This window comes from Oryctolagus cuniculus, chromosome 18 (assembly GCF_051225735.1).
Source record: "Oryctolagus cuniculus isolate XC-2025 breed Fujian yellow rabbit chromosome 18, ASM5122573v1, whole genome shotgun sequence".
Lineage (NCBI taxonomy): Eukaryota > Metazoa > Chordata > Mammalia > Lagomorpha > Leporidae > Oryctolagus > Oryctolagus cuniculus.
This window is the reverse complement of record NC_142884.1, coordinates 54,789,923-55,366,638: the sequence shown is the minus strand read 5'-3', so window position 1 is coordinate 55,366,638 and position 576,716 is coordinate 54,789,923. Positions and strand designations below refer to the sequence as shown.

Sequence of the window (576,716 nt, the reverse complement as noted above, 5' to 3'; positions counted from 1 at the left end):
AGAATGTTGAACAACCTTTTGTACTTTTCTAAATTTAAATAACAATTTGTGTGATTTTGCAAGCATAATAACATGGATAAGAAGAAAATGCCTTAATCTACTGATTTACACTTTTTAGGGGGTAGATTTTGTTTTAGAGTGTCCAGGGACTTTTTCCCCAGGGGTTATGATGGGGAGTTATTTTTATGTTTCTCCTTAACCAAAGCATAATATTTGAAATCAACTGAATTTGTCACCTGATTCCAGGTATTTAAATTTATGTTGCTCATTTTCTCCTATGCATAATATATATTTATCCACCTCAGGTGAAAACATCAGATGAAGGGGGAAAAAAAAAAACACCAAGCCAAATTAAGCCAGCAGGATTAAACCAAAATTCAGTTGCAGCCAGCTTGATCAGTGATGTTTTATTCATCAATCACCTGCACTTACATAGAATTGTTTAACAGATTTCAAACAAAAATAGCAAATGCACCACTTTATTTTACTTGTGTAATATCATGGTTTAATGTGGTGCCCATTAGTCTGTTAGATCCACTGTAGGCATTCAGGTGCTGTGTCAACTGACTTCCTATTAATTGCATTAAACCTTTTTTTTCAAATGAAGTGAAAATAATTTCCAGATGTTTTAAGACAGAATGAGGCAGCTTATTTAAGTAGCAATGCTACTTTATGAAAGAATGTTGGGCAAGACCAGGAACACTATTAATGCATTTATGTCACAGAGCAAATTACTGATAAAATTTATGTTTATCTAAAGTTTATGTGGGCTTTTTAAAGGTTTATTTTATTTATTTGAAAGGCAGAGTAACAGAAAGGGAGAGACAGAGAGAGGTTTTTCAATCCACTGGCTCTCTCCCCAACTGGCTGTAACTGCTGTAGCTAGGCCAGGCCTAAACCAGAGGACTGGAGTTCCATTCAGATCTCCTACATGGGTGGCAGGGGCCTAAGTGCTTGAACCATCCTATGGTTCGTTCCCAGGTGCAATGGCAGGAAACCTGAACTGGAAGCAGAGCAGCCAAGGCTTGTTCGGGTTCTCTGTTATAAGATGCCAGTGTCAAAGGAAGCAATTTCACCTGCCATGCCACAATGCAGGACCTGCGCTTATTTGTTTTACAACTTGAAGTTTTTGTCAGCATTCCTCTAAGTTTATATTATGGAGGCAATGAACATTTGCAGAGCAAACTAATAGAAAATATATGAGAAATCTTCTTTGGAAAGGTTGCTACACTCAGACTTCCACAAAGCGGGAATATGTAAGTAAAAATGTGCTTATTAAGGAGTAAAGATTCCAAGGTCAAAGTCATGGGGAAGAACATTCCAAAGAGAGCCAATACAGTGGAAAGATCCAGAAGTGGGACAATGTAATCACATTCTTGGAATAGGAAGAATGCTGCAGTGTTATTCTACATACACAATTCTACTGGGATCCAAATTCATGCTCTTTATCCTACACCAATTTACCTTAAAAAGAACTTGGTGAAAGGATAGGAATATTCTTTATATTCTTGGAACAATTGATCATTCTTTTCTTTAGGTCACTGCATCTCCACTGATTACGCTTTCCTTTTTGAGTGCTTCATGGAGGAAGTGAAACTCCATTTTCCAGTCTAATATATTTGTTGCTAAAACTTTGCAGAAGGAAAACACCTGGTTTTCTGTTTAATGGAAATTTCATGTCCAAGAAAGATGATATAGATGTGGATAGCTAGATGATAGATGACAGATATATATCATTTTCAGGCATTCCATTTTCAGAAATTTAACACATGTTCTTGAACACTTTTGAGCTATCTCAGAGGCTGAAATTCTACATTTTTCATTATTCTGAGTATGTGAATAACTAGTTAAATTTATTGTAGAAAAAATGGAATTTTGGAAGGTAAATGATTGACAAGTTAGTGATATAAAATAGCCTGAATTATACCTTGGATAGCTTATATAAAAAGTGTAAATTCATTATAAAAATATGGAAGGTTGAAAACCTACAACTGTCAGAAAAGTTATTTATAAGAGAGAGAACTTTGATTTCCTTTTTGCTTGTCATTCTTATCACTCTAGATAACTTATAAGACATATGTCTGTTTATAAGCTATCTTAAACTGTTTGGTTGTTTGGTTTAAATAGAATTCTAAAAAGAGACAGCTGCTTTATACTTAGAATATACAATAACACTGCAGCTAAGTTCCAGTTTTTAAAAAGCCCAAAATGGAAGAAACAGTATTCTGTTGAAAGTATATTAAAATAAGAGGAGAGACAGAAATCTTGGATCAAAGAATTCACACTTTATTCATTAACAAATAGAGAATCTATTATTGGTTATCATATAGATTTCTTTCCTGCTCAACATAAATGATATTTTTCTTAATTTTAAAGGTATAATAATACTCAAGAAATTAGAGGTAGAAAAGTGCATTTTGGAAGCATTTGAATGTTTTTCCCCACTCCAGACATCATTTTCTAATTCAAAAACTGAGTAATACAAATAGTTGATCTCTAAACATTCTTTCAATTTTTATTTCCTCAGATTTAAATCAAATTCGACTCTTAAGCAAATTGTCCTAAAGAATGATGACATTGTTTTGCTTTCTAATTGCCAGTAGTTCTCTATTCTTATAACACGACCGTCAAAATTGTAGGATTGTGCATGATACCTTGGAATAAGTATTGAGACACAGTTCTGCCAGTTCTGCCACTGACAAGCTTATGATATTGCAGAGCATACTTCATTCTGCCAACACTCATTTATAAACTGAGTTAACTAGTCTTTTTATTATAAATTATACATTTCAATGACAGATAAGTAAGTTGCTCTTAAAAATGAATTATAACAATAATTACATCCAACACACGATGAAACATACTCAGTAAACAAAAGACTCTGTAAAGTCTTCAAATCTTGATTTGTTTTTTCCCTTTTGAAATGTGAAGTGCATTATGATGGCCACTTGGCATACTTGAAGCCCTTCAAATTGTCAATTCTTTGCTCTTTCCAAAGCTCTGGAGGTCTGTTTTCTCTGAAATGTTTGTTTCTCTCAATTTGTAGCTCTCTGTAGGTTCCCACATTCAAAGCATAAAATAAAAAAATACAAAGAAAAGTGAATAATCTTGCTCAAAATTTATTACAAATAGCAATTTAGAAGACTCATTATCACAGTAAGAAATATAAAAAGAAGGATTATAATCAAAGAATGTGGGAAAATTTAGAAAATGTGTGAATACATATCTTTCTAGCTATCTCAACAACATCTGAATGCATGATGTTATACTGTTCATGCGTGAATCAATAAATACATTTCTACACTCATTTAGCAGTGTATTATTGGAATTAGAAGATAGTATAAATACTAATTAGAATTAAATCATTAGAAATGAAATGTGCCCAGCATTTTCTTGCAGGCTACTATAAATGAGGAAGCTCAAATTGGATGAAATTCATCAAGTTTTGTTTTATACTTTTATCAGGACATTACAAGACAAAAGTATGGGGGAAAAGTCTCCAGGCTTCAAGAGACTATAAAATCTCATTGAAGGTAGTTTCCTGCAAGTCAAATAAAAAGGAAAAAAAAATCCCCTTGGTACTCATGCACCGCTGAGCTGGTCGAATTGAGCCAATTCTAATTTTTCAGGGTTGTTGAACTCACCAGGGAGTGCATGAGCAGGCAGATGAAGTACAGAGGATGCTCAACGCACCAGCTTCAGCAGAATCTGAGCGCTCTCTCAACCTACACTTCTGAATCTCTGCATCCTGGATTTGAGTGCTCTCCAGCTCTATAGTTAGTACCTGTGGTGCTGCACTCAGGCAGCCCTGCTTCCTTGATAATATAATGTGTGACCTCGGCCCTCTCCAGCGCTGAACCACAGAGTCTGGACCAGAGCAGAGCTGACCTTTGATTGCAGCACCTCCAAGGAAGATGCGAGGCTTTGGAGTTCAAAATCTCCACGGAAGACTTCACTGTATCCTGGGGGGAAAGTGGCCAAACAGAAAAATCAGAGAGCCGGAAGCTGCAGGGAGAAGAGACTAAGCAAATGTATATATTGTAGTCTGGGGAAGTACTGTGCTGCTAAGAAAAGGTCATTGTTCTATACCAGGGTTGCCCAACTTAGGCATTATTGAGCCAGATACCCCTTTGTCCTGAGTGGCTGTCTGGTGTACTGCACAATTAATTATCAGCATCCCTGGCCTGTACCTATTAGATACCAGTAGCATTCCTCCCTATTTTGAGGAATAGTTATGTCTGTGGATGTTGCCAACTGCTGCATATTGTGAGGCAGGTGAAAGGGTGAAAAAATCCCCCACAGTTTAGCACCAGTGATCTGTGCATTCCCACCTTCATTGTTTGGATTAGTTTCTTCCTTCTTCACCTTTTAATAACCATGCCCTGCTATGGACTGAATTTTGTCCTCCCGAAGGTCATGGGTTAAAACCTTGAACTCTAGTACAATACTGTTTAGAAAGGACATCTATGGGAGTAATTAAGTTTGTATGAGGTCATGAAAACAGGGCTCTGTTGGTGGAATTGGGACCCTTATAAGAGAAGATAGCAGAAGAAATATTTTAAATATATTAAAATAAGCTAGCGCCGTGGCTCACTAGGCTAATCCTCTGCCTAGCGGCGCCAGCACACCGGGTTCTAGTCCCGGTCTGGGCGCCAGATTCTGTCCCGGTTGCCCCTCTTCCAGGCCAGCTCTCTGCTGTGGCCAGGGAGTACAGTGGAGGATGGCCCAAGTGCTTGGGCCCTGCACCTGCATGGGAGACCAGGATAAGCACCTGGCTCCTGGCTCCTGGCTCCTGCCTTCGGATAGGCGCAGTGCACCGGCCGCAGCGCGCCGGCCATGGCGGCCATTGGAGGGTGAACCAACAGCAAAAGGAAGACCTTTCTCTCTCTCTCTCTCTCTCTCTCTCTCTGTCCACTCTGCCTGTAAAAATATATATATATATAAATATAATAATAATAACAAGCAACACTAGTGATCCATACAACTTCCTGGATTTGTATTTTCTCACAGAAAGCCTTATCATAAGTTTGTGTAAGTAGGAATTGTAAGATAAATTTATTTTGGTGCAAATATATCTGAAATGTATGCATAGTATTTTCATAATATGCATTTTTCCATGAACTTTATGAAGTACCCCATAAATGTGGAGTTCAGTTTTTTTCTTCCACCAAAATATTTTTAATTCCATTTTCCACAGACTTTCTGAAGTAATCTAATATACTCTCCCTTTTGCAGAAAGCTTTCCTTCATGATTGCTAAGATTCATATGCCACCCCCATGCAGTTAAAATACCTATTTCTTTGTTCATTCATCACAAATGTTGGGACTGATGTCGTGGCATATTGTTGCACGGCAACTTAAGCTGCCAGCTACAATGCTAGCATCCCATATGTGTGCTGGTTCTAGTTTCCTCTACTTCTGATCTAGCTCCTTCCTAATGCACTTGGGAAAGGAAAAGAAGGTGGCACAGTTCTTAGGCCTCTACCATCCACGTGGAAGACCCAGATAAAGTTCCATGCTCCTGGCTCTGGCCTGGCCTATCCTTGACCATTTTGGCTATTCAGGATGTGAACCAGAATATGGAAAGTCAGTTTGTCTGTCTCTCTGTCTCTGTCTCTCTCTCTCTCTCTCTCTCTCTCTCTTTCTCTCCTTCTCTCTCCTCTTTCTCCCTCTGTGCCTTTCAAATAAATAAATAAATCTTTTTTAAAATGTAGTAGATTCTGCTGTACACTATGATAAAGATATCCTAAAGGTACTGTGGCAGATAACATTAGCAAAGCTCCCACTAAAATAGAGTTTTTAACTTTGAAGCAGAAATAGACAATAAAAAGTATACCTATAAATGAGTAATACTGTTATGATTCTATGAATGATGAATGAAGCTAAATGGGGTGACATGGTAGGAGTACTATTTGGGAATTCAAAAACAATGATTTAAGTTGAGAATTGAGTGCTTACGGAATTTGTGAATTGAGCAGACACATATGATGGGATGGATCTATAATAATCAAGGCGAATAAGCAGCAAGGGCAAGAGCTCCGATGTGAGAACCAGCTGTGTTCATTTGAAGAACTGCAGGGAGGTCAATAGCTACAGTATCATAAGCCTGGGAGAAGAGATCTGAGATGAGTAGAAGAGGTGAGCATATATAAGTTGACACAGAGAGTAGCAAACCATGGTAAGGGGATTGGATTTTTCTTTCAGTTATTTCTCTTAGCATGTAATACACCATCTCTGGAGCCAGTATTGTTGAGCAGCAAGTTAAGCCACCAGCCAGCATCCAAAATGAGCTCCAATTCAAGTCCCTGCTGCTGCACTTCAAATTTAGCTCCCTGTTAATATGTCTGGGAGTGCAGATAATGGCTCAAGTGCTTGAGCCCCTGTCACCCACATGAGGAACCAGGATTGAGTTCCTGGCTCTTGGCTTTGGCCTGACCCAGTCACCACCATGTGGCCATTTGAGGAGTGAACCAGTGGATGGAAGATGTCTCGCTCTATCTGTCTGTCAGTAGCTCTGACTTTCAAATAAATAAATAAATCTTTTAAAAAAATACACTATCACCAATTGTCAAGACTATTCATATCTTACAAGTTTCCTTAAGCAGTGTATTCAGTGTCATTTAAAAGTCTGTCAAATGGGTCACAATATCTGCTTCAAATAATGTTATGAGAGTAAAATAAAATGTAGTGACACTGATATAAATATTGAAATCACATGCAGAGCATTACATGCATACCATCTCTGAATCCTCACAGCAACTGGTTTTATTGCTACTATGGAGTGAAGAAATGAAACAAACTCAGCATTGAGAGCAAATAGGAAATTGTGGGTGAAAAAAAAGTCATGGTAAATAGGACAAGGAACTCCGAAGTGTGGGAATAGGATATGAAAAACGTACTCATCAAAAATTCTGAGCTGGCTGGGAGTGGTGCTGGGACTGGCTTGTGACATCAGCATCCTTTTTGAATTAGGCTATACCACTTCCCATTCAGCTTCCTAATAATGCACGTTTGAAAGCAGGGGAATATGGCTCAACTAAATGGGCTCCTGCCACCCATAAGAAACCATGGTGGAGTTCCTGACTCCTGATTTCTGCTTGTTCCAGCCCTGGCTGTTTCAGGCATTTGAGGAGTGGACAAGCAAATGAATGATCTCTCTGCATCTCTCTCTGTTGCTCTGCATTTTAAATGAATAAATTTATCTTAAAAAAAAAACCTTACGGATTGGACAATGACTATAAGTCATTATGAGTGGCCAAAGTATAAAGTGCAGGTAGTAGGAGTAGAAAAACCTGGGGACATCTATTCTCAGTTTACCTGGCTTGTGTGATTTTGCTGAAAGTTTACTTCATTGGGCCTTAGTTTCTTCATGTGTAAAAGAGGCAACAACACTTCTTTATAGTATTATTGTGAAAGCAGAGCTGGAATGATATTTTTTCACACAGTTCGGCCCAAAATAAGTTTTAGACAGGATGCTCTTTAGTGTCCACCAATGCCCATGTAAGTTCACTTCCAGTGATAAACTAAAGGACTCTTTTCTCACGCCTTTTATTTTTAGTTCTGTCACATAAACATTTTATACATTTACGGGATACCATTCTCTTCCAGTTTTGATGAATGACTTGAGTGTGGTCACACATCAGACTTTTTTAGATTACGAGAGTCAGGCTGCATAGTTCAGATACCAAACATCAGATCCTGACAGGCTGAAATTATTAAATTTAATGCAAATAAATGTACAGACTTAAACTTGCATTCAGTGAAAAGATTGTATCTGTTTGAGATGAATCCACTGTGGTTGCATAGCCATTCAGATGAAACATCATAGGACTTTTGTCAATGAATGAAAGCTCACTGTAAGACAGGAATGGGATGTATGTGCCAACAATGCAGATGCAATGGTGCTTTAGTAGCATTCAGAGAGATATATGTCTAATATAAGGAGTAATTATCTCACTTCAATAAAAATAAAGAAATTTGTATGATAGAAATGGGTTAGTTTGTATAATTGATTACATGATTACATCTTTGAAACTAAAGACTGAAATAGTCAGTATGTTAATACTGTAAATCTATCCCTAGTTAATGTCCATTTACAGTGAAACGTGTGAAATACCTTTCAGAAGGACTCCCTGAAAGATGTGAAAAGCAGTGCTCTGAAAGGAAATGGAGCCCACGATATTGACCTTCATCCTCTCTTTTGATTCCAATAATTCTACTTGTGTTAAGGAGGCCAGTAGACCAGTTGGCAGATCTTTTCAAGGAAGTTGACCCTGTATAGCTTTCTTTTGACATATGGCCAATGGAAAGTCAGACTGCAATTCATCTGGGGAGTCTGGTTGAAATGTGTAATGATGGGCATGACATGTACTCAGCAAGAGTGGCACTAACCCATACAAGGGAATTGGAATGCTTACAAAGAGGGTAATCCAAAAAGAGGTGCAGAGAAAAGCGCAGCCTCCATTTGAAATATACCCTTAGTGAATTTCAAGAGACTGGAACATGTTTTAAGGAAATCTGGGCTTGCTTTCAAAAAAAGGATCCATTTATAGGCTGAAGGGAAAGTCACAGGAGGCTAAGGGATGCTGGCTGAGATTCACTTTGAATTCCTTGATTTTCCAAATCTTAAGCTCAAAGTCAAATTCAGGCCCTGCCAACCACTTGAACCATGACAGGAGTTAAAAGGTTTTTATAAGTCCTTGAAAAATTATACTGCTGGTGGTAACTACAGCTTGAAGACATTAATTCTGGAACATCAGTAATGGTGTCTGGGTTGCCAAATCCTTGTTTGAAAATAAAAACTTAATAAAAATTCTGTATATATTTGCTGTTCTAGAAAGGTATTATTCATATTGGAATAACTGTAAAATGTTTTACATAATGTAATTTTGAAGTCATGACAGTTATGACTTTGCTTTGTGTATGGGAGGAGGCAGACTTGACCCTCTGCAGTCACAAAATTATGTAATATCATGAATTAGGTGGAAGATGAGGAGCGAAGATTAAGAGCAGGTACACCATTGACAATATTATGTCTGTGTTCAGGAGACAGATGATAGATAGAGTCATTCAGTATGTTACACATTACAGTGACTTTTATCTAGCAGACTGTTTTTTACTGTGGATAGCCCTCTTATGTCACCCATATCTATGGTTCTTAGCTAATATGGCTCTTGCTCATTGTCTCGGAAAGAGCACTTCAAACAAATCTTAAAAAAAATACAACTTTTTCATCTCTTTTCCATATGTTGATGATGCTTTGTCCGTGCTAATTTTATGCCTGTTTCACAACACTCCCTGTAATACACTGGGTAGTCTGGGTTATGCTCACAACAATCCCCAAATCTCATTTGCACAGCACAATAAAATTCATTTCTTGCTCACTCTAAAATTATCACACATGCCAACATAGGGCTGTGCTCATCACTATCACCAAGGGACCCTGGCTGACAAAGGTTGTGCCACATGATTGTTGCACCATCTGTATTACTAACCCCTTTTCAGTAGCTAAAGGAGAGAAGATAAAAAGTAGAGACTTGTGCTAAGGTTGATTATAACCTCTGTCTTAGGGTAATAGAAATAAATGTGTGCACATTTTACTGCTTGGAATTAGTCACCCGATCTTGCCTCACTGCAAGGATGTGGAAGTACAGGAGGGAAAAGTTGTATATTGGTCTTTTCTGTCACTTTGCCTATTTCCCAACTCTAGTTTAAGGCCTTAAAGTTCTGATCATGGTCTACAACATTATCATGATTGTTGTATATGGGCCTGCCCACATCCCAACTACATTTACATGAGCCTTCATGGCATAGTTTCTTCAGCACAACTCTCAATACTGTGGCTATAATCAGCAGTGCTACCCAATAATTGAGCTTGCACTGTTGGTACAATAATCATCCTTCATTCATCACCCTATCTAATATGTAAATCAATAAGCTGAAATTTATTGGGTTTTACTTCATAGTCAAAGCTATGTTTTGCACAACAAATCTGGGACAAACATTTCATAATGTCTACCTAAAAGAAGTTTTAGATCTCTTAATGGAGAGAAGTACACCAAAGAAAATTGATGCTTTGGGTGATAACAAGATGCAAGTTTAGTATGGATGCATTCACGTATAGACACAGTACACAGAACTCTAGGTAGGTGTTTGACTTAGAGGGTTCAGTGAACACATACAGATGCATTGTTGTGCCAGATAACTCTTGCAAGACAGACACCCATTCCTCCAACTGCTGGCACAACCCTCAGCTGAGTCATTTTCCAGGAATTTCTTCAGCTTGAAAGGACCCTTTCAGTCAAGGTCAAAATCCATCCCTCCCTGAGGGCAATCCACACTTAAAACTGATCAATGTAGCCTGAAGTAAGTGGCTGAGTCAGGGGAATATAAATTCCATTCCCCATTATTTTAGAACTGTAGAACTCTGAAGGATGTCATAACATTAGAGTTTCCTATGGAATCGGTAGAGGCCCTCTTATTTGTTTTTCTTAGTATAATGTTGTTCACTTCCTTCTTCTACACACTGCCTCTTTCACTTCTCATACAAACAAAAGATTGAGCCCCAACACCTCCTTCCCTCATAAACTGCTTAAAAGCAATTTCCTGAGTGGTCAAAGAAATCGGACTTTCAAATAAGATTTCAGAAATGGATCACTATTGGACAGGCTGACAAACAAAAGCACACCAGCTTGTGGCAAAGTATGGAAACACCACCACTACAACCATCAGACTAAGGGACTCATCAACCTGTGATGTACAGAGAAGTGATATTAGTGGAAGGAAAGATGCTTGCAAGAGCAGTAACCCAAATAAAGTAAAGATAAGCACAACAGGATTTATGTTGTAGTTAGGAAAACTATGTGATGTGCATTGAAAGACAATGGTAGGCTGAAGGTTAGCCATCAACAATTAAGAGCTAAGTGTGAAAGTCAATTTGGACTTTCATGGATGCCTGTAAAAAGACTCATTTTCTAAACCCTGAAGATATGAAAAAGAGAATTTCATACTCAATGTATTAAGAGAATAATTTTCCATTTTAATCCAACTATAGTATGGACCTAGTTAAGAAGTAAAACCAGACATATGATGGGACTATATGAGTTTCTGCATATATAAATCTTAAATTTCCATATTTCTCTCAAGTTTCTGGGCCCACAGAGGTGACCTGTTCCCTGTGGAAGAATGTTGCTTCCTTTATCTTTGGAGATGGTTCAGAGCCTTATCTTGCAAGATAATATGCATGCCTATAAAGATATTCCTCACACCTCTAACCATCACACTGTGAATTCAGGTTAAGTCACAGATAACTTGGCTCAGTATGTCTGTGTGTGCTATACTAAGGCATCCATGGACCATGGAAAACCAGGAATAAAAAGATCTGGAATATAGATATTTAAATGAATTCATGCAAGTCAGCACATTGTGAATATCTTTATCACATTTGTTAATACAAAATAGAATATATCTGCCTTTTGGTCAGAAAAAAATGACTTTGTCTCACTACAATCACAGCTCCATCACAATCCCTGGGATTTGTGAATATTTTATCTTACCTAGCAAGAGACACTTGGAAGACGTGATTCAAGTAAGGATACTGAGATGGTAAGATTATCCTGAATTATCTGGGTTGAGGACACATAACATCATGGCTCCTAATAAGTGAATGAGTAAGGCAAGAGAGTAATAAAGGAGATATAATGAACACAGCAGAAATTGGAATGGGGGGGTTGCTGGCAGGAGCTTTAAGTCAAGACCCTTGGTAGCTTTTGTAGGTTGGAAAGAGTATGGAAAAAGTCATCCCCCAATTTTTCCAGAAGTTCCCTGCTTAATCTTGAATTTAACCCTGTGATACCCATTTACGATCTCTGATTCTCAGAACTTTAAGATAACATATTGACATTGTTTTTAAGAAACCAATTTTGTGAAAAAGTTTATAGCAGAAATAGAAAGCTAATGCAACCATGAAATAAGTACTAAACAACAAAAATACATTCCCTTCCCATTCAATGTTGGCCTGCCTCTACCATGGACCACCCCAGTGCTAGAATTATGAATGGTCTTGGGAATTTAGCCATAATGGCAGTCATGGAGGTTACAAATCAGCCAGTGGGATACCACCTGTCAAAGCCAATCTAGCTATTGATTTCAGATGTCTGCATGACCATTAACTGAGACCCACACTGAAATTTTGATGTACCACTCATTACTCTGAACATGATCCAGTCATATAGTCACAAGTGTTTACAATAAATCCTTCCTACCAAAGAAGAGGCTGAAGGTCATCTTTCCTAAAACTGGCACTGTGTGTCAGTTTCCCTTCCCTGTCTACAGAGATTCAATCAGTCCAGTTATCTAAAGAAAATAGAGAGTTTGAATTATTAACAAGGGATCTATGTAATGTCGCATCAGACCAACACACCCACTTTAGGAAAAAATGTATTATTTCCATAGGGAAATACCTGAGTTGCTGATCCAATGGTGTGTGTACCACAGAGACTGTCAGCCCAACATATCAATGAAAAAATTATGGAATTGCAGCCTCTGAGTATATAAGACCTAATCCATTAGGACACTGTACATCAATGTTTTTCAGGGTATCCGATAGGTTGAAGATATGAGTCTGAGAAAAATGGAGTAGAAGTAGGGGAGGCCACACACATTATCAGTCTTAGTGAGCCATTTGGGGAGTTTATGCACAGTTAGATATCCTAAGAATCCCATTCAACTTTCACCTATAGCCAACACTTACCTACTTCAGGATTCCTTTACCTGGAAATCGAGAAATCAGCATCCTGGCTGGGTTACATGCCCTTTATTATCAGGGGGACATGGGGCTGTTTTCATACCATAAGGTAGCAAAGAATATGTCTGACGTCTACAAGATCTATGGTCACATCTCTCAATACCTTCTTGCCCAGATTTGATGGGATATTGATATATAAAGCAGACATAGCCTGAGAAAAAAAACCAAGATCACTAAGAGCTTAGACTTTCAGGATGAGGGTCTGGTTCCCTTGACTACATCAGCTACCAGACCAGCGGAGATGCTAACCAAGGCTGAGTAGAAGCAAAGTAAAAGAAGAAGATGAGTGTATGTTGTAGCCTCAAGATTAGTGCTAAGGCATATAGCTTGGCCACTGACCCTCCTCTTGTAAATGTCCCAGGAAACTAGACTAGCCAGAATCCTGGAGCAGATGTTTCTAGAATTTATTATATGACAGGAGTGGATCAAATGATGCAAAGTATGCCACTCAAGTGTCTCCTAAGTGTATCTCCATTCCCTGGTTCTTTATTTCCCTCTTTCAGTTCTGAGTTACACATTCTCAGAGCTTCTGGAAGTATTGATAGCTACAGGTTTTCAGGTGCATCATTCTCCAGGGATTTCCCTTGAAAGATGAGCACTGACTTTCACAAAATCAGAACCTATCCTGGCTCAGACCACATACAGTGGAGAGAGTATAAGAACAGTTGTAAAGAACTGTCTCAGATACACCCTAATCTCTCATTATCTTATCTCAACTATTTCAACCAGAGCATATTCACCAATATACATAAATCTACATCTCAGTCTATTTAGAGGAAACCTTATATAAGACAAATCTACCACATGAGTTGTTGAGAAAAAGTACAAATTTCTATAAGAGCATAGGACCTAAGAGTAGGTTTCACCAGGAAGCTGAAAGGCCATGCTTTGCAAGTGGTGATTGGAGGGATGTAAACAAAGGCAGAACTTGAAAAGGCTGTGGAGAAGGGTTGGGGCAGGAGGAGAGACCTCATGTGGGAAGAACCACATGTGTGAAATATACTGACAGGAGAAGCCTGACAAATCTCAGGAACTATAAGAGAGCCAGAGTAGCTGAACCACAAAAAGAAAGCTGAGACCAGAAAAGTAGCCTCTGATACTTATAGATCACATTACAGATGAGTCAAAGGAGGCAGACAACAATTTTGTTAATGCACTTATGTGAATTGGGGCAAGAGGTGAGATACAATCAGATTCTTACCGGGAATAGATTATTCTGCCTTCAGACTAGAAAACAGAAGAAGCACAGTGAAAATGAGGAGACTGAATACACAACTATGGAAATGCTGGTCTGCGGACATACAACAAAGGATATCTAATCCAAATCAAGATGTCTAGTGGCATCATGCAAGGCTACTAGTGGGACAATAGCTAAACAAATACCAAAATAGAAATGGTAATATAATGACTATGACATCTTTAAGTCCATCAATGGATAGAATTTTCAAAAGTCTAACAAATATGTTTTAAGTCCACTGAACAACCATACTGATTTATCTGGAATTCTTTTGAGTAAAGCATTGAGTGTCCCACATCTCAGGAAGCCATCAGACACAGGCATATGGACACTTAAAGAAGTGGGTTTCACTATGGGTATGTTTCGTAGGTCTGTTTTCAGAGAAAGTAGACTCTGAGAGAAAGAGTTGTATGCAAGAAACTGGTTGATGAGTTGCTTTTAGGAAGAACACCAGTGATGGAGTGGAGGCAGCTAGACTACGCAGGAGGCAAGTTGAAATATGATGCAGTCACAGCAGAGACTAAAGCTGTTCCTACAGCGTTTCAGAACTGGGATTTGTCTTCAGAATTGTGGGAGCATCTGTACTCCCACACAGACCTCCCATTGGATTTCAATTTTTACTCAGAGAGAATACATTTGGGCACAGTCAAGGTTAATTCCTGGTGAAAAATTCAGTTAGGAGCCATCAGCAGCCCACACTCTAATTCTCAACTGCTAGAGAAATGAATGCTTTGTCCATCAGTGGGGGAACTGAGCCATGCACTACTACATGCACTAGAGAAAACAATTCTACAAAAAATCTCTGAGAAGCTCACTTCAGCACTGCGTAGGTTCTTGTTGCAACTTGACGCACCCTAAGGGTTTATAATCCCTTCAGTAAGTCAACTTTCTTTTCTATATTTCTTTCAGCTCATTTTAGAGGTTTTGCTTCAGCTGCTTATACATTCGCTTATAAACACATTTCAGCTTCTAGGAAGAGAAGTGTATATTAAATATTAGATACATGTGCTTTACCCTTTTTTACTTAGCCCTGGTAAGTGAAGCCATCTCTTTGTTCTCCTGCCCTTTTCCCTTTGCCTCTCCCACTAGGGAAACTTTTGCCAACATCAAAGAGCAGCCTAACTGTGGAGAGCTGACTTAGCCACAAGGATTTCTCATTCCTGTGATACATGTGATTTTTCCTTTAGCTGTCACTTAATTCTGCCCCCTCTGACTTGCCTCTAACGAGCCAAGAGAGAATCGACTCTCTGCACTTCAAGGAGAATGTCTTTTCTTCTCAAATTATCACTTAGCACACAGGATGATCCCTCTCAGACCCCTTCGTTTTACCCAGTGGCTTCCAAACAGAGGGGAAGTCACAGGCTATGCCTTCCTAGGTTGCTGTTATCCCTATGTACAAATGGACAGAAGGCAAATGCAAATACTTTTGTAAATTAAAGGTAGATGAGGTGCTGGTGTTGTGGCAAGCAGAGTAGGTTAACTACACAACACATATTGGAGAGCCAGATCTTGCACTGAATACTCTGCTTCCTGTCCAGCTCCTTGCTAATAATGCCTGGGAAGCAGCAGATGGTGGCTTGGTGGCTGAAATATTTGAGTCCCTGCCATCCACATGGGAAACCTGGATGGAGTTTCTGGGTCTTAGCTTTAGTCTAACCCAGCTCTGGCTGTTGTGGGCATTAGGGAATAAATCATCAAACAAAATATCTGTCTTTCTCTCTCTACCTCTCTGTCCACCTTGCCTTACAAATAATCTTTTTTTTAAAAAGGTATCTGAGATAGAAGTTAAGGTTAATTATAGATGGTATTACTATACATTCATAAAGATTTTGTATTTACATCTGTTTTACTGGATACTGTTTAAAAGCTTCAACTCTGGGGTCAGTTGTGAGTTCCAGTTTTACCTCCTCCAACCACTACCTGTGTTATTTAGACCAGATCAATTAAAAACATGAACCTTCAAATACAGTGTTTGAGAAAGAATGTTTATATGATTTGCAGTGTTATTGGTGTTTTGCCCAAAACCCTCTTCATTGACAGTTAACCCATCGCCCTGCTGCAGGTGTTGTCCTGGAATGCACCTGCATCCTGTTTGCTTAATTTTTCATTTATTTTATTTAGTTTATTGTTCAAAAGGCAGAGAGAGAAAGGGCAGGAGATTGATCTCTCACACACTGTTTCACTCTCCCAAATGCCTGTAATAGCCAGGTCTGGGCCAAGTCGAAACTGGGAGAGAATAACTCAATCCAGGTCTTCCATGTGGGGGGCAACTACTAGAGCCATCACCTTCCACTTCTCAAGGTGCACATTATCAGGAAGTTGCAATCAGGAGTAGTACTGGGACTCAAACCAGGCACTGTGGTATGGAATGGGCATACTGCAAAATTTTAACTGCTATGCCAAATGTTTACCCCTTACCCACACCCGAAGTGCCTGGAAAAGTAGATTTCCTCAACTCAGCCTAACAATTGATTCTGAAATGGGAGTATGTCCTAGTTCTATCCAGAAATTTATGAAAAGCATTCCACTGTGGACTTTTTCTTTATTCAGAAGAGACAATCATGTCTATTTTCTGCATATTACCGTGTGTCCATGTACTTTGTGAAACAACTGAAGTTATCAACAAACTATATTAACTTCGAAACAACATGAAGTAGTCAGAGCAGACATAAAGCTAAACTAAAATGGATGGTAATACATGTGATTGTCTAAATAAAACATTTTGGAGGCTTATCTGCCACAGAAGTTCTTATAATGTTAGTTACCACAAGCATTTTCTTATTTGAAGCCCAAAGCAGGCTAACAGATGTGTGTGCACATGTGTGTATGCACGTGTGTGTGTGTGTGTATTTAGGATAGCTGAGATACAGAGGTAGGAAGGAAAGGAAATAAAGGAGGAGGAGAAAGAGGAAAGAGAGAAGGGACAGCAAGATAAAACAGAAGAGGAGAATTTGGGGGGAAGAAGGAGGAGGAGGAAGGGGAAAGAATGGAAGGTAAGGTCACAGAGGAGAGAATGTGTGTCCTAGCTTCCACCTTGCTTCCCAAGTCCTGGTTCCTAATATTGCTGTACACAATTTGCCAGCGTATTACCCAGCATTTCATTTTACTTAATTGGATTGAATTGTATTTTACTAAAGGGGACCTGAAAGACTAATATTGATTAACTCATCTTTCAAAGTTCTTAGAACAGTTACAGTGCAATAAACACTCAGTGGTGATTAGCTATTTATAACATTCTTACTCATCAAGATAATCATTATGTTCTTTCATCTTATCACTCCTCAGGACATTATACTGCTTGTTTCACAGTAGTATCACCTATAAAGTTTTAAAAATTAATGCAGCCCAAATTTCCCGTGTTTGTTATAGTAGAGTAACTAATTCATATCTTTAAGGTAAACACAGGGAAAACCAGACAAAACAACTTTCATCAGACATTGTACAATAGGAAGCATAGGATTATGATACCCAAGAGAGAGAAAATAAATGAAGTGAACCTAACCATTTACCTAGCTCTCAGCCTGAAAGAACTTCCCATACCTGCTTCAGGGAGTAGAAATCCTAGCAATGTTAGGCAATATTCTTGAGATTAGGAAGCAGATACCGGAGTGAAGGGAGGCTAAGGCAGAGTCTACATACACAACATGAGAAGGGATGAAGGCTTTCAGAAAACAGGCCCAGAAATCCACAAGAGGTCCATGATTCTGTATTTGAACACAAAGGTGCACACATACAGGGAATATTCCGTACATTCTGGCAAAGTACACTACCAGGAAGCTAAAAAGCAAACACTTCTCACAGCTCTCTTAAGGCTAGGAATCTCTTGAATTCTGATCAATCATAGTAGAGATTGCTTTCACAAACATCCTGCATATCCAATAGGCACCAAATGAGTGTTTTAGTGTCTGGGGGAAAAAATTACTAACTATTCTACACCAATACCAACACAGTTTAAAAAGTCTGGGAAGTTTTCAGCAGATCAAGAAGTAACTTAACTGCTAAACAAAATAAAATTCAACATTTTTACAAGATGACACTCATTCGTGTGATATGTACAATGTGAAATGCCTACTAAAATACATTAGATGAGTAATTCTGGGTAGCTGTTAAGGATTGATGTCCCGCAGATGCCTGTGTCGAAGTCTGATCCTCAAAGTCATGGAATTTGGAGGTTTATCCTTTGAGAAGTAATTATGTCATGAGGGTGGAGCATGGATGAATGGGATTAGTGTCCTCATTAGAAGACTACAGACAGCTAGTGTGCCCTCTTTCTGCCATGTAAGAATACAAGAAGTCCCTTGCAGCCTGGGAAGAGGGGCCTCACCAGAATCAACCGTGTCTGCATCCTGCTCTCAGAATTCTGGATTCCAGAAGTGAAACAATTGAATAGTTGCTATTTAAGCCACCCATTTTATGGCAACTTATATCAGTCCAAACTGAGCAAGGCACTTGTGACGGCAATGCCAGCTTTGTAAATTTAAGACACCCACTAACCCTTCAAAATAAACAATAAAGAACAAGTTTAAATAAAACTATAAAAATTTAAGCTGTCCACATAACATGAAGATGGCGAAGAACTAAAAAACTGGCTGTAAGTAGCAAAATAATGCCAAATTCCTGCCAGGTTTCTCTGTGCTTCCTGTCACAAGAATCTGGAGATCCAAGCACTCCTTGGGAGAAAATATCTCAGAGGAAGCAGAAGAGCGAACTTTGGGGTTTCCTTAATTCTTTGTTACAAAGAAACCATCTACCCTTTGTGTAGGAATAATGAGAAAAAGAGAGTATAGGTAGAACAAAGCATTACATATAGGAAAAATGCTTTAAAAATGGGCAGAAATGGGTGAAAAGAAAGAAGAACTCTGAAAATTGCAAGGAAAGATGGTTGGATGAGTAGTGAGAACATAAATTCAAGGTCTTTGCAAGATAAAATGAAGTAAAAGACAACAAAGCACAAAATCCCTTTCCCAACCCCATTTCCCTTTCCCACTTCTCCCCAAAGAAATCTGAAAACATACATTGCTGCTCTAACAGAAGAGGGCACTCTTGAACTAGGAAGCTTAAAAACCATCCCAAACTTCTGTCAGATCACAGAAATGCAGAGGAGTAAACAGTCTTAACCTATTGAAAAAATATATATATTTATATATAAGAATCTGTATTACAACATTCAAAACTGAATTAAGTCTACTCAAACAAACATTTGGTAATATGAGAAAATCATTTACAACAGAAATTCAAATAATGAAAATTAGAAATGAAGGCTGGAATTGGGATGCAGTAGGCCAACCTGGCATCCTATATCAAAGTGACAGTTCAAATCCTGCCACCCTTGTGAGAGATCCTGATTGAGTTCCTGGCTCCTGGCTTCATCCAGTGTAGCCTTGGTTGTCGCTGCATATGGAGAGTGACCCAGCTGTTGGAAGATTTCTCTCTCTCTTTGTCCCTCGCCTCATCAATCTGCCTTTCAACTAAATAAATAATTTTTAAAAATTTGAAATGGGCAAACAAAAAAATAATAAGATATAGATTGATTTCTGGAAAGAAATAGAAGAAAGAGACAAAATTATACCAGAACTTTAGACTAAATACACAGTGCTAAAGGTAAGATATATTTGCATAAAATCATTAAAAAGGCATTGAAGTAAACAAGGAATCAATGAAAATGAAAATTATTGAATAAAAATATTGTGAGGGAAAAAAATGTTTGAAACTGAAAGTAGTCAAAGAAAAAATAGCATCAATATAATTAGAGTCCACGCAGAAGCTAAGGTAATGGAATGATACATTAAAAGTGTTATAAAAGTACTTTTCATTAAAAAAATAGAAAACATGTACTAACATATTTATGAGGCCAAAAATGTACCTGGAAAAATTGACCAGTAATAATAAATACCGTGATAAATGTTAGTAAAAATTGTAGTGTGTAAAGATTTTTAAAGTATCCTTAGGACATTCAACAAATGATTAAAAATCTCACAAAAGAAAAAGAGTTAGATTGGTTGAGGACTGAGGACTTAGCCAAAACAACATACAAAATAAGGCAAAAATATAATTCAAGAAAAGAAAGCGTAACATAAAGTTAACTACCACCCCCCATTTTTTTTCATTGTTTGTTATCAATCAACCATTCTTCAAATATGAAACTATTAGAATGAAAAAAGGCTTGGTTTTGTGTACACAACGGTGCCATCCAATATAGAGTGCAGGTTGAGTTAGAGTCCCAACTGTTACACTTCCAGTCCAGCTTCCTGAGAAGGCAGAGGAAGATGGTCCAAGTGCTTGGTCCTCCCCTGTCCCCAAACCTGGGAGTCCCAGATGGAGTTCCTGGCTCCTGGCTTTGGTTTGTTCAGGCCATTTGAGGAGTGAAGTATTGGATGGCAGATCTCTGTCTCTGTGTGTGTGTGTGTGTGTGTCCCTCCCTCTGTATCACTCCGCCTTTCAAATACATAAATCTTAAAAAAATAATAATAATAATAATTTTAGTAGCCAGTGCTACGGCAAAGTGGGTTAAGCCTCTGCTTGTAGAGCCAGGCATCCCATATGGATGCTGCTTCAAGTCCTGGTTGCCCCACTTCCAATTCAGCTTCTTCCTGATGGACCTGAGAGGGCAGCAGATGACCCGGGTACTTGGGCCCCTGCACCAACATGAGAGACCCATATGAAACTCATGGCTCCTGGCTTTGGTTTGGCCCAGCCCTGGCCGTTGTGGTATTTGGGTAGTGAACCAGTGGATGGAAGAGGATGGAGGACTTCTCTCTCTGCCTCTGCCTCTGCCTATCCCTCTCTGTAAGCCCACCTTTCAAATAAATAAATAAATCTTTTTTTTTAAAAAAAAAGAAGAAACAAAACTAATTTTAAAAGGGGGTTTAGATAGTTAAGGAGTCAGATAATTCTGGAATCATGAGCTTTTTCTGAAAAATCAACTAGCATGTGGAATTTTCCCAATCCAAACATATCTAGAGATAACAAATAATTAATGATAAATGTATTAATGATTTATGTATTAATGTATTATCAGTATTCATATTTAGTCTTAAGTGTTACATTTGTAAGTCTAAGATAAAAGTGGACTGAGTAGGATAATAGACTAAATTACATGTAAGTTAAACATTCTGTATTTTGACAAAGTGAAAATAAATCACTGAAAAATGAATGGAGAAAAGTAAAAAACAGGAAGTAGATAAGAAAGCTTATCAATGTTTTATAGCAAATGAGAGTGAGTAAAAGGACATCATTGATAAATTATAAAATAAACAGAAATATATTACGTTGGAAAATTGGGAATAAAGGGTTTTTAAAAAGGTGTAAGTTGAGGCTGGTGCCGTGGTGCAGTAGGTTAATCCTCCACCTGCCGTGTCGGCACCCCATATGGGATGCCGGTTCAAGTCCCAGCTGCTTCTCTTCCAATCTAGCTCTCTGCTGTGGCCTGGGAAAGCAATAGAAGATGGCCCAAGTACTTGGGCCCTTCACCCACATGGGAGACCAGGAAGAAGCTCCTGGCTCCTGGCTTCGGGTTGGCGCAGCTCCAGCAGTTGCGGCCATCCAAGGAGTGTACCAATAGAAGAAAGACCTTTCTCTCTGTCTCTTCCTCTCACTGTAACTCTACCTCTCAAATAAATAAATAAAAATGTTAAAAAAAAAAAGGTGTAAGTTAAAACAGTAAATGAAACAAAAGCACAAAGTTTCCTAAATAGTATTATAAGTTGTAAACTCAAAGAGCAAAGAAAATATATACTTCAGGGCAAGAAATACAAAATTTAAGTTCTAATTATAAGATAATATGGCACAGATGAGAAAAAAATCAATATTATCAATAAATGTGATTTCTTAACTCACTTTTTTTTCAAATGGCTCAACCAGATTTAAAGACTCAGATATGCTGTTTACAAAAGTTACATTTAGGGACCAGCATTGTGGCACATTGGTGTAAGCCACCGTTTGCAGCCCTGGCATCCCATAAAAGAGCGAGAGCCTGTTTGGGTCCCTGCTGCTGCACTTCCTGCTAATATACCTGGGAAAACAGCAGAAATGGCCCAAGTTCTTGGTCCCCTGCTACCCATGTGTGAGAACTGGATGGAGTTCCAGTTCTGTCTCTCTCTCTCTGTCTGTGTCACTCTACCATTCAAATAAATAAATCTTTTTTTTTTAAAGCTGCATTTAAAACAAAGCGTTTATGAGAATTGCCAAAGCCTATACAGAAAGTGTTATGATGTACTAAACCTAGCGCAGGCAGTCTGCCTAGCAGTTGAGATGACCACATCCCACTTCAGAGCGGCGGGGTTTAATTCCTGGCTCCAGTTTCTGACTTCAGCTTTTCACCAAAGCAGATCTGGGAGGAGATGGTGATAGCTCCCATCACTGAGTTCCTGACCCCTACACAGGAGAACAGAACTGCATCCCCAGCTCTCAGCCCAGTCGCAGCCATTGTGGGCAGTTGGGGAGTATACCAGAAAATGGGAGGGGTCTCTCTCCAATTGTCTATCTTTCTTTACTTCTGCCTCTTTGTTCTCAAATAAATAAATAACAATTTTAAGAAAACATACACCAGGCAAAAATATATAGTAAATAAGATAGTAATGCTGATATTGAAAGCACAATACAAATAAAACATTATACGTGCAAAGAACATATTTTAATGCTAGATGTCACAATCCACAATGAATAATCGTAAGTATCCATTCACCACATAATGTAGCAACTGCTTGAAAGAGCAAAATCTACTAGAGATGCAAGAAATTACAGCTAGAAAATACTAGTAATAAGAAATTTAAATAAACATCTAACAGATCAAGTTAAACAAGACAGGTCAAGTAAACAGAAATAATTAAAGCAAGAATATAGGAAATATGTACAATACAACCATATCAATCTATATGCCCTGAGAATAAATAATATACCTTCCCTTCAAACACACTGAGTACAGTCACAAAAATTAACACATTTTACAATCAGGAATTTCCACAAAGTAAAATATTAGAAATATTATTCTCTAATCATAATTTAACAAAACTGGAAATTATTAGAAAAGAAACCACAAAACCTACAAATCAGTTTCTGGGTCCCCTAAAGGCCCTAATTACTTGATATGACATCTTCAATTTTTTGTATTCCTCACTTTGAATTGGCTCAATTTCACCCTCATATTTTTGGTCATGTGCTAGATTAAGAGGAAGCCATAGCTCTGCTTGTTTTCCTTCCCAACTCTATTGGTCAAAATCCAGACAATTTCAACATTTTTGATTGTCTCCCTCGTTCATAAAATGCACAGCAAACTGGTCCAATCATTGTTTTCAGTCCTTTACTGAAATCTAAACTTCTAAAGCTAAAATTGCCCAGAATGAAGTCTCAAAATGTGTAATTTGTGAAAACCAGTAAATTACAAAGTCATTAAGATGAAAAACTCTTCAGTTCACTCTCTTGTGTTTGAGTAACAACAACAACAACAAAGGAAAGGATTATTTCTTCTGGAATCATCTAAGTGAGTACTCTAAAAGTTGCTTCAACCAATGATAAGAAATGGACTTTATGGGGTGGGCATGTGGCCCAGTGGTTCTAGTCCCAGTCAGGGCGCCGGATTCTGTCCCGGTTGCCCCTCTTCCAGGCCAGCTCTCTGCTGTGGCCAGGGAAGGCAGTGGAGGATGGCCCAAGTGCTTGGGCCCTGCACCCCATGGGAGACCAGGAAAAGCACCTGGCTCCTGGCTTCGGATCAGCGCAGTGCGCCGGCCGCAGCGCGCTGGCTGCGGCGGCCATTGGGGGGTGAACCAACGGCAAAAGGAAGACCTTTCTCTCTTACTCTCTCTCTCTCACTGTCCACTCTGCCTGTAAAAAAAAAAAAAAAAAAAGTGCCATTTGTGATGCCCAGATCTCCTATCAGAGAATCGGAATTGTGTCCTGGCTTCTCTGACTCTGATCCCGTTTCCTGTTAGTGTGCACTCTGAGATACAGCATCAGATGGTTCAAGTCTTTGGGTCCCTACCATCCACATAGAAGACCCAGATTGAGTTCCAGGCTCCTGGCTTCAGCCTAGTCCAGACTGGCTGTTGTGGGCATTAGGGGATTGAACCAATGGATAGAAAAATCTCCCTCACCTCTCTGCATTTTAAATACATAAAAATAAGTAAGTAAATTTTAAAAACAAATGGAAATTTCTAACCAGTTTTAATAAGTTAGATATTTGCATCATCTTTCCAACTAAGGACTTGCCAAAACAGCATATAGCACATAAATAACCAAATATCACATGACACCAAATGATAGGAACACATGCTAACATTTCTATTCATACCATTATTTAGAAAAGCATATTTCACCATCAGCTACAAGTAAAGTGTCCTGATATGTAGTGTCTCCAATGATATATGACACAGTCCTTTCCTTCTAGGAACTTACTATCTACCCAGGGAGACAAATGCATAGACAAGGCATGTCAGTAAATATAATAGATATTATCAAGAACATGTGGACAAACTAAAAAAAAAAACACACACAAAATTGTACTTGAGATGGAGAAGGAGTAATAAGAACATCTTTGCCTTATGAAACATGTAAAAATTTGGGTGCAACTGAAGCAGACTAAAAGATAGTTTACACAAATATGCAAATAAGGGGGTCTTATCTGCCAGCTATTTCTGCAGTGTTGTTGCATAATATACAAAAGACAAGATTTCAGTGGTATACAGCATTAAGCATTTATCACTTCATATGTTTGTAGTTAGGTTGGGCCAACTCTGATGACATCAGCTGGGGTCATCTACACGTGTTCTGGTTGGTTGTGGGATACTCTCATGCTGGCTTAGACTGCTTCAGGTGGCTTTGATTCTAGCTACAGGACTCCCTGGACTTGGCTCATCACTGGGTCAGTCCCCAGATGTCTATAATAGCCAGGGCTGGGCCAGGCCAAAGCAAGGAGGCAGGAGCTTCATCCAGGTCTCCAATGTGGGTGCAGGGACCCAAGTACTTGAGCCATCTTCCACTGTTTTTCCCAGGCCATTAGCAGGGAACTGGAGAAGAGGTGGAGCGGCCCGGATACAAACCTGCACCTATATGGGATGCTGGCATTGCATGCTGAGTCCTTACTCACTGTGCCACAACACTGGCCCCACAAATTCTTATTTTACAAATTTTTATTTTAAGGACCAACTACAGCCTTGCAAAGGGCCTCTGGTTTCCTGATATTGGACTGAGGGGTAAAGGGCACAGGTGTCAGTGGGAGGTACTCCTCATTTTCTTCTGTATTCATAACTGTATGTTATGTTTATACCTAGTCTGTGTATTCACTCTGGAACCAATGCTGAGGGGTAGCAGCTATACAAAGGAAGTATTATTTGTAGGAGAGCAGAAGATCCAGAGAATAAACTGAATACCATGGTGCCCTTGGAGACTGCACCCAGCTATGATATAGTATCAGTTCCTTCCACATTTAACTATTTGTAATGAGTCATATGGACAATACAATATCAGTAGAATGGTAAAATAACTTATTGCCTTTTAATATTAAAAATTCCACAGAAAAGAGAGAAAATGTATAATTCTAATATAGAAAATAAATGAAGTATTGGGAATACATGATTTAAGGTATAAGTGCATTGCAGCCAAAGTAGTAGCATGATCCATGATTATTCAAACGTATAATATGTATGCTTTTACATTTCATTGAGACTATATTAGTTTATGAAAGTATTTATATATATATATATGTCATATACATGAAATTGTAGAGAGCCCATAGCAGTTATTTAGGGTTGAATAAAGACAAGGTGCACCAGTAAAAGACAAGGATAGAATATGATATCTTCCTCTGCCAAAAAAAATTTAACTACCTTTGGAATTAATGTTTGCTTAATGATCAAATAAGAGTATATTCACTTTTTATTAATCATCTATCATCTCTTACCTACAATTACAAATAACTCTTATTCATCAATTTAGCAGGCAGGAAGCCACAAGTATATTATAGGTTTTCAGTTGATGGTGACTTCTTGCCACATCCTAGTTAGCATTGAAATTATTATTAATAAAAAAATGCTCCATATCGATTTGTACCTTATGAGATGCCATGGGGAAGACATGGACATAAATTGGAAATGGAATGAAATAGAGTATTTATACTTGAGAAAACAAACAATTTCCAGTATAGCAAACACTGCACACTGTTTTGTGAAATGAAAAATTCTGACATCTTTACCTTTCATCACTTGGTTAAAAATGACAGAGGATGAATGTTGAAATATTTAAAACCAGTATAAATATCCTGTTTCATTCCATTTCCAATTTTCACCAATATCTCTCCTTCTGTAGCTCTTAAAATGCAAATTCATGTATACCAAGCCATGGAGGAAATTTTATTAGCAATACTATATATATGAAATAAGAAAATAGTAACTTTGAGTCTGTAGTTTGGGGAGCAGACGTAATCCTGCAAGAATTGCTTTTCAATTGTTTTCACATTAAGCTATTTATTTTCAAATGAAATCAGTGTTAAAAATAGTATCATACATTGTGGTTGCAAAGGCTCTTCATAATAACTTAAAACTTCTGTGTTTAGAAACACTGAAATATATTATTACTGGAAACTGCTAGAACATTTCTAAATTCTATGATTTATACATGATGTCTACAGGAAAGTTACCTATGGGACCCATTCTACATAATAACTAAGGACTTGGCTTCTGGCTTACTAGTCTTCAAAGCCTGCAGTAGTAGACCAACTCTTACTCATGCCTTGAATCTCTCTTACCTTCCTTTGTTCCTCATTTCTTTGCCTTCCCCTTCTGCTTTTAAAGGTTTGTATGATTACAGTAAGGTTCCCAAGACTCCAACATAATTCCTTTATTTTTAAAAAGTTGTTTAGTAAACTTGCTTTCTTCTACAATCAATAATTTTGATTCCATGCACAGACTCCTTTCACAGTAATTGAGAGACTTATGGTGACGAAGTGGGTAATGAACTCTGCACACAATACTGCATCTTAGAGTTCTTTTGGAATTAAATGAAATCATACATATAAAGCATTTTGTATAGTATTGACACAAAAGAAATTATAGATAAATAATAACTGATCTCATTACCCATTAATCCATACAAAAACTAGTATTGGGGCATATTTGCCTTATCTTAAGGACTGGAAAAAGGAAACTCCATTTTTGAAGACATGTGCAGTGATTAGAACTGTCAATGCATACCAAAAAATTGAGTACAGCTTTTACAGTAGCTGGTTAAGTTCCTATACATCCTTTTAAAAAAAGTTTTTCAATAAATGAGGGAGGCTGTGGGCTTGGACTCCACTGCTTATTTGCCATGTGTCTCTGTGAGATTTACCTAGCTCCTCTCAGCCCTCAGAGTTTTCAGTTATGAAACAGACAAGCTAATATACACCGTTATGTTTTCTAAAAGAATAATGAAAGCATTATGATATTTTTCTAAATAAGTGCTGAGTAAATACAAATACCTCCTTGCCCCCCTTTAAAATACTTTTGTTTTAGGATCAAGACAAAGGAAATTTTACTTTTGCTCCATTATGGGCTTAAAATGGTGCTAATTATTATTACCTCATAGGTGCATCAGTAAATTAAGTTAAATTAACCATGAGTTAGTACTGACTGCTGCTTTTCCCCTTTAAAGTAGTGAGGAAATTTAAAGCATTTTAGAAATCTTTTGACTGGGGCTGGCGCTGTGGCGCAGCGGGTTAAAAAAACCCATATGGCGCCTGAAGCGCTGGCATCCCATATGGGCACCAGTTCTAGTCCCGGCTGCTCTACTTCTGATGCAGCTCTCTGCTATGGCCTGGGAAAGCAATAGAAGATGCCCCAAGTCCTTGGCCCCTGTACCCACGTGGAAGACACAGAATAAGGTTCTTGGCTCCTGGCTTCGGATCAGTACAGCTCCAGCCATTGCGGCCAATTGGAGAGTGAACCAGTGGAAGGAAGACCCCTCCTCTCTCTCTCTCTCTCTCTCTCTCTCTGTGTGTGTGTGTGTAACTCTGACTTTCAAATAAATAATCTTAAAAAAAAGAAATCTTTTGATTAACACCTTTCCATATCTCAAGTCACTTATCATTACCAATAGGTGATATTAGTGTTCTAATGACTACAGGAAGAATTGTTTTAAAATGCCCTACTGTTCAGAAAATATGCTGATAACTAAACCCAGTCCCAATGATGGAGTCTCCTCCAGTCTTATTCACCTCCAGGGGTTTTGTGAGGAAGCAATTACCTTTCAGGTAGTAATGTCTGGAAAGACTGTACTTTGTCCTACTATTCATTAGTATGTGATCTATATTTTAAAATAAATGCTCTATAACTGTGTACTCTGTGATCACTAACAGTGAGGTAGGCAAGGTCAAGGAAGATTAGCTAGGATTTAATGTAATTTGATGTTTGACAATGATAATGAAATGTGTACTGTATCAGAACTTTGTTAAATGGGTTAGTTTTTTATCTGAAAAGGCTCATTCAAAAAATAATTATAATGCTAAACCCTAAATCTAACATGCTGAAAGAAAAAAAAAATAGCAGATTACCTGGCTACATCTTTTGGAAACATTTTACACCTTTGGAGATACATTAACTCTGGCATTTCAATAGAACTAATCATTAGTGTATGTGTCTGTGTTTGTGGTTTGTATGTGGAGAAGTATATATACTTCAAAAGTTCATCGAGGGGCCGGTATTGTGGCAGAGCGGGTAAGGCTACTGCCTGAGACCCCGACATCCAATATGGGCACTGTTTCGTGTCCTGAATGTTCCAATTCTGATCCAACTCCCTACTAATGGACTGGGAAAAGCAACAGATGATGGCTCAAGTGTTTGGGCCCCTGCCATCCTTTCAGTAGAATTCGGAGTTCTAGGCTCCTGGCTTCAACCTGACCCAGCCCCAGTTATTGAGGCAATTTGGGAAGGGAATTAGCAGATGGAAGATCTCTCTCTCTTTCTCTCTACCTCTCTCTGAAACTCTGACTTTCTAAATAAATTGTTTTTAAAGTTCATGGAAAATAGAATTAAATAAATTTATTGTGGTGCAAAAAATTTGAAAATCCATACAAAGATTTTTCAGAATATGTAGTTTTTGAACTTGTTGAAGATTCCCTGTATACACATATATCTATCTATATATGTAGATAGATACAGATATGTATTATTGATAGTTATATTTTAGAGAGAACTATATATACATAAATGCATATATAGGAAATAGAGTATATAAATTATATATTACATAAAAGTTATATATAATGATTACCATCTAAAATTTATAAACATATACTTAGTAATGAGATTTATAAACATATATAAATAGCATATTAAACATGTGTATGGTTAATAAACTATTGCTTTTGTTATGATTACAGTATTCCATAGGCATTTGTGATAAATATTAATAAAAATTATAAGAATTATTTGTTTGCATGCTATTTCTTTTATAAGAAAGCAAGTTCCTTGAGGTGAGAGATTATAGGGAAATTTCTCTATGTGTACATCTATTTGCTATGTGAATGTGTATGTATATATGCATGGGTATATATATGTATGTATATATAGGTATGTATGTATGTATATGTACAAATGTACATATGTATGATAATTTTAACTAAAAGGGAAAATATTATCCAATAAACTCTGCTCAGATGGACAACCAGCTTCCCTGTGGGAAAGGAAGACAAAATAAACATGGGAAAATATATAAAATCTAACATGTGCTGGATACTTGTGCTGCAAGAGACACTTCAGACAAAATTGAATGTCTCTTCTCAATAATCCCACATAAATGATGACTCAAATACCATCCTCATTTGTATGATTACATTAATAATTTCTATATTTACTTAGCTGACTGGGTCAAAAAATATGACTTCTGTGGTTTTTGCACACATTGATTTTATTTTAGTAAATCCCATAAAAAAACAACACAAAATATTTCCAATGTAAATTAGGTTACCCAATGTTCTTCATTTCACAATGTTATTTCTTATAAAAATATTGTTGGGTTCCATTGATTCATTTCTAGATAGCAAGGGATCTTTTCTGAAGCTTTTTATTACCAGTTACTAGTCTTTCTCTTTTTACTAGTAGATGTTGTCATGATAATTGGCTTTTATCGTACTTAGAGGTGCCTGTGGGTAATGGTTAGGGCAGTATACTTCACAGAGATGAGCAGGCAATAAAAAGGCTTCTGCTTGCCTTCCAACCAAGGGCATCCCATGTTTAATCTAACAACCTGCTGTGGAAAAGCTGTCTCTGGAGTTGTTTTCACTTAAATGTGGCATCCAAGAAATGTCTTTTTGAAATGCAGCATCATTGTGATTTCCTAAAATACCACTGCCTAAATTCCCTTTCACAAAGGATGTGGATGTTGTAAATAAATGAGAATATCATGAGAGAAAAAAGTTCTACTTTAGATAAATCTAATCGGGCATTCAAAAAGGGTTATATCCTAAATTGGCACTCAGACTAGGGTACATAAGTGATGTAAAGAATAAAATGCAATTTCTCCCCTCAAGAAACTTGTAGTCTTATTAAAGACATAGCAAGTGAATGAGTCATTACTTTTAGTACTTATCAACATTTATTACAGTACCCTGTTGAGTCTGGTAATCATACTAAAAAGAGCATTGTTTATTAAGCACATTATTTATGCCACACACTAAATTTAATATTTACAAACTGAACTCATCACACGCTCACACAGATCCAAAGTGATATGTATATTATGGTCATCTCAGTATTCCTGAGGGTTAACGAGCATTAGAGAGGTCGACTGGGAGCGGTGCTGTGGTGTGATAGGCTGAGCTTCCATATGAGTCACCGGCATCCCATATGGGTGACAGTTCAAGTCCCAGCTGCTCCTCTTCCAATCCGCTCCCTGCTTATTGCCTGGGAAGGCAGTAGAAGATGACCCAGGTACTTGGGGACCTGCACCTGTGTAGGAGATCCAGAAGAAGCTCTTGGCTATTGGCTTTGGATGGGCTTGGTTCTGGCCATCATGGCCATTTGGGGAGAGAACCAACAGATGGAAGACCTCTCTCTGCCTGTGACTGTAGCTATCAAGTAAGTAAATAAAAATCTTCAGGCCAGCGCTGCAGCTCATTAGGCTAATCCTCCGCCTGCGGTGCCGGTACCCCGGGTTCTAGTCCCAGTTGGGGCACCGGTTCTGTCCCAGTTGCTCCTCTTCCAGTCCAGCTCTCTGCTGTGGCCTGGGAAGGCAGTGGAGGATGGCCCAAGTCCTTGGGCTCTACACCTGCATGGGATACCAGGATAAGCACCTGGCTCCTGGCTTTGGATCGGCGCAGCGCCTTTGCTTGATGGGCTGACAAAAAAATCTTTAAACAAAAAAAAAAAAAAAAAAAAAGAGATTTCCCCTCTCTGAAATGATATGGATAGACAATGGCACAGTCAGAAATGAAGCTAGTGCCAATGGCATCACTTTGCCATGTGTCCTATGGGAGCATGGGATTATCTGCTGGTGATTTGGGAATTTCTGTTTTGATATAAGGAGGAAAGCATAATATTAGGTAATGACATGTAAAGATTCACAAAAGAGGAAGACATAAAGCAAACTGATTTATAAATAAATGAATACAATTGGCCCTCTGTATCCATGCATGTTCTCTCTTCATTGGATTCAATCAACAATGGATAGAAAACATAAGGAGAAAAAAATCCATCTGTCCTGAACATGTACATTGTTATTTCCTAACCAATAGAAAATGTATCTACATACAACTCACATTGTATTAAGGGTTTTAAACTATTTTATTTTCAAATTAACAAAAAGTTTAGTAACCTAGAGGTGATTTATATAGTATGAGAGGATGTATATAGTTGATATGCAACTACTATGTCCTTTTATATATGAAACCTGAGCATCTGTAGATTTTGATATCTGCAGGAGATCCCGGAAGCAATTCCCCATGGATAATAAGGTACTTCTGTATATGTTTTCCAGGCAGATTTGGCAGCATGAGAGCCTTCTAGAAAAAGATAAAGCACATACACAGATGGAGAAGTCATAGAAATTGTGACTGGAGGATATACAGATAATCCAACAGGGCCAGAAATAGGTTGTGATGGAAGCACAGCTAAGGTTCCTAGGAGATAAATTGTCACTGGGTACCGTGGAAGAGGTTCAAGCAAGACAGTTGCATGGTCAATTTAAGATTCAGGAAGACTATTTTTCACAGTGATGGAGGGATCAGAGGGAGACAACCTGAAAATTACCATGCCACAAAAAAGGGTGTTGAAAACATCCAAGAGATGATGATGAACTAAGGCAGAAGCAATAGAATGGAAAGTCCAGGTGAGACTAAAGAATACCTGACTGGATGCGAACTGATGAAGGAGAGAATGATTGATGAGACTCACATTTCTAGTTCAGGTGATAGGGTGGTAGAGGGAGGGATTGGGATGCTTGTACGACGTAGTAGAAGGGAAGGAAGAAACAGAATGATGAGTTCTTTTTGTTCTTGTTTCATTCTTAGTTATATCAAATTATGGTGTTACTTCACTGGACTGAAAAATGAGGACTTCTAATCTATTTTATTTTAAAGTTAACAATAAGTTGATGCATTGGTGTTGAAGTTGAGGCATCACAAGTGTTTTAACTATATTTGATGAGGCACAATTTATTCAGATATTGCCTTCTATTGAGTAAATTCTAGAGTCACATCTTAGTCTATGAGATTGCCTACTACATTGGATGCTCAGGGGAAACAGGATACAAACAACAATGAATTTTCCAGAGGCACATTTTCTTTCTCCTAGCATCTGGGCATTACTGTAATGGCCTTTCTCACTGTAACCCCCTTTACTGAGGAGATTCTCTTCTCATCCCTGGTTTCTTTCTGTTGTCTACTGTGGTTCTGTCCCTGCCTCTTACCCATGTTAGTTCACCTGATGGTATTCTCCCTGCCCCCATTATCTTACTACTTGACTATTTTCTCTAAGTTTATTAGGCATTAGTTTCGATGCTGGTAGGTGCTACATTTATTAATTAACACATTAGTTATTTAAAATATATTTATCTTTACCCCAGGAGATTTTGTAGAGAAGCTTTGAAAGTTAAACACACACACATACACACACACACAAACACACTCTCACCACAGAATTTCCATTTGAATTTTAAGAGTAAAGCTTATGAGTTCTTGAGAATTCCTCCTATGCCAGATTCTATACTTCTACCACATTAATTATTCTCCTGTCTAACAATATGAGTTTAGTATTATTATCAACACCTTTCAAAGAAGGCTATAATGTTTAAGGAGGTTATATACCACTCAACATGCCATAACCAGCTGATACTTGATTCAGTCTTGTAAGAATATAAAATACTACTGTCATCATTTGCTTGTGTCTCGGAAGATGCTTAGAAGGCACTGTAAGTTTCCTTCCTTCCCTTACCAACTCAGATATTGATGTATGTGTGGGGACAAGAAAGTGTAAGTAAATACACCACTAAAATAATCCACATTTAAAAAGTACCGGGACAGGCTTTTGGCATAGCAGTTAAGCAGCTGGCTAAGGCACCCTCATCCCACATTGGAGTGACTTGGTTCAAGTCCTAGCTTTGACTTCTGACTCCAGCTTCCTGCTAATGCAGACTCTGGAAGGCTGCAGTGGTGGCCTAGATGGTTCGATTTCTGCTGCCCAAGTGGGAGATCTGGTCTTACCCCAGCTCACCTCTGGCTACTGCCGGTTTGGCAGGGGGGTGGGGGGGAGTAAACTGGAGATGGAAGCACTCTCTCTGTGTCTCTCTTTCTATCCATCTCACTCTCAGAGAAATAAAATTGAAAAAAAAGTCTTTGTAAAGTGCCAATCCATATAAAGGATGAGAGTCAAGAGCTTTGTGAGTAGGCTTTAATAGCAATACACTGCTTGGAGTAGAAGAAGGGAAAGCTTTCAATTTGAGAGAAATACTGTGAGAAAATGTGAAAAACAAAATGTAAAGTTCATAGAATCAGAGGTTATGTTATTTAACTTTTTTAATTCATTTTTATGTCAAATATTTCTCTTTTTTAAAGATTTATTTATTTATTTGAAAGAGTTACACACGGAGAGAAGGACAGTCAGAGAGCCAGGTCTTCCATCTTCTGGTTCACTCCCCAGTTGACCACAATGGCTAGAGCTGCACCAATCCAAAGACAGGAGCCAAGAGCTTCTTCTGGGTCTCCCACTTTGGTGCAGGGGCCATCTTCTACTGCTTTCCCAGGCCATAGCAGAGAGCTGGATCGAAAGTAGCAGCATGGACTTGAACCAGCACCCATATGGGATGCCAGAGCTGCAGGCTTGGGCTTTACCCACCACACCACAGTGCCAGCCTCTATGAAATTTCAAAAAAAAAAAAAAATCTTGGGGCCAGTGTTGTGGCTCAGCAGGTTAAGCTGCCGTCTGCAATGTTGACATTCCATATGAGCAAGGTTTGAGTACCAGCTTCTCCGGTTCTGTTCCAGCTCCATGGTAATGCACCTGGGAAAGCAGCAGAAGATGGCTTTACCCACTATGCCACAGCTCTGGTCCCTGTCAAGTATTTCTTTGGAGCCTTATGGAAAGGCTCCAAAGGGATTGTAATAGCTATATTTATATAAGATAGAAAAAAGTGAACAAAATCCTTGGATCTAAAGCCAAAAACTTGAATATCAATTGGAGTTCTACTACATTTTCTTGATGAGATGATAGGGAAGATTTCTTATCCTTAGGCCTGGCAAGAGACAGGGAGTGTGCATGTCTGTCTATATGGCATCTCTACTTAAAAAGCTACCAGGATTTAATCATGGGGTCTGCATGCTAATGATCTAATCCTGTCTAATAGTTTCTCAAGGCCACCACCTCTAAACACTGTAGTTGGTCTAAGTTCATGTCCTCTTAGTACCATGAACAAAAGACTGAAAACTAAACTCCTGAGCTCAAGGGGGCAGATATTCAAACCATTTTTCTCTACTGCCTACTGCTTTTATGAAACAGTGCAGGGAATTTCAATCAACGATTCAAGTAGTTGCACAAAGTGGCATGCCATTGTTATAGATGGTGCCAGGAGGTAGAGATGTGATGTGAGATAATTAAAAACTACTTAGACAACTGATGAACTCAAGTTAAAATGGCATAAGAAGGAGAACATAGGATGATAATGGATAATATAGAAGAAAGGCAAATGTTTTAAAGATAATTATCTGTGAAAATTGAAGAATACTGTATCCTTGTATATGCATAAAAAAAAAAAAACAAAGAATCAGAACACAAAAAATAGTCATGATAATCTTACCAGGAAGAGAAGCAAGTAGGGTCAGGAGGACCTTCCGGAACAGACACTATACAAAAGAATTAGATTTTACAAGCTTGGAGCAAGGATTGTAAAGCGATGCAGGGGATATTTTTTATATACATTTCAAGAAATTTTGATATGCAGTTGGATATAATTTCCTTTAAGAGATAGGATATCTGTGGGAAGAATGATGATTAATGGATGACTTTGAGAAGATCAGGCTGGAAAGATAGTGTGGGGCCCCATAGCGAGCATGGTGAGTCTTGCTCACCTTTTCATTCCAATCTTTATAATCCATAAGTTTCTGATAAATGGAAACTTTGAACTACTTTTCTATACATGGATACTCCAACTTCTGTGGAATGAAAGAAAAGTATGAGTTGATTCTGAGGTAAAACCAAAAGAAATACAATTTATTCAAGCAGATTTTGGAAGTACACTCAGTTCCATAAAACCTGTCGGCTCTCACCTTCACATTTCAAACAGTCCACCTCCTCCCACTCTATCTCTGTCAGTTCTGGCTAAAATTGTTGATAATTGGCTCAATGAACAGAAAAGCATATTTTTCCAGTCCCAAAGTACTAATGTTGTAAAATTTTAATTCTCGTGTTGCCTGTAAGGAAAAGATTAATATAGCCTGTTCTAACATTTTTTTTAAAAAATCATGCAAACATGAGTGTCTTATTGTTACAGAGGGAATAAAAAAAGAGGCACAAAAATAAAAATCTTTCTGTGTTCAATTTTGAAACAACTGAACATGAACACAGTGGGAAATATAATAAAAATTACATAAGCTGTTTTGAGCCTTGATAGATTAAATTTTCAATAGACTGTCAACTGGACATATTTAGATTATTGTCTGTGAACTCTCTATTGTATTTTTTCCTAGTTGAAAGTTTGAATTTTATTTTTTTTGGATGATTTACCTAAAGGAAAAATCACTGGGAAGAAAATCAATAAAACTCAGTTACAATTTTGAAGTATCCAAAGTAATCCTGGGATTTTAGCCAAAACACTCAATCTCTTTGAACATGAGTTTTGTAATCTATAACAAAAATAACTTAAATAAGATTTGTAGTTAAGGGTTCTTTGAAAAGTTCATGCAAAATATGTGTTCCAAAAAAAATAAACAAACAACAACACTATGCATGGATGAATGGATTTCAAAACAATTTTGCACCCAAATAAAGTGAACTCTAAATTTCTTTTTCCATAAATTTTAAAATGCCTTCATATAATTTAAGGTAAAAAAATAAACTTATCTACATTTATTTAGCTTATATTGAAATAAAGATATATTTGCTCCTATCTTGGTTATATTTACACATTGTAGAACTCTCACAATAGAGCTACCATTGTAGCTTAGGTTCTCTGTTCAATTATCTTGAGTCAGCGTTGCTGATGAGTATCTTTCAAATGTATTGAGATCCATCTGCATTATTTCTGCTTGACACCTTACAATTTAAGAAAAGCTTCCCTGTCTTCCAGGATTGGGCCTATTTAAATTCCTTCTTTCTATTTTTAATTGACATAGTAATTGCACATTTTAATGGTGTGTGGTGTGATACACATATGCAGTGTGTAATGATCAAGGGTAGTTAACATTTCTCTTTTTTAAAGATTTATATACTTATTTGAAAGGCAGAGTTACAGAGAGAGGGAGAGAGAAGGAGAGAGCAAGAATCTTTCATCCACTGGTTCACTCCTCCAAACGGCTGCAAAGGCCAGGGTTGGATCAGGCTGAAGCCAGGAGCCAGGAGCTTCTTCAAGTCTTCCGTTGTGGCCCAGGTCTTGGGCAGGGGCCTGAGGACTCAGGCCATCATCCGATGCTTTCCCACGTGTATTAACAGGGAGCTGGATCAGAAGTGGAGCAACCAGGAAATGACCTGGTGCCCATATGGGATGCAGGTGCTGCAGGTGGTGGCTTAACCTGCTGAGCTGAGCCACAGCGTCAGCCCAAGGTCGATTAATATTGCTATCTCCTTAAATATATATCATGTCTTTCTATTGGAAACCTTCAAACTCCTTTCGTCTGCTTCTACACAAAATGTACAATAAATATTTATGAAGTAAAGTCACCATACTGTGTCATAGAAAACTGAAACTTATTCTCTCCATCTAACTCTCTTGTTATTACCCATTGTCCAATCTCTGTATAATTTCCCCCTCTACCTTTCCTGCTTTCTAATGACCAGTATTCTATTCTCCATTTCTATGAGATCAACTTTTTTTTGGCTTCCATGTGAGTGAGGACATGTGACATTTTTCTTCCTTTACCTGGCTTATTTTACTAACATAAGAGGCAAAAGGCCTCTTAAGCAAGCACTCTTATAAATTTCAAGAATTGGATTGAAATCTCAGCTCATGTATACACTTGGTAGGTATGAAAGCAGACACTCATTCAAGATGGTTAAATGGGTAAGGAGACTGGAGTACAAAAGGGGTCCTACCATCTCCAGAAGTTCAGGGACTTTAGCAATTATTTCCCCTATTTGACCAAATATTGCTGACTAATGATTACACAGGTATATCATCTACGTGTTCAAAGCATAAAATAGTATAGCAGTAGCTAAATCCTCCATTATTTATGCCTTGCTATGAATTTTCTGTCCTTGATAAGCTTTCTAAAGCTTGATTGGAATAGTTCAATATTTTGCAATTTGAACAGTTGTTAAAACAACTTTTGTAGGACCTTTTAAAATGGCAAGATTGATTCAGTGAGCACCAATTCCTAGAAAATCTATGCAACTTTGTATCTCCTTAAAATGGGCTACAATCTCCCAAAAAACATGCAAAGTATCATAAGAAGCAGTGATAATAGTTAGTATTTTGGATAATGAATATATGTTTAAGATTCTAGATTTCTTTTCTTTTTTAACTTTTATTTAATAAATGTAAATTTCCAAAGTACAGCTTTTGAATTATAGCGGCTTTTCCCCCCATAACCTCCCTCCCACCTGCAACCATCCCATCTCCCACTCCCTCTCCCATCCCATTCTTCATCACGATTCATTTTCAATTATCTTCATATACAGAAGTCATAATTTTTTGAAACCTAACAGAGAATTCTGGTTAGCAAATTTTTGGAGGGAGGTTAGCCCAAATCCTGCTACTTTATAATGGTCAGAAATAAATAGCATCCACTGTGGGATGGTCCTAAAATGCCCTAAGAACTACCTGATCCTATCTGCATCCCCCATATGCATTAATCATAGCTGAGGTGACCAACGAGGCTATTATCTAGGCAAGGCTAAAGAAAACATGTGTTTCACTAAAGTTTTTTTTTTTTTTTTGACAGAGTAAGATTGATTCTGGGGGGGAAGGAGGGAGAGAGTGATGGTCCTTAGGAAACATGTTAATATATTTCACTACTTTTTTTATGAAATTTAATATTGATGAAAGCAATTAAAGATCTGAGTAAAGAGACATACTGTGTTCGTCGATTGTAACAGCATAGTAAAGCTGTCAGTTCTCCCAAAATTGATATGCAGATTTAACAAAACTCATATCAAAGTTCTAGCAATTTTTAGCGGATATAGACAAGATTATTCTAAAATGCATATTAAAAGGAAAGAATATAGAATACCTAAAATAATTTTGAAAAGAAAATCTGTCTACCCATTTTCAAGATTCGGTACACTTGTTAATCAAGACTGGGGAATCAATGAAGGAATGGACATACAGATCAATAGAATAGAACACAGAAACCAGAAATAGATGCATATGCTCTTAATAATTTGAATTAAAATGCTCCTGAATCAGTCAGATGTCAATGGTCACTTGAAAGACAAAAGTCAGAAATGGAGCAGCAATGTTATCTTCATTCAGACAAAAGAAGCCAGGGACTCTGAAAGCAGAGAATTGGTCTGCATCATGGGCTGTTAGGATAGGAATAATGCCCCATCCTTCCGATTAACACTTCTTATCCTTGAGCTAACTGGAAAGGGTATTGTTGTTGTCCAGGCTACCTGTCATCACTTACAAAGAGATATATACAACTTAGAAAAAATGTAGAGAACTCAACCTTCAGCTGTAAAAATCAGCAGAAATTGTCTGAGAAGTGGTTGCTTCTGTAAGAAGCCTGCATGTCTTTGTGCCGAGGACAATAGAGTGGCAATTTTGCAGGCAACATCAGGAGGCAAAGTACGTGACTTTCAGACTTAGCATAAAATTTAAACTCTGAATTGTCATTTATGGGGCAATAAGAACCAGTGCTTTCTGGACACAAACCACAGCCAAAGATGCCTGTGCATAAGTCTCTCTGCCCAGGGCTGTGCACAAGCTCTACATCTCCATCATCTTGCCTGAGTCACTTAAACTCTCCATCTTTTTATCAACTCAGAGTAGACAATACAATTAGCTACAGCAGGAAGTTGTAACAATTAATGATTAAACACACTGTTCTAAATAAAAGAGTTTTATAGTTATTTTCATGGTTGTGGTTTAATCTTTGTTATCTGTCATTTACTTTAGAAAAGATCTGTAGATGTAGACATTGAGGTGACATTTATTAAAATTTCATAAATGTACATACAAGTATAGGAGATTCTACTTTGTCACTTGAGACACTATAAGTCATGTGAACTTGGGTTTAAAAAAAAAACCCCAAGTTCAAAATTTCTCTTATTCACATTTGGACCGTTTAAGTGATTTGCTCAATGCCAATTTTTCTGGATTCCCGAATTATTTTTCTATAAAATGTGTGACCTCCAAAATTGGGTCATTGGAATAAAAAGATACAATGTAGATGAAATGATTTATAAAATTTTTAAATGCTATATAATTTTACTCCCTATGGTAGTGGCAATGGGTTTGAAAGAAATTCCGTTTGGCAAACTAATATCTTTATTCCACATTTGTTTCAAAATATGACTTTTCTGCAGTTCTATGGCTTACAACAGATGATCTGCATTAGCAGAAGTTATAATATAAATTAGTCAAATTTACTAAAGAAATGATTGCTATCTAGCTTATGGAATTTAAGTGTTTGAGGTAAAGAATCAAAACAAATTGGCTCCCTTTAAAGTGCATAACTGCTTTAAAGATAGAATATAATTGGTAGATAATTTGTTAATATTATTACATAGTCAAATAAATACAATCAATTGTAAAATAGTTTATTAAATTAAACATACACATTTAATTCACCTACCATGCATCCCAAGAATGTGATGCTATTGAAATCAAGGTTCCCATTTGTTACAGTTCACTGCTGTGAGCTTTCTTGCAATCTCTGCCAAACAAAATGAAATGAATAGAGGTTACATATTCAAGGCCCCTATCTTTTATTCCTTAAAGCTCATCAATATGTAAACCCCTAGGGAGCTAGCTTTCTCAGTTTGTACACCAGGCCTTCAGTCATGTGAGGATCACAGTTCAGTGAGTTATGTAAAAGATCCTTGCCATCACTTTCTACCTGCTCCCAAAAAAGAAGATAACCTGCAAAATGCTTAAGATATTAATGGGGGGAAAGAAAGAGCAGGAAGCTTAGCAGAATATATGTAAATGCGTGTGTACATATACTTATATCTAGTGTATATACATATTTATGTATATAGTGTATATACATACATATATCATAATGATAGTGTGACAAGAATATAATTCTTGTTTATAAGCTTTATTTATTTTATTTGAAAGAGTTAAAGAGAAAGAGGGAGAGACACAGTGATCTCCCGTCCATTGGTTCACTCCCCAAAAGGCTGCAATGGTCAGGGCAGGGCCAGGCTGAAGCCAGGAGCCAGGAGCATCTTCCAGATCTCCTTTGTGGATAGCAGGGGCCCAAGCACTTGAACCATTTCTGCTGCTCTCCCAGGCACATTAGCAGGTAGCTCTATTGGAAGTGGAGCAGCTGGTACTTGAGCCAGTGCCTGTATGGGATGCTGGCATTGCATGAGGCAGCTTAACCCACTATACCACAGAGCCAGGCCCAGGAATACAAGTCTTAGGAATATTTTACTATTCCAACAGAATTCTTTACCTTGGAAAACATAATGTTCTGGACTAAAACTGACTCAAAAAAATTTCAAAAATTCTAATTTGCAGTAACTTTTTAGTCTCTGTTCCCTGATTCCAGTCACATCTTAACTTTACTATAATTAATTATACAAGTCCATATCTTAGATCAAGTGTCAAACTCAACCCTTTTAGCAACTCTCACCCTATCCTAATACTGTTTTCATCTATGCCATTGCTATTCTTGCTTACTCTTGCAATGCCCATTGCCTGTAAAGAAGGTGACACCCCGTGATAATAATAACTTCATCACATCAGCTTTGAACAAGTTTATTAATGCTCAACAAAATCTTTGTAACAAGTGAATGACTGAATAATGAAATAAAGGGAGATGAATCAAATGGATGGATGGATGGATGGGAATAGATGAAAAAGTAGATGGCTGTTTGTGTTTTGGTTGAACTAACTGTTTTATTGTCATAAGAACTAAACCACAAAGCATTAAAAATAAATGCCAAGAATCCTAATATTATTACATGCTTCCTCATTAACCACTTGATTGTCCTTCAAATTCAGTATATCAGGCCAATCTTCCACCTTAAAATGTATCAAAGGAGGAATTTTAGGGAAGACAAATTTTTTTCTAAATTCAAGAAATATTGAACAACCTACAAAAGCCCTATGCAGAGAAAAGAGATCAATTGATGCTATTATCAGTGCACTTAAATATAACTTCTAAAAATGAGACACTGATGAAAAGGAGTTTGAAAGCTGTTCCCTTTACACCGTTCTAAAATAGTTGATGTTATTTCATTTTTTTTTCTCATCTGAGCTTTCAAAATACACATGCTGAGATACTGAGATTGTATTCAGTTTGTGAAATTAGTGATACAAAGCTTCTCCAGCCACTACTATTATCTAGCACAAAGACACCAAAGCAGAATTGAAATCCTATTATATATATTGCATTAAACTGGTTCCCAGCGGGGCATCTTAATTAAGATGTGCTTATTACCTGGGTCCAGATTAAGTGGCAGGGACTGTATCACAGTCTTTATAATCAGACAGAAAGCAGGGTTAGCTCAGGCTCTGATTTGCTAATGAAGGCTAATGGCCCACTGTCTTCATGGTGCAACGCAGGTAGAGTGGGGAGAGGGACTTTTTAATACCAGACCAGACACTACTTTAATTTAATGCTAAGAATGCACATAACCCTAATGCCCTTTCTTAAGTAAATACTAGTGGGTTTTTAGACATTACACTCCTAAAGAGAGATTTGCATCAGACCCTCACTTTATTTTTTTATTTTATTTTTTTATAATAAAGAAAAGAAGTTTGTTTTTGCTCATGATTCTGAATGCAAGTCAAGGGGCTGCATGTGAGCATGGCCTTTTTGCCAGCAGAATCCCAAGGCAGCACAGGGCATCACATGCAGGAGACAGCACACATATCAGAGTCGAGTCCCATCTGAACTTACTTTTATAGCAGACTCACTCTCCAGATAACCCAATAATTCATTAATCCATTAATCACATGAGTTGGTTAATCCATTCATGAGGACAGAACACTAATCAGCATTTAAAGATTCCCTCTTGCCCACCTCTTAATATTTCATAATAAGGAAGGATTAAATTTCAACAGGAATTTTGGAGGGGAGCAGCCATCTTTAAACCATAGTGCATAGTTTCTGCAGGGAAGTTATATGCAAGTCTTATCTTTTCCCTCCTCTTACCATTCATTCAAGGCAATTCTCAGTTATGATTACTTTAAATGTTGCTTCTGTTCTTTTTTTTTTCTTTTTCTTTTGATTCGCATTATGAAGATATTTTATAATTTGTAGTTGTCCCTCAGTTCTTGGACCTTCTGCTAGGGTGTTTTTTTTTTTCAGTCTTTTTCTCTTTTAAGTGTTCTAAGTTTCTTTTTTTAATTTATTTATTTTTCCCCCAAAAGAAACCTTTTATTTAAGGAATACAGATTTCATGCATTTCATAGTACAACTTTAGGAATATAGTGATTCTTCCCACCATACCCACCCTCCCACCCACTCTCCCATCCCTCCTCCTCCTCCCTCTCCCATTCCTAGGCCCATTCTCCACTAAGATCCATTTTGGATTAACTTTATACACAGAAGATCAACTCTCTACTAAGTAAAGAGTTCAACAATTTGCATAGGGGAAACAAAAAACTAAACAAAACAAAAAAAAAATGTTCCTCAATAGGAGAGACAAGGGCTGCTCAAAGCCATTGCACCTAGAAGTTAATTTCACTTCTTTTTTTTATAGAAACTTAATTAACTTTAAAGAAACACCCAAGAATGATATATCTGTTGTGAGCACTTAGACTTAATTATAATACAAGTCTTGAGGAACAGAGGTCCTGCATGGAAAGTTAGTGCACTGGGACTCTTGTTAATTTAACAATTAACACTCGTATGTATGACATTAGTGATCACCTGAGGCTCTTGACTTGAGCTTCCTAGGCTTTGGAATCATTTTGAATCCATGAACTCCATCAGTATTTACACAAGGCCATAAGCAAATTGGAAACTCTCTCCTTCCCTAAGAGAAAAGCACCTCCTTCTTTGATGACTACTTCTTTCCACTGGGATCTCACCCTCTGAGGTCCTTCATATAGGACATTTTTTGCCACGGTGGCTTGGCTTTCCATGCCTGAAATTCTCTCGCAGGCTTTTCAACTAGACCATGGTGCCTTAAGGACTGACTCTGAGGTCAGAGTGCTATTTAAAGCAATTGTCATTCTATGAGTCTGCTGTGTGGACTGCTTCCCATGTTGGAGCATTCCCTCCTTTTTAATTCTATCTATTATTATTACCAGACACTTGATCCTGTTTATATGATCCCTTTAAAACTTAATCCTATCTATATAATCACTTAAGATGGTATTTTTACCACCAAGCTTAAGGAGATTTGGGGTCCCATGGCAGGTTTTTAAACTGTACCCTTAGAAATAATTCCATAGAAATGTATGCAGAACTATACAGCTTTACAGTTGCAAGCACCATACACTTCATAATTACAACTTTAGGAATATGGGGGTTCTTCCTACCGTGCCCACCCTCCCACCCATACACCCAACCCCTCTTCCTCCTTGCTCTCTTATTCCCACTCTTATTGTTTACTGAGATCTATTTTCAATTAACTTGATACACATATGTTTAACTCTATGCTAAGAAAAGGGCTGTTCAAGTCATTGCTTCTCAAAGTGTCAATTTCACTTCTACAGATTGCCTTTTAGGTGCTTTATTAGTTATCACAGCAGACCCTCACTTTATGTCCTGTGCAATAATATGGTTCTTCTACTAAACCTAGGAAAATAAAAAATACTAGATTAACTTCCCTTCTGTTATTTCCATTTTATCCCTTCTCACACACATATATCATATTCCTCCCCATCCCACATATATCCTCACCTGATAAGTCTTTACCTCCCATCTTAACCTATACAAAATCTCCACCAGCAAGTCTATGAATGGCAAAGCTCTTTATACTGTTTTAGCATGAGCCAGAGTTCAATCTCCATGGTATTAGAAAGCTGAGAGGTTGAAATTACTGAGAATGAATAAGTAGGGGGAGGAAGAGAGAGAGATAGGGATGGTGGGGGGGGGAGAGAGAGAGAGAGAGAGAGAAACTGATTTACTATCCACTTATTGTGTCCTCAAGTACCTACAATGGCTTGGGAGCTGAAGCCAGGAGCTAGGAACAATCCATGTCTCCTATGTGAGTGGCAGGGAATCAACTACTTCAGTTACAACTGCCTTCAAGGGTTCCCATTAATAGGAAGCTGGAATCAGGATTTGGAACTGAATATTGAACCCAAGCATGCCAATGTGGAATTCAGGCATCCTAACTGCATCTTAACTACTAGGCAAAATACTACTCCTTCAAAAGGATGTCCATATGCCTATTATTTTACTAGAGGGAAAAAATCTATTTTCACCTAGATCATCCATCAACTATGTAGATTTATAGTGTCTTCTCTTTTATTTCTCTATTTTCTCTGCTAGAAAATCTTAATTTTCAAATTTTGTGTTTAGTTGAATTCAAAGAAGGGGAGCAACTCTACCAGTTAATAAAGTAGGAAAATTAGCTGACCAAAGTAACAAGAGTCTTTTTCAGCCAGATAAATATCCTCTGGTTCAACCTCTTCAACTTTTAAGTAAAATCATATTGAATACCTTACTTTCTGTCACTCTTGAGTGCCTAGGAAACCCATACCTGAATTAAGTATTCCGCTGGAGAGCAAGGATCCTGAGCAAAAGTCCATTGTATACCTTTAAAATAAGCATTACTGAAAGAGCCAGCATAGTTACATAAATATTTGATGAAGGGAACTCAGTTATTGGTGCTGCAATAATTATACAAATTGTAATGGTAATCCTCACTATCAGTAATACTTTTAGAGGAAATGGCATTATACACTTCACTCACAGACAATAATAACGATATTAACATAGTACTGACACTTGGCAAGCCAGTATCTCCCAAGATGAGCTCACTTGGCACTCAGGACAGAAAGGAACTTTAGCAAGAAACACATAATTTTTTGGCCGTCATTCAGTTGCTGGAGTGTCAGAGAATATTTGGCATTTAATGCTATGCAAAGTGTTGTTCCCGTTTGATTATTGTATACTATATAAGCCTTGGAGCATGACGTGAAGTAATTTAACAACTGGAATAACAGGCATTTGGGACAAAACTAATTTCATAGGAAGGTTGGTCACAGACACCCAACTTGTTCATAAAAATATTATCTTGTCACATAAAACAAAGTTGACAGTCAAGTAATGGGAGGGGGAGGGGCCCTTGTAGAAAAATGCCCCTCAATTGTAATGACACAAAGTCCATTTTTCCTAGCTCTAAATGTCAAGGTATCACCAATTTCCATTAAGTTAGTAAGTTTGTGTTTTAACAAGCTCTGTTTCATTCTCTGTGTCACAGGCTAGCTGTTCCCTTGCACATGGCCACTTGTAAGAAGGTTGTGAAATAGTCTCAGCCATGTATCAGACATGTGTAGAGACATGGGAAAACACAAGTAAACAGGACACAACACGAACCACTTCTGACGATGGCAGTCTATCTATCTTCTTTTCCTAGATCATTTAGACAGGTGTATTCTCGGGAGTCAGTCTCCCTGTCATCCCCACATTCCAAAAGTCACCTCCCTTTAGTATCTGTTAGAGAAGAGGAGTATTTATCAGACTCCTCCAGACTCACCAACTCTGCAGTTGCTGCTCAGTGTCATTTGTCCTCCACACCCCTGTGATGCACTGCTGGGAACTGTTCAGCAAAGATAGAACTGTGACAAGTCTGGAGTCTTGCATCTTCCGTCCAGACTCAAGCAGAAGATTGAATGTGGGGAAAAACCACATTTCTCTTACTGCCTAGTCTTCTTTTTGAAGGGCTTCCCTTTAGAAGTCAGCAAATCCTTACAGTGGAATACTTGCAAGTTCTAATTTCAAAAATATCCTCAGGACCTTCACTGTTCACCACAGCCATTCACAACAACCTAATTCATGTCACCATCATCTTTCGCCTATATTGCTTTATTTGCTTTCTTTTTTTTAATTATTTTTTGACAGACAGAGTGGACAGTGAGAGAGAGAGATAGAGAGAAAGGTCTTCCTTTCGCCGTTGGTTCACCCTCCAATGGCCGCCACGGCTGGTGCGCTGCAGCCGGCGCACCACGCTGATCCGAAGGCAGGAGCCAGGTGCTTCTCCTGGTCTCCCATGGGATGCAGGGCCCAAGCACTTGGGCCATCCTCCACTGTACTCCCTGGCCACAGCAGAGAGCTGGCCTGGAAGAGGGGCAACCGGGACTGAATCCGGTGCCCCGACTGGGACTAGAACCCGGTGTGTCGGCGCCGCAAGGCGGAGGATTAGCCTAGTGAGCCGCAGCGCTGGCCTTTATTTGCTTTCTTCTTGTTCTTCCTACTTCTCCCATTGCCAAGATGATCATATATATATATGTATATATGTATGTATATGTATATATATACCTACTTTATATATATATAAGTATATATATAAACCTACTTTAAATATGTATATTTGTTTATAGACCTACTTTAAGGTACACATTTTAAACAAACAAACCAAACAAACCAGGTTGCTAATGTGCCTGTAAGGTAGCAGATGATGGCCCAAGTACTTGGGTCCCTGATACTCACATGGGAGACCTGGATGGAGTTCCTCTCTCCTGGCTTCAGCTTGGCCAAGCCCTAGCTATTGTGGACATTTGGGGAGCAAACTAGTGGATGGAAACTATCTCTCTCCCTTTCCCTCTCACTGTCCCTTTCTCTCTCCCTCTCACCATCTCATCCTTCTATTCCTCTTTCTTTCCCTCTCTCTGTCACTCTGCCTTTCAAATAAATAAAAGTCTAAAAATTTACTTTTCACTAAAATACAAAAATTCTGATATATTATGTATAAATAAATAATTTATCTCTCCCTAAGTACAGTGAACACATGAAGAGATAGAGATTGGAAAATTTTTTCTGATTTATTCATTTTCATAATCCCCAGTCACTAGATTGGTTCTAAGGATGTTATAGAACTCAGTAAACATTTGTTCAATTAATGAATTAATTATGGGGTGTTTAAAATCCCTAACTTTGTTCTCTGACTTCACAGAAAGCCTGATATGTTATCTTCAGGATTTGGTCTCATCTCATGTCTCTTCCTAGTAATGCTTCTCCCCAACAGGAGAATAATTTCGTTCCAAAACAAAGCAAAGCAAAAAGCTACTAAGCAGTCCAGTCTCACACAAACACACACTCTTATGCACACTCCACATATGCAAACACACTTCCAAAAAAGACATATTTTAAACAAGAATCTGAACCTATAAAAAAAGAAAACAACTGTTGCCACAATTTTGCAAAGCACCTCTCTATAATGTATTACTACATTGTGTTACCTTTACTGTACTTACCTTGGTGTCAAATTATAAATAGAGCATTTCCTTAGATATAAAAAACCCAGCTAAATCTCTGAAACTGTGGCTAGTAAGGGCCCTCTAACATTTTTAACCAATGGCCATCTTCTTTCTCAAATCCAGCTAGGGAGAGGAGTTGTTTTTTAGGGCCAAGAGAGCATCAACAACCTACTGTCCAACCTTGTAACATATCAAAGGAGAGATTCAGTGCTTTAAATCTTTGGAAAGGAATGGTTTTAGGAGAATCACTCTGGATTATCATGCTCAGTTCTGGGGAACACAATTGAAAGGGCCCTTTGTTGAATCAGATCATGTACAGAGAAGACTTGTCTGAGACTTGCCCAGAATAATAAAATACAGCTTTTCTGATTGAGGTGCAATGTATTAGGCCTGCAACAGGTTAAGCTGCTGCCTGCAACACCAGTATCCCATATGAATGCCGGGTTCATGTCCTGGCTACTTGTCTTCCCATCCAGCTTCCTGCTAATGTGCTTGGTTAAGCAGCAGAGCACAGCTGAAGTACTTGGACCCTGCCACCCACACAGCAGACTGGGACGGAGTTCTAGGCTCCCGGCTCAACCTGACCCAGCCCTAGCCATTGTGGCCACTTGAGGAGTGAACCAACAGACAGACAATCTGCCTCTTCTTTCTCTCTGTGACCCTGACTTTCAAATAAGTAAATCTTTTTTAAAAAAAATGAAATTTATTGTCTTTTCCCACTTACATTTAGGTCATTTTATTCAATATACCTTTCTGTGGTAAATCAAGAGTAAATTCTTTGTCTCTGGATCATGAACTTCATTTCCTATATCTCCCTTTTTCTTTGAATAGCACCTTTCTTAGGCCCATTAATTCCACTTTTGACACCTTTAAATAAGATTTAAAAAAAAATCAAGAACTTAGTTGGTCTTGCCTAGTCATCGAGTTTTTCAGATGATTGATGGAAGGACAAGGTTGCTCACATGTGCTTGGCAGAAATCAGGCTTGTGCTTCAACGATCAGAAGATTGAAAATCAGGAAGGCCTGTGATTCATGTGAGAGGGTGGAAGGTGCTTGGATGAGTGTTAAAAAAAAAAGTATGAAAATGTGGAGGCAGGTAGAGCAGGGACACACTGAAAGAACTCTAAGGACCAGTCACCCAGAAGAATCGAAACATATTTTTAAGTCATTGTGAATAAGACTTATTGCTAATGTGAGAGGACTTCTGTCAGCCAAAATTTTACTCATTGCTCATTTGTAACTTAGAAAAGAAACAGAATGTAATTATACAGGAGGAATCACGTCTGGATAGAGCTTAGCATTTTCTTATATTGTTGATGTTTTCTATTAGCTTTCAAGAAAACTGCATGGCAATCTCATTTGACAGATGTGCTAACAGAGATGGATGTGACATTACATTCTGGGTTTTGTTGGAGCTGCTGTTTGGCATGAATTTAAACGCAATCCTACGTGACTGATATCCTAAACTTTTCCTATTCAGTTATTTAGTGGATTTCATGGCAAAATAAACCCAGTTCCACTTAAGACTTTCAGGTGGCTCATCTTATTTTTTTCCAACATGAAGACACCATGCAGACATGCTTGTTAGAACACACTCTTATTGTGGGGCAAAGCAAGGCAACATTAGGACTCCACCAAGGGGACCTGGGGAGGGGTGAATTTTACAAACCTAGAAATAGATCAATGAACAGTGTAGACTGGTTTTTCTGGAAAGGGACTTTAGTGATAGGAATTGCATGTAGAAGGATTTTTGGTGAATGATCTCAGGGTTTATAACTGTAAGAAAGAGATGGAGGCAGGATTAGGCATGGACAGAAGCTGACTGAAAATGAAGTTGCAACTGAGGCCTTGGAACCTCCTATTGGAAGCTGTGAATTGTCCAACACTGAGTCACTGTGGCTGGAATTTTGCACTTCCCCTGCAGCCAGGTATCATCTGTGGTGAGACAAAACCCCATAAGGGATACAGCTACGAGTGATTGACAGCCAGTATTGCCCAGATATGGGGGATGGGGTGGTTGACCAAGAAGACAGGTCTGGGAAGAGCATCTCAGGGTCTGCCATAGTCTGCATATACCTGGAAAATTATTCAAAGAAGTGAGTGAAACCAGGATGCAGGTAGAACAATGCATCTCACATGTGGGGATATACACTTCTCAAGAATAATAATAAATCCCAGAAAGAACTCCAGTGAAGAGTCAAGATTTAGGAATAAGGAAGATAGGATTGATGAAATGTTCGTCAGGGCTAGTTTAAAGAGGCGATAATCTGACTTAACATTTAAAAATACCAAGGTGGCACTGTGGCAGAGTAGGCTAAGCCTCTGCCTGCAGCACTGCCATCCCATATGGGCTCCAGTTTCAGTTCTGGCTGCTCCTTTTTATGATCCAGCTCTCTACTTATGGCCTAGAAAATCAGTGGAAGATGGCCAAAGTGCCTGGGCCCCTGCACCCATGTGGGAGACCCAGAAGCTCCTGGCTCCTGGCTTTGGATCAGTCCAGCTCCAGCTGTTGCTGCCATGTGGAGAGTGAACCAGTGGATGGAAGACCTTTCTCTCTGTGTCTCTCTCTGTGTGTCTGTAACTCTAATTCTCAAATAAATAAATAAAATTTTAAAAAAAGATTTAAAAATATCAACCTCCTGAGGACACTCTATTGGAACAGTGGGGAATGCTTGTTTAATAGCAAAGCTATGATTTTAAAAAACACACATATAAAATCATAAAACTTAGTTCATTAATGGTAATACCAAAAAAATAAGCTTTTCTCCTTCAGAAATGAGTAACCTCTTCTTGAAACTGAAAATGTGTAACAGAGAAGAAAATAGACTGAATGTCAATCAAGGAAGCAAAAACCTTCTACAGCCAGGAAGCATTTTAAGGGTTCTTTTTATTTATTTATTTATTTATGTATTGACAGGCAGAATTAGACAGTGAGAGAGAGAGGGACAGAGAGAAAGGTCTTCCTTCCATTGGTTCATCCCCCAAATGGCCACTGCGGCATGGCCGAAGCCAGGAGCCAGGTGCTTCCTCCTGGTCTCCCATGCAGGTGCAGGGCCCAAGCACTTGGGCCATCCTTCACTGCACTCCCGGGCCACAGCAGAGAGCTGGACTAGAAGAGGAGCAACCAGGACAGAATCCAGCACCCCTACCAGGACTAGAACCTGGGGTGCTGGCGCCACAGGCGGAGGATTAGCCTAGTGAGCCGCGGCGCCGGCCATTTTAAGGGTTCTTAAGGGCATCATTAATTGGCATTTTGGTAATTCTTTGCTGTGGGACCTGTCGTGTCTTAGTACGCTGTTTAGAAGTATCCCTGGCCTCTACCTCAGAGTTGCGAGCAGCAACCACCGTTCCCACAGTCATGGCAACTAAAAATGTGTCTGGGTATCATCAAATGTCCACAAGGTGGCAAAACATCTCCAGTTGAGAATCACTAGTCTAAAGACTCCCATTTTCTTTCATCCCAGGGTTACCAACCACTCTGGTTTACAGAGTTGATGTGTTTCTCTGGATGTAAAAATTTTAGGATTAAAATCAAGAAAGTCTCAGGCAACCGGCTCAAATTGCTCACACTAACTGCCCTGTGTTGTGTGGTGAGCTTACATTGTGACACTAACATAAATAAAATGCAGTTGAATTGCCTAGCAAAAATTTCTCTTGTATTTAAAATGAGTTTCTAATTTCTTCAGGATATGATTGGAATGATAAGATGTATTTTTTAAAAAAGTGAATTCAGTGTAATTTTAGTAAATCTGGTAAAAAAAAATACTCTGCGAAAACTTGGCCATATTTAAAAATGGACTATTTTAGCTTTAACCTGCAATGAAACCATGAAATTCATTTAAATAAAATGATATCATATTTAAAAATTCTTAAGACATAATGATTTCACAAATAGGTTTAACATTGAGAATTAACATTGAGAATTAAAAGCCCAATGATTTTAATTGAATGTTCAGCAGAGGTTTCTGGAAAAAATTACTTATATATCCATCTACTCATTTGCTTTGGTAAATTAAAAAGGTTGAAGAGAAAATGATTTACTCACAGGCACAAAGCTAGCACTGTTTTTTCCATATGTAGGCATTCTAAATATAGCAATGCAAACTAATTGAAAATTTACTAGTGAGAGGAAAACTGGGTTAAATATTATTCCTCTTGCAGAAAACTCATTGTTTAATCATTACACAAATGCTTATTGAGTTCCTATGTTTCCTAGGGACACCATTAAGTGTTGGGGAAGGGTAAGTTCAATACTTTCCCTACAAGATAGTAAACTTGATGGGCACAAGCAAACCACTGGTGGAAATAGAATCAGCTATGAGCAAATAAGAACAATAACAATAACTCTTATTGATTACTGCCTGTGCCTCAGGCATTAAGTTTAATGCATTTGTGTTCTTGTTTCTCAATATTCACAATAACCTTACAAAGCAGATATGAACACTATTCAGATTTTCTAAATTAAATTTTTATATATATATTTTCTCTTTTTAAATATTATATTTTTTACTTGAAAGGCAGAGTGACAGAGAGCAGAAGAGACAGAAAAGAGATCTTCCATCTGTTGTTTCACTTCCCAAATAGCCACGACAGCCAGAGCTAGGCCAGGCTGAAGCAGGGATGAAACTCCATCCTGGTCTTTCACGTGGGCAGCAGGGGTCCAGGTACTTGGCCCATCTTCTGCTGCTTTCCCAGGCACAGTAGCAGGGAGCTGGATCCAAAGCAGAGCAGCCAGGATTTCAACTGGCACTCATATTTGGGATGCCAGCATCACAGGCAGTGGTTTATTCAGCTACATCATAGTGCTGCCCCTCATATGTACTTTTTCTAAATTATAATTGAGAAATATATATATAATACTTGACCAATACATAATATATATGCATATATAATACTTGACTATATATAATATATACATACATATGTATGTATGCATATATGATATGTATACTTATATAATAACTTGACCAAGGTCACATGATTTACTAAGAAGGGGCCAAGAGTTAGACCCCTAACTCTGGAAATTATACTTATTTATTTATTTGAAAGACAGATAGAGGGAGTTCTCCTGCATTGATTCATTACCTGTAGGCTTGCAATGGCCAGGGCTGTACCAGCAGCTGGGAACTCAGTCCAGATCTCCTACTTACTTAAGCCACTACCTCTGTCTCCCAAGGTCTACATTAGCAAGAAGTTGAAATCAAAAACTGGAGTTGGAAATAAAATCCAGCTATTTTGGTGTGAGCTATGGGCATATTAACTGCTAAATTAAATGTTCACCCTTGGAAATGATTCTCTTAACTATCATTCTAATCTCTGGCAAAATGGATTTTTCTGTATGGTTTCTATTTCCTTGTTAATGAATTCTGTTTGTATTTTTAATGGATAACTAATGTGATTGCTGCATTCAAAATATTATAGAATGTATAAAATAATCCATTTTACATTTTCTAATCTTATTTTTTTCTATTTGCACTATTTTCAGACCATATTTCTTCATTTATGGACCAAATATTATGGGCAACCTGAAAAACATTACTATTATTTGTCCATAAATGAAAGAGAGCTAGAAAAATGACCTACCCGGGGCCACAGAGCTGCTAACTGGGAAGCCTGGGGTTGGAACCTTAGCCTCTGTGATCCAAAGCCCACTTTATTAAGTACTTTGCCAAAAGGTAAGCTTAGCTTTGCATGCATTTTTTCTTGTATGCATTCATTAAACTTGGAAGATCTTCTTCCTTATACTACTGGTGAAATTTGTTGAGTAACCAGCCACGAGAATCTTCCATGTGTGCTAGCATACGTTTACCTTCTTGTTCCTCACTGATCAGGAAGATATATCTGAGGCATAAAAGTCAGAAAGTTGTCCCTTGCCATGGCAACCCTTTCCAGGCTGCTAGGAACCACTCTGGAACTCTGTTGTCAATTAGAGAAGATTCTAATATATCCCGGCCATGGGACAAAAGATGCCCTGGTGGAGCAAGGGAAGGGGAGGCTTCCGTGGAGAGTGTGGGCGTGAGTGGAGAGTGCGAGCTGAGAGTGCGGGCGCGAGCAGAGAGTGCAGAACGAGAGCAGATAAGAGAGCCTAAGAGAGCCCGGGGCTAGCGCGGAGGCCGCGAGGCGAGCTCGAAAGGCGCGGAGACCGCGGGGACCGGGGAAGCCGCGCAGATAGGAGGAATAAGAATGCCGGGAGATAAAAGTAAAATAAGAGAAATAGGAATGCCTGGAGATAGAGAGAAATAGAGAAAAATAAAAAAGGCCTCCCCACAACATGGCGATGAGAGGGCTCGGATTCGGTCTGCCTGATTAGTAAGGCGATAAGCACCTGTGGGCAGCTCTAGCAGAGCAGAGCAGAGTATGTGCCACAGGGCACCGAAAACAGGCACACATCAGCGCCTAAAAGCCTCCCCACAACATGGCGATGAGAGGACCTGGATTCGGTTTGCCTGATTGGTAGGGCAATAAGCACCTGTGGGCAACTCTAGCAGAGCAGAGCAGAGTGTGCTCAGCAGGGCACCGAAGACAGGCATGTATCAACGCCTAAGAATAAAAAGAAAGGGGGATATGTGGGGAGCAACCGAGACTAGACTAAATTACTGGAACTGCTAAGACTAATTCTATGCATCTGATCTCCCACCATATGGCACTGAGAGGGAATAAACAACTTCCACACAGCTGCCTCACCAATTCGACTAACAAGCTGCAGGAGCTGATCCTGCTCCTGATTGGAGGAGAGCAGCGTACTCGGCGTGTGGGCAGCAGAGCACGGATTGGTGGAAGAGGACTATAAAGGAGGAGAGAGACAACATGCACCACGAACATCTGAGCAACCCCTGAGAGAGCCGGCTGGCGGTGTGCCGCTCCTCCGCGGAAGCGGGGGGCCTGCAGCAAACCCAGGAAGGACCAGGGAAAAAGAACAGTGCAGGGTCTGGTGTCGTTCCTGAGCGAGTGGGGGAGCGACATTCTGGGCCTTCTCAGATTGACTTGTACTCACAAACTCAAGTTAGCATAGTCATGCAGACTGAGGCAGTCCTTCTCGTCTTCCTGTTGTGGCCTGGAGAGGGTAGAGCCTGATGTTTTCTGTAGGATGCAGATCTGGGAGTGGAGGGAGGACAGGTGGAGGGGAAAGCAGCCTCAGGATGTTAGTGTATCCTGGTGAAATACTGATGGCATCGCTGAGGTACTGCCCTATGGGTCTGGGCACATCATTGGAGTCCCTTGGAGCATGGTGAAAGCTATGGGGCTCCATGACTTTAGCCAGCTGCATCCAGGCCTGAGGCTGCTAATACTTGACACTGGGGCCATTGGTTAATGTGGAATGTACTTAGTATCTTGAGCCAAGAAGCAAGACCTGGGGTTGGAGGAGGGGGGCAGGGGTGGGAGCCAATACTGAGTGCCTGCAGCATCTATGACTCTGTCTTCACTACTCAGAACTTGTAAGTAAAATATTTAAAGAAATGGATTTTGAATGAAAATGAAAGTTAAAGGGTAAATGTTCTCAAACAAAAAGTTGTCCTACAAAACCTCTTGACTTATTTCTTATTTGTACTATTGAATATCAAGATCCTATACTTAGAATACCTATTTGTTACTTATGTCTTATCTAACACACAAACACAGATTTTTTTAAATATCTTTGAAATGGAGCCTGCATTGTAGCATAGCAGGTTAAGCTGCCTGCCACTTATGACAACAGCATCTCATATTAGAGTCCCAGATGCTCTGCTTCTGATCCACTTCCTTGATAAGGCACCTGGGAAAGCAGTGGATGATCATCCTAGTGATGAGGCTGCTGCTATACTCCTGGGACACCTAGCTGGCGTTCTGGCCTCTGGCTTCTGGCTTCTGCCTGGCCCAGCCCCAGCTGTTGTGGGAGTACCAGCAAAGGAAAGATCTCCCACCGCCCCCTGCCACCGTCACTCTGCCTTTCAGATAAATAGATAAATAAATCTAAAACACAGAAAATCTTCAAAAATAAAAAGATTTATTTATTTGCAAGTCAGAGTGACAAAGGGAGAGGGAGAGGCAGAAGAGAAGGAGATCTTCCATGCTCTGGTTCACTCTCCAGATGGTTGCAATGGAAGCCAGGAGTCAGGAGCTACATCCAGGTCTCCCATGTGTGTAGCAGAGCCCAAGCACTTGGGCCATCTTCCACTGATTTCACAGGTGCATTAACACGGAGCTAGATAGGAAGCAGAGCATCAGGTACTCCAACGGGTGCCCATACCAGCACTGCAGGCAGTGGTGCCAGCTGTAAAAGAAAACTCTTCAAATGGAGAGAAAGATTTTCTTCTTCTAATTTTTCAGTAAGGTCTCCCGAAGACAGGGAGGAGAAATAGAGCCTTCTTTAAGATTCATGAGTTTGGGACCGGTGTTGTGGTATAGCCAGTAAAGATGCCACCTGCAGTGCCGACATCCCATATGGGTGCCAGTTCAAGTCCCGGCTGCTCCATTTCCGATCTAGCTCTCTGCTGTGGCCTGGGATAGCAGCAGAGGATGGCCCAAGTCCTTGGGCCCCTGCACCTGCGTGGGAGACCCAGAAGAAATTCCTGACTCCTGGCTTCGAATCAGCACAGCTCTGGTCATTTCGGCCATCTAGGGAGTGAACCAGTGGATGGAAGACCCCTCTCTCTCTCTCTGCCTCTGCCTCTCTGTAGCTCTACCTTTCAAATAAATAAATAAATCATTTAAAAAAAAAAGATTCATGAGTTTGTGGTTCATGGAACATCTCTTCAGGGTAGACTATTGCATGTGGAGGCGAAGGAGACACTGATTATCACGTTTGACCACTTCTTAACCTAGCAGATCACTATCAAATGTTGAGCAGAAATCCTGCTATTAAACACTTGCAGACTTTAAATTTTTATTTTTGTCACAGTTTTTTTAAAGCCAACTGTAGGTAACATTCAAGGTTCTAGAGAATGTATTGTTCAAGATAAAGAACACTGATATGAGTGAGGGTTTCACTTACCCTTCTCTGTGTCCTGAATCCCAGCAAAGCTTTGGGCACATTGTAAGTATCCAGCAAATACCAGCTGTACTGAATTGAATTGAATTTCCTGTATCACAACAGAGTCAATTGAATTACATGTTTTGCATTTAGTTTAAACTACCGCTCTTCCTTCTCAGGGGAGCTCAGACACAGTGGTAGGGACTTTGCATCTCTCTTGCAGATCAAACTCTCTTAAATGGGTGGCAGTGATGTGGAACAGAAGGGACAGGGGCTTGAGTTTCAAAATGAAGATGGTAACCCTCTTTACCCATCGGTACTTTGGGTTCCATGCTTGTAAAATTTACTAGTAACATTTCTAAGCTACTAGCAGGATCTAGTCATAAGGTAATCTATGCTAATTTGACTTTATGATGCAAAGCTAGTTGGAGGGGCCATCGCTGTGGCATAGGAGGTTAAGCCTCCACCCGAGGTGCTGGCATCCCATAGGGGCACTGGGGCATGTCCCTGCTGCTCCTTCAGCACCTCTCTGTTTATGGCCTGGGAAGGCAGCAGTAAATGGCCCAAGTGTTTGGGCCCCAGCACCCGCATGGGAGACCCTGAAGAAGCTCCTGGCTCCCGGTTTCATATTGGCTCAGCTCCAGCCATTGCAGCCATTTGGGGAGTGAACCAGCGGATGGAAGACCTTTCTTCCTGAATCTCCCTTTGTCTCTCTGTGACTCTACCTCTCAAATAAATAAATAAAATCGTAAAAAAAAAGTTGGAAATTTTCCAACTTCAGTGTTTTCAAAGAAAAATACCTCTAAGCTCCTTAATCTAAGCATGTAGTAAATGGAAAAACTGCAAACATCTCCACATTTTTCCCAAATTCTCAGCACTGTTCTGCAGATGGCACCATATGTTCTATTTCATAAACTCTGTCTTATGTAGTAGGTGTTTTTGATTAAATAAAAAGCTAGTCACTACTATTTGTGATCTTAAAAGATAAATTAAATAGAATTAGAAAAAAATTATATATTGGCATCTACACTTAGAAATACAGAAAGGAAATGAATGGAAAGAAAACAATCACTCATTATGCATGTCTCTCACTAGATTACTTTTTTCTCTTCGGTCCCTCTGCCAGCCTCCAATGAAGTGTCTGTCCCTGTCAATTGTCTGTCACTGCTGAATGTCACTTTTTAAAAGACTAGCAAACTTTCTGAGTGACATTGTAACTTCAATCAGTTTGCATTTCTGCCACTGTAGAAATTACTTTTGAAAACTTCTGCATCCTTCCTAGGCTCTTTGAGGCCTTAATTGCCTAGAATGTCACTTGATCTATAAACTTTCTGCAAGTAGTTCCATCTGAAAGAAGCCTGAGTGAGTATGAGGAACAGTTCTTTCATTAAAACAATTTTAAACAAGTTCTAAAATCTTATGCAGCACATATTGTTATGAGATATCAAGATGACCAATTGCCATGGCCTGCTGAATTATTTCTTTGGACATTCCAGATTCTAAGGAGATGCAACGCAAAACCCTATGGTAGTTACAACATAAATTTTGAAGGCAAATTGTTTTTCAATCATGGATTTCCATTTTACCAATCCTGTAACCCCGGGTGCTTTACATCAACTCTGCTAACCTTAAGTTTTACTTTGCAACAAAGGAGATCAAAAATGAGTAACTCATAAGGCTATTGTTATGATTAAATATAACTGCACTTCATGCCTCAAACATTGCAGGCACTCAATCAATGCCTGTTCTCCTTCCTTTGATGCCTGTTTGGGGAAAACATTGTAAGACACCTCATAGGGAACTCAAAACATGAACTGAGCACGAGTCACGGATGTGGTGCATATTGCTAAGAATTTCTGATCTAACGTATTCTGTTCAATGCTCTATACAATATGCATCCTTGTCAGACTATGTGTACCATCCGTTGTCTCTCTCTTGGTATCTGTATCTCTCATTCACCCCTCCTTCTTTCCCTCCCTTCCTCCTTTCTTTCCTTCCTTCTTTACTCTCATTTTTAAAGCATGTGCTTCAGAAAATAAGTCCAGGGGACTAACATAAAACAATATATGGCTTGATATTTACATTTTGCAGCAAAGAAACTGAGATACAGATAAGCATAGAAATTTATCCAAGTCCATTTATCCAGCTAGGAAATGCCAGTGCTGGGAAAGCCAGTTCTGTCTGATCTTTCTGCTTTTTCAGAGTGCTCTATAGCAGCATTTCATGGACGTCTGATCGAATGACACTAAACCTGCACTTTTGTTTCCCTCTTAGGCAAGGGATGACTCCAGGCCTAATAGCAGCTATTAACATTCTCATATAAAGTCCTTTTAAATTGTAGGAATAGCTTTGAGATTAATTTCTTTTAAAGCAAACTTGAACTAGCTTTTCTATTGATGCTGTGAAGAGGAAAATAGTCTTCCCCAAGGTCGATAAAGAATTGAAAAGTGAAGTTAATAATAAAAGCAAAATTAGAAACAGTTTCAGTGGAGATATGTCATGTGTAAGCCTATAAAATAAATAGCAATTATCACATTAGAAAAATGAACCTCTTCGAATGGGAGCTGTTTCTGACAATCCCATCTATGCACTACTTTCCTCTGGCTTGTTCACTTTGTGTCTTTTATTGAATAAATCAATGCACGAAACTCCTCGCCCCTGTGCTTAAGATGAAAGCTGTTTTGTTCCATAAAGACTCCATAACTAGACACAAAACCGTACTATTAAAGAAATATCCCCCTTACACAGTGGCATGATGTATTAGCAAGTATTTTCTGTGTTACATTTTTTGTATGAAGCAAAGATTACTTGCTTGTGTATATGATATCTATAACATAATAAATTCTCAATAAACAGTGTCAGATATTATATTCAATATACTGTATACTGAGTGCTTGTTTTATGTTATCTCTCTGAATCTTTATCATAGTGCCCAAGTTAATCATCACTGCTGTTGTTTTATCTATCAAAAACAGGAGTGTGGAGAGATGCAATGACATATCCAGTTTCTTGGTGCTGCCCAAAGACAGAGACAGAGTTTAATTCACTTCAGGGATACTTGGCCCTCATCCTAAGTGTACCACCTCCCTAATCTTATCATGCTGAATATCCATATATAAATGGCCACCTTTGGCAGAACATCACAATTCGTCTTTCCTAAGCATGCAGACAAGACTTCTAATTTTTAGTCAAGTCAGCTAAGTACAGTATGACTTAATTATCTCCATTTCTAATTGATTTCCCTCAAGTACAAAAATCCTGTCTGCTCCTTTAGCTTTTTATAATAAATTTGTTTATTTGTCCCAGAGAAAAATATGGCTTCATATCTATGGCAGAATCCACATTATAGAAAATTCTCTGACCAAGCTCTTTCTCCACTGGATGCTTTAGTGTCGTAATGATCACCATTTGAAACCCCTGAGAGTATCATCTGTAGTCAAATGCAAGCATTACTGTGAGTAATATTATTCTACCAGTGTCTCCAAGGCAGAGGAATATTATCTCCTCAACCAATACAAAATAGTTAGTTGATCCATGTTCAGGGATAACTTTTCCCCCAAAATACATGCTTCACTGTATTATTTCTACAGTGAAACATATTTGGCAGCTGGATCGATGAGAAACAGTGAAAGGAAAGTCTGGCTACTTGACACTATTAATAAGGCTATAGGTTCATCGCAGTTGTAATTATCATAGGCTTTATGTCCATGTGGGAATATCTGGAGGCCATTGGCGCACTCATACCCAGGACCCAATTGCATGGTGAACCAAGGCACATTTACAGAAAAACACTTTTCTTAGTGACAGCACTTGCATCAAAGTGCAGATCCCATACCAACTCCCACATTACTAATGTGCTTGTTGAAGCCAAAGTCTCAGGACCCCACTCAAGACCTGTGGAATCAGAAGCTCTGGGAAGTGGGCCTGGAAATATATGTTTTAAGAAGCCTTCCAGGTGATTTTTGAGGCACATTAAATTTTGCAAATTAGATTTTTAGTGCAAGGCTTCTCAACTAATGCTGGCTTTTTTTTTTAATTACTTGAGGAAGTTTGAAAGTAAGAACAATCAAATGAAGGGCTGGCACTGTGGTGTAGCAGGTAAGGCTGCAGCCTGCAGTGCCAGCATCCCATGTTGGCGCCAGTTGGTGTCTCAGCTCCACTACTGATTCAGCTCTCTGCTATGGCCTGGGAAAGCAGTAGGAGGTGGCCCAAGTCCTTGGGCGCCTGCACCCAAGTGGGAGATTGGGAAGAAACTCCTGGCTCCCAGCTTTGGATTGGCCCAGCTCTGCCTGTTGCAGCGATCTGGGGAGTGAACCAGCGGCTAGAAGATATGTCTCTCTCTCTCTCTCTCTCTGCTCTCTAATTCTGCCTTTCAAATAAAATAAATAATAAAAACATTTTAAAAAAAGATAATCAAATGGAAATATCTAGTGACAAAGCCCAAGCATTTATTTGTTTATTTGTTTGTTTATTAGATGGATTTAGTGAGCAGAGTCAGAACTTAAGGGATAAGGCTCTGGAATTCTATAGACTTGAAATAAAATTCAAGTTATATCTTATCTTTTTTTTTTTTTGACAAGCAGAGTTAGACAATGAGAGAGAGAGACAGAGTTATAGACTGAGAGAGAGAGACAGAGAGAAAGGTCTTCCTTCCGTTGGTTCACTCCCCTAATGGCTGCCATGGGTGGCGCTGTGCTGATCCGAAGCCAGGAGCCGGGTACTTCCTCCCGGTCTCCCATTCGGGTGCAGGGCCCAAACACTTGGGCCATCCTCCACTGCTCTCCCGGGCCACAGCAGAGAGCTGGACTGTAAGAGGAGCAACCGGAACTAGTACCCGGTGCCCCAACCAGGACTAGAACTCGGTGTGCCGGCGCCGCAGGCAGAGGATTAGCCAAGTGAGCCACGGCACCAGCCTCAGTTGTATGTTATCTTAACTTTAGTTATGAAATTCCCTCAAACTACCCTCCTTGTTAAATTGGATTTAGGAACCTAGTATTTTTTAACTTAGGATAGTTTTGCTTGTTTATTGTATCCTCATGAAATTGCTATTAACCCTAGTTTTCATATGAGGAAACTGAGGTACATATCGATTAAGTGACTTTCTCAAATCCCCTCAGCAATGACAGAACTAAAATAAGAAAAGTGGCCTCTCAACCTCAGAACCTATAATCTGATCCTGTATCTGACAACCACCTGGACACACAGCAGGTACTCATTGGCTCTTTTCACCTCTCTTAACACTTCAAGGTTTGTTTCTCTTTCTACTTTCTTGCATTTTCTTTGGAAATGCATTATGCCAGTGAATTGCTTCTGTATCACTACTTCGTAGGGCCAAGACAAAGCCAGGAACCCAAAACTACATCCAGGTCCCTGCTGTGGGTGCCAGGGACCCAAGTACTTGAGCCATCACCTGCTTCCTCCTCAGATTGGAATTAGCAGGAAGCAGGAATTGGAAGCAAAGCTGGAGATGAACTCAGGCTCTTTGATATGGGATGTGGGCATCCCAAGAGGCATCTTAACTGCTGTGCCAATGCTCGCCCTCAAAACTGTTTTTATGCCTATACTGTGCTGAGGACTTGAAAGTGATGGAAATATGGGGGGGGGAATTCATGGTCATCTAGTCTCAAAAGAACTATTAATCCTTCTTAGCACACTGCAACTAAACTACAAGTTCTGCAAAATTTGTTTGTAAAATTAATAAATATATAAATTAAAATGTAAGTAATAAAAAAAAGATCTGAGAACCATGGACATGTATACATATGCTGCAGTGTTTTTATCAGACTTTGTCTCCAATAATCTATTCTCCTTTTCCTTAGTAAAAGAAACTAATATTTCTATAAGCTAGTGGAAATCAGAAACTCAAATTACATTTCCTATTTTCCTATACAGTGAGGTGCTAACTTAACCCTCAGAGTGATAGTATTATGAGGCAGAGCTCTGGCCTTGAATGTTCCACCTCATAAGTAGTGTTAGTGCTCTTCTAACAGAGGTAGAAGAGACTTCCCAGGATGCTTTTCCCCTTTTTTCATTCTATTTCTACTTCCGGGTAAGGACACAGTGTTCTCCTTTGCCCTCTGCCTTCCACCAGGTGAAGAAACTGCAACAAGGCATCACCTTTGAAGCAGAAAGCAGCTTTCGCCAGACATCAGGTCTGCTGGTGCCTTGATCTTGGACTTCCCAACCTGCAAAACTTTGAGAAATCAATCTGCTTGTTGTCAATTACCTAAAGTAAGTTATTTTGTTAGAGTAGCAGGAAGTCTAATACATGAGTCATGGCCCTTGAACCACTTTCAGTTAAATTTTTAAGACATGCAGTTTTATGTGCTATTCTGAAGCATTGTCTTTGCAGACAGGTAACTCACTTTTCTTTATCCTTTCTGCTTTACTGATTTCTGGAATGCTGATGTGATAGCTTGAGCCCAAGGGGTCAAAATAGACTAAGAGGCAATTCTTTAAGAGTTGCAGGGCAGAGGTCAGTATTGTGGCGCAGTGAGCTAAGCACCACCTGTGATGCCCCATCCCATATCAGAGCACTGATTTGAGTCCTGACTGCCCTGCTTCTGATCCAGATCCCTGCTAATGCTCCTGGAAAAGCAGTGGAAGATGGCCCAAGGGCTTAGGTCCCAGCCACCCTCATGGGAGACCTGGATGGGACTCCAGGTTCCTAGCTTCAGCCTGGACCAACTCCAGATGTTGTGGCCATTTGGGAAGTGAACAAGTGGATGAAAAAATTTCTCTCTCTATCTCTCTCTCTCTCCTTTACAAATAAATAAATCTTTTTTTAAAGATTTACTTATTTATCTGAAGGCAGAGTTACAGAGAGGCAGAGGCAGAGAAAGAGAGAAAGAGAGAGAGAGGGAGAGGTTTTACATCAGCTGGTTTACTCCCCAGATGGCCGCAAACAGCCGGAGCTGCACCGATTCGAAGCCAGGAGCCAGGAGCTTCTTCCAGGTCTCTCACGTGGGTGCAAGGGCCCAAGAACTTGGGCTATCTTCTACTGCTTTCCCAGGTCATAGCAGAGAGCTGGATTAGAAGTGGAGCAGCAGGGCCTCTAACCAGCACCCATATGGGATGCCAACACTGAAGGCAGCAGCTTTATCCACTACACCACATCACCGGCCCCCAAATAAATAAATCTTTAAAAAGAAGAATTGCAGGATAGTAAACTTGAAAGACACACGGTTCCCAACCTCATTTATGGGAGAAGTAAATAAATTTCTGTTTGGCTCAATTCATAATGGTTAATTCTTTTTTTCTGTCAAGCAATTAATACTGTCCTTAATAATTTGGCGTTCAGGTATAAATATGCATAAGGTATTGCAGGAATATAGGTTAGAAGACATCTAACTAAAAAGATGGGTGCAAAGTAGGAAAGATTCTCAAGAGCAAAAGACTGAGTAGTTTTCTAGTTTCTGAGGTGAAGGAACTTGTTCAGGAAACAAGTCAGACTTCAGGGATTCAGCGGCTATATCTCCTTCTGGGAAATTCCACATTGATGACTTTAGGTGCATAGTATCCACTCAAAACTTACTCATTAAATATTTGCTGAACAGCCAATGAAGCAGACATAGATGCTGTGCTCAGTAGAATCTCATTGTCCTTCACAAACTGAGTCAAGGCCACACCTCTAGCTTCACTTGCTTCTGAGGTGTCTTAAACTTCATGCAAAAATAATGTGTTTGTTAGAAATTGACTTTGCCCTCTCTTACAACAGTTGTCTTAAACTACACAAATTATGCTTATTCTCCTTGTCTTCTTCTTGTCCTTCCCTTCCCAACTCTTCCTGGACAATTCAGGTGTGGCTGAGGAAGCAAGGTGTCTGTGCCAGCTCAAAGGTTGCCATGTAGTAGAAAGTAGAGTGTCAGAAACCAACCAGAGCCAGCACTGTAGCTCAATGGGCTTAATTCTCTGCCTGCAGCACCAGCACCCCGGGTTCTAGTCCCGGTTGGGGCGCCAGATTCTGTCCTGGTTGCCCCTCTTCTAGGCCAGCTCTCTGCTATGGCCTGGGAGTGTAGTGGAGGATGGCCCAAGTCCTTGGGCCCTGCACCCACATGGGAGACCACGATAAGCACCTGGCTCCTGCCTTTGGATAAGCGTGATGCCCTGGCTGCAGCGTGCCTGCCGCAGCGGCCATTGGAGGGTGAACCAATGGCAAAGGAAGACCTTTCTCTCTGTCTTCTCTCTCTCTCACTGTCCACTCTGCCTGTCAAAAAAAAAAAAAAAAAAAAAAAAAAAAAAAAAAAAAAAAAAAAAAAAAGAAGAAGAAGAAGAAGAAGAAGAAGAAGAAGAAGAAGAAGAAGAAGAAGAAGAAACCAACCAGGACCTCCAATGAACCTGCAACATCTTCTGCCAGAAAAGTCAGGTCTAACAGGTGTTGGAGAATTTCAAAAGGACACAGAAGGCTATCTGAGGTAGCTCTCACTAAATCTGGGAAAACTTGAGAGTCAAAACAGGTAATGACAGTAATATAACCCATTGAATAAAATGTTGTAACAAATCCATACTCTGACTTGAATGAATAAACAGATTGAGAGTTTTATGAGAATTGAACTACATGCCTAGCTCCAAAGTAGCTCATAATAAAATGCAATGTAGTGTAAAATAAATGTAATGTAAAAGGGGAAATTAAATCTATTTCCATAGAGAAGCAGGGTAGACCCTGCCTTTACCATGTTATCCAAGTAGACACCAACCAGCAATGGGAAAATCAAGACTGGCCATGATGTGATAAGGTGAAATGAAAATATTTCACCTCAACTTTTGTAATTCTGTTGCCACAGATGCATGGCCACTTCTAGTCATGGAAAAGCATCAAGTAAACTGAGATGAAGCACCTTCTCCTAAGCAATGCACTTGTGGTTTAAAAAAAAAAAAATGGTAAGGCCATGAAATGGCAAGATAAGACTGAAGAATGGTTTTAAATTAAAGGAGAATAAAGAAACATGAGAACTAAATTCTAGACTGATTCCCTTTGCTAGAAAAGGCAACTTTGAATATATCAGCACACACTGAATGGAGCCTGAAGACTAATGGTGCTAATGCATCAATGTTAACTTTCTGATTTAGATGATTATACTGTGTTATGTAGGAACATGTAATTAATGTTAGAATGGACACTAAGGTGTTGGATGGAGATCATGGTTTATTTTCTAGTTGCCAGAACAAAATATCTGAGGCTGGGTGTATTATACAGAAAAGAGGTTTATTTAATTTATGTTTCTGACAGCTGAAGAGTCCAAACAGCATGGTGCTGACCATTTGGCTGTACAAAAATGTAGTGGATAAATGGAAAAAGAGCTAATTGTAGAAGGGGTCAAGTGCATGGAGTAGCCATGCTTTATAACAATCTGTTCCTGCAACAACCTACTCATTCTGGAGGTCCAGCAGTAACCCTTCCTGGAGCACTGCCTCCTGTGACCTAATTGCCTTGTTATTGTCCCCAATACTTGAAGGTTACACCACCTCTCAACACTGTCAAACTGAGATCCAAAACTCTAGCACTTGAGGGGACACTTTTAAACCATACCCAAACCACTGCAGTAAGTTTTCAGGTACCATTTCAGCAATTACATAAGAGAGTACTTTAAAAAGTTTATAGGAAAATAGAATTAAGAGCTTCTCACTTTGTTGCAAAAGTTTTTAAATTCATGAATATGAACCATCTAGAAAACATTCATGGAAATACATATTATGAAGAAAGTAGGTATGGGTTTCAAAAATTTTTGCATCAATATAAATTTGTCTTTTAATTACATTTTCCATGAATGTTTTGTAGTTTCTTCAAATATTTTAAGAAATCTTTTTTAAAAATCCACAAAATGAACTTCCAACTTTTCTGTAAAATTGAAATTATTTTAAAATAAACTAAGTAAGTGCGGCCATTTGGTGCGACAGTTAAGATGCCGTGTGGAACACCCACATCCCATATTGCAGAGCATGGGATGAGTCCTGGACCCACTTCCAATTGCTGCTTGCTGCTGATGTACATGCTGGAAAGTAGATGATGGCTCACGTAGTTGGGTCCCCGCCACTTACACTGGGTATCCAGACTGTGTTCCAGGCTCACAGCTTTGACCTAGCCCAGCCCAAAGTGTTGTGGCATTTGGGGAATGAACCAACAGATAGAAGATCTCTTTCTCTCTCTCTTTCAAAAATTATGAAAATAAATAAATTCATTTTAAGAAATAAGATGATTAAATTGAAGGGAAAAATTGTATTTGCAAGTATCTTAGTCTTCCATTTGTTTCCTTTTTATCCACAAATGAACCTGACCCTGCTGCTTCCTTAATTCTGTGAGCCACAGAATAACTCTGTGATTAAAAGGACATTATCAGAATTCAGGCTCATATGTGTCTTTAAGATTCACTACATATTTTATTCTTTGTGTGATTCTTGGCAAATTATTTACCTTCTTGTTCTCAGTAAATTCCTCTTGCTAAATAAGAGGAAAAAATGTTTGTGTTTTAATATTGTTTTGAGAATTAACTTAGCAATAGCACAGCAAAGTTCTCAGACTCTGTCACAAGGCAAGCACTTCATACAACCCCTTCAGATGACCTCTTCTGCCCCTATCTGTACTTCTGTACCTCCTGCTACCTCATTGCTGCCGCATAGGCCAGGCATGATCCACCACCCAGCCTCCTCTGATGTGATTCCTTTAATTTACTTCCAGATTTGAAACATAGCAGACCAACAAGGGACCAGAGTTCATTCTTCATCTCTGAACTCATTTGAATTTTAGAACTCCCTAGGGAGATAAGATTATGTCCATTTTACAGGGGAGAAAAATCAGTTCCAAGGTGTAAAAGATTTTGTCCAATTGACTCAGTACAAATATGGCACAACCTGGAGATAATTCTCCTGGTTCAAGTTGTGTTTTCTTTCTACCATGTAATACATTCCTATTTAACGTCACTGTGAGTACAGCACTAATGCTACCACATGCATTAAAAAGTGAAAGCTAGAGGGGCCAGCATTGTGGCACAGATTAAGTTGTCACTTGTCACACCAGCATCCCACTTTGGAGTGTACATTCAAGTCCTGCCTGTTCTGCTTTCTAACCACCTCCCTGCTAATGCACCTGCAAATACAACAGAAGATGGTCCAGATACCTGGGGCCCTGTGATCCATGTGGGAGACCCAGATAGAGTTCCTGGCCCTTGGATTTATCTAGGCTAAACCCTGGCCATTGCAGCCATTTGAAGAGTGAGCTAACAGATGGAAGATTCCCTCTCTCTCTCTCTCTCTCTCTCTCTCTCTCCCCCCTCTTTCTCCTTCCTCCTCCTCTTCTTCTTCTCTCTTCTTTTCAAATAAATAACAATATTTTTGAAAAATGAAAGCTAGAGTAAGAAGTAGTTGTCGCTCCCCGTCTTCGTGGAGGAACGACACAGGACCCTGCGCTGTTCTTTCTGTCTGCTCAGCCCTCCCCGGGTTTGCTGCTGGTTCTTCCCGGGTTGGCTACCGTCCCTTCCACCTCCGTGGAAGGGCGGTTCCCCCTGCCACATTCCCCACTTGCGCGGGGGAGCGGCACACCGCCGTCCGGCTCTCTGGGGGCTGCACAGGTGTTCCCCTTAGATGTTCCTGGTGCATGCCGTCTCTCTCCTCCTTTATAGTCCTCCTCCGCCAATCCTAACTCGGCTGCCCACACGCCGAGTACGCTGCTCTCCTCCAATCAGGAGCAAGTCCTACAGTTTATTAGCTGAACTGGAGGCAGCTGTGTAGAAGCTGTTTACTTCTCTCCCAGCGCCATATTGTGGGAGAGCAGATGCATAGAATAAGTCTTAATTCCAGTAACTCAGTCTAGTCCGGTTTGCTCCCCACAGATCCCCCTTTCTTTTTATTTTTGGCATTGATACGCGCCTGTCTTCGGTGTCCCGCGGCACACACTCTGCTCTACTTGCTAGAGTTGCCACAGGTTCTTACAAGTCCTATCAATCAGGCAAACCGAATCCGGGTCCTCTCTTCGCCATGTTGTGAGGAGGTTTTTAGGCGCTGATGCGTGCCTGTGTTCGGTGACCTGCGGCTCATACTTTGGTCGAACCGCCTGCTGGCGCTTACCGCCTTAATCAGGCAGACCGAATCCAAGCCTCCTAATTGCTGTATTGTGGGGAGGCCTTTCTGATGTTAATTCGTGCCTGTCTTCAGTGACCTGCGGCGCATAAGCTGCTAGCCGCCCGCAGGTGCTCATCGCTTCACTTAATCAGGCAGACCGAATCCAAGCTCTCTCATTGCCATGTTGAGGGGAGGCCTTTCTATTTCTCTATTTCTCTATCTCCAGCATTCCTATTTCTCCCATTTTACTTCTATCTTCCAGCATTCCTATTTCTCTCACTTTGCTTCTAAACTTCTATTTCTCTTATCCCTGCAGCTTCCCGGCGCCTCGCCCCGCCAGCAGGCTCCGCCCCGAGGCTGCTTCTCGGCAGCTTTCCGGCTGAGCCGCTTCAGCCCGAGTCTCTCTCATCTGCGCGGCTTGGCTTTGCGCGCACACTCCGCAGTCTCGCACTTAACCCTTTTGCGTCTGAACCACGGCCTCGCGCCAGCCCCGCGTTCCCTATCTATTCACGCCCCATGCTCTCTCTGCACGCGGCGGCTTCCGCGAGTCACACAGTGTAGCTTGCGTCTCTACCACTAGCATTCAATCCAAGTTCCCCGGGCTAGCCTGGCGAATTCAACCCAGCTTACGTCTCCGCCCCACGGTTTGGCTTCCCGTCCTTTGCTCCCCGGGCTAATCAGACGGATCCCAACCAGGCTTACGTTTCCGCTTCTGGTTTTAACTTTTCGCCCCCTATTCCCGGGCTAACTTGAGAATCCCAAAGTGGCTTTCGTTTCCGCCTTGGCCTGCCCCCGGCGGCTTCAATTTCCCTAACATTTTTCTCTACCCGGTATGTTTCCCCAAACTTTCCTCCAACGATATTCCTCCCTCATTTCTCCTGGCCTCTCCCCACAGTCCGCGTCTGAGTCTGTTTATTCTAGCTTTCACTTTCGCTTTCGACCTTAGAGATTTCTCCCAGCTTCCCCCCGTAGTCCGTATCTGAGTCTATGCCAAGGCTTTCAATAGCTTCTTCCGGCACCTTTTTCGTCCGGCTTTTCCCTAGGCTGTTTGCTAGTCTCTCTCTCCGATATTTTCCCTAGACTGTTTGCTAGTCTCTCTCTCCGATATTTTCCCAGTTCTTCCCGCTTCTTCCCTCCTAAATTTCCTATCCGTCCTAGGTTTCCTATCCGAGTCACGGCACCATTATGTCGCTCCCCGTCTTCGTGGAGGAACGACACAGGACCCTGCGCTGTTCTTTCTGTCTGCTCGGCCCTCCCTGGGTTTGCTGCTGGTTCTTCCCGGGTTGGCTACCGTCCCTTCCACCTCCGTGGAAGGGCGGTTCCCCCTGCCACATTCCCCACTTGCGCGGGGGAGCGGCACACCGCCGTCCGGCTCTCTGGGGGCTGCACAGGTGTTCCCCTTAGATGTTCCTGGTGCATGCCATCTCTCTCCTCCTTTATAGTCCTCCTCCGCCAATCCTAACTCGGCTGCCCACACGCCGAGTACGCTGCTCTCCTCCAATCAGGAGCAAGTCCTACAGTTTATTAGCTGAACTGGAGGCAGCTGTGTAGAAGCTGTTTACTTCTCTCCCAGCGCCATATTGTGGGAGAGCAGATGCATAGAATAAGTCTTAATTCCAGTAACTCAGTCTAGTCCGGTTTGCTCCCCACAGTAGTGAGCAGGGAAAGAAAGAGAGTGTTTGCAAGATCCTTTGAGAAAATACATCTATCTTTTCCTTTTTTGACAGTGGGGGATTTCAGAATTTGAGCATTGCAGATAACAGGTTTCAACCACATCTGGGAACTAAATATGAGACATGAGATTGACACTCGACTTCTTTTAGAAGGAGGTGGGTGATAGTGAAGACATAGGGGCTTGTAGTCTGGGAGGAGAGTTCCAGTGAATCATCCGATATGGCACTATGGTAACAAGGAACACTAGTGCCCTAGCAATTACTTCCCCTGAACTATAATAAGAAATACAACTTGCTGACTCTTCTTCATAGATTAGATTTTAAGCAAATGTCTGTGTCTACAAGAGGAATTATTGTTTTGAAGCCATTGTGATCTAAGCCAGCAGATAATTTTCAGTAAAATTCTTTATCCTACGTAAACCAGACACATATTTCTAAAAAAAAAAATGACACTTTTTGAAAATAAACAAATAGTTCTTGATACAACAAGATAGAACACTTTTAATATTGCTTGAAAAGAATCCTAATTGCTACTATCATTTTGAAAATGTACAGGTAGGTATGTGTATTCCTTGTATACATGTATTAATTCTGTCTGAACACTTTCAAAATAGTATAGAGGATATATGTATTTTTACTCAGACATCTTTCTATGAATATTAAAAGTCAAAAGATCTCCTATCCCTTTTCTGGGCATGAAGAAAAGAGATATTTTACAACTCCTTCATGCAACTCCCAGGTCCTTTTGTGTTTTTGAAATCCACGTGTTGCAAAACCCTGTGACAGAAGAAAAAGACACACAAGCCTGGAGTCTGAGAACTCTGCCAGTTCTTCAAGGTAGCATTCACAGGCAGGAAAGCAGGATGCTAACAAGGCTTTCCTTCTTGTCTCAGAATATCAGATAAAGCCAAACCTGAAAGTATCAAAAAACAATTATCCCAAATTATAAGCAGGTGTTACACTGTCAATAAAAGGCCCTTATACACATGGTGACTTAACCTAGATCTTTGATCTCAGACCAATGCTCAGCTCCAGGTTGTAGGCGAAAAAGCCCCTAGAGAATGATTGTCATGTATAATATATGTCTTTGTAATATTTTAAGGCTAAGAAGATGTTCTCTGTTCTGTGTTTCTAGATATAGCCAATCAATGCTAGAGAGTATGTTTAAGGAGAACAACTTCTATTGAAGAGTGGTGTTGCTCACTAGGACTGAAAACTAGAAACTTACCTATAGAGGAATGAACAGTGCACTTCAGAAACTTCAGACTCACCATCTAGCTACTGGTGTAGAGGAGATGATGTGTTCTAGTGACAGCGTAGCAAGAATGAGGCTTCCTGGCTCCTGACACTCGCCTGGCCCAGGCCTGCCTATTGTGGTCATATAGGACACGAACCAGCCAGGGAAGATCTCTCACCTCCCTTCTCTCCCCCATCTCTGTGGCTCTGCTTTTTGAACAAATAGACAAATCCTTTTTTCACTTTATTTATTTTAAATTTTATTTAAGGAATACAAACTTCATGCATTTAATATATCCCAATTCGGGAACTTGGTGACTGTTCTCCCCCTACCTCCCTCCTTCCCATATTCCCACCCTTTTTCCTCCTCCTTCTCTCTTTCCCATTCTTATTTCTTACAAAAATAAGTTTTCAGTTAATTTTATATTAATAAGATTAACCCTACACTAAGTAGAGAGTTCACTGAATAGTATGAATAAAAAAGAAAAAAAGAACAGAAACAAACAAGAAAAACACTGTTCCTCAACAGTCAAGACAAGAGCTATTCAAAATCATCGTATCTCAAGGTGTCATTTTTGCTCCTATAGATTACCTTTTAGATACTCTATTAGTTACCACAGATCAGAGAGACAATATGGTATTTGTCTTTTTGTGACTGGCTTATTTCGTTAAGTATAACGGTTTCCACTTGCATTCATTTTGTCACAGATGACAGGACTTCATTTTTTTTTACTGCTATGTAGTACTCCATAGTGTATATATACCATAATTTCTTTATTCAGTCTTCAGTCGATGGACATGTGGGTTGATTCTATATCTTAGCTATTGTAAATTGAGCTGAAATGAACATGGGGCTACAGAGCACTCTTTCAAACGCTGATTTCATTTCCTTTGGATAAAAAAAAAAAAATGAGACAGTGGAGCGCTACAAAAGGATCTTTCACTCTAGTCACCTTGAATGATTGGATGCAAGAGGATCTTGGGAGCAGGTGCTGAAAGGGAATTTCAAGAGGCCATTAGGAGGGAGCAATATCTACCACTGATGGTTGTAGATGTCCCAGAGTAGGAGAGGACCAGCTTAGGGCTTTTCCTAGACAACCAAGGAAAAAGTAGAAAGAAGATCTGTAAGCAATAGGCTTTTCCCGCCCTTTTCCCTCTCATTCATCCACTTTATTCTGTTACCAAAAAGACCAAAAGTGAAAAACGAAGAAGAAGAAAAGAAACAGAAAGAAGAGAAGGAGGAATAGAAGAGAATTTCAGAGTCTGTCAATACAAAGGTGGCTTAAGGAATTATCATAGCAACTTGGCTGTGTTAAGGGAGCAAAAATATTTCAATTGGTGTAAGTCAGAAGTTTTTTTGTTTGTTTGTTTTTAAGATTTTATTTATTTATTTGAGAAGTAGAGTTACATAAAGGTCTTCCATCTGCTAGTTCACTCCCCAGATAACCTTAACAGCCAGAGCTGAGCAGATCCAAAGCTAGGAGCCAGGAGCTTCCTCTGGGTCTCTCATGCCGGTGCAGGGGCCCAAGAACTTGGGTGATTTTCTACTGCCTACCCAGGCCATAAGCAGAGAGCTGGATTTGAAGAGGAGCAGTCAGAACATGAATCATTGCCTGTACAGGATTTTGGTGCCGCAGGTGGAGGCTTAATCCACTACGCCACAGTGCTGGCCTACAAGTTTTTATATCCTACCGAATTGGGCAATTAAATATGTGTGAATAAGACTTTTGTAATATCAAAAGGCCAGAAATAGGAATGCAATCTTCATTTGACTAATTGTCCACGATTGTCTGAGGGAGATGGGGAGCATGGTGAAAGAGCAATGATAAAGAGCATGTGCCAAACTGTACATCCCCTCCCTCTCTTATTCCCACTCATATTTAACAGGGATCACTCTTTAGTTAAATTTAAACACCTAAGCATAATTGTGTGTTAATTAACGAGTTCAACCAAAGGTATTAAGTAGAACAAAAAAAATAGTAAAAGGAATAAAAGGGTAAGTTGTTCCTCAACAGTCAGGACAAGGGCTGATCAGGTCTAGTGTCCATTTCACTTATACAGGTTTCCTTTTAGGTGCTCAGTTAGCTGTCACTGATCAGGGAGAACATATGATATTTGTCCCTCTGGGACTGGCTTAATTCACTCAGCATGATGTTTTCCAGATTCCTCTATTTTGTTGCAAATGACCGGATTTCATTTTTTTTACTGCTGTATAGTATTCTATAGAGTACATATCCCATAATTTCTTTATCCAGTCTTCTGTTGATGGGCATTTAGGTTGATTCCAGGTCTTAGTTATTGTGAATTGAGCTGCAATAAACATTAAGGTGCAGGCAGCTCTTTTATTTGCCAATTTAATTTCCTTTGGGTAAATTCCAAGGAGTGAGATGTCTGGGTTGTATGGCAGGGTTATATTCATATTTCTGAGGAATCTCCAAACTGACTTCCATAGTGGCTTTAGCAGTTTGCATTTCCACCAACAGTGGGTTAGTGTCCCTTTTCCCCCACATCCTTGCCAGTATCTGTTGTTGGTAGATTTCTGTGGGTAAGCCATTCTAACCGGAGTGAGATGAAACCTCATTGTGGTTTTGATTTGCATTTCCCTGATTGCTAATGATCCTGAACATTTTTTCATGTGCCTGTTGGCCATTTGGATTTCCTCTTTTGAAAAATGTCTATTGAGGTCCTTGGCCCATCTCTTAAGCAGGTTGTTTTGTTGTTGTGGCGTTTCTTGATCTCTTTGTAGATTCTGGTTATTAACCCTTTATCTGTTGCATAGTTTGCAAATATTTTTTCCCATTCTGTTGGTTGCCTCTTCACTTTCCTGACTGTTTCTTTTGAAGTACAATTTGATGTAATCCCAATTGTTAATTTTGGATAAAGAATAAAGGCATTTCTTTCTTTAGCATTCCCTCCACCATTTATGCTTTTTAGTTACTATATGCACTAGTTTATTAAGGCTACCAGAGCAGAAGATCACAGATGAGGTGGCTTAAACAAAAGACCTTTGTTTGCAGCTCACAGTGCTGAAGGCTGGGAGTCCAGAATCAGGGTGTCCGCAGGTTAGGTTTCTTCTGGGCCTCTCCCCTTGCCTTGCAGATGGCCACCTTTTTGTGTCTTTGCATGGAATTTCCTGTGTGCACCCCCATCCCTGATGTCTCTTGTGTCTCTAAATTTCCTCTTCTTGTAAAGGACACCAGTCAGATTGACTTAGGGCCATCCTAATGATCTCATTTTAACTTAATTACCTTTTAAAGGGCTTATCTATAAGTATAGTCACAGTGGTAGTGGAGGTTATGGCATCAACATACGAGTTTATGGGAGACATGGTTCAACCCATAATATCCTACTTATGGAGTGCTTTCTCTAAACCGTTTAGTTTCCTAAGTCTTTCCTGATGATAGAGTGCCTAGTCCTTATGATGTTTTCACATCATGTTCAAGTAGATCAATCATTAAACTCTGTCTATAGAATACAGAGCCATAGAGAAGTTGGATAAAATTTCTAGGAGTTTATACCTAAGAGAAATTCAGCTAAAATTCTAACACAGATAGTGAGGTCCAAGGCAGCTCTCTTAAACTTATGATCTCATCCATCATTTCATTTATATAACTATGTGATAATCAATCTCTACACTGGCTTCACGAGTAGCCCAGTGATGAGAGATCTCTAGTCAATGTTGTGTTTATAACTCCATTCTTCGTTGAGACTGGCATGAATATGTGTACTCAATAATATCTATATAATAAATTTGTAAAATTACAAATCTTGTATCTTTAAATATGTGGTTATATAATATATGTATGTATATATTTATCTATGAGAGTTTGCTGTTTTGAAAAGTGAAAATTCTTTTCATAGCATGGAATTTGTTCTCTTTGTTGACTATTATTGATGTCCTCAGGCCACTCTCCTGAAAAGAACAATTAGAAGCCAGAACAAGAAGGGAGTCCTCTGTTAAAAAAGTAGCCCATCAGAAGAGATGCTATGGTTTGAGCACGCTACCATTGAGATCATATTAAGAGATGGGGTCTTTAGGAAGTGATTAGACAACTAGGGTTCTTCCATTAAGAATGAGTTCAAGGCCCTTATAAGAAAGGCTTCATGGGGCTGGCGCCATAGCACAGTGGGTTAGTCCTCTGCATGCAGCGCCGGCATCCCATATAAGCGCTGGTTCTAGTCCGGGCTGCTCCTCTTCCAATGCAGCTCTCTGATGTGGCCTGGGAAAGCAGTAGAAGATGGCCCAAGTGCTTGGGCTCCTGCACCCACATGGGAGACTGGGAAGAAGCACCTGGCTCCTGGCTTCAGATCGGCGCAGCTCCAGCCATTGCAGCCATTTGGGGAGTGAACCAGCAGAAGGAAGACCTTTCTCTCTGTCTTTTCCTCTCACTGTCTGTAACTCTGCCTCTCAAATAAATAAATAAAATCTTTTAAAAAAAAAAAAGGCTTCATGAAGCATACTTCCAGCTTTTCTTTCCCCCTCTGCCATGTAAAGACGCAGAAGGAAAGACTTCACCCAATGCAGGCACCTTGATCTTGAACTTCCCAGTCTGTGAGATAAGAATTTCTATTCTTTACAGATTATCCAGTAGGTTAGTCTGTTAGGAAACACCAAAGGACTAAACAGGTATTAATGTCAGATGTAACTATTCTGAGCGATGGTACAGTTTCAGCAATTCATCAATTTTTGATTACTGGATGCCAAGCTTCATGGAACACATAAATCAGCCAAGATGCTTTTTAAAAATATTTGTCCTGGGGGCCAGTGCTGTGCGTAGTGGGTAAAGCCGCAGCCTGCAGTGCCAGTATCCCATATGGGCCCCGGTTCATGTCTCAGCTGCTCCACTTCCAATCCAGCTCTCTACTATGGCCTGGGAAAGTAGTAGAGAATAGCCCAAGTCCTTGGGCCCCTGCACTCACATAGCAGACCCAGAAGAAACTCCTGGCTCTTGACTTCAGATCAGTTCAGCTGCAGCCATTGTGGCCATTTGGGGAGTGAACCAGTGGATGGAAGACCTTTCTCTCTGTCTCTCCCTCTCTCTGTCTGTAACTCTGCCTCTCAAATAAAGAAATAAACCTTAAAAAAATTTTTTTCCTGAACCCCTACCCCTCAAAAATTTAGATCCAGTGAATTTTGCTTATGTCCAGGAATTCATAAAGTATATGGAATTCAAATACTTTATGAATCCCTCCCAGACAATTCACTTTAGCTCAAATAATTCCAATTAATATTACAAATATACTATACCTTGAGAAAAATATATTTATATTAGTGATTCTTTTCCCTGATACTGCATTATGTCTGAGGAATCATTTTTTTTTTTAACTTTCAGAGTGCCAACTAATTTGTCAAGGGTAGAGCTTAGGAATCACATTATTTATTTTTTGAAAGGAAGAGTGACAGAGAGGGAGAGGAAGAGAGAGTGTCTAACCTCTAGTTCATACCTCCAAGCCTACAACAGCTGGGGCGAGACCAGGAGCCAGGAACTACATCCTGGTAACATATGTGGCTGGCAAGAACTCAAGTACTTGAACCATCAACCACTATTTCCCATGCACATTAGCAGGGAGATGGATCGGGAAGTACAGAGTAGCCAGGACTCAAACCAGCCTTCCAATATGATATGTGGGATGAAGGATTCCCAGGAGGTGGCTTAATCTCTGCCCCACAATACCTGTCCCATGGAATCACAGTATTTTTGAAGTTCCCCCAAATATTTCTATTGGGTGCCCAAGTAGCAAGAACTGACAGTGGGGGCAGTTGTCTGTCATGTTGGGTAAGAAAGATGCCACCTGGGATACCCACATCGCATATCAGAGTGCCTGGGTTCGAGTCTCAGTACTGCTCCTGATTTCAGCTTCCTCCTAATGTGCACCCTGCAGGGAAAATGGGTGATAGCTTAGTTGGTTGGATCTCTGCCAACTGTGTGGCAGACCTGGATTGAGTTCACAGCTCCTGGCTCCAGCACTGTCCAGCTCTGGTTGTTGCAGGCATTTGGGGGAGTGAACCAGCAGATGAAAGATTCTCTCTCTCTCTCTCTCTCTCTCTCTCTCTCTCTCATTTTCATTATGTGTGTGTGTCTGTTTGTCTATATTTTTGCTTCTCCTTCTATCTTTTACAAATAAATTAAATAAATGAAATTAATTTAAACAGAAAAGAGCCAGCTGACAGTGTTCTCACAGATAGAATGTAATTGGCCCAAGCAAATCTTATAGACCAAACTGATTCTCCCAAAGAAAGCATCTGAATTAAAAACCTTGCCTTTGAAGATCATTTCCTCCAAATTAAGTATTGCTTTCTTCACAATGGTTCAATACCTATAAAAATGTGATCATATTATACTTAAGAATATCAGTTTAAAATTCCTACTAAAAACATTTCAGAAATATAGACAGTTTTTACTAAATGGTAACTGAAGGAAAGGAACTTCAAAGAAAATGAAATTTTCCAGAGGAGATTATAAAAGTAAAGAGCCATAAGAGGAGACAATAATTATTACAATTGGAGAGGTCCTACAGTGGGCCAGGTTCTGTGCTAAACCATTAATATGTATTATATGATTTACTTTTTTCAATAATACCATAAAATCCACATCTTTGGGTGTATTTTCACAGCTCAGAAAACTAGTCCAACTTCACAGAGGACATTAAGTGATCCACTAGAATGAGAACTAAAGACTCATGATATGAACTTCGTAGTTTTGCTATTATTGCACTCCGTTCCCAGATAAATGTGTGGGACTTTTCCATGGAAGGAGAAGAGTTGGTCTCTGAGAGTCTGGGTACAAAAAAAAAAGAGATCCACAGGGAACAAAGTGACAGAGAAAATCAGGAAGCTGTGAAGCCCCTGATGTTAGACGATGGCAGACCAGATGGGAAGTCCACATTCCGTGCACAGCAAGCACTGCCTCACAGAGAAGAGGCACTCTGCTTGGAATCCCGACTCCATCACAGCATGTAAAATACAGTGAGGTTACAGATGCTTGCTGTATGTTTATACTAGAATCACCTACTTAATAGTTATTTCGCTTATGGTCTAATAGTGTGCCAAACACTATACTCAGTTCTGAGAACATACAGTACAGTCCAAGTTGTTGTATAGTCATCTGTACAATCAAGAGGAACAAACACACAATGGGGTGTTTATATTAAGAATAAGAAGCAAAATAATTTTTGTGTGTGGAGGCATGACAAGATGGAGGAAGAAATGAAAAACAGGTGAAAAAAACATGAATGATGGCAAGAAAGAAAGAAAAAGAAAGTTGTTTTCAGAAATATGAAAGAGCTATATGGGAGGAAAAAAATCTTAAAACTGAAAATAGGTGACAGATATCCTGTACTGCCCACAGAAAACCCACCTTCTCTGATTCTTCTCGACTTTTAGTTTTGTAAAGAGTCAATAGCATGTTAAGCCTTATAGATGATGATAGTGTGAACCTTCACCTATCCACATATCCACTTAATTCTTCAAAAAATTCCCAATGTGTGAGAAGTGCTTTATAAACCACCTATTTTTCTCTGAGTGCTATCATTATGGGCCAATTTATTTGAAAGTGTTTCCTAAAAACCATTTCCTACTGACTAATAGGAACCTGCCCGTCAATAGCAAAAATCCTATGGCAACTATTTAGCCGGCTGCAAATACACACTGTATATGTATTTGATTTTTTTCTTTTAGTCTGAATTTTATTTAAAAAAATGTATTTATATAGACTCCCTTTTTTTACCAGATAAATTGAGTAGGTCTATTCTTTCATTTCAGGAAAATTTTTTACTGCCTATTTCTGTTTGTTAGGGCAATTGAAAGAGATAGGGAAAGTAAAAACTCTTTCCTTCTTTAGTCCATTCCAAGGCTTCTGCCTTGAGGCACAAAGCCCTGAAGTGTTTGCTACTCACCCATGCGTGATTCAGGGAATCTACTCAAAACTCATACATCTGTTTATAAATCTTCTATTTCACTATATTCTCATTTTGATTGATTTTTATATTTCTTTTCTGAACTTTATGACTCAGATAAAATGAGCTCGGCACTGACCACTTGATATTAAAAAATGTACTGAACACTTGCTCTTAAAAGAAAATTGGATCTGTGATGTGACTATTTTTATTTAATGTCAGGTAGCCACAACTTGTTAAGACCTGCTTTTCTTAAGGCTCTGCAATTGCACTTGTAATGAAAATTCATTCTCTATGTATGGTATAGTCTATAGAAGAACTTCATCTGTAAATTATCTGTGATTCAGCTGACTCCACATATACAAGTCTAATATTGCAATATGACTTATTTGTAATTATATAAATATGCATTGGTAAGATACAAATAAGAAATAATAACTGCAGTCTAATGAAATGTCATGCTAATGTAAATTTCCTGGTTTGGATATTGTATTAAATTTACACAAAATGTTACCATTGGATAAAGTTAGTGGAAAGTTGGTACCTGGGACACTATGCACTATTTGTGCAACTTTATCTGAAACTAAAATTTTTCATAATAAAAAGGTGAAAAAAGTTAACAATAAAAGGAGGAAGCAACACAGTAGTTAACAAACACAGACAGTGGAACAACACAATTTGGAGTACTGGCTCCACCACTAAAGTCCTGTGTGACTTTAGGAGAATTAGTTGTTCTCTCAAAGCCTGTTTTTATTCAACTCTAAAGTGACAATAACAGCCTACATTGCAAAACTAAATATGAAAATGGATCCAATGAACTTTCCCTGAAGAAGTTGCTAAAAACTTGATGAGCCATTAGTGATGCAAGATGAAACCAACTTGGAAGATCTGGGTTGAATTCTTATATTTAAGTGTTGGTCTCTGCTATATACACTGGGCTTTAGGCAAAAACGTACGTATTCCAAGTTGTGACTTTTAAGTCTTTACAGGTTTCTGAATTTCCTACCCATGTGTGTTTCTGTCCTATGGTATTGACATTATTGAAGAATAAGTTCTTGATACCAGGAAGAGAAATTTAATCTTTCTTGACTTTCTCCTTCCCTTCGAGAAATACTTCCCTCCTAGGATGCTCAGTGTCAATGACCACAGGATCAAGACTCAGTCAAGTTGGCTAAATAATGATCAGCCCGTGGCATTTTCATATGATAAACGGTAATCCTTTGTATGTCTTCATTCACAACTAAAGCAGATCATCCACTGTAATTAAACTAAACCATCTATTGGATAACTTCTTTTGTATTGAAAGCAAGCACTATAACTTCATAAACCTGAAGAGCTAAAGAGAAAAAATCTTTCCTGTGACAGTAGAATATAGCACAGTTGAATATCATTTTAAATATAATTTGGAGGGGGCCTGCACTGTGGCACAGCGGATTAACGCCCTGGCCTGAAGCGCCGGCATCCCATATGGAGGCCAATTCTAGTCCCGACTGCTCCTCTTCCAATCCAACTCTCTGCTATGGCCTAGGAAAGCAGTAGAAGATGGCCCAAGTCCTTGGGTCCCAGCACCCTCATGGGAGACCCAGAAGAAGCTCCTGGCTCCTGGCTTCAAATGGGCGCAGCTCTGGCATTGTGGCCATCTGGGGAGTTAACCAGTGGATGGAAGACCTCTCTCTGTGCCTCAACCACTCTCTGTAACTCTGTCTTTCAAATAAATAAAATAAATCTTAAAAAAATATAATTTGGAAAAAGGACATTGTAACTTCCCAATTTTTTTTCATTTGTGTCTTATTCAATATTGAGTATGCAAGTGTATTCCTAGTGAATTATCATTATAAGTAAATTTCTTTCAATAGTGTTTCTGAAGTTGTATTGCATGCTAACCAGGAACACCACCTACAATAACTAGTCTAATATCTATCCTATACACTGTTTATTTTCAAAAGTGTATATAGGAATGCAAACATACATAGTATATTTTATTTCCTCTTTAAAGGAGTCCTCCACCTCAGAAGAATGGGTCCCTTCTCTTCAAAATCTTACTCGAATACTCTGTGTGTGTGTAGAATTTCCATATCATTTTTTAAATCACCAAACCCTCAGTGAAGTGTTCACAGTAAACTGTGGACCAGTGTCTAAGGTTGAAACTAATGTTTTTCCAAGATGTGTATGCTCTTGTCAGATATGAGGAGGTCAATTCTAAATACATCTTTTTGGCCTTGATTTCCATAAGTGTTCTACACATGCTGACAACCATCTTCCAAAGTTTTAACTGCAAGGGCTATTGTTGAATAAAATAATAGCTCCCACATGAACAAAAGAAAGATGATACATTATACATGACCTGATGAACATTTATGATCTTATCATAGTTGGAGAAAAGCTGAGACTTTTGGAAATTAAATTATCAGACACAAAGAGGCTGATTCTTACATAGCACCAAAAGGAAAAAAATTCTTTTCTAAGTAATATCTTTGACAACAACAAAATCATATTTTCAAAATTGTTCATAATCTTGAATTATTATATTGTATTTAAAATATTTTATTTATTTATCAGAGAGGTAGAGTTAGAGACAGTGAGAGGGAGATACAGAGAGAAAGGTCTTCCATCTGCTGGTTCACTCCCCAAATGGGCGCAACGGCTGGAGCTGGGCCAGTCCAAGGCCAGGAGCCAGGAACTTCTTCCAACTCTCCCATGCAGGTGCAGGGGTCCAAGTGCTTGGACCATCTTCTATCGCTTTCCCAGGCCATAGGCAGAGATCTGGAACAGAACAGGAGCAGCCGGTTCTAGAACCAGTGCCCTTGTGGAATGCTGGCGCTGCAGGCGGAGGATAAACCTACAGTGCCACAGCACCAGACCCTTGACATTTTTAATGAAGCAGATAAAGTCGCTAAAATGTTGAAACATATACAAAATATAAATCTTTTCCACATATTTCCTGAAAGATCTCAGTAAGTTACTTAGCACCTAAGTTCACAATTTTATCTATAAAATGAGGGAAATTTTGAAAGTTTGCCAATTCTTAATGTTGATAAAATGATGCTGTATATTAAAACTTCTCAGCTGGAGCCGCGGCTCACTAGGCTAATCCTCTGTCTTGCGGCGCCGGCACACCAGGTTCTTGTCCCGGTTGCCCCTCTTCCAGGCCAGCTCTCTGCTGTGGCCAGGGAGTGCAGTGGAGGATGGCCCAAGTGCTTGGGCCCTGCACCCCATGGGAGACCAGGATAAGTACCTGGCTCCTGCCTTCGGATCAGCGCGGTGCGCCGGCCACAGCGCGCCGGCCTCGGCGGCCATTGGAGGGTGAACCAACGGCAAAGGAAGACCTTTCTCTCTGTCTCTCTCTCTCTCTCTCACAGTCTACTCTGCCTGTCAAAAAATAAAAAAAAAAAAAAACTTCTCCCCAGTACTTTTTCTCCATATTATATTAAAACTGGCTGCCTGTCAGATTGATAAGAACACAGTTTCAGTGTTTTCACTTCTGGCCTTCCCCTTTTTGCCTGTAAAACCTAAGGATAATAAGAGATCTCTAAAGGGAATCAAGAATTCAGACATTAGGGCGGAGACAGAAAAGATTCTGGTGTCATCAACAAATATCTACTAATATCTTCACTTCTGCATACCCTAGTGCATGGTCTTCTACTAGTCCAGGCTACAGTGAGGTCTCAGTAACCTAGATTGGGAAAATGTCTTGGAACAGGTGGGAATTTGTTCTGCCTGTAATTTCTTTCATCTGTGCTTTGTTTATTTTGAGGTGCCCTTGAAATTACTCTGCCAGTTCCACACAGGTGCAGGTGGCCTCCTTCAAGTTCTCCTCAAGGATAATGGTTTTATTTTCCCTAGGTGACTCCACAGTCAATACCCTTATTTCTAAACCCAGAGAAGCCCTCTCCAGTGATCAGTTTCCATTTTCTTTTTCTGTCTTTATCTTTGGGAACACAAATAGTTCTCTCCCTAGCAATAGAACTTTCAAGTTTCTTTTGGGTTCTGGAACGCAAAAAAGTATGTTTGGATTATAGCAACACAACTGTGACCTAATTGAAGAGGTTGAGCTTAAGCATCTTTTTACTTATTTATTTATTTATTTTATTTGAAAAGTTTTGTTACAGAGAGAAAGGGAGAGACAGAGAGACAGAGACATAGACAGAGAAAGAGACACAGAGAGAATCTTCCACTCACTGGTTCACTTCCCAAATGACTGCAAGGGCTGGAGCTCAGCTGTTCTGAAGCCAGGAGCCAGGAGCTTCTTCTGGGTCTCCCACATGGGTGCAGGGACCCAAGCATTTGGGCCATCATCCACTGCTTTCCCAGGTGCATTAGCAGGGAGCTGGATCAGAAGTGGAGCAGCCAGGACTCCAACTGGTATTCATATAGGATGCTGGAGCTGCAGGCAGCTACTTTACCCAATACACCACAGTGCTGGCCCCCAAGCTTAAACATCTTCCTGGAGAACTAGAGAGTTTTAATGTGATCTTATTTCAGCTTGAAAAAAAGACAGGTTCTCCATGTTTTCTGTCATGTATGGAAGTTAATATACACATATAGCGTATTATTTGTTGTAGATAGTTATAATTGTTGTCTGCATTAAATTATACCTGCTGTGTAAAAATTTGGCTGGCTTTCCTCACTTTATGATCCACATCATGAATTTCATATTATGTGATTTTATATCCCCACTTTCAAGAAAAATTGTATATAGTATTTACATATTAAGTACAAGTGTCAAAATGTCAAAAATTGTTAAACATAAAAATGAATAAGTAAAAATAAGTGAATAAATAAGAGGAGAGACCTTGAAAATATCAACCCCCAATATCCTTGCCTTCCTTTCTAATGGTGATTGATCATAACTTGATGAGAAAAGATTTGGGTGACAGTGAATTTTATGTGTAATCTTGGATGGTCCATAGCACCCGCATATTTGACCAAATTTTATTCTTGAGGTCTCTGAAAGGATGATTTTTGAATGAAATTAACATTTGATTGGTGGAATTTGAGTAAAATAGAATGCTCTCCTTAATTTGGGTGAACCTCATTCAGTCAGCTGAAGGGTCATAATAGAATATAGGCTTATGTTCCTTGAGCAAGAAAGATTATTCCAGCAGGCTGTCTTTGGACTCAAAAAGCATGTTTTCTCTGAGTCTCCACCTTGGTGACTTATCCCATTGAATTCTGGACTTCCTAAACCTCCAAAATCTTGGGAGCCAATTCCTTAAAAATAAATTCCTTTCTCAAACGAGTTAGATAAACAGAGACAGACAGCAACAGGGATAGAGGTAGATACACCACACACACACAGACTCACCAGTATGCATTTTGTTAGCTATGTTTCTTCAGAGAACCCAGACAGATGGCTTCCTAGTTCTTTAACCTTTAGAGCCAAAATCAGATGAAGTCCTTACATACGTTAAAGAACAATATATATTTTATACCCAGACCTCTGGCTTTACATTCATCTCAACAAATATTCTCATCCATACAACACAACTCAAACTCTTCAACATTTCATTGTATCATAACCTTGTCTTCGCAAGTTTTGACTATGAGTTTAGACAGGGTTTGTGTAGATCTAAGGCCCACTCTGTAGACGCTGCCTTGAGTAAGAAGCTTTTCTCTTGGTGAGACAATGGTCTTCCTTTCCACTACGTGGGACCTCTGTGGTAGAGTGGATCCTTAAGGCAGCTGGGAAGGCTACTGTTGATTTCAAAAACAAAAACAAACAAACAAGGAAAAACCGAAAACCACAGCCTTTCTAATCCTAATCTTGTGGGACACTTTCTGTCTCTCTGAGTCTTTATACCTGTGGGAAAAGAAACTAAATCAACAGCAAGCCTACATCTCAGTCAAGAGAAATCCTTGGGTCTGAAAGCTTCTGAACTCTTGGCTGGTTCTCAATAGAAGTAACTGATGTGCATCAGGAGGGCACTGCCTCAGGAAGATTCCTAGGCCCTGGGAATCCCTACAGCTCCTCCAGTGCTGCCCTGCCTCCGTGAGACCTGAGTGACCTGCATACAGCAGTTCCTGCTTCGGAAAGGTCTGCCTTTTCCCCACTACCAAGTGCTTTTCTCTTCTGCAGTTGAGCTGCCTCAGGCTGTCAAAGGACCACTGCCTGTCTCAGTCAGATGGGTGTGTCTCCCCTAGTCCCAGGGCAATGCTTGCTTAATGATTTTGTTGAATCAACAAAGAACCTGAGGCTTTAAATATTTAGTTAAGGTCTTTGCCCCCTGGTGCGCAATATTTTGGCTAAATAAATTGCTTTCCTGGGCCGGTGCTGCAGCTCAATAGGCTAATCCTCCACCTGCGGGGCCGGCATACCAGGTTCTAGTCCCGGTCGCCCCTCTTCCAGGCCCGCTTTCTGCTGTGGCCCGGGAGTGCAGTGGAGGATGGCCCAAGTACTTGGGCCCTGCACACCATGGGAGACCAGGATAAGTACCTGGCTCCTGCCTTCGGGTCAGCGCAGTACGCCAGCCGTGGCGGCCATTGGAGGGTGAACCAACGGCAAAAAGGAAGACCTTTCTCTCTGTCTCTCTCTCTCACTGTCCACTCTGCCTGTCAAAAAAAAAAAAATTTAAAAAAAATTGCTTTCCTGAAATATCCAGCAATCTTTTTGGCTAAAACAATGAAGAGTTATCACCTCACTCTCAAACTCCAACATGATCTATGTCTTAGTGTTATTTTTGTTGTTTGCTTCAGTATAAAAACAAGAATATTTGCAACAAGAAGCTGCAGTACTCCAAATACACAATAGGCCTTTGTCTATCATTCAAACAACATTTCTGGTTTAGATGTGTAGATGGGCTGTGTCATTTGTCCACAGGAAGAGATTATAGATACAAGAAAAACATTTTATTGCTAAATGCTATTTTATTTAGTATCTGTCAAGATATTTATCCATGTCATATTCAAACTAGTACTGTGTAATTATGTATAAATCGTTTTTTTTTATTTATTTGAGATTAGACTATATACTTTTAAATTTAACATCTAGCTGGACAATTAGCTGTTCTATTAACTCATTGAATATATTTCCTTTGTCTTGTGTTAATATTGATACTTTACTTGCATGTGAAGTAAGAATGCCTCCTTTCTCAAGGATGCTACTGAGATCCTATCCAAACTGTATTGAAGTTAACAAATCTATTTTTATGACTTTCTTCATTCTTTTACAAATCCAATTTTCTTTTCTCTTGTGTTCTAATTCAACCCATTTTTTATCTGAAATAAAATATTTGTCAAATACATGATATTTCACAATCTCACAATTAAAGATTTTTTTTGTTGAAATTGTCACAGTTTCTTTTTTTTTTTTTTTTTTATGGATTACAATGGCTTCCCCCCACCCCCATAACTTCCCTCCCACACAGTTTCTTTACTAACAAAAGAGGAATTTTCCTCACTAAACCAACAACTGAGTCTGAGGGAACTGGACTTTCCTTACACAAGAGGCAGTGAATTATTGTGTATTTTGTAGTAAATATCCTTTGCATACTTAACTTCCTGTAGCCCTACTAATGCAGAAGATAGACTAGCAAAGCTGTTCTTCAGGTAATAATTATACCACGTAAGAACTGGGTGGGTAATACTAAACTTACGTGTTATTTAGATGATTCAATATTTCCTTCTTTTAAAAAATTTAAGATTTTATTTATTTATTTGAGAGGTAGAATTACAGATACAGAGAAAGAAATATATAGAGAAAGGTCTTCCATCCACTGGTTCACTCCCCACATGGCCTAAATGGCTAAAGCTGGACCTATCCAAAACCAGGAGATTCTTCCAGGTCTCCCACGTGGGTGCAGGGGCCTAAGAACTTGGGCCATTTTCTACTGCTATCCCAGGCCATAAGCAAAGTGCTGGATCAGAAAAGGAGCAGCCAGGATGTGAACTGGTGCCCACATGGGATGCCAGTGCCACAGGCAAAGGCTTCTTAGCCTACTACACTACAGTGCTGGACCGCCCAAAATTTTTAATACTATTTTAAAGCGTATTATTTTTTTGTATTTTTTTTTAATTTGAGAGGCAGAAAGAGAAAGAGAATGACAGATCAGAGCTCTTATCTGCTGATTCACTCCTCAAATACCTTCAACACATGAGGATGGATAGTTTGAAGACAGAAGCCCGAACTCAATCCATCCATGTCTACCACATGGATGGCAGATTTCCATAACCTGCTGCCTTCCAGGGTACACCTTAGCAGGAAGCTGGAATCAAGAGCTTGAGCTGTGACTCAAACACAGGCACCTGGAAATGAATGGGATGTGGGATTCCCAAGTGGCATCTCAATAGCTACACCAAATACCCACCCATAAGCATATTATTTTTAAGCTTTATTTAGTCAAACCATAATATTAAACACTTTATTGGGACTGGCACTGTGGCGTAGTGGGTAAAGTAACCACCTGCAGTGCTGGCATCCCATAAGGGCGCCAGTTTGAGTCGGCTGCTCCACTTCCCGTCCAGCTCTCTGATATGACCTGGGAAAGCAGTAGAAGATGGTCCTTGGGCCTCTGTACCCTTGTGGGAGACCAGGAGGAAGCTCCTGGTTCCTGTCTTCAGATCAGCTGAGCTCCAGCCCTTGTGGCCATAGGGGAGTAAGCCAGTGAATGGAAGTCCTCTGTCTGTCTCTCTCTCTTTCTCTCTCTCTCTGCCTTTGCCTCTCTGTAACTCTGCCTTTCAAATAAATAAATATTTAAAAAAACTTTATTGTTTCCAAAGCTCTTATTCTATTATGAAATTCATTTATTCACTCAGTGAATTTGTTAGTGGTTAAATATTTGTTGGAACTTTTCATGAAGAAGGAAAAAATATGCTTCACAGGACCATCAAGTAGTCACCACAAACATGAATTTTTTTCTAAAGTATTTTTTGTGCCTGTGGAAATAGCTAAATATCTATATTTTTTGTATATTTTATGTCATTTTTCATAGGAGGGCCAAAGATTGGAGAAGCTTGTTTCTCAAGGTCAAAATGCATAAAGGACCATCTATATGTCATTTAAAATGCAAGTTAATAGTAGCATTTTTGCAATAAACAAACATTCCACAGGATAAAATACATCTGATAACATGCCAATTAAAATTGATAATAAAATTATTTCTTGTAAAGCGATGTAATATATGGATTTGGGGATGGGAAAATGAACTCTTAAGTAAGTCTCTGATGTTAGGAAATCTTGAGAATATTTTTTGAGTTAGTTATCCTATGTCAGGAAAATCAGCGTCTAAATGTATTTACACTATTTCCTTGGGGAAAACAAATAACAAATCATATACGGCATCAATAATATATTGATACCATAGTCCTCATCATTTAATTGCAGGAAAAAGTTAAGGAAACCACATTTCTTAAAACACAAACAGATGCAGGCTGGCACTATTTGGGGAGTGAACCAGGGGATAGAATACCTCTCTCTCTCTCTGTCTCTCTCTGTCTCCCTGTAACTCTGCCTTTCAAGTAAACAAAATTAAAAAAAAAAAAAACACTCCAACACAATTGTAAGTGTTACCGGTCACAGAGGGGAGGGTGTTTGCTGGAGTGAGCCTCTTGGGTTCTTTTCCTCAGCTTAGTATAGAAATAAAAATATGAAAAACAATTTGCAAAGAAGCAGAAACTTTTATTTGATTGGCAAGCGACAGAGAAAGCATCTGGTCTGAGAGGAGACCAGGCAGAGTACCCGAGCGGGACACTGGCTTTGAGGAAGTGTCCCAGGTTTTTAAGGCGTTACTATATGTTCATCAGGTTATCCTATTGAGGTTGCCCATTTAACTGGGAGGTGGAAGGTGGTGCTTCACATGCATATGTTTATGGGGCTCAAGGAGATAGCGGAGGTCTCCTGGAGACTGTCTATCTCCTTAGGTGCTCAGCTCCCTCCTCTGCTAGCTCTGGGTGGAAGATTGTAACTAACTTGAAGGCAGGGTTTAAAACCGCAAGGTCACACAACATAGCCAGGATCTCCTGGAGCCGGTCTGACTCTCTCCATGTGCTCAGCCCCTTCCCCCACCAGCTGTGGGTGAAAGACTGCACCCATCCTGAAGGTGTGATTCAAAGCTGCAAGGTCACACCTGCAGCACAAGAAGCTATCAGTGAGGGAGATGCCAGTTGGCCTGGAGACAGGCTTTTCAGCCACAGCTGACGGCCTGCTTGTGAAGGACATTCCACCTACGTCTGAAGGGGCCCACAGCCCCACAGCCCCACAGCCCCACAGCCCCACAGCCCCACAGCCTCAATAAGGTGGAATGTTAACTGTGTATTCAGTGATCTATAGGGAAATCTCCTGTGATGTTTATTTCCACTTTATTAGCACAGTAGGTCTGCAAAAGACAATCATTATTGGAAGACCTCATGTTCATGGAGATATGATAGACATTTAGTGAGGTGTTGGCAATGGACCTTCTTTGAGTAATCGCTTTCTCTTTGGAAATGTTCTATCTGATTACGAAAAGTGCTAGCTGTATACAGTGATATATGATTTTAAAAATTAGTAAATCCAGGCATAGAGAATTTAAAAACATAATTTATTCATAGTTTATTTAATAAATATTACTAAAAAACCAGTTTTAGTTTGCTAGTATAAGACGCTGTGCTACAAAGAAACTTAAAGACAGGTTTCAGGTTTTGTGACATTTAGAATCAAGTGAGAGGTAGCCGGCGCTGCAGCTCACTAGGCTAATCCTCAGCCTGCGGCGCCGGCACCCTGGGGTTCTAGTCCTGGTCGGGGTGCCGGATTCTGTCCCGGTTGCTCCTTCTCCAGTCCTGCTCTCTGCTGTGGCCCGGGAGTGCAGTGGAGGATGGCCCAGGTCCTTGGGCCCTGCACCCCCATAGGAGACCAGGAGAAGCACCTGGCTCCTGGCTTCAGATCTGCACAGCGCGCCGGCCACAATGCACCGGCCATAGCAACGGAAAAGGAAGACCTTTCTCTCTGTCTCTCTCTCTCTCACTGTCTAACTTTGCCTGTCAAAAATAAATAAATAAATAAAAAGAATCAAGTGAGAGGAGTAGATATTGATCAAGTAACCCCCAAATAAACAAGTAATATAAAGCTGGCAGAAGTGCCATGTAGGAGAGTATACACTAAGGATACTTCATTGAGCCTGGCAGACCATGAGAAAGCTCTCTCAAGAAAATTATCAAGACAAGGTATACAAAAATGCAGAGTCTAGGATGGAAACCAAGAAAATGCAGACTGGTTTAAGCCATGCTAGAAGCTTGCTATATATCATTCCAAAAGTCTTTTGTGATTTTAGAAAACAAAGTATATAAAACAAATAAAAACAAACAAAACCTTAGCAGACTTCTAAGGTCCATTTCAGTTCTGTTAGAGGCCCAGACATTTTTTTTTAAGATAAACTGAAACCCTAAAAAGCACAAGGACCAATATAAAACCATTAGACTTCGGATTAAACTTTAAGATTATTTTCTTCGCCCATCCTATGATAGAATAGATTAGGAATCTACTTCCACTTCTAGTTAAGGCACTCTAGGTAGAGACAAATTCCATAGGTTTCACCACTGTGCTTTTTTCCTTTTTTAAGACTTATTTATTTGAAAGGCAGAGTTTCAGAGACAAAGACAGAGATAGCTGATTCACTCCCAAAATAGCTGGACCAGGCCAAAGTCAGGAGCCAGGAGCTTCTTCCAGATCTCCCACTTGGGTGCAGGGACCCCAGGACTTGACTTGCGCCATCTTCCGCTGCTTTCTCAAGCACATTAGCAGGGAGCGCGATTGGAAGAGCAGCCAGAACTTGAACCTGCACCCACATGGGATGCCAGTGGTACAGATAGCAGCTTTACCACTAGGCTACAACACCAGCCTGACCACTGTACTTTTTAATTTTCACTTGTTTATTTTACTTTTAAGATTTTTTTTATTTATTTGAAGGCAGAGTTACAGAGAGAGGTAGATACAGATGGAGAGATGTTTTCCATCAACTGGTTCAATCCCCAAATGGCCACAACAGGCGGAGCTGAGACGATCCAAAGCTAGGAGCCGGGAGCTTCTTCTGGGACTCTCACGTGGATGCAGGGGCCTGAGCACTTGGGCCTTCCTCTGCTGCTTTCTCAAGCATATTAGCAGGGAGCTGGATCAGAAGTGAAGCAGCTGGGGCTCAAATTGGCACCCATATGGGATGCCAGCACTGCAGACTGGTACTTTACTTTAACCTGCTGTGCCATAGCACCAGCCTTTTTTTTTTTTTTTAAGAATTTATAACTGATCTTGTTCTTGGAAGGCAAATATCTGTCATATCATTCCCAGTTCTGGAACAAAGGAGATGCAAGTTTGCAAGTTGACATTCTGATGCTGTTCAATACTTCACAATACAAGTCAAGGTATCATTTTAAAACACTCTATGCCCTAAGCATCACTTAGATGAAAATACCAGCTGATTGTTTCTCTAAGCAAAGCTGTTCAAAAGATGGAAGGCATCACAATGGACTACTCTACTCGACTTCTATGAAAAGACACAGAATATATAGGAGGTCAGAAAGAGGAAAAACAAGTTATTCACCATTGCCCTAACTATCAACATTGCCCCCTGGGCTAACCTTTCCTGAGGTTCTGAACCTACTCCTTCAGGAAAAAAGTTCCTGTGCAAATGAAAGATACTGTGATCTTGCAATAGCAATAGAGAAATGCTCTTTGGGTAAGATCCAGGAAGTAGTGAAATAAGGAATCATAAATTCCTTGGGTGCTTATGCCTGTTAACAGAGAAAAATACGGGGTCCTCTGAGTGCTGCAACTGTTTCCATCTGTTCTCTTTATGTGGAACTGATGTAAGAAATTAGTGACTGCCAGAAGTCACTTGGTTTGCAATTACAGTGTTTAATGATATTAGTATAAACTAGGAAAATGAGCTACTTTATTCTAGAATAGAAAGCACAAATGAAGGTGAAATCAACTTTTGAGATGCTATATCACTTATGACATCCTTTCTCATTACCGAAAGCAAGGAATGTTCTCCCTTTACTTGCAGAGCATATGGAGACTCCCTAAGACCTGCTGATAGAAGATGAAAGGAACTTTCACAAAAGATCTTGAATTGTCTTGATGGGTCAAGGCAGTGGCTTTATTAGTCTTGTACAGGTCAAATGAGTAGGTGAAACCGAGATAAAAAATTACAAAGCCAGCTTTGTTACAAACTAGAATCTGACCTCCTGGTACTTGTTGTATTTCAGAGTGAGCTGCTATGGTATTAATTTTTGTTTCATTCTGAATTTAGCAGCTTACACATCCTGCAATGCTGACTTCCTTTGAGCTTCCCAAATAGCAGCAGTAGCACCTTCAGCTGAACCAAGTACACTTCAATAAGCCATTGCCAAAAAGTGAGAGGCAGGAATACCATCTGTGGAATGGTCTTATTTATCTCTGGCCTGAGTAGTGCACAAATTGACAGCTTGGTAAGAAGACATGGAAGGACCCGTGCTTTGACATAGTGGGTTAAAGCCCCAGTGCTCAGCGCTGACATCTCACATGGGCACTGGTCCATGTCCTGGTTCCTCCACTTCTGATCCAGCTCCCTGCTGATGCTCCTGGGAAAGCAGCAGAGGATAGTCTGAATGCTTGGGTTCCTGAACCCATGTGGGAGACCCAGAAGAAGCTCATGGTTCCTGATCCAGCCCTGCCTGGCCATGGCAGCCATTTGGAGAGTGAATCAGACAATGAAAGACTTCTCTCTTTGCCTGTCTCTCCCTCTCTGTAACTCTGCCTTTCAAATAAGTAAATAAATCTTGAGAGAAAGTCTTCACATGAGTTTCTAAAACAAAACAAAACAAAACAAAAACAACAAAACAAAAAAAGATGTAAGCTAGAAATGATCTTGGTGGGGTGGGCACTATGGCACAGCGGGTTAATGCCCTGACCTGAAGCGCTGGCATCCCATATGGGCGCCGGTTCTAGTTCCGGCTGCTCCTCTTCTGATCCAGCTCTCTGCTATGGCCTGGGATAGAAGTAGAAGAAGGCCCAAGTCCTTGGGCCCCTGCATCCACATAGGAGACCTAGAAGAAGCTCCTGTCTCCTGACTCCGGGCTTCAGATCGGCGCAGCTCCAGCCGTTGCAGCCAATTGGGGAGTGAACCAGCAGATGGAAGACCTCTCTTCTCTCTCTCTCTCTCTGCCTCTCTTCTCTCTGTGTAACTCTCTGACTTTTGAATAAATAAATAAGATCTTTAAGAAAAAAAATGATCTTGGTAAACCAAGCACTATGTAAAAATCCAGCTGGTAAAAAAATAGCTTCTCCTAAAGCAGAAATGAAATACAGAGTTCTCTTTACAGAATACCTCTTTAGTCAGCAATGAAAGAAAAATAAAACTCTGAAATACAACCAACTAGCTGAATAAATATTTTGACTGTGGAAGGTAGTGCATTTTAGCAGAAAATATATGTATTTGGGAGCAATATGGATATAAGTTTGAATGTCCATTCAATCACTTACTAGCATTATAACGTAAAACCCTTAACTGCTCACAGTTTAAAATTCCCATTGTAAAATAGAAATGATTCCAACTATCTTATTATAACACAGGGGAAAATATATGCATTATGAATGTGAAGATCCTGTTATGCAATCAGTGATTAATAAATCCTAGTTTGATTCTTCATAATACTCAAATCCTATACTTTTATAAAGATTTAACATTTGGAGGGTCACTGAAAATCTAACAAAGGCTTTCCTATGAAAATTTCAGGTAGGGGTGGGTGCTGCTGGTTAAGCTGCCTCTGAGGGCACCCATGTTCTATATGGAAGAGCCAATTCAAGTCCCTGATCCTCTGCTTCCTATCCTAATTCCTGCTAATACATCTGGGAGGCAGCTGATGATGGCAAAATGCTTAGACCCCAGCTACCCATGTTCAAGACCAGAATTTATTTTTTGGCCCCTGGATTTCCTGGCTCCTGTTATTCAGCCTTGCCCAGCCCTGGCTGTTGAGGACATTTGGGGTGTGAACCAGTGGATGAAAGAACTCTCTCTCTCTCTCTCTCTCTTTCTCTCTCTCTGTGTGTGTGTGTATGTGTGTGTTTCTCTATAACTCTACTTTTCAAGTAAAAAATAAATAATTAAAGATTAAGAATGTAGACAAAGACAGCTCATCATAAGTTTCTGAAGGTTTGCAGATGACTTCAAATCCCCGAGTGCACCCAGGCATTGCTGATGGATCCTTGGCTTAGTCATAGTTGGTGGACATGACAAAGGAGAAGGGTAAGGATAGCATTAGGGGTCTTCTGAAATTTATTCAGACAACTTGGGTAGTTATGCATAAAATATATCTTATCAACATACTCAATAAAGTGTATTTTTTAAAAGATTTATTTATTGAAAAGGCACACTTCTAGAGAGGGAGAGACAGAGATATCTTCCACCCAATCAGTCATTTCCCAAAGGGCTGCAACAGCTGGAGCTGGGCCATGCTGAAGCCAGGAACCTGGAACTCCATCTGGGTCTCCCACATGGGTGGCAGGGGCCGAAGCACTTGGGCCATCTTCCACTGCTTTCCCAAACACATTACCAAGGAGCTGGATCACAAGTAGAGCAACTGGAACTAGAACCAGCGCCCATATGGAATATCAGCATTGCAGACAACAGCTTAGCCTTCCACGGCCCAACACCCCCAATAAGGCATATTTCTTTAGAGTTTAGTTGTAAAGCAACTAACACATCATTTGTGAAATGAATTGATAGAATCGTAACAGAAAAAGGAGATGCATATGTTTGCAAAAAAAAAAACACATCTAATTCTGCTGCATTCATGCAAGTTTTATCAAAGTTACGGATTATAGACACACATCCCACGTGCTTCTGAATTCTCAGAGCATCTGCAAGTGGTAGAGAATGTTGGAAACAAAATCAGGCACTTGGAAAATTCTTACTTTTAAACTTCTAAATTAATATATGATGTTTTTGGCATTCTTCTCTGAAATACCTAAGCATTAAAACATGCATTTTAAAAATTTTTCAAACTTGTATATACTTATTTATTTGAAAGGCAGAGAGAGAGAGGAAGAGGGAGAGGGAGAGGGAGAGGAGAGAGAGGGAGGGGAGAGGAGAGAGGAGAGAGGAGAGAGGGAGAAGAGAGGAGAGAGCAGAGAGAGGAGAGAGGAGAGAGGAGAGAGAGGAGAGAGGAGAGAGAGGAGAGAGGAGAGAGGAGAGAGGAGAGAGGAGAGAGGAGAGAGAGGAGAGAGGAGAGAGGAGAGAGGAGAGAGGAGAGAGGAGAGAGGAGAGAGGAGAGAGGAGAGAGGAGAGAGGAGAGAGGAGAGAGGAGAGAGGAGAGAGGAGAGAGGAGAGAGGAGAGAGGAGAGGGAGATAATGAGCTCCCATTGCAGTACATTCACCAAATGCCTGCAACAGCTGGGAATTAGTCAAGTCAGATCCAGGGGCCCAGAACTCAGTATGGGTCTCCCACATGAGTGACAAGGACCCAACTACTTGTGCCATCACCTGTTGTCTTCCAGGGTATGCATTAGCAGGAAGCTGGATGAGGAGGGTCAGGACTCAACCTCTACACCAAACATCCACCTCTAAAACTGTATTTTATTGGCAATCTTTCTTATCAGTTCACTTAGTAATGGAACAATCTTTTCAATAATTGCTTTCTTTTTATTTATCATAGAAACAAAATCTTGAGAGGAAAGCCACAATCATCTTTATATAAAACCTACGATCATAATTTCTGAAGTTTTGTTACAAGTATTACCTTGGGATTTTGAATAAAATGGTTTCAACTAAATATTATGAAAGTATTTTTTAAAGGTTTTATTTATTTGAGAGGTAGAGTTACAGACAGTGAGAGGGAGAGACAGAGAGAAAGGTCTTCCTTCACTCCCCAAATGTTCACTCCTCAAATGGCCGCAATGGCTGGAGCTGCGCCGATCTGAAGCCAGGAGCCAGGTACTTCCTCTCAGTCTCCCATGCAGGTGCAGGGGCTCAAGCACTTGGGCCATCTTCCCCTGCTTTCCCAGGCCATAGCAGAGAGCTGGATTGAAAGAGGAGCAGCCAGGACTACAACCAGCGCCCATATGGGATGCCAGCGCCTCAGGCGGAGGATTAACCCACTGTGCCAATGCTCCAGCCCCTAAAGTTATTCTGTAAGGGTATTTGTTTCTAAGAAACATTTTGTAAATATAAATATAGGGGTGCACTTTTACATATCCTTAGTTAAATGATGGGAAAAAATGATGACAAAGTCCTTGTAAAAGAATGGCATGTGCCGGGGCCAGCGCTGTGGCACAGTAGGTTAATCCTCTGCCTTTGGCGCGAGCATCCCATATAGGCACCAGTTCGAGACCCGGCTGCCCCTCTTTCAGTCCAGCTCTCTGCTGTGGCCTAGGAAAGCAGTAGAAGATGGCCCAAGTCCTTGGGCCCCTGCACCCACCTGGGAGACCCAGAAGAAGCTCCTGGCTCCTGGCTCCTGGCTCCTGGCTCCTGGCTCCTGGCTCCTGGCTTCAGATCAGCGCAGCTCTGGCCATTGCAGCTATTTGGGGAGTGAACCAACCAACAGAAGGAAGACCTTTCTCTCTGTTTCTCCCTCTCACTGCCTGTAACTCTAACTCTCAAATAAAATAAATAAAATCTTTTAAAAAAAAAAAGAGTGGCATGTGTTAATTTTAGACTAATTAAACTGGAATCATGCATATTTGAATGTACTGTAAATCAATTAAATATTTTAAAACTCCCTTTGTCTATACTCAGAAGCAAAATGTAATCATTAAAATAATTATAAAAGGCCCAATTCTAGGATCAGGTGGCAGTTACAAAAGCTAAAATAGTCCTGTTTCATCAGTAAGGGTTGGTAGCATATACAGGTTTAGTTGTATGTACAAATGCATTGGAAGCCTGCAGGCACTCAAAAGACCATGAGATATCTTTCAAGAATGGCTGTTTCTAATAAGCGCACATCACAATAAGGGCGTCATGCTACAGAGGATCACTGAATGGGAAAAGGTAGTTCTTTTTGGAACACCCAGTTTTCCATTGAAGAATAAAGCTTCCCTATGTATCTTTCATTTCTCATCCTGTGTAAGGCAAATCTTACTCCACACTGATCTTTTAAATTGTCTATGGGACAAATCCGTTTGAGGATGCAGAACTATTTGTAGGATGGGAGTTTAATATTCTTTCTGAAGGCACACATATGCTCTCAAATGCACATGTTCAGAGACAGCCAGTGTTAAAAGCAATAAAAATGCCCTCCATCCCTGAAGAGTATGGGGTCTCAGAATATCTGAGATGCAGAATCAGAGGATGGACCAGATAACAGTGCCTATCATTTCTAGCTCTTTTTTCTGGAGTTTCTTTCCCTATCTCCTTCATTCATCTGTTTTTATTTCTATAAATGATGTATATGTATTGAACACTGATTTTATGTCAGGCTTTTTGCTAAGAGCCATGGATTCAGAGATGATTAAGAGAAAATTTCTGCCCACAAAGAATTTATCGACTTGTTTTGGAGGGTTTCCATGGTGATTATCAAGGACCAGCATGGTAATAGCTTTGATAGAGGTAGTAAAATTGCATATGACCTCAAGAAAGGAGCTAGAAAATTCTAGGAGAATACAGTTAAGAAGGGTTTCTCAGACCTTCTGTGGATATTTCCTGGGAAGAGCCAACAGCAGTCTCTACCCTGGAGAAGTGTGTTTTATTGACTACTCCTCTACCATCATTCTGAAAGCAACTGTAATGATAGTGGCACAAGCATCAAACACATGAAGGGCTAAGTTGATGGTGGCCTGTCTAAGGACTAGAGCCTAACAAATGATCTTGGATTCACCCTTTGTATGAATAGAGAAGATTGAGGAAAACATCTTGAAAGAGATTATATCTGAGTTAATATTGAAGAACAAAAATTGGAAAGACAAAAAGAAAGGAAATTCATTCCAGGAGAGGCTTGATACACTGGACATCTTCAGGTGTCTTCCTTCTGAGTCGTCTGTATAAGTCATGGTTTTCAGAACCAATGGATGAGGCAGAATTTTTGTCCCCAGACTGGAAACTAGTCAGAATTTAATAAAAAAAAATTTCCATTTGTTTCTTTTTCTTCTACCAAGAATCCTTTTCAGTGAACATGGTCTGAAAACCTCATTTATATGTCTGTAAACATCCTGAGAAAAGATAGTCTTTGTCAGAAGAAATATATTGAATAGAAAAGAAACTTGTTTCTCAGTGTCACACATTAGTTTCATTCTACTTGTGGCCCTAAAATCTGACTCATAACAGGCCAGCAAACAAATGGATTTCTTTTCTCTTGCCTAACTTTCATGTACGTGATACATAAATAATGTAAAAGGGTGACTCCTGGGATGGCTTGATTTTTCTCTTATTGTCGACTACCTTTTCAGAAACTGAAAAGCACTGTCATTGTCTTATGAAACAAGACTGTATTTAATTGAGTTTTCAATCTAGATAAAAGTTTACCTGCTCTAAAAGCTAGAACCTGTATAAGCTTATTATAGGTGGATACTATTCTAATGTATTAATTTAATTCTTATTACAAGTCTATGAGTTCAGTTCTGTTATTAGCTCCATTTGAAAGAGAAGTCACAACAAACAAAACATGTAAGGTCTTGCATCAAGTAAGTAATAGTGCCTGGATTTGGACACAGACGGTGTTCAAGCATTTGCACTAATAACCAGTATTCTAAAAAATGAAACACACAGAGTAGATTTTTAAATATCCCTTTTTCCCTCCAGATGATTGAGGTTGGGTTCTAAAGAAGCTCTTTAAGGGACTGGCCTTTGGCCTAGCATACAAGCTGCCAGTTGGGATGCTTGTATTCCATATCAGAGTGCCTGAGTCCAAGTCCCAGTTCTGTCTCCTGATTCCAATTTCCTTTTCATTTGCACCCTGGGAGCCAGTAGGTAATGACTCAAGCAGCTGGGTCTTTGCCACCCACGTGGGTGCAGCAGATTGAGTTGCAGCCTCTCAGCTTCCACAGGAAGGCATCTTGGAAGTGAACAAGCAGAAGGAAGTTCTGCCTGTCTGTCTGCCTGCCTGTGTTTCTTCTCATTTCATCCTGTCAATCTTTCTCCTCTACAATGAAATAACCAATTTTTTTTTTTTAATCAAAGGTTGTTTCACACTCCTTCACTCCCTAAGCACACCTCTGGAAATGTAAGAGAATAGTGTGTGAGGGGTATGTGAAATTGTGTGTGTATCTGTGAAGTTGTTTGCCTGTACACTGATGATTCAGATCAACTGAAGGTAAAAACAAGTGCCTGTCTGAGGTTACCACTGTTATCTCATTGGATTCCCATTAACATATCTATGATGTATACACCATCATCCCTAGTCATCCAGTGAAGAAGTTGAGCTCATTATGGCCAGATATTGTCTTCCAAATGAGAGTTAGTTTGTGGTAGAGCAAGGATTTGGATGCAGAGAGATCAGCACTTCAAGCAGGGAGAATTATGCTAGATTGCCCAAGAACTACAGAACAGGTCAGCCAGTATCCTCCAAACAAAGAGGAACAGAGGATTTGTGAAGGATAAGGAGAGCGAGGAGGGGTCTGCAGCGTATGACGAAGGTGTCATTCTGTGTATGATGAGGAAAGGAAAGGGTTCTACACAAGGTCAGGAGCAAAGTGGTGGAGGGCTGGGAAGTACAGCCGTGGGGTTACATGGCAGCTTTGCATTTCTTAAATCTTGATGCATTGATATAGACCAACTAGGGAGCTCTTGTAACAATGTAGCCATATGATCATGAGAAATTGGAACAGATCGCTGTCAGCAATGATCCAAATGGATATATTTGAGAAACATTAAGGTGTGGTACTTACTGAGAGATTAGAGGGGTGGTTAGAGAGATTGTGTAATCCAGTCTAGTCTTCTGAATGGATGGACCTGAACCTCACTCACCAAGGAGAGAAGCATGGATTGTAACTGTCAAGTTGGGGGCCGGCATTCTTGTGTAGCAGATTAAGCCTCTACCTGCAATGTCAGCATCCCATGAGTGCCAGTTTGAATCCCAGCTGCTTCCCTTCCAATCCTGCTCCCTGTAAATGCTCCTGGGACAGCAGCGGAAGATGGCCCATAGTTGAGCCTCTGTCATCATGTGAGAGACCCAGATGAAGCTCCTGGCTCCTGACTTTTGCATGGCCCAGCATCAACTATTAAAGCTATTTGGAGAGTGAACCAGTGGATAAAAGATATTTCTCCCCCACCACACACTCTCTCTCTCCCTCTCTCCCTCCCACTCTCTGTAATTCTGCCTTTCAATTAAAATAAATAAATATTTTTTTAAAAGAAGAACTGTTAAGTTAGCAGGAAATACAGAATAGAGTTCTGAAGACTGAGCAGTATGCATTTACTCCAAATATCTTCAAATACGCATTTAAAGACATTACAAAAATGGTAATGAATCATGTAACAAGCACAATAATATCTGGATAATCCTGAAACACTATAATGATAAAATGTATATTAAAAAAAAGAAATCTTTATTCTTTCTAGACTCCCAGCAGCTTACTCATTGACTGTCCCAAAACTGAGACCAGGCAAGCATGAGTTAGTTCTCTAATTCTTCTAAGGAGTAAGAATTTTTTTCCCTAACATTTATTTACTCCTGAGCCAGAAGTTGTAAGAGATGCCAACAGCTGTATGAACCATCCACAGTCATTCCCTCATTTCACTAATGAGAAAACTGCAGCTCAGGGAGCAGATAACACAAGCCCAAGGCCACAGAGAAGCATTCTTTGTCACAGTTCTACTCAACAGTCATGGATCATGCAACTCCATGACAGGGCAGAGAAGAGCGTTTATACTTCCTTATACCATTCATCCTAGGGCCAAGGCACCCCTAAGGATTAAATATATAGTATACTTGAATATAGTATACTCAAATACTGACATTCCCATGACAGACTTTTGTGAATGACCTTTGCTTCCTTATTATTTGAAAACTTCATTAATACCATGGTTATGAGCCAATGCCAAGCACAATGTCTTATAATTTAACTAAAGCTATTATCTTCTGTTCTCTGGATTATGACGTTTTGAGTCTTCCTCCTATTCTATTCATTTTTATTATCAACAATAGCCATAAAATTTTACTTAAGGTCAAATTTAATTTCAAGAGGAAGGTTCATTTATTCTTTATGTGTGTGTGTGTGCATGTGTATGTGTAAACTTCACTGTAGGAAATTCAAACATTCACGTGTGATTAAGAATAAAAACAAAATATGTGGTTGTTGGATAATCTTGTATTAACACAGAGCTTGATTTTATTTGCCTTCTTTATTGTACACACATCTTAAAGAGTCTATGAAATTGAACATTAAAAGCTGTGCATCGGGAAAATGGCACACTATTAGGCAATACAACTTCAACCTTCACTGAATGAGTTGAAAGGCTAACAGCTGGATACTTAGATGGCAACTGCCAACTTCTATATTTGTAAGAGAGTTTGGTAAAGGACAGGGTCTTATTCCAGATTTAGGATGGCAGTCAGACTTCTTGATTCTACTTCTCATTATACCCAAACTGCATGGCTTAGGGCAAAATGTTTAAAGCATCTCAACTTGAGTTTCCTCATCCATAAAAATGGAATAATAGTGGTATCTACTTTGTAGAGGTCTTCAGAGGATTAAATGTATACATGTAGTAATGTTTTTAGTATTGTTCCTGGCACAGAGAATAACAACATAAATAGTAACTATGATGAAGATCATGATAAATGTGTGTAATAAAATATTGGGAAATGGTTAATGTTCCACAGATAATCTGTGACTCTACTATTCAAAATTGAGATTTCTTATGTCTGGGCCAAGGAAAATCAGGTTCATTATTGTGTTCTGAACAACACATGGACTATTTCTGTAAAGAATGCACAAATAGGGTAAATAAGTGTTCAAGCAAAGTCTTTGTATACTTCTCCCTTTAGCTCCAGCTGACTATTTGATTGATTAGCCTCAGGAAAAAAGTTATCATGGCATGCATGTTATTACTCAGTTGAATATGTATTATTTATAATCACAATACATTATACATGTATTTTCATTAATATCATGGACATTAGGAGATTATCTCTGAAATTAGAAAAAAAATTGGTATAAGATGACTCATTTTGTAATGGAAACTGCAATGACGGTACCTGAAGCTTTAGCTAGAATGGTTTGGTAGAAATTGTATGAGCTTTCTAACCAAAAATAGGTCAAACCAAATTCCTAGACTTATTCTATGTTTTCCTGGTAAAGTTATCAGTTCTCTCTAATCATCTTCGCCTCTTACGACAAACTGGAGTTATGTAACCCAACTTGCCATTTTAAAAATAGATGATAACAAGCCGGTGCCGCAGCTCACTAGGCTAATCCTCCGCCTTGTGGCGCCGGCACACCAGGTTCTAGTCCTGGTCGGGGCACCGGATTCTGTCCCGGTTGCCCCTCTTCCAGGCCAGCTCTCTGCTGTGGCCAGGGAGTACAGTGGAGGATGGCCCAAGTGCTTGGGCCCTGCACCACATAGGAGACCAGGATAAGCACCTGGCTCCTGCCATCGGATCAGCGCGGTGCGCCAGCCGCAGCGCTCCGGCTGCGCCTCCGGCCATTGGAGGGCGAACCAATGGCAAAGGAAGACCTTTCTCTCTGTCTCTCTCTCTCACTGTTCACTCTGCCTGTCAAAAAATTTAAAAATAAATAAATAAATAAAAATTTAAAAAAGATTATAACAAAGATAATATACATCAAGTACGTGCTATCCAGAAGGAGCTCAAAAACTGTTGATATCTGAATCATCGCAGTAAATATATATCATAAGTATTGCAAACCATTTGTCTTTTTTCCCAATGAACTAATTAAAGGATGATTTTAGGACATGCATAAAATGAAAGGTCTTTGAGCTGGAGTAAGTAAGCTGGATTTGAATTTTGCTTCTGAGCAGTTATGCTTCCTTGCTAAGTAGAAAGTAGAGGGCACAAGAGGCCTGTGCCAAAGCCCAACACTTCCCAATTCCCTGTGTGATACTAGACAGATCTCAGGTGATACATTGGCAAAATGATTCAGTGACCTCAGTGATCTCTAAGTGCCCCTCCAGCTCTGAAAGGGTGGGATTACTAACATCTAATACTTAAAAACATATAAAGATAGGGGAGCCTACACTGTGGCATAGAAGGTGAAGCCTCTGCCTGCAGTGCCGGCATCCCAATATAGGTTCTGGTTTGAGTTCCAGCTGCTGCATTTCTGATCCAGCTCCCTGCTAATGCACCTGGGAAACCAGCAGAAGATGGCCCCTGCACCCCCATGGGAGACCCAGAAGAAGCTCCTGGCTCCAAGCTTCAGATCAGCCCAGCTCCAGCCCTTTGGCATCAGATCAGCCCAGCTATAGTCCATTGCAGCCATTTGGGGAGTGAACCAGTGGATGGAAAATCTATCTCTGTCTCTTTCCCTTTCTCCTTATCTCTGTGTTTCTGCCTTTTGGATAAGTAAATCTTTTTTTAAAAAACATAAAAACATGTAAAAATAAATCTAAGCTTATTTTTTCCTGAAAATTGATTTTAAAATTGTATATAACACAGGTTCCTGAGAGAATGAGAGGGAGTATGAGTATTCAACTGTCACTTGAATACTACTGAATTGGAGGCAGAGTTTCCATTAGAAATAAATCCTTGTGGTTAAGACTTCTGCATCCCATGTCAAGGTACTTGGATTTGATGCCTGGCTCCAAACCCTGACTCAATATTGCTGCTAGTGCAGACCTTGGAAGGAAACAGTGATGGCTCAAGTAATTGCATTTCTGTCACTTCAGAGACCTGAATTGAGTCTCTGACTCCTATCTTTGACCCTGGCCATGGCAGGTGTTTTGAGACTGTACCAGTGAGTTGGGGTGATCTTTCTCTACTTGCTCTCTCCCTTTCTCTCAATTAGTTACCAATTAATTATTTTTTAAAAAGTAAACAAAGAGTTAACTTGGAAGAGTCTGCTGCATCTGTGTACATCTTTTAAAAGATATCTTTTCTGTACTCAATGCAAAAAGTCTGTCCAGTCAATGACTGTCAGCTACTGTCAGGCAATTTGCTTATGGTTCACTGTCCCTTTTACATTTGCAGCATCATGCATTTTAATTAGGAGTGCTTACCAACTTGCTGCCCCTTCTACCTGCCATGTAGAAATGAAAGTATGTTGCAGAAGATATCAGTCTTAGAAAATGGACTGGTACTCATATTCTGGTAGTAAATTAGAAATATAGGGGATTACAAAGACTGAATTTGCATTGAGGTAAAATAGGCAACCCAGTGGCAGTGGCTCCGTGTTCTTATGTTGTACTGAAAGTAATCACTGAAGAATCTTCCTCTGTTCCAGGTACATTCTACACACGTGTTTTTTACCAATGTGGAAATTTAGATTTAGAGAGAAAAATAAATGTAGTCAAACCAAAAAAAAAAAAAAAAGGTATTAAACTCAAGTCCACCCAGACTGTACTTAATTAAGAAATGCTTCTATAATAATAATAGATTTCATTTAAACATTTTTAAAAAATGTATTTATTTTACTTGAAAGGCAGAGTTACAGACAGGGAGAGGCAGAGGCAGAGAGAGAGATCTTCCATCTACTGGTTCATTCCCCAAATGGCAGCACCAGCTGGAGCTGGGCCATTGTGAAGCCAGGAGCCAAGAGCTTCATCCTTGTCTCTCACATGGGTTCAGCGGCCCTAGGACTTGGGCAATCTTCCACTGCTTTCCCAGGCACATTAGCAGGGGGCTGGATTGGAAGTGGAGCAGTTGGGACTCAAACTGGCATCTATATGGTATGCCAGCACTGCAGGCAGCAGCTTAACCCGTTAAACCACAGGGCTAGCCCTCAGTTTATACATATTTTGAAATTAATAAAAACTAAAGAAAAAAATCATAGCTCCAGTACTCACGTATTATTAGTATTTGATGTACTTTTTGGATATTTTTGCTATATATCATTAATATTACACACCTGCAATAATTGTCCATTTGTATTTATGTATCTTTGTTGTAAAATTTAATACACGGTTAAAATTCTCCCTTTATATTATATGCACATTAAGAACATAATTCTAAGGGCTGGCATTGTGATGCAGTAGGTTAAGCTGCCACCTATGACACCAGCATCCCAGATGGGTGCTGTTTCCAGTCCCAACAGCTCCACTTCTAATCCAGCTCCCTGTTAATACACCTGGGAAGGCAGCAGATGACGTCTCTAATGCTTGGGCCTCTGCTACCTGTGGTGGAGACTAGGATGGAGTTTCAGGCTCCTAGCTTTCAGCCTAGCTCAGTCCTGTCTCAACCATTGTGGTCACTTGGAGAGTGAACCAGAGGATGGAAGATATCTCTTTCTTTCTCTCTCTCCTTTTCTTTCTTCCTCTCTCTCTGTAACTCTGACTTTCAAGCAAATGAAAATAAATCTTTAGAAAAATAAATTTGTGGAAAAGTGAAATTAAAAGATAATTCTGTGTGTTGAGGTGAGCTGTTGTAGTACAGCAGATTTAGCTGCCACTTGGGACACGTGAATTCCATATTAATTACCTGGGTTCAAGTGCTGCCTCCATTTCTGATCCAGCTTCCTGCTAATGCGCATGAAGAGAAGGAGCAGATGATGGCTCAAGTAGCTGGGCCCCTGCCACCCATCTGGGAACCCCAAACTGAGTTCTTTGTTCCAGGCTTTGGCCTGTTGTGGGCATTTGAGGAGTGAACCAGAGCCAGCAGATGGGAGATTGATCTCTTTCTCCCGCTCTCTCTCTCTCTGCCCTTCTAACAAGATTTTTTAAAAGATAATGTAAATTTTCTGTGAGCTTTTGGAAGCCTCGCACATTTGAAGAGCAAAATCTATCTGAAAGTAATAAAAAAAAAAACGAACATGTTAAGAGATGTAGGAAAAACAAAAGGGTGATGCAAAAAGACACAGAACACAAAGGACAATCATCTTGTCAAAACAGATGAAGAGAGGAAAGGAGGAAGGAAAGAAAGCAAAGAAAAAAAAAACACATGGGAAAGAAAGCCATTGGCAGACAAGAAACTGAGCCCAAAGGAAAATATCAGAGATGGTAATTTTGTGTGACAATGCAGAGGATTTGCTTGTATGCATGTTAAATCTAACCGTTTCCCTTAAGGACTGCGTATTAGTGTCTCTTTTGATCAGTAAGTCAATGTTTCAACTGGGTTATCACTGCCTTCCTTGTGGCTTTTAATAATCATTCTTGAAATAGAAGTGTTTTGCAGACATATTGGGAGATGCTGTTCTCACACGACTGATTATTTAATCCACCCTGAAGCTGTCTGTCTGTCTGCAGGATGAGGTGTTCATGCAGATTGAAAGCTAGCAAAAGCTAGGAAAGGGGTTGAACAAATTAACTTGCATAATGGCTCTGTCAATCCACCCTCCCCTCAAATGCTGTTTGCCTTTTGGTTTATATTGCACTTTATCCATCTCTCTTTGGGTTTTCCTTTCTATCCACCCATCAGTGAGTAATTTCACTTTTCCAAATGTCTTTTGAATTCCTACTAAGTGCCAGGAATCAGTGAATTTCACAACGGATATAAGGAGCGTTTTCATCACAAACTAGAAATATACAAGTAATGTTAGGCACAAAGGTGTGACTGCAACAGTGAGGGGCCTGACTAGGGAGCCCACAACTAAATGTTGCAGACCTGTGCTGCATTGGTTCAGAAGGGACAATTCTCCTTGAGCTGAGAAAAATCAAGGCAGTTTCATATGTGAACAGGCAGACTGTGAACTGGCAGGATTTCTAAAGAGGAGTCTGATGAAGTAGGCCATTTTAAGCCTAGGGAAGCATGTAAGCTAATTTGGCAAAAGAACTTAATCTAATTGTCCAATTCAGAATGATTTTTAGTGGTTGTCTAAAGTGCTGCCCTGAGATAAATCTTAAAAATGTGTCCATGCCATGCCTTGATCAATTAGATGTGTCTGCCACGGTTATGACAGTGCAGAGGTATCTGCATGCACTGCTGTATTCAAAGATCTCTGAGAATCTAGTGAGCAGAAGCTCCAAGTTTGGAGCAGATACAGAGGAATTTTCATACAGGGTTATAAAAAATGAGTTAATAGAGGGAATTTGGGAGCAAATTTTAAAAAAGATTTTGAATGTCAGGCTGAGGAGATTTCAACTGTGAGAAAATTAGACACTCCTCTATTTGGAACACTATACTATGTGTGAAAATCCAGTGGGATAAACTTCGTTTGACTTAAGCACATAGCTATCCCATCCACGCCATCAAGTCCATCACTTGTCATTTCCCAAATGTTAACAATCCTTTGAGACATTTTATTTCCCTACTACATATTGTCTCGTGTGTAACTCATGTTTACATATGATCATATGATTTCTCTGTTTGCCCCAATCATTTAGTAGGTATAATAAGACAGATATCAAACACCTAGAAGATACTGCTATGTTCTGAATACAATAGGTATGGTGGGGAGCTTATGAGAGGTCATGACAGCAAAGTGGTTTTTTGTTTTTTTGTTTTTGTTTTTGTTTTTTAACAACAGCTGCCTTTCAGCAAGCTGGACTTTTGGACTTTGGAGATCAAGCAAGACATTCACATGCATAAAATCCAGAGGGACAGTGAAAAGGACATTCTAGGCTGGAGAAATGATCAATAATAATGGAGAAAGGAAAGAGCAATGAGTACTGCTGTGTGCGTGCCTAACAAGCCTGGTAGTCGTGTGTTTAGTATAAGTGGACAAAGTCTACTGAGGCCTCTGACCCCACCACTGTGATGCATTTGGTAAACAGGCATAAGCTATTTGCTGGACACTAAAGAAGGCTCCATTAAAACCTAATAAAATAAAAATAATTCATAGAATCCAGAGTGCCTGTGTTGGAGCTACTAATGATATAAAAAGATAGATAGATAGATAGATAGATAGATGGCAAGTCTAAGATGTATACTCAAATAAAAAGTATGCGTTCATAATGCTTTTAGCTTGTTTTAGCCCAGCTCAGGCCCTCTGGTTCCCTTGCCTAGACTGCAGGCAAGGTGCAGTATAATAATGGTTAAAGGTTGGATCTCTGAAGCCATCCAGCTGTGTGATCAAAGGCAATTTATATAACCTCTCTGGACCTCACATTTTGTGTCTGTAAAATAAGAATAATAACATCTGTGCCAGAGAGCTTTTATGAGCCATCAATGAGTTAAAGCACTTAGAAGTAAGTTTTTTTTTTTGTCTTGTTAACATTACAAATAATTCCTAAATGGCATGCTGGACTCCCACTTCTCCTTCTCCATTCCTGACTTCACCAAAATTCAGGGGATAAATTTTATTTATTTTATTTTCATTTTAATTGAAAGGCAAATAAGCAGAGATACAGATAGACAGACACTGATTTATTCTCTAACTGATCACAACAACCAAGACTAGGTCAGACCAGAGCTAGAAGCCCAGAAGTCCATCCAGGTCAACCAAGTGTATGACAAGAAGTAAGCTCTTGAACTGTATCTGCTGCCTCCCAAGGTGTGAGTTAACAATAAGCAGGACTGAAAGTAGAGGAGCCAAGAGTCCAACCAGGCATTCTAAACTGGAATATAAGTATCCCAATCTGGAAATTTAACTGATGTGCCAACAGCCTACCCCATGGGTATATTTTAAAACAACTACTGTGTGTGTGTGTGTGTGTGTGTGTGTATGATTTTTTTTTTCAGTATGAGAATTGCTTGGTAGAATAAAGAGCAAATTTCTCAATGTGGAAGATAAGTCCCTATGAGTAGACTGATTTAATGTTTTTGGCCCATTATCTACCACTCTTCTTGTTCTCTCCTATGTATCCTATGCTCCAACCACATCCAGATACCTGTCAGAGAAGTTAAATGACTACCAAGGTTAGATGCTTACCAGTATATTCAGAGATGAAGAGACATTTCCGAAGATATTTTCTGACTTCTAATCCTTCAGTTTCTATCAATCTGTTCTTCTACAGCAATTGAGAGCTGCCATAGGTACCCAGATCATATGTTCACATTGTCTCTGCCACTTGATGGAGCTTTCGAGGGTATCTTTTCTCATTCATCTCATCTGCACCTGGAACTAAGTCCAAAACATGAGATTGAATGCATGCTTGATGAAACTGAGAAGACATGGAGGTGTATTTATAATGCACTTATTTGTACATTAATAAAATGCTGACTTCTAACAGGTTGATAAATCTGACTAAACTACTGTTACTGCCAAGCCTTCACACAGTGTCTTAGCTCTTGATGAAAAATAATCATGGTCAAATTTCCAAAGAGAATGGCAATCCAGACAAAGATGTCTGCTGATTTTGCAACCTCCCCACCACCACCCCCAACATGTGATAGGTCCTCACCCTATCTATTCACAATAAAACAGAAAAAAAAAAAAACAGCTAAAATGCTAAATTTCCAAAAAATAGGAAGAGCCCTCCTTCCTTGCTCTTGACTGCATACATTAGCATAAGTGTCTGAAACACTGCATGTGTTTGCACAGATAAAACACAGGTGACACAAACACTCATTTTATGTTATTGAAATTTCACTGGAACCCAATAAGAGAGATGAGATAAGGATTATTTTGTCCCAAATTGCTGATGAAGAGTCCAAGGTTTGGGAAGTTAAATGCAGTATTTTACTGAGAAAGAGTAGAGATGGTTACGGCAGAAAAAGAGACCAAAGAGGCAGAAGCTCTGTATAGCTATCAAAGTGACATTGACAAAAGACTGCTATAATAAATTAGCATTCCCATCCTGACTGACTCAATTGTCAGGAACAAATCCCCAGGGCAGGGAGAAAAGAGAACAAGGAGGGTCTTGTTATGAAATGATGACCAGAAATTCATTTTTAAAACAGAAACAAATCAGAACAAAAGAGCACCAGCTATTTAAATTGTAATATCCTACACTTAGCAAGCAATAGGGCCCAGAACATATCCCATCTGTTTACAGCCATGGATATCCCCACAGAGGTGCCCAAGACCCCAGGGTCCTGGGTACACCACACAAAACCAATGGTCAGGAAGGGACTAGCACAGTGTTCAAGATTTACTTCCTTTTCTCCCACCCCTCTTTTTCTAAAGTGTTGATTTTTACTCCTCAGTAGTGTTGTTAGGTAGGAAGTCAGAAATTGTTAGTAAACCCAACAAAAGGAAAACATAAATGGTACTTCAGTATTAAGTCTTTGGGGACTTAAGTGATTTATACTCTCTTTCTTCAGCAATATTTGCTATAAAGCTACTGAAGGCAATATTTAGAGGAAGTGGATATTTTGCCACAATATCACCTCCTAATCCTCAGAGCATTTCCTTGATATCTATCAGCAGTTCATAAAGACTTTAACACTTTATGAGCAAAATGTTGACTTTCCTTCACAATGACAAAGAAAAAATAAAAATAAGCCTTCATTGAAGAACACCACAATGTCTCCCCAAATGCAATTGGGTGATAAACCAAATAAAATAGGCACAAAAAAAATGGGAGTACATTTTAGTTTGTTTTCACATAGCTCCAAACCGTACGTGAAGAAGAATTATATGATTTATTTAGTTCAGTCTTTTTTGAAAAAAAAGAAGAGACTACAGTTCGATTTTCATCAACCTATATCCAGGATGTTAGCTAAAGATGATAATTGCTTTGAACTATTAATACAAGGAGGCATGCAGAGATTCAAAAATATAATATTGTTTGTACCTGAAGACTAAACACATTTCTGCAATGTCCACTGGAATAGGTTATACTATTCCCAGTCTTTATAACTCCCAGATCTGACATTTATATTTTTAAGCATTGATTTCATAGGAAATCAAAGTAGAGATATCCAAATATTTGGTATTGAGTAAAAACTGAGGAATACTACTTTAAATGTAAAATTTAAGGGAACCTCCAAATTTAAGGGAACCATTTATCTGATAACTGGTAGCATACTTTGAAAGGATGTTGGTTTAATTTATTTTTTTCTCCTCAAGCTAGAGTAATTTATATAGTCTGTGGTTTTTTCCCTGCACACCATCTGTGTGATATAATATTTTAATCAACTCACTTCTTTAAAAACATAATATAAACAAGTTTTAAAAGGGAACTTTATATCCATACCCCAAAATACAAAAATCATTTTTACTTGCAATAATGCAAGGTAAACTTAGAAATAACTTGAATGAATGCAAATCATTGTTCTTACTTATAACAAGACACTTATAGTCTGCTTAAGGCTCTGAGCCTGAGGCCAGCATTCTGCTTGTTACATAGATCAGCACTCCCAGGGAACTGAAATGTTCTATGGTGACAAAATCAGAGTGTTGAAAGAGAATTGAAAAGCAAATGACTTTCCTGCCTATTTATTTCTATATCTCTGTCCCATCAAAAAGGACTACATGGTGTGTTACCTGTAGCATGATAAGTGCAGGTGAAGTAGGCAGGCATACAGGTTAAAATCCACTAGCTTTGTGAGCTGGAATACCATGCCTTCGCCACGCCCCTGTGTGACCTCATGCCCCTACCTGGCCACACCTGGGTGCCCACCAGCCAATCAGGTTAATTAACCACTCCCCTTTGGAAGTGGATTAAACGCCTGGGACACAGTGTGGCTCCCTTTCTTCTTTTCGCTGGCCTCTTGCCAGGAGGGGGCTTGCTGTAGCCCTGCGCCCCAGGACTCATGGCCTTCGGGCCACCTGCCCTAGGCTTCCCGGCCTAGATGCTCTTCCATGTGGCTGGTTCCTGGTGCTCGGTATGAACCCAGATTTATCCCTCTCTCTCTCTCTTAGATAAAGCTCTCACTCTCATGATTTCTCTTAGAATATGTACCATGTTGCCTGTTTATTTATGCCAGTATTTAGAATTCTTATCTAAATATAAGGCAAGAACCCTCTTGGGCTTATTAATATTGGGGATTTATTAATAAGCATATGGTGATATCATATGGCACCCCAGATTCTGATAACATATGTGGCACCCCAGATGGGACTTTTGGGGAACTTTAAGGGGCCACATTTTGTATATATTTTAGGGGGTCAATTTCCAATATCACAGGGATTCCCTAATAAGTTTCAGCTGGACTCAAAGCATAGGTTGGAATCCTATACTTGCCACCTTCCAGACCTGGGCCATGGGAAAATCACTCTTGTTTTCCCAGTTTTACATTTTACATCTGAAAAACAGAGTAATGACATCTTCACCATCCAATGGGTTAACTGGACTAATATTTTGAAAAACGTGAGCACACAGTGGTTCCTCCATTAATTGTAGTTACCACTAACTTTTAGCATCTGTTCTCTTTCCATTTTAGCTGTTCTGTAAACTTGGAGACTATAATCATTCTACTCCAGGTCCTCACCCTTTCTATCTTTGCTTCTCGAAGAAACCTTAAATTGTGTAATTCACCCCTGAGTTCTCCTAGAACCCCTGAGGCTTTTGCTTTCTGAGGAAATTACATCCAATACTCTGAAACTCTTCAAGTGTATATGCTGAATTTATTGGGGACTTATGGGTGATAGATGAAGAACTAGTAATAATATCACAAAATCTGGATTAACTAACTCTGAGTATGCATAACTGCAAAGATTTTCAGAGCAATAAGATTCTGTTTAGAAAAGAGACTTTAAAATCATATCATTTGGGTATAAGATCATTGGGGGAGGGAAATAAATTCCTCTTCCTAAGACAAAAACAACTTTAAAGTCCCATTAGGCTCTTTTAAAAAGGCTTCTTGAACATCAAATATCTTTTGCAAAACACTTCAGTGATTTAAGTGTAAATTAATCAGAAATGCATGGATTCCATTTCCCCAAGAATACACATGGATTTTTACATCCACATGCAAAATGCCTTTCCTGTTTTCCATCACTTCAAAATTTGAAAGTGTGCTTTAGGTTCTTCAGACTGACTCAGAAGTCCTAAGCCTTGCCCTTGATCCTTGGGAAGCATCAGAAGCAGTATCTCTGGCATGAGATTTCGTTGGTCTTCTATACAAATTCTAAAGGAACATGCTTTGTTAAAATTCTTAACAGAAGTAATTAATAATCATTTGACCTTGGCAATCATTCGGTTCTAGTGTGGTACTACAGAAAAAGTTAATGTGCTCAAATATCACAGATTTGTTTGCAGCTTCACCCCACCTATGTGTCTCCACTTTTTCATCTAACAAATGGGGATATGGTACAGGAACTATTTGTCTTGCAGCTTGCTGTAGGTTACATATAAGAAGATAAATCAATGAAAATTTATTGAGCATCTCTTCTGAGCTACTGGGATTTCAAAGACAAATGAACAAATACTTGTGTTTCATCTTAACGGAATTCCCTAGCTCTGGAGGAAGAAAGCACCCTGGGATTCTGATTTAAAGCTCTCTCTTTGGGATGGGGTGACATATGAGAGCATGAGGACAACAGGGACAGATTACTCTGCCTGAGGGATCATTCCTTGAATGGAACACTGCTTTGTAAACATGCAGGTATTAATAAGAGGTGGAGCAGATGGGTTCTCATTAATACTTGATATCATTATAATTATTATCACTATGAGAATTACTATTACTATTATGCAAATTACCATTTGGAATCTGAATTAACTCCCTGTGTTCCTGCTTAATTGTGTCATTTGGATGGATTTTTAACTTTTTTCAGTTGTTCAGCTTTTCAGTCTATTATCTTCACTATTCTATTTCAGCTCTAGAGATTGCATTTCCTGGCTTTGTTTCTTTTCACTTTGTTTTGCCATCCCCTTTTCTCCCTTTCTTTTCCTGTGAAATCTGTTATCCTCCTGGAGCTCCCTACAGCAATCTGCTGGGCCATCTGATTTTTCTAACTCCAAATCTGGGTCTATTTCTAGCTAACTGTTGACAATAATATTGTAGTTATCTTTGCAGTCAGTCATTTGGTCAACATCTAAAGCAATACAATGTCTGACAATGATTATGAATCAGGCTTTGGGTTCGGTTTGGGGTACAGAGATATAAATAAGAATTCCTATTTTCAAGGAGATCAGAATCTGTCTAGTAAAGGTGACAAGTAAACAAACATAAAATGACAGGACTGAGTGGGAAGGCTTATGCTGCAGATGTGTGCAAGCAGACACAGGAGTGTGTAAGTGGGAACATGAGTGAAGACTGAAGCATGCAAGTCATATCTGTGAACCATCTGGAAAGATAAGATGGCTGCTACTCACAGAGAGGTATCCTTAGAGATTCACAAAGTCTTTCCTCTATGTTCAGAGCCTGTTCCACAAACTGATGACGGTTGCATCTCCAGAGCATATAGCCAAACTTAGTGGTAATTCCAAGGAGTTAGAACTTGGTCCTCTCTATAATTACCAGTAACACCATAAAAATTTATACCCAAATACACATACCATCTGTGTATAAAAAGATAAAAAAAATACAGTGTTCTTACTGTGTAAATCAGATTCCAGGCAAGTCCCCAGACAAGACCCTCTTCCTCAGTCCCAACCCAGACATTTCTGTCCAGATTTCTTCCTCGGAAACCTGCTAGGTAGAAGGCTGATGAAGTGTCATCTACAAGGTGAATGGCTTCCATTGGATAAATCGCTGAGTGGAGATCATTGATGGAGAAATTGGTCTTGGGCTGACTCACTGTTCCCAGGGTACTTCCTTGCAGCTCTAAACTTTTCAACGACATACCTGCTAAATGTTCTGAACACCAGCAGGGAGACCAATGGCTGGTCCTTTTCTTGCTCAGAAAGTTCTAGTGCTGTTCTGTTTGCAGACTGATACCAGAACCTGTTTCACTAGAGAACTAGAACTCTTGTTCCATAGGGATCTTAGCTCTAGCTTTTTCCTTCCTTTCATTTATGCCTCAATATCTCTTTATTTCTCATTTAGATCATTACATACAATGTATTAATCCCTGCTTGTTTACTATGTAATGAAGCAGCTCCTCTTCCAACATTAGTCACCTCATAGTAATGAAGGTACATAGGGGTGGAGTTGGCAAACAACATGAGAAAAAAACTCAATTGGAATCTCCAGGAATGAACATGATTGTATGTGCAGGGGATCAACCATTTAGAACATGATTTGGAGAAAGGTGAAAGAAGATATTTCCTGGAGATGAGAATGAACAGGAAAACAGATGGTGATACCTTTTAAAAGGCCGGCGCCGTGGCTCACTTGGATAATCTCCACATACGGTGTTGGCATCCCATATGGGCACCGGGTTCTAGTCCCAGTTGCTCCTCTTCCAGTCCAGCTCTCTGCTGTGGTCCAGGAAGGCAGTGGAGGATGGCCCCAGTGCTTGGGCCCCTGCACCCACAAGGGAGACCAGGAAGAAGCACCTGGCTCCTGGCTTCGGATCGGCGCAACAGCGGCTGTAACGACCATTTGGGGAGTAAGCCAATGGAAGGAAGACCTTTCTCTCTGTCTCTCCCTCTCACTGTCTATAACTCTACCTGTCAAATAAAAAATAAATAAATAAAAGGCTGACTGAAATATGACTGAATACCCAGTGTAGCCATGAGACTGAAATCACACAATTAAGAGGGCAGACCAGTTGTAGGGATCTCTGAGGGACCAGTTCTCTGGTCATCTGCTTTTGTTAAGTATTGGTGGGCTCACTTAAGAGAAAACTAACACATATGAAGGACTTCAAAATATTCATAGAAAATGGAATTTAAGTTTTATTTTTCAAAAGATTTATTTACTTATTTTAAAGGTCAGGTGAGGGAAGAGGGGAAGAGAGAGAGACAACTTCCATTCTCTGTTTCACTCCCCAAATGGCTGCAAAACCTAGGGCTGGGCCGGGCTGAAGCAAGGAGCTGCATCTGGGTTTCCCACAATGGTATCAGGGACGCAAGGACCTGAGCCATCATTTGCTACTTATCATATATATTAATAGAAGGGCTGGTCTAGAAGCAGAGTAGCCAGGACTAGAACTGGCACTCTGATACAGGATACAGGTGTTGCAAGCAGCAGCTTAACTCATTATGCCACAATACCCACACTAAATTTGTTTAGTTGTTGCAAATATTTCTTGAAATCTGTGTGTTTTAAAATCTTTTTATTTTATTTCTTTGAGAAGCAGAAAAACATAGAAAGAGACAGGGAAGAGGGAGGAGAGGAGTGGTACAGAGAGAGTCCTTACCTGCTAGTTTTCTCTCCAATTGTCTACTATGTCTAGGGCTGGGCCAGACCGAAGCTGGGAGCTGGGAACTCAATCCAGGTCTACCATCGGAGTGGCTGGACCAATCTACTTGAGCCACCATTGCCACCTTTCAGAGTCCATCCTAGAAGGGAGCTGCGGTCAGGAACCAGTGCCTAGAATTGAACCCAGATACTCAGATGTAGAATGTAGGTGTCCTGACAACCAGTTGGCCAAATGCCTGCCCCATATATATATATATATGTATATATATATATATATCTTTTTTCACAATATACAATTTCCATGAACTTTTTGAATATGTCTTGTGTACATGGCTTTCAAAATTCTTTTGGACGAAAATAACTTGTCCTTTAATTCAAATTGTCAAGCAAAACCCTAGACATTTTTCTTTCATCACACCCTTTAATACTCCTACAACATTGCTTTGAGACATATTCATATATACAAAGACAAATGCTACTCAGAAAGGTTATCAAATGAGTTAACCAATGGGTCTAATTTACAGAGCCAGTGGTATTCAGCCAGGACCTGAAGCAGATATATACGACTCCAAATGTTTTGCTCTTTCTTATAGACTTCATTCTAGGGAGTTGTCATTTTCAAAATACTGAGGAAAGTTCAGTTTGACTGTTTCCATACAGAACAAATAAATTGTGTTATGAAATTATATTGGAGAGAGAAGCAGAAGCCTAATTAGCATTTAGAGAAGTAAAATACATTTCCCTGCAGTTTCCTCATCTGAAAAATTAAGGAGTTGCTACAGAGAATAAGTGAGCTAACAGATATAAATCAGTTCCCATAATACCTGGCAAGATATTGAACTCTGAATACTAAGAATACCCACTGCAGCTGCTAGTGTCATTTATTATCACTTTCTATTCCAGAAAAGTGATTCTATGCCTTATGTAATGTGGAAGGAGAAAACAACCAAGTGAAAAATATGGTGTTCCTTATTTGGGGGAAGAAAGTTCCATAACTTGGAGGAAGAGACCAGAATACCATCATGCAAAAAATGAAGAGAAAATTCACCAGACTCTCCAAGTTGGGCGAGTCACATACGTTGCTTTTTCTTTGCCTTTGGAAAATGTAGGAGTCAGTCTTACACTTCTGCTTGAAACAAGCTATTGTTTCTGTTTGGATTTCCTACCAGAAGATACCAGAGAAAGCTTCAGGGCACAGCAGAACATAGGAGAGCATAATTATTTTCTTTCTCTTATGTTCTTGTCTTCCTCTGATGCCCCAATAATCCTCATTCCAAACATCTGCAGCAGACAAGATCTGCTCTAAAGAAGTCTTTGAGGCTGCATTAGTGAGCCAGAGTCTAGGGTACTGAAATAATTCAACCAAGACAAAACATATTATTACATTGAAAAGCCTTGGTAAAAGGAGTAAATGTAATCTCACCAGAAAATGGGAGTTGAAGTTTTCTAGACAGCACTATTTTGGATTGGAGTACCTGAACTGTTTTTTATTTTGTTTCCCCCAATCTTCTGATTTCATATCTTGAGGACTATTCAGTTGATTAGCTTTTTGATTGTTAGTTGAGCCATATTTACAAGGAAAAGTGGCAGCCTGACATCCATAAATGACCAATGATCCAGGACCTCTTCTTTATTTCTATTTTTTTCAAGAGCTAGCTGTGTAACCTTAAGGTTGGATGTCAAAGGCCTTCCCCTTCTCCTGTGAAAAGAAGAGGTTAAACTAGATCATCTCTTGGGGCCCTTTTGGCTCTTAAAGCCAGCAACTCTATAAAACCAAGGTAATAATATATCTTCTTCTCATCTCACAAGATTACTGCAAGAATCACACAAGAGAACTGATGCGCTTGGAAATACGTAAAGGGCTACTGAGATCTAAATAGCAATAAAGATGCGTGATGCAACCTTGCTCTTCAGTTCTGAGGAGTTAAACAAAACTTTAGATGTCATTTGGTTTCATTCCCAAATGATCTCCTGAATGGTGTTTGTTGTGCTGAATCAGAGTCACCTTGTTCGGTTTTCAAAAAAACATCCATTCCCTTTGGAGACTTTGATTTTGTTGTGTAGCCATGGAATCTGGGATGTATATTTACAAAACCAAATGCAATTAAGGATGCCAGCATACAGTGTTTCTTAACTTCTCAAAATCAGAGTGTTAGTAAAATGGCGCAGTCTTATTTATGGCGCGATCTACACCTCGACACCATCCTAGACTCTAGCCCCCATCACCATTGCTAGAAACCAAGTGGCCACGTGGCCCAACCACCAGTGTCAGCCCCACCCCCATCCTAATAGGATTTGCTACTCCTACCTCCCTATCCGCCCCCTGGAAAAGGGATATTAGGACCAGTTTCCCAGACATGTACTCTCTTTCTCTTCTTCGCCCCTTCCCTCCGGTCTGTTGGATTTTCTCCAATAAACCCTTTCCCTTACTCCAATGTTTGGTGTGTTTTGAGTATATTAACAAAACCAAATGCAATTAAGGATACTGGCATACAGTCTTTCTTAACTTCTCAATAATAGACTCCAAGTTTGAGTTATACTTCTATGACTACTAGTTAGATTTGCATATAGCTTTATATAATTCAAAACATATCACTTCTCTTACTGATTCTGTTTACAAATATATAATATTTAGTTCCTATTTCATTGCAACTTATGAATTCTAAGATGAAGTGATACATTGATTGAAAATAGATTCTAATTGTCAATCATTAGTAATATTTATTTTAATAGTAAGAGGTATTATTGGATAATGTTTGCTATTATAAAACTTTGGATGCAAATTACATTCTTTAACTGAACAGTGTAAGAATCAAGAAAATCACTCAAATCCTCTGAGCCTCAAGTTTCTGATACTTTAAAGTACACCAATAATAGCTATAATGCATAATACTTTAATAATTAAAGAGACAGTGCACTAATGGAGTGTATCATAGTTAGTAATAAGGAAACCTCCAAATAGTATACCAAATGTCTAAATTCCTACTTCTCTGTGGATACCAATGCATAAGTTTATTTACAGGTATCTCTACCACTCTCAAAGACTGTTCAATGGGTGGCATTTCAGTGCATAAAATTTTCTTCCATTATGTTAGTTCATTTTAAAATTTAGGGAGAATTGCCCCAATACAAGTTTTCAGGAATTTTGTCTTCCTTTTTAGGTATGTTTATTCATACACAGACATATTTTCAAAAACAAGTACATTTTTCTTCTCTAAATATTCTTTCCCATTCCTTGTCATTCCAAGTCTCTTAAGCAAATTCACTAGTTATCACAGAACCATTTTAACAACATGTTTATGAACATACAGATCCTGATCACAGTTTCCCTGTGGACTACCAAAGAGCATTTGAAACCCTGTTATTAGATGCAAGATGAAAGGCGGTTCAAGTGTACACCAAATTGTATCTGAGGAACTGAAATTGTTTTATAAACCTCAATTAGGCCTCATACTACCCCCCTGAGGCAAGAAAGAAGTATTATGCAGTTTTTATGGAGACACAAACTTAAAACCCATGGAGAGGTTAATCAGTTTGCATCAAAAGCATTATAGCTGGTCTGTGGTGGATTTAGGAACACAACAGAATCTCTCCCTAGGGAGCAACTTACCTTCCTTTATTTGCCTGATTACTAGACTGTAGGCAACGTTGGAAAAATGATGATGAATGTTCAAAAGAAACCCCTAAGAAAGGATTAGCATTTGTTTCCCAGTTTAGTAAATGAGTGATTTGTTTTTCATGCAAAAGCAACAGCACCTCTTTTGTTTTGCTAAACTCTTATGTGGAAATGACCCCTTTGAGGAAGGTGCAGAGAAGAGCAGAGCAATTCAGAAATTAGGATAGCAATTGGTAGAACATTTCTTTTGCTTTCTTCTTTCCTCCTCCTTCTACACAGCAACCTGCGCAGATATTGCACGCTAGAGGGCACTTGAGGTAGAAGAAAAAAAAGCTTCTATATCCACTCTAACAGGAGCACTTGCCTGTGCAAGCAGAAGATGGCAAGCAAAAAGCAGTACCGTGTTTTCCACATGACAGCATCTGTAATACAAATGAACAAACAAAAACATCCTTAGACAGCATGGCATAGCTTTGACAGATAAAAGAATTCTGTTCACATTCTCAGTCACATAATTTCCTTTTAGCCTCTTGGAGCATTTTTTGGATGCATATACGTGTGGTTTTCTTTCTAATGACCAACTTAGTAACAACTAATCTGAACTATAAAATCCATTCTATACCTCAGAGGAGGAATCTATCTTCTCCCTCCAAATGTCTGCATTGCCCTACATAACCTGTAATGGTGGATTAGTATTAAGTGTGCAAATTTCAAATAATTGAACCTTCTGAACTGGACTTAAAATCACTTCAATTTAACTATCATATTTTCATATAAAACACCATCTGTTATGCTAAACTAGGAGTATTTGGAAAAGGGGGTGTCCCTCTTTTCTCTTCTTTCTTTCTTCTTTTCCGTAATAGTTTTCTTCCTTTTTCTTTTTTAGAATATGTTTAATTTTTTTCCACTTTTTAGATCCTAAGTTAAATAAAAAGAGGGACCTGGAGTCTTAATCTAGTTGCTATTCTCTCATTGAGGCAAAAAATCAAAGAGAAAGAAAAAAAAAGAAACTAAAATGCTAAGTGTGTAGACCACAAAACCTGGGCTGGCTTTTTTGATAGCTTTGTACCAGTCCTCTTAAATCTATCTACTACCACTCCCCTCCCCCTGCCCAGTTTCTGTTCAGACAGTGAATTGGGGCTTATCTCTTTTCCAGCACCTGGGAAGATAGGAGATAATGCCATTTTGAAAAACTTCTCCAAAATGCTCTCAGCACAGATGTGGTTTTCAGAAAGTGTTTACACCTCCATTTACTGAAAATATAATGGCAAGCAAGATTAGTAATTACAGTCAATATTCAGAGATATAGGCCTAATTTTAGGACAGCTAAAACCACCAGGCAAGGAATATAGAACATCACAAATCTGAATAGTAAACTCAAAGACAATTTTAACCCAAGAATCCACAACTGCTGCTTAATAAATCAGTTTAATTTTTCCGAATCTTGAATAAACATCAGTGAAATAATCACATAGGTTTAGTATGTTTATACTTTTTCCAGTATTTTATTACTTAAGTTACTATTTTTGTTTTAAAACAGAATACTATAGTTCAAAAACAGTAAGTAGGACTATGCAAGTAATACAACACTTAATTTTTTTTTTTCCTTCTCACCTTTATAAATATCACACATGAAAGGAGTTGCCTAAGATACTGGTTCTCAGACTTTGGCACAGAATCACCTGGAGCATCTGTGAAAACCCAGTGATTTCTGAGCCCCACCCAGAAGCAGGGCCCAAGAGTTCGCATTTCTAGCAAACCCCCAAAGGATGCGGAGCCAGAAACTGGCCCAAAGGTCACAGTTGAAAAGTCTTGGCCTAAAGGAATCCCTGTAATTGTTAACATTCACTTTATGTGAACAGCATCATGTAGGTTTTGTCACAGTCTGATTAAAATAACCTTATTAACTTAAAAAAAAAGCTACCCCAAAAATATTCAAACATTGACAAACTTCTCAAAACCACCTTCTTCATTTTGCCTTTGTATGGCTTTTGCTCCAACATTGGAGTTCAAGATAAAATTAACTAGCTTATGTCGAATGCTACAGTTGTCCTATACAAGGGTACTTCACAAAGTTTGTGGAAAAAAATTGACAAGATAAATTTATTTTGGAGCAAAAATTTTATTTCTATGCATAGTTTTTCATAATATGCATTTTTCATGAACATCTTGAAGATCCCCCTCATATGCATTGATTTCAAAACTTTTTTGTACCAAAAATAAACCCATCTTTTAATTGTATTTTCCAAACTTTTTGAAGTATCCTCATATTACTTTGCTACCCTCCTTGGAGAAAAAAAAAAAAAAAAAGGAAATTGGTTCAAATTTCTTCATCCTAAAGGAAAGTAAGAAAGGGTTTGTGCATTCCAGGAAAACATTAAATATTATTTGGTATTGCATTGAGGTTTTGACCTTCTGAGTATTTCAGATTCTTTAAGCCTTTAAGTGATAACACTCCTGGAGGATATTGCACTGAAAATGTCTTTCATCCACAGAATCCACATTCTTCTACCCCACTTTAAGGAGATATCCCATTGATTCATTGATTTGAGTAAATTTAAAAAGCAATCCAATAATCCTGAGAGTTCTCAGGAATTGTACATGGTAAACACATTGCTGTGTTTTGATTTTAGTTGTGTACTGAATAATGTAACTAGGAAAGATTGCATTTCAATGCAGCAAAGTATAGATATACGAATATTCTATTCTGCCATTTCTTACTTGAACTGGAGAAGTTGGGGGTCTTCCCAGCTCTCCCATCCACTTCCTGGGTTGTCTCCTCATTCTCCAACTAGCCGGCCAACTGGCTTACTGTCTCCTTTATTATGACAAAGGCTTCAGCCACAGTAAAAAAGAAAATAGTCTTTTACTACATCGAGTCTCCCTGTCGCATTCACTCTCTACCACACTATACTCCCCTGCAAAATTGTCTGCCTGTCACGGAGACCAGGCTGGAGACTTCCTGATTCATCCTACTTTTTGCATCACAGCCAAGGTTATTCTGAATGTAACCCTCCCCCTCCCCCCATCTCTGATTATACTGCTGCCCTATCAGATAATTCCTCACCCTTCCTCCCCTGCAATGCTCCACAACACATGCAATTTCAGTCACCATCTAAAAAGCCTATGTAGCACAATCCTCTTCCTGCTGCAAGGCTGCAACCGTGGGGAGGATGTTCTAAAGGAAACACGTTCTTACGGAGGGGAGGCTCCCACCAGTGCATCCTATTAAAGTGGGTGGAATTGTTACAGAGACAAATGTCTTTCAGCATCCCTGATTATTTTAGAAATATCCTTATAGGGCTTTTTAACATTATCCTAATCCTCTTTCACACTGCTTAATCATCCAGAGCTGTCTGAAGAATTGGTGAGGGGATTCCTGTTGTGGGGCTTTCAGCAGGTTAGCAGGTGTAGATAGTGTTACCTTGAATTCTAAAAGGGCAAAAAGTCAATGAAGACAACGGGAGTAACTACTCGAAGGGTAAAAATGGATAAAGTGAGTCAAAAGAAACATCCTAACCTAGCCATGGGGTTCTGACTCTCTTCACTTTGTCAGTATAGGTTTTTGTTTGTTTTGCTTTAGGAAAATGAGATTAGAGGCTATATCCTAACGCTCTGGGCTTTCTTTTGAGTTGCGTTTACTTGTGACAATCCCCAGCCTGCAGTACCATCTGACTTTTTCTTTAGTTCTCAAAGATGGAAGAAGGTACCCCAAGGAAAGATTTAGACCAATTGTTCAAAGTGGAAACGAATGTCAGAAAATTAAGCACAACCCTACATGTGATCTATTTCTTTGTCCACTGGGCTTGTCTGGTCCAGCAGCAGTCATCATTTGATTGAAGCTTGACTACTGATTTTTTTTCCCTCTCCACGACAGAATTAGCTAATTCAGATTCACCTGTAAGCAAATGCGCTCTGAGAAGAGAACAGCCACTTAGTGATTGGAAGGTGGGAGTCTGTGTGGAGGTCTGGAGCAAAAACCTTCTGGTTCCTAATTTCTCAGATTTCTTACCATAATAGGTAGCATGTGACGCAGGCAGTTAGAGCTGTAGTCCATATTCTTCTCAACATTTCACAATGGGAAGTTCGATGCAGCACAAAAAAAGAGTCAAATTTGCATAAATATTATGAACATATTGTTCCTGTTTCCTCACTCTGTTCATTCGTCCTCATGAATCTGAGACAGCACAGGCTCCACAGTTTATGGGCCTGGCCGTCGGCACCCCTTTCCCTGCCTCCCTGCTTCAACTCTGTCCGCAGATGATAAAACCCATCCTTGGAGCTCACATCCCTTACCCAGGGAATGGACTCAAAGGAGCTCACCTGTGGGGGACAGTTTTTTTTTTTTTTTTTTTTAGGGTAACGTTTAGCTTGTTTTAAATATCACTATGTTAAAGATGATCACAGCAGTTGGATATTTCTAAGGGTTATACTCAGGGATGAAAGAAATCTGGACTCCCAGATTCAATCTCTCCCTGGGAGGCCATTTCTCCGGATCTGAGTGGAGTTGGCCAGGGGACTTAACGGGCCACAGACAGGGCATCCTTTGGTAGAGGCAAAGCACCGAGCTGCAAGTGTGGTACCCGAGAGGCTACCAGGAGGTCAGGGCACAACACACGGAGACGATCCAGCAATGCCTCCCCCCTTGGCCAACCAAGTTCTGTTTTCTCCCACACCCAATTACTGCACGCCCCTCTAGGCCGCCCCTCACCCCAGCTCCCCAAGGAAGTAGAAACCGAGGGACCTCAGGGATGCGCAGCTGGCAATGGGCTTCCAGACAATGCCGCTCCGCACGCAGGAGGCCCTCGGAATACAGCTGCCCTCCCGCATCCCCGTGCCCCGCCGCGTCTTCTGCCTCCCCCGGCACACAGGAGTGGGTCATTGAGACGCTTCTCGAGCTCATGCAAGCCCCAGAGTTCAGGCGAGCCAAGAGAGAACGCCGCCGGTACCTCCTCAGCGGCATCCTTTCCTCATCCGCCAGCCCCCTTATCCCGGAGCCTGGCCCTCGGCGGGCAGCGCGCACAGCAGGGAAGGGCGCTTCCTTAGCCGGTAGCTCCGGCTGAGGAGACGCGCGGGGCGTGCTCGAAAGCGAGGAACGAAAAGTTGTGCGCCCACTTGGTAGGGGAAGGAGAGCGAAGGAGCGAGCGCGCGAGAGCGAAGGGGGGAAGGCAGGGAGGGGGCGGGGAGGGGGCCGTTTACACGAATTTTCAAGTGGTAGACCTGCCTCTGCGCTCTGCCCAATGAGATCCGTCAGGGGAGGCACCCGGCTCACTTTTCCACATCACTTCACAGTTACATTTGGCAGGCAGGCGGGCTCGCACGCCGGAGCGCTCAGCCCGGAATTAGTGGATGTATTTGGAATTTCCCTGCCTCCTCGAAGCGCCGCCGCCGCCGCCGCCGCCGCCGCCGCAGGTTTGGGCACAGACGGTCGCGTCAACCCACCAGCTGCACTTCGGGCTGCGGACACCCGGAGCCCAGCGCGCCCGCCCCGCGTCTCTGCGCCAAGCCCCGCAGCTCCGAGAGGCATGAACGGAATCCGGAGGCGCCTGCCCAGCGCGCGGGCACTGGTCTGCACTCGCCGCCCTCGGGAACCGACCCCGAGCCCCTCCGGCCATTTGTGAACCAGGGGGCTTGGCATTCGCCGGCGCCGAGATCCACAAGAGTAAGTACTCCTCCCCGCCCACGTTCTCCTTCCTGCCTCGAAAACCCAGAAGGGACTGGGGCTTTGAGGAATTCCCGTGCCCCTTCCGACACCTTGCGCACTTCCTTCCCCGCAGAAGGGGGATGCGGGGGTTCTAGCACGGGCGTGAGGCTGAGCTGCGTCTGCTTTCCCGATGAGCAAGCACTGCCAGTGGAGGTTTTGCCTGACGGATTTTTGCAAACTGCCCTGACAGCAGATTCTGGGGGAGTAGCGAGCCCCAGGCTGTGCCCCCTCCAGTTTTCCTGCCGGTCTCCCTCCTTGCGTCGCCTAGCGAATCCGCCGCTTCCAGACAACAGGCAGGCGCCGCTGCAGACGCGCGCCTCCGCTGCGGGGTCCGTGCGGTGAATGGGAAGCACCCGCCGCCTGTTGTGCGGAGGGCGCGAGTCCTTTGGAAAGCTGGCGGCGGGGCGGCGGGGAGCCTGTCTCTGGTTTTCTGCACCTCCACCTCTCCGAGGCGGGGGAGGCGTGGGGCTGCGGGCCGCAGCTCTGCTGCAAGAGCCCCCGCGCAGGGTTTTCCTACAAGTGGCTGGGAGGCGCGGTACCCGCTGCAAACTTGCCGGGGCTCCTGAGACGCCCCGCGGCTCTCCCCTAGCCTAGACGATGCCCCGCACCGGGGTGGGACCCCTACCCTGCCCTCTAAGGCGCAGTCTGCCCGCGGCCCGCGACACTGCGCTCCCGCAGGCTCCCCAAGCGCGGAACTCCCGCTCAGCTCCTCTCCTGGAGCCCAGAGCCGGGAGCTGCCGTTCTCTGCCACCCGCCGCTCCCCACCCGCTAACCGGTGGGGTGCGGGCCGCGCCCCTCGCAACACCGGAGGAGGCTAGGGGGGCTGTGGTCTGGGTCCTGCCTGCCTGCGCGTAACAGGTTCCCAAGGGACCCTCTGGGGCTTTGCCAGGCTCCAGCCAAAGCTGGGACCCAGTGAGTACGTGCCACGGCCGACGCGGATGCCAACAGGTATCCACCATTTCCTCTGCTCTCTGCCTCCCCAGGATCAAAGCCTTGCCACTCCTCCCATACCCCCCCCCCCTCCCGTCCCACCTGCCAGCCCCACCACCGCACCCAATTTGACAGGAACCGCAAAGTTTCCTGGTATCTGTCCCTTCCCCGCAGGCACGGAGCCGGCAGCACGTTCCGGACTAGCCCTTTGCCTCCACCAGCGGGGATGGGCAGCTGCTTGCTGGGGTTGCTAAAATGTAAGGAATCAAACAGCATTCGCGGCTTATTGCTACAAACGCACAACAGGAGTCCGTTAGGGGGGAAAAATTAGTAATCAGCAGCAGCAGCCTGGCAGGTACTCACTGGAGCTCCCGTGCAAGGAGAGAGCTTATAACCGAGCGGGCTGCAGGGAGAAATGGCTCCTTTCAACTTTCCCACCCGTTCCTGAAGATTCCACAAGAGTTTCCTCTTTAGGAGGCGCGATCCGGCCATCCCTTAGCGCGCTGGAGCTGCTGGCCCGCCCAGCCGGCGGCTCGGTTCCACCCGGCTTCCCGGGCGAGCGCGAGAGCGCGGTGCCCTCTCGCATCCGGCACCGGCTTGAGGCGATGGGGGCGGTCGGGAAGCTCCTGTCCCCTTCACGACCCTGACAGCCATCTCGATGTTGGAAAACCCTCGCGGGCTGTCACCCCCCCGGCTTGATGACGAGGGCTTTTTCGACTTGAAAACTCTATGTTGGGAAAGAGACGTTTGTGCCAGATTTGAGAGTGGGGTTTTTCCACCCACTCAAACTCGCTGCTGTACCTCACTGCATGCAAAATGAGCCCTGTCGTTCTAGCTAAGCACTCTGAAATTCCTGCCAGGCTACTGGCTTTCCTTAGCGGTGCCCAAGTGTTGCAGGGATTTCGTGTGTGTGTGTGTGTGTGTGTGGAGAGAGAGAGAGAGAGAGAGAGAGAGAGAGAGAGATTGAGATTCTGCTACTAAGGGGACTGGTATCTTTGAAGAATGTTCTCTGAGGGTTACAGTTTTTTCCTCAAAGGGAGTTCTCCATAATCATCATGTCCAGACATATTTTTCCACTTCCCTGAGTTGTGTGGCTGAAAGAAATTCTGAGGCTATCCCCTTTATGAAATAATAATGCTGATGATAATATGCTATGATTCTGCTCCAGCAGATTTGAAGCTCTGTGTCACAGTCATTTCATGCTGGAGCAGTTGCAGGATTTTAAATCACCTTTGATTTTTCTTTTTTCCTGGACTCTTAAAAAGGGGCCAGGAGTTGTGGAAAATCTTTTCCGAAAACAGAGAGGATCCTTCCCAGTAACTCTGGGCATTGCTTCATTCGGAGCTGTTCACTGGCCCTTAACTGCTGCCTGGAATCATCCAAATGAGGGTCAGGGTATCCTCTGCCCGGCACAAATGAGCAAAATATTTTAGAGGCACTGCCTGTTGGTCTCTGAAATGTGTGCTGTAATGCTGTCATTCAAACGTTTTCATCTCTCTCGCCTACAAATTGGATCATATATCTCTAATATTATGAAGAATCAATACTTCTACTTCATAGTCTCTGAAAATCCTCTAGACTCCAGATGGGCTAATTTCTGCATCCAAGACTCTTAACATTGCTTGGATGCATTTCTGGTGTCCACGATACATTTCTTGAATTCTTGAGGCTGTTTGAATTTAGCTGAAAACAGATACTTTCCTGGCAGCCCATTCTAACAGAGCAGCTCCATTTGCCTGAAGTACACATATCCGTTCTGAAGGAAAGGAAGCCCTTACCCTGGAAAATAACGTTACCTGCGTGTTATGTAGAACTGTGCTCAAGACAGCATTCAACTACAGTAACCCCTCAATTTAGCACTGAACACAATTTAAGTAACTGAGGGCAGCATGATTGATGGTAAAAAACCAAAGCAAACAAACAAGAAATCCCTAAAACTTGCTCAGCAGGATGGAATAGACTGTTTGAGAAAGCATTTGTAAGACTGTTGGGTGAGTATACTCATAATGTAACATTGCCTGGAAACGATACTACACAGATGTAAGGTCTGATACTCCTGTTAGTACAGAGGATCCTACTGTTGATGTGAAGCAAGTGTATTCCAAAGAATGAGGATATAATCATTGTATTAAAGAAATTCTAGTTCTGGATGTTGCTTTTCAGGTTTCTTTCATTGTTTACTGGTGGGAAAAAGAACATGAAAAGTTGAAGTCCATACTCAGACAACTGTTCAGAGAACTGTTATTAGTATAAGTAAATTAATGCTTTAGAGGAAAAAACAATAATCTTCACTGTTTTTCTCCTCCAGGTGCCACACCTGAGGTCTTTATCAATATTCCAATTTCAGCAAATTTTCCATGCAAAATCAAAAGCTTTCAATGGATAAAGTGACATTTAATGTATACTTCCAACTACAGTTTTCCAGTCGGTCAGGAAAGATTTGTGTTTGACAAATCAGAACAAGCATAAGTAGAGTAGCCTTTTAATTATAAATGCGATATAAGGTCTCAACTCTTCTTTTTCAAAGTGTCTTCAGTGATACTTCTGATACTCATTTCAGTTCTTTTATATTTTTTGCCAAGTTATTCAGTGAAAGACAGAAAACTGCACTTTTCTTTTTGTGTTAGGCATTGTTGGCATTCATGGATAAAATGGACTAATTTTGCATTTTGGACTTAGGAAAAGCCTTCTAACTTTAGAGTATCATATCTCTTACAGGGTTAAGAAATATATCAAGTTGATTCCTGTTGCTCTGTATTGCTTATTGTATATGCACATGTGTGAACATACACACATGTCTTAAAAATGTGCCCAGATAACTAATTCATTTATTAGTTCAAGCCTAAGATTTTTATCATGCTCCTTTTGCCATTTTATCTGCCTTAGATTACTTGATTTCCCTCTCTGTTATCTGGATGTGTACATTGATTAGTCTTTTAAAAATTGTCATCTGTGATGCTGGGAATCCCCTCTCTGAAACCAATGCATGCGCATTTATGAACTAGAACAAATTTTTGATGGACAAAACCCATCATCTGACTTAACGGGGCTCAATTAACCTAAAAACCGTCACTCCTTTGTTATTTCATTCTCATAGAAAAGTTATGATGAGCAATCTGTTCCTGTGTCTCAAACTTGCTTCAGGTGTAACCACAAAGAGAAAATTAGTCGAACCTAGCAACTTCAAAAGGTCAGAAAAGAAATAAGTTCAAGGGATGCCTTTTAGCTTTTTCTCCCATATGTTGTAGCTGCCACTTCATGGTGAAGTACCAAAGCCAGTACTGTTTTCTTTTTCTTTAGTGTCTCAAACTTTTATTTCCTGAGTTTTAAATGTCATGGACTACACTTTACCCTAACCATCACTCCCCCAACCCCTCTTCCTGTCTTTAGAGTTACTTTTAAGTTGTATTAATATTAGACATACATAGATGCGAATTCCTGCATCTCTTTGGAACATATCATGAAAGAATAGCAATTGTCTTTAGAACCTTCAAACACTTTTTTCCCCTAATACCCACTGCTGACGGCAGCTGCAAATGCTAGAACCTGGCCATGCACAAAGTTAGACCTTAGTAAACATTGATTTAATGTACTAACAAATTAGCAAAGATTATGCCCTCCACCCCTTATGAGGCTCTTTTCAATAAAGGAGAGGAAGGGATAGCATCATATTCAAAGTCTAAAATTGTAACTTCTACAGTTTTCACTACAAAAATCTCATAAGTCTTCCTAGCCTTATTTTTAGACATAGCTTTTCTCATTATTTAAAAATCAATTTCCCCATGATCCACCAAGCATATATTTTCTCCCTTACAATCACTTTTAAATGATATGGGAATATAAAATTCACATCATTCAGTTTTGTAAAAAATGAGAATGTGTCCAAGACTAGACTTGCATCAGAGAATGTTATTATACTACATAGATTCATAATTATATTTTATTGGGAAAACATTATAATTGTGTAATTGCTATATGAGTAACTCGGTGTCTGTACCTGTCTTTTGGTAGGAATTTATGAAAATAACCAAGGATGAACTTGCTTCCTCTCTTCCTACTTGGGTCCCTCTTGTTCTCCATCCATTGTCTCTTTAAAACAGTTTTGTATTTGAATAGAGTAATTTTTGATAACCTCATGTGAATTGAAAGTCTGGTATCTTGGAAGATAGTTCTATATATCACTACATTGATTTTAATCACAAAGGTATTTGGCCCTTACATATACATCAAGGAAAAAATTTATGATCAGATAACATACTTCTGTGGATATGTTTATTGATATTTTAGGAATGTTGACTATTTTAAAGATGTTAATATATTACAAATAAATTGAATTTCCTTAATCTACTTTATGGGCATTGCTACATAACAATATATGTATGTCCTATCAGCAGTTAGAATGATATTTTCTCTCTTATTTCTTTTTAGATAGATTAATGCATCAAATATGATTATTTGATTCCTAATGTGACACAAATGGCACAAAATAAGTAGCTAGAAAAGTGACATAAATATCATAAGGGAATAATTTCCTTTCTTATATATGCAATCTCATTTCAAAAAATTTGATATAAACATTAAAAAGGAAAATTATGTTCTTTATTGGTCTAATGCTGTTTGAGGTTGACAAACAGAATTTTTTTTTTATTTTTTTAAAAGATTTATTTATTTATTTATTTTGAAAGTTAGAGTTACACAAAGAGAGGAGAGGCAGAGAGAGAGAGAGAGAAGTCTTCTATCTGCTGGTTCACTCCCCAGTTGGCCACAATGGCTGGAGCTGCATAGATCCAAAGCCAGGAGCCAGGAGCTTCTTCTGGGTCCCCCATGCGGGTGCAGGGGCCAAGGACTTGGGCCATCTTCCACGGCTGTCCCAGGCCATAGCAGAGAGATGAATCGGAAGTAGAGAAGCTGGGACTCGAACTGGCACCCACATGGGATGCCAGCACTGCAGGCAGCGTCTTTACCTGCTATGCCACAGTTCCAGCCCTGACAAACAGAATTTAAATTTGTGTCCAGCTATCATCATCTTCAAAGTGGGGGTGCTCAGAAAAGGGAAAGATAAGGAATTCGTATCTGTTTTGACTAGAGTAGTATAACACACATGTCTTTGTCTTGTTTTTAAGTTTCACTAAATATAGTAGCTGACTGCAGTATACTTATTTTAGAATGTATGTTAGAAAACCCATTAATTTTCATGAACTATGCATTCTGAGTGATAACTCAATATAATTTTTGTCAAACGATTGCTTGCTCTCTGACTGTCTACCCATCTATTTTCTCTGTCCTTAGTTCATGTTAACAGTGTCAGTGGGTGGTTTTTAAGCTATAAAGTCTTTGAAACATGAAAGAAAGACAGTGAGGTGCACTTGTAAGCATGGTTCCTACACAGTATAATCTAATTGGAAGAATTGTAACTTATTATTCTGGTATACTTGGCTGCATTTCAATTTCAGTGTAACAGATTCTATGGTCTTGGTTATGTGATATAACTGACTTTAACCATTTCTGCATTTCTTAACAAAGAATGGAAAGCTCCTAATTTCTATGATCAGTTTTACTAAAGTTCTTTGACACAGTTTGTTGAATATTTTTGAAGGGCGGCATCACTAGAACCCAAACTCTCATTAGTATTTTCTTCTCTGAGTTTCCTTCTAAGTAGTGTATTAACGTCATCTTGGCCTCATCTTATAATGAGGAGGGACCCTTCATTTGCACCATCCTTGTAAAATGTTGATGATTATGAAATGCAATAGAATTTTTCTTGTAGAAGTACTAGAATCTGTATTATTTTTATGTAATTATTTATTTGAAGGGCAGAGAGATTAGAGAAGGAAATTTATCCACTGATTCACTCCCAAGATGCTTGCAACAGCCAGGGCTAGACCAGGCCAAACCCAGGATCCAGAAGCTCCATGTGGGTGTCCTACGTGGGTGACAGGAACACAAGTACGTGGGCCATCATCTGCTGCCTTCTAAGTACATTAGCAGGAAACTGGATGGGAAAAGGGGGCAGAGTTTGATCCCAGGCACTCTGATAAGGAGTGCTGGTGTCCCAAGTGGTGGTTGAACCCTGCATGCTAAAACACCCACCCTGAGCCATGAGTTTTAAATGAGTGGTTACAATTCTACTGAAATTGTGGATGGGTAGTGGTTGCAATTTTCCTGCTCAGCAGAAAGTAGTAATGGAGAATGCCGTGTATTCCATAGAAATGTGAAATATGGTTGGCTCTGGAAGGTAAAAATACAATCTTGTAGAAGCCTGATATAACTGGGTAGAGTTATTATTTTCATCATATGTGAACTGTGGATAGGGAAAGATATATATAAAATGCTGTTTCATAGATGTCCATCTTCTTGCTATTTTAAAATAAGTTACAGTTAGGTAATAAGCAAAATAACTTTTTTGTTTATAATGTTGGAATTTTACCAACTGATGTACAGAGCAAGAGATTGAAATAACATAATTTTAAAAAAATCAGTCAATATTCTTTGTAAAGCAATTGAAACACTCAGTAACAACTACTGTTGCTTCATTAACAAATAGTTTTACATAAGTTTTTTTTACTAAGTTTTTTTCTTATTAATCCTTCAAGGTATATAATATCAACCACAGAGCATTGGTTTCCTAATCTACCACAATTGAAATAAATTTTCTCAGGTTATAAATGAGAGAACTGTAATGTAAACTACTTCTGTGTGACCCCATTGTTAATGCTCTTAGATATATAATGGAATTCCCCACAGTCAGGTGTATTATAGGGTTGATAAAAGTAAGGTTGATTCTGATTGGCTGCTGAGATTTAAAGGGATAGCACAAATAAGTTTAGTCTTTGGCTATTAAACCTTGAACAAGTGACTTAAGGATAGCACAGGATATAGCTTTTCAATAAAGAAGGAAGAATTAGGCTTGAGAAATGACCTCGTGGTACTGCTGTGTCTGTAGTTGGGAAGAGAAACATGGGAGTTGCACTCATCTTTCTAGGATGAACGCTATACAATTATCCCTAAGAAAGACCAACCAACTGGATTCATCCTTAGTATACTTACAAACCTTATGATCCTAGGAAACTCTTATAGATACATGCCTGGCTGCATAACGCTAAAGAAGGACACTTATTTTGACTTTCTGTGTTTGTCACAGGGTTAGTCACCCCATTTTGAAATTTCTGAAATGGAAAAGTTTCTATGTGAAGAATAATTTTTTTTTTATTCCAACTTGGGAAAGGAGGAGCAGAAAGCATGTATTTATGTATTTTTGTCAAGGTACCCTACAGTTATAGAACTTTAAAAAAAGGTGGTGGGTGGAAAAGTATATATAGAGTATGTCAATAACAGGCAAACAGAACATCCGACAAGTGTTTTTCTGGGTGGTAAAATTAGGAAATGATATGCTTTGAGGCAGATGGACATCTGGGTAAGTGTAGGATAAGTCATCCTAGAAAGATGAACATAAGAGTTATGAATGAGAGGAGGGATAAACAAATACAAGGAGTCTTTAAAAAGTTAACACAAAATGTATACTATGAAAAAACTTTGAATAGGTTTCAAATATTTTTTGCACCAAAATAAGCTACTCTTAATTTAGTTTTCCCATGAACGTCTTGAAGTCCTGTTGTACCTGTGTGTGTGTATGTGCACGCACAAAAGATATTTCAGAATCCTTCCTGCCAAGGGGATCTGGACAGGGAATTTTGAAGGCTCTAGGAAAGATGATCCTTATGTATTATTTATATTTGGGTACTTGCAACTATTGTTTCTCTTTAAAATCCACAGACTGTCCCTACCTGGTTGACTCCAGTCACCTAGGGCTTGGCTTAAATTGCGCTGGACCACGCATTGAATCACATCCTCTGCATTTGTGAAATACCATTTTGAATTCATTGTGCATTTACCTGTCTTGAAGCAGGCTGTTAATGGCTCTAAACTCAAGGTCAGAAGCATTTTTAATACAAACTCTCTGGTCCTGTGTGTCATTTTTGCTTCCATGAAATATTGTGGTTACTAAGCCCAGTGGATAATAAAAGCATAATTTCCTGTCAACCACAATAATCTGCTGGATTGAATCCTGAAGCATCTGTGAAAGCCCATTTTTATTTTAGACATAATCTATCAGTGTAAGGCTCATCATCTGGAACTTTAATCCAGGTTGTTTACAAAATCAATGATGCAGTATGTTTTTGCCTAATGACTTAACATATCTGAGAATTAACTAAGTTCACCTTAAAAACGTGTTGGGGTCAGAAAAGTGAGATCCACACTGTAATTAGAGCTATCTCTAACATATGAGTATGAATGAAATCAGATTGCAAGTATTTTACCCAAGGATAGATATTTTCTTTCTTTCTTTTTTTTTTATTTGACAGGCAGAGTTATAGACAGAGAGAGAGAGAGACAAAGAGAAAGGTCTTCCTTCCATTGGTTCACTCCCCAAATGGCTGCCGCAGCCGGCACTGCGCCAATCCGAAGCCAGGAGCCAGGTGTTTCCCCCTGGTCTCCCATGCTGGTGCAGGTGCCCAAGCACTTGGGCCATCCTCCACTTCCTTCCCAGGCCACAGCAGAGAGCTGGACTGGAAGAAGAGCGACCAGGACTAGAAGCTGGCACCCATATAGGATACCAGCGCCGCAGGCAGAGGATTAGCTGTGAGCCATGGCACCAGCCCCGGGGATAGATTTTTTCTTATGGAAGTACTCTAAAGACTCTCTTACATGTAAGAATTCCAGAGATACTAAAATCTCTTGGCTTCGCTCTCTGGGTGGAAATCAGTGCTGCAAGCAATATAGCAAAGTGGACTGCTGGTCTAGACATACAAACTGTAGTTGGAAAAATGTAAGAATAAATTGGTTATCTTGCCCAAGCTTTACAACATTCCTCAGTTTCTTCTCTTTGTGTAGAGTTAAACAGTTTGTGTACACAGCTACTATTAGTTTCATTGCATTTCAAGAATTCCTCTAAAGCTGCTCTCTGATCTTCTAAGAACAGTATTAGCTCTGTTCATAGCAGAAGAGCAAATATTCAAATAATATGGTTCTTTTTGTTAAGATTTATTTATTTGTTTGAAAGGCAGAGTTACAGAGAGGCAGAGGCAGAGAGAGAGAGAGAGAGAAAGGTCTTCCATCTGCTGGTTCACTCCTCAAATGGCTGCAGTAGATGGAGTTGTGCTGATTTGAAGCCAGGAGCCAGGATCTTCCTTGGGGTCTCCCATGTGGGTGCAGGGGCCCAAGGACTTGAGCCATCTTCTACTGCTTTCCCAGGCCATAGCACAGAGCTGGATCAGAAGTAGAACAGCCAGGTCTCGAACTGGCAGCCATATGGGATGCTGGCACTGCAGGTGGTGGCTTTACCCACTACGCCACAGCGCCAGCCCTGAAAGAATATGGTTCTAAATGCCATGGTAGAATCTCATTCTCCAAGTGACAAGATCACATTGAAGGCTGAGTCTTACCACACCCTGATGGCATACATGTGGGTGTGAGTATATGAGTTTGCTGGGTAATTTTCCCAATGTCATACATACAGTAAATACAGTGCTGGGGGCATGTACATCATGTACAATCATGACATCATGTACAATCTCATGCGTGCATTCAAGTCCTGGGTTTCCTATGGTGTACAATAGGCAGTCACTCCTATAGGCACAGTGACACTAAGTAGCACATACACATGGCTTTAAATGACACTAAAAAGGATATGGCTCACCCATAGCACTGTTGGCTCCTTCAGGTCATCTTGAGGAAGCTCGAGCTGGGAGTGGTCTACTTTCAAACCCTTTGCTTCTCAAAGTGTGGTTCTTAAATCAGTAACATCTGCATCACAGGATAGATGACAAGAAATTCCGAGTACTCTCAGGCCCCATGCTAGAGTAGATGGGTCATAATCTGAATTGTAAGATTTCCAGGTGATTTGCATGCATATTAGTGTTTGAGAAATACCTCACTAGGGGAGGGTAGATGCTGCAATTGACTGTTTATTGGTATTACCAGAGATGTTGGTTAAATTTTCAGTCACTTCAAGAGTGGCTGAATGGTCACACTTGAAACTTGAAATTGGTCACAGTGGAAATATTTATGCAGTGGAAATCAGAATAAAATACAAATCAGGGATATTATCTTGAAGGGTTGGGTGTTCATGAGTGTGGTCTTTTTTTTATAATTTGCTGTTATCTAGGTATTTCCTAAGTGTTTACTACTAATCTTTTAAATTTATAGTTATACTCCACTATGGAAAATAATATTGGCTTTCCATTTTAAAATATTTTTTAAACTGTCCCTTTTGAATACACATGGTTCAAGGTTTTGGCAAAACTTAAGAAGGAGGCTAGGGGCTGTTTCCATCCCTAGAAACTCTGCTCAGGAGAGCAGTAGGGGTGGGCTGGTTCCTCCCCAGAGTGCCTCGCTGACTGCAGGGCTGCTGCCAACTCACATCCCCCTTTCTCTGAAAATTGAGAAATTGCCCTGGAGTATCACTCAGTTGTCTCCTAGGCCCTCTCTGTGGGATAGCACATTTTCTTATTCCCAGCCTTTAGAGACATCATGCATTCTCTTCTCTTTACAAGAACTGGCAGAGAAGAGGACAGGTGATTTGACATGAACTCTGTAGAGACCATAGCTGGTATGAATTTGGTGGGTAGGGAGCAAGATGGAGAGAGCAGGGACTGGGTGGTCTTGGGAGTATTAGTTTAGAAACTCTCTTAGATGGTGATTCATTCAGAGATCCCAGATTACTTCATGGTCTTTCTTCTGTCTAGTGGTTGACTGAAATGTTCTTTTACACTTCCATCCATTGGCCAATTCCTTCTCTGTTTCATTGAGTACCATAATTATGTATTTATTTGTCTTTTTCAGTTAGATTCTTTGCTTCCTGAAGATAGGATCTCTGTTTGCTTTTTTTTTTTTATCTCCAGTACCTGACATATAGTATAGGTTTATCAAATATTTATGTAAGGGGGGGGGGGGAATGTGTAAAGTTTTGTACTTTTGTTACTGCATTCAAATAATGGCTCTATCCTTTTTGGGAATGTTCCTTGGGCAAATCATCAAATGATATTTTGCCTCAGTTTTTTTAATTAATTTCTTTCTATTTCATCTTATTTTATATAAAAGGCAGAGAAATAGAAAGACAGTGAGAGACAGAGAGATCTTCTGTCTGCTTGTCAATCTCCAGATGCCCACAGTGGCTGGAACTGGGCCAGGCTGAAGTCAGAAGTCCAGAACTCAGCCTGGGTCTCTCAGATGGGTGGCAGGGATCCAAGTACACAAACCATCACCTGCTGCCCGCTAGCGTGTACGTTAGCGGGAAGCTGAAGTCAGGACTTGAACTCAGGCACTCCAATATGGGATGTGGATGACTCAAGCAGCATTTTAAATGCCGAGCCAAATATTCACACCTCTGCCTCAGTTTCCTTTTCAATCTTTAAAATAAACCTGTTTGATAGATACTGTAATTATTAATCAACCTCTGATCATGGAATCCATTTGAGTAAGGATTAGAATACCAATTCCATGCAGTGTGGCAGTGGAGGTCACTCTTGCACCCATCTCGCTGTTCTGGATCTGTAGATCTCAGGGTACTGGAGAACAGCAAAACATGATTTCTGAGCATTCAGGATTGGGCCATGATGGAGCACAGCGTATTTGAAAAGAATAAGCCTCTTTTGCCTGAGAAGTGATCAGGCTGAGGCTTCATGAGGCCAAGTCTCACCATTGGTGTAAGGTGGTCCAGCCCTTCCCCCTAGAGTAGAGCACTGCCCCCATCCTCCCATGGGGGAGAGTTGTGTCTCCTTTGTGTTTCCTCTGTGTCTTGGCTACTTTTCCTGCAGAGCTTATACACCTTCAGTCTTTGTTCATTTGTTTGTCTTTTTATCAAAGTTTCCCAAGCACGGAGACTACATCATTACCACCCTTTACTCCAGCTTGGGAAAATCACATGGATTACTGTTTAGTGAATACCTTCCATGTTTTAGCTGCTTTCCATGTGTCTTGATTTGGAGCCACAATGCTACTCTGATGTGGTTCCCTATTGAAAACTACCCTTCCCTTCAATTTGACAAACAGCTGCTACCTACAGAACACCCTCTGCACTCATAAGGGTGGGGTCCTTTTGAAATGCAAAGTGTTTGTTTTGGAGCTAAGCCTGGGCAGAGTGGCAAGCAGGGTGATTTCACAGATCATCTCCTTGTACCAGATGCTGCCTGTATTTGCAGTAGAATGTGGATCTGCCCCTTTTAGTTGGCTTCCTGAAGGCCACTCATCAGCTCACCCAATGCTTTCTTGCTTTCTTATTCTGAGCTGGAATGGAACCAGGGACCTTGAGGTGAAAGGGTCCTTACCCTATTATGAATTCCCTGAGCCAAACTGTTCCTGACGGTGTCTTGAGGAATCATTTTCCCATTTAATCTAATTCAGCCAGGCTTCTCTCTGGGATGTGCAGTGAACATTATTTTTTTAAAAATAATTTTTGAGAGAGAAGAAATACGCTTTACCGTGCTGAAGGTAAGCAAAAAAAATGTATTTGACACCTCAGGTAATGGGGATTTTTTTTTCGCCCATCCTTTCTGAATCTTTTCCATTGAAAATTGTATTTTTACCATATTTCATTCCCAAAGGAGCTTTTCATAATTTAAATCTCCTGTTCAACTGTACATTTAGAATGGTAGCCCTGACACTGTCCTGATTATAGCATACATGCTGGACATTACAGAATTTCTTTCTGGGAGCATTCTAATTTTATTCACTCATCATTAGCATCCAAGCAGAGAATTGCACTCTGCACCCCAAATTGGACAATCCCTTCTGATGGATTCTGGCAGCTAGGACTGTAAAAATTGGGGAAATTCCCCTTCCCATTCTCATTTGTACATTTGGAAACAATTTTCCTCAGTAAAGGCCAATTTCTTCACAAAATTCAGCGTAAAATGACCTAGAGCCTATCTGTAACAGGTTAAGAAGAAAGAAGGAAAGAAAGAAAAAGAAAGATAGAAAGGGAGGAAGGAGGGATGGAGGGAGGGAGGGAGGAAGGGAAGAAGGGAGGAAGGAGGGAGAGAGGGAGGAAGGAAAGAAGGGAGGGAGGAAAGAGGGAGGGAGGGAGGAAGGAAGGAAGGGAGGGAGGAAGGGAGGGAGGAAGGAAGGGAGGGAGGGGAGGAAAAGACGTGCAGTCGGCTTTACATTTGTGTACACTTCCACTTTCTTTACAAACAAAGCAGAATTTAAGAAACCAGAGAGAAGATGCAGGGATGGAGAGAGAAGGGAGGGTGAATGTCAAAAGGAAGAAAGGAAGGAAGGAGAGGAACAAGGAGGGGAAAGGGATCTTCTGGTACCTGAAGCATTTTTGTTTTTTAATAAGCAGCGTAGTTGTGCAATGAATACTAAAACTTAAATGAAGCTTAAAAATAAAAGGACTTGCTAGCTTTACTCATTCTAATTTTTCAGATTCACTTTCTCAACTGAAGAGTTGAGGAGTGCCTACTATTTATTGTTCACTTAGGCACTTTAGAAAAGCAGTGGTTTTCATTTCAAACCTGTTTCTGTATACTCTTATCTTTCTCCCTCGTTGTTTTTGCAGGAAACTTCAATGAAAAGGAAAGCCAATGGATTGTGGTCTTAGCAACGCTGCTTAGATGATGTCTGTTTCCCATGCTAGAAACACGTGGCAGAGCTGTAAGTAAACGCTCAGCACTGCATGATGAATTGGATGGCTGCAGACCAGAGGCAAAAAAAATAATTGTCTCATTCTTGTGGTGATTTGCTTAACTGGTGGGACCATGCCAGAACGGCTAGCGGAAATGCTCCTGGATCTCTGGACTCCATTCATAATATTATGGATTACTCTTCCCCCTTGCATTGACACGGCTCCGATGAATCAGTCTCAAGTTTTAATGAGTGGATCTCCTTTGGAACTAAACAGGCTGAGTGAAGAACAGCGGATTTTGAACCGCTCCAAAAGAGGCTGGGTTTGGAATCAAATGTTCGTCCTGGAAGAGTTTTCTGGACCTGAACCGATTCTTGTTGGCCGGGTAAGATTCGTTTTTAAGATCCAGATTTCAGGGTCTGTTCATGGTCTTTAGATGTTTAACGTCAGACTCCACACAGTGTTTGCCACACTGAGCTGGAAATCTTTTAGGCCAGGTGGTTAGCTGGTTTACCTGTTGGTTTCTTTAGGAATATGAATAATCCCTCAGTAACTGTTTTAAATGGCTTTCTTCGGAAAGCTCCTTTCTGTTACAGAAACAATACAACAACACTTGTGTCATGCATAAACAAATAAGCTTTTCTCCTGCATTCACACAGGAGAGTTCCATGCCAAACATTTTTTCTATTTCATAATACTTGGAAGAGGGATGCAATTTTGCTCAGTTTGAATTCCTACTGCCTCTATTGCTAAGACTCTATTTTGTTTCATTTTAAAGGCCATGTATCTCCAAGTACAGGTAGATTTTTCTCCTTTTGTGCTTCTTTGTTTTAATCATGAGCATAAGATTGAGAAAGGAAAATTCTTAAAGTAGATATTTAATTTTGCCTTGTGTTATAATTTGCTAAGCTTTGCAATAGAAAACACTCATCCATTGTTAGGTGGATTCAAATGTATAGATTCAAAATTCTAGCCTACTGGTTTTGTTTGTGAGTGTGTGACTGGATTTATATTTGTTTTGTTGCTGTCAGCTGGTTAGGCAAGTGTTCCAACCGGACATGGACTGCTTGCTGCTCAAAGTCACACTGTGGGTTCTGGAAGACTGTATGTGCTCATCCCTCAGAACTGCTCATCAGCATCTGCTAATTTTGACACACACTACCATCTTAGGTAGAATTTTAATCACTCCCTGCCAATGGCTGATTTTCCTGATAAGTCAGCTACAAAAGTCAATCATACCAATGTTATTCATTCCTCAAATGTAGTGATTTAAGATAAAATTAAGAGGGGAATTAAACATCGATCTTCAAGACTTGACTTAACTCTTTGGTTTTTACTAGGAACTTCTAATTATATTACTGTTTCTACCCCCTATTGTCTTGCAAAACAAGTTAAGCCCCTCCCAGGGGTAGGTTTTTCATTTTGTACAGTTCTACTTGAAAGAATAAAGCCTGAATACAGAGCTATCAAGAGTCCTTACAAAGATATTCCTGACCTTTTCTGTGTGCTAGGCCCTCTATTAGGCGCATGGAGGCCTATCCGTGAGTAAAAAGAAATGATCTCTGCCTTCCAGGGGCTTACATGCTGGCCAATATTGAGTGTTTTTATGTGTTGAGCACTGTTATGAAAGTGTTTTGTGGATGCAAACCTATTTTTGATCCTAACAATAATCCCCCCATATATACATATGTATAGATAAGAGAACGTGTATGTATAATGTGTGTACATACAAATATTCACAATGTGAACATAAATGTGTGTAAAACAGGTCTGCATTCCCTTTTTCATAGATGCAAAATAAAAAATCTCTCAAAGATTTTTTTTTGTATGCTTGGTAGGAACTCAGGTAGCAGAAATGACTGGAGGCTATTTATAGTCATAATGTATCCTATTACTATGACTGTTCATGTATTTCACTGTAGAAATGTTAATGTGGTTGATTACAGGGTGCTGCCCCTGGACCCTGCTGAGGGTGTTACTTCCTGTGTGGATATGTTCCTTAATCTCTTTCTAAAATGTGAAGAAGTCTGAATTCTAACCACATTCTAGTCCCATGGGTATGGTCTTCTTGACCACATTGTCTTATCTTGTAAAAAAAAAGAACGTGAGTCTCAGATTAATAAATCAAACTAGGATCACAAAGCTAATAAATGATTTTGAATCCTGTTGGGAATTTGCAAAGTTGTAATTTCACACATCATATTCTCTTACATATAGGTAACTAGGTGTTTGCAGTTTAAACTATAATTTACACTTAGGAGTTATTGAGTAGAAATTCCTAAATTCCTGCTTCTGGATATTCAGAACTTCTTTAACCAGCCTGAAGGCAAGTCTTTTCATAGCCTATGAGATTCTAGAAATACATCCATGTATATATTTTTAATAGATAGATTCTTTCTCCCTGTTTCTCTTAATTACCTCTTTTTGGAGGCATATCGCTCTGATCATGTCTTGCATAATCTAAATAACGGAACATGCTATGCCCAGGAGAAAATTCCATTTTTATCTGAATAGAAAAAGTAATTAAAGTAGGATTTGTTTTGGACTCAGAATCTGATGACTGATTTTACCTGTCTTTTTTTTTTTTTTAAAGATTTTTTTTTTTATTTATTTGAAAGGCAGAGTTACAGAGAAAGGAGGAGAGTCAGAGATCTTTTGTTTGCAAGATAACTCCCAAAATGGCCAGAACAACTGGGGCTAGGCCAGGCTGAAGCTAGGAGCCCAGAGCTTCTTCCAGGTCTCCTATGTCAGTTCTGGGCCCAAACACTTGGGCCATCTTCTGCTGCCTTCCCAGGCTCATTAACAGAGAGTTGAGAACTGGAGCAGTTGGGTTTCAAACTGGTGCCTGTATGGGATGCCAGTGTCACAGTTGTAGGATTAACCTACTAGGCCACAACGCCGGCCCTCTGCCTTCCTTAAATGACGTAATAGAAATAGAGACCGACCACCAGACATTCAGCATCCTCTTGTGATTTCGTAATGCCTGCAATGTTTCTTTTTCTCTGAATGACAGAAATGTTGCTACTGAAATACAGGATTTTGAAATGGCCAAAATGCTCCCATGTCCTCGTAACAGAATTCATGAATTAGTCCTTTCACTGCTCCTTGCCATGGCTAGTTTCCACACAATTATTAAATCAGATTGAGGCCAGCACCGCGGCTCACTAGGCTAATCCTCCGCCTTGCGGCGCCGGCACACGGGGTTCTAGTCCCGGTTGGGGCGCCGGATTCTGTCCCGGTTGCCCCTCTTCCAGGCCAGCTCTCTGCTGGGGCCAGGGAGTGCAGTGGAGGATGGCCCAAGTCCTTGGGTCCTGCACCCCATGGGAGACCAGGGTAAGTACCTGGCTCCTGCCATCGGATCAGCGCGGTGCGCCAGCCGCGCCGGCCATTGGAGGGTGAACCAATGGCAAAGGAAGACCTTTCTCTCTGTCTCTCTCTCTCACTGTCCACTCTGCCTGTCAAAAAAAAAAAAAAAAAAAAAAAAAAAAAAAAAAAAAAAGATTGAAACTTATTTTCTGGGGAGAAAAAACTTTTCTGCAAACATTCTTAATCATAAAGCATTTCTCCTTAAAGAAAATTGCTCCTGTATCATGACAACCTAGCCTATGAGGATCTTGGGTAGTCATGAATCCAAGATTCATTTCCAACGACTTCTGCAGGTTCTGAGTCAGGCCGTGTGTGGGGAGGATCCATATCAGGGTGCCCACCAGTGCTTTACAGTGTTTTATCTCTGTGCACACTCTTCCACATCCGATTCTCTGAGCCACTTTACCGCAGAGCTTCTTCCCAGGAGTAGGCTGAGCAGTATTAGTTTCTTATGAGCATACCTGTTCTTTAAAGGGCCCTCTTGTAAGTTCCTGTTGTGGGGGCCTTGAATCTAGAAGGCTGGGCTCAAGCTCAAGGGCAGAGCCAGTTTGCAGGCGATTGGCTCCTCAAAGCTGCATATATGCCCTTTCATCAGCCATCATCTCTTTTTACTATGTTGGTAGACAGCTGGATGCCAAGAAACTGTGCCATAGAAATAACCTTTCCAGATATTGAAATATTGACTTTGCCACTTTCTTGTTGCTAATCCTTGGTGCTAACAAGAACGTTTCAAGGATTATACAAATAAGGGAGCAAGCATTAGGCATAGTAGTTAAGATATCTGCATCGTACATACCAGAGCCTGGGTTCAATTCCCAGTTCCAGCTGTCTCCAGCTTCCCACCAATGCAGACCCTGGGAGGCAGCTGTGACAGCTCAAATAATTGGGTTGGATACCCACAAAAGAGCCATAGATTGAAATCTCAGCTCCAAGCTTCAGCCCTGGCCACCAGTCTCTGTTTGCCTTATAAACAACTTTTTACAAAAAACTATGAAAATAATATAAATAAGAATATCCAACATGAAATAAAATAATAGATTTATAATGCCTGGCACATGGTAATTGTAGTTATAACTTTATTCTTAATTGTCTGTTTGTGTGGACAGTTAGAAAACAAACAGGAAATCATCTACATGAGCACAAGGCTCTGGGAGCCTGTAGTAGTCACTTGTCCATTGCTGTAATGAAATCCATGAGATAGGTCAATGTTATAAAGAAAAGAGGTGTATTTAGTTCACAGTCTTGACATTCAAGAGCACTGACATCAGCTCAGCAGTGGCGCAAATGCTGTTGACTATGTCACATCATGGCTGGTGGCAACAATAGGAGCATGTTTAGAAGGAACCCATCACATTGCCAGGAAGAGAGAGAGAAGCTGCATGGGGCCAGGCTCAGGCTTCTGTAACAATCTTTTCTCAAAAACTAACCAGTGGGGCTGGCATGTGGTGTAGTGGGTAAAGCCGCCACCTGCAGTGCCAGCATCCCATTTGGGCACCGGTTCAAGTCTCAGATGTTCCACTACCAATCCAGCTCTCTGCTGTGGCCTGGGAAAGCAGTAGAAGATGGCCCAGGTGCTTGGGCCCCTGGACCCACGTGGGAGACCTGGAAAAATCTCCTGGCTCCTAGCTTCAGGTCGGCCCAGCTCTAGCCATTGTGGTCATTTGGGGGAGTGTGAACCAGTGGATGGAAGACTCTCTCTCTCTATCTCTCTGCCTCTGCCTCTCTGTTACTCTGCTTTTCAAATAAATAAATAAATCTTTCAAAAAAAAAAAAAAAAACCTAACCAGGGTCCCACAAGAAATGAACCTCCCCTTACACTCTACCTCTAAAAGGGTCCCAGAACCTCCCAATACCACTGCCCTAGGGACAAGCTTCTAAAAAATGAATCCTTGAATGGAAAAAAAAACACCACACATTAAAACTGTAGCAGAGCTCTAAGAGGGCCCCTTCGTTTGTCCCGATTGTTTAGGGTAGAGGTGACATTTCAGTATATCTTAGCTGGGCAGGTGGGGTGAAGTGGGAAGCAAGGAACTGCGGCTGAAAGAGCTTATGGAAGGTCACTAGAGAGATTAAGATGAGCGAGGATTCTTTTGATCATAAGCAGCGTGAGCCTCTATATTTTCTGTTGATTTAGATGAAGCTGAGTCATATTTTCAGAGAGGCTTCTCCTGTATTCCTCCTTCAATATATCATACCCTTTGGCTATGCTTTATTTTTTCTTCTGCCTGATGATCATTATCTATTATACTCTAAACTTAATTGTGTTTGTGACTTATGTCCTGCTAGAATGCAAGTTCTACAGAAAAAAAAGGATTTTTGTGTCCTTTGGTCTTTACTGTATATCCCCGGAAGCTAGAACACTGCCTGAATATTGGAAGCGTTAGGTAAAAGTGTTGCAAGTAAATAATCCTCTTCAATAATGGAATTTATAGACATTATATAAACTCAAATCTCATATAAATGACACTTTCAGTGGACAGTACATTGCTTTCATGTTCCCTCTTTCATATGGCTATTTTATAAACTAGTTAGGTAGGGTTTTTTTTTTAAGATTTTTTTTTATTTGTTTGAAATGCAGTCACATACACACACACACACACACACACACACATAGAGAGAGAGAGAGAGAGAGAGAGAGAGAGGGAGAGAGAGATCTTCCATCGGCTGTTCACTCTCCAAATGGCTGAAACAGCAGGGGCTATGCTAGGCTAAGGCTGGGAGCCTGGAACCCCTTCTTGGTCTCCCTCGTGGGTGCGTGGCCCCAAGCTCTTTTGGGCCATCCTCTATTGCTCTTCCAGGTGCAGGAATCTGGATTGCAAGTGGATCAGCTGGGTGTTGGACTGGAGTCCATATGGGATGCCAGCATCGAAGGCGGTGACCTAACCTGCTTCACCACAATACCAACCCCAACCAGCTGGATGATGCAAGCAATTATTTCTAGTTATGGATTTTAAAGCTCTTTCTTTGAGGCAATGAAAGTGGAAAAGTTAACACAATAAAACAATTCTTTTTCTAATAGACTACAAGATCACCTCTGTGGAGACTATCTCTTGTACTAGCGGCACAAAACGGCAAATTATCTTCCAACCCATTTTCAAACATCTGTTTGTGCTTATGGCCCAAGCTAGACTAGAAATCTTCTCTCTGAATTTCTGAACAAGTGTTGGTCACATAGACACCAGCCTTGCCTACAATTCCCTGGAACAAAGTGGTGCAGAGGCTGTTCATAGACACACGCGTAGTGATCAGTCCACTTCCCCACAATCCCCCGCATGGACTTTGCTGGGAATTCTGGCAGGGAACAGATTACTCATGGGACCTTAACAACAGATATGCATATTTGTTCTGGTCTTAAAGAAGACGGAAACCTCGTGGTGCTTTTTGATAAATCTTGCAAATGAGGGAAGAATACTGTCCTTTTGGTAATGTGCGCATGGATCTTCTGGTAGATACCTAGATGTTATTACAAGAGCTCTTTGCTGACAGTCAGGAGGGTGACTGGTGGAGTCTTGCAAAGAGCTGTTTGCTGAGCATCTACTACCTGCCAAGTATTTCTTTGCCAGTGTGTTCTCGGCAATAAGAAAACAGAGATCTGTGCCCTCTGTCATGGAACTAATGGCTACCAGGAGGAGACAGACACTACAAGTCACGTGAACAAATGTCACATTGCAACTGAGATGAATACTCTGAAGTGAAGGGCCGTGGTTCCACTGAAGCTGACCTATTCTCTGGGCGGAAGGGATCTTCCCTAAGGAAATCACCTGTGAGCCGAGACACATTAGCCAGGTGAATCGAGAGGCAGAGATGAAAAGAGAAAGCCTGTCCCAACAGAGCACACACAAGGTTATTTATGGAGCTGAGAGGGTCAGAGCGAGTGGATCTCGTGTTAGTTTGGGCTGCTATAATATGTTAACACAAACTGGGTGACTTATAAACAACAGCGATTTATGTATTACCATCTTGAAGGCTGACAGTTTGAGATCACAGTGCCAGCATGGTCAGCTTCCCGTGAGGGCCCCCTTCCAGGTTGCAGATTGTCATTTTCTCGCTGTATCCCAACACAAGAGAAAGAGGATGAGGAAGCTCTGTGGGGCTGCTTTGATAAGGATGCTCTGGGCAAACACTTGGCACAGGAGTTAAGATGCTGCTGGGATGGCTACATCCTGTGTCGGAGTGCCTGCATTCAAGACCTGACTCTGCTTCCAATTCCATCTTCCCATTAATGTGCAACCTGGATAGCGGTGGTGGCTTAAGTGATTGGGTACCTGCCCCTCACATGAGAGACCTGGATTAAGTTCCAGGTTCTTGACTTCAGCCTGACCCAGGCTTAACTGTTGTGGGCATTTAGGAGTGAACCAGTAGATGGATGATCACTCTCTGTTTTTCTATAAATATTCCTTCCTTATTCTCCCCCGCAACTTTCAAATAAAGTGAAAATAAACAAGTGCACCAATCCCATTAATAAGGACTCCAGTGTCACCTACCTACTAATACCAGCACATTCAAAATATGAATTGGAGCAATGGGAGTGGGGGCAGTGATAAACTTTCAGTCCATTGCACTAGGGGACCAAGAACTAGGATTGGAGTCTTTTGATTCAAGGTAGAAAAATACTCAGGAATTTATTAGAGATTGGGCTTGTTTCTAATTAAGTTCTATTACAAAGTGGGAAAGAAAGTTACTTAGCCTCTTGGCTGCAGTTTTCCACGTTCGTATGGTAAATTATAAATTTGAGCTACAAATCCCTATGGAACATATGTATATACATGTATGTGTGTGTGTTCATGGGAGGTGCACATTATGCCTTTTATTTTTGTTTTTTAAGCCTCTTTATTGTTGTAGCACATATTGATTTTTGTCCCAAGTTGCTTTAGTACTTGTTCTGTGATTCCTTTGATCCTTGGTTCCTCGTATTGCTTTATTTTGGGAAACACATGGTTTGCTCTCCAGGTGGTCAGAGTTTCTCTCTCCTAAATTCTCTCTCTTACATAAACTCCTCTGCTTTTCATCCCCTTTTCCCTCCTACCTGGGCTTCTGAGATGTTCCTTATTTGGATGTAACTCTCTTGCTGGTGATGCCACATCTATTTATAATTCTCTTCCTCCAAGGCACTGACTCATTTTCTCTCTTTAAATTTGACCTTCTAACCTCCCCTCTTCCTAGTAACTTGGAAATCATTTGGATGGTTCTTAGTATGAAGGACATGGGATGCCAAATAATTACAGTTTATGGTGTCAGCGACCAGTGAGAAAATTGCACTTGACATGCCATTATTTTTGCTGGCTGTTTGCATGTTAAGCGCACAAGGCTACACAGCCACAGCCAAATTGTACCTGCGGCCTTGTGAGAACAATTCACTGTCAGTTCCCTGAAGCTTCTGCCTACTCAGACAGAGCCTTGTGCACCAGTAATTTGGCAGGAATGCAAGTCAGCATTGTGTGTCTCAATCTGGCTAAAGGACGACTTGTCTGTCTCTTGCCCAATGGCCCGACATAGAAATAGCAGACATCCAAAGCTGTTGCATATCTTTTGATGATAATATAAATAAAGGGAATAATATCAGTCATTTAAATCAGCAGAAACACTACACACACACATGCACACACACACACACATACACCCACACATGCACAAATGTGTGCTTAGAGTCCATTAGCTGAGTTTGTGCAGTTATAAAATCCCCTGTCATTCCCATTGCAGCTTGCAGCCCCACACTCTTACCTTGTTTGCCTCCTGTTTTACCAAGTGATCAAGTGAGAGAGAGAGTGAATATTCTATGTTTATCTCTGTAGATGCCCTGAGAAATAAATTCAGAGTTCTTCTAAGAAGAGTCTTGTATATTTTGTCAGTGCTTGGAGGGTTAGCTCATCGAGGCAGATATTTTTTCCACTTGAAACAAGATAATAGCAATCACATATATTTGGGTGAAAGAGCCACTTTATATAATCCTATTTATGAATAAATAGCAACAAAGTAGTTGATATGAAAAAAAGATCATTGATTCCAATTACAAGTAGGAGGCCAACTTTTTAAAAAAGATTTATTTATTTATTTGAAAGGTAGAGTTGCAGAAAAAGGGAGAGGGAGAGGGAGATAACCCCTCCCCAGATAACCGCAGTGGTGGGAGCTAGGCCAGTCTGAAGCCAGGACCTTCTTTTGCATCTCCCATGTCAATGGCAGGGGCCCAGGGAGTTAGACTATCTTCTGGTGCTTTCCCAGGCACATTAGCAGGCAGCTGGATTGAAAGTGGAGAAGATGGGACTCTAACCAGTGCCCATATGGGAAGCTAGCATTGCAGGCAGCAGCTTTTCCCGCTACACCACAACACTCCCTGAGGCCAACTTTCATAGGCACGCATTGGGCCAACATAAATGCTGTACAACTGGAAAATGACTCATTGCATATTTATGTGACAATAAAGTATGAAGTCATTGAAAATTGAGATTTTTAACATGAGAACACAGTGGAAACATAATAATTATAAGGAATAAAATATCCGGTGTGTAAATTATATAATTATAAAACTCTGTGTGTGTGTGTGTGTGTGAGAGAGAGAGAGAGAGAGAGAGAGAGATGTGGTCAGAGTACCTGGCACATATCTGTTAATATGAGGATGCACATGAAAAAAATACACGTTTAAACAAACATGAAGAATCACTAGTACCCATTGCTCTGCTCACTTCTGTTCAACAATTTTAGCATTATACTGCTATTTTCTCAATTATCCCCTCACACATATAAACTCATACATATTGTCAGTGCTCTTAGTTTTTTAAAAAAAGGCAAATACAAATCACGTCTAAAACCACTATTTACTATTTTTTGATGTAAAGATTTCTGCAATTGAAAACAGCATCAAATCATAAAGAAATCCAGGTCTAAGCTATCGTGAATTGAGCTGCAATAAACATTAAGGTGCAGGCAGCTTTTTTGTTTGCCAATTTAATTTCCTTTGGGTAAATTCCAAGGAGTGGTATGGCTGGGTTGTATGGTAGGGTTATATTCAGGTTACTGAGGAATCTCCAGACTGACTTCCATAGAGGCTTAACCAGTTTGCATTCTCACCAACAGTGGGTTAGTGTCCCTTTTTCTCCACATCCTCGCCAGCATCTGTTGTTGGTAGATTTCTGTATGTGAGCCATTCTAACTGGGGTGAGGTGGAATCTACCCAAAGGCCCATCAACAGTAGACTGGATAAAGAAATTATGGGACACATACTCTTTAGAATACTATACAGCAGTCAAAAACAATGAAACCTGGTCATTTGCACCAAAATGGAGGAATCTGGAAAACATCATGCTGAGTGAATTAAGCCAGTCCCAAAGGGACAAATATCATATGTTCTCCCTGATCGGTGACAACTAACCAACCACAAAAAAGGAAACCTGTTGAAGTGAAAGGGATACTATGAGAAACAGTGACTTGATCAGCCCTTGTCCTGACTGTTGATGTACAATTTAATACTTTATCCCTTTTAGTATTTTTTTTTGTTCTAGTTAATACTATTGGTTGAACTCTGTAATCAACACACATTTATTCTTAGGTGTTTAAGTTTAACTGAAAAGTGATCCCTGTTAAATATAAGAGTGGGAATAAGAGAGGGAGGAGATGTACAATTTGGGACATGCTCAATTGGACTTGCCCCAAATGGTGGAGTTAGAAATGTGCCAGGGGATTCCAATACAATCCCATCAAGATTGCATGTACCAATGCCATCTCACTGGTCCATGTGATCACTTTCAATTCACAGTTGATCACACTGATAGGTCTAAGAGTCAAAGGGATCACACAAACAAGACTAGTGTCTGCTAATACTAATTGATAGAATCAAAAAGGGAGAGAATGATCCAACATGGGAAGTGGGATACACAGCAGACTCATAGACTGGCAGATGTCCTAAACAGCACTCTGGCCTCAGAATGAGCCCCTAAGGCACTCGGATCTGGTTGAAGAGCCCATGAGAGTATTACAGGCATGGAAAGCCAAGACACTTTGGCAAAAAACAAAACAAAGCAAAACAAAACAAAAAAACCTATATTAAAGGTCTCTGCGAGTGAGATCCCAGTAGAAAGAACGAGCCATCAAAGAAAGAGGTACCTTTCTCTGAAGGGAGGAGAGAACTTCCACTTTGACTATGACCTTGTCTAAATAAGATCGAAGTCAGTGAACTCAAAAGGTTTCCATAGCCTTGGAAACTCATGACTATAGCCTAGGGAGATTTCTGACGCCATAAACAAGAGGGTCAAATTGTTAAGTCAACAACAGGAGTCACTGTGTACTTACTCCTCATGTGGGATCTCTGTCCTTAATGTGTTGTCCAATATGAAGTAATGCTATAACTAGTACTGAAACAGTATTTTACACTTTGTGTTTCTGTGTGGGTGCAAACTGATGAAATCTTTACTTAATATATACTAAATCGATCTTCTGTATGTAAAGATAATTGAAAATGAATCTTGTTGTGAATGGAATGGGAGAGGGAATGGGAGATGGGAGGGGTGCAGGTGAGAGGGAAGTTATGGGGGAAAAGCCATAGTAATCCATAAACTGCACTTTGGAAAATTGTATTTACTAAATAAAAGTTAAAAAAAGTTTAAAAAAATCATAAAGAAATCCAAAATGTACAGCAATATCTAGTGAGTAAATGTTATCCAAGTAACCCATTTTAAAAACAAAATGAGGGGTTAATTCCTGATATTGATTCAGATGAATAAACACAAAGCAATAAATGGGAATCTTTAAGGAAATACACTACTGCACATGGACTTTTTTCCTCAATATGTGTGATTGGATTATAAGTTTTTAAATGAAGCTTTTTCTGCATTTCATTTTCTGTTATTTTATTATGTTATGAACCATAATGAGAGAAAAATAGATGATTATATTATATTGCTCAGTTTTCTTAAACTCAAAGCCATCCATCCATTCATAGTAAATTCTTGGGAATGACTATGTAATGTGAAACTCATTTGACAACTAGAATCTTATTTTTTTTAAACAACATCTATGTTAAACACTTGAAAGGCCACATTTGTCAATTAACAAATTAAAGTGCTAAATATATTTAATCTTTTTTAATGAAACAACAAAGAAAAAACGGTCAGTCTAGCTGCATTTTTATCAAATGTTGAGTGACTTTCATTACTATAGAATAGACAAGAATTAATCAGACATGAAGGTTTTATATGTGGGTGTGAAATAAGGAACTGCCTTATGAGTCTTCAATATAGTCAGTGTATGTACTGCTTACAATTTTTCAATAAATAAGAATGACCTAGAAGAGTAATTTATGGAATAACAGTATTTAAGAAAAAGTGTTATAACACAGGGTTTTATTTGCATTGGCTATGCATGTGTTCAAGAGGTGCTATTTTGTAAATATTTCAATATATTCTACCTATAGATATTATTTTAACTATAGTTAACCTACATTTATGCCCCCCAACACACATGCACACACTCACTTTGACATAACTTGGGTATTTGCATTTCTGTTCCTACATCTTTAACTATTTTGAAATATCACAAAGATACTCCTGTCAACATTCAAAATCTGAGTATTTGATGAAGATGTTGGTATGTTTTCCTATCAGCACTGGCTATCTCACCTTAGATTTCAGTGCACTTAGGAACTCTTTGAGATGTTATGTTCTGGGGGAGAGAAAGTCTGCTGTTCGTCTTTATTCCTCAAAATGAGGTCTGTAGACCACTACCAGCAATAACACCTGGAAGATAGTTAAAAATGCAGAATCTCATTCAGCACCTGTAGCTTCTGACTTACTGAACCAGAACCTGCATGTTAACACTATCCCCAAGTAATTATTGTGCACATGAAAGCGTTAAGATTAAGAGTTTATATTGAGTTTTTAGAAAATCAATCATCAATCAACTCCAGAATAGTTTGAAACATGCTTTTTAGCTCTCTGTGTCCGGATTGAACTGCCTTTGAATATCAGCCACTCAGTTATGGAAAAGGGTAATGGGCTGGTGTTTGCAAAGCTTGAGGAGTGGTCTGGGAACAAGCAGCTACTATCTCCCTTGAACCCCATGTGGCAGGTGCTGACCGTGGCAGTCTGTGACACCAATCTGCAGATGGCACGCCTTGCTTCTGTGCTGCAGATGATGGCTAAAGTGCCTGCCTGGTGACTCTCCGCTCCAGTTCCATTAGTTAGTGAAAGTGTTCCCTGCTCAGTTCCATGGACTTCTTCCTTTTCTCTGTATGTTTCTACCAGGACGCCACAGATGTGCTCTGAAATCTGCAGAGAATCAAATGTCACTGGGCTTCAGTGGGAGACGATGACAGAATCCCAATGAGCCTGTTCAGAAGGGCTGAGGAATAGTAGGGGACAGCAGGGAATGAAGCATTGGATGCATATTTCTGTTTCTCCCTAATCCTAAAATTCAGCCCAGCTGTGTTGCATCGACATTTTTGTTGTGAATATGTGGCAGAGATTATGAAATTGACGATATTGTCCAGGGCCACTAACGTGGGCAGAAAATGAGATGTTAACTGATAATATCTTCTGAGTATTTTCTATATGGCAGATACTTTATAAAGTTTGCCTGTTCAGTCCTCTCAGCAACCCCCTGATAAAAGCGATCATTAGCACCATGACCAGATCAGGAGAAAGTCACTTAAAGAGTTACATCCATGAAAAGGTACAAATAAGACAAACAGTGAGTTAGTGATAAGACAGGAGTCAATCCTAAGCCTGGCGATCACAGAGCTTGTTCCTGTAGCCATAGCAACACATTTTCTCATTTGGACCTCATGTGGTTGATGATTAAGGTGCTAGTCTGTGATGCCGATTTACAGATGAGAAAAGTGAGACCACTGAGCAAAACAAGGTGTGGTCTCATAACAAGAATACAAAATTCTTAGATTTGAGCAGATAATTAAAAATGTATAATTGGGAAGCCACTCCATGGATTTCTTTGCATGCTCCTATGCATGCTTCGTGGGAGACAACAGTGCATATAAATCTCTTGAGAGAAGAAAAATATCCTTAAGGCTTACACATATGGCAACTTGTTTTGTTTCCTCTATGGCAAGATGACACTATAATTGCCAGGCCTAGGAACAACTGGTATTGTGTTCATGTGGTTTGTGTTTGTTATTTTCAAAATATCAGGGCTAGCACAGTATCTATCTTTTTTGCTTTTTTATTTTAAAGTATACATTAAGTGATTATGATGAAGAAGTCAGAGAAAAACTATGTAGAAAGAGCAACAGGAGAAAGAGATTTAAATATGTTTACTTATATATTGTTCCAATTTTGCAGGTAAGAAAGTTAAGAGTTTTGGACTGAAATAAAATCTCATTGGTTAGGTGCCTAATATGAAATGATTCTAGCTTGGTACAAAGTAGGCCAAATTCTTAACTACTCCAGAGCTGTAGCATTAAGTTGGCTCCCTGAAATCTTTGTCCAGCACTGAGCAATTTTCTGTATTCCTTTTAAAGTGAAAATGACCAGAAGAGCAGAAAGAAGAGGGGAATGAAAAATAAAATCCTGTACATATAGACAGGAACTGAAAGAAGACAAAATGCTTATCCCCTCCAGTTGCTAGAACTAATTGTGTTAATGCTGAATAATTTATAACAATTCCCTGTACTCCTGAAACTGAGCTGCTGGACACCAATACAGAGGCACCAGAGGTGGAATCTATAATTTACTTAGCTCTCTGCAGTGACTGCACTGCTGCCCCTTGCAGCTCCACATGTCTTCATCCAAATGGATGTGTGCTTCTCTGTTTCACCTCTCCCATCCCAGCCCTCATCACGGGTGACTTTCCACTAGGCAGGTCTGGTCATGTCCATTGCTACTGGTGCACTTTGGGCACTGAGAATAACTCCTTTATGTCTGCAGTGAATTCTCAGAGGAAAAGTGAATTGGTGAAAGAGCAAACGTGGCAATTAAAAATGACCAAATCCAGTAACTCTTCGAAGCAAGTCAGACTCCCTAGCCATTCAAAAGCTTTATTTAGAAGGTGGCAGGGTTATTTATAGGTGAGTTTTTCTCTGGTTTTATTTTTTCATGTGCTGTGGGAACCTAAAAGTATAAATGAATTTCTCATTGCAGTTTGCCTTTTGTCCTCCTCCTCCTCTCTCTCTGTGTGTGTGTGTGTGTGTGTGCACACAAGCGTGTGTCCTCTTAGTTTTTCCCTTGGAGCAGCATTGCTCTGGCAGAGCTCATCCTCTGATTGCAACCCTGCCTTTGCAGGATCACTTATAATCAGCCTGGCGAGGTGTTTTCAGAAATCATTAGACGTTGGCAAAGGCTGGTCCTATTGATCAAGGCCTCTGTGTCTCGTGTTTTCACTTCTGCTTTTCCTGTCATTTGACTCAGACTGTAAAGGTCTTGGTTTTCCAGAGTTGAACCCAAATTCCACACCCCAACTACACTGTCTGAAATGCATTTAAATATTCGTATCTTTTCTCCCATCTCAACAGTAGTAAGAAAGACACAAGCAGAAAGAAGCTGAAAGACAAAATTGTAAACCTGGAGACACTCCCACCCTAGCCAACCCCTGCAACCACATACACATAAACAAGATCAGGTGGTGCCACAGGGTCAAAGAGACACAAGGCAGGGCTGGTGAGTGCTGTGGTACAGCAGGTAAAACCGCCACCTGCAGTGCCAGCATCCGAAATGGGTGCTGGTTCTAATCCCAGCTGGTGCACCTAGGAAAGCAATGGAAAGTGGCCCAAGTCCTTTGGCCCCTGCACCCACATGGAAGATCTAGAGGAAGTTCTTGGCTCCTGGCTTCAGGAGCAATTTGGCAATTTGGCAATTTGGCAATTTGGCAATGTGGCAATTTGGGAGAGTAAACTGGTGAATGAAAGATCTCTCACTCTCACTTACTCTGTAATTCTGCCTTTCAAATAAACAAATAAAATCTGAAAAAAAAAAATGAGAGACAAAAACCCAAAGTCAGGAAGCACACAGAGAGTGAGACAGAATCCTGAAACACACAGAGAATACATAAGAAAGAGACCTAGACTCAAATACATCTAGAAAATGAGAGATTTTTCACAGGAGCACAGAATTCAAGAAATACGGAGTATGAGAAACAATGAGAGAAAAAATGAGATGATGCGAAAGAAAGAAAGGAGAGAGAGAAAGCATATAAGAGGCAAGCCATATGGGGTGGACTTGGCCTGGGCTGAGTGATTCTCACTAGGCCTGGTCAAACCAATTTCTTTTAGCCCCTAGACAGATGGGATTATGCATACTTTTATGGTATTTCTGATTGTATAGATCTGCTTTTTTTTTTTTTTTAAAGGAATGCATTTTGACTCTGACACATGGCATTTACTGAATAACTGGTTGTCGGGACTCAGCAGGAAGTAAGAACCATTTGAGTGAACCAACAAAGATGATGATTTTTCATCTTAAACTTTCAGAGACAAAATTACATACTTTTTAGCCATTGCTGCTAGAAACTAAATCATGGCCATTTTACCTTAAATCACATACATAGCAGAATGATTTAGTAATGAGGTTTTTTTTTAAGATTTGTTTTTATTAATTTGAAAGGCAAGGTTACAGAGAGGCAGAGGCAGAGAGAGAGAGAGAGAGACGGAGAGGTCTTCCGTGTGCTGGTTCACTCCCCAAATGGCCTTTAAGGCTGGAGCTTCTTACAAGTCTCGCACGTGGGTACAGGGCCCAAAGACTTACACTGCTTTCCCAGGCACATCTGCAGGGAGCTGGATCAGAAGTGGAGCATCCAGGGTTAGAACCAGCACCCTTATGGGATGCTGGCACTGTAGGTGGCAGCTTTACCCGCTATACCACTGTGCTGGGCCTCTAATAATGAGTCTTTAAATGAAGTTATCATATGGTTTATAATAACAGACAATGACACCAGTTTAAAAGAGAAGTGGGAAGGTACAAGAGAATTAAAGGGAAGTTGTTGATAATTAATATCTTCTAAAACTCTAAAATTATTCAAACATCGGAAGAAATAAAACATTTTACTAGAATTTATCTTTGTAGTATCCTTGAGCATTGAAAAATTTATGCATTTATTTTTTTAGTAATTTCAAATGGCCACACGGAAGACTGAGGCTAGTTTTCTAATTCTACATTACATGTATATGTGAGCAAATATATTTTTGTGGATCAAGAAAGGATAGCAGGGCAAAAGTTGAAGGATATGTATGGCTGGGACCAAGAGGGACACACTTTCAGAGTGGCTACTGTTCTTCAGGGTATGTGAAAGCTTATTTAGCCCTCTATGTGAATCCTATGAGAAAGGGCTGTTCACATCAGACTCTCATAGCTAGTGAACAGACAGGTTCAGAGAGGGTTAGTCACGGTTCCAGCGTGGTTAGTAAGGTAAGGAACTGGGATTGGATTGCAGTGCAATGCTGGCTGATTTCTTTTTTTTTATTTGAAAGTCAGAGTTACATAAAAAGAGAAGGAGAAGCAGAGAGAGAGAGGGAGAGAGAGAAAGAGAGGTCCTCCATCTGCTGGTTCACTCCCAATTGGCCGCAACAGCAAGAGCTGCGCTGATCTGAAGCCAGGAGCCAGGAGTCTCCTCTGGGTCTCCCACCTGGGTGCAGGAGCCCAAGTACATGGACCATCTTCTACTGCTTCTCCAGGCCATAGCAGAGAGCTGGGTCATAAGAGGAGCAGCCGGGAGTCGAAATGGTACCCATATGGGATGCTGGCACTGCAGGCGGCAGCTTTACCTGCTACGCTACAGTGCTGGCCCCGCTTGCTGATTTAAAAACCCATGCTTCCTCCTGGGAAGGGCCATCCCTTATCTCACTTTACTTCGTTCTTCCTTATTTTTTCTCTGCATGGATATCCCATTAGGAATATAAAAAAGTTCTTATCTTTACCTGATATTTACTCTCTCAAATATTTCTTTTAATCATTCCCAGCACCCTAAGGGGTCCAAGTGGGGTGTCTGATATGGTCTTAGACCCACACTTGAAACTAAACCTTCTGACATCTCATCCCATGTTTCCTCCAGTGATCATATTGCCTGCTGAAGTCTTTGATGAGTCATTCAACATTACAGAAAGTGTTACCCATGGTAACCATACTCCAAACGGAAGTGTTTTGAGATTACTACTGCGGTTGCAAGATACACTATAGAACGGACCTCTCAGAATATCCATTCGTAAATCTTGCGGTACACTACTGCTGCGAGGGAGGAAAGCCCTGGGCGAGGTTACCTTTTAAGTACATTATCCAATCACCTGGTTTTTGTGGTCTCTTCTAAATCCAGGGAATAAACTGCTTTCCTACTTGCCCTGGCAAATGTGAACTGAGAACCGCCCAGGGGATGTTATTGGATGAGGTTTTCAAAAGCCTGCACTTCCTTGTAACCTCTTATCTTCACATTATCCAAGATTGTGTTCCTTATTATAGCCTAGCACCCCGTGTTCCGGGCAATGCGTAATGTAGACCAGCAAACCAGAAATCCAAGGATGCTTGGAAAAATTATTTTGCTAATGGTCCAGGAATCCTTTTGTGGTTAAATTTTTCTATGAAGATATTCACCAGGCTTGGCTTTGGATAGGAAGAAGTAGCACAGATGTATGTCATTTGGCAGTGCAAGTGCTGGAGTATAATTTCATACTATGACCTGGCACAGAAATTTTGTCACATTTACAAAGGATATCAGCATGCCTAGGATTTGCTCTTTGAGATGTGATAGGGAAGCAAAAGTCTGTATCAGAAGCCTGCTCTCTCCTGAGAGAACTTTTGAGGTAGCTGAAGAAAGGAGTCCTACTTTGGAATTGGAAACTTCCAAGAGTCTTTGCAAATGCAAAATCTTCTCCTTTTGCTACTCTGTAGGCTCCACAAAGTTCTGACTGTCTCTTTCAAATTTTATATAAGTGGCAGCCTGAGGAAAACTTCTCTAGCCCATGTAGTAGGAATTGCATTAAGTTTTCACTCTCTCTCTCCTGGAAACTCTAAACATTAGGCCTGAGCCGCTATATGCGGATACTCAGTGTGAACCTCTTCCTTCTTAAAGAGGCAGTCTTTTCTATTTCACAATTTACTATTAAAGGTACTTTGTTTCACTCAGATCACCAAATCTTTATAACCTGTAGGCTTAGATTTGAAGCAGAGGTGTATAAACACTCACATGTACATGCACACACAAACACACATATTTTATTTTCTTTAAGATTTATTTATTTATTTGAGAGAGAGAATTACAGAGAGAGGGAGAGATGGAGAAAGCGAGAGAGGGAAAGAGAGAGATCTTTCATCTTCTGGTTCACTCCCAGAATGGCCACAATTGCCACTGCTAGGCTATACTAAACCCAGGAGCCTGGAACACTATCCAGATTGCTTATGTAGGTGACAGGGGCCCAAGTACTTGGTCCAACTTCCACTGCTTTCCCAGGCACATCAGCAGGGAGCTCCATAGAAAACAGAGCACCCAGTACTCAAACTGGCACCCATATGGCACTACAATGCCGGTCCCCATATGCTTTATGAGATATGGCATACTTTTTTTAAATAATTGGCAAATTTTCAACAGAAATGCTATCTTTTCTGTCATTATAACCACAACAACTTGCCAATTTTCTCCACATTAATGTGGAGCTTGTACTGAACACCAAACCCTGCAATACTTCTCTTGATCTATTCTGATCTGGAGTACAGGTGTGTTTCTTTCTCAGTGAGAAATATGCTAGCCTGGATGATTGTGTTAAAGAGCTCCTGTTCTGCCATGAAGAAAAGCTAGCCTTCAAATCTTGTCACAGCAGTCACATACATAGATGGTTAATTTACTTACCATTTAATCTTATTCAGTCTGTTTTCTTGTCTAGAAAATTAGCTTATAAGATTTTTCCTGTAGGATTTTCTCCAGACAGTAGATGTACTATCTTGGTTTTCTTCTAGGGCAAAATATGATAATCGCTGTTACTATTGTAAGTAGTCTACACTTCTGATTTTTTTTTTTTGTCGTTAATTAAAGTTTTTTCTTATTTCTGTTACCTAGACACTTTCATTCTCTCTTTTTTTTTTTTTTGAGACTTATTTGTTTGAAAGAGTTATAGGAGAGAGGAAGAAGGAGAGGGAGAGGGAGAAGAGGGAGAGGAAGAAGAGGGAGAGGGAGAGGGAGAGGGAGACACTATCCTTCCACTGGTTCACTCTTCCGATGGCTGCAATGGCTACAACTGGGCCACGCCTAGGAGCCAGGAGCTTCATCTGGATATCCCACCTGATAGGCAGGGGCCCAGACAGTTGAGCCATCTTCTATTGCTTTTCTCAGACCAATAACAGGGAACTGGATTGAAAGTGGAACAAGCAGGACTTGAACTGGCGCTCATATGGATGGCAGCGTTGCAAGCAGAGGCTTAACCTGCTATTCCACAGTGCTGGACCCTTCCTAGACACTTTCAAAGTCCCATCGCTGCATGGTCATGTGTTACTTATCCGTGAAATGACATGGTGGCATCAGTAATCTCTACTGTCCTTTGAAATCTGCCACGCTGTTTCTCCGTAATTCTAAGTTGTGTACACTGACATAACACTGACTTTGAGGAGTAAATAAGCAAATCTCACCCAGTAGAAGCAGAGCTTCTGTAGTGGTGCTTTGCCTTCTGAAACAGTATGTTTCAGTATGAAGTATGTGTTTGTTATTTATTCTTCTGTATGGAGGGAGAAAGAAGAACTTTAGAATAAAATGATGGATAACTACCTTCCGTATTGATAAGTGAGCATAGGGGCCGGTGCCGTGGCGCACTAGGTTAATCCTCTGCCTGCGGCGCTGGCATCCCATGTGGGTGCCAGGTTCTAGTCATGGTTGCTCCTCTTCCAGTCAAGCTCTCTGCTGTGGCCCAGGAGGGCAGTGAAGGATGGCCCAAGTGTTTGGGCCTCTGCACCCGCATGGGAGACCAGGAGGAAGCACCTGGCTCCTGGCTTTGGATCGGCACAGTGCCGGTCGTGGCGGCCATTTGGGGAGTGAACCATCAGAAGGAAGACCTTTCTCTGTGCCTCTCTCTCTCACTGTCTGACTCTATGTGTCAAATAAATTAAAAAACAAACAAACAAACAAACAAAAAACAAACAGGCCACAAGTCCTACCTAGAGGCAGTGGCCGGCCTCAGGAACACGCCTGCAGACGTGACCTAGCCCCAAAGAAAATAAAAATAAATAAATAAAAAAGAATTATTTTATTTTTATTTGAAAGAGTTACACAGAGAAAGAAGTAGAGGCAGAGAGAGAGAGAGAGAGAAGAGAGGTCATCCATTCCGCTGGTTCACTCCCCAAATGACCACAACAGCCAGAGCTGAGCAGATCCGAAGCCAGGAGCCAGGAGCTTCTTCCAGGTCTCCTATGCAGGTGCAGAGGCCCAAGGACTTGGGCCATCTTCTACTGCTTTTCCAGGCCACAGCAGAAAGCTGGATCCAAAGAGGAGCAACCAGGACTCGAACCTGCACCCATATGGGATGTCAGCACTGCAGGCTGGTGCTTTAACCCACTATGGCACAGCGCTGGCCCCTCCGAATTTCAACTTCTACCACTCAGTAACCCATCTCATTGGAGAGATAATATGGGGCACAGTGGTGCTGATTCTCCCATGCTGCAGACCACTTTTACTTAAACACCTGTCAGAAGGTCATCTTTCTTTTGTGCCATGCAGAAGAAATTGCCCCTGAAGCGGTGTTCCTGGATGCAAATGTATAATCACCACCATAATAAAAATATGAGGTATATGAAATATTAAATGTGTAACACCTTATACAGAGGTTCTATAAGAAGAAAAACATTAGTAAAGCACTCATATCTATTATATTGCAATAACAGTGCTTTTAATTTACTATTTTCACTTGTGTAAAATATCAAGAAGTCTTGATCTTCAAATTCTTGAACTGATTTAAAACATTTTATGATTTGAAATATCTAGAATTTATTGAAATAAAAGCTAATATTCAAAGACACATTTTAATAAATTTTGAAGGGAAGTGATTTTTGATTCCTAATTATTTAATCATGTTAAATTCCTCCCTATATATACAGATGCATAGCACCAAACCCCCATATTGACTCAGATAAATGATTATTAACTTTCCTAATGAACAATTATTATGCTAAGGGTTGTTGATAGATTTGTTTTTAGATACAGCAGTTGTTAAATCCATGATCTAAGATAAGTTGTAATACTTATACATTCACATGAGATTTTTATTTTTATGCAAATGGGGTTTTTTATAAGAGAACTTAATTTCTAGACTACGCTATATCACAACTTTTATTTTGTAGTTCACTGTTCTGGAAAAGAGAAAGTCTGATTTCTATGGAGACTAACCCTAATAGCTAACTTTCTGACTACTTTTACACTTGCACTAGGTTGAAAGTAATGCCATATCATTTAATGTTCACAAGATCCACATAAGGTATTTACTGTAATGTGTTTCAATTTGCAGACATAAACAGCTATAGTTAGGTTGTATAATTTGTCTCAGGTCAGACAGCTCAAAGTTGCTGAATCACATTCCAAACAAAAATATGTTTGGAATATGTCAATTTTACTTCTAAATTTTCTTGATGTACAAAGTTATGATAAAATGTTTGAAGTGTTTTGGATATCCACATCATTTCTTCCAAACACACACACATATACACACCTGTGCATGCACACATACACAGAGTTCAGAAACTAATGTAATATTCCACAGACTTATTTACTTTTTTCCCAAAAATTGATAAAATTAATGAACTTGTTATTCTGAAGTACTGGCTGATCAATCATTGGGTAGAACTAGATTAATGTATTTACTGGGGACATACTATATACTAGAATTTCTGCTAAGTTCATCAAGATACTTGAAAGGATTCTGAATGACATAAACTTTCATTTCGGAGAACTGAGGCAGAAATTTGGAACAGTAGTCTGTTAGCTCTTTAAATAACTTTAACTTTAAAAAATTATATCTATGTTCCTAGCATCCACAGCAGTAATAACATTTCACCTATATTACCCAGTTCTCACATCAACCCTGGAAAAAAAATTAACCATCAAAACCCAGCTTGGAACCAGAAAGATTTATCTCCTCCACAACTCTTTTTTTATTTTAAAGCTTTTATTTATTTATTTGAGAGGTAGAGTTACAGAGAAAGACAGAGACAGAGACAGAAACAGAAAGGGGTCTTCCATTTGCTGCTTCACTCTCCAAACGGCCGCAGCTGCCAGAGCTGGGCCAATCCAAAGCCAGGAGCTTCTTCTAGGTCTCCTACACCAGTGCAAGATCTCAAGCACTTGGGTCATCTTCCACTGCTTTCCCAGGCCATAGCAGAAAGCTGGATCTGAAGAAGGGCAGTCAGGACTAGAACCTGCGTCTGGTGTCCACATGGAATGCCAGTGCCACAGGCAAAGGCCCAGCCCACTGCTCCACAGTGCTGACTCTCCCCACAACTCTTTAACAAAGCACATAGCTTGAAGCTAGGGTACATTAGAGGCAGGAAGGGAGAAGATCGCTATGTAAGTCAATATCACTGACAAGTTAAGCCTCAGGTCAAAAGCAGAATGAATAGTTTGTGTATTTACCTCAGACTATTTGTCTCCATGGGGTATCTTTTTAAAAAGAAATATGTAGAGGTGGTTGAAACTCACACACACACACACACACACACACACACATCCTGTACTGTTCTGAAGGGCAAGTCTCCGGCTGTCTTGGATTAGCAGAATTTTAAGGCTTTAATTATCCTGATGACTCCTAATATTCATCTCTCCATCCTAACCCAGAAATGCAAGATTTTGGAATCCTAAGAGAATTCCTGACATAAACAAGGTGGTATCCAGGAGAGTCTAGATTGAGAAGACTTGGATTTAACATTAGAATTGTGGCCTTTATAAAGAAAATTGGAGTAGCAAGACTCTGGGTAATAAAGACACTAGAAAATCAGAGAGGAGTTTTTCTTTTTTTTTTTCTTTTGACAGGCAGAGTGGGCAGTGAGAGAGAGAGACAGAGAGAAAGGTCTTCTCTTTCCATTGGTTCACCCCACAGTGGCCACTGCGGCTGGCGCACCGTGCTGTGAAGCCAGGAGCCAGGTGCTTCCTCCTGGTCTCCCATGCTGGTGTAGGGCCCAAGCACTTGGGCCATCCTCCACTGCACTCCCTGGCCAGAACAGAGAGCTGGACTGGAAGAGGAGCAACCGGGACAGAACCCAGCGCTCCGACCGGGACTAGAACCCGGGGTGCCAGTGCTGCAGGTGGAGGATTAGCCTATTGAGCCATGGTGCCGGCCGAGAGGAGTTATTCTTAAAAATAAATGAAATGCTATGGTCATGAGGTATTTGTTCGAAGTATATTAACCTCATATGTAAAACTAAGTAAAGTGGGAGATAAACTACCTAAGCTTCTAAGATTTTTTAAATTTTAGACCTTATCAGAAAGATAATAAGCTTCCCTCATTGCTGTGATTTTACTCAATTTGTCTTTTGAAAATTATTTCAATAATTAAATCACCTCCAAGCCATGGGCTTAGATAAAAATTTTCCTAGCCTTCAGTTGACCATCTTACCTAGGTCTGTGTTTGTGGAAGACTGTCAGAGTTTAACAGGTAAGCTACCTCAGCTTTTGGTAATGTTCATATTAAATGACTTAAATATATTCCCAGGTAGAATCTACCGCAGACGAAGATTTTTAAATGATCTGTGTTTTGTCCCCTAGGGATGTACCGATGCTCTTTTAAGAAGGGAAAATGCCAAAGCATGCCATTGCTTTACCTGGTTAGAGGCTGAGAAGAATCTTTAAGTGCATCCATTCTCTAATGATGGCAAAATTTGCCCCCAAACACAATGCTTGCCATTCCCTGCAGTGGCGATGACAGGACTGTGTTGCTCAATTAGGAGACATGATTCTTCCATTCTAGGTTCAACCTCAGCCTTGATGCTGTTATTTTTATCTCTGCTTCCAGGGATTGGGTTGGATGATCTGTCAGATCCCTTCTAGCTCAGATATTCTAAGCTAAAAAATAGAAAAAGCACTAGTAAACATTTCCACAGCCCTCGAGCTTTGATGAATTTATCTGCAAGGATGGATTAGGTTTATTTTTCTTTGTCTCGAGGCGAAGGAGACATATGTCTTTAAAGCTGCCTAGCTGGACTGTCTTTTCAGCATGATTTAAAAACAGAGGAAACTTTCACATAGAATTTGTGTCAATATAAGCCGTCTGAAGTTTCATGCATTCTTGTTGGAGGCTAAGTAGATGAGGAGACCGAGGGTAGATGGACCATATCTACTGATCTGGGCAGGTGTGATGAAAGCCTGTGAGACTGTGAGTGATTTTCCACATCTTTGTTTTTAATACATCAGTTAATTTTGGTTGAACAACGGTGAGAAAAAACATCACATGATTGTAGGTTTTCAGTCTGCCTAAAAGAAGCTGTACTGTTCTAATTCATCCGAGTAAAGAATGATACTTCTCATTTGGGGAATAAACCAGCAGATGAAGGATCAAAAAAAGAATGATACTTGTTAAAGACAAAGATAATAACAGCAAAAACATGCCTGGTCCTAGACCAGGTCAATCTATACCCCTAGAATCTGAGGATTAGATGATCTTTTGTGGAAAACAGAATTGCCTTTAGTAACCTCTAAACAATTTCTTTTGCTTTCTTTTTCTTCCTTCTTTATTATCTCGTCAGGTAGGTTGAGTCCTGGGACATCTCATTCATAATCCTGCATCACAGGAAGTGCTTCCTAGGTCTTACAGAGCAAACTGTTTTCTTTGTATGGATACTAGGTCTATTCCTTCTTTAATAAGACTTTTTCCATGAGTACCTTGATCAGAAACAAGAGAATTGGCATGCTATCACACAAGTCATCACTTATTTTGAGACTCGATCCATTTTTATTAATCTCCCTGGAACCTAAAGTAAACCTTCATATTGATATGTTTGCTGAAAGTTAGTATTATGGGACACAATTATAACTCCAATAAGATTGTGAAAGGATATATGAACAGGAGTGGTGCTATTTGGCTGGTTCTAGAATGAAGAGAAGAGGAGGAATTGCAAAATAAAAATCGAGACATGATGATTCTGGAAGTTCAATAAGCATCCAAATAACAGACTGTTGCTGAAGGCACAGATGGTGGGCCCTGCCTCCAGGGTTTCTGATTCAGTGCCTCTGTGATGGGGCGGGAGAATGTTTCCAACAAGTGCCTGTGTGATGTTGATGATGCTGATCTGGGGACCACACTTTTCATGCCAGGGCTTTAACATACTATCTTCAAAATAGATTTTTTTCAATCACTCTTTTCCATGGTGGAAAGACCCTTGGATTGGCTTAACAAAGCTAGTTTTTTCAGTAGATAGGTTTTTAGACAATGTTCTTCCACCTATAATAGTTAAATTACATACTATGTCCTCTATAGAGATTAACAAGCATAGTCCTTGTATTCAAGGAAATTTATATTCAATTAGAGGACACCACCAAGGAAACCCACAGTCTCAAGGCAGTACAATAAATCATGTAATGGAAGTTAGTACTGGTTTGTAGATACCTACAGGAGCAATGTTCAGTTTGTGGCTGGGACATGCAGGCAAGGTAAACTTTTAGGGAAGAGAAATCTGAAATAAGCTTTGAATACCATATACATTTTATTAGTCTAAGGGGATGATATTAATAGCAAAGAGGATAAAGATTGAAGATGCAGATGAATGAACTGACAGTGCACATTAAAAATTGCAAACAGCTTAGTAGAAGCAAGTTACATAAAACCATCGAGGCCCTTGCTTCATCTACAACTTAACCTCTGTAGAGTTCCCAGTCATGAGAAGTTTTAGCTGGTATTTCCAGGACTTTGCACCTACCTTATTATGTTTGTAATGGAAATGGAGGGCCCAACTTGGAAGATTTTACAAAGGATTATATTTCTATTATGAATGCCTAAATAAAGTGTTATATAATCCATTCTCTGGGATATGACACAGCTCTGGAAAAGAACAAGCCTAGTGTTGCATATGCTATTACTAGTCTGTAAAGCAAGACATAGAATATTGTTCGTAGAATTACTTGTGTACAAAGATGAATGAAAGAAGTACATGCACTTTCATATGCTTGTGTGTGCACAGAATATTTCTTTGAGTATGGAAACATATACATGTATACACATATGTAAAATCTAACTTGATGATAGTAGTTACTTCTAGAGAAAGAAGCCAGAGGACAGGGGTCTGGGCTAGGAAGAAGTTTCGCTTTGCATGCTTTTTTTTTTTCAAATTGATGTTATTTTGACATACACAAAATTTATTTTTATCTGATCCCATGTATTTACTACACTACCACTACTACTGCTTCTATTAACAAATCATTTTAAAGTTAAAAATTATTGTTTTAGGTATTAAAAATGAGTTCCAAGAGGAAGGGCTAAACAGAGGGAAGACAGCTGGCTCTTCTTTTAGTTAACTCTTTGAGTACTGACTAAAGTTAAAAATTAGGCATTTTTTAACCTGCAGTTAAAAAGCAGGTTGAATGAAAAGGAGGAAATTGATCTGAGAGTATAAAATCCAGATGTTCTTTGGAGTCACTGGAAACATACAAAAATTTATCACTGGACTCAGGACATGCATGTTAAGGGAAAAAAAATCAGTCTTTGACACTTTCTTGTTCCATGAGATGTCCACAGCTCTTCGTACGTGGCTCTTCATAAATATTGTTAAATGCATGAATCCTGGGTTTTAATTTCTTCTATTTGCTGAATTTTTATTCTCTGAATCAGCTATTAAAAGTATTTTCTTCCGGCCGGGGCCGCTGCTCAATAGGCTAATCCTCCACCTAGCGGCGCCGGCACACCGGGTTCTAGTCCCGGTCGGGGTGCCGGTTGCCCCTCTTCCAGGCCAGCTCTCTGCTGTGGCCCGGGAAGGCAGTGGAGGATGGCCCAAGTGCTAGGGCCCTGCACCCCATGGGAGACCAGGAGAAGCACCTGGCTTCTGCCTTCGGATCAGCGTGGTGCACTGGCTGCAGCGCACCAGCCATGGTGGCCATTGGAGGGTGAACCAACGGCAAAAAGGAAGACCTTTCTCTGTGTCTCTTTCTCACACTATCCACTCTGCCTGTTAAAAAAAAAAAAAAAAGTATTTTCTTCCTCACCTGGTGTAGACCAGAACGGGGTATACTCCCTTTGTTTTATTCCCTGCAATGAAAACACAAACACACAACATACATACACGCAAAGAATGATCGTCTACTTTACTGAAAGCAGGCAGTTGCATTCAATACATTGCCTAGCCAACAAGTTAAAAAAGAAAACAAAGCATTAGACATTGCACTGTCTCTTAATAGCAGCTTGCTTCTCCAAAGTAATAGAGTGTATAGGATATATATAAGAAATCAAATTAGATCAATTTCCACATTTTTTTCCAATCTTTCTTTAGATGGATTGAAGGGTAGTATTAGAGGGTTGGAGAATGTGAGTGTGGGAAGGGGGAAAGTCAGAGAGGCAGAGAGTGAGATTCTGGATGACTCCTAAGTTTACTGATGGAAATAAGCAGGTGAATGGGGTGAGCATTACCTTTGTCCCTAACTTGTGTTGCTTTGGGCAGAGCTCTTTTTCTCCCAGAAACTCTTTTTTTGTCGGCAAAATATGACGATATATTCTCCATCTGTCTCAAAATGTAAAGTGAAATATATACAAGCATTTTGTAAACTTTCCCAATGCCACAGAAAGTTATCACATTATTGTTTGCCTAAATTGAGCCTTTTATGCATTTGCATTATCTGTTAAGAGCAACAGGAAGGTTATGAGCACTTACATTCCTGCTACTGTTCTATGAGGAAATGAGAGCAGAAGTTTACAAAAAGGAAAATCTGTAGTACAGACGGAGCACACAAAAGGGCTTCATACTTTGCATGGCAGATGGTAGTACCTTAATAGATGTGTGTTTCCTTCCCTTCCGCCTCTGCTTCCCCAAAATGACTTAAAGACACTAACTCTGGCAGTTTGGAGAAAATTGGATTCACAAACTTACCAAGCTGGTTTAGAAAATGCATGTATGATTTATATCAGAGTATTTTTAGTGAAGATATTGGCATCACAGAGGTGAAGAGCCAAATCCTGATTCTATTTAAGACTATTTAACTAAAGTGCACCCTTGAACCTGATTCTCTCAACTTTCTTTAAAACTGGAATCTTCTGCTTAATAAGGATACTAAGATAGTTTGAGCAAAAAACATTATGAATTTGTTAAATTATGTGGCTAGTTATCAACTGATAAATAAAATAATTGATAGTAACATATAAGCTAGTGTAGTGGTCCTTTTTTTATTTGTTGTATTATCTAATCACAACATTCATTAAGAACTTAATGAGGAATACTGTACTGTGTCAACCATCAAATGTTTGTAATATGAGAAAAATAATACCTAATTGTTAACCTTCAAGTTTAAAGAGATTATATACACTGCTCATAGTCAAAGATCAAGTAAGTGAAAGTGTGTACAGTGAATGGAACTTTATTGTCCATCTTTAGAGATCTACCTAAATCCTAAAATAAAATGTGATACTTACATTTTAAAAATTAAAATGTATTTATTTGTTTGAGAGACAGAGAGGCAGATAGACAGAGCTCCCATCTACTGGTTCACTCTTCATATGCCTTCAATAGCTGGGGCAGGGCTGCAGCCGAAGTTTGGAGGGAGGAATTCAGCCCAGGTTTCCGATGTGAATGGCAGGGACCCAGCTACTTAAACTATCACACTTGGCTCCCAGAATGTGCATTGGCAGGAAGTCTGGACTCAGGGGCTGGGAATTAAACCCAGGTATTTCAATGTGAGGTTCCAGCATCTTAAATGCTAGATTAAACACCCTCTCCCTGATACTTAATTTTTAAAGAGCATCAGAAGAAGAATGAAGAAGCCTGCATCCCAAGTTCTCCCAGAGACAACATTCATTACCTTGGACAAATCATGTGATATCATAGAATCCTAAATTTAACACAGACAGCAAATAAAATTGTACCCTTAGCACAATCTCAGTGGACTTTGGGAAGGGCTTAATTGATGTTTATGGAGTGCTTATTTGTTTGAACAGTAATATAAAAGCAAGAATAGAAACAAGCACATGTTTTTCATTCCCTGTACCCTAATGCAATTCAGTACAGTTAATTTATTTCATTACTTCCCTGATCAATCATATCAGCTAAGAATGGAGGTCTCAACACACCACTGATTTGCAGCTGCAGGAACTATGGCTCTGGTACACAAACAAGCATCTGACTTAAAAGAAAGGAAAATGTTCCAGGAGATTTGAGATGGTGCACTTGGTACTGGTTTTACTCTCTGATGAGTATTTTTCTATCCAGCAGACCTAATGCTCTGCCTTCTTGAGGACACCAAGTTGAAGTTATGTTGAATCTCAATATCTCCCCACATTTTGGGAGATCATGCATCCATGCCATCTTCAACATCGACACTTCCCAGCTAGCCAACTTCCATGGATAAGGAAATTCATTTCAACTAATTTATCTGTAATATGTTGAGTCACTCTCTTTGTCTAAATATAATAATGCATTGCCATCATGTAGTCATGCTTGCCAAAGAATATACATGTGTGACATAACTATCACCCCTTCCCCCCATTCTATCCATTTTGTCTTTGTCCATCTGACTTTAAGTGTTAGAATTTTCTCTGCCAATTCATTTCCAAGGGTTGTGGAAATCTGTAGTTACTAACAAGTCCCACAAAATCAAATGAAATTTCTGTGTTGGGGCCGGCGCTGTGGTGCTGTGGCGCAGCGGGTTACTGTCCTGGCCTGAATTGCCAGCATCCCTTATGGCCGCCGGTTCGAGACCTGGCTGCTCTGCTTCCAATCCACTTCTCTGCTATGGCCTGGGAAAGCAGTAGAAGATGGCCCAAGTCCTTGGGCCCCTGCATCCACATGGGAGACCCGGAAGAAGCTCCTGGCTCCTGGCTTCAGATTGGCACAGCTCTGGCCGTTGCAGCCAATTGGGAGTGAACCACAGGATGGAAGACCTCTCTCTCTCTCTGCCTCTCCTCTCTCTGTATAACTCTGTCTTTCAAATAAATAAATAAATAAATAAATCTTAAAAAAAAAAAACTTTCTCTCTGTGAGCCCAAATACCAAGCAAAGGAAAATCACTAGAGTACTTATAGGATCTAAGCCAAGTTGTATCTTTGCTCTAACCCCTTCATTTATTTCCTTGCCAAAAAAAGTCAATCCCTTTTGGAATGAAATTGCGTCGATGCAGTGATCTCATGTTGATATTACTAGCCTCAGTGTCTTTCTCTATGTCCTTACTTAACCTGTTATTGGTATTTTCCGGATAACATTTCGCAATCTTAAAGGCCTTTGAGCTATGGAGTTAAAAATTTCCAAAACAATGATTGACTGACAGGCTTGGGATTAATCACAAAGTATCACTTGAAAAACTTCCCATCCAACTGTGTTAAAGCAAACATAGTAAATTTCTCTTCACCTGTAATTCTGTCTTTTTGGTGTTCACTTAGTGGGGGAGGCTCTATCATCTGAACATATTTGACTTTTTTGTTTGTTTGGGTATTTCTAACTCATGAAGACTGGCAATGGGAAGCCACTGGTGTTGTAACTAACTGCTTCATGCTGTCAGCAATGGTTTTAGTACTGTTATTACAAGACTATTTACGATTAAACTGCAGGGCTTGCTTTAAAGAGCACCTGTTTAATCAAAGATAGAAAGTTATACTTCGTATATGCCAGTAGGTGAATAGCTGACTTGCATACCAATTCTGTCCCTGACGATGCCTCTGTTCTTAAAGAGATTTTTTTTTTTTTTGGTAAATGATAATTCTTTGAAGAACTACTCAGTTAAAAATTAAAATATGGGCAAGCATGTGGTGCAGTGATCAGGCTGCTCCTTGGGACTCTTGCTTCCCAGAGGGCCTCAGCTCTGCTCTGGAGTCCAGCATCCTGCTAATGTGCACACTGGAAGGCAGCAGATGATGCCTCAAGTACTTGGAATGAGTAGAATAAGTTCCTGGGCAGCCCTGGCTATTGCAGGCACTTGGGAGGTGAACCAACAGATGGGAGAGGGCTATTTAGACACTGCTTATGTTTTTTTTTATGATTTTTTAAATGTGACTTCACATGTATAAGTTTCCCTTTCCATTTTTAGTATATGTGCTGCCGAAGTGAGCACATCTTTTTCCATTTATAAACAGTTTCCCATAGGTACAAAAGTGTACATCTCACTTAGGGAAACAAAGGGCAAATAACAATGTCCTGAATATTCTGGGTGTTATGGAGATGGGATGTTTCTGTTACTTAAGCAGTTTCATTTGCTAAGAATAAATATACATCGAGTACAGCCTGAATCCTTATTGCTGTGAAGTCAGATTAGCATGGGCCATTTATTGGCAATGTAAATTTAGGAAATTTACTAAGCTAGACTTTCCCTATTTGGAAAGTTATGAAAATGATATTACATACCTCATAGGGTTATTGAGAGAATTAAATGAGGCAATTCAAACAAAGTGCCTGAAATACAGTTAACACTTAGTAAATGATAGCTATTAGTATGACTATTAATACCCAAATAAACACTATATAAGGGAGAACTATTTTCAGAGGCTGAGTATTCTTGCCAGTTTAGAACACTGTACTGATTATAATTTGAGTAATGGGGAGATTTATGTTTTTGACATCATATTCTAATGAGAGAAGTGTGAGACTATGGAATGAGCCAGATCTATATTTGAATTTCAGTTCCACTACTTACTAGCCAAACTTCAGTTTTCTCCCTACCAAATGGCGAAAATAATAATTATCTATAAGGATTATTTTAAGGACTATATGGCATGATTTCTCCAAATTATATGACCCAGAGTGAAAATAATACATAGGTGACTGTGTACACGTGCTCCTTTAAACTCTTTATTATGAGTTAGTATCTGACAGTGAAGTAACACAATGAGAGCACCTTCTTCCTCCTTTGTAACATTTTTGTGTTTAGCTGGGAGAAGCAATCTTGGATCATCATATCTCATTTTTCCATTAGAACTGTTAATTATGAGCCAACCTAACAGAAGTTTATGTCTGAAGAGTCACTCACAGAAAGAGGAGTCAGAGAGCTATATGAAGATGACCACATTTCTGGTATTTGATATCCTCATGCCATTCTCGGCTCTTTTTAGTGTAACTATTCTTCCCAGGCAGAACACTCCAGATACGCTTGAAAGCTATTTTACACAGGACCTTCTATTTTTACCTACTCCGAATCTCTTATCTGCCTTCACACTGTTAGGGACTTCCTGGTCCAGGTGTGCATAGTCCTTCACCTCGGCTGCATAATCACTTGTGATGTTATTGTTCTGACGACTCAGTCTAGACACAGGTCTACAATTCTTACTCAGATTCAGGTCATACAATTTTAGGCAAGACTCAGATAAAACTATCTTCAAGTCCTCTCTAAGCACCTGTTGTTGATACCTACCTGCATGTAGCAGACTTTGTGGGTGTTTATGCTTGCAAAAGATGAATGGAGAGCCTAAGAAGATAAGGAGGGTCTCATTACCAGGTGTGCACTATCAGAGGCTACTTGTGCTGGATGTTTCACAGTAGATTCAAATATCAAAAGGGTAAAAGAAGGTAATGGAAGTAGCTTTTCACCTATTGACGTGAGGATAGCTATATTAAGTCATACAGGCATTATGTATGGAATTTTTATTTAAAAATCCAAATGTTGGATAATACATAGGATGAGAAAAATCCATTGAAAATCAGAATATCCTTTTTAGTTTATTGCTTCAATGTTACCCTCAAAGGTGAACAACAGTAACAACACAAACTTTCTTTTGATGGTTCTGTTTTAAGGGTCTAAATCAGCACTGTCCAATGGAACAGTCTGTGATAATAGTAATGTTCTATGTCCACACTGTCCACTATGGTACTATCCAGTGACTTGTAGCTCCTGACCACTTGATATTGCATCTGAGTAACTGAATACTTAATTGTATATAAATTTAAGACTGTATGTGGTAATTGGTACATGCATACATTGTGCAATGTCCTAACAGAGTAAACAAATCTTTCTCCTCAAAGGTCTGTCATTTGTTTTTGGCATTCTTTACAGAGAAATGTTCAAAATATTTTCTTCTACCTTCTTTTTAGAAAGATATACAGTACCCGTTTGTGCAATAGAACATCAGGACTTATTTCTCCTATATAGTTATAATTTAGTACCTTTTAACCAGTCTTCCAATATCTCAACTCTCCTGCTTCCCAGCTCCTCGTAACTGCTATTGTGCTCTCAACTTATGTGAGACCAATACCTTTTAGATTCCATATGTGAGTGAGATCCTGTGGTGCTTTTCTGTCTGTACTGGTTTAATTCACTTAACATAATGACCTACAGTTCTGTCCATGTTGTTTAAAGTGACAAGATTCCATCCTTTATAACAACTCAATAGTATTCCACTGTGTATTCGACATACATGTCTAGCAGCCATAATATTAGAACAGGTTTAGAATATCTCGTGGCATTGCGAGAAAATTATTTAACTCACAAGATGTATTTTAGATTATTCCTGCAATCCATTCACAAAGAACACAGTAAATGTTATTGATTCTTCACATTTGGAAGAATACTGTCATCCTTGATGAAAATAAAAAACAAGCTGTGAGTGCACGCACAATAAATATCAACAGTCATTCTAAATGAAGTATACATTGTAGTCAGTGATAACCAACTAGATAGTCCACTCAAAGAAGAGCACTGAACGAGATCATGCACACACAGAAACTTTATATAATACTGCAGATGAATAATGAACAGATGGACTAGTGAATAAACAACTCTGGGACACTAATATCCACCAGGGAAAAATCATTTCCTATTTTGTACCATAAACAAAAATCAATTTCTGATGGATGAAGGTATTAGGTATGAAATATGTAAGATTTGGTAGGCAGATGAAAGAATATCTATGTTCTTTTGGTAAAGCAGGATTTATTAAGCAACAAATTAATATCATAAACCTTAAAAAGAATTATTAACAATTTTAATACATTAAAATTAAGACCTTTATCAAATGGTCTTAATGCTGTGGCATTTAAGACTTCAAATAAGTTCTATTTTAAAAATGATACATTAATTTGTGAATGCACATTTTAGTATTATTCTTAAAGCTTGCTTTAAATGCTATATGTAAGAGTACATTCACATGTAGAAAATGCATTTCACAATAAAAGTGAATATGTAGAAAAAGAAGTTCTGATACTGTATTATTTTTTCCAGACTTGAGAGTTCCTGTGTCTCAAGGTCTGTCTTAGTAAATTTACTAATTCATATGTTATGAAACTTCAGCATAACTTATTAGTTTGCTAAACTGGAGTTACTTGTAGAGATAAGAATGGCTTTAAAAAATAGATTTATTTATTTGAAAATCAGAGTTACAAAGAGTGAGAGAGACAGAGAGACATCTTCTATCTGCTGGTTCAGTCCTGCAATGGCCACAATGGCCAGGCTGAACCCAGGAGTTTGGAACTCCAACTGAGTCTCCCACATGGATGGCAGGGCCTAAGTACTTGGGCCGTCTTCTATTGCCTTCCCAGGCACATTAGCAGGGAGCTGGATCAGAAGCAGAGCAGCCAGAACTCCAACAGGGACCCATATGGGAGACTGGCTTCACTGGCAGCAACTTAATCCGCTGTGCCACTAGGCTGGCCCCGTAAGGATGGCTTGTGTCTGTTGAATGCTAGCTATTTGGAACTAGTATTTTTTAAAGAGCTTAACACACATTAACTTATCTAGTTAACACATCATCTACAAAAAAAAAAAAAAAAAAAAAAAAAAAAAGGAAGGGAAAAGAAAACGCTAAGAAGAGGGTATTATCTCTTTAAAATGCTGGCAAAGAAACTGAAACTTGGAGTGCTAAAATAATTTGCCTAGTATCTCACTGTCAGTGAGCAGAGAAATCTGTTTCTTACCCAGAGAATACTTCAGAAGTTGTGCTTCATCCACTACATTGTAAGCTCTGTATAGGTACTTCACAAAATTCATGGAAAATGGAATTAAAAGATAAGTTTATTTTGGTGCACAAAATTTAGAAATCCATGCATTTAGAATGATCAAGAAGTTTGTAGAAAATATATGATGAAGAAACTGGATTTCAAGTTATTTTACACTAAAATAAGATTGTCTTTTTATTCTGTTTCCATGAGATTTTTTTAAGCACTCTTGTTTGCTTTGTGACTTAAAATAAAATTTGGAAATTTATTTTTTCAAAATATATTATTAAGGATTCACCATATACCAATTATTATTTTAGAAGATAGGAGGGGGCAAAGTGACAAATGTGTCTCTTTCCTAAAAGCAAGCATTATGCTCAGAGAAAACGAAAGAAGGAGCAAAGAATGAAGTGAGGGCAAAAAGAAGGAAAATACAGAAGAAGAACTTAAAAATGGAAGGAATTATGACTACATTTTATGCTCTGTTAATTTAACAAACCCTCAAAACACAAATAAGTCCTTTCATTTTCTAGTTCCAAGAAGTTACTTTATATTATATTACCTCCCAATTCCTGAATGTCTGAAGAATGTACTTATTTATCTGACATTCTTTTTGTTGCCATGTCTGGAATACTTTTCCCATTCCTCTTTCTGACACACACACACTTTTCAAGGTTCAGCTCAAAAGGTATGCATTTTTGGAAGACTTTTCCTCCCACCCTCTCGGTCTCTGTGAAAAGCAAATGGATGACTCTGTGTTCCTAAAACGTTTAAGGATAGACAGATACTAAACTAACTGACTCCATATAATATTCTAGCAGCTCATTCTCTGTATCACCTAATGGTGAGGTCAGAAACTCATGTTCAGCTTTAGATTCCTAAAGACAGCAGAAGTAGGAGCCCATGGTACTAAGAATTATAAGCCTTCTTGAGAAATGTAGGTTTAGGAAAGCAAGATTGAAGCCATTAGTTATTTTAGGAAAATAATTAGGTAATATTGTTACATTGTTCTATGTTTAAATAGAGCACAATACTATGTTTCTGTTTCTATTCATGATCACAAAAATTTCAGGATATCCTACTTCACAGTTTAAATCATTGTAAATCTGATTGGTTCTTTTGCCAAGAGGCATAAAATAATACCTAACACTTCCTAAATTTTTTCTGAGTGCCAGGCACTCTTTAAATATTCTGGACATATTATTTCATCTCATCTTAGTTATAGTTAACATTTTTATATCTGCTTACTGTATAGATGAGGAACTGAGTCATAGATGAAATAATTTGTTCAAACTCACATAGCTGGTAAATTGCAGAACCTGGCTTCAAATCTAGATCTTCCTAAATTGGGCATTTTAGTTCTGAGACATTTCACATATAAGTGAAAAGTGTATATCTGTTCTGTATAATAATTTCCAGGTATTATATTTTAATAAAATCTTGCATAATGCTTCCTATGGATCAGGTAAAATTCAGGATCCCAGTAGCTAGCAAAAGGTTTAGATAATGTACCTAGTAATCTCCCTAGGTCACTTAGACTGTTTAGTGATTCAGATTGGCAATAATATAAATGAGTGTGCTTCGATCCCTACCCATCTTTATTTAGAAAAACACACTTGACCACAGTATGCCTGAGGGTTTTAGGTATGAAACCCAAGTTTTAAACACTTTATAAATATTCTCATAGACATTAATAAAAAGATAGGTGTTGGGGCTGGTGCTGTGGGGGAGTAGGCTAAGCCTCCACCTCCTGCGCTAACATTCCATATGGGCATCAGTTCGAGTCCCGGCTGCTCCACTTCCAATCCAGCTCTCTGCTAATGTCCAGGGAAAGCAGTGGAAGATGGCCCAAGTGCTTGGGCCCCTGTTCCCAGGTGAGGAACTGGGAAGAATTTCCTGGCTCTTTGCTTCTAATGGACTCAGCTCTGGCCATTGCGGCCATTTGGGGAGTGAACCAGTACATGGAAGACCTTTCTTTCTGTCTCTCCCTCTCTGTCTGTAACTCTGCCTCTCAAATAAATAAAAGCTTTTAAAAAAAGGTGTTATGAGATAATGAGGATATTACTTTCAAACATGAGGAAAATGAAGTGCACAGAGTTAAATAATTTCTCCAAGGTTATACTACTGTTAAACCATAGATGGAGGTATGACATTAGTAGGACTGGGGGCCAGCACACTGGCATAGTGGCTAAGGCTGCCACCTGCAATGTCGGTATCCCATATGGGGTCCAGTCCATGTCCTGGCTACTACACTTCCAATCTAGCTCCCTGCCAATGGCCTGGGAAAGCAGTGGAAAATGGCCCCAGGGTTTGGGTCCCTATACCCATGTGGGAGACCTGGATGAAACTCCTGGTTCCTGGCTTTGGCCTGGCCCAGCCCTGGCTGTTTTGGCCATCTGGGGAGTAAACCAGCAGATGGAAGGAAGATCTCTCTCTCTCTTTCCCTCCCTCCCTCCCTGTAACTCTTTTAAATAAATAAATAAATAAATATTAAAAATAACAGAAATTTGTAGGACTATGTTTTACACCATTGATATTGTGCTGTATGCATTTTGATAAGGAGGTGTTGTATTTAGTTCTAAGTCTGATACCCTGAATCCCTGAATTTGTGAGAATGGAGGCTATTCACTGACTTTCCAGTCCAAAGGGTCCTTTCTTGGTTTCCTGCATGAAGTGTTCATGCCATAGCACATTCCCTGAAGCCTTCTAAGCAAACATCCTCACCCTGCCTTCCCTGTAGAGCTGTGTGTGCTTTCCTCATGCTGCTGTAGACTTGCAGTGCTTCCTTAGAGAATCCCGAATGTCTTCCGGTACACCTTACACTCTACTTTCTACTTCTGCTCTTTAGTTCCTGTTTTCTGATTATCTTTGAATGCAGTGGATCAAATTTTGCACACATCCCAAGAAATATCATTATAAGACTTTAAAGGAGAAGAAAACACATTTCTGTCGACTGGAATTTCAACAAGGTGAATTACAAAAAGGGTAAATTACTCTCTCTTGGAGGCTGAACCCGACAAGATTCATCTCAATCTGTTCAGCAGGTATCACAGTATCCAGCATGAAATGGATGCTTAATATGTTTTGGGCAAACATGAATGGCTAAATGTCATCTCATATTTGATAGCTTTAAATCATTTCTGAAGTCCTGTAAGTATTCACTGACTACAATAGTGGCTGGGATTCTAGGAAGACCTGAGGATAAATTAGCAAACACAAAACCATCATCATCCAGAGTGTTGCCAGGTTTGGATTGACAGGAAGGTTTATTTTATATTTCCTACCCTGTGCTTATTCCAATTGATTGATAGACGTTGTCTGGACTATTGTAATTAGAAGGATGTTTAGATTAATCCTGGCCTAGTGAGGTAGACTGCCTTGATCAGTTAGAGATTTGTATTGTTTGTGCAGTGACGGTAGAATTCAGTCACCCACACAAAGACTATCTTGCCCTTTATGTAGAATGCATGCTGCTCTGTAAGTAAAAGTTGTTGTTTTACTAATTCAAAGTTTGATGTGATGAGAAACTTTATCTGAAACTGGGCCTTACTAATGAATCTCAAGTTCAGTTTCATTCTGTTTATGTAGCTTTATACACAAGGGATAAGGAGAGCCTTTTACCCCAATTCCAGAAATCCTGGGTGATGTCTCATCTTTAATATCTGAAATATGTGTTGTCAGTAGCTGAGATGTATTGCCATGCTGACCTTACTGAAGACACTGTTACTTGGGCCATGGCTTCTGACTCTGGCTTTGTGCTGAGATTCTTTATTTCTCTCTTCTTCATCTTCGTCTTCGTCTTCATCTCCTTCTTCGTCTCAAAGCAGATTGCTTTCAAAAGTTTGAAGAGAAACTAGGGCGGATTTGGGTGAGTTAGGAGTGGGAAAAGTGGCTCATTTCCTGAATAAATATTTGTCTGCCATCCCCACTTTGCAGACTCAAACAGGGATTAAAAGGTAAAGATTGGCAGGAGGGAGGTGAGGATGCTTTTAGGCAAAAGCAGCATGTGTGTTATAGCCCAATACACAGAGAATGTGAGTCCTCCTTTGTTAGAAGTAAAATCAGCTATAAGCAGCACTTTGTAGGTGCTGCTAAAGAGTCAGCATAGAAGAAAAAGCACAAGCTTTGAACCAAAAATAGCTGAATTTGGAACATTTACAAAAGATGTGAGCTTGGGAGTGTGGTTTAAGGGCTTAGAAAGTCAGTTTTCTCATCTGTGAAATGGGAACTAATGCAAACTGAGAAGCAATAGAATGACCTACAGTGAAACTTCATTCACTAACATTTTCCTTAAGAAAAAATGGAATTTTATAGGAGGTTACTAATTACAAGCAATTCAAAACTTCTCAGTTTTGAGAGACTAGTTCTAAACAAATGTATACAAGAATTTTACTTGGAAAAATGTGTTTACCACACAAAATCATTCCATCACCACCAGCAACAATGGCAGTGGCAGCAAGAGCAAAACCATCAATAAGTAACTTCCTTCAACTTCTGCAGTCAGGGAGAAAGGCCATAGTCTTAATGATAATGGGCAAGGAAAGCATGATTTGTGCAGAAAGATACTATTAGACCATTATTGTTTCAGAGCTGTGAGACTAATATACTCACTAAAATACTGGCATATATTTCAAAGTTGTATAAATATTTTAATAGAGCAGAAGAAAATGTTGGCACGTGCAAAGATAGTACGACTTCTTTTCCAAAAGGAAAATAAATTGACTCTATGGATGCTGGACTTAAATTGAACATGAATATAGATGAGAAATATACAGGGCATATTTTACATAATTTTTTGTTGTCACAACAATGAAACCAATAACAACTTTGCAACAATAATAAAAATATGAGTGCTTTGAATGCTTACTAGTGCCAGGCATGGGTAAGCTATTTGAGTTTTTTTGTTTTCTTTTTACTTAATAGCTTTCTTAGAATTTTTTTAATTAAGTAATTTGAGAGCAGAGAGACAGAACTCCCATCTAATGGTTCACTCCTTGAAATCCTGTAATGGCCATCCATGTGTTAGGGACTCAATCCATGTCTTCTGCATGCGGGGCAGAGACCCAAGCAACCACTCAAGCCATCACCTGAAACCGGAATTAGAAGTGGAGCTGAGATTGGAACTCAGGCACTGCTAATGAGATGCTACCCAACTGGTCTCTTAACTGCTACAGCAAGTGCCTGCCCCAAACTTTATTTCTGATTCAGTAGCCCTCCTCTGATGGACTGGAATGTGGGAAACTCTCCTGGCTAAATTTGAGTGGGAAGGCTTGATAGGAGGAATTTACTCTGGACAGTGGGAGAGACTGCAGCAGAACACATCTTCCTTCCCAGATAGTTCTTGAACATCTGACTTCACTCTCATAACTTCTTTTGAACTACCTACAGAAGCTGGGAGGGTAAGTAGCCAGCTGACAAGGTCAGAGGAAGATCATTAACACTATGTATCTGCCAGAAGCTATACCCATCCCTGAGGGAGAATGCACAAAGTATCTTGCTTTGAAGCTATAACTGAGAAAAAAAGGAAAGGGTCGTTCACCAACTTCATTTGTTTCTGTTGGTTCCTTGAAAACAGGAGATGTGTTTTTTTAAGTGCTTAGTGTTGTGTGCTTGATTCAGTGGGCTTGGATTTTTATTTAACTTTTCTTATTTTTTATTTGAAATAGAGATAGAGATAGAGAAAGAACATAAAGAGATCTTCCATCCACTGGATCACTCCTCAAATGTCTTTAACAGTCAGGACTGCATCAGGCTGAAGCTACAAGACTGGACTTCAACCTAGGTCTCACACTTAGGTAGCCGAAGACCCGAGTACTTGAGCCATCATCTTCTGCCTTCTAGGGTGTGCAAAGAAATTAAAAACAAAACAAAATAACACAAAAACAATGTCAATAAATACAGTTTGTCCATGAATACATAGTTCAGACATGGTGAATCCAGTATTGGAGATTAAGAGTTCAAGTGTCCTATGTGAATGTGTGGACAGGCAGGTTCTTATAGGTTATTCTCCAGGTGAGATTTTAGTGTGGCAGTTAAGATGTTGCTTAGGATGCCAGCATCCCATATGGATGGCTGGGTTGGAGTATCAGCTCTGCTCGCAGTTCTAGATTCCTGCTCACGTGTACTTTGGGATGCAGAGGATGCTGGCTAAAGTACTAGGGTCTCTGCAACCCAATGGGAAAGCCAGTGTTGAGTTCTGGGCTCCTGGCCTCAGCCTAGCCCAGCCTTAGCTGTTACAGGCATTGGAATTACTCTAGCAAATGGGACATTGTTCCCTCTCTGACTTCCTCTTTTTCTCTTTGCCTTTCAAATAAATACAACAGTAAATACAAAAAAAAGTTTTCTTAAAAAATGTTTATTCTGTTTCCACCCCCAGGAGTTACATGTAAGGTAACTTTTCTTTTTCTTTTTTTTTTTTTCTTTTTTTCTTTTTTTCTTTTTTTTTTTTTATTTTTTTTATTTTTTTGACAGGCAGAGTGGACAGTGAGAGAGAGAGACAGAGAGAAAGGTCTTCCTTTGCCGTTGGTTCACCCTCCAATGGCCGCCGCGGCCGGCGCGCTGCGGCCGGCACACCGCGCTGATCCGATGGCAGGAGCCAGGAGCCAGGTGCTTTTCCTGGTCTCCCATGGGGTGCAGGGCCCAAGCACCTGGGCCATCCTCCACTGCACTCCCGGGCCACAGCAGAGGGCTGGCCTGGAAGAGGGGCAACCGGGACAGAATCCGGCGCCCCAACCGGGACTAGAACCCGGTGTGCCGGCGCCGCTAGGCGGAGGATTAGCCTAGTGAGCCGCGGCGCCGGCCAAGGTAACTTTTCTTGATTGATTTACTTCACCTTCCAGGATGTCTCATCGAGATTTCCCACCCTGAGCTGTGTTATTCAGTTTTAGGCTTGGAAAATGCTTCCTTTACAAGTCTCACATTTGAACTGATTACAGTTGTTCTTAAACTCAAACATATATTTTTTAGAAACCTTTTATTTAATGAGTACAAATTTCATAAGTACCACTTTAGAAATACAGAGATTCTTCCCACCATACCTCCACCTTCCTACCCTCCCTCCACCACATCCTCCCCACCTCCTCCTCCCTCTCCCATTCTCCATTAAGATTCATTTTCAATTAACTTTATACATAGAGGACTCTATACTAAGTTAAGATTCAACCATTTGCAGACATACACACAAAATATAAAAACTGTTAGAGAACAAGTTTTACAGTTAATTCTCATAGTACAACTCACTGAGGACAGAGGTCCTGCATGGGAAGTAAGTGCAAAGTGACTCCTGTTGTTAATTTTACAATTAGCACTCTTATTTATGACATCAGTGATCACCTGAGGCCCTTGACGTAAACTGCCAAAGCTATGGAAGCCTTTTGAGTCCATAATCTCTGTCAGTATTTAGAGAAGGCCATAAGCAAAGTGGAAGTTCTCTCCTGCCTTCAGAGAAAAGTACATCCTTCTTTGATGGCCCCTTCTTTCCACTAGGGTCTCACTGAATGAGATCCTTCATGTAGGACTTTTTTTTTTGCCACAATGTCTTGGCTTTCTGTGCCTGAAATCCTCTTATGGGCTTTTCAGCCAGACCAGAATGTCTTAAGGGCTGACTCTGAGGTCGGAGTGCTGTTTATAGCAATTCTATGAGTCTGCTGTGTGGGCTGCTTCCTATGTTGGAACATTCTCTCCTTTTTAATTCTATGTATTGTTATTACCAGACACTTGGTCTTATTAAATAATCCCTTTAACATTTAATCATATCGTATAATCAATTTAACACATAACATGATCACTTTAACACTTAAGATGGCATTATTACCACCAATTTAATGGGATTTGGGGTCCCATGGCAAGTTTTTAGCTGTACCCTTAGAAGAATGTCCATAGGTATGTATGCAGAACGGTACAGCTCCCCCCTCTTATTCCCACTCTTACTTTTTACTGGGATCCATTTTCAGTAGACTTTATACACATATGGTTAATTCTGTTAAGTAAAGAGTTCAACCAATGGTATTAAGAAGGAAGAGGAAAAAGAAACTGTTCCTTAACAGTAAAGAAAAGGGCTGTTCAAGTTATTGCTTCTTAAAGTGTCAATTTCACTTCTACAGGTTTCTTTTTAGGTACTCTATTAGTTATCACAAATAAAGGAGAACATATGGTATTTGTCCCATTGGGACTGGCTTATTTCACCAAGTATGACGTTTTCCAGATTCATCCATTTTGTTGCAAATGACCAGATTTCATTTTTCTTTTACCGCTGTGTAGTATTCCATAGTGTACATTTCCCATAATTTCTTTATCCAGTCTTCAGTTCATGGGCATATAAGTTGAATCCATTTCTCAGATATTGTGAATTGAGCTGCAATAAACATGGGGGTAGAAATATCTCTTTTATTTGCTGACTTGATATTCCTTGGGTAAACTCCCAGGAAGTGGGATGGCTGGGTCGTATGGTAGGATTATATTCAGATTTCTGAGGTATCTCCAAACTATCTTCCAGAATGGTTTTACCAGTTTCCATTCCCACCAACAGTGGATTACGGTACCTTTTCCCCCACATCTTCACCAGCATTTATTGTTTGTTGATTTCTGTATGAAAGCCATTCCTCCTGGGGTGAGGTGAATCCTCACTGTAGTTTTGGTTTACATTTCCCTGACAGCTAGTGATCCTGAGCATTTTTCATGTGTCTGTTGGCCATTTGGATTTTATCTTTTGAAAAATATCTGTTTAAGTCTTTGTCCGTTTCTTAACTCAGTTGTTTTGTTTTTGTGGAGTTTCTTGATCTCTTTATATATTCTGGTTATTCATCCTTTATCAGTTGCATAGTTTGCAAATAAATTCTTCCAAACTGTCAGTTGCCTCTTCACTTTCCTGACTGTTTCTTTTGCAGTACAGAAGCTTCTCAATTTTATGTAATCCCATTTGTTAATTTTGGCTTTGATTTCCTGTGCCTCTGGGGTCTTTTCCAAGAAGTCTTTGCCTGTGCCAGTGTCTTGCAGGGTTTCCCCAATGCTCTCTAATAATTTGATGGTATCTGGTTGTAGATTTAGTCTTTAATCCATGTTGAGTGGATTTTTGTGTAAGGTGTAAAGTAGGGGTCTTGTTTCATACTTCTGCACATGGAAATTCAGTTTCCCAACACCGTCTGTTGAAGAGACTATCTTTGCTTCAGGGATTGGATTTAGCTCCTTGGTCAAATATAAGTTGGTTATGGATGCTTGTATCAATTTCTGGCATTTCTATTCTGTTCCATTGGTCTATCCATCTGTTTTTGTATCAGTACCAGGCTGTTTTGATTATAACTGCCTTATAGTATGTCTTGAAATCTGGTATTGTGATGCCTCTGGCTTTGTTTTTATTGCATAAGATTGCTTTAGCTATTTGAAGTCTCCTATGTTTCCAACTGAATTTCAGTATCATCTTTTGTAGATCTGAGAAGAATGTCTTTAATATTTTAATTGATATTTCATTAAATCTATAAATTGCTTTTGGAAGAAAGGACATTTTGATGATATTGATTCTTCCAATCCATGAACATGGAAATTTTTTCCACTTTTTTGTATCTTCTTCAGTTTCTTTCTATAATGTTTTGTAATTCTCATCGTAGAGATCTTTGACATCCTTGGTTATATTTATTCCAAGGTATTTGATCTTTTTTTGTAGCTATTGTGAGTGGGATTGATCTTACAAGTTCTTTCTCAGCCGTGGCATTGTCAAACACATCTCTTTGATAGTTGAGTACTTACCATATTGAGAGTTTAACCATCACATTTTCTGAAGAAGTGAGTACCTTTGGGAAAAGGTATTTCTCTTTAAATTTGTTGGAAAGAAGTCTCTGAGATAAATAGCCATAGAGAAATGCAGAATACTATCTCCTAATAGTCTTACTTTTTTCCCTATGATTTTCATAACTTACCCTCCCAGACTTTTGCCTCCTTCTTCCTTGTGTTAGTTACTCAGATACTAGTGAGCCTTTGTTTATACTCCTGACATTGCTTAGGATCGGAGAATCAAAGACAATTAAATGTTCTTTCTGCCGGAGCTGTGCCGTTCCGAAGCCAGGAGCCAGGAGCTTCTTCCGGGTCTCACACGGGGGTGCTGCTTTCCCAGGCCATAGCAGAGAGCTGGATCCGAAGAGGAACAGCCGGGTCTTGAAACGGTGCCCATGTGGGATGCTGGTGCTTCAGGCTAGGGCATTAACCTACTGCACCACAGCTTCGGCCCCAGACTTATCTATTTATTTAAGAGAGACAGAAAGAGAGGTCTTCCTTCTGCTGGTTCACTCCCTAAATGGCTGTAATAGCTGGAGCTGGGCTGATCTGAAGCCAAGAACCAGCAGCTTCTTCTCGGTCTCCCCCGTGGATGTGGGGGCCCAAGCACTGCTTTCCCAGGTCATCAGCAGGGAGCTGGATCAGAAGTGGAGCAGTCAGGACTCAAACTGGCACCTGTATGGGGTGCTGGCCTCATAGGTGGAGGCTTAACCTGTGCCACAGCACTTGCCCCTCATCTTTTCTTTTAGACAGATGTTGCCTTAATTCCATGGTTGTGTGTTCTCCATTACAATGCTTGCTTCTTTTATTCTACAGCTCAAGAGCTTATTGATTGTATGTGCTTTTAGGTATTCTGTAAGCTGATATTTATACTAGATGTCTATATTCTAGACTGTTTTCTAGTGTGCATTACTTTAGATGTATTTGCGTTGTTCACTGAGTGAATCCCCCAATGAAAATAACAAGTTAGCACCAGCATGAATAACAAGGGATTGTGTTTAAGAGCCACTTAGCTATTCATACTCTTCTAATTTTGATTTATAATTAAGGTCCCCACCAATGTCCATTATGCCATAGTTATGCACTGATGTGTCCTCAGTGTAATTATCACCAAATTATGGGCTTTTATTCTCAGTACTGTTTCTCTCAAATTTTTGGTGCTAACAAAAATAAACTGCATTCAGTTGGATTATGCAGAAATAGTGGCAGAATCTCAGAAAGTTCACAGAATCAATGAGAAGACTATTGAACTTAGACTGAGAGCACATTCAAATCCTGAGATGGCCGGCACCATGGCTCACTTGGTTAATCATCCACCTGCGGCACCAGCATCCCATATGGGCTCCATGTTCTAGTCCCAGTTGCTCCTCTTCCAGTCCAGCTCTCTGCTGTGGCCCGGGAAGGCAGTGGAGGATGGCCTAAGTTTAGCTTGGGTGCCTGCTCCCGCATGGGAGACCAGGAAGAAGCACCTGTTCCTGGCTTCAGATCGGCGCAGCTCCAGCTGTAGCAGCCATTTGGGGGATGAACCAATGGAAGGAAGACCTTTCTCTCTGTCTCTCTCTCTCACTGTCTAACTCTATCTGTCAAATAAATTAAAAAAAAAAATCCTGACATGGGGGTAGCTTGATAACAACCCTGTCTCTGATCCCTCTAACACTCATTTCTTGTGGTCTAGAATCTCTGCCCAGTGCAGCAATGGGGCTGGTTCCTCAATATATCAGTAGAGTACTCAGAAACAAAGAGAGACAGAATGGGGTGGGGGTGGGGGGTTGGTAAAGATTTATGTATTTGAAAGACAGAGTTAGAGAGAGAGAGAGAGAGAGAGAGAGAGAGAGAAACTTCCATTAACTTGCTCTCTCCCCCAAATGGCTTCAATGGCCAGGGCTGGACCAGGATGAAGCCAGGAGCCTGGAACTCCATCTGGGTCTCCCACGTGGGTGGCAGGGGCTCAATCACTTGGGCCAATTCCCATTCTTTCCCAGGTCATTAGCAGGGAGCTGGATTGGAAATGAAGCAGCCAAGACTCAATCCAATGTATTTATGGGTTGCTGGTGTCACAGATGGTGGCTTAACACACTGTACCACGACATGGGCCCCAACCTGGGCTATTCTTAAATGAATTATATACAACTGAAACCTAACTATGAGACTTCGAAGGCATATTATGTTTGTATTACTCCAGAAACATTTGCAGAGTGGTTTTCATCCCTCTTTCCAATCTAAAAGAGAGCTTAAGGGATCATCCCACATTTGCACAGCTAATAGAAATCTGAACTAGATTTTGAATGGGCAGTGCATTTCTTAAGGCATTCTCTTTAAGAAACCTTCAGTCAAGTTTTAGACAGAAAATTAACAGTGCAGCTTCGTAAGAGCAACCTAGAAGAGGGGAGACTTGTGTTCAGGCACTGGAGTAAGCTGCCTATACAGTCAATCATATTTACGTTTGCTCTGATTGCTGTTGTTAAAGGAAAACTGTATCTTTTTGAACTTTCAGATTTCCTTTTATCTTATATGGAGCCCTGCATTTTGTTGTTGTGTATTCAGTGGGGTGGGTGTGCACATGCACTTTATGAGAGTCAAATGACGTTGGTCAGATATGCTTGTTGTTCCACTTCCTGGCCCTGTGATCTTCAGGAAATCCATCTTCCAAAGCCTTATTATTTATTCCTTAAAACAAGAAGCAGTAACCTTAAAAAGGAAAGCTTCGTAAGTGCAGAAGGACATCTATCTTTTCTACTATTGTTGAACTAAAAGCATGAATAGATGATTAATATATTTACTAATTTAACTTTTGTGATATTATTTACTTCATTAAAGATAGTTTTAAAATTTCCAAATATCAAATGGTGTAATTTTTCTGAGTTACTATATTCATACCCCTTAATAATTTTTCTAATTTTAAAAATTTTATTTTTAACTTAATTTAATTTTTACCAGCTGATACTTTGTTTATTTCATCTTAAAGTGGTATTAATACAAAGAACAGATTCAATGTATTTCATAGGACAGTTCTAAAAATATAATATTCCTATGTATTATTTTTACTATGAGAAACCACATACTACATTGCAGCCTCTGTGCTTATTTTGTTACAAACCCTAGAACTCCTAAGGGAGATGACCTTTACTGTCATTTTACAGAGACACGAAGAGCAGAGTTCACTTACCTAGGTATTAGGTGAAGCTTGAATTTAACCCTGCCATTCCGTGGCTGACAATAAATGCCACAACAGTATGGATTTTCTATCTTGGATTTTCAATGTCACAATGCTGAACAGTCTTTTACCTGGAAAGAGGACTCTGTGTGTGTGTGTGTGTGTGTGTGTTCTGTCTGTCAATGATGCTTTCTTCCTAATCATCACAGAACCATGACGTTCTAAAGCAAGACAAAGAGATTTATGGCTTCTTGAGATTGTCTCCTGCTTCTCTGAGAATAAAATGAAATTTTTTGTACCACACTTCAACATACTTGACATCTTTTATTATTTTCAGGTCATACACATCTTTCTTCCTGTAAAGAGAGTCATCCTACAAGCATTCATTCGTTACTCTTAAGGTCGTGTCAGAAAGAATCATAGACTTTTTGTCAACACACTCAGTGTAAAAATACAAACCCTTTCCCCCCAAAAACCCTTCCATATGTTCTTATCAGGAAATCAATGTGCTGATGGAGCACTGAGGACTGGGAGATTTGGAGAAATTCAGTGCACTTTGCCATCTGCCTGAGCAGATGGAATTGGGATTGAGAGCTCTCACTCTGATCTTAGATCTGCTGGGTATTATCATCTTGGATGTCATACCTCCAAGAATTATTGCCCATGAAAAAGGTACCACTTACAAAGCTGAGACAAAATGTGCAGAGAATATTTTTCTGTGATATGGCTTCTATATTTTCTACACTACCTAATTTATTGTATATTTGGGAGGCTTTAAGAAGCTGAGAATATCTATAATTTTCTTTCTTTTGAATCTGTTCTCAGGCTTTTTAACGGCTGTGATACCAACAGTAACAGTGCTAAATAATATACCAAGTATTTCAAAACTATTATAACTGGATGTCTTGAATTCCATGGTATTTATTATATACCCTTATTTACATTAGTGTCTCATTTATGTGAAGAAGCTGTACCTTGCAATGTCAAGCTTAACAGAGTGAAGTGGATGCTGTTATATCTCTAGACTTTTTTCATCACTGACATAGACTGGCATGCACTTGGGTCAGAGAAACATGCCTGTGTTCATTTAACAAATGTCTAGGGATGGCTATTGCAGAGTCAGTATATGCCCTCATCCTTTTTCAAAAGTGTCTTTTACTGAAAGCTAATTATATTTTTTTCATTTCATTAATGTATTTCTTTATATGTTCTTATTCATAGTGTCTTGAGTTATTGTAGAGAAGTGTCTGAGACACATTATTGGTTGCATTTGTCAAGTTGTATACTCTCCAAATCTCAGAATGTTTATTTCGATATGGAACTAATCATATAGACACCATAAAAAACTCATGTGATGGTTAATACATGCAAACTGTTTACTATATTCTAAGCATTGGGTTAGTGACTCACTAGATGATGGCTCTGAGAATTCAAACCTAGTAGACAAGATTAAGAGAGGCAGCAATGGGAACATTAGCCTATACGGAGCTCTTAATGCAGCAAGGGCTTAGAAAAGCATTAAGTGTGAAATGATTGGTATCAGTTTATAAATTATAAATTGGAGGCAATATAATCTATACCTGGAGACTGAAAAGTTTTATGTCTTTTCTTTAGATCATCATTCAGGATAGGATTATTCTCATGCATCATATTCATGGACTACTGTCTAGATTTCTTAACATCTTGTAGATGCTGCCTCTGTATTACTGTATATGTGACTTTACTGAACCACAGACACTGTGTTGTGAAAGAATAATGGGAGAAGTTCCAGGAGCCACATTAACATTATGCAGGATCCTGGATAGTTATATTGATACTTAACCTTAGATTTACCCTTATGACTTAAGCTAGTTTGAGTTGAATTTTCTGTTACTTAGAGAAAACAGTTTCTGAACGCAGCTCCACCTCTGTTTGCAAAGGGTCAAACAGCCTTGACTGTGATCTCCATCTTTATGTCTTCATTTGCTTTCCCCTCTGTGTGGAAATCATTGAGCAGGATGGTTCTTCTGGAAATGGCAGCGGCTGGCACCTACCGACTTTAGAGTCAACAGACAATAGGAAAAGAGTTCCATGATCACCTAACATTGTGATGCCATTCTTTGGAAAGATTCTGATTAGCCTTGATTGGATGATATTCTTGCTCACAATCCAATCCTATTGGATCATTCCTAAAACCCTACAGTCAAGGCTGAATTAAAATACATAGAATGAAACATGCATGTGCACACACACAGAGAGAAACACAATCTATCTTGCTTACAAAGGAGAGGCACATGCACTCCAGCCACACATTCTGTCTCCACATCACTTTATCTAACTTTCACTGGCCCAGCCTTTGCCTCGGAAATAATGCATGATGTTTATACATTCACACTCAAACCCATCCATCCATAGAAATTGCAGTTTTCTGAAATATGCTCCTCAAAAATGTGAATATATTTTGTTCACTTACCTCTTATTCGGATGCACTTCATTCTTGTTTCTTTCTGGATTTTAGACATTCTATAATTTTCCAATCCTTTTTGGTTTGTTTTTGTAATGTTGTGAAATAGATATTTGGTCTTCATCCATTTCCTGGAATATAGCTCCTAAAATCCTTGAAATTTCTAAAAGAATGTGTCTTTGTGGTATGCCGATGAGTTGCTGGTCACTGGATGGTTCTGCTCACATGTATTTAGAAGGTTGGGGCTTTTCAACCCCATCCCATCCTCTAAAGAGGGGAGAGGGGTGAAAGCTTAAGTAAACCACTGAGGGTCAGTGATTCAGTGAACTACATCCTAACTAATGTGACCTCCATAAAAACCCAAAGGACTGAGTTCAGAGAGCCTCAGAAAAGCTCATTAATTGAGCTTCCTGGAGGGAAAGCAATCATGGAGAGAGTACAGACTCTTCATACCCCTTACCCTCTATGTGGCTCTTCATCTGTAACTTTTGTAATACCCATTATAAAAAACAACAGTAAACATAAATAACTGCTTTACTGAGCTCTGTGAGCTGCTCCAAAAAGTTAATCAAACACAAAGAGGGAGTCCTTGGATCATTTATAAAGAATTATTCAGAAGCAAAGACAGGTGAAACAATTTGGGGCTTGCTATTGGCCTTTGAGATAGGGCACAGTCTTGTGGCACTGAGCCCTCAACTTGTGGTATCTGATGCTGTCTTTAGGTAGACAGTGTCTGGATTGTATGGACTTAGAGGACACTCAACTTGTGGTATCTGATGCAGAAGTTGGAGAACGGATTGCTTGCTTGGGGGGAGGAACCCACACATTTGATCATGAAAGCATACTATGTTTTGAGAAAGGGTGCAAAAATTATTTACTTTTTCCTCTCAGAGTTTCTCATTTTTATTATTAGTTAATGTATAGTTGAAAACATTATGAATATTTAAGGTATACAATATGATTTATTATATGTACACATATAAAATGGTTACCTCTGCCTTCTTTCTCAGTTTTTTATGCCTTTGATATCATCTTTTCAACTTCAACCTAAAAGACAGACATTCCACAAAACTTTTTAAAAGGTTTATTTATTTGAAAGTCAGAACAAGAGAAAGAGATAAATATCCTCCTTCTAATGATTTACTCCCCAAATGACTACAAAGGAAGAGGCTGGACCAAGCTAAAGCCAGGAACCCAGAACTCCATTCAGGTCTTCAGGGTGGCAAGGACCCAGGCAGCTGAGCTATCTTCTACTACTTTCCCAAATGCATTAGCAGGAGAGCAGAAGGGACACAAACCAGCACTCTGATATGAGATATTGATGTCGCAAGTGGCAACCTAACTGGTATCACAATGCTGGCCTCTCTCCAGAATTTTTGCTTCATTTTATTTTTTCCTTCCCTTGAGTTTTGATTTCACTTAGGTCATAATGATGCACAAATATGCCTCTCTAAAGTAGGACTCTCTTGAAGTTCCTAAAGTGCATGGCTAATGTTTCCACATAGATGTCTACATCAGCACACTAAGCTCAAATTATCTCAGTGTAATTAAAAGTACATGGATTATAGCATTTTATGGACTTGTCCATCATCCTAATCTTACCAATGGGATGACCTTTTCAGAAAATAGTATAAGTTATAAAGCACGTTTAGTGTGCAAACAATAATACATGCCTTTAGAAAATAGTTTGAAGAATTGAGATACTACAGCAGACCTATTTTGTTTGCAGGAGATTCTTGGCCACATCCCCATGGGATGCCTGAAAGCTTGGCTATTCCTTAACCCTATTTATACCTTGTTTTCTCCTATATCTACATGTCAGAGATAAACTCTAATTTTTAAATTAGGAATAGGTAGAGATGAACAACAGTGGCTCATAAAAAATAAAGCCATTATAATGATCTACTATAATAAAAGTTATGTCAGTACAGTCTGTATCTGGAGTTTCCCATTCAATATTTTGGGACTAGATTTCTGCAGGTGGCTGAGAAACCTGGAAAGTGAAACCATGAGGAAGAAGGCACTACTGGATGTGTAAAGTCGTGAGAATAAGGCTTGGCACAGAGCACTGAAGAAGTTATCAATACGATTGGTACCTCAAACTAAGACAATGGCTTTCTCATGCTTTAAGCATCCCAATATCAATCTTAGGGAAGCACCTTCATTGGTGGCTTTCCATCACATGCCTAACCCTGGTTAATGAAAGTACATTAGGGTTATCTTTATGCCATTGTACCTATAGAGAATGCAGTATATAATAGTGGATCGTGAATGGGATTGTTTATCTCTCACTCTACTGGTAGTCCAGTACCAGTGAATCTGTTAGATGCTCAATAAATTTTTCATAAATGAATGAATGCATTCCAAATAATACTTTAGTAGTTCTACCTATCAATCAATTAGCATAATTGGATCATTGTCTGACATTCACAAAGATAGTGTATGGTGCTGGGAGTGGCATCAGAGGTTATTGAATATATTCTATCCATAAGCCCATATAGGACTTTTCTGTACTCTGGATATTATTCATGGACTTCAAAGTGAAATATAGGTGGCATTTGAGTGAACTGCTAGGTGCTAAGAAAGACAATAATTCCATTACCAAAAACAGTGTAGGGCTATGTGTCTCACTTTGTCCGTAGTTCAGAGGACTGAGTCAGTTGGACAAAAGTGCATGACTAGCAGTGCTGGAGCCAAGATTCAAACATATTCCCCTATGATTTTAATAAGGGAGCACCCTCTGTTGTGAAATCTGTTCTTGTGGTTCACAATCTGTGTTGCATCCTGCCATGTCATGCAGATAGAAATCCATCCTAACATTTCAAAGCCTGCAGGGAAGAGTCAGTCTTCCCAGGAATCCATTCAATGATGGGTCTGCTATTGGAGTTGGCTTTTTGAAATGATTTTCTGTATTTGTATCTGGTTATGTTCCATAGTTCTGAAAACTCTCACTGTCAGATGTCAGTCCTCACTTCATACCACTCACCTGCTAACAGGAAGTTCTATCTATTTTGAGTCATTTGCATCATTATTGTACCAGTAGGAACAAGGACATAAGGCTTTTTAACACATATCAACCTCCTTCTTTTCTCTCTTCTTCACTATGTAACTAACTGTGCCATAGTTTTCTTCTCCCCTGTTACTTTCTGTATACATTCAAAACCTAATCAATGCATCTCAAGAATCATGCACTCTAAACACTACCAGGGCCTTTTGCTATGAAAAAAACAATCGATATATGGTAGAGGAATATAGCCACATTATGTCCTCATCCTTTTTTTTTTTTTTTTTTTTTTTTTTTTTTTTTTTTTTTTTTAAAGTCTTGAAGAACTTGTTTTACAGGAGCAGCCCGCACCCTGTCAGGTTTCCTGCTGTTTTCTCAAGCAGACACTAAAAGAAATGCACTAATGATAGCTGGGGCTTGTGATGGGCAAAGTCTGTCCTGCAGCTCAGAACTGGGATGTGAGGGGCCAACCCTGACAGAAACAAGTTTTCAGCAGCATGAATTTGTGAATATAGACAGTGCAAATGAGAGTTTATTATGCGTGGAGCCTAAAAAAATGATGCCTCATTTTTTAAATTAAGCTGCAGAGGTTCAATTCAGATAATATTGAACGATAGTTTCTACACTAAAAGCTAGGCTTTTCTTTTAGTGATTTGGTTATTTGATGGTGTTATTTTATATTGTAGTTGCAAAGAAGGGAAGGTAAAGATTTACTAATGGAGAATATTGTAATTGAAGCCAGGTAACAACTGAATTTGACTCACAGATTTGTTTTTTATTTACCCTGTGTCTCACAGCTGTTGAGGTAACATCATCTTTAAAATGGGCATAATTGCCTGAATAGCAAGATTCTGTAAACAAGAGTAGGAAAGAGAACATGTCAGGGAGTTGAACAGAACAAGTGCAACAGGAGAAAGGAAAATCTTCAGATGCACAACTGGTTTCATTGTTTCTGGCAGAGTAGTTTCTAGGTCATATGCAGGGATTCTTATTTTCTTCAAATTTGGGGGAAGGAGGAGACAGAATTTGCATAAAACTGTTCTTCAGGTAGCCTTCATTGTAGTTAAAGAACCACTGGCCAACCAAGTGTGATACAAATTACAAATAATATGAATATTTTAACCCCAGCATGAGATTTCTCACTTGGTTTCTAATTATCAGTATTAACATGTTGGAAGGAAATGTGATGTATTAGAAAGAGAAAAATTATTCCTACACACTGCTGGAAATCAACCATATGTGGGATATTTTGGCATGTCTACTCTTTACTAGCTGTGTGACTTAAGCTAGTATTTTACTCCTTCTAAGACTCAGTTCCCTCCTCTCAGTGAAAATATCCTCATGGCTTTGTATAGAGTTTTAATACAGGGCTTTGCATGTGGTGTTTGTTTTAGAATGCTGGACTTCTCTTTACTTATGTCTCTCTCAAAATTAATGACTCATAGTTTATTTTTATGTTTTGGAATGATTGGTTTGATTAACTTCATTTTAATGATTTGATTGTATGTACACCTTAGTGTTCTTATTGGAACACAAACTCTATGATGATTAATTAATAATATATTTGAATATTTAGGTATATAATGTTTGTGTGTTTCTAAATAACCTAATGCTTCTTTTTTTACTGCCAAATTATATCAGAATACAAAATAGTTTGCTCTTAAATTGTTATTCCTTCACATCTTTATGGAGGAAGCATAGGAAACACGATGACTAAGGCACTGCTTTACACTCACCTTTTCGAAATAACTTAAAATGAGAAAGTTTGGCTACATAAGACTTTTATGATAAAATCAATAAATTAAATGATAATTCTTCCTTAGTCTTGCAAGTATAGATTTTTATCCCAGGAAGCCCATTTTGCTAACCATTTAGTAAAGTCACATTTTTTAAAAAATTAAAGCATAATGTGTCAATAGAACCATTTGTAGGCCGGCGCTGTGGCTCACTTGGCTAATCCTCCGCCTGCAGCGCCGGCACCTTGGGTTCTAGTCCCGGTTGGGGCGGCGGATTCTGTCCCGGTTGCTCCTCTTCCAGGCCAGCTCTCTGCTGTGGCCCGGGAGTGCAGTGGAGGATGGCCCAAGTGCTTGGCCCCTGCACCTGCATGGGAGACAAGGAAGAAGCACCTGGCTCCTGGCTTCTGATTGGCGCAGCGCACCAGCTGTAGCAGCCATTTGGGGGGGGGGGGTGAACCAACGGAAAAAGGAAGACCTTTCTTTCTGTCTCCCTCTCTCACTGTCTAACTCTGCCTGTCAAAAAAAAAAAAAAAAAATTTGTGTCAGGTTTCAGGTGTAAACAGAGGATGATTCAGAAATACCTGTTCTCCAAAGATGTTATGCTACAAAGCCATTGCAAATGAAAATGTTTAATATATACTATGACCCCTTTCCTTGAAAGTGCCTGCTTGCAAATGAGTGTAGCTCTTTAGAAATATGCAGTCACAATGTCCCCTAAAGTACACTAACACCACTCCTGTCTTTGTCAGCACGTTTCACCAGGAAGGTAAGCAGGGGTAAGGCATTTTGTGGATGTGCTTGTTTAGTTCTTGCTTTGGTTTTTTACCTTTACTTTTTTTAGATAAAAGTTTGGTGACAGGAGAGAGTTGTTGATTTATGAGGCATCCATCTTAAATGAACTCATTTAATAATTTTTGGTTAGGTTTCTAAGTCATAGTGATATCAGAGATGACCCCCTTAAATTTATACAAAAATGTGGCCCCTTAAAGTTCCCCAGAAGTACCATCTGGGATGTCACATATGTTCCCGGAATTAGGGGTGCCATACGATATCACCATATGCTTATTAATAAATCCCCAATATTAATAAGCCCAAGAGAGTTCTTGCCTAATATTTAGAGAAGAATTCTAAATACCAGCATAAATAAATGAGGCAGCATGGTACATTTTAAGCTTTTATTTAGTGTGAAAGATGCATAGGAGAGTGAGAGCTTTATTAAGAGAGAGGGAAATATGGGTTCATACCGAGCACCAGGAACCAGCCACGTGAAGGAGCATCTAGGCCAGGAAGCCTGGAGCACATGGCCTGAAGGCCATGAGCCCTGGGGGCGCAGGGCTACAGCAAGCCCCCTCCTGGCAAGAGGCCAGGGAAGAAGAGAAGGGCCTGGATATACCCTGTCCCAGGCTTTTAACCCACTTCCAAAGGGGAGTGGTTAATTAACCTGATTAGCTGGTGGGCACCCAGGTGTGGCCAGGTAGGGGCGTGATGTCACACAGGGGCGTGGTGAAGGTATCAGGTAGGGCGTGAGGTCACACAGGGGCATGGCCAAGGCGTGCTCTTCCAGCTCACAACGCTTATCGATTTTAACCTGTATGCCTGCCTACTTCAATAGTTTGTAGAAAATTGGCAGGTATAGAAAATTGGGTAGCTAAGACATTTAGGTTTTGTGAACTTTGGGAGTCATAAAGTAGTTTTTTGTCAAAAGCATTTAATAAATATATCTGAAACAAGTGCTCTGCACATGGCCTTGTGCTGGACATGGGATTCAACAATTGATGTGATTTCAGCTTTTGGTAAAAGATAGGTTGCTTTTGGTTCTGACTCCCACACAAAAATGTATGCACATTAATGAATGAAGCGTCATGGGGTGGATGTTTAGCACATTGGTTAAGATGTGGGTTAAAACACTCATATCCCTTATCAAAAGACTTGGTTTGATACCTGCCTCCACCTTCTAGCCCAGCTTCTTTCTAAAGCAGATCCTGGCAGGCAAAAGTGAGGACTCAAATAACTGGGTTTCTGCCACCCATGTGGGAGACCTGGATTAAATTCCTGGCTCCAGCTTCAGCCTGGCCCAGTCTGTGGGAGTGAACCGGCAGGTGGGAGCTCTCTCTTGGTCTGTCTGCTGTCTCTTTGCCTCTCGAATATATTTTAAAAAAATCAGTATGACAAGTTGGCTGAGAATGAGATAAACAGGATACTGACAAAAAATAGCAAATAGAAAGGGAAATCTACAGACTTTAGAGAAACTGATCCTATGTGGACTACTTATAACATTCAATTAAACCTAGAGGATGCCAACTTAGGGCATTTTAACATGGATTTTTCTTATGTTTTGAATACTCTTATCCCAATCCTCAACTTCAGAAGCCATAATAAGAACAGAATATATGGGAGGAAAAATAATTCAGAGAAAAAGAACAGCATATAGCAAAGGCCCTGGGGTAGACAGAGGTAGGAAATAACTTGGTCTCTATGGCAGAATTTACAGAACTGAGTAGACTATTTTGAGGAATTTGATCTTTATTATTTCGCAAAGGGAAGCAATCAAAGGACTTTAAACAGAAAAGACTGATTTAAAAGAATCAGCAGTGTGGCTGATGCTGTGGTGTAGCAGGTAAGGTCACCTGCTGCACTGGCATCCCATAAAGGCATCCATTTGAGTCTCCATTGCTCCATTTCTGATCCAGCTGACTGCTAATGCACCTGGAAAAGCAGCAGAAGATGGCCCAAGTCCTTGATCCCCTAAATCCATGGCTCCAGCCTATGTGGCCATTTGGGGAGTGAGCCAGTGGGTGGAAGATTCTGTGTGTGTGTGTGTGTGTGTATCTCCCTCCATCTCTCTCTGTTAACTCTCATTAGAAAACAAAAATCAGCAGTGAATTAGTTTGAAAGTAGAGAGGTAGTCAGTAAGCCATATGGAATGCTAATTATTTAACTAAGGAGAGAGCTCTGGTTGACACTCGTCAACAGAGGGAGAGAAAAGTAAATGATGGGGCAGACTGAGGCCCAGAGAGAGCAGCGACTTGTCCAAGGCCACAAATGCAGTTAGGAGTTCAGCTAGGGCAACAGCCAAGTGTCTTAGCCTGGAGCCAGTACTCATTGTAATGGAAGCTGAGGTTGGAAGGACTTTCTAAACGGAAATGCCCCAGGGTTTAGTTGTGTTACCATTGGCTGCCTCTTGTTCTGTAGAGATAAGCCAAACAGAAAGAGTCAAACAGAATAAGCTCAAAAGTGGGTTTTTAAGCATTCATTTATGTCTGATTTGTTACAAGATTCACAATTAAAGAAAATAACAACAAAAAATCAATTAACATTACTGGTATATTTGGTTCCTTGTGTATTCAGAAACTGTGGGAGTTTGAGAAGGTCTTTAGAAATTGGGTAGTTTGCTTTTTCCCAAGGCATTCCCTCTTCCTTTCTTTCAGTCCTTATCACAGTGGAGAACAAAGTCTCAGTTTATTGTTGGTCGTTAGGAGTGTTAAAAAGAGAGATTAACACCTCCCTGGGCCTGAGGCCCCTTCTCTCTTTCTGAGAGCCTTTGGCTGGCAACTGCATGGAGACAGAATTTAATAACATTGCTTTGTTTTCATTGAATTTACTTTTATGATTACATTTATTTATGGCATGTGATACAGGTTTTCTGTTATAGTGGTGATATAAAGTTTTCCTCTGAAATAAATTTTAGGAAAACATCAATATGAAAACTAAAGTTATGAGCATTTGGATACATAACAAAAACAATGTTGCATTTTGGACTCCTTGCATCAGTTACTGTGCAAGTGGCCTGCTTCCTCTGGTTGCCTCCCCTCATCCCTCTCCTTTCCTGATTCTGCTGTTAACATTGAAGGAAGAATCAGTTTCCCACAGTAAGGTGGTGAATTCAAGCTACAACACAGCCTTCAACTTCAGACTCCAACCCCACAATGAGAATGGGGCTGGGGAGAGCAGAATCAATGCACACATTTATCAAAAGGAAAAATTTTAAGACAAATCATGCTATATCTATACCATGGATTAATGTTTAATAGCTTCCAAAATAGCTAATAAAAGTACCAAACGGATGTAAGTACATGACATTACTGATTTCCACAATATAGTCCATGAAAACATAGCTAAGATATCGCACATAACCATGCTTTTCATTTCTAGAAAGCAAAGATAGGCTATGTACATGCTAGCATGGATGTGTATAGGGAATATCTAGAAAAATGCACCTGGGGAAGTTGTTAACTATGTCCTCAGGTAGGAGTGGGGGAGTGTGGATATGGGAAATGAGTTACTTGTGTTTTACACGATTTTATAGAAGTGACCCCTTTGCCTTTTTTTTAATCACACACACACACACACACGCACATACACCCACAAACTGAAGAAACAGCACACATTCAGTTGGGAGAATGGAATCAATCACCAATTTTAAGTCAAAGCCCATTAAGTCCAGCTGTATTGGAGGCAGTGCTTTGGGCCCAAGACTAACTGGCTTGTGAAAGATGAGCTCAGCACTCTCTTCTAAAAGCAGATCCCTCAGGATGGCGACAGGAAATGCTGAGCACGACACAGTCACTGCCACATTCTGCTTCGTGTTCCTCCTCCTCCCACCTCCCTCCTCCCACCTCCCTCCTCCCACCTCAAACCCATGTCCACTGCATCTTTACACAGGATCTAAGGCTAAGCTCATTCACATGGAGATGTGTTTATTCAATATTTATATTCTTCCTACTTTTAACACATTTAATAATTATTGATTGAGATTGAGATTCTGTCATTTGCTAAGCATTTTTCAGGTGTGAAAGATGTCATGTGTGAAACACAAGACAGATCTCACCTCACTTTTTATTTTATTATTTTTTAAAAAAGATGTATTTATTTATTTGAAAGGCAGAGTTACAGAGAAGCAAAGGCAGATAGAGGGAGGTTTTCCAGCTACTGGTTCACTCCCCAGATGGCTGCGATGATTGGAGCTGCGCTGATCCAAAACCAGGAGCCATGCACTTCTTCCTGGTCTCCCATACAGTATAGGTGGTCTCCCATGGGTATAGGTGCCCAAGGACTTGGGCCATCTTCTACTGCTTTCCTGGGCCATAGCAGAGAGCTTGATCGGAAGTGGAGCAGCTGGGACATGAACCAGCACCCATATGGGATGCCAGCATTGCAGGCAGTGGCTTTACTCACTACACCACAGCACGGGCACCCCTAGCATTATTTTAAATCTCAGATAAACAAACAACATTTTCAAATAATTTTTTAAGCATAGACTTGTCAACTTTATTTGTATTTGAAAGATGAGAGAAAGAGAGAAAAAGAGAGAGAAATAAATATCCCACATTCAGTAGTTCATACTCAAATACCTACAACACCCAGCCCAAAGCCAGGAGCTGGGAACTCCATCTAGATCTCCCAAGTGGATGGCAGGGACTCAAGTACTTGAACCATCACTTGCTGCCTCCCAGTGTGGGAGGACTTGGGAATCCAACCCAGGCACTGCGATATGGGTGTCCCAAGAAGCATCTTAACTGTGTCTTACCTGTGCCAAATATGCCTCTGCAGCTAAAGTTGTTAATGGAGCAGAACTCTCCTTGTGAAAGAGCTATCTATAAAGCAGGCTTAGGAGACCGAACAAAAAACATTTAGGGGTTTCCTCTGGAAAGAGGTAATATAAGAACAGAGACTGGAATGAAAGGGCTGTGCAAACTCCTTCCCTGAGGTAGAAAGCAGCTGAGCAGATCCAAGGAAAAGGAGAACAGACTGGCACCATCAACAGTGAGGGAAACAGAGAAGAGGGAGGGACAGGGAGGAGAGCGGCAGGGACAGGACCTCAGAAGCCATGAAAGCGATTGGCCCAGGAAATATGTGAGGGGGGTTCATTACTACTCTACTTGTAAGTGCTCCTATTCATGCTTTTTCAGAGATCAGTGGGTCTTCTTTCATGGGGAATGAACTGTGGGAGAACAAGAGTAGAAGCAGGGAGCCCATTGGGGATGCTACTCTGATGTTCTTAGAGCTTTCATCTTGTAAGTTGAAGGAATGCAAATTTCCTGAGAATGTGAATAAGCCAAAGTCGGTAAAGCGGTAAATCGAGGTGAACAATCTTGAAGCCAGCAGGGAGTATGCTGTTGAGCTGGACCTCAAAGTTCCAGCCAGTCATGGCCCTAATTGATGCTGAGAGTGATGAAGGGACTGAGAAGGGGAGGAAGGAGGGAAACAGATAAGCAGACTGAATGAAAGAGGGGGCACAGCTCAAAATTAGTGGCACGCCACCTGTTTATGAATCATTCCGTATATATGAGTTGGCCAAATGAAGCAAATGACTTCAGGCAGAAAGAGTAAGCTGCATGTGAATGTGGATGGTGAATTTTTGTTATTCATACTGTAGGTCTCTCAACCTTAGAGTGGTTTTTGAGTATGAGGTTATGGACTCAATATGCCATGTTGCGCTATTCACAACATAAAATTTCAATAAGCTTGTTGAGTGCCTACCGTGTGACAAGCTCTGTGCTGAAGATAGGAAAGAAAAATATAGGGCATGCATTCCTAACATCCTAAGACCTCAGATTCTAGAGAGGCAGTGCTGCTGGCTTCTTGGGCATATCCCAAAGTCCATGGTCTCTGTTTCCGAGGAGTGCTTCATGCTTAGATCAGTGCTCTGCTGTCACTGTCTTGAAATTCTTAATAGTTTTAAAAGTGAAGTTCATTGAGACAGCAGAGCATCCATGTAAGCAAGAGACACACAGAAGAAAGGACAATACCTTCATATTGTAGTTCCATAAATAACACTTTTACCCAGGTATTTCCTCCACATTTTCTTTTTGTTCTGGGCACTGCACATTGTATAGCCAAAGTCATTGCTTTGAACACATGCATCAGTAATTACAGTAGACCCTGGCCTTTCCTATGTGAAAGATGCCTGTAGGCTGGCGCCGCGGCTCAATAGGCTAATCCTCCACCTAGCGGCGCCGGCACACCGGGTTCTAGTCCCAGTCGGGGCACCGGATTCTTCCCCGGTTGCCCCTCTTCCAGGCCAGCTCTCTGCTGTGGCCTGGGAAGGCAGTGGAGGATGGCCCAAGTGCTTGGGCCCTGCACCTCATGGGAGACCAGGAGAAGCACCTGGCTTCTGTCTTCAGATCAGCGCAGTGCGCTGGCTGCAGCATGCCAGCCGTGGCGGCCATTGGAGGGTGAACCAACGGCAAAAGGAAGACCTTTCTCTCTGTCTCTCTCTCTCACTGTCCACTCTGCCTGTCCAAAAAAAAAAAAAAAAAAAAAGCCTGTAGGTAGGCATAAAATATAAAGCTTTTTTTCAGCTTTTATTTAATAAATATAAATTTCCAAAGTACAACTTTTGAATTATAGCAGCTTTTCCCCCTATATCCTCCCTCCCACCCGCAACCATCCTATCTCCCACTCCCTCTCCGATTCCATTCTTCATCGATTCATTTTCAATTATCTTTATATACAGAAGATCAACTTAGTATATACTAAGTAAAGATTAAAACAGACTGCACCCACACAGACACACAAAGTATAAAGTACTGTTTGAGTAGTAGTTTTACCGTTAATTCACATAATATAACACATTAAGGACAGAGATCCTACATGGGGAGTAGGTGCACAATGACTCCCGTTGTTGGATGAGAGTGCTTTTTCTCTCTCCTCTCTCTCTCTCTCTCTCTGTGTGTGTGTGTGTGTGTGTGTGTGTGTGTAGGGATGGTACAAAGAAGGACTATAGAAACAGAATCAAAAACTGAGTTCATTTTTGGTTTTTGAAGGAAAATTAGTAGTTGGTCAAATAAAAGGGACTCCAGGCAGAGAGAACAAGCCCCTTATGAATACAGGAAACTGTGAAGTTACCTGTGGCTGGGGGTTTATGTTGTCATGCAGAATGGCTGGGGGGTCATAGTGACTGGAATGGAGCTGTGAGGACTTGGTTAGGGTCAGATCAAAGGGAGCTTTCCGTGTCAGGCTCCTGAGCAGAGAACAGAGAATCCATGTATTACTGAAATTGCCTCTGAAATTCTCCTGGTCGTAGATCACGTCAGAGGTGCAAGAGGGGACTGCAGGTTTTCAGGAGGGCGACACTCTTTATGAAATCTTTCCATTTGCATCAGTTTTCTTCACAAAGTAGTGTTGAAGAATATTAACTCCTATCAAAGAAGCAGGAACTGAGGATTGAGCCTGCTATTCTCCAGACAGGTGGCTTTTCAAGGATTAAGTAGGAAACGCAGGTTAACACTTAGGTGCTTTGACACCAGAGCCCTTGCTGTTAACCTTCAGTGGTTAATTTATTTTTTGCTTTCCTATAGAATAGTTGGTAAATAACAGTACTAGGAAATGGCTTTGATAAATTTTGAGCTAAATCATAAAAATGATAGAATTTTACTGTGCTCTGAATGTGGCAACATTGCCGTCCTATACTGATACAGCTGTGTTTTGTTTAGCTGCTTTACCGAATATCACCACACTCACATAGATAAGTTCAATTTTCAAATAGATCAAAAGCTCTCATAACTTCAAGCCTGAATACATGCTTTTCTTCTACTGGAATGCACTTCCAAGCATTCTTTTATTTAGTTCAATCCCTGAGGGTCCACCTATGCTGTAATCAGCCTCAGGAATTTTCACTGCTTTTTGCAGACGGACTTCAACTCTGTTTTCCAGGTTTCTTTAAATCTCTGTGCTTTTCAATCTCTCATCAACCACATGGTTCGGTCAATTTACTTACCATCCTTTCCCAAAAGGCATGAACTTCTTGAGGCAAAAACTGGTTTATTTCTACATACCTGGGATGATGTAATATAGTCAATGCACGTCTCATTTATATTGTACCATGTTTTACCAGTTGACTCAAGTAGAGTACTCATCTAATAGATCAGCTGATATTAATAGATCATTGTATTGAGTGCTTACTTGAAGGCAGACACTGCAAGATGAAAGAAAATATATGATAAAGGTGAATGAAAGAAGGGAGAAGAAACAATTTTTAATATTCTGGTCAGCAGAGGTGGGGTAACATTCAAGTTGTAACCTGAAGAGTGAAAAACCAGCCAAATACAGAGTCACGTGGAGAGTATTTCATGCGTGGAAAATATAGGAAGTCCAAAGGTTCTGTGTTATAGAGAAAATTTATCACGTTCAGAAAACCTGTGTGGCTGGAACAGAGCAAAAGGGAGACAAGGAGGGAGGGAGGGAAGGAGAAAGGATTGTGTGTGTGTGTGTGTGTGTGAATGTTTGTGTTCATAAACCTATATATAGTTCTTCACATATGTTTAAGTCAGTCCTTTCATTTCTATCGTTAAATCCTGTCCTGTCCTCCTTTGTGCCTGAGCTGAATGGCTACTTAAATGGTTTGGAGTCTCTTGAAGTCACATTAACTGGTGTTCTTTTTCACAAAAAAAAACCAGCGAAGCTGACAGGGAGGGAGGGTTTCCAGTGTGTTCCTTTTAAACTACACTTAGCTGCTGCTTGTGGCTCTTAAATCGACATTCTTTCTGCCTTCCTTGAAGGGAACAATCAGATAGACTGTAGGTGGTCTTGCTTAGACATTTGAAGCTTTATTCTTAGACAAATACTGCCAGGATATACTTTGATTCCTGGGAGCGCTAGAACTTTTAAAGGTGTACCTGCATGTCTGTGTGTGTGTGTCTGTGTGTGTGTGTGTCTGTGTATGTGTGTGCATCTGTATGTCTGAGGGGAGAGAAAGGACTATTAACTTTGATCTCTTGAGTCTCTCATTGTGTAATTAAGAATCAATTGGCCAAAACCTAATTTTGAATATATAACCACTTCCGCTAACTTGCTTCTGCTGAAATGATTTGCCAAGCAATATTACATTAACACCTAATCTACTCTGAAAATCAGTTAGAAATACTAAATTACCCAGGTACACCTAATGTTCTCAATGGAGCATTTGCTTTGTATTAAATGCATGCATTGACAACTTCACGTTTATTAACATAAGGATTGACCTAGGAACATAGACTGTTTTGACCACAAAGAGGATGAAAGTGCATTGGAGAGAATGCAAGCAATCATCCAATGTCAGTTTGAAGGACTCTAGGAGACCCTAGCAGGCTGGACCTCCTGCCTGAAGTACTTCAAGTCCGTCTCCATGAGAGCAGAGTGAAGAAAATCAATACTAATAAAAACACTATTGAAATTGGAATGAGTTGCACAGAATTGAGCATTTTACTTAGCTTATTATTCCTTTTTTTTTCTTTCTGTTTTATCCTTGAGGAGTAAAATAACTTCTTCTTGCCAAGGAAGTACAAACTTGTTAAGCAACATCATAAAAATACTATTCAGGGACTTGATATTTTTACTGTAAAAATAGATACTTCTTTATGCGTATGCAAACTAGGCTTAATTTGCCCTCATAAAATAGAATTTGCATTACCTTAGTTCTACTGTTTGGAAATTAGATAACATTAAAGAATATAATAAAACACAATATAAATTTACCTCTTTTCTTCCTTTTTCCACAATGAATTTTATTGGAGTCTAGTGATTATTTGAGTCAATGCAGACATTTTCTGTAAGCTTACCTTAAGATTTTTATATCATGAGGTTTCTGTTTATTCAAAGACTGCCTAGCCTGCTTTGAGACAGAACATACATGAAAAAAATCACTTCTGTAATACAACTAGTTCTTTTAGAAAATGGGATTAAAATAGATCTATTGTTTTAACCTCAGCATGTAACACACATACATATATGCATTTTGCAACTAATTTGCAGTGTTGATATGGTCTACTAAATTATACTTAGAAATTTATAATAGTTAAGCATATTTTAATATTTTCTCTTTTTATTTGAATGCTAATACAGTTAAGTGGTTGGGTACCATTTTTCTTAAGCTTAATGATTTTAATGTCAATAAAGGGATTTGGATTGTCTTAATAAAAAATTTGATTCTGCTTGTTGGCTTAAGTGTGGGATAACCTTATTCTGCATCTTATTTTACTGAATCTCACATGGCAACTGTGATCATAGGATTATCTATATGGGGGCACTTACTAGTCAGTTGGCACTTCCAGTATTTAACCATTTGTCACAGAAAGATCTCAGAAGTTTTGAGTTTTCCTGGAGCCTGTAAGACCCATTATTACAGAATGCTGAGCACTGTAATGGAGATTGTTCCAGAAACATCCTTTCCTGCTAAGATTTCCCAGTATGAAGGTTTTTTTTTTTTTCAGCTTTATCCAACTACTTTTTGATAACATTATGGTAAAGTCATTCTTGTAAATTTTCAGTCAAAAAATATAAAATGAGAGTAGATAAAGGGCATCTGAAAGGAAAGCAAAAACCTGTTTGGTTCTATGAATATTAGTGTTCTGTACTGGAGGTTAATGTGCTATTTATGAGGTAGAAGTGCATTTCTTACACACTTACTAGGTTATGTCATTTCTTTAACTCCATTCTACATTTTTCCCTGTGACATGGAGACAATGCCTACTTTAGAGGATTATTGTTGAAATACAGTGAGATAATTAGTGTTAATTCATTATGTTAGTTTTTCATATTTTTACTATCCAGCAGAGTTAATATTTTATAACATGTATTATTATTTAGATATTTTTGTTCTCATACATGTAGTGATTGGATCTTAGTTTCTAAAAATCAAATAAGAATATAAGCTTGAACTTATTTTCAAAAGCTTTTTTTCATGTAAAGGTGTTTTGAGGGTTTATTATGAGTCCAGTTCACACCTAGGTGCGAGGGACACAAAGATGGTAAAAGCCCATTTGCAGTACTTATAGGAATTACACTATTAAAATCACCTATAGCTCTGGTACTGCAAGAAATGTTTCAGCAAGAAATCCTGAGTAGAGGAAAGAGTGAGGCTATGGTCACAGAAAGTCTCTCCAAACAGCCTATTCAGTTTTTGTTGTTGTTGTTCTTTCATTTCTATCATGGAGAATCAAGAACTGGACAACCAGTTTTGATATGGGTCTTAGTGAGATATGAAAAATCCTGACATGAAAAAAAATTCAGCTTGGTCAAAACTCCATTCATCGATCTCTAAATTTGGCAGTTCTACATGCCAAGTGGTGCATTAGTTGAGATGATTTTGTGAAGGTGGTCAGCATTAACATTAAACAAAATTTAATCTCTTCATGGAAGTTATTCTATATTTAGTTCTCAATTCTTTGCTTATTTTTTAAAAAATATTTTATTTATTTGAGACAGAAGGAGAGAGACAGAGAGAGAGGTCTTCCATCCAGGAGTTCAGTCCTCAAATGGCAGCAATGGCCGGAGCTAGGCCAATCCAAAGCCAAGAACCCCTAGCTTCCTCCAGGTTTCTAAATAAAAATGATTCTAAATAATTCTTCTAAATAATAATTCTCAATAATTTGCATCATCCCTTTGCTCATCTTTCCCATCAGAACTTGACTCTTATTCATGAAGGTGATATGGTTGGATTAGCATTTTGGAAACTTCAGTCAGGACACCGCATGTGCCTTATTTTTCACTGTTTAAAGATAAAATGCTCAGCATTTCTAAAAGACATTGCATGATTTTACTCCCACCTGTCTATCCAGACTTCCACAGACTGTGGACCTTGTTCGACAGCATTTGTGCTCCCTCAGGTCTGATCTCCTTTCATTCCTTTACTTTAGCCTGAAGTAATTCCTCAGAGGTTTCGTATGAGCTGTTTCATTGTTCTTGTATTCGTATCCTATGCCATACCAGCAACTAGCCGATTAGCAACCAGCATTTCTGAATAATTTGTGAAACATTTACTTCTATTGAGAAAGCTTCCGGGATGCTTCTCCATGAAACCAAACGTCTTTATTCTTTCTCATACGACACCCAGCTCTTATCTTTTACAAGATGTAGCAACATAAATACTACAAGTAAAAATGTAAGTCTTTCTCCCCAACCAAACAGCACATCACCATTATTTTCTTGATGTTCATCATGTTGTCCACAGCAGTGAGCGAGCACAAAAAATATTTAGTTTTGAATTAAATGATTAATGTAGTTTTCCTGTGATATTTGACTATAGTACTATTTTATTCCTACTTAATAAACTCATAGAAGAAATTACAGCTTATTTTTCTTACTATTTTAACTCCTATTAATGTGAATTTACTCTTTTAACTTCTATTAATGAGAATAATGATTTTTCAATAATGTCAAAAAGGCATTTTCCTTCACCTATCTTATTGTGTTATTTATTTGAGAGGCAGAATGAAAGAAACAGAGCCAGAGCCAGAGCCAGAGCTCCCATCCCCATCCACTGGTTTGCTCCCCAGATGCCCACAGTAGCCCTGGCAGGAGGCCACAGCTGAAGTCAGAAATTCAATTCAAACCTCACATGTAGGTAACAGGAACCCACTTAGGTGAGTCCACAGTGCTACCCTACAAGGTCTATGTTAGCGATAAGCAGATCTTGAGCCAGAGCCAGAGACTTCGAACTGATATTCTCCTATGTGCAACTTTGGAATCCTTACCAACACCTTAACTGCTAGACCAAAAGCCTGCTCCATAAACAGTTACTAGAGGTCAGCTTTCAGAATTCTGCTCTGAGAGCTACACAAATGAACAAGAATACATGGCCACTATCTTTAAGATGTCTAATAATATTCAGTAATTGATTCAGGGATTACTCTATTTCTCTCCATAACAAAGTGTCTACTAGCTTATGCAATGAATGAATTCTGGAAAAGCTGGCAAATTCCTGTGAAGCAAATCCCATTTTCCCATCAACTTTCATTATTAAATTGAAAATGCATTCCTCTGAGGGGGATCTGTAGTATTCTGCTGTTTAGAACGGTGGCTCATTGGGACATTAAAATCTTCTAAATGAGTAAAGAAAAGAGGAGGAGAGCTACACATGGTAGGAATTGTTACCATCCTGTAAAAGTGCAGCAGTTCAAGAAAGGATAATGGTGGCTGAGAAGCACTCACAGGCTTTTAGCTTCAGTACAATAAACTGTGAGTTTCAATGGAAGAAGCAAGCAGGACCTTTGATTTGAAGTCCCAGCTTTTCACACTAGTTGAATGATCTAGGGCAATTTATTTAACTTCTTTAAGTTCCATATTTCTCATATGTGGAAAAAAGATAATATGGGATCTCTCACAAATATGTTGAGAGGATTAATGTATATTATGTGTATTGTTCAGAATATTGCCATGAAAAAAGGGAATGTTCATTCAAATATATCCACCATATTTCCAATTCTAGTAATAATAATTATTATTTTCCAAGGTCCAGGGTATTAATGAATTGAAGATAGAAACAATAATAAATAAGAAATGAACTAATTTTAGATTATGGGAGGCAAATGGAAAATCACATGAATATTTTGTTAGTGTATTTTTTTAAGGCAAGGCAAAGCAAAGTTGTCTTACATCTTGACACTGTTTTTCTTTAATATTGCCATTTTCAATCATAATGACATTTGAATCAGAAGCAATAGATAGATAATCAGTCACATCCCCTATGATACTCTGCACTTACATCATTTAATCTTTAAACATTGATTCACTCAACAAACAAGTATTGAACTTCTATGCACATTTACTAAACAGAGTAAAATGTAGTATCCTCCAGCAATATTTCCCTAAAGGTGTATTTCTTAAGAAGAGCTGCTTCTTAGCTAAAAATATCCTACTTCCTGTCTTATCTCTAGCACCTCTCTCAACAGAGAAATAAGAGAGGAAAAAAAATCCATTTGAGATCAAAGGCCTTGCCTTATGTATTACAACCTGTATCACTTACCAGGGAGTGTGTTGCACTCATTCTTTACACAAAGAAAGTGCTTTATCAATAATTTTGCTGTATAACCTCATGTACATGTCCTTGGCAGACTTGATTTCAGGATTACTCAGGCTATATATGCTGCAGAAACGAAACAGGGAGGAGCAAGTACCATTGTGAATATCCAGGTACATCCTGTGAAGTATTAGTAAATGCTGTGTGAAATAGAGATTCCCAGTGTAAACCACGAAACTCATGAGTGAATTAATTACATATTAACATGGTTGATTATCATAGCATGATCAGAACTTTTATCATGTTGACCTGTATTATGTACCTCCAATTATGGGGGTGTGATGTGGTTGACAATGTGGGTCATGGTTCCAAAAAGCATTTGATCATTTTTGGTATTTTCACCACTTATACCTTCATGGAAGAAGTCTGTTTATTTGAGTCATTGATGTTAGGATTGGCCATGTAATTTGAAAGGAAGAGCTTTATCTCTTTGTCAAAAACATTGAGCTTGAATAAAGGGGGAAAGGAAGATTTTCAAAAATAATTCTGTGAGAAATTAGAATACTTTCTTGCCTTTAATATTCTGCAGAAGGATTAAGGGCTACAGATTCATTTAATCTATACTGGAGAGCTTCTGTGTCAACTGGAGCCTTAGGTGTATTCTCATAATGTATTGAAAGATATTTGGTGGGATCGGCACGGTGGCACAGCAGGTCAACGCCCTGGCCTGAAGCACTGGCATCCCATATGGGCACGAGTTCAAGACCCAGCTGCTACACTTCCGATCCAGCTCTCTGCTTTGGCCTGGGAAAGCAATAGAAGATGGCCCAAATCCTTGGGCCCCAGCACCCATGTGGGAGACCCAGAAGAAGCTCCTGGCTCCTGGCTTCAGATCATCGAAGCTCTGACTGTTGCGGTCAATTGGGGGGTGAACCATAGGATGGAAGAGCTCTTTCTCTCTCTGCCTCTTCTCTCTCTGTGTAGCTCCAACTTTCAAATAAATAAATAAATCTTTTTAAAAAAGATATTTGGTGAGTAATGAATGAATCTGTACCTACTATTCAAGATACACCTTGCAAGATGATAGGTTTTGATTCTGTTCTAAATTTCTGTTGTGTATTTCTTCTTTGTGTTTTTAAAAGGAATTCTTTATTTATTTAAAAGGCAGGGTGACAGAGGGAGAGAGGAAAAGAGAAATCTTCCATCAGGTGGTTTACTCCCCCAGTGTCTGAAATAGCTGGGGCTAATTCACGCAGGAACCAGGAACTTGAAACTCCATTTGAGTCCCCCAAATGCATGGCATGGGCCCCAGCACTTGAACTGTGATCTGCTACTTCCCCAAAAGCATTGGCAGGGAGCTGGATCAGAAGCAGAGTAGTCAGCACTCTAACTGGTGCTCCAGTATAGATTGCCAGCATCCCAAGAGGCAGCGCTACACCATAACACTTGCTCTATGATTTTTCTTTTTAACAAAGAATGATTATGTCAGAACAAAAGATCAAAAGCAAGAGATCAAAAATTCTCAGAAGTTAATTGTTACTTGAAGGTGTGAATTAATCATTGTATATATCTCTCTCCGTGCAATATCTTTCTCTTCCATTATGTTATTCTTTGGAGGACCAAACTCCCTCCAAACATCTCCTCAGTTTTCCTCGTTTTGTTATAATAAATCTTGCTTGGTAACTAGTTACATAGTGATGATTGATCTTCATGTAGTTTTCTTATTATCCTATCATTATCATGGTAAACTTTTTAATGTCTGGGTAACTAGGATGGAGTAGGAAGATTTCTTGGAGACTAGTAATCTGCACGTAATCTGGAGCTTTATGTATTCAACCACACAGTGTGCCTGAGTGTCCCACTGTATGAGCACAAACTCCACCAGAAACATTCGTCTTTGGATTATTTTCATTCCCTTAAGTCACTTACTATTGGAAAGTAGAGTCACAACAGCTCTGTAAGTTGACTAATAACAACTCCATGTTGAAATTTAAATATATTTGAGCACTACTTAACATTTAATATAAGCATAGCTTGTAATACTCTAAAATAATGGTTGAAGCTTTTTAAAGAATTAGTTGAAACAAATATGTAGAATGAGAAAAAAATCTCATTTATGCATTAAATCTAAAAAGGAGTATGTTATTTCATTTACAAGACAAATGTTTATAATTTCCTTTAGATTTATACTACTTGGAACTTGAATTCAATCCCATTTTTGTTTCCCATTGACTCATTTATTCCAGAAGGTGAGAATTCAACCTAGAATGAGAACTCCCTGAAGGCAGGAGCCATGTATTATTCATTATCCCTGTATGTAACTCTTTTAGCAAATGATAGGAATTCAATATATGTTTCTTGAATCTTTATGAGTGAAAAGCAATGGAATCTATCCCTGAATGGTAAAGTTGCAAAAATATGTTCTTGGGGAACGATCAGCATCTTTTTTTGATACAGATAATATAATTTTATTCCAAGTTTTTTTTATAAAAATATTTCATTGTCTTACAGAAAAATAATATTTTCCTTATTTCTTCATAGTCATTGTAATAATAAATATACTTAATCTTAAGCCAAATATACCTCAAGTTAGAAATATTATTGTGCAACAGTGTTTATGTATGGGAAATAAATAATGGTTTGAAGTTGCTTTGGTATTAAGATAATGCTTTTTGGCGGCTGGTGTTGTGGCATAGCGGATAAAGCCGCTGCCTGTAGTGCTGGCTTCCCATATGGATGCCAGTTCGAGTCCTGGCTGCTCCACTTCTGATCTAGCTCTCAGCTATGGCCTGGGAAAGCAGTAGAGGATGGCCCAAGTGCTTGGGTTCCTGCACTCGCATGGGAAGCCCAGAAGAAGCTTCTGACTCCTGGCTTCGGATCGGAGCAGCTCTGGCCATTGCAGCTATTTGGGGAGTGAACCAGCTGATCGAAGACCTCTCTCTCTCTCTTCTCTGCTTCTGATTCTCTGTAAATCTGCCTTTCAAACAAATAAATCTTTAAAAAAAAAAAGATACTGATTTTTAGCAAAATTTTGAAATTCTTGGCCTTCAAAAAACCAAGAAACTGTTTCCAATACCTTAGCAAATAAATATTTGGTAAATTAGTGAAAATGTATGCTTTAATTACTGTTTAATCTTTCAGCCAATAAATAGGGTAGTTGAGAACTTATATGGGAAATAGGTCAATTTGGTCAATCTTATTTTACAGTAAGTCTGATTCTAAAATCTATGTGGATCACCAGTCAATTCTCTTATTATCTGTAGATTTTAAAACTAAGATTGTTCTGCATCAGTCAAAAGAAAAAGGGAAGCATTTTCATTCAGTTCAGCAAATGTTTATTAAGAAATCAAATTGTGGAGCTCTAGAAGCCACATTTGACTTTATAGGCTTAGTCTGCTTGGGAAAAATATTGTGTGGCATTGAAGTTCAGAAAAACCCACTTATCCCTGAATTATATCTTGTCTTCATGAGGAAGAGGACTAATGCATATAAGGAGAAAAGGTGGAAGGAAACTATATATTAGGTAGGCAATTACTATTCACAAAAGCCTGTACCTGTGAAACCTCAGTTTTATTTATTTTTTGAAGTATATTTGTTTACTTCAAAAGCCAAGTGAGAGAGAGAGAGAAGAGAGAAGAGAGAGAGAGAAAAGTCCTCCGTCTTCTGGTTAACTCCCCAAAATGCTTATAAAAACCAGGGCTGGGCCCACCAAAGCCAGGAGCCAGGAACTTCTGGGTCTCTCACATGGGTAACAGGGACCCAAGTGCTTGAGCTGTCATATGCTGCTTCCCAGGGTGCATTTGCAGGAAGCTGGAATAGAAGCTGAGGTAGGACTTGATTTCATACACTCTGACACAAGATGCAGTCATCCCAAGCAGTGGATTAACCCATTGTACCACAATGCCCATCCCACACCTCAATATCTTAACCCATTAATGTGGTACTTCCCTAATTCAAAAAGTTTGTGGAAATGGGATTTATTTTATTTTTTCCCAAAGAAAACTTTTATTTAATGGGTACAAATTTCATAAGCACAACTTTAGGAATATAGTAGTTCTTCCCATAATACCTGCCCTCCAACCCCAATTCCTACCCCACTTCCTCCTTCTTCTCCCATTCCCAGTCCCATTCTCTATTAAGAAGAAAAAAAAAACTGTTCCTCGACAGTCAAGACAGGGCTGTTCAAGTCATTGCTTCTTAAAATGTCAATTTCACTTCTACATATTTCCTTTTAGGTGCTCTATTAGTTATCACAGATAAAGGAGAACATATGGTATTTGTCCCATTGGGACTGGCTTATTTCACCAAGTATGATGTTTTCCAGATTCATCTATTTTGTTGCAAATGACCAGATTTCATTTTTTATTTTACTGCTGTCTAGTGTTCCATAGAATACATATCCCATAATTTCTTTATCCAGTCTTCAGATAATGGGCATTTTGGTTGATTCCATGTCAGCTATGTGAATTGAGCTGTAATAAACATGGGGGTGCAAATATCTCTTTTATTTACTGACTTGATTTTCCTTGGGTAAATTCCCAGGAAGTGGGATGGCTGGGTCATATGGTAGGATTATATTCAGGTTTCTGAGGTATCTCCAAACTACCTTCCAGAATGGTTTTACTAATTTACATTCCCACCAACAGTGTATTAGGGTACCTTTTCCCCCACATCTTCACCAGCATTTATTGTTTGTTGATTTCTGTACGAAAGCCATTCCTCCTGGGGTGAGGTGAAACCTCATTGTGGTTTTGGTTTACATTTTCCTGATAGCTAGTGTTCCTGAGCATTTTTTCTTGTGTCTGTTGGCCATTTGGATTCCCTCTTTTTTATTTTTTATTTATTTATTTTTTGACAGGCAGAGTGGACAGTGAGAGAGAGAGACAGAGAGAAAGGTCTTCCTTTGCCATTGGTTCACCCTCCAATGGCCGCCACGGCTGGTGCACTGCAGCCGGCGCACCGCGCTGATACGATGGCAGGAGCCAGGTGCTTCTCCTGGTCTCCCATGGGGTGCAGGGCCCAAGTACTTGGGCCATCCTCCACTGCACTTCCCTGGCCACAGCAGAGAGCTGGCCTGGAAGAGGGGCAACCAGGACAGAATCCGTTGCCTCTTTTGAAAAATGTCTATTGAGGTCCTTGGCCCATCTCTTAAGTGGGTTTTTTGTTTTGTTGTTGTGGAGTTTCTTGATCTCTTTATATATTCATATATTCTGGTTATTAATCTTTTATCAGTTAAATTGTTTACAAATAATTTCTCCCATTCTGTTAGTTGCCTCTTCACCTTCCTGGTTTTTTTTTTTTTTTTTGGTTTTTTTTTTTTTTTTTTTTTTTTTGCAGTACAGAGGCTTCTCAGTTTGATGTAATTGCATTTGTTAATTTTGGCTTTGGATACCTGTGCTTTTGGGGTCTTTTCCAAGAAGTCTTTGCCTGTGCCAATATCTTGCAGAGTTTCTTTGATGTTCTCTAATAATTTGATGACTGGTATCAATGCATCTAAAGGATCTAGAAAAATAATGGCAAATCAAATCCTTCTAGATCCTTTAGATGCATTTGGATCTTTAAACCATGTTGAGTGGATTTTTGTGTAAGGTGTAAAGTAGGGGTCTTGCTTCATGCTTCTGCATATGGAAATCCAGTTTTACCAGCAACATTTGTTAAAGACTGTCCTTGCTTCAGGGATTATGTTTAGCTCCTTGGTCAAATATAAGTTGGTTGTAGATTCTTGGATTGATTTTTGGCATTTCTATTCTGTTCCATTGGTCTATCCATCTGTTTTTGTGTCAGTACCAGGCTGTTTTGATTACAACTGTCCTGTAGTATGTCTTGAAATCTGGTATTGTGATGCCTCTGGCTTTGTTTTGTTGTATAAGATTGCTTTAGCTATTCAGGGTCTCCTGTGTTACCAACTGAATTTTAGCATCTTTTTTTTCTGTATCTGAGAAGAATGTCCATGGTATTTTGATTGGTATTGCATTGAATCTGTAAATTGCTTCTGGAAGAAAGGACATTTTGATGATATTGATTTTTCTAATCCATGAACGTGGGAGACTTTTCCTATTTTTTGTATTTTCTTCTATTTCTTTCTTTAATGTTTTGTAATTCTCATTGTAGAGATCTTTGGCATCCTTGGTTAAAGTTATTCCTAGATAGTTGATTTTTTTTTGTAGCTATTGTGAGTGGAATTGATCTTAGAAGTTCTTTCTCAGCTGTGGCATTGTCTGTGTATACAAAGGCTTTTGATTTTTGTGTATTAATTTTATATCCTGCCACTTTACCAAACTCTTCTATGAATTCCAATAGTTTCTTGTGGCATCTTTCGAATCATCTATATATAGAATCATGACGTCTGCAAGTAGGGATAGTTTGACTTCCTCTTTCCCAACTTAAATCTCTTTGGTTTCTTTATCTTTCTTAATGGCTCTTGCTAAAACTTCTAGGACTGTATTGAATAGGAATGGTTAGAGTGGACATCCGTGTCTGGTTCCAGATCTCAGTGGAAATGCTTCCAACTTTTCTTCATTCAATAGGATGCTGGTCATGGGTTTGTCATAAATTGCTATGATTGTTTTGAGGAATGCTCCTTCTATATCAAATTTGCTTAGTGTTTTCTTCATGCAAAGGGTGTTGTATTTTATCAAAGGCTTTCTCTGCATCAGTTGAGATAATCATATGGTTTTTGTTCAGCAGTTTGTTAATGTGATGTATCATACTGATTGATCTGAAAATGTTGAACCATCCCTACATACCAAAAATAAATCCCACTTGGTCCAGGTGAATGATCTTCCTGATGTGTTGTTGGATTTGACTGGCCAGAATTTTGTTGAGGATTTTTGCATCTATGTTCATCAGGGAATTTGGTCTGTAGTTCTCTTTTTCTGTTGTATTTTTTTTAAGGTTTAAGAATTAAGGTGATGCTAGCTTCGTAGAAAGAATTTGGTAGTATTACATCTCTTTCCATTGTTTTGAATAACTTGAGAAGAAGTGAAGTTCAGTTTTCTTTAACTGTCTGATAGAATTCAGCAGTGAAACTGTCTGGTCCTGGGCTTTTCTTTATTTTGAAGGTCTTTATTACTGATTCAATTTCTGTCTTGGTAATGGGTCTGTTTAGGTTTTCTATGTCTTCATGATTCAATTTAGGTAGGATATACATGCCCAGGGATCTATCCATATCTGCTAGGTTTCCAGTTTGTTGGCATACAACTCTTTGTAGTAATTTCTGATGATTCTTTTTTATTTCTGTGGTGTCTGTCTATTGTTACATTTTCTTTTTCATCTCTATTTTATTGATGGGTCTTCTCTCTCCTTTTTTTGGTTAGTTGGGCCAATGGTGTGAACCAGCTCTTCATTTTGCTGATATTTTCTATTTTTTGTTTTAATTTTGTTGATTTCTTCTCTAACTTTTGTTATTTCTATTCTCCTACTAGTTTTGGATTTGATTTGCCATTGTTTTTCTAGATCCTTTAGATGCATTGATACCTCTTTTATTTGGTGCCTTTCCAATTTTTTGATGTAGGCACCAATTGCTATAACCTTTCCTCTTAACACTCTTTTCTGTATCCCATGTTTTGATAAGTTGTATTGTGGTCTTCATTTGTTTTCAGAAAGTTTTTGATTTCTCTTTTGATTATTTCTATGACCCACTGTTCATTCAGGAGAATGTCGTTGAGTCTCCAAGTGTTTTCATATGTTCTAGAGTTTCCTGAGTTGCTTATTTCCAGCTTCATTCCATTGTTGTCTGAGAAGATGCATGGTATGATTTAGATTTTTGTTAATTTGCTGAGACTTGCTTTATGGACTAGCATGTGGTCAATCCTAGAGAAGGTTGCATGCCATGGTGAGAAGAGTATGTATTCTGCAACAGTAGGATGGAAAGTTCTGTAGATATCTATTAGATCCATTTGGTCTATAATGTTGATTAACTCTGCTGTTTCCTTGCTGATTTTATTTTTGGTTGAGATGTTCAATGCTGAAAGTGGGTATTGAAATACTCCATTACTATTGTATTTGAGTCTATGTCTCCCTTTGGGTCCCTTATCATTTATTTTAATAGCCAGTTGCCCTGTAATTAGGTACATATATATTTTTAATAGTTACATATTCCTGTTGAATTGATCTCTTAATCATTGCATAGTGTCCTTCTTTGTCTCTTTTAACAGTTTTTGTGTTAAAGTCTATTTTGTCTGATATTAGGATGGCTGCACCAGCTCTTTTTTGGTTTCTGTTAGCATGGAATATCTTTTTCCATTCTTTCACTTTCAGTCTGCATTTATCTTTGTTAGTGAGATGTGTTTTTCATAAGCAGCAAATAGATGGGTTTTGGTTTTTAATCCATTCTCCTAGTCTGTGTCTTTTAACTGGGGAGTTAAGGCCATTTACATTCAAAGTGACTATTGATAAGTAATGACTTTGCCATGCCATTTTTCCATAAATATTCCTATTATTTACTTTGATTTCCTTTGTACTTTTACTGGGAGATTTCTTTCCTTTACCTTCTCCTGTAGTGAAGACCATGTCTTTGTGTTTCTGTGTGCAGCACATCCTTAAGCATCTTCTGCAGGGCTGAATGGGTAGTGACAAATTCTTTAAGTTTCTGTTTGTCATTCAAGGTCTTTATTTCACCTTCATTCATAAATGAGAGTTTTGCGGGATATAGTATTCTGGGTTGACAGATTTTTTTTTTTCTCTTAATACTTGGAATCTATCTCGCCATCTTTTCCTAGCCTGTAGGGTTTCTGATGAGAAGTCTGCTGTAAGTCTAATCCTCTGAAAGTATTCTGGTGTTTCTCTTGTACACATTTTAGAGTCTTTTCTTTATGTTTTACTGTACAGAGTTTGATTATAATATATTGTGGTGAAGATTTTTTCTGGTCATGTCTATTAGGGGATCTATGTGCTTCCTGTACTTGGATGTCCCTTTCTTCCTCCTAATTGAGGAAATTTTCTGTTATTATTTCACTAAAAAGGCCTTCTAATCCTTTCTCTCTTTCCACACCTTCAGGAACTCCTAGAGCCTGTATGTTGGGTCATTTGATAGTATCCATCAGTGTTTTTTAGCTTTCTACTTTCTTTTTCTTGTGTTTGTTCTGACTGCATAATTTCCTGTGCTTTGTCTTCTAAGTCAGATATTCTTTCTTCTGCTTCACCAATTCTGCTGTTAAGGCTTTCCACTGTATTTTTTGGTTGTTCTATTGAATTCTTCGTTTCCAAGATTTCATTTTGCTCTTTAAGTTCTCAATTTCATGGAAGAAATTTTCTTTCATGTCATGTATGCATTTCATTAGTCCGTGCATTTGCTTCTGATTACTTCTAAGTAATCTTATGATCAATGTTTTCAAGTCCATTTCTGGCATTTCTTTAGTCTTATCATCTTCACAATCTAATATTGAAGCATTGTGTTCTTTTGAGGGTGTTATGTTGTTTTGTTTATTCTTATTTCTTGAATTGGTGTATTTGTTATTTGGCATTTGTGGAGATATGCCTTGATTTTATCTTTTTTTTTTTTTTTTCCGTGGCAGCTTTTATCTTTGGACCACGTCTGAGTGGATTAGTGGAGTATCTGCTTTCAGGGAATAACTAGGGTGTGTGGTGGGTGTTGCCAGGGAGCTCTGTTCAGTGCTCCAGGGTGGAGGCCATGTCTGAGATGACAAACCCAGGTTTATCATGGAAAGTTTCCTTTTTTTTTTTTTTTTAATCATAGAGGAGGTTTCTTTTTGTCTGTTGGCATATACTCAGATGAGCTCCTCTCCTCAAAGGAGACCAGTGCTTGGTCACTAGCACCAGTGAGTATATTATTATCTGCTCTGCGACACGGAGCACACAAATGATCTGTGTAGTCCTCAGTATAAGCTCAGATTCCCCAGAAATGTTTTTCACCAAGTAACCCAGGAGCCCTGATCATGTGGAGTCTCCCACAGTTACTGCCCAATGTCCCAGCCACACCCTGAGTTCTCCCACGCAGCCACAGTGTTTTCACAGTCCTGGCACACAGTCCTCCCACAGTCCCAAGCATCCAGCTCCCTCTTCTCCCCACCAGACTCAGGAGTCTCTGCTTGGCTTGTTGGTGGGCAAAGACAGGAGGTGGCACAGCTGTTAAGTATGTCTAAAATGGTGCCTGCTCTCTGTCAGCTTGTTAAAAAGCACCTTTGCAGGATGATCAGGGAGAGAGACATGTGCTCCCCATTTGTTTTTTCACCTCTAGTTTGGTGGGTACACTATCCCTGATGAGGCTCCAAGCTGGATTCCCTCTAGGCTCTTCCTATAGTTTTTTGTCAGTGGGTTGGGCTGCTGCAGTCTGGTCTCATCTCACTCTATGAATGGTGGTGTGGAGTTTCTTGGCTGCTGAAGTCCTAAGTTGTGCACTTCCTCGCCCTACATAGATCCACTGTGTTCCTCCAAGTTGTGTAGAGTTTCCTTTGCTGTTTTCTCCCTAACTCTTCACTGAGACTACACTCTTTCCACTTTTTTAAAACTATGTTCTCCTAGACTCAAGCAGTAATTTCCCTTCCTACTTTGCCATCTTAATCCAACCCTGGAAAATGAAATTTAAAGATAAGTTGATTTAGTGGAAAAAATTTAAACCCATGCATAGTTTTTCTCAATATACATTTTCATGAACTTTTTGAAGATGCCTCATATGCATAGATTTTAAAATTGTTTTTCCATCAAAATGAACTTATCTTTTAATTCCATTTCTCATGAACTTTTTGAAGAATTCTCATGGAAGTTTGAGCAAACATCAACTGTTGGAGCTTAAATTCAAGTTCTGACATGGCTGGTTCCAAAATAAATCTTATCTTCTCCTAAATTTGTTTTTCAAGGAATATTTTACATATAGGTATAAAAAGTAATGCCTGTTTTAGAATTCTAGTAGATACCATGAAGGACACTCAGTGTTCCATTCTTGTGATTTCCACAAGTTTTTAAAGACAGAAAAGAATTCTCAGTGTTATTCAAATGTTTTGTGTAGTCTTCAGTTGTGCTATTTTCTGAAGGATCTTAGGCCAGAAGATGTAAAAATAGTCCAGAGAGAACCCCGACTGTCTTCTTCCAAACAGAGGTGTAGATTTTATGGACATGAATATGCTTCAGGTTTACTGTGTACCTGTGCATGTCCATGTCCAAGTGATGTTTTCATGTGTACAAGTGAGACATTGGGATTGGATAGTAAATATTAGAAGCTTTTGTTTTAAGAAGTGGACTCGCATTTTTGAGAACTCCTTGGCATGTAGTGATTTTGAAGATGCTGAAATCCATTCAGTCTACTACTTATTAAATGAAGGGAAATCACAAAGCATCCTTTGATTCAGCCACAGTTCTTTTCACATTTTACAGCCATTCATTTTATAGGCTTCCAAAGGATTTAGAGGAAAAATGGGAGGAAATAATGAAATCAAACCAAAGCAAAAAAGGAAAAAAAATAAAATAAAAAAAAATCACTGTGCCTGAGAAAGCAGTTAGAAAGCCTGGCTTTCTGTAAACAGCCTGCTCTGCCACCTTTTAGTAACATATTTCTCTTGATTCACACCAGCTGGTCGTTTCTAATTTCTCCTCAGTGTCTTGGAATAGTTATTTTCCTTGAAGCTAATCTCTCAGCCTTTGCAGATGACTCCCTGGGTTTGAATTTTCTAAAGAAGGTTTTAGGCCTCCTCAACTGTCTGCTCTTCTCTGTTTCTCCTACTCAAGTTCTTAACTCTTAAACAAACTTAGACTTCATTGCTAACCTTTGAGTAGGGATGCTCTCAAAGATTCACATCGCCTATGAGTTTCGGTAACCTTTGGAGGTAAGAATGATGACATATTGGAGTGGATAAACTTGAATCCCTTTCTTTTATCACATATTTAGGCACAAAATGAAATTGGTTTTTTGGCAGAACTGATTGAGGCCGCAGAACACTGCCATCTGCCATGTCTCTCTAAGCTGCGACAACCTTTTTATTTTTAAGGAGCAGTTGACTTTTCAACCATTCATTTACAATTCTGTAAACAAATGTAAAATATATTTCTTATCTACCATTTCATTTAATTTTTATAAGTACTCTGAAGGGCAGTCTTACATCTCCTTTTTCTAAGAAAAGATTTATTTTTATTTATTTGAAAGGCATAAAGACAGTCAGACATAGAGACAGGAGACAGATTGGGGGACAGTGTGGGAGGGAGAGAGACAGGGAAAGATCTTCTGAGCGCTGGTTCACTTCCCAAATGCAGCAACTGGCAGGGGCTCAGGTGGAAGTCAAGAGCCCAGAACCCAATCTAGGTCTCCCATATGGGTAGCAGGGACACAAGTCCTTCGCCACTTCACCTGCAGCTTCCCAGCGTGCACATTAGTAGGAAGCTGAAATCAGAAGTAGAGCTGGGGCTTTAACCCAGACACTTTGATGTAGGATAAAGGCATCCTAAGGAGCATCATAACCACTGTGCCAACCATCTGCCCCATCTTATGTCTTCTTTAAAAAAATTTAAAGAGGCTCAAAAAGTTTGAGAAATTGGTAATACTATACAATCCTTGGGAATAAAAGTCTCAATTCAAATTCAGGAGTGTCAGATTCAGAAGCTAAATGTTCTCCCTAACAAAGCCCCAGTGGCAAGAGTCTGCCTACAGTGAAGGGCAGTGCGTGATCCTCCACTGCAATGTCTAATGAGCCTGTTCTTCTTCTTCTTTAACCTATTATATTTGGGCCATGTTTTCTTTTGTTTCCACTTTACCATTGGTAGAAATTTCTCTCTCTTCCTCTCTCTCTCTCTTACACACACACACACACACACAAACACACACACACACATACAGAGCTGGGTACCACTTAATGACATTTTGACCTGCATAGAAATGGTAGTCCTATTACATAATCCCAGTCACCCATGTGTAGCAGAGACCAAAAAACTTGAGCCACCGCCTGCCACCTCCCACCCCTCAAGAGGCATGTTAGTGGTGAACCTGAACGGAGAGCATAGCCTGGCCTCAATCCTAGGCAATTCAGTATGGGATACAGGTGTCCCAAATGGATGCTTAACCACTGTGCCATGCCTGTACACCATACGATTTTAATGGAACTGAAAAACTCTTACTTAGTGAGGCCTTAGCCCTTGTTATGTTGGAACACCATATATTACTCTCATGGTTTGTTGATGCTTGTGTAAATATACCTACTGCATTGTCATTCATAAAAATATAGCAAATATGCACAATACATTATACTTGATAATAGCAATCAAGGACTACATTAACCATTTATATGTTTATTATGATATATATTTCTATATATTTTTATCATTATTTTAGGGTTTCTCCTACTTATTAAAGAAATGTTTACTATAAATGATGTGCTGGTTGAGGCAGAAGCAGACAGAATCATGTCATATTTACTCTAATTCTTGATTGCATCAAGAGGCCATGTTGAGTGATTGGCTATGCCATGCAGATTTCTGTTAAGTACACTCTGTGATGTTCACACAATGAAGTATTTGCTTACTGACACATTTCTCAGAATGGAGGTCCATCACAAAGTGATATATGACTTACTATATATAAATAAATATATATACTATGTATATATACTAATACATTTAATTTTTACTTTAATTTCTATTTTTGTAGCACTGGTAGATATCCTTGAACTTGAGGATCCTTGTTTAGGAAATGGGGAAGACAAAACCAAGCACATTGCTTCCATATTTTATGCATTTATAGATATCAATGGTTTTTAATATAAATGTGGCATGCAGACATTTAATTATTACAACACTATGATAAGTTAGCAAACAATTTATCCTGTTTTTAAAAAGATAAGAAGTGAAAAATAAATTTGGAGAAGGGGTTGGAACTGGTAATTAATAGATACAATATTCAAAATGATCCTGAATAACAATGAATATGACATCTCCCCAAGCATTGTTTAGAAAGTAACAATTGACAATCCTTAGAGATACTCCTAAAACATTCTAACACATATTACTCTGTCCAAAATGTCTTAGTCTAGGGGTGGGTATTTGGTATAGCAGATTCAGCCACAGCTTGGGGCACCACATCCCAAGCGTGGGTTCAAATCTCTGCTCTGCTTCTGATTCAGTTTCTTGCTAATGTATACTGTGAGACAGCAAGTGATAGTTCAAGTACTTGTGCCCCTCCTCATACATAGGAGACCTGGATGAAATTCCAGGCTCCTGGCTTTGACCTGGTACAGTTCTGGCTGCTACAGGTGTTTGGGGCTTGAAACAAAGACAGAATCTCTCTCTCTCTCTCTCTCTCTCTCATTCTGGCTCTCTCTTCTCTCTCTTTGCCTTTCAACAAAATGTCTTTAACCAGAACCAGGAAGAATTATGGATTTTATGACAATAAACATTCAAACACTATAATTTTGGCCCTTGTTTATCCTTTAACACAATCCTGTCATTCCATGCTTCTTATCTTGGTATTGCATATTATACTCGTAACTTGTATGATAGAAATGGTGAATTATATGTGTTTTAGACCTAATATTTTTTCTAATTCCAACTCACAATGCCCCTCTAAGGTGATGAGCAATGCTCTCCAAATTTCCATTGTTCTCCTCTGTAGAGCAAGGTGATAAATACGTTTCCCAAAGACACATAACTCATGGAATGAAGGTTGACTGCAAAGCCAGTCCTGCTTGATCATGAAGCATAATGCTCTTTACCACAAAGCTCTGCTGTTGATGGCCTCTGTCTATTTCCATGTACTTAGAGTTCTCATCTACAGACTTTGGCAAATTAGCCCCCTTCTTGGATTGACATTACCTTTGAATCTCTTCCTGTCAGTTCTCACTTAATTCTTACATTGCTTTGAAAATTAGACAAGAGAAGCTTCTTTGCCATTCAGCCCCTGGACTCTTTAATACCTTCCCATATTATAGTTTCACCTACTATGCTGTAGTATTAACTTTCTTTTTTTTTTTTTTTTTTTTTTTTTTTGACAGGCAGAGTGGACAGTGAGAGAGAGAGAGACAGAGAGAAAGGTCTTCCTTTGCCGTTGGTTCACCCTCCAATGGCCGCCGCGGCCAGCGCGCTGCGGCCGGCGCACCGCGCTGATCCGATGGCAGGAGCCAGGAGCCAGGTGCTTTTCCTGGTCTCCCATGGGGTGCAGGGCCCAAGCACCTGGGCCATCCTCCACTGCACTCCCTGGCCACAGCAGAGAGCTGGCCTGGAAGAGGGGCTACCGGGACAGAATCCGGCGCCCCGACCGGGACTAGAACCCGGGGTGCCGGCGCCGCTAGGCGGAGGATTAGCCTAGTGAGCCGCGGCGCCGGCCTGTAGTATTAACTTTCTACATTTAATCCTATCACTCCCACTAGGTTAGGGGAACTGAGGAAAGGGACTAGGTCTCTTTTACATTTATAATTCCCAATGACAACATAGCACAAGGAATATGATACATACATTCATTTTAAAAAGCTAACATTGACTGACTTGTATGTCCAAATACATCTGGTTCTTGTATAGATGTTGTGAGGGAATATTTTGTATTCATGTGAGCAACTAGGTTATGACTCAGGGTAGAATGACCACTCTATCAAAAGCTTCATACCGTTTTGACATGAAATTGATCAGCAGACACCTAGCTAGAATCCAAAACTAATCTAAGGGAAGACAGAAGCTTTCCTCTGAATTTTATCTTTCTCAAGTGTCTGGAATCTAAATGATGAAAATCCATGTTGCTACCACCATGCTTGTTTTCATTCATTTGTCCTCTCATTTAGCGATTTGCAAGCAATACCTAATGTGAGCCCGTCTCCCGTAACATGGCAGGGCCCATCGCCCAGGAGACAAATAAGTACTAAGACTGTGGACAAATAAATACTGAGGACAAATACTGAGATTACCGAGACTAGACTAAACTACTGGAACTGCTAAGACTAACTCTATGCATCTGATCTCCCACCATATGGCGCTGAGAGGGAGTAAACAACTTCCACATAGCTGCCTCACCAATTTGACTAACAAGCTGCAGGAGCTGATCCTGCCCCTGATTGGAGGAGAGCAGCATGCTCAGCGCATGGGGAGAGAACGCCAGCAGAGTCGGGATTGGTGGAAGAGGACTATAAAGGAGGAGAGAGACAACATGCAGAAGAAACAGCTGAGGAACCCCTGAGAGAGCCGGCCGGTGGTGTGCCGCTCCTCCACGGAAGCGGGAGAAGCGGCGGGGGTGCTGCCCCTCCGTGGAGGCGGGGAGGGGGGGTGAGTGGCAGCAAACCCGGGAAGGGCCGGGGAAAGAGAACAGCGCAGGGTCCAGTGTCATTCCTCTGCGAGTGGGGGAGCGACACCTAATGTTAGTGAGGTCTGTGTTTTTTATTTTTACTTATTTTCCCTTTATTTGAAAGAAAGATAAAGACAGGTGACAGAGATACAGGCCTCCTAAGTACCACTTTACATTCTGTACCAAACACCCACCAATGAGGTACTCTTTGGGTTACTGATATGCAGACTGAACAGGACAAATGAGGCCACTTTTCTCCTGAAGCTCATATTCTAGCATTTGAGTTTATGGAGTTAGAAGACTGACAGGTTGATGCAATATAAAATGACTGGATGACTAGGTAGGGATGTCTGGAAAATCCTTTCTGGGTGTGCGCAGTTGGTCTAACAGGTGAGACTTCAGTGACTGGGTTCCAATCCCATCTCCTCTCCTGATTCCAGCTTCCTGCTAACACATGCCCTGTGGAGTGGTAGAAGATGGCTCAGGCACTTGGGTCCCTCTCACCCACATAAGAGACTTGGGTTGAGTTTCTAGCTTCTGGTTTTTGCTTGGCCCATCCCTGGTTGTTGTCAACATTTGGGAAGTGAGCCAGTGAATGAATAATCTCTATCTATCACTCTTAATCTCTACCTTTTTCTGTTTTTTTTTTCTCTCTTTCTGTATCTTTCTGATTTTCAAATAAATAAATAAAAACAAAAAGAAGAAACATCTTTTCTGAATTGGTGACTTTTGAAACACATATGTGAAGAATTAGAAGCAGCCAACTGGGGCCGGTGTTGTGGTATAGCAGGCTAACAAGCGTCTTTAACTCTGCCTTTCAAATTAATAAATAAATCTTATATATATATAAAGTAGCCAACCACAGAAAGATAAGAGGAATCCATGCACATGCCTTTAGCAGGGATGAGATAATCTTGCTAGAGGAAAAGAAAAATATCTAAGTTGGCTGCACAGCTGTGAACTAGGAATAGAGTGCTATAAAATGAATTTGGAATGTAAGACTAAAGTCAAAGGTAAGATGTTCTGGGCCAGGTAAAGGCTTATTTTATGAAAGTAATCAGTGGATAAAAAAGAGTTTTATACTGTGTACAACATCATGGTTCTTTTTTTTTTTTTTTTTTTTGACAGGCAGAGTGGACAGTGAGAGAGAGAGACAGAGAGAAAGGTCTTCCTTTGCCGTTAGTTCACCCTCCAATGGCCGCCGCGGCTGGCGCACTGCGGTCGGCGCATCACACTGATCCGAAGGCAGGAGCCAGGTGCTTCTCCTGGTCTCCCTTGGGGTGCAGGGCCCAAGGACTTGGGCCATCCTCCACTGCACTCCCTGGCCCCAGCAGAGAGCTGGCCTGGAAGAGGGGCAACCGGGACAGAATCCGGCACCCCGACCCGGACTAGAACCCGGGGTGCCAACGCCACAGGTGGGGGATTAGCCTATTGAGCCGTGACGCTGGCCATCATGGTTCTTTTTGAAATATTTCAAAATGATTACTCATGCTACAGTAATACCTGGAATGGATATTAAGGAGATCAAAGTAGACAGATGGGAGAGTAGATCTCTTCTTCTATGGTCCAGGGAAGGGATGATATTTTGTTGGTCTGAGGTTGTGGGTAGAAAGCAGAATATTTTAGAGTTATTTCTATGGATGAACCAGCATTTCTTTCTCACTGTTTGTATTTAACATTTGTGAGAAGAAAGGAGTCAAGGAAGACTTTGAGTTTTTGCTTTGGAGAGTTGAGTCGATGTCACTACCACTTACTAACATGAGGAGAAATTTATGTGCAAGGATGAGACTTGGGGATTGAGAGTTCTGTTTAGGCCCTGACAAAGTCAGGATTTCTTTTAAATATTCACATAGAAGTGTCAAGCACAATGTTGGATATGAATTTGTGGTTTCAGAATAAGATAGTTCATTGAACAAATATTTTTATCATTGAGATAGGATAAGATCTAAGGAGAATGTGTAAATGGAGTTGCAAATTCAGGACACTACTGGGGGAATCAAACTTCTGAGTTCTGCAAAAGAAGCAGCATCAGCAGATAGAACTAAGAATGAAAGGCAACGGTGGAAGAAGAAAAGTAGGAGAGTGGATGCTCTGAAAATCAAGGAGAATAAAAAGGTATTTCTAGGAGACTATGACTCTGTTTTATTTTTTTCATTATTATAATTCAAATCATTTTGGGGCAAAGCAAGAGCTGTTAAAAGAAGTTTGTGGAGGGGGCCGACGCCATGGCTCACTTGGTTAATCCTCCGCCTGCGGCTCCAGCATCCCATATGGGCGCCTGGTTCTAGTCCCGGTTGCTCCTCTTCCAGTCCAGCTCTCTGCTGTGGCCCGGGAAAGCAGTGGAGGATGGACCAGGTGCTTGGGCCCCTGCACCCGCATGGGAGACCAGGAGGAAGCACCTGGCTCCTGGCTTCAGATTGGCGCAGTGTGTTGGGCATAGCGGCCATTTGGGGGGTGAACCAATGGAAGGAAGACCTTTCTCTTTTTCTCTCTCACTGCCTAACTGTGCCTGTCAAGTAAAAAAAGAAGTTTGTGGAAAAAATCTTAACTTCCCAAAAAGGGGAGAAAAATAAAATATTAGCCAAATTCCTAGGCCACCTCTCTGGAAATATCACCCCAAATCTAAAACTTCCATTCAGCCGCCACCTGCAGTGCCAGCATCCCATATGAGTTCCTCTTTGAGTCTGGGCTGCTCCACTTCCAATCCAGCTCTCTGCCGTGGCATGGGAAAGCAGTGGAAGATGACCCGAGTCCTTGGGCACCTGCACCCCCGTGGGAGATCCAGAAGAAACTTCTGGCTCCTGGCTTCAGACCGGCCCAGCTCCCGCCATGGTGGCCTTTGTGGAGTGAACCAGCAGATGGAAGACTTCTCTCTCTCTCTGCTTCCACCTCTCTGTAACTCTGCCTTTCAAATAAATAACTAAATAACTAAATAAAAATGGAGTCTGCAGTTCTTGAAAGATAGACGAAGACAGGAAGAAGGCATCTCTTGGCATGTTCTATATGATGTCTTCCTGCCAACAGGCTACTGTTGAGTCAGCTGTAGTTACATCAGAAGCAGAGACGTTTCAGGGATTCCAGCAGCCTCTGCTCCAGGCCTTTCTCCAAGATGAAACTGCCCATTAGCACGGCTCTCCCCAGCAAGGCTGTAAACTCTGGCCCTGGTGAAGAGCACACACATTCAGAAGCCAATTTTGGCCAGTAATGAGATCTTTAATGTGCAGATAAATATTAGATGGGGCAAAGAGCACAGTATGATTCGATCCTGTGGTGACTCTCATATTGATTTGCACCCGTTGCTGCAAGAAAGATTTAAAAGACGATGAGAAGTAGAAAGCATTATTTTTAATAAATTCTTCATTTAGGTTAAAAGAATCTATATGCTATCCAAGAGATATAATCCAAAGACCAATTTTATTTTCTCTTTGATATTCATTGTGATGTGGTAAAATCAGTGAATTAATAAAGAATTATGCTAAAAAGAGTGTGCTTCTTTGGGAAAGGCATGCTAGAAGAGAAATTCTGGGAGGGATTTGAGCTTTTGTGATTAAATAGTTCATTTGAATACTGACCCCATTGCTTTGGGTTTATATACTCTTGCTCAAGTTTGCTCAACATTTTGGGGCTCAGTTCCTTAACTATACAACATGACAAATAGTGCTTATGTCACTGGAAATGGCAGACACTCAATGGCAGCTATTTACAATATTGTTCCACATCTTTCTACACCTTCAGCCTTTCTGTATAACTTTATGAGTAACAGGAGAGGCAGATCTATTTGCATAGCCCATCATTTTCAGATTATGCTAGGGCATGGTATTTAGCTTTTTGGTATTATAGTCAATTACAAATGATTTATTAGCTGCAAGGAAGGTGCAGTATAAATAATAAACTTGAAGGTTATAGATAAATTATGTTTTTAATTGGAATGCTAATAAATTATAATGTCATGTTATGAAATAAGTAGCTGGATTCTTCAAACATCAAAGAAAAAGTCACCTGATGAAGATTTACCCAATGATGGCATAAATTAAACTTAACTGTCAGAATAAAATCTGCAAAGGAGGAAAAAATAATGCTTCCTCATATTCAAATATAGTTCATTTGAATTTAGAATTATGTCTACAGGTTTAAGCCTCAATAAATCTGGAAGACCTAGAAGTCATTTTCTTCTGATTAGGTAATAATAAATTTTTCCTCATAATTTTTTCTATTTGTGATGGAAAAACCGTGTTTTCCTTGCAAATATTTCTTGAATTGTGTGTTTAACTCTAATTAGAAACAAATTGAATTGTTATGGTAGATAGAAGCACATTTTAAGACATCATCTTGGCTAATCCTCTGCCTGCAGCGCTGGCATCCCATATGGGCACTGGGTTCTAGTCCCAGTTGCTCCTCTTCCAGGCCAGCTCTCTGCTGTGGCCCGGGAGGGCAGTGCAAGATGGCCCAGGTGCTTGGGCCCTGCACCCGCATGGGAGACCAGGAGAAGCACCTGGCTCCTGGCTTCAGATCGGTGCAGTGCTGGCCACAGTGGCCATTTGGGGGGTGAACCAACGGAAAGAAGACCTTTCTCTCTGTCTCTCTCACTGTCTGTATCTCTACCTGTCAAATAAATAAATAAAAAAATCTTTAAAAAAAGACATCATCTTTCTCGATCTAATACCAATATTTCTATTGATGCGTTACTCTAAGGAGTCTTCATCTGACGAATAGCATTATCTCTAGGAATTGAGATCTGAAGGACAGATGAAAGCTGCTGTCTTCATCTTCCTTCACTTTCTCTTTTCCAAGTGGTAGAAGGACATGTGTGTAGAGTACAGGTTCACGTAATAGTCTAAGAATGTTTAACATGCATTAAATGCCTACTACACAGCTAGCACAATGCTAAATATTTTACATCTTATTCAGTCTTCATAAACAATCACATCAGATGTGAACCAATGTCATCGCATTTTAAGATGAGTGTACTGAGTCACAGGGAGGTTGAGAAAATTAGTCAAGTTCACACAGTATGTAGACATCAAAGCCAGGTTAAAGGCACACATCTGGTGCTTAACCTCAATGCAGTACTTCTGTTTTCCATGAACACCCCTTGGAAATCTCTGGACACTTGGGAAATAGTCTTCAGATATGACAGGCCAAAAAAGAGGTTATTAGGTTTTAATTTGCAGCCTATTTGCTATTATTCTACACTTTAGAATTACTCCCCATATGTCATATTTTATAATACTAATATTTCAGAGGTATATCTTTTTTAAAGATTTATTTAGTTATTCACGGAAATGCAGACACACACACACACACACACACAGAGAGAGAGAGAGAGAGAGAGAGAACATGATTAAGATCTTCCATTTCTTGGTTCAGTACCCAAATGGTCCTATACCTGGGACAGGGCCAGGCTGAAACCAGTAGTAGGGGTCTCTCATGGGGGTGGGGGTGGCAGGAGCGTAAGTACCTAAGCCATTATTTGTTGCTTCCCTGTGAATTAGCATAGAGTTGGATAGGAAGAAGAGTAGCCAAGAAGTAGCACTTACATATGGGATGGATGTCCCACGCAGCTTAACTGCTGTACAACAAGGCCTGTTCCTGGGAGGCATATTTAATAAGTCTTAGAGTTGTGGTCATGGCAGATGCCCTTGGGTTCTACATCAGAGAGGGGGGAGAAAACGGAATTTGTGAGGATACGTCAAAAAGCTTATGGGAAAATAGAATTAAAACCTAGGTTTATTTTGATGTCATTTAAAAATTTTTTCACACGTAACTTTTTCATAACATGTATCTTCCTGGAATTTTTTGAGGATCCTGCATGTACATGTCTTTCAGACTTTTTTTTTTTTGCTCTAAAATAAATATTTTTAAAGATTTATTTATTTATTTGAAAGTCAGAGTTATACACAGAGAGAGAGGAGAGGCAGAGAGAGACAGAGAGGTCTTCCATGCGATGGCTCACTCCCCAATTGGCCGCAATGGCCGGAGCAGAGCTGATCCGAAGCCAGGGACTTCTTCCGGGTCTCCCACATGTGTGCAGGGGCCCCAGGGACCATCTTCTACTGCTTTCCCAGGCCATAGCAGAGAGCTGGATCAGAAGAGGAGCAGCCGGGTCTCGAACCGGCGCCCAGGCCAGGGCATTAGCCCGCTGCGCCACAGCCCCAGCCCCTAAAATAAATATTTTATCTTTTAATTCCACATCCTATGACCTTTTGAAGTGCCTACCTATTTTCTTCAGGCAGTTAGAGATTCTAGCAAGAATATGAGTGGAGGGGATACTCATTAAAATCCTACTGTAAGGAATTAATTCATCCAGTTTTATAGTATTCTTTACCAGAATGAGCACCTTCAGTTCTGAAATGACCGATTTAAAAAAGTGCTAGAAATCATGTCTATTGTAAAATGGGTGACATTTGGGACAACTGAATAATTAATTCATTCCTCGTAAACTTGTCTACAGTCACTGATGTATTGCATAGATCTGTGATGTGTTAGAAATTAGCAAGGTATACACTTAATGAAATATTTTTATATATGATTTTTAAACATTTTTTTAAAATCTCCATCACTTTATCTTGACAATTCGACATGAAGTTTTGTCATTTTGTAGTGAATCAATGAAATACTGAATTGTACCATTTGTCTCCTTTAAAGCAATTTAATTTCATTAAGTTTAATAATATTTAGTACTTATATAGAGTATTATCTCCTTTCAAATGGAAACATTAACTGCTGTAATTAATCCTCCCAGCACTTCTCCAGGCTAAAAATATAAATAGAAATAAAGAAAGCAATTAGGAACAGGTGTGCCCTTGACAAAACGAGAGAAGCACAATTAAATGGTTAGCCTCTGATTTGGAACTCCTGGGTTCAGTTACTGCCCACAGAAGGTGTTTTTCTTTAGGGAGGCAAACTTCACTTCTCAGACATTGAAGCTTATGCCTCAGGTTTGATTAACTGGGAGAATACATCCAGGTCCCTTTACAGACATTGTGATTAAAGCTGTATCACTAGTGAGGACGGTAAATAGATCACATTTTGGGCAAACTTTCACATGGAGTTGTTCTGATTTTTAATTATGAGATAATTTTGACTGTGAAGAGTCTGATATTCATTGCCTCCTTGGTTTTCTGCAGATTTTCCCGGGTCCAGGAAATGGGGGAGAGTGAAGAGCTGATGGTAAACAGAAAGGTTGTTTCTTTGGTCACCAGCATTCCCCTTCTGGACCCATCATATCTCATTGAACTCCACCTTGATTTGGTCCATTTTTTCCCCTCTAATATACAACCCTGAGTGCTGTTTTCTTTGAGTGGTTTTCCTCTCTCCTGGTGAATCCAAACTCCTTCCTGTGCACAAAATATGCTACAATAAACCGCTCTCTCTTCTTCAGTATCCCCAGTTGTTGAGAACTGTCGGTCTACAGCCATGGTGCATAGTTTTACAAGTGTTAAGTACACTGTTTAAAAAAATTCAGATTGCACAGAAACAGCTTACTATGTACACTTGGGAAAGCACTGTTTCAGAGAAAAGCTATTCAACAGTGGTTTTTCAATGCAGACTGCACATTAAAATCATCTGGGAAGCTTGAAAAATGCTACTTCCTAGGTCCTGCTGTAATGTTCTAGTTGAGGATAGAGGGAAACAATGACTGGGCATTGATATTTTACAAAATCCTTCAAATACTGGTGACTTCAATTTGTGTCCAAATTTTGGAACCACTTCAAATTAGTATAGTAATATAAATCAAAGGAAATATTGCCGGCAGTTAGTTAAAAAGAAGCAACTGAATAAGACAATCCTGAGGTTCTTAGATGTTCTTAAATCATTTTAAAAGGGGTGGGGGATGGAGAGAGAGAGAGAGAATATCTTCCATCTATGCATTCACATCCTAAACATTGGAGCTTGAACCTGAATCTAGGCCTCCTATGTGGGTGGCAGGGTCCCAACCACTTGAGCCATGCCTTGCTGCTTCCCAGGGTGTGCAATAGCAGGAAGTTAGAACTGGAAGCAGAGCTAGGACTTGAACCCAGACACTCTGATACACCATGTGGTTGTTCCACGCGGCACGTTAACCCCTGTCCCAAATGCCAATCCTTCCCAAATTGTTTGTAATTTAATATTTATTTAGAGAGGTTTAACAGGGTATTCACAGTAATCAGAAAAGTAGGACTCCTGGTAGCAGTCCTGTTTTGTCTCTTCTGTCTTAAGCAGTTAAACTCATTTTTAAACAATTTTATTTGCTTATTTGAAAGGCACAATTACGGAGATAGAGACAGACACAGATCTTCTATCCACTGGTTCATTTCCAAAATGGTCGCAATGGCCAGAGCTGGGCCAAGCCTAAGCTAGGAACCTGGAATTCCTTCTAGGTCTCCTATGGGGGTGGCCGAGATCCAAGTGGCTGGGCCACCTTCTTCTGCTTTCCCAGGTGCATTAGCAGAGAGCTGGATCAGAAGTGGAGCAGCTGGGGCCTGCTTTCTGATTAACTGGACCTGTTTTTCTTAAATGTTAGTATGGTGATGGTCTCCTGATAGATACTTCATCATGCCTCTTGGAGAGGCAGGTCACCTATTACCACTCAAACAGACTTCTCACATTATTCTTTCTATAGCCATATGCATCCTCTCCCTAATGGAGTCATGATAAATCTAGACTTTTCCATCTTGTTAGAAAGCTGGTGATATTCTGGCAATTCTTATCCTCTGAGCCTTGTTGTGAGAATTAAATCAGGCTATGGCACAGGAGTATAGCACACTTGTTTGGCAGTGTTACATATTCAATAACTGTTGACTGGTAGGGTTTTTATTTTTAGCACCATGTAACTATTTATCCAAATGGTCCATAACTCCATGTTTCTCTCATTATTTATCATTCCTGAAATGCTATTTTTTCTTTTACCTTAGAAATATACAAAGTAATAGATAATATATTTTGAGTAATCACAATGTAACTAGCACTGTTTTAGGTATTTTATATACACAAAGCCTATCTAATTATTTTTAAAAAGAGCAACAGAGAGGAAGAAAGAGAGAGAGAGAGCAAGAGCGAGAATATGAGTCTCTCCCATTTACTGGGTCACTTTCCAAATGGCTACAATAGGTAGGGCTGGGCCAGGCTAAAGACATTAGCCAGGAACTGGCTCACACATGTGTGGCAGGGACCCAAATACTTGGGCCATCTTCTATGGCCTTCTCAGGTACATTAGCAAGAAGCTGGGTCAGAAATGGAGCATCCAGGACTTGAAGTGGCACTCTGATAAGGGATGCTAGGGCTGCAAGAGGCAGCTTAACCTGCTGCACCACAACACCAGCCCTGTCTATTTAATCTGACATCTATGGGGCAACTAGTACTCTTACTTCCATTTAATAGGTAAAAATCTTGAGTTACCATGAGGTTCTATAACTCTCTGGAGGGCACATCCAGTATGGGTTGTGACTGGGATTTGAACTCAGTAACTTGCATTCCAGAGCCTGTGGTATGACCCTTCACAATTTCCACCAGTTTACCCTCCTGAGAGGTGGCTCTCAAACATTATGACTGGGTAAATCCATTATAGACACTTCCATCTTCCAAACACCAGTAATCAGCTTTTTCCACTGCCTCTTTTATATAGATAAAATGCTGTGTATATATAGCAGATGTTTGGTGCGGTGGTTAAGAGTCTGCCTGGGACACTTGCATCTCATAACACAGTGCCTGAATTTGTGCCTCAGCTCCAGTTCTGATTCCAGCTCCCTGCTATTTTTTTTCCTTTTTTGACAGGCAGAGTGGACAGTAAGAGAGAGAGACAGAGAGAAAGGTCTTCCTTTGCCGCTGGTTCACCCTCCAATGGCCGCCGCAACCGGCGCGCTGCGGCCTGTGCACTGCGCTGATCCGAAGGCAGGAGCCGGGTACTTATCCTGGTCTCCCATGGGGTGCAGGGCCCAAGGACTTGGGCCATCCTCCACTGCACTCCCGGGCCACAGCAGAGTCCAGCTCCCTGCTATTTATGCAACCTGGGAAGCAGCATGTACAGCTTAAGTAATTGAATCTTTACCACCCACATGGGAGACCACATTGAGTTCCTGGCTCCTGGCTGCAGCCAGACCCAGACCCAGTTGTTGTGAGCATTCAGAAAGTGACCCATTTGATGAAAGATCATTCTTTGTCTGTCTCTGTCTCTCTGTCTCTGCCATTCAAATAAAATAAGAATAAATAGGGGCCGGCACTGTGGTGCAGCAGGTTAAAGCCCTGGCCTGGGCGCCGGCATCCCATATGGGCGCCAGTTCTAGTCCGGCTGCTCCACTTCCGATCCAGCTCTCTGGGAAAGCAGTAGAAGATGACTCAAATGTTTGGGCCCCTGCACCCACCTGAGAGAGCCGGAAGAAGCTCCTGGCTCCTGGCTTCAGATCGGCTGTGCTCTGGCCATTGCAGCTAATTAGGGAGTGAACCAGCAGATGGATAACCTCTCTCTGTCTCTACCTCTCTCTGTAACTCTTTCAAATAAATAAAATAAATCTTTAAAAAAATAAGAATAAATAAATATATTTTTAAATGTAATTATGATGCTCTTCTGCATGAGTTGTTTATTTCCTCTTTTCTCAAGAGGTATACAGTCCATTAGAAGAGCACACATGCATGCTAATTATCTTAGTGTCTTTAGACCTCAACTGAGTATCTGGCTATCTGGCATAAACTAGATGCTCAAGTAATACTGGCCATAAAAACAAAAAGGAAAATTAATGTAAACTCACAGGGAATAGATCTAGAAGCAAAATTATACAAGTCTCTAAGAAATATGAAGCCCCTTCCTTCCTCGCCATGAAGATATGACTTTGAGATCCTGGTCCACATGGAGATGAAGAGGAGGAAGTTCAGATGTGTATCTCTATTCCTAATTCTGCTTTAATTGAAGTCCAGGAAGTTTTAAATAGGTATTTTCAGTTATATGCTATTTCCATTCATCATTCTCAAATTTCTTGACCCAGAATTTTCCTACTTAAAGCTATATTGGGACTAATGGAAATTTAATGAAAATGTATTGGCTAATTCATTTCATGTAAAGTAATAGGATGGCTTTACTTTTCTAGTTATGCATCATACATAAACATCTTAAAACTTACTGATGCAATCAAAGCAGTATAACTGTATGCTACTTTTGCACTTATCATGCAAGTTTAAAGCATTCTACTTTTGATTCTCCCAAAGTCAACTAGCAGAATTTGCGAGTATTCTCATCTATAATGTCATATGATGCCCAATCCATCTGCAATCATCTCCTTCTCTCTAATATAGACACAGCATTCATCATGTAGCCTTGCAAAAGATGACCAGATACTTAATCTCCGTGTTAAAAATTTCAAAATATTTCCTGCAGGCAATCCTCTCAACCCCGTTTCCTATCTGGTCTGCTTGCTTTGCACTTGGCATGGAATCTAACTTTGGAGTCATGTCCTGCAGTTGTAATTATTGCACTAAAAGCTGAAGCTCACATTTTTATCCCTGAAAAGCTCCAAGTGACAATCAGACCTAAATTCTCTAGTGATTTTAGTGCTGGCGGTCACTGGATAATTTTACAAGCATGCCTTGAATACCAATAAACTCTAAGTCTTGCGTGTAGTGCCAGGAATATAAAGATGAGTGGGGTGAAGTCAGGAGCTCAAGTGCATCTGGGGGGAGGCAAGGAGTCTTGGTACTCAGAATGATGTAATAACTCCAGCTTCCATGGATAGAGTGATTGCTGCATACCGGACACCTACCTCTCAGAGTTCTGTTATTCAACTTTGCATTTTCCTATCCAAAAAGTTGTGGTAGACAAAATAAGTAAATTATTTAAGTGTATTGGAATATGCACCATATCAAATGTGGGTACTGTTAGCCTACCTTATGAAATATGAAGGATACAATAAAGTGTAGTGTCCATCCCCAGTCTTATCACCAAACTTTCCTTCTATTTTTACTTTAATTTACACTAATTATATACAGGATCACCACTAAATCAAAGGATCTGGGAAGCTCTTTGTGCTAAGCCGAGTTTATTGTGAGGGAAGATTTGGAGGTAGGAAGGAATTGGCACAGATCTCTAAATATACTCTCCATTTCCTCTCAACCATCTGGAACGTGTTTTTATCTCTGTTGGGCACGCTGGTGAGCTTTGGATTCTTAGCAGTCAGGACCTTGGTGTTCAGCAGGTTTGGATGGGTTGTCTGGTTTTGGCCCAGACTGGGAATCATTCAGTGCTTCTGTAAAGAATAGGATAGACAATTTGATTCTTGTAGGTTTTGTCTTCGGAGTTTGTACCACAGGCCAGCAACACCCAAACACACTCCTGTTATTCATATAGTCTGAATATAGTGATGATTTCTGCCCTGATATAAGCAGTATTATCACTGTATTCACAGGCATTGATGTGTTAGTCCCCCTCCCTATTAGGACAAACATGAATCTTTGTGTTTTAAAATTGTTCTCTCTGTACCATTTAAAATTATGTGGTGCATGATGTGGTTCAGTGGGTTAAGGCACTGCTTAGAATATCCTCAGCTCATATTGGTGTGCTGGTACAATTTTGGTTACTTCAGTTTTAATCCAGCTCCCGACCAATGTGCCTGGCAAGCAGCAGAAGATGACCCAAGCACTTGAGTCTGTGGAGCTGAATCAGAAGTGGAGCAAGGGCCAGCCTGGTGGTGTAGCAGATTAAGCCACTGTCTGCAGCACTGACATCCCATATGGGTGCCAGTTCGAGTCCTGGCTGCTTTACTTCCAACCCAGTTCCCTGCTAAAGTGCTTGGGAAAGCAGCAGAAGATGGCCCAAGTGCTTAGGCCCCTGCACCTAAGAAGAAGCTGCTGGCTCCTGACTTTGGCCTGGCCCAGCTCTGCCCACCTGTGGACATTTGGGGGGTGAACTAGTGATGGACAATCTCTCTCTCTCTCTGTAACCTTGCCTTTCAAATAAATAGAAAGAAAAAATAGGTAAAACTAGTGCAGCCAGGACTCAAACTGTCATTCATATGGGACATCAGCATCAACATCGTAGCCCAACCTGCTAGACCACAACACTGGCACCTGATTCCAGTTTCTTGCTAATGTGGATCCAGGGATGTAGCAGTCAAGGCTCAAGTAATTGGGTTCCTGCCACCTATGTGGGAGACCTGGATTGAGTTCCTGGGTCCTGGGTTTGGTTCCAGGCAATCATGGGCATTTTGGGAGTGAACCAACAGACAGGAACACTCTCTCTTTCCCTCCTGCTTTCTCTACCTTTCAATTAAATAATAGAAGTAAAATATTTGATGAGTACTGGGACCTGGAAAATAAGTCATGTCACAATTATCCCCAACATTTAACTACTGTTTATATGCTATGCCTGGTAGCTCTAGTTCCTTGTATAAGAGTGACATAATGTTTAAGGACAGCATATATACTAAAAGTCCCATAACTCCAGATTAATGAGGCATAAATATGCTCCCTTTTGGAACATACATCTGAGGAAGAATATATAGAAACTCCAACAAGGGCTGAAATTGTGGTGCAGGAGTTAAGCTGCTGTTTACAATGCCAGTGATCTGTATCACAGGGCCTGTTTGAATCCTAGCTGCTGTACTTCTGATCCAGCTTCCTTCTAATGCACTTGTGAAGGTAGCAGAAAATGGCTCAAGTACCTGGGCCCCTGTCACCCGTGGGGGAGGATTACATGGAGTTCCTGGCTATTGGCTTCAGCCTGGACCAGTCCTGGATGTTGTGGCCACTTGGGGAGTTAACCAGTGCATGAAAGATCTTGAGTTTCTTTCTCTCTTTATCTGTCTCTCTGCCTCTCAAATATTAAAGATTAAAAAACAAAACAAAAAAAAACAAAAAACGAAAGCCCAAACCTTTTTAGAGCCCATAAATCTAATAGTTTGGTATTGCTTTTGTTTTATTTTAGTAATACTTGTTACTCTTGCTTTAGCATCTCCACTAGTTCCCAGTATAGCCTTCTCACATTTATAATATATCATGTCATGGGGATGTTTTATTTTGTACTTTTCTATTATATTGTATCTCATCTCATTTCTACTCCAATCATCGATTATGTGTGTGTGTGTGTGTGTGTGTGCTCGTATGAACATGTCTGTGTCATTTCAGCAGAAATCTTATGACTGAATCCTTAATATTATAGATTTTTAGAAGTATTTTACATATGGTAGTTATCATTTTTGTTTAACATGTAACACTGTTAAAGCAGGCAAAATACCTTTCAGACTTTCTGATGGACCCAAATGCCATTGTGGCATAGTTATTGATAGGGGCAAATGGGTGTTTCTAACACCTAGCAGTGTGAAGAGAGTCCAATATAGTTTGCATTTTACTCACCCAGGATGCAGTGAAACCCAGTAATTCCCAAGGAATATTAAAACTTCCTTGTTATTTCATATTTTTCATCTTAATTGAATTGAGATATTATTAATAAGTTTATCTGTCAATTTCAAATTGATGCAGTGGAATACCCAGAAAACTCTGCAGAAAGTACTGCCTGATGTCACTGTAGTTCATTGTCAACTTCTTAATTTGATGATATGACTCAATATGCATTTAAGTAGTAAGACCCACTTGGAAACTTACATTTCATCTCTTGGGCTACTCAAGCTATGTAATGAAGAATAATGCCAGGAATTTCACTGGGAGTGACATTTAAGGCTTTTTGTTATGTTTTGTTGCACTTAAATACCTAGAGAACACTTTTCTTAAGTGGACAAAATTATAGCTAGAAAATCCTTAATGGTCCATGGAGAAACGTATGATATAGTACCAAGTCTTACTTTACTTGTTATTTTAAATCTGGTCATTATTTTACCAGGTTTGAAAAAGGGTTTATGGTTTACTTTGCTGGAATAAAAAGTCCACTCAGTTCTTAAATACACATTCTAAGCCCCAAACATGTGTCTCCTAAGGTTTGTGAATGATGAATTCAGAATTCCAAAGGTCAGTGAAAGGTTCTAAGCTTACAATCCTTTTGACATAAAAGAAATAAGCTAGTTTCAGATACTTTTCAAGAGTTCATTGACAAACAAGCTGCATAATTAATATCATAAGCAAACATCAGGACTTAATGTGCTAATTGCAAATCATTTTCACTCTCTCAATTTGGGTGCATCCTAGCAACAGGTGATTAACTTGCAGCTAAAGATTATATACATTGGAATGTCACATCATTCCACAATCATACCATTTTCATCTTCACCATTCACACCTTTTTTAAACTCTTCAGTAAGCATTTCTCAGGGCCTGTGCTGTGGCAAAGAAGGTTAAGCCTCTGTATGCAGTGTCGACATCCATATGGGTGCTCATTTGAGTCCCTGCTGTTCCACTCCTGTTCCAGCTCCCTGATATTGCACCTGGGAAAGCAGTGAAGGATAGCCCCAGTGTTTGGGTCCCTGCAGTGCCCAGTACTGGCCACTGCGGACAGATAGAAGACTGACTCTCTCTCTCTCTCTCTCTCTCTCTCTCTCTCCCCTCCCCTTCTCCCTCTCCCTCCCTCTCTGTATCGCTGCCTTTCAAATAAACAAATAAACTTTTAAAAAATTGCTCTTGCTCTAGGTACTATATAAAACACAAATTTCAGGAAACAATTGTTTTTAAGTAGTCATTTGTAATCACCACTGTGATTACAACCTGATTAACGATCAACCTTCTTTTTAACTGCTATTAACTATTTAACTGCTATTAACTGCTTTTAACTGCTATTTAACAGAGCCAGTGAAGAAAGGATTTGCATATGTTGAACTGAGCTATGATTACACTTTTATTGAATTTTGGCTTTCAGTTGACTCATATAATTGACATAGGTTAGGTATTAATAATCTATTGATTCTCTTTTTGTTAAAAAAATAAAGCATATTTGTGTATTTATTGGAAATTCCTACTGGTGAGATTAGTACAGTAAGTTTCTTTCTGAGAATCTCCAAACTTTGAGGGTGAAAAACTAGTCCCTGATGAGAAAGTAGAGAAGGGGACACCTAGACTGAACTCCTTGCTCTCACCTAATTTTTATTGTTGTCACACACTTAAGAATACAAGTTCTGGAATCAGGATGACTCAGTTGATATCAAAGCTACTAGGTGTATAATCTGAGCCCTGTGTATACATTAGAAAACAAAGGTTCAAGATGCCTACCTGAGTTTATTATAGAAAGTTCCTACTACTTGGACTGGAAACCAGTAAATATATAAAAACAGCCTATAAACTCCATTATTCAACTGTCTAATATATATAACTCATCAAATTCTTTTGCTTATCTATAAATGTCCCTTTTCTAAAAGTGCAATGTGGACCTACTAGAATATAGGCCACGAGGAATATTTTGATGAGGTAGCTTATAGCTTGAACAACTTCAATGGAGTTCTCATATTAGCCACTTTTATAATGTTTCTAACATACTGTGATATTTCCATCTGCTCACTTAAAAAGTTGCTAAACCTCACCTATTATCTGTTACTTGGATCATTAGTATATCAGCCAGCAGTGAAATCAAGTCAGGCTCACTCACTAGCTGACTGTGCAGTCTTTATCTCCATTCCTGTTGGACATGGGCTGAAAAGCAATGGAGGAGAGACGGAGTGGCAAGGACACAATAGATGCATTTCCCCAGAACAGTCAAGAGTCATGGAAACTTTCTTAGCTCTTTTCTCTGAACTTACCGAGCTCTTTTATGAAAAAAAAAAAAGAATTATAAATAGAACATACGTAATTAAGATATACATGTAGTAGACACACATCTGAATAGCTTAAAAGTAACCTCAGCATATTAAAACTTAACACTAAAAGGAAGACCTTCTCTCTGTTTCTCTCTCTCACTGTCTGTAACTCTACCTGTCAAATAAATAAATAAAAATCTTTAAAAAAAACTTAACCCTGAGAAAATTGTGTCTTTTAAAAATAAAATTAGAATAGAACATAAAAATCAGTGTTAGGAGTACATAAATGAGTTGTAGCAGAGAAAAAGTCATAAAAATGGAAAATAAACATAGGAGCAAAAATGGCCCTGTAGGGGCCAATGTTGTGGCGAAGTGGGTTAAGCAGCAGCTTGTGACATCAGTATCTCATATTAGAATGCCTGGCTCCTGGCTTCTGCCTAGACCAGTCTTGGCTTTTGTAGCCATTTGAGGAATGAATCAGCATTCGGAAGATATCTCTCTCTCTGCCCCCACCCCCTCTGTTACTTTGTCTTTCAAATAAATAAGTCATTTTAAAAAGATACTATATACTTAACTGTTGCTCAAAATTATATAATAGAATTCCTATAAGTTTATAATTTGAGTTCCCAAAATTGACTCATAGTTTACTAATATCCACTGTAATATGTGAAAGCTGATTAGTAGCACAAGTGAGAGTACCTATGTAGGATCAAATAATCTATTTCATTTCAAGAAAGTTGGTTACCATCTTAGTTCTACAAATCTTTATTTCATCTAAGCATTTTCTCTGTGCAGTACACTAGGCAATGTAATAAGCAGTGTCCTCAACTTCAGCCATGTAATATTACTGTGAGGTGTTTCATTGAACTTTTAATTTCCAACATTCCTTAACATGGGCCACAAAAGGGCAATTATTATAAAGGACAATTATTGCAGGCAAAATGCAATTCAGTAGAATGAACTCTATTGAAGGAAAGGATTGGTTATGCTGAATATTGCAATGGAACACTCACATAGTTTAAGGAGCTTGGGGATAGGTATTCAGATCTTCAGAGCAAAGATTTTCAAGTACTTTTCAATAGCTTAACATTCTTGTCACCTGATTTCTTCAGTAAACCCATTCAGAAGAGGTAAAAATTGAGGCTTCAGTGTTTGGCTGCAAGCCAGGCTGACTGCTTGGCCTCTCCCTCGTGCTCCATTTTCTGAACATCTGTGTCCTTGGCACAGAGTTGGACAATAGCTGGATGAAAAGAGTTGCTAATAAGATCCCAACATTAGTCATAATTTGAGTAACAGAGAAATGTGAACTTGAATAGGACAACTAGTGAATGAAATGGCTCTTACAAGAAAATAACTAAACAGTTTGACATCTGATTGGCAGATAGGTCTTCAGAAGGTTCATAGGGAGAGCCTCAAAAAGCTCAAGGGAATCATTTATGAAAACACTGCATGGATTTCAAAATATTTTTACACTGAAATAATTTAATAATTTAATTCCATTTCTTCACAGTTTTTAAATTAAACTTCTGTGTATGTACATACACAAAGGGTAAGGGTTTGTGTGAATTTAGAGAAAAACAGGCCAGTAGAAAGGTATTTGATGAATTATAATCTATAGCTCCCATATCTTTAAGTACACCTAATATTGCTAGGTAACAGATAAACCCCGTTCAGTGCGAAGCCCACACTGACTCTATGAGATACTACTTTCCCTAAAATGATGTAGAAACTGAAGCTCAGAGATGTAAAGTGATTTGTCTGAAGTTACATGGTGTTCAAGTCACAAAACTGGCGTTAGTGTTGAAGACTGACTTCAAAACACGTACTCCTTCAACTATACAGCAATGTCAAATCAAGGAAAAATTGAAGAGAGGGAAGAAATGAATATAAATGACCTTCAAGGCTGACTATTGGAAGACTCACATTAGAGGCAGCAGCTCATGCAGTGCCTTCTAATGTGTCTGTTGTTTTTACTCTTTATCCTTGAAATTGTCATGAAGGATATTAATGGCAGAGTTCAATGGTGATAATTAGCCACTTCAAATAAAAAGTTCATAATATCTTAAATGAGACCTTTGGTATCCATTTTTCCTCTTCAAACTCACCATTAACTCTACACCCCAGATGCAAGTGTCCAACACGGTCTACATATAATTGACACTACTATTAATGAGACTTATGTAGACTCACAGAAGAAATAATGGGACCTAGTGAATTAAAATTATGAATCCTTTCTAGGTATTCCTTGTGAATGAGCACACTGCATCCTGGGTATCTTGTTGCACAAAAAACAATTGTTTAAATGCTGGGTCATTTGGAGCATATGCTCCATCTGTCAGGTGTCACAGAAATCTAAGGACATAAAAAAGTCCTCCTACCACCTAATGGTTTTCATCTGTTTGATGCATTCAAAAGCTGACCCTTTAAAAGAAATAGCTAACAAGGACACAGACCAGGGTTTAATTTGGAAGGTGTTACAAAGACAGGAAGCAAAACTGTCTATAAATAAATAAGAAGACTTTGGAAAGCGATGTGAGGTATTGGAGATTAATGGGCTGCTGTCAAGCACACTTGAGTTCAAATATCTATTCTTCTATTTGCTGTCTTGTGACTTAAATAATCTGCCAACAAATCAAATCTCAACAAAAGATCCATTGTATCTCCCTCTTCCTATATTTAGAGCACAGATTTTTTTCCTCCCACACCTAAGATAAATGTACACACACACACACACACACACAATGACACTTCAAAAAAGCTCGTGTAAAAATGGAATTACAATCTGTCTGTTATGTTGCAAACAATTTGAAGTCCATATATAGTTTTTAAATGACATTTTTATTTATTAATATATAGAGAACAGGTTTCATGAATTTCATAAATACAATTCTGAGAATTCAAAAATGCTTTTCCTCCCTCCATATCTCCCTCCCCTTTCCTTCCTTTCTTTCCTTGTTTTTCTTTTAATTTCTTGCAATAATATTGTTTACTTTATAATCATAGGCTCAGTGTTCTTCTAAACAAAGAACTCTATGAATAAAAAATAGAAAGATCATTGTTCTGCTGGAATAGAGACAAAAGTTATAATCAAACCACAAGATGTCAATTTCACTTGTATACATTAACTTTATTTTTACATTGTATGTATTAGCTACCGCAAATTGGAGAAAGCATGATATTTGTCTTTTTGGATCTGGTTTATTTCACTAAGCATAATGCTCTCCAGTTTCATACATTTTGTTGCAAAAGACAGGATTTCATTCTTTTGTTATGGCTGAGTAGTACTTCATTGTGTATGATTACCACATTTTGCTTATCTGGTCATCAACTGATGGACATCTGGGTCAATTCCATGTATACATTTTTCATTAACTTTTTGAACACCCCTTATATAGACACACATGTGCATATGTACACACAACTTTTGAGTTCAGGATCCTGAACTCCATTTTATATGTGTGCATGTGTTGCCTGCAGCTGGCTATTTCACCCCTCTGTCTTAGGTCTCTCATCCACAACATGAGAATAATAAAAATTGCCTCTTTTGAACATGAGGCACTACATGTAAAGCAATTTGAGTGGTATGTGGCACATGGCAGATTCTTAATACATGTTTGTAGCTTTCTTCCTCCTCTATGTTTTACTCTTTCCCTTCCAACTTGTCCTGCCACCTCCTAACCTCATCCTGGTAAGGGTCATCTTTGAAATAATGTTAGAGGTTTTGTTTTGATTTATGTTTCCCCTGACAAAAATTATGCATAAGAAGTCAAATCATTCATGGAATAAATGGTTATTTGCCATGAGTCTTGATTGTAACATTTTGTGATGTACATTTCCTCAAAGGAAAAGTATACCATGCTTTTACAGAAGAATAACCCTCAACAAACCTCCTCCAGAATTCATGTTTTTGTAGTGGCTTAAAATAAATGTGGACTCATTCCTCTGTAATTTGAAATGATGTGTTAATCATTTCCTAATGAGCTCAAATGGAGAAAAATAAAAATAAAACCAAAGTAATAACATGACACATTCTATATGATTTGTCTGACTGATGTAATCCATATCACATTTTCGACAAGCAGAAATAATTATTCTCCTACAGTTAAGTGACTCTATTCTGGTGAAAGTTTCTTTGGAACTATTCAGTGCTGTTCCGCACATAGTCTCCTTGACTGGAGAAAAGAGAACATGGAGCGACCTGCTTTCCATAGCTTCTCAGTGTTCTATTAAAGAAGCCCAACACGAAAAATAAGAGCTTCTTTGCCACGTCTATTGCATTTTTCTCTTGTGATTTAATCAGCCTGGTCATGTCTGATAGGCACTTGACAGTGTTGCCACCCATGGTCTCACCTGCTTTAATTGGACAATGGAGGTTTTCAATTAGTGCAAGCCTGACTTTCTGGACTGCCTCTGCAATTTCTCTCACACACATAGTATAATTACGTGTGTACCTCAATGTGTGAGACTATAAACATATGTTGTATATTTGGATAAGAGTGCTGTCAACACTTTATTTTAGAAGTGTGTTAATTATTACTGAATAATACTGTGGATTCTAACGCATAACAATAGCCGCTGCATGTTTGATATTTACATTACCGACTGCATCTCATTCTCAGAACAATGAATTTTAAAATAAGGAATAAATAGCAATTCTATGGAAATTGTAGATTGGGGGTATCTTACAAATAATCTTCCTCAAGATAACTGAAATCTCATTTTTTTTTTTTTTTGCCGAAACAGGCAGAGATGTTAAAAAGAGGTTGAAGTTAGAATTGCACCAACTAATGATGACTGTGCCTAGATTAGAAGGTTTTAGTTTAAGTGTGTAAGCCTTCTATTTTTTTATAGAAACCAATATTCATTTATCCTGATTATATTGCTCCATCAGTCACCAAGGTCCTGTATATTTATGAGAGTGATTTTTGAGTGTATTGCTCTTTAACCTTCACGTAAGCCCATGCCAGTGATGTCTGGAAGTCTTGTTATTTTCAGCAAGTTTAAGTAGCAAATGCAGAGGTCAGGGAAGGGGAAGAGACTTTGTTATTAAATATCCCAGGTACCTGTGGATCTGAGTGAGCAGGTAACTTTGACATGATATCTAACTCAACATAAAGAGAGTGTATCTACTTTAACCTGTAACAAGAGAAAGGAATGAGTCCTGCATGCTAGCTATTCATTAGGAGCAAGGTAACTGTTGAGTGAATGACTATATTTCTATATAACTATTTTAGTACCCAGAATGTGAAAGCTTGAAAGTTCCTAGAAATGTTTTGAAACTGAAATTGATTATTCCCTGGGAGAAACATTTTGAACCATTTACTTCAATTGACATTTGCCATTATCAGATAAAACAATTCTGTTCCAAATATTTTGGGATTTAAAAAACAACCACAGAAAGAATTTACTTTTTTGGTCTCCAAGTGAGTGGTCTTCAAAATGTGATGTTCAGATCACCAACATGAACAACACCTAGGAATACCTCTGATATATATATATATATATATATATATATATATATATATGTATATATATAGCTACACCAAAATTGTTGGGGAGGACCTAGCCATCTGTGCTTTTATTTGTGATTCTGATGTTAGCTAAAATTTATACTGTCTTAAGCATATACACAGGGATACTTCAAAAAGCTCATGGGTTATTTTGTTGTAAAAATGCTTTGAAATCTATGCATAGTTTATCAGAATGCACATTTTCCTAGAAATTGTTGAAGGCTCTTCAGATACATATATAAATATATTTTTACATAAATATGTGTCTACCAATATGTCAAAATGAACAGATGTATGGTGATATGCATATATTTACATCATTTCCTTATGTATACATACATAAACATGTACTCATACATGTTTACTGTAGCATAATAGATTACCACGGTTATATAGTAAGCTGAACTAATATTCACCTTTGATTTGAGATGAGTATCTCAATATCCCAATATCTCAGAAGAATCATTACAATGTGCAAGTTATTAAGTGTTTGAAAGAGGATAATTTGGGAATGGAACTTGAACATGCTTGCTTATGCCATTTGGATATGCTAATTTTGTGCTAGATGTTTTACATATAGTGTTTCATTTCATATTCAGTTTCAGAGAGGGTGTTAGTTCATCACCTCGTTTGTCAGACTTGGACAAAATTCAAGCAAGTTTGACTTCCCTGTTGTCATACATTTAAGTTTTCAGACATAGATTTTGTGGATGCCAACCCTATCATTTTTTCCCCTCAAACGTTATGCTGCTACTTGCACTGGTTATTAACATGTATCATTGATGATTCTGAGGACTAAAGATTGAATGAGGGTATGCATCATCCACTAGTTTTGCCTCAGATAATGTGCTGTTTTTCCCACTGTAACAAACACTTGTTGAATCTTTGGTGGTGTGGTAGAATAAAAGAGCTGAGCTTGGAATGAAAAGAATTGAGCTCAGTTCTTCAAGACATGTCATTTCATTAATTTTAAGCCAAATATGGGGGAAGAGGCTATATAATCACTAATTCCCTAGAGTTGGGGGAAAATCAAATGAAGTAATATATGATAACATTTAACAACTTGAGTATCATATATAAATGTGATTATTGATAGAATCATGGCACCATTAATGTATTCCATTGCCTGTTAATAAGCTTTGCTATTCATTTTCCTGTGATTGAAAAGTGCGGACATATATTTTGTGAAACTGCATACATTTATACAAGATTTATTGATCCAGACTTTAAAAAGACATTTATAACATTGCCTGCATTTTGGATTTTTTTCCTTGTGAATGAATTACAGCTCACAGCTTCTGGATCAAAGAAGCTGGTGACAGCATTAGTTATAAGCATGAAAAAATGAAAATTGTCTCAACATGAGACAATTGTGGGATTGGTTATGAAAATTTTAATCCCTCTCATCAACACATCTCTAAAGATTACATTTATAAAAATTGATTTTTAACATGTGAATTGTTTATATAAAAATTTCACATGAAATTTGGCATGCCATTATTTATCTCAAGGCAATAAAGTAAGGAAAACAGGAGGCAAAATTGTATACAAATTGTCATATCAAGTGTAGCATAATTCTTTGTTTATATGCCTTTTGATTCGAATAATTAATAGAGATGGTTACTTCTGAATGGACATGTTTTCTTTTTCCCTGAATGCTTATTTACTTTGCCAAATTTTGTACAGCAAACATTAATTCCTTTTTTAATAATAAAACCATCATTAGTAAATGTTTGCATAGAAAATTATATAGTGATATATGATGTTTATTTTCTTAGAATCTTCCACAATGTTGACATCATAGTTACTGTTATATCTTATCAACTGTCTGGATTCTATCTGTCCTATGATTTTGAAAATATGTCCTAAATTATTTGGACTGTACACATGTTTTGTACCTACACAAAAATGGAAATTCAGACTTTTTTTTGTGACCAGTTCCAGCCATATATTTTATCTGACTCTGCAAGTTCTGGATCAAAAGTGATATTATTATGATCTATAATTTAAACAATCATGCTTTGTCAAAATATCTAGACTTGGAAATCTCCATCGAAAGTACTGCTTCAGAGCCGGTGTGATACGGTAGGGGCTCTGCCACTAAGCAACCCTTAGACCTTGGGGAAGTTATTTTAACCTCAATCTTCAACGTCTCTGTGAAATGGGAGTAATACTTAGCTCAAAAAGACTGTGCGATAGAGAATACAGAGAGAATGCCTTTGACCAGGAGACATTATTATGATTCTACCACTTACTATCCATGTAATTTCAGGGAAAATATTTCATAGTCTGATTCCTTAGAGAACTAGAGTCTGTGTATTATTCCTCATACTCAGAGATGGCAGTGTATGTGGTTTGAGCAGAATATTGTTTACTATCTACCTGCCTTTATATATAATCATTAAGGACATAGCAGACATCCAATGAACTGTGTCGATGATGGCTGGTTTCTTCACAGAACTGTGAGAAATGGGATATTCTGTGGAACCTAGCATGATGTCTGACACATAGTAGATTTTTAATAAATATTATTTCCCTTTGTTCCTTTTGTCTTCCTTTTATTGTCTACTACACTATATTTTTATTCTTCTTCCCCACAACTCAGATATTCCATACCAGTAACCTATATCTACAATATTAGGTTTCTTTTAATTTTTTAAAAATTATCTTTATTGAGGTATACTTAATTTACATTTAGATAAATAGTTCTAAAATATCGGAATAAGAGGATCTCTTTTTACTCTTAAGACTTATCGAAGATTCTACAAAAATTTGATCTATTTGAATCAGATTTATTAATGTTTGCTATACTAGAAACTAACCTGAGAAAATGTAAAGACTTTAGTCATTTAAAAATAAAAGTAAGGATAGATTTCTGGCACAGCTGTTAAGCTGCCTGGGACACTCGCATCCATATTAGAGTGCCTGGGTTCATTTTCTGGCTCTGCTTCTGATTATAGCTTCTGGCTAATGTGCTCCATGGGAGGAAGCAGATGATAGTTCAAATACCTGGGTCTCTGCCACATGTGTGGGAAACCCAGATTGACTCCTGGGTTTTGGTTTCGGCCTTTCCCAGCCCCTGTTGTTATGGGTAACCTGCGGAGTGAACTAACTAGCTCTTTGTCTTTATCTGTCTCTGTCTCTTTGCCTTTCAAATAAATAAATACATTTTAAAAATAAATAAAAGCAGTAAGTGCAACATGTGTGTAAATGATGTATTTTAATGAATATGTATATTTTGTTGTAGCAGAAAAATAAACTAATACTGTTTTACATTTTAAAAATATTTTAAACTTCTGGCTTAATAGGTAGATTATGTCAAGATTCTCCTATCTACTTCAGCATCCAATCTGTTGCAATATGTTGTTTTCACTGAAATATATGAAGAAAAGCCAGTCTCACACAAATATGTATCTGAAAAAAGGATGGAGATTTTAATAACCTTTTCAGATAATTGTGTATGTTTTCCTTTGCCATATTAAACCCTCCATAAGTGGTTGTTTCTTAAATGCTAGTTGCAATGTGTGATCTGAAGCTATATCAATAAAATTTTATAGTCTGCCCTATGAATTCATTGTTTTCTCTTGCATTTTAAATGGATCTCTTGTCAACTCATGATGTTCTGATATTATGCATTGGAAAATATTAGTATCCTGGACTATGAAAATCTACCCAGTTTTATTATACAATCTCAAAAATTCACATCCAGTGATACCAGCAATGTCACAGGAAAATCTTGAAACGTCCAGAAACATCTGTTTCACAAGGACAGATACAGATTTCTCTAAAATATTCCATTCTTTTCCGGAAAATACAAATTTTGATGTGGACAACAGATATTAGTATTCTCACATGTCTGAAATGCTGTTCATTTTATTTATTTTGATTAAATTTCTGCTAAATACACAAGTAATGGTTGTTTTTATCAAGAAAATTAGATTATATAAAGACAAAAAAAAAGCTTGATTGATTCAACTTACAAGCATTCATATGTTATATCCTTGAGACAACACACATAATTTGGTATGTAAAATATGTGTGTTGTGTGTACTATGCATTTCATTACACAGAATATTAAAACTATGAGTACATAGACTGAAATTTGGTGAAATTAGTATTTTTAACTGCTTGTGAAAGACATTCTGTTTTTTTCTTTGTGATTTTGTTTGCTTCGATCCTTAGAGTGTGTGGTACTGAGAAGTACTATGACTTTTGGTTATTTGATGTTGCTAGCTTGATTGGTACAATTGTGGCAGCAGTTTTACCCATAATTACATTTGTACCATCAATACAAATGCCAACACAGTGAAATGGGCAAGTAGTTATGACTTTTTGGATGCCCTGGAAGGTTCCAAGAGTACTCAGATGTCCATGTATCATTCTTTAAGAATGAGATCATTGAAAAGTGCTGTACTACAGGTTTTTACACTTCTAAGGTCCAAAGTCCTGATAGAGCAGGTTCCCACAGGGGAAAAAAAAAAACAAAAAACAAAAAAAAAACTCTGCTTTCTTATGGACACAAGTAATAAAGGAGGAAGTGTTGAATTGATTCAAGATCACATGGAGAACTGTCCTTCTCCCTGAAGACAAAGATTAGCCATTTTTAAAATGTACCCATAGGTAATTAAACATAGCCATCAGGGACGCACTAATGTTCCACTTTCCATCTTGTCTCCAAATTCTTCCCCTCTTGCTACCAACTTGCAAGATCTCTCTCTCTCTCTCTCTCACACACACACATGCCATACTAATGGCTAAGTAATTTGTGCAATGCCAAATGGCATTAAGCCTTTATTTTAAACAAGTCACTGTCAAAGAACCATCACTCTCACATACAAAAACAATTGAAAATCAATTAATTTCTTTAATATTATCACACTATAATATGTCAAAGTGAAGTCTACATCTTTATTGTTCAGTGAAACATCTTAGGAATGCAATTCCCACCTTGTATGCCTGACAGTCTTTCACACTAATGATGTGTCCTCAAATTTATTCTCTCTCCTCAAACACTAGAATTTAGAGTAAATTATATGCAAAAAAGTAAATCCTCTCACCTAACTCCAAGCCTTGCAAGCTCTTTGTCACTTTTATTCCCACTTCTTTCCATGCCTATTAATTTATGTATTAGTAGTTCTCTGAACTTCTAATTGTAATAAAACTAGCATATCTGATTAATGGGAAGAAGTTTAAAGGGATTACTGAATTCAACAGTGACCAGATAGTCACACAGGCCAGACAAAACTTTCTTTTGATTAGAGTGGGTGAATAAATTGTGAATGTGCATATCTACCTATAGTTTCTTATTATAAATACATAAAAATACTGAGAAGAAAAATGAAGCGACATTTTTTCTATATTAAAAGTTATATATTTGGGCCGGCACTGTGGCACAGTTGGCTAATTTTCCACCTTCAGTATGGGCATCTCATATGGGCGCTGGTTCTAGTCCTGATTGCTCCTCTTCTGATCCAGCTCTCTGCTGTGGCCTAGGAAAGCAGTAGAAGGTAGCCTAAGTCCTTGGGCCCTTCCACACACGTGGGAGACCCGGAAGAAGTTCCTGGCTTCTGGCTTTGGATCGGCCCAGCTCTGGCCATTGAGGCCATTTGGGGAGTGTACCAGCATATGGAAGACTCTCTCTCTGTTTCTCTCTCTCACTATCTGTAACTCTACCTCTCAAATAATAAATAAAATCATAAAAAATTATATATTGAACACTCATCATATACTTAATCAATGTTGTTACATTACTGGTATTGTTGAGGGTGCAAAGCAAGGTTGTGTTAAAGAAGTGACATTAATACATGATCATTGGAGTGGATATTTCCCAATAGTACAGTCTGATTTGCAAAGTATGTCTAGTCATTCTGCATCTTGTCATTGTTTTCTATAAGTCCCCTGCCTCGTTTCCTTGCTTCTGCCTCCTGGACTAGTTATATTTTCTCCAAAGTTTTTTCTGCTGACAAAGACAAGTTCTGTCTACTCCTTTCCCATCTATCAGCCTCACTCTAGGGGGTTTCTGTCATTCAGCTCCCCATCCAAAGGTGTGTTTAGGGACTTCGGACTCCAGGATTTCGATCAGTAATACATGGGTTTACAGAGATCATTAAATCTAGGATTTTGTTCCTCTCCTCTTTGCTGTTAGAATGATGACTCTTTTTTTGGGGGAGGGGGGTAATATGGACATTTTAATGGAAGTGATTCTTCCAATCCATGAACACAAGATGTCTTTCCATTTCTTTGTGTTCTTTACAATAACTTTCATGTTTATAATTTTTTAATTTTATTTTTTATTATATAAAGGAAACAGATTTCATGTATTTCGTATATACAGTTTTAAGCACACAGTGATACTTCCCTCTTTTCTTCTCTTCCTGTCACCTCCCTCCCTCCCCCACTTTCTCCTTCCCTTCTTCCCTCCTTTCCATCCTTTCCTTCTTTCCTTTTTAAATTTTGCGATAACATACTTTCAATTGACTTTATCATCACAGGATTAATCCTTCACTAAGTAAAGATTTCAACAAGTAGAAAGTACAAAGACTTCTGCAGGAGTATAGACAAGAGCTATAAACAATAATCAAATCTCTAGATGTCAGTTTCACTCATAAACATTACATTTTGTTGCAATGATTCAATTCTTATGAGACTTGAGCACACAGAGTAATATATGAAGTTTGTGTTAAAAATTAAACATGTTATGTTCTCGTAAACCATGAAATCTTTAGTTTTATTTTTCCTGTCCATTTTTTGTTTCTGGCACACAACATTGAAACAATGAAACAATCAGGAGCTGATTAAGTGGAGAGACTTGGATGTGAATCATTTTTTTCCATTGATTGCTGCATGTGATATTGTATAATTATTTAAATATATGATCTTTAACTTCTGTAATCTGTAAAATGAGGAATCTAGTATCTACCTTTTATTGTGGTAATAATAAAAAATGATAGTATTTCTAGTGTAGGGACACTTCCTATTAATGTTCTTGAAAAACTAGTTGAATACTCAAATTATTGGGTTATTTTTTCTGCTCAGGTAGTTATGGAAGCAGTATATTTTCTAAGTATTATATTTTCTAGTACTACATTAACAAGGAAATTAGCTATTCAGAGCCGGCACTGTGGTATATTGAGTAGCTGGCATCCCAAATGGGCACTGACTTGTTTGAGTCCTGTCTCTTCCACTTGTGATCCAGCTCCCTGCTAATGTACCTGGGAAAGCAGGTGAAGATATCCCAAGTACTTGGGCCCCTGCATCCAGATTGGAGACCAGGAAGAAGCTCCTAGTTCCTGGCTTTGGATCCACCTAGCTCCAGCCTTTGAGGCCATTTGGGGAGTGAACCTGTGGATAGAAGTATCTCTCTCTCTCTCTCTCTCTCTCTCTCTATATATATATATATATATATTTCTCCTTCATGTAACTCTGCCTTTCAAATAAATAAATCTTCAAGAAAATAGCCATTCAAAGAAAAAGGACATGTCAAAATATTCATAAGCTGTTTAAACTAAAAACACTGGAAAAGTAATTTACTATCTCTTCTCTTACTTTGCAAATGAATAAAGGTCCCGGTGCCGTGTCTCACTAGTTAATCCTCCGCCTTGCGGTGCCGGCACACCGGGTTCTATTCCCAGTCGGGGCGCCGGATTCTGTCCCGGTTGCCCCTCTTCCAGTACAGCTCTCTGCTGTGGCCTGGGAGTGCAGTGGAGGATGGCCCAAGTCCTTGGGCCCTGCACCCGCACGGGACACCAGGAAAAGCACCTGGCTCCTGGCTTCGGATCAGTGTGATGCGCCGACCGCAGTGTGCCGGCCGCGGCGGCCATTGGAGGGTGAACCAACGGCAAAGGAAGACCTTTCTCTCTGTCTCTCTCTCTCTCTCTCACTGTCCATTCTGCCTGTCAAAAAAATTTTAAAAAAAATAAAAAAAAACAAATGAATAAAGGTATGATTAGAAAGGTTATATGATGTACCAAAAGTCATGAGTTACCAGATATGTAAACATCAGTATTTTAAAAATTCTATTACCATTTTGATGAAAGACAGTATATTAGTTCTCCATTGCTGCTTTGACAACTTACCACAAATTTAGAGTCTTAAAATAACATGAGTGTATTATCTTACAGTGCTGTGAGTCAGAAGTCAACACCAGTCTCGCTGGGATAAACTTCATGTTTCTGACCAGGTTATGTTCCTTTTTGGAGCCTCTGGAGGAGAACTGGTTTCGTTGCCCTTTGCATCTTCGATGGGCCTCTGACATCTCTTGGCTTGCGCCCTATTTCTGTATCTTCAAAGTCAGCGAGGTTGCTTCTCACTGGCCTTTTCTTCTGCAGTTATGTCTCCTTCTGGCCACAGAAAGGAAAGATTCTTGTTTTTAAGGAATCCTGTGATTTAGATTGGGCTCACCTGCATAAACCAGAATAATCTCTCTGTGTCAGGGTCCTTAATTTAGTCACATTTGTAAAAATTCCCTTTGACAAGTCAGATAGCATACTTACAGATTCTGAGAAGTGGGACATGTATATTTTTGAGAGGCAATTATTCCACCTACTTTACTTAGAATCATACTTGTTAGTGGCATTACTGCAAGCTGCAGCCATCATTTTGCATCAGGAAGGTACTCATTGATAAGTAGCTAGTACACTTAGAAGGATATATTAGTTTGCTAGTGCTGACATAACAAAATACCACAGACTGGTGGTTTAAACAAAAGAAATTTATTTTTCTGTAGTTCTGGAAGCTGAATGTCCAAGATCAAGGTTTCAGCTTATTTGGTTTCTTCTGGTACACCTCTCCTTAGCTTGCATGTGATGCCTTCTTGCTGTGTCCTCAACAGGGTCTTTCCTTTGTTTGCACACATCTTTGATAACTATGTGTCCAAATTTCCTGTTCTTATAAGGAAACCTGTCATATTGGATTAGGACCCATCCTAATAGCCCTATTTTAACTTAATCACTTCTTTAAAAACCCTATTTTCAAATACAGTCATGTTTTATGCAACTGGGAATGCAGGGAAAACAATTTAGCCTGTGACAGTGGACTTGACGAGATCATTTTTGTATCTGATTAGAAATGGAGCAACATATTCTGTTTTAATAAGGGACTATACTATTGTTAATGTAGGAGATATACAGATTTTCACCAGATATGTTTATCATGTCAAACAGTAATGACATCTTGATTTTTAGGTGGCCATTGAAGTTAGTGTTATTTGGTATTTAGCCATATATTTCTGTAAAGTGGAAGAAGAAGGGGAAAAAAGTATGCTTGTATGGTCATGCACTTTTAAGCACATATATTTACAGTGTTGCAAACTATATTATTAGCATCTAATTGGGATAATTTGATGGTACGTTAGGCTGTATTTAAGAATATGCACTATAAATATAATGGTTCTTGAGAATAGGATTTTTTAAAAAAGCTTTCATACACATACACATGGGAAACAGTGGTCTGAGTTTTTTTTTATTAAAATGCTCATGACTTTGATATAATTTTAACAAGAAGAAACTAGCATAGGAAAAACCCACGTGACTTCTTCATGACCATATTTGGTAGTTGTAATTCAAACCATATCATTTGATTCTCATTTATCTAAAAGGAAAGATGTCTGAGAATCTCCTTAGTTAGCTGTCCTCTCATTTACCCTTTCATTCACCCATGCATTCTTCACTGAAGTAATTTATCTCCCCATTCCCCATCTTCATTACCTTATCAAACTGTTTATGCATCCATCTATCAATCCATTCAGTCATCCATCCATCCATCCTTCCAAACACACACTCACTCATCCACCCTTTGATTAAACATGGCTAAAACTTGAAAATGTGATGATTTTTGTTAAGTATGAATTTTCATTCTCACACATTATTAGTTTTAACTTCAATTGCAAGGTTCTTCTAAGTTCACTGTAGTTTGATCTCTCATACTCCTTTTTCAAGTGTAGAGTTTCACAATCAGTAAGTAGTTGTATTCTATGTTTTTCTCTAATGTAATCATGTTACTTAACTTGATAAGATATACCCTGTTTAGCCAATAACTGTGATGGTCGCATCAGAAATCTATCTCATATTTTCAATTTCTATTAGTACTCTGGTTAATCAAGTTCTTCGAAACTAAAGAATATTGACACAACAGGCACTTGGCATCTCCCTGTCTTTAACATTATGCCTATATGCTACAGTGTGATTTATTCTTAATAAAATTGCCTGAATATTTGTTATAGTTGTTTTTAATACCCATATTTCTTTAAAACCCCCTTCATTTGTTTGTCTAATAATCTTAAGCGTATTTTTCAGTCATATCTTATTACTGGCATTGTGTTTTAAGTATGTTGGATACTTATTTGGCATAAAAATCCCCCATCTCTCATGGATAGATAGTCTATCACCTAACTATCTAGTTTCCCAGAGATATTTTGGGGAATTTATAAAGAGATTTGTTTGAAAATTAAATATGTACTGAAGATCTTTTTGTAAGGCTCACTTGTAATTTATAGCTGAACTTCCAATGACTAAATCAACTTTAATGTAAAATGAGGACTAGTGTTCTAACATGGAATGATTTATCTTCTTATTTATGTTTCAATGACAAACTTCATGGTCTTTCAAGCCTATACACTCACTAGTACATCCATCTGTTTATTCATCCATTGATTCAAAATATTTAATGTGCATTGGAACATAAATGGAAGGATGACTGAGAATCTGACTCAGTCAACCATTTCATTATCTCCTATTTCTTTCATCAGTGCATTCTCCAAAAAAAAAAAAATCATTCATCCAGACATATTCTTCCTTTTAACTATCTTTTCAACCAAATTATCCAATCATCCATCCATCCAACCATTGATCAATGCATTCACTTCTGGATTCGTTCACCTTAACCTGTTTTCAGTAATTGGTCCATTATTATTATTATTATTATTATTATTTTATTTTTGACAGATAGAGCTAGACAATGAGAGAGAGAGACAGAGAGAAAGGTCTTCCTTCTGATGCTTCACTCCCCAAATGGCCGCTACAGCTGCTGCTACAACGATATGAAGCCAGGAGCCAGGTGCTTCTTCCTGGTCTCCCATGCGGGTGCAGGGTCCCAAGCACTTGGGCCATCCTCCACTGCCCTCCCAGGCCACAGCAGAGAGCTGGACTGGAAGATGAGCAACTGGGACTAGAACCTGGTGCCCATGTGGGATGCCGGCGCAGCAGGCAGAGGATTAACCAAGTGAACCACAGTGCCAGCCCCATTATTATTATTATTTATCCACATATTTGCCCATTCCAGTTTTTATTTACTGACCCAAAGCACATTGATGACCTTCCTCCACATTTGGATTGTAATTACTCAGTTACTAAAATAAAACTCAGATATATCCACTAGAATTATTTAATAAGTGGATAAATAAGTCCCAAATATATAATTATTAAGGAACTTGCTCAATGAGAGAAGTTAAGCTCAGATTGTGCCCAGATATTTAGCGCAAGAAGTTATATTCCTATTTTTAATGTAAATCCTGTTGCATATTGAAATTTAAAACAGAATATGTTGTTGTGTATATTTTTCTAGGAAAGCAGTTTTGGTCTGGGAAGAACCCATCTTTATATTTTCTAAATTCTGTCTCCAAAAGGGTACACACTCTAGGGACTGGCATCATGGCTTAGTGGGTAAAGCCTGCATCGGTTTGTGATCTGGCTGCTCCACTTTCGATTCAGCTCTCTGCTGATGACCTGGGAAAAGCAGCTGAATATGGCCCAAGTATTTGGGCCTCTGCACGTATGTGGGGGATCTGGAGGAATCCTCTGACTCGGCTTTGGCAGGGCTCAGCCCTGGCTGTTTGAGCCAGATAGGGAATGAACAGTAGATTTGAGATTTCTCTCTTTCTCTTTCTCTGTAGGTCTGACTTTCAAGTAAATAAATAAATAAATATCTTACTAAAAAGAATACACTATATTTGAATCTTTATTTGAAATCTTAGTTTCTGGAAAATATGTTTACTATAACAACATTATCTATTGTCACTTTTTTTTTAAGATTTATTTATTTATTTGAAAGTCAGCATTACACAGAGAGAGGGAGAGTCAGAGAAAAAGGTCTTCCATCCGCTGCTCACTCCCCAGTTGGCCGCAACGGCTGGAGCTTCACTGATCCATCAGGAGCCAAGAGCTTCGTCCAGACCTCCCATGTGGGTTCAGGGGCGCAAGGACTTGGGCCATCTTCTACTACTTTCCCAGGTCTTAGCAGAGAGCTGGATCAGAAGTGGAGCAGACGGGACTCAAACTGATGCTCCCATGGGATACTGCACTGCAGGTGGTGCCTTTACCCACTAAGCTACAGCCCCGGCCCCTATTGTCGCATTTAATCATTGCAATAATCCTAATGGATAGGTACTGTTATTGAAACATTTTACAAACAAGGGAACAGAGTCTTAGATTAAGTAAATTCCTCAGAACTTAATGTGTTCTGATGTAGCTCTGTTTCTTATCAAGCTCTCATTCTAAACCCTATAATATCAACTATTATTCTTTATGTCTTTGGTTGCCTTCGGGTAACAAAAATGACTTTTCCAAATCTGTAAGATTCAATATTTTAACCAGGCTGTTATCAGCACTTATTACAAAAGATGTATCCAACAAAGGGCTGCCTGTTGCCATTTTATCCCATAGTTTCTTAATTAAGTATTGGAGTTTCTTTCCTAAGATGTAAAGTAAAAGAGAAACTCTGAGAAGATAGGCTTTAGCATTTGAAGAGCATTTTTAAGATCATTTTTTATAAAATGGGCATATGTAAGTGATTTTATCTCTGGAATCATTACAAAATTAATACATCTCGCTTTACTTTTCTATGAATGCTATCAACAACAATTATTTGGTTTCATCTGCATGTGGGTCTTTACGAACTTTGCTCAATAACTTAAGTATTTTAGACTCCTGGAAACATTTTTTAGTATTGATACATCGCCTCTCTTTTTAAGAGAGACCACAAGTCTTATTGAAGTCTAACTAAGATCAGTGGATTTGCTATAGTGCTGGCACATCATGTTTCTAAACCTGCAAAGCTTTGGTCCAGACGGAAGATGGTAGCAGATTTTCCAGGTCTTGAGTGTCAGTTTGAGAAATCTCCTGGGAAAGAGCCTACCAGCCTCCTCCTGTCAATATTGTCTCTTTGCATTCCTATCAGCTGAGCGTGTCTTTCCATTCCTATGCCTGTCCTGTTTCAAAATTTAAGTATGAATTGGGTCACAGATTGCTCCTAATTATATGATTTCATGTATGTGCTTACTGAATATACATATTAAATTTCAGTTGCCATTCAGGGACAAAGAAAAAAGGATTCTTCATTCTATATCCTCCTCATCCAGAAAACCAAAAGCTTCTCCAGACCAAATAGTATGCTGGCCTGAGGGTTTCTGTAGAATTACGCTAAAATGTATATGATCTGGAATCTGACTCAATGAGTTTTCTCAGGTTTTAAGGTCATTTTATTAACTGTGTGAGTTTGTGAAAATATGTATATTTATTGTATCTGAGTCCTTCCACCATGTACAGTCACTCACAAGGTTAAGGGCATTACAATAACCCCTCTGCAAACAAAACAGGTTTTAATGAGCATTTAATATGTTCCAAGTACTGTGCTTACTATTTGGTATACTGATGAATAATGTATATAGAAAGCCTGCCTTTGTAAAATATATCATTTAACAAATTAACACAAGCAATGTATTCCTTTTTCTGACTACATTTTCAGGTGTCTGCAGCCAAAACCAGCAGTTCATTTGGACTTGGTTACAATTTTCTATTTCTCTGGGCACCAGTCCCCACAGCCAGGTCAACCTGTTCAGTTCTCACACAAGCAGCTGACACAGAATGCAAAGCACACATGTCTGAGATATCAGAATGCTACACATTTTCCTGCTCTAAACATTAGAATGTTTTTATAGTTTTTTTTTTTTCTGAAACTCAGGTCATATCCAATGTAGGATGCTCTTCTCTTTAATCAGGGATTGTTTCTCCATTACCCTTTTACCTCTTAAGATAAATTTAAAGGCAACTTAAATTACATTAGAATTACATTGGAGAGTAATTATTATTGCACTGAGCTGTTGTTTTCTAAGAGAATATGATCATGAGAGTAATTGCATATTCTCCCACTTGATCTTAATTAAAATCTTGGGGTGTTTTTATGCCTATTACATTGATTTAGCATTATGATGACTATATTTGGATTATTCAGATTTTCTGTAGTAGTAAAATATTTTAGCATATAAAGGCAGGTGGTACAGACTGCAATGTTCCTGACTCATGCTCCCATTAGCACCATCATCCGATGCTTTACAGCAACAAGAACAAATAGCTGCGTAGTTCTCTGTGAATATAATGTTGGACCTCACTCTTTCTTGAAAGAAATAATTCATGTTTTGTCCTCAACTTTATGGGATGGCTTGTAGTACCCAAGAGAGATGAACTAGAAGTTAAGTTGATCAGCTTTTTTTTTTTTTCTGAGATTTATTTATTTATTTGAAAGTCAGAGTTACACAGAGAGAGAATGAGAGGCAGAGAGAGAGAGAGAGGTCTTCCATCTGCTGGTTCACTCCCCAATTGACTGGAGATGCGCCAGCCAATCTGAAGCCAGGAGCCAGGAGCTTCTTCCAGCTCTTCCATGTGGGTGCAGGGGCCCAAGGACTTGGGCCATCTTCTACTGCTTTCCCAGGCCATAGCAGAGAGCTGAATCAGAAGTGTAGCAGCCGGGACTTGGACCAGCACCCATATGGGATGCTGACACTGCCGGCAGCAGCTTTATCTACTATGCCACAGCAGCCCCAAGTTGATCAGTTTTTAAGACTAACTCCTTATGTTCCTGGGGGGGGCAGAAACATACAAAGAACTCTTCTGCCCCTCTTGCTTCTTCTGTATCCACCCTTTACACTATTAGCAGCCCAACAATGTGTCCCTTCTAGATTGAACTACTACATGCTTGTCATCTTTGCATCAAAGCCCCAGTCCCATCTTTGATGGTTGAGATTTAATGATTATGATCCATTCACCAATAGATAATTGATAGCCCATACCACAGTTTCCCCTTACAATCATACAGATAGTAAATACTGAGAAATAGTGCTGAGGTATAATCTGACTAAAGAGTACTAAGCCTGGTGTCCTCTCGGAGGGAGAGCAGATTCATAAACAATGGGCACCAGTAAGTAACAGAGATACATGTTGAAGCAATCCCTGTTCACCACTTTGGGTTCTAAAAGATGCTGACTTTCTCCCATCACTTAGATATTTCTCTACAGGAAGGTAGGAAATTGAGTAAACTCTCCCATGATGTCCTTCTGGAAAGAGTGTAACTTCAAAGGCACCATGCCAGAGCTGCCTGATTTTCAAAGGGTGAAGTGATTCTCCTGGTAGTTCACTCAGGGTTTGTCTTTATCTCAGTAATGGGTGGGCAGAGGCGTCTAGTCTGATCCTCTCTGCTAACTGAATCATAACGTAGCGCTAGAACAGGTACTCATAAAGGAACATTTATGGACTCTAGGCTCTGCTGCCGTAGGATTATTTCAAGGTCTTGGGGAATCCTGGTTGAGAAGATGGGTAAGTAATTTGTATTTTTTTTTCAGAATAAATATCAACAGCCATGAGAGAGATGTAGATGATATGGAAGACCAAGATTCATATTCTGATTCTGAGGGTAGTGATAGCCAATGAGAGTGTAATGATGCTGATACACACAATTCACTTCACTTATGTAGCAGTTCTGTTATGATTACTGAAATTTAAGACTTGACATGAAAGAGGGATCACATTTTGCACACCTGGTGCCTGATGCTTCTCCAAACAGGCTGCAGTGAGTGGCAAGAGGGCTTGGAAATCATCTGTGACAGATCCTGCTTTCAGGGCTCGACTTGAGAATTAGACTTGAGGCAGTTTTGTGAATTGGCATCTTGGCTTTCTCTCTGCCTTCCTCTTCCCTTTTGCATTTATTGTAGTTTGCTATTGAGCACTCACCAGTGACCACAATGCTCAATGCTTCTACAACAAAACTATTATCATCAGGCTCCCTTTTGAAACCCTTTTATTTATTTATTTATTTATTTATTTCATCACTTTTATAGTCAAATCCAAATTCTATCTTGGTTTCACAGCTCTGCCTATTCTGGACTGAGCACTGCTTTCTCTTCTTATTTCTTGTACACTTTTTGTCCTGTACTCTATGTCTTGTCCAGATTAAATCATTTTAGTTTCTTTAATGTATACCATCTCTTGTCGATGCATCTTTCCCATACTATCTGTGCCTACCACCTATTTGCTTCCTCTTTGAGATCTGAAGTTTTGATCATTGTTTCTTTGCAGAAATCTGTTCTGTTTCTCCACACCATATTTTTTTAGTTGAATAAAATTTCCATCTAGTCTCACAGTCCTCTTGTTCTTCCCCATCCTGGCACTTAGAGGATGTACTTGTGCTGATAAGATTGCCACTTACTGAGGGTACATTCTCCCAGTTTGGTGGAAATCCCTGACTGTCAGATGTTTCATTGGTAGAATGGAGAAATGGTCTCTGATTTTCTGTTAGAATGATATTACATTTATATATATATATATATAATTATATATTTATTTTAATTATGATTATCTAATTATTACCAGATAATAAGTAGTCAATACAATAACCATAATCACCTTCATCATCATCATCATCATCATCATCATGTTTTAGAGAAAGCTGGTGTATGAAAGCCAATCTCTAAAGGTGAAAGACATCATGAGAGTGAAGAAAGAGGGGAAGAAATCTAGGAATATAGAGGGTAATTTATTATGGACATTAGCATAGTCTTGGGTGACTGAAATATTTGAGCATACTTGCACCAGCAGGAAACAGATAAAGGGTTTTGTACACAAAAGTGGCCCATGGCTAACTGGTATGTGTCTGGACTTTCTTGAGAAATTTTAACCTTCCAGGCGTCAGATATGGGCCATTGCAGACATCAGATAAGAGAAACAGGTTATCTTACTGACTTTTTCATCCCATAGGGTTTGGGATGACTGTAAAAGTCACCTGAAGGGCAAGATGATGGATAAAACCAAGATGGCTCTATGAATATCTACCTAAATCCCTACAAATCATAATAATGACTATTCTAAATTTTCTCTTTGTATTTTTTTCCCACAAAACAATTAGTATTGGATAGCACAGACGACATTTCTGTTTATCTCAATCCCTAAAACAGTACATGCAAGAGCATAGGGTGCTTTCCAAGTGCTTATTAGGTGCATGGATGGGGTGGTTTTTACCCTCTTGGTCCAAGGAGTGTCACTTTCCCCCAGACAATTTACATATGATTTCTTATCTTATTCCAATTACCAGAAGAGGCCCTTGGAATAGACTGTAGTTATGTTTGCAGATGAAGCCCAATGTGTGAACACTCAGAGCATTTGGGAGATCATTGGCTTCACAGTCTCATAGACAGGATTCTTGCGTGGGATAGTTGGCAGCGGTAGTGTTATTGATTGAAGTGAGCAGGACCTGTCAGAGTTATGTGAAAACCAACACTAAAAACTGCAGCTTCTAACTCTACAGCATAAATAATCCTAAGGGCCAGACCTGGTTTCTTGTGTTTTTCTGTTCTGTGTAAATTATTATATTTACACACGCAATCTTTTCGTTGTTGTTTCAAGTTGGCTACCAGAACAAGTCCTATTGAAAAGTGTCTCTGTTGTGTCTGTGTGTGTATGTGATTCAAATAATATGATGGAATGAATGAACGTATAAACATAACATTCTGTTTCAATATTATTATTGGAGTAATTGGGATCTGGAATTTTACTTAGATTAGCTACAAATTAATTTTTGGATGAAAGAAGAGCAATGTAAAATTTCCCCATTTTTTTCAGAGTACTATATGTGTATAAGCTACTTTTGAATGTAATCTTAAGAACTTGCTTTCATTTAAGTTAAAACTGGACAATATTTGGAGGTAGTATTATTGGCTGAGTATGATAGGAAACAAAAAGACTTTAGCTACTGAATATTTACTTTAGCTGCTTCTATTTTAAAATAATTTTCAAATAGATGAGTCCAGCATTGTAGTATAGCAGGTAAAGCTGCTTCTTATGATACCTGCATCCCATGTGGGCATAAATTTGTGTCTCAGCTGCTGCACTTCCAATCCATTTCCCTACTAATGATCAGGGGAAAATAACAAAAATGGCTCAAGTACTTGGGCCCCTGCTCAACACATGGAGGCCTGGCTCCTAGCTTCAGCCTGGCTCAGCCCTGACCTTTGTAGGCATCTGGAGAGTGAACTAGCAGGTGAGAGAACCCTATCTCTGTCTCTCCCCTCTCTCTATAGCTCTTTCAAATTAATCAATCAATCAATCAATCTTAAAAATATATAGACGAGGCCGGCGCCGCAGCTCAATAGCCTAATCCTCCACTTACGGCGCCAGCACAGCGGGTTCTAGTCCCTGTCGGGGCGCTGGATTCTGTCCCGGGTGCTCCTCCTCCAGTCCAGCTCTCTGCTGTGGCCTGGGAGTGAGTGGAGGATGGCCCAAGTCCTTGGGCCCTGCACCCCATAGGAGACCAGGATAAGTACCTGGCTCCTGCCATCGGATCAGCGCGGTGCGCCGGTCGCAGCATGGCGGCCATTGGAGGGTGAACCAACGGCAAAGGAAGACCTTTCTCTCTGTCTCTCTCTCTCTCTCACTATCCACTCTGCCTGTCAAAAAAAAAAAAATATATATATATATATATAGACGAATTATCTCAGATTCTACAATCAATTCTGCAGGGTGGATGTTATATCCCCACAGCAGAAACAACGTAACTGAGGCTCCAATAAATTTGTTCATTTCTCTGGTGATAGAGAAATCTGACTCATAGCTTTGTGTTTTATTCTTTGAAAACCCTAAGATTTTTCTTCTTCTCTGTTAGTTATTTTTAAACACGAGAGATTATCAAAGCCTAAGATGATAATACAGTTTACAAAGCAGAGGCTATTGTTCAATGTAGGTAAAATATGACATAAATAAGTTCTAACATAAGTAATAATAACATTTATTTGAATAGTTAATTAGCAAAAATATCATGGATAAGAATGACACAAACCAATATATTCTGTGCCTGAAGAATGCCTTGTATGTGAATGAAACTTCCATAAATGATATATTATTCAAATTTTCTTTTTTTAATAAAAATGCTAATGGAAATGTTAAAATGCACATAAATTAAAATGATCATAAATTAGGATTAATATCACACTAATGAATTATAATCCCTCATTCATTTAGATAAAGTGGCATTTCAATATTTGTTCTTGTTCATAAATTTAATACAATAAATGAAAAGGATACATTTTGAGATTCAATAAATATTTGATGTAATCTTATACTTTAATTTTTTTAATATTCAAAAGTAAAGTAGAAGATCTAGATGCATTTTGATTCATTGTTGCCATTTTATGTCTTTTTTATCATCCTTTCTTTTCATTTATTGAAGCACTAAATACAATTTAAACTGGCAAGAAAAGCCATAGAGTTTGCTCTGAATAAAGAGAACCCAAGAGAACACAATGTCTTTTGAAATATCTAGAAGTTTCTTTCTACAAGACTGTTTTTTTTTTAAGGAACAAATATTTGAAATCTCATGGTGCAATAAGCAGGACTGTATTGGCAGTTAAGTAACTGAGTTAAACTGAAAATATGCGCATTTAGCAGTATTTTTCAACTATAGTTCAATGAACTTTTAAAAATGCAAACCAAAAAAATGTACGTTCTTGTTTTGTATTGGTATTTTTTTAGCAGGAGTGAAGATAGTACAAAAGAGCAGCGTCATAAATCACAATACTCCTGTCCCCTTCTTGAGAGCAAACACTCAGAATTTTAAACCAGTATTTCTGTTTTCCCCAGCACCTACCAAATCATTTCAGGAACAGCATTTGACACATGAATTCTATTAATATCTATTCCACAAATACTTGTTTTCATGACCTGAGATGAATCCTGTTTAAAAGTTCTCATTCTCCAGAGGCATTCCATTTCTGAAAAATGGGCTCCCACATCTTACCTCAGTGATCTCTGTACAATGTGAATGGTATTTTCACACCAGAAGAATTATGATAATTAAAGAAAATATTGTACAAAACATAAAATGTTGATATGGAGTTATTTTTGTTTGTATCAATATAGTGACAGATCTGATTATACTGTGGCATTGCCATTTAAAAAATACTATTTATGGGGCCGGTGCTGTGGTGAAGTGGGTTGAAGCCCTGGTCTGAAGTGTCAGCATCCCATGTTTGTGCTGGTTCTAGTCCTGGCTGCTCCACTTCTGATCCAGCTCTTTGCTGTGGCCTGGGATAGCAGTGGAACATGGCCCAAGTCCTTGGACCCCTGCATCCACATGAAGACCTAGAAGAAGCTCCTGGCTCCTGGCTTCGGGTCAGCACAGCTACAGCCGTTGCGGCCATCTGGGGAGTGAACCAGGGGATGGAAGACCTCTCTCTCTCTCTCTCTCTCTCTCTCTGCTTCTCTCTCTGTAACTCTGTCTTTCAAATAAATAAAATAAATCTTTAAAAAAATACTATTTATTTATTGGAGGGGGTGGAGAGAGAGAGAAGGAGAGATTATATCTGTGGATTCACCCCCCCAAATACCCACCACAGTTGGAACTGGCATAGGGCCTAAGCCAGGAGATGAGAATGAATGCCAGTGTTCTATCTAGGTGGCAAAAGCCTAATCAGTTAAGGCATCCCTGGTGTATCTTGGTGTAAGCATTGGTAGGAAGCTGGAGTCAGGAGCCAGAAGTTGGAATTGAACCCAGGAACTCAAGCTAGCATAGGATGCAAGCATCTTAACCATTAAGATCAAATGCCCTCTCATAGGGTACCATTATTTGATTTTCTTAAATATGAATGCTGTAGACATTTATTAAGTGCCTTATTGAACCTTAGTTTTCTCATGGTTCAAATATAATCTACTTAATTCTTTTTTTTTGGTAAAAATGAAGGGAATGATTATATGAGAAGTGATTCACATAGTTCTTGGTATACGGATAGTGATTATTAAAGAGTAGCTAATGACACAATTTTAAATAAATGTGTTAATGAGTTGAAAAGAATGTGTATATTTTATATTGCTTCTTGACCTTTTTAGCATATTTTTACATTTTATATCTAACTGATCAGAGTGCATTAAAAATCTGTTTCAACTAATTTAGATGAGTTTCTTTTTATTTTATTTCTAAATGCATTCATATGGGTGCATCCAGACTCTTTGTACAGCTATGATCAGAAGAAATTGATGAAGTTAAGTGAAAAAAAAAATCAACTTAATATTCAAATAGGAGGTAGTCAAAAAGTAACTTTACAGATTTACTCCATCACTAACTATGCCACTTTTTGTTTTAGCTACACACAGACCTGGATCCTGGGAGCAAAAAAATCAAGTATATCTTATCTGGTGATGGAGCTGGGACAATCTTTCAAATAAACGATGTAACCGGAGATATCCATGCTATAAAAAGACTTGACCGGGAGGAAAAGGCTGAGTACACTCTCACAGCTCAGGCAGTGGACTGGGAGACGAACAAACCTCTTGAGCCTCCTTCTGAATTTATTATTAAAGTTCAAGACATCAATGACAATGCACCGGAGTTTCTTAATGGACCCTATCATGCTACCGTGCCCGAGATGTCCATTTTGGGTATGTATGCTTCCAATTTCACAGCCCTATTAGAGTCATCCCTAAAATAGCTCCTGGCATCAGGGATGGTGTATTGCTGAAGAAAAGACTTTTATTACTGTCTTATCTCTAATTTGCATTTCCAAATCCCCCTTTTTGGCCTATGTTCCTCAGCTCAATAGCTTTACTCCCTTAATAATAGCAGCTGACGGAGGAGCAGTTTTATTAAAATATCTCTCCTTCCATGACAATACTGCAACAGGCAGAATTTGTATTCCTCTCATAAATGTGTAGTTTGAGTATTGTTACTGAGGCGGATTTATCAAGATTTGTTCCAACATGCCAAGCTAATCCTATTGATATTTGCTTGATGTTTAATTATTTGTTTGTCTATATTCACACGCATATGCAGGGCATAGAGAAATAGAAAACTGGCAAGGTCTGTCATCAGCCAGATATTGGATTGAGCTGGTGTGTTGCAGCTAGAGTAGATTAGGCAATCACCGTTTCCTAAGAGACTTCGTTTTTGTGGCCATTTTATCTTAACTCAACGTGCTGTAGGAGTCACTGCTCTCACCATTGACTCATCCTCAATTTTTCTGAGCCATTGAAACTGTCATTGTACTTCACATGCAGAGCAATATATATTCCAAAGCCGATTTTAATCATTCCTCCCCTTTTTCAAATCTGTTTATATATCCTCAAACCCTGGCCTTGATATAGAAAACCCCTAACCATGCACTTCATATGATAAGAGGAGGAATTCTACGGCTTTTCTTTGTGTTATAATAACACAAAGAATATGTATAGAAAAGACTCTCACATACAAAGTGTAAGATTACAGAAATCTTTTTATGTATGAACACATACCATATGTGGTTTCAAATTGCATTTAAGACAACCTGGAAGTGTATATGCTATATATATAACAAGTCAAATAATTAGAAGCAGATAAACAAGATGAGGCGCAGAAAAACACTGAGATACAAATTGTAGTCCAAAATTGTTAAATACAGGCATGTAGAATCATCATTCCAAACCCTTCAATTTAGCATTAAATTGTCTGCCCAAGAAAAACCTGACCCAGAACCATGTTCATAAGTTCTACACAATAAAATCAAACTGGTGGGAAAATGAGAAATACTTACAGATGAGAACTGAAAGAAAAAATATGGATGAGTAGTGTCGTTAGTAACATCTTCAGTGCAAATACAAAGAAAGGCAAAGTATTGATTGTGGTTTTCAGGGCTAAATTTGATGCCCATTATCAGGTACAGTACAAAATATCCTTCCCTCCCCAGGGTGGTCTTGACATTTTAATTTATTTTAACAATCCATTGCGATTCGTGTGTGTGTGTGTGTCTGTGTTTATAAAACTCCTGGTAGAAGCTTGCTGGGATTTAAAATTCAGAGAAAAAAATATTCTGGGTAGAATCTAAAGAGCCTTCATTTGCAAGTGTCTTGTTCTCCTGCATTTCCGAGAAAGGATAATATGCTAGTTCTTCTCCTTGATTTGGTCTGCTCATTCTAGGTTTAATGAGTATTATTTTGTCTCTTAACTCATGACAGTTATTTTGTCCCCCACAGTTATTTTCCTTTCCCTAACTTTTTGTCATTTATCTTCCTCTTTCTTGCCCTTGTCCTTTTACTCTTCCTCCTTCTCCTTTTCCTTCTCTTCCTCTTGTTTCTTCTTATTTTGTTCCCTTTCCCTCTCTCTTCCTCTCTCTTTCCATCTTTTTTCTCTCTTGTTCTTGTCTTTAGAAACTTTAATATGAATGGCTTTAAAATCATACATCCTACCTCATCTGCCTGCTTATGTTGTAACCACTTCCCCAGTTGCTTCATGAACATATTCCCATGCGTGTTCCTAAGGAAGCTCACACAGCACATTTAAAAATGAAACTTGGGGACAGGGCAGGACAAGTCAGGGTACAGCAAGTGAAACCACTGCTTGGGATGCCCACATCCCGTGTGAGAGTGCTGGTTGGAGCCCCAGCTACTCTGCTTCCTATCTAGCTTCCTGATAATTCAACCTGCAAGGCAACAGATAATGTCCAAAGTTCTTGGGTTCCTGCCACCTATATGGGAGAACTTTTTGGAATTCCTGGTTCCTGGCCTTGGCCTGATCCAGCTCTGGATGTTGGGGGCATTTGAGGAGTGAATCAAGCAAGGGAAGAATTGACTCTCTCTCTCTCTTTCTCTCTCTCTGTCGCTCTCTCTCTGTCTTTCAAATAAATGGAAACACATAAGCTACTAAATCAAACTTATTATCTTTCATTATGAAATTGTTTTCTCCTGCTTTTTGGAAACCCATGATTTAATCAGTTATCCCAATATACTGTAAAATCCACATATTAAAGGGATATTATTCAATCTTTTCTCCTCCTTAAAGCTGTGGTATATTTTACCCATTTAACAACTAATTCCAATTACTCCTGACCATAATACAACAATAATGTATCATCTCCTTCATTCTCATCATCACCCTCCTCAAAAGATCTGAATACTTCTCCATGAACTATTTTAATGACCTATCAAATTGTATAATTTGTTCTAACCTTGCTATTTCTTAACTAATGAATTTATTTTGAAGAAGAATCTCCCTCACATTCCAGTGGTACATTTTTTTTAATAGATTAATTTCCAAGCTCCTGAGCCAGGGGAGACTTTTCATAGCTTGGTTTCATTTAAGATCTCTTTCTTTCTCTCTCTCTCTAATTTTTAAAATTTTTATTTCATTTTATTTTTAAAAGATTTATTTATTTGTTCGTAAGTCAGAGTTACAGAGGTGGGTGGAGAGAAGATCTTTCAACTGCTTGTTCACTCCCCAGATGTTTGCAACACCCAGGGCTAGGCAGGCCGAAGACAAGAGCCAGGAGCTTCATCCGGATATACCACTTGGATGCAGTGGTTGGCCCAAGTACTTGGGGCATCTTCTGCTGCTTTCCCAAGTACATTAGTAGAGAGTTGGATTTGAAGTAGACCAGCTGGGACATGAAGTGGTGCCATATGGGATCACTGCAGGTAGTGGCTTAACCTGTTATGCTATAACACTCTTATTTTTTTTTCCTTTTTCTTTTTCTATTTTTTTTTTTTTTAGAGGAAAGGTTTATTGTCGGAGAAACCCAACAGGCTTGGGATTGGGGGGGGGGGGCGGTGAAGAAGGTGAGAGAGTAAGAGAGAGAGGATCAGGAGAGAGTACAACACAATTTTAAAAAAAAGTTTTTCACCTACCCATATTAAAGCGTTGTTAGATAGTCTCATTGTGACAGCAAATCAGAGGTGTTTTCAGGTCTTAATGTCCTACATTTATATTTTTCCTGCTGGAACTCCATTTTATTTACCTCTTTTGCAAAGTATTCTATTATTATGTAGTTTTTCCTTCTGATCAAAATAGAATTTCTCCTATCTGACAGGCTAAATTAACACCTTTTTTTTTAAAGAGTTATTTATTTATTTGAAAGGCAGAGCTTCAGAGAGGCAGAGAGAGATAGAGAAAGAGAGAGAGAGAGAGAAAGAGAGAGAGAGAGAGAGAGAGAGAAAGTAAGTCTTCCATTTCCTGGTTCACTCCCCAAATGGCTGTGCTGATCCGAAGCCAGGAGTCAGTAGCTTCTTCCGGGTCTTCCACATGGATGCAGGGGCCCAAGGACTTGGACCATCTTCTACTGCTTTTCCAGGCCATAGCAGAGAGCTGGATTAGAAGTGGAGCAGCCAGAAAGGGCTCCCATATGGGATGCTGCACTGCAGGCAGCGACTTTATCTGCTGTGCCACAGCCCTGGCCCCTAAAATAACACCTTTCCTAAGAAAACAGGAAGTTCTCTCCCTACTTTCACCATTATCACAAAAGAGAAACACACAAATTAAAACACCTTCATCTTTGCACTTCTTTCAGATTCTAATATACAAACAGGAACTGAGAAACATTTTTTTCTTTTCTTTTTTATTCATATTCTTTGCTCAACTCATTTAGGTCAAAGGACTTGCAGAACTCATCTTTTCATCCATATTACAGGAGGATTATTTGAATGAAAAAGCTCTTGGTATCTGCAACACATACAACACCTTTTATCTTAATTGCTAATAAATGATGAGCAGGGAAGCTGTTATTTTTGGAGCATTATTATGATTCCTAGATCTTAATGCCAAGTCTGCAGCTATTGACTCTAACTGTGTCAGAGGCTCCCAGTTCGGTCCAAATGAGTCATGTGTAAGATAAATATGTTGAGAATGAAAACTCCACACTTTCTGCAAATACTAAGGCCATTTTTAACCCAGAAAAGGCTTTTTAAAAAATTTAGTTAGTTAGTTAGTTGAAAGATGGAGCTAGAGGGAGGGAACAAGGGAGGGTTGGAGAGAATCCACTGATTCACTCCCCAAATGGTCACAATAGTGAGGGCTGGGCCAGGCCAAAGCCACAAGTCAGGAACTCCATACCGATCTCCCATGTGTATAGCAGGGGCCCAACCACTTGGACTATCCTCCACTGCCTTTGCAGGCACCTTAGCAGGAAACTGGATCAGAGCAGAGCAGCCAGAACTGGAAACTGGAGCTCTGATATGAGATGCTGGTGTAGCAAGTGGCAGCTTAACCTGCTGCTATGCAAATCCAGCTTGCCACTCAGGAGAGGCTTTTAAAAATATATAGCGCAGAATGTGTTGCAACTGTGTACTTGTAAATATATATGCATTTTAATCTGCTTTTCTCACTAAAAAGTAGAGCTACAGAAATAATCAGTATTAACCAGAATATATATAATAAATATATATGTATATGTGTGTGTACGTCTCTGTGTCTGTATAAATGTATATGGCCTGTAACATGTTTTCCAAAGACTCACAGAGAATGTGTTACGAGGATGAGTTTAAATTCTAGTTCCATCCCTTATGATCTGGTTGACTTTGAAGTTCAGAGAGGTTAAATTATTGCTTTTTTTTTTCAAGTTACAATGCAAGGATAATAATTACCATCCTGCTGTCACTCTGAGAATTCCATGAGAAAATATAAAGCAAAAAGAATACCATAAACTACATAAGAGTTCCATGATTGGTTGTTGTTGTGGATTTAAAATTATTTTTGTGAATCTGTTCCCTTTCTTATATTTGGAACTTTCCTCATGTATTGATTTTATACATCAGGCGTCTGGTCTCTGGTCTCTGTTTGACTCCAGCATCTCTGGTTAAAGGAAGCAGAGGGAGTGGCATTATTTTATTGTCAAGTGTGAATTATTCCCTTCATTTCTCATGAAGGTGAATATCAGGATGAAGGTCAGCTACTATCTCCTTTCTCTCCCCATTACCACTGTTTCTCAGACTGTCTCTTCCCTTTCCTTTTTTCTTTCATTTTTCTTCCTTTGCTACTGCAGAAATGCCAACACTTGCACCTGTAGGCTCTGAGGAATGCCAGCAAGGACTGGGGGATTACATTGTAGAGAGAGTGAAAAATAAAATTCTAATTGAGAAATTTACCAATATTAAAGTGAAATGAATGTGATGTTCAAGAGCTATCTGCCAGTTGACAGGCTGTCAGGACGAAACACACATATATATTTGCCCAAATGGCAGCCAAATTATTTTAGAAATATCTTCCTTGGAAGCTGGAAACACAGTTCTTTTATATTATGCTGTGAATTTCAGGACTTGATGAGAAGTCACTCTTATAGCAATACTGCATAAAAGGAAGCATGTAAACTCGTCTGCTTTTAATAGTGGATTCCAGCCTAGCATTGTTGAAGTTAGTTTTTCAGTGGCAATTTTCATCCATCGATTAATTCCACATACTTTATATGTGGAAATATGAATATGAACATTAAATGTGCATCTCTATTGTTACTGTATGTTGGGTTAAGTGTTTTTAAAAATTCTGATTGTATGTGTGAACCTGAACTTGGATAAACTGAACTTTTTGTTGGACTTTGAAGTTGACTCTGAGGTTACTTAGCTCCAAATCTGACCTACTTGTTAAGTAACATAGCCTATCTAAATCTTACATGCTCTATCTCAACAATATATACGACAATCCCTCTTTACTGGTTTGGAAAAACTCATTATATTTTGAGTGCTAACTACTTGGCCTACAAAAGAGTTGGAGCCCAATAAATATTAGTTTATTTGCAGCCATTCCTACAAAATTTACCTCAGTTAAAATAATTCAATAAATTATCTGTGTGAAATGAATACCAGAGTTAATGAAAAATTGCTCAACAAGACTTTGCATTTGACAAATTCACAAATTCTAATAAATACCATTCTTTTCTACAAGTGAAGATAGGAGAAAAGAAATGAGAGAACCAAGTACTGCTTAAGCTGATGTGCATTGTGGCATTGCTTTGAATATGGCTCCATCAGAAATGACCCTTGAAATATTATTCATTTCCTTTGAGGTCTAAGACTGCTCTATTGACAATTAATACGTGTTAAACATTACTATGCTAAATGTTTCAAAAATCCATAACAATCTGGGAATATTAGTAGTGATATTAGTTTCCCTACTCATTATTTTTAATCACAAAAATGAGGAAAATAATAGCTGTTAAAAAGCCAAATATTAAGTGAAAGAGTGGGCATTTAAGTCCAGACATCTGGCTTTGCCTCCCCTGGGCTTCACCGGCACGCTCTAGTGATCTTTGATAATATCTCTGGAGATTTGTGTTTATACGAGCACCGTGATTCCGCTGCATATTTATAACAGTTAATGTGTTTTCCCAAGGTGGCAGGGCTCTGGAGGTCAGCATACTTCACAAATTACATTGATAAACTGAGAGGAAAGTTGGATAAGAATTCTGAGTGAGGTATTTTCATGGTGGGAATATAAGTACATTAGAAATCTAAGAACAATACATCACACAGAAATTGTAATAACCAAAAAATTAAGAGCCATGTGGTGAGTTGCTGGGGCTGAAGTGCTGCTAATGTGTTGAAGATAAAAACAAAATAAAGTGGCTTGAATTGACTCTAGATTTTCTGGTGATGAGTACAAAATAATGCAGTCCCCCTCCAAAAAAATCCAATAGTAATTGAAATATCAGAAGGTCAAAAAGTGGTTTAGTAAGTGTGTATTTTTAAAAGGCAAACATCACTGCTTTCCACATCTTACTACAGACAAGCTTATATAATATGCAAGTGAACTCGCTCTCCTTGAACAATGAAAAACATTAGAATTATTAAATAATTCAATCTTTTTACTTCTGGAAAACTTAGCTATATGTAATTCTCATTCTTCTGTCTTCTCTTTCCTTTTAAATGTCTTCCCTTTATAAATGTATCCTTTTATAGTAATTACTCCTCAAAGGTACTTTTGAAGGAAGGCCTATATAAGTACATTTACTTATTTTGAGTCTATATTATTTTATCATATATTTAATTTTAGAGAAATTTGCAAATGTAATCCAAGTATATTTTTGCTGAGCTATTTGAGAATAAATTGTTCATGTTTCCTTTATCTCAGAAAATCCTCTTCATAATGGATGTTTCTCTATACAAGTACAAAAAATCATAAAAATTAGAAAATTAATATTGACACATCATCTTTATCAAATACAGAAACTTCAAATGTCTCTAATTATCGAAGTAGGGTCCTTTTATAGTAACAAGATCACATATAAGAGCTCATTACATTAGAATCCTTCATCTGGAATGGTTCTTCAGTCACTTGTTTACTTCATGACTTTTTTACTTGATCTTCATAAAATCATTGTTTTATAAATCTCTTTACTGGGATTTGTCTGATGCTTCTTTGAGAACAGATTACATTAGATTCAGAATATGCATTTTTGACAATATTGTCATGGTTAATATCTCTGATTTATATCAAGCAATCCAAGATTTTGGTTTCTTTTTGGTGACAATAACTTTGATGACAGTGTTAAGGAGATTCTCCATTGCAAAGTTACTCTTCTCTGTCTTTTTGCTTAGTACTTTATGTGCAGATGATTTGAGCGCATGTAAATATCTTATTCCTCATCAAACTTCTAACTCAAAATGTTATCATTTATTGAAGTTTCCTAGCTGAACTAATTATTATTATGAGAGCTGAAAATGGTGATTTTCTTAAATTTGTTATTTTGTTTACATGTATTGGCTAGCATTCTTTTACAAGGAAAAATTGTCTTCTCATCTATTTGGTTGTGTATATACATTAATTGATTTTTTAGATTATGGTTTTATTTAATGAATTATAATACAAATTTGAATTATTAGTTATCATGATGCTCAGCCTATCTGAGACTTGTCTGTGACATGTCCTTGAAGCTGATTCTTTGTCCTATTGATAAAGCTCCACCATTTTTTGGGCACGTTCTCATCTCTGGCTCAATAAATTCCTTCAGCTTCATGTTGTACTTTCTCAAGCCCAGTGCTGGAATTAACCACTTATATAAAGAGATCGGGTTCCATTTAAAAGAGAATTGTGTTAGCCGGCGCCGTGGCTCAATAGGCTAATCCTCCACCTTGCGGCGCCGGCACACCGGGTTCTAGTCCCGGTTGGGGCGCCGGATTCTGTCCCGGTTGCCCCTCTTCCAGGCCAGCTCTCTGCTATGGCCAGGGAGTGCAGTGGAGGATGGCCCAGGTGCTTGGGCCCTGCACCCCATGGGAGACCAGGAAAAGCACCTGGCTCCTGGCTCCTGCCAGGATCAGTGCGGTGCGCCCACTGCAGCGGCGGCCATTGGAGGGTGAACCAACGGCAAAAGGAAGACCTTTCTCTCTCTGTCTCTCTCTCTCTCACTGTCCACTCTGCCTGTCAAAAAAAAAAAAAAAAAAAAAAGAGAATTGTGTTAACATACCAAATCTGGATACTAGTTGTGTTCATTTCTGTGGGCTTGTCATTGTACTGAGAGCTTCTCAGTGGACATGACAGAGCTAAGGAAGAATGGAGGAACACACACACACACACACACATCCCTATCTGTACTGGACTGAATATTACTTCCCAAAATTTCATGTCTGCTAGAACCTTAAATTATGACATTACCTGAAAAGAGAGTCTTTGCAGATGTGATTAGTTACAATGAAGCCATACCTGACTTGATTAGCTCCTAAATCCAATGATTTGTGTCTTCATAAAAAGACCCTTTAAAAACACAGACATCGGGAAGAAGGCCTTGGTGAATATGGAAGCAGAATGGAGTTAGGCCACCACAAGGCAAGGTGTGGCAGGAACCACAAGTAGCAGGAATGCGTGTGATAGGATCCTTCAGAGAACCCTGGGCCTGCTAATGCCTTGATTTTGAACTCCAGACTGTTAGGGAAAAAAAAAATTTGTTTCCAGAAACTTCATTTGTGATGATTTGTCGTGGATTCCCTAGAAGACCAATATATAATCCCTCTGTTAAACACCATGAGTTCACCTCTCTACCCCCAATTCTAAAGCAACATCACAGGGTACCTTCTGATTTTTCTCCTTTCTCTTACAGCGATAAGGCTGGGTTTCCTCATTCTCAACATGTTTGTTAATTGAATCATCCCTTCCCCATGTAGTAATTAATCTCCATTTGCTCCTTCCACCCATTCTTAGACTTCTCCATACTTGTGCTTATCTCCTGACCCGCGCTTTCTCCACCTACTTTTCTTTAGAGAGAGGATGTGGACCCTGTAGCACTAGCCACACCCAGCAGCTTTTGCAATGAACTGTTCAGGCACTTTCAAGCAATCAGGGAAAGGAAGCGGTACTTCATGATTCTTCCTCTTTTAGTTCTCCTATGTACTTATGCCTAGATTGTTCCTTAACATAATAGATCTATAGAAACATTTTCTAATGTGTATTCAAAATACATGTAGTGCCAAAAAATTTAAAATGCTATATAAGAAAATAACAAATAAAAAATGACACTACTCTTCCTAAGTCTTTATAGTATTAATGTAACATAATTTGATAATTCACGTTCTATGCCCTTTTGGAGATTCAGACATCTGTATGACCCCATTACAGGATTTCATTTTACAAAAGTCTTAGAAACACACATCTAATGAGGACACATTTTTGTTTCTATGCAAGACCACATGTTAATTTTGCATTAAGCTAAATAGTAAAATTTGCAGTTCCTAAGAAGTGAATTGCAAATTATGACTGCAGCCTACATGGATGTGCTTGCTATTCTGGTCATTTTCTGGTTCATATTTTAGACCCAAATAAAGAATATTCCCAAAGTAATAATTAAAGAAACTCACTTTCATATTCCTTTTTATTATTAAAGAAACAACTTATGTCACATAAGCCTAAAAGATCAAAGGATGTACACACTGACAAACTGTCTTAAACCTAACACTCATCTTTTTTATAATTTAGAGGTTGTGACTTTCTTTTTCTCTCTTTAGGATAGCTTTTAAAGGGATTCAGCAACATATCCCTATTTTTAAAGGAGTGATGCAAAGTAAGGAATAGGGAAAACATATCTTGGATTTGATTATGCTTTTTGTCTTGTTTGATTCAGAGTGACGAACAGAATTGAAATTCTTTGGGAAAACATGGGCGGGAAATCATGAGGACTGAAATAAACACTCTCAAAAGAAATCCAGCTGCTGTACCTGATATGAATGCCTGTAACAGCTGTGCTTCCAAAACTCTATGGTGGGGTGAATATTTTGTAGTTTCTAGTCTGCATGAAAAAGCTAAACCTTCATTGGGGATATGTTGACAGTTAGTATAAGAGATATACCTTTTTTGTTTGTTTTAATCTTGGGATGAAAGTGAAGCAATGGTTTCAAATATGGTGATTTTCATGATTGTCAAAAGTCTCCCTATATGGTTTATGGGTTTAGTAGATACCAAAGTATCCAAATGGAGAATTTGGTCACAGTGATTTGTGAAAGGTGCCTAAGATACATCACTTCTCTTTAATGCTTGGTCTTCTATTCTTCTTTAATTATAATATTGCATTTTATTAGTCAAATAATTGATGACACAAAAATACAATAAATCCATTGCCCAGCTTTAATGGCGTAACTAATTTTTAGGACCTTACATTTATCAGTCCATATCCCTGATGTCTTCATTTTAAGGTTCTTTGGTATAAACCTTACTTCATAAAATGGATGTACAAAAACACTAACACAGGTAGAATATCTTTGGAAAGTTTGTTACTTAGTCTACAAAAACATTGCTTTCATCATTTTTAAAATACTCAGGTTTCCACACTATTCATTTAAAGACTGTCTTAGCAGCCTCATGTCTACCTTTGTTTGAAGTTCCATTACTGATATAAATTAGATGCTTTTCAAGGCATCCTCTTTTTCAATTGATCTATGGACTTAAGAATTTCAAGTGAGAAGTAGAAAAATCTTTGAATTCTCTCTAGAAGTTGGATTTTCAATCACTGACCAATAAAAATTCATCAAAACAATATATAAGAAAATATAAATACTTTGATTTTATAAGTACTAGTGACTGATATTGCTTTTGTTCTATACAAATAATACATAGAATGTATATTAAAATAAGTAAATGCTTAAAATTTGAACCTACTAAAAACAAATTTAATCATCTCTGCCTCTAACCCTGTTCCCATTGGGTTGCTCCCTTTGCAAAGTGATTTTTTGGCTCAGTGTAATTTAAAAGTCTGTATGTCCTATTCACAAGTAAATCATAATTTGAGTTGGTGTTCTGGAGGGCTAAAGTTGAATTAAACAATTGACTCAGGATTAACAATATCTAAGAGAAGAGGCAAGATTGATGATATATTTCAACATTTGCCTTTAATCCAGGTCAATCCATCTGTGGACCTATTAAATAATGGTTTATAGGTCTATTCACAGAAGCAGCCAATGCTGAAGTACTGTTTATTCCTCACTGAATTTTCCCCTCTTTTCATTTTCTGTACTTGATTGTTAGAATTACTTTAAACTTAATTTGATTATTTGAATGTTGACTATGTTCTTCAGAAGCATATCTTCTGTTCAGTCACACTTTGGCTCCTGCTATATCTTGATATATTGGTTAATGTCTCTGAAAATTATACCCTTCTTCCCTGCTCTCTGAGAAATTGTCTATGACCAACAATTTATTCAGTCCTACTCTGAGGCCTTCTCAGGAAAATAAGACATTTATGGCTTCCCATCTAAGTAATGTTCTGGTACTTTAAATACTGAAAAGTATTTCCAAATCAGCAAATGTGTACTTATCATAAAGAAAATCTAAACCATTCGAAAATGTTTTGTATTACGGATGGAAGGTTGAGAAACTCAGGTGAGACTCTGCCCAGTCAGTTTCATGATCCTGTAGCCTTTCATGACCCTTTGCCCTTGTATGCAAATTAAATATTTTAGAATGCAAAATATTTATGGATCAGAGACAAAAGGGCAAATCTTCCTTAAGTTATTCAAGCCAAGTGTGTATCTAGAGCTCTGTAAATTAGCATAAAGACTCACAGTGTTATGAGTTGTTGTTGTTGTTACATGTCCATTCTAAAAAGTTATGAATTAATTGATGCAGGAGAGTAAAGCTCATAGAGTTCAGCCTTGGCTGACATTAGCCTGACAGAGAAATGAATTAACTGAGTGTCAGGGCAGCTCCAAAACATGCATTTGTGAAATTCTGAAGCCTGGTTGAAAATGAATGTGGCACATCTTTGTCAATATATTTTTGGGATATGGAATTCTCTCCTCAGAACCTGTCTTTCACATCCAGTAGAGGTTTCCTGGAGTCCTTATGCATGTACACATTATTATTATTTCTTTAACTTTGATACATATATATCATAGGCTTAATAAATTTTAGCTCTGAATTCATGAGACTTCACCCTTTAATTTTTACAAGCAAATGCTTTTATTATTTGATTAGCAATTATAGTTTTATGAATTGGTGGCATATTTTTTCTATTTTATCAGCAATTTCACATACAGAAAAATATGAAGAAATTAGTATGGCAAGATAGCTATGTGTAAGATTAAAACATCATCCAACAGTTAAAAGTTATAGGAAAGATTTGCAAAATTGTTCAAAGAGCTAAAATATAAATATGTGGATCTATGGGGAAAAGAGATGTAAATGTGTGTATGTGTGTGTGCACATTTGACATATATTTGGATGTCCTGAAAAAGACAAAAAAATAGTTACAATATGAGTCTGTGGGTGAGAACATATGGATTATATGAGACATATGGTCTCAGATGCATCCCCCATTCAAAGAGAAGCTTTCAACCCTTGTCTGCACTGAAAAAGTTTACAGTTGGTATAACCAAACTTATGCCACTGTTACAGATTATTTTATTAATTTTGCTTTTGTCAAGGAACATGGCCATGGAATCGTCTCTTCATAATCCTGCCTTTCTTTCAGGATCTCATCATTGTCTACCAGTTTAGGAATCTTTGCAAGCAGCAGAAGTGATTTGAGTTCAGGAATTACCTTTGGGCTTTGAGAGGTAACACCAAATGATATTCAACAATTTATTTTATTTTTTTCCATTTTCTTTGAAAAGCAGAGAGACAAACAAAGAGAGCTATTCCATCCGTTGGCTCACTTCTCAAATACATGCAACAGCCATGGCCCAAAGTCAGGATCACAGAACCGAATCCAGATCTCCCACATTTCTACTTAAATAAATAGGGACCTAAATATTTGAGGCATCACCTGCTGCTTTCCAGGATACACACCAGCAGGAAGCTGAATCAGAAGTGGAGAAATTAGGACTCAAGTCAGCTACTACAATATAGGATGTGGGTGTCCCAAGTGGCATCTTAACCACTGTGTCAAACACCTCCCCATTAAAGGTTTTTAAGATGTGTTGGCATATCTATCCATTATTCCTTCTGCAATCTGAAGACATATTATTAGCTTAGGTATGGCATAATGCATAATTATTTTATAGCTACATAGAGATTAATATTTAATAACTGTGCAAAATACTAAGCACTGTGCATATGCATTCACTTAATCCTATCAACAATTTTATGATATAAATTTTATGATTCTTATTTTACAAATGCAAACACTGAGAAATAGAACTATAACAGTTTACTTAACATCTTACCACATGTTAGTATAGGAAGTCCTGGTCAGAGAGGTAGAACCATGAACAGTTCATAGTACAAGAGAGTTATTACAAGGACCAGACCTTATACAGTTATGGAGTTGAGGTATATAAATCTGTTGCTTCTACCTCTAGGTAGAAAGCTGGGAGAAAATTACAAAAGACTAGGAATCCAAGAAAACAAACTGGAATCCATGGTGACAAACTGGAGCTTCCCTCTGTTTCTCATCCCTAAAATTTCCATGAAATACAGAACCTGCATGAGAAGTCTGTGCTCATTTTCATAGAGCTCCACGTGGACCCGGCTGAGGACTAGCAGTACCTGACATTGGCACTGAAGGAGCAGTGAGCACAGGTGCTGCTCAGTACCAACACAGTGAGCTTGCAAATCTGAACCACGTGTGAGCTGTCCCAGTGCCTAATGCTGACCCTCACCTTGTGTACTTTCTCTGCTTCTGCTTATAGAATCTCATGCCAGTTATAACATGGGTCACATAAAGAAGAAATCTTTAGAAATATATGTCTAGCTTAGCTAATTTTCATTTTTTATTATTTTATTTTAAATTTTAGTTTTTAACATATCCAGTGTGCTTTGTAGATACAATTCTAATAAAATAATAACATTCTGTTCCTCCCACCCTCCTGTCTTCCCCCTTTCTTTTTTTTTTAAGTTTTTGATAACATATTTTAAATTTATGTGACAATAAAAAGGCTTATTAATATTTGACCAAATAAGAAGTTTAACAACTAAAAAGCAAAAAGACCCTAGTTTAGTGGGAATATTAACACCTATTGCTGCAACTATAATTTGTAAAACTTTGTTTTTTACCTTTGTTCAACCAGTGATTAAGAATGTTATACTACTATGGATTTAATGATCTGTGATGACTTTAAAATTTACTGTATTGGGTGAAATGGTCATACAGTCATTGCCCTAATCTAGAATCAGCTGTTTCTCCAAGGAGCCCTGATTCCATTTGTTGGAGAATGAATGATGTTAGAAACCAAGATCTCGGTGCTAGCTGTACTATTTGCTACTGAATTTTGTTTGCCTCTAGAACCTCTCAGCTGATAGAACAAGGCCAAGGATATGTGTGTATATTAACTTGTGTTTTGTCCTTATAGCTAATGGCTTGCATACAACGTGCAAGATCCAGAGCCCCGTAAGAACCAATGGTATCAATTAGACTTTGATGCTATGGGCAGTTATTTTTTACTTTGGTTTTACATGCTGCATTCATTTTCTTTTTTTTTTAAAGATGTATTTGTTTACTTGAAAGTCAGAGTTACAGAGAGGCAGAGGCAGAGAGAGGGAAAGAGAGAGACAGAGACACAGAGATAGAGAGAGGTCTTTCATCTGCTGGTTCACTCCCAAAATGGCTGCAACAGCCCGAGCTGAGCGAATCCAAAGCCAGGAGCTAGGAGCTTCTTCTGCGTCTCCCACGTGGGTGCAGGGGCCCAAGGACTTGGGCCATCTTCCACTGCTTTTCCAGGCTACAGAAGAGAGCCGGATCAGTAGTGGAGCATCTGGGTCTTGAACCTGTTCCCTTATGGGATGCCGGCACCGCAGGCGGCGGCTTTACATGCATTCACAGCACTGGCCCCTGAATTCATTTTCAAAATTACTTAGGTATACACCTCTTAGACAAATTTTAAAAATGTATTTATAATATAGTTATATTATATTGTCATAGTTTGCATCGCGTTCTGTGACCCTCCAATCTCCTAAATTATTTTTTACATATATTAATGTCTGTGCTATAAAATTCTGTGGATTTTGACAAATGGATAGTGGCATGTGTCTATAATAACAATGTTATATGGAATAGTTTTACCACCTCAAAAAGCCCCCTGAGCTTTAATTGTTAAGAATTCCTCACCTTGTGAGCTTATGGAAACAACTCATTTGTTTAAGACTTATTTATTTATCTGTGAGGCAGTTACAGACAGAGAGAGGGAGAGACAGACCTGAAATGGCCGCAACACCTGGAGCTGGGCCAATCTGAAGTCAGGATCTAAGAGCTTCTTCTGGGTCTCCCACATGGGTGCAGGGACCCAAGGACTTAGGCCATTAACAGGGAGCTGGATCAGAAGTGGAGCAGCTGGGACTCCAACCCATGTAGGATGCCAGTCCCACAGGCAGAGGCCTAACCTACTATGCCACAGCACTAGCCCCAAGAAATAACATCTTAACAACATTGGGCCTTCTAACTCATGAACAAAAAGCATTTTTGCACTTTTAAGTGTTTCCTGATTTTTTAACTACCATTTTGTTCATTTAAAATTCCAGTTATTACTAGTGTATAGAAAAGCAATGGTTCATATATATTGTCCTTACATCCTGTAACTTTGTTGTACTACCAGATCCAGGGAGTTTTTCTGTGTGCTGTTTGACATTATCCATGTAATCTATCATTTAACCCACAAATAGAGACAGTGCTATTTCTTCTTTTCAAATTTGTATGGTTTTTATTTATTTTCTTTTTATCTTTTTTCTTTTTATTCGTTCTTTTTCTTCTTTTCTTTTTTTTTTTCAGCAAAAAACAAACACACAAAAAAAACCCCTTTTATTTCTATTTGGTCCAAGGTTTGGTAGAGGGTTCTAGGGCTGTTAAAACCCTTTCCAATGGCTGGCAAAAAATGTTGGGCAGCAGCCCTGATACCAGAAGATGTGGATGGCCCCCAAAGTCCGCTGGGCTCCGGGCGCTCCTGGTCCCTCTTGAGAGCGAGCCTTTGAAGCGATGCTCGCCCAGCGCCGCCTGCGGGCCGGGCCGACCTCCTCGTCCCGGAAGTGGTTCTCCAGGAAGTCACGGGCATGAGAGTCTGTGCAGGCAGAATCCAAGCGGGCCTGGTTCAGCTTCTTCTCCAGGACCAAGGTGGCTTCCACAGCGTCCAGGGTTTTGCTGCACTCATCTTGAGAAGGCTTCTGAGCCGGCGCCGTGGCTCAATAGGCTAATCCTCCACCTTGCGGCGCCGGCACACCGGGTTCTAGTCCCGGTTGTGGCGCCGGATTCTGTCCCGGTTGCCCCTCTTCCAGGCCAGCCCTCTGCTGTGGCCAGGGAGTGCAGTGGAGGATGGCCCAGGTGCTTGGGCCCTGCACCCCATGGGAGACCAGGAAAAGCACCTGGCTCCTGGCTCCTGCCAGGATCAGCGCGGTGCGCCGGCTGCAGCGGCGGCCATTGGAGGGTGAACCAACGGCAAAAAGGAAGACCTTTCTCTCTGTCTCTCTCTCTCACTGTCCACTCTGCCTGTCAAAAAAAAAAAAAAAAAAAAAAAAGGCTTCTGCACATCTGGGAAGAGGGTGCGGCCACCGCGCAGGGTTTGCGTCTTCAAGACGCTGGTTGGCTCCCTCAGCGCCCTCTCGCTTTTTCTCAGTTAACTCGCGGATGAAATGGCTGTCGCCCTCCAGAGCCACATTGTCGGGATCAAATAGAAGCCCAGAGAGAGGTAGGAGGCCTGCAGATGCAAATTGCCCAGGCGGTTGACGGCAGCCTCCTCCTCGGTGGAGTAATTCTGGGAGGTCATGGTTGCTCGACGATATGGAGACACACAACAAAACCTGTGTTGTGGCCCCCCATGCAGGAAATGGCCCACAAGTGCTCCCTGAGGTTATAGCTGGGGAGGGGATCAGAAAGTGGTCAAAGCCTATAAAACAGCCCCTGGGCCTTTTGCATTCAAGCACTGTAGAAGCAAGACACAGGTCTGGGGGTCTCCCAGCAAGTTGCTTCTATTTTTTTTCAGTCAGGGTTAGAGAGAGAGAGAGAGAGAGAGAGAGAGAGAGTCAGAACCACTTGTTCATGACCCAAATGGCCGCAGGCTGGGGCTGGGTCGGACAGAAGCCAGGAGCCGAGAGCTTCCTCTGGGTCTCCCATGTGGGTTCAGGGAGCACTTGGGCCATTTTTCTGCTTCCTTCCCCAGTCATTAGCAGGAAGCTGAATTGGAATAAGAGCAGCAGGGACTGAATGGGATGCTGGCACTGCAGGCAGAGGCTTAACCTACACCACAGCACCGGCCCCTGTTTATTTTCTTATTTTACTGCATGAGCTAGGACTTGTAGTTTGTGGTTGAATTTAAGTAACGAGAGAGAATATCTTTTCTTATTCTGGTTCTGTGCATGGCTTTATGCCTGTGCCTCTCTGAAGTTTGTATGTGGAAATTAGAACCTTCAATAGTGTTAAGAAGAGGGGTCTTTGGGAAGTAATTAGTTTCTGTGAGTGGCACCCTCATGAACTCGTCCACTTGTAAAAGGGGTTTTTAATGCTGGTTTCTTTTCAGATCGCATAAATCATTCACCTTTTACTAAAAAGGGTTTTAGAGATCTCTTTAATCCTCTTTCTACCAGGTAGAAATACAACAACAGACCAAGCCATTTGTAAACTAGGAAGTAGGCCCTCACCACACCAGATTTACTAGCACCTTGATTTTGGATTTCAGAACATCAACATATCTGGAAAACTAGCCTCTAGAACTGTGAGAAATAAATGTATGTGGCTTGAAGTACCCAGGTTCTGGTAAATAGTTATAGCAGCCAAAACTAAGACATAATCTTAGGGTTAAAAATGCCCTGCCTCTCACCATTAATTATTAGCTATTACTATTTTTTTTTAAAGGATTTATTTATTTGAAAGGCAAAGTTATAGAGAAAGAGGGAGAGATAGAGAAACAGAGAGCAAGATCTTCTATCCACTGGTTCACTTTCAAAATGACCAGAATGGCCAGACCTGGGTGAGATCTGAGCCAATAGGCACAAACTCCATTCGGATCTCCCGAATGAATGTAGATACTTAAGCACTCAGGCTGTCTTCTGCTGCTTTCCCAGGCACGTTAGCAGGGAGCTGAATCAAAGTGGAGCGGCTGGGACTTGAACTGGTGCTCATATGGGATGGTAGTGTTGAAGCCCATGGTGTAACCTGCTGCACCACAGTGCTGGTCCCAGCTATTGATACTGTTTATATATGTTGTTAATGAAGCTGAAGACATTCCTTTCCATTCCTAGTTTCCTGAGAGTTTTAGCATGAACAGGTATATTTTGTCAAATGCTTTGTGTGTATCATCTAATATGATTATACACATTTTTTGTTTAGTCTGTCGAGACGATGGAAAACATTGATTTTTTTAATATATACCAAGCCCTGTGTACCTGGAATAAACCCCACTTGTGTGTGATGTGTGAAATCTCTCTTAATTTTCCCAAATATTTTGAAAATTCTGTTTACTGTAATAACAGGTAACATGATTCAAACTTATTGCTTTGTAAAAATACTTTAAATTGTTGATTTGTAATATTTAACTCATTTGACTTTCATTGAATAATATTAGTAGTAGTATTTCCTCATTTAACACTGGAGGGAATAAAGTGGCTAATTTAATCAAAAGTATCATCTTAGTTGTAAGAAAAATTAGTAATATTTATTACTATTATTATTATTGTGTGCCTTACAATGTACACAATTTTTATATTTCTCATAGAATTTAACATGTTAAAGAAGTCTATTGTAATTAGCCAAACCAAAGTCCTGACTACAGATATCCTATCAACAATCTGTGGAACACTGCGAAGGTATTCTTTTTTGGTTATCCAGAAAAACAATGGTAGAAAACCTAGAATGGAAAGCAATCAATTTGAAGAGGAAGAGTACTTGAGTAGGTTGCAATGATCATATTATAAGTGGAAACTATCTTAAAATGCTCTCAGACTTTAGTGCCTTTGGGAAATATTACCCAGGAGGATTTTATCTTTCCTTTCTACTGGCCAAAAATGAGTCATTCTGGGGGCTGGCATTGTGGCAAGCAGCTTAAACCAAGGCCAGCAATGCCAACATCCCATATGACCACTGGCTCAAGTCCCTCTCGTTCTTCTTCCCCCTCCCCCTTCCCCTCCTCTCCCCTTCCCTCCCCCTCTCCCTCCTCCTCTTCCTCTTCCTCCCCCTCTCCCTCTCCCTCTTCCTCTTTGTCTTTGTAACTCTTTCAAATAAATAAATAAATCTTTTAAAAAAATTAGTCCTTCTGCTTCTGTTCTCTGAAAATCTGTTCATGGACAGTCTTTTCCCAGTTGTTACAACAAATGTTATCCTAAGTATTCCTTCTGTTTGTAAGTGTGTGGAAAAGAATACAGGAATGAGCAGCTGCTAGTCAGCAAACCACCTATGAAGAATCTGTGTCTCATGGCTACAGTGAAATGCCCATTTCTGTCTGCCTTTCTTGTGCTGACTTGGTTCTCTGACTCTCTGTTGACAGCGTGGGAAACCAATACTGGGTTTGCATGTGGTTTGATCTGTTCTGGGGCATGGGTAGACATTCGGCCATGTTATATGCAATTTGCCTTAACTTTGGGCCTTTGCCATGAAGACTGAGAAGGTGGTCAACGTTTAAGATGTGGTGCAGGAAATTATTGGGTAGATATAATCTTGTCCTGGTATATATTAGGGAAACAAACAGAGAAGTGAGAGAGGATAGAACAAGCAAAAGATACAAGATAAAAATGAGAGATTTTAAAAGTTCTTGTTGGATTTCTTAGTTTCTAGTGCAAGAAACACACTGAGCCTTAGGCAGTTCCCATCCACGGCTTCCATGATACACCATCCATCTATACATGACAGCTCAAAGAAGGGAGGTATATATATTATGTTTCTGAAAACAAAAGTGTCTTAATATAAAATCGTCTACTGGATATTGTGGGTGAAAATGAGTTATTTAAAGAAATTTGGGTCTATTAGGGAATGTAGAAACATCTTTCTTCCTGGCTATGCAAATAGTATGTAAAGAGAAACAGTGTGTATGCCCACATCAGCCCTGTGAACGTTACCATTATATTTCAAAAAGACACTATCCCCAGTGTCTTCCTTGTGAAAGATCATGGCTCCTCAGAGTAAGGCATGGTGTGAGTAATCATAATACACAGCACAGATCTTCAAGCTATAATACAAGCTTAAACAAGCATGTCTTTTTCTTCATCTGTCATTGACTGCTGCACAGATCAAAGCATTGAGCTGAAATGTTAACTCCTTGAGAAAGTTAGTTCCAGGGTGGGGAGTGGGATGTCTCTTCCACCAAGCTTATGAAAGGATCATGCATCTCCTTGAACGGGAAGAATGAGTAGGAATATTCTCCATGCAGTATGAAAAAACTTCATGCTAACTGAAATGTCAGTCTTGCATCCGTTTAAATGCACAGATCATACTAATGGATGTAAGAAACTACGGTCTTCTATGCCTTGTGCTTTTGAAGATTACTACTGTGGAAAAGCTAGATGATCACGATTGAAAACAAAGGACAAAATTTATTCCTGAGCATGTCTTTATTGTCCTTTTCCTCACCTTGACAGAATAATCTGTGTGATGATAATCATACTAGGATTCTTCTTTTTTTTCTTGTGGGTTGCTATTTCTGTGTAATTATTAGGGCTGCCAATACTGTTAGGTAACAGTTAAGTAATATCACACATACATATGTGTACACAATTCCTGCATATGTATGTCTACATAACAAGTTACAATGTCAAAAATAAAAGGAGGGAGAAATACCTATATCCACTCTAAGAGCTGTTCATTCAACATCTCACAGCTCTGTAAACACTATGCAAGTGTCCCGTGAGGGCCTTTTAAGGTGAGTCACGCAGCATGCCAAGTGAAACCATGTGATAGGAAACCAAGAATGTCTCCAGGACCTAATTTAGTATTAAGAGCATTGGTAACTTAGATTTTTCATTAGTATTGACAGCAATTTTTGCTCTTAGGCTTCTCCATGTTTTCTCCTTTTATTCACTCTCATAATTATTTTTAGCATCCATACTGAAGTATTTAATACTCAAAGGTTACAACACATACAAATATATATCTACATAAGATGCATATATCATGAAAGGTTTATGATACCAGCATCCAAATAAAAATAAGAGCAGAACTAACCCCACAGATTTTTTGTGGTATCCCTTTCCTCTTTATTTATTTATTTATTGACAGGCAGAGTGAACAGTGAGAGAGAGAGACAGAGAGAAAGGTCTTCCTTTGCCATTGGTTCACCCTCCAATGGCCGTCGCGGCTGGCGCGCTGCGGCCGGCACACCGCACTGATCTGATGGCAGGAGCCAGGTACTTACCCTGGTCTCCCATGGGGTGCAGGTCCCAAGCACCTGGGCCATCCTCCACTGCACTCCCTGGCCACAGCAGAGAGCTGGCCTGGAAGAGGGGCAACCGGGACAGAATCCGGTGTGCCAGCGCCACAAGGGGGAGGATTAGCCTAGTGAGCCGTGGTGCCGGCCCCTTTCCTCTTTATTCCCATAAAAGTACTGATATCTTCATTTCTCATAGTATAGATAAGTTTTATTTTTTAAAAACTTATTCATTTATTTGAAAAGCAGAGTTACAGAGAGGCATAGCAGGGAAGGAGGAGAGAGAGAGAGAGAGAGAGAGAGAGAGAGAGAGAGATATCGTTCTTCTATTTGCTGGTTCACTCCACAAATGGCCACAATGGCCAGGGCTGAGCCAAGCCAAAGCCAGGAACTGGGAGCTTCTTCTGGGTTTCTCACATGAGTGCAGAGGCCCAGGCATGTGGGCCACCTTCTGTTGCTTTCCCAGGCAATTAGCAGGGAGCTGGATAGGAAGTGGAGCAGCCAGAACTTGAACAGGTACACATATGGGATGCCAGCATTACAGGCATAATTCCTGCTTACTTAGCGCTTACCCCTTCATAGATAGATTTTACTTGATTTGTATTTAAAACAAATGAGCACATATACTATTTCTTTTTACATCTGTTTTGTCTCTCAACAACCCTAACAAGTTTGAAACTAGGTTTACCAAGTTTATAGAATATTTATATGAATCAGTGAAAATATTCATTTGTATATTCACCTATTCTGTCAATTCTTATCATACTTCTATTTGTCTTATGGTTTGAAACATGAAGCATTTTTTTTAAGATGTATTTATTTATTTTTTGAAACAGTTACAGAGAAGCAGAGGCAGAGAGAGAGAGAGACAGAGAGACAGAGAGAGAGACCAACCTTCCATCTGATTATCTACTCCCCAAATGGCTGCAATGGCTGGAGCTGAGCCGATCCAATGCCAGGAGCCTGGAGCTTCCTCCGGGTCTCTTATGTGAGTGCAGGCGTTCAAGGTCTTGGGCCATTTTCTACTGCTTTCCCAGGCACATTAGCAGGGAGCTGGATCAGAAGAGGAGCAGTTGGGACTGGAACCAGCACCTTTATGGGATGTGACACTGCAGGTGGCAACTTTACCTGCAACGCCACAGGGCTGGCTCCTGAAATGCGATCTTAATATTTCTGTTATGTTGGATTACCTTTAATTATATATCTTCCTTAAGATAACTAAGTGGAAACTTCCACATTAAGGACAGAGTTGTTTTTCTGAGGTATCACCAACACCATCTCCTGCTTAAGCCAACAGTGATTTTACACAAGCAGAACAACTTACAGGTCTCTCACCCACTTCAATCACATCTTACCTTTTTTTTTTTAAGATGTAGTTATTTATATGAAAGAGTTACATAGAGGGAGAAGGAGAGGCACAGAGAGAGAGGTCTTCCAGCCAATGGTTCACTCCCCAGTTGACCGCAACGGCCAGAGCTGCGCCGATCCTCAGCCAGGAGCTTCTTCCAGGTCTACCATGTGGGTGCAGGGGCCCAAGAACTTAGGCCATCTTATGCTTTCCCAGGCCACAGTAGAGAGCTGGATCAGAAGTGGAGCAGCTGGGACTAGAACCAGCGCCCAAAAGTAATGCCGGCACTGCAGGCGGTGACTTTACCTGCTATGCCACAGCATCGGCTCCACCATCTTACCTTTTCATAATAACTACAATTCATTGCAAAAAAGAGAGAGAGAGAAAGAGAGAGAAAAGACCTTCCTACTGTTCTACTTCCCACTTTATTTCATTGTTTTTCATTTCAACCCCAATTTCTCTATTTTCTTTAATTTTTGTCATCAAATACATTGGAAAAACATTTATTGAGTACCTGCAATTATATACAATGAAGTCTCAGAGTTAAAAGCTGTGTTTGCAAGTAGAAAGTCTTAGTGGTTAAGAATTCATTCTCTGGAGTCAGCAGGTTTTGTTGCAAATCCCTGCTAGTTTCCTTAGACAAAGCACTGAATCCACTTTTAGTCCATTGAGATCTACCTCTAGGATTTTTGTCCAATACAAAACATACCATTAACCTGCATAAGGCCTGCCTTGATAAAAACCTATCATAACATTTTGATTTATATATGAATGATGATTTTAGAAGATATTACTGTTATCACTTGCTGTAATAAGAAGGCAAATTTCCAACAAGTATAATATTAAATATGTATAATATGAAACATATATAAATATACAAGTGTCACTGACTTTTGTATAGACATTGTTGCCTGCTTAAGCTCTTAACCCTCACACCTTCTTGTTCTTCCTATGTAAGTAATGTTAGGAAGTATCAGCAAGGTGTTAAACACATACCGGCATACAATTGTGATAGTATATTCAGTGTATTCAGAAGGGGTAAAAGAAGAGTGAGATGGATATAAATATCTCACTATGGATTTAAAGTTAATAAATCCTGAATCCTCATACCCCAGAGAACTCCTCTGCCCTGTTCCTTTTTTTTTTTTTTAAATTTTATCTGTTATACAAATTTCTTGAATCTCATAGTGGCACTTCCCCCACCCACCCATGTTCTAGCCCTTCCTCCCCATCCCTCTTGGAGTCCCACTCTTAATTTTTACAATGATCTATTTTCGGTAGACTTAGTGATCATAGAGTTAACCCTAGTCTAAGTAAAAGAGTTCCACAGATAGTATGAAGAGAAGAAAAATCAAAACACTGTTCCTCAACAGAAGGGACAAGGGCTATAAACAAACACCAAATCTCAAAATGTCTGTTTCACCCAATACATTACATTTCGGGTACTCTATTAGTTACCTCAGATCAGGGAATACATGTGATATGTCTGCCATGTTTCTCATATTTTTGTGAGAAATCTGCTTTGCAAGATGCATGTTTATGTTTTGACTTATGAAGCAAGGTCACATCATGTAAATGTTCTTCCTTTTCTTCTCTCTCTAAGATTTATGTATTTTTTTCTTTTTTTTAAGATTTATTTTATTTATTTGAACGACAGGGTTACAGAGTGAGGTAGAGACAGAGAGAGAGAGGGGTCTTCTATCTGCTGGTCCACTCCCCAGATGGCCACAAAGGCTGGAGCTGCACCGATCCAAAGCCAGGAGCCAGGAGCTTGTTCCGGGTCTCCCACACAGGTGCAGGGGCCCAAGTACTTAGGCCATCCTCTACTGCTTTCCAGGCCATAGCAGAAAGCTGGATCAGAAGAGGAGCAGCTGGGACTGGAACCAGCACCCATATGGGATGCCGGGGCTTCAGGCCAGGGCTTTAACCCATTGCGCCACAGCGCCGGCCCCTTATTTATGTATTTATTTGAAAGACAGTGTGACAAGAGAGAGAAAGAGAGAAGAAAAACAGAGAAAAAGATTTTCCATCTGTTGTTTCACTCCCTAAATGGTTGCAATGGCCGGGGCTGGGCCAGGCTGAAGCCAGGAGTCTGGAACTCCATCAGGGTCTCCCATATGGGTAGCAGGGCCACAAGTATTTGGGCCATCCTCTGCTGGCTTCCTGGCACATTACAGGAAGCTGGATTGGAAGTGGAGCAGCAGGAATTTGAACTAACATTTAGATATGGGAGGCTGACATCTTAGGAGGTGGCTTAACCCGCTGTGCCACAATGCTGGCCCCGGTATTCTGCCTTAATTACACCTGCCCCTGGAGGGCATATGGGCTGGCAGAGAAGCTTGCCTGCAATCCTGTGGCTTTCCAAAGACGTAAAAGAACATCATGTAGATGCTATGATTACTTAGATCATCCTGTGATGGTTGAAGGTACTTCCTGGACACTACTTGCTTAAAATTTACGTGGAAAATTATCGATTAAAATTTCATGCTTTCTCGTGATTTTACAGACCTGTGGTCATTTCTTAAAATTTTTGGAGGTTATGAGAAATAGGTACAGAGTGTCTCCTGCTCCAAAGTCACACCTGAATAGTGCCAAGAATGTTAGCACTCTTTATGGTCTCTGTTTAATGACTACAATAGTGATTGCTCCCAGATGAAAGATCTGCGGCATGGAGTTGTGCTACAGCAGGCTAAGCCATTGCTTGCTATGCTATCACATATAAAGTACCAGTTCAAGTTTTGACTGTTTTGCTTCCAGTCCAGCTTCCTGCTGATATACCTGGGGAGGTGGCAAATGATGACCCAATTGCCCCTGACAGCTGGTGGGAGACTCAGATGGAGTTCCTGGCTCCTGGCTTTGGTTTGGCCCGGCGCTGGTAGTTGTGGTAATTTGGAGAGTGATCCAGCAGAAGGAAGATTGCTGTCTCTTTGTCTCTATCATTCTGCCTTTCAAATCATGAACTAGCTAAATATACATTTTAAAAGGGATAGAAAAGTTTTCAGCATTATCTCTATAATCCTAGCTCTAAGAAATCCAGTATACATAAGCAATTAGCACTGTATTCAAGGCGGAAATAGGTAGATGACTAAAGATATGTAACCAAGGGCCAGCATTGTGGCATAGTGGGTAAAGCCACCACCTTTGATGCTAGCATCCCATATGGGCACAGGTTTGTGTTCTGGCTGCTCCACTTCCAATTCAGCTCCCTACTAATGGTCTGGGAAAAGCAGTGAAAGATGGCCCAAGTACTTGGGTCCCTCCTACCCCCACCCCCTCCCACCCACATGGGAGACTTAGAAGAGGCTCCTGGCTCCTGGCTCCTGGCTTCAGCTTGGCCCATCCCTGGCCATTGCAGCCATCTGGGGAGTGAACCAGCAGATAGAAAATCTCTCTCCCTCTCTCTCTAACTTTACTCTTCAAATAAATAAATAAATAAATAGATAGATAATATTAAAACTGTGTGACCTGCTTTAATATTCGATGGAGGCTTCCATGTTATATCCATCATGTAAAGCATATTTGATCAGAAGATATTTTGAGAATCATGGTCACAGTTGTTACTCTGCCATCAGCAATGACATGACAAGAAAGGCAGTTTTGAAGCTCTCCTGTCCTGCAGCCTCAGATGCAAGAACTATGTTGGGTTTTGCAGGGACATTCTGCCACTTTTGACATGAAAAGGGCTTTGAACAGAAAGATATTCCTTATTAATTGTAAGATTTGGCCTGACTTCTTAGATATATTGATGGCACTTTAAGTTCTGCAGAGCTTCTATTGCTATAGAAGCCAATTTAAGGGGAGAATGCTTAGATATTTGGAATACAAGGTTAGGCTTAGGATGGCTTATAGAATAGAAAAATGTGCTTCTCAGTGTCTGATTTAATGCGTCTTTGAAGCATTCAAAGTTGAAAGCCCAGGCTTTGAAGTCAGACTGCCATTGGAGTAAGGTTCTTCCTTTATCTAGTGGGCAACCATGGAAAGGGAATTTGCCACTTGGAATCCAGTTTCCTTTTACTTAAAATGTGATTTTAAGAGGAAAACTATATGAAAACCTGAAATTTTCTGTTCGGCATCTTGCAATAAATGTTAGTTGTGCCTGACTCAGAGGCATTAACTACGCGTCATGATGTTTACCCAGTTTTACCTTCTTGGTCAGCTTGCTGCTTCTGAATTCTCTGAGCACTGATGTAGATAAATTGCACATTCCTCTTGATATGTATATCTGGACAAATTTCCAGAATTAAACTTGTTAATCTGTTCAAAACAAATGATGGATTGTTCTATCATCTTTATAGGAGTCAAGGTCTTCATGTTTCTCTTTTGTTACTCCAGCTTCTCTTTACAAATTTAACATTTGCACTCCAAAATTAATATCTAATTTCTGAACTTTCCTTTGTATTCCAAGCCTGTACCTCAAACTGCTTATGTGACATGTACATGTCAGATTGGGGCACCTTCACACAGGCAGCACGTTCCAAATTTCACATATCAAGTATTTAACACTGTGTAGCAAAACTCCACCAGCCTTAGGGAAGTTTCCCATACACATTTATTACCCTGTAGTTTATGTATGTCAGGAGTCCATTCAGAAGTCCTCTGGTCCTCTGCTACAAGGTCTGCGGGGCTGCTTTCAAGGTTTTAGCCATGGATGAGCTCTCATCTGAGTCTCATTTGGGCAAAAATACATTTGCAAAGTCTCCATGTTGCTGGAAACCTTGAGATCTATGTAGATTGTTGGACTGAGGGTCTCAATTTCTTTTAAGATTTTATTTATTTATTTGAGAGGTAGAGTTACAGACAGTGAGAGAGAGAGAGAGAGACGAGACAGAGAGAAAGGTCTTCCTTCCATTGGTTCACTCCCCAAATGGCCGCAATGGCTGAAGCTGAGCCGATCCCAAGCCAGGAGCCAGGAGCTTCTTCCTGGTCTCCCATGTGGGTGCAGGGGCCCAAGCATTTGGGCCATCTTCCACTGTCTTCCCAGGCCACAGCAGAGAGCTGGATCAGAAGAGGAGCAGCCAGCACTAGAACTAGCACCCATATGAGATGCCAGCACCGCAGGTGGAGGCTAACTTACTGTGCCATGGTGCCAGCCCCTTAATTTCTTTACAGACTGACTGTGGTTGGTGGCTACCCTCTACTCCTTGTTTCATGGCCTGTTCATATGCTTCATTTTCAAATACATCATTTTCATATGTAGAATATGAAAACTTGCTTGTGCACAGCCAAAAAGAGTCTGGCATGCTAGACACAATTGCACATGACATAATCATGCTCATATAATCAGATACCATCTGTCACCTTGACCATGTTTATTGGATAGAAGCAAGTCACAGGTCACAGTCATTCTTGATCCACTCATTTTTGGTTCTACAGTGGCAAGATGAAAATTTCCAAAGCATGATTTTGAGCATGGCATCCCCTGGCTCCTTCTTATTGCTCTTAGAAATAAATATAGATGAACTGGAGTCATTTCATGACAAATACAGACCACTTCGTACCTTTGAACTGCTATGTCTTCTCTTACAATCTTAGTGCAAGCGCTGTAGTATTTCACTTGGGCCTCTGCCTGGCCTCTCCACTGGTCTCATTGTTCACTGTTCTAGTGCATTCTGTGGTCATCACATGTTCTCACTTATTGAGCTTCTGTATTTCTCTGTTATTTTGGGGGATAGTTCATGACTCACAGCATGGCTGATAATGTCCTGTAGGATTAAATCATGTCAACATCCCCATATCTTTAGCTCTATGCTGTACCTCACAGACCAGGTCTTACTATCTCAGACCTGCCAGTAATTTTGCCTGTAAAACTCTTAAATCTTATTCATCCTTATAGCTTCATATCAGTCTGTCTTTTCCTTTTCTCTAGTTGTAATTGATGAATTCAGGGCTTCTGTTATTTGTGCTTGACCACACGCTCCCTGCACGTGGGGCCTGTGTTGATATTATTTACTTTTGTCATCCAGGGCCTATCACAGGACTGGACTTAAAGCAGATCATTCAGAAAATACGTGTTCTACTTAAAGAAGGATGTAAAAATTATAAGCCATGTTTTCTCTGAAAATTTCCAGTAAAATAAAAAAAATAAAAGAGCTTACTGTAATTAGACTAAGTGTGTAGAAGAGTTGTTTTTTCATGATCTGTGGCCCTGGAAGATGTAATGGGAGAGGCCAGGAGAAGTTTAGCATGGGCTGGGCCTCAGGGAAGTGTGTGAGGATGAAGACTGGGAATGAGTACAGCAGTCACCCAAGGAATCCAGTGGTGGAGCGAGAGTCCATGTCCTGCAGACACCAGGCATCTCAGTATGTGAATGTTATCCAGACCCCTATTGCCTCTCAGAGGGAAAGGTGGCTAAGCCTGAAATATGACAAACGGGGAACTTCTTTTACATGATACTGTGCGTTTAGTCTCCTTACATAGTCCAGACTGATTTAGATGAGTAAGTGCCTATGGCCTCCCTTGTTCTTATTATCCCTTATTGTTGTTGTTTTTATTTATTATTATTGATATTCAAGTTACTTCATGCTACTTAAGAGAAATCTATCATCAACAAGAACGTTTTTCCCTTTGATGGTTCTGTATAAATGAAGTCGATTTCTTTCCTGTTATCTTTTAATTTTTGTCATCAACCTAACAGTTCAATGGAAACTATGAGATAATTTAGCATTATATTTTTGAGGAAACATTTGTGTAAGATTTAGACAGTGAAATATGAGACTCACTATATCATCTTTTATGTCTCAGTGTCTTTAGAAATGTAGGCAGGACATGAGGGCGAATATATTACTTTTACTCAGAGATAAGGGATGAAATCTGCAGGCATTAACATAGGTAGTCCATTATAAGACAGGACTTGAGGCAGAACACGAGTTGTTCAAGGGAGATTCATGTGAGGCGGTAGAGAGCCACAGACTCTGGAGGGTGAATTGTGGACCATCAAGACTGTGCATTAAACATGCAAATTTGGAAACATTGTCTCTCTTCTTTGCACATTCCATTCATTACTGTTAGAGTGGGATTCTTCTGCTGTTAGATAGAGGACCCATGTACATTCTGCAAATGACACTTAGTAAGCCTTCAATAACTCTTAGATCAGAAATAATACCATATATAAAATACCTGGATTACTGTCTTGCATGGAGTAGATGCTCAGTAATTCTAAGCAATTTCATTGTTATTATCAGTAATATCATTACTACGACTATACATCAGAACTGTACCAACCACTTTTCATTTGTTTTGGTATCTACATTAAATCTATGAGGCAGTTTTGTGTTTTATATTTTTTAATCAAGAAAATCAAACAGTTGTCTCATGGCAAATATGTATACTATATTTTGACTCTCTCCACAGTCTTATCACAGACCTTAAAATAGAACTTAAACATCCAGGTTGAGTATACCATTATATACTAAATGTGTGTGTGTATGTGTGTGTGTGTGTATGTGTGTGTGTGTGTGTTTGTATGTGTAGATACAGAGCGAACTTCCATTTGTTATTTCACTTTCCGAATTCCCACAATAGCTGGGGCTTGGCCAGGCTGATGCCAAGAGCCTAGAACTCAACCCACATCTCCCATGTGGATGGCAGGGATCCAACTACTTGAGCTGTCACCTGCTGCTTCCCAGGGTGTGCATTAGCAGGAAGCTATAATTGGAAGTTGAGCCAGTATTCAAACCCTGATCCTCCCAATCGATGTTTTAGGTATCATGCCAAAAAGTCCACCCCTATATGTATTTTATCAAAATCAAAACTGCTTTTAGGGTTGGTATGGGTTTATCCACTTCCTATTCATGCACATCAAACCAAAACCTGTGAAGTTATGCTAACATACATTAAACTGATTGAAGAAGTCCAAAGTATGTTTATCTGGGTATAATTTATTCAAGGTTTCTTTGAGCCATCTTCTTCACCATGCCATCTTAGGGATGGAAAATGGAATTTATTATTCAGTCTTCCATACTTTACTAATACTTTGCAGTTAATCACAATGCAATTATTCAAAAAGAAGTTTACATTCTTCTAATATTTGCCCAGATGCTTAGCTCTGTGAATGCAGAACCATTGCTCGTAAAGATTTGGCATGGTGTTTGCATGAGTGATTTACACACATCAAGCAATGTTACTTGTTTGTGTTTTGTGTAATTTTTTCAATTATGACAAAAACAGTGTAAGAATTTCAATCCAGTGTCATTTCTTCTTAGTTTTTAACTTACTGTTTATGAATTGTAGGTCCAAAAATATTTGTTTAGTCTTTTAATGATGCAAAATGTTCTTTTATTTCTTCTGTCTTGTACAGGTCCTGTCTATGTTGTCTTGGTTTCTGTCTTTCTTTTTTGTACACACATTCTCTCTCACACACACACTCTTGTTTCTATGTGCTGCAGTGTATGAGTGTTTGTGTGTGGATTTCTGTGATATATACTGCCTAAGTTGGAAAGAAAATGTTGCTTCCCTTCCAAACCAAAAAGAAAAATGTGTAGAGTCTGGAACAACAACAAAAATAGCTGCTTTGACTCACAATCTCTCTACTCTGAAATATAAATTCTATCCTGAAGGGAATTCTCTTTCCTGTCTAACGCAGGCTCCTCTTCATATATACACACAGTGAAATACGTGCAAATTCTAAAGTCTTCTTAGGACCATGAAAGATCATTAATCTTGTATTATCTTAGCAAAAATGGGGATGAGAAATTATTTATATTGTGAGCTCTGATTCAAGGCAATTTGAGTTCCAAAGAATTGAGTTCAGCAAAGGCTTAGAAAGTTTCTTTTTAAAAATTCTACATTATTCCATGTACTCCTTTTGAGTTTGTCAATCCCAATCATATCTTGAGAGTAGTCTTTAAAGTAGTTGCATTTGATTTCAAAGGGCTTTGTGAAGGTACTGGTCTCTGTTAAAAGGGACAGCATGTTGGTGACAGAGATCAAGGTTTGCAAAAATTAAAAGAAAAAATAAGGAAGGAGGAGAGAGGGTGGGAGCATGAGCCTGGGAGGTGGGAGGGAGGGCAGGGTGGGAAGTATCATTATGCTCTTAAATCTATATATATGAAAGGCATGAAATTCATTCACACATAAAGAAAAAATGTCAAAAAAGATGTAAAAGGACTGACTCCTGATGTGTAAGCATAGTTGTCAAAGTTATCTTTGAGGATTTCTTAATGTTTGCATGACATTTTCATATGTGATAAAATAATGTATATTTTTGTTACTTTTTTCTCTATGATAATTCAGTAGAGAATGTAAAGCAGATGAGTAAATCAGACTCAGAGACTTAGTGACTTGTACTAGGTCTTTAATTTTCACCTCTTGTTGGCTATAAGCATCACATATGTTGATCCCTGTGCCAAATGTGCTTTCCAGCAACTCTAGGATAATGCTTGGATCAGAAATAAGGACTAAGGAGACAGACACAAATGGAAAGTTGAGATTACCTAGCTCTTTGTGGTTGCTCAGTAGATATTCATTTAATGTGGTGTAAGGAAAGCATCATTACTGTAAGAAGGCATATGTAAGAGGATTCGTTTTTATAGTCAACATCTCTTAGTACTTGCTTCTTCTTTTGTCCCCTGAACAAGAATGTAGATAGAAATGAGCTAAGCCCAAGCTAGCATAGGCCATTTCCCTGGTAATGGATTAAAATGTTTTAACCTACTTACCAAGATTACTTGAAAACTGTCATACAAGTGAAGTGCCCAGGGTTCTTGATATTAGTCGTTCCCAAATCCTGAAGTCTAAATGTCTAGTGTAATGAATGAGCAACAGGAATTTCACATTAAGAAACTGAAGTCTTCAGATCTAATACAGAGTATAGGAAGTACCAATTATCAACTTTTAAAAGATTTGTGAAATTGTGTGCCTGGAAATGTATGCTTATTTAATTCTTGTTCAGACATACACAAAGTATGTAATTTCTGTGACTATACTTGGATGTGTTAAGAATATATTAAATTTGGAGGAAAAAATCAGTATGATAACTATAATACATTCAGTATTTCTCAATTTATCATCCTAAAATAAAAATTCTAAAAACCAGCTACTCTGGTAACAACATCTTACCATTTGGTAAGCTATAGTTACTGGAAAGTGTTAGATGAAAACAGAGATTTATGTTATATCCTTACTTACAATCTAAAAATGTAACCTTTTGAAAGGTTTAAAAGCACACTTAGAGGTACACCCGACATCGGTTCATTCCCCAAGAGGTTAGGTGAATTTTTCAGTCTATCCTACTTTTCTATAAATTTAGAAATTGCATAATTATCTTACCTCACTCAGAAGGTTGTAAAGTTAAAAAGAGAAGCTAAAGCGTTATGTAACTCTATATTTCTGACTTCTTTTATGTCTTAGCACCTATGTTTATCTGGTATAATATTTTTGCTGCTGTTCATGTAAAACTTGGTTTTCTAATTTGAGAGTACATCAGAATTACCTAGAGCATTGACTAAAAAAGTTTCTGGGCCTCACCCTCAGGTGCTAGGATTCCGCAGGTTTAGAAGGGAGCTGAGAGAACTGCATGTTGGACAAACTCCCAGGTGATGCTGATGCTCGGGGTCTGGAGACCACTGGTGACTATAGCGCTGTCCTCTCCTCTTGGAGTCCATGGTAGCATACCAAGGGATTATGAAGACAAAATTAGAGTCGTGGTACATCTTTCTGAGGTGTTAGAACATTTGTAAAGCTATTTTATGTTAAAAAAAATAACATTGATACATTACAGAAGGAAAGGCAGAAATTGCCTGACATATTCTGAGAAAAACATAAGCACTCAGAGTTGTTTTAAATTCATACTTGTCTGGTTCTACCTAAGAAAGTTGCCATCTGATGTGACTGCCTAACGTGCTAGAGCTTTTCAAACATTTCTACCAAAATATTTCCATATCACGGGTTCTATCAGGCAAAGTTCCATGCTTATTTGCCTAATCTTAAATCCCCACTTTTAGCATCTTTTCTGGCAAGAGCATTACTTCAATAATCTGCATCGTTTTAGGCAAGACTTATTTTATTTAACCTCTCTGTATCTAGTCTCATCAATCAAATAGGAATCATGATGGAACCACTTCATGGGTTGGATGAGAAGATATTCTAAGTTGAGCCTTTTATATTGATTTGTTTAGAGCCAAACTTTGATAATCTTTACCAAATATGACAAATGGATTGCAAACTTATTCTCTGGCACATACTAGTATCCATTTCTAATTAATTAGTGAAAAGACAAGCTAGTATGTATCATTCTATGTGAAGACCTAGGAAGTTTTACAATGAACAAGTTTCTAGTGTATTTCTTCCTTCAGTGGCTTGTGTGGAGACAGGCATTTGGCACTGCAAATAGGATGACACTTGGGACACCCTTATCCTATATCAGAGTGAGGAGTTTGGATCATGGTTCTGCTTTGGCTTGCAGCTTGCTGCTAATGTACTCCCTGGTGATGCCTCAAGTGATTGAGTCCCTGCCACCCACACAGGAGACCTGGACTGGGCTCTGGACTCCCACCTTTGGCCTGGCCCAGACCCAGGGGTTGCAGGCATTTGGGGGAAGGAACCAGTGGTTGGGTGATCTGTCTGTCTCTTTCTTTTTCTCTATCTTTCACATACATTTTTAAAAATAGATTTATTTATTTTATTTGAAAGGTAGAGTTACAGAGAGGGAGGGAGAGACAGAGAGAGATGTCTTCCATCTACTGATTCACTCTCCAGATGGTCGCAGCTGCCAGAGCTGGGCCAATCCAAAGCCAGGGGCCAGGAGCTTCTTCCAGGTCTCACACATGGGTGCAGGGGCCCAAGGACTTGGACCATCCTTCTCTGCTTTCCCAGACGCACTAGCAGGGAGCTGGATCGGAAGTAGAGCAGCTGGGACTTGAACTGGTGCCTATATGGGATGTGGGTGCTGTAGTTGGAGGCTTAACCTATTACCCCACAGTGATGGCTCCTCACAAATATTTTTTAAAAGTGGTCTGATTTGTTCACAATTTAGGGAACACTACTTATAGGGGTTTTCATTCCTTCTAGGAACAAGGCCAGCCTGGGAATATACCACCAAATAAAGGTGTAGTGAACAAGATTCAGCCTACTTCAAGTTTGCTCATATAAATAGAATCCACAGGATACTTGTGCTTGCCTGATAGCTAATCTTTTATTATTTATATAATATTAGCGACTATATTCATCATTTATTTCCATTAGTGAAATCACACATTCACACAAGACACACCCTAATTAGAAAGAGAGGTGTACTACCAAAAAAAAAAAAAAAAAACCCTAAAAAATACAGCTTTAAATACTTACCAAAGTGAAGTTTAAGCTGTTGTGTTTCACAGTCCTCCTGCTGCTCTGGCTGCTGGTCTGTGTTTGACCCTCCCCTCTGTCCTAAATTGTGCTTGATTTCTCTTTAGAATGCAGGTGCTAATTAACTTCTTAACACTTAGCACAGTCCTAAAGCGCAGCCTTCTAGCTTCTGTGCCATCTAAGGTGTGTCTTTGAGTTTTGTTTCCCACAGTGACTATGTATTGCTTTCCTAATTAAAAACTTGAAATAACAGGTAACTTTCAGAAGGATATAAGCATCCTTTCCTCTTCTAAGTCACAGGCACCACTTTTCCATGGGCCAGACGTTGACACAGATTCCCTGCCCCCTCCTTTAAGATTTAGAATTGCTTTTTTTTTTTTTTTTTTTGGACAGTGAGGGACAGAGACAGAGAGAAAGGTCTTCCTTTGGTACCATTGGTTCACCCCTCAATGGCCGCTGTGGCCAGCCGGTACACCACGCTGATCCAGTGCCAGGAGCCAGGTGCTTCTCCTGGTCTCCCATGGGGTGCAGGGCCCAAGCACTTGGGCCATCCTCCACTGCACTCCTGGCCACAGCAGAGAGCTGGCCTGGAAGAGGGGCAACCGGGACAGAATCTGGTGCCCTGACCGGGACTAGAACCCGGTGTGCTGGCGCCGCAAGGCGGAGGATTAGCCTATTGAGCCGGGGCGCTGGCCTAGAATTGCTTTTGATTGGGGAGAACTCAAGGCCCTGCATTTCCAACACAGCTTCTCAGCCAGCCCGGGTCCTGCTGGAGGATTCCCTGGCCCAGAGCAGAAGGCTTCTGTACGGGGCACACCGCTCTTTTCCTGATGCATTGTGCTGTTTTTGAAAATGTCGAAGTTATGTCTGGGGAGTAACTCTGCTCTCTGACTCTCCAGTAGCTACTTACTTCTGCTCCTTTTGGTCAGAGAGGAGCAACACAGCATGAACATTTAAATAGGAAATTTCCTGTCAGTCAGAACTAGCTTCTGATGTCAGGTCCTGTATCTGTTTGTTATGAACCCAGGCTAGGTGGCTCAAATATTTTAGTATTTCTGTTATTATTCAGCAAAAAAAATTAAATTTATTTTAAAGGCAGAGAAACAGGGAGACATTTCAATATGGAATGCCAGCATCACAAGCAGTAACCTAACCTCCAGCACCACAATGCACCTCAATGCACCTCACCTCAATGCCCCATTGTTATTTCTCTATTTTCCTTTGGTTTTCATTTTGTGTATCCTGGTTGATCTTCATCTTTTTTAAAAAAGATTTTTTTTTTTATTGATTTGAAATACAGAGTTACAGAGAGAGAGGGAGAGAGTTCTTCCAAACATTGGTTCACTCTCCAATTGAGTCTCTTAATATAAAATGGATGATGTATGTGTATAACCCATATCAAACCTTCTGTAAATTTTCAATCACTTCTAGATTACTTATAACATCTAAAACAATGTAAACTCTATGAAATCACTTGTTATACTGGTGTGCTTATGTTTATTGTATTTATGTCTATCCTGTTTTAAGACTCTAAAAATAATTCAAATCTATTTTTCAGGCTTTATGTAAGCCTGAATAAAATAGCTACATCAAGTAAATAAATACTTGAGTTAGAATTATAGTAGTTTTTCTATGTTTTATGGAGATTAGCAGTATTAATTATAAGAAATGATGTAATTGGAAGGAGATATAAAAAAGGGGTTAAAATGATGGGGCACCTTCCAGAAACTTAGTGACTTTCCCCTTTCCCCTTTGCTTTTGTGTGAAGTTCATATTAAATGATCCTTCTGATTCCTAATTATTTTCTTGAGAAATCTGCAAAGCTACTAAAGGTAGTTTCTCTTCCTGTATGAAATACTATTTTGAAAATATTTCTCTGGAGAATTTAAAAACAAGAAAATCCCAGACTCCACTGCTTTCAGACATATCCCAATGCTGCTCACTTCACACATTTACACTCAAACATGTACAAAATACTTGCTGCCACATTTTTCTTTCTGCCTGGAGAACAGCTGTAAAGATATTAATTGTGCTTCAGTTATAAATGGATTGCCAAAAGGGACAGAGCGGGTTGTGTATCTCATCAGCATGCCCTGTCTGGTATAAATAATGAGACAGGAACTTGGTAAATTGGAAATTTGTGATAAAAACGAGATGTGATATTATGAAGTCCCACCAGTTCCTTCTTCTGGATGCATCGATTTTTAAGTCTTTCTACAAAACTGCTAAATCAATGATCGTCTGTCACAAAATGTTGGCTAAAAGGGCTGTATTACTGGGGTCAACTACAAATTAGCCCAAAGGGTAAACACAAAGGTAGTATAAATGTTAAGAAGAAAAAAAACCAAAAATGTTCTAACATGTAGTTGGAAAGACAGAGCTCTCAAGGAATGTGTATAGTCTTTGCCTCCTAATCACCTAAGATTCTTAAATGTGATAAACAGGAGAAATCAAAGACTGGAAATTGAACTGAATCGACTGTTGTACTTTTAATCATTTTTAATTGTATCATTGTACTTATTTTAGAAGAAAAGTTAGTATTTCTTGAATGTTTTCCCAAATTATATGTGTCTTTCCCTGTCTGCTAATTTTTGTTTTTACTCTACCTTTTTTTATTACCAACTAGCAAAATTGCTCTTTCCCAGTATGCCATCATGATTAAAGTTAAAGAAATTTGAATACTTGTATTTCTCAATGTTTTATGAACATAGATGTGTGCAGTTTGAATTGTGATTCAAATAAAACCTAGTTTTCAGAATTGAAAAATTTCAGGAAAGAAAAAACAAAACTCATATCTATACATGGGCAATGTATTCATTTACTGCAACAAAATCAATATTCTGAGAGTACAGACTATCATAGAAGTTGGAGTATCCATCATCTACTCTGTTAGAAAGATTTAGTTTGCCAATCTCCAACCTGCCTTCTATCTTTACCTGATAGAAAGTCTGTCTTCATACATCCATCGCTCCTTGAGCATACCTAGGTGACAACTTGTGAAGTGATAGTTCTTTCTGGGCCTCTCCCTATGGTAGACTGTGAGCTCCCCAAGGGAATTCATATTCATCTATTATATCCCAAGACCTAGAACAGTCTGATGGTATACAACAGTCAATGAATATTTATACAATTAGATGACGTTCCATAGAAGGAAGAGTAAAGAGAAAGATGAAGGTATTTGGCTTGTATTTAAGCCACTGCTTTGGATACCCACGTTCCATATAGGGGTGCCTGCTTTCAAGTCCCAAGTTCAGTTTCCTGTTGATGTGAACTTTGGGATGCAGTGATGGCTCAAGTGGCTGAGTCCCTGCCTCCCATGTGGCAAATCTGGACTTAGTTTCAGCTACTGGCTTCAGCCTGTCTCAGCTTCAGTCATTACAGCCATTTGGGGAGTGAATCAGCAGTTGGGCTGGTTATATCTGTTTGTCTCTCTGCATTTCATATTTAACATTTTTTCCATTTCAATTTATATAAAAGAAACAAATTGCATGTATTTCATATATACAGTTTTTTTAAAAGATTTAGTTTTTGTTTATTTGAGAGACAGTTAGAGAGGTAGAAACAGAAAAAGAAATAAGTCTTGTATCCGCTGCTTCACTCCCCAAATGGTCGCACCAGCCAGAGCTGAGCTGGATCTGAAGCCAAGATCCAGGAGCTTCTTCTGGGTCTCTCACATGGGTGCAGGGGCCCCAGGACTTGGGCTGTCCTCCGCTGCTTTCCTAGACATATTAGCAGGTAGCTGGATCGGAAGTGGAGCAGGTGGGACTTGAACTGGCGCCCATATGAGATGCCAGTGCTGCAGGTCAGGGCTTTAACCCAATGTACAACAGTGCCGGCTCCTGCATTTCAAATTTTAAAGAAAAAATTCAGAAGAAAGGAGGACACAAATGGTAAGATATGAAAGAATAACATGAAATGAAATCGCTGTTCTGTTTTGCAGCTAACATATCATCCGAATAAAGGAAGTTGTGGTCTGTGGGGAGCAACTCAGACTAGGCTAAGTTACTGGAATTAAGACTTATTCTATGCATCTGCTCTCCCACAATATGGCGCTGGGAGAGGAGTAAACAACTTCTACACAGCTGCCTCCAGTTCGACCAATAACCTGCAGGAGCTGATCCTGCTCCTGATTGGAGGAGAGCAGCGTACTCGGCGTGTGGGTAGCAGAGTTGGGATTGGTGGAAGAGGACTATAAAGGAGGAGAGAGACAACATGCACCAGGAACATCTAAAGGGAACATCCAGATAACATCTGAGCAGCCCCCGAGAGAGCTGGCCGGCGGTGTGCCGCTCCCCCTGCGGAAGTGGGGAAAGTGGCAGGGGGAACTGCCCCTCCACGGAGGTGGAGGGGTCGGCAGCCAACCCCGGAAGGACCAGCAGCAAACCGGGGAAGGGCCGAGCAGACAAAAGAACAGCGCAGGGTCCTGTGTCGTTCCTCTGTGAAGAGGGGGAGCAACAGTGGTCCACATTGGATTTATCAATATATCTTCAGAGCTGAGAACATAATCTGCCTGGCCACTTCTGTCTGCCTACCACAACCTTTCTTTACCATTGTTTTCCTCTTTTCATTCTCCCACTTTGAAAAACCCTCAAGATATTGGCAGGTCCTTAATCGTTTTTTGTAAATGCATTGCCTAGCTTTGTTTTTGCCAAGATTTTAATTAAGTCACGTAGTTTCCAGTATATTTTTTTTCTAATTCTCTCTGGGCATGCAGGTGCCGAGGTCTCACTATATTCTTCTAGTTATGTCAGTTTCTATGCTGTCATCTTCTTGTTCAATGTGATCATATTTAAGTTCTTCATATACATTTGTAAAAGTCTCTTTCTCCTCATACATCTTTTATTAAATAATTGGGGGAGACAGAGATGAGAACAGGATCTTACCTGGCTACCCTTGCATCCAGAAGGTGCTGATACCAGTAAGGATCCAAGGATGAGGTTTTGAATTGGTTTGGATCAGCTTGAGTTTTAAATTTAATGAGTCATATTTTTGAGGCTAGGTCTGTTTGCCAAAGCTAATTTTATAATAATAGTCTTCATCATGTTGGTTATTTATAAGGATTATATATGTGTGAAGTTGTATTGTTGGGTTTCAGCAGTATGGGTAACCTTCACTATTTATAGTCAAGGAGTCTGAACTTAAGAGTTAAACTCTCTAAAGTTGAGGGAGAAGCAAAACTTGATTAACACAGTGTTCTATTCATTTGCTGGCTATAGACTTTATTTGTTTCAGTTCTTTGAGCCTGTTTTCCTATTTAAAAAAGACAACTGTATCTATTTAATATGTATGCTTGGAGTATAAAAATAATTAAAGGAAGATAAAAGATTCTGCAGTTTGTAGCACATAGTTGAAGATTATTAATGATATCACTTTGGGATTGGGATTGGAACTTTGGGATTGGGATTGGAACCAAATGATTTTTCTCTGTTTCTAGACCATGGTCACCTATGATAATTGGCAAAATATACTAATGTCATAATTTATTTATTGGGCACACCATTTTGTTTTTTGTTCTTTTAGATACAGTGGAAGTATTATCTTTGGATCAGTGTCAGCTTCTTAAATTATTATCTGGATCCTGTTAATAAAAGATGCTGATATCCTATGTCTTAGTCAACTCAGGTCGCTACAACAAACTGCTATGGATTGGGCTTCTTAAACAAGACATTTAATTTTCATACTTCTGGAAGTTGTAAATCCAAGATCAAAGTGTCAACAGTAAAGTGTCTGTTGATAGTTGCCTTCCAGATTTGTAGATAGGTGTCTTCTTGATGTTATCCTCAGATAACAGAGAGCAGACCGAGAGGATAAAGCTCAATCCTGTCTCTTCTCTTCATATAACAGCTCTACCTTAATGACATGTTTTTCTGTGAAAGACCTTACCTCCTCATACCACCTGCTGGGATGGGGGTAGCATTTCAACACAGAAATTTTGGAAGACACAAACATGCAGTACATCACATCCTGTTGTGACCCTCTTACCCATTACAGAAACGCAGAGTTACAGTGAGGCAGAGGCAGAGGCAGAGAGAGAGAGAGAAACAGAGAGAGAGAGAGGTCTCCTATCCCATGGTTCACTTCCCAAATGGCTGCAACGGCTGGAGCTGAGGTGAGCTGGGACTTGAACTGGCACTCATATGGGATGCCAGCACTGCAGGTGGCAGCTTTTACCCAGTACACCACAGCATCGCCCCACTCCACCTCCCCCCGAAGGGCTTTCTATAATAGCAAAAGTCCTATCAGGCTTTACACTTTCACAACATGAAATGAAAATTTCCCAGTAACCTGCCACCATCTTCTATCCATTCCATCCCTGGCCTTTACTACTGCCCTTTACCAACTAATGTTTTTCTTGATGTATGCGCTAAACAAGTCTCCTAGCCAAGTTTTCTGCCAAGCCTGTGCCTGCCCTGCGTGGAAGGCAGTTTTGTGGCTATTCTAGTCACTCCACTGTAAGCTTGTTTGATGACCAGTTTTTCTGATTATCCTTCTTAGACATGACCACACCCTTCTTTGCACAGGATTATGTAACCTTCACACATGACAGACTGTGCCCCATAATAACCAATTTCACCATCTTTGCCATTCTTCCAGGCTCTGAAAAGGACCATAACCCTGGTAAAAACACTTCCCGCTTTCTAAGTCCCTAAAGCAAGTCTTCAGTCCATCATTTCTTCTATGGGAGGTTTTCATGGGTTTAAGTAAGAGGTTTTTTTTTTTAGATTTATTTATTTTATTTGAAAGGCAGAGTTACAGAAAGGCAGAGGCAGAGAGAAAGAGACAGAGGGAGAGAAGTCTTCCATCTGCTGATTCACTCCCCAGATGGCTGCAACAGCGGGAGCTGTGCAGATCTGAAGCCAGGAGCCAGGAGCTTCTTCTGCGTCTCCCACGTGGGTGTAGGGGCCCGAGAACTTGGGCCATCTTCTACTGCTTTCCCAGGCCATAGCAGAGAGCCGGATTGGAAATGGAGCAGCCAGGACTCAAACCGGCATCCATGTGGGATGCCGGCACTGCAGGCGATGGCTTTACCCGCTATGCCACAGTGCTGGCCCCACCACACAGCATCTTAACTACAATTCCAAACGTTTTCTCCTGGTCACATGCTATATTTAATAAGCCTCACAATTAGAATATGAAGTGGGTGAATTTTTCTCCAGTTTTTATATTAAGAAATTGAAAATTAATGATGTAAAAATGATGTCTTTCTGTGTGAGAGCTCATGTCAGGGGTCTATAATCTGATCTCAGTCTTAAGTTAATGTTAACAGAAGCTCTTGCCATTATTACTGTAGCTATACATGTATATGTTTACTATTGTTTTCTAGAAAGTAAATGTAATGAGAGATTGCAGTTTCATAGAATAAATAACTACCTGGTGAATGCATTGCTAAAATAAACTTTAAACACTATAAGAACAGAAACTTTTTTTAAAAAAGATTATTTTAAAGGAAGAGTGACAGAGAGAGAGAGAGAGAGAGAGAGAATCTTCCATCTGCTGCTTTACTCCCCAAATGGCCACAGCAACTGGAGCTGGGCGAGGCCAAAGCAAGGAGACCAGAACTCCATCCAGGCCTCCCACATGGGTACCAGTGAGTCCAAGTTCTTAGGCCATCATCCACTGCTTTCCCAGGCATATTACCAGGGAGCTAGATGAGAAACTTGAGCTCTTAGACCTGAACCAGCACAGTGCCACAATGCTGGCTCCAAGAACAGAAACTCTTCACTGTTCTGCAGATTCTTGCTCCTTTCACTTCTAATTTTGTGCGGGGCACACAGTGTATTTATGCTAACAGCAATGTTGAGTGAATGAGTGTTTGCATAATAAAACAGAATGGAGTTTCCACCTACTGCAGCCCTCAGAGATGTAGAAGGCACTGACTGGCAGTAGCATAATTTTGTAAGGTCATTGTGGATGTAGCTTCCAGTCCAATGTAGATGGGATGCTAGTCTACTTCTCAAGCATTTATTTGCAGGATTTCGTTGCGTAGAGTAGCTAATGTATTAGCAGTGGCTCAATTGTTGGGAATACGCAGTCTTTGGAAAGAAAATACACTAGTTTTTTCCTGTTGTGTTGGAGAAAGAGTCATCCCGAATCTGAAAGGGTTTATTTACGCATACTGAACTGTAAAACAGGCAGCTTGTTAGTTTTCACAACCAGGCCTCCAATCGTTCTCATTATCTGTTTGCAAAAACAGTGGGTAGGCCACCATGCTAGTGTTGTTTGTGAGTGACACAGAAGGTGCTTTTCTCCTGTGCATAGTAAACATGGCTGAGATTTTACAGTTACACATTTTCATACAATATTTTCTATTTCCCTCACCCAATGCACATTACAGATGTTTGCTGCAATGATGCATAGATGGATAGAAGACATCTGTGTGTGCAAATGCAGTTTCTGAAGTGTTTTAATTGTTTCATAAAGTTTTTGCTCATTTCAAAAACACACCGTTCAGTGGGCCTGGGTGTTTCATTAAGTTATAAGACTGTTTATTTCTCTAAATCTCCAAAATAAAATATGGAAATAATTTTATTTCTCCAGTTTATATCCCCAAACGTGGGGCCAGAAAAATGGCAGGACTCATTTCTGAGCTGTCCCTCTGCCTGCCTGCCTGCAGTTAAGAATCTTTCCCTTTTCCCATAATAAATTCAGTTTGGAGCGTGCAGAGTTTGGCAGCAATGTTTCAGTATGGGCAGCGATTTGGCATAGGAGGAGAACACCCATCTTTGTGAGAAAAGATAGGAAGGGAGACCTGATCATTAGGTTTCCATTGAGTGGTATTTGTCTTAAAAAAAAAACTGAAATGGGGAGCCCGTACTACCTTACTTCTGCCTCTTATTTCATTGGCCTTTATTAATGGCAGGATCAATTACTGACTAAAAAAAAAAGGGTGTGAGCTTGTGTTATCAGCCCAACATAATGCTCCTGGTTAACGATAATTCAGAACCCAAGTTCCTGGGAGAAAGCAGAATTCCTGTCTTCCTGCTTGCAGCTGAACCATCAGACAGTCTGGTTCACTATTTTTGAGCACTTTTGAGCACTGGGGTGGAAATTCCTGTATTCTCTTATAGGGTTAAATAAAAAAAAGCCATAATTTTTGCTGATCCATGTTTAATCCTCCTCCTCTTGCAAGACTCCTGAGGCATCCCTTGGAGGTTCGGATATTTGGCATGTGTTTTCTATAATTAAGTAGCAAAACTGAAAAATAGTAGTAGGATTTAGGCCATGTTTCCCACTGGGAGAATTTGCTTGAGGCCCATCGGGAGAAATGAATGTTGAAGACTACGGTATCTGATAGAGAGATGCAAAGAAAAAAATGCATTGGCTGTTTGCACTTATTTCTCTGCTTTCCCCCTAAGCACACCAGGTTTGTGCTTTGTAGTAACTTGTGGGATAACAAACAAACAAACAAAAGCAAAGAAACTCTAGAAGTACACACCTTGCTGCTCAAAGACAGAGGCATCCCAGAGCGTTGTTTCATAAAGTAAAATTAATGCACTTGGCACGACGCATTTAAACATCCAGGGCCAGATGCTTCAGCTTCTAGTACATGATTATTTAAACTTCAACAGGGTATGCAAATCTTATTAAATTATTGTCTTGCTCTTCAACAGCAACCCAAACAGGTTGTTATGGCAACACGGGTGCCTCAGTATGTAGTGTATTGCATAGCACTTGGGGGAAATTGATAAGGAAGATGAGAGCAGTTGGGTTGAAGGTTTAGTTTTATTAAAATAATGAAGGGGGCTGCATTATTGCTGTGACCTGTTCAGCCTGTGATCTTTGGGATGTGTGAATCTTTAACTAAGACATTTTCAGATGATAATGCCAGGCACTCTCTTCATGCATTGCACATACGAAACTTGAGACAGAGAAGTTCAAAGGTCAGATTAGAAGTCTGAAGATAATAGTAGGAGGCAAAGAATGCATGCCTGTCTGAACTTCTGCTGTTATAAAGATTCTGCTTCTTTATGCTCCCCCTCCACCCTGATACTGGAATGCTTATTCTATAAAAATGTATTGCAAATGACTCTTTGCAAATTATGTTTGTGTTCTTCTCATTGTAAGACTTTCAGCTTTTCCAGTGTGCACATTTTCACGCTGCACCAAACCTTTGTTTCCTTGCTCAAGGTGTCAGCACCAGCATTTTTCTTTCTGAATAATGTGCAGAATTGGTGTGCTGACTTGCTCATAAAAAAAGTATAGACTAGCTAACAGAGCTGCACTATCCAAACCCCAATGTCTTATTTTCCCGAAGGCCTTTCATCTTAGTTTGTCAGCAAACTGGAACCTCATACCTGGCAGTATAATATCTTCGATGGTTAATTTTGCTTGTAGTGCCTGCTGTCATTATTGGGGGGGGGGGGATACACGAATCCTACAGCCAATGGGAGGAAACGTTCAAGTATAGTAAGAGGCAAGTGACACTATAAGCCCTTTATTAATTAAAATCCAAGGAAAAACACCGGCAAGTTTCATTTAACCCAGAAACAAAATACAGAAAAATGGGTTAGTTAAAAGCAGAATTCACCTTGGAATTGACGTTCTCATACTGGCCTTGACACTGGCAGACTGAATTGTGGTGACAGAGATCATTTTTTGTTGACAACAGCTGGAAAAACAACAACTATATTATTATAATTAGGATCAGCATCAAGTTGGATTATAATAGGGGCTTTCTTGGAGAAATGGCACAGTGTCAAATTTATAGTCACGAGCTAAATGAGTCTCTTGTATCCTCGACAAAGGGACAAAAACAGTTCCAAATGAAAACACAAACAGAGAATCCTGGTTGTTATATTTCCTGGGTATTACTCAGGCTCTTATTTATCACACACCAACACTCGCTGCTTTGAAGGATCATTATCCTGCCAGGTTTACACTTTTCAGTTTGCCTCCGTGGTCTGCATTCTGCATGCATTTCCATGGAGAAGCCTACGCACTGCAGCTTGACTCGAAATCTTTTCTGCTGCAAGATTAACCTCAAAACATCCATTTTCCCCCATTTTGGGCAATCACTCAATAAATGCATCCACAAAACCACCTCACACATCTATTCCAGGGTCCAGGTGCATCAAAATCTTGAGTCACTATTGGGAGAAATATCAGCCTTGACAGAAGGCAGTGCGACCTTTTTGTTTCTAGCTGACTAAAGTTGAAGCATGTGGATTTCTGGGAAGCCAAACATCACGAATAAATATCCTGGATGAGTATGTGTGTAAACGCTTGTCCTAGCCCTGTTGCAGTTTCTAGCCAGGTAGTTCATCTTGGCAATCATGCGGGATTTGCATGGGCTGGGAAATGTGGCTTTCCTTTCCATGTCCTCCGTTCAATCGCATTGAGAAATGTGTAACTGATATGGTGCCTGGCTTTGTTCTTACTACATTAAGCACTTCATTTTTGAGCCCAGAGCAGTTTTATACCAAAGAAGAAAGTGAGGTGAAATAGGCTGAGTGGAGGAATATGAGATTGTATGTGTGTCTCTTCTTTTGGGCAATTTTACAGATAGAATCACTTTCTTATCAAGCATATGGGCATATCATTATATTTGTTATGATCCCTTTGTGTTTTCCTCCCAGTGTAAGGAAATACACTGTAATTACAATCACTAGGCAAAATTATACTTAATAATAAATTAAAAGATTCACTAAAAGTTGTAAAAGACCAGTTTATTTTTCAGCCTCACCCTTATACACAGATATAATATACTTAGACCATTAGTAACTGAAAGCTCCTACAAATACAGAGTGTCAATATTTCTTCAATACTCTTTGCCTAAATGATTTTTATCATTTTACATTTGATTATCTTGGTGAGTCTATGATGTAACAACTATGACCTTCTGTTCTACAGATTATTGAAAAGTTTTGTTATTTGGCAACAGATCAGAATTAGTAAAAGTTGGAGAATGATTATAAAACAAAATGTTTTGGTTCAAAACAGTTTGACTCCAAATTTATCTTCTTAGCCACATTTCTATACTTCCCATTAAGGCATTTGATCCTCACATGAGAGTCTGAGGTTCGCAGAGTAAAAAGGATCAACTGTGCATATGAAAGCACTACATCACAGATTGTGTAAATGATAGAAATCTGGCCCTTTACAATAATCCACAAAAATAGACATGATTAGCGTCAGTCCTGTAACAGTAAACTCTCCAGAAAGTGTTCCATCTTCCACTTAATGAGAACCAGTTTCCATGGCTCTTTGTCAAGTATGAATGGTTTAAAAAAGACTTTACAAACACATCTGAATAAGAATTCTTCAAAGTAATCACAATAGAAATCCTCTAGAGAGAGTGAAGTTGTATTTTTAGAAGTTTGTTTTCCACTTACAGGCATTTTGAGCTATGACATTACATGAGAATTGCCTGAGAGGAGTTTTATTTTATTTTATTTATTTGAAAGGCAGAGTTACCTAGAGGGAGAGACAGAAAGATCAGAAAGATCTTCCATTCTCTGGTTCATTCCCTAAATGGTTGCAATAGCCAAGGCTGGACCAAAGTGAAGCAGGAGCTTCTTCCATGTCTCCCTCACAGGTGGCAGGGATCCACACACTTGAATTATCTTCCAGTGCTTTCCCAGGAGCATTAGCAGGGAGCTGAATCAGAAGTGGAGCAGCCAGAACATGAACTGGCATCCATATGGGATGCTAGCATCACAAGTGGAAGCTTAACTGGCTATGCCACAATGCTGGCCCTGAGAAGAGTTGTTAAAACACCACACAGGCCCCTCCATCTCATTCTGGAAGGAACCGTTCATACAGTTTACCCTCAGTTCAGTATCTTAGTACAAGGATGAAAACCAGACAATTAAGAATGATATTCACTTTTATTGCCGTTAGTGTTAGTTTTGTCACCTCGTACCCTGACTACTGCTATAACTTCATAATTAGTCTGGGTTCCTAATCTCTATACACATGTACCTGGGTGTACTACCAGAGGGAGCAGCCCACACATAGGATTATCTTTAGCTGATATACCTTAGCCATTTCCTACAGGGTAAGGCTAATACCCCTTGTCCTGGCATTCGGATGCCCCCTATATTTTATTCTCAGCTTGGATCTCCAGTCCTAGCTTTGCAAGCTGACTTTTTCTGTTGTCTTTCCTTGTAAGTTATTTTGCACTTTTATATCACTCTCTTCCCTTCAATAGCAAGATTTTGCCTCCAAACTTTCTAATATTTGAATACTACATACACTGTACTTTCATGTGTTCATTTTCATTAGCTAGTTGATGAGTTACTTGTGAACATGAGTCTTAATTTAAAATATATATGCATTGCTCCCAATGTCTGGTGAATGTGTTACAAAAGAGGCATTGAGTGTATTTGAATGCACTGATTGCACTGAGTGTAGATATTGTAGAACCTCTGAATCATTATTCTGAGTGGAAATTCTAATTTAATAGGAATATCAACTGCTCAACAAATATTATCATTGCATTTTCTTGTATAGTGAAGATAATTCACAATTTTTATTACTAGAATACCACAGGAGCTCTCCTTTGTTTCAGTAACCACTGAGGTAGGCTGCTCAGACACTGACTTCATCCCCTTTGATATTGAAACACTCTTCCTCCAGTTATTGGAGATGATTGACAGCTTAGGGCTGGTGATCCATGTCACAACTTTGTGCTTGCCCTTGGTTGAGGGATCTGCTCTCTCAAGGCCCACACCCAGTCTCCGGAGTGTGCTTTCTATGACTGGTTTGTGCTAGCATACAGAGGCCTGATCTCATTTCCTCAGTGAGCTGCCCAGTCTAGAGCCCTACTGGAATCCACAGCCTGTGTGTGTGTGTGTGTGTGTGTGGCCATATGACAGTCCAAATGCTCCTTCTGTCCATTCCTGTCCTTGTCACTTCCCTGCAGGTATTGATCATAGTCCACTCTTCAATAAAAACTCTGCAAGGAATCTATCTCAGAATTTGCTTTCTGGAAACTGGTCAGTGACATCCACTTACCATTCCTCATCAATGTATTCACTTATCCATTTGTTCAAAGAGCAGTTTTTAATTATACACACACATACACACATATGTTTAATGAATGTTGTATGTCTAATATTTTCTCCCTCAAGGAGAAGACAGGGTCTCCACTCTGACAGAACATGGTTCTTGCTGCAACTCCAAGCTTTTCCAGTTTCTCCCGTTTTATAGTTTTCTACGGCCTTTCATATTGTTTCGCCTTTACTTGAGCTTGACACATTACTCGACATTCCTTCCCTGCCCCTCTTCTGCTAAACTCTACTTTTCCTTAATAATTAACTCAAAGTCAGTCTGTCTAAAAGCTGTCCCTGACCATGTCACCTGTGTTACACTATGTGAAAGTTACATACTGGGGGCAATTACATTCAGCTGAATTTGTCTATTTGTCCCATTATTTTCACTCCCATCATCAAGCTAAGCTCCTTGTGTGTAGAAAGTTTGTTCATATTTGTGTGTGTGTGTATATGTGTATATGATCTACATTAGGCAAACTATATGTGTGTGATTGTTGAGGGAATGAATGAATAAAAGAGAGATGATTAATCTGAAAAAGAGATTTGATTCTATTATCCATAGGCCTAATTACCTTAGCATGCTGATTAATTGGTAGTTCCAATCTAATTTATATTCTGAAGAAATAAAAATGATGGAATAAAATATTCCTTTGATATTCTGTACAGTTTTTTTTCAGCAGCCACTTTTTTCCAGATACATTCAGTTGTGCCTTTGCAAAAACTTAAGTGCTACATACTATATTATATTATTAACCTTGTGTTTCCTATTCCTTTGATATGATTCCTTTACATATTCTCCAAGCACACATGAATCTAACAGGTGTCTTTAAAATGAAAACTACAAAGGAATCTTAAATAATACAGACGCTAAAAGGACTGTCTTTGTGTAGTACTTCAGCCTAGCAGTATTCTTTCTTGTAAGAGCCTTGGATAGTGTTGAAATAATGACAGAGCACGTTATACCAATACTCTTGGGGATTTCAGTCCTTCTTTATTCCCACGCATTGATTTCTGTATGCTTGGTAAAATTTAGCACTTGGCAAAAAATAATGTGTTAATTATATCTTTTTTCTCTGTCTTTTTAAATTAGGTACTTCTGTCACTAATGTAACAGCTACCGATGCTGATGACCCAGTTTATGGAAACAGTGCAAAGTTGGTTTACAGTATCTTGGAAGGGCAGCCTTATTTTTCCATTGAGCCTGAAACAGGTTTGTGGCTTAAATTCTGAATTTGATTTGCCATGTTTTTGCTTCAGGGAAACACTTTTCTTGGGATTTGGGTTATGAAATGTTATGGTTAAGTAGTTTATTGCTTGTATCAGTGATATTTGAATGAGCAATGTGAGGTATATTGTAATCCCCACAATCACGTTGATACTGATTGAAACAAGCTATAGAGCTTCTGCAGAATATACCTACTTCCTAGATGGTCTCTCATAATTTTCCATCCTGGAACAATGGGAAAAATTTGCCTATATGTCAGGTATGTTTAAATATCAGGATTAAGTATAAGTTCAGTTACTTATTGACTGTGATTCTTGATAGGTAGCATTTATTTTTCTTAATTTTGGTTTATTTATCTATAAAATGGGTATGGAAGCTACCTCATAGTGTTATAATAAAGATATGATAAAGTAATAAATACCAAACATGTAGAGTGTCATATAGCAATCATTTAGTGCATGTTGAATGCTACTTTTTCTATTAGATTCTTCATTATAAAAGACAATACTGATACCCACCTCTTAGAGTTCATATGATGATATTATTGTGGACAATATTAAGCCTAGCCAATATCCTATAGTCTGGTGATACAGATTTTATAATCCATAACATAAGTTATTTTAAAAGTAAGCAAATATTTTTACTGATTTGGTAAATAATTTCATAAAATTAATAACTTTTAGGAATGAAAATATGTCCTCTTAAGAATATATTAAGAGTACATATATTTTTCAGACTCTCTTCAGCCTTATGGGATTTCATCATAGCACATTCAATTTATTATTAAGGATGATATGATTGTTAGAAATTAAGAACAATGATTCCTGAAAGAGTATGTTTTGATTATATTTATATTCTATATCTGGTGATTTTGCCTGAACGTTAATAAAGAGAAAAACTCGATATAGATACATATAATAAATAAATATAAATATATACTATGTAGTCATTTATTTGATTCCATTAATTTTTAGCATTATTGAGATAAATTTCCATGATTTTCTACTTAGTCAGTTATTAATTAAATTAAAAATTTTAAGCCTCTCTATGCCTTTTTTTAAAATTCAGTGAAACTCAAGCATTTTATTTTATTTGATTTGATTTTTTTAAAGATTTATTTTATTTATTTGAAAGATAGAGTTACAGAGAGAGGTTGAGTTAGAGAGAGAGAAAGGTCTTCAATTCTGCTTGTTCACTCCTTAAATGACTGCAACAGCCAGAGCTAAGCTGATCTGAAGCCAGGAGCTTCTTCCAGGTCTCCTACATGGGTGCAGGGGCCCAAGGACATGGGCCATCTTCTACTGCTTTCCCAGGCCACAGCAGAGAGCTAGATAGGAAGTGGAGCAGCTGGGACTCAAACCAGTGCCCATATGGGATGCTGGCCCTGCAGGCTGGCAGAGTTGGTACTCAACTAATTCCAAAGACACTTCACTTTCTCAGATAATGATGATGATCCAGGGGCTTTTATAAGACAGATATGTGTTAATTTTCTAAGTAAAGTTCAATAGCATTCTGCTTTGGTCTTCGGTCATTTATTTGTTCCCTGGGATCTTTTTGTTCATCATTCCCAATTCAATATAAATATGCATCCAAAAAATACTTATTGAGCATTCACTAATTGACAACTACTGAATTAAATATCAGGAGAAAAATATCAAACCCAGGCTCAGCTTGCAAATAACTCACAGTGCATTTTGGAAGACATTTTTTTAATATAAACAAATGAAGTAAGGTGGTGCCATTTCAGTAATGCATATTTTAAGAATAAATTACTGGCCGGCCCCGCGGCTCACTAGGCTAATCCTCCGCCTTGCGGCGCCGGCACACAGGGTTCTAGTCCCGGTCGGGGCGCTGGATTCTGTCCCAGCAGCGCGCTGGCCACGGCGGCCATTGGAGGGTGAACCAACAGCAAAGGAAGACCTTTCTCTCTGTCTCTCTCTCACTGTCCACTCTGCCTGTCAAAAAATAAAAAAATTTTAAAAAATAAATTACTATGAGATGTTGATAATAAAAGTCTCCTACTAAGTGAGAGAATTCGGGTAATTTTAAATTTCATTTTCACATATTGCCATTTGCAGCACTTAATATTTATATTTCTACCTAGTATATTGAGTATCTCTCCATACATCTATTCGAGCTTTATCATTTACAATTTGATAGATATGAAATTGTATAATTTATCTTTTATTTAAAAAAGGATTTATCTTATTTATTTGAAAGGCAGAGTTATAAAGAAAGAGAGGGAGAGACACAGAGGTCTTCCATCCTTTGATTCACTCCCCAAATTGTCTTAACAGCCAGGGATTGTCGCTCCCCGTCTTCGCGGGGGAACGACACAGGACCCTGCCTAGGCTTCATATCCGAGTCACGGCACCATTATGTCGCTCCCCCTCTTCATGGAGGAACGACACAAGACCCTGCGTTGTTCTTTCGTCTGCTCGGCCCTTCCCGGGTTTGCTGCTGGTTCTTCCCGGGTTGGCTACCGTCCCTTCCACCTCCGTGGAAGGGCGGTTCCCCCTGCCACATTCCCCACTTCCGCGGGGGAGCGGCACACGCCGGCCGGCTCTCTCGGGGGCTGCACAGGTGTTCCTCTTAGATGTTCCTGGTGCACGTTGTCTCTCTCCTCCTTTATAGTCCTCTTCCACCAATCCCAACTCGGCTACCCACACGCCGAGTACGCTGCTCTCCTCCAATCAGGAGGAGGTCCTCCAGTTTATTGGTTGAACTGGAGGCAGCTGTGTAGAAGCTGTTTCCTCCTCTCCCAGCGCCATATTGTGGGAAAGCAGATGCATAGAATAAGTCTTAATTCCAGTAACTTAGTCTAGTCCGAGTTGCTCCCAGTTGCTCCCCACAAGGGATAAGCCAGGCTGAAGCAGGAGCCAGGAGCTTCTTCTGGGTCTCCCTTGTGGGTGCAGGGGCCCAGGCACTTGAGCTATGCTCCACTGCTTTCCCCGGAGCATTAACAGGGAGTTGGGTTGGAAATAGAGCAACCAAGACTCAAACTGGCCCTAATATGGAATGCTGGCGTCGCAGGTAGTGGCTTTACCCCCTATGCTATAATGCTGGCCTCCTGATTTATGTTTTAGAAAGCATATTCTGGCCCTGTTGTGGATAACATAATGGAAAGAAATGATAATTGAAGAAGAATTTACACAATAGTTGCTTTTTTTTTCTTTTTTTAAAATTGATTTGACAGATAGAGTTAGACAGTGAGAGAGAGATAGAGAAAGGTCTTCCTTCCGTTGGTTCACTCCCCAAACGGCCGCCACGGCCTGCGCAGATCCGAAGCCAGGAGCCAGGTGCTTCCTCCTGGTCTCCCATGAGGATGCAGGGGCCCAAGCACTTGGGCCATCCTCCACTGCACTCCCGGGCCACAGCAGAGCTGGACTGGAAGAGGAGCAACGGGACTAGAACCCGGCGCCCATATGGGATGCCGGCACCGCAGGCGGAGAACCAACCAAGTGAGCCACGGCACTGGCCCCCAATAGTTGCCTTTTAAATGTTGATTGAATGAGAGGATAAGTTCAATAATCAGTAAATAGGAAGCACAAGTTCTTTAACTGAAACAAGTATGTATGAGTAAAATGTAAGCATTTTTTGTAATTGCATAATTATTCATTGTGTCCAAATGAAAGCAGTATTTGTTCATTGTTCCCATAGAATCTAAATTTGACTTTTATCTCTAAAATTTTTTTAAGGTTTATATAAACGTGTGTGTGTTTGTGTGTGTGAGTGTGTGTGTGGGGGGGGGGGAGAGAAGTGTAATAGCACTGTTTAAAATTCTTGTGTTGGAAAAATATGAAAAAGGCTAGACAAAGTTTGTTGAACATTTGGAATTTTTAGTTTTGTAAGCATATGGAATGCAGACCCTCTTCCTGGTGATCAGATGATGCAGACAGGTTAGGTACTCTGGGAAGCAGAGGCTGTGAGGGTTAGGGGTGCGAGTGTTTTAGTGGTGGTTTAGGCTGGTGAAAGATCAAAGAAGCAGGAAAGAGGCTTGTCTCTCGTATCAGATACAGATCTGATACCCAATCAAGGAAGCTGGGGAGGAAGCAGCATAAAGCAGTGCGGATCTGACAATATCTCAGCCAAACCCATGGGGATTTTTAGAGCAAAGATTACCCTTAAAAGAGATCCACGTTTAACATAAAATATCCACCAACCTCAGTTATTGACCAGTTCGTGCCTGGGAAGAGCCTTGGCTTGAATCCCGAGGTCAGTCTTGAAGATGCATAAGCCAGAAAGTCCCAGCTAACTGCATTCTCAGTTGGAAAAGTTTCTTTTTTTCCTCCCTCCCTCCCTCCCTTCTTCCCCCCTTTCCTCTCTCTCTCCCTCCCTTTCTCTCTCTCTCTCTTCCTCTCTCTCTCTCTCTCTCTCTCTTTCTGACTTATTTATTTATTTGAAAGGCAGATATACAGAGAGGCAGAGGCAGAGAGAGCAAGTGAGCTAGGTCTTTCATCTGCTGGTTCACTCCCCAAATTGCCACAATGGCTGGAGCTGGGCCAGTCCAAAGCCAGGAGCCTGGAGCTTCTTCCAGGTCTCCCGCGTGGGTTCAGGGGCCCTATGACTTGGGCCTTCTTCCACTGCTTTTCCCAGTCTATAGTAGAGAGCTGGATCAGAAGTGGAGCAGCTAGGACTCAAACCAGTGCCCATATGGGATGCAAGCACTGCAGGCGGTGACTTTACCCACTATGCTACAGTCTGATCCCACAAGTTCTTATTTGAATGAAAACCCTAGCCATGGGCCTCTATGGCCCATATGCCAGGTACATTAAAGCCAAAGAGAAAACTTTTCACTCTATCAAATCAACTCATATGATATTAAACATAGTAATATGCAAGATCAGCAATGATTGTTGAATAAACTAAACAGAATATTGTGGGGAGCAACTCAGACTATACTGTTACTGGAATTAAGACTTATTCTATGCATCTGCTTTCCCACAATATGGCGCTGAGAAGGGAAACAGCTTCTACACAGCTGCCTCCAGTTCAACCAATAAACTGGAGGACCTCCTCCTGATTGGAGGAGAGCAGCGTACTCGGCGTGTGGGCAGCCGAGTTGGGATTGGCGGAGGAGGACTATAAAGGAGGAGAGAGACGGCATGCACCAGGAACATCTAAGGGGAACACCTGTGCAGCCCCCGAGAGAGCCGGCCAGCGGTGTGCCGCTCCCCCGCGGAAGTGGGGAATGTGGCAGGGGGAACCGCCCTTCCACGGAGGTGGAAGGGACGGTAGCCAACCCGGGAAGAACCAGCAGCAAACCCGGGGAGGGCCGAGCAGACGAAAGAACAGCGCAGGGTCCTGTGTCGTTCCTCCACGAAGACGGGGAGCGACAGAATATGAATATCTACATTTATTTCTAAAAATGACTGACATATTTAAAAAAAGGGAATGTCCACTAATTCAAATTATATCAAAATTTCTGGGATAAGCAGAGACTCATTACATAAGATAGAGCACCTGAAGTGGGGATTTGACCTAGTGTTTAAGATGCCACTGAGAATACCAATATCCCATATTTCAGTGCTGGCTCCAACTTTCAGCTCTGCTCCTGATATCAGTTTCCTGCACACCTTGAGAAGCAGCAGGTGATGGCTGAAGTCATTGGGTCCTTGACACTGATGTGGGAGACTCAGATTAAATTTCCATCTCTTGGTTTCATTCTGACCCAGATCTGGCCATTGCAGGCATTTTGGGAGCAAACCGACAGATAGGATCTCTGTCTGTCTCTCTGCCTCATAAATAAAAAAAAAGAAATAAAAGAAAAACAGAGTAACTAACAAGATGACTTACAAGATTTATCTGTCCATGACTCCACGAAGAGGTATGGCATAATTGGATGAGAAAATGTTGGCTGATAGGCAGGTGTTTGGTGTAGCAATTAAGTCACCACCTGAGACAACCGCATCATGTTCAGGCTCTTCCATATCTTATCTGTATTCTTGCTAGTGTATATCCTGGAAAGTAGTAGGCAATGGTTCAAGTGTGTGGGTCCCTGCCACATATGTGAGAGAACTAGATTGAACTCCGGTTCAACTGGTTGTTGCAGGTATTTGGGGGAGTGAATCAACAGATAAAAGATCTTTTTTCTCTCTCTCTGCCTTTCAAATAAAATTAAAATAAAATAAATTACAAAAGAAAATTTGGATGAATACCTGGGGATGTTACCACTTGTGTGGGATCATCTTCTATTTCCCTTTACACCAGGATTCTGGCTATCCCAGTGTGGGTCAGACCTGAGATATAATAATCAATGTTGTTGCAGTAAAGGCTTCCTCAGCAGGCCATGATGGGATGTAATCATACTCTCCTTAAAGATAAAGATTGCTCATTGGCCATTCTAAGCAAATTCTTGGTTGTAGAATATTTTCAATAAGAAAAAATAAAAGAAGAAATTCCTGTGTATCTTGTTTTTCCTCACAAGAATGCTAAGAAGCAAATGCTGGACTTTGGAACCAATAAGTTCTGCTTTCCCCTTACTTATTACATTATCCCTTTATAGAACTATTTTCTGTTGCCATACCATGTCATTCTCTCTGCTTTGGGGAGAGCTTTGCCTCTTGTTTCAAGTATCAGCTTAAACCACACAGAGAGATACCATTTGTTCTGTTTATCTGCTGCTCTGACAGTAACCTAATCAGCAGTTGTCTTATCTATTGACTGGTCTACAGATAGGTTTTGTCAGTTCCCATACTAGAAGGTGTGGTCCAGGAAAGCATGAGGCTGTCTGATTGGTTGATTTTGCAAAGGGACTGGCATCTGTATGTCTTTCAATCAGCAGCTGAGAAGGAAGGAAAGTTGGAATGGAGGGAGGACAGAAGACAGCGGGGCGGAATGGAGAAGGAAGCAAGAGAAGAATAAAGAATAACACATTAGTGGAAAAAAGGAGGAAAGCCTGCCATGATTCATAGAGATGTCAGAGGAACAAGTAAGGGGAGACAGCTTGCCCTGCAGTCCATGTTCCTTCTATCAGTTTCTTACGGAAAGAACACCATGTTAACCTCAGATAAGGTTTTTCCTTGCTTGAGATTCATTTAACACTGAAATCCCTGTCATTTCCAAATCTCATTCTGTGTTTTAAGCATCTAGGCAACACAATGCTACTCTTACTTGCAAAAATGAGCCTTACGACCCTGATGAAGTTTTGCTTGGATTTACTGTTAAATTGTAAGTAGAACTAGAAAGGTTCAGGTGTGGTTGATAGGGAAAATGATTATAAATGTATCTTCCTCTTCAGGAGGTCACCATGATAGCACAATAGCCACATCCAGTATTGCTACTAATAGCAGCCACAATACAAGGAATCAATGCAAGAAATTATTGTATTGGTACATTTCTCCAGGTTTGACAAAGCAGCAAACCAGATGTAAAGGGCATAATTTCTGCCTCCACTTTACAAATGAAGAACAACGTGTCAAAGGGAATAGCATACAGCTCCTTTCTATAGTTAAATAATTATCCGTCAAGTTGTGACAACAGGGGAACAGAACAACAAGAACATAACTACAGCCTCATTTATTGAACATTTATTATACTCTTGACAATTGTGTTCATTGGCTTTACATGCATTGTCAAATTTAATTAATTTTTTGCATACAAGGTTTTGAAGGAGGTATTTATGTCATCTCAGTTTTACTGAGCAGAGATCAGAGAGTCTGACTTGATACATTGTCTCCCCAAGGTATCTGAAGCAGGATTCAAAGTCCATCTATCTGTCTGAGTCCACATCCTAAATTTTAGCAATTCCTAAATCCCCACATGACTTATAAGCATTGTAGCTCACTCCAAGGATTTCCATTGGTTTGGGAAGAGACCCCTGTAAGTTGGAAGCAGGCCCAGGCCCCCTTCATCTCTAGGCATAGAAGGCAGAGTTGTGCAAGAGCTGTGAGGCATTAGTAATTGTGAAGTGAATGCTCATTTTTGTGAATACATTCATTGTTGTACTGCAGAAAGCTGAAAATAGCTTATTTGTATTCCAAAAATGTTTTCTTTTTTTGTTTTGTTTTGTTTTCCCCTCCCTGCCACCCCCAATACCATATGTTTATTTATAACATTTTGGGTACAGACAGGGAGTAATGTAACATTTATTTCAAAAGCACTGATTTGAGGACCACAGTGAGAAAGTAGTTGCAGTACATCCTAAGTGATTGAGGATGGGAAGTCTAAATGAAATGCAAGGCAAGTGAATAATAAATGCTTAATTATCTAAAGAAACCAGGGTAAAGTTGCAGGACTGTCTGAACTTTGCTCCAGGCAAGCGAGAGTATGAAAAATGACCTGCTTAAAAATAAACTAACTTAATTCATTGACCTTTTTTTGAAACTCTGAACATCTTTCTTCATTGGATCCAAATAACATTTGTCTCTGTGGAACCTGTAAAAAGGAACTAAAGGAAAAACACTCCTTGGGGAAAAAATAATCTATGTAATGAATGGTTCTCTTTTAGCAAAATCAAGATAATACATAGAGTCTTCTTGCAATGCCTTCGTGGAACTGACTCATGTCTATGCCTTCTTAGTCAAAGTGATAAATTGCAAACACACAGGTACTCTTTTAAATCATGATTGCATAGATTATCATTTCTACTGCCAAGGGGATTGGCTAAAGGATTTTCTGAGTGCAGACCTTTGAGATGTGTTCGGATAAACTCAGGCAGACCAACAATGTTAGAATATGCCTTGATAAGTGGGAATGCCTTCCTGTTTCTACTTTAATCAATTTTTAAATTATGTTCCAGGTACTGGAGTTGAAATGGAATAGATACTAAATATACATCAAGTTTTATGAGATATACAGTAATAAATTATGTTAGTATTTATCATTACAAAATACACACACACATCTACACATGAGGATCTTCACAAAGTTCGTGGAATGTGCATATAATGAAATTACTAGGAATGAATATCAAGATATTTTTGTGCCAAAATAAACTTATCTTTTAATTTAAAGAAAAGTGGGGATGTGTTGGGGAAGAAGATGTAAAGTTCCTGATTTAGCAATGAAGGTGAATACCAGCTAAACAAATTTGATTAGATGAGATAAAGTCTTCTGTAGGTAGTGATATGAGAGGAAGCATCTTGGAAACCTATTCATGGCAGTTTTACAAATGAAGGATGTGGGAGAAGAGGAACTGTTAAATGAGGGCTAATAACAGGAAGAAATCAAAAGTATGCATGGTCATGGGAAAGAAATAAATTGGAGATCATGGTGACATTGGGAAATTAAGTTGTTTTCCCTTCCTCAAAGGTAACGGTAAAATTTTATTTGCAAAGATTTTCTATATACTATGAAGTTAGGTTATAATTTAGATATTCAAACATTTCTATTAACTCATGTGTGACTTTGGATGAATGTCTACATTTTGTGTGATTAAGTATCCAATTTTAGAAAACACTGGTAGTAATACTATTTTCCATATGATATCAAAAATATATATACTCTGTTCTTTTGCTTTTGATTTTCACAAATTAAGCCTATATTATTAACTTTAAAAATTTATTTATATTGAATGAAGCAAACTGTGACACTTTAAAAAGATGTTTCCACTTGGAACAACTGAAAATTTTTGCATTAAGTATAGCAAAAAAATAGTTCAACAATGTTAAATACAAAACACCTATTTCTATTAAACTAGCTTTGTGGTTGAATGTTTGGAAGGTGGTAGTAGTATAGGGAGGAAAGACATTGGCTTGACCATTGCCTGGGACACTTAACATCACAGGGGACCAAGACCTTTTCTATGTGCCAAGTGCAAGTCAGAGATGAACAATCTTCACTCATCACAGAGCTGACTCATTTTTTTAAAAAAAGTGACAGACCACCTCTAGATCATGCCCTCCTATGAAGCTGACAGCCATAAGTGGGGTAAGGGCAGGATGGCTGCTTCTGTAACATGTGGTGTCTCTTCAAAGCCTCCTGGAAGAACAGGAATTCTCCCCAGATAAATCGGGCACAAGGCCAGTAGACAGGAGGATTTGGGAGGAAGCCAAAGAATGGTATTCTCACCTGTGGGGATATCCTTCTAATGTATTTGTTATTCAATTTCCATTCCATTCTATTTTTTTTACACAGTAAAGGGAATAGATTTCCATAATTTTTTGAAGAAGGAAGACAGGCAGAGAAACATTCCTTTTAAACACACACACACACACACACACCACTTAGAGAAACTAAAGAGGAGGGACAAAGTAATAATGTATGATGATGTGATTGTTTTAGGACCAAAGAGAACATGGGGAATGATAGTTTCTTCTCTTATAGTCTTTCTATTCAAACGTAAGAACCATTAGTTGACACAGAATAAAAAATTTTAGGCACCAACAAACTACATGCTAGTGCCCTGTGTCACTGTACTTGCATCTAATCCTTAAGTACAAGAGTTCTTAGAGTAATTTTTTCAAAATATCATATTAAAGATTAGGATTATGAAAATCCTTGAGGTTAAGTGATATGCCATATGTCAGATGATGACAAAATTTTGCTACATTCAGCTTACAATAAATATTTGTTAGAAAAATACAGAAATAAGTTGATGCATGATTAAGGAGAATTTAAAGTAATTTTATGTGTATTGAATTTTACATATCATTGCATTGTTTAAAATACCAAAAATAATCTGATGATGATGATGGTTATGATGATGAAATTTAGTTTAAAATATCTAAAACGAATGGGTCTCTGTTCCATATTACAATATGTATCCCCAACAAATGCCATCTCTCCAGTTTTGCTGATGATTAAATCCTCATATCAGTGAATGTGACAGCTGGCTGATTGCACACATTGACTTACCAATCATTTATTTTCCTGCTTGGTAGCTCCAGTGGGAGGTAAAGTAGATTGAGTAAGTGCTGTGGTCATATTAATTGTTTTATGATAATTAGGAATCTCATCCTCACCTAAAGCATACGCTTGAGTAAGCTTTAAATAAGTAATATGAAAATCATGACACATATACCTTTAGTCAAATTGTTATTAAAGAAAACAGGAATTTCTCCAGTACTGAAAATAGCTATAGTCAAAGGGATATATTTTTGGAGAAACCAAGCTTTCGGATATGCATTGTGAGTGGAAGGATTATGAATCACAGATACCTCAACCTGTAACACTTGCTATTTATTTTACTGTAGTACTTTGGGATAGGTTTAGGTGAGAAAAAGAAATACTTATTCCCCATTGACTCCCATCCAATGGGAGCATACCAGTGTGTTTAGTAAATTTTTTCAGCTATTATCAAATGCCTGGAAAATTAGACTTTTTTATTTCTAGTGATGCTTTTTCTCTTTTGAAGTCTAGCTCTGAGTTTCATGTGTAGTAGTTGAAAATTATTTGGTGAAGAAGACGAGTGTTTGTTTTCATTGACTTTACAGAGAAACGTGGTTTAAGAGCATCAGGTTAGCCAATATCCAAGAGCTATAATTTTTTAAAGATTTATTTATTTATTTGAAAGGCAGAGTTACAGAAAGGCAGAGGCAGGGAGGTCTTCCATCTGCTGGTTCACTCCCCAAATGGCTACAATGGCTAGAGCTGAGCTGATCCGGAGTCAGGAGCTTCTTCTGGGTCTCCCGTGCTGGTGCAGGGGCCCAAGGGCTTGGGCCATCCTCTACTGCTTTCTCAGGCCAAAGCAGAGAGCTGGATCAGAAGTGGAACAGTCTGGACTTGAACCAGTGCCCATGTGGGATGCCGGCACTGCAGGCAGCAGCTTTGTGCGCTAGGCCACGGTGCCAGCCCCAGAGCTATAAATCTGAGACAACCCCTTGTGTGGTCAAAAATATGTGTGTAGATGATAGATAGATGTAGATGTAGATGTAGATGTAGATGTAGATGAAGATATAGATATATAAAAGGGTAGTAACCTTTGGTATGAATTGTTATAGTTTTTTTTTTCCCTTCCTATGGCCTAACATTATAGCCACAGAACTTCCTCAAAAGATGTGAAATCAGCATATGAAAGAGTTTTCTGTACCCCCATATTTAGTGCAGCTCAATTCACAATAGCTAAGATATGGAATCAATCCAGTTGTCCACCAACTGATGACTAGATGAATAAAATATGATGTATAAGGTCATATATATGTATATGAAGATGTATATGATGTATATAAGAATATGAAACACACACATGATAGAATACTAGTGTGCCATAAAAAGAATGGAATCCTGTTTTTTGCAACAAAATGGGTACAATTGGAGACCATTATACTCAATAAAATAAGCCAGTCCCTCAAAAACAAACATCATATGTTTTCTCTGATTTGTGTTAGCTAATATAAAGAGTGCAGAATAAATATAATGTATATGAGTGAAATTCACATCTTGACATTTGATTATTGTTTATAGCCCTTGTCTATACTCCTGAAGAATAGTGCTCTTTCTGCTTTCTACTTATTGAATTCTTTATTTAGTGGAGGATTAAGCTTGTACTTATAAAGTAAATTGAAAGTATGGCATTACAAAAATTAAAGGAAAAATAAGAAAGGAAGGAAGAGGGAGGGTGGGAGTGAGGGAGGGACAGATGGGAGGGTGGGAAGTATCATTGTGCTCTTAAAACTGTATATATGGCTGGCGCCCCAGCTCACTAGGCTAATCCTCCGCCTGCAGCGCTGGCACTCCGGGTTCTAATCCCAGTCAGGGCACCAGATTCTGTCCCGGTTGCTCCTCTTCCAGGCCAGCTCTCTGCTGTGGCCCGGGAGTGCAGTGGAGGATGGCCCAAGTCCTTGGGCCCTGCACCCGCATGGGAGACCAGGAGAAGCACCTGGCTCCTGGCTTCGGATCAGCGCGGTGAACCAACAGAAAAAGGAAGACCTTTCTCTCTCTCTCTCTCTCTCACTGTCCACTCTGCCTGTTTAAAAAACAAAAACAAAAACAAAAAACTTTATATATGAGGGGCCTGGCACTGAGGTGTAATGGGCTAAACTCTGCCTGTCGTGCAATAATCCCATATGGGCACTGGCTTGTGTCCAGGCTGCTCCTCTTCCAATCCAACTCTCTGCTATGGCCTGGGAAAGTAGTAGAGGATGGCCCAAGTGCTTGAGCCCTGGCACTCATGTGGGAAACCTAAAGGAAGGTTCTGGCTCCTGGCTTCACATGGGCTCAACTCCAGCCATTGCCACCATCTGGGGAGTGAACCAGTAGATGGAAGACCTTTCTCTTTGTCTCTCCCTCTGTCTGTAACTCTGCCTCTCAAATAAATAAGTAGAATCTTTTTTTTTTTTTTTGGCAGGCAGAGTGGACAGTGAGAGAGAGAGACAGAGAGAAAGGTCTTATTTTGCCGTTGGTTCACCCTCCAATGGCCGCCGCGGCCAATGCGCTGTGGCCGGCGCACCACACTGATCTGAAGGCAGGAGTCAGGTACTTATCCTGGTCTCCCATGGGGTGCAGGGCCCAAGTACTTGGGCCATCCTCCACTGCACTCCCTGGCCACAGCAGAGAGCTGGCCTGGAAGAGGGGCAACCGGGACAGAATCTGGCGCCCCGACCAGGACTAGAACCCAGTGTGCCGGCGCCACTAGGCAGAGGATTAGCCTAGTGAGCTGCGGCACCGGCCTAAAATCTTTAAAAAAAAATTGTATATAGAAATAAATGAAAACTGTTCTCTTCATATAAATCAGTAAATTTATTTTAAAAGGCTATAATGAACATATGCCTTTAGAAGTCCTTGGTGTTCAGTAATTGTTTTAAGTATATGGCAAATGTAACTTTTGATATAGCCCCCAACTATAAACATTATCTGATGTTCTAGTTTGGAAAACAGAGTTAAACAACACATAGGGATCTATCTGTATATCTGTTGGAAATTCAGAGAAATGAGTTAATTATCATTGGAGATCATTATCCTTTAAACCAAAGACTGTTTCTGAGATCAGTCTTATGTCTGAGTATGAATCCTGTATGTAGCTGAAAGTAGCAGTACACAAATACTCCATCTGTTTCCTTACAAAATCAAGTTGCAGTTACATCCTATAGAATAATTCCCTTGACCAAAACACCAGAGACCATGATTTTCCCTTTTTGAGAAGTACTTCAAAAGGAGATTTTTGTTCTTAGAAAAGAGTCCTACCTAGTTCCTCTCACTATGCACTCTGCTAATTAGACTGCACCTCCCTCATGATAGTTGCTCAAGTAATTTGTTTAAAATAAACTAACATGCATAGATAATTAATTCAGTAATGAACATTGTAAAAATGAGCCTCTTTAGAAGGATTTAGGTGTAGCCCATCCAGGAGATTCTGGCTTTCAAAAATAGATGTTTCCTAGAAATCTGGAATGTATCTCTTGGTATATTCAACATATATCAGCATTTGATAATTTAGGAACAGTAGCGATGATATTGTTGATTGCAGAACTGGGGCAAAAGGTTGCACTCATAGGTGCTACATAAGGATAGACCACAGCTTCAGTGTATCTTTTTTAGGTCACTTATGTCTCCCATTCCTTCTGGAAGCAATGCCTGCTCATTTATGGCCATGGCACATAACTCTGAGCATTCCAATCTATTGTATTCTGTTCAAAAAATTCTTGGAAAGAAAGTTACTGTATTGATTGCTCATTTCATGCCAATTTCATATTTTTCTTAGTAAGTATGTGAAGTGGGTATTATAATCATCACTTTGTATAAAAGAAAATAAAAGCTCTGGGCAAATGAATTTCTGGAAGTTACCACAGTAATCATATTCAGATCTGGGTTTCCTGACCACATCTGTCTGATTTCAAATTCTGCTGTATTAGGCTTCCTATCTGCATGGGGAATACTTCAGTAGAGGGAGGGGTAGTGAAAATTTATGAATACAGTAAAAGAAAAGATAGAGGTATTCTAAAGGTTTTGATGTTTCATTTAATTTTTATTTTCAGTTAAGTAAATGATGCTTATTAATAATCCCGACTATGAAGGACAAATGTTATATTGAGTAAACATAGACCTAACTTCATGGAGCTTGCAGAATTAGAGCAATGTTATCATAAATAGTTACTATATCAGTTGGATATTTTCTTGTTTGTTGTTCAAAGTAGTATAGAGAATACATGTAACATAATGAGATTGTTGATTTATTACTGCTATTATTATTTGAATGATTGGATTGGACTTCCTAAAAGGAAAATGGAAAAATTAAAAGAAATTTCTTGAATAATCAGTAAAATTAATTTAGATTCACCTGGTTATGAATGACTCAAGAATGTTAGATAGAGGATACCAAAATGGGACAATTTGAAAATAATTGTGACTCTCCATAAAAGTCAGTCTGTTTAGGGCCAGTGCCATGATACAGTAGGTTAATCCTCCGCCTGCTGCACCAGCATCCCATGTGGGCACTGGTTCTAGTCCCGGCTGCCCTCCTCTAGTCCAGCTCTCTGCTATGGCCTGGGAAAGCAGTGGAGGATGGCCCAAGTCTTTGGGCTCCCGCACCCGCGTGGGAGACCAGGAAGAAGCGTCAGGATCCTGGCTTTGGATTGGCGCAGCTCCGGCCATTGTGGCCATTTGGGGAGTGAACCAGCGAATGGAAAACCTTTCTCTCTGTCTTTCCCTCTCACTGTCTATAACTCTAACTCTCAAATAAAATAAATAAAATCTTAAAAAAGTCAGTGTGTTATTCTTTGAAAACTTGTGAGACTTTCAATTGTAGCAGAAAGTTATTTTTAAAAACTGAGTAGAAAAACTAGTTTGTAGGCTTATATTTTTCCCTTGCAGTTAGAAAGTTACATGGTTATAATATGGAACTAAATGGATATTTCTATCCATAGTTTAAAAATAAATATTTGTACAGTAAGTAGATTTTCTAAGCTCCTGCTATTGTGCTTAGAGCAAGTGAAACATACACAAGTTTTGAATTCTTGTAGGCAAGGACTAAGGTGCATGGACTATGACTATGTTAAAAAAAAGACAACTAAAGGAAAATATTATATTAGAATCACTTTACAATTTGTGATTATGTGTAATTTACCACCTAGAATCTTAAGTGTGATTGTTTTATTATGAGCTGCGCAGTTTCATTATGACCATGAGGATCAGAAATTTGGAGTTCACTAAATTAGTGATTTTAGTTTTCATGAGGTTAACAGGGTTGAACTGCTTGGTCAATGTAAGCATAACTATAATTAGATGGATTTTTTAAAAAATATAAGTATCTGGAGAATTTCTTTAAAAGTAGTTTCCATGTGCAGTAAAGTTTTATTGTGTGTGACAGAGCACTGTTGGAATGTTCCTTTCTATCTCATTAGCTTTAATATTGTTGCTGTGATATTATATATCTTAGAAGCCACCTTTGCACTCTGACATCTGTGGATCTCTTAAAGACAGGAGTGGAGATTGCCTAATTGTGCTATGTACGAACAAGCACACTTAAAGGCTATTCGTGAAAATAATTTAAGTGGCAATTTTTACATGATGAATCAAATTGCACATTTTATGTCCTTGCTTTCACTCTCTGCAGATCTAAATTAGCAACCCCGGACACAATTAGGAATAATAGAAGGTACTGTATGCCGGGCCTTGGACAACAAAGCTGGTGAAATATTCGTAATTGAAAGAACTGGGAATGAAGCTTGCTGGTCCTCAGTTCTCCTTTGCATAATTGGGCAATCTCCAAGGAGCAGAGCCCCATAGAGTTCTTACAGAGTTAAATTTGCTCTCTCCCTATGGCTTCATTCTAGGTATTTGAGTTTAGAACTGACCTAATATCAGAGGAACATTCTTAATAATCATAGTTTAGGAATTTTTATAATGATTTATTTGGATGAAAGAGTGACACAGAGAGCGGGGGTTGGGGGGAGAGACTTTTATTGGCTTGTTTACTCCCCAAATGGCTGCAACAACCTGAGCTGTGCCAGGCTGAAACCAGGAGCCAGGAATTCTATCCTGGTTCTGCACAGGGGTGGCAGGGGCCCAAACATTTGGGTGTATTCCACTGCCTTTTCAGGTGTACTGGCAGGGAGCTGGATTGGAAGCAGAGCAGCCAGGACTTGAACTGACACTCCAGCATGGGATGCCAGCATCACAGGTAGCCTTGACCAAATGCTGGTCCCAGGATTTTCTAAATTTACAAAGCCATAGTTTTTTGGGTTTAAGTGACTAAATCATGAATTTTTGAAAAAAAAATTTCAGAATAGTTTAAAATTACAGAAGAAAAAATATGAGGTACTAATACAAACAGTTCCCATATCCCTCTCATTAGCATCTGATATTAGTGTCTTTCTCATAATCAATGCACCACACTCAGCTTCCTCTATTTTTACCCCAACTCCTTTTATCCTCCACCCTTCCCCCTCCTCTAAGAATCAACATTCTGTGTTCAGATTGCATTTCTTTTTAAGTTTAGCTCCCATATATAAGGGAGATCATGCAATATTTTTTTTTTTTTGACAGGCAGAGTGGACAGTGAGAGAGAGAAACAGAGAGAAAGGTCTTCCTTTTTCCGTTGGCTCACCCTTCAATGGCCGCTGTGGCCGGCACACCACGCTGATCCGAAGCCAGGAGCCAGGTGCTTCTCCTGGTCTCCCACGCGGGTGCAGGGCCTAAGGACTTGGGCCATCCTCCACTGCACTCCCGGGCTACAGCAGAGAGCTGGACTGGAAGAGGGGCAACCGGCACAGAATCCGGCACCCCGACCGGGACTAGAACCCGGGGTGCTGGCGCCGCAGGTGGAGGATTAGCCTGTTGAGCTGTGGCGCCAGCCGAGATCATGCAATATTTTAAAGTCTTTCCCTTATAGGAGGCAAAGGACTATTAAAGATCAAGTATTAGCAAAATGTTTATAACTTTGGTTCTGCTTCATGTACTTTTTTTTCTCACTAGATGTAACAGTTCTGTAGTTACTGCATAATGATTAGAAAAATACAATCCCCAATATGATATTCCATTTTCAATCTATTAGTTATAGGAAATTACAATAATCAAATATTAGAATTATTATGATGTAATCTCTTCTTAAATGGTATCACTTTCCACACCATTGAACAGAGACAGAAACAGCAAGTTTAAAATGGTTTTGGGGGCAACAGTTAAAATGCCTGCACTCCAGTTTGGAGTACCTGGGTCCAACACCTGCCTCTGGCTCCTGACTCCAGCTTCCTACTAATGTGCAGCCTGCCAAAAAAGGCAGCAGGTGATGCCTCAATTAACGGGACTCCTAGCATCCATATGGGAGACCTAGAGGGAGTCCCTCCTCTTGGTTTCACCTTCCTCAGCCCTGGCCATTGCATGCATTTGAGAAATGAATAAGATGATACAAGTGCAATCTCATCCCCCAACCAGCCCCCAACGTCTCTCAAATAAACATAAATAAATAAATAAATGGAATTTGGGTTTTTTTACATTTCATATGAACTATAAAGTAATGTGCCTTCTGGAAAACAGTCATTGAAGACTGTCACTTATGGTAACTGAAAAATTGCTGGACAGAAGCAAAAAGCTAGGCAAAATCTCTATATTACATATACTTTTTTTTTTTAAGAATTCAAGTTCATTGTTTATGAGAGAAAGGATACAAATAATGACACTGTGGTTTAGAATTTCATGGAATCAACAGGGTGTTGTCCTCAGTGTGAACTTTGGATCAGAGTTAGGTTCAACTGTGTCTCCAACATTCCCTACTTGAACGACCTGGACAGAGATAGATGCTTCATGTTCCAGAGATCCTATGTCTTTGTATCTTAAGGACAAATGATTATGGCTACTTTTTAAAGCTCTTACAGGGTTCAAATGGAGATACTTGGAGAACCAAGTTCAGCTTCCACTCAACTACTTGAATTCCTTTACTTGCTTAAATTTGATTTTTCATTGAAGGTTGTTAGCTCTTCAGTTAACCCAAACATCAGTGCTTTCATTTCTGCATCTTTCAATACTGGGTCATAATGGAACTGAAAATGGTTGGTAACATAAATCATTGGCTTGAAAATAAAATGGGTGGAAAAAAATCAGGTTTTTTTTTTTTAACTCAAAACACAAAACCAACCTTATTCTGTTGGTAGAGTATTGGACTAGAGGGCCCAGTGGTTTTTCAGACCCAGGAGAAGCTGAACTGGAAGTAGCATTTCAGAGCCTCCTCTCACCCTATTCACCCCCAGCAGGTCATGCTTCCTGCATATTGGCTGCATTCCTTGTGATTGTCATGTTCACAAACGGCTGTCTCATCATTGCAGACTGCCAACACCTGTGTATGAGTCAATTTCCCTCATTTTTCCTTGCAACCATTTCAATAAATGTCAAGGTGCTGAGTTTTCACATGTGCAAATATTTATATAAGAGTGAGAATAAGCACAACGGTAATTTGATCCTAAGAACGTTTCTCAGGCATAAATTAATTACACCACGCAGCTTCCTGTTAAGTAGGGCAGTACTGCTGTGACTCTTTAGCATCCCGAGGCCAGAAAGTTCCATCTCAGAGGTGAAGCGTGAGAAGTCAGCTCTGATCCTCCATGTGTCTTCAGAAGAGGTCTGTGAATAGTCATTACGTGTACCTGTTTATTTTCCTATAAAATTTCTTAGTGCATTTTATATCGGTAGAACAGAATACCACAGACTGGGAAATCCATTATGAACAGAAGCTTGTGGGGTATTTTTTTTTTTTTTTTTTTTTGACAGGCAGAGTGGACAGTGAGAGAGAGAGACAGAGAGAAAGGTCTTCCTTTTGCCGTTGGTTCACCCTCCAATGGCCGCCGCGGCCGGCGCGCTGCGGCCGGCGCACCGCACCGATCCGATGGCAGGAGCCAGGAGCCAGGTGCTTTTCCTGGTCTCCCATGGGGTGCAGGGCCCAAGCACCTGGGCCATCTTCCACTGCACTCCCGGGCCACAGCAGAGGGCTGGCCTGGAAGAGGGGCAACCGGGACAGAATCCGGCGCCCCGACCGGGACTAGAACCCGGTGTGCCGGCGCCGCTAGGCGGAGGATTAGCCTAGTGAGCCGCGGCGCCGGCTCTTGTTTTGTTTTTATAGGTTTTCAGGCTTAGAAACCCAACCTCAAGATGCTGGCATCTGGAAGGGCCTCACTGCATCATGAGGCATCTCATAGGGAAAGGCAAAGAGAGGGCAAGAGTGAGAGACAAGAGGAGGTCACATTCATCCCTTTATAAGGAAATGACTCCGTGATAATGGCAACAATGCATTCATAAAGGCAGGACCCACATGAGCTGATCCCCCTAAAAGACCTCATCTCTCGGGGGCCGGGGCTGTGACATAGTGAGTAAAGCTGCCTCCTTCAGTGCCAATCTCATTGGAAGCATTTTCTCTATGGTCACTTATTTGAATCACATTGTCCAACTTTATGCAAAGTGGGGGAATTATGGGCAGGTTGGTAAGATGGCTTCACTTCTATAGCTGTGCTGTGGATATGCTGAGAAATTAAAGTTAAATTGAGAGCATTTTGGCAGCACAAGTACAAAAAGCTATGAAGAAAGAGATAAAGGTTTATCTGTCAGTTTTTGATTCCCTCACATGATTCCTTTGGATGTTAAGTCAACTCAGGCTAGAAATAGAACCCTAGAATTCCCTTGCCATCTTGGATCATTTCCATGTATGAAGACCATGAGGCTTATAAAATTTTTACTAGTATCTGAATATGTAAAACAATAACAGCACCATTAATTTTACACTTTGGGAACATCAAATGATGAGACAAGCAACTACTGAAAGAATGATTGAGGGCAGGCATTGTGGTGCAACAGGTTAAGCTGCCACTTGGGACACCACGTCCCGTCTAAGAGTGTCTAGTTTGAGTCCAGGCTGCTCTGCTTCCAGCCCAGCTTCCTGCTAAGACAATCTTGGTGGCAGCAGAAGTTATGTCAAATACTTGAGCTCCTGCCTCTTATGTGGGAGACCCAGGTGGAGCTTCAGGCTCTTGGCTTCAGCCTCGCCCAACCCTGACTATTGCAGGCATTTGGGGAGTGAACCACCAGGTGGAAGATCTCTCTCTCTCTCTCTCTCTCTCCCAATTTCTCTCTCTCTGTCTCCCTCTCTCTCTCCCCCTTCCTTACCCTCTTCCACCTTGTCACTCCACCTTTTATATAGATGAAAATAAATAAATAAACATTTTTTAAAGAGAAAGAATGAATGATGGATTGAAAAATATTGGTAAATAGATACTGGTAATCATGAGTGCAATCCGCCTCTAACTAGGACACAATTTATTTTGATATGTGCTCTGGGTTCTCAAGAAATGTACGTTTTCAGCAAGAATGAATGAAGAAACATAATATTGCCTAGAGTAAGAACACCTAGAACTGGAGTTAAAAAAATTCTGGATTCCAACATAATTTATGAACAGTGTGACTTTACATAAGTCATTTGTTATATTGTCCTTTGTAAGTGTGGGGGAAATGTATCTTTTAGGCAACTTTCTGCATATTTCCCTGGTTTAATCCCTTGATCATTTTTTTAAAGATTCAATTATTTATTTCAAAAGAGTTACAGAAAGGGAGGGAGAGACACAGAGAAAGAGAGAGAGCTGGCGCCGTGGCTCACTAGGCTAATCCTCTGCCTAGCGGCACCAGCATACTGGGTTCTAGTCCCGGTCGGGGTGCCAGATTCTGTCCCAGTTGCCCCTCTTCCAGGCCAGCTCTCTGCTGTGGCCAGGGAGTGCAGTGGAGAATGGCCCAAGTGCTTGGGCCCTGCACCCCATGGGAGACCAGCATAAGTACCTGGCTCCTGCCCTCGGATCAGCGCGGTGCGCCGGCCGCAGTGCGCCGGCTGCGGCGGCCATTGGAGGGTGAACCAACGGCAAAGGAAGACCTTTCTCTCTGTCTCTCTCTCTCACTGTCCACTCTGCCTGTCAAAAGAGAGAGAGAGAGAGAGAGAGAGAGAGAATCTTCCTTCTGCTATTTCACTCTCCTGATGGTTGCAATAGCCAGCACTAGACCAGGCCAGACCAGGAGTCAGGAGCTCCATCTAGGTCTTCCATGTGGGTAGCAGGGCCCCAAATACATGGAGCATCCTCCACTGCTTTTTTCCAGCCTTTAAAAGTTCCTTAATTATTTGAGAGTAAATGATTATTGTTCATCATTTAACAGGTCAGGAAAATCATGATGAGAAAGGGTTAGTAAATTATTCAAAATCATCCAAAACATGAAAGTCAGGTTTGAACACACATGCATGCCTTTGTCCTAGTCCACATTCTTGTCTCTGTATCACATGACTTTATATATGTATATATACATATATATATTGCACTTAGGTGCACATACAGACATTATTTCTTGGGATAAGATTTTATTCAGTATTACACTGTAAAACAGATGTCATGTCCAAGTAGTGACTTCAAGTTTCTTAGACTTCTGTGGTTTGCCTTGTGAGAAGCAAAAAGTCAGAAATATAGATAGATAAATCTTAAGTTCTGTAATTATCATGAACTAAGAGTTTGATGGAAGTAGTCTTTTGTGTGCCATCAATACCTCTGTGCCAGAGAATCTTATTCATGTCCCTCAAACAAGCCCAAGAGAAGATAGTGCCAGTTGAATTGAATTGAAGGAAGGAGACATGTAGAGAGTAGTGACCTTCCATATGCATTCATTCCTACATACACATACCAAATATATAACCTCATAATACACATCTTCACTTCGATTAGAACAGGTTGATTTGAACCAGAACAGGAAAGACAAAAGAGTCATACATCAATATTTTAAATACAGAGAAGGAATAGTAAGGATTGGTAAGATTACATATTTGTTACAGAATTTTAAATTTTGTGTAAGGCATAAAAATCACAGGCCATGTAATGTATTTGAGGAAACAGTGCTAGGATGGATTTTGACAACTGTCACTAAGGGAACAGTAGACCTAAAAAATAGCCCTGTTCATCCTAACCTTTTGTATAGTAATTCTCTATTGAACAGAACATCAACTTCACTTTCCATTCTAACTGCTTTTGCCTCCAGCTTGCCTCCTGGGAAGGTCAGACTCAGCCTCTTGTTTATACAGGTCTAATTATCGCTGTCCTGGAGGGACATAGAAACCTATATCCCTATAGTTTCCTCTGTATCATGAGGCATAATCATACCTGCATTGCTACTCGAAGTGGTCTTTATACAAGAAAAACGCTGATAATGAATGGCTCCTGCAGATTGCATACATTTGTCTCATTTTGTCCCCAAGGAAAGCATCATTCTCTCTGTAAGAGCTAGAGGCCAGAAAGCCAATGAGTTGTGGAGACTGGCTGCCCTGTTTCATGTAGCTTTGCACACTGTAATATATTCCTCTGCTTTTATACTTAGAATGCAAAGATTCTGAAGTTAGCTCCCTCATCTTCTGTATCTTTAGTATTTGATGTGTAGTAGGTGCCAAAAAAGCACTTGTGGAATGACAGATTCATTCCTTGCAAGTTACTTAGCTATACTGCTTCTTCCCTTTTTTTCTGTAGTGTTCAGCTCTGTGTGTGCAGCCTGTTCTCTTGGGTCCATAAATGGAAGTTCCAATGCGTTACCTGAATACACCTAGGGTTTTTTTTTTTTTTTTGTTAAATATAAAAAATACACACAGTAACTGAAACCAGTGACTATAAGCAAGAGAAAAGGAAGAGTAAGTGTTTTGCCAATAGCAGTTGATAAGCCTTGCACAGACACTGATCTGATTAAGTGGAAATCATGCAGAAGCATTGTCTGAAAAGAAGCATGCGGGGAGGAGAGGAAGGGAGGATTTCTATTTTGAGATATTGTGTGAAGGAAAAGAGAGAAGTCAACTGTGCTGGGAAAAAAAAAAAAAAGGGATGCACCCCAAAGAAGAATGTAGGAGAATTTCAAAAACAGACCTTGTGGAATACAACAAAAGGGTCAAGGAGGGTGTTGAATTGAAAGGAACAAAAGGGGTGGCAAGGAGATTATCCAAGGTTTACTTGTGAGATCTGTGCCCCTTGAATTATTGTAAAAGAATCATGTCAGAATTTTAAGTGACTCTATCATGTAACTTCTCTGAGTTCTTGAACACCTTTCAGTTTCGTATATGTCAATGTTTTATAAACCTCTTTTGTTGACAAAGAAAAGCCAGTAGAAACACGATGTTGTTAAGAAGCCCTAAAATATTTTCTTTTAGCTCAGTCTTTTTTCTGATTCTTATATGTTTGATGCTCGTTGCCACAGCCACCATCATTAAAGTAAGACTCCCTTCCTGGCCAAAGCCTTCTCATTGAAGTAGTTGCGACCCGCTGTCCTGTGCTAAAGCAGTGGAAGCGAATTGTTGCCCCATGTCTCCAATAGCCTCCTGCAGCCAGTAACATGCATTACAGTCTTAGCGGTAATTGTTACCATCATGGTTTTGATCAGCTAAGAACTATTTTTTTAAACATTATTGGCCAAGTGCTTTGTGCAAATTATCCCTCACAGTAATTATCTTAAAAAATAACTGTGGAGTAAACACTACCTTCCTGTAATAGAAAAAATGCCAAGAACTCAGAAATTTAAAGAAAAAAAAAGATCCCGTAGTCCTTACAACACTTGAAAGTGAAAAAGCTAGAAATCAAGTCCTGCTTATCTGTACTCGTGGGCAGTGTTAGATGTGCCACATCTAATTGAAAGCCAGGCACAGAAACTTCCTTTGAAGCATAAGAATAAGGACCATTTTAACATTTGGAGACAGGATCAGCTCAATTGAAATTTGTTTTTAGTATCTGTTATCCCCTGGGAACTATTTCATATTGTGTCAGGTGGGTGTTTCCATCTTTCTCTAGTAAATGGATGAAAACAATCCCCTAACTTTATTTAGATGCAGCTATGAATTCTGGCTCTAATTCTTAAAGGTGATTCCAGAACTTGTACTCTATCTAATCTGCCACCCTGCTATTCTCATCTGCTTAAATTATGAATTGCTAGGAGAAACCTCCAATTTTTAATGACTTTCACTTTGCCTTTTTAAGCCATCCATCCTTATTATATGTATAATTTGTTATTGGAATTATGGCTTAAGGAAAGAATAGTGCCATCATGTTCTTCACAGAAATAATTCCACTTGATTGAGGAGTCCCTGGAAGTTTTTTTCATTTAGGGGAAAATAAATTCACCTTAATTCTGAATAGGAATAATTGCAAGCATTTCAGTGTATCTCAAAATTGGCAGTTTAAGTGGTACTGGTTACTGGCTAGCTATGTGTTGATACTGAAAATACTGTGCAGAATTATTTAAAAAGGAGGATTCCAGGAGCTGCAGAAGCAACAGTGCATACACTAAAGTCACTATGCATGCTGCATATACAAATAGAGAGATGGATTATGATGGTTAATTCTCTTACAAGGATCTCATATATTACCCCGTAGTGACATGGGTATACCTGCAGCAGTGATCTACATGGTGGGAGAATTAAGAAGCTATAATTTTTTTCTTCTAAGGATGTACTGCATCATAAAAGTGAAAATTCACAAGGAATGGAGCAGTTTTTACACATTGAGATACTTGAGTGATCCTTAGTGGCCTGATGTAAAGCTTCCAAGCCTGCTGTTCTCTAGAAATAATTTTCAAGCATAAGTGGAGCGGGGCGTGGAGAGGTTAATATATAAAACCTATGTGAAAGAAGTTATGTCTATCAGCAGACTTATTAAGACGCTGTGACAGCATAGGAGATTGTCAGACAAATATCTTACTAAGCACTCTTTGGAGATTTTTAGCAAAAGAAGAGTATTTTATTTCATTAATATTTCATAACTATGATTCTAGAGACCAAGATTTGAATCCTTGTTTACCCACAGCCTGTGTGTTCTTGCCTGAGATTTTTTTCATTACTGGACCAGATTCCAAATCCCTAATATTTATGGGAGCATACATTTTCAGCCTCAAAAAAGGAATTAAATTTTCCTATGAGGTAGGGGAGAGACATTTGGATGCCATTTCCCAGAGAAATAAATAACTGTGGGAACTTAAAAAATAACAAATTAGTCAGAAGGATCATTCATTACTAAAGCATATACATCATATAATTGTTTTTCATTAATCCGTCTCCAAGTATTTAAATTCATGAAATGTTCCTAGGATACTTAGCCCCTTAGTAAAACCCCCTCTCTTGAATACTCATGAGAAGATCTGAAATATTAGAACACTATACCACAAATTTATACTAATAGATTTAATTAATAGCTCAATTGTCAATTATGAAATGGTTAAAATATCTAGAAAAACAATGTGCACCCCTGGGTTCTTTAGTCCTCAAAGCACACTTACCTCCCTGGCATTCATTTAAGTGTCCTGACCTTCCTCTGGCAGGCCGGTACAACCTTATGATGTGGCTCTTGGTCTGTTCTAGAATGGAATCCTCCCTGAAGGTAATTAGACCTAAGGTCAAAATCTGACATCCACTCCCCAACTTGTGGCGCTATGACTTTGTGGCAGCATCTAAATGTCTCTGGTCCCTAGAGACATAGCAGTTATTAATATGTATCAAGTGCTTCCGTGCTCTATGGCCAAGACCCCCCAAAGCAGTTCAGAAATTTTCTAATTACTGTTTTTTCCTACCTCTCCATCTTTTTTTCTGCCTCATTTTCTCCCACCTTTTCTCTCCCTCTTTATATTGCTTTCTTCCCTCTTATATTTTTTGCATATCTATTACATGTCAGGGATTGTACAAGTTTCTGTGCATGAAAGGATAAGACATAGAACTTACTCAGTACAGGTGGAAAGCATAGGGGAGGTGGTGCAATGCAGAAGAAACATAAAGGTAAATTCTGTAAGGAAGTTTCTAGTGAAGGCACACAAGGTCAAAAGGAAAGGAATAATTAGTTCTTCCCGGCCTGAGAAGGCTTCTTGGCTACTGAAATGTCCAAGCTGGGCCCGAAAGAACACATGGAATTTTAAGAAGACAAGTAAAGGGTAAGGGTGGTCTGGGCTGCGTTATCCACATGAAACTGTAGCAGCATCAAAGTCTGTGGCAAACATAAAGAAAGAACAGTCACTGGGGAATCATAGATATATGCTGTGTAGCCTCTTGCAGTAAAAAGCATTTGGGGAAAAAAAATCACACAGAGATTTGAATGCAAAAGAAAAAATAATTTATCTGGAAATCACTGTGGGCATCCCTTTTATTTAAGAATGTAGTTATTTCCTTTTTCATGAAAGAAAGAGAGAAAGAGACAGACAGAGAAAGACCATCCATAGGCTGGTTTGCTCCCCGAATGTCAGCAGTAACAGGGACTGATACAGGCCAAAATGAGGAGCTCAGAACTATGGAACTCTTCTGGATCTCCCATGTGAGTGGCAGAGACTCAACTGCTTGAGCCTTCACTGCTGCCTCCTAGGATGAGCATCAAGTAGGAAGCTGGAATTGGAAGTGGAACCCAGGCATTCCAAAGTGAGATCCGCGAATACCATTGGCATCTTCACCACAAACCAAATGCTTGTCCCGTATTCCCATTTTAAAATTTACCTGTTCATTTATTGGAAAGGCAAAGTGTCAGAGAAAGAGGGAGAGACAGAGAAAGAGAGTGAGAGAGATCTTTTATATACTGGTTTATGCCCCTAAATGGCCACAACAGCCATAGGTGGGCCAGGCTGAAACCAGTAGCCAGAAACTGCACTCTAGATTCCCACATAGGTCTCAGCGGTGCAAGCACCTGGACCGTCATGCACTGCCCTCTTGGGTGCATTATCAGGAAAGTGTTTCAGAAGCAGAGCAGCCAGTACTTGACCAGCACTCCAAGATGGGATGCTGGTGATGCAAATGGAAGCTTCCACGCTGTGCCACCACAACCCTCCACATTATTTTATTGAAGCTGGTAAGGAATTTTCATATCTTGTACTATCACTGAGTATAATCTTTGTTTTTAATTTTTAGAAAAATAGCATAAATTTATGCTAGTTATTGTTACCACTCAATTAATACCTAAATTTTATTTTCACATATATGTGTATGTGAAATATAAACATAAAATTACGCATATACTTATATATCTACATATATAGTATAAAGTAAAACAGTTGGATTATACACCTCATGTTATAATATCAACTTTAAACATTTATTTAGCAATTCATAACATTTTCTACATGAGATCAGTGAGCCTCAGGGAGTTTGTGACCTGCCCAAGATCACATATATTCTCTCCTATCCAACCTCAAAGCCCATTGTCTAACACATAAAGATCTGTGTCCCCTATTACTAAGTACTGAGAAATATGGGGGAAAGGAACACTTCCATTGCACCCACATAAACACAAGGTATCTTTATGTATATTTTCTTTCCAATTTTAATATACAGTTGTATGTAGCAACGTAGAACTATAATAATCATTGCATGCATGAATTTTAAAAGAAATTTATAAATATTTTATGCTGTTACAGAATCACTTTTAACATAGTTTATTTTTATTCATTTGTTTGTTTATTTATTTATTTATTTGATAGGCAGAGAGAATGAGAGAGCACCATGAACTGATTTGCTCCCCAAATGCCTGCAACAGCACAAGTACTGAAGCTGGGAGCCAGAAACTCAATCCAGTTCTCCCAGTTGGCTGGAGGGAATCCAACTACTTGAGCTGTTGCAGCTGCATCTTAAGATCCACATAAGCAAGAAGCTGGAATTAAGAGTCAGAGCCAGTAATCAAAGCCAGGCACTGCCATGTGGAATGTAGATGTCTTAACTGGCCCCTTCACCACTAAGCCAAATGTCCATCACTGTACTGGGTTTTTAATACTTGATTGGTATTTGTGTGTTTGTGATCTCTCTAACCCTAATCACTAATTGATTATTTCTCTGTTGTTAATATCTAAATTGCTTCCTTTTAAAACAAGGATCATAAAGAAAAGTGAACGTCTCAACCTAAAAAAAAAGTGAAGGTCAGGAAAAAGCAAATGTTATAATTTATTTTTTAAAAAGTAAATTCTTGGCCGGCGCCGCAGCTCAATAGTCCCAGTCGGGGCGCCAGATTCTTTCCCGGTTGCCCCTCTTCCAGGCCAGCTCTCTGCTGTGGCCCGGGAAGGCAGTGGAGGATGGCCCAAGTGCTTGGGCCCTGCACCCCATGGGAGACCAGGATAAGCTCCTGGCTCCTGCCTTCGGATCAGTGCGGTGTGCCGGCTGCAGCGTGCCAGCCGTGGCGGCCATTGGAGGGTGAACCAACGGCAAAGGAAGACCTTTCTCTCTGTCTCTCTCTCACTGTCCACTCTGCCTGTCAAAAAAAAAAAAAAAAAAAAAAAAAAAAGAGTAAATTCTTAACTTTAAAAAAACTGAGCTGGTGTGTATAAAAAAACTCTTTATTCCTGATTGATCTCACAATTGCATTTCCAATTACATTGTCATATTTTACAAAGGCACTAGAAATATATGTGATGCAATTTCCCCAAATCCCAGCCATTCTATCTATATACCTCATGTGTATATGTATATATGTGTCACCTATCCATCTAACTTATAATTTGTTATTCACAAAGAAAGTAGTTTTCTTTTAGCTCAATTGAAGTTGCACAATTATCTAATGTATTTGCCTAAGTGTTGCACATTACTCTGTGACACACCCGTACAAGTTTGGAATTGACGTAAAGCTATTGTTGAATGACATGATTGGCATATATTAAAGCATCTCTGGTTTTGTGTCCCTTACTCTTTATAACTGGTAGCATGTTATAGGAACTACACATAGTTACATGTAATACACATAGTTAAAACATATAGAAAGTGTGAGTGTGGTAGATGAGCACCCGCAAGAAATTGTGTCTAGTGAATTTGTACTACTTAGCCTTATAAAGGAAAGACCCTTTTTCACAAATAGTAAGATGATAATTGCACACCAAATTGGCAAGGGGTTTGGGATACCAAAGCTAGTGGGTTTATAACCAGGATAATATGTTCAACAAGTTCTATTCAAAACAGAAGTCTAGCACAGCATTTTATATCAACTGCAATCTTTGAACGGCACAATCTGGGAGACCCACGAAGAATGAATTACAGTAATCAGCCTTCAAAATGACAAAAGAGTTAATCAGCATCTCCTTGCCTTTCTTGTGAAGCCTCTCAATCTGGTGATATCACAGAAATTATAAAAAGAAGTCTTCGTGAGGGATACAAAATGCTTCTCAAATGATAACACCAAAGACAATGGGAAGGAAAAAAAACAACACAAGTTTTAAATTTTTGAGATGACAGAAACTAGATTCTAATCAGAAGTCCTCCCTGGATGATGAGACACAAGGAACAGCTGTGTAGCATTAGGAAGAATTTAGGACAGACTAGGATTTATATTCTGAAACTTTTGTACCGGGGAAATCTCCATTTGATTGAGTGAAGTAAAGACAAAATCATGTCTTTTAAATACAGGGGATTCAAGCTCATTAGTCTGTTCATAGAAAGAGAATGGATGTTGGTTTCAAGGAAAGATGATCCCTTTTCACTTCTTTATCTTATTAGGGTTCACCTCCAGGAGCTTACCTTTCTTCCTTGACTTCCCAGTGCCAGGTTCAAGCCCCACTGAAATAAATCCATGGAGAGTGGAGCAAAAATCATTAGCTGAAGTTTCTGTTAGCATAGATTTTCAAAACGGAGTTCCAATGAAACTCTTTGAAAGTGTGATTGCTTGCATTTCACCTTTGCCTCTACTGTATACTAGGTGCCACTGAGAGTCCTGCAAAGCTGCCTCATCCTCTTTGGACACCAGTTGTGGTTTTTCCCTTCTGAAAACACAAAGTGGTAGAGTCCCTCATTTTCAAGACTCTGGTTTGTCCCACAGATGCTCTGTGACTTATCCAAGGTTAGACAATAATGAGATGGAGGAGTCTAAATCTAAACTCCCAAACCATTATTGAGTTACAGTTTGCAAAAGGCAGAGACAAAATTTATATTAATTTTAATTTCATCAACTCAAAGTCTTATTCTGGAACATCCATGGTTAATCAATAATTATCTAGGTTGATATTCCTTATTGTGAGGCTATTTGTCAAATACGCACATGAAGATATTTCATTGACTTCCCCAGAAGAAGGCATTTTTTTCTTCTTGCTTGTCATAAAATTGAAAAGCCTAATTTGTTGCCAAGCTGGTGTGCCATAAGCTTCAGCATATGTAAGCTTCTGGGTACCTTACTGGGTATTGAGAGTGTATGACTGTAAGAAAGTAAGAGGACCAGAGTGGCACTGTTACTTGGCCAGTACTGTGAAAACGAGGGGTGTAACTTCATGTTTTTGACAACAGGGAGCTATTATTTTTGGCACCATCAAAAGGTGTTTTGAGTTAGTTTATTTGGCAAAAAGGTGTAGGAATCTCTTATCTGCCTTTTCTTCACTGAAAATAAATAAGAAATGTCATTTAACTGATATTTTAAGTCGCTTTTTTAGTATTCATGGGACAGAATTTTTGACTTCTCCAATCCAGAGGAAAGAACAATCTGCCCTAATATTTTCTGTTGTGTATGTTAGGTGATATGTAATACCAAACAATGGTTTTAAAAATAGGGAATTTCTGTCTCTTATTCACCAAAGAAGCAGCCTAAATCTAATAGTTCTTGAGAGAATATGTAGCCAGAGCAGGAGTAAACAAGTTGAAGAATCTATACAAATTTTAGAGGCAGATAGACAGAGAAAGGGATCCAGTAATTCATTTCTGAAATTCCTACAATGGATAGGACTGAGCCAGACTAAAACCAGCAGCTGGATGGCAGGGACCCAACTACTTGAGTCATCCATCTGCCTCTCGAGGTATGTATTATGAGGAGGCCAGGATTGGTAGCAGGCATCTCATCTGGCGTTTTAACCATTAGTGCAAACTCTCACCCCCCCCCCCTACATTTTATGAGAAAGAACAAGAGTGGGAGCAATGGGGTGGAGGTGGGGGAGAGAGTTTAATCATTTTAGGAGTCTATCAGTATGTTGGCGACATCTGTGGGAATGAAATGATCTGCTCTTTGAATAGTAGTAAAGAAGTAACATGCATAGCTAAGCTCCAACACAAAGAGAAAAGTAGGATGATCAAGGACATTTATTGTTTTTGTTTTTGTTTTTTTTCCCTCTTGTCTCTATAGTCATAAAGTAGTTGAGAAAAAGTTCCAGAAATTTTGTCATGGATTTTCGAGTAAGTTACTGTGGTTTGTGAGGTTGAGACTAGAAGCAGTGGACTCCAGCAAAGCCAGAACTCTTCATTATACTGTTTGAATTGAAGCCAGTTAAATGTGTTGAAAATCTTAAAGAAAGAAACCTTGGAGAGACTCTCTGCCTACATTAGAAATCAAGAAGCTTACTGTCAATATTGTATTAGAAATGAAGGAGTGTAAAGACTCCTGGATATACCACATCCTAGCCAAGTCACCCAGAACAACTCAATAAACTAAAGAGATATTATTCACATTTTACAGCTCTGGAACTATACGTTCTCTGCCTTCTCAAGGAGCTGGCCTCTGAACCACAATTCATTATTGCATTGGAGAAAGTTTGAACTATAGATGTCTGTGTAAGAATGACATGCTGGTGGGGTGTTGGAGACTTGGATAAAGTATCAGTATCCTGACTATAACTTTTAGAGCCCTGCCAGGACCAGAGTGATTGAGTAGAATGTACTAGTGAATAAAATAACAAAGGTGTGGGTCAACAGAGGATAATGAAGCACCCTGAGGCAAGCAGTATAGTTCCATTATAATCCCTTAGTCCACAGGAACCAGAGAATAAGGCAGCTGTCGAATGCTAGGTAGAGTTTTACTATAACAATATCCCAGAATAGTAACATTAGAGAGGTCAAACATGGGAGTAAGGTCTTTGGAGATTCTGTGGTCTTACCCTATACAATGTAGACACTCTCCTAGGATAATCTATGCTGGTGAAGCCTAAGAGAAAGTTGAAAAGTAAGGGAGTTCATTTAAAAAATCAAGTAAGGCAACTCTTTCATGTCAAGTGTAGGAGGAGAAGGTAGGATAGTGGATCTGGTATAAAAATTAGAGAATATTCAGTACTCTAACCACCGGCGCCCAAGGCAATTAATGAAGCATGTTAGGGAAGGTGAGGGATAAAGGGAAGCAGCATGGTTTGGTAACTACTGTGTGCAAACAACTTTGAATGAATTACTTCACATAATTTTAGATTACCCACAATGAGAGGCTATTATCTTCAGTTATCTTCATTTGACAGGGTGGAATATTGTACCCTGATGGGCTTAATAATTTGTTCATGTTCCCAAAATGAGTAAGTGTTAGAGAAAGATAAGAAGCCACATTGCGTGACTTCGATTATGAAGGAACATTTATAAGGTGAGTCAAAATTTTTAATATATATATATATATCTGCAACTTAGGTGGTGTGATGTTGTATACCTCAGTGTTGGAAGGCATCAAAAAAATTCCATGATTGGTGTAGACCCTTGGAGCATATCTTCTTCAATTTAATAAGCAAAACCCTGCACTGTGATGCCTCACTCATATTCTGAAATGACTCATCATTTTCTGATATAACTCACAACCCAGCTATGCTATTTTCAACTGAGCCACAAAACCATTTTAATTCCAAGTGTCTGAGAGACATCACATTTTGTTTATCTTTTAATTTTTTATTTATATTTTTAAATGATGATGCTAATTAATTCCAATCTGTCTTGAATCTCAAGAAGTAGTAGGAATTCTTCCAATAAGTTAATCGAGAAGGTTCATGTGTAGACCTTACCCCATCAACTTCCTTGAAAGAAATTGCTACCTTCCTGGAGAAACTCTACTGTTTTTCCTCTGATTACCAGAAATAGCATGTTGAATTCCAAAGTTCAGTGGATAGCTTCTGCCTTAGAATGTGATGGTACTTAAACTTCACAACCATTCATGTGAACACACAAGAGTAAAATAATTTTCTAACAAAAATTTGACACATAGTGAAGATATTTGTGGGGAGCAACTCAGACTAGACTAAGTTACTGGAATTAAGACTTATTCTATGCATCTGCTCTCCCACAATATGGCGCTGGGAGAGGAGGAAACAGCTTCTACACAGCTGCCTCCAGTTCAACCAGTAACCTGCAGGAGCTTATCCTGCTCCTGACTGGAGGAGAGCAGCGTACTCGGCGTGTGGGTAGCAGAGTTGGGATTGGTGGAAGAGGACTATAAAGGAGGAGAGAGACACCATGCACCAGGAACATCTAAAGGGAACATCCGGATAACATCTGAGCAGCCCCCGCGAGAGCCGGCCGGCGGTATGCCGCTCCCCCCGCGGATGTGGGGAAAGTGGCAGGGGGAGCCGCCCTTCCACGGAGGTGGAAGGATCGGCAGCCAACCCGGGAAGAACCAGCAGCAAACCCGGGAAGGGCCGAGCAGACAAAAGAACAGCGCAGGGTCCTGTGTCGTTCCTCCGCAAATGGGGGAGCGACAGATATTCTGATACACACACACACACACACATATCCATATCCAGAGCATTGTAGCTGTCTTGGCATTTCAGTTAGCTAATGATTGATTTTTATTAATATTGATATTTTTTCTTATGTATTTGCATTCAACAATGCCTTACAATGATCTGAATCAAAATGGTTACTATGTTTCCATTTTTCTTTTCTTTTCATTATGTTTTTGTTTTTTCTTATCATATAAGTATTATCTATGAGTTATATTATGATATGATCAAATTCTGAAAGAAACCATTGCACGAAAGGATATCATTATACTACTATAAATGTTTCAGAATCAGCAGGGTTATTAAATTGGGTTCTCCCTGAATGGTATAAAAGTGGTGTCAGTGTCTAGTAAAGTGTGTAAGAACTCTTCCAAGGACTGCTCAATTCTTAGGTGAATTAGATTTCCCTTGCCACTGTTGTTGTGCCTTGACTGCTACTCATATAATTCACAGACTTGAACTGTCAGACCTTTCACAGAGAGAAGATTTAATCAGAGCATATGAATCAAAACAAAGCACAGGCCTGCGCCGAGGCCTGCGCCGAGGCTCACTAGGCTAATCCTCCACCTGCGGCGCCGGCACCTTGGGTTCTAGTCTCGGTTGGGGCGCCGGATTCTGTCCCGGTTGCTCCTCTTTCAGTCCAGCTCTCTGCTGTGGCCCAGGAGTGCAGTGGAGGATGGCCCAGGTCCTTAGGCCCTGCACCCACATGGGAGACCAGGAGAAGGCGCCTGGCTCCTGGCTTTGGATCAGTGCGGTGCGCCATCCGCAGCGTGCTGGTCGCGGTGGCCATTGAGGGGTGAACCAATGGAAAAGGAAGACCTTTCTCTCTGTTTCTCTCTCTCTCTCTCTCACTGTCCACTCTGCCTGTCAAAAAACGAAAAACAAAAACATAAAAAGCACAAAACCAGAATTACAACACCTGAAGAAGCCAGGAGAAGGCCTCATCCTCGATTTGAAATGAACATTTGTGGTGTCGCTGATGTTATAAGTGTGTGGTATGTGTAGGGGAGAGATTCTCTCTCTTTTTTTTTTTTTCTTTTTAAGATTTACTTATTTATTTGAAAGAGTTACACAGAGAAAGGAGAGGCAGAGAGAGAGAGAGGGAGAGAGAGAGGTCTTCCATCCACTGGTTCACTCCCAGTTGGCTGCAACGGCCAGAGCTGGGCCAATCGTAAGCTAGGAGCCTGGAGCCAGGAGCCAGGAGCTTCTTCCGGGTCTCCCACGTGGATGCAGGGGCCCAAGAACTTGGGCCATCTTCTACTGCTTTTCCGGACCATAGCAGAGAGTGGGATCAGAAGTGGAACAGCTGGGTCTCGAACTGGCACCCATATGGGATGCTGGCGCTTCAGACCAAGGCTTTACCCCTCTGCACCACAGTGCTGGCCCTGAGATTATCTTTAATCTGAGCAGTTTTCTACATTTAGACAAAAGAAATATACAGCAATCCAGTAGGAATATTCTAGAATAGTCTGTATTTTTATTATGAATATTTAGTAATATGGAAAGGGACACGTTGTGACAGAGTTAGATAAAAATGTAGGAAATAGAAAAATATACCATCACACATATAACATATATGAAATATATATGAAATGGGAAAAATAAGAAAACTACAATCTCCATTAGTATGGGAATGTTAAACCAACTTGTATACACTCATACAATAAAAATATTTTGCAACTGTAAGAATTAATGAGGTAAACCTATATGTACTTATAAGAAAGATTCTCAAAAACATCCATTGTGAGAAAAAAAGGTCCAGAACAATGCTTATCTCATGGTCATATTTGTGATTAAATGTTAATATATATACACATATACATCTGTGTGCATATCTATGTGTTGACCTTGGGGTTATGCACACCCAAATTTCAGCATTAGTAATCTATGAAGAGTGATGTGGAGACAGGAACAGTGCCTATTAAATATTTTCAAACTATCTTCAGATATCTAAGTAGATTCTGAGTCTTTAAAAAGGATAATAAACTATTAGTGAAACAGAAAGACACACATGAGACCTTGACAATGAATCAGAAGAAAAAGTACTGAGATTTTAGCAGTTATGATTTATTTTATTTCTCATTATTTTATGTATTATCAGTTTTCTTATTTTCCATATATTTCATTTATCTAAACTATTTGCTACATTTACAACAGAGAAGATGAAACAAAACAATTAAAATATAAATATAGTTGAGCAGTACTTTAGAATTTAGACAACTGACTATATTAATTCTGATTGGTGTTGTATTCATCTGAGTTGAATCTAATAGTACATTAATTTATTTCATCTCCCTAAGTATTTGTGAGCTGCAGAATAATTTATCTTTGACCTTAGAACCTTCAAGCTATTTGTGTATTTAGTCATCTTGTAAGGGAATTTGGGGCATGTGATAAATTGTAGAATACTTTCACTGCCAAGGTTTTCCTCGGCGGATGAAGCTATGTTGTGATTTATACTTTAATATTGTAAGCAAGAATACACCATTCAGTTTACTTTTTAATGTATATTTTTTCAAGTTCTTTTTCTATGATTTTAAAATGTACTTTGGCAAGTTATCCATAAATGTCTATAAGTTACACCCTTTCTCAGTGTTGCTATCACAGATATATAGCAGTTGAATGTCAAAAGAAAACAAATTTATCTGAGAGGACTTGATGTGTGTGTGTAAACTCTGTGTGTGTGCACGTGTATGTACTGATTCACATGTTTAGTGCTGAATGAACTCTCTGCCCAGAAGTCATTCTTCCATTTTCTCCCTCAGCTATTATAAAAACTGCCCTTCCCAACATGGACAGAGAAGCCAAGGAGGAGTACCTGGTTGTTATCCAAGCCAAAGATATGGGTGGACACTCGGGTGGCCTGTCTGGGACCACAACACTTACAGTGACCCTTACTGATGTTAATGACAATCCTCCAAAGTTTGCACAGAGTAAGTAAATTTCCTGCACTGGGTGAAATTCTAAGAATGATGTTTTCATTTGAATTTGTGCTATAATTTTCAATGACATTGAGTGCTTATTCTGCTTGAGGAATAGCATACATATGTAAAAACCAATAGTCCTGTCATCATGTAAACACCACATTTTATATATTTCAGAAAGTTGAGAAAATTTCCAAATATCAAGTGTACAATAACAGAGTTAGAATCAACTTGAGAGAATGATGAAAATGAAACTCAGACTTTGTCTCTTTGTTAGTAGCATTTGTTATATCAAAGAAACCAGATCCCTAGTATCCGAGGTGGCAAAGGTAAATATTCAGTGCTCTTGCTGAAAAGTGCATACCCGGGGCCGGCCGGCGCTGTGGCGCAGTAGGTAATCCTCCGCCTGAGGTGCTGGCATCTCATAAGGGCACCGGTTCGAGTCCCGGCTGCTCCTCTTCCAGTCCAGCTCTCTTCTATGGCCTGGGAAAGCAGTAGGAGATGGCCCAAATCCTTGGGCCCCTGCACCCGCATGGGAGACCAGGAAGAAGGTCTTGGCTCCTGGCATCAGATCAGCACAGCGCCGGCCATAGCGGCCATTTGGGGGGTGGACCAACGAAAGGAAGACCTTTCTCTCTGTTTCTTTCTCTCACTGTCTGTAACCCTACCTCTCAAATAAATACATAAAAATCTTAAAAAAAAAAAAAAAGGAAGATGCACACCTGTCCTGCATCAGTAATCTTTCCCTTACTCTTCCTTGATAAGGTTGCACTCTGCCTTAGAGACCTCAGTGTCTTTCCGGGCAGCCACCATCAATGAATCAGAGAGATAATCATGGTTTGCCAACTTTCTTATCCCATAAAAGGGTACTTTTCTTCTCAGAATTTCCCCAAGTGATCTTACATGGAGAGTTGGTTTGGCAAGGCCTTGCGGACATGAGGACTCCTGGATTGAGATGTGAAGAGTGAATAAAATTAGCTGGCAAAAGATGACATCCGTGAAGGGTGAATGAACACTGTAGCTAGAAAACAATGCTCTCAAGTCATGTGTGTATCTATCAGCTTTGTTTGTCCATTTGTTTATATATTCATTTAGATTCTACATGTCAGTGATATCAGGGAGTATTTTTTTCTCTTTGACTTATTTCACTTACCATAATGTCCACCATTTTCAGCTATGTTGTCACAAATGGCAAGAACTCATTCTTTTAAAGGCTCAATAATATTCCACTGCATATATACGCAACTTCTTTATTAACTCGTCTGTCAACAGAAAATTAAGTTGTTTCTAGTTCTTGACTACAGTGAATATGGGAATGTTAGTATCTTTCTGAGGTGGTGATTTTGCATCAAAATGTCATATCATACACCTTAAATCTATATATTTTAAAAGCGCTTGTGGAAACTCCAGAGTTCTGTATGAGAATGGGAATAATTTCACTACAGCTGGAACACAGAAGACCAGAAGGAAAAATTGTGAAAATGAGCAGGAAAGTTAGGATAGGTGGGCATTACTGTTCTTGGATTTTTAAGCCATTTTTTTTTTTTTTTTTGGACAGGCAGAGTGGACAGTGAGAGAGAGAGAGACAGAGAGAAAGGTCTTCCTTTGCCGTTGGTTCACCCTCCAATGGCCGCCGCGGCTGGCGCACCACACTGATCCGATGGCAGGAGCCAGGTTCTTCTCCTGGTCTCCCATGGGGTGCAGGGCCCAAGCACTTGGGCCATCCTCCACTGCACTCCCTGGCCACAGCAGAGAGCTGGGCTGGAAGAGGGGCAACCGGGACAGAATCCGGCACCCCGACCAAGACTAGAACCCAGTGTGCTGGCGCCACAAGGCGGAGGATTAGCCTAGTGAGCTGCGGCGCCGGCGGATTTTTAGACCATTTTAAGTACCATTCTCTTTATCCTAAGATTACTGGCATGCCATTAAAAGAGATTAAATTTATAAACTGAGTTACAGGGTTTGGTCACAAGGAAATCAGAAAAATTAAAAGCTAGCCCTCGTCTACTATCTTCTATACACTACAGCCAGTTAAAGGGGGACTTGCAATTATTCATGTAGAAGGTGGTAATCATGGCAGGAAAGGGTGACAACAGTGGAAGTGGAAAAGAAGATAGATGAGACAAATATTTAAGAGTTAATGGTGACAGAAGTCTAAGGATAAATGACAACTGTAGTGTAGGCAGGTAAAGATTAGATGCATGCTGGTGTTTTTCGTTGAGACAGAAAATGCCATAGGAGGAGAACTGGTCTTTCTTGAAAGAGAGAGGAGGAGAGAAGAGATAGAATAGAAAGGAGTGGAACTTGAAAAAGACACACTTGATTCACCTTTGAGAATTTATCTATAGACATTTCCAAGTAGAAAGATTAGGAGAGATGTATTTTCACTAATAATTTTGGAATTTTAGCATCTGGTCATTCATATATCAGACAACAATACAACTTTTTTCAACTAAATTATTGAAATGGAGAGCACTGTTTCTCCTATCCCTTCTACCAACCTTTTATTTCCCTTTGGTTGCTGTTATACTTAATACCATAATGTGCAACTCTTCTTTCTCATAAATTCGTTATTTCAATTCAACAGTGGCTGATGAGTTTCAAAAGTATTCCCTTTCTTAGTGGTAATAACCATTAACTATGATCATGCTGGTAGAGGTGAAGAGAATGAACAGCATAGGAATGGGTAAAGGAATGGTCCATTTGTTTGGTTCCCTAAGGCTCCTGAAGTAAGACTGGTGGCAAAGGGAGGCCCCTCACTGGATTATTTACTTATTAAGCATACCTAAAGGTATTCTTAAACCTATTCTCAAACCTTGAAGGAAATGGAATCATTCTACCAATTATGAGAGAATTGGGAGACGTGTGCTCAGCATGAGTATTTTCAGTGCCTACTTGATGGCAAAGCTGTTTGGAAATGTTTTTGTTTCACAGCCCCATAACCTCATGATTTTAAGAGGTGTTCTTATTTCAACATTAAGTAAAAGGGTGCTAGTGCTAGAAGAAACTTTACTCATCATCTGAACCAATCTTATTATATTGGATAAAATGAGCCTTGGTTTATCCAAGGGATGCTGTGATTTATTTCAAACTAGAATTAAATAATGTTCTCAAGATTTAATGTTTCCTTTTTATTTATTTAGAGATTTATTTATTTATTTTGAAAGAATTACAGAGAAAGAGTCAGAGAGAGAGCTCTTTCATCCTCTGTTTCACTCCCCAAATGGCTGCAACAGCCAAGGCTGAGCCAAAGCAAAGTCAGGAGCCAGGAGCTTCTTCCAGGTCTTCCACATGGGTGCAGGGGCCCAGCGCTTAGGTCATCTTCTGCTTCTTTACTAGGCACATTAACAGGGAGCTGGATCAGAAGCAGAGCAGCCGGGACTCAAACTGGTACCCACAAGGGATGCTAGCACTTCAGATGGTAGCTTAACATACTATGATACAGTGCCAGCCCCTAGTTTATCACTTATGAATGGCTATTTTTAATTTGTTGTGATTTCAAGGGGACAAAAACTTCCTGGTTGTCTGAATCTGGGTTCTCTAGAAATTGGCACTGAGACAAGAATTTTATTTGAGTAGTTTAACTTGGAGATGGTCCCAAGCAACACAGTGGGACAATGCAAGAGAGGAAAAAGAGAGCCTAAAGAGTGTGCATTAGCAAAACAGCTACCATTGGGGATAACTGGAGACTTATCCCACTGAAGCCCTGACCACTGTAAAGAAAAAAGATGCAACCCATGTTATGCTTCCAGAGAGGGGGAGGAGCTTAGGACTTTATAGACTAACTCCTATGTATCATCAAGGGCTGTTTTTGTAAGGGCATTAATTATCTGGCTGATGTGAAGTAGGCAAAATGAGATTCGAAGGCAAGAGAAAACCCTCAGGCAAATAAATGTAAGAACTGGCAGTTAAATGTAGGCTAGAGGTGCACTAAAGTGGTACTGGCCAGGAGTTATGGTTGGGGTAAAATAGCTTCCTCTATACCAATGATAGTGAGTGACACCAACACAGCTAAAATAATTTGAATAAAAATGGGACTAATGCCACTAATTAGACATGTTTTACTGTCCCCATAGGAGAATGAATCCACACTGTAATTGTATTTTGCCTAGGGAGTTTTGAAGGTAGGATTTTGGTCTTCAGAGCAATGAGGACTTTAGTAACAAGAGAAGTGTTTCATGTGTCTGAACAGCTTGCTGCAGGGCACAACAGAAGTTTAGTAATTGGATTTTATCAAAAATAGTCTACGAGTCTGTAAATATAAAGGTAGTTCAAAAGTGACTTTCAGTGTGTTACACATTGCATCTTTCTGTGCTGAAATTAGCTTAATATTTTATGTTGGGCAACAATGAATATCCCCACAGGCAGTCAATGTGATTATACACCAAATTGGAAAGAACTTTCACATAGACTCACTAATATTCTGATATAACTCTTCCAACTTACTCGATAAACATATGGTTGAATAAGTTTCATTATCTCAGAATCGTCATGAAGAGAGATCACCACTTCTTCTGGGAACTATTTATCACTGAATCATTGAAAAGACCACATTACAAAAGGGAAAAGGATATTTATGTCTTTTCTATCACTGCATTGGGAGCATCTAGAGCAATGCCCAGAACCAAAGAGGTGCCAAATTAGTATTTGCTAAATGAGTTCATGAATGGCCGGGATCCGTGCAATGCTCACTGTGTCCCCTTTTTCCTAAGGTTTGTATCACTTCTCAGTACCAGAAGATGTGGTTCTTGGCACTGCAATAGGAAGGGTGAAGGCCAATGATCAGGATATTGGGGAAAATGCGCAATCTTCATATGACATTATTGATGGAGATGGAACAGCACTTTTTGAAATCACGTCTGATGCACAGGCCCAGGATGGCATTATAAGACTGAGAAAGGTAAGCTAAGAAAGATATTGCTCATCTTAAAAGTACCTCTGTGAAATTTGAGTTTTGAAATTTGCAGGAGTTGGGCATTCTTTCTCACAAATAGACTGTTGGAGCTGGTGGATGTTTAGCTTTTAGCTATTGGACGTGATGACTAGAATTCTTACTCCATCTCCTATCCCTTGGGCCCACTTCACATTTCAGCTAAAGCTCTGGTAAACAATCACAATGATGGTGATAGCCTCTCATCTCACTTATTTTTCTCTCCAAGTCCATGTCTCAGTATTTCTCCTTAAGCCAAAAAGATTTGCTCAGAACCAGCACAAGGTTCTACAGCGCTGCAAGGAAGCCAGTGCCCTGAGGGCAACCTTCAACTCATGTGGGAGAAAAACTGGTGGGCCATTACTATTATTTGAAGAAATTATTCTGAGGCATGTTGTTTAAGGTTCTTAAGGGGATTCACAGTGGAAATAACCTTCAGTTGCCCACAGAGGTGACAAGTTCAGTGGTTCTTAGAGTTTCTTTATATAACCATCCCCATCTCTGCATTCCTGCTTCTTTAAATATCTTCCCAATATACGTTGACATTTCCTAAGTCCTTAGTAGAGGCTGTGCATTCTGGGAAACGCAAAGACAGGCAGAACATTCACGCCTGGTCATTCTGACTAGTTCAGGCACTTGAAGGACAAGGCCAGCCTTGCCAACAGTGGGTACTTCAAATCATGCATCCAAAGTCCAAGCTTTTGTCTTGCTTCTGGGTATAAGGCTACCACTGGAGAAAGGAAGGTTTTGTTAACTTGCATGAATAATATATGGCAATTTGAGATATTTTTTGCTGGCAACAAATTGTTTTATGGCAGATGTGAAAAATTCAGTGCAACAATTTCTATTTGTTTCTCGTCATGAAATCCACATTTACAAGAAGTGTGTAGAACACAGTTCATTATTTCATGGACACACAATGTTTATATTATTTTATGGGCACACTATGTTTATATTATTTTTTGGGCACAGATTTTTACCCTCATCATAAATCTTTGTCATAAAGTACATCAAAATAATTTTTGAATAAATCTGCTTGTTCATAAATAAGAAGCTTGATGGTGGGTTACACCATTAGAGCCAATGACCTTTCCCTTTGCCTTAATGCTTACTCAGCATTACATTGGTATGATACAGCTGACTATGTGATTCTATCATGTTGCCTTGGGATCTACTGCTATGGCCTTGTTCTTAAAATACTCTACTAGAGAGGCATTAACAATGGGGAACTGGAGTTTTCTGAATACATTCTTTATCAAAATAATTTAAAAATCAATTTTGAGAAGATGGCTGCACTTATTTTAACTCTCTGTTGAGGAACACTATCTTTGTATCAGGATCCTAGCTTGAATTTAGAATTAAGAATTGCCAAGTATTTAAAAATTCATGCTGGAAATAGAGTACAATACAATTATACTTGAGTCAATTATTGAATAACCCAGAGCCACATTTTCCTTGAGTAATGATTCCTAATGTTATTTTTATTGTTATATTAGTTGCTATCCTTTGTTGCCATAAGGTGCTTTTATAACCTGAGACAATTAGCTGTTTGCTATATTTTATTCACTGTTGTTCATGAACTTCAATGCATATACTATGCATCTTGACACTAAGAAATATATGTATTTACTCTAGAATATAATGTATAATGGACCCTCTGTTTTGTCTGTGAAAGTATGAAAGACACTAGAGTATATTTTGGTACATTGTCATTGTGTTATTAAACAGACCAAGTCTCAGATCCTCTTTGTAGGGAGAATGTTCTGGTCTTATTTATTGCCAAAGCAAACCATGAGAGAAGGTTCAAGGAGTGCCTACTTCTCCATTCATGCACAGAACAACCCCATCAACCTTCTTCAGATGAGGGATCATGATCTTTATCTCTAGAACAATCCTGGGGAGAAGACTTACAGTTATCAGACACTGGGGAGGGATGAGGAGGGAAGATACTGAGCATAGAACACAGTTAGACTGAAGGAATAAGGTTAGTGCTCTATTGCACTTAGTGTTAGCCACAATAAAAACAAATCGTGTATTTTAAAATTGATAAAAGACTACATTTTAAGTATTCTCATCCCCCCTACATATAAATAAGTTGATATGGTGAAAGAATGTTTATTAGCTTGATTGACTCTTTCTACAATGTGCACATAGATTAAAATACCATATTATTAACCAAAAACTTATAAAATTATTACTTGTCAATAGAAAAATAAAAATAAACAGAAATAATCTGTTATGTTTGTGAAGATTTTTAGTTATTAGAGTAGGGGTGATAGGACAATTGTGAATATGCTGATTTTCAATCATCTATCCATGGGAACATGTGTCTAGTAATTCCAGAATAGATGGGAAAGTGTGTCTACCTTATTAGTAAAAAATATCACAAAACAAATAAAATACAATCTCATTTAGATCTGAATTCAAATATAAAAATCAGCACACGATATTGAAATAAGAATATATATTTAAGCTTTCACAGGAAACCTGAGTTTACTGATGCCAGTTTGTGTTCCAGCTTCTTATCATCTTACAATCTGCATTGCAGATTTAAAATTCTCTTTCTTATGAGAAATTGTGATGCAGACATAAAGTAGTTCTTTGAATCTTGACAGACTTGCATTTTTGAAATCTGAAGTGTTATGAGTTGCCAAGAATTGGACTATAAGCATTCTTATGCAGATGGGTTTCTGGTTTATTTAAGGGGACTCTGCTATTTTTTATAGCTCTATTTACCTAGGTCATTAAACAGTGTCTCTTGGATATTCAAGGAATGACATTAATATATCATAAATATTGTCAGTAATGATGCAATGAGGTAATTTCCAATTGTTTGCAAGTGGTAGATGAAGGCAGAGCCAGACCTAGCAATTTATCTATGCTGCCCTCACTTTTTCTTCTTCTAAAATAAGTGGATATGTATCTTCACACACGTATTTTTATATGCCTTCCTGCTTCCTATCATAGTACTCATAATAGAGACCATATAGGAATACCCTAAAAAAAAAAAAAAAAAACCCTTATTTTTAGCCACCTGATCAGTAGGGTAGCAATGCTTTGGAAGTGAAAAAAGAAAACACTCTTTGTTGGGATTAGTGCTAAATTATGCTTTATAATGTTTCCTTGGACTAAACAATGATGATTTCTAGTTCTTTACATTTCACACACTGTTGCAGAAATGATAAAATATTCCTCCCAGATAGAGATTGTGTTCAATGCTGCCTTATCTCCTACTGGCAGAGGACTGATTAACTGGCTGATTAGTATGCAGGTCATGCCTTCACTAGTAAAATTTTATTATGACTCTGAAGTGAAATTTTGATGGCACAATTCATGACTGTGAATATTTTGTGAATTCCAAGTGAAATGAGCAAAACAAAACAAAACAATAGGAGATTAGATTCACTGAGCTTGTATAATAAACAGATATCAATAAATGCCTGTAAAATTTACAGGTTGAATCAGGAGGAATGGAGAGATATCCCATTAAGTCTCACAAATGAGCTTAAATGCACATAACTTGCATCCATCAGCATTACACGCATTTGTTCTTGCCGCTGTGGTCATTAGTGAAAAACATTAATCTTTGTCATTTCCTTACAGCCTCTGGACTTTGAGACCAAAAAATCCTATACACTGAAGGTAGAGGCAGCCAATGTCCATATCGACCCACGGTTCAGTGGCAGGGGGCCCTTTAAAGACACGGCAACAGTAAAAATCGTCGTTGAGGATGCTGATGAGCCCCCTGTCTTCTCTTCACCGACTTACCTCCTTGAAGTTCATGAAAATGCTGCTTTAAACTCCGTAATTGGGCAGGTGACTGCCCGTGACCCTGACATCACCTCCAGTCCTATAAGGTATTTCTATTTTTAAAGAAACCCTGGCTACCTTAAATGACAAGTGTATCAGTGCAAAATGCAGTTATGTGTACATTCTGTGTGGCTGACATGGGGACTATACTCACAAGACCATGGGATTTTAATCGTCATATTTCCATGTGTATATGAGTATGCCCTTGTGTGTATTTGTGTGTGAAACCATGTGCATGTTATGCATATGTGCCTACTAAGAGCTACATTCAGTGCCTAGAACCGGGAACATCATGATGAGTAAAGCTATTCCAGCTCTCTGAAAACTTAATGGAAATGCACAATTTTAAGTGTTTTGCAGCATATTTGAGTGAATCTTTTGCATTTTATTTTTTTTGTCTTTTTTTTTAGCATTGAGAAAGTATTACTAGTTTGTCTTTTCTTAACAGTTACACTGTATTATAAACTAGAATTTGGAGGCATGAGACCACTGTGTCAATGCATTTAGAAGTTTCTCTCTTATTTCTGTGTTTGCTGTTTGTCTTTGAAATCATTTCCTTATCACTTCATGAGCATTTCAGATAGGTCAGCATATCTGTTTTAGTGTCTTTTAGACAAAAATCTTTCTCTGTTGTTTCAAAAATACCTTTTGTTTATACTTTCCCTGCTCAGAATATTTTCCAGGTTGAAAATAATCCTTTGTTAAAGTGTTTCTGCCTTTTTTTTTTTTTACAATTGAAGCTAAATCCTGTGTTTTTTCCCATTGAACTCTGCATCTTTTGTCTTTTGCCAATCATTCAAATGACAGTATAGGTGCTGAAGCTAAATAGCTTTCTTCGGAAAACACACTGGAATTGTATAATTTGTGTACTAGTCTCCAAGGGTGAAGTGTTGGCTAATGATGTGTTTACATGTGAATTTCAAATATTATCCTATAAATATTAGAGATGGAGGGAGGGAGGAAGAGTAGGAGGGAGGGGCAAAGAGAAAAAGAGAGAAAGAAATACAATTTTAAAGAATTGTCCAGTTAGTCTATGAGTTACATGTAAGTTCATACCCAACCCTTTCAATTTTCAAGTCATAGATATCTAGGGGCACAAAATCCTCTGATTATTTTATTCAGAGAAATTCTTGACAAATGAGTTTTCTGGAAGCTTTATTTGCTCACTTTTTTTTAAATGCCTTAAATTCTCATTACTCACAAAGGTGCTGAAACAATGAGGTTAAGAGCAAAACCCTGAAGAACAGTACTTGGCCCAAATAATTTGAGTTTAGACAGAAAAGAATTCTTTTAAAATCTAGCAAAGTTCTTTTTAATGCAACCTATTTCTAAATTTAGGAAAATAAATAACAGTGTATCTCATAAGGATACCAAAAAACAAGAGAAAAAGAAAAAGAAAAAAAGCTTCTTACAGAACAATCCAACCTGGAAGAAGATAAAACTCCAACCAAAGGGTTTGAGGAATGGTATGTTGGCTATCCTCAGTTCTAAATGAATTTGACAAATTACACTAATAGTATGTCCCTCATTTGGCTAAGAGGAATTTGCCAGGAGGAATTCCATTTTGTTAAGGGGTCTTGTGTTGAGAGTAGGGGAAATATAAAAAAAAATCAGAATTATGCTGGAATACCTATGTAAACAGGGTTGATGATATTTGTTGAATGAATGAATCTGCCCCATGTTTGTGAACCTCCATTTGCTATGAAAAGAGCCCAGAAAGGAGCACTTGCCCACTTTCTTTAAGTCTCCAAGCGTGAGATAGAATGTAAAGGGTATAAACAAGATTGGTTAAGCTAATAGACCAGTCACAGGACAAACTTTGATTAGACAGGGTTTCCACTCTTGCCAACAAGAAGCACATATAGGCTCAAGGGTTTCCCAAACCAAGGGCCTTCAGAGAAAGCAGAGGTTCAGATACTGGGGCAATCACATATAAACTCCGCACATGGAATCTATGGTAACAGAGGAATAGGCTTGTTGTGCAACATGTTTTTTTGCTGTTGTTGTTTATGTATTTTTTTTAATCAGCTGAATAAATTATTTGAAGGACTTTTCATAACATAGTGAAAGTGACCTCAAATTGGCAGAGCTTGGTTTATATCCAGGTAGATCTCAGTGTTTTTGCATGTTGTATAATCTATCCATTTTACTGATAGAGAAATGGGGATTTACTGGTAAGAATCCACTTCCGGTTATCAAATGCTGGTTCTCGTTGTAGTTGGCTGTTATTATTGTTGCTGTTTTTGTGAGGAAACTGGAGAGGCTGCTCAGCAACACCTGTCCGTCTTAGAAGCATTTCATGTGCAGGCACTCAAAGCAGATTTGAGACTGTGCTACCAGGAAGAGATGGGCAGATAAAGTACTGCTGGATGACATAGGCCTGTCTGTGCTTCTGATAGATGTCAGGCAAGTCTAGTTCCTTGGCATCTGTGGTCCCACCCGAAAAGGGGAGGAATACTCTTTCAAAGCATTTGCCACTGGCTTTCATGTGTCATTCAGAAGGCGGGCCCCACACAGTCTGACTGGAGGTGGATTGGCTCCACAGCGTAAGAAAGTGAAGTCACCAGCTGCACCTTTTAGCTTCTGCCCTGCATTTCTGCAGGCCCCCACCTTCACCCCTCACAGTTGAGTTAGCGAGCACAGCTTTCCTTTTTTTATGCACAATTGGTTAATTTGAGAAGAAAATTAAATTGCCCTACTAGCCAGAGCAGTGCGTAGTTCCTTAGGATTCCAGCAGCCAGATTTAGATCCACTTAACCTTTTTAAACAGAACTGCAGGCCATGGATATTCAGGGAATTAATGGGTAACAAATAGCTTTGTATTAATTTTTTTCTCTTTAGGACTGCTGTATTTTATATCCTGACAAGAACATATTCATCTTATAGGATCGCATTTACTTTGCCATCCGGAAAGAAATAGATATTTATCACAGCATCTGCCATGTTAAAATCTACAGTCATTAGCTGGTTGGTCAACTTCCCATCAGACTCAACTTCTTTTTAGAGCATACTGTCAAACCAGAAATATCCTGTTTTTAAAGCCCTTTCTCTTTCTTTCTCTCTCTCTCTCTGTGTGTGTGTGTATAAAATGTCTCATTTTATATGTATGTATATGTGTGTGTATTTATTATATATATATATAAATATGTGTATATGTATGAAATGTCTGGCTATTTCCTTCTTCCAGGCTTTTCTTCTTCCATGGTCAGTGGCATAGAATAAGTTCATGTTCTTACCCTCTCCCTTCCCAGAACATTAATCAGGTCTTTGCTACTTTCTGCAATACTATATGTCTCTCTGTAAGACAGTGAAGTTGTACAAATTATGAGAAGATGATTTGCTTTGAATTTGGGCTGACTGGTTCAAATCAGATTATTACTACTTCCTGGTAAGACAGCCAGTCTCTGAAATTCCCTCAATACTGTTTCCTCCTCTGTATGGGATAGTATCATATTGTCCTGTATGGGATAATATCACATCACTTGTGGCGTCACTGAGATGATTAAATGAAGTTCTTCAATGAAATATGTATTAGCTGTTAGCATTACCAGTTAATAAAAGGGAAGCCACCAGGCATTTCATATGTTAAATACCAACTAAAAATATAGTAACTTATTTTAGCAAATGCTTTTCTGCTAAAGGTAGCTGATAGTGTGGAGATGAGTCTGTTTTTTAACAGTTGTGTGCTACATTGTCCAATTAACCTCATTTAGTGTAATTTTCCCATGCTACAGCTATGAATATTCTTAGTGGTGAGTGTTTAGTAGGTGACAGGAACGTGCTTAATGTGCTCATTTCAATCTCTAGTACACCTGTGAGACAATATGGACACTCATTATCCCCATTCATCAGATAAAAAAAACTGAGGACAAAAGTCTAATTTGCTCAGTTTTACTGAAATACTTGGACTAGTAAAAGAGTATACACCTGGGTTTTGCTGACAATCTAATGCCTGTCCTCTGTCACTTTTTCACAATCCCCTTCTTTTCCTCTGAATCTCTGTAAGTGCAAATATACCTATATACTTCAGTGTGACTTAGCAGGATCCGATTTAATTGAAACATACTCATTCTCTAATGACCTCATCAATTCATTTCTCACAAAGGACAGCAAGAAATAGTCAGTATGATCTTAGTTTTATGGAGAAGGAAGCTGAGGCTCAAAAAAAGTGAGTTGCTGGTACAAGGGGGTAAATGCAGAGTCAGGGTTTAAGCCCAAATTTCTTATCATTGACCACTATGTCAGCGCATGCTCTGCTACATTATGCAATCTTGAATAAAGAGGAGGACTAAGCTAGTATTTACTGGGTCCCTACTTTGCGGCAGGCACTCAGAAATTATATTATATGTAGTGAATTATTTATATTTATTTAAGGCAAACTTAAGGCAAATTTAAGGCAGAATTCCCTGGCATATGTGTTTAAGTAAGTCAGTGCTTTCAAGTAAATATGTTATGGCCCATTTTGTCCTCTCAATAAATGTATTTCAAGTGTGTGTTGAGTGTCACCGTGCCTTGGAGATGGTATGCCATTGTTTCTAAGGTAGTCACCTCCTGTTTCTTTTCAGAACATTCACCTTAGACTACTTGAGTGGGCATGATGGCCTTTCAGCAGGCAGACTAGGGACTTGACCCATGATTATAGCAGCCACTATGCCCTGTTGTCTTAATTCCTCTCTTGAATGTAAGTGCCCACTCAGAACTAGAGCATTGCAATTGTTTTCCCCTATGCGTACTCTGGCGTTTTTATCATGTGCCTGTTAGTTATCACGCTGGCTGCTAATGAGCTTTTCTCCTGAAAACACTCCTTATAGTCATGATATCTAATGATGCTAAGGAGAAACACTTCAGACTGCAGAGAAGTTGGTATTAAATTGGAGAACAGGCTGTGTATGTTCAATTCTTGCCTCATTCCTGCAATAACTCCCCTTTTTTGGAAAATGCCCAAGTCTTGATGTGTATTTGTGGGAATTCTACTTAATATTAGGTCTACTCTCTTATTAGAATTTTAAGGCATGCAATGCAGTTTTTTTTAATTTATTTGACAGGTATAGAGTTATAGACAGTGAGAGAGAGACAGAGATAAAGGTCTTCCTTCCATTGGTTCACTCCCCAAGTGGCTGCAATGGCTGGAACTGCGCCGAGCCGAAGCCAGGAGTTAGGTGCTTCCTCCCAGTCTCCCAGGCGGGTGCAGGGACCCAAGCATTTGGACCATCCTCCACTGCCTTCCTGGGCCACAGCAAAGAGCTAGACTGGAAGAGGAGCAGCCGGGACTAGAACCGGCGCCCATATGGGATGCCAGCGCTGCAGGCGGAGGATTAACCAAGTGAGCCAAGGTGCTGGCCCTGCAATGCAGTTTTGCCATCTATAGGCACAATGTTGTACAGCACCTCTGTAACTCTTCCATTTTATATAACTAAAATCTATGCCTGCAGATTACCAACTACTTATCTCCCCCTTCCTCTGGGTCCTAGCAATCACCATTTTCTTCTCTGAGTCTTTTGAATTTGACTGCTTCATGGTATAAGTGGAATCATGCAGTGTGTTTCCTTTTGTGATCAACTTATTTCACTTGGCATAACATCCTGAAGATTTCTTCATCTTCTCTCCTATTTCAGGATTTTCTTCTTTTTAAAAATTGACTATTACTGTTTTGTATCTCCAAGTATATGAGGATACTTCAAAAAGTTAATAAAAATGGAATTAAAAGGTTAGTTTGGGGGCTGGTGTTGTGGCTCAGCAGATTAAGCTGCTGCCTGTGATGCTGGCATCCCGTATGAACACCTGATAGAGTCCATGCTGCTCCACTTCTGATGCAGCTTTTTGTCACTGTGCCTGGGAAAGCAGTGAAGGATAGCACAAGTACCTCTGCTTATACCTCTGCCACCCATGTGACAGACCCAGATGGAGTTTGAGGCATGAAGCATGAGGCTTCGGCCTGGCCCAGCCCCAGCTGTTAAAGCCATTTGGGGAGTGAACTGGCGGTTGGAAGATTCTCTCTCTCTCTCTCTCCCTGTCTCTCTCTCTCAGCCCAGCCTTTCAAATAAATAAATAAATCTTAAGAACAGATAATATTATTGGTTATAAAATTTGAAATTCAATGTATTTTTTCATAATACATGTTTTCCAAGAATTTTGAAATACCTCTTATATCCCATAAAAAATAAACAATAAATGGACAGTTAAATTGCTTTCACTTTGCTTTCACTTTTTTATGACTTTGTAAATAGTACCACAATGATCATGGTAGTGCCTAGTGTCTTTTCAGGATTCTGATTTCCATTCTTTTGTATAAATACCCAGAAGAAGACTTGCTAGATCATATGATAGCTCTGTTTTTAATTTTTGAACAGCTTCTGTGCTGTTTTCCTTAGAATCTGAACTATTTCTCATTCCCACGTACATTGTATAAGGGTCAAATAGAATGACCTAGTATTTTTAAATAACTAAAGCTTAGCTTATTTAATTCATGCTCTGTCTTCAGATGAAAGACTGGTTCAACTCAAAAGCACCAAGACTATTTAAAAAAAGAAACTCACCATACGTGCTAATTCAGCTGAGAACAGCGAATTCATTACTCACATGTTCACATACCCATTCATTCATTCATTCATTCACCCCATATCCATTTACACATTTTAATTATTTATTTATGTACCCACCTAATACTAATGGGTTGCACTGTTTTCTAGGACATTTCTGTAATGACACAAGTCTCTGTTATTATCAACCATACTTTTCAGCAATGAGGCCAGTGAATATGCATTGAAGGTGCAAGCCTGTCACAGTTGTCTATGTGGACTTCACTACATACTGTCTAAAATGATAAATAAAACCAGATTGTAGAGTTTTAAGGTCATATAGAGGAAAAGATTGGTTTCTGAATGAAATTTGAATAGTAGCAGTCATGGATATCCAATGATGTTAAAGTGGAAATATTTTGTCATGTAGAGAATCTGTTATTAGTTTGTTGAGTAGGTGGAGAGGATATTATATTTTCTCAGATTTTTAATTTTGTTCTTGTATCTCATTCCCCTGTCTCACTCCCCACCCCCCCCATCTTCTCTGCTTTGGGGCTAAAAAGACTTCTTTTTTCTTCTTGGAGGAATAATAAATAATGTGTGATACAGGGGCCATCAAATTCTGGGACTAGCAGAACTCAGATAATATTATTTATTAAAGCAGTTAGAGCAACCAGTGGAGCAATTAGAGGCAAAAAGCTGCAAACTTGTAGATGGAATTTTTGATACTCCAAGTGCATTGGAGAAAATGTTAAAATGGTTTCTTTAGGCATAATAACAAAAGCTAGAATGAAATTAAGCAGTGAGAAAGAAACAGTTGGAGTTCAGTGAAATATAATAACTGATTCATAACTAAGGGGCTTATTTCATTATGTGTGGCTCTAAATAGCATCTTCACTTGCAGTTGCCTCAAAATTGTATCTTCCTATAAATTTTCCATAAGAGGCTGCCAACCAATGTTTAGTGAAACATTTTTTTATAATACAAAACTATATTTCTGCCTGTTAAACTTGAAAAATAGATGTACACTGCCTCTCTCCAAGGGTAGTATTTCCCCAACGGTGCTCTAAGGAATGCCACTGGGACTGAAAATGCTGGGGCCACATCAGTGTGACTCAACTTTCCTTGTTTAGGGTCTCTTAAGCGAGTTCATTTGCTAAGGTTCATGACACTGTCTGAGAAGGGAGAGTGTGAGTAGTACATTTGATTTTTGAACCTTGTTTGGCTCTGCAGGGTACCTAGAGTGCCCAGGGAGCCATGCTGATGTAAGGAAGGGAATGTAAGCCCCCATTTTAACCTGTACTCTAGATTTAATGCATTGGGCATTAAATATCATGAACCTTGTTCCCAACACATTGTATGCCTTTGTATTTGAATTTTTTCTCTCTCTTCTTTTCCAAGAGCCTATTAAAGAAAAAAAAAATCAGAGTCAGGTTTTTGGACCAAATCTGGTATGCCACCTTTTTTTAAAATAAAGTTTTGTTGAAACACAGACCACCTGAATTCTTTTATGTTCTATAACTGCTGAAGTGAGTAATTTTGACAGAAGTAGTACATTCTGCAAAACCTAAAATATTTACAAAAAAGTTTGTCAAACCTTATGCTAGACTGGTAGGTATTTAGATTTCTAGCAATAATTTCAAGTGTTTCACATTATTTTCAAGTTTCACATTATTTTCAAGTTTCACATTATTTTCAAATTTTGCTGTATCTCAAAAACTTTCTAAAGGTAAGAGTCTTAAAATAAATGCTTAAAATTTTAGCAAAGAAATTCATTTTTTTAGTTCTCTCTATATATGTATACATTTAATTTTTAATAAACACATAGATTTGTATGAGTTTATGGAGTGTCATTTGATGTTTTGATGCATGTATGCATTTTGTTAAGTTCAATCACAATCGATATATCTATCTCCTCAAGTTCTTAACTTTTCTTTATGGTGTCAACATTCAAAATACCTTACATTAATCTTGTCTGTAATTCTTCGTGTGAACATACACTGCATGCAAGGGTAATTGGCATTCCCCAAGTTTCCTTAAAGCCCTTGGAACCTTAGTATCCTTGGAGCCCCTGAGAGCACACAGTCACATTGAGTGTATCTGAAGAAAGGACTTCCTTGATGTAGTCTGCAGGTAAATCCATATGACTGCCATGCATATTTGGAAGGGCATCCTGAGAAATACTGTGATGCTTACCTCCTTGGAAAGGGAAATTCATTGGTTTCTTTCATGAATTTATTATAAAATCATGTTTCTCTGCCTGCCCTTTTCTTCTCCAGACGTAAGCAATGACTCTCATACAAGATTTTTGGAATTGGGACTAATGACACCTTAGCTAAACCTTAGTCTCTGCATTTCAGTGTCTTGACACATTCTCTGATTTTATTGACATTTCTCCATCTAAAAGCATAAGGTGGCATAAAGCAGAATTTCACTTAGAACAGACTTGCTCTAGTATGTTCAGTAAACTCTAACGCATGTGAGAATACTTCAAAAATTTGTGGGAAAATGGAATAAAATGTATGTTTATTTTAGTGCAAAATGTACTGAAAATTATGCATAGTTTTTTTTTTAACTTTTATTTAATGAATATACATTTCCAAAGTACAGCTTATGGATTACAATGGCTTCCCCCACATAACGTCCCTCCCACCCGCAACCCTCCCCTTTCCCACTCCCTCTCCCCTTCCATTCACATCACATGCATAGGTTTTTATAACATGCGTTTTCCATGAACTTAAGTATGACAGTAGGTATTCATATACTTCAGTATGACAGTAGGTATTCACCAAGGAATACTGAAAATATTATGGAGGTGCTTATTCATCTATATTTAGGGTTTTAGTACCATGCTCTCACATACAAGTGTATCTCATTTGTACTTTATTAAATTCACTTAGTGAATTACATATTTTTTTCTTCTGATTAATGAGATATCTCACAGGTTGTACTCTTTAGAAGTAGATGGAGTTTGAGGTACAAGATATTTGTTGGGCATCAGTGTCTATGAAAGAAGAGAGGTAGGACCAGGAGAAATCCATCTGCAACTCACTCTTAGTACAACCTTGGTCCAAACTGAGGGGTCTCTCTGGAAGGAGTACTGCTATTAGAGGAATCCTGCCTCATGAGAAAATGTGGAGCCGTAAATCCAGATGGCCCCAGAGAGGGATCTCCCTGTGTAAGTCAGGGCTATCCCAGGAAGCGAATACCTGGAGGCTGTCTGCTGACCAAATCCTTACTACTCCAGCATCCTTCTTTGAAGGCTCATCCACAATGCACAGCTCTATGTCTACCATGGGTATGCGCCCTGAATCTCTTCAGCAGAGAAGTGATGTAAATAAATCCACACTGCAACTGTCTAGGGCACAGATCCACATGTTGACACCACACGTATAAGCCCACGGAGAAATATATATGTATAACACATTTCAAGGTGTGAACACAAAACTTACAAATCAAGTTGGATGAAATGTGATCATTGTGGTGTGGCAAACCTGGTATTCAGGTTAAAATAACAATTGAACTGTATTTATTAATAAAATATTTTAAAACAAGTGATCTGGTGGCACAAAGAGAGAAAATAAAATGACATTGTTGATGTGGGACTTAAAAGCAGCCTTTTTTTTAATTTTAAATTTTTTTTTCTGATTGATGAGGTCTCTGTCCCCTCCAGGGAACAAAACTTAATATGATACTTATATTTTGAGAGAAAAAGTGATGTTTATATAGGCTGAGCAGTGATATCAAACATTATTATACTCATAGGCAAAATAAATCCTGCATTTTGCATCATTACAAAGGGATATTGGCGTCCTTATCTGATGTTCAAATATTTGTTGGAGTTATTTCAACCAAGCCTTTATTTTTCCTTATATTTCTACATTACAGTTTGACACAATGTGTTATAAAACCTTGCTTTTGATAAAGGACAATCAGATTTGATGTAATTTTGCAAAGAAAAATGTAATATTACATGTTTTTTTTTTTTAAAAAAGAGCAGGTTAAAAAGCAAGAAATTCCATTTCTGTCCATCTCTCAAATGTTTATTACAGGGTCAGCATTGTGGCCTAACTGGTAAAGCCACTACCTGCAATGCTGGTATCCCATATGGGCACTGGTTCATGCCCTAGCTGCTCTACTTACAATCCAGCTCCCTGATAATATCCTGGGAAAAGCAGCAGAAGATGGCCCAATTGTTTGGGCCCCTACCACCCACATGGGAAACCTAGTAGAGGCTCCTGGCTTCAGCCTGGTCAAGGCCTAGCAGTTGTGGCCATCTAGGGAATGAACCAGTGGAAGATTATCTATCTATCTATCTATCTATCTATCTATCTATCTATCAATCTATCTCCCCCACCCCTGTAACTTTGACTTTCAAATAAATACATTAAAATTTTTTTAAAAAAACATTCATTACTTTAACCCATGTTGAAGTTTGCTTACTTGGGGAATGGGATAGTTCTACCTGATGCCTTTCAAGTGGGCCTAAGGCTGCAATTCCAGCTTGGGATGATGAAGTTGGCGTGGTAAATTTTCATTTACCATGAAGGTATGCAGCTTTATGGTAGATGAGAATAAGATCTATGAGGTCCTTGAGAAGAGTCAAAATCATTAAAGATGCATTTACTTGGTGCAAGTGACAGGAAGTGACCCTTCCAAAGTGAAAGATCTACAATTGGAGCAGGATGCAGATGGTGAAGGAAGTGGTCTCCTCATTGGAAAAAGAGAAGCATATGATCTTGGACTTGCGCTTGTTTAAATGTATAAAATCAGGCTAGATCATGGGTGTAGGCACTATGTTTAGGGATGAGTATTTTTGGTGTAAGATACTTTTTGTCCAGTAGAAAGAATGACCTTAAAATTAACACTGGGATAGTGTACTTACATTACTAATATTGTATATTAGACAAATAATCAAGCCATTTCAAAATAAACCTGTCTCCATCCTTTAAGAGTTAGAATTACATCTTTTTCACCAATTAATTCTCATCATTTACCATATGTCTTTAGCACTTGCTAACTGAGCATGAATGTCCAATTAAATATTAAAATTTATGCAAGTTTATTATATTTTTCAAAAACCATGTCTTTTATGGATTCGAAAGGCTTAGGCATTACTCTTTTACTATTTCGAGGGTGTGCATGTTTTCAATAAAAACCTTTTTTTTTTTTTACATTGTGAAAGATTTTAACCAAAACTGGACAAACTTGTTTAATCAAATACCATGATCCAAATTGCTATCCAACATTTATTAAGAGTATATTATGTGCCAGATACTATGGTCTGGATACTATCATGGCTATCTCACTAACTTTTTATTTTTTTAGATTTACTAATTTATTTGAAAATCAGAGTTAGAGAGGAAGAGAGATCTTCCATCCACTGGTTCATTCCCCGGCTGGCTGCAGCAGCCAGGGCTGGGCCAGGCTGAAGACAGAAGCCAGGAACTTCTTCAAGGATTCCCACGTGGGTATCAGGGCCCCAAGCACTTGGACCATCTTCTGATGCTCTTCCTAGGTCATTAGCAGGGAGCTGGATTGGAAGTAAAGCAGCCAGGACCAAAAATGGTGTCCGTGTTGGATGTTGGCATTCCAGGTGGCAGCTTCACCTGATATGCCACAATGCTGGCCCCTTATTAACTTTATAACTGGGAAAAATCCATATTATCTTCACGTTATAACCATGGACATTGATTGTCATGAAAATATATATATGAGCTTCTTCGCTACTTTGTAGAGGAGATTAGATGAGAAATTAATGTACAGGGATTAGCAGAGAGTTTGAGAATTATGAAAGATGATAAATGTGTTAAATGTATTACTAACTGTTAACACTGGCTGTGATTCTGTGTTCACAACCTGCTATATAGTAGGGTGCTTTTTCTATCTCATATTACCTCTGTTCTTTTGTTGATGTAGCATTATCAACCTTGACTCTTTTACATATATAGAGAATCCATCAATAACATGAGTGATAGCTTTATTTTTGTTTATTTTTTATTTATTATTATTATTATTATTATTTTGACAGGCAGAGTGGACAGTGAGAGAGAGACAGAGAGAAAGGTCTTCCTTTTGCTGTTGGTTCACCCTCCAATGGCCGCCGCGGCTGGCGTGCTGCGGCCAGCACACCGCGCTTGATCGGATGGCAGGAGCCAGGTACTTATCCTGGTCTCCCATGGGGGGCAGGGCCCAAGCACTTGGGCCATCCTCCACTGCACTCCCTGGCCACAGCAGGGAGCTGGCCTGGAAGAGGGGCAACCGGGACAGAATCCGGTGCCCCGACCGGGACTAGAACCCAGTGTGCCGGCGCTGCAAGGCAGAGGATTAGCCTAGTGAGCCGCGGCGCCGGCTGAGTGATAGCTTTAAAAAGATGTCATTTAAGGATGATTGTGGGTACACTAATCCTAGATTGTCTCTTATATCCTTAGGTCAGTGTCAACCAAAGGACATTCATGAAAGTGGGTTGGGATTCAGGTGTCCTCAGAATGAACAGTGAAGATCGAGGCCATCATGGACTGTTTAGTATTAAACAGTTTATATTCACAATGCTTATCTCCCATTTTAGAAAGGCATAGCCTAGAAAAAAATTTCACATAAACACTGATGGTTCCAAATTCAGTAAATTTCTACAAAGATTTAATTTTCCTTCATTAATACTTACATGAATATTTCTGTTCCATTTGGTGTATTTCAATGATTACATAGAAATGCCTAACAGGAAACAAAATAGGATATTTTTCTGATTTGAAAAGAAATATAGGTTAATAGAGGAGATTATGAGACTATTTCTTTGAGACTCCTCCATCTATTTTTTTTTTATTTTATTTTTTTATTTTTTTTTTATTTTTTTTTTTATTTTTGACAGGCAGAGTGGACAGTGAGAGAGAGAGACAGAGAGAAAGGTCTTCCTTTTGCCGTTGGTTCACCCTCCAATGGCCGCCGCGGCCGGCGCGCTGCGGCCGGCGCACCGCGCTGATCCGATGGCAGGAGCCAGGAGCCAGGTGCTTTTCCTGGTCTCCCATGGGGTGCAGGGCCCAAGCACCTGGGCCATCCTCCACTGCACTCCCTGGCCACAGCAGAGGGCTGGCTTGGAAGAGGGACAACCGGGACAGAATCCGGCGCCCCGACTCCTCCATCTATTTTAACTCCCACACCCAAATAATCACCATGGCCTGTTTATTTTGGTTATAAGTTCAAATACCATCATTTATAACTTTAATAGTTATAAAAACCTTATTTTCCCATCTTCTATACTTTGATTTCTCCATAGGTGCCAAGATGTTTGCTAACTCAGTTCAGATCTGTGATGGACAATATGGTACCCACGTAGCATTCTTTGGATTTATATTGAATTAACATTTCAGTTCTTCAGTTATACTAGCTGGATTGAAAGGGTTAAATATTCACATATAGCTGTTATAACCAATAGTTCCCACATTGGATAGCACAGACATATTTCTGCTACCACAGAAAGTTCTATGGAATCCAGCTGTGCATTTCTTTGCTATATATTAATATTTTTAAGTGGCTCCCCATTTCCTGTAGGAAAAAATAATTTTTTAAAGCATGGTTTCCACAATCCTTCATTATTTGCTCTGTGATAATCTTTCCCCATTTTTTCTCTTAAACTTCAATCATACTATCCCTTGTTAAAATCTTTAAACACACTACCTATTCCTAACTCAGACTTTCTATGTTTGCTTTCATTTAATATGGGTAGTTTTTGTAATATATTGTGTATCTCAGCCCTCTTCATTTTTTTATGCTTTCATCACTGTTAGCTCTGAAAAGGCTTATTTATTTTCATTATGTTCTCTCACATATAGACTCAGTTTCATGAGGGCAAGGTATGTCATCTTGGCACCTAGACCAATATCTTGCACACAGGAATTAATCAATAAAGAAAAATGAATGAATGAAGGAGGGGAGCAAATAGAATGGAAAGATGGGAAGGAAAATCATAGGGTATTCACATCCCTAAGCTTAGTTTGGGCCTTTAATTTTGTAGTTTGCTAAGTTAGCCCAAACCCTGATGTTTTCTATGTCAGTTTCTCTCTGCTGAGGATGATTTGCCTATGTAATCTTTCTGGGAGACTTCTATACCTTGTTGGTGTTTCAGAACAGATGCTATCTCCCCCTGGTACCATCTCTGACCAAGAGCTCTCCCCAACACACACACACACAGATTTGGAAATCCTTTCACACTGCACTGGAAGCATTATTCCATTACAAAGCTAGCCATTTTTCATTCTAAGCAATGAAAATGTCACGGCAATGTGTCTGAGAGGCTTTATTCAAATGTTTAGTATCACTCTTGGCCATCAGAGTCAATCACTAAGATTTTGTTGAAATTAAATAAAATATAAAAATTTAAATTTAATCTCTTCTCAGGCTATAAAAGTGCATTCCATTTTTATATGTTTGCTATCAGATCATCATGCTTAGAATTCTCAGTTATGCATGATTATTTTCCTGAGTCTGGGAAAAATATGTTCCAATTTCTCCAAAGGTATTATGTAAATTTTGGAGAATTGATCCTGTGTCAAACTTTAGGATTCATTATGGAGCAATTTTTTTGTTGCTCCAATGCTACACAAAATTACATGAAACTATGGCTTTATAATGTTATTTTCCCAATGTGAATGTGGAACAAGCTATAAAAATCACACGCTGAGGAAATCAGACCACCAATGAGTTGACATAGGTTTGGAATCTGAGATTTATATATTGAACACTAAATAAAGTAAAAAGTACCCAAGAATGATTGTGTTGAGTGAATCTCCTTCACAGTTGGGTGAAATCAAGTAGAAATTCAACAAAATTATGGCTATCTCCATGTGGAACCCAAATACTAGAATCTTTCAAATACATTTGCTGTAGCTATTGTTGTTTAAAATTACCTAAATGTTTGTTAGAGTCTCTTCTAAAGATAATGATAAACATTCACTCTGATATCACGTAATAAGTTATGAGGACAATTACAAAATATTAGCTCAGGGCCGGCGTTGTGGCTAGCGGGTAAAGCTGCTGCCTGCTGTGCCGGCATCCTATATGGGCCCCCGTTTGAGTCTCGGCTGCTCCACTTCTGAGCCGGCTCCCTGCAGTTGCCTGGGAAAGCAGTAGAAGGTGGCCCAAGTCCTTGGGCCCCTGCACACATGTGAGAGACCCTGAGGAAGTTCCTGGCTCCTGACTTCGGATTGGCTTAGCTCTGGCTGTTGTGGCCAGTTGGAGAGTGAACCAGCGGATGGAAGACCTCTTTCTCTGCCTCTCCTTCTCTGTGTAACTCTGACTTTCAAATAAATAGATAAATCTTAAAAAAAAACACAATATATTAGCTCATTATAGCTACACATTAAACTTTTAAGATAGGCAATCCTATTTTCATTTTTATATGAAGTGATTGAAATTCAGATATATTAATTGGTTTAGCAGAGAAGTTAGGAACAGAAGATTTATTCTCTGAAAAAATATTAGATGTTTCACAAAGCTGTGTCTATTGTAGTAGGATGAATACAGCTCTGAATAACTTTTTTAACCTGTTATTTATTTATCCCATTATTATGTTAATCAGCGTGGCTGCCTGTGTGCACTCCAGACTTAACCTGCAGTTTGCCTTTGTGGCCCTGGAGTCACAGGGAATGAAAACAGAAGACTCTCTGACCTTAGAAACGTGGTTCTAAAAATCATGAAAATCTTCATGATATTGTCATAGGCTGATGCTGTATATTGCAAACAAGAAAAAGTAATTGCACAGAGAGTGGGGGCTCTGTGTGAATATATAGCTCTGGGGATGACCTGGAGGAAGGGGTAGAGAACTATATGCATATATTTGCAAGAAAACTTTTAATATAAATGCACACAAACACACATAGAGGAGGTGGGGTTGAAATATATATGTAGACCGGCGTGCGGCTCAATGGACTAATCCTCCACCTGCGGCGCCGGCACACTGGGTTCTAGTCCTGGTCGGGGCGCCGGATTCGGTCCTGGTCACTCCTCTTCCTGACCAGCTCTCTGCTGTGGCCCGGGAAGGCAGTGGAGGATGGCCCAAGTGCTTGGGCCCTGCACCCACATGGGAGACCAGGAGGAAGCACCTGGCTCCTGCCTTCGGATCAGTGTGGTGTGCTGGCTGCAGCACGCCGGCCGCAGCGTCCATTGAGGGGTGAACCAATGGAAAAAGAAGACCTTTCTCTCTGTCTCTCTCACTGTCCGCTCTGCCTGTCTATATATATATATATATATATATAGTTGGACTATATTAGTGGAAGAAATGTATCACTTGGTTAAAAGTTGTTTGATATCATGTAGCAAAATAGATGCTATCTCTCAATGTAATTTGATTAAGTTGGCCATTTTGAACTATTCTCAGCCACTGCACCACTGTATTTTCTTAAATTTATTTCTGATCTCTGTAAACTATTCAGAATTAAATAAACTGGTGATATGGACTTGTGTCTGTGGTCAGAGAATAGTGTATTAAATTATCATCTTTGAACAAAAGGCTGAGCAATGAAGTAAGAAATTTCTTGCACTTTCATCCTTAATTCCACTACATGAAATGATGAATTCCTGAACATTTATTTTAAGAAACAGTCCTGTAGGTTAGAGGAACTGTGGAAGTGAAGCCAATCAGTATCTGTTGGACTAAAAGTGAAAACATTTAAATTGCTACTGTGAATGCTAGTTATCATGGATGATATAGTTTCTAATGCTTATCTATGGCATTTGAAAGGCACTCTCTATTTCCAAGAGAGTCTTTAGAATTGATATTCACATGACACCAGGAGCCCATTTTCTCACATGCTACTTCCCACCATGTTAATGAGAAGTTTGTTTTTACTGTGGCAGGAAGATGGCTCTCCGATGTGCTTACAGTTCTTCACAATACCATGTCTTTTATCTGTTGCATCACAAGGAATTCTGAAAAAGAACAGCAAACCCATGACTACATATTCTCAATAAAGAGAATGGCGACTTCAGTATTAGAGATAAAAATACTAGGCCTTCAATCATATAAATTAGAGGGGCTGGTATTGTGGCACAGCAGATTGCTACGCTGTCTGTGATGATGGCATTCCATATCAGAGTGCTGGTTCAAGTCTCAGTTGCTTCGCTTCCTAGTCAGCTCTCTGCTAATGTGCCTAGGAAAGCAGTGAAGGATGCCCCAAGAACTTGGGTCCCTGACACCCACATGGGGTACCGTGTGGAGTTCTGGCTCATGGCTTTGGCCTTGTCTTTATCTCCTCTTTCTGTTGCTCTGCCTTTCAAATAAATAATAAATCATAAAAAATAAAAAGTACAAAATAGAAGACATTATGCTTCTCAATACTTGTTATTCTCTTTTCCTCTTCCATCTACTATTTTTCCATATATTTGTTTATTTTTCAACCCATGCTCAATAAATATTTGAATATCTTTCCAATAAGCAATTATTGAGTAACTCTAATACAAAAGTCTGATTTATCTGATGTGATATGTGAATTGAACAGTCTATCCTTGAAGAACAAAGGTCAGATCATAATTGTGATGTAATAGTAGAGACATTCTTAAGTAAATGAAGATCAGCAAAACTTGAGGACATATGTAGAATGCATCCTGTGGGTGACTTAAAAGCTAGGAAACTCAATACAGTTTCTAATCTATTTAGCTCAGAATCTGTGATTTATAGAGATACCCGTAGTAGTAGTACATGTTTTGAAAGTGGTCAACACTGGTTTAGATGAACACAACAAGGAATTTTAGAATGCTTTTAAACTGTCACTTGAATGGTTTTGTTTTTGCATAAACCCTTAAAGGATGCAAATGGCAGACTTTATTTTTATCTTTCCATTTTCTGGATTTTCATCTCCACAGTCAATATGGGCCTAAAGAGATCCCATATGGATAGAGAAATAGGTTCATTATCTTTCTTCTTGTGTCTAATGTGAGTCACTTATCAATTCACTTACTGCAAAGTACTACTCTGTGAAGTAGATCATTTCTACCATTTGTAGATGAGCATATGAGATTAAGAGGAGGTATGCAGTTTGTTTCTTTTTAAAAAATTTTATTAGTTATACAAGTTTCATGTATTTCATATATTCAGATTAATAACATAGTGGGATCCCCACCCCCCAACGCTGTCATCCTCCCCTACCCCAAACCCCTCCTCCCTCTCCCTCTCAGATTCCCACTCTTAACCTTTACCATGATCTATTTTCAGTATACTTAATGAGCATATAGTTAACCCTAGTTTAATAATGGAGCTCAACAAATAGCATGAAGAAAAAGAAACACTTCTAAACAAAGCACTGTTCCTTTATGAAAGAGACAAGTGTTATAAACAATCATCAAATATCAAGATGTCTGTTTCAGACCAATACACTACATTTTACTATTCTATTACATCAGATCAGGAGAAGCATATTATATCTGTCTTTTGGTGATTGGTTTATTTCATTAACTATAATGGATTCCAGTTGTGACCATCTTGTTGCAAAAGACAGGATTTCTTTTATTTATGTATTTTTTTACAACCAAGTAGGACTCCATAGTGTATATATACCATAATTTCTTTTCCAGTCAATAGTGGATGGACTTCTGGACTGGTTCCATATCTTAGCTATTGTGACTTGTACTGTAATGAACATGGGGGTACACATGACTATTCATCATATACTGAGTTCTTTTGGTTTGTATAAATTCCCAGGAATGGGATGGCTGGATCATATGGTAGGTCTGTATTCAGATTTCTGAGGTATCTCCATACTATCTTCCACAGTGGTTGTGAGGTAAATAGTTTCAATGTGATCCTCCAGGTATGATTCTACTATAGATTCTCTGGCTTCTAAGGTTTTCATTCAGCCTATGTACTACAATATAAAGGGCATTGGGAATCCCAGGAAAACAAAGTGGCCTTAAGGTCTCCTTCCAAAGTATCTACCTCATATCATACTATGCTGAGAACTTACACAATATGTTATATTCTAAAATTTAAGTTGTTACTCTACATTTATTATTTTTAACCATTTTTTTTCTCTTTGTAAGTGTTTTCTGTGCATTGACTTGAGGGAAAAACTATCAAAGTCTTGCAATTTAGTAGTGACCCTTACTGCAGGTACTATAGCCATAAAATGATAGGAGAGTAAGGAAGGAACTGAAGGATAGAATGGATGGGAACAGCTCTGAGGACCAGAATAAAACAAGATGAATCTTGCAGCAAGAGATAGAGTTGATATAGCTGGTATATGTGTGTGAAGTGGGATGGTGAGGGGTGAGAGGGCCACATTTTCTGAGAATATTCCTAAAAGTGGCTTGATTTCTATTTCACTTTTAAAATAAAGCTCATACAATCACTTTAAGTAACACTCTGACCTCAGAATCAGCCCTTACGTCTTTCTGGTCTGGCTAAAAAGCCTGTGAAAACATTTTGGCCAAGACACTGTGGGAAAAAATGTTCTACATGAAGGATCTCCATGAGTTGAGACCCAAGCAGAAAGAAGTCTTCATCAAAGAAGGATGTACTTTTCACTCTAAAGGGAGGAGAGAACTTCTGCTTTGCTTATGGCCTTGTCCAAATACTGACAGAGTTTGTGGACTCAAAAGGCTTCCAGAACCTAGGAAGCTCATGTCAAGAGCCTTGGGTGGTCACTGATGTCATATATAAGAGTGTTAATTGTTAAATTAGCCACAGGAGTAACTGTGTACCAACTACCCATGCAGGACTTCTGTCCTTGATGAGTTGTATTATTATAGTTAATTGTAAAACTAATTTTCAAAGAGTTTTTTTTTTGTGTGTGTGTGTGTAGTATAGAGTTGGTCTTCTGGTGTACAAAGTTAATTGAAAATGAGTCTTAATGGAGAATTGAACTGGCAAGGGGAGGGGGAGGAGGAGAGGGATGGGAGTGTAGGTGGGTGGGTGGGTATGGTGGGAAGAATAACTATATTCCTAAAGTTGTACTTATGAAATTTGTATTCCTTAAAAAATAAATTTAAAAAAAGGGAAAAAAAAGCTCTTAAAATACTCAATAATAACACAGAATTCAATCTGTCCAAAAATATTTGAGCCTGCAATAGACATTTTGTGTGATAGAGATTTTGGGCCAATAGATTTTGGTCCGAAAAGTTGGTAGAAAAATAAATACCTAAAGTGGTACTAGAAATGGAAGTACTTTATAATATTGCTTACTCTGCCTCACCAGCTGTACATATTTTTTTTTGTTTGTTTGACAGGTAGAGTTATAGACAGTGAGAGAGAGAGAGACAGAGAGAAAGGTCTTCCTTCCCCTGGTTCACTCCCCAAATGGCCACCACGGCTGGCGCTACACCAATCCGAAGCCGGAAGCCAGGTGCCCCCTCCTGGTCTCCCATGCGGGTGCAGGAGCCCAAGCACTTGGGCCATCTTCCACTGCCCTCCCAGGCCACACCAGAGAGCTGGACTGGAAGAGTAGCAACCGGGACCAGAACCCGGCACCCATATGGGATGCTGGCTGCAGGCGGAGGCGCTGCAGGCAGAGGATCAACCAAGTGAGCCACGGCGCCGGCCCCCAGCTGTACATATTTAAAAATTTTTTACTTTATATTTATTTGAAAGAGAGACAGAGAAAGACAGCTGGAAGCAGATTATCCATCCACTATTTCACTCCCCAGATGCTCGCAACAGCTGAGGCTTGGCCAACCTGAAGCCAGGAATTCAATCTCAATTTTCACTTGAATTTTAGGTACCCAAGTATTTGAGACAAACTTGCTTCCTCCCGGGGAGCACATTATCAGGAGTGGATCCAGGACTCAAATCCAGGCACTCTAAGATGGGATGCAGATATCCCAAAAGTTGTTTTAACTACTTTGCCAATTACCCACTCACCCACTTCTCAGGTTTATCTTTAATCACTTAGACTAGCATCTTTGCAATACTTGCTTCCATGGATATGAAAATCCACATGTACTTGTTGAGGAACAGAAAAGTGAAACAGTCAGTGGAAGGTGTGCTACCTGTACCTGGGAAGGGACCAGAGAATCATAAGTAAAATTCTTATTGTTTCCCTGTAAGTAATATTAATATTAAATATTTTATTATACATTTATTGAATATTCTTAAGTATGCAGTGCCTTTATAAGTGTTTTATACATATTATCTCACTTCAACCTCACAAATACCATAATAATCCTTACTTAACAACAAGGGCAGAAAGACAATAATGGCATGACTAGATCATCCAAAGTCAGGGATGAAGCAAAAAAGGGAGCTCAGGTATTAGTACCAGGGATCCATGTTCTTAATGATAAGATTATAAAGATGTCAGGGGACTATGCCCTTGGCCTGTTCTGGTAGCCCAAGAAGAAATAGCCAGAAACCCAGGCCAGAGTCTCAAGCAATTGAACAAAGAGTCTGTGGGAAAATGAAAGTGCATTAAAAATTTATTCAGGGGCCAGTGCTATGGCGTAGCAGATAAAGCTGCTGCCTGCAGTGTTAGTATCCCGTATGGCCACTGGTTCAAGTCCTAGTTGCTTCACATCCAATCCAGCTCTCTGCTGTGGCCTGGGAAAGCAGTGGAAGATGGCCCAAGTCCTTGGACCCCTGCATCCATGTGGGAGTCCCAGAAGAAGCACCAGGCTCCTGGCTTCAGATCAGCACAGCTCTAGCTGTTGCGTCCATCTTTGGAGTGAACCAGCAGATGGAAGACCTCTCTCCTTCTCTGCCTCTGCCTCTTTGTAACTCTGCATTTCAAATGAATAAATAAGTCTTTTAAAAAATTTATCCAGCGCCTATAAAAAATATAGAAAATGGAGGTTTTGTTCTCTGACTTACAAAAAGTGTAAATTCTTATCATACATTTTGAGCAAATCCTATTTGTTTAGATATTGCTTGTTAATATATAGGTACCTAGGAAATGTGCAAATCAGTGTATTCCAAAATAAGAAAAATCATTACTTGTTAGACTCTGTGCTATAGTCCATTTTGGCTGTTCTAAGAAAATACCATAGATTGAGAAGCAGATGAGGAATAGAATTCATTTCTTACAGTTCTGGGAAGTGAGAAGTCCAAGGTGAGTGTGCTAGTGTGGTCAGAGGCTAGTGAGGTCTGATTTCTGGGTTGCTGACTTCTTGCTGTGTGCTCACATGATGGAAATGGACTTGCTACTTGCTAGCTCTTTGGGATCTCTTTTAGGAAGGCACTAATTCTATCAGTTAGATCAGAACTCTTAGGTCCTAGTCACATCCAAAAATTCTACTTTCTTAGGCTATTGCCTTGAGGTTAGAATTTCAATGTATAACTTTTTTCATGAAATGATTTATTTATTTGAAAGATAGTGTGTGTATGGGGGGTGGGGGTCTTCCACCCACTTGTTCACTCCTCAAATGACTATAACAGCCGGATTTGGGCCAGTCAAAAGCCAGGAGCCAGAAACTCTACCTGGTCTCCCACATGTGTGACATCAGCCCTAGCTCTTTCCATTGCCTTCCCAGGTGCATTAGCAGGAAGCTGGATTGGAAATGGTATGGAATACCAGCATCACAAGCAGTGGCCTACCACACTGTGCCACAATGCCGGCCACTCGACATATAAATTTTAAGGGCACACAAGCATTCAAATCATAGCACTCTGTATTCTAGCTCTCAGTACAGAAAATTGAATATGCAGGTAAAGCACGTAAGGATGTCACTGTCGTACAAGCAATGAGAGCCCTTGGCACAGTGCCTGGTGCTTAGTGGTTGGCTTGCATGTGTTGCTGAAGTGAGCCACATGCATCATCTCGTCTCATCGTTTTTTCAAATGCTCACAATCCTGTTAGTCAGATGCTCTTACTATACTCACTTTATGCATGAATAATATGAACCCATCTGTGCTCAACTGATGCATGGACTTCAGAATGAATCGGACCTATGTATTTATTCTGGCTCAGCTATTTAGCAATTGTCTCAAGGGTGATATTTTTCTTTTAGGCATTATACAGTTGATCTGCTCTACCCCCAGGGTTCTGCATATTCAGTTTCAAACAACTGCAGATAAAAAATATTTTTAAAAGTCCTATAAACTGGATGTAGTAGTTTAATCCTCTGCCTGTGGTGCCAGCATCCCATAAGGGTGCTGGTTTGAGTTCGGGCTGCTCCTCTTCCAATCTAGCTCTCTGCTAATGGCTTGGGAAAGCAGCAGAGGATGGCCCAAATGCCTGGGCCCTTGCACCAGCGTGGGAGACCCAAAATAAGCTCCTGACTACTGGCTTTGGATCAGCCCAGCTCCAGCCATTGAGCCCATTTGGAGAGTAAACCAGCAGATGGAAGACCTCTCTGTCTTTCCCTCTCTCTCTGCAACTCTTCCTCTCAAATAAATAAATAAATCTTTTTTAAAAAAGTTCCAGAAACGGGCTGGCGCCGCGGCTCACTAGGCTAATCCTCCACCTGCGGCGCCGGCACCTTGGGTTCTAGTCTCGGTTGGGGCGCCGGATTCTGTCCCGGTTGCTCCTCTTCCAGTCCAACTCTCTGGTGTGGCTCGGGAAGGCAGTGGAAGATGGCCCAGGTCCTTGGGCCCTACCTCCGCATGGGAGACCAGAAGGAAGCACCTGGCTCCTGGCTTTGGATCGGCGCAGCGCTGGCTGTAGCGGCCACTTGGGGAGTGAACCAATGGAAAAAGGAAGACCTTTCTCTGTCTCTCTCACTGTCTAACTCTGCCTGTCAAAAAAAAGTTCCAAAAACTTCCAAATAGCAAAATTTGAATGTGTCCCATTGCTAAGCACTATGCTGAATCAGTGTGAAAGAAGTGACTTTCAAGCGCACCCTGCTGTACCTTTCCCTCATTTCAGGTCTTTAGCATTCCATGATCATTCACCTTGCATCTCATTCCTGTACCACTGTAGGCCTACAATGGGGGGTTTTCTCTGTTATGAACATGTTACAGACTTGTGTTTTCTTGTCATTATTCTCTAAGCAATGTTATAACAACAGTGTAACAGTAGTTACATTGTAGTAGGTATTATAAGTAATCTAGAGGTGATTTGAAGTATAGAGCATGTGCATAAATTCCATGCAAATACTATGCCCCTTTATGTAAGGGACTTGAACATACTCTTGGGAGATCCTAGAATTGGTCTTCTCCACCACCTCTGAATACCAAGGGACCACTGTTAAGAAACCAAAGAGAGCAGTATGGAAGAAGGGAAAAACACTTAACACTCTGCTTGGTACAGATTTGGTGTTTAGTGCATGCCTGTTGACTCCAACGTTGAGTTACAATTTCTGTGTTTTTTTAGCTATTCTTGGAGCCTTTATGATAAGACAATAAAATGTGTGAAATTTGTACAGAGGTAGCAAGGAGTTTCTCAAAATAGTTGAGGTAAACTTTAAACTGAATTTTAAGCTAAGTAATTTCTTTCTCATCAAGTTCTTTCTATTGTGTAATCTTATAATATTATGACATTCTTACTTCTGATCTTACTAAAGGGCTGTATTTATAGCCTCCTTTATCAATTCTTATGAGTCATCCCATAACGTCTGTCATGAAATAGAACTTAAAAATGAGGGGGGGAAGCTCTGCCTTTGGTAGAAATGCAAAAATTCAATAATATTCAAATGCTTTTCTACTTTTCTACCTTCTACAACTTTTTAAGGAAGGGGCTTTCTCTTCTTTAGGCATGCTCTAAAAAGGGATATTTATTAAAGTTTCATTCGACAAGGGATGATAACAGTGATGATGATGATGATGAAGATGATCTTATATCTATTTTTTTAAAGATTTATTTATTTATTTGAAAGTCAGAGTTACACAGAGAGAGGAGAGGTAGAGAGAGGGAGAGAGAGAGAGATCTTCCATCCACTGGTTCACTCCCCAATTGGCCACAGCGGCTGGAACTGCGCCAATCCAAAGCCATGAGCCAGGAGCTTCTTCTGGGTCTCCCACGTGGGTGCAGGGGCCCAAGGATTTGTACCATCTTCTGCTGCTTTCCCAGGCCACAGTAGAGCTGGATCAGAAGAGGAGCAGCCGGATCTTGAACCGGCGCCCATATGGGATGCCTGCACTTCAGGCTAGGGCGTTAACCCACTGCACCACAGCGCCGGCCCCCTTATATCTATTTTTAATAGTGATAGAGACTGACTTGTGCTTTATACTTTATTTTTTACCTGATTTATTTTTTTATTTGAAAGAGTTTATTTTATCAGAGAGAGAGAGGGTGAGACTGAGAGAGAACCTTCCATTTGCTGATTCAGTCCCAAATGGCCACATGGGCCAGGGCTGGGTCAAGTTGAAGCTAGGAACATTGATCCAGTCTCCCACGTGTGAGGCAGAGGCCCAAATACTTGAGCCATCTTCTGCTGCTTTTTCCAGGCCATTAGCAGGGAGCTGGGTCAGAAGTAGAGCAGCCAGGACACAAACTGGCACCCATATGAAGTGTTGGTGTCACAAGCGGCAGCGTTATCTGTTATGCCACAGTGCCAACCCCTTTATTTTTACAACCACTTCTGGTATATAGGTGTTTCATATTTATCAGCAAAGAAATTAAGGCTTAGTAAACGCAGTAATCATCTCAGAAACAGCAATACATAACAGATACCATTTGCTCCAAATTTGTGATATGTGTGACATATTTAAATAAGGGTTTTCTTTCTAATTGCCAAACTCCAAATACCCTGTAGTTGTTCCCACTACTTTGTCTAGGTTAGAAGTTCAAGACAACTGCTGGACAACAAGATAGCCATGCAGTGTGTTTCTGGTTTGGGATTCATGTGCTTAGTTTCCTGTAGCCTCAGGGCAATTGGTTGATGAGAGAATATGTGAATTATCAGATGTGAGATAATAAAATCTAGAGGACCTGTAAATGCATGCAAAGTTTAACTATGAATGGAATGAAGAAAGTGATTATTTAGTTCTCTCTCTATTTTTTAGCTCTTTTAAGAATCAGTATACATGATACCTGAAACAGAACTCATGTCTGTTCAGGGATTCTATGGTTAAATTAGAAATCCCCCTGATCTAATTGATTAATCATCATTGTTCCTTAGAAAAATGGCTTTTCTTCTTTCTTTCATAGTATAACAGATTCAAACACTTCACAATAAACACTTCATTCTCAGGATTTTGTTGGAGCACTGTTAATTCCCATCTGTCTTTGAGTTAAATCCTGTCTGAACTTCTCCAGTCATCTATGGGAGTTGAGCTGGGAGTCAGTTTCTTGGTTATATTTGGAGCATAGAAATTGTTAAATCAGGAATTATAATTTCATTCAAATGTTTTTAAAGATAATTTGTCAACATAAAAATCAATAACATTAAGTTCTTTATAATATTATTCCAAATTCTTTAATGATACTTGTCTTTGGTGATGAGGATATAACAAGGATATAATTTCTGATAACTTTTGAATCAAGTATAAAGGATGGTAATATCATTTCTTATGAAAATATTGCTAAAAGGAGGGAGAAAATTCATTTGTGTACCTATTTTACCTGCTTATCTGACTTACCTGACTAGTGACTAAATATAGCTATATATGAATATCTATGAAGAGATACATATTCATATACAAACATATAAAAAGTTTGCAATGAAATATTAAAAAACCAAGGAAGATTATAGAAATTTATTTTTTTCTCATTTCCCTGTAGTAGTATTGTCTTTTTTTTTTTGATTCCACAGTAAATTCTCATGAAGAAAATGTATAAAAAAGGAAATATTCTGTACCAATTGACCATGGACCATATTTCATATTTGGGAGTTAATGAGAATCACTGAATAGAGAGATTTCCTGTGTACTTTGGAGGAGCTTGCCTCCAATATGAGATTTCTACAGAAGTTTTTCCTGGAATGGGATTGTACATGTCCTTCTTTGGGCTTCCATTCTATCGTGTTTTAATTCTTTTCAATATTCACTTATGGGCAAATGTTTCTAAGTATGTTGGTATTCTGTATGACATTAATTTAATTGGATACAATGTTCTATAACCAAAGCAAATCTTTATGTATAAAACGTATTAATAAGTCTTGTGCATAGATAATTTATGTGTTACCTTGATACCTAGTGTTCCTGAGAAGTAGTTTGCTCTAGACACTGAACATCTTGCTTACAATCTTTTCTGAAAGTTTTTTTAGTAGAGGAACTACTAACACGTCCACATGAAATTTTTAATTTAGTGTTGCAAATATGCTAAAATATCAACTCTGACTTTAAAAAATTTCATACAGAATCAACAATGATCTGCTTTCTATGACTTGAGATGAACAGCAAACCTAAATATGCATACTTTGCTTAAAATGAAAACTAAACAACCACTACCAAAATTGAAATGAAACCTCTACATGTAATTCAGTCAAATGAACGTTTAACAAAACATATATTTCCCTTAAATTGTCATGAGCTGCTTATTGCCTAGCTCCATACTGCTTTGGGCTTTAGTTCATTGTTTTATATGATATTTTGTGGCAAGTTCTAATTATCATAAGCTGTCTAATAAATGTGATGGATTGTCCAATTAACTCTTCATCAGCATCCGTTTTTGAAGATGCTACCTATTGAAAGTGATGGTAGTTTATGACCTCCATGTTGCATAGGTAGCTAATTGCTCCTTGGACAATAATTGTTGAGTTTCTTGTGTCTCATTCAGTCATTTTGTTTTACAAATTATGATACCACTGAGTTTCCCAAAACATTTGACTTTACAACTATGGCTCTCCGAGGATTACTCAAGGTCTGCTGTGGAATGCATGGATCATATAAACACTGAAGTAGATTACAGATATGTCTGTTTTGTAGGTTTTCCATCGACCGGCACACTGACCTGGAGAGACAGTTCAACATTAATGCAGATGATGGGAAGATAACGCTGGCAACACCACTTGACAGAGAATTAAGTGTTTGGCACAACATAACAATCATTGCTACTGAAATTAGTAAGTGCTTGGATTTGTTCATTTATTCTCATGTGGCTGAGTTAAATTTGTGCTTCCCGATCACTTGATAAGTGGTCCTTCTTTCCATTATATATTTTAGCAATGGAACTTATCCTATTGTTCCCAAGGAGCCCTTGAATGTATAATCTCAGCACACAGTAATTTACCTTGTGGTAAATTACCAAAATGTTGTAAGATATATGTGGAAAAAAACATTCTTACATCCAAATGTTTTATATTTTATATATTTATACCTTTTATTTAGCCACCACAATGATTTACATTTCAAAATATGATAAAATATTTGTAATAAAAGGATAGATTGAAAATATTCAAGAACTATACACTGTAATTTAAGTAAGTAAATGTTAATAGGTAAACGTTAATAGAAATATGCAACATAGAAAAGAGTACTCACATATTTAATTATACAAATACACATACACATAACATGTGGAAAACATAGAAGGGAACTTCATAATATCAATTTATATTATGTTGTGGAGGTGAGCTTATAGATATAGATAACTCTTTTAGAGTTTAATATATTTTATATAGTAATGATAGGCTAAACTTCTATCTTCAAAATTAATTTGATATAATTTTTTCATGATTGCATGTGACATTTTAAGCTTTTAATGATAGGGTAGTAAGTTCTGGGTTAGTAAAATAACATATATTAATCTTTCTGTTGACTTTTAATGAGCATGGCTTCTTCGCATTTAATGATACTGTTGAGTCTCTAAACAATAGCTGTATGATGAAATTCAGTTCTGCACTATCTTGGAGAGCTTGCACTCCACCAGTCCATATTTCTGTTCTTTAAACCCATGCAAAAGAGGAACAAATTCATTTTGTTTTTAAACAAAATACATTTTGCTTATTAGCTGGAAACCTTCTTTCATAAAGAACTTGATGAGACCTTTAAAAGCTGTACACAAATTCAAGGGAAAGAATAAATTCTTTAAGGAATTTGGGTAAAGAGAAGACAGACAAGGAGCTAACAGTCAAGTAGGACTCATGGATATCCACACCATTTGGAGGCTGCAGATGATACTTCTAGGATGTATGCCTCCAAATTCACTCTTTGGTCTCTGGAAGCTAATCTGAAAACAGGAGGCACATGTCTGAGATACACAGTTAATTTGAGTCAAAACTTGATTCTGGTATTTTGTTGTTCTGTGATATGGGGAAAATCGAACACATGGAGTCTTATAAAATGAACTTCTGTGGAAAGAGTGAAATTCAAGAGTGGGAAGTGTCTGTGTCTTAAAGAAGCCCTGAATACAGGAAAACATCATATATTCAAGTTGATGTGTGATTTCAAAACTATCAAGCTTTGGTTCTGGATGGAGACAAAATCATGGAAGTTTTGCTGCTTTTCCTGCCTTCACAGAACAATTCTCTTCCCTAATGTGTTACTCTGACAGTAGTTTCTTCTTATAACATAGAGTAGAAAACACTATTTGGTAATACTGTTTTATTAAGAGTGTTCACTCAGTTTAGAAGGTTACAAACATGAACTTTGTGTAATTTAAAATATTGAAGCCCCAGTATCACTTTAAGCCTCTGAGAAAAACTATATTTATTTAGATTGGTTTAAGGTTTTATAAGAAGCTCAAGAGAGTCCTAGTTTTCCTTAAAGTATGAAGGCAGAAATACCTTCAAAATTTTTTCTTACATATTGAGTACAAGGTAGTTGAGTTAGCCTTAATTCATGTTACTTTTTTATGTGGTAGATGCCTTTACTTACATATTCATCAAAGTTATCCTAATTAGAAGCAATCGTGTACTCAATTCTAAGAAGCAAAAATAAATGAATACACAGAACAGGTGCGTAACAAACGTTTTAGGGAAATCCAGAAACAAAAGACTCATTTGCAAGGAATCACAGGCAAATAGGGAAGACAGATCCAAAAGCAGATGTTCTAGGGCAATGAGCTCTTAACTCCTGGGTGGCAAGGGTACCAGACCCAGTCAGGGAAGACATCCATTTGCTCCTTTGTTCAGCAGTTATTTATTGCATGTTTGGTATTTGCCAAGTACTCATTTGGTGTCTAGGAAGGATAGCAGGGAGTAAAATAGGCAAACTGCCTTCTTGGAGTTTTCCTTCCAGCAGCACCTGGAAGCACCTGCGTATGAAAATGAATAAGTTTAATCTGCTGAGATATCCAAAACAGAAGACAGAGAGGTAAGGAAGGTGATAAGGGATGAGAATCCCAACAATTCCATACAGTCCAAGTGAACAAAAATGCAATGATGGGCTTCCTTCAAAGAATCTATGATTCTATTAAAGTACTGTTTCCTAATAAATAAAAAAAATTACCTTTGTGTATCAGCAAACTATTTCACTTAACAAATTGCCATTAAACTTATTGTTACAAATAAAGTATAACCAAATTGTTAAAAATGTGAGTAGAACAAATAACATTTTCTTCATTTTTTTTCATTGAAATAACTCCAGTGTGTTCTAAAGGTTTATAGTTGGTTCAGTATGAATACAGTGTATCTCTGCCCCCACCATGCTCCTCAGTTTGTCTGTGAACCTTTTAAAATATGTTATTCTCTTAAAATCGGTGGGGGTTTTCTGACCTTTTACTTTGTTTGTTAGCTCAGAGATTGAAAAGCACACAAAATACACAGGCATATATTGGCCAAGAAACAAGCTTAATTCAAATTCAAATTCTTAGGAAATGTTAGACTGTAAATTTAGATGTTTACTGATTTTTAAAATTTCATATAACTTTTCTAGAACTTACTAGAATGAGGATGCAAAAGAGAACTGTAAATTTTATTTGTAAAGATAAAAGCTGGGGATGACATACAGCTGGAAACTATAAATGTACAATTAAACCATGTTTGTTCTAAATCCTGCAAGAAGTATCTTATTTCTATAAGATCGTGGAGAACCTAGAAAAAAATCAGAATCATTATGTATTTAGCGGAGAACCTTGTTTTGTTTACTTAGCCCATCGCGTAACGTTTATCTTCCAAAGCCACAGACCATGTCTTGGGGAACAAATAATAAAGAGAGATTTGTTTTATTTGTCCGAGATGAATATTTAAAACTACCCTGAATAACAGAACCCCACTGGGGGAGGTGCTAATAATGATAAAGAAATTTTCATTCCAGGGAGAACAAATTAAAATTATTCTCAGAATGCCATCTCATCAGACAAAAGATTTAAACAAATGAAATTAAGCCAAAAAGTGGATTTTACAGAAGTCCATCTGTTATCTTTTAATGAGAATGAAAATGTTCTTTATCCTCTTGTGTAAGATTCACTTAACCAAGGCTGAGATACTTCACTCACTGTGTGTGTATTACCCAAGCATTCCAATGGTAAGGATCCAGGCTGCCATCCCACCATGTATGCTGGCAGTAAAACAGACACCCATGTGCTAATGAGACATTAGGCTTAGATAACATTTCCCTGCTAATTGCAACCCTATCCTCTCTTGAAACTGCAGCGCATGACTGCCTTTGGCATGATTGAGAAGATTTTAGGTGAATTCACTTCATAAATTAAACACTGTCAAAACATAGTGTAAGACCTACAATACATTTAATTCTCAAAACATACTTTGAAAATTGGTACTATATTATATACATTGTTCAGACAAGAAAGCTCGGCCACAGGTTAAGGAACATTCCCGAGGTTTTATGGAGAACAGATTTGCAGGGGTAGAGGTGTAACATTGGAACTGGCTGATTAACTGCAGGATACATGCTTCTAAATGCCATCCACAGAAGCCTCCCTTAGATTTTCTTTTTTCCTCCTCCTCCTCCTCCTCCTCCTCCTCCTATGAGCATCTGACACTGCCACATCATTTCCTGAGGAAGTGAATGAAATAGTTTTCCTGTACAAAACAGAAGTCTAGGGTAACAGCGACAAGGCTGTGATGGCAGAAAGACAAGTAGGTATGATTAGATCTAGCCCTCCTTGTCTAGCATTTATACCTGAGATAGGAATATTGCCTCATGGACAAAATAAAGCTTTGAAATTTTCAAGTTGATATTAAGTTCCCATTTCATTGTTTGGGAAGCTGAGCAACAGAGAATATAGAACACAACAAAGTATATTTTAGGAGACTGGTTTTTAATGCAGACTAGAATCACCTAGATAATTGTTTCGATCAAATAAACAAAAATCGCCCTGGATTTCATCCAAGACCTACCAAATCAGAATCTAGAGATTAGGAATCAGGAATCTAGTTTTCACAAATTCTCCTCCCCTCAACTAAAAAAAAAAAAAAAAATACATGTGATTAAAATTGATGGTACTGCAAAGGAAGACAGAGCGAAGAGCGAAGATGTTTTTGGTTTTTTGTTTGATGATGATTTTTAAAAAAAAATTTCTGCACTACTTATGTGAGATTTCCCTACATTTAGGGCTCAGGTTTGCCACATGAGAGAACATGAGCAACCAGCAATGCCATAGGAGAGGTAAGGATAACTGAGGATATTGAGGGAGTCAGTTTGCTTAGAAGTGAGTCCCTACAAGGGTATTCCAGAGATATTGAATGCCAATTTTTAGAGTGTCCTTGACAGAGGACTTGATGATACGAAGTGAAAAGTGGCAAAAATCTTTGAGGCTCTGTACCTGAGAGCAGGCTATTGTCATTTATAGAGAACATACAACTATTGGTTACCTGAAAGTATTTCAAGGCAGGAAGCACATAATTGCCCATTAAATTAATCTCTTTGAGTTAGTGATAATGCATTGCTCTGGCCCACTACAGTGGGCTGCACACAATATTGCAAATGAAGCTTTTCACTAATGATGGTTAAATCTCCCAGGGAAAATAGTAGTTTGTTAGCACTTAAGGAATGTTTCTTCCTGGCATGGGGCCCAGTTGCCAGAATAATTGCTTTGTCCATCGTAGGCCACTTAGAAAAAATATATACCTTTATAGTCAGCTCATTATTTAGCGGAACCTTGGATTCTGGAGTTGGGTGCAATTGGAGTTTTAGCTATATCTTAGCCATATATCCCTGGGTATATTATTTCCCCTTCTTTACTCTGTTTTCTCATCCATGAAATGGAAACAAAAATTGCTTAAAAATCTTAGGTGTAGTAAAAATTGAATTAAACATAGTAAAATTATGCCTCCTAGCATGGAATCCATTCATAATCTTTAGATAATGATGGATAAATTGTTTATACTCCTGTTAATCCAGCCCTTACACTGGGCTTTCAGTGTCTGTTCCCTGACTTTCCTCTTGCCCTTGATTCATGTATGGTGGAGATTGGCCAACAGCTAAGCAGTGGTTTTAAAAATGTAGCAGGCACATGCTTCCATAGCCTGATTGAGCTAAAGATTTCAGATACTTTATCAAGATCCTGCCCAAAACACATCATTGTTTTTCTCTGACATAATCAGGGCTACAACTTTATTAAGATTAGGGTAATTCCCTTGTGTAGGGTGGAATGATGAAAATAGAGAGAAGAAAATGTCTGGTTAGACAATTCTTGTAAAAGGGAAAAGGTCATTGGAGTCCAAAATGTTCAGTGAAATTCAAGTTTGGAGGAGTATTTAAAGGGCTCCCAGGCATCAGAGAAGTCGTAGAAGTAGGACTAACATGACTGTCTGGGAATGTAGTCCTTTACTGAGTTGCTATCAAGACTCCCACCTCAGATAACCACACAGGTGCTGTAAAATGGAGATCAATGTTCTTAGCCAAGAGGGATAGTATGAAGAAAACTGAGAAGTAAAGTATGGGAAAGTGTAGGGGAAGCTGCAGGTTCTCAGGGAAGGTTCATCATCTACACCATAATTCCTAAACAGAAGAATTAGAGTTGTTGTTCCAAGCTCAAGGAGATAACTCATGAGGTCCAAGAGGAATATAATCTTGTGAGTAGCCCATATCGTTTTCTTATGAATCTCCTGCCACTGTTGCTAGTGCACACTTTATGAACAACTGTGTATTGACTGGGAAATTTCTCCTTGTTTTCCTTTTGTTCTGAAACTGTCCTACCGATCTTCTCCCACAACCTCTTTATCTCATTCATCCTTTCCCTGCTTCTCTTCTGGTCTACTTTAGAAAGATCACACAGATTGAGAATGGAGATATAGATTTCAACCAGGCACTCTTTTTGGATGTCAATGTGATTAATAGCCCCTTAGTCTTAATCTACAAAAGAAGAATAGGTAAGAGGCCCCTATCCTTGCAATGCTTTGGTTTGTCTTTATAAATCACGTTTCCCAAAGTCTCTATACCAATTATTACTGTAGACAATTGTATATGAAGAACAGAGAGTAGGTAAGCAGCAAACACTAAACCCAGATTTTTTTTCAAGTTGCAACAAACTGGCCACTGACAGCAAGTAGTCATCTCCAGGGTTGGAATACCAGATAAAGTACAGAAGAGGCTAGATATTTGAACAGATCATATATAAAAAAAGAATGATATTGTGTTAATTTATCCTTAGACTTTGGTTCCTCTTTTGGGATGGAGAGATCATAAAGACCTGGAGAGAAAATGCAGCTATTAGTGTGGAAATCAAAGGAGATAAGGTGGGGGGCTGAGGAATCAGGTGTCTAACTCAGTTTGCTAGGATGAACTCATTTTTTTCACTTATGTACACTCTGTTGGTCAGTTACTTAACACCTCTTTTGCTCTTTGTTTCCATCTGTATGATTTGAAATGATTCGCTACACTTGAGAGGTGTGTGTGATAAAGAAAATATATATTTAGTGCTGCTATTTTGCCTGTGAAACTTTGGGTAGTAATTTCAATGTTAATAATTATTTTAACTGCAGTTACAATTTAAACTTTATTTTCTCATTACCATTATTTCTTATTACTATTAGTGAAATTGTGTCAGAAGTGACAAAGCAGGGGCTGGAATTGTGGTGTACAGTGTTAAGCTACCACCCGCAATGCTGGCATCAATATGGGCACCAGTTTTTGTTCCGGCTGCTCCACTTCTGATCCAGCTCCCTACTGGATTCCTAGAAAAGCAGACAAATGGCCCAAGCACCCAAGCACCAAATGGCCCCTGCCACCCACGTGGGAGACTCAGAAGAAGCTCCTGGCTCCTTGTTTCAGCTTGGCCCAGCCCTGGCCATTGCTACCATTTGGAGGAGTGATCCAGTGGATAGAAAATCAGTCAGCTCCCCCCTTCTTTCTCTCTCTCTCCTTCCCTCCCCCCACATCTCTTCCTCTTCTCTGTAACTCTGCCTTTCAAATAACAAATAAATGTTTTTAAGAAAAAGTGACAAAGCAAAACCAGTCAATTTCATTCTGAGCACCTACCAAATTATGAGTTTGTTCAAGGAGTATCACATTCATATTATTTGAGGGGCATCATTTTCCCTGCTGATATGGATCTGATAGGAGGGTCTTCTTTCCTCTGTCAGATTTAAGCATGCTGGCTAAGTTGGCAAACTTTAAAAGTTTTCTTCTCACCAAACACCATGGTCATAGACATTGCTATAACCATCAGTAAGCAGTGGAGGTTATTAGTTAAGGACATAAACTCCAAAGACAAATTGTCCCAGCCAAAATATTGGATCCCACATATGCTTCTTGTGCAACTTGAAAGTTAAATGATCTCTTGAAACATCAGGTGCAATATGTGAAGTTTGTAACGAGACTCAAGTGAGACACCGTAGGTAAAGTGCATAAAACAGAGCCAGGCATACAGTAAAGATTCGATAATATTCTTTCTCTTTTCTATCTCATCCCCTTCTTGTCTCTTCTTCTGTCTTCCTCTCTCTCCTCTTCCAGACCAAGCCTAGTGCCTGCTTCATGCTCCTATCATGTAACTACTTATCTATATATTGTGTTTATCATTCCTGGTTATCTAACTGCTTGGGCTTACAGAGAAAAGGACTCAAAATAGTCATTGGATAATCTGATATGTATTGGTTCACTTCTGTTGCATGGTAAACCAAAGAAATACTTAGTGAGTGGCTTAAAATAATGCATGTGTTTCTCCTGGTTCTGCAAGGTAGAAAGTTCAGTTTAAACTGGTTTTGCCAGTCTTTTGGTCGGCTGATGGTTTGTATGGAACTAAAGGATCTACATATTAGCCTGAATAAAATGTACAAATGGCTTGGCTAATCTGGAGCACCTTAGCTGGCACAGTTAGCTCTGCATGGTCTCTCATCCTGCAGTAGGGTAGCTTCGCTTCTTCAGTGGTGCCTTCAAGGTTAAAAGAAAGCAAAAACTGGGCCCCAGAAAGCAAGCACTTTCCAAGTTTCTATTTTTATCAATTTTGCTAATGTTCCCTTGACAAAAACTGGTTACATTACCAAGAATAAAATCAAAGGTAAAAGAAATAAATGTCACCTTTTGATGGGAGAGTTGGAAATGATATGGACATTCTGTTAGTATTTTACTTTGGACTTAGATGCCAAATCCCAATATGGGGGACCAATTAGAGATATTGATCTTTCACTTACAAATGTTTTCTTGCCTTTCTCCTAGAATCTTCTCAGGATAGTGAATGCATACTCATAATCCTTTGCAACAACACCTTATTTACTTGAGAATAAGGAGTAGGCACTGTATTTCTAACATCTATCAATTAGGAAACTATGAATTCATATGATTCTCAGCTTACCTAGCAACTTGCATTAACTCATTTTTAAAGATTTATTTTTATTTATTGAAAGGCAGTGTTGCAGAAAGAGAGGGAGGTGCAGAGAGCAAGAGAGATCACCCATCCACTGATTCACTCCCCAATGGCTACCAGGGACAGGGCTGTGCCAGGCTGAAACCAGGAGCTAGAAACATCTTCCAGGTCTCCCACGTGGGTCAGAGACTGAAGCACTTGGGCCATCTCTGCTGCTTTCCCAGGTGCATTATCAGGGAGCTGGTTCAGAAGTAGAGCAGCTGGGTTTTGAAGCAGTGACCATATGGGATGTTGGCACTGCAGGTGGTGGCTTAACCCACTATGCCATAATGTCAGGCCCCATTAACTCATGTTAAATCTACTAATGCATTTAGCATGCTTAAAATAACTTCAAGTACACAAGTGCTAATGTAAGTGTTGGCTATTATTATTCTTTCCTGATACCTATGGCTAGAGCATATTCCCTTATTATAAGTTCTCACTTAGTTATGTAAGTGTTCTTTTCCTTCAAGTGACTGATCAAGGATAATAATAATATACACGTATTTGGTTTGGTTTTGAAACTACATTTTAAGGGAATAAGTAGATAAGGTCCCTGCTCTCATGAAGTGTTTTATTATTGTTTTATAATTGATCACTGTTTTTTCCTGGAGGCCCAGCCCAGTGCTAGGGGCTTCCAATAAATATTTACTAAATGAATGAATGAATAAAGGAAATAAGGCATTAACACCACTAGGGAGTACCCTGATGAATTCTGATTCCAAACAGACACTATTAATTGATTGGTGAAAAGGATCTTTGTTTTAATACACCCCACTCAGCTCTTCATTAAAAATATCAGACAGACAGGCATACATACACTAGGGCTTTCTGCATTTTTTTAAAGCCATGCTTTCCTGAGTGAAGCTGAGACACAAAGGGCAGGAACGCCTCTGCTCCCCTTGTATGAAAATTGTGGGGCATTGACTGTGCTCCCAGAGACAGATTCCTTTAGAATATTAACCAATCTTGGGAGTCAGAGACCATGAGAAAGGTGCTGGCAGAGAGGAGCCTCAGGTCCCCCATCTCTTTCCCTAAGGAGGAAGGCTTCTGATCTAGGAATCTTTATTTCTCTTTCCTTTGGAGGGCCTTGAGGCAAATCCTGAATAATGCCTGCCCACACTTCATTACCCAACAAACCCATTTATCATTTAATCTGATCTCTATTGAACAAGTAGAAGCAGGTTACAAAGCTGCAAAGCCAAAGGAATGAAAATGCAGCACGTTTTCTGATTACAGGAATCCCTAATCCAAAGCTTAGAGACAGGGGCTAAAAATAAGTGCCTGTTTATCTTTATCTACCCCAACCAACCAGCCATTTCAGAGCTGGGTCAAGGGGTCCTTTAGCCAGGTGGTGGAAATTTAGACTGTGATAACTGGGCTTCCATTTCATTTGGGGTGGTGGGCATCAGTTATTACATGCTCTTACTTATATTGCTGATAATTTCTGACCCCCAGAACACCTTTAGGACAGGGGATCGCCTCCTGTGTTAGTCAGGGTTCTATAGAAAGACAGAGTCATTGGATATGTATCTAGTTATATGAAAGAGGATTTACTAGGGGGTCAGCTCACATGATTATGGTAGCTGATAAGGCCCATGGCAGCTCATCTGCAGGCAGGAGACCCTAGGATACCTGTTAGTGACTTGGTTCAGTATGGTGATCTCAGAACAAGGGAAGTGGAAGGTGTAGTGCTCAGTTCCAGACAATTTCCTGAGTTCCATTTAGGATGTTACAAATAGAAGTCCTATGATCCAAAGGCCAGCAAGCCTGGCAGCTGTCCAGTGGATCCTAACTAGACTATTCTCTCCAGCTCCTCAGGCAATTGATAGTGGTCATCCACATTTAGGGCAGATCTTGCCCACCTAGTTCATTCATCTCTTCATTCCCCAACTTCAAGAATGCTTTTCTAGGTCTCTGTTCATTTCTTAAACCTGTCCAATTGACATCCAAAATTGATCATCTCACTTCCCATGTGACTGAAGAGGAGTAACAATGATGTGTCAGGTCTGCTCTCTTTATGGATGCCATTTCAATCCTTGAGGAATTAAAATTAGCTAGAGAAAAGAAGAGACTAGGGTGGACTTTGTAGAAGAACAGATAAAGCCACTGCTTAGGATACCCATATCCTGTTCCAGAGTGCCTGGAGTTGATCCCTGGCTCTGTTTCAACCCAGGTTCCTGTAAATATTTACCCTGGGAAATAATATGTGATGGTTAAAGTACTTGGGTCCCTGGTGGAGTTAGAAATGTGCCAGGGGATTCCAATACAATCCCATCAAGATTGCATATACCAATGCCATCTCACTAGTCCAAGTGATCAATTTCAATTCACAATTGATCACACTGATAGGTCTAAGAGTCAAAGGGATCACACAAACAAGACTAGTGTCTGCTAATACTAATTGATAAAATAAAAAAGGGAGAGAACGATCCAACATGGGAAGTGGGATACACAGCAGACTCGTAGAATGGCAAATGTCCTAAACAGCACTCTGGCCTCAGAATCAGCCCTTAAGGCACTCGGATCTGGCTGAAGAGCCCATGAGAGCATTTCAGGCATGGAAAGCCAAGACACTCTGGCAAAAAAAAAAAAAAAAAAAAAAAAAAAAAAAAAAAAAAAAAACAAAACCACAAAAAAAAACACAACTAAATGAAAGGTCTCTGTGAGTGAGATCCCAGTAGAAAGAATGGGCAATCAAAGGAGGTACCTTTCTCTGAAGGGAGCAGAGAACTTCTACTTTGACTATGACCTTGTCTAAATAAGATCAAAGTCAGCGAACTCAAGAGGCTTCCATAGCCTTGGAAACTCATGACTAGAGCCTAGGGAGATTTCTGACACCATAAACAAGAGTGTCAAATTGTTAAGTCAACAACAGGAGTCACTGTGTACTTACTCCTTATGTGGGATCTCTGTCCTTAATGTGTTGTCCAATGTGAATTAATGCTATAACTAGTACTCAAGCAGTATTTTACACTTTATGTTCTATGTGGGTGCAAACTGATGAAATCTTTACTTAATATATACTAAATTGATCTCCTGTATATAAAGATAATTGAAAATGAATCTTAATGTGAATGGAATGGGAGAGGGAGTGGGAGATGGGAGGGTTGCGGGCGGGAGGGAAGTTATGGGGGGCGGAAAGCCATTGTAATCCATAAACTGTACTTTGGAAAATTATATTTACTAAATAAAAGTTTTTTTTAAAAAAAGTACTTGGGTCCCTGCCAGCAAAACAAGACACCTGGATTAAGTTCTTGGCTTCTGGTTTTAGCCTTGTATAACCATGGCTGTTGTAGGCATATGGACAGTGAAACAACAGATGGGCACTCATTTCTCTTCTCTTTCTCTCTCTCCCTCCCTCCTCTTCTTTCTCTCTACTCCCTCTCTATCTCTTTCTTGCTTTGCCTTCCTAATAAATAATAAATGAATTTTTTAAATGAAGAAAACTGAAAATAACACCCACTGAGCAGCAAGCCTGGTATGGTGTTGAGCCCTTGATAAGCAAGCACTGTTTTATCTCAGTCTCCTAGAAATCAGAGAATAATTTATACAAACTTTCATGAGCAGCAAATTAACACATAACCAGAGCAGATAGGATTCAGCTCATTTCAGCAAGTATTCCATATATACAGACTATGTGTTGAGGGTTGAATTCTTGGAAAATAGGAAGACATGACTCCTTCCTCTTTGATCCTTTAAAAATTAGTTAAACTTACAAACAAGACTTGCATATATCTAATACAACATGCTGTTTTTTGAGATATGTATATATTCTGGAATGGCAATGTCAAGCTGATTAACTCATGCATTAACTTACATGCTTATCAGTTGTGGAGTGAACTCCTTTTTGAAATTTAAGTGTGGTGCAAATGAGTAGAGGCATGCATTTGAAAATCTAGCATAGCATTTACAAAAATAGCTTGTAATGGAAGTAGAGTGAGATTTCTGCACTGAATGAGGACAGTGTCTTCTGGAAAGATCCTTTGTGGGAGGTATCTTTCTTTATTATCAGAATCTTGAAGAAGAAGTCATCTTTTATCAGGGATGCATTTTGCAATTAGAAAATTCCTTGATCAAGAAGAGAGGAGCTTATAATATCTTCTAAAGATGAGAAAATCAGGGGCAGGCGGTAAATATAGACGAAAAGTTAAGTGAAGCCAATTATGATTGCCTTTGGAGAGCAGATCAAGGAAATTATTTTATACTCTGTATTAGAGAGGCTCAACAAATGCATTGAAATAAATCAAACATAGAGCCCAGAATATTAACATTCAGGTTTAGGAGAAGGATATGTTACAGATAGAGTAGAGAAACCAAGAAATGGTGTATAGAAAAGGGAAGAACATGGCTACAGTCTGATGTTTCTTAACCTTCATGGTGCATCAGAATCACCTGGAGGGTTTTGCTAAAGCGTAAACTGCTGGGGCAAGAATTTGTATCTTTAACAAGTTCCCGTATGAGACTGGAACTGTTGTACTAGGGACCGTGTTTTGAGAAGCATTGCTGTCATCTCTGCAGCCTTAATCCAGAATAAAACAAAAGCTACAGCAGAGATGGTGTTTAAGTGGACAGAAACCATCATCTGGTCATCTGGTTAAAACTAATGAGGAAAGAAAAGCAAGATCTGCTGGAGATTGTATGTCTTGGTGATGAGGTACCATTAAAACTCTTGCTGCTTATTATGTTCTAGGCAGTGTTCTAACCGTTTCTGCCCTTTATCATGCTTAATTCTCACCAAAGCTCCATGAGACAGTCCCATCAGTTCATTCATCTAATAAAGCTAATAGGCCAAATTTACATCTCACTACATTTAGACAGCTGAGTTTGGAACCCACCCCAGGTTTCTCTGACTCTTGAGGCCAATGTCTGAACATGCAACATCTATCCTCTTCCGATAGCCCGGTTGCTATTAAGGCGCAAGATGACTCCAATTCAAGAGTTAGGTTGACCCATAATTTTCAGAGTTTAAGAGTTTACAGCCTTCCTTCAGCTATTCATGAAAGAGTTGGGATCACAATGGAATATCATGTGTAGACTTCCATCTCACTGAAGGAACTGAATGATGTGCAGTGAGGTGGGGGTTCTGATGGGAGTAAGGAAGGTAAGATTTGTATCTGTGGACTGCATTCCATAGAGAGTTGGCTTTTTAGGAGCCTTTGGTTCCCAAGTTTTAAAGTAGGCTAAAGTCTAAATGAGCAGCTACCTACTGAAATAAGCCAAAATAATGCTGAAGTCTGTTCCACACTCCTGTTGCCATAATATAACAACAAATACTTAACAATAGGCTGGCAAAGGGAGATGTAGAATAAAATTGTAGATAACACGGATAGAGAGAAAAACCATAGACCTTACATTCAGGCAAATAAGGATTCTAATGTAGGTTCCATTAACACTTAGCTATTTGAATATAAACAGTTTTTTGATATGTCTAGTTTGTGTTTTTATCATTTAAAGTGAAACTACACTTTTAGTTTTAGGAAGCTTAAACTAATTTTGTTGACATAGAAAATATATACACATATGTATGTGTGTACAACATGGTGTAACCTGAACTGTAAACAAGTCTACAAGCACTGCTCTTAATGATGGTAATGGCATGTCCTCATCAAGCAGCTCCTTCAAGTAGATTGTTCTGAACATGATGTTTAAGGGACATTTACTTTTTAGAATCTTTTTGCCCTAACTTTATTTAACTATTTGTTTAACAAAAACAAACAAATGTAAATGTACTGTAAAGAAACTTTCTACTTGGAAAAATTGTTATTTCTTAGAGGAAAGCAGGCTTTTAAATACTATTTGCCATGAGATTATGTGGTAGGCACAGTTTACAAATTCCTTTACTGGTTCATTTTTAAGTATCTACAGATATAAAAATAAACATCCTGAGCCAGCATTTGATTTTCTGGTAAACTGTTTTTCACAATTCCAATATATTTGTGTAGTAGTTTGAAAGACTGGATTCTACAGAATACCTTAGAAACCTATATTTGTTTATTTAAGTAAAGATATAAAACACATCTAAGACAGAACGTCAGGTGACTTCTCCGGCTGACTGATACCTAAAATAAATATGAAAATATCTGGATATCTGTTATAACTGATTCGTTAGACATGGATTTTAGGAGACAGTTATATATTCTACAAATGGGTTCTGGCATAGAAATAGATCTTTTTTTTTCTTTTTTTAAACTTTTTTAAAAAATTATATTTAGTAAATATAATTTTCCAAAGTACAGTTTATGGATTACAATGGCTTTTTCCCTCCCATAACTTCCCTCCCACCCACACTCCTCCCATCTCCTGCTCCCTCTCCCATTCCAAAATAAGAAGTGCAGAATTAAATATCTTTATTTGAGTTTTGTTCTCTGGAAGATTGCTTTGGTCCCTGGTAGTCCATCTGAAAATGATTGACGTCAGTTGAAGTAAACCAGAAATTAGGTGTATTGAATAGTTGTGGTATGGCAACACAAAACGTTGGTGAGTTGAACACATTTCTGCATACCTTTACTGGCACGAGAGGCACAGGTGGTTGAAAACCCAGTTCCTGACCTGGATGTGGAGCTTCTGTAGTGGAGGAGGCAACATTTGGGCTACAGTTAAGTTGTCTAACTGGAGGAAGCAGAAAACATTGAAAGAACCTAGGATAATACAAAAAAGGGGTTTGGTGTGATGCTTTCTCCAATGCCTTTCAGTCAAGCTAGATGCTCCACTGCACAAGCGAAGAAGAAAAACAATGATTGCTATAGGCACAGGGGATAACAATACAGACACGTGCAGGGGGCTGGGGGATTTTGTGGAAAAGGAGGGCCTGTAGATCTTGGCTTGTTTTACTCAGAGGGCAGACTCTGTTCTATGTAACTTATTTCCAACAAATCTCTTGACCCGATATTTTGGAATACATAGTATAGGTTTAGTGTCCGTAATCTGAAAATTACAATTCTTAAATACTCCAAAATCTGAAACTGTTTGAGCACTGACATGACACCACATCATGAAACTTTTATTCACACACAAAATTATTAAAAATATTGTTTAAAATTACCTTCAGGCTATGTGTTGAAGAAGCATACAAAGCAAATGAATTTTGTATTTAGACTTGAGTCCCATCCCCAAGATATCTCATTATGTATATGCAAATATTCCAATATCCTAAAACATTTGAAACGTGAAACATTATTGAACCCAAGCATTTCAGACAAGGGATCATCAATCTGTAGATGAACAGGAAAGGCCTAGTTTAAATGGATGCCCACAGTGTGCCTTGAGTTACAAAGCGGCTGGAGAGCTCAGAGTTCTTTGAGTATGATAGGGGTCATAACATAGTGCCAGGGGAAGTGTCATGGATTCAAAAATGCAGTAAATAATCACGCTTACTTTCTTGTGATTTTTTAGTGGGTTATATCTAAATCTGATAAAATTGTACAACATCTAGGTATGACAATAAGGAGAGAAAAAATAGCATTTCAAATGCTACTTAGTTCCAGACAGAGAGCTAATCACTGCTCTTCTTTCATTCAGTCTTTGTAATGGTGTTGATATGGTTATATCCTAAACACTGTTCTAGAAATGTGTGAAATATGACCCAGGGAAGTCAGGGAACATGGAAAGGTCACAGATCCAGTAAAGTGAGATTTGAATCCCTGAGATTTGATAGCAAAGCCTGAACATTTTCTACTCTTTGGTGCTATTACATGTGATCGATGAGCAAACCATCTTTGAAAAATATTCATATTTGTACAAATTTCAAGCATGCTAGTGGTTGCCAAGCCCTGTGTTAGAGAAAATACATCAGAGAAAATTTCTAAGAATCAAATTTCTTATCATCTAATTGGGAGCAAGAATCATAAAAAATAAATAACTCATATTTAATGGCATATTTATTTTATTCGGTGTAGTCTTGCCATGCAGTTTGGCTCACTGTCATTTTCACATGAATAATTTGATCTCTGGGTTTTTTTTGACTTTTATTTTATTTTTAAATTTTTAAAATTATATAAGATGAAAAAATGTCATGTATTTCATGTATACAGATTTGGGAGCAGAGTGATGGTTCCCACCTTACCCTCCCGCCTGCCCATGCTTCTACCTCCTTAGTTCCTTTCTTATTCTTTCATTTAATTTTGCAATGACACACTTTCAGTTTATTTTATCATCAAAAGCTTAACCCTCCACAATGTAAAGAATTTAACAAATAGTAAGAAGGAAAAAACACTGTTCTCAACATTGGAGACAAGGGCTATAAACAGTAATCAAATCTCAAAATGCCAATTTCACTCATATGTTACATTTTTTGTACTCTGTAGATTTTATTTTTACTATACTTATTTTGTATTGATTTTATTTACACTATGTATATATAGTTTGAAAAGGTAGGAAGTGTGTCTGACAAATCCATTTGAGAGATGCAGGTTCAGTTCTTGGGCCTATTTAACTATAACTTTGGACTTCAGTAAGTAGGTGAAAGGAGACCGATATTAGCTTTTCCTTCATCTCTTTTTATTTTTTGTTTTTCTTCCTATTTTCATTTTTAAAATTTCTTATTTTATTTCTTTATGGTTTTTTCCCCCCACTTCTTACAAATGCTTTGTGATGTAGGAAACCATGACTCAGAAGCAGATTCTGCAGGTTCCCAGTGAGCAATGAGCCTGCGTCGTGTGTCAGGTGAGAAGTGGCCACTTTTCTGGCTGCAGCCCATTTCCCAGGACACGGGGCTCTCTCCACCAGACCACAGCTGGTCCGCGGTGGGAGCTCTTTCATCTTTATTAGATAACTGTTTCATGGCTGCAAAAAGGCATGTTAGTGAAGAACTCAGTTTTAGGGATAGAAAGATACAGAATTGTGAACTGACTACGAGATCTGTAAGTCACATGGTGTTCAGTAAAGTATTCATTCTTTTTCTTTTTTTTCCTTTTTATCTTTTTTTTAATTTACTTGAAAGGCAGAATTAGAGAGGTAGAAACAGGGAGAGAGGTCTTCCATCAGCTGATTCATTCACCTGATGGACCCAACCACCAGGGCTGGACCAGGTGGAAGCCAGGAGCCAGGAGCTTCTTTTGGGTCTCCTATGTGGGTACAGGGGCCCATGTCTTTGGGCCAACACCTGCTGCCTTGCCAAGAGCATTAGCAGGGAGCTGGATTGGATGTGGAGCAGCTAAATCTGGGTCTGGAACCTGTGCTCTATGGGATGCTGGCATCGCATGTGGAAGTTTAATCTGTGTCACAATGCCGGCCCCAGGTATTCATTCTTTGTAAGCCTCAGGTTTTATTTTCTTTTTAAAATTTATTTTATTTATTTGAAAGTCAGAGTTACAGATAGAGAGGGAGAGTCAGAAAGAGAGAGATCTTCCATTCTCTGGTTCACAGTCCAAATAGCTGCAACAGCTGAGCTGGGCCAGGCTGAAGCCAGGATCCAGGAGCTACTCCCAGACCTCTTTCATGGGAGCAGAGGCCCAAGCACTTGGGCGAACTTCCACTGCTTTCCCAGGCACATTAGCAGGGAGCTGGATCAGAAGTGGAGCAGCCCGGACACAAACCCTGCCTATGTGGGATCCCGGCACTGCAGATGGTGGCTTAACCTGCTGCTACAACACCGGCCTCTACGCCTCAATTTTATCATTTGTAGAATGTAAATAATGATGTATTCCCATACCACTGTGTGATGCATTTAACATAGTGACTAGTCAAATAAAGATAGGACAATTGACTCCTTAGAGTCTCTGAGACACTTTTAGGTATTCAGCAAGGCCAAACTATTTTTTTAAGATTTTATTTATTTATTTGAGAGGTAGAGTTACAGAGAGAGAGAGGAAGAGACAGAGAGGAAGGTCTTCCATCTACTGGTTCACTTCCCAAATGGCAGCAATGGCTGGAACTGAGCCAATTCGAAGCCAGGAGCCAGGAGCTTCTTCCAGGTCTCCCACATGGGTGCAGGGGCTCAAGTACTTGGGCATCTTCCACTGCCTTCCCAGTCCATAAGCAGTGAGTTGGATTGGAAGATAGGTGGCCAGGACATGAACTGGTGCGCATATGGGATGCTGGAGCAGCAGCCAGAGGCTTATTAGTTTACTATACCACAGTTCTGGCCCCAAGGCTAAATTATTTTTTAATAGCATGGGGACACTATTTGTTTTTATTCTATCTCATGCTGGTGCAATTGAGGATGGAATTTTCCAGAGGCTATGTGGCATGGGTTGAAATCATTACCCAATGACTAATGGAATATGTGCTTATTTATTCTGGGTTTTTTTTTTGGGGGGGGGGCAGGGGGAAGAAAGTTTTGGTTTCCAGTAGGTAAATATTGAGAGATATAAGCCAATTACAAATGTTTTTTTGAGTTTTTCAATACTTTTTAAATGTGCAAAGGGTCTCAAGACCAAATTGTTTAAGAACTGTGGCCTTAGGAAGACATTCATTTCTTTTAACTAGTTTGAGGTAATTAGCTTGAGAGGTAGTGTCAAAAATATTGCTACTTTATTTTGGATATCACATAGATAAAAATTATTAATTCTATGCAGAGTATAGGATGGACACTGAAAGAAATGTGCATATAACATCTTTCGTACGATTCTTGATATATACAATAAGGACTCAATAAAGGTAGGCCGTTGTTAAAGGCACAGTGAAACTGAAAGTAGCCCCAGAGAAAATAGGTTGAGGTCATAATTTACATTTTTAGAGTCTCATATGTTTACCTTCTCAGAAGAAAACATTATTTCCAGATGAGATCAAGACTTGCCTGCTGCTAAATTCACTGCACTCCTCTTTCAGCAAGGCAAAGGCAGTTGAGAATGTCACACACAGAGAGGATGGGGTAACCACTGCAGGCACTGCCAAAGTCTATGGACCAAGCCTGAAGTGCTCTTCCAGGAACTGGTCACCCCTCCCCCACTCACTCAAACCAGGCAGGTTACCAATATGTAAAGCTGCAAGTTGTAAATGACATATCTGATCGCCACTGCTTTTATGCAATGTTTTCCAGGCCCCCCATTTTTTGTGGTTATTTAATGAATTTTACAAAGAGGTACAATAGAATTTACTGACACAAACAGTAGTAATAATGATGAGGATAATAGCTACCATTCCATCATTTCTTGAGTCTACTTTTCTCAGTGCTTGGCACAAATCATGTTGAAGAGAGTTATCTGTGTACTGTACAGAACCGCCCTATATTGTGGTGAATGCTATCAGCATTGTATGAATGAGAAAACTGGGCAGGTCTTCAAGCTCTGAAACCTTTACAAGTAATATTCAGTGGAGCCAGGCTCTCTGCCTTACCAATAGAGCACAACTCAAAAGATTGGGGGGCATTTTACTTTTCATTATAAATAAATGAATTAGCTTTATTATTAACCGTCCTCTGAGAAGCTGGCTAAGACATGCCTGTGCCAAAGCAACATTCATTATCAGCAATGTGAGGATGGGCTAAATTTTCAGTTCCTGCCAAACTTAGGACAAATCTGCCAATCTCAGTAAACCTAGCAACATGAATGACATTTCAAAAAATGTAGTCATAGAATTGAGATGCCTGCAAATTTCTTTTCTGCTACCAACAGGAATTCCTTACATTTCAATTATACTATTGTATTTTGTGAACGGATTCTTTTTTTTTTTTTGTTTACTACAGGGAAGCATCAAAACAACCATATGAAACAGGTTAGGGATTTTGTTTTCTATCCTACACTTTAGGTGCTATAGCTGAAAATTGAAAAGCTTAACTTGTTTCCTCGAGATTATTCCATTACACAGTGCAAAGTCATTTTGCCACCCTAAGGCTTTTCATGAATTCATAATTAGATTGTGCTTAACTAATATTCATTTTGGAAGAACAGACATACAACAGATCGATTCTAGTAATGTAAACTGTGATAATGGTGACAATAACAGCATCTTCTGGTTTCACTGCAAATCATCATCAGTTTTGTAGAGTGATTATTTTACCTAGAAACTGTGTGAGCAGTGTCACACATGCACAAATCCTTCAGAACTCATTCTGGTAACCACCTTGGGGAGTGTCTGCATAGAAGAAGTAGAATTCAGAATGTGCATGTTTCCACTGTCTTCAAGGGAGCAAGATGCCTGCTGTCTTGCTCCACACAGAATGTCCACTCTTACCTAGCTGCAGATTGTTTTCTTCAAAGCACATAAATGGATCCCAGGAGTGAAAGCCACTGGCTGCTTAACGCCTTAGTCCCAAATTTAAAAACACCAAATAATCTTGGCCTGAAGCTCCTCTTCAGAACATAAGTAACTTGCACGGACAAGTGACCACTAACTTTAACCATAATTTTCTTATATACAGTTTTGGGATAAGAGCCTTTAAAATAGATAGATTATGTTTTTCTCATTTTATAAAAATTGGAAGGTACAGTGGTTACATATTGTCTTCAAGGTCAGTGATCTAGTACCTTATAAAATTAAAATGTCCTCTGTATCATTTTGTTATTAGTAGGCCATATGCATTTCTGTATCCTGGCAAGTATTTAGGATGACTCTGCAGTTTTGTTTAGATTCTATGCTGTGTATCTAACCACTTTCTCCTTTCCCATAGTCTGCTATGGTTTTCTCAAATAAAGGAAACTAATTTTTATAAATTTATATAGGCTTGTTGTTGTACTGAGTCAAGATAGATACAAATTTCAAATCCTATTGCACATTTTAAAATAATAAAGTTGCTTCTTTTCCTATTATGCTTAAAGCCCCGACAGAGAAAAGAATTATATGTCTATAACCATCTAATGCCAAAACATCTGGAAGCAGAAGGGAAAAGTTGCATCCCTTGGGATTTTACATATACACAGCCAAGCCAAAAATTTCGGGAAAGGTTTGATAAGTATCTCAACTAACACTGATGAATTCTGGGAGAAACAAACACTGTTTTTCCAGTTATTAAAGCCTTGGAATTATGGATCTAATGACAATAATCTCATATTGGAATTAGAAGTAGAGAACTTAAGTATCAAGCTGTACTTTTCTTGGTTTTTCAATTTTCTTCTTTTAAAAATATTATTTGTGCAAAGTTACAGAGAGAAAGGGAAAGACAGAGAAAAAGAGAGAGACAGAGACACAGTGAAGAGAGAGAGAGAGAGAGAGAGAGAGAAAATGTTCATCTGCTAGTTCACTTCCCAAATGGCTGCAAAGGGTTGGACCATGCTGATGCCAAGAGCCTGGAACTCTATCATGTGTCTCCATGTGAATTTCAAGGGCCCAAGCACTCATACCATCTTCTGCTACTTTCCCAGGTGCATTAGCTGAGAGCTGGCTCAGAAATGGAGCAGCCAGGACTCAAACCAGCACTCATATGGGATGCCCTAATTGCAGGTGGCAGTTTAACATGCTGCACCACATTGCTAGCCCCTTGATTTTTCAACAAGCTCTGTTTTTCCCCCCAGAAGTACTCTTTAGTTTACCATATCTATTTGAGATTTAAACATTTTATTTAAGCACTTGATTTAAACAACAAAGACCTCTTTTAAACATATATTATCATTACATTCTCATGTCTGCCTTATTTACTAATGTTGAGGGACTATCTTTCTACTGGAAACTTTATTTCAAGAATTCAATAGTATAATGGTGATGATAATTTATCCAGATCTTTACACGCATTTCATTAATCTTTGCAGCATCTCTCTGATGTATATAAAGGGCAGATATTATTAAACCCATTTTTCAAGTGTAGAAAATAAGATAAAATGAGATGGAAAATCGTTTCCCTAAGATTCCAGTCAGAACCTTGACCAAACCAGCCCACATCTGCAGTTGTAGTGTTACTTCAGACACTTTACAAATGTTAGCTATTTAATTCTGAAATATTGCAGGGAAATTATTTTCTAAAATTTTAGCATGATGGGATATCAGTATATCTATGTCTCAATAGATCTACATCTGTATTTATATCCTGAGAGAAAGTATAGAGAAAAGTTGTTTCTCTACATTAAAATGGACCCCCGAGAAGTGAGAACTAATTATGTTTTTTTTTCTTTTAGCACATCATGCCACCTTTTATATCTCTTTTATATCTCTTGTGTGTTTATTTCTTGTAGTTTTTCCTCCAATAGTCCATGATAAAGCAGAGTGGTAACTGAGAGTCGCTCGTATACTTCAGTGCTGAGACAAAACATTAATCTGGCACACTTATGTAAATGTATAATGGTTTCCATGTTGCATAAGTAATTGGATTTGGGTACTGAGAAGTTCATATAGATCATAATGATTAGCCTTTTCCAAAGATAAGCTTAGCTTAGCAAGTTTTAAGTCATCTGTGGGAGAACGTGAAGGGAGACATTGAAGTTAGGAAGAACTCTTTGATGTGAGTCTAAAATCCACTCTTTTCTCTGCTAATTCCTCCTCACCCCTTCTTTTCTATTCCCTTTCCACTACTTTCATTAAATCATGAAGATTTGGGCAGATAGACTTTTGTTGGAGTCTTGTCTGAGCCAGTTACTTGCTACTACTTGCTGTGTGGTGATGAGGAGGGCACTTTCTGGGCTTAAGTTTTCTATTTATGTGAAATGTGAATAATAGCAGCATCAGAAAGATGTCCCATGATCTGAAGTACAGAAGTCAGTGTAGGTATTTGGTAGCAGTTAAGATACTGCTTGGGACGTCAGACTCAGAATAGAGTGGCTGCATTAGAGTCTGGGCTCTGCTCCTGATTTTAGCTTATTCTAATTGCACATCCAAGAAGGCAGCAGGTAAAAACCCAAGTAGTTGGGTCCCTGCCACCCATATTGGAAACCCCAATTAAGATTTTAGCTGCTGGCTTTGGCCTGGTCCAAACCAGGCCACTGGGGATATTTGGGGAGTAAACCAGCAAATAGGAGATAACTGTCTCTCTTTCTGTCCCTGTATTGCTGACTCTCAAATAAATAAAATAAATAGTAAAAATTCTAAAAATAGAAAAGAAGCTGTATCTAGCACCTTACACAATGCCTGTCATATTGAAATTGTCAAGTAATTATAGTAGTCCTGTCAGTTCACTCAATTCTTACATATTGCTCACCATAAATAATTAATCTTTGAATATCTAGAACCTGCCAGATAAACTACAACATCGTGTTCAACAGTATTAGTTGTTGCTGTTAATATTATTAATGAAGGTTTACCTGCCTTCATTAGCCATTTGTTTTGTGGTTACAGAGATAACCTTATTTATCATTGCACTTTTAAGAATCTATGAAATATACAGAATCCAAATTTGTTCTCTTGCAGCTTTGAAGCATTTTCCAATTTTGCCTCCCTACTTATTCGGCAACAGGATTAAAAAAATACTACCCCTCCCCGTGAAATCCCCAAACCATCTACTCAATGTGATTTTTGCTATTTTTTTCTGAAGTTAAATCCTAGACATAAAAATGGTAAATGATTTTTTACGCTGTCAGTTGTTCATTCAGATAACACTTGGTTCTGCCTGCACACTTCCACAGAATTGAAGTTTGAAAGATAAATATGCAGAAAATCCAGTCAGGGAAAATCAGAGATTTCCTTTTCAACTCTAACTCCCAACAGTATTATTTTACAGCTAATGTGCACTCTGTAGACTTGGAGTTTGTGCCTTGTGATTCACATGGAAGGATTGATGGGGTGCCTTGGGGAGGAGGTGGAGGGGAACACGCAAACACTCTGCTGTCCTGAAGCCAAAAAATCCTGGAGTGGTAGATTTGAGGTTCCTGTTAGAGCTTCGTGTTTAGAGAGTAGTAGAGCAGAGCTGTCTGAGTGAATAATGATATCTGTTCTGACCTGGTGTGAGTGTACGCAGCTCATGACATTCCCTGTTGTAAATGGTTGGAAACCAGAACTGGCCTATAGGAGCTGTCCAGATGCAGGAAGCAAGATAGGACAGCTCTGCGAGCACTCATGAACAGGAAGCTCTGGAGTGTTCCAGACCAGAAGGATCTTTTTTGTTGTCCTTTTATGTCCTATGTAAGTTCACGTCCTCAGTGAGCTACTTAGGAAACATGATCTAGAGCAACATGTCTGACATCACTGTCCAAACAGAAAGTTTATACCCAAAGGCTATCACTTATTAGAACCACAGTTATATTTTGATCCAACGCATATAACTGTTGTTTAACAAATATGCCAAGGCCCTGATTCTTATGCATTATGTGCTCCTGAATTATATGGGGATCTTGTTAAAATACAGACCGAATTCCCCAAGTCAGGAGTACAGATTCTACATTTCTTTTTCTCAAAGATTTATTTATTCATTTATTTGAAATAAGAGAAGAGTGACAGAGACAGAAGTACACACACACATAGAGAGGGAGAGAGGAAGGGAGAGAGGTACAGAGAGAGAGAGAGAGAGAGAGAGAGATCTTCCATCCTAGTTTATTTTGTAAAATGTACAATGTGGGGAGCAATCCGGACTGGACTGAGTTACTGGAATTAAGACTTATTCTATGCATCTGCTCTCCCACAATATGGCGCTGGGAGAGGAGAAAACAGCTTCTACGCAGCTGCCTCCAGGTCAACCAATAAACTGTAGGACCTACTCCTGATTGGAGGAGAGCAGCGTACTCGGCGTGTGGGCAGCCGAGTTAGGATTGGCGGAGGAGGACTATAAAGGAGGAGAGAGACGGCATGCAGCAGGAACATCTATGGGGAACATCTAAGGGGAACATCTAGCTGAAGGAACACCTGTGCAGCCCCCGAGAAGAGCCGGCCGGCGGTGTGCCACTCCCCTGCGGAAGTGGGGAATGTGGCCAGGGGGAACTGCCCTTCCACGGAGGTGGAAGGGATAGTAGCCAACCCGGGAAGAACCAGCAGCAAACCCGGGGAGGGCCGAGCAGACGAAAGAACAGCGCAGGGTCCTGTGTTGCTCCTCCACGAAGAGGGGGAGCGACATAATGGTGCCGTGACTCGGATATGAAGCCTAGGCAGGGTTTAGTGTCATTCCTCCACGAAGAGGGGGAGCGACAGTACAACAGCTAGGGCTGGGCCAGACCAAGACCAGGAGCCAAGGACTCCACCTGGATGTCAGGAACTGAAGTACTGGGGCCATTATCAACTGGAAGGTGGATCAGAAGTGGAGGAGCTAATAACAATACATAGAATTAAAAAGAAGAGAATGATCCAACATGGGAAGCAGGCCACACAGCAGACTCATAGAATGACAAACGCCCTGAACAGCACTCTGGCCTCAGAATCAGCCCTTAAGGCATTCAGATCTGGCTAAAAAGCGCATGAGAGCATTTCAGGCATGGGAAGCCAAGATACTGTGGCAAAAAATGACCTACATGAAAGATCTCTGTGAGTGAGATCCCAGTGGAAAGAAAGGGCCATCAAAAAAGGAGGTACCTTTCTCTGAAGGGAGGAGAGAACTTCCACCTTTTTTATGGCTCTGTCTGTATACTGATGGAGTTTGTGGACACAAAAGGCTTCCATAGCCTTGGCAACTAATAACAAGAGCCTCAGATGATCACTGATGTCATAAATAAGAGTGTCAATTGTTAAATCAGCAACAGGAGTCACTGTGCACTTGCTCCCCATGTAAGATTTCTGTCCTTAATGAGTTGTACTATGAGAATTAACAATAAAACTAGTCTTTAAACTGTACTTTATACTTTGTGTGTCTGTGAGGGTGCAAACTGTTGAAATATTTACTTAGTATAGAGTTGATCTTCTGTATATAAAGATAATGGAAAACGAATCTTAATGAAGAATGATATGGGAGAGGGAATAGGAGGGAGGATGGGAGTCGGGGTGGGAGGGTGGTTATGGGAGGTAAGAACCACTATATTCCAAAAGTTATACCTATGAAATTTATATTTATTAAATAAAAGCTTTCAAAAAAAAAAAGGAGCAGAGGAGCTGGGACTCAAACTAGCATTCTAATATCAAAGGCATATATCCCAAGCGGTGGCTTAAAGACTGAACCACAATGCTCATTCAAGATTATGCAATTCTAAGAAGATTTCAGGTAATGCCTATGTTGCTACTCAGGGACTAACTTTAAATAACCAGATTTGCTTCATACGCAACACATATTATACAATGTAGTAACAATAGTTACCACAAAACAAAACTCTAGGCCAGTGCTACTCAGCATGCTCTACACTTACCTGTGAGGATTACTGATGGGCAGATTACTTGGCTTTCTTCAAACCTGAGAATCTGCATTTCAGTAAGGTTCCAAGTGATGTTCATAATGCAGTGTGGACCACTAGTTGCAAACCACTGATGCGATCTAGTTCCTCTCCTATCTAGAAACTCCCATTAATACTTCTGAGAACTGTATTTGGCTTTTTATATTTAGGAAGATGTTAATCACCAGGATGGTTTTTTTTTTAAATAAGAATTTAATTTTTTAGATAATTGTGTAAGTTCTAGTGTTATACATTAACACACAGAATTCCTGTGTACCCTTTATTTAGTTTCTTCTAATGTTGATGTCTTACAAAAGTACAGTTCAGCGTTGCAACCAGGACACTCCCATCAATAGAATCTATCCAACTTCTTCATTATCCCCTCTTTTACCTGCACTCATTGCGAGTTTGTGTTAGTTCTGTGCAATCCCATCACGTGTATAAATTTATGTATTCATCATGTTAGGCAAATATAGAATAGTCATACCATGATAAGAATCTCCTACCCAAACCTCCCTCAAAGACAGACTGCCATTCCTAATCCCTGGCAAACACTACTATATCCTCAATTTCTGTAATTTTGTCATTTCAAGAATGTTGTACCATACAGTGTATAACCAATAAAGAGCTTTTTTAATTTAATTTTTTTTCACAGGCAGAGTTAGACAGTGAGAGAGAGAGAGAGAAAAGTCTTCCTTTTTCTGTTGGTTCACCCCCCAAGTGGCCGCTACAGACAGCACACTGTGGCTGGCACACTGCGCCAATCCGAAGCCAGGAGCCAGGTGCTTCCTCCTGGTCTCCCATGCAGGTGCAGGACCCAAGCCCCTGGGCCATCCTCCACTGCACTCCTGGGCCACAGCAGAGAGCTGGACTAGAAGAGGAGCAACCTGAACAGAATCCGGTGCCCCAACGGGGACTAGAACCCCGGGGTGCCGTTGCGGCAGGTGGAGGATTAGCCTAGTGAAACATGGCGCCGGCCCAATAAGGAGTTTTTAAAGGTTGCTAGAGCTAGGTTCTCACCACATGACTCTTACTTATTATAGTGTGGGACCCATGCATCTGTATTCTGGAAGTTTCCCCAGTGAGCCTAATATCCAGCCAACTTTTATAATCTTTGCCTCCCATAAGAGAGATCATTAGCTGTAAGGATTTCTTAGAACCAAAAGGATCATATAGATGAATTCCCCTTTCCCGTAGGCAAAAACTATGGCACATGTACCAGAATTAGACTTTAACATCAGAGATTTTAAAAATCAGAACTTCTTGGAAATGCCTTTTGAGTATGCCTCTAAATGTTCACCTTGCTCCTGAATGAAACAATAGGATCATTAACACTGTAAGAATACTCTCCATTTATGTGTTGGAAAAAAGTTACTTTGAAATACCCGTGCTATATTAGTGTTGGAACACTGAGGGTGGGAATTATTCCTGTTATAGATATCTATGCTTTGCTTTGCCTGATCAAATATCACCGAAGCCGTATCAGAAAGACAGGTATAAAACCTTCCTTTCAAAAGTATCAGAATTAATTTTAAATTATACACACACATACATTTACACACATCAGGAGTGCTCAATAAGCTCATGGAAAATACATATTATGAAAAAACTGTGCATGTGTTTCAAACTTTGGGGCACCAGAATCAACTTCTTTTAACTTTATTGTCCAATAAACTTCTGAAAGCACCCTGACTGTGTTATATGAAATGTTATAGGACAATCAGTGTTGTATAAGATACGTGTGAGTTTGTGTGTCACAGAACATTGAGGAAAAGAATTGTGGATATATTATGGACATGCAAATTGAGACTTTTTTGAAAACACAATAACCTCGAATTTACTCTTTTTCTCTCATCTCCTTTTAAAAATTTTTTATTTAATTTTAATTAGTTTTTAACAGAGTCGGTGTGCTTTTTAGATATGATTCTAAGAACATAATGATATTCCCTTCTTTCCCCTCTCTCTCTCTCCTACTTTTTGCCTTTCTTTCTTGTTTTTTAGTTCTTGAGATAACATTTTTTTTTTGACAGAGTGGACAGTGAGAGAGAGAGAGAGACAGAGAGAAAGGTCTTCCTTTGCCGTTGGTTCACCCTCCAATGGCCGCTGCGGCCGGTGCACCGCACTGATCCGAAGGCAGGAGCCAGGTACTTATCCTGGTCTCCCATGGGGTGCAGGGCCCAAGCACTTGGGCCATCCTGCACTGCACTCCCTGGCCACAGCAGAGAGCTGGCCTGGAAGAGGGGCAACCGGGACAGAATCCGGCCCCCGACCGGGACTAGAACCCGGTGTGTGCCGGCGCCGCAAGGCGGAGGATTAGCCTAGTGAGCTGTGGCACCGGCTGAGATAACATATTTTAAATTTACATTACACTGGCCGGCGTCCCGGTTGGGGAGCTAGATTCTATCCCAGTTGCTCGTCTTCCAGTCCAGCTCTCTGCTGTGGCCCAGGAGTGCAGTGGAGGATGGCCCACGTCCTTGGGCCCTGCACCAGTATGGGAGACCAGGAGGAGGCACCTGGCTCCTAGCTTCTGATTGGTGCAGCGCACCGGCCGTGGCAGCCATTTGGGAGGGTGAACCAACGGAAAAAGGAAGACCTTTCTCTCTTTCTCTCTCTCACTAACTCTGCCTGTCAAAAAAAATTTACATTACAGTTAAAATGCTTAGTACTTCACCAAATAAGATGTTTAACAAGTAAACAGCAAAAATATCCTAGTTTAGTGGGAATATAGACAACAGCTGTAAATAATAATTGAATAGAAAATTGATTTTAGTCATATACAGTATATTTTTAAAAGATTTATTTTATTTATTTTAAAGAGTTACAGAGAGAGGTAGAGACAGAGAGAAAGGTCTTCCATCTGCTGGTTCACTCCCCAGATGGCCGCAATGGCCGGAGCTGCACCTATCTGAAGCCAGGAGCCAGGGATCTCCTCCGGGTCTACCATGTGGGTGCAGAGGCCCAAGGACTTGGGCCATCTTCCACTGCTTTCCCAGGCCATAGCAGAGAGCTGAATAGGAAGAGCAGCAGCTGGGTCTCAAACCGGCACCCATATGGGATGCCAGCGCTTCAGGCCAGGGTGTTAACCCACTGTGCCACAGCACCAGCCCCTCATATACAGTAAATTTTAAAGTAATCACCGAACATTCAAACTGTAGTAGTAGAACATTCTTTTTTTTATTTTTATTTTTTTTTTTTTTATTTTTTTTTATTTTTTATTTTTTATTTTTTTTACAGGCAGAGTGGACAGTGAGAGAGAGAGACAGAGAGAAAGGTCTTCCTTTTTGCCGCTGGTTCACCCTCCAATGGCCGCCGCTGCAGCGGGCGCACCGCGCTGATCCTGGCAGGAGCCAGGAGCCAGGTGCTTTTCCTGGTCTCCCATGGGGTGCAGGGCCCAAGCACCTGGGCCATCCTCCACTGCACTCCCTGGCCATAGCAGAGAGCCGGCCTGGAAGAGGGGCAACCGGGACAGAATCCGGCGCCCCAACCGGGACTAGAACCCGGTGTGCCGGCGCCGCAAGGTGGAGGATTAGCCTATTGAGCCACGGCGCCGGCTTGAACATTCTTTTTTTTAAAAGATTTATTTATTTATTTATTTGAAAGTCAGAGTTACACAGAGAGAGGTAAGGGAGAGAGAGAGAGGGGAGAGAGAGAGAGAGATCTTCCATCCGCTGGTTCACTCCCCAGATGGCCGCATGGCTGGAGCCGTGCCGATCTAAAGCCAGGAGCCAGGAGCTTCTTCCAGGTCTCCCACGTGGGTGCAGGGGTCCAAGGACTTGGGCCATCTTCTACTGCTTTCTCAGGCTGTAGCAGAGAGCTAGATTGGAAGTGGAGCAGCCGGGTCTCAAACCAGTGCCCATGTGGAATGCTGGCACTTCAGGCCAGGGTGTTAACCCACTGTGTCGTAGCGCCGGCCCCTAGTAGTATAACATTCCTATAACCATTCGAATACCCTGTGTTCTCCCTTATATATAAGAGATAAAATTAAAACAAAAGAATGAAGAAACATTTGTGTGTATCAGTACTGCTGCAAAAATAGTTTTGTAAAACTTTGTTTTATATCTTCTCTCATTTCTTGAAAATAAACCAGATGAATAAAATGTTACTAATCTTTTGTCATATTTATAATTACTAGTAACTCACATCCTGAGTTATTGTTGTTTGTTTAATATGAATATGTCAGGTGATTTGCTAGGTGTTTCTTCTGTGCCCTTGTGATTATGTTTACACTACATTTGATTAATATGACAATTAACATTATCAATGAAAACTCAAATACATGGAAATCTACTTAAATGTTTATTTTTAAAATTTTTTTGCTAGGCAGAGTTAGACAGTGAGAGGGAGACAGAGAGAAAGGTCTTCCTTCTGTTGATTCATTCCCCTAATGGCTGCTACGGCTGGCACTGCGCCTATCCGAAGCCAGGAGCCAGGTGCTTCCTCCTGGTCTCCCATGTGGGTGCAGGGACCCAAGCACTTGGGCCATCCTCTTCTGCCCTCTCGGGCCACAGCAGAGAGCTGGACTGAAAGAGGAGCAACAGGGACTAGTACCCAGGAGCAATCGGGACTAGCACCCAGTGCCCCAACTGGGACTAGAACCCAGGGTGCTGGCGCCGCAGGCGGAGGATTAGCCAAGTGAGCCATGGCGCCGGCCTACTTAAATGTTTTTAAGTTCTTCAAATTCAGAAGAAAGTATCTTAAAATTCTCTTTTAAATATCTGTTACTCTTATTTGTAACACATCCGAACCACACCAGCTTTAACAAAATAGCAACCTATTAATTTGTTCATAAATTCATAATTTGGGCAAGTCTTTTCAATTCATCTTGTTCCTGTCTGCCACCTAATCCCCAAACCCATTGCACATGTTTCAGGTTTTCTATCACAGCAGCACTTTACTTCCAGACACTAAAAGCTATTTTAGTCATTAACTGTTGCATCCCTTACAACCCCAGAACTTAGTCGCCTAAAACAGCACCACCATTTATTTTGCTCACAAATCTGAAATTTGGGCAGGGCTTGTCAGGGTCAATTTGTTTCTGAAAGATGCTGTACCAGCTGGGACAGCTTGAAAAGGCTTGGCTTCCCAGTTCCAAGATGGCTCACTCACATAATTTGCAAAATGGAACTGGCAGCATGCTGCCTTTCCAAGGGAGAATTGGGGATTGAAAAAGCGAAAGAAGCACCAGTCAAAATTATCTGATGTCCAGGTTCCAAGAGCAAGAGATCAAGGGAAGAAAGTGCCAGCTTCTTGAGACGGGAGCCTCGAAATTAGCACAATGTCACTTTTGTCATATCATATTTATCAGTCACAACCTACATTCATGGGAAGAGAATATTCCACCTTCCAATGGGAGGCATGTCAAAGCATTCGTGGCCATGTTTTGAAATTGTCAGTTTAATTTACATCACACAAAAGCATTAAAGCTACAAAAGATAGTTAATGCTCAAAATACTTAAAAACATTACATAATATTTAAATACTTATTTTAATAATCAACATCTATGCATCAATTATTATGAAATACTTCTTGAATATTTTCGTAGTTATAAATCCTAAAAGCTAAGTGCATTCTAAAAGCAGAGAACATCTGTGTACTTTGCCTATTTCTTTATTAACCCCTTTAGATAATTTCTTTGTGCTTTGTCTTTGAATAAAACAAGTCTGTTTTATGGTTTGTCTTTGGAGTCTAATCAGCTAAGTAACCTCAAAACAATTCCTATATCCACTAACCCTTTTTTAAATTCTGTAAGCCCAAGAATGTTAATATTTGTCCTACTTAGCTCAAAGGAATCATTGGTGGGTAGAGACAGTATATTGGAAATGAAAAATTAGAATGTGGACATGAATGCAGTGTATATATTTTCATACTGCAAATATATATTAATCTGGAAATCTAGGGTTCTAAGAAGATAGCCCAAGGGATTAAACTGCAGTGGTCTTCAGATACCCATTTGTTGGAAGCATGGTCAGGTGAAAGTTTATTCAAGGTGAGGTGATTATGTCCCAACAGGACATATTCTGGATTTCTGCTCATCAACCTTCTAGGAAACTCAGACTCCCATTTACAAAGCTCCGAGTTTCTTATTCCCTAGGGTTTATATTAGAGTCAATGAAATATGATCTTGATAAATACTCCAGATAATTGCAATGTGGATGAGTTGTAGAATATAATTTCAGAAACATTGTGAAAGAAGAAAAATGAAGAGAAAAATAAAGATTCAGAGAGACTAAGTCTTCATTTCATTGACTAAAATAGCACATTACATTAAATACGATATTGCTGCATAAGTGCAATTCTTAGATTACAATTTTTAGAATTTATTTTTTTAAGATGCATTTATTTTGAAAGGTAAAGTTGAGAGAGAAGGGGAGACAGAGAAAGAGAGAGAGAGAGAGAGAGAAATAGAGAAAGAAAGATCTTCAGTCTGTTGGTTCTTTCCTCAAAGGGCAACAACAGCCAGAGCTGGCCGGTCAGAAGCCAGGAGCTTTTTCTGCGTTTCCGGTGTTAGTGGCAGAGACGGGGCCATCCTCCGCTGCCTTCCCAGGCACAGCAGCAGGGAGCTGTATTGATAGGGGAGCAGCTAGGACTCCAACCAGTGTCCCTATGGGATGCTGGTGTTGCAGGAGGCAGCTTTACCTGCTATGCCACAGTACCAATCCCTAGATTGTGAATTCAATATTGATATGATTTATGTAATTATAAACAAAAAATCTGGCATTGTACAATTAGTCATGTATATATATGTGTGTGTGTGTGTGTGTGTGTGTGTGTTGTGGATGTGTGGGTTACTGTTGCCTTCTACAGTCTGAAAAGTAAATTGTCCTCTCCTAGTAATAGTTGGGCATTTTTGATTTTCATGTAATTATCTATGTAATAATTTTGTCTAGAGAATTTATGGAAAGGGTGTTCAATGGTTTTGAAAAGTAAACTTGCAAGTGGAGAGAATAGCAAATGAATTCAGATTTATCTAAAACATTTGGCAATAAAAAAAATCTTGCTGGTCATTGGGATATAAGAGAAAAGGCAACTCTGACAGAAAATGCATGAGAAAATCTTGCTGGTTTTATGTATTCTATGGACACAAAAATATAGAAAATATCAATGTTTTGAAAGACTGGAAGTAACACCTTTGGTCAAAAACAACCTTCTACTAATAAAATTAAATACAATTCAGTTATTTTTCTCTTGATTAAAATATTATGCATGGATAATACAAACAATATAAAAAGGAAAAGAATTAAAGAACAAAATGGTACATAAACTCATACCCAGGGGGCAACCATTATTAACATTTAATAACTTCTTTCCAGTATTTTTCTATAATTTAACTAATTGTATATGCAATTTAAATGGTCAGGTTCCCCTGTTATGAAACAAAAAATTCTTCAGATGCATCATATTATGGACTCCACAGTATTCCATTGCTTTGTGGCCAGTTTACGATTTAGGAAATTTTTTAATATGAAATATTGAAAATTATATCATTTATCCCTTTTCTATCCTGTGTTAAAACACTTAATTGGCCCAAACAGTATACAAGTATGTTACTCTCAGGAATACATATATACATACAAATATAAACAGTTATATATAACTACATATTTAATAATACATAATAATAAATACATGTGTGAATATATTAAATATATTATATGTATATGTAGTATGAATACATAAAATGTATGCAGCACTTCTGTATCCCAGATCTTAATAATCAGAGTTCAATCAGTTGTTTTCTGGATATTGTTACACATGCTAATTGTGACTCTTCATGAAAACTTTGTTTCTTAAGATGAATATTCACTCACTGTCTATATTTACCACATATTTTACCCTCTTTACTTGCTTTGAATTTATATGGGACCCATATCTTAACTCACAAAACTTAACCAATTGTAAAACTTATCTTCTGATGAGTTTGCCATCTCTATTTTGACTTGGGCTTTTGAATTATTGTTTTCTATATTAAGCAAATTAAGCTACACCTGGCAATCGCAGTTGCTTTCCAGGGTCTGCCAGAGCAGGAAGTCTGGGGTCAGGAGCTGAAGCCGAGTGTAGTACCCAAGCAGGCACTCCAGAGTAGGACACATGCATCTTAACTGCTGTACTGAATGTCTACTCCCTGGTTTTGATGTTAAACTTGAGGAAATTGTTTTGCAATAAAACATTCTGTTTTTTTTTTTTCTGATTGAAACTACAAAGTTGCTTCACAACCACATCCACATTATTTTATTAGGACCCTTATTGCTCATCACATGTGTCTCAGAGGCAGTATGGTGTGCCGTACCTTTCTAGACCTTTGCTCATGGCAATTTTTTGTTGGTTTGTTTCCTTAAATATCTTGTCATATCCCTGCATTTCCAATGACTACTTTTCCTTCAAGGTCTTGATTAAATGTCACCTCCTTGAAAGCTGTCTATGTTGCTGCAAATACATGAGAGTTCAGAAGAGGCAGTATTGTTTAATTTATGATTACAGCTATTTGTGTGTGTGCCTTCTGTTTCCCCACCAGACTAACACCCTAAAGGGCAGAGCAAAATTCTGAGATTTGTCTGTAATTCTTATAGATCCTAGCATGCACAACACCACATTATGAATAACTGACAAATATTAATTGAATGAGTAAATAATCTTAATGACTTTTTTGCATATCATTACAGGATTTTCAATCACTTGTGAAATGCTGAATACTATTCTGAAAGAGAAAATATGTCAGATTGTCAAGACATGGGAAAAGAGAATGGCATAGAAAGCTTGCAAATTTTCTGAGGTGGAGATGTATTAAGAGAGGTTTCCTAAAGAAATACTATGCAGAGCAATTGGTTGTGACCTTTAGAGTTAAAAGCCAAGCCTAATTCTTCATAAAAACTAGAGTTCTTTTGTCTTACATTATCTAAATCTCATATTCAATAAAGAGATACTGTTTAATTCTCTTTGCAGTCTGTTAGTGTCATGTGCAAGTCTATTACTACTTCTAAAAAATAATTTTGTTTTCTAATCATCCAGAAATATATGATTGACTACTCCCAGACATTAGCTGCAGGATCCTTGCAAAAACAGTCACCTCTGCCTGCAGTATGCATCCCTTTGCTATAGTCAAGGTTAAGTCCATAATTGTGTATTTTCTCAAGTAGACCTACCCTATTCTCTACTAGTACTAGGTCCTCTTTAACTTATTTGTTTTTATTAGCACTTAATCATTTATAAATATCAAATAATTTACTTATTATGTGTACTGTTCATAGCGTCTTCTCCTGGGTAGAATGCGTTGTGCTATAAACAGATACTTCTGGAACATCTGGAAGAATGTCTTGTAGCAATAAACCTTCAATAAATTTTTATTGAAGGAGGAAACGATTGAATACGTGAAGGAAGGGAGAACAGATAAGCCAGGACTTGATTACTAATATTTATTGTTGGCCTTAAAGAACATTGGTTAAAAAATAAATAAAAACAGAATTGATATACCTAATTGCATTGAATAATTAGCTGAGAGTATAATATCAAACTTGTTTGTCATAGTCATGTTCAAATATTTGATTTAGAAAGTTCATCACAACTCAGTGTAATGTTCTTACCCTTCTGCTTTTTAAAAGTTGAGTGAAAAGCACAGAGAGGAAATGTTTCTGGCTACACATAAAACAGTTGAAAAATAGGTTATTAATCTTATGCTGACCCTGCATTACAGTCCAGAGTTCTTGTCACTATGGCATTTTTATGCAGCTGCCTTATAAACCAACTTTTTATCCTTCTCGTTCAGTGTGATAATGCATTCTGCCCATCTGACCCTTTAGCGTATCAAGATAGCTAAAAAATGTGATGGGACAGTCTTTTATCTTAGACATACAATGTGTCTTGTTTCCTATAAGCCAACGCTTTCTAAGAAAATCATCTTTTCTTTCAATAAATGTTTTAATCTTTTAATATTTTTCTTATTAGAAAATGTGGAAGGACATTGGTGCCAAATTATTTTACTTCAGAGATACATTGAGAGGAAAAATCTACCAGTGTATGACTTGTAAAACTACTATTGTGGTGTTGTTTTCAAGCTAAAATTTAAGGCAAATATTATATAATTGCAAGAAAATTTGATCTGCCATGGAACCAGGCACCCATGAGCTACAAACCGGCTGTTGCATCAGTACTTTTTTCCCCCCCAAAGATTTATTTATTTATTTGAAAGGCAGAGTTACAAGAGGCAGAGACAGAAAGGTCTTCCATTCACTGGGTCACTCCCCATAATGGCTGCAATGGCAGGAGTTGCGTGGATCCGGAGCCAGGAGCCAGGAGCTTCTTCTGGGTCTCCCATGTGGGTGCAGGGGCCTAAAGACTTGGGCCATCCTCTATTCCTTTCGTAGGCCATAGCAGATAGCTGGATCGGAAGTGGAGTGCCGGGACTCAAATCGAAATCCATATGGGATGCTGGCACTGCAGGTGGTGGCTTTACCCACACTATGCCACAGCACTGGGCCCCAGCATCAGTATTTCTTAATGATTTGAAATTAGGGAAGTGAAACAGTTTTTCTCCAGCTTTGTTTTGATCTGTGTATTGGACACTGACATACAGCAAACACTAACTGAACATCCATCATTTTTTCTTTTCCTTTCTTTGCCATCACTTTCTATGTCACCCTGAAACTATACTCATTGATATTCATATGATTAAATTATTTGTTTAATTGATTTAATGCTTTAGGAAATTAATTCTTTAGTGTTGAACAAATTCCAACTACTTCCTGAGAAGAAATTATAAGGAACATTTATGTGCAAGAAATTAAAAGCCATGGAATATTTTTATTCTCTTAAAGCTATAAAAAATCACCTTATTCAGGCAATATTTGGAATTATAATATTCTGAGTAGCTCTCAGGCAGGTAATTGGAAAAAAATGTAGATGTTGGGATGAGAAGCTATAAGATGGAACCCATTGGTCACATTTTTATTTGAGGATTATATTTTTGCTAGAGAATTTTGGAGGCAACATCACCACCAGTCAAAGATTATTAATTAGGGGGTGGGGATCTGGAAGGTTCACATAATAAACCAGAGTCGTCCTGATTACAGGAAAAATCATTACTCTTCGTGCCGTGAATGCATGACCTGTAATTTCCAGCTAGGAATTAGATGAGATGAAAATCATTACAACAATTTCTGAACTGCTTTCACTCAGTCAACTCTGGATGTAGAATTTCTCCAACATATGTTTGATAGTTAAAACATGAGTCACAATAACAACACTGTTTGTTTTAAACTAATTATTAGAGAAAATGTTTAAAGTTAGCCTGTATCCACCACCTTGTATTCCCCTTGCCTTAACCACAGTCATACCCTGTTGTTGCTCACTTGCAGTGGGCAGAAAGCACTGCCTTGGGAGACTTATGAATTGTTCTCTTGAGCAGATGTGTTAGAAAATACTTCTTTACAGTAAGCCAACACATGCCTCAAGTTTTATTTTCTCTCCTTTTACCCAGGAAACTACAAAGCTGCTTTAAAAATTGTAAGATTCCTGGAATAATGGCAAAGGAGAAAATTGTGCTTGTAGAATTAGACACTGAGATCTCAGGGATTTTAAAGGAGCTGAGTCAGTCAACAGGAAACTTATAAAGTTTGGAACAAAATACAACAGGGGACAAAAATCAAGATCTAACTCCTTTAACACTCTACGATTTGCTTAGCACTTTTATCTATAATTTCGTTCAAGTATCTCAACAACCCCTGAGATAGGTATTGACTTGAAGATGTACATGGGCCAGGTACTGTTCTATATGCTGAATACAACACTGAACAAAAAAGACTGAAATTCCCCTCCAGATGGATTTGCATTCTATTAATGATAACTGGGATTTGCCAAACCACACCTGCCTACTAGTTTGACAAAAGCTGAAATTTCTCCTGCAGAGGGGATACTAAGACAGATTATTTTTAGAATCAATGCTTCAAAAATAATGTATACAAGTACAGCAAACACTGATGTGATCTTTCAAATCCTCAAAAGATTTATGATATAGAGAAAAATTATTTAATAGATGAAATTTTCCTACTGTGTGTTTCTTTCCATATTTAACCTGCTGGATGGTTTGCCTCTCACTTTTATTTGTAAATATTATTTATTTACTTTATTTGTTTGAAAGGTAGAGTGACAGAAAGAGGGAGAGATAGAGAGGGAGAGAGGAAGAGAGGGAGAGAGAGAGAGAATGAATAAATCTTTCATCTGCTGTTTTACTCCCCCAAAGCCTGTACAGCCAGACCTGGGTCAGGCAGAAGCCAAAGACTGGAACTCCATCTGGTTCTCCCATGTGTGTGGCAGGATCCCAAATACTTGAGTTATTGTATGTTGCCTCCTAGCATACACATTAGTAGAAAGCTAAATAGGAAGCAGAGGTGGGAGTCAAACCGAGACACCCTGCCAATATGGGATGCTGGCATCCCAAGTCCCAAACGGTGGCTTAAACTGCTGTTATACAATGTCTGTCAATTCTCTTTTTTCTATAACATTTTCTGGGGTCCAAACTGGACCTATTGAGTCAAATTTTACTAAATGTTCTGAAACCAAGAACTAAAAAGAAAAACTACATGTTCTTATACTGTATTCAAAATGAAGTGAATTTACTACTCTTTTAATACTGTTAAGTTCTGTTTAGAATGGTCAGGGTTCAAAGGTACATTTATTTTCTCCACAAAAGAGAATTAAAAAGAAAATAGAGGTTTTCCTCTTACGTCGCCTCTGCTGTTCTCAAAGCATCAGTTGGTATAAATACGTAAGGGCATCTTTGGTCTTTAGAAGAAGCCATTACGCTGTGATCATCCTTGGTTGCCAACAGGACTACTGCTTAGTGGTCCCCAGCAATCAGTATGAAAGAGGAGTAGGTCATGTTTTATTTCCATGTTGGACATAACTGCTCATAGTCACGTTGTCAGAATCAGGTAGGGAAAGGAGAAAATTGACAAAATAGAAAAAGAAAGTCAGCTCATTTATAACATGATACTGCATTCCTGTATGTATTTCTTGTAAGTATGAGAGAAAGGTAGTCACGTGGAGAATGGAGTACTTAGAAGGACTAATCCATTCCAGCATTTCTTTTTTACTTCAACAGTTTTCATAAGTTTCACTTATACCTCAGGGTGTTCCCATTACTTATGTATGAATATAATAGAGTATTTGTTTGCTTGTTTTTCTATTTGGTATTTAGAATGCCAATTAGAGTAACTGAGATGCAATAGCTATAAAGTCAATATTTGTTGAATGAATGGGGTTGGGAAATCTACTTCTAAAATTACAATTAAATTTTTTTCTTATTTTTTATTTTTACTTAACAGAATAAAATGTGATGTTTCAAAAGAGTATATGTTGTGCAATGGCCAAGACAAAGTAATTAGCAAGTATGTCACATCAAGTATTACTTCTTTAGGATGAAAACGTGCAAAATCCTTTAGCCACTTTGAAACATACATTATTATTGCTATAGGCACCCTGCTGTGCAGTAGAGCCCCACTGATCTGATTGCAACTTTCTAACTCCTTGACCAGCATCTCCTTTTTCCTTGTCCACACCCCTACCCCATCTCTGGTGACCACTGTTTTACCCTACACTTTTATGTGATCAACATTTTTAGATTTAACATAAGTGATATCAAGTGATACTTATTTCTGTGTTTCTGGCTCATTTCACTTAACATAATATCCTCTAGGTTCATCAGGGTTGTTGCAAAGGACAGAATTTCCTTTTTTAAAATGTATTTAAGGATGAATAGTATTCTAATATCTACCTATGTGTTACACTGTAAAAATATTTTCATCTGTTGATGGGCACTTAGGTTGTTTCCAAGTCTTGGGTCTCGTGCATAATGCTACAATGAACATGGGAATGCATACATCACTTATGCATCCTGATTTCAGTTTTTTTGGATGGGTACCCAGATGGGACATGGAATGTTGGATCATATCATTAATTCTATTTTTGGTTATTCTCAAGGACCCTCCATACTGTTTTCCAAAATGTTTGTGCTTATTTTCATTCCCCCCATAGTCAGTGCTGCCTCTCTTCACATCCTCATCAACACTTGTTATCATGATCTTACATATAGAAAATGCTGAAGACTCCACCAAAAAACTCTTAGAGCTGATAAAAACATTCACAGTTATGCTGTGCCTCTTTTTCACTATTATTTAGAAACATTTCTATGTAGTATCCTGCGTTAACAATGGAAGTCTGAAAAATAAACTATGAAAATAATTCCATTTACAATAACATCAAAAATAAAGAAAAACATTTAGGAGTAAATTCAAGCAAGGATGAGAAAGATCTGTATACTGAAAACTATAAAAATTAATGAAGGAAATTGAAGAAAACATAAATAAATGGAAAGGCAGCCCAAGTTTGTGGATTAGAAGAGTTAATATTGTTTAAATTTCCATATATTCCCAAGTAATCTACAAACTCAATGCAGTCTCCATCAAATTTCCAATGTCATTCTTCACAGATGTAGAAAAAAAAATCCCAAAATTCATATGCAACCACAAAAGTCTGCAAATAGACAAAGCAGTCTTTTTCAAAACAAGGAAAAAGCAAAGCTGGAGGTATCACAAACTGAATCTCAAAATATATTGCAAAGGTAAATTGACACTTTGATATGTGATGACTGAACAGTCCTCATCTCGACTATTGAGGAACAGTTTTTTTCATACTATTTTTTTAATTCTTTACTTAGTATAGAGTTAATCTTATGTGTATAAAGTTAATTGAAAATAGATCTTAGTAAAAAAATAAGAATGGAAATAGGAGAGGGAGGAAGAAGAGGGGTGGGGCAAGTAGGATGGGAGGAATCACTATGTTCCCAAAGTTGTATTTATGAATTGCATGAAGTTTGTTTGTATACCTTAAGTAAAAGTTTTCTGGGAGAAAAAAGATATGGTAATCAAAGGAACATGGTATTGGCTTAAAAGTAGACACAATGACCAGTAGAACAGAATAGACAACACAAAAATAAACCCATGCCTCTATGTTCAAGTGATTTTCAACAAACGTGCTATGAGTAGACAATGACAATCTCTAGATTGAATGGTGTTGGGAAAACAGGATAGTCACATAATAAGAATGAAAATAGATGCTTATCTCATTCTTTGTACATGAATTAACTCAAAAGGTGTTAAAGGCTTAAATATAAGACCTCAAACTTTAAAAGTACCAGAAGAAAATATAAGGTAAAAGCTCCATGACTATGATCTGGACAGAGAATTCTTGGCTACGATCTGAAAAAGTAAAGGCATTGAAAGCAAAATTAGGCAAATAAGATTCCTAAAATAAGTAAGTTTCTGCACAGCAAAACAAACAAATTATTAAAGAAACAACCACAGATCAGGAGAAAATATTTGCAAATCATATCAGATAAGGGGCTAGTATACAAAATGTATAAGGAAATGAAACTACTCAATAAAAAGAAAAAAATAATCCTGTTAAAATTGGCAAAAGACTGGAATAGATGCTTTTCGAAAGAAGACACATAAATGGCTAACAGATATATGAAAAAATATTCAACATCTCTAATTGTTAAAGAAATGTCAATTTAGAAAACCACAGTGAGGTATCGTTTCACACCTTTGAATTGGCTATTGTCAAAAAGATGAAAAATTCACTGAAATTTTTAAAGCCATGTACATATTTTGGCACACTGTATCATAAGCAATAAATATTTGTTAATTATTTTTGTACAGCTGTCAGATAATAGTAGAGTTATTTTTTACTTTAGATTATGACAGCAAAATGATTAAATCAATATATGGCAAGACTTCACAAAGTTCATGGAAAAACGAAATTAAAAGATAAGTTTAGGGTGGGTATTTGAGTTCAAGTCCTGACTGTGCTTATGATGGATCAAGTATTTGGGTCCCTGTGACCTAGTTTAAGTTCCTGGTTCCTGACTTCAGCCTAAGCTACCCTCAGCCCTAGCTTTTAAAGGCATTTGAGGAGGATGAGGAGGATGAAAAATTCATAAGTAATTTTTATTTTGACTTACAAAATTTGAAATTCACACATAAGTTTTCATAATGGATTTTTTTTCATGAATTTGTTGAAGACATTTCTTATAAATCAAATCACCAATAGAATTATTAATCTAAAAAGTTGCAATTATTGTGTGTTAAATTTTTATTTTAGAAGAATCATTCCACTTTCTACAGAAGAGTGCTACGAAAATGGAACCAGGCATTCTCAGAGTCCATATATAATACATAGTGGGTAGTCTCCTAAAGTGTTGATGATATGACATCCTAATACAACATGATTAGGATATATGTTTTTGAATTTTCATTCAGAGCTTGATTGTACTGAGTAAGAATTACAAAAGAAATATTAAGTTTCAGCCTCAAACAGAAACATTTCTATACCACTTAGTGGAGTGTAGAGAAAGAGGGCAACCCAAATGCTTCTTTCCTTACTGATTAGTCCCGGTACCTGATTAGAGAAAATTTACATCAATTGGGTATTGTTCTAAGAGGACTGAACCAATATAAGGTAATAAATAATTTTTTTGTTTTAACCAAAGTAAATTATTCAAAATCTTGCCCCCAGTCATGCCAGGGCATGTCAACAAGGAGCCCACCACAAATAATGGGATTATTTGCAACAGCAAAATAAATGCAGATGGCAGCCATAGAACTTAAGCATTTTTGCTTGCAAGGCATTTCTCCTATTTTTTTCCTTTAACTCCCTTTTCCCAACTCCTCATGTGTTAAGAAAAGATCACTATTTATGTCTTTCATGTGACTTCTGGACTTTTTGGTAATGTACAGGAATTTTACTGTCTTCCATAAATTCCAGAAATATAAACTACTAAAAGTTTTTATTTTTTTGCCAGTATTTTATACATTTTTGTTAATCATATTGAAGACTCCAAGTATTATCTTACCTTCTCCTGATATTTTGAACTGTTCTTGACATTCTATATCTCTGTAAGCATCTCTGTTGCCATACGTTAGAAATTTGCATGATGAATTTATAGTGTCCAATATTATTTTATAAACTTTTTAAAAATATAGAAAGATTTTAAAATGAGCTTTTTTGAAGCTACTATGTACATTTTAGGTGTGACTAAACAACAAAAAGGAGTTGCAGATCTTATGAGTAGCCAAAAGCCATTGTTTGTAGGCCCTCTGCATTGGCTCTGAAAATGCCTTAAAAAACAAAAATGCAAAACACAATGTTTCCTATTACTTACAGATTTGCATATCTTGTCCAAGACATTTTTTTAAAATGAATTAATTAATTTATTTGAAAGAACTGCAGAAAGAGAAAGACACACAGGACACACACACATGAATGCATGCACACATATTCACACACATACTAAAAGAGAGAGGTGGGGAGAGAGAGAGAAAGAAAGAGACAGAGAGAGAATGAGCTAGCTTACATTTGCTGTTTACTCCCCGAATGGCATGGACTGGGCCAGGCCAAAGCCAGGAGCCAGGAACTCCATCCTGGTTTTCCCACATAGATGGCAGGGGACCAGGCTCTTAGACCATCTTCCCCTAGCTTCCCAGGCACATTAGTAGGGTGCTGAATCCGCTAATAATAACTGATAAAATTAAAAAGGAGAGAACCATTCAACATGGCAAGCGGGATACACAGAAGACTCATAGAATGGCAGATTCCCTGAACAGCACTCTGGCCTCAGAATCAGCCCTTAAGGCATTCAGATTCAGCTAAAAAGCCCCTGAGAGTCTCTCAGGCATGGAAATCCAAGACACTGTGGCAAAAAAAAAAAAAAAAAACCTAAATGAAAGATCTCTGTGAGTGAGATCCCAGTGGAAAGAACAGGCCATCAAAGAAAGAGGTACCTTTCTCTGAAGAGAGGAGAGAACTTCCACTGAACTTCCACTTTGTTTATGGCCTTGTCTAAATAAGGTCGGAGTTTGTGAACTCAAGAGACTTCCATAGCCTTGGCAGCTCATGACAAGAGCCTCGGGTGATTACTGATGTCATAAATAAGAGTGTCAATTGTTAAATCAACAATGGGAGTCACTGTGCACTTACTCCCCATGTAGGACCTCTGTCCTTAATCTGTTGTACTATGCAAATTAACAGTAAAACTAGTATTCAAACAGTAAAAAAAAAAAAAAAAAAAAAAAAAAAAAGTGGAGCAGCCAGCACTGAAATCTACGCTCTGATATGGGATGCCAGTGTCACAAAGGAATGCCATTGTTAGATGTCACACTTTAACTTACTGCACCACAATGCCAGCACTTCAAGATATATTTTAAATCTTGCTGGCGCCGCGGCTCACTAGGCTAATCCTCCGCCTTGTGGCGCCGGCACACTGGGTTCTAGTCCCGGTCGGGGCGCCGGATTCTGTCCCGGTTGCCCCTCTTCCAGGCCAGCTCTCTGCTGTGGCCAGGGAGTGCAGTGGAGGATGGCCCAAGTCCTTGGGCCCTGCACCCCATGGGAAACCAGGAGAAGCACCTGTCTCCTGCCATCGGATCAGCATGGTGCGCCGGCTGCAGTGCGCCAGCCGCGGCGGCCATTGGAGGGTGAACCAACAGCAAAGGAAGACCTTTCTCTCTGTCTCTCTCTCTCACTGTCCACTCTGCCTGTCAAAAAATAAAAACAAACAAACAAACAAAACTAAAAAAAAAAACAAAAGATATATTTTAAATCTTAAAAAAGAATAAATAATATTATGCCTCTGATTTTCTTTTGAAGATACACAGAGGTCAGATGGTTACGTGGATACAAATATATTTGGGGGAAGTAGAGTTGTGTAGATGAAACTGTGTATATCTATGTTTACATTCATATATATTGAATCATCTTAATACTAACATCTGGGAGTAAATCAACAGCCTTTGTTTTAATGCCATGTATTTGACACTGAGGTAGTGGGTTGCACAGTGATCATTTCAACCCACTGTTAACCCTTTATCTTGAATTATGTATTTGCTTATTTCATTCAATGTGGCATATATATCTTGGTCCGCTGTCACAGAATTCACTGTGGCTACAGTGTAGAGTGAGGAAAGATAATCTCAAGAATTCAGCCTGGTTTTTAATCAGAGCATTAACTAAAGATAACACAATCTTAATTACTATCCAGGAATTCTGTAGACATTGACCAAAGAGCCCCTTCAACTCAGAGTAGATTAGAATCCATGTATAGTAGAATTTTATCCATTGTTCAACAGGATACAGTTTAATTTTCTTGGGGAAACAATGAACATATTCTACTATCTAGTAGAGATTAAAAGTTAAGTGTTTTCCTTATGTCTAAATAGGACTTCATATCAGACAAATTCTGTAGCAGAAAACAATCATGAAATTAGGGTAGAAAAATATATTTGAAGTTAACCAGTACTTACTTGAGCCAAGATGTGAGACAGAGACAGAGAGAGAGAGAGAAAAAGAGAGAGAGAGAGAGAGAGAGAGAGAACAAATTCAAGTAACTCCTAAATTTAGCACTGGTTACTCCCTTCCGACCTTTAACTGATTGGACTTCTGGGGCATACAGACCAAACAGAAGTCAATGACCTGGAGTTTATGATGGTCTCATGGGATTCTTCAGATGAAAGTTGGAGTCAGAGCTATTGATGTATCCAGAAATTGAAATGTCAAGATAGTAGTGAAAAGGTAATTGAAAAGAAAAGATTTGAGCATTATGGTGGATTTTTTTTTTTACCCTTGATGTATCAATAAAGAATCATGCTGGAGTAAGAGATTTTAAGCTTATCAGAGAGCATTTGCTGAAATACCAAACAAATATTTTAGAAGTTAAATAGAAAAGTATTGGAAAAGCAGAAATTAATTTACCTTTCCATAAATTCTGAATTCCAGTTTTAATGGCATCAGTGTCATCTGTATGTATGTGTGTTTGTGCACATGCATGTGTGTATTATTTCAGTGAGAAGAAATCAAATGTTGTACATATTTTATAGCTAACACCAAAATTCTACAAAAATAATCTGGCATGACATGACAGAGGATCAAACAACCAACAATCAGAAAATAGATATTAGAAAAAGAGGTAGATGATCCAGATATTCAACTTTTCAAACAAGACCATAGCACTGGCCCCTAATAATGAATTTGCCAAGTATAAAATAACTGAGATATGTAAAATGTTGTACTAATGATGGGCGTTTGTTACAGCAGCTTCAGTGGATGCTTGGGAAGCTAGCATCCAATGCCAAAGTGCCTTGTTTAAGTATGGCTGCTCAGCTTCAAATCCAGTTTCCTGCTAATGTGCATCTTGTGAGGCTGCAGTTGATGGTGCAAGTTCTTGAATCCCTGCCACCAGCTAGGTGGGAGACCAGATTGAATTCTGGGCTCCAGACTTTAACCTGTCCAGTCCTAGCTGTTGCTGTTATTGGAGAAGTAAACCAATAAATGAAATCTCTGTATCTCTCTGTCTGCCTTTCAAGTACAATGAAAATAAATAAACTTTTTTTAAGAAGTCATTTTAAAAAGTTGCAGTAAAATCACTTATTAAAACACATTTGAAACATTTGCTCAAAATAGTCAAAAACTAGAACTTAAAGCTTCTTGATACATGCAGAAGATGCCTACTTAAAACAGTGGAATTCAATTTAAAGAAATAAATAACAATAAATTCATTTTAAGTATGGGCAGTTAAGCACTACACTTTGAAATAACCCATGAAAAACAGAATAAAATCACAAAAGAAATTAGCACCTTTAAAAAAGAATGGCCACAAAATGATGACATGACGAAAAAATGTGGGATGCAGTTAACACAGTGCCCAGAAGGAAATTAGCCTTAAATGTCTACATTAAAAAAGGAGAAACACTGAAAATCAATTATCTAGACATTCACTTTGAAAAGACTGAGAGTGAACAGAAAATTAATTTTAAAAGTCATAGATAAGAGAAAAAAAAAGAAAATAATGAAATTGCAAGCAAATGTACAACAGAAAATTTAACAAAGCTAAGAGCTATTTATTCACAAAGATGAATAAAGTTGATAATGCCTTTCAAGAAAAATAGAAAAGGAATACATTACAAATATCAGAAATGAGAAGGAGGAATCAGTGTAAGTTCTTCGGTTGTGGTGTAGAGAATAGTCACCACCCACAATGCCAGTGTCCCATTTGGGCCCCTGTTCATTTCTCAGCCACTCTATTTCCAATCCAGCTCTCTGCTAATGGCCTAGGAAAGCAGCAGAAAGATGGTGCAAGTGTTTGAGCACCTGCCAACCACACGGGAGACCTGGATGAAGCTCCTGGCTTCAGCCTGGCTAAGTCCTGGACATTATGGCTATTTGGGGAGTAAACCAGTAGATAGAAGATCTCTCTCTCTCTTCTCTCTCTAACTCTGTTTTTCAATTAGATATATAAATATTTAAAAATAATAATAGGAATAATTGTGTCATTGCCATTATTTATGCCAGTAGCATTCAACATGTGTTATGACATAGGCTAATAACTTTAAAAACACAGCCTTTACAAAACGGGTATGAATAAGAGATTAAAATATGCATAGAAATTTTTCTATTAAATAAATTAAATGTACAATTAACAATTCTTAACACATAAATCCCAATTCTTAAATAAACACAGCAACATAAATTTTACCAGAAGAAAGTTAAAGGAGCAGTATATTCTACATGTCATGAAGCCAGTGTAAGCTTTTTTTTAGATTTATTTATTTATTGTAAAGGCAGAGATACATAGAGAGATGGGGGGGAGAGAGAGAGAGAGAGACAGAGAGAGAGAGAGAGATCTTCCATCCACTCATTCACTTCCCAATCCCCAAATGGCCATAGCTGTAGGAGCTTGGCAGATTTGAAGCCAGGATCCAGGCGCTTCTTCTGGGTCTCTCACGTGGGTTCAGAGGCCCAAGTCCTTGGGCCATCTTCTACTGCTTTTTCCCAAGTGCATTAGGAGGGAGCTGGATGAGAAGTGGAGCAGCTGGGACTGGAACCAGCACCTATATGGGATGCCGGCGCTTCAGAGGAAGACTTAACCTTCTACACTACAGTGCTGGCCCCAGTCAGTGTAATCTTAATACTACTACCTGATAAGTGCTATTTCAAGAAAGGAGAGTGAATGGCATACTTCCCATACACATATTCTTAGGTAACACATTGTAAAATAAAAATTATTTTACACTCGTATCTCATATACACATCTCATATAATATATGATCAATCTCGGTAGAAACACAAAACATATTCGCCTCTTGTTCATGATAAAGACTCTGTACACTAGAAATAGAAAAGAGAAATCTGATAAAAGGTAGCTACCAAAAACATAACAAATATCAAACCTAATGCTAAAATATTGAAATCTTTCTCCTTGAGATTAAAAATGAGATATGGTTGTTAACTGTTGTTTTTTTTTTTTATTATTTTATTACACTGGAGATTTTAGCCAGTACAATAAGCTATAGGAAGAAATAAAGGTATAAATATTGGAGAGAGGGAAATAAGGCTGCCACTGTTTACAGACACACATGACCGAGTATATAAAAAATAGAAAATAGAAAAACATCTGTTGAATTATTATGAATAACAAAGTTTACATCATTATTAGTTATAAAAAATCACTAGATATTACTTTCCAGCAATACACAGGAAAATAAAACAAGGATATTACTTTACAATAGTAAGTATATTTCAATGACATAGTCACAAAATCTAATGCAGGAGCTCTTCAAGCCACTTATCCAACAAAGGATAAATATGCAGAGTATGTCCGAAACTCAGAAAACTCACTATTCATAATATCCAAGATATGAGATAAACCATAGTATTCATTATCAGATGAAAGGCTAAAGAAAATGTGGTATTTATACAAAATGGAATATTATTCAGGCATTACAAAGAATAAAATACTGTCATTTGCAGCAAGATGGATGGAAAGGAGGACATCAGAAAGACACATATTGCATGTTATCCCTCTAATATGGAAGCTAAAACAAAAAGAAAACATAAAACACCTCAATCTAAACTCAGAACAGTGATTACTACAGAATGGGAGGTATATGGGGAATTGAGGGAGTTTGGATTATGGGTATCAAATCAAAATGAAATCAAAGGAATAAGTTCCTAGTGTTATAAGGCATAGTGGGTAGATTATAACCTAATATTTTCCACAATAACCTAGTATGTATTATATGAACAAATAGAAGAAAAAAGCTGTAAGCCGCCAGTCATAAAGTAATATCATAGAACAGGAAATATTGATTGCCCTGATTTGATTCGTACACATTATTCACATGTATTAACATGTCACAAATGGTGGCAATCATTGTGGCACAGCTGGTTAAGCAGCCTGGAACACTTGCATCCTGTGTTGAAGTGTCTGTTCAAGTTCCCACTGCTCTATTTCTGATTCCTGCTACTGCACTGGGAAACAACAGGTGAGGGCAAAGGGCTTGAGTCCTGCCACTCACATGAGATGGACAGATGGCATTCCTGGCTCCTGGCTTCACCTTAGTCCAGCTCAGGCTTTTGAAGCCGTTTAAAGAGTAAGATGGAGTATCTCTTTTTCTCTTTGACTCTCTCTCTGTGTCACTCAGCCTTTCAAATAAATAAATAGGTAGATGATGGATAGATGGATAGATGGACAGATAAATAGATAGATAGTAAATGATAGATCTGAGAAAAATTGTGATTGCTGGTTTGAATACTGGCTACTTCAGTTCTAATCTTGTTTCCTGGGAAGCAGTAGATAATCACTCAGATACTTGAGTTCCTGCTACCCATGTAAGAAAGCTGGATGGAGTTCCTGGCTCCTGGCTTCAGCATGGCTCAGCCATGGCTGTAGCAGGCAGTTAGGGAGTGAACTAGTGGATAGAATGGGAGATTTCTCTCTCTCTCTCTCTCTCTCTCTCTGGCTCTATCTCTCTCCATCATTTTGTTTTTCAAGTAAACAAGTTACAACATAGCCCATAACGATTGTTAATAAAAATATTGAAAAAAGAAAACTAAAAAAAAATTGTGAGATATACTAAGAAGGTCGAAATAAATAAGGAGTTAGACCAAGTTTGTGATTGGGAAGATTAAAATACCGACAATGTTAGTTCTCCTTAAATTGATCTTTAGGTGGCTGGCATTGTGGTGCAGCAGGTTAAACCATCACCTGCAATGTCAGCAGCCCATATCAGAGAGCTGGTACCAGTCTAGGATATTCTGAGATTGGGCCATCCTCCACTGCCTTCCCGGGCCACAGCAGAGAGCTGGACTGGAAGAGGAGCAACCAGGACAGAATCCGGCGCCCCTACTGGACTAGAACCCGGGGTGCCGGCGCCGCAGGCGGAGGATTAGCCAAGTAAGCCATGGCGCCGGCCCAAATTTTGTTTTTAAGATTTATTTTATTTATTTAAAAGACAGAGTTACAGAAAGAGAGAGAAAGATTTTCCATTTTCTGATTCACTTCCCAAATGGTTGCAATGGCAAGGGCTGGGCCAGGCTGAAGCAAGGAGCCAGAAGCCTCCCACGAGGGTGCAGGGGCCCAAGGACTTGGACCATCCTCTTCTGCCTTCACAGGTGCAATAGCAGAGAGCTGGATGGGAAGTGGAGCAGCCGGAACTCGAACCAGCATCCAAACGGGATGCTGGCATTACAGGCAGAGGCTTAACCCGTTACGCCATATTGCCAGCCCCAGGAAAACAAATTTAATGGTAAAATTAAATATTTAAAAGTAGGTAACAATATAGACCATGTATTAAATGTGGAAAATACAATAGTTCTATGCTTGTTAATATTATTTATTTATAGATTGCAATTCATTGTACTTTATTTAGAATGTGATTTTACACTTAAGAAACTTAAGTTTTACACTTAAGAAATCTGAAGTATCTAAGAGATTCATAAAATAAGATCTCACTGAAGGATCAGCATTTTTATAACCGTAAATTTCCCATGTTAGTTTTCAAGATCTCAACTTTTGTGATCTGAAAACAAGATATTGAGAGTTCTTCGCAGATATGTGGGAAACATGTGAAGTGGAAGGAATGCCAAATGGTTATACAGGACTCCATTATTTTCGGTTTCACTTAGGATGAATGTAATAAATAAGAGATCTATACATTCTGTCTGCATTTAGAAAGCATTTGAAAATGATGTGGCGAGATAGCATGCTTTTTAGCAGTCAGGGAAAACAGACAGGGGTCAATGAGGACTTGAACCAGAGTCACCATCTAAGAGTCATTTTCTCTGGGGTGATCAAGCCATTTTCAAACATGTCTAAATCCACAGCTTTTTCTGTGAGAGAAAGCACTTTCTCCCCTCTCTAAAGGTAATTCCTACTCTCCTAACAGAAAAGCTATGTGTGACTTATAAGCTGTGTTAATTAGATATTATAGTGTACATTTGATGATGCTCCAATTTAATTCTAAACTATTTTGTAGGTATGCTTAAGATTCATGGGGTGAAAAATAGGATGACTCTGGTTTGCTTGTATTTTCAAAATTCTATAATAAAAATGTACTAAAATTCTTGTGTTCAGTCACTCCCTCTCTAAACGCTAGAGGGCAGACATTTCTTAATAGGTATTTGAGGGGTCAAAGGCTATGTTTAAACCAGTGCGGTAAATACTGTTGCTATGATAAAGAGCAATGCATGAAAATAATACTGTAAAAAGAAAAATCTAGCATTTGTACCTGTTAGTGTCCACTGGTTAATGACATTCTAACTTGGTCCTAAGTTAACTAACAGTCTGTGAATTGGTAAACCATCATTAGTGATTAAAAAATTTATCACATCATTTATAGATAACATATATCTCAAAAAGTCTTATCTTTAGTCATTAGAGAAATTAACCCTACTGCTGAAATTATTTTCCAAAATACTCTCAAATTCCCATCAACTTTATTTCAAACTTCCTAAGTTGCTATATTTTCTATCATATTCAGCTCACATATTCCTATTTTATAAACTTCCACTGCTCCTCTCATCCCCTGTTCAATTATAAATTCTCTCATTTTGCATTCCCCCATTGACTGTAATTTACTGCTCAGAGCTTCCACCCTTCTCCTTGTAGAAGGCTCAAGAATTATTTATTGAGCCCCACCAGTATATCTAAATTTGTCAAATCATTTTTTTCTCTCTGATAGTCTGAAATGGCTGGGCTGTTTATTTCAGCTGATGCCTGTAAAAACAGCAGCTCATAGAAACCAGTTAGAAGCAAATTCCCAAGTAACTTCCACTTGGCAGTACTCCATTACCTTTGATTATAAAAGGGCAAAATTAATGGGCAATTCATGAGGCGATGTGACAGAGAGGTGACAGGAAGTCGCTATGACTCAAATGGTAGAACCAGAGATGTTTGTTTATTTATTTTTTTTTAAACTAGGTGCTGTTTCAGCCTTTTTCTCCCTCATACATGAAGACAGCTTGCCTTTTCTGTCCAGTTGAAATGGGCTTTTCCTTCCAGACCATTTTGTCACATCTCTTGTGTTTAGAAAATTAATTTTTAATGAATGCTAATCAAGTTTCTAATTATAATATCTTTATATTTAATGTTTGTGTATCAGATGAAAGGGAAACATTTTGGGGCCAGTTACAAAGGATATGAATAATTTCCTTAGAAGCTTATCTAATTAATTTTATTACTCTGTAATATCTTTAAAATTTGAAATGCTATCATTTCACTAATTTAGATAAAAGTGAATCTACAATATTTAAATATGACACTTGAGTTGACAATTATAAGTTGTAATTTCAATCATGTATGTTCATCTAAAATACATAAGGGTAACATCTTAGAATGTCTTGGAAAGATGGAATAAGATATTTTGTTTGTTTTAGTTTGTTTTCTTATTTTCTCCCTGTTTTAACAGTGTTAGAAAATATACATAACCAATTTCTGTGGAATTCTTATACCCAGGTTAAACATTCATATACTTTGACAAAAAAATAACGTAACTTCTCTTCGAATCTGCTTCATGTTAATTTTTTTAAAATATACATCTAATCCAGAAATATTTTCATCACAGTCCAGGGACAGCATGATATATCCCATAGTTATTAGACTATTAAACAAGACTATTTCCGATTTGACTCCGTCTTTCTCTCCTGCATCACTCACAGCTTCTTCTCTGTAATTCCCTCCATTGGAGGGTGGGCATTTGGCATACAGTTAAGGTGCCACTTGTGATAGCATCCTCCCTGTCAGTTCCAACTTCCCATGAATGTGCACTCTGGAAGGCAGAAGATGATGGCTCAAGATTTGTGTCTCTTTCTTCCATGCTGGGAGAACCAGATGGAGTTCTGGGCTCAGCTTCACCTTGGTCCATCTCAGCTTTTTCAGGCATTTGGGGAGTAAAACTGAGAATGGGAGACTTTCTCTCTCTCTCTCTCTCTCTCTCTCTCTCTCTCTCTCTCTCTTTCTCTTTTCACCCCCTCCAGCTCTCACTCTCACTCCCTCCATCCTTCCCTTCCTTTTATTCTTTCATTTCAAAGAAATTAAAAAAAAGAAGAAATTCCCACCATTGGAACTACAGATTTCTTGATGATGGACTGCTTCTCTGTCCTGACTTCTTGGTCTTGTCACTTGCTGCTGATGCTAACTGGAAGGATTTTTTTACCTTTCTTTACCTAGAGACCTTTTACTCATTATGTAAGGAAAATTTAAAAATCACTCCCTCTTTTATTATTTTATTTATTTAAAAGGCAGCGAGACAGAAAGAGAACTTCCATCTGCTAGTTCACTCCACAAATTATGTATTGAAAATTAAATAAAAGAATGATGAAAGAAAACAAAGCACATGAGTGACAAAATAGACAAAAGAATTGTATTAAAATTCTCAAGAGAGTTATAGATTACTTAAAGCCTAGAGCTTACATCTTATGATATTTTGAAGAATGAACTCAAAAAATATATAAATTCAATTAATTTCACATATCTCTGTTTTCTAAGATAAGCACATGTTTGTGATAGCATCGTTGTAGTTTATCACAAATGTCTTAGATTGTGGTAAGATGGAATTTAGATGGAATGGTTGTGCCCCCAAAATTATGCCAATGTCCTAGACGCGGAAATCAGGTAGCATATTTGGGAAAAAGGCCTTTGCATATGTAATTAACAATCTTCATTTCAGATCATTCCAGAATAACTAGGTAGGCTCTAAATCTAACAATAAGTGTCCTGATAAGTGATAAAAGAGAAGACACAGCAAAAAAAGGAGGAAGCCATGTGACGATGGAGACGGGGCGTAGAGTCAGGCAAATGCAAGTCAAGGAACACCTGGAGGTACCAGAACCTGGAAGGGGAAGGAGGAGATTGTTCCATAGAGGCTTGTGGGGAAATGTGGCCCATCTTGGACTTCTGGTCTCCTAGTATCCAGGAAAGGCTTTCTTAATTTTTAGCCACAAGTTCAGCGTAATGTATAGTGGCAACCACAGGAAGATAAGAAAAGGCATAAGAGTCGTGTTCCCTACTAAAACAGGTTTCAAAATTCATTGAGGAGACACACACAACCCACTCTTCCTGGATAGAAATCTATACAGCTTACCACCTCTTATGCAGTTCGGTAGAAATCAGAGCTAGAGAGAGACTGACAAGAGAGGGAGTGTTTAACATTGACTATATTGTTTAAAAAGTTTTCTAGAGCAGCTGAGTTTATAACTGACCTTAAAAGAAAAATGTTCTTAGGGAACCTGAAGAACCTGCCACAACAAAGTAGACACAGGCATGAGCAAGCCTGGACAGACCTGGAGAAAAAATATATATTCTGCAAAATGGCCCTACATGTGTAATAGGAGATGAACACTGCAGGCAGACAACAAGACTGTCACTGTAATTAGACTCAAGTTATTTGCAGCATTCTTGGAAGCTGAAGAAAAACGGAAGAAATTCCTTTATCATTTGTTTTATAGGGAGAAAATTTGATTATAACCTGTTTTCTAAATTTTTGTCTATCTATGATAAAGTAATCATATTTTTCTTTTATTTTTGAAAGACACACATTCGCTTCCCCATTGACAGATTTTTCTTTGGACACTTTGAATATATCATCTCACTGCCTTCTGGACTCCATCATTCCTGTTGAGAAGTCAACTGCCAGTTTAATTGGGGTTCCCTTGTAAGGAGTTTTTGTTTTTGTTTCCATCTTGCTGTTTTCAAAGTCTTCTTCTTTTTGGCTTTCAACAGTTTTAATACACATATGATGTGTCTGTGAATCTCTTCATGTGTATTCTTCTTGTAGGTTGTTGGATGTTTCAGGATATGTAGGTTAATGTTTACAAATAAATTTATGATGTTTTAAGTCATTATTTATTGGAATACTTTTCTTCCCCTTTTTTCTCTCCTCTACCTCTGTGATTCTTATTGTTCACAGTACAGTTAATGGTGTCTAATATTTCTCCGAGATCTTGTTCATTTTTCTTCATTTATTTTTTGTAATCTGTTTTTTGAGGCTGCATAATACCTATTCATTTGTCTGCAAGTTCACAAATTTTTTGTTCCGCCAGTTCAAATCCAGTGATCTTTTTCCATTTCAGTTATGGTCATTTTCAACTACAGAATTTCTATTTGCCTTCTATGTAATTTGTCTTGTGATATTTTCTACTTCAGTGGCATTGTTATCATATTTTGTATGTTTAATTGTGCCTTCCTGTAAATCTTTGAAGATATTTATAGTGGCCACTTTGAATTCTTTCTCTGAAATCTGCCAGATGTTCATTCTCACATATGATTTCTTTTGCTTCCTTTTTGGCATATTAGTCAGCATTTCCTATAATTTTTACACTGGCTTGTCTTAATTCTTTTAATGTTTTGCTATAAATTTGACATTTTTAAAAAAAGATTTAAAAATCTCTAGTCCAAGAGCCTAGATATTCTTCCAGGTCTCCTATGTGGATGTAGGGGCCTAAACACTAGGGCCATCCTCCTCTGCTTTCCCAGGTCCATTAGCAGGGAGCTAGATTGCAAGTAGAGAAGCCGGGACTTGAACCGGTGCCCAAATGGGATGCCGGTGCTGCAGGCTATCACTTTACCCTCTCTACCACAATGCCAAATTTGACATTTTTGATAATATGTTACAGTTTCACATATTGATCCTACCCACCCATCCCAAGGGTTCGTATCATTATTGTTTATTTTTTGATTGATTTCCTGAATTATTTTAGTAAAATGTATTTCTCCTAGTATTGTGAAACCTCTGATCCTTCTCAGTAGGTGCTATCTTGAGTATTTCCATTAACTCCTGGGAACCGTGATGTTAGCAGGGGCTTCTTTTACCATCTCTTTCTGTGATCTCATGAAGCTGTTACTCTCTGGACATAATTTGTTCCAAAAATGATCCATTTTAAATTTAGTTTCCTTGAATGTAAGTGTTTGAGATTTCTTATTACTCCTGTAGGGTTCCTCCCAGATGCTCATTCCCCTGTTCTCTTCCGCAAGGTGCCAACAAACCATTTAGTCTATATTTATCTCTCGTGGATTTTCTGAATCTAATGCTTCTTCCCTATTTGCTTTGCATAGCCACTTTTCCTGGTTGGAGATCACCCTTAGGCTTGAACTTCACATCCTTTTGTCAACAAAGTTAGTTTCCGTAAGAGAGATTTGCAACTGCCTGCTTTGTGGCATGCTTTCCCTCTCATTCCCAGAGCAAAACATCTGGAACTTGTTTTCGAGTGATAACCCTGCGTTAGGAGCTGATTTTGGGGAGAGGAGGCGAGGTAGCCTTGGTTCTCTGGCTCCCCTCCTCCAGCACTACATGGCTCCCTTTTGAGTTATGTCAAGGATTATCAGGATGCTCGTGTTCCCAATGACACCTTGCCCAAAGCACAGTCTCTCCCATGAGGATGTACTTGGTGGAAAGTGGCAGACCTCACTTATCTTTTGCAGTTGCACAGAATTTAGCTTCACTAACTGGTAAATGGGTGGGATGAGAAGTGCTAAAATCTGGTCCTCTCCTAGTTAGAGAATTGCAGCCTGTGGGTTGGGGCCGGGGTGTGGGGAGCAACTCGGACTAGACTAAGTTACTGGAATCAAGACTTATTCTATGCATCTGCTCTCCCACAATATGGCGCTGGGAGAGGAGTAAACAGCTTTTGCACAGCTGCCTCTCACCAATTTGACAAGCTGCAGGAGCTGCTCCTGATTGGAGGAGAGCAGCGTACTTGGCATGTGGGTAGCAGAGTTGGGATTGGTGGAAGAGGACTATAAAGGAGGAGAGAGACACCATGCACCAGGAACATCTAAGGGGAACACCTGAGGAATATCTGAGCAGCCCCCGAGAGAGCCGGCCGGCGGTGTGCCGCTCCCCCGCGGAAGTGGGGAAAGTGGCAGGGGGAACCGCCCTTCCACGGAGGTGGAAGGGACGGTAGCCAACCCGGGAAGAACCAGCAGCAAACTCGGGGAGGGCCGAGCAGACGAAAGAACAGCGCAGGGTCCTGTGTCGTTCCTCCGCAAAGAGGGGGAGCGACATAGGGGGAGGACTTTTTCCTGCTTGTACTATTCTGGTGGATTCTCATAGTGAAAAGGAAAGGGTCTGTAAGGTCAGACGTTTGAGGCCATCATCTTGAATTTTGAGAATAGAGGTTATGTTCCATTGCTGAAGTGGTGGAAATTTCCGGGGATAGCATTTAGCCCTCTATAGTTAACCAAATTACAGTCTTGGATAGTAGCCATTGTAGTTACTGATATTCAAATCTTGTAGCATAGCCAATAGGGTGAATCAACTGTAAATTTCTAGCAGAGCTATGACTAGCTGGTGTGTGCTTTGGAAGTACTTTCTTATTTAGTGGGAAAAATGAAGAAGGTGTTAGAGGTCTGAACTTAATTGATTATTGAAAAAAAAAAGTTTGAGATATCAAATGCAAATCTGTTTGTTCACTTTCAAAAGCTAAATGTTTACCCCCTCATGGCTTGCATCTAAATTCACAGTGTCACAGAAACATAAATAAATGATTGGCTATCTCCAATGTATTTGGTACAATTGACCACGAATTAATACATTTATTGTGTGGTACAGTTGGAGTCAAACTGAATTGCATTCATTACAAGTAAAAAAATCTTAACAGGACCCATGTTAGCAATGTACTAATAGACAGGATCTTTGTGTGTATGTGTATATGTATACATTTTAAAAATTTAAGGATTAAGGACTATATATTGAATTCACTACTATTGGAATTGACCTGGCTAGATTAGAAGATTGTCTATTTACATAGATGAAAATATTTATAAATATCACAATATGAAAATAACTTGGACTTTGCTGATACAAAAATAGTCCAAAGTCAATTTGTAACAAAAACTAAAAATCATAAAATATCTGACTCCCATCTTTAATATTATCCCAGTTTTAGTTATAAGGATGTCTTCTCAACAAGTGACTTAATTCTTGCTTTTTGCTGGGTTTTCAAAGTTCACCCCAAATAGTCAGTCAGAAAAGTAATAGCTGAAAATGGGCTGTATATTGCCCAAGATAAACAAAGAGCTACATCTTCGTTACATATAATTTTTTAAAAAAATGAATTTTGTAAAAATAAATGAAGCTTGCTTCATCAGGAAACCCTTTTTTAATTTATTCAGTTATGATCTTTATCAAGGCTCCAGCAAATGGTGTTTGGAATTATAATTTATGTTTGATTTTTTTAAGCAGTCAAGAACTAGCTATTTTTCCTTATTGAGTGGTCAAACTCCATAATTACCATGTTGAAAACATCCTAATTAAGGGAAATGGAAACAGACACACAAGAGAAAGTTGAGTTGCACGTTAAAATGAAATGCCCTCAATGCTGATGTTATTTTTTCCTTCCCATAGGGAACCACAGTCAGATATCACGAGTACCTGTTGCTATTAAAGTGCTGGATGTCAATGACAACGCCCCTGAATTCGCATCCGAATATGAGGCATTTTTATGTGAAAATGGAAAACCCGGCCAAGTAAATATCTCCATGTTGTTAATGCTGAATTTGTTTGTATACAGCTGTCTCATATTTGATTAACCTGCAATATAGTGTGCATTCACATTGTTTATGATCTCTGCCAAGTCTTAGACTAGAAACACATCCAAATGGGAACAGAGCAGGAATATATTTTATTTCTGAGATGTTAATTCTCTTTCTACTTAGGACCAAATTGGCTTCTAAAGTGGAACAACCTGCTGTGCCATTAACCCAGAGCCAAATCACTGTCTTAAAATATCTTGGGATATGATAGCTGGAAATATCTTAGAGTGATGGGATCTTGATTTTACCTTGAAATGACAAAAAGCAAGGGGAAAGCTCTTGGACAGCAGGTGTTTGTTTCATATCAAACATAAGAATAACATAATAGTTTAATTAAGAATACCACTGATTTATAGGAAATTGTAGGAAGTGACTATTGAAATATAGAGGTAGATATATTTAGTTAAACATAGAGGAATAATATGCTTAGTTATGCAAGTAAGCAGCTAGTAATTGTGTGTTATTATTAGGATTTTTTTTTGCCACCTCATAAAGCATAGATAGTGATAATATAGGGAGAAAAAAGGAAAAGAACGAAAAAGTAAAAGGACAGACAGGAGGAAGGGAAGAAAGAAAGGGGGTGGAGGGAGGAAATTATGAAAGATGGGAGACAGGGAGGGAGGTTTGTTAAACAAGAAAAACAACAAAAACAAAAACTTGCTATATTCTGAATGTCAAAATGGAAATAGCCTATGTAAAATTCTACAAAGACACAAATGTAATAGACTAATTTTAACAAGGTGCCAAAGTACTGTATGTTTAAGAAATTTATCATTTTTCAACTTCCTAATTTATTTCTGGATGGTGACATTTTAATTTAAATAAACAGCAGCTGACAGCATGACACTGGAGTTGTTAATCCAACTATTCTTGGGCCTCATGTGGGTGTTAGGAATTAAACTTACTATTTGCCAAGCAGCTTACCTGACAAGAGTCATATTTTCTCCCCTTAAAGAAAGGAATAGCATTGTAGCATTATGCTTTTATTTAATTATTACAAAAGATCCATGTGTTACTCTCACATAAAACCGTGGGCATTTTCCTGTAGACTACTCTCATGCACTTGAAAGATTAGCATTGTTTCCATCTACCAAAATAAGTTAACATCACACACACACACACACACACACACACACACTTCAAGGTGAAATTCTGATAATGTAATTGAATAATGTTTAAATACATAGATGTTGTGTTCTCATCAACATATTCAGCTTTAACAGTGATACTTTTATTTTCAGAATATTCTAATATGAGCTTAAATGTTTCTTAATTTTTCATTTAGAATTCCCCTTTATCAACCGTATATTTTTGAACACCTTCATTTGTGATCCTTTGAGGATGGAGTGTGTGTGTGTGTGTGTGTGTGTGTACACCTACGTCAATAAATATCATTTAGTGAAGTTGGCAGGTTCCGTTGGCAGAGTGTGTTTGGTCAAAATATGTCAGGTTGGTTCCATGGATACAGTTGTCTGAACCACATCACTGCTGGCATCATGTAGCCAATCACAGACAAATGTTAGACTTTTCTTATCACACTGAATCTATATAACGCTTTGAAATCTCAATAAAACTCCATTACTCATGCAGAACTCATCACACAAGTTCGAAAGATCGATAACATTGATATTTCCGAAATTCCACAATGGCTTCACTTATGACATTGACAGGCATTACTTCTTGGATCTCTAAGAATCAAGAGGTTTACTCTGTGGATTTTGACTGTTTTGAAACTTTTAATGATTTCTCAGCAGTTTTTCTTATTTCGTGGAAAAAAAAAGCATTGTTTCCTCACCTTCCTATACAAGATCAAATAAAAAAATGGTTCTCTGTTTTTTGATTTTTGCAAGTCAAAAAGAATGACTCATTTTGTGAAGAAACGCTTACGTTGTGTTTGTACTGCACCATCTTATCCCCTGGTGAATCTGTGTAGGCATGTTTAGTAGAGGTAACTGAAGTCATCAAATCTTTCACTGATTTACAACATTTTGTAACATACCACTAACTATTGCTGTACAAACAGTTGTTCATACAACTTTCCTGAATGCTTTGAATCCTTTATGCTAACCAGAACTCATATTTGAACCCTTATATCTTTCCTAGGTCACTTTTAGTGACCATATATCTAATTTTTATATGTAATAATTTCTAAAATTCCTATTTGTTATGTATACGAACTAGTGTTCACTTATAGAGGTTCAACCTAAATACACTTTTAATTATCTCTCATAATACCACATATACATGGCTGACTCAATTTGGAATTAGAATATTCATCAGATGATCACTTTCATGAAAAATAAATATCATAAACTACATTTTCACTACATTCATTGTTATCTCAATATTTTCAACAGTTAGCATCTGCTTGACAATAGCTCCAGGAAAAGTGCAGGTGACATTCAAGTGTCTTGTTGCCTGGAAAGCATAGATTTAAGACTAGACTCGAAGGGGACCAGCTTCCTGGAGATGGTGCAGCTGGAGATCATTAGCAGTAATCAAGGGCAAGTCACTAATAATCCCAGTCTGTATAAACTGGTCTGAGGTAACTATGTAAAAAAGTTTTTCAAACATCTCACAAAATCAAAGTTAATATCAATGTGAACATAGAGGATACTTTTGTGCTTTACTCTTTCCACTGAATTGAACACATAAACATTGCCAGAATTTTAAAACGTGAAGAAAACTTAGGGAGGCATGTTCATTTATCTGGGTATTTTTTATAGTTCATGATGCCTTTGTGCTAAAACAAGGGCAGAGTCATTTTGAAAGTAGAACTGCATATCATATCCATTCCTTCTGCCTTCTTATGATACCTAAATAAAAGGTGACATTTCCTTGAATCTTTCCCCTCAAGAGATTAAGAACCACCACCACCACAGGGAGTAGTAGCTCACAATCTATTACATAAAATCCATCTGAACCCCTTTTCATTAGAATCCTTTAAAATAATCCCTCTGTTACATTATTAAATGTTAATGTAGTGTTTTCTGATTGCTAATCATTTCTACCTTTTAAATAATCCAATAGCCATAGATAAATTTTTCTTAAGTAAAAAAAATATCAGATGGTTCACATCTTTAGACTCTAGTTCACTGATGGCATGATATAGTCATCTGTAGATTATTTGACTGACTTTCAGTTAAACTAATGGATAACTTAAACCTTTCTAATGTCCATGGCTGAAATGAGTGTATATTCATAATTCCAAATTAGAAAGCAAAATTTAAGTCTGACAGTTCATTTCTCTGTTAGGGAAATAGGTTTTTTGTAGGTCAGGAGGTATCCATTGTTACAAACTATATGTCAGCATTTGGCTAGGCATGGGGTAATTAATGACACACAGCACTCCTAAAATCAATCTTTCATCACCAGAATATTATCACTATGAAAAATATGTATTTATAATTATGATTATTGCAAGAAAATGCCCCAAGTCCTCTGAACAGAAAGGAGGCTGAGAAAATCAGAAAAAAATTGAGCTATTTCCATGAAAAGATGTTTTATGTAGGACAAGTTCCACCAAAGACAGAAAACATCTATCAAGTACTGGGTAAACCAGATTCTGCCTGGAGAGAATGGTAACCCAGCTGGACGGGTGGAGGAACAGGTAACAAAGCTGGAGAAATCAGTATCTTCCCTCAGTATACCTGACAGCACCACACTGAGACCCTAATGTAAAGAGAAACTTCAATCACCAGTGTTGGCTAGAAGGTCTTCCAGAACTCTGCCCTACATCTTATCTCTCTAATAAGATCCTTCTAGGATTTCACTCCAGATATCAACATCTTGATTGTCATATGCAGAAATAGGGTTACTTGCTCCAGATGATTCATTGACACAGAGATCTAAATGAATGTCCATTCTCTAGATGTGAGTCAAAGCCTCTTGTTTAGCTAAGAGAATAATTCATTGTTTGAGAGCTGGTTAAGTAACAGACTGTTTCACCTCCTTTTGCCTTCAGAAAGGAGTTTCTCCTATTACTATAAGTAAACCTAATGGAGTAAAATTTGATTTTCATCATCAGCTAAACAATTCAAAGTGTACTCTTTGGTGTCATGTTTGTGTTAAAAAAAATAACAAAAACATTTTGGTTTAATCTCCTTTAATCCTGTGTATTTCTGACCAACACTGTAGCAATGTAAAATTTGTTTATTATGGAAATAACAGTATTCAATAAAAACAAAACAAAAACCAAAAGCAGTTATCCATATTTCTGAAAGATATGTATTTAGCCAATTCTTGAAACATAATAGCTATGCACAAAATTTTAGAATCATTGTTCTAATTCATTTCATGCAGCAATGACAAAAATTTCAAAAATTATTTTCTCAGAAATCACCATGGAAACATTTGTTTTACTCACAGAAACGCAGTACACACTGCACTCCTTGCATACACAGTACACTTTTTAGAGGAAAAAAATCATTCATTTATTTATTGAAAATATTTATTATGCCTCTATAAGATGTTAATCATTGTAATGCAATCTAAGCAAACAGTGTGAAAGATCAGAAAGTGTTTTTTTTTATGGAACCTAAGGAGGAAGACGGAATATAAAAGGAACAGAATGAAAAATATTATTTAAAATTTTGAAAACTGGTTTGAAATTAATATGAAGCCAACAAAGAAAATGCAGGACTTTCCTGTATATAATGTTGTCAGAGAAAGTTACTTTACAGTGGGTGTCACTTGAGCTGAAACTTGAAAATTGAGAAAGAACTAGGAATGAAAGGAGGGTTCTAGCCAGCAGCATAAGTTGTACAAAGACCCTGAAGGGAGAAAGAACTCAGTTTGTTTGAAGGATTGAAGACAGCTGTGGTTAGAGTGTAACAGCAAGGATAAGATCGGACACCAAGAGTATCACATTCAAATAAAGGACACACACACACACACACACACACAAGAATGACAAATATTTATGAAGGAGGAACTGCAAAAGATAATGGTAGTCAGATCTAAATGGTGGCAATGACAACACAGTGTTAAATTGAGAAGAATGCTACCATACATAAATGAAATAATATATCTGAGAGTTTCAAAAAAATTCATGAAAAGTGGAATTAAAGAGATTCATTTTGGTGTAAAGATTTTAAAAAGAAGTATTGAAAAGAGACAATCCGAGACTGAGGAAGAGGGAGAGAGATCTTGCATCATCTGGTTTACTTCCCAAATGGCTACAAATGCAAGGAGTGGGCAAGGCCAAAACCAGGAGCCAGGATCTCCAGTCAGGTCTCCCACATGGATGGCAAGGACCAATGCACTTTGATTATTATCCACTGCCTTCCCAGGCACATTAACAGGAACCTGAATCAGAAGCAAAGCAACTAGGACTTGAACCATCAGGCACTCCAATATGGGATGCCAGGAGACCAAGGAGGTGGCTTCACCTGCTATGCCACAATGTTGGCCCCATGGTGCAAACCCAATTGATATGCATAAGTATGAGGAAGACTTCCCAGATTCATGAAAATGCATATCAGGAGAAAATTAGGGCTTTGCAAGATGCTAAAATCTCTACACTTCCTGGGGTCTTAAAATGCTTCTCAAGGAAACAGAAACTTTTGAAACTTGGTGTGTCACATATTTTTCAGAAAAAATAGTCTTGATAATAAGATTCAAATCAAGGGTAAGCACTTTTTTATGAAGAAAAAACAAATTCCTGTGACCAATAAAATACTTTACTCAAAAACATTCATAAAGTAGCACATTTGAAACCTTAAATGAAAAGAAATAAAGCTTAATAAGAAAAGAATTATTTCCTGATAAACATCAGCAACGAATGGGTTTGCTACTTATCTATTTATTTTTCCATTTCTATGGGTCTTTTTCTAATACATGTGAAACAATAAAATGGAATTACAGCATTTTATAACACTCATGAAACAATAAATATAGGAGATTTAATTTTAACTTTCCTGCCAGCAGGCATCTTTCATGATCCATCTGCATACACAAGAGGGAGACAGGATTGATTTTAAAGCAGATGAAATTGATGGCCTCAACAAAATGCAAAAAATACTACTTTCATTATATTTTGGGTGGAGTAAGGAGATGGTAAATTAATGGAATGCATAAAACAATATTATAAGAAACATATGCATCGAAACACATTTTGAGAGTCATTAACAGAAGCATGACTTTTAGAGCACAACTGTGACAGAAGAGCAAAGTGTACTTTAAAAAATACAACCCAAGGGTTTGGAGCTTTAACAATCTAAATGTGAATCACATTTTTGTCAGTTCATACTTTCGTGACCTTGAACATTTGTATCTGCTAGTGCAAACTTTCATATTTTAGGAGTTACTAGAAAGATAAGTAGTGATGTATGGATGCAGCTCACTCCCATGCTCAATAAATAATTGTTAGTAACACTCTCTTATTCAAAAATCTAGAAGATAAAACTATTCTAAAGTTCAAAGCTTTCTGAGTTCCATCATGAAAGCACACATGGAAAATCCCACACCTGGTTTCATGTTATAGATAACAATGTAACACAGGTACAGAAAAATGTCTTGTGAATTTTATGTTTATTCCATTAGTCCCAAGTTTTCAATTCTGTAAATATTTTAATGACATACTACTTATTTCAATGTTGCCACAAGTGGTGTAATTATGGTTTGTCTTTATAGCTGTCCTATGTGTAGAACAATGGGACATGATGTGTTAGACTTGGGTTGTAACCTCAAGATATTTCATTGTGATGATGCCAATATTCTAATATTTAAAAAAAAAACCTAATCTGTAACACTTTTGTTCTCAAGAATTTAACATAAGTTATAATCAACCTGTATATATTTTAATTCTTCTCACAGTCTTAAAAGCAAAATATACATTATTAGTATATTTTTTTGTTTTTCATTGTTCCATTTTTAAGTGGGATGGCTTGGAGCAACACACTATAAATGATATCTAAATGGGTCAGTGTAATAATGGACAGTCTATTTCCCTCAATTGGAACAATTTTTCTTCTTATAAATGAAAACTTGTTTTGCTTGTCAATAGTGAAGGTAGAATGCATACTTCATTCTTCTTCACATAAATTTGGAGACCATTTTGTTTCAAATTAAGTGAATTCAAGTATAGGAATATATACTACCTAAACATTTGAGAAGTCTTGCTTGTAGCATTTTTATGCGTTGGCTAAGCCTTTGGTTTCGTTAAAAATTCCACATTTTATTCTGATCCCTAATCTAGTAGACATTGATGGTCCTCAGAGAAAATAATATAAAACATTTTCTTAAAAATCTTGAGATACTGTTGACTGATGTAGTCTCCTTGTTTTATTTTCAAACAAAAATTATTAAGAACTTAGGATGGGTGACAGAGGAGCACATGGTACGCTGGTTTCCATTTGTTCATAGCAGTCATGATGATAAGCATGGTTTCTGAAGAAAGGTGTACTAACTCTAGATAGAAAGAAGTTATAGACCTAAACTTTGTGTTGCTGATTTATAAATTGGATATGATCTGGCACCTCAGGGACTGGAAGGCAGAGAGTGTAATGCTAACAGCTATAGCCACCAAGTGGTGCAGACACATCGCCTTCACACAGAGGTTGAGAAATACTTCCAGCCCTTGAAGACTCAGGTGATGCAAGTTTAGAGTGTGCCATTTCTCAAACTGAGTTTCTAAGTAAATCGTATGCACATCATGTCATTATATGGTACAGTTTAGTATGGGATGTGTACGTGTATGTGTGTGTCTATTGGTATGGAAGTGTACCTAATAAATTTGGGAAACACCGAATTAAGCAAAGCTACACACTATTATATCTGTTGATTTTGATTAACTGTATGTTTTCCTTGCATTTATAAATTTGCAAGAGGATTATATGGAATTTAGCTTTTGCCATAGGTGATTATAAAATGTTTCTAAATTTCACTCAGAAAATTAAAGAATCAGTGGATATGATCCCTTTGGAAAAATCTTTGGGAGGATAAATAACAGCCACATTATCAGCTTAGGAAGATATGTTTATAATATTGAGGCTTTGGGATAGATTTTTCAGCAGTGATAGATTTGAGGATGGAGAAGAGATAAGGTTGAACAACGAACTCAGATACATAAGCTATGCTGAAATCTCATGGCAAGACACAACAGGGCCCAGCAAAAGGACTTAAGAGTGAAGAAAAACAAATTGAACAGGACTTACCATGTTGAATGAGCCAGTCAGAGTATGAAACCAGTACAGAGGGAGCCAAAAGATGGAGAGACTTGAGTCCTGATGACAATGTTAGTGCCCCTGGATCCAGCCATACCTGAAGCTAGTATATCCCTTGGGCTCTCCAGTTATGTGAACCAATAAATATCCTTTTTGCTTAAGTTAAAAAAAGAGTGAAAAAGAAAACTATACAATTAAAAGTTTGTGTAGGTGGATTCTTTAGGATGCTTTGAGTTACTTTGTACGATCTATTGTCAGTGAAGGTAAACACCACAGAGAAAATTTTGTCAGAGAAAAACACCACAAGAACATCTTGGAAGTTCTATAATGGGTTTAATGCCAAATGTCTTCTCAGAGGACTGAGGTCTTTACTTAATGTTTAAAAAGAGACAAAATCTGCTGAATCTCTTCCTGCTGTATTTTCTATAGATCAGACTTCTAAACGTCATTCTAAAGGCAAGGTAGTCTATGCAGAAAAAAATATGACAGGGAAAGACATTTGAATAGTTAGACAAAGAAAAAAATCTTTGGTAGATGATAGCCATGAAAGTTATAGAAGTATTCTGGAGATATCCTTTTAAGCTATGAACTGTGATTATAATTGAACCATATTGTAAGTTTTGAAGCAATTTAGGAAAATTGTATTATTGTATAGATTTTGAGAAAATTTTTCAAATATTGTGTTTCCTTTTTTCTTAATTATCATTGTAGTAACCTGATTTGTATTGTATTCACAATTTGTTTTTCAAAAACTCCTCTTTAAGGAACTCATTCTTAGCCTACATTGGTTTATTCAGTTTGGAACACACTTGCTAACCTGGTAAAAGTCATAGACTTTCTCCACATATGTCTGAATATTTAGATAATTTCATACTATTTCACTTTCAAATTGAGGAATGTCAGTCACTCATTCATAGGCCATCTTATTCTCCAAGCTGGAAAGTTCTGCTCTGAGAAATAAACTTTAGTATTTCAGTAAAGTCTGTATTGATAATCATAAATAAACTGGCAATAGTAGAAAAATTAATTGAAAATCAAAAATTATACTGTCTCTTCTCTTCTGCCTATGAATTTTGTTACTGTCATCCATTCACTCCTTTTCTATCATCTTCAAATTCATATCACTACAAGAGGATTTTAGGAAAAAGAAAATTGAATTTTGACTGAGCAAGTGCTGTGCTTCAATTGCAGATGCACGTTGGCTCGTTTCTGAATATTCCTAGAGAATAGTTGTGTATTCTGGAAACCTTGAAAAACATCCCCAAAGTTGAAAAAGGATAGTCTTCTGTAAACTTGTCTGTTCTTAGAGAACACTATGTCTCCTATATGTTCATTTTGTTGTGAATTTAAGCATTCAGAATCCATATAGAACCCTTATTTTTCTAAAGCAGAGAATATGAACAGTACAGGTGCATGGGTCACACTTACATGCTCTCCAAAATATTGAACTCTTAAGTGTAACAGAAAGGGGCAATGAACATCAACAAGATTTTGAAGCATCATGGTGTTTATATTGAAGCGCAATGTGCATGGAATTTATGATCAGTCATATTTAGGGTCAGATGTTTATATATATATATATATATATAGTCTTTGATGCACTATAGTACTGTCTCTTAATACTTGTTTTTCAAGGCATTGCAAATATTACTGATGATTCAAAAGTGTGCTTGCCATCCTTTATTTATTCATCCATCCAAAATAATTTATTAGGCCACACTTATTAAATAGTTTCCATGTGTCAGGCATTGTTTAGTATCAGTGAGAGAGAAATATCATATATTATAATAAACCTAAGAACAAATCAATGAATAATAGCTACAGGAACTTGTGAGAGATGTTCTTTTAGTTCCCATGATACTGTTGTGCTTATTAACAGATCGGACTACCAGAAATGTACTCTTTGCTGACTACTCACCCATTCAAAAGCTAATAATGGCAGTGATACCCTATTGCTGATTAAATATTTAATATAAAAATAGTTCAAAATGAAGCCTAATAAGCTCTTAATAAAAACAATTTGATTTATATTTAGGATGACTGATTAACAAAAAAGCGTCAGAATTGTGCTATTGGTACACAATCCACAAGTTCATTTTTCCAATTTCCAGTCTTAGAAAGGTTGACTGGCCGGCGCCGCAGGTCACTAGGCTAATTCTCCGCCTTGCTGCGCCAGCACACCGGGTTCTAGTCCCGGTCAGGGCGCCGTATTCTGTCCCGGTTGCCCCTCTTCCAGGTCAGCTCTCTGCTGTGGCCAGGGAGTGCAGTGGAGGATGGCCCAAGTACTTGAGCCCTGCACGCCGTGGGAGACCAGGATAAGTACCTGGCTCCTGCCATCGAATCAGTGCGGTGCCCTGGCCGCGGCGGCCATTAGAGGGTGAACCAACGGCAAAAGGAAGACCTTTCTCTCTCTGTCTCTCTCTCTCACTGTCCACTCTGCCTGTTAAAAAAAAAAAAAGAAAAAAGAAAAGAAAAGAAAGGTTGACTTCAAATCTGCAATATCAAGAAAGAGAATGGTGTTAGCTCCTATCAAAATCTAGGTATGAGCTTGGCATTCATTGCCTCATTCCAAGACTTCAAGGATACTTTGTTTTCTCAGATACAGATGAATGTTGCTCTTTCATCTTCCCTTGAAATCAAACATTTCATTATAAGTTATCAAACATGAGTTTTTTTTTTCAGTTGCAACCTAGAATTTTATTAACAGAAAATATCATAACAGAAAATTTTGTAACAGAAATATTTATAGATGCACATTCTAAAAATCTCTGATCTTTCCAGAAATTTTTATATATTTTTCCATGAAGTTGTTGTCTAATGATTAAAAATCAGCTGAGATCATGGTAACTTGCATTGGGAACTATGTGTAGCTTCTATGTGCCATTTACTCAGCATGCCTATACAGTCTGCTTGGTGGAGTGCACTTCCTTGAACAAATCTGTTCTTGTCCTTCAACTGAAAGCCAAGTAAATTCAGATGTTATTACATCAATGAGAAATTCAGCCTTATTAATATAGCTATCTTAGTGCATCTTAATAGTATAAAATCCTTCAAGTGATCTATTGGGCATCTCCTTTTAGATAACATGCTCAGGCAGTGGCTATTTGCATTAAAATAAAATGAGGTGTCAAACATGATTTAACCGAAAATTTTATCCATAACCACTTTACAGATATTTGGAGGATGATTCAAATATTCACCATTTCAACCACTTTCTTCCCAACACATCAAGCCCTGAGCTTGAAGAGAGCTAGGCAATATAAACTCTCTTCCTGAATAATTGTGAGAGAGCTGTGAATACCAATCTTTTTCCTTGGCTCAAAAGAGTGGTCCTCAGACTTGAGAGTTTACCAGAATCATCCAGAAGGCTGTTGAAAATGCAGATTGCTAAACCCTAACCTGAGGCTTTCTGGCTCAATAGTTATGAGGTGAGGCTCAAAAAGCAAATGCATGTCCAGTGAGTTCCTGGATTAAGTTGAGGAAAAAGCATATTCTGTTCTAGTGTGATACATCAAATTTCTGAGAGCTGATACGGCAGTTACTTACTGCCAGTAGTAATCTTTTACTACAGGTATGCTAAATTATTTCAGCTTTCCTTTTGGCCACAAGGCTTAGCTAATGAGATAACTCATGTAGAAGCACTCATTTGTATGTATAAACCCTGTTTCATGCAGATTACTTAGGAGTTGAATGAGGAATGGAATGAATGGCACTTATCTACTAAATATACCATAAAATGCATTTAATGATGATTGATCTCATCCCCAAAAGCCAAGAAGTCCCCTCTTCATTTACTCATTTTCTGCACATGTATTCACATGCTTCGAAGTTACTTCTTCAAGCTTCACCTGGAATGGAGGTCTTATGGAGATAAGATTGAGTAAATGTGGGAAGAGTTGCACACGGCTCAGAAGCAGCTCCCTTCCCTCCTCAATTTTATTCTTTGTAGCTGCCTGAAAGCAACCTCTTTCAAATATAGTTCTTCCCTTGACTTTGTAACAATCTAGCATCACTATTCCTAGGTGAAGTGGCCAACTCATATTTTTCCATTCAATACTTGTATATGCAGTCTGTCTAAAGGCATTATCTATGTTTCAAGTTTTCTTCCTTTGTACTTTAATTTATACTTACTTTTTTATGACTAAAATTATATAACTAAGTCTCTGGACTCATTTGTTTAGGCATGTATGCTATGTGTTGAGATAAAGTAAATGTAATTTTATTCTCCTGTAATATGACTTAGATGGATCCCTGTTTGAGTAATTTCATAACTGTTATACTTATCAAAGTGACATGTCATCAATAAATAGTAATGTATCCAATAAAAACTATAATAATAATGATGATGACTAACATTTCATTGAACATTTACTAGGAACTAAATATTGTGCCAAAAGACTTATGTGAATTAGCATTGGTAATCAAAATAATCCTATGAGGAATGGTGCTCTTTCATTTGTATTTTAGGTATACAAGGAGACTAAGTTTCAGAAAGAATTAAGTGACTTCCTCATGGCACACAATGAGTGAAGGGTAAAACTCTGACTCTTATCCAAGTATTTTTTCCCCAGTCTCCTGTCTTAAAGAATACTTCACTAATTGTATGTTATGCTATCTTATCTTCTATTGTTGCCAAAGCTAAGTACACACCTAGTTATAAGACATTAAAATTAGAAAACAAGATCCTTAACAACCTTGTCAAGCATCTTTCAAGGAAGAATGTGTTCCACTGGTTAAATGGAAGCCCTTAAGTTGAGAGACATTATTTCATTTTTGCCTCAAGTGATTTTAATCCACTGTTTTTCATATGGCATTGATAAATGCAAAACATTACTGCTAAAAGTTCTGAAATTGTGGTTCTCCCACTTAAGTGGTAAGTTACAAAGCACTGATAATCCTTTCTCAAAATGAGAATTTTTTTCTCTTTAATGAAATTGGCAAAGTTCAATTGAACATAATTGTTCAAACAGAAGTAATATATTTCACAGCATCATTACATCTTCTAAATTTCATAAACCTGAGAGCATTTCACTGAACTTTTTTAGCAAATCTATTATCACCTTGGCTACCATGCTTCATAGATATTTTTCATATAAATTATGTTGTTATTTACAGTAGAAGCATAAGCTATAATTTTTACTACTTTAGCTCTTGTCCAATGTTTCAGATCGAGGTAATAAATCTCACAGAATCATAAGTATGAATCATTACGATAATTCTCTGACATTCCAAGGAACAGCTTAGCATTACGTTAATGCAGCTTTGCAAATACAACAAGCACATTCAATAGGCACAAATTCCAAGTATCTGTATCTATCCAAACAGCTCTCTGCACAGCGGTGATTTTTCTAATCCCCATAATTTATTCATCTCAGAATACACTCCAAAGCATTGTTTGCATGTGTTATCCACTAGTTTTAAAAACAGTATTTATTGTTGGGAGAGAACAGATGCAACTCATCAGAAAGGTTGGTTGCAGTGATGTTTGTGCCGAGGAACACTCTATTTGGCAAGCACTTTTAATCTGATGAGTAAAATGAAAGAAGAGTTATAAGGATTCAAGACTTAAGTCCTTTACCTCCAAGATCCTCCCAAGAGCCACACTGCAATCACTGTAACAATTCCAAATCTCATTCTAGATGCCCGTAAATACTCAAATTGGAAAGAAACCTGTAATTGCCCAGTGGAATTTTCAAATACACTTAACTTTGCTATTTCAAGCCACAGACACCAAATGGACACAAAGGTAATGCTCTTAATTTTCATCAACTTATCAAAGCTGAGGTATTAAAGTGATGAATTTTTCTCCTTATTCTTGGCACAAACCATCCGTGGCAATTTAGGGAACTGAAAAAAGAGCCTTTGAGTCCAGGTATCAGACCACAAATGGGATGTCTCTAAGCTTTTAAGGGCAGTAGGAGTCCTCTGGTATCATCACAAATGCTGACGTCAAGTTTTATGTTACAGGTCATTCAAACAGTAAGCGCTATGGACAAAGATGATCCCAAAAATGGACATTATTTCTTGTACAGTCTTCTTCCAGAAATGGTCAACAATCCAAATTTTACCATCAAGAAAAATGAAGGTAAATATATTAGCTTTGTGAAGCAGAGAATATAAATTGGAAGACAGGATGCAATTTCATAACAGAAAATATCATTAAAATAATGTTTGTTCACCCATCAGCAGTTGAAATCCAGTTAATCTGTCTAATGGCATGGTCACTATATCACTTCCCCTTTCCAATACTGAAATGACTGATAAGCAAATTGTTAATGAAAATTAATTTTACCCCAGAGATACTTTAATCACTTTACTTTAAAGAATGTAGAATAAGATTTAACCAGTGTGAAAGCATCCAGGAATTTTGAAATGCAAAATTAGAGATATCTATTAGAGGAGGAGCTGGCTTGTTAAGTTTTAATTGAATGTTTACCAAGTCTTTAGGGAAAGATTGTTTTAATTTTGCTTGATTTGTGGGTACACATTAGAGGTATTTGTTTTAAGCCTCTACCGACTTTAATAATAGCAGTTACATCAGAAAATCCTTTTTGAAGGATAGTCCTTATCAGTATTATTTTGGAACTAATGAACTGATTTTATTGCTAAGTCTTTGCTTACAGAACCTATTTAACCTATTTCATTATTTCTTGAGCAATGAGCTTTCATTATAATTTTGTTAAACTATTATCTATAGCATGTGAAGGCCGTATATCATGTTTTTAAAAGTCTATCTCATGTTTACATTTTTGTTTCTTAAGCCATTGTTATCTAACAAGGATTTTCAAAGTTTCTAACATGTTGTTTCAAATCCTTCTAGGTCTTACTTTCAGCTATTTTAGAATTATTAGGAAAATATAAGCATTGACCCAGTACATTTTCTGGCTTTGTAATGAACTTGTATCTAGGTTTCTGAATGATCCATCTACAGACCCAACTCAATTAGAAGAGTAAAACTTAGTTCATGATATTTATTTGTTTATTTCCAATATTCTGTTTAAGAGAAGTAGAAAGATTCAAAAAAAAAAAAACTTCCTTTAGGAAACAAAATAACATTTCATAAATCATGTGAAATATATTGTGAACTTACATTTGACATAGTACCACTGGTTTCTTTGGGGTAATATGAAAAATTTAGATGCATCACAGAAAAAGAAATTGGAAAGTTGTTGTAGAGATACTGTTCATTCAGCTGGCTTCCAGTATTATAAAATTAAGAACAGGAAAATCTTGTTTTGTTTTGTTTTTTTTCTTATCAACAATGGAGCACCCATGTGTTAGCCACTCCTGTTAGGAACCTTAATGCAAGCAAATGCAAGCAAAATGTATTTCATCCTTTGTTAACACTACCAAGATTTCTCCTTTATGGAATCCATTCAAAATAAGTTGTGTCTCTAAGACACACTCTTTCAGAAACTCCCAACTGGGATACATATCTGTGCATAAGTGTGGTTCATACTTATTTTGATTTTAATTGTAATCCAGAAAGTATTATTATTATTATTCCTTTTGCATCTGAAATGCTCTATATTTAAAATTTTTCTGTGTAGACATATTTTTCTGTCCAAAATATTCCTAGCCCCTTGGTGTTTCTTGAATATTCTATAATTTCAAAAATTATGCCTGTTACAAGTGTGGCCCTGGAAGGCACCACCAAAATAAGTACTGGATGAATGAGATGCATCCTTGTGTGTCAGAGGGAGTTAAGTTTTGGTCTATATTCATTGTGCCCTAATACTTTAAAAAATTATTTATTTATGAGAGAGATGGGAGTAAGAAGAGAGAGAGACACAGAGAGAGAGGGAGAGAGATTCCTTCCACTGATTCACCATCCTAGTGCCTGCAATATCTAGGCATGTGCCAGGCTGAAATCAGGAGTCAGGAACTTAGTTCAGGGCTCACACATGGGTAGCAGAAACCCAAGCACTTGAGGCATCGTTTGTTGCTTCCCAAGGTGCGCATCACCAGGAAGCTAGAATTATTGGTGGGAGCTGGGACCCCAACCCAGGCATTCTGATCTGGGATGTGCAGCCCAGAAGGTGTCTTAAACCACTGGGTCAAGCATCGGCTCTGTTTGCTGAGCGCTCTAATGCTTTTGAAGAGGCTGTGTAATCATAAAATGCATGAATTTCATGTGTTCTATCAATTTTTTAGAGTTAGTAGAAAGTAAAAAGTGAACATCTAGGAAATCCCCTTTTTATTTCATCACCCATTTCAGTAAATTCTGTAACAATATTTAAAGTTATGTAAATATTTGTTTTATTTTGAAATTAGAAAATAAGTATTACAATTTAGACTTACCTTAATAGTTTTTATTTTTATCTTGTGAAATTAAAAATAAAAGATGCCACATATGTCAAAATGATTTGGGATAGAAAGAGTGCTCCACATGTCGTGATTGTTTATTTTAAAAAAGTTGTTCATTTGTTTTGCAAAGAATGAACATATATTTTATCATTCCAGCAGGGAGTTTTTTTTTTTTAAGTGAAGAGGTAGCAGTTTATATTTATGTTGGGAAAACACCATAAACCAAGACTATGTTGTGGAAAGTAGAACATACGTTAACTGTGATAATATTCAACATCTCCTTCACAGAATAAATCATGAAGTCCCAGGTCTTTGGAATAAATATAGAAACTTTGTACTTTATTTCCTGCTTCCTAGGTCAGAAATTCATGAGTTTTTATCCATGGACCATTAATACTTTGGCATCTGGATAGCTATTCTAAAAGTAGAAAACATAATTTGTCTCTTCTTAACATGTGAAAACAAAATAATGGACAGAAGTTGTCAAATTTAAAATATTATATATATATAATATATTCAAATAATATAGTATAATCAAATATCCTTGACCTCTCACCAATTCATTGTTAATGATTTGACAGAACAAAAATAAGCATGAAAATTTGACATTATTTGCTTTATAACTATGGAGAAATGTAATCAAATGGCATAACCATATTTAGTTTGTTTCTTCCTAACATGGATTTTTCAATGGCCAGGAGCTAATGATTCTCCATTAAGTGCACCATGAATTTCAAGTTCCAACTCCCTGGAAGAATGTTAGGATTCTGAGACAGTCAATCGATTCAAATTCATGATTGATGGATGAGTTACTCTCCTATTTAATTTGATCTTTAAAGGAGATGTTTTCTGTATTTTACATTTTCTAAGGAATTTGAAGCCATGTCTTTCAACTTAGAATTATTGTGATCGTTGCTCTTTTTAATATAGATTTGTCTTAAAGCAATTTTAAACTGACTAATTCATAATCAAAGATAAAATGAAAGCGAAATTAGCTGTCTTTACAGTCTACACAGCTGAGTGACTCAAAAAAAAAATCTTCTAAATATATTAGAATCATATTTCTGCCAGTATAGGGAAGCAACCTTCACTATGGATAAAAGTGGAAGTAAGGATCAAAAATATGATAGGTCGTTTATATTACATGTACGTCAAAATCATAGCACCTTGAATTTTCTAATTATATGGCTCAGAAGACTAGTTTCATCTTCCAGTTGGATGAATTAATAAACAAAGAGTTTTGCTGACCACATTTCTGCATTGGCTTCCATTTTAACTGTGGAAATGGAAGATACCCAACAATTCAATAAAGCAAGACAGGGAAGATAAATGGACCATTTACAGATACTGAAATATCTTGCTTGCAGGAAATTTGAGGTTCGTAGAAAACTGCTCTTCTCCAACTTGCACATTGTAGGTTAAAAATTTGATTGGAATTGCCAGGGTACAGTTTGGTGAAATGGAAGTCTTCACAGTTTATACTGAAATGTTTGAATCATGTGTATAGAGAAATGAGGAAAAACATAAAACTCTACTCTCTGAGGAGAGCCTGTGGAAAGAATAGAAACAGTGAAATTGGACCCAGTTGTAGGTTCATTATATTTAAGAAAAGACAGCAACAGAACTACAGGACCAGATGATAACTAATTTTTTTCTTGATATTTCTTGGTTGATTGAAATCTTACAGGTTAGAACCTTACTCTAAAGGAATCATTTTGAAAGTTAATTTGAGTAACCTAGATGTTGACTAGAACTTTAGAATAAATATGCCTTGTTATCCATAACACTGTTACATGGTTAGAGTATAATTCTCGCTTTGTCTTAAGGATTTCCAACTCTTTCTATGGGGCTATTTCAAGTTGTATATGTTTTTCTGCCTTTTAGCCTTTTGAATTGTCTTTTGTAAGTACACTCTCATTATAGGCAAATTATGTTGAATATTAATTCCTTATCTATAATACTGGGACAACTCTATCTATCTGCCTGTTTTGTGTGCTACGATGCATATAGGCCAACTAAGACTTTGATATCTCTTAACATGTCTGACACAGAGGAAACCTTCATTGATAAGTAGAGAAAGATCATCTTTATATTAATCCATTAATTCTTAGTTTCGCATGCTGTTCTATTCCTCTATCTTACCATTCTCCATCAGGTCTCTTTGCAACTTCTGCTCTACAGATCTTTTTAATGTTGACTTGTAATTTTGAAAGGGGCCTTATTGGTGATTGGGAGGACACTGACCAACATTGCTTTCCCAACTGGAATGTATAGCGGTATGAAGGATATTGTACAAGAAAAAAAGAGTGGAGAATGGGGGAGCAAGGAAAATATTTGATACTACAGAAACATCTGCAGGATTCTTGGATCTAGTTTTAAGTATGAAGACTACTTTTTGTCTTTCCCTTCTCTAATCTGTGCAAGAATGAAATTGAGTTTTCCACACAATGGCTAACCCAACTCGCAACCTGCTGAAATCACTTTACCTCTAGCATATCCAGTTAGTTCAGATTTTTCCCAATCTTACGTGGTCGCTTTTCAGCATCCATACTCTGTGGGAACCATTTTGCACAGGCTAAAATCTTTAGAGACAGCCTTCATTTGCAATTCTGATTAGCATCTATTAACTTATCTCAGACTCCTCCCCTCACAAAAAACAAAATCTGCATAAAAATGGAAGTAATTCCTTGATTCCAAACCAGCCAGAGCTGACGGTTCTCTCTGGCTGAATACTCACAAACCTCTTTCTTGCATTGAGGATATGGTCGTCAAGTAAGCAGTGTCCTTTTCTTCCCGGCCTTTAGCCTGCTATAGCCAGCCAACCTGGATTCTACCTGAAAGGCTTTCCTGCTGATCCACACCGCAAACTGGGCCGCCTTGGTAACACAGTTGGACTATTTCTGGCTGCCTCGGGTCCCCTGAAGTTCATCCATTACTCCCGTCTGCTTTGAAGCTAAGGAAGAGCTTTCTTTAATAATGTTTTCTTGAAGAGGTCTTTACAGGACCCTATCCCTCAACTTCAGCAGATCCAGTATTAGGTTTTCCAGAAAATTATACTTAAGCAATAAGAAAGAACGGTGTGCTTCTATGAGTATGATAATCTCTCTCTCTGTATGTGTGTGTGTATAAATACGCATTTACAAACACACACATACATATATTTGACGCTATCTACTCAGCTCACATAAGGGACCTGTCCACAGCACAAAATGCAACAAAATGTTGACTAGAGATGGTTTCCATATAGCTTGTCCGTTCTGACCCCTGTGAAGTATTTTCCTTTTTCTCACTGTTGAATCATAAAAGATAGTGCTTAATTTTGGTGAAACAGAAGAAGGTACAATTGTTCCCAAATACGGAACATATGCATCTATGATCCAAATCATTCTGTTCTAACAATTCATAATTTATTGTTCATGCTTCCAGCAATGTACCATTGATAAAAATCATTTATCTTTTATTTTGTTGTGTGAAGTGTAATTAAGGGCAATGTGTAAGCTAAGAAAAATAGTTACAATTACTAAATATGACTCTACAGTTAGATTTAGAAAATAAGGAGATTTTATTTACTTAAGTAGTTTTTTGAATAACATCATTGTTATTTTGTACTGTCTCCATATCTTATTTTCTTTTTCTTTTTTAAGTCATAGTATAAAAGTACCTTCAAAAGTGAAGAATTGCCTTTGCACATATTGAAAATCCAAAAATTATTACTTTGTTCAGATAAAGTGCTGCTGTTACTATCTGTTATTCAGTGTATGTTGTGAGAGATAATTTAGTTTTGAGATTACCTACTACTAGGATATAATTTAGAAACATGGCATGAATTTATTTGTGTGGCTATCACAATTCTATTCAAAGTTGAAAATCGCATCAGAGGGTCTCTATCAATTTACTATGAAACATTCTAAAAATTATGGAGCATTCAAATTCTGAAAATTTTTGACAAAAAATAACAAATAAATAAATTGTCACATGCTTAAATATTTTAATGTTATCTTAAAAATATTTTAGGGTACAGAACTTTTCCTTTGAGAACATTGTTTTCTGGGATTTTTGCTCCAAAGCCTTATATAAGAAAATAATGGAATCAATTGATCATCAGGAGGAGCATAAAGAATTACTCCCAGGTAAAAACAAGTTACCTATCCCACCCATTGGGATGTTTTTTGTTTTATTATGAGCAAGCAAGATAGGACAAAGGATTGTTAAGTCAGGTCTTTTGATGGGTTTTTGTCCATACCTGGTAACTGAATGCCAATCTGATTGTCAAGTTTTCTTTTCCCCCCTTTGAAATTGTACTTAAAAACCCCATTGCCATGGGGTCCTTTGAGTTTTGCTTCTCTTGCAGCCCCCCTCCATGCCACTCTGGATGGAGGTCTTTAACTCTAATAAATCTTGCTTTTAAACCTTTAAAAAAAAAAAAAAGAATTACTCTCAGCATTGTTTTTCATTTAGCCAGTTTTGTTTGTACCACTTTGTTGTTTGTGTCATCAAGAGATAATGTTATTTACTGATGTATTATCTGTTTACAAGAATGAAAATAGGTCTTGAGATTTTTCTGAGTGTCAAGCAAACGTGACTGCCCTTTGGAAGCACAACCAAATATTAAAATTGAATGCAGAAACAAAATGAGCTGTCAGTCTATGCAAATTCTCCTTTTTGAAAAAAAGTTTAAATGTAGTTGACAAGCATTTCATCTCCTTTCAGCACAGAAGTTTGCATTTGGAATTAATTTGAGCACTTTATAGACACAATATTAGGCATACGTGACATCCCATCTGGGGATGTGACCTGAATGACACATGCCAACTGCTTAGGATCCCTCGGCTTCTTCAAGAAGTGGATAAAGAAGGCAGAGAAAAAAATGGCAACAGTAAAGGGGGCATTTCACAAAGATAAATGTTAAAAATGTTGACTTGGGATGAATTAGAATGAAAGATAAAAGAGAGTCCCTGTGGAACACAGAATAGCATGGTCTTCAGAATAAGCAATGTTTAGTTTTGAATTCTAGTGCTTCTGATTATGATTTGAGAACTGTGAAAACAAGTGAGTAATCTTGAACCTTTATCTGCAGAATAGAAATAATATTTACCATTATGCTATTTGAATAATACAATATTAATTTTAGTAAAAATAGAAATGGTACTATATTTAGTTTATTGGCAAACTAAATAAATATTAATTTCCTTGACCTCTTTCTCTTTTTCTTCTACAAATTTATGTGTCCTGAATGCCTTTTCCCCAGTCAAGGAAACAATAAAAATATTCAAAATGAACCTCAAATAAGGTATTTGGTAGGAAGCTAACAATATGCTATTCCATTTCCCCTTCCCTGACTGATCATGTCTGCAAATACCATCTGTTAGTAAAGCAGAGGGAAGGGAAAGAGAAAAGAGTATTTGGAAAACGCAAGTAGTTCTTTGACTAGAACTCTCATCACAGGAAAATCATCCAATAATAAAAATGAAGTAGACCTACAAATTGTAGGCTTCCTTGCATGTTCGCAAGTGAAATATTTAAGAGTTGAGAGAATGACAGAATTGTTGAGCTAGTGTCACCTTAGTAAACAGCTAGGTTATGAAGGTCTTGGATGCTAATCAAAGAACTTTGAACGTGTTTAAAAATGGGGCAATGATGGTGAGTGACTGTTTATCTGACTTTGTCTCCCACCACTGGCTCCCATGTTTTACATGTATCCTTTGGCTTGAATAGGACAAACTGGGTATGCTTTTTAAATATACTCTTGCCTTTGTCTGGAATGTGCATTCTCCATTTCCCCCTTTTCATTCCCAGTCATTCTTAACAACTCAGAGCAAAGCAAGTAGATGGTTAACAGTGGCTGTGAAGTTTGTTCTCTTTGCTTTTCTCTGCAGTAGAGTGCGGTAGGTGCTAAAGCAGACACATGAATCAGGGAATGTCTCCTCAACTGTCCTCTGAGGTTATTAAAAATAGATCATATCTTTATTCACTCATTCATTCATTCATTCATTCAATATCCATTTGTTTGGTGTCTACCATGTACCAGGCACTTCTCTGGGAATTGAGAATAGAGCAGTGAATAAAATCAGTGCTGTCCTTGTCCTCTTGTACAGTGTATTTTTGTTTTCCTTAGGACTCAGTCTTTATCAATTTATCAAGAAACTATCAATTATATGGGTTTTGTCATATAGTGGAAAAATTCATAAGCTATTCTGCAAAATACTGTGAGTTGGGAGTGGAGCAATGACACATTCTAACTTCTATACTGTCATAAATACAATTTGCTCTTAGATCTTCCCCAATTTGTACACTTGGCCCTATATAAAGATAGTTAAGGATTTCATGGATTCCATCACCCCCATCTTTACGAAGCATTTGGCTGGTCAGTGTGGTGATTTGTATTGTAATCATGGACAACTAATTCTTCCCTGGAGGTTTGTTTTTTTTTTTTTTTTTTTTTTTTTTTTTTTTTTTTTTTTTTTTGTATTGATGTTCTCAATGTGGCAGAGTTCAAGTGTGGTGTGTTGAATGATATTATTCAAAGTGTTTATACTTCCAGTGCCAAGGAATGTTTATGAGCCTTTTCAAAATATACTATAACCCATAACTGTCAGTGTCTTCTGTGCTAGAACACTACCAGAATGATGGGGCTGATGGTTACATTTTGCAGATTTATTAAAATCCATTAAAGTTTTTGCTATCAATCCATCCCTTTATCAGATCCTATGCATGGTTGGTTGAGATACCTGTCAGTTGATTGAGGTTTTACCTCTCTAAAAATATGTTGTTTACTGGGCTCCCTGGCAGCTAGAGGATGGCATTGTGCTGATTTCCAGGCATAATGCTTAGGTTCATAGTCTGTCTGTTGCTTATTCTATTTATCCCCTAAGATGCCACCAAAATAAATGTGCTGATGCACTTTGTAGAAGATGTTAATGGTTGTCCTTGGACTTTTCTGGATTACTCATTGCCTTTTTATTTATCTAATAGATTGCCGACCAGAATATCCTGCTCTATTACTTGACTAGATTATTTTCAGTCTGTTGAGACTTTTTATCTTAGGGTAGTCTGAAAAAAGGTGATACTGTACCCATTTTGCAAAACACAATCATCTTTTTCTGAATTTCTTGCTTTCACTTGGCCATTCTGTGCTAGCTCCATCAAGGACACACCATGATTTACTTCTCTTCCCTGGACTTCCTTGCCTACCAAATGAATCAGCTAATGCTGGAGAGGAAATGTCTCATTTATTCTAAGAATATTGAGTGTGCAAAAATTGTGACTTTAGAAGAAATATCATATACTTTAAAATCACACAATTACTGGGGCCACCAAAAGTGAAGATGTGACTTAGGAAAAGGCTCTTAACTTTCTACTACAGACCCTAAGTGTTTCACAGTGTTAAAAAAAATTATTGTGATGAGCAAATCAGACATGGAGGATAAATATCAGTGGAAGTATCTGAAACTATGTGATGCTGTATGTACTTTGTCTTCTTTGACAACCTTCAAAAGAAATAATATATATGAAACTGATCTGTACACTAGGAATTACTGTACCAAAACTCCTTCAAATTAAAGTGTTGAATAGTATGATTAAAATACATTCTTCTACAACGTTACAGCTCTGTTTTTCAAGATGTTTGGGCAGAATCCTGGACATATTAAAGAACTGTACACACACACCAAAATAATGTAATCAACATGACAAATGGTTTCAATAGTTCAGAATTTTGTAGTGTTATACATATTATAAGGCTGAAAATGAGGAAATATGAGAATTTTGTGAATATATTTAATTGTGATTGATTAAGTTTTGATTTATCAGTAAAATCTCCCAGAAAAGAAGGGATTTGGAAAACATCTGTAGAAACAAGAAGACTATGTGTCTTCCACAGTTAATGGAGAAAAGTCACCCATACAAGTAATGTACTTAAAGGAAAGATAAGAATGCTAAAAATATTTTACAAAGACAAGTGCCGTGAAACAGTTTGAGGAGATCCATGAATTCTATGCTCATATGATTTTCCCTGATTCTCCAAAGGATATTAATGGAGCATTTCTATTCATTTTGAGCATATTTGCATCATGGCTTGATTATTTTTGCAGTGTAACAAATGTGATCTACACATTTAAGATGCTTTTACACATACATAGTTTAATGATGAAGCTGAGAAGTATGATGATATAAACACATGTTTTATATATATCAGTATTATATGTGGGAATTGTTGTCAGTGCATAACTTCAAATTTCACAAAATAACTTTAGCCCTGTTCTGAAACCTGTATTGTGAATTCACATGAAATGTGCCTTTGCTGTAAATGCTGATAGGTTAAAGTTCAACCAAGAAAATTTTGGAATGGTGAAGAGATGATTATGTAAAATTAATTATCTTTTTTCTCAAAGTAAGAAAGCCAAAATCTGTGCAAGTAATTATATAAAGTTCTCATTATGACTGGGTAGGCAGAAATGAGAAGAAAAGCTCTTCTCCTATAATAACTTTACTGTCTTCCTAAAACAAGTGTGTATTCTAAAATGGATATTTAACCTGGAAGCATGTTTTTGAAGAATAGTCTATCTAACATTGTATTACATAGAAGCATAATTGCTAATAAAAGAAGTTTCATTGAGAAACATAAAATATTATCATAAAAATTAAAAAGTATATTTACATTTTTACTTGTGATTTTATTTGGGAATCCTGTAGTTTTTTTGCCTTTTATTTTTTTTTTTTTTAATTTGAGAGTCAGAGAGGCAGAAAGCAACAGAGAAGAAGACAGATGGAACAACAGAGAGAGATCTGGTTCATTCCCCAAGTGTCTTCAAGAACCAGAGATTGGCCAGCCAAGCCAAAGCCAGGAGCCAGGAATTCAATCCAGATCTCCCATGTAGGTGGTAGGGTTCCAACTACTTGAGTGATCACCTGCTGCCTCCCAGGATCTGTGTTAGCAGAAAGATGGAATCAGAAGCAGAGCCAGGGGTCAAACCCAGATACTCTGATGAAATGTAGGAATTGTAACCAATTTTTTTAAAGATGTATTTATTTACTTGAAAGGCAGAGTTACAGAGAGAGAAAGAGAGATCTTCCATCTGCTTGTTCACTTCCCAAATGGTCAAAACAGCCAGAGCCAGGAGCTTCTTCCAGGTCTCCCAACTGGGTGCAGGGGCCCAAGCACTTGGGCCATCCTCTGCTACTCTCCCAGGTGCATTGACATGGATTGGAAGTGAAGCAGCCAGGGCTTGAACCAGTACCCATATGGGATGCTGGTACTGCAGACAGGGCCTTTACCCCACTACACCATAGTGCCAGCCCTGCAGGTTCATCTTAAAGCATTTGCATAACAAAGCTATTCACATTTTATTTTATAGTTCTAATAAGATGTGAGTCCTTTCTGAAAATGTTATAAAGTTAGAAACCATCAACTCAGCATTGCAGAGGATACTTACACTAATAGTGGGGGTAAAATCTGCTAACATTGAAAAAAACCTAGAACACAAAACAATTTATTGTACCTATACTTTGTGATCATCTACTATATGTCAGGCATTCTTTCGGACTATGTTTATCTGACTTTCATTAATTGCAATTAATTATAATTGTGTCTTTAAGAGAAAAAGCCTGATTTGGTTTTCTATGATTAGAAAGTCAATAATGAAACTTGTCTTGGGCTTATAGACCTAACTTCACCTTTCACATATTTCTCTAAATTTCATGAATATAGAGATATACAGATGTTGAAAATTATATGGATACAGAGAAATGAAAGTCAAATTAAGACAGTCAACATATCACCCCAAACTGTAATGTGTGTTACTTGATTAAAAACTTAAAATATCTGGGTCAAAAAATACTAGCAGCAGCATAAACAATAATGACACACCAAAAATAACCTGTCAAAATTGGAGAAAATCGGCCTGCCAGAAGTTGGCTGGAAGGCCTATATTTGACCTTTGATGAAAAAGAAGTGCACATCAATCATCAAAATTAAGTCACCAGTCCTGCATTGATGTTCCTTTTGGTCTTTCTGTCTTTTCTAAATGATTAAAACACACAGAAATAAATATGACAGAAGATGTCCACTGGATAGTGTTGTAAATGTTGCAAGAGAAAACACCATTTAATCTGAATAAATTATATTTTATTCATTCTACATATCCTACTTTAGTTATCATCTATAGTCAGTCAAATATACCCGATGCATTAGGATAAAAGTGTCACATAGTTCAATAACTCTTTAAAATTAAAGAAAGTCTAAAATGTATTCAATGGAAAAACAAAGAATTTAGAAATATTTACTGTTTACTGGAAATGGAACTTTTATAGCATTATGATTCCACACAGTGTTTACCTACTTTTTAGTAATATGATGTTAAATTTAGCTGATATAAAATATAAAATACAGAAATACAAGAGTCCTGACCTACACTAGTATTATTTTCCACCATATTCCTCCAGGGATGCTATATTACATATTTGGCTGTGTCATTGGACTCATATGTCAATGTAATCTAGGGAAATATTTGTGAATGTGAAACCACATCAGTCCAACACATTATCTTTGCTTTTTTCTAATCCAAAGCCCAAAATTCAATGAATTTATGTTCAACGGAGAGAAAAAAAATAATGTCCCACTAAAAAAGGAGACAAATACACTATTTCCCAACATTCTAATTTCGAAGATATTAAAACATGAAAAAGAAAAAAAGTAGGAATTAGGAATAAGCACATTTCCAAAGGTAGTTATCATTTTCAAAAGTTAATGGAGAATGGAATTAAAAGATAAGTTTGGGTCAGCTTAAGTTACTGCTTGGGAGGCCCACATACCTTATCAGAGTGTCTGGGATCAGGTCCCATCTATGTTTCTGGCCCAGAGTCTTGCCAATACACACCCTGGGAGGCAGCAGATGATGGTTCAGGCATTTGATTCCCTGCCACCACATGGGATACCTGGATGGAGTTCCTGGCTCCTGGCTTTAGCTTGGCCGAATCCTGGCTGCAGGCATTGAGGAGTCAACAAGTGAATGAATATCATCTCTCCCCCCCCCCCCTGTTGCTCTGCCTTTCAAATAAATTAAAAAAAAATTAAAAATAAGTTTGTTTTGGCATAAAAAATTTCTTGAAAATTCAGTATTTTTAATAATGCACATTTTCTGAAGTACCTTTGCTTTACCTATTTTTTATTTATTTATTTATTTATTTATTTATTTATTTGACAGGCAGAGTGGACAGTGAGAGAGAGAGACAGAGAGAAAGGTCTTCCTTTTGCCGTTGGTTCACCCTTCAATGGCCGCCACAGCTGGCGCGCTGCGACCAGTGCACCATGCTGATGCAAAGGCAGGAGTCAGGTACTTCTCCTGGTCTCCCATGGGGTGCAGGGTCCAAGCACTTGGGCCATTCTCCACTGCACTCCCTGGCCACAGCAGAGAGCTGGCCTGGAAGAGGGGCAACCGGGACAGAATCCGGCGCCCCGACCGGGACTAGAACCCGGTGTGCTGGCGCCACAAGGCGGAGGATTAGCCTAGTGAGCTGCGGCACCGGTCTGCTTTACCTAAATGTTTAATATTTACACAATCTTGGCCAGTGCCGCGACTCACTAGGCTAATCCTCTGCCTGCGGCGCCAGCACCCTAGGTTCTAGTCACGGTTGGGGTGCAGGATTCTGTACTGATTGCTCCTCTTCCAGTCCAGCTCTCTGCTGTGGCCCGGGAAGGCAGTGGAGGATGGCCCAAATGCTTGGGCCCTGCACCTGCATGGGAGACCAGGAGGAAGCACCTGGCTCCTGGTTTCGGATAGGCGCAGCGCGCCAACCGTAGCGGCCATTTTGGGGGTGAACCAATCGAAGGAAGACCTTTCTCTCTGTCTGTTTCTCTCTCTCTCACTGTTTAACTCTGCCTGTCAAAAAAAAAAAAAAGATAATATTTACACAATCTCTTTGAAATGCTTGAAGAGTAATAAACAAAAAATTGTCCATTTCTCTTAAAAGCACAATTTCCAATGTTAGAATTGTAAAATGAGAATTTCAAACCCACACTTGGCTCTGCAGGAGTTACCTGGATACGCATTACTGGGGTGTGTTCTGGCTCTTTTTTTTTGAATATAGAGATGGAGATTTAGCATCAGAGAACTTTTTCATCAGGGCTGTTCCTTCTCGCAAGGCAACATGCAATTAGCAGGTAGCAGGAGTAAAGTAGCAAAGATTTTTAGTATCATAGTCTGGATGACCAAATAGCAAATTTGGTGAAGCCACCTAAGAAGAAACAGAAAGACAGGATCAGGTAAGGATGAAGTATAAGGGATTAAACCAGGTGGGTATCCAATACCTACTCTGAGGGGCAGTGTGAGTCTCAGTATGCTGATCCAAAGAGTACAAGAAACTTCAAATTAGTAAGGATGATATTGCAGCAGGTATTTTCAAAGTGTAAAGCAGAACCCTCAACATGTGGAGCATAGATGTTTGTTCTTGTAATACTGCTACTTTAAGAGCATCATCCAGCCAAGGTGCTTAGTTACATCGGCGGTCCCAGGTTCCTTAGAGGAACAAAGATGAGAGGAGCAAAGTGAGGTGTCAGGGGAGTCACAACTTTTACTAGTAGATCTAGGGTAACCCAAGAAACCAAAACTAAACCTAGTTGGGGAGATTAAGTAGAGCAAGTTCACAATGTGTCCCTGCCAGTTCTATTATTTTAGGTTCATCAAATGCTGATCTTACAGAAGCAAGGACATTTCATTATAGTGAATCTGAGCTTCTTAATGTAAGGAATACATTAGTTTGTTTTCTTAGAGTGACAATAGGAAAAAAAAAACTTACAGTGTCTAGAAAAATTGGAGATACTAGGAAAGCCATGGTCTGTCATAGTTGTTATTGCATTTTCCATTGTCCCATACAGTTCTTGTCTTTCTCGAGCTTCTGATATGAAAAAGATTATCAGAGGCAGCAGTGATGAAAGTGAGCCATGACAGGGCCAATCATGCACTGAAAACACCATTTCTTCATGTTGGGTTCTTGGTAGCCGTCACTTGCTAGCTGATCTTTGATAAACTCTTGCTAGCTGATCTTTGATAAACTCTTGCTCTCTCAGCCTTAATATACTGTTAAAATCCAGGCATAATTTACAGCATGGTGAAGAATAAAAATAAACAAACAAAACTAAATAAGTATACATAAGTCAAAGAGAAGATCAATAGATAGTGTCTGTGATTAATGAATATTAGGAACTGTTAGAGGATTGGATACATCTTTATTTAAAGATTTATTTATTTATTTATTTGAAAGTCAGAGTTACACAGAGAAGGAGAGGCGGGGGGGGGGTAGAGAGAGAGAGGTCTTCCATCCACTGGTTCACTACCCAGATGGCCGCAATGGCCGGAGCTGCGCTGATCCAAAGCCAGGAGTCAGGAACTTCCGGGTCTCCCACATGGGTGCCAGGGCCCAAGGACTTGGGCCATCTTCTACTGCTATCTCAGGCCATAGCAGAGAGCTGGATAGAAAGTGGAGCAGCCGGGACTAGAACCGGTGCCCATATGGGATGCCAGTGCTTCAGGTCAGGGCGTTAACCCACTGCACCGCAGCACCAGCCCTTACAGTAAGACATCAACAAGAAGAGAGTCCCCTTCAGAGGAATTCTCATCTCTGGAAAGTTTCTAAACCTGGTCCAGATCAAAAGCATTTATTTCTTTGTGGTTCTTGGCTGTTTTGGAGTGATAGCACATGTGTGAGTTCCTGTGAACTTGTCCCTGACTAAAATCGTTTTAGGTCAAGTTCTGGATTATCAAAATCATTGACTGATGGATTTACAGCTTTAGGTGTAATTTGTGCTTGGAAACCACATTATATTCCATCTCAATACTACAAGAACCTCAGATTCCATTCTGGGTTGTCTTCATCGTATGAGTCTTGGAGAATCTAACTTTTTGCCAACAAATGTACTTTTTAGTTCTCTACAATTTACTTTATATTCCAACCTTGAGGCTTGTATATAGAAATTTATTGAAAGGATTAAAATATTAAATAGCAGAGAGCTGGATCGGAAGTGGAGCAGCTGGGTCTCGAACTGGCACCCATATGGGATGCTAGCACTGCAGACGGTGGCTTTTCCTGCTACGCCATAGCACCAGTCCCGAGGAGTGAATATATTTAATGGAACTGCACAGAAAAGTTTTTTTTTTGTTTTTCTTAGAGAAAAGTAGATTGAGAGTAACTGCATTTATCAAAACTTGCGTTCCATTGGAAGAAACACTCTGTTAAGTTTTTTTGCTTTAAAAAGAGAAATTGGGCATGAATTACCAAAAAAAAAAAAAAAAAAAAACCAAAAACAATTTAAGTGGCTTGTGTAATGATCAGATTCAGGGGCCCCTAAGATGTTGTATGTCTGTGTCCTTTCCTATTCCTCTACTGTCTTTCTCTGTGTTGGTTGCTTTCTCTGCACATTCTACCCACAGTATGGGAAAAAATTGTTCCTGGAAGGGGTAGCCTGCATGGATCTCACAACTTGGTGTTTTAGGGGTGAAGCATCTTCTCTATTCCTGGTTCTAAATCAATTCTTGGATCAAAGTCCAGGGTTGGCTAAGGAGGTGAACATGGGACCCAGCTGAACCATTTTGTGCATTTATGGTGGTGAAATACTCCGAAGACTGCTGTGTATACTTGTGTAAGTTGTTTCCTACACAAATCCCGAGCTCTGTGAAGGAGTGAATAGTGAAAAACAGCCCATAATCTCCTTACAAAGCTTTGATCCCTGCGAGGTCACTTGTCTTATTTCCAGAAAGGCATCATTTCACTGCCAAGCCCCTGACAACCTGAGGCTGTAGTTTCGCAAAGGTGAGTCCATCTTTTAATTCACACAGATGATTCCTTTAAAGCAAACAGCAGCCCGGAGACCCTGATAGGTCAGTCTGGGTGACTCCCTGCTTTCCACTGAAGCCATTTGATTGACAGGCCCATCACAAACAGAAGAAATGGAGGAAGGTCAGTTTTAAAAGGAAGTCAGCTTGGGAAAATAAAGAGTAAGATACAAGTCACAGATAGGCCAGTAGCATCAGTGCTGTGAATGACCTCGACAGAGGGATTCCTCCTCTCCCTTGAGAAGCTTCTCAGTAAATAAAGACTCCCTTGCTCAGAAAGTTATGAATTGCGGTTGTCTATTATGTGACTTCCATTGCATTACCTCGCAATATGTCATTGTGAGATGTGACATAATATAATGTAAGTGACAGGCAGCTAAAATTTTACAGCAGGAAAACTTTTTTATATCCAGAATCTGCTATCAAACTTGATAGCAGCTATCAATCCATTTTTTTTTCTGCAGATAGATCAAAAATTTGATGTTCATGAAAAGCAGGTCATTTTGAAACATCCACAAACACTTCAGTGCTTGTATAACTCGTTTATCATAAATCAGATTTAAAAAAAGACACTCTAAAAGTGCATCAGTCTTTACGTAAATTCTGCTTTTCCTTTCTGAGACTACTGTTATATTGTCTTGGACTGAGAGGCTAGTTTTCTTCCAGCTATTGCTAAGTGCTGATCAAATAAATATTGTAGCCAGTAAGTCAGACCCCTGATTCTCACTTAAGGGTGATTTTGCAATTCAGGAGACACTGGCAATGTTTGGAGTTGTCACAATTGGAAGAGGGGTAGGGTGTTTCTCTCTTCTAGTGAGTAAAGGCATGGATGCTGCTCAATGACAAACGCTCAGTGACACAGAGGACACACCCACAGGTTTTTCTGTCCAATGCCTTCACAATGCCTCTCATCTCAGAGGCCTGTTTAAATCAGTTAGTCCAGATATGATCATGACCTTGTTCGAAGGTGACCCAAGTAAAAGCTTTGATGAACCCAGAACTGGTTTCTTCTGTTTACTCAGTCTTCAACACAGGCCATGACAATAGATTAAGTAAACACTAAGCTAAAATTTTTGGGCAAAGGGGGCAATTAACAGAATATTTTTGCATATCAAAGTTGATTGGAAACTTTATTAACCTCACATCAGATCCTATGAAGAGAAAAAGAATCAAGGGAACTGGGGTCTTAGTCCAAATTTGTCACAATGTCCGTCTATACTATGGAATTTACATAAATCAGAGATGTCCTATTTTGTGTGGATTTTATTTTTTCTAGTGTAGTATCCTTTTATGAAAATGTGTTTTAAAAATGCTTCTTAATCATGACAGAACACATAGATTGGTGTCTATGAAACATAGGTAACAGACAGGAACAGAGTCCATGTTCAGGCCTATCACTCTATCACCCCATATGACCAAACCCATCATCCCTAATGTGATGGCCCAAGACATAATTTAAAAATTGGTAATGCAAAAGGTTCATTACAGGAATAAATTTACTTAATAATATTAATCCTGTCAAGAAAAGATCTTATAGAATCCATACTGCTCATAATAGACTCTCTGTGGAGTGTGGACAACCTCTGTAACATTCCACTGTACTTCCAGAAAAATAGTTCTGAAGTCAAAGCAGTCAAACCCATCATCGGCATTTTTTTTTTTTTTGCATTTGCCAAACAACTGTCAGTCTTTCCCTCTACCACAATGCAGGTTGACAGTGGTAAAAAACAGAAAACATAGGTTTTAGATTATTATAGATTAAGATATGAATCCGGCCGGCGCCGCGGCTCACTAGGCTAATCCTCCGCCTAGCGGCGCCGGCACACCGGGTTCTAGTCCCGGTTGGGGCGCTGGATTCTGTCCCGGTTGCCCCTCTTCCAGGCCAGCCCTCTACTGTGGCCAGGGGGTGCAGTGGAGGATGGCCCAGGTGCTTGGGCCCTGCACCCCATGGGAGACCAGGAAAAGCACCTGGCTCCTGGCTCCTGCCATCGGATCAGCGCGGTGCGCCGGCCACAGCGCGCCGGCCGCGGCGGCCATTGAAGGGTGAACCAACGGCAAAAGGAAGACCTTTCTCTCTATCTCTCTCTCTCACTGTCCACTCTGCCTGTCAAAAAAAAAAAAAAAAAGATATGAATCCATTCTCTGCCATTTACTAGCTTTGTGTGTTTAGGTGATTCTGTTGCTTTTTACATGAGGTTGGGTTAATAATATCTACTATGAAAGTGATTTTAGTGATTTAATATGATAATGATGTAAAGCATTTGCCTCAGAGTCTGATACATAATAATAACCATTACTTATTGAATGCCTAGTATCATTAACTATTGGAATTACAGATATTGCTGTAAAAATGTCTGACATGTGCAACATACTCCATATGAAGTTGATACTATTATTCTTTAGCTAAAACTCAGAAGCATAAAGTTTCAGAAACATTACAAATTAGAGGTGGTTTGATTTTGCTTCCTTGCACTATACTTTATTTTTTTATTTATGGTTGTCTTTAGAACTCAGGTCCTTGCTTTGCCACTAGATAAAGCTACTTTATACATAACTCATATAATAATAGTAATAAATAATAAATGATAACAAATAATAAATAACAGCATCTGAATGTCTAACACTTCTTTATGGGAGTATACTATGATGTCCCTCTGTTGGGTATCATTTTAAATCTTAGATTTCTAAGCAAAGAATGCTCACATCTTGGTTTGGTCTTCACCTTATGCTAGAGGTTGGCAAAGTTTTTTATCCAGAAAAGTCTTTGTGGGCCCATTACTCCTGCCACATCTATTCAAATTTTCATTTCTAGTGAGAAGGCATCCAATAAGCAATATGTAAAACAATGGACACACTGTGTTTCAATGAAACTTTATTTATAAAAACAACCAACAGTGTAGATTTGGGCTATAGGTCATAGATTGATGACTTCTGCCCTATGTCACTTTTTATTTTAAGAATCTATGGCTCTTCTGAGACAAGAATAGAGGAAATAGTTTCTTTTTTTAAAATACTTATTTGTTTATTTGAAAGGCAGAGAGAGAGAGAGAGAGATAACTCCCTAAATGGCCACAGCAGCCAAGCCTGAGCCAAGCCTAGGTCAGGAGCCAGGAATTTCACATAGGTCTTCCATGTGGATGGCAGCCAAGCCTGAGCCAAGCCAAAGTCAGGAGCCAGGAATTTCATATAGGTGTTCCGTGTAGATGGCAGGGACCAATGTACTTAGGATATCTGCCACTGCCTTGCCAGGTGCATTAGCATGGAGCTGAATAGTTGGGACTCAAACTGGCACTCAGATAGGGGAGGAGAGCATTGCAAGTGGCAACTTAACCCAGTGCACCACAATGCCTGCTCCTGGAATTTAGTTGTATTTTCTAACCAGTTGGCCCATATCCTAAATTCCATTAACTTATGCTTACAAAATGAACAATTTTTGACAATTTTAGCTCATCTGTATTTTTCTGTACCTTCTTAATATGTTATTAAAAGAATCCAATAAACGCTTTCAACATTGTATCTGGAGATATCCTTCTGGAGTCCACAAATTCACACAAGGTTTTAAAAACATTATTTCATGTTGTCATAGGCATTTGGCAATTGTTTTGCCATTGTAAAGCTTTTTGTGGAATTGGTTTTTTGCTATAGGAGTTTTATCACCATTTTAATAACTTCTAATTAGAAGCTAATAATTTCCTTGTACTTTTCCAGCCTTCAGTAAAAGTTTCCTGATTCTCTTTCCAACAACCGCATCTACCTTGTTTTAAAGCCAATGGTATTTATTTTAGGTTGTTGTTACAACCCTTTTGAGTTACTATTTTCTTTATCAGCTGACTTTTTCCATAAAGCTGTACTTTAAAGAGTTCATAGAGAATGCACATAGTCTTTTAAAATAAGATTTATTTAATTATTTGAAAGGCAGAATTACACACACACACACACAGAAAGAGAGAGAAAGATATCTTCCACCTGCTGGTTCACTCTCCAAATGGGCACAACAAATGGAGCTGGGCTGATCCAAAGTCAGGAGTCAGAAGCTTCATCTAGGTCTCCCACAGGGATATAGGGGCCCAAGCACTTGGGCCATCATCTGCTGCTTTCCCAAGCACATTATCAGGGAGCTGGATCAGAAGTGAAGTAACAGGGACATGAACTGACACCCATATGAGATGCTAGCATTGCAGGAGATAGCTTTATCCATCATGCCACCATGCCTGCCCCAAACAGTCTTTTAATCATATTTTCCCCATAAATTTTTGAAACCTTCTCATATTACCTACAAATCCAGAATTCAGTGACCTAAAACAGTAACTATTTTTAATTTCTCATGATTAAGATTATCAAGTTGATTCCTCTTTTTCGGTCTGACAATATGTGAGAAAGTTGCCGTTGCATCAAGAGTGTATATGTTCCACTTCCATACTTTGAAGGGAGAAATTCAGAAGAGTTGCAGTAGTAGACATACTTTTATGTAGGTAAGTTTTCAGGAAAGAATCCATGAAATTGCAATAATGATGCATACAAAGAACAAATAATTAGAAGAAACATCTCCTGATCAAGTTCACAAGCTACCTCAGATACTTGGAAATCTCTGATAGGAAAGTCTTCACAGAGTTGGTTATTATTTTGGCCTCAGCACATTGAAATTCATGTCATAAAACATTGTCTCTTCTCTCTAAATTGCCTGGATGAGTCTAACTTCATGTCAATTATTCCGGGATTATAGTTGTCAATAGTGACCCAATTTATTCCCAAAGTATTTGGATGATAAATTGTATAGTTGCCCAATCTCTATCTAGGCTTTGTCTGCTTCATTATGATTAAAATAATCACTGATGTTTCTACATATTAATAATTTTAAAATGGATAACAATGCGCTCCCCTTGTATACTTTATATAAATAGCAACAATTCCAGTAGTTGTCAATATCTAGCAAGATGATAAAAAAAGTTGATCAAGGTGACCAAGAAATATTGATTGAATGGTTAAATGCATAGAAACTATCTATCATCACTATTGTTCAGCATGTTTTAAATTAAAGAGAAATACAATACTATGGATGCTGTCTTTTATCTATTTTTTCATTTTATTCATCCATTACTATGCCTGTAACAAAAGATGACTAGATTCCTTTGGCTTATCAGTAATTGATACTGTGATCAACATGGGGGAATATAGAGGAATATAGATTAATTTCATGATCCTTATCTTCAACAGTCTTGTTGGCGATCTTGATCTAACCTACAATGACTGGTTTGCTTGTCTAAAAAGTGGCATTTTCAGAAGGCACAATAGGGCCACAGAAAAAGGGATTTCAGTAAGATTGGAACAACCAATGGCAATGAGGATTTCTAGGAGACAACAGCTGACATGACTCTTGTAGAAATTATGAGGCTGAGGAAATAAAGACTTAGGGATACTCCATCCAAGAGAAAAACACTAGGAAAAAAAGATTATGTAGAAACATAATGCAAATATATGCCAACCACTGTGCTTGATAATGCAAATAGAGAACTTGCATTTAGCAATGTCTCAGGCATTTAAAAATGATTTTGAGGTCCTTAGGTTTATTAGAGGCCTTAGGGTAGAGAACTGACAACTAATACAATGAGTGGGATACTAATAGAGCACATAAAAGGAGTTCTGATACTTAACTCTGGGAGCTGATTTTCAAAGTGTGGCTAACAGATGCATGATTTGCTCGGGTAAGGGAAAATAGACCTCCTTCAAGACAAAGGAAACATTTATACAGCCAAACATATAAAGAGAACACATTGGTACTATTAGACCATGAAATGAGGGTCAGGTTGGCAGTAATGTCTAAAAATGAGGTAGAAGAGAGACCCAAGGGAGATTTTGAGTAATTGCAATGTTGAGACTGCAAAATAAAAATAGAGATAATTGTTACAATGACTTTGTGTACTACAATCAGTCTTGAAGGAGAGGACACCCATATATGACAGACTATCCCTGCTAGAAAAAAAATCCAGAAATTCCAGTTATGAATTACATAGAGATAGTCAGTCTATCTCTGCATTTTCTCAGATTGGAAAATGATTTCAGAGCCAACATATGGTTCTGTTAATGAACATGTTACTTGGCACAAGAATTAAAAATAAGCCAAATAAAAGACCAGAAAGCTGAGAGATTTATTTCAAATGTTTAATCAATAGCAACTGTAAAGGTGAGTATGCTTACTGAAGGAGTATAAATATTTCACAGTTCCCATTCCTGTAAATACTGGCCAAACTCTGAAGATCTTATCATGCATATTAATGAAAATTGTGTTCTTTCAAGCCACACTTTTCCTCTTGTGAAATAAAGAGTTTATATAGATAGAAAAGACCATTTTAGGATTATCTATGTGTGAGAAAACCCATTTAGCAAGAGGGCTTATAATTTTCCACCATCGTGCCAAGTTATTCCAAGGTTTCAGAAAGCTGGTAGTAATGAAATCAGAACAGGGATCAATAACAACATCCAACATTCAGGCAAGTTATAAGAATTATTAACGTTTAGAGTTGATCTTTATGTCTCCTCCTAATAAGTCCCCAGAGTTAGAAAGGAACTTCAGAGACCTTATTCAATCTAGATTTTTGATCATCTTTAAAATATGGATAGTGCATTGCTAAAATACCATATAAATCCCATAAGATCTATTCCTATTCAATATATGTCCAACGTACTTCTTTGCCTATATATCCTGAAGTGTATAAATTTTTATGGAATGATGTTAAAATATAGACTTACACGATCATAGTATAACTCATGATGTTAGAAATGGGAAGCCTATATTGGTCACTGTGGGTTAAGCCACAGCTTACTGCACCAGCGTCCCATATTGGAATGCTGGTTCAAGTCCTGATTATTCTTCTTTCAATCTAGCTTCCTGCTAATGCACCTGAGAATGCAGCTGATGATAGGCCAAATACCTGGGCCCATGCAACTGAAGTGGGTCACCAGGATGAAGTTCCTGGCTCCTGGCTTTTGCCTGGCCCAGACCTACCTATTGTGGCTATTTGTGGATTGAAACAGGGAATACATTTCTCTCGCTCTCTGTCACTCCCTCTCTCTGTCACCCTTCCTTTCAAATAGAAGAACAACAAGGAGGAGGAGGAAGAGGAGGAGGAGGAGGAGGAAAGGGAAGGCATTCTAAAGCAAATGATTTTAGAATATGGTCAGACTGATATATCTCAGCAGTACATTCATTAATGATTTGACCTTGGGAAAGCTAGTTAAACTTTGCAAAACTTAGACCTCATCTGAAAATATGCATATTAATAAAGTCCTCTTCATAATATTGCAGTTTATGTTTGCAAGAAATCTTCAGATTCAGTAAATGTTTTCTCATATCAAATATTTGGCTATTATTTTAGTAACCAAATAGATTCAGCCACCATAATAAATGCATAGTTAAGTACTGCATCTTGGTTTATAAAGCAATGGTTTTACTTTCTCTGCCTCATTTCTTTTCTGGCAAAGACCCAAGGGAAAACATTGTTTTCCTCATTTTATTTATTTATTTATTTAATTTATTTATTTGACAGGCAGAGTTAGACAGTGAAAGAGACAGAGAGAAAGGTCTTCCTTTTTCCGTTGGTTCACCACCTAAATGGCCGCTACATCTGGCGCTGCACCAATCCGAAGCCAGGAGCCAGGTGCTTCCTCCTGGTCTCCCATGCAGGTGCAGGGGCCCAAGGACTTGGGCCATCCTCCACTGCCTTCCCGGGCCACAGCAGAGAGCTGGACTGGAAGAGGAGCAACAGGGACTAGAACCCAGTGCCCACATGAGATGCCGGCGCCGAAGGTGGAGGATTAACCAAGCGAGCCACAGCACCGGCCCCTGTGTTCATCATTTTAGAACTGTAGAATTTTAGGCTTGGTAAAACTAAGGTCACAGAATTTCCCTGAAGTCATGAAGCTAATGACTGAGAAGTAAGTGATAGAACAAAGACTCAACCTTTTTTTTTTTTTTTAAGATTTATTTTATTTGTTTCAAAGGGTTACACAGAGATACACACACAAACACAGACACACACACACACACACACACACAGGTCTTCCATCCACTGGTTCACTCCCCAAATGGCTGCAACAGCTGGAGTTGAGCCTATCTGAATCCAGGAGCCAGGAGCTTTTTCTAGGTCTCCCACATGGGTGCAGGTGTCGACAGACTTGGGCCATCTTCTGCTGCTATCCCGGGCACATTAGCAGGGAAGTGGATCCGAAGTGGAGCAGTAGGGACTTAAACTGGTGCCCATATGGGGGTGCTGCAGGCAGGGGCTTTAACCCCACTGCACTACAGCGCCAGTCCCTCACAGTCTGTGTTTGTATGGATGTGAATGGATGACTTTGAGAAAAGAAATGTGGTTTAGGATAGAGTTTGGGTAGCAGTAATTGATTTTCTATGTATGAGGTATTTCAGATAACATTTCATTGTAGCTTTATGACCATGTTAAAAAGGATGGATTATCACTCCATTTTACATACAGAGACTTTAGGAATGTGATGGAATTTTTCCAAAATCTCAGGAGAGCTAAGATTTAAAAATCAGTCATTTTGATTCTAAAGCCCTTCGTATTTCATTGCAGTATCTTGTTTTGTGTAACAGAGAGGACATCAGTTTTTCAAACTATCAAATGAAGTTTGGAACAAGGTAGAAGTCTATGTTTCAATGAAGCTCTCTGTGCACCCACATTATGTTTCTAACCTCTTTGGTGTTATACTTTGAGTTATTACAAATCGCAGACAATTAAAATGTGTGGCTTGTAGTAAAAGAAGTGGGTGATACTTGGAATTCAAAGCAAACGTAAGCGTACAGAAGGTAATCCCTTACGCAATGAATCCTTATCCCCCAAGCCTACAACTGGACTTTGATTGAACAAGCGTGAACATAAAATGGGTTTAGGAGTTCTTATGCCTTTGAAACATAACTTTTAAGAAGATAAAGACTGTTCAAATTATGTTGAAGGTGCCCTCTCTACTAAAGGCAGGCGAGAAGAACATTCTTTAAATGGGTTGCATTTTTCTTGTCAATTAAACTGAAATCTCTCAGTATAGAGCATTCTGTAACCAGAGAGAGAGAGCAGAAGGACTCCATGCTGGTTAAATATCCATACTCGCACTGTCATCTCAGTAGGATAATTCTGCAGAAACTCAAACCATGTGAGGTTACTGGCAGTTACCCTCAGACCTCAGGTGTTCTACATGTGGGGTTATCTCAGAGAGTAAGTGCATTTCCTTCCTTCCAACTGCTCAATAGCTCTCCAATAACATGAAAGAGGAAGCATTCATAAGCAAAGCAAAAAACCCTTCCTTCTGTGACACCTTTGAAAATGCATTGCTTTGCAGGCAAATCTGGGTCTTGCAGATAATGGCACAAGGAGAATTACCACTGTGCACGTCTGGAGTTCCTGTATTCATAGGTAAAGAATGCTGGGGTCTTTCTTTAGAATGTTCAAGGAAAATAGCCTATATGATTACATCCTTGGTTTGCATCAGACCTAAAATAACAAATAGAAAGGAGCTGCTCTGGGAGGGAGGTTGCAAGGATGGAGGTAACACTGGCACGTGACATAATGAAAGAAATAAACGTTTCCACCTTGCATCTTCCTCTACTGGTCCAGCACACTTTGGAAGTTCCTTCTAGGAAGAGGGATTTTAAAGAGTTTGGAACATGGATTCTGGGGAGAGAGAGAGATGAGGGAGATGTCCCCTCTACCGTTGTGTGGGAATAGTTATTATACTTCTTTCACTATGAATATTCTCATTTGCCAAAGGAGACAGATAATTTTCCTTAACGTTAAGTAGTGAGAACCAATAGAAATAATGCATGATATATGTGGATATGATAGTAGCTAAATAAAGTGATGCTTAATAAAATTTTAGTTTATACATTGCACACTTTCAATCTAAATCATTAGAATTCACTTAGGCTACAGCTACCTTTTTCTGCATTTCACAGATGATAAACCTGAAGTTCATAAAGGTGATGCAACTTGCCTGAGGCTCATAGTTAATCAATGGGAAGTCAGATTGAAAATCAAGCAGTTTGACTCCAGAATAGAGGATCAAAAACAATTTCTTTTTTTAACTTTTATTTAATAACTATAAATTTCCAAAGCACAACTTTTGGATTATAGCGGATTTACCCACGTAAGCTCCCTCCCACCTGCAACCATCCCATCTCCTGCTCCCTCTCCCATCCCATTCACACCAAGATTCACTTTCAATTATCTTTATATACAGAAAATCAATTTAGTATATACTAATAAAGATTTCAACAGTTTGCACCCACACAGATACACAAAGTATAAAGTACTGTTTGAGTACTACTTATACCGTTAATTCACATAGTAAAACACATTAAGGACAGAGATCCTACATGAGGAGTAAGTGCACAGTGACTCCTGTTGTTGATTTAACAATTGGCACTCTTATTTATGGCATCAGTAATCACCCAAGGCTTAGATGCTTCTTGATAGTATTAGACTAGGATAACAATTCCTAGCAAGAAGTTTGGCTAGAGGACTAATTAAGTGCAAAATTTTTGTATATGAGGTTTAAATTAAAAAAAATAATAATTAAAAGGATCCTCTTCATACAAATCATCAAGACTATCATGACGTCGTTCAACTTCATAAGAAAACACCGTGGGCATTGAGAAGCACTGGCACTCAGTGTGGCTGTTAAAGAATGGAATGAATTACAGAAAATTGCCTAGACTATTGGAGCCTTAGTTTCTTGATCTATAAAGTGGGCATGGTGATGATTATTGGAGAAAATCTACTATTGTACAGGACACCCTAAGTAAGAAATTGATTTTTATAAACTAAAATTAGTCCATTAAAATGCAGGTATCCTATTCATATGTTTCATTTGACATGACAACTTTTAAGTAAGGTATCAGCATGATTTTAAAGTTTACAGTTCTTTGGTGGGAAAAATTACACAACTTTCCAATAGTTACGTGATGAAAACAAGTCATTAGTTGGTCTATAGGACCTTTTATATAACCCACCATTTTGGGGGCCAGCATTGTGGCCTACTGGATTAAGCCACTGCCTACATTGCTGGCATCCCATATGGGTGCCAGTTTGAGTCCTGGCTCTACTTCCCATCCTGCTCCCTACTAATGTGCCTGGAGTGACAGCGGAGGATAATCCAAGTCCTTGGGTCCCTGCACCCATGTGGGAGACCTGGATGAAGTTCATGGCTTCTGGCTCCTGGTTGGCCCTGGCTGTTGTGGCTCTTTGTAGAGTCAACCAGTTGATGGAAGATTTCTCTTTCTCTTTCTCTCTCTCTTTGTAACTCTGCCTTTCAAGTAAATAAAACAAATATTAAAAAAATTAAAACCCACCATTTGATCCTCTTCAGAAATGCCTGTTCACTATTAAAAAATCTCTTTATGCCCTATTGTTTCATAAAGCATTTAGTTAAGTATAGCTTCTGCTTTCAAACTTCAAAAGGACACATAAAACATGCAGAAATGTCCTAATTTCCAAACACATGCTGCCTAACATAAAATGCATTCCCTCTGATAAATAAACACAATCTCCTGTCCTGTCATGGTTTCCAGCTGCAAGATTTCCAATTAAAAATCTCTCCTTTTCTTTACTCAAGTAGCATTTCCAGCATAGATAACAATTTTACTGCAACATCTTTAATACATTAATGATTTGATCTTTCTGCAGAGAGCTTAAAAGCCTATTGAAAACAGTGGCAGACCTGAGGTAGGTAGGTGGAAGGTTACACAGCAGGAATATCTAGTGATCTGAACAAATGAAAGAGAGTGTACCAGAATTAAAAGAACCAGATGAGGAGCACTTAAAAAGTAATACTTGAACATAAACCAACTGCTGATTTTTTAAATAAGAACTTTGGAATGAGAAAGTCAATTTCCAATATCTCTTTGGCTTTATTTTCACTGGCAAAATCAAATGGACAGTTGAGGCTATCAGTACTGGGAACAGTGCCTTATCCAGTTTGGGAAATTAAGAAATTGAAAAATGAGTAATTTAGGCAAAAATAAATCCTGCTGTCAGAAAATGGGATAAGTAAAAGGCATCATTTCTAGTTGGATGATAATAATTTGAATAATTGTTTAAACATTCAGATTTATTTCTATGGATATATGTGTATGTGTATAAATGTATGTCATACTTTTAAGAAATCAGATTCACTGACACAGAAATATCTCAACATGACAAGACATTTTGCATCACTTAGGCAAAACTGAAGACTGACAACTTTACTTTTATTTGATTTCCTCAAAGTAGACAACCTGGCTGAACTAGAATGTTCAATTTTCATTTCACAAACACAAACACCTTCAATACCACCTCCCTGTGAGATTCTTCAGCTGTAAAGACATTTAAATCAAAGACTCCACCCCTAAAAAGAATTTAGTATTGAACTGCAATGAACACAGTTGTAATTAATTAAGTTGTTTGGATTCTCAGGTGAGAGGGCGAGTTGTGCTTTGATTAAGAATCACTGATTCTGCCATTAAGAGCCAATGATCATCATCCAAGAGAAGCATGATTGGGGCAGGGCAAACTCTCATTCCCACTGGGGAGGGTTGCACTGAGGGAAGAGAAAACAAAAACAGACAATAGTGATAACGACAATGATAATAGTAACAAACTAGCATCACTAGTACACGGCTTCTTTGCTTTAAGCACTTCAAGTACCTATGTCATGTCATCTTTACTATTATCTAGTGAGATAAATAATTTTAATATAAAAAGAACAGATTCAAAATAGTTCATAGATACAGTTCTAAGAATATAATGTTACTTTGTTTCTCCTCTTTTTTTCATTTTTCCTTTCTTAACATATTTTGAGACACATTATAGTCAAAGGCTTAATTCTCCCCTAAATAAAGATTTCAACAAGTAAAACATAGAAAGAGCACTGCTATATCCACTCATATAAAAGGAAACTGAACTCTCAGTATTCCATCATTTCTTATAGAAACCATACAAACTAAAGAATTCCTCATGGGCATCCTCTCTCCACATTTTTGAATGTGCTCTCCCACCTCTCAACAAACTCTCACGTTACCCCTGCCACCAGAAATCTAAACTGCTGACTCACTTATGTTCTTTGAATCTTCTCAAGTGTATCCTTTCAAATCAGGCCTTCACTGAGCATGATTTTATTCTATTCTTCTCCTATGTATTAATTTTCTGAATTGCAGTGTTCACCGTCAGTGAGATTCCTTTGGCCAATCTCTTACATAAACCTTTCTCTTTTGCTATTCAAACTAAAGAAGCTGGAAGTTATATGTTTTAGTTTTTCTTTCTTTCTTTTCTTTTTTTTTTTTTTGAACAGGGACCTTTAGAGATAACAAAACCTTTCCTTCCAAATTTTCTCTCTTCTCAACTCAAAACATTCCTACCAAAAGGCTTACCAAGAAAAGAAAAACCGCATGAAGTTTTTATAACTAGAAGTTTCATGTAACATAAGGTTAGAAAGATGATATGAGATGCAGAGGTGCTCAACAGGAGATGGAGAGGCAACCTTAAAATTAGTAACAGGAAGCATTACACAATACAGGTGAGTATTTGCATTGAAACATCACTGGGTATGCCATAAGGAGGTATATTTTTATGTGTCAATTAAAATTAAGGTAATAATAAATACGGGCAAAAGGAAACTACTGTCTCCCCTAAGCAGAGGATAAAGGGAATAGGCAGAATTAACTTGAGCCTAGGGCCTGGGGTTCACTGGAAAAATTAAAATCATAAGAGACCAGATGAAAGGAAGGGGAGCCGAAGCTGTTAAGTTTCTTCAGTTATTGCCAGAAATGCTACCCAGAATGAAGAGCAAGGAGATTCATAACCTGAAGTCACCTTTTGGAGTCTCTGTTTCTCCAACACTCTAGGCTCCAGCCACTACTTCCCATTAGCTTTATCCAGTCAAGCTCCAGGTGATTCAGGGGCTGTAAGTCAGCATCTGCTCCAGAACATTGGAAGGTCAGGAATGCAAATGCTTGTGGTCAGAAGTGGACCCAGCGTTGCGTACAGCCAGGCTGACCCTTGCTATAGACATACAATGCAACTTGAAATTCCCACATACTACCTGCAACAATTATAATTGAGAAAATATGCGTGTAATTTATACTGTTTTTATGGCTGCTGTTGAACTGCGTCTCCCATTGGATTATAAACTTGAAAATATCTATACCTTTGTTTTCTTGCTATATCTATAATGCCTAGTTCACAGAAAATGCTTTCAGAATTTTTCTCAGTGAATACCTAGTGAGTAAGTAGATGAGAATGAATAACTCAGGGTTGAGCAACGTAGTGATTTATTTATACTTCAGCATCACATTACAATAATCATTTGTTTATGGGCTTTGGTTCTATTTCATAGCCTAATCTTCTAGCACCAGAAATATAAGAATGTATAATTGACCACAAAAATTTGAAGAAGGTATCATTGCTAGTCTCATATAACCATCACTTGTGCATATAGCTACAAAATCTCAAGTATTTGTTGAAAAGTTTAAGAAAAATTAAAACAATATTATAATGACAGGAGTTATTTCTGCTGAACATGAAGGGAGCTAATGTTGAAGGGAATGGGTTCTGAAAGATCTCCTTGTTCTGTGTTCTATTGTCTCTTGTAAATATATGAAACATAGGTTCTACCCTTCCTTATAGTTGATTGAAATAACTCCTTTCATTGAGAAAATGAGCTGAGAAACAAGGGGCTCAAGTGAGTTTCAGAAATTTTCTACTTCTAGGACCCTTAATGGGAGGACAACCAGAAATTTGTGACCATGAGCCTTACAAAGATATTAGGGAATACAGTGCATAACCAAATCAGTGATATCCAGGGTCTGGTGTTCTGTCACAGCAGATTGAGCTGCATCTTGCTATACTGAGCCCCAGCTGCTCTGCTTCTCATCCAGCTTCCTGCTAATGTACCTGTGAAGAAAGAATATCGCCCAAGTTTTTGGGTCCCTGCTACTCACATGGGAGATCAGAATGGCATTCTTGGCTCTTGGCTTCAGCCTAGTGCAAACTTGGTTACTGCAACCACTAGGGGAATGAACCAATGGAAAAGGATATTTCTCTGTCTCTCTTTCTCTGTCTCTCTCTGTTTCTGATTCTCCCTCTCCGTCGCTCTGCACATCAAATACACAAATAAGTAAATCTAGGGGCCAGCGCTGTGGTGTAGAAGATTAAGCTTCCGCCTGCAATGTCAACGTCCCATCCCATATGGGCAACGGTTCAAGTTCTAGCTGTTCCACTTCTGATCCAGCTAAATGCACCTGGGAAATAAGTAGAAGATAGCCCAAGTACTTGGACCACTGCAACCATGTGGGAGACCTGAAAGAGGCTTTTGACTCTTGGCTTCAGCCTAGCCCAGCCCAGGCCATTTTAGCCATTTGGGGAGTGAACTGGCCAGTGAATGGAAGATTTCTCTCTCTCTCTCTCCCTCCCTCCCACCTTCCCTCCCTCCCTCTACTCCTCGCTCTGTATCTCTGCCTTTCAAACAAATAAATACATTTTTTAAAGATTTATTTCATTTATTTGAAAGAGTTACACAGAGAGAGGAGAGGCAGAGAGAGATGGTTCACTCCCCAACTGGCCACAACTGCCAGAGCTGCGCTGATCTGAAGCCAGGAGCCAGGAGCTTCATCAGGATCTCCCACGTGGGTGCAGGGGCCCAAGGACTTGGGCCATCTTCTACTGTTTTCCCAGGCCATAGCAGAGAGCTGATAGGAAGAATAGCAGCAGAGAAAAGAACCAGCACCTATATGGATGCCAGAACCGCAGGCAGAGTCTTAACCTACTACACCACAGTGCCAGACCCTATTCTGTTCTTTAGTTGAGGGAATAGATATTCAAGAAGGTATAACATCTTGGGAATTCTACAAAGCTAGCAAGAAAGATATAATTGGGAAAATGTCTATTAGGTTATTCATTTATAACTTTTCACTATGTAAAATATTGAGTTTATAAAAATAGGTAAAATATTTTATTGAAATCCACATCATACTCAGATTTCAAATGTCAACAATTCCAAACTCATTCTCAAGCTTATTTCATTTATTTACTCACCAATCTCCCCCACTTGGATTTCTTTGAAGCAAGTCCCAGATATCATACATTTTATCCAAAATTGTTGCAGCATATTTTATTTAGATTCTATGTTAATGTAGTTACTTTCTGTCCATATAGTTGGAATAATTTAATGCACAACTAATTATTACTGAGAATGTGAAAATCCACCACTTACTTTCACTTTTAGCTTTCACTAGCAAACCACTCATTTTAGCCTGCACATGGTTGAACAATCCCTGCTCCAAAAGTCAAGCAAGATCGTTACAAAGGCTCCACCAGCTTCTTGGACAAGAACAGGCATTTACACAAATGTTGACCAAAATGCATGTGTGTTTCTTAAAATTTTTTGCCTTTAAATAATTAGGGCTGATGAGGAAGTAAGAAAGTAATTGAAGAAAAACACAATGAATATAATGGATTGAATAATTAAATTGCACATACTGTAAGAAGTAGTCATAATTTTAAAAATCTGAAAAATATTCAGTTGTAGACAACTGGAAATAAAACAGCACAAGCTTTTAAGTATCACTTCCATACCCTATACCACCTCAGATATTGAGATCTTGCAAATGTGCGTTTAAAAGTAAAATGTTCAATAAATAGAAAATCTACATATAACATCTATTTGGAGACTTGAAACCTGATTCATTTCTTGTTATATTTTTAGTATTTTCCATTTAAAACTAAAAAATAAAATAAAAATACTATTTTTCCCTAATAATCACCAATTGCTCCAAATGTCTAAAAATTAATGAGCCGTTAAACGCCAGAGAAATTATTTTCCATATTAACTGGCTTCTTATAAAAGTAAAAATGCTGTAACTCTTTTCCAAAGATTGACTTAGGATTCACTTTTTACAAGGAGGGAAAAAAAAAAGTGAATAAGCTATTCCGTGTTCTAGAAGGCAAGTTAAATAGCAGGATTCACTTATTCAGTTGTGTGAGTATCCATTTTTTAAGCGATGGACTCTCTGCAGAAGCTTATCCTTCTTTACTTGGGGGATTAGTTCTCCAGAGATTCAGTGGAGGTTTGTACAGTTTCTGCAAAGCATTCTAAACTCTGGTAGCATCATCCAGATTACCATACGGATCTCTTCTTAGATGCTAAATATTGTCAACAGTCAACCCATGCACAGTGTTGTTCAAAGGAATATTCTGTGTAGAGGCCTTAGGTTATGATTTTGGCTTTACAACTACTCTTCCAACCTTCAAAGGGTTAGAATATGCAACTCTCCTATGTGAATGCTAATAGAAACATGCCAATATCATTTTTCTGGCCAAAATGTTAAGTAGCTTTTCAGGATATGATTTATAGTCCCTAAAATTTGTCCATTTTATGTTCCATTTTAATGACACTAAATTTACAGTGTTGTATAACCATCGGCACAATCAAATTTAAGAATTAAGAAAATTTTTAGCAGCTCAAAAAGATCTTGCGTATTTGCAGTACTCCCTGTTTATACCTGGCAACCGATAATCTATTTTCTTTTTTTATTTATTTTTTTAAAGATGTATTTTATTCATTTGAAAAGTAGAGTTACAGAGAGGCAGAGAGAGAGAGAGAGAGGGGTCTTCCATCTGCTGGTTCACTTCCCAGATGGCCACAAGGGCTGGAGCTGTGCAGATCCAAAGCCAGGAGCCAAGAGCCTCTTCCAGGTCTCCTACATGGCTGCAGGGGCCCAAGGACTTGGACCATCTTCTACTGCTTTCTCAGGCCACAGCAGAGAGATGGATCAGAAGTGGGGCAGCTGGGACTGGAACTGGCGCCCATATGGGATGCCAGCACTGCAGGTGGTGGCTTTACCCACTAAGCCACAATGCCAACCCCTCTTTTGTTTATTTATTTTATTTTATTTATTTATTTGAGAAGCAGAAAGACACGGAGAAATTGCCTACTTTTTGATTCACTTCATACATGTCAGCAAAGGCCCTGGTCTGGTTGCCAAAGCTGGGAGTTGAAATTCAATCCAGGTCTCCCACATGGGTTTCAGTAACCCAATTTCATCAACACTGTCTCCCAGAGTTCACATTATCAGAAAGCTGGAGTTAGGAGTGAAGTTGGGTAATGAACTCTGACACTAATGTGAGATGTGGGTGTTTTAACCAGTGTCTCAACTACTAGACCACACACCTTTTCTAGACATTTTATATGTATGAATTTATATACTGTATGATTCTATGTCTGTTTTGTTTCACTTGGAAAAGTGATTTTAAGGCTCATTTAAATTATGATTTGTAAATGAACTTTGTGTTTTTGAAAAAAGATGTATTTATTTGAAAGGCAGATTTACACAGAGAAGGAAAGATGAAAGAGAGAGAGAGAGAGAGAGAGAGGCTCCATCAATCTTCATTTGGCTGCAAGGAAGCCAAGAGTCTGGAACTCCATCAGTATCTCCCACGTGGGTGATAGGGCAAAGTGCTTAGGCCATCCTCTGCTGCTTTCCTAGGTGAATCAGCGGGTAGCTGGTTTGGAAATGGAGAAGCTGGGACTTGAACCATTCCTCATGCATAGCATCGCTTAACCAGCTGCACCACAATGCTGGCCCCTGTTCTAAGCTTTGATGAATAGTGTTCCATTGGATGGATATGCCACATTATGTTAGTGATGGACGTTAGGGTGTTTTTCACTTTTTAGTTTTTACAAATAATGTTTCTATGAACATTTGTGTGTGAGAATATGTGTGGAACATCTGTGTGGAACTTTTCTTAGGTATCTAAGAATGGATGGCTGGGTCATACGGCAAAGGTTCACTTGACATTTTAAGAAACTGCCAAAGCATTTTCCAAAGTGACTGCCCTATTTTACATTTGTGTAAGCAACGTGAGAGTTCCAATCTCTCTGTATCTCCACAGTTTTTATTATTAAAAAAATGTAGCCATTCTGGTATGAAGTAGACCTCATAGTTGAAATTCACATTTTTCATATCCATTTTTAATATGCTTGGTTTTGTACTAAAAGTAATTCCAGAATAACACCTTCATTTGTTCATTCAGCCAAAAATTTGTATTAATACAGGACTATGTCAGGTACCATTTTAAGTGCAGAGGCTACAAAGGATAACAAAATAATACCATTAAATCTATGACATTTATAAACCGAGAGCTACAAAAAATTATTTGGACATTTATTTACTTCAGAGGCAGAAAGACAGAGGTGGAGCTCTCTTGTTCACTTCTAAATGCATGCAATGCTGCAGGTGCACCAGGGCCAGTGCAGGAAGACAGAAAGACAATCCAGGTCTCCCAAGTTGGCTTCAGGGGCCTAATTCCTTGAGCAGTCACTATTGCCTCCCAAGGTCAGCATTAGTAGGAAACTAGAGTCAGGAGCCAGAGCTAAGAACTGAACCCAACTATTCAATTTTGTAACACAATCTTCTTAACTATTATACTAAATTCCTGTGCCAACCATGGAATATTTAACCACGGTATTTATACTGGGGAATACAGAAAGGAATCAAGAAATAAAATTATTAAGTATAAAATAATGCCTAGGATGGGTGTGTGTTAAGTATAAAGGTATTAAGTATAAAATAATACCTAGGATGTGTGTGTGTGTGTGTGTGTGTGTGTGTGTGAAAGAGAGAGGCAGGGGAAGGGTGAGGTGAGGTGACAAGTTGATGTTACACAAATTTGTTGGCATGGGAATTATACTGGTTCATATTTTCAAGGTTAGATCCCCCTGAATAAATGATGATTTAGTTAAGATATAAAATATAAGAAGGAATTTATCTAGAGGATTGAATTAGGAGAAGCATATCAAATAGAGATTGCGGCATTTTTCAGCAAATAGGAAAGTGAGAATGTTATGTATCAGTAACAGCATTGGTAGAGTATTCCAAGTAATCATGGAAGATTCCATTTCCAACTGCTTTCATCAATCATAGATATGCATAATGTTCTCCAAATGTGGTTTTCTTTAAGAAAGTAAAGCTCAATATTGTTTGCATGAAATCAAAGGAGACATGAATTACTATATAAAGCAAGAACTTTATTTTTTGGAGATAGAAAATCATTGATGTGTTTTGAAAATTTATTTTTGATTATGGTAAAAACATAACTCAGGACGCAGTGAGAAAAGTAGATCTGGGTGGGGCAAGAGTGGAGCTGTGAAGTAGATGCTTGGCTCACTTGTTAGTCTGTCACTTGGGACTCTTGGGTTTGAATCTCAGCCATAGCTCCCGATTCCGGCTTCCTGTAAACACAGACTCTGAGAGGCATCCTGTAACGGCTCAAGTGCTTGGTCCTTGACACTCACATAAAAGACCTGGATTGAGTTCCCTGCTCCTGGCTTCTAGTTCCCTGCCCAGTCCTAGCCTTTGTGGACATTTATGGAGTGACCCAGAGAATGGAAACTCTTTCTGGCTCTTTTCCTCCATCTCTTAAATTAAAAAAAAAAAAAAAAGGACTTCACAAACACAATTCTAAGAGAAAATAATGGAGCAGGAATATAGGTAATAAATGGCTATTAGAAAGCATGCATGCTTAAGTTTAGAAAAGATGTGGAAAGATCACCACCACTGTTTTCTTCTATTCCTCAGCTTTTAATTCTTCTGAATAGAACATTTAATCAAGACAAGGAATGAATGATATTGGTAGAGGGATTTCAACACAATAACTTGAAAATTTTTCTACTTCTTTTTGCTTGTTTAGTCATGGCAAAGACTGCAATGTTGTAGTGTTTCTTTAAAAGTAATAATCTAAGAATGAAAGAAATTAGAGCAATCATCTCTTTAGCATTGCTTCAAATTTTAAATGATTTTAAACATATTCAAATTTGGATCCCTGCTTTAATGTTATTTCAAAGGTATTTGTACACAAATAACAAATAAACTCAATATTTTAAAAGAAAGTCAAGAATTACATATTTTTAAAAATATTGATTATTAGGTATAAAAATCTATTCCTCTCTCAGTCATTTATGACTTTGAACAAATAACTTCTGCTCAAGCCTCTATTTTCTTTCTTTTTTTTTTTTACCTTTTATTTAATGAGTATAAATTTCATGAGTACATCTTTAGGATTATGGAGATTCCTCCTACCATACCCACCCTCCTCCCCCACTCCTTCCCCGCCTACTCCTCTCTCTCCCATTCCCAGTCCCATTCTTCATTAAGATTCATTTTCAATTAACTTTATACATGGAAGACCAAGTCTATACTAAGTGCAGATTACAACTATTTGCACATCCACACACATGAAGTATAAAAACTGTTTGAGAGCAAGTTTTACAGTTAGATCTCAAAGTACATCTCATTTTGGACAGAGGTCCTGTATGGGAAGTAAGTGCACAGTGACTCCTGCTGTTAATTTAACAAATAGCATTCTTATGTATGACCTCAGTGGTCACCCGAGGTTCTTGACTTGAACTGTCAAGGCTAGGGAAGCCTTTTGAGTCCACAGTCTCCGTCAGTAGTTAGACAAGGCCAGAAGCGAAATAGAAGTTCTCTCCTCCCTTCAGAGAAAAGTACATCCTTCTTTGATGGCCTCTTCTTTCCACTGGGGTCTTGCTCATGGAGATCCTTCATGTAGGACTTTTTTTTTTGGCACAGTATCTTGGCTTTCCATGCCTGAAATCCAAGCCTCTATTTTCAATTCATTATAATGGGCACACAAATTTTGCCCTTTGAAAAATAACAATAGCTAGCTCAAAACTGACCAATGTTAATTCCATTATTTGTTCAGAAATGCCCAAAAAAGGTTTTTACACTGTTATAATAACTTAATAAAATATACTAACAATGATTATGGTATTCTATTTTATTAATAGCTTATTTTGCTACTTAATTTATTTTAAATGACATAATAGTTGTGAAAGGGGATTCTTTTTTTTTTTTTTTTTTTTTGACAGGCAGAGTGGACAGTGAGAGAGAGAGACAGAGAGAAATGTCTTCCTTTGCCGTTGGTTCACCCTCCAATGGCCGCCGCTGCAGCCAGCGCACCGCGCTGATCCGATGGCAGGAGCCAGGATCCAGGTGCTTTTCCTGGTCTCCCATGGGGTGCAGGGCCCAAGCACCTGGGCCATCCTCCACTGCACTCCCTGGCCATAGCAGAGAGCTGGCCTGGAAGAGGGGCAACCGGGACAGAATCCGGCGCCCCGACCGGGACTAGAACCCGGTGTGCCGGCGCCGCAAGGTGGAGGATTAGCCTATTGAGCCAGGGCGCCGGCTCGAAAGGGGATTCTTTAATGCAATGATAATTCTATCAATTTGATAATTACATGTATTGAACTACAGTAGTGTGCCCTCCATGTATAGTGATAATATAGGGTTTTAAATGCAGGTTTTCTGATAATGTCTTATTTCAGAGATTTTACAGTGAAATGCAAAAGATGATTTTGCATGTACACTAGTCTAGACTATATGTATATGACAAACAAGCCTAAGATATCTCAACAAAACTGAAGGTAATTCTTGCTCATTGTTGTAATTTAAAATAACTCAGCAGAGGGTGAAGTATTAACTAACAGCTTTTTAAATTTTTAATGGATTACCTTTATCTAGTTGAGAAAATTACATTCTATTCATGGACTGCTAAAGATTTTAGTCTGGAATAACTGTTTACTTTTGTCAGATTTCTGTTGAAATGATAATGTGATTTTTCTTTTTTTATTAATCTTTTGATTAATTTTCAGAGTAAAAAAGAAAAAAATGTATTCTTGGCAGAAGCACCAATAAGTAGTGTTAATGTCATTTTCACAGTATGTCTTCTTGCTGCTATCTACATATAAGCCAATTATGGCATTTTTGTTTCTTTCTCTAGATTCATGTTTTTATTTGAAATAATTTCAATAACTTCCCTTCACACATCATGTCCTGCAGGTCTGCTGGTGACAATTATTATTATTATTATTATTTTTTGCTTTAGCCATTCTTTGTTTTCTGCCTTCTTTCTTCTCCTTCTGGGTATTTGGTTGCACGTCTATTAGACCACTTGACATTGCTCTACAACTCATTATGGTTTGTCTTGTTTGTTTTTCTTTCTGGCAGTTATTTTAATCACTCTGCTTTACTTTGGATGGTTACAATTGCCACATTTTCAAATTACAGACCTTTTCTTCTGTCATGCTTCATGTTAAGCTGATTGCCTGAAATTTCATTTCAGATCTTGATTATTTCAGCTGAAAAATGTCATGGTTTTTTAAAAATTGTTATTCTTCTAATTTTTTTTATGTTTCCTGTTTCCTTTCTGTACTTATACTAGCTAGTTAAAATTTTTGAATGTTTAATCTACTGTCATTTCTACAACAGTTTAAACTGATTTCTCCCCTGATTATGTCTCATATTTTGCTTTCTGCAAATGTCTTGTCATTTTGTTTGAGTGAGGGACATCCTAGTGTTAAGTTCTCAGGTAACTGAGATTTTGTTGTAGCTTTTATAGCTGACTGAGTTTTTAAAAATTTTCTACTTAGTTGACTAGTAGAGTTACAGGGTGGGGTGGGGTTGAGAGCTTCCAGTCAATGATTCACTTTCCAAATAGCTACAATGGCTGGGACTGGGCAAGGCCAAAGCCAGGAGCTTGGAGTTCCAGCTGGGTCTCCTATGTGGGTAGCAAGGGTCCAAGCACTGGGGCCATCATCTGCTGTCTTCCCAGGTGCATTAGTAGGGAGCTAGATTAGAAGTGGAGCAGGCAGGACTTGAACTAGCGCTCTTATAGGATGTCAGTGTTGCTGGCAGCGACTTAACCTGCACCACCCCACAGCACCACCTGCTGTTTGAGTTTTGTTGAGTGCCAATTAATTAAATTTCTGATTACTTTTAATCTGTTTGTGGCTTAGTTTAAGACACATTTTTTTTTTTTTAAAAGATTTATTTATTTGAAAGAATTACACAGAGAGAGAAGAGGCAGAGAGAGAGGGAGGTCTTCTATCCAATGGTTCACTCCCCAGTTGGCCGCAATGGCTGGAGCTTTGCAGATACAAAGCCAGGAGCCAGGAGCTTCTTCCAGGTCTCCCATGTGGGCACAAAGACCCAAGGACTTGGGCCATCTTCCACTGCTTTCCCAGGCCACAACAAAGAGCTGGATAGCAAATGGAGCAGCCGGGTCTTGAACCGGCACCCATATGGGATGCCTGCACCTCAGGCCAGGGCATTGCCCACTGCGCCAGAGCTTTGGCCCCCTAAGACATATTTAGAACAAATCTAGAGTAGCCATTACCCTAGTGTTAGTTTATCCTTAACTCTTTAAAAAATATTTATTTATTTGAAGGGCAGAGTTACAGAGAGAGAGGACATACAGAGAGGTCTTCCATTATTCCCCAAATGGCTGCAAGCCAAGACATAAGAGCCATGTCTCCCACATGATTGCAGGGACCCAGACACTTGCACTATCTTTTGCTGCTTTCTCAGGCACATTAGCAGGGAACTGGAAAGGAAGTGGAGCAGCCGGGGTTTGAACTGGCACCCATATGGGATCCCCATGCTGCAGGTGGCAGCTTACACGCTGCACCACAGGGATGGCTACCTGTCCTTACTCTTTTGGTGTGTCTTTCTGGTTTCTCTACTGAATAGTTTATGTGTTCATCAAGGTCTCTCTGTGTACGTCATATGGTCAGAACTCAAGAAGTGTTTCCAACCTCTGAGACGGTCATAGCACTTGTTCAGTTTCTAGTTCCATAGTAAGTATTTGCTCCTCAGCAGTTGTTATTTCCCCATCTCTTGAGGTTCCACTTTATGAATGCAAAGCTTGCAATTCAACCCAGGATTCTTGAATCTTAACTGTATTTCTCAAGTCTTTTTTCTTCATGACTTCCTTCTCTGCAGTACTCACTATAACCATTTCACCATTACCAATGCCCCCATCTCTGTCTCTTCAGCTCAGCAACACTGTCATTGTCTGCTTGGGCTTTGCTTGAGACAGAATGTTACTTTTTAAACATTGAAGTAAGGTGTTTCTTGTCATTAAAACTCATTAACAAATTTGCAGAATGTAACATAAATGTCTTCAAGGCTGAGAAATTAACACATGATATCAAATATCCTTGATAATAAAGAGCAAATTCATTGTATGCTTTATTCGGTATGATATTTGGTAAAATACATAAATAATAGCAAGGCAAATCTGAAAGCATGCATCATAGAAACTAAGTATTATGAAATTTGGAAAGAGGGAGTGTTATATATTTATCTTAGAAAATCTTGATTCACAGTTGAAGAATGCTTGACACAAACTAGAACATTTCAAAGTAAGAAGTGAGTTATTTATTGATTAATGAAAGGTATCCTGAATAATACATTTAACATTTCCTGGAGAACACTCACAATTTCTCTTAAATACTTGGAATATTTGTGTTCCCATTCAATAGATAGACATACATGTGGAAATTCTATGAGGAAGGATAAAGATACCTCAAGGCAAAATAAAAATTCTATTGAATGCTTCTAATAATCTTGAGATGAGAAAACCAAAAGCTTAAACATTAAGAGAGGAAATTCTATGCTATTTAACAGCTGCTCCTGTGCCAAATCTATTGCTAGATGCTGAAGACAGTAAGACATTAACAAGAAGAGAGTCCCCTTCAGAGGAATTCTCATCTCTGGAAAGTTTCTAAACCTGGTCCAGATCAAAAGCATTTATTTCTTTGTGGTTCTTGGCTGTTTTGGAGTGATAGCACATGTGTGAGTTCCTGTGAACTTGTCCCTGACTAAAATCATTTTAGGTCAAGTTCTGGATTATCAAAATCATTGATGGATTTACAGCTTTAGGTGTAATTTGTGCTTGGAAACCACATTATATTCCATCTCAATACTACAAGAACCTCAGATTCCATTCTGGGTTGTCTTCATCATGTGAGTCTTGGAGAATCTAACTTTTTCCTAACAAATGTACTTTTTAGTTCTCTACAATTTACTTTATACTCCAACCTTGAGGCTTGTATATAGAAATTTATTGAAAGGATTAAAATATTAAATTCAAACTTAAAATATTTCATTTTTTTGCTTTATTTTAAATCAGAGTTAACCTTATATGTATTGGTAATAACTAGTATTATTTTAAATTTTATTAAAAATTTTGTATAGAAAAGACTCAAAAAACTTTCAATGGAATAATAAATTTGCTCCTCAAAGACTTTCTGACCCTGTTTTCTTAATTAGTAATCTGAGCACACTATGAGTACCTGCTATGGCCATATGTAAATTATTTTAAAATACAATAATAAATTAGAATACAAATACTATTCTGAATGATTTCTAGGCATTCTCTAATATTATTATCATGAATATTCTGAAATACATTTCCTAAAGAAAGTACACCTAATTTAATTTATTCAAGAATCAGAATGTTGAAAAGCAGCACATTCCCTAAATGTGTCTCTGTTAATGATACCTCTCATAACGGCAAATGTGAAGAATTTCATTGTGTGGGTATTTATATCACTACGCAGTACCAGGGAGTACCTCACACCCAAGCTTGGAAAATCAAATATGATCTAGAGAAGATTTTAAAAGACTCATTCAAAAAACTTTCCTTTTTTTCAAAGAAAGTATTAAAAAGAAATCATGCATGACTTCAAAATGTATTCAAATTTCTCTATATTGTATAACAATGAGGAATTTTACCAGATTACAATTCAATAAAACAAAGTTTGAATGAGTTTGATGTGATTTCCGTTTCAATCATAAGGGTGACCTACACAAGTATCTTTTTTTTCAATCATTTTATTTCTGCTGTATGTATCTGTATTTTAACCTGTTAATATATGAGTGGATTTTAGGAAAAGCAAATCAGTTTGACCTTTAATGTAAAGTCATTTTTATATGATCAAAATAGTACTATTTCCAATGCTAGAGAGAATGTGGATTTTAAGATTCAAAAGCACGTGCCATTCTCAGCAACCTGGAAAGAATGATAATGTGACCACCACTGCTTGAATGATAATTTTATCTGCATAACTGCCTTCCATCCTCCTGCCTTCACTGTACTAAGACTTCTGCCCAGAGATATATGTTTAGCCAAGCTGTTTTAATATAACATATTAAACTTTAAAATGATTCAAGGACAAACACTGGACTTCAGCTCACTGTAGGAAGCCACATTTTCTTGCATCATTTTCCTCCTTTTTTTAGCAGTTACTTTTGCACTAAACCAGGAAAGAAGGAATTATGCAGGAAAATTGCTATCAGCTGCTACCCCTGCTGGATTATACAACCCAGAGCATAATAGCTTCCCCAGTGGAGCCCCTGACAGCGTGGGCCAAACCATTAACCACTGCTAACACCTAAGGGAATAGCTGGAATGGAGCAAAATGATCCTCAAGAAACTCAGAAGAGTTTTATGCAAACAGAATTTACTTGAAATGCAGATGCCAAGGGCCCATCCCCAGAAATTCTTATTTAGTTTGCTTATGATAAAATCCAAGAACGTGTATTTTTCAAACTGCTTGTTTGAACGCGTCTATCTGAATCACTACATCAATATTTTGCCTGCCTTTTCTCTGTGTGAGTATTTGCTCGGACGTAGCGATGATTTAATGGATTTGAAGTATAGAAGGTCATGGTGGGCCAGATATACCACAGTTTATATAGAATATAATAAGTATATATTTTAATTTAGTTTAAAAATGCTAATATTTATAGGGTTTCATGTGATGTTTTGATATATGTATATATTATAAGCACTTAATTTATAAAATCAATATAATAATAAATACCACATCAATGATGTATAGTTCTGTTTGTGCATTCTGTTTGGGTATATATGTTTTGCACTGCTTGTCATATTCAACCCCTTGTTACACATTGACTCACTCATAATAATTGACATTTATTATGTATTTATTCAACAAATCAGTCAACACTGTTATAATCACTTTGCACTTAACTTTACCATCAAATCTCCCTTCAAAATCCTTAGAACATTTGTTCCTATTCCCTGTTTCATAAAGGAATAATTATTTTGAATGCAGATGTTGAATATAAAACCATAGTGTTATTGGATACAAGGAGAGAGATGTATACATCCCAAAGACAAGGTCAGATTTGTAACAAAGAAAGAAGTTGCTGGGGATGAGGAAGAATAGGGACTAAAAATTATTAGTTACATAACTGACAAATTGAATTCATGGCACTGAATATTCAGGTGGGTATGTCTAGTAGGTAAAGTGGAAAAGGCATAGGCCTGAAGTTTTAGAGGGCAACATTGTCTGGTACAATTCCTAAGTAGGTTAGAGAAATTTTGAGGAGCAAGCACTATAGAATATAAACATGGGTGGTACAGGGAAATGAGGGAATGCAATTTTCTGTATTTCATCTCTGTGGCAAACCAATTCTTCCCTCTAAACCCAGTCCATTTACAACTTCTTTTATGAGACCTTCTTTTCATTTGTTTCTGATAAGAGAGATTAAAATCAATTCCAAATGAACCACAGAGTACAAGAGCCAAGACAGAAGTTCAGGGATAACATTTGGAGAGTGGAACATCAATGGACATATTTTGTCTAATTACAGGCTATTTTCCCTCTTCTTGTGAAAGAGAAGTTCCTTGATATTAGTTAACATCTTGGCACATACCAAAATATCCAATTATTTGTTCCACAATGATTAATTGAAATGTTACCATTGGAAATTCTATGGTACCACATAAACTCTATGTGAATATACTAAAGATAAAATCTGTCCCTTCAAGGATTTTATAGTTGGTGAAACAACAAAACAGCATATTCCACTGTACTGCTCAGTGGGATGCATGCCAAGGAAGACTTACTTTGCAAGGGATATCTTGCATACAGTAGGTGCTGAACAATAAATGGAAGGAGGAATTAATTGAAAATGTTAATAAGGTTTTGAAAGAATTTAAGATGGACATACGGGTGATGGCAAAGAAAAATAGGTTTGTGCCTTAATTCAAGGCTTGCCTGGGGAATCACTTTATGTCTTATTTTAATGCGTGTAAAGGCAACATCTTTAGAGAAAGCATGGAATCTAGCAGTGATTTCCAGGGGCACTTCACCTCCTTTAAATCAAAGCAAGTCATTTAGATAATAAGCAGTTTCTGGCACTTCCTTTGTTTCATGCCCTCAGCTCTCTACTCATAATATTTAAATGTTTCAATATCTTGTGCATACTTAAATTGCTACTTCTAAACAATCTTACTTTCTGATCAACTACCCTTTATATCAATTGGTTTCATAAACACAGCTCCAATGCAAAATGAATTAATCTCTACTCCCAGGTTTGTAAATATTTATAGCCATCTTATTCAATCACTAGCACTAGTTTTTGAATGTTTGGGTATTTAGGAACTGTCAGGTTGTTTTCTGAAATTTTCACAAGAAATTCCACTAAGGATTTGCTATTTGTTTATTTGCCTTTTTTTTTTTCCTAAGTGGCTAAACATGCTAACAATAATGCAATTTTTTCACTCTTGCACAAATCTAAATAGATAAAATAATCTCTCCAGATAAGTTGCTATTTACAAAGGCTTTAAAATTTCTATTCAAACAAAACGGAAATTAGATTTTGGTATTGTTTTCACTTTCATGGGTTAGTTAATGCAAGTATTCCTCAGGTAAAATGAAGGTAATATTAGCCTTCACTCTTCATTCCCCAGTGCTTGGCGGGGGATAAATCTGTCTTTCCTCTGAGCATTAAGGGATCTGCAAAAGGTGCATGGAGCATTTTTAGTAAGAGAAAGCATATTAATTAAGTGCAGGGGGAAATTCATCCAATTCACAAGACATTGAACTGTGTGATTAAATTTAGCATTAAACTTGAATTTTGTGATACCCGGATATTTCTCTTGCAAAAGAAATGATAAGTTCTTCATAATCAATCTGTACTTATAATATGCCAGGCTGTGCTATGCTATGCTATGGCATACTATGCTATGTCATGATATGCTCTACTGTGCTGTGCTATGTGGATTCTCAAGGTTTACAGTTTCAATCTATAGAATATTGCATTGAATATTTTTTAAATGTCTCTAAAAATAGCATAGTCATCTCTATCAGTATCCTGATCACTTAATTTTTTTAAAAGATTTATTCATGTATTTCAGAGGCAGAGTTACAGAGAGAAGGAGAGACAGAGAGCAAGATTTTCCATCCGCTGGTTCCCTCCCCAAATGGCCACAGTGGCTGGAGCCAGGCTGATCTGAAGCCAGGAGCCAGGAGCTTCCTCAAGGTCTCCCAGGTGGAGTCAGGAGCCCAAGCACTTTGGGCCATCTTCTACTGCTTTCCCAGGCCATAGCAGAGAGCTGGGTTGGAAAAGGAGCAGCAGGACATGAACCAGTGCCCATATGGGATGCCGGCACCTCAGGTGGAGGCTTAGCCCACTGCGCCACAGCGCTGGCCCCTAATTTTTTCTTTTCTTCAACAAAACTGATATGACATGGTAACCCTCTCACAGTAAACTTTGTTTTTTTGTTTTTTTTTTTTTTTTTCTTCTAGCCTTCAGCTTTAACATTCTTAGAGCCATCTCCCCTTGCCTTTTGAGGTAACTTTTGTCAAAGTGACAGAGTGATTGTAGACTCGGTTGTAATTCTTAGCCTCCAGCTGAGAAACCTTGGACAAGTCACATTTTTCCAAAATCCCATTCTGCATATGTAAAATGAGGATAAGAATGCCTTGCCGTAATTTAATACATCATATATATATTCATATATATATATATAAAACTTTCCTATTGTGTTTGTTTTCGAAGACAATAGAAATTTATCATCTCAGAATTCTAGAGACCGGAAATCTGAAGCCAAGACTCTGACAGGGCCATGTCCCATCCAGAAAGTCTAGGGAAGAATCCATTCTCTATGCCCTCCAGCTCCTGGTGGCTAGAGTCATGCCTGGAGCAATGGTCACATCATGTCAATCTCTGCCTCAGAGGTCACATTGCCTCTTCCTTTTCTTTGTGTCAAATCTTCTGTCTCATGCTTAGGAAAACACATGCTATAGGGGCCTGGCGCTGCATTAAAGCTCCTGTCTGCAGTGCCAGCATCCCATATGGGTGCCGGGTTAAGGCCCGGCTGCTCCTTTTCCAATCCAGCTCTCTGCTATGGCCTGGGAGAGCAGTAGAAGATGGCCCAAATCCCCGGGCCCCTGCACCCATGTGGAAGACCTGGAAGAAGCTCCTGGCTCCTGGCTTCAGATTGGTTCGTCTCTGGCCTTTGTTGTCATTTGGGGAATGAACCAGTAAACCTGTCTCTACCTCTCTGTGTAACTCTGTCTTTCAAATAAATAAAAATAAATATTTAAAAAAAAACTTTTTTTAAAAAACAACTTATTTCAAAATTCTTAATTACCTACAAAAATCCTTTCCAAATAAGGTGATGTTCACGGGTTCCAAGGAAGGATGTAGACACATCTTTTTTGGTGTCATGACTCAGGACACTATGCTAATATTCCTCCACCCACCATAAAATTCAGATAAGCAACATCAAAAACAAGAAGACAGATACAGTAGGAAACATCTTACATGGACAAATTTCTATCAAACAATCTAAAAAATTGCATTATGTTAATTTTAAAATGGTAAGTTACCTTCTTAAAATGTTATAGACTTTGTTTAAATTTTATAGACAACTGAACGAGTCCTAAGTTGTGTAGAGTGACAATTTCCACTCCAAAATGATAAACATACAGCTCTTTCTGAATTCTAATGCTAGATGGTTGGAATGCAGAAAGAGCCTGTGGGGCATTTTTATTTATTTTGCTAAAATTATAATTGATTTGCTTTATTTGTTTAAAGACAGAGAGAAGAATGAATAGACAGAGAGATGAGAGAGACAGACACAGACTCCCCAAATGCCCTCATCTTCTGTGGTGTGGCCAGGCCAAGGCCAGGAGCTGGGAAGTGAATATACGGAATATGGTTCCCAAGTGGGTGTCAGGGACTCAAATGCTTGAGCATTACTCAAATACTCACAGGGTACTCGTTGGTAGCAAGCTGGAATCAGGAGAGAAGCCAGGGCTTGAACTCAGACTCTCTGATATGGGATGCAGGCATCCTGCGAGGCCAAGTCTAAGAGACTTAGAGAGAGAGAGAGGTCTTCCATCTGCTGGTTTACTCCCAGTTGGCAGCAATGGCCAGAGCTGCGTGGATCCAAAGCCAGGAGCCAGGAGCTTCTTCTGGGTCGCCAATGGGGGTGCAGAGGCCCAAGGACTTGAGCCACCCTCACTGCTTTCTTAGGCCATAGCAGAGAGCTGGACTGGAAGTAGAGCAGCCAGTACTTGAACTGGCACCCATATGAGATGCCGGTACTGCAGGCGGCAGCTATATCATGGCATTAGCCCCTGTTTGTCCTACTTTGACCTTTTTAACATTTCCATACCATTTGAATTGACCAGGAAAATTTGAATTTTATGTGCAACTAAAATGACAGAAAACATTTTTCAAAAAGGCACAATATCTACTGATCCTCTTTTCACCTATTTATTTGGAAATAAGTAACTGTCTGGCAAGTACTTTCATTAAATTTCACTCCTATTTATTCTTGTTTGCATCTACAAGGACAACCATAGCTTCATTATTTTCAATACATCAAACCTAAGCCAAAGTAAAATTTCTGAATCAGAGCAATGACAAATGATAGTAAAACAAATACTTTGTCTTGCCAGATTTATTTTATCTGGAAAAAAAACATATGAAAAGGTCATGGGTTATTTAAACAATAACAATAAAAACAATGGCCAGTCTTGTTTTATTAAAAATATAAAGAGAATAAATAGGAAGAAAGGGAGAGAAGGAAGGGCAGATGGAGGAAGGAAGGGAGGAGGGAAGGAAGGAGCAGCAAGAAAGGATGGGAGGAAGAGAGAGAGGGAGGACAGCCTTTGGGATAAATTAACTGAAATGGAAGAGTTACCTAGATAGACAATCTTATATATGGAATGCACATATGGAGTCTATTAGTAATTACAACACTGTCTTAATCTACTGTTACAACAAAATGCCACAGCCTATGTGTCTCAAACAAGTTAAATTTATCTCTCGAAGGCTAGAATTCCAAGATGGACATGCTGGCTAGGTGAGCTGCATTCTGAGGCCTCATCTCTTCACTACTAGGCAGCGTTTCCTTTGGCAAGTCCTCACACGCCTTCTCGTTAGTGAACCCACAGAGACAAAGAAAGAACAAGGCAAAGCTCCTTGGTGTCTCTTCTTGGAAGGATGCTAATCACATAGGATCAGATAAACCTATGACCACATTTAACTGTAACTTAAACTTCCTTAAAAGCCCTTGCCCAAGTACAGCCTCACTGGGGATTATGGATTCAACATGCAAATTTGGAGGAGACATAGACATTTAGTGCATAACAAATACTTACTGCCTGATTTTCTCAAACAAATAATTATATTATAAATAATAAAGATGATATGAATAGTATTGTTGAAGGTGAGCATATTCTTTGATTTCTGTCTCCCAACATTTCAAATGCCAAATGTGAATAGTCAAAGAAGAAATTTCTTCCAGATGAATCATAGGAGTTGCTTATTCAGTTTTTATATCTCTCTGAATAAAGGACTAAGGTATCCAATTTCAGCTCAGTGAAAGAAAAATTCTAGTGTGTGCCTCTTTATCATGATTGGGTTTCCAATATTTTGAGCAGGTTTCCCTCTCTGTTTCTCATTCTCAGCCTTCTCTTTTTGAACCTAGGCATCCTCAGTTTATTGCTCACATATCATGATATGAGGCATGCTCAAAGAAAGACTTGGAAATGGGTCAGTATTTCTCTTTATTTCCATATATAGCCCTAGGCTATATAAGCTTTCCAATAGCTTGAAATTGAACTCTCTTCCTGATTTACTTTGCACCACATATAAACCCCATAAGAAATAATGGTAAAGAAAATAAATATGAGCTACAAAGGTGTGGGCTATGATTAGTCATGTATTTATTCAACATATATTTGCTGAATACTTATTATACAGCTTATATTGATTATTTGTTTCTTGGAAATTTCCTATTTTATTTATCCAGTCCCGGTATCATCTAGGATCATTCATATTCCATTACTATACCATGTCTGTATGATAATGTTTGTTGTTGTTTTTTCAAGATTTTTTTTTATTTATTTGAAAGACAGAGTCACAGAGAGAGGTAGAGAGAGAGAGAGGTCTTCCATCCGCTGGTTCACTCCCCAGTTGGCCACAACAGCAGGAGCTGTGCTGATCCGAAGCCAGGAACCTCTTCCAGGTCTCCCACATGGGTGCAGGGGCCCAAAGACTTGGGCTATCTTCCACTGCTATCCCAGGCCACAGCAAAGAGCTGGATCAGAAGAGGAGCAGCCAGGACTAGAACCGGCGCCCACATGGGATGCTGGCGCTTCAAGCCAGGGCTTTAAACCGCTGTACCACAGTGTTGGCCCCTGTAATAATGTTTTCATGAAAGAATTAAGATTTTGTAATATCATATAACTAATGGATCCAGAGATACTTAGGACAAATTGTGAATGAAATTATCCACAAACAAATGCTTTTCAAGTACAGACATGAAAAGAATTCATAAATATCCACCATTTTAACTGTAGCTAAGGATAAGAGATACTGTTCATCAGAATAATGAGCAAATAAAAACCCTGAGAAGGGAAGATAATTGATTCACAAAAGACCAGAGTGGCTAGCACATAAAAAGAAAGAGCATGATGGGATCTCAAGCTTGAGAAATCTATGTATGTATGTATGTATCTATCTGCCTACCTACCTACCTACCTATCATCTGTGACATTATGTTTCTTTTTTTAAAAAAGGTTTTACCTACTTACTTATCCATTTATTTATCTATCTGAAAATTAAAGTGACAGAGAAGGGAAGAGACAGACACAGACAGAGATCTTCCATCTGCTGGTTTAATCTCCAAGTGAGCACAACAGCAGAGCTGGGTCAGGCAGAATTCAGGAGCCAGGAACTCCATGCTGGTCTCCCACATTGGTGGCAGGAGTCCAAGTGCTGGGGCCATCTTCCTCTGGTTTCCATGGTACATTAGCAGGGAGCTGGATAGGAAACAGAGCAACTGGAACTCTGTTGGCACTCTGATAAGGTATGCCAGCATCAAAGGTGGTGGCTTAGCCTGCATGCCACAATGTCAGCCTCAACACTCCACTTCTGTTGACATGATTATTCAAGTATTATATGTTCACAGGATTTAGTTTTTATTCAGTAACAGGAATTCTTACTAGATTATATAGATAGATGAAACAATTGGTGAATGCATGGGTAGATAGATAGGCAGATGAAAACTCATTTACTCTTTCTTTCTTTCTTTCTTTCTTTCTTTCTTTCTTTCTTTCTTTCTTTCTTTTAAAGATTTATTTATTTTATTTGAAAGAATTACACAGAGAGAGAAGGAGAGGCAGAGAGAGAGAGAGAGAGGTCTTCCATCTGCTGGTTCACTCCCCAGATGGATGCAATGGCTGGAGCCAAGAACCAGGAGCTTCTTCAGGGTCTCCCACATGGATGCAGGGGCCTAAGGACTTGGGCCATCTTCTACTGCTATCCCAGGCCATAGCAGAGAGCTGGATCAGAAGTTTAGCAGCTGGGTCTCGAACCAGCGCCCATATGGGATGCTGGCAGTGCAGGCGGTGGCTTTACCAGCTATGCCACATAGCTGCCCCCTCACTTACTGTTTCATTTGCTAGGTATTTTTAGACATTTCTCAATTCTAATGAATCTGTTTGATGTTCACCTCTTTGGAATGAAACCAATTTTCAAATAAAAGTTGGTTAGGCATTAGAACCAATATTATGTAAATCTTTGCACTATACCAAGTCTTGCATTGGAGACTGGAAACAGATCTATAACTAAGGATAAACTTCCTCATTGGCCTTATATTTAGTAAGATAATACACACATTTTATTTGACATTACCAATTTATTTCTGTAATTTCAAAATCTTATAAACTAATTTTAAGGTGACTGCCTTTGATTTTCTGTCATAATTTCTAATAAATTATAGCAGATAATTTCTAAAAATAGATTATAAAAACTATACTGTTTGAAACTAAGGAGGCTATACATTGTTTTTTAAAGGTTTTATTTTAATTTATTTTATTTTTAAAATCTTAGTTATTTGAAAGGCAGAGAGAGAGAGAGAGAGAGAGAGGGAGAGAGAGAGAGATGGAAAGAGATAGACAAAGAGGAAGAAAGACAGAGAGGCAAAGATATTTCATCCACTGGCCCATGCCCTAAATGTGCACAACAGACAGAATTGTAAGCTGAAGAAGCCGGGAGCCCAGAATCAGTGTTTATCACATGGTGTCAGGAACCCAAGTACTTGTGTCATTGCTTGGTGTCTCCTGGAGTGCAAAGCAGTGTATCTGAGCCTTGAAGCAAGAACTCCAACATAGGAAGCAGGCTCCCACACATCTCAATTACCGCACCAAGCACTGTCCCAAAGCCTACATATTTAAAACTGGTTTTTGTTTCTGGGTTCCATCTTTATTTCTTTACATGGTATTTCTTAGCCAAGGAAGAATGAACTTCACTCAACCACTGCTTTAGGAATGATGTTGTTTGAGGCATTCCTGGTACTATTAAGTTCACTTTAGAAGCTCACCAGCAATGTCTTTCTTTTGATTATTAGCAAAAAAATAAATAAATAAATAAATAAATAAATGGTATGAAGAAATTTTCTGAAAACAGATTCATTGTTCTCCTTGGTATAGTGCTCCTAAGTAAAGCATTCCAAGAAGATGAGAAAGTAAGAAAATTGTAACTTGGATAACTAAGAAAATAAAATATTTGAATGTTTCATCTGTTAAGGATGCTGTAGATCTTGGTGACAAGGTAAAGGTCTCTCTCTATCTCAATGCAGTACAACTGTATTGTTGGGATATTAGTCTACCTACTTGGGTATTATTCCATCCTAGGGAAAACCAACTGGTGGTAGCCCACCTATTTTTTTTTTTTTAAGATTGATTTATGTATTTGAAAGAATATGGAGGGAAGGATTGTCCACCCACTGGTTCACTCTCCAGATGACCTCAACAGCTGAGGTTGGGCCAGGTCGAATCCCAGAGCCAGGAGCCAGGAGCTAGGAGCTTCTTTTGGGTCTTCCATGTAGGTTGCAAGAGCCCAAAAGCACTTGGGCCATCTTCTACTGCCTCTCCCAGGCCATTAGCAGGGGGCTGGATCAGAAGCAGAAGCAGAGCATCTGAGACACCTATATGGGATGCTGGCATCATGTGGGGCAGCTTTACCGGTTGCACCACAATGCTGGCCCCAGCAGTCCACCCAGTTTTAAAAGACATTTTGTAAAACTATCCTCTAGCTTCAGAAAAACCTATTATTTATTTTTTACGTGAAAGTCAGAGTTACACACAGAGAGAAGGAGAGGCAGAGAGAGAGAGAGAGAGGGAGAGTGAGAGAGAGAGAGAGAGAGTCTTCCATCTGCTGATTCACTCCCCAGATAGCCGCAATGGCCAGAGCTGTGCCGATCCGAAGCTAGGAGCCAGCAGTTTCTTCCGGGTCTCCCATTTGGGTGCAGGGTCCCAAGGAATTGGGCCATCTTCTACTGCTTTCCTAGGCCATAGCAGAGAGCTGGATAGGAAGAGGAGCAGCCAGGACTAGAACCGGCGCCCATACCAGATGCTGGCGCTTCAGGCCAGGCATCCTGAAGATAAAGTAAGTGTCATAAATGCAATAAGCAGGAAAAGAAGCCACAAGGGGGAAATCAGGATAAGACAGAGAGATACCAAGAAGATATAGAACAGAAGTGCATGGAAATAGGAAGAACTAAAACCAAGGTTTTTAGTTAATGCAATAGTAAAATTAAAGCCAAATTTGGAAGTAGTGGACAGCTACACCTGTAACTACACTTTTCCTTTACATTATTGGGATAAAAAAAACTAAATAAAAGAGAAATTAAAGAGAAAAATGGGAATTTAGGTAAACAGATAACAACAAAAATACCTTCTAATGAGCACCGTCAATTCTTACTAAATGCTGAAAGCCAAAAGTCTTTTTAAAAAAGGGAGGGTTGTGGGTGGAAGGGACGTTATGGGGGGGAAGCCATTGTAATCCATAAGCTGTACTTTGGAAATTTATATTCATTAAATAAAAGTTAAAAAAATCAAGAAGAAATTGGTTCTGTTGCTCAAAATTGTTTTAGATATACTAGTCAGTATAAAATAAGAAAAGTAAATAGAAGCAACAATGCTTGGGATGACATGAGTAAAAATCCTTAATTTACAGAGAATATATGACTATACATATTCTAAATATGACCATATATGTTTTTCTTTGTTTTCTATTTCATTTATTTTCTCTGTATTCATAATACAGTCAACTCTATGTATTTTCAGATTCCACAATCAAGGATTCAATCAATTTATTTGAAAAACATTGTGTCTGTACCAAATATATGCACACATTCTTCCATTCATTATTCTCTGAATAATATACTTTATTGATTATTTATATGTCATTCATATTGTGCTAGATATTTTGAGTAATTTAGAGATGACTTAAAGTACAAAGGGGACTACATATAGGTCAAACTCAAATACTACAACATTTTACATAAACAACTTTAGCATCCCTAGATTTTTCTATCTATAGGTAGTTTTGGAATAATCCTTCACTGACAATATGATGCAACTGTAATTTCTTTTCTTCTGGCTACATTAAGCTAACTGTATTTGTGTTTTTCAATGTCTTAAGATAAAAAAAAAGGGTAATTGATTTAAGATCTTTCTGCTCTCTTAATTTAGGCATCGGAATCTATAAATTTAGGTCTAACAAGTACTTTAGTTGTACCTCAAAGTTTTTGGTTTGCTTGGTAATATTTTCAAATTTGATTTCCTTGGTAATATTTTCTAATTTTCATTTAATTTTCTTCTTTTGATATACTGGCTATTGAGGTGTTCATTGTTTTGTTTAATTTTAAAATATTTGTGAATTTTCCAAGTTATTTTTATTATTTATATCTAATTTTATATCTAATTTATATCTAATGTAGTCAGAGGACATTTTTGTATTACTTACCATTTTAAATTTGTTGATGCTTGTTTTATGGCCTACCATATGGTCTAAACTGCAGAATGGTCCAAGTGTACTTGAGAACAATGTTTATCCTGTTGCTGTTGGGTATAGTATTTCATAAATCTATGTTAGATATGGTAAGTTTATAAAAACTTTTTTAAGTTATCTGTCTCCTTGATTCTTTCTGACCAGTTGTTTATATGAATAACACAATAGATTGTTGAACATATGTTATCTAGAAATTCAAAAATGGCACTGAATACTCCAATATTGCACTTTCAATATTGCACTTTGACATAAGACAAAAAAAGGAGAAAAATTGTGCAATTATAATGTCTTTTATAATTGCCTAATTATCATTATCTTTACTGAAGCTGTTTTTAAAATGTGGGTTTGAGTTACTATCTGTGGCCATTTGCTTCAATCTGAAGGAAATTCCTGCAGGATTTATCTATCTAATTTGTCTGCTTGTGAAAATTTCCCTTCCTTTAGGATTTACTATTTTTTTAAATTTGCCTTGCTGGTGAAATCGTCTGGAAATTGCTCCATTTCACACGGTTTTTAAACTATACCTTTGTTAGATTAGATTTTTGGTTGGCAGTTTAGGTATTTAAACACTTTAAATGTTATCCCACTTTCCTCTTCTTCCTAATTTCCCTTATTCTTTTGTTTGTTTTTTAAGATGAAAGAGTTGCAGAGAGAGAGGGAGAGATAGAGGAAGACAGAGAGAGAGATCGAGATCTTCCATTCTCTGGTTCATTCCCCAAATGGCCACAATGGCCAGGACTGAGCTAGGGCAAATCCAGGAGCCAGAAGTTTCATTTGGGTCTCTTACATGGCTGGCAGGGGCCCAAGCACTTGGGCCATCTTCTGCTGCTTTCCCAAGGGCATTAACAGCGAGCTGGATAGGAAGTGGAACAGCCAGGACTTGAACTAATATCCATATAGGATGCCACCCTCGCAGGCAGTGGCTTAACCTGCTGCACCAAAATGCTGGCCCCGATTTCTCTTATTTCTATTAAACATTTCTGTGGAAATGATGAATTCTCTCTCTCTCTTTCTCTCTCTCTCTCTCATTTTTGACAGTGAGCAAAGCAAAATTTATTTAAGTGAGAAACCTCTGAGGCTCCAAGGGAGGAATGCCCAGAGAAACTTGACAGTGTGGGGCCTTTTATGCACAGTTTTAGTGGGGGAGCAGAATAATAGCCAATATTCTATCAGAGGACTAGGAAGAAAATCCACTAGAAAGGGGGAATTGTAATCCTGTCTAGCCTGTTTATGATAAAATAAACAAACAAAAAACATCAGAAGGGTAGAACTGGTAATTTTGTCTTACTAAAAACTCAGGACCTACATTGCGGCATAGTGTGTAAAATCTTCGCCTTCGACTCCTGTAGCCCTTATGGGCACTTATTTGTGTCCTCCTGTTCCACTTCCAATCTAGCTCCCTGCTAAGGTACCTGAGAAAGCAGCAGAAGATGGCTCAAGTGTTTGCACTTTTTTTTTTTTTTTTTTTTTTTGACAGGCAGAGTGGACAGTGAGAGAGAGAGAAAGAGAGAAAGGTCTTCCTTTTCCGTTGGTTCACCTTCCAATGGCCGCTGCTGCTGGTGCCCTGCGGCCAGTGCACCGCACTGATCCGAAGGCAGGAGCCAGGTGCTTCTCCTGGTCTCCCATGGGGTGCAGGGCCCAAGCACTTGGGCCATCCTCCACTGCACTCCCGGGGCCACAACAGAGAGCTGGCCTGGAAGAGGGGCAACTGGGACAGCATCCGACGCCCCGACCGGGACTAGAACCCGGTGTGCTGGTGCTGCAAGGCGGAGGATTAGCCTATTGAGTCGCGGCGCTGGCCTAAGTGTTTGCACTCTTGCCACCCACTTGGGAGGCCTGGATGAAGCTCCTAGCTCCTGGCTGTTGCCCTGGCTGTTTTGGCCATCTGGGGAGTGAACCAGTGGATGGAAAATCTCTCTCTGTCTCTCCCTATCTCTGTAATTATGACTTCCAAATAAATAAATAAATAAAAAAATACTTAACTTATCAGAGGGTGTACACTTTCAACATTTTTACAGTGACGTGGCTATTTTAAATCTCTGTTGGAGTTTGTTGAGCTTTCTAGGTAAATAGACCAAAATTTTACAAAAATTTGCTTTTAACCCTGTTTTCTGTTCCTGTTTCCCTCTCCTCTGCTTCTAGTATATCGATCACACATTTGTTGAACTTAGTGCTATCTCACATTTTTCTGAGGCTCTGTTCAATTTTCTTTATTTTTTCTTTTGTGTTTTCTTCAACTTACATTTTCTTTTTCTTTTCTTTTTTAAAAGATTTATTTAACTATTTGAAAGTCAGAGTTACACAGAGAGAGTAGGAGAGGGAGAGAGAGAGAGAGAGAGAGAGAGGGGTCTTCCATCTGCTGGTTCACTCCCCAATTGGCTGCAACGTCTGGAGCTGTACCGATTGGAAGCCAGGGGTCAGGAGCTTCCTCTGCACGCATGTGGGTGGGTGCAGGGGCCCAAGGCCTTGGGAAATCCTCCACTTCTTTCCCAGGCCATAGCAGAGAGCTGGATGGGAAGTGGAGCAGCCGGGACTTGAACGGATGCCCACATGGGATGCCGGCACTGTAGGTGGCAGACCCACCTGCTATGCCACAGCTATGCCACAGTGCAGGCTTACATATTCTTTCTTTATGAATAATCTTCAAGGCTTTTTTTCTTTCTTTCTTTCTTACTAATCCTAATCTACTCTTTAGCCGTTCTCATGGATGGTATCTTTTATCATCACCTCTTTCCCTCTCCCTCCCTACAATTAGTCACAGTTAGTTTCTCTTTCTTTCTTTCTTTCTTTCTTTCTTTCTTTCTTTCTTTCTTTCTTTCTTTCTTTCAACAGGCAGAGTTAGAGAGAGAGAGAGACAGACAGAGAGAAAGGTCTTCCTTTTTCCGTTGGTTCACCCCCCAAATGGCCGCTATGCCCAGTGCCACTCCGATCCGAAGCCAGGAGCCAGGTGCTTCCTCCTGGTCTCCCATGCGGGTGCAGGGCCCAAGCACTTGGGCCATCCTCCACTGCCTTCCCAGGCCACAGCAGAGAGCTGGACTGGAAGAGGAGCAACCGGACAGAATCTGGCGCCCCAGCCGGGACTAGAACCCCGGAGTGCCGACGAAGCAGGTGGAGGATTAGCATAGTGAGCCGGGGCACCGGCCCACAGTTGGTTTCTGTTTCTTTTCAGGTGTCATAATGTTTTATTGGAAGCCTGACATTTCCAATAATGTAGCAAGCTTGGGCATTGGTTCCCTGCAAGGGTGTCTTAATGCTCTTTGCTTGTTTATTTGTTAAATGACTGGTTGGATTATTTTAGAGAGATCTGCTTCCCTCTCTGCAGTGTTAAGCTTCTGATGTTCCAGCTCAGAGGACTGAAGCGTCGACCATGCCCATCGTCATCCTAGAGTAATGATGGTTTTGGTAGGGCTGTCTTTGTTTCCTTTCCTGTCCCCACCCAGTGGTTAAATATGCTAATTGCCACATGATTTCTATGTAGTTTTCAACAATTGCCCATGGGTGGAAGTTGCTGCGCTGATTAATCCCATTCAATCTGGCCCTCCTTAAAAAGGGTAGTTGCCTTTTCCAGAATTCCAGATTTGATCTGACCCAGATGGGGTCCTCCCAGGTTTCTCTTTTCCAGATTCTCTGCATTCCCTATCACACAACCCCTAGGAAAAAGTCTCTGAGCTATTGACTCTGGAGCCAGGTGGATGTCGCGGCACATTTTTCTGAGTGATAGCTCTGCATTGGGGCACAACATACAGTGCTACAGGACAATAGTTTCAAGTCTTTTTGCTCTGCCTCTCATGATGTAGAATGGACTAGGACAAAAGCTATTGAGGCCACACATTTCACTGGAGCAGGGCCCATTTAAAGCTTCTGTCCCCTGAATGAGAACTGTGAGGAAGAGTCTAAACATCTTGGGCACACTGACCCAGAACTTAGACTCAATGGCAGATAACTAGGAGTAGAATGCTAATTTCGATAGAATGAAATGTCCTGTCTTTCTTCAGAAAATAAACCTGTAACCGGTTACTGTGGGGAGAGGAACCCTATGCTTTTGGCTGAACCTTTTGGGCTGGTTTCCATCTCATTTGGCTCAAAGAAGGAAAGGTAGAAGTAGATCATGGTGCAAACAGTCTCATGGTTCTTACCAAGTGCTAGTAGGTTTTCTTGAATAAATGCTTCTGCATGTGCTGCTGGCCCCAGAACACTTTCCAGAGACTAAAATGTTTATCCTTTTGTAATTCTTAGCAGCTTCTTTGGAAGTGAGACTGGGGAGCACCTCATGCTATCAGCTATAGTCAATTATCTGATTGCATATATTTTAAAGTAAAAAGAATCTTAGAATATTATCAGAATTAAAATTAATGGATAGAAAATGTATAAAGCAATTTCATTTTGTATACTAGAATCAATGAGTTGAAAATATAATTTTAAAACATGATATTTGCTACAGCAACAAAATGTGTCCTTTAATGTAAGAAGTGAAAACCTTTTGTTGTTAGAACAAACCATATTATTGACATAAAAAGATAAAGAAATTTTGATCTCCATATAGAAAGTTGATGATCATAAATTGTCAATTATTTCAAAATTGCTTTATATTTTAAAATAATTTCTATCAAAGTTCCTATAAGAATTTTCATGGAACTTGATAGTGTTATTCTGTATTTGTTAGAGAATGGCCAATGAGTAAGAACAGTCAAGATATACTTAAAGATGAACATAGTAAGGGAAACTGAAATAATGAATATCAAGGTTTATTATAAAATTCTCATACATAAAAAGCATGGTATTAATTCAGGGTTACAAAAATGCTATTGGGACAAAACTGAGATCTGCTAAAAGGGGAAGAATGTACCAAATTTTGATTTGTGAAAGACTGTGCAAGGAAGACCAGTGGGCAAGGGATAAATTATTCCATAATTAACCTTGAGAAAATCAATTACTAGAATAAAAAAGAAAATCAATTTTATATAATATCCTATATGAGAAAAGTAACAGTATGAAAAATGATTTTATATAATTAAGTTTTTTAAATGAATAAGTCTTGAAAGCAAAAGAGATTGACAAAATTGACTACATTAAAATTTTAATGAAACAAAAAAGTCTGTAAGTTTTAAAGTACTAACCACAGCTTTGTAGAAGATATTTGCAACATGTAAGGCTAAAAAATGGATTCATAAGACAGTAAGTTGAACTGTGTGAAGCTGCTGATATTCTATGATATTCGATGTGTCTACAGCATAGGAAAATTGCATTTGGTCTGAACTAAAAATTCTAATAAACCAATAATAAATATAAAAGCAAAAGATAAAAATGAGTCAGCAAACAGAATTGATGTTGTCTGGAGCTGAAAGGATAAAACTTAACAGGATTCAGTCTAATTTTACCCAGTCAACAATTTTATTTGCGCAAATTCTAGGACTTAGTAAAAATTATATGAGTTTATTGTTGGATTCACCAATCCTTTTGTAAGCAATAAAGCAGATAACTTTGTTCTGAAAAAAGGCAACATTTCTGCTTCAGCTTCTACATTATCATTATAGACTGTTTTAAAGAGAGAATATGCAAAGATATTTGTTCATATAATGTTAACCACAAAAAGACAAAAGTCTCATTGTGATTTTATTAATTGCATTGTGAAGAACAATTCCTATCTTCTGTTTTGAACGATGGTGTATGAAATCTTCCACAACTGTTCCTTGCACTAATTAGCTGTACTCAAACTTGTCACATATTTTCAGAAAATAAGATAAACTATATATTCTGTATCTGTTTTGAGATAATGTACCCCTGCTTTTCACTTACTGGTATTTCCTTTTAGGTCATGGAAATAAAAATTACTGGATCATTTGGTATATTACTGCTTAACTTCATTAGAAACCTCTTTTCACTTTGAAAATCACTATATAATGAGGCATGACCAGAAGAAATTTAGGAAAAAATTACTAACTCATAGTGCTTTTCCTGTTTGACTGCTTACTAGCAAGGAATCATAGGCCTGTTTCTATCATAAAGAAAGCAAAAATAAATATAATTATACACCTATTTCTGAGAATAGCTGCCATCTTTTGGAAATTCAAGTATTGTAGTAAGAGGCAATATTAATTGCATTTACTTAAGGTCATTTGAATGGAATATCTGTGCACCTATTTGAATTTGTTGTAAACCAGAACACTGATGAGCAAAATTTGGGAACAGTTATTTGGAATCAGTATTTTAATTTTCCAAGGGAAGTAGTTCAGTGTTCTGAGGACTTCAAATTTGTCAATGTTTAAAAAATCCCACTTGAAATAATCATTTTCCCAAGTAATACTGTGCACAGTAACTAGATATTTGTTTATGTGCTCTTGGTCAGAATACAAAGTGAGATAATTAGTATCCTATTCTGAGTAGATATATGTTCTTTGTTATTGAAAATGAGAAAATAGAATAACAAATAATACATAAAATGTGACTTAGTTCATGAGATGGGAGATGAATAACAAAAAATTTCTTCTTGGAGGTGAAATTTTGATAATCATAGGGCTAACATGGGACCAATCACTTCTCACTGATTAATTTTACTTCAAACTGAATTATGTCTTTAACTGTTTATTGCTCAAATGTCAGTAGATATTGCTCCAGATTTTATATATGCAAATATATACATATATATTTGATATATGCAAAATGAAGTACCTCCACCTATGACTTCTCATTTTTTTTTACTTGTGTATCCACTATAGGTCTCTACAGAATTTTAATATATGTGACATATTTCCTCCAATTACCAAAAAATGGGAATTTTACTACATTTTAGTGTAAATATTAGATGCTTATATACAAATATACAAATATATAAATATCGGGGCCGGTGCTGTGGTGTAGTGGGTACAGCTGCTGCCTACAGTGCCGGCATCCCATATGGACACCAGCTTGAGTCCCGGCTGCTCCACTTCCAATCCAGCTCTCTGCTGTGGCCTGCGAAAGCAGTAGAAGATGGCTCAAGTCCTTGGGTCCCTGCACCTGTGTGGGAGACCCGGAATAAGCTTCTGGCTCCTGGCTTCAGATTGGCGCAGTTCCAGCCATTGTGGCCAACTGGGGAGTGAACCAGTAGATGGAAGACCTCTCTCTCTCTCTGCTCTGCCTCTCCTTCTTGCCTTTCTCTTTCAAAAATAAATAAGTAAATCTTTAAAAATATATAAATATAAAAATATAAATGCTCTAGGACATGACTGATTCTCCTATGATAAGTCATGTTGTCATAAATTTAACATAATTTAGAAGCTTCTAAACGTTGCAAATATGATTAAATTACAGTCAACTTTATAAAGCAAAATGAAAAAAATTAACTTAATTCTGAATTTATAGAGTTCTAATGATGAGCGTCTTCTGAAAGGACATGTAAAGATTATTCTAAGATGTCATTCATTTATTTGAGAGGCAGAGAGTGTGTGTTAGAGAAAGACAGATATAAAGACAAGGAGAACATTTATCCAATGTTTCACTGGCCAAATGCCCACCATAGGGGCTAGCTGGGGTTGGAACCAGGTCCTGGGAAATTAATCCCAGGCTCTCATGTGTGGGCAGTAACTCATTGCTGGAGCTCTGTCTTGCGGCCTTCCAAAACATGAATTAGCAGGAAACTGGAATTAAGAGGGAAGCTGACACTCAACCCCAGGTGCTCTGATGGAGGTCATGGACATGCTAACTACTAAGCCCAGTGCTTGCCCCAAAGATACTTTTATAAAATAGATCTTTTCTCCTTTTTTTCGTCATAAAGCCCCTTTCATTCAGTCCATAATTGTGTAGATGTTTGGGTTATGTCCATTTGAAAAGTGGGCAGAGGGAGAGACAGATGGAGTGATCTAGTCAAACTGGGATTGTTAAGGTCTGCGGAGGATTTATGAACTAGGAACACTTGCATTGTTTAGGCAACCATTTTGAAATTATGCAAATTATTGTAATTTTCACTTTTTCCAGATAATTCCCTCAGCATTTTGGCAAAGCATAATGGATTCAACCGCCAGAAGCAAGAAGTCTATCTCTTACCGATTATAATCAGTGATAGTGGGAATCCTCCCCTGAGCAGCACCAGCACCCTGACCATCCGGGTCTGTGGCTGCAGCAATGATGGTGTTGTCCAGTCTTGTAATGTTGAAGCTTACGTCCTTCCGATCGGCCTCAGTATGGGTGCTTTAATTGCTATATTAGCATGCATCATTTTGCTGCTTGGTACGTATTTCTTTCATAGCCTAATGATCACCACTTTTCTGGTTCATAAATGACTATAAATAAGGGCAGCAAACTCTGACTTGGGCAGACATCAGCATTCTTTTGGTGGGAAAAGGAACTTCTTTCTTCATACTTTGAAAGCACAAAGAGGAGACGAAGAGGAAAACAGTTGTGACATCTAAGTAGATAAACACTTTCAAGACGTTTTCAATCTCAACACCCCTGAAAAGATGAACAAAGAATAATCCTTTGGTGGAAGTGCGCATGGACCTTTCTGTGGTTACCACAGCACCCATTGCAAAAGAGATCATTGATACACAGCTGTGTACTGCATACAGGGGCTTTCATATGTCCACAATTTTTACCCAAAAATGTTTTAATGGGTTACTGAGTCCATCTTATCACAATGTTTGGTAAGATAAAAAGAAAACATGCAAACAAAAATGTTTTCTTCCAAATTATGTTCCTTACATATTTTATGATGTTAACATTAAATTAAAATGAAGGTTACAAACTAAAGGAGAGTACCTATATCCTTTCCATTGAAAATACAATTATAGGGGCCAGCTTTGTGGTATAGCAAGTAAAGCTTCCTCCTGAGATGTTAGCAATCCCATGTGGGTGCTGGTTCAAGTTCTGGCTGCTCCACTTCCAATCCAGCTCCTTGCTTATGCACCTCGGAAAGCAGTGGAAGATGGCCAAACTCCTTTGGCTCCTGCACCAACATGGGAGACCTGGAAAAAGCTTCTGGCTCCTGGCTTCAACCTGGCCAAGTCCTGGCTATTACTGCCATTTGGGGAATGAACCAGCAGATGGAAGACTTTCTCTCTCTCTAACTCTGCCTTTCAAATACAGAAAATAAATCTTTAAAAATTATGAGATTAGATTGCAAGAAAATATCAACAAAGAGAGTTATATTATGACTTGAAGAATAAAACACCTTGGAGTAAAGGTCATGTCAGGTACAGTTTTTGCAATTATGTCTGTATTGCTCAGCTAATGCCCTGAATTAAGTATCACTTTTAAACATTATTTTACTCCATAAGCCTAAGTTTGATTGGCTTGGTCTGGCAGGTTTCTCTTTCACCACCTTTGGATCTACTTTGCAGATAGAAGAGTTGCAGATTTCCTATACAAATTCACTCTTTTGTTTTTTAAAGATTACTTATTTGAACCAGTTATAAAAAGGGCAAAAGAGAAAGGGAGGGAGAGGGGAGAGGGAGAGGGAGAGGGAGAGAAAGAGAGATCTTCCACCCACTGGTTCACTCCCCAAGTGGCTGAAAAGAAGCCAGGGCCAGGAACTCCTTCCGGGTCTCCCAGATGGGAGGCAGGAGCCAAACACATGGGCCGTCTTTTGCTGCTTTTCTCAGTCCATTAGCAGGGCACTGGATTGGAAGTGGAGCAGCCAAGACAGGAATTGACACCCATAAGGGATGCTGGCTTTGCAAGTGGGTACACTGTGCCACAACACTGGCCTCCACACATTCACTTTTACTGTGAAAGATTATTACTTAATGAAGAGTGTCTTGAGAAACAATTAAAACAAACAATAGAATAGATACTTTCTAGTCTTCTCCTTTTTCCTGACAGAAGAGAGACTTGGAACCAAAGGACGCTAAATGACTCGCCCAAGACACCCAGCAAAGTTCATGTTGCTATCTGTGCTAATTTCCATTTCTGCGAATTTACATCAGGTGTAGAGCTGATGATGGCAGTATGAAATGTAGCTTTTATCACGACTACATGTAAACCTATTCTTTTTATCTGACTCTATCACTATTTAATAAACGGAAGTATTCTGGAACAGTCTTTATTCAAAATTCGGGACTCATCCTTTGGAAATGCATTTTGCTTAGTTCCCTAATAAATATTGTTAAAGCTCTGTGCTCATTCATTTAAAAAAGATACTCATCTCTCTTAACATATATGGTGTGTTGCTTGTGAAATTACATGCTAGTTTGGCTAACTGACATTTAATATTTTTCCTACAGTCATTGTGGTGTTGTTTGTAACCCTGCGACGGCATAAAAATGAGCCACTAATTATCAAAGATGATGAAGATGTGCGAGAAAACATCATTCGCTACGATGACGAAGGAGGCGGGGAGGAGGACACGGAGGCTTTTGACATTGCAACTTTACAAAACCCAGATGGAATTAATGGATTTTTACCCCGTAAGGATATTAAACCAGATTTGCAGTTTATGCCAAGGCAAGGGCTCGCTCCAGTTCCAAATGGTGTTGATGTCGATGAATTTATAAACGTGAGGCTGCACGAGGCAGATAATGACCCTACGGCCCCACCTTATGACTCCATTCAGATTTATGGCTATGAAGGCCGAGGGTCTGTGGCTGGCTCCCTCAGCTCCTTGGAGTCCACCACTTCAGACTCAGACCAGAATTTTGACTACCTCAGTGACTGGGGTCCCCGTTTTAAGAGACTGGGAGAACTCTACTCTGTTGGTGAAAGTGACAAAGAAACTTGACAGTGGATTATAAATAAATCAATGGAACTGAGCATTCTGTAATATTCTAGGGTCACTCCCCTTAGGTACAACCAATGTGGCTATTTGTTTTAGAGGCAAGTTTAGCACCAATCATCTATAAACTCAACCACATTTTAATGTTGAACCAAAAAATAATTAAAATAAAAAGTGTATGTTAGGAGGTTATAAATCTTGTGGAGTGTGAATTAAGTACGTGGAGTGTCTAGAAGTCTTTGGATATTTGATATTTACTTGACTACCACAGACAAAGATTGGGATCCTGGTTAATCTGTAGAGAAATGGTTTCAAAAGAGGAAAAAAATCAAAATTAAAAAGGTGCTTTCTTAGAAAAACGGATCTGCAAGGAATCTGCTGCTGATACGTATCTTCTGCAAGGAGTTTTATGAATGCAAATGGTTTTTTTCCCTTTCACCAATAAGGATCCCGCCACAAATGATAAAGCAATACTTGGTCTGCTGTACATTATGACTTTCGGAGTTTTGGGAGGCCTCCTAGATTATATGGTACGGTGACCACACATTGTACATAATTGTTGGCCCCACTCACCAGAGACTGGATAGCATCTTAAATATTGTGTCGAGCCTTAAAATATTCACATGTTCGTAATCCATTCCAGGGTGGGGATTGCCAGCTCAGTGTGGGGAGGAGAGAAATCCCACTCAAACAGGCTTGTTTTCTAGAAACAGGATTCCTCGTTCCCTGCACTTCATCTTCTTCCACAAAGATTAACTGTACCACACAGTGGACTACACAAGAGACAGGTGGTTTTATTGCTAGCGCGTGAATTTATTTGTTTAATCCTCGAAATAAATATTTTATTGATGTTCATTAATGCTTTTATTTATTAAGGTTGGTAATCTATAGATTAAGGGACTATATGGGAAAACCCTAAATTATATCCATTAATAATCCTTTAGATTGTTTTATATAAATATATATACAATGAATGTTTAATACATGTACATTTTGATGAGATAAGTATGGCAGGCAATATTATCAAAAGGAGAGCTAATAGCCTCTTTAGAGTAGGAAGTGTTATTGTGACTGGTGATGGCAGGAACAGCATTTTCCCAGAGAAACTTTTAGACTGTTTTCTATTTTGTTCATAATTCTAGTATTTGGTGTTTTTACTACAAGCACAAACATCTGAAAATATAATGAATCCTGTGAATATTTACACTTAGACTTTTAGATACCATACAATGCCCTGCTCAGTAAGCATATTTCAAGTTGCCCCTACTGTTTTAGAGCAGGTACTGATTTGTATATAATTTTACTGCTTATATTTTTAGCACTTTTCTCCCTGATCTTCATGGTGATGCACAGAACGTCTTAGACTTCAAAAAAGAACAGCACTAGAAGATGTGAGCATATCTAATTTGTAATGCAATCCTGCCATTTAGGAGTAGAAAATGTATGATAAAAGTCAAGTATTACATGCAGATCATTTTAATTTTATACTTTGCTTTAATGCAATATTGTTTATTTACTCCATGTATTGTATTCAGAGAAACTCCTGTATTGTTTCCTACTTTGTGAAATATATTTTTATAAATACCTTTGTTGTCATCAATTTTTTTCAGCCAGATGAAGATTTATTAACAGAATTATCAGCTCTAAAATTCTGATGTGTTCAACCAAATCATCCCAAGAACCACTTTAATTTGTAAAAATTTCTATTATAAAGAAGTAGAGGAGAAACAATGGCTTACCAGTGAACACACAGCAAGACACCAGCAGGGATGTTAAAGGAACATGGAGTGCCCAATGGCTGGCCCAGCTGTGTCATTTCGGTGTTTCTGGAAGTAGACACTAGGTTTAATTAGGAGGAAAAGACAAAAAAAAGGGGGAGGCAGTAGCCTAGCCATCAGGGAAAGTCTTTAGACAAGTTTGCAGAGATAAAACTTAAAAAAATCAGGAATCAGGAAGCATGATTTGTCAAGAGAACCTTGCACTAGAATGCAGATTGGGGAAAATATCTGCCAGTCCATCAAGGGGTTCTTGAGTGGAAGATTGTCCACTAGAGCAGTGCCTAAATGGGCAAAAATAGTCAGATGTGGTCCTCAATGATTGTCTTTGGGATATCTAAAGACAGCATGGCTTTGGCATAAAAAAACTAAAGGTACCAACTTCTGGAGTTTGACTTTACTGTGGCAGAAATAAAATGTTTGAATATGTACTAATAATTTTAACTACCCAGGGGTTTAATCAACTCTGTGTTGAATTCCTTTTGGCTAAGCACAGTTCATATTTTATGCTAATCATGTTGGCTATTGAACACTTCTTCTTGAGGTTCAAAGGAAAAGAGTGTTCCAAACTGACCTTTAAATAAACCAGAAATCAGCAGTGTCAACAAATGTGTAATAAGTGCAAATTATTCATAGTAATTATAGTAATAATCAATAGTGACATTCCGACTATCTTACACAGTATAAACCAAGGATATCTTAGTATGTTTTAATGTTTCTCCTGCTAATCAGATTCATTTCCAGTGTAACATGCAGTGAAGTGCCGGGGATTACAGACACACAAATGTGTTTCACAGGAAAAAAAAAAAAAACCCTGTTTAATCAAGAATATAAAGTCTATTTCTCCATTCTTGGCAATCAATAGGATAATCTTCAGATAGTGTGTTTCATGGAGAGGAATGAGACATAATAATGGCTAGTTAACAGACGCCAAAATATAGTCTCAAAATTCACTTTGTCCAGAAAAAAAGAGACCAAAAATCTGAATCCTCTACTGATTTTTCTTTGCCAACATCATACCAGCATTTTGTGCTTAAAAGTTCCTTTAAGGTTTTTAAATATGGGATTAAGTGAGTAATACCATGTTCATAACAGGAGTGAGCTGTGCTTTAAGAGGACCCCAAATTTAAATAAATATCTGAAGTATAAAGACATATACAAACTTATCTACACACACCCCCACACACAGAGCATGCAATTTGACCTAAGCTTTTAATTTAGCAACAGATTTGCCAGAACTTCCCCCTACCAGAAAAGGACAGTGATGTTCCCAATCTTTTTTTAGGATTTGTGTACTACATGCTCAACTCTTAAAATAATGCATTTAAAAATTCACCAAAGTGACTATTTTTATTGCTGTGCTTTGTTTTTTGGTTCCATTAACAGTGAAATATGTCTTGCATATATACATGTGTGGTTATTTTTCAAATAAAACTCATTCAGTCCACAGGCATTTTAACGTGTCTGTGAATTTTTAGATGTCCCACGATTAGTCTTTTTCCAACCTTCAAAGCTTATCATTGCCCAAAGGTTATCTACCTAATGGAGAAGAGCTATTAAGTTGGAACCAAGTGAAACAAAAATTATCTTCCTCTGCTTACCTCACAATCCAAGGTTCTTGTCAGGAGAATAGATGCCTCCCTGGGTGATTGAGAAACTCATGGGATCAATTTAGTCTCCACTCTATTTGACCAAATCAAATAGCAAAAATGTCTCTTAAGCTTCCACCTATATTTATTATACTGTATTAGAAAGACATTCCTTATAATAATTTCTTTGAGTCTGTTTTCTCAAGTTTAAAAATAGCTTATAATCGGGTGGTTAAAATATGCTATAAATTAAATTCATGTGTTGAATTTGCTGCACAGAATTGTGATGAGTGGACACAAATTTCATAGTGAAAATGTTTTGGAGGAAAATGTGTAAGTGTATGTGTATATATAAAATAAAACTTAGATTCACCAGCATCACCAGTGAAGCAAGAATGCTTAGAAATAGACAAATGTGTCTTTGTGAGAGTTTGCTTAATCAGATGCTTAAAGTAAGACAAGTCTCTGCATGAGACTTAGAAATCTCCTAGGAGCAGCTGGATTCCACACTGAGATTCAACAGAGTGCTGGGATATGCTGTATTTTGGAGAAGGAAAAGCGGGTGCTGAGAGCTAAGTAGCCAATTACTCTTTATAGCCACAAAAGGACTGGAGGCAAGTAGGCCCTTCCAACAAGTTGTATTATGCGATCACTGGCTTTGCAGGGAATCTCACGAATGTATAACCTTCTGATTGCCTTTTTGATTGAAAGTTCCATCTGAGATCAGGGCAGTGCAACCAGTAATAAGATTTCAAAAAATCCCATCACTGGCACTGTCGGAAAGGCTGAGCATGACTGAAATCCCATCATTGTCAGTCAAAAAGATAAGGTAACAGTGGGCATCACTATAGAAGCTCTATAAATGCACAATCTACACATAAATATCCACATTAAAATAATGTATTCTTACATACATGTATAAGCCTATATACACATATTTTTACACAATTAAATTATAGTAGATAATTTGTATTTACAATTTTTAAGATCTCGAATGCTACCAAAAACCTGAAAGGTGTCTCTTTGTTTTCCTGAATCTAATTCAGAATTTGAAAGCAAGTATATTGAGGTTAATAGGTTTCAGCTACACTTGTTATTTCTGAAAAATAATGGTGGCTCATAATGCTTGAGATTACAAGTAAATGCATCATATTATGAAGCTAGATTAGATGTCTATATATCATTACATTTTGTTGAGTAAATAATTGTACAGTATGTTTTCCATGAAATGTTTTTCTCCTATTACTTTTCTTTAATTCCAATACTATTTTATTTACTATAAGTATTCCTTTGCAATGTGAGACAGGTGGTCAGTATTGAGTATATTGCTTGCAATTATAATTATTACTCTCTATGATTTTACCAAAGACAATGTATTTATTGTCTACTGCTAAAATAGACATTTATTTGTGTTAATTTCTTCTTAATCAACATACCTTTGTGTATTCTATGGCGTAGTCCTGATATTTAAGTTGTTCTAGTACTGGTATTTTGGACACAGTACTACTGTTATAGAGGATAAGTATTAAAAATCTCACTGATTTGGTGGACTAAATGACAATAATTTTGTTAACTATGTTTTTGAACAATAGATAGTTGATATAAAAAAATTAAAAATGATGGCAGCACCAAGCTTTATTTTTTAATTTAAAAATGAAGCTAATCAATCTGCTCTAAACTGAAACAATGGGTGAATAATAATTGAATCTGACTTTAAACTTAGGTTGGTCTGATATTAAAGCTCCTTAAATTTCAACTAAATAATCTTATCTGTAATTATAATGTGAGGCTTATAGTGATAAGATACAGTCTGTAAAACTAAGAAGAAAGTAAATAATTCCAAATGGGAAGACATAAAATAGCTTCATAGAGAATTTTTCAAAAAAAAAAAAAAGATAGAGATCTGGGGAATGGATTTAATAGATATCATATCAACTCCAAAAGCTAAGAAAGAAAACTAAAAAAAAATATAAAGATAAATGGCATATTTCTGAACACTTAAAAGCATCCAGAATTGGGTTTGACACTCTAGGTTTGCCAAGTTTTATGGGTAGGAAAAATAAGGTTCTTAGACTTCTTAAATTTTCCAGGGTTAAGTTATACAACAAATATATGATGCAGACAGGAACTGGACTCAGGTCTTCTGGACCATTTCTTGGGTTGTGCAATTGTCAATGCTTTTGTGTGTATGCTCCCCACTTCTTATTTAAGGAAATTTCATCTAGGTCTCAAGGCCAGTAGGCATTTGCTGGAAATATTGATACCGCCTTTGAGACACCTGCTACCATCTGATTCATACCTTGAGTACAAGTATTATCTTGTGCAGGTGTGTTTACTAATAGATAATAGATATCTCTATTATCATTCACAGATTACAGAAGAGGGTTACTAGGAAGCCTATCACAGGATGCTGTCTGAAGAAAAAGACTATGGAAAACAATGGCTTCAATGAACTCAGAGGCCAGGACCACAAAAGGAAATGAGAGGTCACTAAAGGCAAATTTCAATTCCTTCCATTCTCCTCTGTACAAGCTAAGAACTCCAGGGCCATCCTATGACTCCTCATAAATATATGCAAGATTTTAACACCTTTGATCTAAGATTGAACACAACAATTTACCAGTCAATGGAGTCACTTCCCCTTTCTAATGTATTCCTTCCCTTGACAACAACTTTGTCTAGTAGTTTTCCAGGTTTTCTTTAATCCAGTCTCTACAGTTTGAAAGCTATTCCATATTTGTCAAATTTGATTGTTGAATATATGAATGGGTCATCTAGGTTCAATGTTAGAGCTATAAATATTAATATTGCAAATAAACTTGAAAAATGTCCTTCCTAACAAAAACATTTTCTTCTACAAAATATGTTCTAGATATTCTGCTAGCGACAAAAAGCAATAGGTATTCCTAACACACTTCATTACCTCTCAAAGACATGAAATCTGATAGGTAAATTATAGATGATAATAAATGAAAAATCTTTAGATTTGTCTATTCTGTGAAAGAAGTAGGCAGATGGTCTTGAGAAAGAATATCTAAACTTCCAAAGAAATGGTATCCTGTTAGAGATTATCCTAGAATGAATCTTGGAGAAAGTGTATTATCCTATTAGCTTGCAGGGATCATTGGGAAATGACACACGAGGGCCCCGCTGCCTGAAAATGAACAGTGATGTTGAGGTGGGAGATTTCTCAATAGACTTCCTGCTGGCGATTCTCAACCATATGAGTTTCAGTGTGACAGCACTTCCAAAACGCTAAGTGTTTAACAAATGTGTACTGAGGACTTTCCACTAATCCGGAAGCTGGGGATATTGCTATAAGTAGAACAGGAGAAGTATGTGTATTCAAAAATATAGTAGTGTAGGGAAAATATAGATGAGCAGAAATAAGAAAAAAAAACAAGGTAACATGGTGAAGACAAAAGTAGATAGAAGCTAAATGTTTTACAGAATGGAAAGGTTAATATTTGGAATTGACAGGTGGAAATTTCATGATAACAGTCAACCAATGTTGGCATTATTGTACTTTTGTACAATACCCATGACATGAGTAAATGAAAGAATGAGTCTTGGTTCTGAATGAACTACAGAATGAGTTCTGTAGACATTCCTGCATGGGGAGTATAGGAACTGTATTAGGGTTCTCCAGAGCAACAGAACCAAGAGGAGATATGCACAGATGTATACAAAGGATCTTTGAAAAGTTCAGGCAAATTTGGTATTACAAATCATTATGCATGAATTTCAAAAATATGTGCATGAAAATAAACTTATTTTTTATTTATTTGGAAGACAGTAAGACAGACAAAGAAGGACAGAGAGACAGACTGACACAGATCTTCCATCTGCTGTTCACTATCCAAATGACTACGAAGGCCAAGACTCAATTAAGCCAAAGTCAAACCTTCAAATTCAATATGGGTCTCTCTTGTGGGTGGCAAGGACCCAGGTATTGAGGCCATCATCTGCTTTCTTCCAGTGTGTGCATTAGCAGGATGATAGAATTGGAACTGGAGTCAGCACTCAAACCTAGGTCCTCAGATAGGGCATGAAACCTTCTCAAGTGATGTCTTAATATCTTAACCCCATGAACCAAACACTCACCAAATAAGCTTGTCATTTAATTTCATTTTCCCACTTTTTGTAGCATTCTCTCTCTTTCTCTAGTATCTATCTATGGATCTACCTTTATATGTACTCTATCCAGTATGTGTGTCTATCTATCATTATCTATCTATCCATCTATCTATCTGGCCTATCATCTATCTATTGTGAGATTGTTGGCTACTGATATGGTGATGACTGATGAGCCCCGTAATCTGTTGTTTTCAAGCAGGAAACCCAGGGAAACCCATTGAATAGTTTAGTCTGAGTCTGAAGTTTGAGAAACAGAGGAGCCAATTGCTTAAATCCAAGTCTGAGAGCAGGTGAAAATGAGACGAGACATTCCAGTTCAAGTACTAAAACAAAAACAGGGAGTACAGTTCTTCCCTTTCCCCCTCAGTGTTTAAGTTGATGCCCTCTTCGTGGCAAGGCAATCTACAGAGCTCCGTGGTTCAATTGCTGGACTCATTCAGAAATGCTCTCATAGAGACATCTAGAAACAATGTCTAATCTGGGCCTCTATGACTGTGTGAGGTTGATGAATAAAATTAGCAATATCTGAAAAATGATTCTATATTTTACTACTTCTTTTTATCAATATCTGATTAGTATCAGAAAGAAGATATTATTGTTATGTATTTCCTGGCTTTCTAGAAATGGAAAAGGAAATAGAAACTCCATTTCAGTGAGTTTACTCTTGGGCTAAGATATGATGGATTCACTTGTTAGAAATGTTTCATAATGGAAATGAGGTAATTAAATCCTGAATCATGTATTTGCTTTTCACTAAAGTAGGGAAAAACACACACAACTTTATTAACATAATACTGTGTTGTGGAAGAATTTGTGAGGTATATCCATTTTCTTTGGACAGAATACTAATCCTCAAGGCAAGAAATATTTGATCTTTTGGGTTTAGATATGATAAAAAATATCAGAACAAATACTCTCAAACAAATATTTATTGTTTGTTTATTGCCACTTACTGATACAGTTCATCTGGTTCTCTGGAAATTGCAGAGTTTGACACTTAATAAATGCTGGGTACATAGAATTCAAGTGATATCAGTTTGGAAAGAAAAGTCTTATACAAAATACATTTATGCAATTCTTATCTAAAAAACCAATTTAAAAGGAGATGCTGCAGCACATTGGGTTAAACTGCTGCCTGCGGTGCAGGCATCCTGCAGAGTCCCAGCTGCTCTGCTTCCAATCCAGTTCCCTGATAGTGCATCTGGGAGGGACTGTGGAAGATGGTCCAAGTGCTGGGGGCCCTGCATCCATGTGGGAGACCTGGAAGAAGCTCCTTGGCTCCTGGCTTTGGCCTGGTCCAGCCCTGGCTGTTGCAGCCATTTCAGGAGAGAACCAGAGGATGGGAGATCTCTCTCTCTCTCTCTCTCTCTTCCTCTCTCTGTAACTCAGCCTTTCAAATAAAATAATTTAATCTTTAAAAAATAAAAAGAGAGAGAGATGCCTAATTTATTTTGCACTTATTAGGCTATAATCCCCTTGCAAGTTGTTGTGGGGCTTGGTAAAAAATGACAAAATCTCTCTCTTTTTTTAATTAATTAATTAATTTTTTGAAAGGCAGTGTTAGACAGTGAGAGAGAGAGAGAGAGACAGAGAGAAAGGTCTTTCTTTTCTGTTGGTTCACACACACACACACACACACACACCCCAGTGGCCGCTACAGCCCGGAGCACTGCACTGATCCGAAGCCAGGAGCCAGGTGCTTCTTCCTGGTCTTCCATGTGGGTGCAGGGAGTAGAACCTGGGTACTGGCGCCGCAGGCAGAGGATTAGCCAAGTGAGCCTCGACGCCAACCAAAATCCCTCTCTTGAGAGCTTTCAATTATTGGTGTTAGTCTGATACAGATTTTTACTGCTTTTTAAATCATAACTGTATTTTATATGCATATTCATTAGTACTTTCAAATTACAAGGAGAACACTGAGTCAAATTTATTGAAAGGTGAAAATTTCTTGAGCTCTGTCATACCAAAAACAGACCTAAATATTTAACTGGTCTTTATGGTGAAAGATGGGTCATACAGATCATGATAAAATCACACAAGAAAAGTGGGGGAACCATGAAGACCCAACAATCTAAAGAAGACATAGTGTGTAACCTACAACCTGGCAGGAATAAACAGTGAACAGAAAACTATAGAACCTTTATGTTTCCTATCAAAACACCAGTGAAATCTGATAATCTATTATCAAGTAAAACATCTTGTTTTAATATGGCTTATCCTAGGAATATAATAATAATTTAGCAAATAGTTAATTGACTATTAAAGAGAAAATACGGCATGAACATGTCAAGAGAAGCAGTAACAAAAATACCAAAAAAGAGTTCATGATTGCTACTTAAGATTAAAACCCTCAGAAAATTATGCATAATGGGAAACTAAGCATAGATGGGAATTTCCTTAAATTAATAAACTATAATATGCTCAAATTCTGTAGCAAATAAAATGTTAATAGATAATTGTAAGGATATTTTTAAAAATATGTAGGTAAAAAAATAAAAAACTTCCTCCCTGTTTTGGTTCTATAAAATATTGGAACTCCTGGACATCACCATTACACATGGATAAGCCATAACAGAAAAAAGCTTTGAAAATTCATGAAAAATATGTTATTATTTATAGATAATATCATCATAAACATAGGAAATGTAACAGAGTAAATAGGTAAGTAATACTGGCTATATATTTCAAAACACAGCTAAATCTGAGTGGCACATCGTTAATGAAAATAATTAAAATGTTGAAAAATCAATTACTAAAATTAATCTCCTTTTAAATTTCCTTATTTAATTTTTTAATATAATTTTGTGATACCAACTCAATACCTTTGTTTGCAAGTTTATTTTATTATTAGCTTTAAAAAAGATTTATTTATTTTTTTGAAAGTCAGAGTTATACAGAGAGAGAAGGAGAGGCAGAGAGAGAGAGGTCTTCCATCTGCTGGTTCACTCCCCAATTGGTCCCAACGGCCGGAGCTGCACAGATCCGAAGCCAGGAGCCAGGAACTTCTTCCAGGTCTCCACACGGGTGCAGGAGCCAGGGAGTTGAGCCATATTCTACTGCTTTCCCAAGGCCATAGCAGAGAGCTGGATCAGAAGTGGAGCAGCCGGGTCTTGAACAGGTGCCCCTATAGGATGCCAGCACTGCAGGTGGCAGTTTAACCTGCTAGGCCACAGCACTGGTCCCATATTTTATTATTGTTGAGTTTCATTCTTTCATATAAAATGTAAATAAAACTGGTGTACAGGTAAGGAAGGAAGGATTTTTCTTACACTATGAAACAGGAAAAATGGGGACTGGAGCTGTGGCCCAGCATGTTAAAGTCCCAGCCTGCAGTGCCAGCATCCCACAAGGGTGCCAGTTTGAGTCCTGGCTGTTCTACTTTCCATTGAATTCCCTGCTAATGCACCTGGGAGAGCAATGGAAGATGGCTCGAATCTTTGGGTCCCTGTACCCCTTTGGGAGACCAGAAGAAGCTCCTGGTTTCAGACTATTCAAGTGCTGACCGTTGTGGCCACTCAAGGAGTAAATAAGCTGATTGAAGATCTCTTCTCTAACCCTTCCCTTCTCTCTGTACACTCTGTCTTTCAAATAAATAAAATAAATCTTTAAAAAACTATATTAAATAAAAACATATCCAGGGAAATAGATATTTTAAAAGGATACATACCCTAAGATATTTTTTTTACTCAAAAAGAATTATTCCGGGCTGGCACTGTGGTGCAGTAGGTTAATCCTTTACCTGCAGTGTTGGCATCCCATATAGGCACTGGTTCCAGTCCCACTTGCTCCTCTTCTGATCTAGCTCTCTGCTATGGCCTGTGAAAGTGGTAGAAAATGGCCCAAGCACTTTGGAAGAAGCTCCTGGCACCTGGCTTTGGATTGGCTCAGCTCCAGTGGTTGTAGCCATTTGGGGAGTGACCAAGTGGATGGAAGACCTTTCTCTCTGTCTCTCCCTCTCACTATCTTTAATTCTACCTCTCAAATAAATAACTAAAATCTTTTAAAAAATGATTCAATTATTTTCTGTTGAGGTCTACTATTGATAAATACATAAATAAATAAAAATTGAAGTAAAATAAATCATATACTGTGTGCTTAGGAAAAGCAATAAATAGCGCATGCTTCTGACAGTGTTTCATGGGAAAGAGGAAGCTTCAGAAAGGGGATCCGTGTTACTCTGTTGTGAAAGTCCAATTGTGCCAGGAAACCTATCCTCAGAGGGGAGCTGCAGCTTGCACAATGGTGTTTTGCTGAACCACAGGAGCCCATATGCTTTTGATAAGTATTCTGAGTAAAAGGTTTAGATTTTCTAATATATTTCACATTTCATGAAATGCCCAGACTATTTCTCAGATTCACAATCTACATTTCCAAACAAAGAGCTCTTAGAAATCCTGTTAAAATTAAAAGTTTTTGTTTACCTCAGAATTTCTCCAATGTAGCTAATTATGATTTTTCACTGAAAAGCTGATTTTATCTTTCTAGATAGATGCATTATATTAAATAACATTTGAGCGTGACTATTATAGTCAACTGTCATAGTTATTGAAATCAAGAGTCACACTAAAGGTTTTTAAAAGTGGAGGAATATGATCAAATCTAGTTTAATTTCCTTTGTCTTGATGGGATCATATTAAAAATATCATTTATTTGTTGAGCATATAACCAGTACATTGCTCTGTGATAACTATAATTGGGAATAAAACAGCAGAATAAGTTACAGACTTTTTCACAGAGCTAATTGGAGATAAATTTAACACATGGAGATAATTAGGTGATGTGACCTACTGTATATGACAGTATCTAAAGAAAATGAAAAAGTGTAGGAATGTTGTCACTTGACATTGAGAAAAAAAGAAAAGGTCAAGGAAAGTCAGAATGGCTGGAGAAAGTAATGTGCAAAAAATTAAACTTATTCTCCATTCAGGAGAGAGGATTTGTGAAACAATGGCATTCACATAGGTTAAGGCAATAGTTTACTGAAAGGTTTCTCCATCTCTAATCTTCATCTTTAATCTTCAGAAATTTCAATTATAAACTAAACTTCCTGAAATACCACTTTCAACCAAGATGTGAACCTGAAAGTTTTTTTTTCCTAATCATTCTTTCTTATTGTTTTAAATTATTTTTGATTTGGTTTTTAATGTTTTGGCTCAGAATAGACTTGCAAATGTCATTATGCACCAAGTCCTTGTAGAATGTTGCCCCTGCCCAAAAGAAGCCGCTATTCTGGCTTTATGGTCCATGGTGGAGAACAGAGGCTTTATTATATTAAACAATGATGTTCACATCAACAGAATCTACCCAGCTTATTCACTTATAGCTATTTATTACTTATTTATTTATTGATTGATTTATTATTTTTGCTCTGGTCAAAATAGTTTTCTACCCCTTCAAGAGCCTTTACTACAAACATCTAGAAATACACCTCTTCTCTCTGCAGCTTCAGTACAGACATTGTTGTTCTCTTTGAGGTTATAGTTAGAGTTGCGGGTGTGTGAACACAGACAACAGATATGAACCACTGAGAGTTATGTGGCTCTTGTAGCAAAAATAATGCAGTGTGTAGAATGAGTTACTTATAAATAAAGAAGAAAGTCTTTCAAATGTTAGAGATTAAATGAATTTAAACTAGTTCAACATCCATATTATGTTTAAATTGTAATGGTTACTTAAGGGATAACTAACAGAAAACTAACTCAATTTGAGGAAACAGCATTTATCCTGTTTATGGAACATAGAAACTATTGAATAGAAGAAAAAAGTTTATATAACAAAGGCTTGATATTCTTGTAAACATGAAATTGCCTCTGGAGTTCAGTGTCATCCTCTTTAAAATGAAAGCAAGTGTTTTTAGCTTCCACAAATCAAGGCGAGGATAGAGAGAAGATAGAATACATTTGGTGATTAGGGTGGAGAGGGAGGGTGTGTTATTTCTTTCTTTTTTTTTTTGACAGGCAGAGTTAGACAGTGAGAGACAGAGAGAGACAGAGAGAAAGGTCTTCCTTCCATTGGTTCACCCCCCAAATGGTCACTAAGGCCAGCGTGCTGCGCGGATCCGAAGCCAGGAGCCAGATGCTTCCTCCTGGTCTCCCATGCCAGTGCAGGGATGACACTTGGGCCATCCTCCACTGCCTTCCCGGGCCACAGTAGAGAGCTGGATTGGAAGAGGGGCAGTTGGGACTAGAACCCGACACCCAGAGCTGCAGGCGGAGGATTAACTAAGTGAGCTACGGCGCCGGCCCGGGAGGGTGTGCCATTTCTAATGTTCTACAAGGCAGTGGGGTAACTGTGTTCTCCAGTTATACATTTCAAAATAATAGAGAAGGGTTCGCGGACTCCCAACAAATAGAAATGGCAATATTTGAGGGGATGGAACATTACACATTGTATACTTATATCAAATTATAATGCTGTATCCTATCCTATAAATAGTACAATATTAAAAGTCAATTTTTTTAAGTGAACTATATTCTGTATCACTCACTTTAAAACTGTGCTACCCAGAACCTGTCAGACAGTACTCATGGTGAGAATGAAGGGAAATAGTAGCCAAAAGTAGCACAGATCTTCTATCTTTAATAAAACCATAACTTGGTAATAACTATTCAAATTTTTGTTTTGTATGCCAAGGTTGAATTGGAAGGATATTTTTATGAAAAAAAATTATGAACAGAAGCAAAAATTTTATTTAAAAATACCTTCATTTCTATGAGAAATCTTCAAAGGTTTATGGAGGATGCATATTACTAAAAAATATTAACACTCCATGATTTCAAAATATTTTGCACCAGGGCCGGCATTGTGTCATAGCAAAGGAAAGCCTGTGTCTGTAATGCCAGCATCCCATATGGGTGCTGTTTCATGTTCCAGCTGCTCTACTTCCAATCCAGCTCCCTGCTAGTGGCCTGGGAAAAGCAGTGGAAGAAGGAGCAAGTGTTTGGATCCCTGAAACCCATGTGGGAGACCGCAATCCTGGCTTTGGCCTTGCTCAGCCCTAGCTGCTGTGGCTATCTGGGGAGTGAACCAGCAGATGGAAGATCTTTCTTCTCTCTCTGTTGGTAACTCTGACTTTTGAATAAATAAATGTATCTGTAAAAAATACATTTTGCATCAAAATAGATCTTTTAATTGCACTGTTTCATGGAAGTTTTGAAGTACTCTAGTATGTTTCACTCAAAAAGTTGAACATTTAAATTTGACAAATAGAAAAGTGGAAAACGATTTTGAAGTTTATCAAGTAGCAATTTCAGAATAATTATTCCCCAATAAAGTAGCATAGAGCTGTTATTCTATATCATTCTGTCTGTTGTATCAGAAACATCATTTGTATGAATGCAGACATTTTGTCCTAAATTTTCATAGCTTCCATATGGCTGACCTGAAGAGTTAATGTTCAACCTTATAATTCTTTGCATTGTGAAGAGTTATTTTTACGTCATTTTATGTCTCAATTCTTAGGATATTCTAGAAAGGGTCACTTTGTATTGATGGAATTCTAATATCTTATAACATATTATTTCTATCTTTATGCATGAAAATATTTTGATGCTGATAAAGTTAGAAACTAAGTTTTAGCACTATAGTTTAATGATGACTTTGTAATCATACCACAAAATCGTTGCTGCTTCTCTTCAATCTGGAAATGCCAAATAATGACATGCACAAAATGTCAAGTTTATCAAGGAGGAACTTGCAAACACTTTCATGCATGTACTTGTGGGACAGCAATGACATAGTCTTCAAAATTGTTTCTTTGGATGAGTTAAGTACTCTGTATCTAAAGAGAGATGGATAAATAAAATCATTAAATCAATTCTCTAAACTGTATTTCACCAACTCATCACTCTAACCAAATTTGTAAAATCCTCTTATCAATTAGGAGATGGTGTGATAAACAATACAAATTTAAGGGATTTGGCATTTTTTCTTCTAAACACCCAGCTCACTTCTCACTACAAATGTTCACAGCATGGCCATACTCAAAGATGAAGGGACTTCTCTCAGCCTGCATTCATGAACCTAATAAAAAACAACATTAACTTTCTGTGATTCCACTCTGGAATTGCTCTTAGTCTACTTTTTTTTTTTTTTCTGATGATTTCCTGTTCCTGCTGATTTCCACTTTTTTTTTTCAACGGTCCAGTTAGTGACAATTCTCTCTTGGCCTAGGCCTCTGTGATGACATACTTTTGCTTTTGCTTTGACTCTGCTTCCTACTCTAAGAATGGATGACACAGTTCTTTGAGTGAAATGATTGACTTCTTGGTGACTCGATATGGTTGTGCTCTTTGTATTTTGAAAGATTTCTATCTGGATAACTGAAATGTTCATTTTTTAAAATTTCTCCATTACTGCATTCTTGTGTAAGGGGAGTTCAATCTGCTCCTGCAGGGAAAAGTAGGAAATATGGCTGAGGAAAAAGATGCAGACCTTCAAATGAGGGAATTAACAATGGCTTAATTAGTATATCATTTAAAGTGTATGGGTGTATTTAAGGAAAACCAAGAAAAGTGTACAGAATCACAAAGCTGATAATGATAATAAATCACCAATAATCTTAGTTCTAAGAGGAAAATTAGAATAAACTATTACTAGGAATTAGAAAGAAGGGTGGTTGTCCCTTACTTTTATGGAATCTTGCCAGCTATCAGGGACATAATAAGGATACAGAAGTGTGCGGGAGCAGAGGAAGAAAAAAAAACAAAACAAACCAAAAAAAACAGACAAAAAATCTCCCCCAAAAACTCAAATTTTAACTGATTAGACAATACAAGATGCTATTTTCATGTATTTGTATGAGATATCAAGAAAGTAAATGCTATTTTGTCACCATTCTACAAATTAAGAAACGGAGACTCTGTAGTATAACATAACTAGACCAAAATCACATTTTCACCTGATTATGAGGCCTGACATTCATAGCCCATGGGTAGTGAATTGTCAACCAATGACACTAATAGGAAGGACCTAAACAATGACCTCACTTATTTACTTTGACAGTGTTTTTGCTAGATTTTCAAATCATCTCCATTGGGGCAGTGCATTTTACAAAGTTCTACTGTAAAGTAAAATCAGCACATCCCCTGAAACTCACGGAATCCTTGATCTGCTGTTTTTGTTCATTCTAGCAAGGGCGGACTTTTCTCCATTATCGGTGAACAATTTGGCAAACATTGTCATTTTTTTCTGAGTATTCGTCCACAAGATGGGTATGTTTAAGAAACAAGATTTCCAAAGTGGTCTTACTCTGTTTCCTGGGCATACAATTTGCAGAAATTCCTCTGAGTCGCTGTAAAAGTCAATCCAAGAAATCATTTTTGACTATTTAGTGCCTTTGAAACTTTTCATGGATAATAACTGATGGTGAACTCATACTTTAAAGGTACTAAAAGCCTGGACTTGTCCTCTACTACCAGGAAGAAATGTTGTTTCCTGAACACACCTGACAAGGATCAAAGGCGTGTGCCTCAGCTAATAGCACTAGGAGATAACTATTACATTCCTTTTCATGGAAGGGAATTCAACAGATATGTATGTGAAGTCAACCTCTTCCAATCCACCTGGTAATGAAAATTTTGTAAACCTTCTCCAACACAAAAAAGAAAAAAATAAGCTCAATTTTTAAAAAAGACACCTGTCCTATAGTTGTATATTCAGCCAATGTTTACTGGATGCTCTCATCTGTTATAGATTATACTGAGTTTTGGGTACACAGTTGCAAATGAAAATGACATGTTCCCTGCCTGCTCTACTTAACAGCCTAAAAACAAGTACCAAAAAATACATCTATATTTTCTGTAAAGTATTACACAGTGGCAGTGTAAGACTGCACAATTGGTATCTTACACAAGTTACCCAGGCAAGGAGGATATTAGTGGAGGCAGAGATTCAATGAACTGAGCAGCCAGGTGCCGGGCCAGGATGGACAAAAATTAGTTATTAGTCTCACAGATAGCATGTCTTTTTGCAACCCATCTACCTATAGGAGACACTGTAAGAAATAAAAACTCTAAAATATTGTGAAGAAACACTTTGAGGATCTATAAATGAAAATAACAAGGGAGATTCATTTCATTGGGTTACTAGAAACATCTCAAATTTTAACAAAAAGGTAACAGACAAGAAATGAAACAAAATCAGGAAAGAAATAAAAAACCTTCAGTTTCGCAAGAGAATAGTTCTTCAAGCCAGAAAAGAGCTTTAATAATTTGAAAAAAAAAAGAATAAAGTGTCTGGTCTGCAGTGGGAGAAGGGACAGCTAACATGAGATGAACTTGGAGAGACAAGCAGTGGAAAAACCACACAAAATTTTGTAGACATTGGAATTGATATTTAAAGTTTTCTTGTGGAAACAGAATTCTAGCGTCTTTGTCACAGAAACACTGTTTAATTAATGCAGTCCCATGGTGATTCAGCGAACAAAAGGAATTCCAGTTACTGAGGAAGTTAGAGTAGAAGCAAAAATGGCAAAAAAGATTGGGAATGAATTCCAAGATCTAGAAAATAGCCCAAGGGGAGATGCTGTACTCTAGGCCAAGAAAAAGAGGTTTCAAGAGTGATCTACTTGGCTCAAAGAACAAACGTTCTTATAAGATAAAGACTGAAAATGTCTATTGAATTTGTTCTTGGTGACCCTTGTAAGCTGAATTTGGGCAGGATTGAACCAAGTGGATAAAACCAAATTAAGTGGATAAAAAAAGAATGTGAGTTTAGGAAACAGAGATAGTGATTACTTACATCTTTTTTTTTTTTTTTAAAAAAAGATTTATTTATTTATTTGAAAGTCAGAGTTACACACATAGAAAAGGAGAGGCAGAGAGAGAGAGAGGTCTTCCATCCGCTGGTTCACCCCCAATTGGCTGCAACGGCCGGAGCTGTGCTGATCCGAAGCCAGGAGCCAGGAGCTTCTTCTGGGTCTCCCACATGGGTTCAAGGGCCCAAGGACTTGGGCCATCTTCTACTGCTTTCCCAGGCCAGAGCAGAGAGCTGAATCAGAAGTGGAGCAGCCAGGACTCAAACTGGCACCCATATGGGATGCTGGCACCGCAGGTGGCGGCTTTACCCACTATGCCACAGCACCGACCCCGATTACATACATCTTTAAGCAGATGTTCAGAGGAAAATTTTTTCAGAGAAGTAATAATGGTAGTATATGGATTCAGAAGAGCATTTTCAAAATTCCTACATTGTTTACTTAAATATTAGAGACATCTGATCATGTTCTATATTACTAGGGATAAACCAGTGAGTAAAGAAAGTTGATGGTTAGGGATTAAGGGATGATAAGCAAGTGCTGGATCAAAATGTTTGACAGTGAAAAGGGATGAATGGAGGCTGTAGCCCAGAGAAAATGCAGACGAAAGGGTCTGTGATGGGCATGGTACCATTTTCTCATTTGTAACACAAGGGAATGACTAACAGCCTATTCATTTTGAAAATGAAAATGAAAATATTTTTAATAACTCTCAAAGACCTAGACACTGCATTTAAGGTTGAGCATAATTAGGTAAGACCAATATCATTGCTGCCATTATGTGGCTTTTAAAAGATTTATTTATTTATTTGAAAGGCAGAGATACAGAGACTGAGAAAGAGGGAAGAGAGAGATGGAGAGGTATCTTGCATCCCCTGGTTCACTCCCTAAATGGCTGCCAACGCTGGGGCTGAGTCAGGCTGAATCCTGGAGCCAGGAGCCTCTTCTGGGTCTTCCATGTGGGTGCAGGAAGAGTTTTAGCAGGGAGATGGACCAAAAGTAGAGCGGCTGGGACTCAAACTGGTGCCCATATGGGATGCCTGCTCTGCAGGCGGAGGCTTAGCCTTCCACGCCACACTGCTGGCCTCATCATGGGACTTTTATTCAAGTGCAAAGAATAGACAATGAATTAACAGATTTAAAAAAAATATTATAAAATGGTTTAAAGGGAAAAAAGCAGGTTAAATGGAATGAGGGTGATGAGGGAGGGCAGCTCAGATAGAACAATCAGGAGATGCCTTTCTGAATGGGTGGTGTTTGTGCAGAAACCTGAAAGAGAATAAACTGTGCCAGATCCCAAGGAAGACTGTGCCAGAGCAACAAAAATGAGAGGAGATCAGAGAGGCCAACGCCAGCGCTGTCCCTAAGCAAAACCCTTGATAAACCCCAGCAGGAAGGAGATGCTGTCACAATTACGTTGGATTTAAAATCAATTTGGAAAAATTCTGATGTCAGCTTCTTTAAAGAAGGAACTGTTGGCCGTCCCCCTCAGGCAGTTGACCTTAGATTGCACAATCATGATAATTTTTTTCCTCCCTTAGCATTTTGAGATAAATCTCTGCACACTATACTGTCTAATGTTCCTGTTACAACATCAAGTTTAATCTTTAACAAAAAAAACTACTGGTATTTTGTGTAAAACTGGGTCTCCAATATATTGGAAGCTTTTTGTCAGTCTCCAGTAACTTGAAATGCTGTAATCTCATGTTTCAGCTGCTACAAAATTCCTAGCTGCTTCGGAAATGTTTTATATTTCATTAATATAATGATAGACCTTACAGTTATCTACAGTATATAATTACATCCATTAATAGTATCACTGCATTTCAAATTAATTATAATGAAAATTAATGGGTGGTTTTAGGGGTTTTCTGCCACTAGGAAAAAATTCAGTACCAATTACTCATATACAGCCAATGATGAATTTATGAAAAAATTTACTTGGTAATTCTTTTAGGAAATGATGAGATTTCAAGTCCTTTGTAATCATGAATTATGAAAATTTGATAAAATACATAAGGTAACAAATTAGAGTTTGTAACTCTAAAACAAAAGAAGTTTATGGTAAGAGCAGCAGCTTGGCATGGTGTGAAGGAGGAAGAGAGAATGAGAACAGAAATGGTTTCAAATATCTGTCATTTGTTAGTTGTTATTTAAGTTTTTCCACCTTTGGTTTCTTCATCCATGGGAAGTTAGGGCTCCTGAGAACTACTGCCCTGAGCTCTACCAATTTAAAGAAATAATTTGTAAATTTTCAGTATTCAACCTGGCAGATTGTAAATACTCAACAAATGGAGAAAAGGGAAATAGGCTCATGAACAAAGGCTTAGGATGTGCTTTTTTTCCCCCTTAAAGTCCAAGAGAAAGCAAATTTCTGGCTTAAAACTATATTCTTTGATGGTCACATGAGAATATGGACCAGCAGTGTAAGAGAAGCTGAGAGAGACAGTAAATGGCTGTGGGAGCTATATTTCATGGCCCATAAAATCAGAGAGCATTACAGTTTGAATGGAGGAACAACCACAGTTAAAAAGTAAATTCCCTCTTGGCAGGCATATTATCCATAATAAAGCAAAATGAATTGACAAGCATCTCGCTGAAACACAGGGGAGTCAGACACTAAAATTCTTTTAGGAGCCCAGAGTTTGTTCTAGGGAAATTAATGTGTAATATAAATTGTTACTAATTTAGGACTTACAGAATGTCTTCATGTGTTTACATGCAGCCTTTCTACCTAAATCTGTCTTCTCTCTCTCCCTCCTTCCTCCTCATTCTCTGTCTCCCCCTATAAACTCTCTCTGTCTGTGCCTTTCTCTCTCTCTCTCTCTCATACACACACAGAGCAATGTTCTTTGAAGAGACCACTCTTGCCTCAAAGACTTTCTCTGTGTGATAGCAAGAGAATTTTGAAATATTTTGCATTTGAATTATTTAAACTTCACTTTTTTATTTATTACTTTGAAAGTCAGAGTTATGTATATATATATATATATACACATATAGAAAGATAGAGGAATATATACGTACATATAGAGAGGAATATATTTTATATTACATATATAGTGTATATATATATACAGAGAGAGAGAATTTTCCATCTGTTGATTCACTCCCCAGATGGCCACAATGACCAGTGCTGGACCAGACTGAAGACAAGATCCAGGAGCTTCATCCAGGTCTCCCCACATGGCTGGCAGAGGCCCAAACACTTGGGTTACTTTCTGCTGCTTTTCCCAGGCTGTTAACGGGGAGCTGGATCAGAATTGGCTCACCCAGGACACGAACCAGTGCCCATATGGAACCTGTTATGCCACAGCATGGACACCCCCCAACCTCAACTTTATTTTAAAATTATCCAGTCTTCTCAACGGTCATTGTGGAAATGAGAATATTGACTATTATTCCTATTTTTGTGTCTGGCAAAAATTTTCTTTACATGCTATTGACTTGCAAACACCTTCCCTCATCAATTAATCACAAAGACTTCTCCATTCTTTCAGATCATAAAAGCAGAAGCAAAATACCAGAGCAATCAGTGTGGTCAGTAACAATTTTCTGTGTGGATTTGTGTGTCTCTTATCCACTGTCTCTGTTACAGCACGTCTGCATTACGAAGAGATAACTATACCTTGACATTTTACAAACCTTCATAAAGCACAGACACATTCAGCAATGGATGTCCCAGTCCCTCATGTATTGCCTACAGCAGGATTCTTAAGTGACCCAGGCAAGTGGCTGTGCAGTAGCCTGGGAACAGTTTCTTGGAGACAAGAAAGGAGCCCTCTGTCCTCTGCCTCCAGATTTGAAATGACCTCTGCGTGAAGCCTTTGTCTTCATTAATAGAATATCATTTGAAGACAGTGACTCAAGGGATGTGGGCTAATGGTCCCTAAATTGGATTTAAGATTAGAACTTCATCCTAATGTCCCAAAGAACCCTAATTTCTTCCAAAGGGAGCCTGGTTTAATCTCCCTTCCAGGTGGGCTCTTGGAAATGTATCTCTTTCACCTCCAGTCCTTTGCTTTAGGGGGTCCCCAAATCGGCCTTCCCCTATTAGTTTTTTTTTTTTTTTTTTAACTTATCGTGAATAGGATTGATCTTAGAAGTTCTTTTTCAGCTGTGGCATTGTCTGTTATACAAAGGCTGTTGATTTTTGTGTATTGATTTTATATCCTGCTACTTTACCAAACTCTTCTATGAGTTCCAATAGTCTCTTGGAGGAGTCTTTTGGATCCCCTATGTATAGAATCATGTCATCTGCAGATAGGGTTAGTTTGACTTCCTCTTTCCCAATTCGTATTCCTTTGATTTATTTTTCTTGCCTAATGGCTCTGGCTAAAACTTCTAGGACTATATTGAATTTTTCTGAGAACTTATAATGAATAATCTTATCAGGATAAAATAAGCCAATTTATAATTAAAATGATCTTTCCATTTTTAGCTGTTTGTAACTATAAAGCTGTATAGTTCTGCATACATTCCTATGGACTTATTTCTAAGGGTACAGTTTAAAAACTTGCCATGGGACACCAAATCCCATTAAGCTGACTGGTAAAAATATCATCTTAAGTACTAAATGACCATATTAAATGTTCAAGTGATCATATAGATAGAATTAAATGTTAAAGGGATCATACAAAAAAGAGCATTAGCGGTTTCTGTTCTGATATTTACTAAATGTATCTGTATGGGAAGTAACAGCGTTAGCTGGCAATTTCCTGCTAATTTACTGGTCAGAACCTCCTACTCACCCTTCTAAAAATTTCTTTATCACTAACATTGCTATAACCAGGGACTAAAAGGTTTCTCTTTTCCCTGGCTCTTTACTTTTTTTGCTTATCCCAGTAAAGTGTGCTCTCAATTATTGTGCCACGCTGCATTGACTCATATAAAAGTAAAACAGAAGTAGTCAATATTAATTGTCCCCATGAAGCACAAATTTCACTTGTAGGACAAATAATTTAAGTAAGCTGATGCAAATCTGTTTTGGAAAATAATTGAAGGAAACTATGTCCAATAATTAAAGGAAAGTATGAGAACAGTGTACTGCCAACAGGAGAATATGAATAAAGAGATGTAAATTATAAAGAAAAAATAAGCAAAGATATGTTGGTTTTGAAAAATGTCAAGACTGACTTAAATTATTTGAACTAATAAAACAAAGAATGATGAATTTGAGGATAGATTGGCAGAGATCCTGCAATATGAAGAACAGAAATTGAAAAAGAAAAATAAAACAAGGCATCAAACCTTTGGAACAATCTTAAAGCCATCAACATGTGCATAAGGAGAGATTGAAACATGATGAGAAAGGGGCAAAAGAAATAGTGTCTGAAATATTCATGAATTTAATGAAATCATTAATATTTTGTTCATTTTAATTAATGTTTTAAAATATCCAAGAACTCCGCTGGTCTCATGTCAGATGATCAAAGATATCCACATAACAGCATGATATAATCTGTCTTTCAAAAGCCAACAGAGGGGCCCGTGCTGTGGCTAAGCAGATAAAGCCACTGCCTGCAGTGCCAGCATCCCACATGGGCGAAGTTCTAGTCCCGGCTGCTTCACTTCCTATCCAGTTCTCTGTGATGGCTTGGGAAAGCAGTAGAAGATGGCTCAAGCCCTTGGGCCCCAGCACCCACATGGGAGACCCAGAAGAAGCTCCTGGCTCCTGGTTTCGGATCAGCAAAGCTCCAGCTGTTGTGGCCAATTGGGGAGTGAACCAGCAGATGGAAGACCTCTCTCTCTCTGCCTCTCCTTCTCTCTCTGTGTAACTCTGAGTTTCAAGTAAAATAAATAAATCTTTAAAAAACAAAAAGCTAAAAGAGAGAGAGAAAGCAAGAGAGAATTTTGAAAGAATCAAAGAGAATGTGACTCATCATATACAGCAGAGTCTAGTTTTATTATCATTTAATTTCTCTTCAGAGTCCATGGAGGCCTGAAGGCAGGGGGATGACATATTCAGCAAACTGAAGGAAAAAAGGATAAATTAAGCATTTTATATCCAGCAAAACTATCCATTAAATATGATATTAAAATACTAAATATTAAAATATCCTACATCATTAGAAAGAGAGATAACCTGTTGTTAACAGGCTTATTTTACCAGAAATGCTGAAAAGATTGCTGTAAGTAAAATTAAAGAACACTGCATAGTAATATGATTTTATGACTAATAAATAAAAGCAGTGCCCAAGTTAACTACCAAGATAAATACAGGTATAGATTTGTTTGTAAATATTGTTTAGCTTCTATTGATTTTGAAGACAACTTTGTAAAGCAATAATTACAACATTGTTTTGATTGACTTAATAATGTTCAAAGATGTACTTAGTCTCAAAATAATACCAATGAAAGGAAGGGGGAATAAAACAGAGGTATGCTAAAAGTGTATTTTATACTAGCAAAGAATTTATTTTAAGCCAAGTTAGAAAGTTTCCAAAAAAGATATAAATTTTTTAATTCTCAAGCAAAGTGCTAAGAAAATTTCCAAGTTTTAAAATTACCTGCAAGGGGATTAAAATACTACAATACAAATACATAAAAAAATGAAGAATGTAATGTAAAACTAGAATAAAATACATATAGTATTTATTAAGTAGCAAATCATGAAATGGCAGACATAAATCCAAGTTATCAATAATTACACTAAATATAAATGAAATATATACTTCAAACAAAGAGAATGTCACAATATATTGAGAAAAATAATCCACCATATGTTATCTATAAAAATGTACTTAAAGTTGCTACTTAAGCAATGAACTAAAATATAGATATATTGGACTTCATAAGTAACATTTGAACTTACAAGGACATATTTCAAGAAACTGAAAAGACAGCTTGGAGGATGGGAAAATTATTAACAAATCATATGTCTGCTAAAATATTTGTAACAAATTGGTGACATTTGTAACCAAAATAATTAACAAAAATCCATGCAACTAAATACAAAATGATAAGTAACCCAATAAAAATAAGTGAAAGATGACAATAAATCTTTTCCAAAGAAGAGATTCAAGTAGACAATTGGTCCATGAAAGGATGCTCAACATTGTTAGTCATTAGGAGAAAAGACTGGAAACTACACAATGAGACAGCAAGGGTTTGTGAACAGGTAGAGAAGTGGAACACTTGTACATTTTTACAATGATGCATATATTTTGGAAAACTAAACATGATAAACATTGATCAACTATATGACAGAGAAATTTTTAAACATATCTCTATATAAAAATTCTACATTAGCCATAATAATATAAAGTTAGAAACAAATCAATATATATAACTGATAAAAGGATAAACAAAATACTATAAATTTATAAAAGAATATTATTAAACTATACACATCAGTGATATAATGATGATGCGTGACACAATGTGAATGAACTTTGAAATTTTTTTTTAAGATTTATTTATTTTATTATTTTATTTGAAAGGCAGAGTTACACAGAGAGAGAAGGAGAGGCAGAGAGAGAGAGAGAGAGAGAAAGAGAACCATCTGCTGGTTCACTCCCCAACTGGCTGCAACGGCTGGAGCTTTGCCGATCCAAAGCCAGGAGCCAGGAGCTTCTTCCAGGTATCCCACACTGGTGCAGGGGCCTAAGGACTTGGGCCATCTTCTACTGCTTTCTCAGCCCATAGCAGAGAACTGGATTGAAAGAGGAGCAGCTGGGACTAGAACTGGCTCCCGTATGGGATGCCAGCACTGCAGGCAGCAGCTTTACCCGCTATGCCACAGTGCCAGTCCTCAACTTTGAAAGTTTTATAGTCAGTGAAAGAAATCAATGAAAAAGATCAGTTTTGCGATTTCAGTTCCATGAAATGCTTAGAGGAAGCAGATCCCTAGAGACATTAAAAAGTAATTTTTATGGAAGACTGGTAGGGACAAGTGAATAATGACTGCTAATATCGTTCTATGTGATATCCCATATAGAAACATGGAATTTTTTTCTTTTATTTAAGATTTATTTATTTGAAGGGCAGAGTTACAGAGAGAGAGGGAAAGGGAGAGAAGGGGGGGAGAGACACACATACAGAGAGAGAGAGAGAGAGAGAGAGAGATTAGAGAGAGAAGGAGAGAGAGGTCTTTCATTCGTTGGTTCACTCCCCAAATGGCCACAATGGCCAGGGAGGGGCCAATCTGAAGCCAGGAGCCAGCAGCTTCATGCAGGTCTCCCACATGGGTGCAGGGGACAAAAGACTTAAGCCATCCTCTACTGCTTTCCCAGGCTCATTGGCCAGGAGCTTGATTGGAAGTGGAGTAGTCAGAGCTTGAACTGTTGCCCATATGGGATGCCAGTGTTGGATGCAGTGGTTTAACCTTCTAAGTCACAATACCAGCCCCATTAGCAATGTTTTAAATCAGAAAATAACTATATATAACTTTGTGAGTCCAATAAAAAATCATTTAAAATAATGCAATTTATAGGATGTGATTTATATCTCAATAAAAATGTTGTAAAAAAAAAAACAGCTTGAACTTCCATCTCTTCCACTCTTCCATTAACCAAATTTCAGAATGATCAAAACTTAAAATTTATTTTTAATTTATTTGAAACATTTTTTACAGCACCATGATTGAATCCACAGTATCTCATATGATTCCAGGCACTTGGCAGGCATGGACAAACTTAAAAATAGCAAAATTTTTTAAAATGTGTGTTTCATGAATATTATCCACAGATACATTAATGTATGCCAGACCAAGAATATCCTGAGGAGAGAGGGTTTCTTGTGATACCTGTGAGGGAATATGATAGCTTTTGAATACAATTTTTAAATTAAATTCACTTTCCCTTAATAAGTAGTCAAGGCTCCACATGAAACATCTGAATTGTATCAGAAGAGTAAAATGATAAAATATATATCTTTCCTAAATGCGTTAGTCCTTTCAGTGTATTTGTTAAAATCTTTATAAGCTGGTTAGGCAAACTCTTCCTATAATTACTCAGGTGACAAAAACCAAGTCACAGTTACATTCACTCAGATTACTCAGCAAGGGGCCTTGGGAAAATGAGTATTCTAGCTTGCTTTGTTAGAGATTTTATTATCTAATAGTGGTAATTATCTTGTGTACTATTGTAGTTTATATATTATGTAACCAGCAATTATAAAACCATTGGTTGGCTAAGACATGCTTTGCTCTCACAACGTACCTGGTAATTGATAAATAAAGCAGGCATGGGAATTGCTGTCCAGTGACAAGAGTGATTTCTTAAGTTGGGTAGCTTTGTAGTTTACTCTGGATTTACTCTGCATGTACATTCAGAGTCTCTGTTTCCCAAAACCCTAATATATTTCTAAAATTGAACTTCAGATTTTTGACAAAGTTTAAATATATATATTTCAAAATATGATCAAGGACTCAAAATACCAAAAAAAACTTTTCCTTAATCCCTATAAAATTGAAGCAGAATAATAACTAACATTTTATAATAACCAAAACATATCAGCTGCTTTACTTACTATGTGATCTATATTCTCAAATTATGTATAAGCAATTCAAAGCTGAAAATTTCTTAAAAAAATAATCAGTGGCAGGTAGGTAAGAAACTTAATACCATGGCGGACAGCTTTAGGCAGAAGTGAACTTATTTCCATTACATCATTGGTTTTTTTTTTTTTAAGATTTATTTATTTATTTCAGAGGCAGAATTACAGGCAGAGGGAGAGACAGAGAGAAATGTCTTCCATCTGCTGGTTCATGCCTCAAGTGGCCGCGATGGCTGGAGCTGCACCAATCTGAAGCCAGGAGCCAGGAGCTTCTTTTGGGTCTCCCATGTGGGTGCAGGGGCCCAAGCACTTGGACCATCCTCCACTGCTTTCCTAGGCCATAGCAGAGAGCTGTATTGGAAGTGGAGCAGCCGGGACTCCAACTGGCTCCTACATGGGATGCCAGAGGTACAGACGAATGCTTAGCCTACTAAGCCACAGTGCCGGCCCCTACACTGTTGGTTCTTGACTAGGACTGAATTTTGTCCCCAGGGAACTTGTAACAATTCTGGAAACACTTTTGGTTAATATCATGATAGCAAGGAGTATTACTGACATTTATTAAGTAAGGCTAGGGATGCTAATGCACATCCTTGAATGCATAGGAGAGTCCTTGACAGCCAAGAACTATTTTGCTTTATTATCAACAATGCTGAGGTTGGGAAACACTGTATTACACGCTGGCTCCCTACTTAGAATGCATATGATAATAACTTAGGGGACATCAGAATGCTGGTATTTTTCCTAAAGAGATTGTAATTTAATTGGCTGATATACAATCACGATATTAATATTGAATCTCATCTGAAGCCAAATTTGAGCATCAAAATAGTATATATTTTTGTCTCTGTATAACCTGAGATGAGGATAACTCTTAACAATTGAAAAAAATTTAAGCACTTCCTGAGATGGTGGAGAATGTTGGGATGGGGTAGTGGTAAATGATCTTCTGTTTCATTTCAACTATTCTGCAAAAAAATTTTTTTTCAAAGACCAATAGTTTGAGAAAATTTCAGATGGTAGTGGTTCCATTTGGCCTAAACTAATACAACACTAAAATGATGCTCATCAACTGCCTTAAGAAATTAAAACTAGAAAACAACATGTTCCCAGGAAGTCTCTTAGAAAGAGTCTTTATCTACACCATAGTTTCCAAATGATGCTAGTTACATTGATTTTTGTGTCCAAGATTATGGAAACGTTTTACCTTACTATTCCATGGACTTTCAATATTCTCCTCTTGCTGTGTATGCTGGGAAAGGTGATCTCTGTAGCCTGTACAAGCTGCAATCTCTTGTACTTTATGCCCTTCACTTGTCAACTACACTTTGGCATTAACTATCACTTCATACAAAATTGGCTCTTCATTAAACTCAATTCAAACACCTCTTTTAAATGTGCTATCTTCTCCCTGCTGAGAAACTAATCTAGACTTGACCTCATAAAGTGATGATGATGATGATGATGATAATGATGATGATTTTAATCTTTGTCTTCTTTGTAATTAAATGAAAAATAATACTCATAATTTTGTCATATATATTCCAATCAACTCCATCAAGAAGGTTAAAGTCTTAGCCAATCTTTGGCACCTAGAAAATATTCAATGAATATTAATAAAAATGAGGTAAGACACTTTTTAAAATATCTATGCCTCATTTTTCTTAAAATTTCTGTAAAATGAGGATTAATTTATTCATGGTTATAAAACTGATAACTTGTGATGAAAATGTTCAGACAGGCTTTCTGGTATCAAAACTTAAATCTTCACTAAAATGGACCAATCTATTTTGGTTGATTAGATTTCCTATACAGGGACTTCTCAAAGAATCTGTATTGGGAGAGAGCCATGAAATTAGAGGTTTGGAGGTATAGAAATAGTTTGTCATTCAGGGTTCCAAGGAAAAGATAATCTCAACATGGGATATTTTCAAAGGGCTACTTGCAATTGAGATGATCTTAATCAACTCCCTACCCTTGTCTCCTGCTGAGATTCCTATGGCCTACTACAAATAGAAGCCCAGGGACAGACAAACTCATCAGGACACACAAACACACACACACATCTGTTCTTCCTGGAATTACGATAATGGGAAGAATGGGAGGCAGATCTGAACACTTAAGGCAAGCTGTTTGGCACATTAGTCATTTTGCTACCAGCTACTCATTTAAGCATATTATATAGCTTATATTTTCAGATGAAATGTTTCATTAAATAACTATTAGTCTTCAGATAGAATATCTTACTTGTAGACCTGGGAAATCTTTTAGCAGTTCATGTTTTAGTGGACAAATCCCTAAAATTTACTGATCAATTATAATTCCATGATTCTGTCTTTCAAAAAAGATTTTGGATTTTTATTTCTTCCTTTCTTCTTCATTTAAATATTCATCATTCACTTACTCCTAAGTTAACGTCCACTACCATATTTGTTGGGTAGTTACCAAATGCTACAACTTCAGATCCAAATAATATGGACATTTTAAAAAAAGCTTTATTTATTTATTTATATGTCAGTCAGAGTTACAGAGAAAAGGAGAGAGAGGAAGAGGGAGAGGGAGAAGGAGAGGGAGAGGGGGAGAGAGAGAGAGAGAGAGAGAGAGAGAATATGAATCTTCCATCTGCTGGTTCACTCCGAAATGGCCTTGCTGGGGCTGGATCAGGTTGAAGACAGAAGACTGGAACTCCACCAGAGTTCCCACAAGGTGGCAGGGGCCCAAGCATTCAGGCCATCTCCCACTGCTTTCGCAAGTGCATTAGCAGGGAGCTAGACAGGAAGTGGAATGGAATGCTGACATCACAGGTGGTGGCTCACCTGCCACAAAGCAGACCCTGATTACATGAACATTGTACTCTTTGCAATACAACAGGAAAAATCAGATTTGAAAAAAAAAAGCAGGACTTATTGAATTATTTTTAAATGTGTTTAACCAATAATTTCTCCCAGTAAACTGTAAACAAGAAATCTATTTTTTTACAATTTAATTTTTCTGATTATGGAATGATGATATGATGTATAGTTTATAACACAAAGACTAGAATTTAAATACCTTGACTCCAAGGCTGTTGCTTTTTCAAACTCAGTCACTGACTCCAGAAGAGATTAAATCTTTAGGGACTGATTCACCATTATAGGTAAATGCTGTTTGGTTCTTATTCTTTTTATTCCTGCTTTAAACAGCCATCTCAACATTCACTATAGTCAATTCCTTAAGATATGCGATATCAGTTTTTAAAGAAAAATCACGAATCAAAGAATATTCCTTCCATTTTGACTTCACTTAGCCAAATCACAGAATGCAGAGAGTTGAACATGTTACTGAGATTTTGAATGGACATATAAACCAAATTTAAATTTGAACTATTTAACTACCTAAGTTAATTCTTTTATCATTGTTCTGAATTCTATATTTTGTTCTGAATGAGTCAATCTACTTGAAATAAATAGGATATATCTACCAATTGTGTGGATAGAGATTTATTTGTTGAGGAATAAAATCATTTAATAAAACTCAAAGAATGGAAATTTGAATTATTTACTTTCTAAATTGGTAGCACTTCCATTAATTGGTCCTACCCTTATTTTAATTCATAATCTAGAGATACAAACAAGGACTTCAGAATTTAAACGTTGATCAGAGCACTACTGTTTAGATGGTAGAATATTTTCCAAAATAACTCAACAGAGTCTTAATTTCAGGAACAGATTAAAGAGCAGCAAAAGTCAATAGCTATATTAATAAGTTTTCTAAATGTCTGAATAAGACTGGAAGGAATCCTTTGGCACCAAAGTGAACACTCAGACAAAAGCTGAGGATGGCAAACAGGAGGTGCACATAATGTCTCCTCTACTGCTGGATGCTCACAGAAAACATTCTTCAGCTCCTTAACCTGACACAGTAGATCATGCATAAATTATTCTCTGAACACCTTCTTCACACTAACTCCTGCTACTCCTTACTGACGCTCTACAGCCACACGGGCTGTTGCTTTGTTCTGAGAATAGGCAAAGCTGCTTCATCCAAGGCCTGTGTACTTGCTGTTCACTCTGTCTGAAGTGCTCTACTCCACAAGGTCGGATCCTTCTCACCATTCACATTTCAATTCATATAATATCTCTTAGGAATGCCTTTATTGTTATCCTTTTTTTTTCATTGACTTCTTCTGATATTTTTGTGAAATTTTTATGCATTTATTCATTTATCTATCTTTGTGTCTGCTGCTGAAATTAAGTGTCAAGAGAGCTGAATCTCAGAAGGACTCAGTGTTTTTATCCTGGTGGAAGAAGAGAACCTGGCAGAAGGCATGTACTCAGTAAATATTTTATGAAACACTGGGTTATATCAGTCTAACGGAGTAATAAACAGGCTTAGATCTAGAGCTAAGTCCCAGATTCAAAGCCTCATTCTGGGAAGCAGGCATTTAGTTTTGTGGTTAAGATACCTGTGTCCCACAGCAGAGTTCTAGTGTTCCATTCCCATGTCTGGTTCCTGACACCAGCTTCCTGCCAGGGCAGATCTTGGGAGGCAGCAGTGAGTGCTCAAGTAACGGAGTTCCATCACCGACTAGGAACTTGGATTGCGTTCCTGAATCCTGGTTTCCATCCCTGCCCAGTCCCAGCTGCTGCACGCATTTGGAGACTGAAGCATCAGACAGGAGCTCTCCTGTCACAGTTCTCTGTGGTTTTGGGAATACACAAAGCCTGTTTACGCCTCAAGACTTTTGTAATGGACGCTCCTTCCGTTTGAAATGTTCTTTCTCATCACTCGCGCTCCCTCTTTCTCTCTCTGCACTTTTCAAGTAAATAAATCCAAAACTAAATTTTAAAATCTTGTTCAGCCAGCGCCGTGGCTCAATAAGCTAATCCTCCACCTTGCGGCGCCAGCACACCGGGTTCTAGTCCCGGTCAGGGCACCGGATTCTGTCCCGGTTCCCCCCTTCCAGGCCAGCTCTCTGCTGTGGCCCGGGAATGCAGTGGAGGATGGCCCAAGTGCTTGGGCCCTGCACCCCATGGGAGACCAGGGGAAGCACCTGGCTCCTGGCACTGGATCAGCGCAATGTGCCGGTTGCAGCGCGCCGGCCACGGCGGCCATTGGAGGGTGAACCAACGGCAAAAAGGAAGACCTTTCTCTCTCTCTCTCTCTCTCTCACTATCCACTCTGCCTGTCAAAAAAAAAAAAAAAAAAATCTCGTTCAGCTATATCCTCACTGTTTCACTTTGGATACCTCAGTCAGTATCCTTTGTTTCTAAAATGGCAAGAATCATATCTACCATCCAATATTTTTATGAAAATAAATTTATATTCATAAAGTGTTTAAAATCATACCAAGCATATATTACAAAAGAAAATACTTGGCTGGCGCCATGGCTCACTAGGCTAATCCTCTGCCTGCGGCGCCAGCAACCCAGGTTCTAGTCCCAGTTGGGGCGCCAGTTCTGTGCTGTTGCTCCTCCTCCAGTCTAGCTCTCTGCTGTGGCCCAGGAAGGCAGTGGAGGATGGCCCAAGTGCTTGGACCCTGTACCTGCATGGGAGACCAGGAGGAAGCACCTTGCTCCTGGCTTTGGATCGGCGCAGCGCCGGCTGTGGTGGCCATTTCGGGGGGTGAACCAATGGAAGGAAGACCTTTCTCTCTGTCTCTCTCTCTCACTGTCGAAATCTGCCTGACAAAAAAAAATACCTAAATATATAAAAGCATATAAGAAACCATATGAAGCATGACACAAAATATGCCAGAAAATCGTGAGGTAGGTGTTGTTATGTACCTGTATGTGTGTGTGTGTGTGTGGGGGGGCCTCATAATTCTGTGAGTAGGTTTAGCATTGTTCTCAAACTAGCTGTGTGGGATGGCATTCAATAACAAATCAGTATCACCACCTAACAAAACTGCCGCTCTGGTCTGAAGATCTGTTTATTTGCAGGTATATGTACACATGTGTCCACGTGTCTTTAGTTTTTCATTGGCTTTCAAAATGGTGTATTTGACTTCTTAAATAATTACAAATTAAAAGGACCAGGACAGTTTGTGGCAAATATGACCTAAAGTTAGACAGGTGAGAACCTTGGTACTTTTATAGCTTAAGAATTTAGTCCAGCTTCTTTCCCAGACTCCAACCCACAGCTCCACAGTAATGAACACCATCTCTAGGGATCCGATACTACAATTCTGGACTTCCCAGGTCTTCTACGAGCCCCATCTCATGGGTGCTACATCTACATTCCTAGCTGCCGAAGTCAGTTGGTTTGTTGCAATTTCAATGCTCACTAACTCCCAACTATGGGGTTTAGATAAGGAGAAAACACAAAAGAGCAATTTGTAAACACATGTTTCTATAGTTATGAACACAATGTGGAGGAATGAAAGGGAGTCAGAACTCCCTGATGTCATCTTCAGAATTGTAAAGAAATCACGAAGATTTTGACTTATTTAATTCTGTGGCAGTGATATTCATGCTTAATATGACTGAGGTTTTAGTTTCATTTTTCGCATTTTACAGCACAAAAAATAAGTGATACAGGGACTGGTGCTGTGATGTGCTAAAGTAAGCCACTGCCTGCAGTGCCGACCTCCCATATGGGCACCGGTTGGAGTCCTGGCTACTCCACTTCTGATCCAGCTCCCTGCTGATGGCCTGGGAAAGCAGCAGAAGGTGGCCCAAGTTCGTGGGCCCCTGCACCCATGTGGAGACCTGGAGGAAGCTCCTGGTTCCTGGCTTCAGAAAGGTACAGTTCCAGCTGTTGAGGCCATTTGAAAAGTGAACCTGCAGATGGAAGACCTCTCTTTGTGTCTTTCCCTCTATCTGGCTGTAACTTTCCCTCTCAAATAAATAAAAAAAAATAATTTTTATATGACAGGCAGAGTTAGACAGTGAGAGAGAGAGAAAGAGAAAGGTCTTCCTTCCGTTGGTTCACTCCCCAAATGGCCGCTGCAGCTGGCGCACCACGATGATCTGAAGCCAGGAGCCAGGTGCTTCTCCCTGGTCTCCCATGCAGGTGCAGGTGCCCAAGCACCTGGGCCATCCTCCACTGCTTTCCCGGGCCACAGCAGAGAGCTGGACTGGAAGAGGAACAACCAGGACTAGAACTGGGCGCCCATATGGGATGCCTGCCCCACAGGGGAGGATTAACCAAAGTGAGTCATGGCACCGGCCCTCTAAAATAAAACAAGTGACAGAAATGAAATTATTTAAAATATTTTTCTTCAAACATAGAACATGAAACATCATTTGACTCATAGAAGATGCAAAAAAAAAAAAAACCTGAGAAACTACAATGAAGAGTCTACTTTGCTGTATTTTGGTTTTTTGTTCCCCACATTATGTTTGACTTGCTGCATTAGTGCCCATTTCACTGCTGGGGAGATTAAACAAATTCATATACAACCAAAAAGAAAAGAAACATGATATAATATAAACGAAGGTGTTCACAGTAACCTGAGACTAGAACTGGCTGCAAATTCCCACATCACAATAGGATAACATATTACATAGTGAAGTCATGCCAGCACCTTGCTTGCTTTTCTAAGTGTTGAGGCTGGGGTCTGGCATTGCAGTGCTGGCATCTCATAGGGGCTCTGGTTCTTGTCTTGCCTGGCTGCTCTGCTATCCATCTAGCTCCCTGCTAATGTGCCTGGGAAAGCAGCACAGCATGGCCCAGGTGTTGGGCCTCAGAACCCATGTGGGAGACCTAGATGAAGCTCCTGGATCTTGGCTTTTGCCTGGGCCAGCTCTGGACATCTGAGGAATAAACCAGTGGATGGAAGATCTTTATCTCTCTCTGTAACGCTGTCTTTCAAATAAATAAATAAATAAATACATCTTAAAAAAAAAAAAAAGAAGTCCTGGCCAGTGCCGCAGTTCAATAGGCTAATCCTCCGCCTGCGGCGCCGGCACCCCAGGTTCTAGTCCCGGTTGGGGCGCCAGATTCTGTCAGGTTGCTCCTCTTCCAGTCCAGCTCTCTGCTGTGGCCCGGGAGTGCAGTGGAGGATGGCCCAAGTCCTTGGGCCCTGCACCCGCATGGGAGACCAGGAGAAGCACCTGGCTCCTGGCTTTGGATCAGTGCGGTGTGCTGGCTGCAATGCGCCGGCCGCAGTGGCCATTGTGGGGTGAACCAATGGAAAAGGAAGACCTTTCTCTCTGTCTCTCTCTCTCACTGAACACTCTGCCTGTCCAAAAAAAAAGAAAAAAAAAAAGAAATTAGGAAGTCCTGACAGTGTTATTTGTCAGAAAACAAATGGACTTTATGCATATTCATTAGACATTCTAATCTTAAAATAATGACTTCGGGACCAGTGTCGTGGATGCTCTGCTTCTGATCCAGCTTCTTATTGCTCCTGGGAGGCAGCAGGTGATGGCCCAGGTACTTGGTCCCTGCCACTCCCTTGGGAAACCTGGCTTCTAGCTTCAGCCTGGCCCAGCTCTGGCTGTTGCAACCATTTGGGGAGTGAATTATTAGAAGAAAGACATCTCTGCCTCTCCTGCTCTCTGGTTTTCAAATAAATAAATAAATGAATCCTTAATAAAAGAATGTGGGCTGCCATTGTGGCACAGCAGGTTAAATTATCACTTGCAATGCCACTATCCCTTATCAGAGTGCCAGTTCAAGCCCGTGCTGCTCATCTTCAAATCCATCTTCCTGTTAATGTGCCTGGGAAGACAGTGAAAGATGGCCCAAGTATGTAGGATATTGCCACCATGTGGGAGACCAGGATGGAACTCTGGGCTCCTAAATGTGGCCCTAGTTCAGCCTTAGCTATTGTGGCAATTTGGGGAATGAGCCAGTGCATAGAAGATTCTCTCTCTCTCTCTTTCTTTCCCTCTCTCTCTGTGTTATTATGTCTTTCAAGGACATAAATAGCTAAATCTTGAAAAAGTAATTGATTTGTGGAATAGTTGTGATTTGGAATGTAATAGTAATGGATTTGGAATAGCTGTGAAGATGCTTCATTTTATTCCCAGAACTCATAATGGAGAGAGAGCCTGGGCTTAAGTCCCAGCTGTGTTTTCTGCTAAAGCACACCCTGAAAGGGAACAGGTGTTGGCTCAGGTACTTGGGTCCCTGCCTTCCAAAATGGAGACATGCATTTAATTTTTTTAAGATTTATTTATTGGGGCTGGGGTTGTGGTGTAGTAGGTTAAGTCTCCATCTGCTGTGCCAACATCCCATATGGGCGCTGGTTAGAGTCCCAGCTGCTCTGTTCCCTGTTTTCTGGGAAAGCAAAAGAGGATGGCCAAGTGCATCAGCCCCTGCACCCACGTGGGAGTCCTGGAAGAAGTTCCTGGCTCCTGGCCTCAGACTGGCCCAGCACCGGCCTTTGTGGTCATTTGGGTAGTGAACTAGCAGATGGAAGACCTCTCTCTCTCTCTCTCTCTCTTTCTCTCTCTCTTTAACTCTGCCTTTCAATAAATAAACCTTTGAAAAAAGGACTGATTTATTTGACTGAAAGTCAGAATTACAGAGAAAATGGGACACACACACACACACACATGCACACATGCACAGAGAAAGAGAAAGAGGGAGGGGCAGAGAGGGAGAGAGAGATCTTCCATCTGCTGGTTCATTTTCCAGGAGGCAACAATGTCTGGGGCTGGGCCAGGTTGAAGCAAGGATCCAGAAGCTTCCTCTGGGTTTTCCAGGTGGGTAGCAGGGGCCCAAGCACTTGGGCCACCCTCTACTGCCTTTCCCAGGCCATCAACAGGCAGCTGAATCAGAAGTGGAGCAGTAAGGGCTTGAATCAGTGCCCACATGGGATGGTGGTGTCACAGGCAGCAGCTCTATTTGCTATGCCACAACCTCAGACCCAACCTGGACTGAATTTGAGTCCGCTGGCCTTGTCCTGGGCAAACTGGTTTTGGGCCTTTGGCGAGTAAACCAGAGGATGGGAGATCTCTTTATCACCCCTGACCTCTTTTTCAAATAAAACAAATAAAAACGTAAAAAATAATTGACAAATTTGGACAAGAACTATTTAATATGCTTTTGAGATCTAACAATCTATGCCCACTAAAATTTGGCTCCCCATCCATCCTACTTTTGTCAAATGGATTTTTCCAATTTGTCAAAGCTAAGCCATAGCAATACTTTTGTAGGCCTGAATAATTACAAGCATACGTATGGGAACAGACAAAGTTCTATTATAAAGGGGGGGGGAATAAAATATATTGAGAGAAATAACATAGGAATACTTAATTTTCAGAGTTTTACAAGAGTTGTTTTCTTCCAGGAAAGCATTATAAATCAACTGCATGGAGAGACTATATAATTTACTTTTTGGAGCTAGTTTATGAGCATGGTAAAATAAATTAGCAAAGGGTTGCAGAAGAGGAAAGAAAAAAATGATGAACAGCAGAAGACATAGTGTTGTCTTGAGAACTAATTAAGTTACTTTTCTACTGAAGGGACTGTGCAACTGAGGGTGTTAGCTGTGTTGCTCATCCCATCTGGGTAATGATTCTAATACAACATGTGCTGCTAGGAATCAGAACCAAATCTAACAGATTACTCTTCAGGTTTACATGAAACTAAATAGATGGGCACATTTCAATATGTTAGACCTGTGTATGTCGCCAACTCAACACTGAATTTGCATTAAAAATCAAGAATCAAAGTCAATTCAACCTTAAAATTGAGCTTATCCCTTCTAAGTCACCAGTAAGACTGCAAATGTTAGTGACTGCCTACACGATGACAGACAATCACTTATTGCTGGCTAGCACATGTAACAGAACGAGCATATTTTGTTTCTCATTTTATACTCTCATAGAGAAGGGATATAATAAACAAATTTGAAGCAAATCTACTTTCCAGCATGATACTGACAGATACTGAGTTAGCCGTTCTGGCACTCATCCGTTTTCATCCTTTCCTGCCTTGCTATGGACTCCAGGGTGGCTGATATCTGTGGACTGTACTATCCAGGTTCCTTTGGGTACCATTTGGTGCGGGCTGATGAGAGGCAACAGTTAGAGCTTGGAAAGCCAAAGGAAGGCAAAGTCAGGATATTTCTTTCTCATCTTTCTCCCTGCTTGTCTGTGGTTCTGGCAAGAACTGCAATTCCTTTACCTACTGATTCAGTTCCTATTAAGTGACTTCCCTTTCAAGG

At 38.8% G+C, this 576,716-nt stretch overlaps 1 protein-coding gene and 1 long non-coding RNA gene across 14 annotated transcripts; one reads left to right on the top strand and one right to left on the bottom strand.

Annotated features, from left to right (window-relative positions):
- Positions 1-72,350: 72,350 nt before the first annotated feature.
- On the bottom strand, positions 72,351-117,181 carry LOC127491312 (uncharacterized). Of its 5 annotated transcripts, none has more exons than XR_016224679.1 (5): positions 117,013-117,181; positions 116,015-116,239; positions 115,082-115,267; positions 109,807-109,998; positions 72,351-73,005 (listed from the first exon to the last, which is right to left on the bottom strand). It is a non-coding gene; the product is annotated as an uncharacterized LOC127491312 (long non-coding RNA). The 5 variants fall into 5 exon arrangements; XR_016224681.1 differs by lacking the exon at positions 72,351-73,005 and adding an exon at positions 73,012-73,206; XR_016224680.1 differs by lacking the exon at positions 72,351-73,005 and adding an exon at positions 90,542-95,543.
- Positions 117,182-125,872: 8,691 nt separating this feature from the next.
- Positions 125,873-544,069, top strand: CDH8 (cadherin 8). 9 transcript variants are annotated; one of them, XM_051846852.3, is made up of 14 exons: positions 125,919-126,292; positions 140,823-141,273; positions 271,751-272,045; positions 322,807-322,926; positions 359,952-360,119; positions 364,823-365,010; positions 368,644-368,897; positions 397,093-397,229; positions 456,664-456,785; positions 470,984-471,101; positions 535,130-535,381; positions 537,373-537,555; positions 539,180-539,251; positions 543,596-544,069. In XM_051846852.3, exons 2-13 carry the CDS (start codon positions 141,022-141,024, stop codon positions 539,221-539,223), a joined length of 2,133 nt encoding a protein of 710 aa, XP_051702812.1. In that variant the 5' UTR covers positions 125,919-126,292; positions 140,823-141,021; the 3' UTR covers positions 539,224-539,251; positions 543,596-544,069. The 9 variants fall into 9 exon arrangements, with proteins under 9 accessions (XP_008255599.1, XP_051702812.1, XP_069919403.1 ...); XM_070063302.2 differs by lacking the exon at positions 535,130-535,381; XM_008257378.5 differs by lacking the exon at positions 539,180-539,251.
- Positions 544,070-576,716: the final 32,647 nt, after the last annotated feature.

What these genes read in the sequence shown, in the direction of transcription:
- CDH8 (XM_008257377.5), top strand. Translation starts at nt 141,022, where the DNA reads ATGCCAGAACGGCTAGCGGAAATGCTCCTGGATCTCTGGACTCCATTC. An exon ending in TTCCATTGAGCCTGAAACAG is followed by an intron (nt 322,927 to 359,951) that starts GTTTGTGGCTTA and finishes TTTCTCCCTCAG; the next exon opens with CTATTATAAAAACTGCCCTT. An exon ending in GCATTATAAGACTGAGAAAG is followed by an intron (nt 365,011 to 368,643) that starts GTAAGCTAAGAA and finishes ATTTCCTTACAG; the next exon opens with CCTCTGGACTTTGAGACCAA.